Below are 470,525 nucleotides of genomic sequence, written 5' to 3'. Positions count from 1 at the left end.
TCTGGGGTATCATTCAGTCACTGCTGTGTTCACACTGCACGATGGTTTGACGACAGAGGAGTTCACACTGCATGACTGAACAAGAGGAAGAATCGCCAACAACTCTCTCTCTCTCTCTCCGGTCGCAAACACACGTGCGATGTGACAAGTAAACAACGCGAGATCACACGTGCGTCAGACCGGAGCTCTCGCGCGAGACTTTGAATTGTTATTAAAAATGATAAACTGCACAAAGTTTGCTTCAAATTGTATATGCACTGATTTGTGGAGAAAAAGAAAAAAGATTATGGCGGAAGAAATTGTTGGAGAGACAGAGGGAGCCAGGATTGTGTTCTGCAAAGACAGTTTGAGGTAAATAAACAATTTTGTAATGCGCTGCTGCTGTGGCTGGATGTGCAAATGTTTGGCCTTTGTTTCTGTTTAATAGAATTTTAAATATATCTATTAAAATACTGATATTCTGCTCTATAACTCCTCCCTGAACCTCCTGCTGCCCTGTATCTCACTCTCTCATTGGCTGTCGGTGTAATTTTCAGTCAGAACACAGTTCACACAGCAGGAGTTTCAATCGCCGACAGGTCCAGATATTTAGCATGCCAAATATCTCACAGGCATCGGCAACTCGTCGGCGATTCTCTCTGATCGCGTCTGTGATTATTCACACTGCGTGATTGTCACTCGCGTGCACGAGCACCGATTGCCTATGATCCCGGGCATTTGTCGGCGATTTCGCAAAACCTGTCAGCGACTCAAAATCGGGGCTTTAGGTGTGTTTAATTAGGGCTGGAGATAAACTCGGTGGGAAAAATCTCACACACTTTCTTTCGATACTGAGATTTTAGAAAACTAAAATACATATACAGAATTTAACAGTACTATAATCATAGTTTGAATATATTTTGTTTTGAGCTATTTTTTTTAAGTGAATCATATTTTGATTAGTATATTAACATTCTTAAATGTGACTGTATTATTTAAATCTTATTATTTGTTAAGTTCAATATTGATTTAACATCAGTGATGTAGAATCAATCATACTGTAATGCTGATTAAATAGCATTACCATAACCATTTTTATTTTACCATTGATTCAACATTTAAGGCAGGTGCAAACACATGATGTTGAACTTACATCAGTTCATAACGTTGATTCAATGAAATTACAATAGATTTTTTTGTTGAAATATCAACATTGTTTCAACAGTAACTGAGGGTGCAAAAGTGATGTTGAAAAAATATTCTGTAATGTTGAATCAATGATATTATCATTAATTGTGGTTGAAATCCCAACATTGTTTCAACATTATCTGAGGGTGCAAGAGTGATGTTAAAAAAATATCACTTTGTAATGTTGAATCAATGCTATTATCATTGATTTATGGTTAAAATCTCAACATTATTTCAATATTAGCCAAGGGTGCAAAAATTATGTTGAAAAAATATCACTTTTTAATGTTGAATCAATATTATTACCATTGTTTTGTGGTTAAAATATCAGTGTTGTTTCAACATTAACTAAGGGTGCAAAAGTGATGCTAAAGCAACATCACTTTGTAACGTTTATTCAATGTAATTAACGTTGAAGCATCAACACTGAACAGACATTTTTTTTTCAGTGGTTAAATGCTATCTGGGCACCTATCCTTGACATGAGTATAATTTCTACATAGCTGTGTGTTCTGAGCATTTGCTGTTCGTTGTGTTTCCTGTACCATGATGCATTCCAAGCAGTCCTCAAATATTGTAAAAGTAATAGCTTCCATTAACTGTATCTTCAATTTTTAGTCAATTCATTTGTACAATCATTGTATCTGATTGTTCATGTTTATATTTAATTACCAGAGTGGTCCTGAAGAACATTTATCGAACATTTTTACTCAATGTCTTTTCAATGTCTTTTCTATGTCTTCTAAGTATATTTTAACAGGTTTTCCTTGCCTAACTGTAACATTACCTTATGCATAAATCTCTTAATATCTACAGGATAGTCTATGTGCAATGCAGTCCACACAAAAGACATAGATTAGGTATCAAGCACAATGCCTCCAAATATTATTGCAATAGAACACATCTGTATGTTGACTGTCCTTATGAAAATTCCCACTGGAATCTGAGTGAAGTTCTTCAACAGAAGTAATGGCGCTGGGGAATACTAGATGAGTTTCGTAGGATACGAGTTAAAAAATAAGCCAAATATTGTTGGATTTCTCGCAGAAACCGATCGTTTCGTGTCTTAAGACATCAATGTGTCATCATGAGCCATAGGGTTTAATATGGATTTGCATGTCTATGTTTTTTTTTACTCTCATAGAATTACATTCCATTGACATGCATTATACGAGCAACGGTTGGAGTTAAAAAAATCTTAATTTGTGTTCTACTGAAGAAACAAAGACACCTACATATTGGATGCCTTGGGGGTAAGCAGATAAACATCAAATTTTCATTTTTGGTTGAACTATCCTTTTCTGCTACCTTTTCAATAAGCAGTGAGAACTCCAAATCTGGGACATTATTGGTAGACACCTGTATGCTATCATTATCTACAAAAAAGAGGTATTGAAAACACCACCCACACATAAATGCCCCACATTTAAAGTCCTTACACTTTTTTCAAATTTTAGCTGTACTATTAGGATATCTGCACACACTGCAACAGTTATATCTCACGTAAATTTTGCATCATCCCTCCCTTGTACATCTTTAAGCATGTCACAGTGGGGGATGTCCACCACTGGTCCTCAGACACATGGCGGACATCTGATCTTACAGTGTGATCCAAATTACAGTGTGATTCCTCATGTTTCTAATCATGCGGGCTCTCCCTTCGAATTGCAGTGTGAACCCTCTTCCAAGCACTTTTCAAAAAATTTCAAAAAAGCTCAGTTTTTGCATGACAAAAACGCCATATCAGTGTAGACCAGGGATGTCCAAAGTGACCCACGAGCCAATTACGGCCCGGGTTTGAATTTTAAAGGGTTTGTCTATAAAAACACGTTACATATGAGCCACCACACATAATTTACAAATCATGCAATTTCAAAGTGTTAACACAAGGTGACAGCATTACATTTTAGACCAGGTGTTGCAGTAAACTGTGCGTGAACTAAATTTAATAACTGATAAGCGAGCCATTTCTGTTGCTTATGAGAAAACATTGAACGGGCCAAAAACAGAACGAAACAGCTGGTCTCAATCGCGTGACCACTAACAAGGTTCTCTTCCTCTCACACAATTCAAGCAAAGATTTCCATGTGATTTTTTCCAGTTGTGAGAAGTCTGGGCAAATTCTGCTATCACAAGGGCATTGCGCTCAAGTAATGCCATGGGACCGACAGTATGTCTAATATCAACAAATCACGTTCGTCTCCCATTGCTGGTGAATTATTATTATACTTTTGTGAGTTTTTTTGGAGGGGAAAGCCGACATGAAGTCCGTCTTTGATCTTAGCTACTTTTTCATTTAATCCTCTGAGGTAAGAGTCCTCTATTTAATTAAGCTAGCTAAAAATAAGAAAAAAAACGTCCCCGGTTACGTATGTAACCTTAGTTCCCTGAGAACAGGGAACGAGACGCTGCGTCAGGTGACGCTACGGGGAACGCCTTCAGCGTGACAGGTGTCTGAAATCGCTATCAAATCACAATCCTACTGACCGTCGGCAGCTGGTGATGTCATCACCGTGCGACCAGGAAGTATAAAAAGGCACCGTGCCAACATGACAACATCCGCTTCGTCTGAAGGGACTGTGGGCAGGCACACCTTGAAGCATGGCCATGTGACGCAGCGTCTCGTTCCCTGTTCTCAGGGAACTAAGATTACATACGTAACCGGGGACATTCCCTTTCGAAAGGGAACTCGCGCTGCGTCAGCTGACGCTACGGGGAACGATATACCCACGCCGCCATGCTGAGGGGAGTGCACGCCCCTTACTGGCAGTGAGAACTGCCTGGACGAGTGTTCGCGGAAAGTCTGAACCACTCCCCCTCTAGCCACACAGGCTGCCAGTGACATCATTCCCTACGGTCATAGCCCAAGCTATATGCCTAAGAGAGAATCTAAACAAGTTTTAACTGAGGTTTCCTACTCTCGGCTTGCTCGAGGGCCTGGGACCTACTACTTTCGAAGGAAGGAGTCCCTTAAGGGAATGTGGCTAGGGGACCCGAGGGCGCCACCAGCCGTCACTAATTCGGGAAAAACCTTCACCGAATGCCACCAGGGAGGCCTCACCTGGCATCACTTCTGTGGGACACCCCAGCTTGGCCAACCCTGTCTGTCAAAACAGAGCCTCCGGACATCGCTCTTACTTATGAGCATCCAGACTGAGGGACTGCAAACTGGCAATGTCCTCCTCAGACCGGAACTCGGAGACGGGAATCCTGGAGAGCAGTACTCAGCTTAGTGCTTCTTACCCTTGCCATCGAGGGGAGTCTCTTCTGCTCGATCCTAGGATCTACTGAGCACATTTATTACAGGGGTGCTCAGGAGGCCTAAAAAAGGACTATGGACTGATCTGTCCGGGAGGCCCCGAGGGGGGCCTGCCCGTCTGATCAGACTCAAGCGGCCGTAAGCTCGCAGACGACCCTCAATGAGGGGAGCTCTTAAGCCAGCTTGGTAGGTAACCCATGCTGTAGGCTAGCCAGTCCCTGTCCTGAAGGGACTGCGCAGCAGAAACGGAGTCTCGTTGTGCTAGGGCACGAGCCCGCCACTGAGTTATACCGGCCCAGGCCGGGACCCAACGGCAGGCAGCCGCTAGCTGTCAGCTCAAAGCCAGTTCTTCGTTCCCGCTTAGGGGAACCGTTTCCCCTCCAGGGAGGCCATGAGGCGCCTCCACCCAGCACCATTAGTGTTAGCTGTTAGCTGATAAGAGCCGCAGGAAGGTGGCTTTACTGGTTCCTCAGGGGGCTCATGAGGCTACACCGCCAGAAGCCACCCACGCTAATGGCTAGCTTGTCCCCGAGACCTTGGTCCGGGAATCCTCTCCCAAAAAGGCCCAAAGAGGCCTGACAGCATAATACACTGGCCTAACGAGCGTCCCAGCTCGGGCTCACCCTCAGGCGGCCTGCAGGCCGGTGGCTTTACTGGTTCCTCAGGGGGCTCATGAGGCTATAGCGCCAGAAGCCACCCATGCTAATAGCTAGCTTGTCACCGAGACCTGGTCCGGGAATCCCTCCCAAAAAAAAAGGCCCAGAGAGGCCTGACAGCATGATACACTGGCCTACCGAGCGTCCCAGCTCGGGGGCTCACCCTCAGGCGGCCTAGAGCGGCCTACTTCCTGCCAGCCAACGTGCAAACTGTTGGGAGCTGTTGTGTTCCCGGGGCTTGCCTCCAGGGAGGCCTGTTTGATGCCTACGTACAGTCCGGTCTTTTTAGGGCGGCCCGGAGAGGCCTATTGCCGAATGGCAGTTCCCTATTAGATTGGTGACATACGGTGCTTATCCGATGGCAAATCCCACCGGAAACCCCGCAGGGCCGGGAAACGACCATAGGACGGCCTGAAGCGGCCCGTCCCTGATAGCAGACTATGCTAGCCGCCTGGCTAGCACCCGCGCACACTGTTGCAAGACCTGGGAACCGGGGCTCACCCTACAGGCAGCCTCAAGCGGCCTAGATCCTGTCAACCAATGGTCGGAACCCTAGGTCACCCCCTCAGGGGACGCCATGTGAGGCGTGCTGAAACTCAGCGAGCCCTTAAAGTCGGGCTGACAGTGGCTGTCTGCTGGCTGATGAGGACTGGGTATCCAGTCACTACCTGGGGACTCATCCCCAGGGAGGCCGTTAGGGGCCTACTTATGACGAGGTTTCTACTGCAGCCGACATCGTTGGGGGAGAACCCTCCCCCCTCACATGTCGGAACTCACCCGCAGGGAGGCCTACTGAGGCCTACCACCTGACCCAGAGTTAACTGCCCGGACTGCCTCGGCTGGCGTCTCCCGCCAGCCAGCCTTCTATAGTCGGTCCGCCCCAGCGGCCCATAGCAGCCTTCTGCGACGGCACAGTCTCTCAGGCAGCGCCTACCAGCGTGGACCTAAAACACAATGCCCACAGCAGTGCACTCAGCATAAAGCGCCTTGAACCCTCTAAAGCGAGGGGAGTACAACTTACGCCACCTGCCTCCAGGGCGGCCGTCTGGACGTCCAGCAGTCCGCCGTCCGCGCAAGGGCATCAGCCGTGACAGTGTTTCGACTCCAGGGGAGCATCCTACCAACCGATGCTTTCAGATGGTTGCGAAGTACAGCTCGACCCGAGCCTAAAAGGTGAAGCAGAAGACACAGAGCAAAAAGTGAAAGATATTGAACACACACACACATAACCGGCCATTTCCGGAACCAAGCCGGGGGGCCGCCCAGAAGTGGCGGCCGCACTAGCTCTGGGGGGCGGGGCTAGCAAAACCAGTCTAACTGCGCACCGCGAAGAGACGCCTACCCCGTCCCCACGACCACTGGCTGAGTCGCGATTCATTCTGCTAAACACCTTTATGCATTAATAATAACCCCCAAATGCAGAAGGGGGGTGGGCATTGGCCGGACGACCCTACTGCGGGGAGGCCGGGTAGGGATATAAAGCTCCTGCGGGACCACCGACAGGAGCCCGGGGCAACTGCCAGGGCGATATGCCACCGCGAGACGCCACCGTCATCCCATCAACAGCCTAGGCCAACCTGATGCACTAGCATCGGTCTGATAATCCCACACACAACGGCCCTAAACAGGGCTGGGACAGACCTTACTGTAGTTCATGCGCTAGCCTAACCTCACAAATTCATCTAGATATTTCACTAGCAGAGGTGCCAACGCTACCCAGAGGTGGCTACAGCTAAAAACGTTCGCCAGGAGAACATACGTCAGTTTATATCGCCGCTACATGCCCGCGGCATGTGCGGTGGCCTCAACTGCTCATATTACACATATCCAGAAGAGAAACAGCCTTATAAACTACTGTTGCTACACTAGCAAACGTACAGCCTACATAAACACACTGTGTTTATACAAAACATCGTTCTAGCCACCTTTACCGGGGAACTACAGGCCCACTGTTACACTTTTCTTCATCTTTTGTAGACAAAATATCCCTCAGGGAAGCATAGAGTCCAAACATACGGCATTAAAAAGAAGAATGTTTGCCCTAAAAGGGGACTCACCCGCTGTCTTCCGTGCCTCATCGCTTCATGTAACATGCATGCTTCGGCGCACTAACCTGAGGGCGGGGCGCTTTATTCTCACATGTAAGGCCGAGGAGTCGGCCGCGAAATCCCGCTATTCCCAGAGACGATGCCCTGTGTGCGGGCAGAGCACACACCGGCCTGGCAGGCCGTCAGAGTCTCACATCCGCTCATCATCGGCCCGCGCGGCCTGGTGTGAAGCGCGCCCGGGGAGAGAAAAGAAACACAACAGAAAAACAAAGGAGGGGACACATTCACATCACTTCCGCGCCCTCGGGGGCGGAGACTCACCACCCCGCTTCCGGCGCTGGAAGCGGCTCTTCTCCCCGATGTCCCTCCTCCTGTTGCGGGTGTCCCGCCTCTTCTGCGTCCTACTCCTCCACGGAGGGGGCGCCCGAGAGGCTACGCTGCTGCGTTGGCCCAATCGATGATCCTCGGACCTCGAAGGGCCAGGGACACCCTCCTGCCTGGGCGCCGCCCCGGACCTCAGCGGAATACACGTTCTATATGCCGCTGAGCGCGCCCTCGCCTCTCTGAACTTTCCCACCACCGCCTCGACGGAGGTGCCGAAAAGCTCAGAGGGCGAGACCGGGGCATCAAGGAGAAAAGCCTTTTCTTCCCCCCCGATGTCCGCCAGGTTCAGCCACAGATGCCTCTCCGTGGCGACCATAGCCGCCATCGACCGTCCGATGGCGACTGCTGTGTGGTTGGCCGCCCGGAGAGAGAGATCCGTGGTGCGGCGCAACTCAGCCATCGCATCAGGGGGTAGGCCCTCCCCCTGATCGAGGTCCCTCAGCAGATCGGCCTGATAGGCCTGCAACACTGCCATTGTGTGCAAGGCCGCCGCCGCCTGACCCGCCGACGTGTATGCCCTGCCGTTAAGACGCGAGGTCGTCTTTAATGGTTTAGACGGCAGGGCAGGAGCTCTTAGTGTCGATGGCCGCCCAGACGCGAGATAGTTCGCGAACGTCTCGTCGATGGGCGGCATCGACACATACCCTGCCTCGGCCAATCCCTCGACATCAGCGAAGTTAAACCGCTGATGCCGATGGATTCGCGCCGAGTAGGGTTTCTTCCATGCCCCCACGACCTGCTCGTGAAGGTCGGGGAGGAATGGAAGGCTCCCGGGAGCTGGGCGGCTATGGTCGGGGAGAAACCGATCGCCCAATCTGTCTGGGCGGGCGGCCTCTCCCCTGGCTCTCTGCCACGGCAGCTGAAGTCTCAGCGCCGCGCGCCCCATTACATCATACAGCTCCCCATACACGGGGCAGGATGGCTGGGAGGATTCAGCCTCAGCTTCATTTTCCCCCTCATCCACAGCCATCCTCTGATCGACCGGAAGAGCATGGGCTGACGACGAGGAGGAGTCTCCATCCGACTCCTCCTCCGTCAGCCTGCTCTCGCGACCTGGCTGATCATCCGCGAGAACTGTACTCTCCAGACGATGAGCCAGGTCCATCTGGGAGCCCCAGGACAGACGGCGCCGCTCAGCCTCAGCTTGAGCGGGACCGCTCCCAGATGCTGGCTCTTCTTCCCTCGAGAAGAAGGCCAGGCGAGAGCGGAGCGTCCTCAACGGAAAACGCTCGCAGTTCGCGCAGGAGGCCCCCTCGAGAACCTCCCGCGCGTGCTCTTCCCCCAGGCAGAGCACACAAAGGGTGTGTGTGTCCTCAGGCGTAAGAAACCTGGGACACGGATCAGCGCACTTCCTGTACGCTCCCTTAACCTTGCGTGTGCACTTCATTTTACGACTTTCCAGCAAACCAGACAAAACAGTCCCTGAAGACGAAAGGATGTTGTCATGTTGGCACGGTGCCTTTTTATACTTCCTGGTCGCACGGTGATGACATCACCAGCTGCCGACGGTCAGTAGGATTGTGATTTGATAGCGATTTCAGACACCTGTCACGCTGAAGGCGTTCCCCGTAGCGTCAGCTGACGCAGCGCGAGTTCCCTTTCGAAAGGGAACCTAGAGTTAACATTTAAAAGGGAACCTAGAGTTAACATTTAAAAGTTTTTACATTGTTTTAGGTAAGACACCAACAGCGTTGTTTTATTTAGTCCGCTAGCTATGAATGAATGAATGAATGAATGAATGAAGCTAGCTAAAACATAATCTCGACAGACAGCAACAAATGGTTTACATTGTTATAATTGGTATAAAGTATACCGTCACCCAAAATGAATAATATGTTTGACAATCTTACCAAAAGTAATAGGATATACAATTTAATAATATGAATATAATAGATTTAATGCGCCTTCAAATTACAGAGAAACTGTGCTTAAACAGGAGGAACGCTATGAATGTGGGCACTGTATAGACTACTTCTGTCACGTGACACCACATTTATTTGCATTAAATGTAGGGTAAGTGTTACAAAACTGTTTTCCAAAACGGACTCAGCCGAATCCAATAACAAACTTGTAGCCAATCAGCAGGTAAGGGGCGTGTCTAATATTGATAGTGAGAAGAGAGCGTCATTATTGTCATTATTCAAAACACACGACACACAATGGACATTAGCTTGAGAACTAACATATGCTGGCTTTTGCTTGAATATGCCGGTGTGTCATGTTCTCTTGTTTGTAAATTTGCGATCGTATTTTCACTCACTTCAGCAATGATAAAGACCCATTCATTTCCACAACGTATGGAGCATATAAGGCTGTGTCTGAAACCTGGAAAATGCTGCCTTCGGAGGACACATTTGAAGGCAGGAAGTCATCAAACCATGTCCGAATCTAATGTTAGCTTCACTTCTTGTCTCCTGAGAGACCTTCAACTGATTGATTTTTGAAGGCAGCATACATGTATCCTTCGCTGCCTTTGATATCCCACAATCCTGTGCTTTCCATTCAGGGACAGTTGAGCTGGGAAAATAAGATGGCATCCGAAAGTTGAGTTTGCTGGTCAGTTTGTGTGTAAATGTATGTTCCCTTTCGGGGAACTCGAGCTGCGTCGAAACGCTGTGAGAACGCCTCTGCGTTAATGCGTCGTGAAGCGCCTGTAGAACCATTCCATCGGAAAAAAGATCGATCGTCGGCGTGATGACGTCATCGACCGGAAGCTATAAAACGTCCGTGAAAACAAACAGGAACTAGCTTCTGTGCCTTCAGTAAGCGATCTGTGTGAACCTGTCTGTCTATTTGGTGTTTTTGTCTGTCTATTGAAAGAGTTTTTCCACCTTTTGTTAAATATTCCATATATTTACAAAAAAGAGAAAATAAATAGATAGAGAAATGGCGAGTGAAAGCAGTAACTTTAAGAGGTGTGTTCATCCCTGCCCACGCTACATCACGAGTGGGGATACACACTCTCTTTGTGTTGCCTGCTTGGGAGCGCAGCATGCCCAGGCAGCCCTCGAGGGGGCTGCTTGCGAGCACTGTGAGCGTATGCCACTGAGAACGCTGCGCTCCCGCCGGGCACTCTTCGAGGAGGGTGCCTCGGCTCGTGTTCCCCGCGGCTCTGGTCCCGCTGCTGCCGAGGCAGAGCGGAGGCTGCAGTCGTGGGGTTCACAATTGGATGTTGCGGAGGGGTTTGAGACGGGCGCTGCCTTATCTCTGCCCTCACCCGCTCCATCCAGCGGTTCTTCTCGGGGCTTGGAAGCACGCATTGCGGTTTCTTCCCCCCCGAGAGAGCCGCCGGTGCTCCAACTATCCAGCTCCGAGGAGGTGGACGTTGAGAGCATCGCGACTGAAGATTCGCCACTTCAGTCCCCTGCGAGTGATGAGCTCGTTGAGGTTCTAACGCGAGCCGTGGCCAGATTAAATATTGACTGGCCCGTAGAGAGATCTGAGGCAGGAAAGAGACGATCTAGTAAATTAGATGAAAGATTCCTGCCCGCTCGCGCTTCAGAACCTCAGCGGCGGGGCCTGCCATTCTTCCATGATTTGCACACCGAGGTGGCAACATCATGGAGGAGACCGGCATCATACCGTGTGTTCAGCCCTCAGACTACGGTCTATAGCAACATCATGGGGCTGAAGCACTACGGTTATGGGGCGATGCCAAAGGTAGAAGAGACGCTTGCGAGCCATCTCTCGCCTTCCTCGGCATCGTCCCTAAAGGCCCCGACTTTGCCCACCAGACCATTGAAAACAACGTCGGCACTGGTGGGCAAAGCGTACTCGGCGGCAGGTCAGGCTGCTGCATGCCTACACACCATGGCAATTATGCAGGCTTATCAGGCTGACCTGCTCAGGGATCTAGATGGACGCGATGAAGTGGGGGGTGACGTCATAAATGAGCTTAGAACAGCAGCCGATCTAACTCTCCGGGCCACCAAAGAGACGGCCAGATGTGTTGGCCGCTCGATGGCAGCATTGGTGGCTACGGAGAGACATTTATGGCTCAACCCCACCGAAATCAAAGAGAGGGAGAAGAGCTTTCTGCTCGACGCGCCGCTGTCTCCTGGCGGCCTCTTCGGTGACGCAGTACACACTGTCACCGAGAGGTTCCAGGAGTCAAAGAAACAAGCTGCGGCGCTAAAGCAGTTTCTCCCTCTCCGAGTCCAGGTCCCTGGGGCTGCCGCTGACATCAGGCAGCCCAAGCCGAGTACGAGCTCAGCTCACAGGGCACAACAAAAGCAGAGCGTCGCCGCTCGGGCTCCCCCTCAGCGCGGGGACGAGGGGCGGCGCTCTCAGGCGAGGTCTTCGAGGGGCAGGGCTGATCTGCGGACAGTCCTGATCGCCAAGAAGGCCTCGTCGAAGCGTTCCTGACGCCAGAAGCGTCAGGACGCTGAGGGTGGTTCCCCCCGTAGGGAAACGGTGTCTACCCCTGCCAACGGTACCCGTTTCCCTGCGGCACCCTCGGGGGGCCGCGCTGCCAACCCCGCCGCAATGCCGGGGCGCAGTCGGTCTCCGCGGGCCACCCGAGGGTGGTCCGCACCCCCTTCGGGGGGTCCCCGAGCAGTCAAGTCAGTCGTTCCCTGCCGGTCCGCCGCTTCAGGGCACTGCATTTGTTGCTCGAAGAACACCAGAGGCCAGCCTCGAGAGGCTGGTTCCCTTAGTAGATTTTCTAGACGAATGGAAACGTCTATCAAATATATCTCATTGGGTCCTGCAGACAGTAGAAAGGGGGTACGCCATTCAATTCAGAAGTCGGCCACCTCCTTTCTGCGGTGTCCTACCTACAGAGGTGGGCCCGGAGCAGGCTCTGGTAATGGCACAGGAAGTAGAGACACTCCTGCAAAAAGGGGCTATAGAGAGGGTTTGCCCTCCCAGCAGGGAGTCTGGCTTTTACAGCCGTTACTTCATCGTGCCGAAGAAGGATGGGGGCTTACGCCCGATATTAGATCTGCGGCTATTGAATCGCTCGGTGGCCAAGCTCAAATTCAAGATGCTTACACTCAGACAGATTGTAGCGCAGGTCAGATCGGAGGATTGGTTTGTCACCATAGACCTCAAAGATGCGTATTTTCATGTCTCCATCCTTCCACATCACAGGAAGTTCCTGAGGTTTGCCTTCGGGGGAGAGGCATACCAATATCGTGTACTTCCCTTCGGTCTAGCACTGTCACCCCGCACGTTCACCAAGTGTGTGGATGCAGCTCTGGCGCCGCTGCGTCTTCAGGGCATCCGCATACTGAACTACATCGACGACTGGCTGATTCTAGCGAATACAGAGCAGATGGCGGTTCAGCATCGAGATGCTGTTCTCGCCCATATGTCGAAGCTGGGGTTGAGGCTGAACGCCAAGAAGAGTGTGCTTTCTCCGGCTCAGAGAACCACTTTTCTAGGTGTGAACTGGGACTCGATAATTATGCGGGCGCAATTATCGCCAACACGCATAGCGTCGATCCTGGCAGCCGCCAAAGAACAGAAGCTAGGCCGAGCCGTCACTGTGAAACAGTTCCAGAAACTGTTAGGTCTCATGGCAGCAGCGTCCAACGTGATACCTCTTGGCCTACTGTACATGAGGCCACTGCAGTGGTGGCTCAAAACACAAGGGTTCTCCCCGAGGGGAAATCCGCTCCGCACGATCAAAGTCACGCGGCGATGCCTACGTGCTCTGGTCATGTGGAAAAACCCGGGGTTTTTATCTCAGGGTCCCGTGTTGGGGGCTCATGTTCGTCGCGTAACGCTAACGACAGACGCCTCCCTCACGGGCTGGGGGGCGACCATGAGTGGTCGCTCATCCCAGGGTCTATGGCAGGAACATCAGCGGCACTGGCACATAAATCGGCTAGAGATGCTCGCAGTGTTTCTTGCATTGAAACAGTTCCTGCCCGACCTCAGGGGCCACCATGTACTAGTCAGAACAGACAACACGTCCGTGGTGGCCTATATAAATCACCAGGGGGGTCTGAGGTCTCGTCCGTTGGACAAATTGGCACATCGGATCCTCCTGTGGGCCCAAGGGAAATTGCTGTCAATCAGGGCAGTATATATCCCGGGGGCCCTAAACCAGGAAGCAGACAGCCTGTCGAGACAGGGGCCGAGGCCCGGGGAATGGAGACTCCACCCAGAGGTGGTGGAGCTCCTATGGAAGGTTTATGGGAAAGCAGAGATAGACCTGTTCGCTTCGGCGGAGAACTCTCACTGCCCGCGGTGGTTTTCTCTGACCCATCCGGCCCCGCTGGGGCTGGATGCCATGGTACAGGAGTGGCCGAGGCTGCCTCTGTACGCCTTCCCCCCGATTGTCCTGCTTCCAGGAGTTCTGGAGAGGGTACGCCGGGACGGGGCCCAGGTACTCCTAGTGGCCCCGAACTGGCCGACCCGAGTATGGTTTTCGGACCTGATATCTCTCCTGGAAGGCTCTCCGATGGAGATTCCGACCAGGAGGGATCTACTCTCTCAGGCGGGCGGGAGATTCCTGCACCCACGCCCAGAGATGTGGAAACTGTGGGCCTGGCCTCTGAGGGGGCTAGGCTCATAGAGGAGGGTCTCTCGGCCGAGGTCGTAGAGACCATCCTTCACTCCAGAGCTCCGTCCACGAGGAAGCTGTACGCTTTGAAATGGAGACTTTTCTCAGCTTGGTGCAGAGAACGCCAGTGGGATCCAGTTAACTGCCCGGTTGGTACAGTGCTGGAGTTCCTGCAGGAGAGGTTCTCTGCAGGGTTGACCCCCTCCACACTTAAGGTGTACGTGGCGGCCTTGGGTGCTGTCCACGTCCCTTGCAGTGGAGTGTCTTTGGGAAGACACCCTCTAATTACACGCTTCCTTCGTGGCACATTAAGGTTGAGGCCAGTTATGCACTCGAGGGTCCCGGCATGGGACTTGGCCATTGTTTTGAGGGGCTTGTCCGGACCTCCGTTCGAACCTCTGGAGGAGGTTTCGGATAAGTTCCTCACCCTGAAAACTATCTTCCTTTTGGCCATTTCATCTCTTAAAAGGATAGGAGATATTCAGTCCCTGTCAGTAGGGCCCTCATGTCTAGAGTTCGCGCCTGGGATGGTGAAAGCATTTCTGCATCCCAGGCCGGGTTATGTCCCCAAGGTTCCTACGAGCCCACGGGGCCCCATCACTCTACAAGCCTTCTGTCCTCCTCCATTCTTGACGTCAGACCAGGAAAGATTAAATCTGCTGTGTCCTGTGAGGGCACTGGATACTTATGTCCACAGAGCTGCCCTGTGGAGAAAAACTGAACAATTGTTTGTTTGCTTCGGACCCCCTAAGAAGGGGGCTCCTGTATCCAAGCAGAGGATGAGCAAGTGGGTGGTCGAGGCCATTTCACTTGCTTATGAAGCTACCGGGCAGCCATCTCCTTTGGCTGTCCGGGCACATTCAACCAGGGGTATGGCTGCTTCTAAAGCACTTTTGTCGGGGGCTTCCCTCCATGATATATGTAACGCGGCCGGATGGTCGTCTCCTTCTACCTTCGTCAGGTTCTACGAGCTAGACCTGGCATCTACAGTAGGGGCACAGGTTCTCTCGTAACCGTGTGCGCTTCGGCTTCACACATACGAGACACTTGGTCCTATGGCGATGTGGGTATAAGCGTTCTCACAGCGTTTCGACGCAGCTCGAGTTCCCCGAAAGGGAACGTCTCAGGTTACGTATGTAACCCTAGTTCCCTGAGGGAACGAGACGCTGCGTCGCTCTGCCATACTCCCGGCGTGTCCGTGATCACTTACTTCAGGCTTTATCAGAAGTTAGTTCCTGTTTGTTTTCACGGACGTTTTATAGCTTCCGGTCGATGACGTCATCACGCCGACGATCGATCTTTTTTCCGATGGAATGGTTCTACAGGCGCTTCACGACGCATTAACGCAGAGGCGTTCTCACAGCGTTTCGACGCAGCGTCTCGTTCCCTCAGGGAACTAGGGTTACATACGTAACCTGAGACGTTTTTACCAATATTTTCCACTACTAATGTCATTTCTAGCGAGAAATTATTAACGTAGTAATTAAATATGTGTTTATTTCTCATCAAAGCTCGCTCTATTTTGCTGTAGATCATTAAGCTGTTACACTGCCTAAGAAGTCTGTCCGAAATTAGTTTTGTGAGGGGCCTTCGTGCACAAAATGCTGCATTACAAGCCATTGTCTGATACGGCAGCGAGGCAGCGAGTCAGCTGTCTAGGTTTTCGGACGCAGCCTCACTGTCTGTTTCAAGCGTCAGCTCACATAATGTGTCCGACAAGTAAGATACTATACTCCATTTGTTTCCTCTTTTCATGATCTATATAACCCTTATCTAGTCATAATTGTAATGTGTGGTTAGCTGGACTGTCATGCTCGTGTAGGCTACTATCAAGTTATCATGAGAACGGTTTGTGTTTTTGTGATCGCTATAACTCTAATCTTGTCATAATTGTAATATGTTGGTTGACTATTGTGTTTGTGTACTATCTAGTTGTTCATGAGAACGGTTTGTGTTTTTGTCATGGAATGGGGGAAATTTTTTCATTGAACATTCAACCTGGATTAGTAACACACAGATTCTGCCGTAGTCTTTTCCTGGGCGGAGCTATCAAAATAGGGGCGAGACCCTTTTGGGAGTGGGGCATGTTTGTTTTGGTGATTTGAAATGTCAACAATGCTTACCAGAAAGCACTTACCCCATCTTCAAAGGCACTGATCTATATAGAGAATGTCATATTAATCAGTGGTTAAAGCTAGCCTGGATGCCAGCCGAACTTAGCCCTGCCCACAACATTTTTAGGTCGGGCAGTTCGGTTTGGCCTTGCTCCATAGAGGAGTAATTATCCTCAAACAGAAACTGTTCAGACCAATGAAATCATCAGGGCGGGCTTTAGACGATGACTGACAGGTGATAAACAGTAACGTAATCATGCACGTTGTCAAAGGGACTTGGATTATATTTTTTCGAATCCTAAACGGAGAGCTTGTTTGTATGCATTCACCTTCACTATTTCTCTCAGAAATGATGATCGTGTTGGGTAAGTACTCTGTGTATCATTAAATTATTTTATTTTTTTACAACACCGGCAAAGATCGTGTATTCCAGCCTGATTCCAGCGCGCATACAGACAGGGTTGCCAAGTTTTTACAACAAAACCCGCCAACTATTAGCCCTAAACAATAGCTTCTCTGGGGGTTCTCCTGGGGGAAAATGGCGTTTTGGGGGTAAAATATTTGTTATTTTGGCAAGCTTGCCTGCTAAAATTCGCACTCATGGGTCTATACATCACATAATAGTCGCTTCAACCCGCAGGCATGGACAACATCTCCCGGGGAAAAAAACGTGGACTTGGCAACACAGTGCGGTTGAACAATGTTGACATTTGACAATGCTTCGCTTCGTTGCTCTGATTGGTTGTTGGTCATCCAATTGATGTCTTTCCTGGTTCGGTTGAAACACGCCCCATAATCACAGCCCAATGGAGCGGTATCAGACTCATTTTCTGACCAGAATTGAGTATGACCACGTCAGGCTAGGTTAAAGCCCTTTTTCTCAACAAAAAAAGTGTTTCCAAACTTGTTTTTCACAACATTTTAAATGGTTAGTTCCCCAAAAAATTAAAATTCTATAAATAATTACTTACCCTAATGTTGTTCGACACCCTTAAGACCTCCTTTCAACTTCGAAACAAAAATTACGATGTTGTTGAAATCCGATGGCTCAGAAAGGCTTTCATTGATACCAATGTCATTTCCTCTCTCAAGACAAGGCACTAAAAATGTCGTTAAAAAGTCCATCTGACTACATCGGCTCTACAATAATTTTTTCATTAGAGTAAGTAGCCTAATTAATGATGGAATTCTCAATTTTGGGTGAACTAACCCTTTAGTGAACTAACCCTTTAGTTTAAATTATGCCTATTGACATAATTTCTGTTATATATTGTGTCAACAGTTGCAAAAAAAAACAAACAAACAGATATTTGGCTTTTCCATGAGCTATATTTGTAAACATTTTTAGACGCTAAACCCTTTTTCGCATAAAAATCCTTGTATGGAAAGGTGGAATCCTGATGAGATACCAAAAAGTGCCCTCTGGTGGCCATCATAGGCACTCCTACTTGCAAGCGTCATGGGCATTGGTTCAATTAGGCTATGTAGCACACTTGTTCGCTTAATTCCTACGGAGTTGTCTTTGTTGTGTCTTTCTCGTTTTGCTATGTGCATTATGGTAAATATCTATCATTTTGTGCTAGCTTTGAGAGGGAACAATTCACCTCTACTCCACATTCATTTGTTGGTATTTGACAATTAGAAATTAGACTGCACAGAAATGGAAACTGAACTACAAGTAGTCCACATTAATGTAGTCACGCAATGCTAAAGTTAACATTAACTTTTTGAAAACATTATCATTTTCATTTGACGTTATTTGATAATCGACCGTTTTTTAATCAGATTTAACCATTGCAATTTCAATCCAGTTTCTGTTCCTCTCAATTCCAATTTCGTTTTAACTCCTACGGTGGCTGATTTAGTCCAAGATTAACATGGCAATCCCCCTCTTCACATTCGACATGGTGCCATCGAGTGTTAAAATGCGAAAGGCGAAGCTTGAATTTACGGGTATGTCCCTCTTTGGCTAATGTACTTTAAAGATGGAGGGGCAACATGGCGACCAGCATTCAAACCCCTCACCCGTATGTATTTTCAACGGCATATTATAAACTTACGAGAATACTTTATTACTTGAAAGAAGTAAATATACATTAATGAGCACATTTATTTTTTTAAAGAACTAAGTGTTTTTAGCTAAGATTAAACTAAAAAAGTTACACAGTGTAGCTTTAAAAAGCAGTATTTTAAGTAGACTAAGCATTTATTTTTGACAGTGTATATCACTGTTATCCTTGTAGTATGGTGATGGTTTTGTGCACACATTGATTTACATGCTTTAGGTCTATCTATCTAATACTGTGGCATGGCAAGCTGAAAAATTGCCATATCCTATTTTTTTGTAAGACAATAGCACTATGAATTGGAGCAATAGAGCAGCAAAATTTGAAAAGAGGCAGAGTCAAGGGTCAGTTCCTTTCCATCAATGACAATTTCACAGTGGAGAGGACTTTGAATAGGCTCTGATTATTCACATGGGTGACACAACAGCCAAAGGGAGAAAATAGCTCATTTATTTGTCATAAAATGCAATTATTACTCTAGTTGCCTGAAACAGTACAATGGGCCTAAATCAATTTTATGGAACTATGTTAAGTTATATGAATTTGGCAGCTTTTCAATAATTAAAAAAAAATCTAAATGAAAAATTGATCCTTAGCATGGTTTGTTATTTTGTCAGTTGCAGTCAGGCTGGTTATTGGTAGTCTATATTTATAGTATGTTGATAGTAGTATATCTATATTACACTCACCTAAAGGATTATTAGGAACACCTCTTCAATTTCTCATTAATGTTATTATCTAATCAACCAATCACATGGCAGTTGCTTCAATGCATATAGGGGTGTGGTCTTGGTCAAGACAATCTCCAGAACTCCAAACTGAATGTCAGAATGGGAAAGAAAGGTGATTTAAGCAATTTTGAGTGTGGCATGGTTGTTGGTGCCAGGCGGGCCGGGCTGAATATTTCACAATCTGCTCAGTTTCAGGGATTTTCACGCACAACCATTTCTAGGGTTTAAAAAGAAAGGTGTGAAAACAGAAAAACATCCAGTATGCGGCAGTCCTGTGGGTGAAAATGCCTTGTTGATGCCAGAGGTCAGAGGAGAATGTGCCGACTGATTCAAGCTGATAGAAGAGCAACTTCGTCAGAAATAACCACTCGTTACAACCGAGATATGCAGCAAAGCATTTGTGAAGCCACAACACGCACAACCATGAAGCGGATGGGCTAAAACAGCAGAAGACCCCACCGGGTATCACTCATCTCCACTACAAATAGGAAAAAGAGGCTACAATTTGCACGAGCTTACCAAAATTGGACAGTTAAAGCCTGGAAAAATGTTGCCTGGTCTGATGAGTCAGAGTTTGGCGTAAACAGAATGAGAACATGGATTCATCATGTCTTGTTACCACTATGCAGGCTTGTGGTGGGGAATATTTTCTAGGCACACTTTAGGCCCCTTAGTGCCAATTTTGGCATCGTTTAAATGCCATGTCCTACCTGAGCATTGTTTCTGACCATGTCCATCCCTTTATGACCACCATGTACCCATCCTCTGATGGCTACTTCCAGCAGGATAATGCACCATGTCACAAAGCTCGAATCATTTCAAATTGGTTTCTTGAACATGACAATAAGTTCACTGTACTAAAATGGCCCCCACAGTCACCAGATCTCAACCCAATAGAGCATCTTTGGGATGGGGTGTAACGGGACCTTCGTGCCCTGGATGTGCATCCCACAAATCTCCATCAACTGCAAGATGCTATCCTATCAATATGGGCCAACATTTCTAAAGAATGCTTTCAGGACTTTTTTGAATCAATGCCACGTAGAATTAAGGCAGTGCTGAAGGCGAAAGGGGGTCGAACACAGTATAAGTATGGTGTTCCTAATAATCCTTCAAGTGAGTTTATGTTGATATGCTGTGAGAAGTTTTTTATAAAACCCCGTAAGGAACAGGATAAAAAAATTGAAAATAAGGAATACTTGCTTATTTGCTTATAATTGAGAGTAAATTTGAGATGTTTCCCCCCAGAATTACCATTTCAGATTTTTAGAAATCTGACAAATTTGATAAGATTAGACTAATAACAACAAATTCAAATGATGTGTCCAGCAGGATTAAAATACTCCATACAAACAACAAGCATGGGCTTAAGACACTGACATCATTGCTAGAGACAACAGAAAAAAGATTGCAACCATCTGTTAAATTTTTGGATTAGTGTGTTTATATGATGCCGAATGTCAGTCATCACGTCACAGTGTCGCTTTGAAAACAGGGGTTCAGAAATACATAGCAACAGCTATTGCAAATGTTACAACAAAGATGACCATTCATTGTGAACTGCAGTCTTTTTATTTAAATATTTATATATATGGGCCATTCTACAGAATCTGTGCAAACTGCTGTCCCACAACCAAAATACATTTAAAGATTTAAAAACATAGACAAATTTAAAATCTTTGTTGTTACCTAATGGGATGTCCTGCACACTGTGTGATATTTCAAAATCCTTTGCAAATGTCCCTTGTCAGACTGTATGAACATGATCCCAGATGTAAGCCGTGCCACACTGGAAGATCTCAGTTGTCATTAATGTCAGACTGTACGATAGTCAAGGTGCACTAAAAATGGGCGCACACAAGAAAACTTGTCTGGAGTTTTGTATCATCAATGAATGAAGCGTTCGGTGATAGTGAGCTGCATTACATGCGGGACTGAAATGGTGGCTACAAAGAAATCTCCAGCTCTCGTTTTGGTCATAGTTTGTCTTGAAAAACCGAGGTATTTGACGTCGTCGTAGGAGAAGTCACACTGCAGGATTTGAGTTTGCCTAGCAATGTGGGGGAGAAGATGCCGGCGTTGTCTGCTGTTCGTCGCTTCTCCACCCACAATTCATGTTAACTGTACAGTAAGATTTAGATTTAATTTAATTTTCTTCTACAATTGGGACTGTTGCTGATTGTTGGCTGCCACTGAGAGGACTTTGTTTGTCGTTCGCCTTTTTCCACCGATTCTCTGCTGTTTTGTTTGAATTGTTGCGGTTGCTTGTGGTTTGAAGGACATTTGTTGCTCGCTGCGGCTCTCTTCTGGGTATCGGTTGCTCACTGGTGGTCTCCCTCGGGCTTGAACTGCATAGTGGCTGAGGTTGCTGGTTAATTGGCGGCATTTGCATTGGGCCAGCGTCATCAGCGAGCATGTGGCATGATGTTGAGATGTTTCGCGTCTCGGCTGCGCCGCTGTTCCATCTTGCATTGCAGCAGTGGAATGGCTTGGTCTTCTGCGCAGAGTCGCCGACCCCGGTGTGTCCACAGAAGTGCCTGGAAAACTTAGTTTGCCTCCTACATAGTGTTGTAGCGATCCCCTCCATCTGGTCTTCAGTTGTCATGCCTCAACGACGTCATCAGGACACTGCCGAATTGGGAATATGTAGCAACAGAGCCTCTAGCGCTGAGAGAAATGTGGACCACAGTGTACTGTGGAGCTTACAGAGACTTCCACCATCAGTTCTTTGTATTATTCTATATTTTTACTTGTTAATCTTTTTTTTTTTTTCTTCATTGTTGTACTTTGGGATTCTTCGGAATGAAAAGTGCATTATAAATAAAATGTATTATTATTATTATTATTATTATTATTATTATTGTGCGCCAAATCTTCTGACACTGCCAGAATTTCTTCTGAGGTCAAATTTGATCTCAGTGGTCATTAATCGGCTGCCGGTGAACATGTCAAACTAACGATCAAAGACTTCAGATTTTAGCCTATGATCAGAGGAATCTTTTAGGATTTGCTAAATTTTTCTCAGACGGCCAAATCGTAGGCAAAATCACACAGTGTGCACCTGGGAATCCCACAATAATATTTAAATATCCGCAAGCTTAATATGCATATAAAATAATGTACTGGGTACTTTCAATTGGGAGGTGGCTGTCCCAAACCCTAAACCACATAACACATCATTTTATTTACAGTAACATTTTAGTAAAGTTATGCAAAACATAGGGTTTTAATATGCAAGTTAAAATCCTGTTATGTGATGTGGTCGCTACCAAAACATTACTTTCACTATTGAAAATGTGCAGTCACGACCGAAACATGTTTTATCAAAAATAAAGTATATTGCATTATTAACTAAGATGTTATGATGATGTTTGACTGAGTGTAAATTCAGACGAATGAATCCTTACCTTTGAAACCAGTATGATTAACTTTATACCTTTTACAAAGAATGATTGGATTCAAAATAATCTCATAAATTACACTTGAACTATTGTTAAAATGGTAATTGTTATTGATTTACCTGTGAAAACTTTTGAATAAAATAGCAGAAATATATATTTACAAGGTAGATGTAAACTAAATTTTAATTGGTCAATACTGTATTAAGTTATTGATTATTGTGTTTCGTAAAAAATGTGGGAGAATAAAAATAATCTGAAAACTTTCTAAAAATAAAATAATTAACTGCACAATTAAAGTGGATATTATACTATTTGCATACAAAATGCTTTGAATGTTTTCTTTTCTTTTTTAATTCAAGATGTTTCCAACTCTGACTTTGAACCAATTCTGCAGAATTTGGCCATATTGTACATAAAGTCTGTATACTGTATCAAAGACCATGTGAGAATAGGTCACTGATGTATGCGTAAAAGATTATGCATCTGATCCGGTCTTTAATGGTGTACTTGGAATATTATTAACAACTGTCTGCCAACTAAAGCCAGCCAGCCAGCCAAAGAGTGAAGGACGCTTCACTGACCACTGCATCACTCCAGCCAATTCTAGGTTGGAAAGCAAACTAAACATCATCCTTTCAGTTCATGTTGTGCTACTAAATGACACACATTTTATACGTGTTTTGAAAGAAAACGAACTGTGAAAAGCATATACAAATAAATCGAGTGGGCATCTGTTATAGGCTATGCATGTAAGGGTGGGCTTCTGATTCCCCATTTCCCCTTAATCCTCTCTCCCATCCCCCTTCACTCATCTCCGCATTATCCTCTGTGCATTTGAATTATTTTGTCACGGGGGTCTCTCTCCTCCCGCCCCATCGCCTCATTTCTCTTCATAGCTGATTATTCTGGCTGAGAAGAAACATTTTATTCCTGTCTAGCGTCATTGCGATCATTGGTGTCGAGCGTATAACGTTTGATCGGAGAGGCTGAAACTGCTGGCACCTGTTCAGTCTGCATTTCGCATGCAGATGTGCTGAACGCAAAAACTGGATTGAACTCATATTTTGACCATGGGAGCTGATAGACGAGGATAATGGTTGGAATAAATGCGACGCATTGGAAGTAATCGCGGCGTTTGGCAATTGGTGAGTGATGTTTGCTGTTACAGGTGCGCCGCTTTTTATCAGTAAAAATGCATCGGCGGCAAGATTACAGGCATGAAGTTTCAAAAATGTAACTTTTCATTTGGGTAAAGTGCAAATATTTTTGCTTCATTCTGCTTTAAGCTACATTTAAAGCGACTATAGCGTGTCATTTGTTTTTAACACGACCGGATTTCACATTTTTCGACGACGACTAAATCTTGTAGGGATAAAACCCGCCGTGTTTATCAGTTGTATTGTGATCTATTTAACATATATGGTTTATTTTCTTTGAATCGCTTGGAATGTTTCACGAGAAAAGTTTATTAGTGGTAGGCTATGCACTGAGGAAAAAATATATTTCCCACTGTGGCTACTGTATATGAAATTATTATAACGTTATTATTATCTCTTAATCAAATATCAACGAATGGGACAACTTGTGCATTACATATGGATGATATATGGGGGGTATTCAAACTTCAGATAATGTGTTCCTTGATCTGATGTCATAAATCAATCAGTAGCCTAACTGATTGGGAATTCGGTGTGGTCAAGCCAGAGACTGCCATCAGTCATTAAACGATCCTGTGAAAACTTGCTGTTCGACTCAATGAAGGAAAAAAAAAAATATTTAATGCTTATTTTACACATTAGAATTTATGTAACCTAGAAAGCCAATTCTGGACATTTTATGCAGTTTAGAAATCCCAGTTGATGGGTTTTTTTCAGGTCTGAAAAGAGGGCATTTCTGGGAGAAAAGATGACATATGTTCACCCTACCTTACAGTAGGCCTACGCCAGATGTTGTAATTCCCAGTGAGAAGAAAAGCTTATAAAAGCTCTGGACAAAACAGTTTTGACAAAACTGACAAAAACAGTATTAATGTCACCACGTGTTTAAACATTTTGAGATATTTGAGGAGCAAGCCAAGACCTTTTACCAACTGAACATCAGCTTGCTTCAGGGGAGGTCCATGTAAAGTTGCTTTTTATTTAATTTGGTTTTAAGTAGCCTACATATTTTTACACTTAAGATGTTAATTCTTGCATTTAATGTGGACTGTTTAACATATTAAAAATAATTAAAACATTTATTTTTCTTACTTTATGTGGCTAGCATTTCCCCTTACTTCAAGTTCATTTTAGCATTTCCCTTTACTTCAAGTTCATTTTATGAATTATACTTAAGTAAAGTTCAGGTATATTTTGTTAGTATACTTTATGTAGTAAGTATACTGATATCAATGTACTAGAAGTATACAAGTGTATTATTTCAATATGACTTGGGACTGAATTGGCCCATTTTTAGTGTAGGGAAAAGTATACTTTTAAGTATAACAGTTGTAAACTTTGAGTACACAAAAATTGTACAATTATGTTTTTCATTTTCTTTTAGATAAATGCACTTTTTTTTAATCAGCACTTGAATGTGTGTAATTTTAATTAAAAAAAGCAACATTTTATACAAACAGCTAAGAAAATCATATTGTTGTCAAAAATGGATGGGATTTAAAACAATGATCAAAACAGATGGAGTAGATTGCGTCCATCCACACACCTAAAGCTTCACAGTCGTTTCTGCTTTGTGGGGTCGACATTTGATTCAGTATCATTAGGCAGTTTTGATTTATATGCTTTTTAATTTTTGATGATCGTGTTATTTTTTTCATTTGTGTAAGCAATCTTCTATCACTTGTTTCTGTTTCTTCTTCACCTGTTTTGATCATGAGATTCTGCATTCTTTCAGATTATGTACAATAGCACCCGGCTGGAAGATTCAGTCAGTAGTGGGAAAAGAGTAAAGTAGTTTTTAAGTAAATTCCTGTACACTACCAGTGGATAAGTCTACACAAAATTTAGATACTCAGAATTAGGAACATATCTATAGCCCCGTTTCCACTGAAATTACCCTGAACAATTTGTACTAGGAACTTTGTTTTACAGGAACTTCCCCCCCAGACCTGCTACTGTCTGCGTTTCCACTGCGGTCTAAAGTACCGTGAAGATTAGGCAAATTAGTCCGGTGATGTAGGAGCGCGACTGCTCCTTCCAGTCAGCGACGGACAGTAATGATTTTCATGCGAAAAATGTCTGCAACAATAACAAGTATGGAGGAGATTCAAGCTGTGCTTCTTTTGCTGGTAATGTATTGGTTTATTAAAGAGGTAATTAAAACGGTGGAAAAGAGCACTGATAATTAAGCGTATTCTGAAAGCCTGTAAAGCTAGATTTATGTTATTATCAGCTATTTTGGACACCGTGAGATTGTTGAGATGAACGCGAGCCATCAGACAGAAAGAGCATTGATATTTACTAAACGCAGAACAAACCTCGCAAAAGACTTTAAAAAATGGCAGTTGAAATGATGCGTTAGCTAAACAAATCAACATGTTCAAGGCCCCAAATCCCACCCTCGAAAGTTCAAAATTCAACTTTTTCAAAAAGTACTAATTCGCAAGTAGTACCGTTTGGAGGGGGAAATATTTATCCGGAACTTCATTTAGACCCTAGTTCCTGCGGTCAAACCACACAGACCCCAGCCCAAAGTTCCTAGTTCCTGGGGAAAGTTCCTGCGGTGGAAATGCGGCTTATGTAACGAAGTTCGCTGTTGTAGAAAGAAGGAGGTGTAAATCTGAAGTACTAAATACTTTTTTGCCCCACTGTACATAGAGTACTTGCTTATACTTTTAAGTATATCTCAGTCAAAACATTGAGTTCAGGTATAGGCCAAATTTACTTTTCAGTCAGTATAAGAGAAATATGCAATTTTAAGAATATTTCTGAGAAGTGCATTTAATATATTTCTAAGTACATAAAAAATGAACATTGTTATTTTTAGTTTAAAAGAAGTATACTAATAATACACTTAAATCGTTTTCGTTAGGGTAGTACTATCAGTGTGGTAAGTACTAATACTATTGTTGAGAGGACTGACACAACGTTTCAACGTGTGATAAAGTCACACTGTTAAATGGGGATGGGTTTCCACGGGCCACAAATAAGTTCTGAGGTTGTCTAGGAAATCAAGGTGTGTGTGTGTGTGTGTGTGTGTGTGTGTGTGTGTGTGTGTATGTGTGTGTGTGTATGTGTGTGTGTGTGTGTATCTACCTTCTAAACTATATTTTGGGGACAAACTAAGTGCTTTCGTCCCAGGATTCAGATAATGGTGCAATGACAGGTGTGTGGTAGAGTTAGATTATAAAATGTATAACTAGCTTTGTATAAAAACAAAACAAATCTATGGAATGTCCCCAGTCATGTAGCTAAGTAAAGCGTGAATGTGTTCTCTTTTTGATCTCTCACCAATTCACTTTTAAGTGAAGCAGGTAAATTTCGCTCAAAGGAGATTAAAATTACAGTGTAATATTACAATGTAATATTACATTTATTTGTATGATACAGCTGTAAATAAGTATTTGAACACCTGAGAAAATCATTGTTAATATTTGGTACAGTAGCCTTTGTTTGCAATTACAGAGGTCAAAAGTTTCAGGTTTGCACACACTGCAGGAGGGATTTTGGCCCACTCCTCCACAAAGATCTTCTCTAGATCAGTCAGGTTTCTGGCCTGTCGCGGAGAAACACAGAGTTTGAGCTCCCTCCAAAGATTCTCTACTGGGTTTAGGTCTGGAGACTGACTAGGCCACGCCAGAACCTTGATATGCTTCTTACAGAGCCACTCAATAGTTATTCTGGCTGTGTGCTTTGGGTCATTGTCATGTTGGAAGACCCAGCCTCGACCCAGCTTCAATGCTCTAACTGAGGGAAGGTGGTTGTTCCCCAAATTCTCACAATACATGGCCCCGGTCATTCTCTCCTTAACACAGTGCAGTCACCCTGTCCCATGTGTATAAAAACACCCCCAAATCATGATGCTACCACCCCCATGCTTCACAGTAGGGATGGTGCTCTCAGGATAGTACTCTTCATTCTTCTACCTCCAAACACTTTGAATTTGAACTTTGAAATTATGACCAAAAAGTTATATTTTGGTCTCATCTGACCACATGACTTTCTCCCATGACTCCTCTGGATCATCCAAATGGTCATTAGCAAACTTAAGACAGGCCTGGACATGTGCTGGTTTAAGCAGGGGAACCTTCTGTGCCATTCATGATTTCAAACCATGACATCTTAGTGTATTACCAACAGTAACCTTGGAAATGGTGGTCCCAGCTCTTTTCAGGTCATTGACCAGCTCCTCCCGTGTAGTTCTAGGCTGATTTCTCACTTTTCTTAGGATCATTGAGACTCCATGAGGTGAGACTGGAGCCCCAGTCCGAGGGAGATTGACAGTCAGGTTTAGCTTCTTCCATTTTCCAATGACGACCTCAAACAGGTGCATCTAATTTAGGATAATAAATGGAGTGAAGGTGGACATTTTAAAGGCAGACTAACAGGTCTTTGAGGGTCAGAGTTCTAGCTGATAGACAGGTGTTCAAATACTTATTTGCAGCTGCATCATACAAATAAATAGTTTTTAGACAAACTGATAAAAACCGTTGACACCACTTCATTGATAGTGTGGTTTATATGTTGAACTATAAACTTGTCCAAATAGACGCTTTATTAAGCAGTATATAAAGTATTGGATGAAAATACCATTTGAAACATCTGTGTATTTGAGAAATATTCCATTTATTTTACTTCAGCTGTGATAAAGTTTGCAAACGCAGTGCAAGCGTCACCACGGGAAGCAGAAAGTGTCCGACTTCACGTCTCCGTTTGCAGCTCCTCCCGCCTGCACTCGGCTACTCTCGCCGATCGTATGCATCCAGCCGCAGCCGATGTCGAACACACCTAATATTTGAATGAGAAATATTAACGAGTGCGTGTATTCTGTTCACAAAGGGGCGCGATCATCATTTCAACGACTAAAACATTAGAATAAACTCTGTTCTTCACATGAAGATATCGTATGACTTCAGAAGACTTGGAATGTAACATGAGTTGTTACTTTTATACTGTTTTTGGTCAGTTTTTGCAATAATTACATGTGACTGTACATTTATTTGCCTGTTACGTGTTTTATATTGTTGGGAGTGGGTAGGTTTAGGGTAGGAGTTAGTTGCTCCAAAATATAAAATTAAAATTACTATAAATATTCATTCTGTGAGATCAGGTTGGCGGAATCACACGGCGTAGACATACACGCGGATAGCTGAAAATCCATACAGATAACACGCCACTTGGCTTTAAAAAAGTGGCATGTATGTTATGCAAAGTCATGATGTCATGTTGCAATGTTTTTGTTGCCCTTACCTGAGTGACACCTTTCAAAAATAAGATCCTTTTGATGCTCCGTAAGTTTTGTGGCCTATTTTTCTTTCATAATCCTGAAAGGTGTTGATTACATATTCATTTAGATAAACTCACCCAAGGCCTGTTGCATAAAGTTTGCTAAACAAACTCTGGGTTTCAAAGTAGGTTCAAAGTTGGCAAAACCATACAAATAAAACCTGGTTTAGATCCTAGGTTCAGTGGGCTCACAATGCTCGGTTTAAACTGATGTTCATTCCCGTGCAATGTGCGCATTGTGTACTGGATAACGTCCACTATGGTTTCGGACACAACTACAAATGGCTGTCCCTTCAAATAATTCCCTATTTTGGACACAACTTTGATCCAGAGAATTTGTGATTATCTCTGAGGCAAGTGCAGCTGAAACTGTGACACAGGCTGTTTGTTGCACATCACACGGAACATGGAGAATGTCAGTTTGATTCACAAGAGATCATTATGAAAAAAAAAAAATACTGAAATCAAATGCATTTACAAGGCAGGAATAAACACTGATGCTACAGCAAACGTTTGACAAAGCAGCTGAAAGAAAATATTGGACTATTTCAATGCAAGAAAATCAACTGAATTTATGAAGGTAAAAAGAAATTTCAAAGTAAACACTTAAAATCAAGTAATTTAAAAATGTAATATATTTATATAAATGTGCATGCAAAGTTTAATATTATCTATTAATAATTATATGAATATATTTTATTCACTGTATATAATTCTAATTAAAATATTACAAATATAATAAATAATAAACATGGTAAATTTAGTCTCTAAATGTTTTTCACTAAACTGTTTTATTTTGAAACGAGAGATACAGATTCCATCAGTTTTGGTCTGTGATCTCTATAGCCATTTAGCTAAAAAACAATCCACCTCTTTGAGTTTGATGAGACTGAAGTTGGCTTAAAGGGGGGGGGGGGCATAGCCTGGATGCCAGCCGAACTTAGCCCCGCCCACAACATTTTTAGGTCGGGCAATTTGGTCTGGTCTTGCTCCATAGAGGAGTAATTATCCCCAAACAGAAACTGTTCGGACCAATGAAATCATCAAAAGCGGGCTTTAGACGATGACGGACAGATGATCAACAGTAACGTAATCATGCACGTCATCAAAGGGGCTTGGATTATATTTGTTTGAATCCTAAACGGAGAGCTTGTTTGTATATGCATTCATCATCACAATTTCTCTCAGAAATGATGATCATGTTGGGTAAGTACTCTGTGTATCATTAAATTATTTTACAACACTGGCAAAGATCGTGTATTCCAGCCTGATTTCAGCGCACGTGCAGACAGGGCTGCCAAGTTTTTACAACAAAACGCGCTTAACTACTAGCCTTAATAGCTTCTCGGGGGGTTCTCCGGGGGAAAAATGGCGTTTGGGGGGTAACATGTGTGTTATTTTGGCAAGGTTGCCTGCTAAAATTAGCACTCATGGGTCTATAGAAAAGAACCCGCGGAAAAAACGCGGACTTGGCAACACAGTGCAGTTGAACTCTGTTGACATTTGACAATGCGTCCCTTCGTTGCTCTGATTGGTTGTAGGTCTATTCAATTGATGTCTTTCCTGGTTCGGATAAAACACGCCCCATAATCACAGCCCAATGGAGCAGTATCAGACTCATATTCTGACTAGAATTGAGTATGACCACGTCAGGCTAGGTGAAACACCCAGTTTCAGTCAATGCAGCGCGTTCCAAAGCTCTTCACTGGGCCTTTAAATTAGTCACTGCACAAGAATTTCACTCAAAATCCCAGAGTTGTGTTCATGCGCACACGCTGAGTGAGCAATGTAATAACTAAAAACAATTACAGAAATTGACACACTGTAAGCAAGGTGTATGTTGTGCAGTTTATCAAGCTTCATTGATTGTTAATGGGAGTTTTCAGCAAGAGTAAAGAACTAAAGTGAGTTTTTATCCATATCAGCATCATTGATTTCAATACTATTTACTTTTGGAGCTACTTCATATTCATGCCATATTTTCCATATTCAACCAAAACATCCCTTCTTCCCTGATATTCCCCAACGTCATAATAATTGTGCCAATTAGTTTACAGGAAGCTTTAAGTAAACTGAGTACCTCTCTATGAAAATATCTTGTGTGCCATTGCCATGTGGAGGAATTCAAAAAGTTTTTGTTTTGAGAGCTTGATTTTAACTGATACTATTTTTATCAGGTTAAGTTTGAAATCTGAAACTTACATTATTGTTTATAGTATAATGGCCTCTTAGAGGATCAAATAAAAGTCATGATCCCTTTGATGAAATAACTACTACTACTACAATTTTCATCTTTTGGATGGGTTGGATATACTGTTGATGCCTCCAGGAACAAGGTTGAGAAACACCATGTCTGTACTCATTTGCTATTGTGGGATTTCGCCAGCAGGTGCTTTCAAAGTGCATGTTCTTAATCTGGATAACACTGTCCAGTTTCAGAAGAAAATTTGCAAGGCCACAAGGTAGACTCTCTCCAACAGTGTAAAACATTATTTAATAAGGCAACAAACCATGCATCCAGAAAGTACTCACAGTGCTTCATTTTTTCCACATTTTGTTATGTTACAGCCTTATTCCAAAATGGATTCAAATCATTATTTTTCTCAAAATTCTACAAACAATACCCCTTAATGACAACATGAAAGAAATTTGTTTGGAATCTTTGCAAATTTAATAAAAAACAAAACAAAACAAAAATCACATGTATAAAATGTATTCACAGCCTTTGCTCAATATTTTGTTTAAGCACCTTTGGCACAAATTATAGCCTTTAGTCTTTTTGATCATGATGCTATAAGCTTGGCTCTTCTATTTTTTAGGCAGTTTATCCCATTCTTCTTTGCAGGACCGCTCAAGCTTCATTAGGTTGTATGTGGTACGTCAGTGCACAGCCATTTGCAGATATCTCCAGATACAGTGCCCTCCACAATTATTGGCACCCCTGTTTAAGATGTGGACGTGGACTTCTAAAAATTCTATTTTTTTAAAAAAACAACATAGAACCCAAATGTAAAAAAAGAGCAAAATCCAACCTTTCATTTAAAAAAAAAATCCAAATCACACATAAAAAACCCCAAAAAACCTTGAAATCATGTGTCCCACAATTATTGGCACCCCTGATGTTAATACTTTGTACAACCCCCTATTGCCAACAAGACAGCACTTAATCTCCTCGTATAACATTTCACAAGATTGGAGACCACAGAGAAAGGGGTCTTTGACCATTCTTTGCACAATCTTTATAGATAATCCGGTATCCTGGGTCCTCTCTTATGCACTCTTCTCTTTAGCCCGCCCCACAGGTTTTGTGGGTTGAGGTCTAGACACTGAGATGGCCATGATGACCACCATGAGTTAGTGACTGCTCTTGAGCGTTTGATATATAAAAGGTCATAGTAATATAAGAATATATTACTGTAAGTTTCAGAGCTGAAAACGTCCTTGTTAGTCAAAGAAAATCTTTTATAGACACTAGGCCCAGAAAATGATTATGTGCTTCATCCTGACGTCATTGTGTGGGGAAACACCGCCTCTAGAGAATAATAAGCACGTCTTATTCTCTAACCCCGCCCACCGACTCATGGACCTGTTTAGATTGCTCTAGCCATCAGCAATAAACATACCAAAGAAGATAGCAAGATACTGCACTATTCCTGGTTGTAGAAGAACACAGTCGCTGCATAAACTTCCTTTGGATCCTAATATTAGGAATGTGTGGTTGAACTTTATTTTTAATGAAGTTCCAACTCACTTGGGGAAGACATGGTGTTCACTTCATTTCACAGCAAAATCGTTTGTAAACGAGTCTCAGGTCGATGCTGGATTTGCAGACATATTGAGATTAAAACACAATGCTGTGCCTTCTATATTGGATCCAACAGGAATGGTGCAACACACTTATGTGAGTAAAACATGTTTTGTATATGTAATAGTATTGCATTGTTATAGATTGCTTTGATTATGTGTTCGTGTCTAACAGAACATACATTTAGCACGCTGTCACAAGCTGTAGAATACTTTATTTGTTAGTTCATTGCAATTCGGGGTCAGACAGAGATATTTATGGGCCAGGGCTCGCAAAGCCCAACGTCCTGGGGCTATGTGTTTTCCAGACGGGCTACCAAAACTTAAGCCCGTTGGCAGAATCTCAAATAGAGAAATAATATTCTTTTCTTGATCTGCGCTGGTCACTCTCTTGACTTGACACTGGAAGGGCGATTCATGCTTATGTCCACCGATCGGTCTAAGTAATACAAAAATACTATTCAAATCAATCGTGGGTGGATGAGAGATAAATATTTTTGTTTTGTTTGATAAAGGCGTTTATGAGCCCTGTGACCGGGATAATCATTTGCCGCTTTCAAAACAATCCATTCCACATGTAGGAATGGGTATCGTTAAGATTTTAACGGTATTACTACTCTTACCGATACTGCTTATCGGTCCGGTACTTTAACGGTATTCTTATCGGTATAAATATATGTACAATTAACAAAAATACACAGCCTACACAGTGCTTTCATTTCAGGAAGAATTCTAGCAATCAAATGTAAAATAACACTGCATAGTTTATCATAAATAGCCAAAATAATGCTTATTAAAGCTGAAGTTATTCATTCAAGAGCTGTGAGTGATTTTCTCTTTGCATTTGGTTGTTTAATTCACAGTAATTCGTCAGCATGTTTATTTACACTGCTGTCTCTGTAAGACAGATGTGCAGAGCTAGGTGACTGATAATAGGCAGATGCACTACACTTTCTCCTGACCATATCCATAATAACTACGTCCATTTTAGACACAAACCGTGTTGTGTTTAAGAGACTCTCCAAGCCGGTCATTTTGACATAGATGTTTGTGTAGGCCTACATTTGATCGTTTAGACGCGAGTGTGAAACCGAAAGTGTAATTTGTTCGTCTCATTGCGGGCTGTTTCAGAGCGCGCCGAATTGGAAACAATCTCTTGCGCACATTTTTGTGCTTTTAATCACTCTTTTTATTATTAAACGCATCCCACAATTTACCAACAGTTGCTAGACTGTATTTTTACAACAATCACTGATCGTGCTGATTCTGTCATTGCGTTTGAGTTTTATGGAGAAATGACAGCGTAGGGAATTAAGTTGCGCTAGACATAAATAGTATTATTTTAATCTCTGGAAGCCAAAATCTAAAATAAAATCAGACTATCACAGATCTAAAGTGTAACCAGGCTATGTTTGAATGTTTTAGTTCTGTCCTCGGCTGTCGTTTGCGCCTCTCTCTCTCTCTCTCTCTCTCTCTCTCTCTCTCTCTCTCTCTCTCTCTCTCTCTCTCTCTCTCTCTCTCTCTCTCTCTCTCTCTCTCTCTCTCACGTCACATGTATTTTCAAAAGAACCGACAGCAGAACCGATAACGTCCGAGCTTATCGAAACAACGGTCTTTCAAAATTCACCCCCAGGGCCCGTTTAATACCGGTTTTCGGTACCAATCCCTACCCACATGTGAACTGACAGTGGAATAGATAGGACAGGGGAGCTGAAGCTCATTTAATATGCAAATCTTATCCAATCCTAGTCGTGGACATTAACTTCCAAGTCTCCAGTGCAGCACGCCCATCAAAACCCAGCGTTCAGGAGAGAGCCTCAAAACCAGTGCAGAAAATAACCGATTACTTTATGATGTTTTGAATGTAAACGTCATTAGTTGACCTAAGAAAACAGTATTTATATATATAAAAAGCCAGATCATGACACCTTTAAAAAACTTTGCCCAGGAAAGGCCCAGTGAGATGAACTTGGTGTTTCTAAAAATTGTCACGTAGACCTTGCCAATGCGCCTAGTGTCATGTTTTGTAGAGATACGGAAACTTCCATTCTCTACGGGAAGTTTCTGTATCTCGTCTTGTAAAGGTCACAGAGCGATGTGGTAGGTGCTGTTATAAGGGTCTAGGGGAGCCCTTTCAAATGAGCATTGTCATTAAACGTCAGCACTTACCATAACTAGTTGCAGATCCGAACAGGAACAGTTAATTTAGTTTGTCAAGTCTCCCAATGAACTGCAAATGTAAAAGTAAAACATAAGTGTTGTACAGACAAAGGTAAGTGTAAGTAACGTGTCAGTAAAAGTCAGTAGTTACCAAGGGCGAGTCTCAGATCCACACAGGAACTGGTGATTTAGTTTGTCAAGTCTCCCGATGAACTTCAAATGTAAATGGAAAACATTAGTGTTGTACAGACAAAGGTAAGTGTAAGTAACGTGTCAGTAAAAGTCAGTACTTACCATAGGGAGTCTGGAAAAACAAAACTTTATTTAATTGGTTCTCTGCCTATTGCTGTGGAAAACTCTAAATGTTCTAGCCGGCCTCTTGAGTTAGGTACTCACTAGGTACCTCTTATGTGCCTCTGCATTGCTCAAGTCAGGGTTTTCTCTAACCAACTGAATTTCCTCTTCTGACCACTGTCTATTCATGTTTACCGGCACTGTTTTTGTCTCCACACTGTGCACAAGCTGCTCAGGTTCCTCCTCTTGGAGCTCTGTGTCAGACTCTTGTGGAGATGGCGCCTGTTTTGCAGGATCCGGTGGATTGGGTTTTGCAAATGGCTTAGGCTGGAGTACGGCCATCCTGTATGGCACAGACTCATGCCTTTATCGGACACGTGGTGTGTGCAGAATAATTAATGGAGAAAGGATGTGCATCCTTTGCAGTGCTTCCTTGGAGATGGTCATCCCTCTTAGGAGATAACTCAGTAGTGTGAAGGACACAAAAATCACCATTATGAATCAGGCCCACACAGCTGATGAAGGTCAATGTCATCAGACATTGACCTTCTTTGTTGATTGTCTTTGTGAGGCGCTGCAGTGATAGCTCAAGCCATGGCATACATTGTTCTCTGTACCTCTGGAGGTTGGATGAGTAGCAGAGAGCCCGTCTCTCGAGGTTCGCACATATGTCACCTACAAGAGCGGCAGACTTAGCAGCAGTGGAGGGTGCTTCATTGTCATTGTAAATTTCAATGTAATCCTTTTTGTTCCATTTTGCGTGTCTCTGTTCATCCCAGTATTTGATTGCTGGGAAATACCTGAAACTCTGTAACCCCTCCTGCAGACATTGAAACAAATCATGCCATGCTGCTTGTGTCAATTAGACTGCTCTTTCAAATGTAAATGGGTGGTTGATGGCCTTTTGCTCAGTGAGGTCTTTGCAGAATTGTGTTTTTGTCTTGCACCCAACTAATTTTGACAGCAATGGAGGACTTGTTTGCTTTAGTGCCTAGAGTTTAAGCCTGTCATTCCTTTCATGCAGGTCTGAAATGAGCACTTGCAGGAGGTCCTCGCCAATGACAGTTGGGGATGCCTGCAGTGTATCTGTGAAAGGAAACAGCCTTTTGATCCTCAGCCTCTGTATTGGATCATTGATCCAGATATTCATAGGAGGTGGAGACTCTCCTAGACTGGCACTACCCACTGGTGACAGGCCAATGAAACCTCTTCATTTTGTGATGCTGTTTGGGATTCATGGAATTAGTTCCTGGCCTACAGAGTAGGGTGTGGATGGGTGGTACAACAGTCTTCGAAAAAAATCTCATATTGGAAAGCTGTCCAACTGTTCACGAATCCACCTTGTCCATGATGCTCAGTTAACAGTGACCGAAGGGTTGTTGTCAGGTGTGCTGTGATTGGTTTAATGGTATGCTGCAGGCCCAACTTAAGTTTGTTGTCCTTGAATGGAAGGAGCATTTCAGTGGGCCTTTAATGTCAGACTGTACGATAGTCAAGGCGCACTAAAAACGGACGCTCGCAAGAAAACTTGTCCGTAGTTTTATATCATTAATGATTGACGTGTTCGGTGACAGTGAACTGCATTACACGTGGAACTAAAATGCTAGCTACAAAGAAATTTCCAGCTCTCCTTTTGATTTTGGTGGCAGTATACCCTCAGGAACCTCCCGATCTCCTGGATATTTTGTTCAGTCTGGTTATTGGTCTGAGGATGGTAACCTGACGAGAGGCTGAGGGATACCCCTAGGAGACGGAAGAAGGTGGTCCACACTCTAGAGATGAATTGGGGTCCTCGGTCGGAAATTATGTCTTTTGGAAGCCCAAAATGTCGGAAGACTTGGGTGAAGAGTGCCTCCGCGGTTTCCAACACGGTAGGTAAGCCTTTGAAGGGGATGAGTTTGCAGGATTTCAAAAATCGGTCAACAACGACTAGGATACAGGTGAAACCTTGGGATGATTGTAGGTTGGTCATGAAGTTGATCCCCAAATGGCTCCAGGGTGTTTGGGGATCAGAAGAGGGACCAGCTTGCCCTCTGGGAGTCTCCTAGGGGTTTTGACAATGGCGCAGACTGAACATCCCTAGTAACTGTGGCGAAGGAGCGAGAGGGTCCTTCTCCTGCCTTGTGTCCAGAGCCTGCTAAAGAATGAGCCAAGTCCAGAAGGGGCAGGCGATGGCGAGGCGGGACGTAGAGGCACCCTTCTGGACTTCCCGGCGGAGCAGGCTGTTGGGCGTTCTCCTGTTGGATCTGCTCGTGGAGCGCCCACTGGATCGGGCTGACGACCATGGCTGGAGGGAGGATGGTTTCAAGGTGCTCTGGCTTAGGGTCGGCTTGGTGAAGACGAGAAAGGGCTTTCACCCTGTTGTTCTGGTTCCCTGGACAGTACGTCACCTTGTAATTTTATCTGGTGAAGAAGAGGGCCCAGTGGGCCTGACGATGATTCAGCCGTTTGGCATCTCGAAGGTACTCAAGGTTTTGATGGTCGGTGATGACTTCAAATGGGTGTTCTGCTCCCTCCAGCCAGTGTCTCCATTCCTCTAGGGCAAGTTTGAACTGAACTTGACAGTCTGAGAATTAAGGTGAAGGTAGTCGATACATGGCCGCAAGCCTCCATCCTTCTTGAAGCGGCAGGGGAGGTTAATGGATGGATGAACCCTTGTTGTAGCGCTTTGTGCACGTACTCCTCCATGGCCTTCCGTTCCGGGATGGACCGAGGATAGACGCGGCCCTTGGGTAGAGTAACCCCAGGCAGGAGGTCAATGGCGCAGTCCCATGGCCAATGGGGTGGTAGTTTGGTAGCCAACCACTTACCGAAGACATCCTGGAACACCCGGTAAGCTGGGGGAATGGCCACGTTGACTTGAGTTTCGGGACTCTCTAGGTGGACTGGACAGGTAATGATGAAGGAACTGACGATGATAATGGACCTTTTCGGCGAGGGCGATGAATACAAGGATCAAAGCAGTTCTCACCCCATTGCAGGATCTCTCTGGTGGACCAGTGGCTATGCGGCTGGTGCAAGATGAGCCAGGGGCGTCCCAGGATGATGTCCGCGGTTGACTCCTCCAGCACCATTAACGTGATGGTTTCCTCATGCAGATGACCAACGTGTAATGTAAGTGTGGGGGAGAAATGGCGGACACAACCTCGGCCCAGCAGTTTCCCTGAATGGTGGTGATTCTGAGGTCGACGGGACAACGTTGACATTGGGCGTTTAGTTTTTCGAGGGTTTGCTGACTGATGAAGTTTCCCACCGACCCGGAGTCGATGAGGGCTTGTGCTGCAACAGATGAGTGGGAATTACAAACGAATACTGCCGTCTTAGTAAGGTTTGCCATTAAAGGAGGTAACTGGATGGTACTCACCGCTGGCCGAGTAGGTCGCACGGGACAGCTCGTCATGCCATGTCCATCTACCCCACAATACAGGCACAGATGTAGTGAGATCCTGTGTTGGTGTTCGGTGGTGGTTAGATGGTATGAGTCGATCTGCATGGGTTCAGGTGCTGGAGGTGCGACAGATGTTTGAGCAGGCGGAGGATCGGCAGCTGACGAAGTAGCGATGCCGGTGGTGCTGGTGATGAGACACTAACATGGGTAGCGGTGGAGGGAGTGTCGTGAACCAGTGAGAACCGTGAAGTGGTCTGCGGTGCGGTCCCCGCCTGTGTCCGAAGAGCTCTGCATTTGGTCTGGTCTTCTGTCAGACACAGACGAGGACACAGAGGGATTAGTGCAAGTGCAAGGTTTATTAACAGAGGTTTCAAACACAGGTGATACTTAATGGAATGGTGACACTCAGACAAAGGACGATGAAGGTGAAGACAATGAAGGCGAAGACGAAGATGACGATGATGATGATGATGATGAAGATGAAGCGGGAACACAGATGAAGGCTTCTAGGCAGGACATGTAGTCAATGATGGGTTCGGTGCGAGACCAGACAATGGGAGTGAAGGTGAGCCGGGTTTATATAGTGGTGACTGGTGATGGTGCCTAGGTGTTCAGAATGATGGTGATGGGGAACAAGTGGGTGTGGCAGTGACAGATGATTGTGAGGGCGTGACTATATATATATATATATATATATATATATATATATATATATATATATATATATATATTGTTTACATTTAAATGTTTTTCGGTATGTCCATATTGTATGTTTCAACATCTATACAAACATGCCAAATGTATATTTTGCACCTGAAAATGTTATGTTTACACTCAATTTTTTTTACTTCCACTGTTGTCAGTTGCACTCAAATCATACTTGCTCACATTAGCCTACTTTAAAAACTCAAAAAACAAAAAAAGTGTACTGAGTTGGTTCTACTAAAAAATTAGTATTGTCAGCTTTACTTAATAAGTGTTTGTTCGGTCAACTTAACATTGCTGAGTGAAACTAACAAACTGGCTGGTGGATCTGTAGTTCCCAGCTCGCTTTGCAAGGGACTGCATTTGGAGAGTAAATTTAGGGATTAAAGAGTTATTTTATGTGTTTTTCAGTAAAAGGAAAGCTATTGTTAGTGTATGTTAGTGTTTAATGTTCAGTTATGTTGGACAGAGGAGCTTCTGTAATTATGGTTACCATTATGCAAAAGATTGGTGCCTGTGTTTAGACTGTGGGCACTCATATAAACGCATTTATTGGCTGGACGTCCTGCCCTCAATTGAGGCTTTTTTATTTTGTTTTTAAACATTGACTTGTAGAAGTAGTTTATTTAATTAGGTAAATTAAATCGATAAATTATTTCACCTAACATAATAAACTTTTATAAATATAACATCATTAAGTAAACTATACATATAAATATTATGTAACAGTGACAAATCCAAATGGTTTGCATTACTTAAAGTCATTTTGTCAGCTTTACTTGACATTCTTTTGTTCATATAACTAAATTGTTATTTGTAAAACTTACTCAATATAGTTGTGTGGAACCACTTGACCATGCTTTTTTAAGTAAATTCAACAAATATATTTTTTTGATTTGAGTGTATGTGTTAACGACCAGGCTGCATTAACACATTAGCCGCGTTTCCACCGCAGGAACTTTCCCCAGGAACTAGGGACTTTGGGGTGGTATTATTTGTACTGGTGTATTTCGACCACTGGGACCGGGGTCTAAATAAAGTTCAGCAGACAGCACCAGGTCTGGGAGAAAAAAGTTCCTGGGACAACTTATTCCTAGTAATTTTGGTGGAAACGGGGCTATAGATAAAAACCATCTGTGTAACACATATGATACTAAAATAATGGTATGAACATTAACTGAATATCGGTAAAGAACAACAATACGATCGAAAGAGCACTTTACTATTAGCGATTAAAGGGGCAGGGGCTCAAAACCCTCCTTTTATTTAGAGCATATTATCAGTTACAGTTTGTATTTGACGGTTGATTTCTCAAATTAAATAGTGAAAAGCTTGTGAAGTGACTGACAACGCAGCTCTGAAGATTAAGTTAATGTGTTTGTGTCCTCATGTATTGAGATAGATGCTAAAAACACAGTGAGTATTAAGTAGGGTTGGGCATCGAGAACCGGTTCCAACTTGGAACCGTTTAAAAAATAACGATTCCATTGGAATCGTTTAGAAAATTTATTTTCGGTTCCGATCTTCGGTTCCAAGCGCGCAAGTTTTGGTTTCCATGGCCACCTGATTTCCGGTGCTTGCGCGCCCGCTTGTTCATGGAAGCCCGGTAAGCGGCTCTGAAGTGTGGATTTATTTCACTTTTAAAAGCCTGGGTCGGCACAGTGCAACTAGTGTTGTCAAAAATATCGATACTGAAATATCTGAAAAGATACGATAGCCTGCTCAGCCTACACAATCCATCCCAGCTGCTCTCCTCTCTGACCGACAGCGAGTTGACACGCAGCCGCATATTCTCATTCAGCCGGTTAACCTCTGAACACGACGGACGCGCGTTCTGCTGGACTTTTCCTTTACGACAGCGTGTTAGTGTTAGTGTGTGTGATCGGTCTGAATTTCGCGCGGGATTGCACATAATTCTATGAATCCCCGCAGATTTCAAGCTCACATCTGAAGCGCACACACACACATAGCCTACCGTAATAAAGCCGCCACTGACATACAAGTGCAAATATTCGCTTCTTTTTCCAGCTTATTATTGGTCAAATACACTCAAACTAATTCTCAGTGCACATTTTGAACAGTATGTAAACACAGTCTGAAACAAGCAGTTCTTAAAGGGACAGCAGTCATTTGTTATTCAAAGTCAAACTACAAAAAGACAAACGATCACACTGCTCTTGACTGATCAACTTGTCTAACTTTAATGGTTTTATATGAAACTATTTAATTTTTTGCAAAAACATTATCCAATGTTATTTTAAATTTATTTAGCCACTTTGCGTTTTTTATTCAGTTTCTTACCTGAATGTTAGACCTACCTGAAAAAATAAAGCAGTCCATTTCATTTATATCTTTTATTCTATTGTATTTATTTGTGCTATTTTTTGTAATATGTATCTTTGTTTATTCAATTTACCATTCAAAATCAAGCTTACTTGTGCTGTGTGTAAACTATTGCAACACAATTACCCCGTTGTAAAAAATACATTGAGTTAACAAATATTTGTGAGATAATTTTAATAGTAATTGATCAATGTTTATATATGAGAAAAAGCTTAAAAGCTTTATCATATAAAATGATCTCTTCAGAAGAAATGTTTGATTGCCTAGACTTTCAAAAGACAGACAAAAAAAAAATATATATAAAAAATATCTAATTGACAGTATATGCAGCGTTTTTCCCCCGTTGTATTGAAAATAGCATTGAATATCGATGTGACATGTTTTGACTCCACCCCTCAAAGAATCGGAATCGAGAATCGAAAAGAACCGGAATCGAAAGTAAGAATCGGAATCGGAATCAGAATCGTTCAAATCAAAACGATGCCCAACCCTAGTATTAAGTGTGTGTGAGAGATTGTATATCAGACGAAGCTGTGGCGTTCAACTACACACACAAAAATCACTTATTAGTGACATGCATGTTTATTTCTGTTGTGTGAGAGGCTTATAGATGAATCCATATTGAGTAAAAATGTCCAGAGTTTATCATTGTTATTGTAAATTTCAACGCAATCTCAATATGATATTGTTTATCACCCAACCCTACTGAGAAGTTGCAGGGCACTTATAATATTCCCCATTACTACCAGAAGCATCTGATATGTTGCTGTACTTGCTTACTTAAAACCTTTTCTCTCCTCAGCTTTCTGTTGTGTCTTCAGCATTCCCTCAAAGCAGTCATTCTCTTGAGACAGGTGGTTTTCCTCCGCGTTGTGATCAGTGCAAACTACAAAATGAAGAAAATGTTCGAATAAAAATGTATGACTTAAACTTGACATAAAAAATATAAACTTGATCAATATTCATTACAACAAAACATGACAGCTATAAATACACAGGAAACTAATGATACGACAATCAGAACAGAAGACAATAAATCAATGAAGAAAAATAAGAGCACATGGAAGCAATCAAAATGAAACCATATCAAAACCTGAAGACGTGACAGCCAGATAGCAGATTACAATCCTGTCAAATTAGTCCCAAAGAAAAATGTAAGCAAGCATATTTGTGAGACACTTTGGGTAATATCAATGCGTCTGAGCTCTGACCCAGATGAAAGAGAGAGAGGCAAAGCTTGAGCTCTTTAACCACACAGCAGATTGAGCGGTGTGGTGACCTAGTTATAAAGGGGTTTAAAGAGCAGTCATTCATCACATTAAATCATGCTTTTGTAAGACATAGGCATATTCATAATAAAAAATGCATTGTCTCAGAGTGACAATGCAGGCCTTTTCCTTTTCTGATGCAAAGCCAGACATGCACACGTTCCGATCTGCTGCCTGAGATGCTTTTACGGCAGTCTGATCACAAGCGGCAGCTTTTCTAACCTTCATCAGTTCTGTGCGAATGAACGCTTGTTTATTAATGATGCATGACTTCCCCAGCGGAAGCGCTCATGTCTTTGAAGATAGAGAAGAATGTTCTATTTGAGTGGTCAGAATTGTTACATCTTTTGTTTTATATTTAAAACATTTTTTTTTTATTTCTTCGGAATAACATGCACAAATGCATCGTTCACAGTAAGACCACTAATGTGTCCACTGTAAACCCTGAAATATGAAATCTGATCCCATTGACTTGACCAACCTGAAATGCAAGACACATTTATGAGGCAGTTCATGTCAGATTTTATTGGTGATATAAACTAATCATATGCTTGTTAAAACAGCTTTGGAGAATTTTATGTTTCCACATTCAAAGAGATTGGAGCTGCACTTGCATGACTCAAATATCTGCCCGAGAGGCGTTTCCAAGGTGGCCACCGAGTGAAATTACTCACACTCAAACCAAGCAAAAATATGCAATTTGGTACCGAATATTCATATAGCCAAATGTAAGATAAAATTCTGATGCTTGTAATGTAAATCAATGAGATGTTTATAACAGTATAGCAACTACTTAAATAAAAAGCATAAATATCAGTCGTCTGTATCTGCCAGTAATATGTCTTAGTAAGATGACATTCAATGCTTAGTTTTATGATCAAAGCTCTGTAGTAACATAATGCAATGCAATACGATAATGATTGTGAGATGAACAAATAAACCTTCCTCAAATGCCTGTTGATCATTTTTGATACTCATGATTTTTCAAAAAAAAGAAAAGGAAAAAAAAGTAGATAATCAAGTAAACCAAAGCTGCTTCAGTCCAGTAAGTGTTCATAATGAAATATTACTAACATGTTATCAGTTATTCATACATTTACTTGATAAAAAACAGTAAAGATTTCACACCATGTGTACCATGACCTGAAGGGGGGCGTTTGTACAATTGGAAATATGCAGATAAAATGTGCTTTATAGAGGGGGGAAAAAGACTACAAAAATTTGGTGGATTTCATGTTAACATCAAATTATATGATAGTTTTCCTCTCAAATCAGAAAAGAAGCTCTTATTTCAAAAGTAAAAAAACAAACAAAAAAATGTACTTTGGGGAAAATACTTAAAGATCACCAAGATATTTATAACAGTACAGCAACTACTAACATAAAATGCATATATTTTTCAGTCTTCACTCTGTATCTGCCAATAGTATATCATTTTAAGATTATATTGAATGCTTTGTTTATATTTTATGATCAAAGCTCTGTATGTATTGCAGTACAATTATGATTAATACCATAAGTACAATAAGGAGATTAATAGCAACATCTATACAATACAAAATGTGATAAATACCTCTTCTATTTCTGTCTCTCTTCATAGTGTCACAGCCAAGCAGTTTGGAACCAGATGAAGAATAATGAAATAATGTGAATGCCACTGGATCAGCGAACATATCTGAGGAACACCATTCAATTTAATGCAGGAAATTTCTGAAAAAATATAGACAATCGCCTCAACTGGACTAGTTCCTTGTGTTTGAATACTGGGCATAAATCTCAGAGGACTGGAACAATAATGCAGCGTTTTGAGTTTGTCTCCGATGACTAGAGGATACAACAAGATAAGCATCTCCATGCTACTGAGAGGAATAGAGACACAGGAGGATGTCAACAGAGGCAGAACGTCAAGCAGATGTCAAACTCAGTGTGAAAAAGGAGTCCAGAAGAAGAGGTCAGTTCAGTGGTAGCGGTTCTAAAGACATGTCATTGTGCAAACATTGTACCACCACAGTCTCTTCTTTCCTTTCATGACCTATTAAGTTAAATATTTCAGCCTCCGGCTCACTCACTATTTATTATCTACAACTATTTCTCTCACCATATTTGCCATCTGCATGCCATCAATAATTTCCATAGGTTTTCTCTTCCTTTATGATTACTGTATTTTTGTATAAATAATTTTATAGAAACTTGGAAATACTGGCATTATTTTCTCACCACTATGTTGTTTAAAACCTGTATGACTTTCAGCAGTGTTTTGCTGGACCTCAAAGATGAATGTACATTTTACTATTTTACAATAATTTATATGGTTCTGGCAATTAAAGACTGGAAATCAGTCATCTCCTCATTAAGATCTGAACTGTAAAAAACATCTCAGGTTACAACTGCTTTTCCCAGCTTTGATTTGGCTTTGAGACGTGAAGGCAAGCCTAAGGTATGGCAGTGAAAAACAGTGTCTCGTTCACCTTCTCAGGGAACCATGGTTACAGTCGGAACCTGAGATGTTCCCTTTCTAAGTGGAACCAAACAGAGCATCTTGGATTGACTCTATGGGGAACAAAGACCCACTCCGCCATCCTGAGGGAATTCAATACAATCTCATGGTATTGAGTATCAATAGTACGAGTGTGAAATCTTGTGTAATGGATACGCCAAAATGAGATTTTGTGTGCAAATGCTACGCAGTTTTCCGTGTGCATATGATACACACTTTATGGCGTGCATATGACACGCTCTTGGGGAGGATTAGGGTAGTGTGTGTGTGTGTGTGTGGGGGGGGGGGGTGTCGTACATATAATACGCCATAAAGTGCGTATCATATGCACGCGAAAAACCGCGTACCATATGCACGCCAACACTCCTTTTGGCGTATACATTCCATGAGATTCCACACTCTTACTATTTATACGCATTTTCGTGAGATCGGGCTGGGGAATTGCATCACTATGTGGTAATATAAAGGGCATAGCATAAGTTGGCTCTAGGAATCAGTGAGACTATTTTTGAGTACAGCCCTGGGTAATATTACCGAGGAGGAATGGGGGTTGTGCCTCAGCTACAGTGGGCCTGAGCTGCAATGGACTCGAAAAAAGCCAAAAAGATGCCATGTACTATCGTCAGCCAATGATATTTGCCGTGTTTCACATGTGCTTCAGACACCAGTCACTCCGAAAACTTTCCTCATAGCATCAATACAAGACTTATTAGTTCCACTTTGAAAGGGGACACATTACGATTGGTTGTTAGCTGTCACGTTTTGATGTTATCTCTGATTAGAGATTCACTATACTTAGGTATATAAGTATGCTTGTGTTCTGCTCTCACTGCCCATAAATGATAAATGAAATTCCCTCATCCTTGAATTTTTTAATCTCCATAGCAACTGCTGCTTACCGACAAAAATCCATGAGAAAACTGATTGAAACACACAGCTGTCATGCAAACTACAAAAACACACACATAGTAACCTATGACAATTCTGGCAGAATATCAAACCTTTATTAAATGGACATTTGAAATAATGGCAATAGAAATGGCATTCTGGGTTGTGCACACTGAGACACTTTCATCAATGTTCTTTATATGTGTGATACGAGATCCGGTTGGCTGTAATACACTTGAAAAATAAGTGAAACATTTCTATTTGGGCAGATGATTTTCACATTTGCCCAAAGTGCCGTTATAAGTTATTACAAAATGACATATTAGGCAGAATGTTCACACAGATATTTTCCATACAATCACATTTCACACAATGATTGCATTTTATTATTATAATTTTTAATTTCTTATATTATTAAATAGTATTTATGTTTTTTTTTCTTTCAGTAAAGCACTTTGTAAATACCATTTTATTAGGTGCTTGATATATAACATTTAGCCTACATTGTAGAGCAGAAGTCACCAATTAGTGGATTGGGGTCCAAATCTGGACCCTAGACCAGGGCTGGGCAACTCCAGCCCTTGAGATCCACTTTCCTGTTCAGCTCCAATCTCAGTTAGACAGACGGATACATAAATATATCTGCAATAACTTAAGCAGATGATTTTGATAAAGTAACACAATGCAACAATACAAAGGCATCAGATGACACTAAAAAGTTACCATAGTTCAAAACCTTGTAATATTGTAATATGGCCCGGTTCCACAGACAGTGCTTCGATTAAGTCAGGATTAGGCCTTAGTGCCTTAGTGGAGCACCGTGTCTGGAGCAGTCAAATCTGGCCTCTATGTACACATATCTATGCGTGCACACACTCTAAACAACGGCTTATATTGCCCACAACCCATTGCGAGAGAGGTGTGTTTGATCAGGGTTGAAGGAGCTAAACTCTGCAGGAAAGTGGATCTTGAGGGCCAGAGTTGCCCTGCACTGCCCAATGGATTCCCAGATTGAGAATCAGTACTCATGAATTAATATTTATTTATGCAACAAATTAATATTTATTTATTCAACCAGTTTTGTGTCCAGATGTAGACTGTGGTCAGTTGGTGACCTCTTCCTGAGCAGAGGTTCTCAAACCTTTCAGGCCTCCTTTGATCAAATCAGAATATCCAAGAACCGCTTAGTGACCACAATCTCCCATTTATTTATTGAGCAATTGTGTATTTCTTTTTTGCAAAGTGAATGATTGAGGTAGCGGCATAATGCCTGATTTTGATTAACATTAATATTCCCGTATATATGACTGTGGGTATTATGCTAAAGTCCACTACCAGCTCGGTAGAATGCAAGCTCTTCATTAGAATCGCAGACACACAGTTATTTTAATTTTGAAAATATATCAGACATTAAAAATTACTATAACTTCTATCAAACTACAGTATTTTTTTTTTTTTAAAAAACCTGTTCTTATTTGTGGTATTTTATCTTAAGTTCTCATTTCACTTCACAAAAAGTTGATTAATTATCAAGAGATTAAAATGATCATCTTATCATCATGCCTTTCTATTTATATTTCCTAAATGTCCTGACTTCTCTTTGGAACCCAGCTGATTCGGAAAAAGTGCTAAATATTCTGCATTAAATATGAGGCATATCTGGTAATTTGTCTCTTGGGGGTTAAAAGGTCAATGAGTTTCTGTGTCAGGCCTCCAAAAACTAAACAGCCTCTTGACAGATTGGGGTGTCTAGAGAGTCTCTTCCTCCTCCCCATATGCTGCCATCTGTCCTACTCTCACAGAGCTGTTGAACAGTTGATGGCTCACACATGGTCCTCTAGGAGATTCGCTGATCTACTTTCATTACAGCAGAACCAATGAGATTAGGCATTTTCATGTGAGCACAACAAAATATTTCAAACCATAGCACAGTTAAAGGTTTATATGGATGAATCACATGATTTTGTTTGCTTAAAGATAATGTTAATAACAATGGTCTTGCTAAAAACAGCTATATCCTTTATGTCACTTCAGTTTTACCCTTCCATGTTTGCCATGTTATTTATTTATTTATTTTCTGCTCTACATGCAGCTGTGGCCTAAAAGAAAATTCAGTTTTATTCATATTTAATTTGGAATTACACGAAAAAGAATAAATGACAGCATTTTTATTCTTGGGCGAAATATCTAGAATTGTCTTGGTAGCGCTTATGACCCGGAAAGTACTGCGAAAGTAAAGCAAATTTACAGCGTACCGTTCTCTAATTATAGTGTTGGTTTTGTAAGTATGTGTAGGTTTAAGGGAACAATATGTAATATTGGGGGAATAAAGGGGTAACTATAAGGAAAATTTACAAATTATTTATACTGTATAAATAATTTGTATATAAATGTATATAAAGTACTGTAACAAAAGGGGAACAAGAACAACTTTAACTTACAGCCCGTAGATTAGTATTTACCCTCTATATACATGAAACAAGAGGGGAACAAACACCACTTTAATTTACAGCCCGTAACTGTAACTACACAAACAATTACCCCTTAATTATTTATTTAAGTTTATTTGGATAGGGACAGATACAAAAAACATAGATAAACTTGAACATTCATACATTGATGTATGCATCATAGGGCCCTATTTTAACGATCTGAAACACAAGTGTCAAAGCGCGAAGCGCAAGTAACTTTGTGGGCGGGTCTCGGCGCTGTTGCTATTTTCCCGGCGGGATAAATGGCTCTTGCGCCCGGCGCAAATCTAAAATGGGTTGGTCTGAAGTAGCTTCATTATTCATAGGTGTGGTTTGGGCGTAACGTGAATAAACCAATCAGAGCGGCATCCAACATTCCCTTTAAAAGTAGGTGCGCAAGTTCCATTATGGATTGCTATTATTATGGCGTATTTACCAGGCGCACGCCAGGAGCGGTTCACAGCCGAGGAGACTGATGTTCTCTAGACTGATGTTCTGAATAATTTGTAAGCTAGATTTATGCCTATTTTTTCACATCTTCGTGGCACACCACAATGATTTCCGTCTTCTCATGTGTTAATATTTTTTTAGTGTAACAATTTATGATTTGCAAAAATAACTATTGCATCTGTGTAGATTGCATGAGCAAAGTGTATGCGCGTTGTGCACGCTATACATTATGGTCAAGCATGCGCCCTTAAAATAGCACAATGAGCAATGGGCCACTGACTTTAGACTGGGTTATTTCTGGTCAGTGGCACAATTGTTTAATGGAACAGCAAAATAGCACCAGGGATTGTTTGCGCCGGGACACGCCTCCTTTTTTGCGCTGAACTGCCCAGGGAGCGCAAGTTCATTCACTAGTTTAGTGACGTGCTTCTGTGGAGGGAAAAGTGCGCTTTGTGCGGGTGCAAAATAGGAATGACACATGCATCGGTGAACAAAGTCAATTGCGCTGGGTGCAAGATAGGGCCCATAGTGTTTTTAGCTGAAGCTAATTCACAACACTTGAATTAGAAAATTAAAAAAACACTTCAATTAAACACTTCAATTAAAAAATACTTACAGTATAAATAATGTGTTAATTGTCCTGATAGTTACCCCTTTATTCCCCCAATATTGCACAGTGTTCCCTTATTCATATGTACTTACTTTATAGTTATAGTATAATTACTGAAAATTATGCTGTAAATTCACTTTACCTACGTAGTACTTTCCGGGCTATAATCTAAAGTGTTAGCTCTGTCTTTCTGCACTTTCCTTCCAAACGTCTTTTTCTGCTCGTCAGAGCATGAGCTGAATCTCTTAGTCTCTTAGTTAAGATTATAAACTCCTCGACAAAAAAAAAAAAAAAAAAAAAAATGGGCTAAGTGAAAAATGCTATATATTTAGTGGTCTTGTAATGGTCCTACCCATTCTAATCACTCGTCGGAAAATCAGCAAGACATTTTTTTTTTTTTTTACAGAAAGAAGAGTCAGTTTTGTGTTACTCAATGCTAATGGCTTCAAATAGTTCATGAGCAGGTTTTTTTATATATATAAAATAAAAAAACTCTATAGGCCAAAACATGAGCCTGATGGACTTGTTCTCAAGCGACTTATTTTGTCTTATTGGAAAAATAATATCTGATCATTCCTCTTCAGATAATACATTTTATTTGTGGGAAGCAAGCCATTCTGCAATATTCTCCTGTTCTCAAATCAATAAAACAAACAAAACATTGCTGTAAAGGCTCCACATGGATGGCAGGACCCAATGATTTCCCAGCAGAACATTGCCCAAAGCATCACACTGCCTCCACCGCCTTAACCTTCTTCCATTGTGCTGTGGTCCAGTTCTGATGTTCACGTAGCACTTTCGGCGGAGGACAGGGGTCAGCATGGGCACCCAGACTGGTCTGCAGCCATGCAGACCCATATGTAACAAACTGAGATGCACTATTTATTCTGACACCTTTCTATCAGAACCAGCTTTACCTTCTTAAGTAATCTGAGCTCAGAAGCTTGTCGGCGAACCACAGGCCAGTCTTAGCTCCCTACGTGCATCGATGAGCATTGACCGCCCATGACCCTGATCGATAGACCTTTTGATAGATACTGACCACTGCAGATCGGGAACACCCCACAAGAGCTGCAGTTTTGGAGGTGCTCTGATCCAGTTGCCTAGCTATCACAATTTGGCCCTTTTCAAGCTCAAACCTAGCCTAGAAATCTAGACTCACCCTATCGGCAGCAAATTTAATCTGCCCGCGAGTGTCGTCTAGCAACTCTCAACACCCTTCTGAGCTGTATTCCCCTAACTCTTGCCGGGCCAATCACATCGTGTATAGAGTCGGTGGGCGGGGCCATAATGACAACGGCCGAGTTGCGTTTGCGTGCTTCTAGTAAACACAGAAACTGGCGAACAGTGGTCTTTCGAATCAGCTTTGACCGCGACTCTGGAAGACTTGTAGTTAAAGGGGAGGTGAAACACTCACTTTCAGTCAATCTCATGTCAATCTTGAGTACCTATAGAGTAGTATTGCATCCTTCATATCTCCGAAAAGTCTTTAGTTTTATTATATTTATAAAAGAAATATAGGCTGTACCGAGTCTATCCGGAAAAAAACGAGCGCCTGGAGGCGTATCGAGTGGGCGGAGCTAAAGAATGATGATCGCGAACAAAGCGGTGACGTCCTCAAGCATGGAGAAACCCATCTATCTCAGCTAATACAGATAATGATCCAGAATCAAATCTGACGCAGAAATAAATTGAACAGGAGAAACATCAGGACGTCCGTCCTTTATGAGGACATGATTCGGTTTATGGACTATTGTATGCGATTAGACCTTAGCAGTAGCAAGCAAAACGGTTTTGCACGTCAGACTAGTGTAACGTTATACAGAGAACAGCAATGGAGTAACCGTTAGTGCATTTGAATGACGAAGCACGCGATCGTGTCGTTTACTGATGTTTACTCATGCGACGGTAGCCAACAGCATAGACATTTGAAGTTGATTTACTCACCGGCTGCCTCCAAAGCAGGACCGAACCTTTATCGCTGGGACCGCTCCGTCCAAAACACACTTCTTTGGTATGATTTGGTGAAGTCCTGTGACAGCAGTGGTGCGCAGCACGCGACATAAGTGTTCACGGACGAGTGAATCTGCACCTGAGAGAGTGTTTACGGGCATGCATTTCCTCTCTCGCTCTAGTCACGCGTGCGCGCACCCTACCGGGAGAAGAGCCCGTACGGCCCATACAAGGACCTTCCGCTCTATCGACGTCAAGTTGAGCCATACTCGAAAAAAACTCTCTGAAACTTGTGAGAAACCGGAAGGAGTATTTTTGACACAGAAATACTCCATCAAACGTCCAACATTAGTTTTTGAAACTTTGTCTGTTTAGGATGGGAATCCAAGTCTTTAACAGTGTAAAAAGCTCAGTATGCATGAAACAGCATTTCACCCCCCCTTTAAGCTTTTCTCTGAGAAAAGAACAAAGAACGCACTGAAGTCATTCTTAAGAAGGAAAGATGTGTTCTGAGTTTTGCCGACCGGAGACAGTGAATGTTTAATCTATCAACAAGCTCTGCTTCATCTTCATTGTTTTGGTTGGTTGTAGCGCTATCCTATCGCGTGCAGAGGGAGTTTGAAAGACAACCGTTTATCCCGCCCCTCGGATTGAGCCCTGTCAATGGTGAGTTTCCAGACCAAACATCTTGATGTGGGTCTGGCTTGTCAGGCTAGCTCAAACCCTCACACTTGCCCATTTTTTCCCACTTCTAACACATCTATTCACTTCACCTGTCAGTGGTCATAATGGTATGCATGATCGGTATATAAATATAAAATTGTCTCTTAAAAGACAAGACTAGACAAATGCACAACCTCTGACATTGTGTCAATGTGAAAATATGGTGTATTATATGAATATTAATGCAAGAAAAACTAAATCATCCTGAAAGCTTGACATTTTCATAGCTGTATAAATATACTACCCTGAGTACTTTTGACAATGGAGTTGTCTTTTCTACATTTTCTCTGGAGTAATTTCCATTCAATTGTCTTGGTTATCCATTAACACTACAGAATGTTATATATGATTATCAACTGTACTGGATCAATATGGTTTTCAGTTTGGAACATGCAGTATGACGTGCTACATTAAATTATGCGTTACTGGGCTATCAGTCACTGAGAATATAATTCACTCTAGATGTACTGTAAATTTGTGGAGCTTCAGTGAGGTTTTTGTTTATTGACTAAAGCTTTTACTCAGTCTACTGTAAACAATGAGAATAGCATATTAAATTTACATTTAGAATAATTCATTTAGCAGACTCTTTTATCCAAAGTGACTTAATAACAGACAACATTATTAGTAGTACAACATTTTTGACTTTGGCATTAAAAGTACAAACTAGCATATAACGTTAGATGAGTGGAACAGGTAAGGTTTTTGCCTGTAACTTGAGAGAGGGAGCATACACCTGATGATGCATGTGGCAGTTTCAGCTCTGAAGGAAGCCAGTGGAGTGGACCAGGAAGAGTGTGACTGATTGAGGCTAAATGAAGACCTGTGGATAATCTGCTGAGGCTTAGTCATGCTGGCCAGGAGAAAGGCCAATACTGATTTCCAGTACAGTTTAGAATTGATTTGAATTTGGGCAAGGAGCTACATAGTGTATTGATTTTCCTGATGTTGAAATTTTGAGGCAGGTGTATGAGCCTGTAGGTACACCTGGCCCACTGTGGAGATATGGCCATCATACAAGTTCCCAGTCCACTGAACAGCGGAGGTGGAAAGTAATTAATTATAAATACTTAAGTTCTTGAGGACATTTTTTTCAGTTTTTTTCTACTTTCTTGAGTATAAATCTTAAGTACTTTTACTTGAGTGAAATCAAAATAAAGTATTCAACTTTGGGTAACACTTTGGGGAACACAAATTCACTATTAACTATGACTTTTGCCTCAATAAACTCCTAATTTACTACTTATTAATAGTTAGTGAGGTAGTTTTTGTAGCATTTAAGTTTAGGTGTAGGATTAAGGGATGTAGAATAAGGTAATGCAGAATAAGGCATCAATATGTGCTTCATAAGTACAAATAAACAGCCAATATCCTATTAATATGCATGCTAATAAGCAACTAGTTAATAGTTAATAGCTGAACCTTAAAATAAAGTGTTACCCAACTTTGATACATGTATTTGTATTTTTTCACCAAAAGTACAAAATACTTTAACAAAGTTTGTGATGGAGCAACAGGGCGAATTGGCATTTGACAAGTACTTTTCAAAGTCCTGTTCTTCAGCCAGTAACAGACAGGTCTGACTCACTTCAACCAATAACAGACAGGTGTGACTCAGGTGCCAAACCAATCAAAACTTAGCGCTGAAGTTGTGAAACATTACGTTTCAATATTTTAGTGAATGTAACGTTTCAATATTTTAGTGAATGTAAGTGTGAGCTATGATTTTATATCATAGGTTTCTGCTTCTGAGACCTTTGATATTACCAGAGCACTGCAGTTAGAATAAATAGGAAACTTGGCTCATACAGTGATGCAGTTATATTGCATGGGTGGAGCAAGAACAGTGTAAGTACATTTAAATCTAAAATGCTTGCACACAGTTCAACAATGCAGTTAAACTAAATGTACAGATCAAACTTTGTACAAAGCTGAAATAACATCAACATTAGCAACAATAGTGACATAAGAGTGCTTGATTTATAAATATAAGGGATTGTCATGAGTTTAATACTTTCACTTTACTGCACTTTAATACTTCTATTATTTATATATAGTAAATAAGATATGTAAATAAGACATTTTAAATGTATTATTTAAGAAAAGTAACCATTATAAATGGACTGTTATTCGGTGGTGTAAATTTTTTGAGTAAATGTAATTAGTTACTGTACTTAAGTATCTTTTAGGCTACTTTGTAATTGTACTGAGTATCAAAGATATTAGCAACTTTTACTCTCTACTTGACAAATTTTTTGAACAAGTGAATACACTTTTTACTCCAGTACATTTGTGTTGAGTAATGCAATTACACATATTTTGCATGGCACCTAACTTATTCTGCAGCAGTTTGTTTCTGTTATAAAGAAGCAATATCACCATCTATGGGCATTGCAGGTACTATATCGGTTTGCCTTTACTCACACAAACATGTCAACAAGGCTACTTTACATAAATGCGAGTGCATTAACAGGCAGTTTCTGAATCGCAAGTGTTTGATTTATGAGACGAGGACATGACTGCAGCCAGTGATGAGGCTGCACCAGCACATCCAGTGCAAGTAGACTTTGACTAATTTACTTAACATTATTTTATTTATCTGCTATATTGACGAGACCTTATTGAATAATATTGGTTTGCTTATGGCCTTTTTGTGCACTTGAGCTTAACTGATGTTTAGATGTTTAAGAGACTGTTGTGTTGACTGTGATTTATTGAGATTTTGAGGTGTTCAGTTTTATTTTGAGTTTAGAAAATAAATATGTTTTTATTTGTACTGGTATGTCTCTCAGGTGTCGAGGACTAGTGCATCATTGAGCTAGTAAAATACTTAAATACTGTTAAAATGCTTTAATGGAACACTCCAATTTTTTGAAAATAGACTCATTTTCTAACTCCCCTAAAGTTAAACAGTTAAACAGAGTTTTACAGTTTTCGAATCCATTCATCCGATCTCCGGGAACTTTTAGCATGGCTTAGCATAATTCAGTGATTCTGATTAGACCGATAGCATCTCGCTCAAAAATGACTAAAGACTTTTGATATTTTTCCTATTTAAAACTTGACCCTTCTCTAGTTACATCATGTATTAAGACCAACGGAAAATGAAAAGCTGCGATTTTCTAGGCTGATATGGCTAGGATACTCTCATTCATGTGTAATAATCTTTGCTGCCGTACACTGTGTGCAGCAGATATTATGCAGCACCTGAAAATAGTCCCCAGCATGCTCCTTGTGTAAGCCAAGTATTGCAGGTTGTCATGTTGGTTATGTTGACGGAAGTTAGCCCATTTTTCAGGCACTGGGTAATATCATTGCGCATGCTGGGTAATTCATTTTCTTTGTTTGCCTGTTTTGGATTACTGACCTGTGAGGGTTAAAGGCTTAAAGGGGGGGTGAAACACTCAGTTTCAGTCAATCTCATGTCAATCTTGAGTACCTATAGAGTAGTATTGCATCCTTCATATCTCCGAAAAGTCTTTCGTTTTATTATATTTGTAAAAGAAATATGGGCTGTACCGAGTCTTTCCGGAAAAAACCGAGCGCCTGGAGGCGTATCGTGTGGGCGGAGCTAAAGAATGATATATGCGCAAAGCGGTGACGTCCTCAAGCATGGAGAAACCATAGACTGTAAAAAAATAGAAACCCATCGCTATCTCAGCTAATAGATATGATCCATAATCTAATTCGGAGGCTGAAATAGAAACAGCAACAGCAGGACGTCCGTCTCTGTGGTATGTACTGTATTTAGAGGCCTGTCAACATGACATGATTCGGTTTATGGACTATTGTATGCGACCAAACCTTAGTAGCAAGCAAAACGGTTTTGCACGTCAGAGTAGTGTAACAAGTTACATAGAACGGCAATGAAGTCCGTTAGTGCATTTGAATGACGAAGCACGCGATCGTGTCGTTTACTGATGTTTACATACGCGACGATAAGCAACAGCACAGACATTTGAAGCAGTTTTACTCACCGGCTGCTTCCAAAGCAGGACCGAACCTTTATCGCTGGGACGGCTCCGTCAAAAACACACTTCTTGGAGTGTGGAGATCCACTTTGCGATGCGACTGAAGCATTTCTGCGTTCAAATCGGTTCAAATGCAGCGCTGCCTTCCCGGAATGCTGTGCTGAAGCGTTGAAGTCGCTTAATGTCAAAGTGGAGGAATGAAGTGGAGCGCGGCGCGGACTATAACCAACATTAGTGTTCACGGACGACTGGATCTGCAGCTGAGAGCAGTTTACTGTTTACAGCGTGCATTTCCTCTCTCGCGCTAGTGACGCGCGCGCGCACCCTACCGGGAGAAGAGCCCGTACGGCCCATACAAGGACCTTCCGATCTTTTAACGTCAAGTAGACCCATACTCGAAAAAAACTCTCCGAAACTTGTGAGAAACCGGAAGGAGTATTTTTGACACAGAAATACTCTATCAAACGTCCAACATTAGTTTTTGAAACTTTGTCTATGTTTAGGATGGGAATCCAAGTCTTTAACAGTGTAAAAAGCTCAGTATGCATGAAACAGCATTTCACCCCCCCTTTAATGATTAATCAGCATTATCAGTTTCACTCCATATACCTGTGCTGTTTGTGTAGGTCAGGATCGCAGCGAGCAGGTCCTGATTCAGCGCTTCAGAGGCGATGGCATCAGGTACAAGGCCAAGCTGATTGGGATTGATGATGTGACGGCCACACGTGGAGACAAGCTGTGTCAGGACTCCATGATGAAGCTAAAGGTAAAGATTCCTCATAGCAGTAGAAAGAGCGGGAAAGTATGATTGCTTGAGAGAAACTGTGTTTGGATATGAAAGACTGTGAAACAATGCTGGAAAACACATTAGTATAGGGATGGAGAAATGAAACCTCTGTTTCGGGAACATTTTCAGTATACTTAAAACAAAATTAAATCACAGAGAGATTTCCAGCTTGTACCGGAGACCTTTTAGAAGGATTTGAGTTAGAGACTCCAAATTTGCTATGGTGACATTTCAGACTGTCCTCACTATCTGTGTGCCAAACTTTCCCACAAGAGGTTTTATGGGCTGCCATAGACTTAAGAGCGGATAAAGAAAAACAAGTAAAAGAATAATAATAAGAACGCCAACGATTACAATAGCTGTCTACACAGCTTCAGTGCTTGGCCCCTAATAGTACCACCAATATTTGATGGAAGTAAATGGTGATCTAATTATTTTATGGTTTGTATACTGTTTATATGGCAGAATATATGATATATAATATGATATGTTATATAGGCTATAGACATCAAAATAAACATTTTATTAAATGGACTTGAACTTCCATAAACCTTTTTAGAGTCATGGTCTGGGTGAATATCATATGAATATTTCATTATTTTGCTCTCATTATTTTGCTGGACCTATTTTTGCCCTTGACTGCTTATTATAGTTGCTAGTAAAGGGCATTAGCGTCATTTTCCTGTGGCTGTACAGTCATTAATCAAGAACCTTTGGCGTTTGGCTCAAAAACCTGGCAGCAGAAAGTTTTTTTTTTTTTTGTAAGTCCTACTGTGTGGTACTGCGTTTATAGACTTTTTTTTAGGTTAGACGCTCAAGCTTTCTAAACTTCCACCTGTCACTTTGATCTGGATGATCAGGTGTGGTGGACTCTCTTTTCTACTCATCACTGTGGAAAAGATTCTTGTCAGTATGATTTGGCTTTTTTGAGCAACATGAACATTTTGCATTTTGACCTCAGACAAATAATCAGTTAATAATCATTCAGTTATATTTTTAATGTGGAATACGCTTTTTCGTGCCACATCAGCTCAATTGAACTCAATTTTAAAAAGTATGCATTGTTATTGCAGTTAAATAAAACAAAATAGTTTTTTTTCTGGATATAGTGATTTTTTTCTTCTTGTTTTGGTTGAAAATGGATGGATTCCAATAATGTTATTACAAATCCGAGTTATTCTGAATGTTCTGGCTACCAGCGGATGTCTGTAAAGTGCATTTAAGTTGCTGTATTTTATGTTCTTATCTCAGTGTTAAAGACCGTATTCAGAAATGGTGGAAAAAAAATGAAAGGGTCCAAATACTTTCTGAATGCACTCTTTGTAGCTTAGCCATTGAGCATTGTCTTGAGACAGATCACGATTTAAACCTGCTCCAAGTGACTTTTTATTATTCAACACAGGGCGAATACAATGAGAGAGTCTGCTTCAAAGACTTCAATCATGATCTGTTTTTTTTCTGCCCTCAGAAGTGTAAGAAAATTAGCAAGCTAGACACGTCCCTTTCAAATGTTTAGAAGTGCTGAATGAGTAACAAGAGTGACCTACAAATGATGTAACACAACACAGAACAAAACCCACTATTCAAAGTACGCCATCAAATTACTGATAAAGTGTGATTTTTCTTTTACAGCATGTTATTATCCCCGCTTGTTTGTAATTCTTCTCATACTTCATTGCTGCAGGGAATTGCTGCCTCAGCGCGGTCAAAAGGGAACCACAAACAGAGAATATTCTTGACTGTGTCTTTTGGTGGAATCAAGATTTATGATGAGAGATCAGGGGTAAGTGTATTCTAGTTTTATTAGTGTAAATTCTACAATTGTTTATCCCTAACTGTGATCCATGTTGTGTCCGATAAGCACTGCTATGATTGTGAAAATAATTTTCTGATATCTGACAGTTATATAAGGTTTATCATATAAAAACGAGTACTGCATATTAGCATAACTTTGCTTTAAATGAAGGCAATAACAGCCAAGCTGATATTCAGTACTATAGCATGATCCTGGGTTCAGGTCATTTTTAGAGTGCTTTTCATGATTTTTTTCCCATGCTCTTGGAAACTTCTTTCTTATGCACATAGTCAACTCTACTGGTGAAGTGTTCAAAATCGCCCATATACCCTTATACAAGGCCCTATTTGAGGGGACAGCCATTTGTAGTGGTGTCCAAACCATAGTGGACGTTATTGATTACACTAATTCAATCCCATAATGCACCGCAACAACGAGTGTAAAACTGAATACCCACAATGCACTGTGAGAGTCACGTGACAAATTAATACCCACATCTGACAAGAAGATGGCGCTCACAGAAGATTTCCAAACCCCTGGTCCAATGTGGCTACAGCGTAATATTATGTACTTATTCCTTTTTAATTTGTTATTAAACTGTTTAATTCATGCTAGTTCAAGATGAATCTTTTTCATTACTTCTGGAGCTTCCAGTTTGCTAAGTTTCAAATAGCTTAATAATTATTCAACAGCAAAGGTACTTGCATAGTAAGTCGGAAATTTTTGTATGCGCTTTTTCTAATCGTCATCCTAAAAATGTAATTGTCAGAACACCTCTCAAAATGCGAAAAACCTGATCCCGATTTTTTAAAGAAGTTTTGGAGGCAGTGTGTAAACGTGATTGACACAAAGTGAGGTTGTATTTAAAGGGGTCATATAATGGTACATGCACTTTTACAAGTTGATTATACAGCAATGTGTGTTGGTAGTGACTGTACACAACCATCCTATAATGATAAAAATCCATCAAAACTCCTTATATGTTTTCACCTGTCTGAAAGCAAGGCGTTCGATGTGTGACGTCACACGATCGGATACCTCTCCCACGACTGTTGATTGACAGCAGCGTTTCAGCTCAGTCCCGCCCTGAGTGAGGGCAAGCTGTCCGCCATTGTGGATACGCTGGACTCTGGAGCAGAATGCCTTCTAAGCAATTGTGGTGTTCTGTTCTTGGGTGTAATAATGAACACAGCAGTCATTTTGATGTTGATATATCTGATATATCGAATTGATATGGTTGAACTTGCACATATGTGTCCTGAGAGCCTCCTCAAACTTTCTCCTGTTGTTTAATAAGCAACGCTTCACACTCAAAGCCCCCACAGAACAGAGGGGCGGGGTGAGCAAAGCTCATTATCATAAAAGGCACATGCACAGGAACGACTTGCTGAAAACAGAGCTGTTTTTCATCAGGTTAAATGAGTGATTTCTTAGAAAACTAAATAGAATTTTTAATTAAAGTATATTACAAAGTTTTAATTTAGAGACTAAATAATCATATTAAATTGTACAAAAATGGCATTATATGACCCCTTTATTTTTAGCACAGCCCAGCTCCAACCATAATTCAGCAATTGTTAAACCAATCTATATAAATATTGACCAAGCAAGCTCATTGGCTGCAGAATCAGAAGAGGCCAATCATCTTGTTCATCTTGTGCCGTATAGTAAATTGTGATTGCTTACAGAGTATCTAGAGTTTCATGAATTAACTACATATGTGTGTAATACTCAAAAAAATTGGAAAGGAAGGCATGTTTACCACTTTGTTACATCACCTTTACAATTTTCAATTGTACTCATTTGGGACCTGATGATACTAATTGTTGCAGTTTTGCAAGTGGAATGTTTACCGTTTCTTGCTTTATACAAAACTGAAGTTGCTCAACAGTCCATGGCCGTTGTTTGCTGTTTCTACACGTCATGATGCACTATTTGTTTTCAAAAGGGACAAATCTGGACTGCAGACAGTCTAGCCAAGCACACACACACTATCTATAAAACCACACTCCTGTGGCACATGCAAATTGATGCAGGACATTAAAATGACATATTGTTGTGTTGTAAGGTGCGTAAAAGAATAAAGTGATACATTAATCCACACAGCAAACTTTTAATGCATGAAAGCTTATGAACTGATCACCTCCAAATCCACAACTGAACTAAACTACTTCTCCTTTCACATTCATGTTCATTAGTTTACACTGCCTTCTAGTGGCCATTTACATAATCACAGTAATTCACATAAATTAAAGGCATGGGATGAATTGTTGGCAGAGGCTGATTTTTCCTTCTACTTGGGAATGCCTTTATGCTGGGGTTTCTGCTACTGAAATTGCCATCATGACCAGATGTAGGCATGGGCTAGGGTGAGATGTGTGTTGAAAAGGGTGAGGTGTAGACTACAAAATAGCTGTAAGGGCTTTCTGTTTTCTGTTTTTGTTAGCCAAAAACTGACACATTTTACATTACATTCATAAAGGCTGCTTTAGTTCATTGTGGACCAGACAGTCGCATGCTAAATTTGTGTGGGCAGTGCATATGTTTTGGTGCTTATAAAGAACCCCAGAGCCCCAAACTCATGCAGATTCCAGTGAAATACAGGACCTGAATTTGACCCAAATGCAGCATCCAAGCCATTTTAACTAGATACCCTAAATGTTACATATCATAGGTCCATATCATGATCAATTAACACCAGCTGTACCAACAAGAGGTGGTGATTGGCCCAAAAAACGTCAGTACACCAAGATCCATCCAAATTAAATGTGGAGATTTTTCACCTCAGAATGAAAAGTTCATAGGGCTCGGAATTACTGCGAGTGGTTGTGCCATCAGCCAAACTAAAGACTGAAGTGCCACAGTTCAGGGTCCCCATTGCACAGTGCTGAGTAAACAACTTTCCACCTGGAAACCTTGCCCAGTATGAAACCCTGCTGATAAAAGGATGATGCTGTCCATGTAAGATAGCAGCAGATGAGCTTTTCAACCAGCAGTGGAGAGTGTGATGGCAAACACGGCCCCCATCAACTCCAAGATTCCCAGAAGGATGGATAATAGGATCTTGTTTCTGAGTAATCATTCTAAATGAGTTTAGGAACAACTCTGTAAATGTCCTTTAGTGGCCCAGCTAGATTCTGGCTCCATTTGAACATCTATTGGGAACCCTAAAAAAATGGCTTTTGCCAACATTCCCCACCCAACCTGACAGAGAAAAATTTCCTAAAGCCAGCTGTGCAAACTCTTGTATCATACCCAAACAGATCTAAAAAGTGCTTTAAATAAATACTGATTTAAGCGTCTGAATATTTATGTCAATGTGATATAGGTTTTTCTTTTAAAGCCAGAGGTCGGTTATTCAAAACAAAGGCCTATTTCTCTGGATTTAAACATTCTTGGAAACATTTGGGGTAATGCAAGTGCACAAGTTAACAAAATATATAACACTTCTAGTGTTTTTTTTGGATATTTGAATCCAAAAACCTTACATATTGTGCCTTTTAAATGGGGTATGGACTGCAGATTGTTGTGAAAGAAAAATATTTTAAAGCATTTTAGCTTAAAGGGTTAGTTCACATAAAAATTTAATTGATGTCATTAATGACTCACCCTAATGTCGTTCCACACCCGTAAGACCTCTGTTCATCTTCAGTACACAGTTTAAGATACTTTAAATAAGTCAGAGAGTGTATGCAAGTGTATGCACACTATACTGTCCATGTCCAGAAAGCTAATAAAAACATCATCAAAGTAGTCCATATGTGACATCAGTTAGTTAGAATCTCATGAAGCATCGAAAATACATGTTGGTCCAAAAATCACAAAAACTACGTCTTTATTCAGCTTTGTATTCTCTTCCTGGCTTGTTTTCAATCCTCAAATAAAGATTTAAACGGTTATGAATCAGCGGAACTGATGTCCCATATGGACTACTTTGATGATGTTTTTATTACCTTACTGGACATGGACAGTATAGTGTGCCTACACTTAGATCGTTGTTGGACTAAATATAAAATATCTTAAACTGTGTTCCGAAGATGAGGTCTTACAGGTGTGGAACGACATTAGGGTGAGTCATTAATGACATAAATTTTATTTTTGGGTGAACTAACTCTTTAAGGCTGCAACATAACAAAATGTAAAACTTGAAATGGTGGGTGGACCTGTGAATAGAGACTGTTAAAATTCAAATGTAAGCACTTTTTTGCCTGAAAAAAGGGTAATATAAAATTGTTCAAGACATGATGTGATAACATCCCCAATCCTCAGGTCTTACAACACCATCACTCTGTACACGAAATCTCCTACATTGCCAAAGACACAAGGGACCATCGCGCCTTTGGCTATGTTTGCGGGAAAAAAGGCAATCACAAATTTGTGGCAATCAAGACAAGCCATTCGGTTAGTGGTCATAGTTGTTCATATTCCTATATGAATCTTGCTTGTAAAAGCGCCACTGTTTTTCTTTAACCTCTGTTATTCTCTTGTAGGCAGAGGCGGTAATACTGGACCTGCGTGACCTTTTCACCCTTGTCTATGATATCAAACAGAGGGAGGAATCACAAAAAAAGTCTCAGAAGGACAAGCACTGTGAACAAGCCATCTATCAGGTAGATCTATCATCTATCAGCTAGGTTCTTCAAAAACGTACTTCATAATTTGCTGATGACTCTTTCTGGCAAAATTCTGAATGTGTTTTTCTGTCCATATGCTTCATGCCAGAGATGACATAAATCCTATAAATCATACAGTCTCTCATGTGAAGTAAAAATTTTCATTCAAGAGAGTATTTCAGTTTTACCACTTATGTCAATTAAGATTTTGTAGAAGTTAGGTTAGTTTAGCAAGTAATTAGTTACTGAGACAGATAAACCTGTAAGCCAGTAAACCTGCCTAATTTATATTCCATTTATAGGCCATTCCTCCTAGTGTCAGACCCAAAATGTACCGATACCTTTGTTAATGGAGAGTGCACTTTTTCTTTTTCAGAAGAAAGAGTTGTTTATTTATGATGTTTTTCAGTTCCATGTTTGTTTTGGTTTTGTCTAATTTCATCTTTAACACTTTCCCCACTATTGACTGAAATTTGTCGTCAATCCATATTTTCACTGTTATACGGTAGTGGCACTATTACGCATCTTCTAAAAGAACAGAAACAGAAAGAACACTACAGAATCTCCTGATCAAAACACAGGCCAAGAAGGTGCAAAAACAAGCGACAGAAGTTTGCTTACACAAATGTAAAACAACATAATCATCCAACATTGAACAGCATATCAAAACTGCCTAACGTTACCTCATGAAATGTTGGTGCCATGAAGAGGTTTATGGCTATGAAGTTTTGAGGGTGTTGATGGACTCCATCTACAAACAAATTATTTGTCAAAAACAAGATTTTCTCAGCATTTTGATCAAAATGTTGCTTTTTTTAATTAAAACTTACACATATTCAAGAGTTGATAAAAAAAATGCACAAAGGTATAATTTTTTTTTAACCAGAGGCTCTGTTTTTTTCTTTTGAAATAGTGCATATTTAGATATTTATACTTTAACATCATACAATATTCTGGAGGCTATGACATTTTTGTGAAAATTATAAACAAAAATAGTAGCAGTGGCTGGCAACTTTTTAAAATTGTTCTTCCAATAATGCCTGTTTTTCTTAATGACTGACAGACAATTCTGGAAGATGAGATTGATGATCCAGTCTATCAGGTGAGTGGTTGTCAATCTCAGTTACCCTGGTTATTTTTCAAGAACTGGCATTATGTGTGATTTTATTATCATTTAACTCCTCCATTTAAGTGTTGCTGATATTGTTTGATCCTTGAAGAGCTTCTTTTAACCATTCAGCTCCTATCATTGGCGTTGCATTGAAATGCAGTCATGTTTTGTGGTTCTGTGTATATGTTCTACTGAGAGTCATAAACAGCCCCACTGGATGCACTGATATGTTGAACCCAGTGCTCTCGCGCTCACACTGAATACAGACAACTTTAACCATCATTTTTACATCCATATTTTTCTCCAATCCCTAAGATAAAGCTATCAAAATTAGTTAAGCTTTGAAGCATTTGCAGCAGTTTGTGTTTTTCCGTGTTTTGTGTATTTCTGTTCAAATAGTAATTTTCTGGAATATTATAACATATTATCAGAGATAATGTTCTTGCTCAGGAGACTTGGGGTATAAGTCATACGCTATTTGACTTCCAAAGTTGTTGGATTGCTTTTTGATTTGACCAACTGTTCGATGTCAGTTACAGTCAAACAACTTGTATCAAAGGTGTCTCTCAGATCACGCTTTTGAAACTTCATATACTCATGTTAACAAGCCATGATTTGCCTCCGATTTCAAGCTTTTTTTGGTGAACAGGGCTAACAGTGTGTAGTGTGTGGTCAGCATTAATGGAATTGGCAGTTAAGTATCTTCTTCTCATATTTGTAGAGTTATTTTTTGTGAGAATAGGAGAAACAACAGGGGGGTGAAATGAATGATTCTGTCCTGTGGAAACAGAGGGCTACTCCAGTTCTGGATGAATATACAAAATATTTGTTATGGATAAACAGTCAGCATTGAATGTTCTTAGTGTTGTCTCTGTCTGATTGGTTCCATATGGGGCCTTTCTCATTTTCTTTCCCAACTCCTTAGTACATTGTGTTTGAAGCTGGACACGAGCCCCTCCGTAGCCACCAATCAGAGGAGAGCGTTTACCAGGTACTTCCTTGAGCCACTCCCCTCTTCGCCCACACCTCTACAGATATAGCATCACAAAGAAGGGGGAATCTAAAAATAGTTTTCCTATAATATTGTCTCCCTGCATTAAACATTTAAAATATTCAATAATCTTGTCAGTTTAATAGTATACTCAAAGATACCTACAATACATATAGCTTTGTGCAATAGCCTTGTGTTGTTAATTTACTATAATTTTTAGGTCCCCACAAGTCATCAGAAAGACGGGATCTATGATGTTCCAAAACACCATCTTATGACTGTAGGTTCCCTCATATCTCAAACATTTGCTCAACCTTTCCTTCATCAAACAAACCTATCTGTGTCCTTCCCCCTTCTTCATTTAAAGAGCTCAAGGATTTTTTTCTAAATCCCATAGCGAATTGAAAGCGATTACTGTACTAAAAATATTTCTTTGTTGTTGTCCACATTGCGAGTCTTTATACAAGGGAAATGGATGAGGGGGAAATAAACAGAGGTTTGTTTTGGGGGTTCACCAATCACCTCTAGTATGGATGTACTGCATGGATTTAGAAAAAAACTTAATGTGAAAATTGCAATGCGTTATGGTTACGCTTTATTCCAATGGTCCACTTTAGATATTGTACTAACTATAAGCAACTTTCCAACAACATGTCAACAAACTCTCATTACAGTATTAGACTGTTGGGTTATAGGTTTGGTTTAGTAGAGTAAGTTGACGTGTTTGCAAAGTTACTTGCAGTCAGTAGAATGTCTGTTTGGAGCATCAAAATAAAGTGTTAGCAGATATTAAGCACTGCTAGAGACTGTTAATGACTTCTAGTTGACATGTAGTTTGAAAGGTACTTAGTTACTAGAATGTCTTAAGTGCATGTATCTGCATTAATGACAAGTATTTTTAATAAAGGCTTTTTGGACCCAATTAAATAAAGATGATGATTGGCTTGAACATCGTTCTTATGATTGAAAATTTCACGGGATGTCTTCCTAAAATTTCTAGAGGTTATTATTTTATAACAACCATATGAAAAAAGAACATTGAAGATCCATGCATATACAGTGCAAAATACCAAACAGATCTTTACAGATCTCAAAACAGAGCATTGCTGAATCCATGTTAAATAACTGTTATCAGTCCATTTCACAGAGTGTTATTGCTTGTCTGTTCATTCAGTTGGAGCCTATCGAGTGCCTGGAGCTAATAAATCTTAGTCGCTCTTCTGCAATGTTTGCTCACATGTGCCAAACATTGATCTTGCTTGAATCTTTGAACACCTGAGTCTTCTGGTGTGATTTGCTAGTTGTTCTATAGAACATGAACATTGTGATGGTTTTACATAAACATTGGGTTCTGGTTACATGGTCATACGTTTTAGTGATCATCCACCTCATTGCTTGTACCTTCTGTTTTTTTAATGTTTTATGTCTGATTCCCTTCAGCTGTTGGTGTCCTTCAAAAGTCATAATTGTCCTCATTGAACCCTTCCTCTGTTGATTATTATAGCATGTGTAGGAATTACTGTATTTACACTGTTGAATCATAATTTTATTGTTGACCCAACTGAAAAATAACTATTCCATTTGTGGACAACTCTCCTCAGTGAGCACTAACTCTAAATCAAAAAGTAATCTTTGAACTAGTGCAGATAGTAATGTGTTGTAATGCCTTCTAGTATGGATTTATATCTTCTTTATCTTTTTCCCGGACTGCATTGCAGAATATAAACCAGTTTGATCTTTTCGGTGACATGGCCACGCCCCCAGACATCCTTTCAGTAAGTAAACCTCAGGAGAACAATTAACCTTGTGGTCAGTCTCACTTTTAATGCAAACTGAATGCAAACATATTTCAATAGTACCTTAGTTAAGTTTCTTAAGAACTTAAGAAACCAATGCCCTAATTAATTAAAAAATAATAATAATAATCAAAATTCTCCCTTTTTTTTAAAACAAAGTAGAACCCAAATGCAAAAAAAGAGAAAAATCCAACTTTTCATTTAAGTACATTACTTTGGTGGTAAAAAAATCACACATTTAGGAAAAAATAAAAATAAATTCAAATCATGTGCCCCACAATTATTGGCACCCCTAACAATTCCTCTGAAAAATGTAATTTTTTTTTTTCTAAATATATTTTTCTGTAGTTGCTAAAGTTGGTTAGGGTGTCTAGGAAATTTTTATTAGTAATTCATGAGTTCCTGCTTCCCTGGGGTATAAATATGATGTGACACAGAGGCCTAATTCTCTTACTCATTTGTCAACATGGCAAAGACAAGAAAAAACACACCATTCAAGAAAGGCAGATGTGTCGACCTTCATTAATCAGGCAATGGCTACAAGAAAATAGCCACTCGCCTTAACTTCCCCGTATCTATAGTCAGAAGAATCATTAAGAAGTTAAAAACAACTAAACAGTGACAAACAAGCCTGGAAGAGGTCCCAAGTTTATCTTGCCACACAACGCATAGTGAGGAAGATGGTAAGAGAAGTAAAAAAAATTCCTAAGCTCACTGTCACAGAATTGCATCAAAGAGTGGAATCTTGGGGTCACAAAGTCTCCAAAACAACCATCAGATGCTCTCTACAGGCCAACAAGCTGTTTGGGAGGCATGTAAGGAAAAAGCCTTTTCTCACTAACACTCACAAGCGTAAACGTCTGGAGTTTGCTAAGCGGTACTGGGACTTCAACTGGGATCGTGTGCTTTGGTCAGATGAGACTAAGATTGAGCTTTTTGGCAACAGACACTCTAACTGTGTCTGGCGTAAAACAAAAGATTAGTATGCCGAAAAGCACCTCATGCCCACCGTGAAGTATGGTGGAGGATCTGTGATGCTGTAGGCCTGTTTCTCTTCCAAAGGCCCTGGGAACCTTGTTAGGGTGCATGGCATTATGAATGCTTTGAACTACCAGGACATTTTAAATAAAAACCTGATGGCCTCTGCCAGAAAGCTGAAGATGGGTCGTCATCACGAGGATAATGATCCAAAACATGTGGCAAAATCTACACAAAAATGATTCAGCAGTCACAAACTGAAGGCCCTCCCATGGCCATCTCAGTCCCCAGACCTCAACCCAATCGAAAACCTGTGGGGCGAGCTAAAGAAGAGAGTGCCTGAGAGAGGACCCATGACACCATGATCTAGAAAGATTGTGCAAAGAAGAATAGTCAAAGATCCCTCTCTCTGTGTTATCCAATCTTGTGAAATGTTATAGGAGAAGATTAAGTGATCTCTTGTTGGCAAAAGGGGGTGGAACAAAGTATTAACATCAGGGGTGCCAATAATTGTGGGACACATGATTTCAAGGTTTTTTTTTTTCTTTCCAAATCTGTGATTTTTTTACCACCAAAGTAATGTGCTTAAACGAAAGGTAGGATGTTTCTCTTTTTTTGCATTTTGGTTCTATGTTGTTTTAAAAAAAAGGAGAATTTTTAGAAGTCCGTGACCACATCTTAAACAGGGGTGCCAATAATTGTGGAGGGCACTGTGTGTATATATATATATATATATATATATATATATATATATATATATATATATATATATATATATATATATATATATATATATATAGGGCATGATATATGATATATAGTTGTCAAACTGAATACATATTTATATATATATCTGAAGAATTTTTTGTAAATCCAGTCATATATAGTTACAAGTCTAGATAAATTTAAAGGGGTCATGACATTAAAGCAGGGCTCTACATAACGCCCATTTTGGGCGCATTTACGCCTAAAAATTACTGCGTGCGACTGTGAAAAAATATTTAGGCGCACTGGTGCGAGTGACCCGATCGATATCATGAATGGATGTGTTCAATCGGAATAAAAACTACAACACTGAGTGAATCAACACTGAGAAACTGTTAGGCTATGTTTCCTACTGCAATCAACTGCTTTTCATGCCTTCAGTCAGCAGAAGAAGTGCAAAAACGTGTGCGTCGGACTACACTTCAAACAACGATTGAAGTGAAACGTGTGTGAGACGCAGCCATGCGCACTTTACCAGACGCCTCGCGCTGTTTATTTACAGCCAAATCAAAATGAACTGGAAATTCCACATTTGGATTATCATAAACAAGCCCAGAAATTAGTGGATGCTTGTGGCATAAATGCCATCAAACAATAATGTATTAATAATACATTTAAAAAGCCCTTGAGTTAATCTTTATCTCACATGCTGTTTAAAAAAAATACTAAATGTATATAATGAGCGAGTATATCATGAAGATTTTTTCCAAACAGGGTTTTTGTCTTATTCTGAATCAATGTACACACAAAATAAGTTATTCCCGCTGCGGATTAGCACAATATCTGCGTGACTCACCACAAACAGAGAAGTAGATCCGGCTGTAATGTTCTTCCGCGAGGCGCATGCGGTTCTGTTTATGAAGCGCCAGAGCGCCAAAAGTTACGGCTTGCTATAACTCCGAGTATTGGCATGATTGCATGTGTGATACTGATCTCGTACAAAAATCTAATAGACAACTTTATATTAAGTAACAACGTTTTAGCCACAACACTGTCTATTTGTGAAAATCAAAGCCACACCAGAACTGATTCGCATCTCCAAGCGATTCGATTCAAATGAATCTTGTGTTTTGAACTATTGACTGAATGACTTGCCGCCACCTACTGGCGGTTTTTATTTTCATATTTATACTTTGCATGGACTTTTTTATTTAAAATATTAAACCTTTAAAGTTTAATTTGTACATATTTCTAAATTCAAAAACTTTCTAAATATGTAAAACATTCATACAACATTAACTCATGCATTAATGCATTAAATGCATAGGTGTTTGATTGTATGAAGTCCAGTTCTGCTTTGTGTGTGTGTGTGTGTGTGTGTGTGTGTGTGTGTGTGTGTGTGTGTGTGTGTGTGTGTGTGTGTGTGTGTGTGTGTGTGTGTGTGTGTGTGTGTTGTACTCTCAGAAGTTAATGATAATTTTATGTCAGAATTATGTTGAATTTAAGAAACTGACAGATGATGCATACATTTAACAAGATTAGAAAACATTGCTCTTATAATGATAAAAATGACCCTGGACATTAAAGGACAAATATCGTCCTGTAATGGGAAAGTTATAATTGGAATGTGTTTGATGGATTAGAATGTGCTCCTAAATTTTTGACTGTGCTCCTAAATTTTTTTAATTAGGAGCACAAGTGCTCCTCAAGAAAAAAGTTAGCGTAGAGCCCTGCATTAAAGTGGTAAATTTTGTCTTTTGACATATAAGTTGAATATATTGACATATTTTTGTACCATTAAAACATCCTGCACGTATTATAGCTTTGAACATCCTCCTCATTATAATCAAAGCATTTATTTAACCATGACTTAAGCCAGATGCTTGAGTTGGTTGACAGCAGGACACATGGAAGAGTGAAAGAAAGTTTGCTTTGACACGTCCAGTTTAATCAGCTCGTTTGCATCTCTGAAGAGACTTCAGAAGGATCCCAAGTGGATGTTTTATTTGAATGGCGTCATGGATCATGTCGGAGGATTATATGTTTATTCGGAGCATTTGACACCCAATTGTTGTCACACCATAGATGCTTCAAAAGCTTTCAGCTCTGTTAAAAAGAGAAATGATTGTATTGTGACACAATAATAGATTATTGATGCTACAATAAAATTATACAATAATATAATTTTGTAGAGTCAAATATCAAAAATTACATCAATTTCATCACAGATGCCAGCATCGCCTGCTACCACAGTGGATCCCGGAAGGAGACGACGTCAGCACCGCCCAGAACTCCTTTCCCATTTTAGCCCACCGGCTGTGCCCTCAGGTTAACCCACAGCAGCTACCATTTTATTGAGTTTTTTTCCCATCAAGGTTCGGCTATTTTTAAAATCAGTGCTATTAATGAAATTGGTTCTTTAAGGTTGTTCTTGCTTCTCAGGTTATATGACCATGAGTACTATCCAGGCTGCTCACTGGACCCAACAGTCGTATGCTACCCAGGCTGCTCCAATGGCCTTCGGGGTTCAGGCACCATTGCAGGTGACCCAGATGCTTCCTGGAGGCCAGCCTGTGATTTGGGGCCAGGCCAACCTCTTCCACTCTCCAGCCACTGGCCAGCAGCAATGGGCATTCGTACCAGCCCAGACAGTTGGCATGGGGGCACATCCAATTCCAGCCGCAGTGCTTCAGGGTCTGGTCCCCATTGCTGCCATGCGCCCTCACTCCTGTGAACCTCCCGAGGCTTCGTCGAACACAGTGAGTCCTCAGCACTTTGTAGATTCTAAGCAGGCCCTAAACAAGGACCCCCAGGAGGAATCCATAGCTGTTCACATTTGCACAAGCAAACAAGACACTACACAGCCCTCTGGGAAACAGGAAATGGACTGTACTGCTGGGCTTGATTTTTCACAGATGAAATTAACTCCAGGATCATCGATACCACCATCCCCAACTGATTCTTGTGAGTTCAAAACAGTACAACCAAAGATTTAAATTTAGCATGTGGCATGCATAATTCTTACTCATTTGATTCCTTTTACATAGGTGCTACTCCTGATCCTGAGCATGACATCATGTCCCCTTCATCAGAGCCATCACTCCTGGCTGCAAAAGACAGCTCAGTCAATGAGCCAGAAATTGTGGTAATGTTTATGTTTGCCTCACAAGAGATTTTACTTAATTTGGATGATACACTTTAAAGAGCAAGTGTATTTATTTACTTATAGTCAGGTCAAGTCTAGTCAATTGTATTTATATAAGGCTTATACAATGATGATTGTTTCAAAGCAGCTTCACAGTGTTAAACAGGAAAATATTGCAACAAAATTTGATTCCGCTGTACAGTCGTTCTGGAGAAAATGGTGATGTTATTAGCTCATTTCAATTTATCATACAGCAACAATGTGGGTAGATCAGTAATAAATTTGATACAGGTAATTTAGTAATTAATTTTATTTGGATATTTAGTTGAAAACTTAGATTGCAATTTTTGTGTCCCCAACTGAGCAAGCCACAAAAAAAAGCGACATTGGCAAGGAACCAAAACTCCATCAGGGCATGATGGAGAAAAATAAACCTTGGGAGAAACCAGGCTCAGTCGGGGTGCCAGTTCTCCTCTGGCCTGTTATCAAACAGTGTATGATTATTATTCTGGCAACCTTAGAGGTCAGAAACCATATTAGATGGGAATATTCAAAAGTTCGAGGTATCACGCAAGAGATGGGTTTATTGAGGATGACGCGTCAATTAAACAAAAATAGGTATACTAGAAGGGTCGGAGTTATCACACCGGAGACGTGTTTATTTAGGATGACGTGTCGAGTAAACAATTATTGAATAGGAATATTCAAAAAGATCAGAGTCATCACGCCGGAGACGGGTTTATTTAGGATGACGTGTCGAGTAAACAATTATTGAATAGGAATATTCAAAAAGATCAGAGTCATCAATCCGGAGACGGGTTTACTGAGGATGATGGTTCAAACAGGCTTAAAATAAAACTAAGCACTAAAATCTTTTTTAATTCTAAGACCTATTAAAGCGGCACCAGGTAGGTTTTGCTCTCGGGGTCCCCCTACAGTTGGGAAACAGTACTGTCCTCTACTCCTGTTGTAAACTTTGTCATTCTGCATCAAGGGGGTAATCTAGCACCCTGAAAGCGTACCACCCATAGGGATGGCCATTGCTAACCAAGCCATCACCTGCTGTTGGCATCCCATTGACATTTTTGCGTCACTTTGACAGTGAATAACTTTACATCTGAGGCGTTTAAAGACTCCATTTGTCCATTGTTTATTTATAAAGAAACACGACAATGCATAAAAGGCTCCATTACCTTGTATCTTACATTCCCCGTAGAAGCTGTTTTTGTAAAAACAGGCTAACGATTACGTCATAACCAATACGACTCTGTCGCGCAGGAGAGAAATTACCGTATAGACCTGAGGAGACGCTCGCAGGCAATCTTTTACTGTCTATGAGACAGTCGGGGGGATGTGGAGACATAAAGTCAGATAAAGTCAAAGGAGAAGAATGGGGAGAAGCCGATAGTGAGCCAAAAGCAACAGGACAAAGCATTTAAACAACGTGATCCAGATTTCACTTTCCACAACTACTAGAATACTTAAAACTGTCAGACAGGTTGCTTATGTCACATCTACGTCATCAAGCTCAGTCTGAGCCTGCGCCATACGCTCAGCCATCAGGAAGTGAGTGCTTCTAATTGACTTCACAATTAGCTGTTGAAGTCTATGGGGTTGCTGTGTCCATTTCTTTTATTGTCTATGTGCATCATGGGTTGGGCACATGCATTTGATGACATGACAACCATGATAGCCCTGAACATTGCAGGAGTTAACATGCAGGTGTTCTGCCTGCGTCGCGTGTGAAATGTCTTCATCCCAGGTACATGTTTCAGCATGTCAAATGAATATAATTTCATGGGTTTTATATTTTTCAAACGCCAAATGATCGCGATGGTCACGTTTACAAGCCAGTATCATTACGTAGCCTAGCCTAGACAAAAAAATTAAAAAAACAATATAGTATGCAAGCAATAGGAGTCAGCATCGGCCGGGCATGCCTCCTTCAGCTCACGCCAAAGAGCAAACACTGGCCCAATGTTAATACTCGTCCTGCCTTTAATCCGATTACTTTCTCATTTTCTCTTTTTGCTTTCCTCCGACAAAACCTTTCCTTTCTTATTTTTCTGTGCTGCTTCGGCATGACTATAACATCCGGCAAACAAAAGATAGTTGGGCTGGCAGGTCCGAATTTAAGGAAGTGGGGGTGGTGGTGGAAGTGTCGTATATGCCGTAAAGCAGTCGAATTTAGTAGTTCTTTTTATTCTTGGGTTACTACCCTAAACACAAAGTTTAAAGGTAAGTTTAAAATGATACAGACCCTGGCAGACATGTCATTCAACCTATTGTAAGTCGATGTATCATCACAAGAGTCTTGAAAATATATTAAGAAGGTTGAAAGTTGTAAGCTGGTGCAGCTTTAATAAAATGCTATTTTACATGAGCAATAGAATTACGGCCGTGTCAGCACGGCTGTGATTCGGGTTCTCAAGGTTTTGTTTTTCATCTCATTTTCTATGTTTTACAGGAGACCTGTGCTCAAACTCTCAACACTGATGAGATGCCACCAGATGCTCAGATGAGCCCTCCTGACGCTTCACGGCTAGATGCATAAGAGAGATGTCTTCTGGGTTGGTTTCCTCTCTTCCTTACTTCCTTCAAAAAGAGTTTAGCTCCAATCCTAATTAAACACACTTGATTCAGCCAATCATGGGCTTTAAAACTTCGAGGCAAATGTGTTGGGGCAGGTTGCGGCTAAACTCTGCAGGACACTGGCCCCCAATAGAGCACCCCGTTCTACACAAGCCTATATTTTAAATGCCACATGCTGAAATGTGGACTGCAACAGCAGTGCTAGGAGTGTAGGGCTGGGGTTTCTCAGCCCCATGCTACTATCTCTGTTCCTGTTGCTGCAGATTATTCACAGATGCTCAGTGAAGTTTGGAACAATCCCAAAGTTGCATGTCAGTTTTTACTAACAGCTTGCGCCAGCCAGTAGCGGCCTTTGCTATGTTTCACTGGAAGCGGGCCTTGCAACAGAAGGGGCCTCGGCTTGTGATCGAAAAAGAGCCCCGCCCCCCGCAATCACGCTCTGCGGATGCCAGGGTCTCTGCTTGAGTTCTTGTTTTTAAAGGAACAATATGTAAGAAATGTATTTCAATGTATTTTAATCATAAAATGGCCCTGATATGTTGATGTTGACGTTGTTTTTTGGCCTGAAGCTCCGCCCTCCACCTATCTACCAATCACGAAGTCAGTAGTGTTTCTGCATCCGGGTTGCCAGCTCTCCTCTAGTTACCACAGCTGCTGCTACAAACATTCCTGCTGGATCCTGCAGCCTATCTGGCAACCTCGGGTCAGGAGGGAAGGGGGTAGAGGGGATACACCTGCAGTACCAGTTTTGGCCACAATCTTACATACACTTCCTTTAATATTTATAAAGGACTTAGTTTGTTAAGAAATATTATACGAGCAGCAAGAGTGCTGTTTACCCAAATAGCCGCATGTTTGCAAATGTCATATTGATTTTATTCAACAGTTTAATAAACAAGAAGTTAACATTAGGTGACTTACATTTCAGACTCAGAATATTGTCTTTTTTTCCTCTCTATTTCGCTAAGGAAAATGATTCCAAACAAATCAGAGACGCTGCTCGTTCTCGTGAGGTTTTGTTACTGACTGAATCTGTTTCGGAACAAATCATTCTAATGAATAACTCAATGACTCGCTCATACCTGAATGAATTAGCCATTTTGAACGAATCAGTTGACTGAATGATTCAACAATTCACTCGTTAAGACAATGGCTGCGTCCGAAACTGAATACTTTTCTACTATGGTATGCAAAAAACAGTACACCAACAGAGTAGTACGTCCGAATTCATAGTATTCGAAAAACAGTAGGGGAAAAGTACCCGGGTGATCTACTACTTCCTGCAAGATTCTGAAGTGCGCATAGCATACGATGGACACTTTACTATACCATAAGGCCACGGGATATGATTTATGAAAGGAGGTGAAGGGACGTAACTGACGCTGTTAGGTCACATGATAACGACAACATGGTGGATGTAGTATGTCCGGATTACATTCATACTACACTCATTCATACTATATAGAATGGACTTTTTTAACGGTCGCAGCCAATGAGTTGCCACCACCTGCTGGTGGTTTAGCTTCATATTTAAACATATAATTTTATTATGGTTAAGAAATGGAATGCGTAGATAGTATGCATTTATATATATGAGATACTATTGTTAAATATATACAGCGATAATAAAGTAAGTGCAGTCACACTGCATTAAATGCTTGTCTGTCTTTTATTTTCTCATATGGGGGCCCAACAGTTTCTTTAAAACGTGTCTCTCGAATTGCAAAAGGCAAAACAAAAACAAAAAAACTTGCAGGTAAAAAACAAATCCAGGATTTACTTAAGACAAGGTACTGTAGACTCAGGTACTGTAGAATCGTTAACACAATAAAGGTTTACATTACAGGTGTCTCTAATTTTTTGATGCTGTGGAGGGCTTAAAGTAAAAACAAAAAAAGCATTTTGGTGTGACAGTTCTTCAGACGGGCTTAAAAAACGTTCCCTTGTTTGTAATCACACTTTTTTTTTGTCTTTCATGTCTATAAACTTTATTACTTTAACTTTATTTATTTGTTGACTTAACCTGTATTTGCATGTCCATCCTTAGGAAGAGTCACTCTGAACATAGAGAAGAGCACTGAGAGAGTCCAAAAATCACAGCGATGCAGATGGAACGTAAAAATAACACTGTGTTGAGCTCTGTGGGGCATTTCACAAACTCTGATGGTGGGCAACAGAGAAAGTCGAATCTATTTTAATGAATACAATTGCACCTTGAAAACATGAAATATTGTGAAGCAATGAACCAGTGAGATCAAAGTTTAACTGCATTTGATGGACGTTGTGATTCATTTCAACTGATTTCTCTAATGCACTGATTTCTTGACTGAGGTGATTTTCACTTAGGAAGTTGTGTAGTTGCATTCTACTTATGAAGAAGCCAACAAGCATTGGTTAAAATAATGTTGCATTTCTTGGAAAGAATTATACTGTTGAATTATACTTGGAAAGAATCAATACTGTTGGAATTGTGGTGAAGTTTCTTCCAATGTGGAAGCAATTTGACAGAAATTCTCTTTTAGATTTTATACAATGATATATGATGTTTATTCAAAAATTTTAATAGAAACATTACACATTTTAATAAGAATTTTCAAATAATCAAAATATCTTACATTTTCTAGCTTCAGCGTATATAATGATACTTTCAATGTTATATGTTTTTGAATGTCCAAATGTATTTGTTGAATTTTAAAATACTCTGGAACCTTTTTGAGAATTGATTTACACAGTGTTGCAAGTTCAGTCTGGTTCATAAGCTATATTGTATGCATATGTACTTCTTCAGGGTTGATGTTTGTTTAACTGACAAAACTATTCCATTCTGCATTTTACTTTGTGAATCTGTGAGAGTATAATGTCCTTGTGAAGGGCTTCAAGTTTCACTGAATCAAGAAGTGTTGCAGATAAAGCAGTTCAAAGACAGTTACTATCTGGATATCGTTGTCCATTTTTTTACAAAAACAATCTCTAAAATCAGTTTATTTTCTCTGTTGTACTGTTGTAATTTTCTCAAGTGACCCTTTTTGATGATAAACATTTAAGAAAGTGCCATTTTAAGTTTTGTCCTACTCTGTACTAGTGCATTTTTAATTTGCCTTATTTTGTCTAGTAAGAAAAAAAGGAGTAATGATGGGATTAATAGATTGATATAAACTCCATTAGATTTTCTAAAATACATGACTATGTGTAGCTATTATCATTTAGCTTGGTTCAATGGTAAATCCAAAAGACTAACAGCAAATAAACAAATATTTTGAAGTCATTGGTAAAAAAAAGAAAAAAACAAATAAAATTTGTTTCTATTTACTGTCCACTTGATATAAATTTTTCATTGGGCAGTATATTATTTTTTTACATTATCATTTGGTATTGGCTATGTGATTCAACATATTGTATATAATTTGCCATATATATAAATAGAGATATTTCACTCATTCAGCACATGCACATCATTAAAATTCACTCTGTCTGAGAAAAAGGCGTGCAATTGTTTCACTTTGAGAAATTAAAAACAAATACAGATATTTTTTGAATGTCATTTTCTGCTGTCTATAGTTCTGATTTTTTTTATATTTTTATCTCTGGATTAAAATGTAAAATCTGCATGAAATGGAGGTTGCGATAATCTTTTCTTTCTTTTGTTTTTGATATTTCTGCAATCTCAAGATAGTGACAGTTTGTCCCACCCTCACACAAGTAAATGTCATCAGAGAAGAGATGAATCAAAGTATGTTTTATACTGCTACATTAATGGCTGGAATCATACATCAACTTAATAAAACATTGTACAATGTTAGGTTTTACATGCTAATTGTTTCTTGACTATACTATTGGAGTCCCACAGGGATCAGTCATTGGACCAATTATATGTACACAATATTGCCAAAAGTATTGGGACACCCCTCCAAATATTTTTCAATTTAATTCAATCACTTTCATGGCCACAGGTGTATACATTCAAGCACCTAATGCAGACTGCTTCTACAAACATTTGTGAAAGAATGTCTCGCTCAGTGAATTCAAACTTGTTACCATGATAGGTTGCCACCTGTGCAATAAGTCCATCCGTGATATTTCCTCACTTCTAAATAGTCCACAGTCAACGGTTAGTGATATTATAACAAAGTGGAAGCAATTGGAAATAGCAACTCAGCCATGAAGTGGTAGGTCACATAAAATCACAGAACGGAACAGCATGCTGAAGAGTCGACTGAGAAGTCGCCAACTTTCTGCAGAGTCAATAGCTATAGACCTCCAAACTTTGTGTGGCCTTCAGATTAGCTCAAGAACAGTGCATAAAGAGCTTCATGGAATGGGTTTTCCATGGCCGAACAGCTACATGCAAGCCTTATATCACCAAGTTCAATTCAAGCGTCGGATGCAGTGTTGTAAAGAACACCGCCACTGGACTCTAGAGCAGAGGAGACGCTTCTGGAATGAAGAGTTGCTGTTTTTCAGTCTGAATGTCCTTATGATGGATGCAACTGTGAACCGGCTTAGATGTGGGTGGACTCTCTGCCCAGCTTTCCTCAGTGTCAGGCCATGACTTCTCACATGATCCACCAATGCTCTAATATCATCTGAAATATTGTTCTGCTGTGTATAGTCTCTTTGACCAGCCGTTTGTTGATATCTTGAACAGTCTGACTAGTACAGAATTTAAATTCTCTCTCTCTCTCTCTCTCTCTCTCTCTCTCTCTCTCTCTCTCTCTCTCTCTCTCTCTCTCTCTCTCTCTCTCTCTCTTCTCTCTCTCTCTCTCCCTCTCTCTCTCTCCCTCTCTCTCTCTCTCTCTCTCTCTCTCTTCAGGTATGTAAAGTACAGGTATGTATTGGACTGGTTGCAATTACACAATGTGTATTGTATTTTGGATACATGTGTTTTCCAAATGGCACCCTGAGATTTCATTTTTGAGCTAAGTGTCTTATGTATGAAATAGAGTGTAGTATGCAGGGCCAAGTGTGTTGCATAAAGGAGTAAGTGTGTTGCAGAATTGAAACTAGAGTGTCAGCATGGGTCTATAGTGTTCAAGCAACGGGCAAAATCTGTGATGCTCCGAAACAGTCCTTCCACAGTCCATCTGCCCTCTATACTGCAGTGAACCTTATGGACTCTTGTGAAGAACGCATGCTGTACAGGACCCAACCCTTTAAAAAGACATAAGCCAATAAGCCAGCTGCTCACGCTCAGTCTGTCTCAATGCAGCGGTCTGTCATGTCCAGAAGACAAATTCCAGCCACTTACATGACACAAACACACTACCACCCCCCACCGCTTAATGTATCATGTTTCATTCTGGAGCATCAGTGAATGTTTGAAGCTTTTTTAATAGTTGTGTTTGAGTCCCTCAACTGTCCTCAGTGTAAAAAGATGGATCTCAAAATCATACAGTCACTGCTGGAAAGGGTTCAAATATGTACAAGATGCTGGAAAACGCCTTGGTTACGTATGGTAACCCTCGTTCCCTGAAGGAGGGAACAGACGTAAGTCGGACTAGACCGACTATTTGGGATCACTTCTGGGAGCCCCTATCAGCTTCGAGACATAGAAAACGAGGCCAATGAACATTGGCGTGCGTGCTTTGCATATCGCACCCTGCCCCGCTGCGCGGGTATAAAGCGGAAGCGATCGCCACGCACTGTTGTTTTTCACTGAGGAGCCGAACCCGTGGCTCGAACTGCAGTGATGGTACAGCAACTGTGGCGACGGGACGTACGTCTCCGTTCCCTCCTTCAGGGAACGAGGGTTACCATACGTAACAGAGACGTTCCCTTTCAGTCGGTCACGTTCGACGTACATCGGACTAGACTAGGGATGCACGATATTGGATTTTTGCCGATATCCGATATGCCGATATTTTTCAGCTCATTTTGGCCGATGCCGATACCGATGCCGATATATGTTTATTTTTTCCCTTTGTTTGGAAACAACACCATTTTGAGCAAAAACAATTTTTTTTTCATTCTGGTTTCAGATTTCTGAGGTATCCTTACTAAAAGGATTCTTGTTGAAGATAAATAAATTTTTATAAAGTTCTTTTTATGATAAGAGTATATTAAAAGCTCTGAAAATAACAATAATAAAGTCAGTAATTTTTCACCCCAGATGCAGCTGTAACCTTAATATTGTATTTTTGGATTTAACGTTTGTGCACATGAAGTGGGGGTGGCATGACATCCATTGATGCTGTCTTTTAATTCTACAATTATTGTAGAGCTCCTTGGATTATTTTTCATCATCCATTTCATAAAATTTTATTACAGATTAATACACTGTATATTAAAGTATTTAATTTACAAGTGTCATGCTTGTGATTTATGACATCATTACTGATTTGTTTATTCTGAACAAGAAGTAACTTCAATTTATTTGTGTATTCTACTTTTCATTGTATTAGTGTAACAACAGCGCACCCACTACATGTATAAATATATAGCGGTCTAGCGGGAGGGCACTAGGACCTGGAGGAGCTTCTGCTGCTGTGGAGGCTGCCGCACGTGCTAGAGAGTGGGGAGACGCGATTGGGCTTGTTTTGGGTTCGTTTTGTTGTGAAAACGTGGCAAATCTGCGGCTGACGGTCACGTCCTTCTGTACGTGCATTCAGAAATTCAAGGCAGCATTTAAAAACAGTCAATATAAATCACTGTACATGCAATGTATTTTCTTGTTTTCACTTGAAGAATGACTGCAGTGCTGACATGGTCTCATCTGTAGCACTCCTTGCACACGTGAGTTATTGCAGGCGCATATCAACATGTTATCATATCGGCAAGGCATATCGGCATAATGTTTTCATATCGACCGATGCCGATTTTTATATTTTAAGCGTTTATCGGCCGATTCCGATGTCGTGCCGATAATATCGTGCATCCCTAGACTAGACGGACAAATTGGGATCCCTATTGAAAACGCCACAGTTACTACCACTTCCAGCGTCTCAGCGGGCGGGGAACTTCCTGCAGGGAGAGTCACACTGCCATCCCACAAAACCCAAACAGTGGACTATTGGATGACGCTGGGAAAGCGTGCCCCTGGAGGAGGTTGCGGAAGCCACACTACCCGAAAGGGCGGGGGACAGACACCCCACTGAGACGGCAGAGCAGGCTCGCCGTAGGGAGGCGTACCGTGGAGAATACACATATGGGACCGCCGTGGGGGTCACTACATATGGAACCCAGCCTAACACAAGTTCCACACTGCATATGAGTGTTAGCCCTAGCGTCAGACGCTCCACCACATCTGACTGCCGCGCGTTGCGGAGGACTCGACAGGGTTCGCCATACTGGGGAACTCGACAGGAGCATATAAGCGCATGTATCCGTTCCATGAGGAAGGGAGTGGCGCAGCAAGCCGACACTAGAACGGGCACTTTGGTGCTACTGACTATTAGAAGTGAGTACACAGGAAGATACCGGTTCTACATGTAGGCTATAAATGCCTAACCCGCAGCTCTACAAATGTCTGTCAGCGAGATGCCACGAGCCAGCACCCAGGACGAGGCTACACCCTTAGTGGAGTGGGCTCTAATCCCGAGTAGGCAGGGCATGTCTTGGGATTCATACGCCAAGACAATGGCATCCACTATCCAGTGGGCCATCCTCTGCTTGGAGACAGCCTTTCCCTTCTGCTGCCCTCCGTAACAGACAAAGAGCTGCTCTGAGGTCCTAAAGCTTTGTGTTTTATCCACATAAGTCCGAAGAGCTCGGACAGGGCAGAGAAAAGCCAGGGCTGGGTCTGCCTTCTCCGAAGGCAGCGCTTGCAGGCTCACCACCTGGTCCCGGAAGGGAGTGGTGGGAACCTTGGGCACATATCCAGGCTGGGGTCTCAGGGTTACGTGAGAGTTGTCCGGCCCGTATTCCAGGCACGATTCCTCGACCGAAAATGCCTGCAGGTCCCCTACCCTCTTGATGGAGGCCAATGCTGTCAGGAGCACTGTCTTTAGAGACAGAATTTTTAACTCCACTGACTGCAAAGGCTCAAAGGGAGGTCTCTGAAGTGCACTGAGCACCAGAGACAGGTCCCAAGAGGGTATAGAGGGGGGGGGGCGGATTTAATCTCCTCGCGCCCTTCAGGAACCTGACGATCAGGTCGTGCTTCCCCAAAGTCTTACCTTCTACTAGCTTGTGATGGGCAGCGATTGCGGCCACATACACCTTGAGGGTGGAGGGAGACAGCCTTCTCTCCAACCCCTCTTGTAGAAAGGAAAGCACGGCCCCGACCAAACATCTTCTGGGGCCTTCTCGGCGAGAAGACCACCAGTCGACGAACAGGTTCCACTTCAACGCATAGAGGTGCCTCGTAGAGGGAGCTCTAGCGGAAGTGGTGTCTGCCACAGCCTGTGTTAGGCCACCTAGAACCTCCGCCTCCCGTCCAGGGACCAGGCATGGAGTTTCCAGAGGTCTGGACGCGTGTGCCAGAGGGTGCCCCGTCTCTGAGTCAGAAGGTCCTTCCTCAGAGGAATGGGCCAAGGAGGTGCTGTCGCAAGGAGCACTAGTTCCGGGAACCATGTCCTGTTGGGCCAGTACGGCGCCACCAACAACGCGATGAACTGGCCGTACCGCGCGCCCCTTGCTGGCGATTGGAGAGGCTCCTGAGGGTGACAAGGCATGGAAGTGTCGAAGCTGCCAAGCGCGTTCTCTTGGCACCCAGAGATTTTAGGAAACTGCTCTTTTTTTGAAGTTTTGGGTACCACTGGCCGTGGGGTTAGGGGCGGAGCAGATGTAAATGTCACAGGGAAGCCCCCGGCCCTCCTCCGGGGGGAGAAAGTGGTGCTGCTGCCAATTCTTGTCGTAACAGGATCCTCCATCTCTTGGTGGCCCTTCTCAGGGTCTCTTACGACGACGCTTGCGACCTGGCTTGGCAGCGGCCTTAGCGGGCTGGACGTCCTTCCCGCGGCCGGCTCCACGCCTACACCCGGGTGGAGGCTGCTGCTGGGCTGCGGCGGGACCAGGGACGGCGGTGGGCAGGCGCCCTCGTCGACAAGCAGGCGGAGGTGCTGCCACCGGCAGCGGGGTGGAGGCAGCAGCGGACCGCTGGAGCAGGATGTGCCGGATGGCCTCCGTCTGCTTCTGGGCGGCCGAGAACTGCTTGGCAAAGCTCTCGACCACATCGCCGAATAACATCTGCTCGTCCGCGGGTGCCCCAAAGGACACCGTTGGCCACGCATGTGGGGGGCCGACGGGGTCCTCCGGAAGCACCACTGGTTGCGGCCCTTGTGAGGGATTAGGGTCCCGCGGAGGTTCACTCGACGGGTTTGCCCTAACCGTGATCTTCAGGTCACCCCGGCCATCCGTCAAAGTAGGTCTATTCTGCTGGGCAGGAATAGACCTAAATCGAGCTATGGGTAGGGGGACTCCGCCTTCCCGAAGGTAGGTGAGTCTCGACCTAAGCGCTGAGATAGTCATGTTCCCACAGTAAGAACATGAGCTATTCACAAACACCGCCTCAGCATGCTCTAAGCCCAGGCACGTGATACAGCGTCTGTGACCGTCAGCAGACGACAGGGAATGATCGCATCCAAAAACGCACTGGTGGAAAGACATCCTGAAAAGGATGGCAAGTCACCCGTGTAGCTCTTTTGGGAGGAAAATTTGCTCTTTTGGTGATGAAGCACCCAGGGATCAACCGTGGCAGAATAACAGGGTTTGTGTGCAGGGTGTTTCTGCTCTCACCAGAAAAGGAACACGACCACCGAACCAACTGTGTATGGTGTGTGTGTGTGTGCAATGCAATTTGCTCAGTTTGCTGTGAAAACAGCAGCTCTTAGTGAGATCACGGTCGCGCTGTCTTGTGCCGTCTGGCCAACACAAGAGCAATTTCCCCCGGTACATGCTTTCTCTCTCTCTCTCTTGCAGATAGAAGGCAGTCAGATGCTTCATCAACGCCGCAGCGCGTGGCGATCGCTTCCGCTTTATACCCGCACAGCGGGGTGCGATATGCAGAGCACGCACGCCAATGTTCATTGGCCCCGTTTTCTATATCTCGAAGCTGATAGGGGCTCTCAGAATTGATCCCAATTCGTCGATCTAGTCCGACGTACGTTGAACGTGACCGACTGAAAGGAAACTGAAGATTGCACAGGACCTGGAGGATTTTTCTGAAGAACATTAAAAATAAAATTTTTTAAAAAATCAATGGTTCATAAACTTTTGAACAGGTCATTTTAATAAATTCAGCATTTTATTTATTTATTTATTATTTTTTTGTCTTATGGACTACTGCAAGCAGTTCAATCCTATCTGTTTATCACCACACACCAAACAATACAAAAACATATTTATCTATGTATTTACATTTATTTACAATGTCTATTATTTCATTTTCTTGAGATCGGATTCCTTTCTAGATTTTCATTTCAATCTTCAGATGACAATGGATCTGGAATTTCTTATGCCAATTTGGGCCAACACTCTGTAATAATACTCTTTAATATGTGCCATATTTCTCATTATTTGTATTATTCAATAGTTTACTATAATATTCCTTTCTACATATACCCGTATGATATTATTTAACTTATTTTTTAATGGTTTATATTTAATTTTCTTACTTCTTTAGGTAATAACACAATATTGTAATACATTATTGTTAATGCAGTAACTTACACTGATTGTGGACATACTGTATAACTGTCATTGCTATGTAAAAAAAAAAAAAAACTAAATCAGAAAAAGCCCTTTGTACTTTTAAGAAGAGAGACATAATAGCAAAGCACCATGAAAAGCTTGTAAAAAAGCATACTTTAACAAAAACATATAGAATGTAATATATAATGGAAATAATCTAAAAAAAGTTATTACTCAAGTCAGTAAATGTAAAGAAGTTCATTAATGTTTAACAGAAAGTCCAATGTTACACTGAATTGCAGCTCAAAACAAACAAACAATTTTCTATTGATTCTCTCTGTTTGCTTCGATGGGACTCATTTACGAGAAATCAAAACTTCAAATAACACATCCTGGAAAAACCTGAATGACTTTGAATTGTTTTTGGAATTCGACTTGTTCTACATATAAAAGGAAAATATCCCAAAATACAATCATGTTTTTAAAAAAAAAAAAAATTTATTTGATTGCTTAAAATAATTTTATAGTTTATTTTGCAGAAACCTTGGTAGTATGACAAATGAAATGCTCTCGAATACCAGTTGTTGTTTTAAAAAAATATATATTACAGGTTTTTTCAATTGTTTACACGCATTTTGAAAACAGTTCTTTTTGTCAAACTATAAATCACAATTATCCAAAGACCACAATCAATTAGCAAAATTCCTAGATTGTTTGCAAAATGACACACTTCAGTGAAAACATACACATATTTGTGAAAATGCTATTTGTTTTCATTTAACCAACACAGTCATCAATGATCATACACTATTGCAGCCAGTTTCACACTGCTGTGATAAATAAAAAACACATTTGTAAAAAAATAAATAAAAAATATATTTTTGGCCAGACATTCTTACTGTATGTAAGAGATAATTTAGGTGACAAAAAAATAGTGAGAAACTCACAACATTATTCATGATTTGTTTTGAGATATAAGGAGAATGTAGACAAATACTGTAGGCCTACTATAAACCTTACCAAGCACTCCACAACTCTTGATGCTGCAGACTGAATATTTCAAGCATTTATTTCAATACTTACAGTATTTCTTACCATAATGAGTTACTGTAATCAACCAACAATGATATCAATTACTGTAAACAAATAAAATCTATAGACAAATAAAAATTACTGCATGAATTACAGTACATACACTTCAACTCTGAAGAAAAGTAAAGTAAAAGTAAACAGAAATGAAAGAAAACTACTGTAAAAGCAACAAGAATACTGTAACTATCCGTCTCTCCATCTGGCTGGATCAGGCCATAAGATTTCATCCACATCACAGGCTATGTCTTCATTGACAAGGCACCGTTGGAAGAATCGCCGTGTGACGAATCCACCCCTGCACTGAAGCTGCTTCAATAAGATCACATGCCTGTTCCATGGCCTGAACGAGGGGCAAACGGTCATAGGGCCGCAGGTCATATACCTTCCACCACCACGCTGAAAAAAATTATTCTATAGGATTCAGGAAGGGGGAGTATGGGGGAAGGTATAAAACTTCAAAATCAGGGTGATCATGGAACCAGTTCTGGACCAGAGCAGCCCGATGAAATGAGACATTTTCCCAAACGACAATGTACCGCATCTGGTCCACTTGGTGTAATGCTGTGACAATCTCATGCAATCGGTCAACAAATGCAAGTATCAGATTTGCATTATAGGGTCCCAGATTTGCATGGTGGTGGAGGACCCCATTTTGTGTGATAGCAGCGCAAAGGGTGATGTTACCCCCTCGCTGCCCTGGCACATTGGTGATTGCCCTGTGCCCAATTACATTTCTCCCTCTTCTTCTTGTTTTTGCAAGGTTAAATCCAGCCTCATCCACATATATAAATTCATGTTGAATTTCAGCAGCATCCATTTGCAAGACTCTCTGAAACACATTAAAGAAAATAGGATGCTATTCAATATCTATAGCACAGTATTTTTTTTGTGACAGAACATTATGAGCAGTGCATGATACCACACCATAGTCAGATGAACAATGCATACCTCCACATACTCATTGCGCAGATGTTTCACTCTCTCTGAATTTCTGTCAAATGGTACCCGATACAGTTGCGTCATGTATATTTTTCTTTAGGATTCGACCTAATGTTGACAGAGAGACTCGTTGGATGTTATTGAAAATATTGTCATCATTGATGATATTGGCTTGGATTTCTCGTAGCCTGATACAATTATTGGCCAGAACCATGTTCACAATGGCGGCCTCTTGTGCACGACTAAACATGGGGCCCCTTCCACCTTGGTGTCCTCGACCCTCAATCCTATGTAAAAAAAAAAAAAAAAAAAAAGATAAAAATAAATAAATATATATATGCAGCCTACTGTCAAATGTCACAGTAAACAATATTGATTATACAAGCTTCAGTTTCAATGTATACTGTGTGGTTAGCTTACCTGTTTTCTCGATGAAATGTCCGAATTACTGACGCAACAGTATTTCTGCTGAGATTTGGTTGAATTTTTTGTCCAGCTTCCATCAGTGTCAGTCCATGGTTGATAACATGGTCAATAAGTGTTGCACGGATTTCGTGTCAAATTTGGTCCTCGTCTTCTTTGTTCAGGTTCTATCACCTCTTCAAGTCCTTCTCTACCTCTTCCTCTACCTAGGTGTCTTCCTCTACCTCCTTCTCCTCTTCCTCTACCTTCTTCTCCTCTACCTATGCCTTTTCCTCTACCTCCTTCGCCTTTTCCTCTACCTCCTTCGCCTTTTCCTCTACAGCCTTCATCTCCTCTTTGAGCTCCCCCTCTCATTCTCACTCTTCTTCTTCTTCTAACTCCTTCCATTTTTGTTGAAGACAGGTGAACTCACCTGCTGCCTTTTATAGCACACCTGAGTGCTGCGTTTTCAAATTAGCAAATGTGTGCTTCCACACCTGGTAGATGTGTTTATCCAATTCGTTCATTAGTGTGGTAATTGGCAATCCGGTGCTTTGTAATTACAAGGAAGTAACCTCACAATCCTTATCTGTGTCTAAGGTGTGAAAATGTGTGTAGAGTTTTACAAATCACTGTGTGTAATGTTTTGCAAAAATGGTGAAGCAGACATTGTGTGTAATGTTGTGCAAATCTGTGGAGGTGTTTTGCTCATTGGAGTAAAATTTTGCTAATTGTGTGTAAATTTTAATTTTAGTGTGTAAACAATCGTAAAAAACTGTATTGTGGTGCACAATTAAACTGCAGAGTTTTCTCTTGTTTGTAAAAGTGGATGTATGAATGTGTCACAGATTAGAGGAGGGGCTGCTGGGTAAGTTTAAGAGTTTAAGGTCTGTTACTGTGTTATCTAATCTACTATGGACTAGGTTTACTTGACATTACAATGCACACTTTTCTAAAAGCAAATTCAGCCGAGGTATTGCTTTGTCTGGGCATTCTATGGTATGTAGGAACATTTGTCTTTATGAGCATGAACATGAATGTTTAGTGTATTTGCTTGGTTTCCAGAGTTTGAATGTTTTGGTTTGGATGATTCAATTTTTTTGATGTAATTATTTTTGTCAGTGTGCACCGTTCAGATAAGTGTTAAACGTTTTGCTTTGTGTCTGTAGTGTTTAGTGCAATGTAAACAGGAAAATGATCGATATGCTATTATAAAATACAAAGATAACAACAATTTAGGCAATTTCTCTCTCTCTCTCTCTCTCTCTCTCTCTCTCTCTCTCTCTCTCTCTCTCTCTCTCTCTCTCTCTCTATATATATATATATATATATATATATATATATATATATATATATATATATATATATATATATATATATATATATATATATATATATATATATATATATATACTGTATACCGTATGATCCATCATCTATCTTTTTTTCAAGACTTTTTTTAAGTCAGTTATATAGTTATATAAGAAAGGTAGATCTTTCTAATTTGAATACAAATAGTAAGAGTGATTACCTCTTGACTAATAGCTAGTTATAGTGGCTAAATGTTATAAAGGTTCATACATATTACTTTCAAAAAGATCTTGATGATGTATTAAAGATGTTGCTTCCAACAGTGCTGTAGTGCTTTGTAGTTCAGGAGACGCTGTTCAACCGCCCAAAGACCCTGTGGACTGTTCACTGTCTGAATGGTCTTTGTGGACGCGCTGTGACCCCTGCCATAAGAAGCGGGTGAGCATAGTGTTCTGAACATTGTCTAATTGTCTGTCAGGTCCTTTATATGTTTATCCATGTATCACAATGAACCACACTAACACAATTGGAATGTGCAGAGGAATAAAACATTTATTTGTTATAAATATTAAAACAAATGTTAACATGATGAATGTATACACTGTAAAAAAATTATTTAGAAAAAAAGTTACCTGGTTGCCTTAATTTTGAGTTAATTGAAATTAAAATTTTGAGTTAATACAATGAATTTTTTTTTAAATTTGACAACTTTTATTAAAATATTATTAAAAGATTTTGTAAGTATATTGTGTAATTGTGTGTGTTTTATTTCTGATGACGCAGTGAAACATGCCAAATAGTGCTATTTTCATGATTTATCAATTTTTTTATGTGGTTCAGATACAATAATATTTTGAGTTTCTATTTATTAAACTAATTTCCTTAATTGTATCAACTCAAAAATTTTTATTTGAATAAACTCAACATTTTAAGGCAACCAGGCTACTTACTTTTTTAAGTTAAACCAACAAAAACCAACAATTTTTTTTTACAGTGTACTAATCCAAAACTTACTCATACATCGCAGTATGATATCTTAAAGGTGCCGAGAATGATTTGAAACAATATTTTAAATTGTTCTCTGATATCTACATATGTGGCTCATTTAAGGGGAACAATTGTCCAAATACAGTTTTACAGGTCCATTTACAACCCTATAAATTGTCCCTAGGATGTAATGCTCTTTTTTGGCCTTATTTGGAAGAGTCATGAATATTAATGTTGAGCTCTGCTCTGATTGGCTTATCTCAGCAGCTCACAGCTCACAGCTCACCGCAGTTCAGTTATTCAGCGAAGCGGCTCGAGAGTCCTGACCGTCATGACAGAACACAAACCGACTGAATGACACTTTAAGCAGAACATCTCAAATGGAGATTGATAAAATGCAGCCTACTTGTTTATTGGTGTTTTCAGATCATCTGCACGCGAGAAAGAGCGTTCATGCTTGCGGTCGCCAGATATCAGTAATGTAAATCCCCCAAACAGAGCTTTTCTGTGAAAAGAACACGTATCTGGTGTTTTACACATAAACATGTCCAATCTGGCAACCATATGCTTAAAGTGAATGACACTTTAAACATCTCAAATGGAGATTGCTGAAATGCAGCTTACTTGTTTATTTGGTGTTTTCAGATCATCTATGCGAGCGAGAGAGAGAGAGAGAGAGAGCTCTCTCTCTCGCACAGATGATCTGAAAACACCAAATAAACAAGTAAGCTGCATTTCAGCAATCTCCATTTGAGATGTTTAAAGTGTCATTCAGTCTACATTTTAGACTAGTCTTTTTTCGTCAACAATATGTTTATATAACGTTAGTCACAACCATGACTGTTGACATAGATATGTATACATATCTGTGCCCTGCTCAGCCTGAACATGACGTGTGTCAGGAGAGTTGCCGTTTTTGCTATTTTCCATTGTCTTGTTTCAAACTGCAGTCCCAGTTACCGTCAGTTCCGGCTGACAATGAACATGTTTGGACAGACGCAAATGTTGGGGGCGTACATATATATGATCCCCAACACTTGCGTCACGGTTGGGTTTATGTTTAGAAGCACTTATTTTTCTGTGGTGTTTTTGATTCACAAGATTTACAAATGAAGGAGGCAATGGTGTTTGAGACTCACAGAATGTCATGTTCATGTACTGAACTCTGACTATTCACTATGGCAAGGTTAATTAAATTTTTCATTCTAGGACACCTTTAAGCACTGCTTTAAACCCCCCATCAATCAATCATTTACCTTTCATGTCATTCCAAACCCATAAGACTTTTGTTCATCTTCAAAGCACAAATTAAGATATTCGGTAACGCTTTAGATTACAGCCCACAAAGTACTGCATAAATAAAACAAATTTACAACCTAATTTACAATAATTATAGTGTAACTATAAAGTACATATGTGTAGGTATAATGGAACAAAAGGGTAACTACCAGGATAATGTACAAATTATTTATACTGTTACAGGTTAAGTTACAAAAAAAACACAACACAATAGTCAACATTTTCTATAAAGACATGCTTTATGGCGAACGTATTTAATTCAGGCTTATATTTACATATAAAAATGTATCAACACACACATCAGATATGGTAAAGGCAGCTCAAGCATACTTGACAAATGAGAACCAATGAGATTAATTTGTGTGTTAAACAGCACATTTGAGCTTTCACAAGAACCAGTGAGGTTCATTCTCGTGTTACGCTGCACCTTTGCGCTTCAGCAAGAACCAATGAGGTTTATTCTGTTGTTAATGCTGCATCTTTGAGCTTCAGCAAGAACCAATGAGGTTAATTCTCGTGTTACGCAGCAGGTTTGAGCTTCAGCAAGAACCAATGAGGTTCATTCTCGTGTTACGCAGCAGGTTTGAGCTTCAGCAAGAACCAATGAGGTTCGTTATTGAATTTAGGCTATAACAATTTGGATGTAACACTTCGATAGTCCACTTTAGACATTCTACTAACTACAGTATAAGTAACTTTTCAACTACATGCCAACTAGCACTCATTAGAGTATTAGTAGACTGTCTAATTAATATCTGCTAACACTTTATTCTGATGCTCCCTGACTGTAAGTAGCTTTGGCACTGCATGTCAGCTTGTTCTACTAACTCTAAACTTAACCGCTATAAAACTCTAGTGGGACTTAGTTGATATGTATGTGTAACCATATTTGGTATTTCCCCTTACATTTTACTGTCTTGTTGCCAGCAATAAATCATAAATCATAGAGACCATGGTCATTAATTTTACCATCTGTTCCATATTTTCTATGTTGGTTCTCCTTGCCTATTAATCGATCTCATATGTGCTGACGTTTGCCATATTGTTTTGTACCTTCAAACAGTCCAATCTCAGCCTTGGTCTTGTCCTGTTGTTCTCTGCTGTTTATGAGTGCACAAATCTGTGCAAAACCTGGCGATCCATGTTTCCCCAACACTATTGAACAGTTTCAAAGACCACATTGTATGCTTCAGCGAAGGCAAGGAAACCAGACAAGACATTTTGTACAGTGTTATTAATATAATGACCTAGAAGCGCAGAATCTTTGAATATGGTTGTTTCTTTTGAGGTAAAATAAAATAATCCTCATTAAAATCCCTTAATGAATCCCAGATCTCAAGCTTTTGTACCTTATTAAAGTACATTAAAGCACTCTTATAGTACATAAAATCTTTAGCGATCAGCAGGGACTTGATAATCTTTCTACATAAAGATGCTTTACTAAATGCAAGTGATGTACAAAGTAACTTTTAAGAAACACACACATCTCTGCACATCTTTTTTATGGTTCACACTCCATATCTCTCTTTTTATCTACAGTATCGCTACGCCACACTTATCCAGCCTTCTGAGTTTGGAGGAGAGCCATGTCATGAGCACGGCAGAGAGGAGGAACCCTGCACTGTTCCATCACGATACTCCTGCCAGAAACCCGCCCCATGCCAAGGCTTCCTTTGTACTTCCACAGGTGACCCTCACATCACCATAGTCCCTGGGCATTGTAAAGAACTGCAATATACAGGGCCTAAAATAACTTTTTGCGACAAACAGTTACAAAAGTTATTCAATCAAGAGCAGTGAGTGTTAACATTAAAAACGCAGACAGCAGCAGGTATATTAGGCTGCTGTTCCTTTAATTCTTTCCCCAAAAAAACATAGAATTTTCTGTTATTTGTGAGAAAATGCTTCGGGCCAAAAACGGAAATTTCATTATTTCTGGGTTTTCACTGTTAGACGCTAAGGGGCACTATTACATATGAATAAGTATTGACTCTCCTGTTAAAAACACACGCGAGTAAGACGTAGTTAAACAAGCTGTCATATGTAATCATATGCATATGAAAAATAACGCAATCATCAACATTAAACATCATATTTATCTACTCCATCTGTGTTTGATCATCGCACTGAATTCGATCGGGAGTCAGTCTTTCACAAAAACATGATGTAAGGGATTGATTTGGATCAAATAACTCAAAGGGGTATTGAATTACAGTGAAAAATATTAAATGATTCAAAATTAATATTTAACACTTCTGTCCACTCATTCGTTGAAATTAGAGTACATTATCAATCTTGAATCGGGATATTACCCGTTACAACGGCAATAATATCATTCTATGTTCACTGTTTGTGAGCTTAGGTAACACAATCGATCAGTTTCAGGCAGTAACTTATAAACACATAGCCAAAGACACTTGTATAGATGAAAAAGTTACACAAAAGTTTATTGAACTTTTCTAAACACACAAACTAACGAAAACACACATTCATACAGTTACTGGGAAAGGGATGTTTGTTAATGGAAAGGAGTGAAGCCCCAATGTCTCGTTCAGACATGATTTCTTAGCCACAACCTGAGAATCAATATACTAGCAGGTCAACCTTAGTTTGTTCGCTTAGATACGTTAGATCCAGTTCAGCCAGAATGAAGAGTCATGTACTCTTCCTGAATGCTCCCACGAGCATGGGTTCCTCTTAGGACGGTGTTGCTCGGCTGGTAGTCAGTTGTTATGTTCAGAGGGACCGATGGTTTTTCAGGGTAAAGCCGAATCCTGGATGGCGTTAGCTGGTTGCTACGTGACGGGAATCTCTGAGGCGCGGCTGCATGGACTCCAGGAACTTTTCCTGTTCTTGCATATCATTAGTGTAAAGTCTGATTAAAGTTTTTCTTAATTGCTAAAACACTAAACCCTATTGTCTGAACCAAATGCTCAGTTGCCTGAACCCACTGATTGAATCAATCACTCTTTTGTCAAAACCATAAACACTTTTCACCTGTTTAGACACGACTTGCCAACTAGTTTTCATTATGATGCGCCCGTGCTGCATAATGGTGAGCACAGGTGACAAAAGTCAAACACAATTAAAGCACAGATGTCACCACTTGAACACAACAACTCAAAATTGATCACACTTGTGGCTAATGATGTGAGGGAACAAATACAGTAAGCCAGTCCAGAGAGTACTGGTTTCTGGCCCTGCAATGGATAGAAATTTGACAGGAAGAGTGTGAGAAGAGGTCGAGGTGGTCAGCGAAAAGAAAGAACAGTAATATCAGATTAAATCAGAGCTACTGTGATTGACCATGTTCTTGTTCATGGTATGAGCATGAGGGAGGCTGGACAAAGGGTACAACCAAACATTCACTGTGTCCACCGTAATCCGAAGATTTAGAGAAGATAACAGGTAAATTACCTTTTTTTTGACATTATAGTACAGTATGTAAATGTTGACAGCAATCATATGACATACTATATACTGTACTACAGTATACTGTTAGTAAATATATGTACTATCACTGTACCAATGTACTGTAGTATTGTAATGGAGGGTTGGTCTAAAGGTTTGTAGGCCTAGTATTCCGTGTATATTTTTTTACTTCATTTTTACATGGCTTACTGTACACAAGTGGCAAACGCATAAGATTTCTGGTTTGTATTTTTGTACAAGTGCTAAATTCACAGATTTTTTTTTGTTTTTGTTTTTTGTTTGCAAGATGCATTTAGCCTACAGTGAATAATAAACATTTATTTATCCAGCTTCATGCCCTGAGTATTGTGTGTTCTATTTTTCTACGTAGTGTTTAGTGACTGTGAAGTAGGGTTTTTAATTTTGATTTATTCGGGGCACGATTTGACAACATAGTTTAGATTTGAGCACAGATTGAACTGTTTTGAGGTAAAAAATTGGTTTTGCTAGCCTGACAAGCCAGACCCACATCAAGATGTTTGGTCTGGAAACTCACCATAGACAGGGCTCAATCCGAGGGGCGGGATAAACGGTTGTCTTTCAAACTCCCTCTGCTCGTGATAGGATAGCGCTACACCAACCAGAGCAACGAAGGTTCAACAGAGCTTGTTGATAGATTAAACATTCACCGTACACATCTTCCCTTTTTAAGAATGACTTCAGTGCCGTTCTTTGTTCTTTTCTCAGAGAAAAGCTTAACTCCAAGTCTTCCAGAATCGCAGTCAAAGCTGATTCGAAAGACCGCCGCCGTTCGCCAGTTTCTGTGTTTACAAGAAGCACGCAAACGCAACTCGGCCGTCGTCATTATGGCCCCACCCGCCGACTCTATACACGATGTGATTGGCCCGTCCAGATTGAGAGGAATACAGCTCAGAAGGGTATTGAGAGTTCCTAGACGACACTTGCGGGCAGATTAAATTTGCTGCCACTAGGGTGCGTCTAGATTTCTAGGCTATGGTTTTGCAGGAACAGTTTTGTGAATGTTGAAAATTGGGTTTTGTGTTCACAGTTTAGAGAAAAGCAGAGCAGCTTTCAAGAAATGTGTCTTAGCAATCGAGAAAAACTGTACTAAAGGTCCCATTCTTCGCGTGTTTTCAAAGCTTTGATTATGTTTACAGTGTGCAATATAACATGAGTTCATGTTTCGCGTGTAAAAAAACAGTATTTTTCACACAATTTACTTATCTGTACAGCGCTGTTTCCTCTGTCCTAAAAACAGCCTGACGATTTCCTTGTTCCCTCCTTCAGAAACACGTAACGAGTTCTGATTGGGCCAGCGCTTCCCGTGTTGTGATTGGACACCAGCTTAGCTCACTTTGCCCGGAAAGGTCCCGCCTCTTACCATAACGGGGAGATGCAAGCGCTGAATGCGCGCTCTTCTCCAAGTGGGAGAGCAACAACACCACGCCCCCTATTTTGCGTGTTCTTGTGGGCGGAGGGTTAGTCAACAAACGGTTCTAGCGACGTCATTACATCCCTGCACTTCCTGCTGTAGTCCAAACCGGCCGTTCGCTGTAGGCTTTGAAAGGGAACTTCTGTTAAATAAAATATCTCGCTTGGCATTGAACTTTGAGCTTTATAATTTTACAGGTATTATTTATGCTCTAACAGCAACATTACACACTAACTAAAGTTTGAAAGATGAAATCGCGAAGAACGGGACCTTTAACCGATTAACAGCTTAACCAAGTCTGCTATTAACCTACCTATTTCATATGTAAGTGGTTAAATGTAAAAGTAGTGTTTAAAAAGCGATGTTCTGCATTTTATTGATTGGTTTCACATTAATATATCAATAACAACAAAAGTAGTTACCCATTAGCTAATAGTGAACAATGGCATTTTGAGTGTTGTTACTTGCTTACTTGCTTAGTTAATCAGAGTTTCTTGTTCATTAGTTACTAGAATGTTAATACTGCATTACTCATTTGGTCCTGCAATATAATAATTAAAAAGATGACTCAAGTTTGACAGCTGTGTCTCGTGTAATAGGTCGCTGTGTGTTGGAGGGTCTTCGCTGTAACGGCGATGATGACTGTGGCGACGGTTCTGATGAACAGGGCTGTAAGAAAGTGCACAAAGCATGCCAAAATCCAACTGAGGAATATTATGGAATTGAGAAACTTGCCAAAGGGTGCGTTTTTAATACACTACTTGTACTTACTTATTCATATTGCACTAACAAAACTACAGCTCACTGATTGATCTTGATGTAAAGGCCAGCATTTTCTTTGTTCCATTCCTGGTAATGACACGTTGATCTTAGGCATGTTTTACCCTTAGTGTTTATAGTTCACCAGTAGCATTGTGTGCAGAACAGACAAAAATTCCAGGGATTGTTATCCAGGGATAATCTCCCCCTCTGGTGCAGTTTAATTTGGAAATTCAAATTTGGCATGTTGTGCTGTTATAAGACACAATAACTAGTGTTTAGTTCTCAAACTTAGAGAGATGCATCTTGTGAGAGATGCAACATTGAGAATAATATACATAAGTATATAAAATGAGCCATGATAATACACCAATTCAGCTCCTTCCATTATACAACCAGTCAGTCAGTGTGAACCAAATGAATGCTTTCTGACACTTGCTTGTTAATGTATTATAGTTTTAAAGCTGAACATTAGACCCACTTAAGCATGACTTATTGACATTTTTAAATTTAATTTCATCATTACATCTATTGTCTTTGAATTATTGCCAAATGAGCTGATAATACAGATGAATGGTATTTCTATTAAATCTTCAAGTAATGTATTTAAATATATTTGTCGTACTTGCATTTGTAAAATATGCCAACTTTAAATGTATTACTGACTTACACAGTATACAGTTAAAAATATAACCAAGTGTTTTACACAATACACATGCTTTAGGGTGTTAGTCAACACATCAAAATAAGTGTTCTTTGACATTATTGCAAAGTGCACTTTTTAAATGTGTACTTAAGGACATTTGTTGCTCTTCTAGGCCTACTTGATGCCAAATTTAAAAACAGCCATAGACCGGAGATAATTTTTTCTTCATTCCTAGAATCAACATTATGAATGGCAAACTGGAAGCATTGGTGCTTGATAACCGATACTACGCTGGCGGCTGCTTGCCTCATTTTATCCAGGATGTTCGCTACAGGAAGCCATATAACATACAACAGTACACAGTAGAGGTATGGCACATGTTTTAAAATCTAAAGCTGCAGTACGCATGATTAGTGATGTGCTTTTCAAAACGTTACTTTATGGAGCTTTGGAACCTTTGGGGTTGAATCAGTGGTTACAAACATGGTATTAAACAGAGGCTGCTACATCATAATGTTTTGAACCATTATGAAATTCTGATGATTCACTGTTTGTCTAGTGTATGGTGTTAACCGATCTCAGGTCCAGTTTCACTGACAAGCACGTATAATTATTTATTTTTCTTTTTTCTAATTGAGTTAAAGGAAGTGTATGTAAGATTGTGGCCAAAACTGGTACTGCAATCACTTTTAAATTACTGTAGAGCGGTGTATCCCTTCTCCCCCTCCCCCCTGACTCGAGGTTGCCAGATATGCTGCAGGGTCCAGCAGGAACGTTTGTAGCTGCAGCTGTAGTAATTAGAGCAGAGCTGGCAACCCAGATGCAGAAACACTACTGACTTCGTGATTGGTAGATAGGTGGAGGGCGGAGCTTCAGGCCAAAACACAACATGTCAACATCAACATCAACTTTAAAATGACAATATTCTGGACCGACTACTGTTGTCAGTGATATAAGTATTTGAAATGAACATGATTTCTTAATGTCTAGTGACATATCAGGGCCATTTTATGATTAATTGAAATACATTTCTTACATACAGTTGCTTTAACCAAGCCCTACCTAAAACACATAAAACAAGATTTATAAAGATACATTTTTTTAATGTATTTTTGTCGTAAGTAATAAAAAAAGAACAATAGCCTGCATAATCATATTTATTAATTCAAAAGGTCCCACTTTTTTACTAAATCCTACCTTTTTTACTAAATCAAAAAGAATATTTCTGATAACGATTAGTTAGCTACTTTCAACTTGATCTGGAACACTGGATATTTTCATTATAACATTTTCAAATTAAATTTGTTCCCAATACTAATGAATTTGTTCCAAGATTTTGTTAAAAAGAGGCCACAAATTAAATAAAACAAGGGGGAACATTTTTACTTGGCCACAAATGAATAAGTTGTGGAAACAAATGAATCTTAATTTTTATCACACAATATCTTTTTCTCCTTTGATTTTCACAGGCAGGGCTCTGTACTTTTTCTTGCATGTAATGATCACCTGTAATTGTACACTGGAAAGCTGAGTAATTGCTAAAAATGATACTTCGTGAGTAACTTAAACTTAACCGTTAAAGGTTCAAATCATTTGCAATATTTAGGTCGTGGATGGACAACTCCTGCAGAGTTTTGTTTCACTTCAAATCAAACACATGCGCCTGTAATTTTCAATCAATGCTGAAGACATATGTTAGATTATTCAGGAATTATTGATTAGAGTTGGAGGAGCTAAACTCTGCAGGACTGTATTTCCCCACCCTTTTTGCTTTAAATGGACCACTTCTTTGACAAAAGCATTACCAATGACACTAGTAACAGCTAATGGCAGTTTCAGAAATTTGTGCTCTTTTTTTAACATATGTGTGTGAAATCCTTTACTTTGTTCCCAGACAAAAGGCTCCTATGATTTCACGCTGGAGGCATACAAGTCTTACAATGAATACTCCGTGAGTGAAAGCAAGGCAACTTTATCCAAGACCAGCGTCTCAATAGCAATTGGTGTTCCTAATGTTTTTGATTTTAGTTTTAATTACAATGACCACCATTACAAGAAGTCAGTGAAGATGATGCGCAACTTGTCCGGGTCGGTAAGTTGCTTTCTCTGTCACTAAGGTGAAACTTTATTGTTTATATAAATATATAATATACTATATACTATCAGTAAAAATGGCCATTGCTAAAGAACCAAAGATGAAACTAGTTATTTTCATTTTCTGGCTTGCATGTGCAGACGACTATGATGCCAAAGAGCTTAGATTCCATTATATGTACATACTTAATATAATAGGCCGCATTTACACTGCAGGCCTTGGTGCATGATTTTTTTTTTACTATATCTGAAAGTTTTTTTACATCCTTTAAAAGTGACCCATATCTGATATCTGCATTTATGCTACACTTGGTGAAATGAACAAAAAACATTATGATATCGAGTTTAATATTTACATGGAATTGATAGAAAACATTTGAATGCCATATTTTCACCCTTATTTAAAAATAATTTTAAAGGACAAATTCTTCAAGACAGTGATTATATACACAGACCCTCTATAAAAGTTAGTGCGTAATGGTTTGGTGGTAGAACTTTTGTTAAGCATGTCTGATAATCTACAGTCCCTGACAAAAGTCTTGTCGCTTATCTATTTTCTAGAAATACCTGATATTAACCTGACTTTTAAATAAGTAATTGGTGTTAGAAATAGCTCATATGAAAAGCTAAAACCCTCCCAAATGATGTTTAATGCACTGAAATAAATAATTTTCACAGAAAAAATATTTATCATTTAATCAAGACAGAAAGGTCAAATTTTGGCAAGACAAAAGTTTTGTCGCCTATACAGAAATTGAACAAATTTACTGCAAATACAAAAATATGTCAGCAAATTAAGTTGTGGTGCTGTGAGATCCAAATTTAATATCTTGTATGACTTCCATGAGCTTGAAGGACTGCATCCATGCAGTTTGGCAAGGATTCATACAATTTATTGATGAAGTCATCAGGAATAGCTAAGAAAGCAGTCTTGCATGCCTCCCAGAGTTCATCAATATTCTTTGGTTTCGTCTTCCATGCATCCTCTTTCATCCTACCCCACATATGCTCAATGATGTTCATGTCTGGTGACTGGGTTGGCCAATCCTGGAGCATCTTGATCTTCTTCGCCTTGAGAAACTTTGATATGGAGATGGAAGTATGCGATGGAGCACCGTCCTGCTGCAGAATTGGGCCTCTTTTATGGTTGGGAATATAAGAAGTAGCTAAGATTTCTTGGTATTTTAGACTATTGATGTTGCCTTCCACCCTGCAGATCTCTCGCACACCCCCATACTGGATGTAACCCCAGACCATGAATTTTCCGCCACCAAACTTCACTGTTTTCTGGGTGACTCTCGGATCCATTCTGGCACCAGTAGGTCTCCTGCAATATTTGCGGTGACTGTGGTGTAATTCAACAGAAGAGTCATCTGAAAAATCCACCTTCTGCCACTTTTCCAGCGTCCATCCTTTTAGCAGGCTGTGGGCCTAGGCAAATGCCACACGGTTTTTCAATTGTCTTTTGTTTAGTGCTGGCTTCTGGGCACTGATTCGACCATGGAGGCCATTTCGAGACAGAATCCGACAAACTGTTCTGGTTGACACAGGGACTTCAGGTGACCAGGTCTCGTGGAGCTCTGCTGCAGTGGAAAATGGGCTGGCCTTGGATTTTCATGCCAACAAACGGTCCTCTCGAGCAGTTGTCTTGCGGGGTCTGCCTGACCTGGGCTTGTCAAAAACGTCTCCAGTCTCTTTTCCTTTATCCTCTGTACTTGACGCTGAGACACATTGAAGGTGTCTGCCACATCAGCAGTGGATCTGGTCTTCAGCCTCTTGATAATCAAAACTTTAGTCTCAGGGTGAATCTTAGGCATTTTTGCAGAGGTCTAGTTGCAGTTGATGTGAAGGTCTAGTGTACTGGGGTTCTTTTTAAACACACTTGAGACCTAATTGATCCATTATTAGTCACAGGTGAAGCTCATATGACAAGGTGACAACACTTATGTCTTTGCAAAAATTCACTTAATGGGCTTTACCAAGCTGTGAATATTAAAATACTTTTTGAAAGTTTAGTTTTTCACTGAAACATTATCACAAAAGCTGGTGGGATTAAACCATTTCTTGTAAAAAAATCTTGATTAGAAATATATTTCAGCGGCACTTTAGGTCAATTTGTACACAAGCGATAAGACTTTTGTCAGGGACTGTAGGTTCGAATCTGCCACCTTATATGTTTTTTCATCATTAAAATTTAAATGTGTTCATCAGTGATTGTATATCAAGTGTAGGGACATGTTTGTGTGAAATTTATGTCATTAATGACTTTCATGATAGTGAATCGATTTGATGATAGTGAATCGATCAATGATTCAGGTCACCAATGTCACGTGATTTCAGCAGTTTAGCAGTTTGACGCAATCCGAACTGCTGAAATCACGAGACATTGGCGACCCGCATCATTGATTCACTGATTCTCATGAACCATTTTAATCTTTTTGGAGGAACACGAAAGAGAAGACAATGCTGAATAAAGTCATAGTTTTTGATATTTTTGGACCAAAATGTATTTTCGATGCTTCAAGAGATTCTAATCAACCAGATGATGTCACATATGGACTACTTTGATTATGTTTTTATTAGTTTTCTTGACATGGACAGTAAAGTGTGCATAGACTGCATATGCTCTGGGAATAAAATATAAAATATCTTAAACTTTGTTCCAATTATGAACAGAGGTTTTACGGGTGTGGAACGACATTATGGTGAGTCATTAATGACATAAATTTCATTTTTGGGTGAACTAACCCTTTAACTTAACCCTCCTATCGTTGCTTTGGCGGGATTATTCAATTTGATATAATTGATGTCGCTCTGCTATAGGTTCATCAAGAGCAACTTTGTGGCGAAACTTAACGTAGAACACGAGACTCAATGGAAAGAAACTGAACTTAAGTAAAAGAAAGGAAAGTGAGGGGAGAGCTTTAGATGGCTTGAACGAAACTAACCCATGTTTTAAGATCTTGGTCTGCGATGATTACCTGATCATCTGTCTCTGTTTCAAGACTGACTTGAACATTCTAGAACTGCACTAAGAACTTCAACTGATTTCTTTGTTCGTGTTCTGAGATTAAAAACTAAAATTAGTTTGCCCATCTTCCTGGATGGATTGACCAAATGGGAATCATCTTTGGTTTAGAGGTGACTGTCTCTCCACTCCCCCCTCCCCATAAATTATGTTGTGTGTGGTCTCTTACTTTTCTACTATAAGCAAAGAGTAAATTTAGGCCTGATTTCTTTTAAGAACATGCTACATTCTAAACAATGTAATCAAACCATCTTTTGAAATATAAACAAACACAATATCAGGAACAAACTGGATGGAAAGGAGGGAGGACTCAAGTCAAGTGCAGGAAGATGTGATTTATTGAAATCCAAAAAATATCTAGACGCTGGACAGTGGCTGGAGCCATCTCTGGACGCTGGTCAGTGGCTGGAGCCATCTCTGGAGCCTTGTCAATGGCTGGAGCCATCTCTGGACGCTGGTCAGTGGCTGGAGCCATCTCTGGACGCTGGTCAGTGGCTAGAGCCATCTCTGGAGCCTTGTCAGTGGCTGGAGCCATCTCTGGAGCCTTGTCAGTGGCTGGAGCCATCTCTGGAGCCTTGTCAGTGGCTGGAGCCATCTCTGGAGCCTTGTCAGTGGCTGGAGCCATCTCTGGACGCTGGTCAGTGGCTGGAGCCATCTCTGGATGCTGGTCAGTGGCTGGAGCTATCTCTGGACGCTGGTCAGTGGCTGGAGCCATCTCTGGACGCTGGTCAGTGGCTGGAGCCATCTCTGGATGCTGGTCAGTGGCTGGAGCCATCTCTGGAGCCTGGTCAGTGCCTGGAGCCATCTCTGGACGCTGGTCAGTGGCCGGCCATGGCAGGGTAAGGAACCTGGGTGGCTGGTCTGGGACAGGAGTAATTGCTGTCGGGGCCACCAGACTCTGCCGGGACTGAAGCCTTCCTTCCGCCTACGCAGACTAGGCGAGGTGGAGACCATTGCCTCAACTTCTCTAGCCATCTCTGGGATTGCTGCAGCAGCTTTGGCTGCCCTCGGAGGAGTCACCGCCTCTCTAGCAGCCTTCTCCATCTGGCGGGTTATTCCACTTTATCCACAGGATAAAAAATCCAACCCTCTCATTACCACCCAATCAAACAGCTCATTCAGGGAATAATTAAAAAGGTCCTTGAGTGCCATGTCGTCAAGTACTAGACCCTCTGCCGCTCTGCTGAATTTTTCAGCCAACCTAGGCTCCATCCCTTGCTGACGGAGGGAACATAAGACCTCAAACAAATGTGCCCTCAATTCTTACAGAGTATCGGAATCCATGCACTTTTTTTCCTGCTTGCACTTTCGTGGATCATATCCATGCCACATGGGAGGAATCTTAATGTTGTCACTTGAACCATGCAGTGTAAATGCGGCCTAATTTTAATAGTGATGCTGGTCTTAACAGACACCACTAACTATGAGAAAATAATAGGACATTAATGATATTAATAAAAGAAGAATGATAAGACGATATTAAATTCTTGACCAGACTGTGAAATATATTGTTTGACTTTATTCTGTGTTTTCCTCAGAAAAAAAAATTCATCCGAGCACACTCTGAACTTGAGGTAGCACGCTATGCTTTAAAGACAGCCAACCTGATGTTACACCCTGAGTTCCTGTCCCGCTTGCGCGCCCTGCCACTGGAATACACGTATGGAGAATATCGGCAGCTCTACAGTGATTTTGGGACACATTTCATCAAAGAGGCAACTTTGGGTGGAGATTTTGAATATACCATTGTCCTCAATGATGAGCAACTCGAAAAAGCTGGTAGGTAAAAGTTAGGGGGAAAAATAGGATGTGATCAAATCAGGGACTCCCCTGTTATCCCAAAAGTTGAGCCTACACTGAATGTGAGGGTATTTTCTTCTATTACAGGATACACACTTGAACAAACCATGAGCTGTGTGCAGATTGGGATGAAAGGTGGAGCCTCAATTAAGGGAGTGTATGTGGGAGCTGGAATTTCAGCTGGTGGCTGTGCAGGCCTGTTGCAAGAGCTTGGGGGTGAGAAAAGCCACAGATCAGATCAAATTGTTCAGATCAAATGACCTTAACGGTTAAGTGTGCAAAGATGAATTAATGATATTAAGAAGAGTTTAATGATATTGCACACTGCAGTAAGAGTAAAGAGTTTCTGTAAAATCGGAAACCAAGGGTAACGCAGATATAATGCAATTGACAGGCGACTCCCTCACATGTCCCGGATCATTGATTAAAATAGCAAGTTTCTCACGATTTACAAATAGTTGGAAACATTGGCAACACATTTTGTTCTACTGAATGAACACTGTATGTTAATATATATATTTTGGGATGTTTTACTGATTTTGTTTTAACATAGTGCACCTTTAAACATCCTATTTTGTTGTCTGGCATTTTAGATTCCAGTAAAGAAAGGGAAATGGTGGAAGACGTCTTAATTGTGGTCAGAGGGGGTGACAGTGAAACCGTGTCACGTCTAGCTGCAAAACAGCTACCAACTCCTGACATTATGCAGCTGTGGGGTGAAGCTGTCTTCTACAATCCAGATTTTACTCACAAGAAGGTAACACTTTTCACTCAATATATACCATTCTAAACAAAGCCTCAATTTGTCTCAAGTTTGTTCAATTGCAATTAGCTCTTGTAGAAAATACATACCTTAAATCTGAATATTTCTATATTGCTATAGAACAGAAATTACACCGTTGTCTTCAATTAACCAAAAATCTTATAAACCAATAATATATTAATAAATAAAATTTGTATGCAAAAATTATTATTTTTTCTCACCATAGAATATTATATAGACTGAAACATCTGTTTTGACAAACCATTTTGGCATTTGCTTTTATACAAAGTGAATTTTAAGTGCACACATTTTACCACTATCTGTGTTCCCTAGCCGGGAATAAAATCTGTGCCCTTGAAAAGGTAAATATCACTTATGTGCATATTGCTATCATATCCCAAAAAGCTTCAAATTCTACAATAGACTCATCCCTGTTAAAAAAGAGCAGAATGTCTAATCACCTGCATATGCTGTGTTTTGGATCCCCAAAAATTGATGCACCTCTTCATGGAAATACTTGTTGTGACGCTATTTGCATGAAGAGGTGCATCTTTTTTTGGTCCAGATCTTGTATTGACAATGAAAGAGTCCAGCACTCTGTAAAGTCTCCTCCAACACATCCCAAAGAAGTTCAATCAATTTAAGCTCTGGACACAGAGGTGCCAATACATGTGTGAAAATTATTCTTGATGTTCCCTCACAACCATTCTTTCACCATTTGAGCCTGATGAATATTGACATTGTCATCCAAGAATAGGGCCATGATGTGTCTTTCTACATTGTTGTTTTTGAAATGAAAAGATACACACTCCGTCATTTAGGGTTAGAATAACTGTTGCCAAACATTTAACATGTTAGAAACAATAATCACTGCAATAATAATCCAGAAGCTTTTTGGTCAAGCAGTGTATCAACCAACAGTGTGAGAGGTCTGACACAGCACGCTTTTCTGTTGGCTCCGGACAATATGTTGACTCTTTAAGCGGTGTATCTGTCTAGAGTTCCGTATAACACCATCCTTTCCCTGAGTAGGTTTTCACAAAAACTCAAAGAAGAAGGGGTTGATGGCAAAGTGCCTTGTGTATGCTGCTTAATAGCATTAGCCAATGATTATCGCTGTGATTCTATTTGGGCGTCATGCAGTCATCACACCTGGGAGGTGTTCCCCATAGTGTCAACTGCTGTTGCAGCGTCTCATTCTCTAGGCATACTTAAACAAGAAATGTTGTGGCAGTATCGGTTAAGACTGGGAGAAAATGCCTACAACTTCAATTGTGATACAGCCTGGGTGAACCTCTAATATTTATCCATTCATCCATTATCAGAACCATTTGTCCTTGATTATTGATTTCACTTTGCAAAATCCTGTAATGATAAATGTTAACCATGTTTCCAGATGGAACCACTTTATGAGTTGGTGCCATTACGAGAATCGAACACTAACACCCTGAAGAAAAACATGAGGAGAGCTCTGTCAGAGTACGCGAAAGAAATCAGCTCCTGTCGCTGCTCCCCCTGTCTCAATAATGGCATGGCAGTGCTCAAAGGTGAGGATAATCAGACACTTTTGTTAGGTCCTGTCAGATCGCTTATTATTGAAGACAAATGGGTGTTTCATTTGCATTAGTATTATCCGTGCAGCGAGAAAAATAGTTTTAACACCAACTCTTTTTTTCAGTAGTAGCTCTTTTATCTATCTATCTATCTATCTATCTATCTATCTATCTATCTATCTATCTATCTATCTATCTATCTATCTATCTATCTATCTATCTATCTATCTATCTATCTATCTATCATCTATCTATCTATCTATCATCTATCTATCTATCTATCTATCTATCTAGACAAATGTTTTAAGGGAAACAACTAAGAAAATGTATTAATTTATTAATTTAAAAACTGGGGGAAATGTCTTGTATTGGTAACTAGGAATGCAAATTGAATAACTGACTCTGGATTGTTACTGAAAGACATTTGAGAGGTAATGAGGAATTTTCATATCAGGCTGTGCATTGTTTTCGCTTAATTTGTAAATATATACCAAATGTATAACAAATATAGGTAGTTACTTTGATCCTTAGGACCTTATTATGTGAAACATTTAGTGTGTTTGTGTGTGTTCAAATTATGCAATGTGTGTAATAATTTTTTCTCATGTTAGGCACGAGGTGTATTTGTATTTGTCCAGCTGGTTTCAGAGGAGTGAGCTGTGAGATCACCCAACGAAAAGGTTTGTCTGTGTGGCATGATATCTATAAAAGAGAAAGGCCCTGTATATATCTAACATTTTTCTTTAAAATAAGCAGTTTGTCAGGCTCCTATAGGTTTCTACCAAGTACTGGAGCTTCTGTATGGGCCGAAGGCTGGGACTTAGTGGGTCTGAAGTAAAAGTATTTTATGAATGTATAATATATACGGAGAACATTCACTCAGTATTGTTATCAATTTTTTTTTACTGAAGTGGCCTTTAATTAAAGGGTTAGTTTATAGTCCGAGGGCTTTCTGTCCTTTGAATGTAAGTGTATGTCCACTTGCTGTCCACGTCCAGAAAGTAATGAAAACATCATCATAGTAGTCCATATGTGACATCAGTTGGTAAGTTAGACTCGTAGAAGCGTCGACAATACATTTTGGTCCAAAAATTACAACTTTATTCAGCATTGTCTTCTCTTCTGCATTTGTTTTCAAACCTCAAATAAAGAATCAAACGGTCGTGAATCAGCAGATTGATTCGGGATTCATATCACCAATGTCACGTGAATTCAGCAGTTTGCCAGTTTGACACACGATTCGAATCATGATTCATGACCATTTGATTCTTTATTTGAGGAACATGGAAGAGAAGACAATGCTGAATAAAGTCATATTTTTGGACCAAAATGCATTAATTGGAGACCTGAATTTGTTTTACATTGTAGCCATCACAATTTGGTCCTTGTCAGTCTCGTTCAAATCCTTACGCTTGCCCATTTTTCCTACTTCTAACACATCAACTTTGAGGAAAAAATGTTCACATGCTGCCTAATATATCATAATGTCAAAATGTTATGCCTGATCAACACATTCTCACACCCAACTCGTCACATATGGACGCTTGACCAGGACCCCTTGTCGTCACTTTTCAACGAGCTGGGCGTACCTTTATCGTCAATTTTCGACGCGCTGGGTGCTCCATTCATTTCAATGAGAAACCTTTGCCGTCATACACAGACGCATTTAATTATTTGCGTTTGTAAAAGCAGACATGATTTTATTAATATTTAAAGGCTACTTTTATATTTTGGAGCAACTAACCCCACTCCTACCCAAAACCTACCCACATCTTAACAATATAAAACACATAACAGGCAAATAAATGTACAGTCACAAGTATTTATTGCAAAATCTGACCAAAGCAGTATAAAAGTATTAACTCATGTTGCATCCCAAGTCTTCTGAAGTCATACGATATCTTCATGTGAAGAACAGAGTTGATCTTGATGTTTTAATCGCTGAAATGATGATCCCGCTGCCCCATGAACGAACTCATTCATATCTCATTCAAATAATTCAAAAGACTCCTGAGCATGACGCAATCGGTCACAAGACACACGAGATTTTACAATCAATGCTGACGTAATGACGCAATTGGTCACAAGACATATGAGAGCCAATGAAATTTCACTATGAAATCTAAAGTACGGGCGGCAATATTTGAAATTTGTTGTGTTCGTGATCTTCGGCGGATGGAGATGCTGATCGCTTTTGGGGATTTTCTTCATGCAAATCAATCGTTTGGCCTCAGAAAACTTGGATTATTTAACTTTTTTGAATAACTTGTGGATGCAGTCGTATGTTACATCCTGTGTTTTATATCATGTTCACACAAATGGGTAGGTTTAGGGATGGGGTGGGGTTGGGTTACATGTTAAAATGTGTCTAAATAGCGTAAATAAAATAAATGTAAATGAAATCATGTTAAAATGTGTCTAAATAGCGTAAATAAAATAAATGTAAATGAAATCATGTTAAAATGTGTCTAAATAGCGTAAATAAAATAAATGTAAATGAAATTATGCTTGCTGATTTAATTGAGAAGCACACTCAAACATGTCATAAAGGCAAAATTATAAACCAATAAATAATTTCAATAAATAAATCAAAAAATAAATTTCACCATGACGATAATATTCCCATTCCCAGTGCGTCTGTGTATGACGCCAAAGGTTTCTCATTGTAATGAATGGAGCACCCAGCGCGTCGAAAATTGGCGATAAAGGTACGCCCAGCTCGTTGAAAAGTGACGACAAGGGGTCCTGGTCAAGCGTCCATATGGTTTATGTAACATTTATCAACAATATCACAACACAAAACTTGACAAGAATGTAATTCTGAAAATGTGTTGTTTTTTATGGACTCTAGTTAACATTACAAAGAAAACCAATCCAATCTCTGATTGATAAAGTCATTGTATCTCTGCAGCTGCACTGCAGCTACATTTTAAAAATATTAAACATTATTTTATTTACACATTTAATATTAATATAGTCTCTCATAACAGAATGTTGCTTTGCAACAAAAATAATGTATCTTCTATTTATCTTCTGTACTTCACCTCTGCTCTAGCTTGCATACTAAGTTTAGTTAAATTTAGTTTAGTTTATAATTGGCATTGCATACTAAGAATATTGCTGGCTCATGACAAATTGCATGTGATTTGTTTTTTTTTCTTATTATTATTTGTAAGTCACTTCAAAGCTTGTTCTATATGAAAACATGTAAAACTAACTTGTGAATTTTCTTGTCATCCTAACACACAGCATTGGCAGTAGATGGCAATTGGAGCTGCTGGTCCACATGGTCCACCTGTTCAAGGAAGACCCAGCTTCGCACACGCCAATGCAACAATCCGGCCCCACAGAATGGTGGAACAGCATGTCTAGGGCCTCAAGAGGAATCAGCTGATTGCCTCTAACGTGTTTCATCCATCAGTTTCACAAATAATCGACTTTTTTCACATTCCCAGGGTTTTCAGAAGCAGAAATCGTCATAGTTGACTTTCCAAAAGAGGGACATTTTTATTGATTACAGCATTTAGAAGAGAGATAGATGTCAATTTGCTGTCAGTCCCTCAGCTGTTGCAATAGAAACACCCTCACAGCAGCATTAATTCATGTTCTTTTTCAATTACTGCCAACTAATGTAACCATATAGAGTTAAAAATGAAAATATCAAAACCTTTACTAGATTTGCAATCTTGATAACTGTGGAAACTGGTCATCACAGTCTCTGAAAAGGTTCCATTAGTATCAGAAAGACAACATAAATAGAATTACAATGTTGTAATAATTTACTCTGCCAAATATCGTGGGTATAAAACATATATCATAGTTAAAACATTGTACGCTTAGTAAATCTTTCACTGATAATCTTCATATCTGTGAAACAAACAAAATACATTTTTATTTGTATTGAGTATTTTCAAAATAATTAAGCACAGTCTCACTGTAATTTTTCCAGAGGTTTTGCTTTAGGGGAAATTTTGTTGAGTGTTGAGAAATTAATGTCAGTACAAAAACAATAAAGATTTTCTTTAAGAAAAATGTGTTCATTTTGGAGTGAAACATAAAAGACTTATTGTGTTATAATTCCAATCTACCAGTTTACTGAATGTTTCTATTGCATGTAATGACGTTCAATGACCTTAACAGACATACACCACTAATTTTGGACCAACACTAAATTAACTAGATATTCACCCAAATGATACTTAACATTTTGTGAAGCACTTTTGTTGGTCCTGAGTACAGCCATGTGTACATGCCATCAGAATGATTTCTTACTGTGGTTGCAACTTGCTATTATTCTGTTGTTTCTTATTTAAAGATCATGATATGAATAATATATTACAACTGAAGAATAAATAGCCAACACTATGAGCTGGAGGTTTGGGCACACTTTATTATCTTTCCTACATTTATGAAACATTAAACACAGACAGTAACTGATGTCATTTGTCATTTTGACGGTATTATTTTTGGTATATTTTGATGGTATATTTTTAGACATGAGAATCAGAATTTTACATTTTTAATGTAAAAAATTATTTTTAACAACTTCTCTTCTGAGTACTGCTTCCTTGACAAGGCAAACCACCATCTTTTGGTGGGGGGTTGTTGCATTCTCGTTTCCGTGTCTTTGTTCCAGACACACATTGGGACCAGGGTCTCCAGCAGCTCCAGACTCCATGTGTAGGACCTGTCAGATGGAATATGTGCTCTGTGAAAGCCTTGCTTAACATATACAATCTGATCTGATCACAGTGCTCAGGTGTGACAGATCATATACACCAATGAAACACTTGATAGCAAATTGTGAAACATAGCCATAGCAAGTATGTAGTGTAGTGGGATGTGTAGGTTTGTCCCAATACCTACACTTGGCCACTCAAATCGACATAAAGACTTTCCCAGTTCTGATAAATGCCAAAGCCCAGAAATCTCATGATGTTGAGGAAAACCTTACAGTGCAAGTCAAATTAATTGGATACTACATATAATTGCTTGTAAAATGTTGCATTTTACAGTATGTGCATCTTCTAAAACATTTTCAACTGCTTTTTATAACTTAATTAGATGCACAAGGGTACATGAATTGTCATGAATTCATGTAAGACTTGTACATTATATGCATTAATATCTCATGAATCATCAGGAAACAACATGAGTTCAAAGTCTTTCATTCATGACTTCATGGATGAACAACACAATTAAAACTTTAACTAAGACGGGTACATCATCATGAATTATAATTTATTATGCATGATCATGTTTTCTTTGTTCACAAAAAAACACTGATCTAATTCATGCATGTAAGACTACTTGTTGAAATTATGCTTTATTAACTATGATTTATTAAAGTTCGGGAGGCACATTCAAATAATTAACCCTGGATTTGGGCCTAAATTCACAGCTCGGAGCCCCTCCCCGAACAGCACTTCAAATACGCATATCCTTTACTATCCTATTTAATTTGATATAAGTGCAAACTTTTGAATTATTAAAGGAATATACGAAAATCCACATTACCTCATGAATGCACAGGCTAGACCAGTATATAAATTAATGTGAGAACTAATATTTTCATTAATCATGATCTTAAGTTATTAAAGATGGGATAAGTGTTATTTCCAAACTGTTTTAGAAAAAGGACTCAGGGCCGAGTGGAATAACAAACTTGTAGCCAATCAGCAGGTAAGGGGCGTGTCTATAGTGAGACAAGATGCTCAGTGCACAACATTATACAAAACGCACAAGTCACACAGGACGAACTTAGTCTTAGATTAGCCATGAAAGAACTAATATATGCTGGCTTTTGCTTGAATATGCTTGTGTGTCATGTTCGCTTGTTTGTCAATTTGCGATCGTATTGTCGCTCACTTCAGCGATGATAAAGACCCGTTCATTGCCACACCGTATGGAGCATCTACAACCCCTCACTGTTTCAAAGTTTCAAGCGTCAGCTTACAAAATGAGTCAGACAGGTAAGATACTATACTCCTAATATATGTTTGTTTCCTGTTTTCATCTATATAACCCATCCGGTCATAATTGTAATATGTTGTTAGCTGGACTCTCATCCTGACAAGCCAGACCCACATCAAGATGTTTGGTCTGGAAACTCACCATAGACAGGGCTCAATCCGAGGGGCGGGATAAACGGTTGTCTTTCAAACTCCCTCTGCACGCGATAGGATAGCGCTACACCAACCAGAGCAACGAAGGTGAAACAGAGCTTGTTGATAGATTAAACATTCACCGTACACATCTTCCCTTTTTAAGAATGACTTCAGTGCCGTTCTTTGTTCTTTTCTCAGAGGAAAGCTCAACTCCAAGTCTTCCAGAATCGCAGTCAAAGCTGATTCGAAAGACTGCCGCCGTTCGCCAGTTTCTGTGTTTACAAGAAGCACGCAAACGCAACTCGGCCCGTCGTCATTATGGCCCCGCCCGCCGACTCTATACACAATGTTATTGGCCCGTCCAGATTGAGAGGAATACAGCTCAGAAGGATATTGAGAGTTCCTAGACAACACTTGCGGGCAGATTAAATTTGCTGCCACTAGGGTGCGTCTAGATTTCTAGGCTACTGGACTATCGAGCTTGTATACTAACGTTATCGAGTTGTTCATGAGAACTGTTTGTGTTTTTGTGATCGCTATAACTATAATCTTGTCATAATTGTAATTCGTCGTTAGCTGAACTGTCCGCTTGTGTTCTTTCGAGTTGTTCATGAGAATGGTTTGTGTTTTTGTGATGGAAGGGGTAACTTTTTCATTGAATATTCAACCTGGATTAGTAACACACAGATTCTGCCATAGTTGTTGCCTGGGTTAAGTATATGTGGGGTGGAGCTATCAAAATAGGGCTGAGACCCTTTTTGGGGGTAGGGGCGTGTTTGTTTTGGTGATTTGAAATATCAACAACGGTTACCAGATATCACTTACCCCACATTTAAGCATTTTCATGAGCTGAGACCTAGTCTTGACTATTAACCTTTATGAATCACACTTATTTTAGATGTCTAGTATAGGATTGAAAATAATTTAGAAAAAAAACAAGACATTTGCTTTACTTTTGGAACCCCCACCTTTCTTATACCAGAAATTTCTAAAGACAGAGATGTTAATAGTCTTCAAGGTCTGTAGGCCAAAATATGTGTCACACTTTTAGTACAGTGGGGGAAGTGATTATCTTATCATAATCTGATTGGTCAGTTTTGGTTGTCTCACATTTGGGTTGTCACATGGTCAAGGAAGGGATAATATAATATTGCAACTGTTGCTCTCTCTCTGTTATGCTTTCTCTTTTCTTAGGGCTTGATGTCTGGCTCTCGCTCTTGCCTCTTATTTCTCGGGGCCTTCTCTCTGACTCTTTTCTTGATTCTCTGGCTCTCTCTCTTCTCTGGGCCTTCTCTCTGGCTCTTTTCTTGATTCTCTGACTCTTTTACCTCGGCAGAGTTTAGATTCTCTGCCCGAGCCCAAACCTGACCCGGGCTGAAATTTCCCAGCACTATCATCGGGTCGGGTTGGGCTGAGTCCTTGATCAAGCATTAGTGTTTTTTTAATCATTACTTTATTAGTCTAATTGGTTGGGCAGAAAGCTATGCTATAATCAGAAATTATATATATTTTTAGCAAAGTAAGAACTAATACTACAACTAAGAAACAAATGTGTAGGCTGCAAAGTTGCACAAGTCAGGATTAGTCTAAAAATGCATGTTAAACTCACAGCTCATGCAGTGATGAAGCATTCTGAACAGAAACGTGTGTCATGAGCTGCTCGCGTGAACACTACGCTTTGCTTAATTAAATATTTTCGTTTCGAATAGTTTCATTTAAAAGTGGGCATTTCAAGCTTTCTATACGCATATTTATCATGTCTGTGAGGCAAGTTGCCTGCTGAGTTTCAGTTTATTTTTTAGACGCGCTCCAGTTAATGAGCAAATTAAAAGCGATCACTCCCGCGACTTCATGTCATGATTATAGTCTGCTATTTGCTTCTTATTTATTAAATCCAGGCAAATGGCCGAAGAAACCTTTTTTAAAATTAAGATACAATTTAAACAAAACAAAAGAAATGCTTTCTACAAAACAAAGTTAAACTAAACATAACCACCAAAATCATTTTCTGATCTTTTCACTTAAAAAAAAATCAAAATTATATTAAAATATTTAAACATAAATATAAAGAAGAAAAAAAAAACATTGTTTAATGGCTACAACAAAGTAAGCTACAGATAAATGTCTGAGCTGGATTTGGGCGAACATAATTTTACCGGTGAGCGGTACATGAGCGCGTGCCTGCGGATTATTGAGCCGAGTCAAGTCAACTTTATTTATACAGCGCTTTTAAAATGCCGATTGTTTCAAAGCAGCTTCACAGTGGTAACTACTTAAACTCAAAGACCATTTTTTTTTTGGATTTTCACCTGGATTTGGCCTACCCAAATTGAAAAGCTTCCCATACACACATACAGTGGTCTAAGTTCAGAATTTGGGTGTCATTTTACAGGAAACCCTTTGAAGTTTCTTTAAACACTGCTAAAAGTCATAAACATGTAAGTATATGTTGTCTAAGCTGTAATAACCCCCCCAAAAAGTATGCACTTTTTTATTTTTATAAATTCATTTTTAAAATTGTGTAACTCAGGCCCTGTTTGCACTCTTAACCTGCAGACAGTTTGGGCTGTTTCCACTAAATTTCAGAAAATAGTCGAAAAGAGAAGTTTGTCTGTGTCTGCAAGTGTATGCAAGATTTATTCAAATGGGTCTGAAGGGATGAGGTCCCCCACTGGAGGTCTCCCGCTCTCCTAAGAGAGGTAATGGCAAGGGAAAAGCCACCTTAGGGGGCAGGTTCTTTCGGCTCCGCCGACTCCAATGGCTCGAAGGGGGCTTCATCCAGCTTTCCGAGAACCACTGCCAGATCCCAGGTTGGAACTCTGGACCGAGCTGCAGGCCTCATCCTCCGAGCCCCATGGAGGAACTGTACAACCAGCTGGTGCCTACTCAAAGTCCCATCACCCATAGGAGTGTGGAAAGCCGCAATGGCAGCCACGTACACCTTGAGTGTGGACGGGGTTAGACCTGCAGAGAATCGATCTTGGAGGAACTCCAACACTGAAGCCACTGGGCAGTTAACTGGGTCCACCTCACGCTCCCTGCACCAAGTGGAAAAAACATTCCACTTGACTTGAGGCTGTACAGTCTCCTCGTAGACGGAGCCCTGGAACTGAGTAAGGTCTCTACCCCCTCTGCCGACAGGCCAGCCTCTAGGTACCTGGCCCCCTCAGGGGCCAGACCCAAAGGTTCCAAATCTCCGGCGGGGGGTGAACTATTGTGCCCGCCCCCTGAGACAGGAGATCCCTCCCCAGAGGAATCTGCCACAGATCACCTGCCAGCAGAGCTATGATATCAGAGAACCAAACTCGAGTCGGCCAACGGGGTGCCACCAGAAGTAGGCTGACCCCCTGTCGACAGACCCTCTCCAGGACTCCCGGGAGCAGAGCAATCAGGGGAATGTGTACAGACGCAGCCTCGGCTACGTTTGAACCATCGCATCCAACCCCAACGGGTCTGGATACGTGAGGGAAAACCACAGTGGACGGTGGGACGTCTCTCGAGACACAAACAGGTCCACTTCCACTGGGCCGAACCTCTCGCACATGGCCTCCACCACCTCGTGGTGGAGTCGCCACTCCCAGGGCCTCAGCCCCTGCCTCGACAGGATGTCTGCTCACGGACCCTATGGACATCGGTGTCCCGAGCTTGAGACGGACTTGCTTATAGCATGCAATTTTCTCACTCAAACCACAGCCAACCTGCTGCTGCTTCTGCTTTTAGAGGGAATTGCTGCCCATAAATGCTTGCCCGGGATATGTAATCCTCCATAAGAATTCGTAATAATAGCATACTATTAGCTAAAAAGGAGCTGGCAAATGAACCAGTGAGTATGTGTATTTGTACTCGTCAAATGATTACATTTCCAGCATGTTTTCGCCTTGGTGAGTAAGGACCAATCACAGACATGTTTGTAGATATCTACAACGCAGTTGGCCAACCACAGGTGTTGAACTTGGAATCCACTCTCCGCATCACACACTCTCGAGTGTTTGTCCAGGTGATGAGTTCAGTTAACAAGCGCGTCTCTATAAGTGCAGACATAAAAAAAAAAAAAAAAAAAAAAAGAGATTCATTGTATAGCAGTTTCACTGGGGAAATCTGAGATTGCGTTTATTGAATGAGTGACAGCTTTTAGTGATTACACTCTTTGCACGCTGTCTGGGCAATATAATTATTGTTTAATTTTTTATTAATAGGTCTATAATATATTCAGATTTTGAATAAAACTTTTGTTTTCCATTCGTGACAAGCAGCCACATACACGATCCAATAGACTGACCCATCCGCATATACATGCGGGATTCACTCGAAAAATGTGATGACTGATCAGTTATAAATAACCATGTAGAAATCAGGCTCATAAAAATGTCAGGAAAACAGGATTCCTGGCTGCATGTCATTATCCATGGATCACTGAACCTTTGGTAAGTTGTAAAGAACACTATAGAGACCAACTTTTATTTTAAACTGATAATCGTTTGCTCTACTCGCATTTTACTCTATTAACTTCAAACATGCAGCAGCTCTTCTGCCACTCAGCCCTGGCTGAGGGGGCATGTTCTGGTGGGAAAGTGACGTTGATGCATTCCCTCTATACAGATTTGCTGTTCACACGAAAACGTCCACTCTGGGATCCGGTTTCAAAAAAATATCGGATTCATGCTTCCAAAATGCCGGATCTGTGTGGATGAAACGCTGATACGGTAAAAAAAAAAATTATACGTATGCAGCTAAACGCATCTCTGTGTGGATGGGGCCTTACACTACGAATAAAGCTTGGAACATACTCTGCAAGAAAAAAGAAATCTGTTCATTTTCTCGAGGTAGCAAGAACAAGAACAAAGTTCGCTATGGCCAGTACATTCCATACTTCACGAGAAAAGCAGGTGCCGATCATCTGCATTTCTCTGCATTAACCACGCCCACTTTAAATGTATGACCAATCACACAATAGGTCTCGGACACCTGCAAGAAAAAAGTTCTGCTCAGGCGATGTGTCGAGAACAAGCTGCGAGAACTCCCAAACCAGGGCTGCAACGTCATTTTGTTCTTGCAAACCCTGAGACCGAGAACTTTTTTCTCTGTTCTTGCGGAGCATGTTGCAGCCTTAAGAGTAAAAATATGCAAGTCTTAGATTTTTGACATACATTAGACTAAAATTTTACTTTGAGCAGCTTTATACATACGTCCCCAGAGGTGCAAAACTCAGTTCTTGGAAGGCAAAAAAGCCCTGCAGAGTTTAACTTTAACTTTAATTAAATGCACCTGATTCAGCCATTCAGGCTTATTTTTTTTTTCATCTCTCAGACACTGAAAAAAACGTTATGATTATTTAGAATAGAGTTTTGCCTCTTCTGACATACCACCAGTCTTCAAACCACATACATTTGTAAAGGAATAGTTATAAAGAAAGTAGTACCTTTTCTTTCAGTCTCCTCACAGGCATTACCTCTGTATCCACTTTTACATATACAACTGCATGCTGTCCTGGAGAGCATGGGAACACCATTATTCATGCAGGGGGCACAGCGACATGGGTTAAAGTTGTCCACATACTCTTCCCACGCCATCTTCATGTGGGGCAACTTTGTGCGTAGCTGCTCGGCTGCTGTGCTTAAACGTACCAACTCGTATATGGGTAAAATCTATGATAGAACCACAATTACCAGAAAACAAATATTTATAAAAAGAATATAGCGTAAATTAAACATTTCAAACACAAAGCTTTGACAGAGATCAAAATGTGGGTTGATAATCGTTCATAATCAGTAACCTAGGTTGAAAATGCTGCAGTGAAGGACATGCCACGGAATTGTGTGTACCACATTTCCTATCTGTGTTTGTTCTATTTTCTGAACATATTCCTTTTGGTGAGCGAGACACAAAATCAGAGTGGAGTGGAGAAACAACTTTGAAACTTTTTTTAACTGGAGGTTTTTGTCAGAGTGTTTTCTCTCACAAATCACTCAAGTAGTGACGGGTGAACTTGAACTTAAGAAGCTAGATAGCATTTGACCAGTGTGAAAAAAAGTTTCATGTCTACTACAGACGATTGTAGGTAATGAGAACGTTTATTATAAGCCAGAGAGCGGCAAGGATCAGGTGAGCAGAGAAGCAGTAGAATGGCAGGGTAATTTAGGTGGTCAGTGGGTAATACTCAATGTCTTTGTAGATGACCCAGGACGATGGGACACAGGAGCCGGGGAGACACTGGAGACAGGAGATGCAGACAAGGAGACACACTGGAGATCGAGGTAGCAGGTAACTAGAATCGGGAGAGTCCTTGAGGTGAGTATACACACGGTAATACTTACGAGACCAGACAATGACTGAGAGTGTGCATGTGACTTAAGTGCAGGCAGTGATGAGGTGATGATGAGCTGCAGGTGTGGGTGATCAGTACTCTGGAAATGCAGTGCGTGGTGATTGGGAATGGGTAGAGCCTGGCATGCTTGTAACATTACCCCTCCATGGCCCGCTCCTGAGGACCCCAACGACGTGGTGGACGACCTCTGCCTCGAGGTGCTGATCGGTCAGGATGCATGGAAGCTCTCCAGCAGGTTGGGGTCAAGAATGTCGTTTCTAGGAACTCACGAGCGGTCCTCAGGGCCGTTACCCTCCCAGTCCACCAGGTATTCTAAAAGGCCACCACGCCGCCGGGAGTCCAAGATGTCCAGCACACGGTAAGCGATGCCTTCTCGTACCTCCAGGATCAGTGGAAGGGGTGGTTCTGGGTTTACGCCAGGCTCTGGGGAAACAGAAACAGAGGGATGGGGAGGTTTGAGAAGGGAGGCATGGAAGGTGTAATGAATTCTGTAGTGCGGGGGTAATTGGAGCTTGTGAGTGAGAGTTGATCTGATGGATGATGGGGAACAAGTGAACCTGGGACTCAGCTTCTTGCATGGCAGACGTAGGTGGATGTCCAGAGTGGACAACCAGACTCGGTAGGAGGGGGTCTTGGAATGGCGGAGGTCGGCTGTCATCCTATGTCTCTGAAGGGTGTGTTGCAACTAGTGGGGGGCTAGGTAATCGACCGCCAGGACATCAGAGGGTTCCCAGACCAGGGAAACAGGGAAGGCTGGTAGCTGAGTACGCACTGGAACGGAGTAAGGCCAGCAGTGGGCTGCTGGAAGGAGTTGTCCCAACCGAGGAACTGGCTTCAGGAGTTCTGGTGGCCATGACAGAAGGTACAGAGGTAGCGGCCGATCTCCTGGATCTTCCTCTCCGTCTGCCTGTTCGACCGTCACACCCAGGAGTTGGTGAAAGGCCTTCCAGACCCTGGAAACGGACTGGGGACCACAGACCGAGATGATGTCTTCAGGGATACAGAAGTATCTGAAGACGTGGTTGAACATGAGCTCCGCAGTTTCCGTGGCGGTTGGTAATCCCGGTAAGGGAATCAGGCGGCAGGACTTTGAGAAATGGTCAACCAATACCAGGATACATATATGGTTCTCAGAGGAAGGGAGATCCAAGATAAAATACACTAACCGGTGTGACCAAGTTCAGTTAGGAACAGGCAGAGGATGGAGTTTACCGGCGGATGACGGGGGCTCTTGGACATCACGCAGTCTCGGCATCCCTGCACGTCTGACGTTGGATGCCATGCGAGGCCACCAGAAGCACTGTCTAACAGCGAGAGGGTTTTATTGACCCCTGGGTGGCCAGTGCCCAGGGAAGAGTGCGAGGAGTGAATGAGGGAAGTGCGACGAGTACTGCAAGTCCGGAGGACAGCCCAGCGGGGTGTTAGTGGAGGCATTGGAGGAGGGTTGGGTCTCTTTTCGGACCAGACGATGGGGTTGACAATGAGCTGATCAGGAAGGATTGGCTCAGGATCCTCTACCTTTTCCTCAGGACTGAGGATGCGAGACAGGGGGTACGCCTTAACATTCATGGACCCTCGATGATACGAGATGGTGAAATTAAATGGCGTGGGTTCAACCTTTCCGCATCTTGGAGATAACCCAGGTTCTTATTGTCAGTGAGGACAAGGAACGGATGTTGAGCACCCTCCAACCAATGCCTCCACGCAAGAAGCTTCCAGTTCCCGATGTCGTAATTGACCTCCTCCAGGCTGAGCTTGCAGGAGAAAGCGGCTCATGGGTGGAGCTGGCTCAGATTCCCCTGCTGCTTGGATAACACTGTTCCTACTCCAATGGTGTAGGCATCCCCCTACACAATAAATGGGAGATCTGGGTCAGGATGAACAAGGAGGGAACAGTGGTGAATGTGGTCTTAAGGGCTTCAAATGCTTGGGTGGCTGCGGAGTTCAAGGACTGAGACTTGGGCTGATTACAGAGGAGGTAAATGCTGTAGTTTTGGATGAAGCGACGGTAGAAGTTTGCAAACCCTAGGAATTGTTGGAGCTGTTTAATGTTCGTGGGGATGGGCCAGGACCGGAAGGCCTCCACCTTCCTCTCATCTATCCGGATGCCACTGTGATCGATAATGTAGCCAAGAAACTGCACTGAGGGCTGGTGGAACGAGCACTTCTCTGCTTTCAGGAAAAGATGGTAGCTCCTCAGGCGTTGAAGGACCTCCGCAACATGATGGCGATGTTCGGCCAGGCCCCGGGAGTAGACCAGGATGTCATCAATGTAGACAAGAACAAACTTATGGAGAAACTCCCGGAGCATCTCATGGATGAAATCCTGGAATACGGATTGGCCAATCTGTGGCATGACGAGGTACTCGTAGTGGCTGGTGGGTGTCATGAAGGTGGTCTTCCATTCGTCCCCTTCCCGTATCCGGATGAGGTTGTACGCGCTGCGGAGGTCCAGCTTCGTGAACACAGTGGCACCATGGAGATGTTCCAGGGCAGCGGGGACAAGAGGAAGTGGGTAAGGGAACTTGAAGGTGATATTATTGAGTGTTCTGTAATCAATGCAGGGCCGCAAGCCTCAGTCCTTCTTCGCCACAAAGAAGCAGCAGGGGAAGTGGAAGGACGGATGTAACCCTGGTTGAGTGCCTCTTGAATGTACTCCACCATGGCCTTCTCCTCCGGGCGTGAAAGTGGGTAAATCTTTCTGCGGGGCACTGGCTCACCTGGCAGCAGATTGATGGCACAGTCCCATGGCCGGTGTGGAGGCAGCTTGGAGGCACGTATGGGGCAGAAAACGTCGATGAAGGTAACAGGCTGGGATATCCACAGAGTGCTTCTCTACCGGGCTCTCAATTAATGTGGAGCAAACAGGCAGGTTGACAGAACTTGGTGACACTGGAAAAGGGAGTGCAGAGAAACAGGTCGGGAAGCAGCCGTCGCCCCACTTCAGGATTTTTCCTGTCTTCCAGGAGATGACAGGGTTGCGCTGCTCCAATCATGGGTGCCCTAGGATGATCAGCGGTGGACTCCTCCAGTACCAGCAGATGTTGTTCCTTTTCATGAAGAAGTCCTACTCTGAGCTGCAGATGACCTACCGATGAACACACATGATGGCGGCTGAGCGGTCGCCCAGTTACTGACTGGATTTGGTAGACGGATGGAGTGGATGTAGTTTTGAGCTTGAGCTGGTAGCAGACGGTGCCCGAAATGAATTCCCGGCTGACCAAGAATCAAGGAGGGAAACAGCTGTAAGAGACACATCGGAAGCAGTAAGGATTACAGTTGCAGTAAGGGGTTTAATCTGGTTAGCAGATGGCATGATAGCACTGTCACTGGACGAGGAGGGGGCACTGGGCATTCCGTGATGATATGCCCAGGTGTTCCACAGTAAAGGCATAGATTGTGAGTAAGCCGCCTTTGCCGCTCAGTCACAGACAGTCTAGAGTTCTTCAGCTGCATTGGTTCTGGAGGGCTGACAGACTCTGGTCGGCGGAGGGATGAGGAGAATAGCAGCTGGCCCTGGTGTTCTTCCACACACGACTGCATACGAGTGGCGAAGCAGATGGACAGTTGAATGAATCGCTCCAGGCCGTTGGTGTCCTCGTATGCAGCGAGATACAACATGTACCTTGTTTTAAATGGTAAAGTTGTTCACCCACAGCAGAATCCCATAATGGCTTTCCGAAAACTTCTTGGAAGTGGGCGGTAAAACTGGCAAGCGAGTGGGTGAGCAGATTATTCTGTAAGTACAAAGGTTCTGCCCACTGGAGGGCTTTGTCAGTCAGTTGGGAAATGATGAATGCCACTTTGGATCGCTCTGTGGGGTACAGGTGTGGTTGCACCTCCAGGACCAGCGAGCAGTGGAAAGAAATCTGTTGCGATCATCCACCACGCCAGAGAAAGGTGCTGGTCAGGCCATGGGACTGGCGCTCGCCAGAGGTGAAGGAGATGCGGTGTCCGTGGTGGAAGTGCTTACTGGTGATAGTGCTGGTGCGGGAGGAACGGTGGTGAGCATGCATCGGAGGGCATCGACCAATTCCTGGAAGGGATTCGGGGCGCTCATGCTGGCAGTCTGCAGTGATGGTCCGGTCTTCTGTTACCGAACAGATACGTGGAAAGCAGATGAAGGTATTGAGAATGTTTATTATAAGCCAGAGAGCGGCGGGGATACGGTGAGCAGAGAAGCAGTAGAATGGCAGGGTAATTCCGATGGTCAATGGGTAATACTCAACGTCTTTGTAGATGAACCAGGAGGACGGGACACAGGAGCCGGGGAGCCACTGGAGACAGGAGAAGCAGATGAGGAAACACACTGGAGATCGAGGTAGCAGGTAACTAAAATCCAGAGAGTCCTTGAGGTGAGTATACACACGGTAATAATAATGAGACCGGACAGTGACTGAAAGTGTGCATGTGGCTTAAGTGCAGGCAGTGATAAGGTGATGATTAGTTGCAGGTGTGGGTGATCAGTACTCTGGAGATGCAGGCGTGGTGGTTCTGAAAGGGTGGATTAAGTGAAAATAGTGATATATTCTATTTACACCATATAAAAGTAGCAGTGCTTTGCAATATGTGTATATCACATGCAATTTATACTTTATTTTGACAGATACATACTATTTGCACCTCAGTATTGTTGTACATTAACAGGATGCAATAATAACAGTGTAAAAGATTATATTTATTAAAATTATTAAATATATGCCACCTTTATGGGACAATAAAAGCCCTCCCTACACCTACTCCTAACCCTATCCAATAAATGATTTTATTATTAAAGGGGTACTTCAGCGCTGGGAAGATGAATCTGTATTTAAACTGGGTCATCAATGCAGTAGAAATGTGAAATTATTTTTGAATTTGTTGTCTTCTAGACTGAGAAAAGACAGAAAATGTATTTTTGTCCCATGGGGATGAAAGACTACAATTCCCAGAATGCTTCGCTGCCCTGTGAGGCCATTCCCAACGCCAACAACTTCATTACTGTGACTGAGTTAGAGACACTACAATTAAAAACTGAACGTGTCTGTTCAATATAATGAGTGAGTCACCGCGCGAGTCTCACAGCACTGATCACTAACTGCACGAGTGATGAGAGCTGAGGTAATCGCGACTACACTCGCGGCATACATTCACAACGCGAGTTCAGTCTGGCGCGTTTCAGTTCATGCCTTTGCAAGCTTAACTTTCATAGAAATGAATTTGAGAAGTTAAAAGACTTACATTGCTCACCATAGCTCCGTTTAAATGATCCTGTCTGCAAGCTGAGCTCTCCCTGCAAGCTGAGTGTAATCTCCCATCCCCCAATGCCGGATTCAAAACATGCAGAAATGGCTCCCTCTGCTGGCTGTAGTCTTTAGCCTCTGGGCAAACATTCCTCCTATGATGCAAAAATCGTCATTTTGCATCATAGGAGGAATTTTTCCTGAAATAAAATGCATAAATCTCTCGTCTCAGGGAGATATGAGAGGGGAAAGCACAATAATTTGAATATTCTCCAGGGTTTCTACTGATACAAAGCCATATGCTAATCGCTGAAGTAACCCTTTAACTAAAGCACTTTATTTCCAATTTTAGATGTTTTTTATTTCCAATGTTCTTAATTTTTATTGAAAGTAAATGCCTTTCTGAAGTGATACATGATGGGAAAAGGAAGAAGAGCGAGCTCTGCAAAAGGCGGATTCGAACCCGGGTTGATTGAGTCAAAACCTAAATCCTTGAGCCTTATGATTTATTCACTACTAAACTGAAGACATTGAAATGTGTGAGTCTTTTTTAAAATTCTTGTTTGGCCCAACCAGGCATTGTTATTTGGAGTTAGTTTGAATAGCACTTGCCAACAAGGCACACTATTTGCACTTGGTGTAAATAGACAATCCGAATAACTAAAGAATAGATTTATAGTTCGCTGTCAAGTTACATTTACACTAAACTACCCTAAACTAAAGTTTGAAACAACTAAATGACAAGTAAGGCAAATGCACCTCAAACTCAATTAGTGCAGGGTTATATTTGAGACTTTTCCCCCAATCCTTGTAGCTTTTGGCATCTTTGATACCCAAACTTCCACTACTGGTGCCTGTGTGTCCGCCCTTCACAAAGCCAAAGATATCCTCAATAGCACTGTTGGACTCACCACGAACTGTTGAAAATAAAATAATAAAAGTTAAATTAAGAACAAAGTAATAATAATAAAATAATTTTAAAAAGTATAAAACCAAAAGAAGAAAACAAAATGCATGGGGCTCTAAGTTACATACCCTCATCCGTTGTTCCAAATTTTGCACATGATTTTACTTTTGTTTTAAGTGTGACCTGTTTAGTCAAATCCAGTCCCAAAGACAAACCTAGGCACCCTCCAATCTCTAGCCCATTTTTTTCTAATAATGAGAAGAATGTGGGAAGAAGTACAAGTACCATTACTTTTTATAATGAATAAAGATAGCTAAATACAGTTAAGTCATGTATTTGCAATACTCTATCCATTTTATTTAGGTTATGAATGTAATTTACTTACCATTTATTTTCATGGCATTCTTGTTCACAACAGCAACATAATCAAGGACCCCACCCATGGTTCCCTCAGTGACATAGTGTGTACCATATTCATTGAAGAAATTGGAATATGCACCAAAATTGTACTGATCTGGCAGATCACCCAGAGCCCAGAGCATGTCCTCATCAAGAATCAAGTCTTTGCTTCTCATCTTAAACTGAGCCGTTTGTACTGTAGACAACAGCCTGACAAAGCCCACTTCCTAAACATGCAAAGGAGAAATGCGAAAAGAAAAAGCTGAATACGTTATCCAGACTGTATAGTTTTACCATTAAATATCCGCACAGGTCAGACAAACAAAATAGTTATTTAAAAGAGACAAACTTGTGCCATTGTTTGAGTCAGTGTTGCTGTGTCCAAGCTGGTTGGTATGCTCAAGCAAAAATAAAGCAATGTTTTGGGTAGTGCCACAGAGAGAGAGTCACGGTGTTTACATTTTCAGGGTTCTCAATTGAACATACAAATGGTTACAGTGTATTCAGAAAGTATTCAGACTGTTGCAGCCATATGCTAAAATTAAACCTATCTATATTCAATACTCCATAATGACAAAGGAAAAAACAGAATGGTGATTACTTATGTACTAAAAATGAAAAACTGAAATATCTAGTATTCAGACCCTTAACTCAGTCCTTGAAGTACCTTTGGCAGTGATTACAGCCTCTGGGCTTTTTGGGTATGATGCAACAATCATTGTTAGGGCTGTGTATTGCCAAGACTCTGGCGATACAATACGTATCACGATACAGGGGTTACGATACGATATATTGCAATATATTGCGATATTGTAAGAGAGGCAATATATTGCGATATTTCTTTTTTGTGTGTTTTTGTTTTTTATAATTTAAAAGAATAAAGAACACAACCATAAGCCTAAAACACGAGACAAAGTATTTTATTTAATTAATACAGCCTATAATTTATATCACTAATCATATGCAATGTGCAATCTAAGTTAAGGGAAATGTAAAGTGACTGCAGGATTCTTTGTGTGTATATGTTTTAAAGGTTCACAGTATAGCAGTGGCTATTTAACAACAGAAAGTGCAGTCCATTTCATGACTGAATGACTGTTTGTTTTTTTATATTTTTTATATTTAACACAGTAGCCCCGATCACACAGAACGCGTTTTTGCAGCGAGAGGCGCCTTTTTTGAATGGATTTCTGATTTTTTTTTGAAGGAGCACGCCGAGCGCATGAAGTTGAAAAAAAGTCAACTGAGCAGAAAAGCGTGCAACATCATCACACTTATGTTCTGTTGTCCAAACGAATGAATGAAGAGGCGGGCCTTCCATTGTGTTGACCGTTACATTGATTTGACTGACAGTACAGGTGATTCGGGGGATGCCTAAAAACATTAAAGTGCACTGCTCATTTTTGAATGAAAAAACGCCGACCAAAAAAGGGAGTGCAGTGCGCCTCGCGTTTTCGAACCTGAAAAACGCGTTCTGTGTGATCGGGGCCTAAAGCTGTTTTCTATAAAGCAGTCTACTGTATAAAGTGCTATTTCAAGTAACATTACTGAACTGCAGAGCTGATGCATCCATATCCACATCACTATTATCTTTCGTTCTCCTGCCACCGCTGTCAGTTTTGGCATGTGTTTAATTGTTACTGAGAGGAAAGCGTGCAGTACATTCTATCGAAACACTTCTCAGCAGCGCGGGTGACGTCAGGATGTTAAGCGAGCTCTGTTTCAATGTGTTTCCCGAGTATTAGATTATAACTTGGCCTATTTTGCAAACAAAATGTTTCTTGTCGATTTCCTTAGTGGCTTCTTTTTAGCTGAAGCCAACATGAGTCCACACTTCAGCTCTGTATACTGCAGGAGCGGAATAATGCTATCGTCTTGAGAGCTGGGTCTGCTAATGTAAACACTAGTGATGCACGCACTTTTACCTTGCGCTTCTCCGGCTCCGCGTCAGTTATACGTTCTGAGATAACACTGCCATCTAGTGGTTGGGTGTTATACATTCTGTGGTTTAAACCGAACACAAAGCCACGAATCTTGGATGTAAATAAATAAATATATAAATATCGATACAGCGTTTTTGAGAATCGATACAGTATCGCCAAACATAATATCACGATATTCACGTGTATCGATATTTTCTTACACCCCTAATCATTGCACAACAGAATTTGGGGTTTTTCTGTTATTCTTCTTTATCGACTCTCTTAAACTCTCTCAGTTTGGAGACAGCCATGTTCAGATCTCTCCAGAGATGTTTGATTGGTTCTAGGTGGTCAACACAAGGTCATTCACAAAATCGCTCCTAAGCCAGTCTTGCATTGTCTTAGTTGTTTGTTTATAGCCGGGTGAACACTGTGCGATTTTGGCCACGATTTGCCCGTCTGAGACAAATTTAGCAAATCCTAAAAGATTCCTCTGATCCTAGGCTAGAATCTGACGTCTTTGGTCGTTAGTTTGACATGTTCACCGGCAGCCAATTAATGAGCGCTGCGATCAAATTTTACCGCAGACGAAATTCTGGCAGTGTCAGAAGATTTGGCGCACAATCCTGCAGTGTGACTTCTCCTACAATGACAGTCAAATATCTCAGTTTTTCAAGACAAACTATGACCAAAACAAGTGCTAGAGATTTCTTTGTAGCCAGCATTTCAGTCCCGCATGTAATGCAGCTCACTATCACCGAACGCTTCATTCATTGATGATATAAAACTCCGGACGAGTTTTCTTATGCGTGTCTGTTTTTAGCGCGCCTTCACTATCGTGCAATCTGACATTAATGCCAACTGAGATCTTACAGTGTGACATGGCTTACATCAGGGATCATGTTCGTACAGTCTGACAAGGGACATTCGCAAAGGATTTTGAAAAATCCCACAGTGTGCAGGACCCATTAGATCATTGTCCTGTTTGAAAGCATATGTTCAGCTCAGTCTTTGCTGTGTGTTCTGGCAACACTTTTTCATGAAATGCGTATATTCAGCATGTATATATTATATGCCATAACATGTATATCATGTATAATAATTAATAGGCCAACCAATCTAAAATTAAGTGATAGGAAAGTATCATGAATTGACAACTAATTGATTGGAGGCAGCATGTGCAACGCATTCAGTTCCCTCTCTTAGAGGAGATTAGGAAAACTTTGGAGCTTAACAAATACAGCATTCCCATGAAATAAATACTAAAAAATAAAAAAACATTAAACGTCTTTATCAACAAAAAGTAATTCAATGTAAAACAACACTACATAGCCTTCACTGTATAAATGAAATTGTGTCAATTCTACACAATTTACTAAAGAGCAGTGAGGCACTTTAAGACTGAATGCACGGATCTAATATACAGTTTGCCACATATGGTTTTATACTCATGTCCATGTTTTCATGGCTACGTTCCACTCCAAATTGTTATGCCCATCACTCATTATAATTCTCTCCTTCTCATGATCTCGGATGTGCATCATTGCTAACATTGCACCACTGCCCACATCTGCTGGAACTCATGCATAAGTTTTAAACAAAATGCACATATACGTTGCTGGAGAAAATATATAAAATCCTATAGGTATACAATTAAATAAAAATATAATTAGGGAATAAAAATAGTGGTTAAGAAAGTTTAGGGCGGGTATATGTCTAACAGCGAAGTGGAGCGCATCCCATGTCCCTTTTTTTAAGTTTTCCCATTGTCATATACCTGGTTTTGTTATGTGATTCCCTTCCCGTCATGTGATCATGTCATATGCTTCGCTAGTCTCAAGTGTAAAGCATTCACGCCATGTCGCAATTACCGTAGTTTTGAGATGACAACATGTGACTTTCTTTTTGGAGCTGTTAACGTCCTGGAACTGGGAATTATGTGTTTCTTTGCCAACGCTACCAACATGAATCTACTGCGGTCAGGTGGCACAAGTAGGAGCTCTCAGAAATTTCCCATCTTACAAGCTGTAATTATGAACTCAACAAGAATGCAAATGCATTTTACTAGTTGAAATCTTGTTATTATGTAAATTACAACATGGCTTGAACGCAGCATAACTTTAGGCTTTTGAGACGTATAGGTGCTGCGCAGACAGATTGGCGTTTGACATCAAAGTACCGCAAGAACGATTAAAAAAAATCCTCGAGTCGTTTGCTCTTCAATCATTCTCGCGGTACTTTGATGTCATACGCCGACCGATCTGTACAGCGCTGATGCATCTCAAACAAGCTTATTCTTATTGGTTAATCTTACTGACTCTTGTTATGCTGTTCCACATGTGATTTACACATATTAGTAAACTTACAACAAAGTATACTTAAAAATATACTTGAACATTCCTTAAGTATACTTCATAAATTGAGCCTGAAGTATACTAATTTTTCTTAAGGGGTTGAAATTAAGGGAAATTCAGAGATACTAATCAAAAATGTATTACTTTACCTTATTATTGTATTTTGACATGTTGCTGAGCAACTTGAATTCAGAACTAATTTCCCGACCAACTTCTAAAAACGAGACTTTCACTGAAAAACCAAAGTTGAAGGATCCTTCTGTCTGTTTTGCTTTGAGAAAGCTAACAGCATCCTCATAATATTCTGATGCTTCCTCTGTAGTTGCTTGTGCCTGGTGAGGACAAAAGCACAGTTAGTGGGTGCTTCTCAATTGGAAATGAGATAGTTGGGTTCAGATTGATCTGAGACCTAGGTCCAGTCTATAAATTTTATATATAGTTTTATTTGTCAGTATCATTAATGATTGATAGGATTTGGGGAAATGTGAAGCATAATAGCACATATTACACAAATGGCACCATCTCAAGAATAACCCCTGGGATAATATAATACATATAAAATATGAATGGGAAATAAACATTTCAAGTAACAAAGTCTTTTTCTACAAAATTAAAGAAACAGAGATATTAGAGCATACCATTATCTGATATGAGAGAAAGTTGTAGGGTTTCCGGTAATACTTTTCAGCATCATCATAACTTAGGTGTTCACAGAAAGGATCGTATGTGAGTTTCCTCCACTCTCCATTATATACGTATTCACAAACTCCCCCAAAGTATCTTGGGTCCAGAACATGATTCATAAAAGATCCAGTTAAAGCATTGTATCTGAGAGTATCAAACAAAAATAATTCAGTATTTGTATACATGTTGTACTTCTAAAATAAAATAAAATATACTAAAATATAAAGCTACAGCGCATGTGATGGTGTTGACGTTTTTTTTGGTGTGGAAAATTTGCTAGATTAGAAATCAATACATTTGGTCCTGTACAATATGCCATTCAATTATTGGTTTAATTTTCCACTAGGGCAGACTTACTGATGTTTATTATATCTGATATCAATATTTTTAGTGTTCATTTTATACGGCCCTGGATTAATTTGTCTAGGTATTTGTTAGTACACACATAATATATGACACATCAGAACACATACTTTCTTAATGAATGATTTGTCTTCAAACATATTTCTAATGCTGAATTATTGCATGTTATTCTATTATTAAAATAAAAAAATATGTGCACATTTCTACATCCGTCTATTGAATCTTACCCTTGAGTGGCTTTCTCAGCTCCTGGTATGATCAACATGTCGGTACATTTGGTTTCTCTTCTATTCAACACTTCACAGCCAATCTCATCTAACTGATTTACACAGTCTATTTCATCATTGCAACGGAGCTGCTGTCCAATACAACGTCCTATGAGAACACATAGACAATACATAGGCAGTGTTGGGGAGTAGCTTACATATTAAAAAGTGTAACTATAGTCGATTCATGTGAAATATCAAAGCACCACACCCACTCTTATTTGTACTTTCTATAATCATCAGACAATATCAGTGAACTCTAAAGCAGCAAGATGCATGTTATAACAAAAGATGGTGGAAATGCACCATTTAAGTTTGTGATCTAATAAGACTTCAAAGCATTGGAAGTTCATCAAAACGCAAAACAGAAAATTGCTTTTGGTCGCAATCAGTGTTGCCACAGTTACTTTGAAAAAGTAATCTGATTACTGATTACTGATTACTCCTTTAAAAAGTAACTTACTTTAAGTTACTTAACATATTACTTGATTTTAAAAGTAACTAAGTTAGATTACAAGTTACATTATTAGTTACATTCAGCCGTTGCCGACAACACCGCTGCCGCCTCAAAATAGAAATGACACCCGTTTTTGGCAACACACTTTATTGCATTTATGCCCGAGCCTTATGGCCCCGACTTTTTTACGCACCTTTTTTAGGCTTCTCTTTTGTTTTATATTTATTTTAATAATTAAAATGAACAAAGAGATGTGCTGGTGGAAACAACATGAGACCATGATAGCTTGCGCCACTGTCAAGACATGGCTCGCGCAGGGTTAAAGAGTCCGTTTCTTCAGTGCAGCTGCTAGAGTTATGGCCCTGATCACACATAAATGCGTATAAATAGTACGAGTGTGCAATGTCGTGGAATGTATACGCCAAAACTCATTTTGGCGTGCATATGATACGCTGTTTTTCGCGTGCATATGATACGCTCTTTATGGCGTATATATGACACGCGCTTGGGTAGGTTTAGGGTAGTGGGGCGTATATATGACACGCGCTTGGGTAGGTTTAGGGTGGTGGGGTGGGGGGTTCGTATGTATAATACGCCATAAAATGCGTCTCATATGCACGCGAAAAACCGCGTGCCATAGACACGCCAAAATGAGTTTTAGCGTATACATTCCACGACATTGCACACTCGTACTCTCAAACAAACCAATTCAGAAGGTGCATGAAAGCATTTCAAACTAAACCGGACAAATGTAAATGTATCTGGTTGTTTAAACCACATGTGTAAATTTTACTCCTGGCAAATAATTAAAAAATAAATGTGTGAGAGCGTGTTATGTTGTAGTCAGATAGATATGATAGTGCTACTGCAACATCGCTGCAAATGAGTAAAGCAAGCCAACGCAAATGGCCGTAAATGAAACTTTAAAATAAGTCACACAAAACACAATCATCTTCAATATAAATTAATGAGACTAAATGATCTTACCAGTGCTTAGGTCGCTCTCTCTCATATTGCGATCTTTGAATTTGAAATGGGCTGCTGAATAAAATGCTGGAATCTTTTGCTTTGATGTGAACTCTGTTAAATGAGCATATACCGCGGGAATTGAAGATCGGATTTATAATTTTGCTGAAGTGTAAGGTTGGCTATAAGACAACCTGCATGTAGGCCTACTTTATTTTTTTCAGAGCGGCTCCGTTCACAGTAAATGAGCTTCATTACTGCATACGCTGTGAATTTAACCTGCATTTTTGACTCCATCTGTGTATCCAATTTAAGTTGCATATATTTTGTTTTTGCACTTTGACAGGCAGTTTGAGATATATATATTATATATATATATATATATATATATATATATATATATATATATATATATATATATACAGTATATATTTGATTATATATATATAAAAAAAAGTTTTAAAAAAAGTTAAAAAAAGTAGCCTTTTAATGCAAACCGAAGCATTGAGAACTTTGTAAGTGTATGTTTAATAAGAAGATACTTTATAAAGACAGTCCATTATGCGGATACAGACAGGAGCCATCTTGGAAAAAAGTCTCGTCAAGTCAAGCCACGAATGCTGTGCTAAGTGATGACCTGTGACTTGAAATCTCATATGGTCCGTTGTTTCCGGAAGAAAGCACTGAATGCAACAGAAAAAAATAATACATTAATTTTTTCTCCCCCATGTAATTAGATTTCACAAACTTCAGCGCTGGAAAGATGAATCTGTATTTAAACTGGGTCATTAATGTAGTAGAAATGTGCATTTTTTATTTTTTTTTGGTGATTTCTAGACTGAGAAAAGACAGAAAAATGTAATTTTGTCTCATGGGGATGAAAGACAACAATTCCCAGATTGCTTCACTGCCCTACAAGGCCATTCCCAAAGCCACCGCTACTGAATCACTGTGACTGGATCACTTTCAGTGCTTCCTTCCGGAAACAACGGACCATATGAGATTCCAAGTCACAGTTCATCACTTACCACAGCATTCGTGGCTCGACTCGTCGAGACTGTTTTCCAAGGTGGCGCCTGTCTGTATACGCGAAATGGAATGTCTTTATAAAGTATCTTCTTATTAAAATGTTTGTACTCTTACAAAGTTCTCAATGCTTTGGTTTGCATGTAAGGACCCTCATTATGCTACCGCGTTAGTGGTAGTGTTAGTGTTAAAGGTATTTAATGGCGATTTAATTTCATTTACTCTGTGCCCCATAGACAAGCGTTATAAGCTAAACTGTTTGAGAGATAAAACTCTTTACATTTGATTTTCATGAAAACGCATCCCAGAGAACGATCTACTCAGTAACCATGTATTAATTACCCCTAGGTTCCTTTTTTTCACCAGAGTTGTCCTTTAAAACCCATGCAGATAATACAATTTCATGATGATGAAGAATGTCTCCGGTTACTATCGTAACGTAAACTTACGTCCAGCACGGTGAAAGAGGTAAGGGATACAACTACGGGCACTGGGCATGCGCACATCAATATCGCGTCATTTAATTAACGTATCTGCATACCTGTAAGGGTATGTTTTGGGTTGGGGTAGGTGTAGGCATTAATAAAACATCTGTTAAGTAGCAAATGTATTTATTGTTATTTTATTGTGAGATTTTGCCTCACCTCCGACCACTCCTATACCCCTGCTTAGCCACAACTCTTCTTCTCCGTTTTTAGTGTATTTCTGTGGCAGAATTACAGCGCCACACACTGGCCTGGCATGCAAACTACATCGTTTTTAGTCCGTTTTTGTAACCTCGTGTGGACTCAGATATTTCTTGAAACGAGGAAAAAAAAAAGATCGGATTGGGAAAGCGCTGGCTTCGTGTGGACAGGGCAGGGAACTACACTGCCACCAAAATGGTCGCATATGCGACCTTTTGAAATGCCATTGCGACCCGAATTTCTATGGGGTCGCAAATGTATCACTGATTATTTTTGTACCTACCTTATGTTTTAGGCAATATACTATGATTTACTATGAGCATTTATTAATACAGAAATGTGTATTTTAAGAAAACGTTTTATAACGTGCTCTGAGCATTCAACACATCAAGATGGCTTCATCCCCGCGACCCCCGCCCCCTCCCAAAATGTAGGCGAGGCGTACGTTGATTAAAAATAATATACCTCTCGTTAAGACACACACAGCAATCGCATATATATCTCAACATAGCCTACAATCTGTACGTGTTGAAATTAAGCGGACAATTGACTCATATTGTAAGAAGGGAAGTTCAAGTGTAACATTTTTACGGTCTATGAACAGAACCATCACTTGATGTCGATGCGACATGTCAAACGGAGCCTGTGAGTGGGAATGATGTGGCTGAGGGGATTCGTCAGGGAAAGCACACGCGGGAAAAACGAAACGGACATATGAATTTCGACACCAGTGGCTCGAAGAATAAGTTACCAGTGGTTAAGGTACCAAGACGGAGCAATGCACTGTATGTAGTGTAAATTCTGTGGGCCATCAATTGCTTGCAGGACTGTCCAAATTTGTAACTGCGTCAAAACAATTCAAACACGAATCATTAACGTTAGCCGCCACGTTTACATGCACACTTTTTTGCCATTCCAATTAAAATAATTACGTTTGAAAGATTCAGTGGACTGTTTACATGAGACGTTATCTAAACCGAGCTGACTTTCAATCACAATCATCACAGAGCAGTTTGTCTGCCGCTTCAGAAATGTTGACGCTTCTCTCCAGCAGCTGAATGTGTTCACGGATGCCATAGCAACTCTCAACAGCCACCAGGACTTACACGGTTTTATAAAAGCTATTTATTTGTTGTAAAGTGTAATAATCATCTCAGAAAAAATAAATTCTTCTGTCAGGCGCAGTTAAAGTAAAAAGTGCCTGGGACAAACGCTGTCAAGATGAGAGGATGTAGCCAGGCTATGTCTGTGTCGTTATGCCAACATTATCTTCATACGTTCTTAAGAAATAAAAAGTTTACCCCTCAGAAAAATAAACTTTCCTCTCAACATTATAGCCTGCGTTTGAGCGCGGCGCGCAGTCAGTAGTGAAGGCGCGCGCTGTGTATCACGTCATATAAGGACGCACACTGAAAAGTAATCCGGTCAGGTCGTTTAACATGGTTACATTTTTCATGAAAAGGTTTATCCCACCCCTCTCAAACTGATTACAATTTCATTCGGTTTGGGCATTTTTATTCAGATTGAGGTGTGTATATGGAGCATTTTCATTTGGATTGGACTTTTAAACCGATTATAGTGCTCCATGTAAACGCACGGAAGCTTCACAATGATAGTATTTTTCTTATTATTTTATGGATTATATTTATTTTATTTTTCCTTAAGAGTTCAGGAGTCTGCCCATCTGTGCCCACCACAGCATGTTGAAATGCAAAAGAAATTCATTTTGCACTTTATTGTGTACTGTATTTTTTATTGCAATAAATCTATCCCAACCATTGTTAAAGAAAACAAGAAGGCATGTGGTTTAAAAGATGGAAAGTTAAAAAAAACGCACATCGGTATGCAATACAGTTTCATTATTGTTCATTATTATCCAGAGTGGCTTACTATAAATAATTTGTGTGACCAAATCATGTTTTGTGCCAGTAACTGAAAAAGTTAGTAGTGCAAGTGCCACCAGTGGAAAAGGTTAGTGTAGTTCCCTGGGACAGGGCCTTAGGGTGTACTTCAAGAGGCGGTCTGAAACATGCGCCGGTCGTTTAGCCAGCATAGCCTGCTTGGAAAGGTGTGCCGGAGCAGTTGGTACACGTGATCGCTAATTGCTCCAAAGCACGGAACAGCTGTGTGCTATTTTCATTCTTACGACAGCAAACACTGAACTATAACAACTACTTGGATGCACTTTTCAATTAATTCAAGTATATTTAGGTTTATAAAGGGTCTGGTTCTCACCTTATTGATGAACATGAATTGTAGTTTGCGAATAAGCTGCAAATTCATCTATCAAAGTCAGCTGCCTCCGTAATAATCTTCTGATACGTCCCAGATAGCAAGCATGTTTGGACCACATGTGGGTATTATCTGGCACATATGGCTCAGATATGGCATGGCTGAACAGATATGGGCCAGAATGTGACCATATTTGTTTTGCCATAACTTTAAAATCGGAGGGAAATGTTCTCTTGGTTCACAACTCATTTTGAGGTATATGGCCCAGATAACAATGTACACATGAGGGCCATAAGTGTTTGAGCTATGGCACGAAGTGAGAAAGGATGACTTGTGGTAAACCTTTGGATTATATATGGAAAAACACAGGACACCTGAAATCAAGCGCAGCTGAGCCGAGGTTTCACACCTCAGGTGGTTGCATCTCATTAGTGGAATGAATCTGACTGATACGGCACCATTTTCTCATCTGCTCTCATGAGTTTTCGGTCACGCATATCTTCAGGTAAGTGAGGTTTTGTCATTTCAAAGTCTTTTTAAGGTTATTTTGTGCAGCATCATGTATTTGTTTGAGGTGTTGAATTAGCCTCAGTTGAGTGTATTTACCATTTCAATCCCATGTGTAATCCAGCACACAGTCACTGATCAAGTCACTGATTAATGACTTAAAACTCCGGACTAGTTTTCTTGCATGCGTTCGTTTTTAACGCACCTCAACTATCGTACAGTATCATGACAGTTTTGATCTTACAGTGTGACATGGCTTACAGCACTGATTATGTTTGTACAACTTGACATGGAACAATTGTGAAGGACTATAATAAATCTAAAAGTGTGCACCCGGGTTAAGTTTTGTTGTGGCCGCAACAAAGTTAGTTAGTTTTAAATCTTAACCTGGCTAAAGATAAATTACAATGATTAAAAAAAAGTGACAAATTATGACAGAATCATATTTTTGGTTGAACTATCCCTTTAGTTTAAGATTTATTTTAATCATAATTATGCAGACCTAGCTTCCAGGTTGTATTGCTGTTAACATTATTTAAATGTAACTTTTATTGCAGGTGCAGTTGATTGAAACAACGCCAGTCCCAGCAACACACTTCCAACACTGATTAGTGTCACAATTCACCAGTGTGAGCGCCCGTGCTCACCACCAGAGGCCACTCCAATCCACACAGTCATTCTATCATAAACTACATTACCCATTATCCTTTGCCCGGACTCATTAGCACTCACTGTTTACACCTGTGTCTCATTATCCTGTTTTCTGCCTGGTTATCTCTAGCTGTGTCTCATTTCGTTAAATTTTGAAGGCTGCGTCCTCCGGAGGACACGTCCCGTGTAGGATGCAGTATACGGAGTGTCCTCAATCAGAATTAAACGAGACGTCCTTTGTAGGACACACAGGCAGGAAGTATCACGTTGCTATGCCAACAAGTTCAGCCTCGTTACGCTCTCACGCCAGTTATATGAATAAAAATTATTTATAACTTGAAAATGATTATGAAATGTTTCTTGTCTTGACAGCAATGTACTGTTCTAAACGTTTAAAATGCACTAAACAGTTGTAATCCTGTTTACCACAACTATCTGTTTGAGGTAATAGAGCTTAAAAAAACCAACAAAAAAGCTTGAACTACTTAATTTAAACACCACACCTACGCTCGCATGTATATCTGGCGGTGGTGCCGTTTTTTCATATAATATAAAAAAAAAACCTGACGGTTGTTAACAGAGACGCAAAGAATTGTGGGTTATCCCCAGCCGTGAAGGATACACCTCATGCACACTCCGAATTCCTGTGAAAGAAGGACACATTCGAAGGTCGCGTTTGGAGAGTCCTTCTCACTTTTTTGAAATGAGACGGCCTTATGACGTATGCACACTTCGAATGCGACCTCTGGAGGACGCAGCCTTCTGAAATGAGAGACAGCTTCTGTCATTCACTGTGAAGTCTTGTTTTGTGTACACTGCATTTCTGAGCATTTTCCTCGGTTTCATGTCTCTTGGTTTGTTGAATAATCGTTTCCCGGATTACCCGTTTGCCTGTCTCTCCTGTCTTGTTTGCCTTTTTGGACTGTTTGCTTGTGTATGACCTTTTGCCTGCTTTTGACTATGATTGTGGATTACCCTCTTAATAAATACTGCATTTAGATCCTCCTACCTTTGTCTTAGAGCGGTTCTTTACATTTAGAGACTTTTTTTTCTCTTGTGAAGTTGTTGTTTGTTATCTTTAGCAAGTTACTTTTTTTTTTCTCCTTTTTCTTTTTTTCCCCTCCCTTCTACTTGAACCCAACACTTGAAATTTGGTGTCACACTTTGAATGTTATTTATATTAATATAAATGGTTTCTGATTAACTGTAAATATTTGTCAAAAGTAAATTATTGAATACATTTTTGTTGTTGAGTGTTGTATTTACCATGGAGTTAATAAGACTTTTACATAATGCTCAAAGTTGCATGTGGGCCACATAAGGGTCATTAGATTTTAACAAAACTCAGCCATACTAAAATTCCATATAAGGCCCACATAAGGGCCACATACAATTGTATTGTTTGGCTCACGTTTGGTGGAGTTATGGCACTGCTTTGGCTGTGCTGTGATAAAGAAGAAGTGGGTCAGATCTGGGCCGGCAAACACAATCTAATCTGGGCCACATCTAAGCTGTTTATCTGGGCCAGATCTGGCCCAAAGGAAATTTACTGACTGGGGTGCATTGTAATCAAGTGAAAATCGCTGCACGGCATAAATGATCAATCTATTAGGCAGTCTATTGGCGAAAGTACTTTTCTTCTTGCCTTCTTCAAAACAAAAAGTTGCATTGTCAATGACATAGGCATGCTCCGGCCCATTTCGTTAAGTGCAATGTGAGAGCAGGCCAGCGGAGAAGTAAGGAGGGGTGACAAGCAGTGTTGCCAAGTCCGCGGTTTTCCCGCGGAATTGGGCTACTTTTAACCACTTGCCGCGGGTTGATTTTTTATTCCGCGGGTTAAAGGTTTAACATATTGCATCAGCTATATTTAGCTGAAATGGTTGTGTTGAAATAAATATTTTACTTTAGCCAATTCATATTCCACCAATGATAACAAGGATTCTAGGATGATGACATAAGCAATATCGTTTCAGCATAACTGTGCTGATAAGCGCACACTTTGTGAGGTACGGTGGCACTGCTGGGCTTGTTCGCTAATGTGTGTGTGTGTGTGTGTGTGCGTGTGTGTGTGTGCTGCGGCGCGCTGTGCGCGCACCGGCTGTTTTCGTTTCCATGGTAACCGAATGCGTGCTCTCCAGGGTTGTTGCTGGTAAAGAATAATTTAAAAAATAAATGTCATACACAGAAGAATTTTCTGTAAATTAACATTTAATGAGGAATATCTTGCAATGTTTATTTTACATTATTTTTAATTTGAAATGAATTTCACAAGTTTGTGGTTCACTTCCACTGGAGTTGTAATTCTGCATTTTCCCGCCCGCATCCATTACGTTTTTAAGCTCATCAGCTCATCATTACGTTCATCAGCTGTCAATCTTAAGGTAAGATGATTTTATTTATGAAAATAGACTGTTTATAATTACTTATACAGTTACTTACTTATACTTATACAATTCTCTTTTAGTATAAATGGTGTGTAGTGCATAACACTACCATAAAATGTGTATTGGAGTGTTATATTTAGATTTTTTTGGTATTGGGCTAGTTTTGGGCTAGTTGGATTGGCCATTGGGCTACTTTTGGGCTATTTTTGATTGGCCATTGGGCTGGTTTTGTTGCGAAAACCTGGCAACCTTGGTGACAAGGCAAACGTGCCTAGTGTGAGTACACGTAGCCCTGTCTCAGCCGGAGAGTGACACTGTAGTCTCCAGGGCAAAAACAAATACTATCGCTGTCTGGCAAAAACGGGTGCAAGTCCCCAGTACGCTTAGAGGAAGCAAGGGCAAGAAGCAGAGCATTCTTAAGAGAGTGCTTCATTAAAGCGATAGATTCCAGTGGCTCAAATGGGGGTAGAGAGAGAGTCTTTAGGGTCCTTTGCTAAGTCCCATCAGACAGAAAGCACACCATCAGACAGAAAGAGCAAGACTGATATTTACTGAACGAAAAATTAACCTCGCAAAATACTTTTAAAAATGCTGGTTGAAATAAAATGCTGCGTGAGCTAAACCAATATGTACACAGCAAATTACTGAGGGATAAAAACCTGGTGTTGGGCATCTAGTGATAAAATCTGGTGTTAATTTACAAATATTATATGCTTTATCACTTGTTTAGTGATAAAGCACAGTGTTTCCTTTGGGTGATAAAGCACAGTGTTTCCTTTGGGTGTTAACAATCAACATCTGCGCATGTGCAGAGCATTTTAAACTTCCCAGCTCATCCTTCGGTCTCTCCATCTTTATGGATTTCCCTGCACACACAACGGTTACAAGGACAAGGTATAGTATAGTATTATTATCTTATCAACTTGTGATTTATTAATGAGCTTGTATAATGAGTAACGTAGCCGATGTGGTTGACTTAACTCTGTTAGCGTTTTTTTTTTTTTTTTACCTTTTTTGCTTTTGATCCGCCATTCAGTTTAACATAACTGAATAACCCCCACTAACACACTAAATTCGTTAATGGAGGACGAGATTTACGTAAGTGACTTAATTTCGTTGTACTAATTTTGTAATAATGTAGCAGCATTAACATTATGTGTCATTTTTTAACTCACTGGACTTGGATAGTTATTTCTTCTCATTTGGCATAACGTTAAGTATCTTTAGGGCTTCCAACCTTTATAAGACCTTTTATATCTTTCACCCCGTAACTACGAGTTAATTCTGGTGTTTTGAAATGTCATTCAAATGAGAAAGCAGACGTTAATCGAATGAATGAATTGCTCTTAATTTTTTTTTTCTTGTGTGACGCCGGGGCTCGATCCCTGGCCGAGCACCCAAGGGGGTAATCTAGCGCTCGGAAAGCGTTCCACCCCTAGGGGCTGCCATTGCTAACCAAGCCATCACCTGCTGTTAGCATCCCATTGACTCCCATTCATTTTTGAGTCACTTTGACAGTGAATAACTTTACATAAGAGGCGTTTAAAGACTCCATTTGTCCATTGTTTATTTCTAAAGAAACATGACAATGCATAAAAGGCTCCGTTACCTTGTATCTTACACTATCGCCCCGTAGAAGCTGTTTTTGTAAAAATAGGCTAACTATTGCGTCATAACCAACGCGACTCTGTCGCACAGTTGAGAAATTACCGTATAGACCTGAGGAGACGCTCGCAGGCAATCTTCTACTGTCTATGAGACAGTCGGGGGGACGTGGAGACATAAAGTCTGATAAAGTCAAGGGGGAAGAATGGGGAGAAGCCCGTAGTGAGCCAAAAGCAAAGGGAGAAAATATTTAAACAACGTGATTCAGCTTTCACTTTCCACAACTACTAGAAGACCTACAGCTGTCAGACAGGAGGCTCACGTCACATCTACGTCGTCAAGCTCAGTCTGAGCTTGCGCAGTTCGCTCAGCCATCAGGAAGTGAGTGCTCCTATACTGACATCACTTAAAGCCGTAGAAGGCAATGGGATCCCTCCGTCCATTTCTTTTACTGTCTATGCGAGCACCCACGGATAGCACGGTCCATCATTGTCGGCGCTGCGCATACTGATCGGCCTGCAACATTTTGCGAGTGAAATGCTCTGTGTGTTCTAGCAATCTTCTCGTGGTACTTTGATAACATACGCCGACCATTCTTTACAGCGCTCCAAAATGTCGAAAACATCGTAGGACACGCTTTTCTTCATGAACTGCTTCAGTCAATATATAGAAACTCAAGATCGAGTATGAGTGTGCAATGTCGTGGAATGTATACGTCAATTCTCATTTTGGCGTGCATATGATACGCAATTTATGGCGTATTATACATACGAACCCCCCACCCCACTACCTTAAAACCTACCCAAGAGAGCGTGTATATACGCCATAAAGTGCGTATCATATGCACGCCGAAATGAGTTTTGGCGTATTCCACGACATTACACACTCGTACTATTTGACATTTTTCGTCTTATTTTGTATTAGTTGAGCAGACATGCATTAGTGCCCTTCCATGCGCGATTTTTTCTGTACAACTTAGTTCTAGCCTTTTCTAGTTGTAGCATTGTAAATCTGTAACAGTAGTGCTTATGTTTTGAATGTAACGTTTTCTTGCTATGTGTTGGTATAAAAAGAATCTGAAGTAAAACACAAAGTGACCTGATTATTTTGAGTCTTTTAGTTTGCTTTCTGCTTTGGAGGATTTTTGTTTCATGGAATATTGTTTATTATTGCAGAAGGAAACCACTTAAGGCCACAATCTATGGCATTTTTACTCTACAAACCTAAACGATCCTGAAAGGAAGACAGGCTATGTAAGTATCTCTGCTTGTTGATTGAAGATGTTTGAAACTTTATATCTTAGATTTTTTAATGTGTTTGTTTTAACCAAATTTGTCTCTTTAACAGGAAAGATACTGTGTTTGGATCATTTTGAGGAGCGCTATCAACGCCAAGATCGTGGGATCGATAAATTGGGAAAGCAAGAACTGACAAAATGTAAAAATGCGTACATTGAATGCAATGTAAGTCGCTTTGGATAAAATCATCTGCCAAATGTAAATGTATTAATTTATAAAGGAATAGTATTTTTTATCAGAATGGATTACAAACCAGACAGTTTTTTAACATTAAGGTTGATTTAATATACAATGTTGAATTTTTGTATTTTCAATTAAAACATTACTTGAGGAATGTTTCTTTGTTTAATCTTGTTTGAAACCCAGTAGAGATTTATCATGGTAAGATATTACATTGGAGTATAACAACAAAATGTTATATTCAATTGTATGTGTGACAACAATGGCTTTACTGTAGCGATTCCCGCCGAAAGCAAGAACTGACAAAAATGTTTTTTTTTTATTAAAAATGGTATTGAATGCAGTGTAAGTCACATTGGATAAAAGTGTCTGCCAAATACATACATGTAATGGAATTGATATATTACAATTTCAATAAATATTCAAATAAATTTGTAGTCACTTGATTTTTTGGGGGAAAAAATAAAATAATATATATAAATTGTTTTAAATTTCATTCACAGTGCCATTTTAGTATTTAAATATTTACATTAAATAAACATTAAATACACTGGGTGTGTGAGATTAATCACCATAAAGTGTTAAATGTACACTTATGAGTAATACATTTCTCAACACCTTGAGTGACTAAAAAGAAACACTAACACAGTGTTTGTATAACGAACACTTTCGTCAGTGTTGTTTTAACACTAGCAAAGATGGACCTGTATGTTCACCCAGAAAGTGATAATTTTAACACCCGTGGTGATAAATCTCCCAACATGTTTTTTGCTGTGTATGTTCAGCGCCCAAGTCCCACCCTCGAAAGTTCCTGAACTTTGAAAAAATACAACCTCGCGAACAGGGCCGTTAGGAGGGGAAAATATTTACCCGTTTAGACCCTAGTTCCTGCGGGCGAAACGCACCGAGTACCACCCCAAAGTTCTTAGTTCCTGGGGAAAGTTCCTGCGGTGGAAACGAGGCTATACATACAGATAAACATGTAGATATAAACACAGGTAGAAATATTTACCACCAAGCCCACAAGCAAACATGTCTCCACAGTGGTCTTCTTGGAGCTGGCACTCGCCCTCTTCATGACATTCACTTTTTTCCCACTGACTGTGAAAACACTGCTGACCACCAAACTGAGATGGCCGTTCCAAGTACTGGAAGCGAAACTGTGAAACATCACAAATGGTTTAAATATATTTATTTTCAATGCATCTTATATGTGTGTTAACAGTTGCAATATGATCAGTTTAAAATGTTGCTTATGTTTGCATGGCACCAGAAATTAGAGCTGCAAACTTCTTCTGATGCATGATGTTCACTGGAGTGGGCAGATATTTTTAACTCATGCACTTATTTCAACTTCATTACATTGAACAAAAAGTTCTTGTTTTTTTTAAATATTTGTTGGTTTGTATAAGTTTTACATTATTATTAATAAAATTCGTTTTTTACCGTCCTATTGCTACATGTGTCACAGGGTGACCACGTCGACCAGCTCTTGAGTTTACAGTCGATAGGAGGGGGGGTATTAACTCCTCTGATGTGTCTTGAAGATGGATAAGCCCTAAAGAGACAAAATATTTGAATAGTACAACATGAAGTGCTCCTAAAAGTAAAGTATGTTATTACCTGTTGCTTGATGATTCATCAGGAAATCTGGCAAAAACATGGTAACTGAAACATTCTAAAAAAATCCCAAACGTACAAATAGAAAACAAAAATCTGCACATAGCTGAGATAGTTGGGTTAAGATTGATCTGAGACCTAGGTCCAGTCTGCAAATTGTTTGTCTGTATTATTAATGTTTGACAGGATTTTGGGGAAAAACCTCTAGTCAATTTAGCAGAAGGCTCCACCTCCAAGCACATGACATAAAAAAACCTTCACATGGACAGTTAGGGTCAGGGGCGTCAGACTAGGGGGATAAAGGGTACCGAGTACCCAGGGCCCAAGGCAGGGGGGGTGGGGGTGGATGGACCAGATTGCATCTATTCCATGTATTCTGGGCCATTATAAATGCATGTCAATTTGAATACAATGCATAAAAAAATTGTAGAAAAGCATGTAATGGAAGAAAATTACCATTCCTTTAACCCTAAGGCTTTACCAAAGCACACATACACAGATCAAGCATAACATTATGACCACTGACAGGTGACGTGAATAACACTGATTATTTCTTCATCACGGCAAAACTGGCAAGCGTAAGGATTTGAGCATGGCAAAAAATTTTGCTGTTCATTTGCACAATGAACATGGGTAAGCGCTGGGTTTCTGAACTCTCAAAGTGCACTAGAAAAATACTCTATTGCTCTCTTTAGGCCCATTTTATTGAATCGTTTAGAATTTAGACAAAAAAGTCTACAATAAAAAAAAAAAAATTGTAGATATTTAATGCCACATTTGTAGAGAGAATGAGGTAAAGTGAGACCTTTTTTTTACATTTGCTCCCATCTAAGCAATCTAAAATGATATACAAGTCAAATTGCACATTTCCCATTAATTAATAAAATTCAGGATGTTTCCTATAGCAATGGGAATTTTCAGAGAGTAAATTTTCAGGACGAAGGTCAGTGAAAATATGATTTTTTTTTTTAAGTCATCTTGTTTCTAAGTGGGTAAAGTGAACCACTTACTTTTTCTACTCTGAAACTACCATAACGTTAGATTCCTGACAGCTAGCTTGACAACCACACATTCCAGAACTAATGTTGGACTATAACAGAATCATGGGGATTGGTCAAGTTAAGCACTTTTCCCCCCTAAACACTTGAAAGTAACTGAACAAAATCAAATACAACATAATATAATTCACAATGTCTTAATCAACATTCAATTGACAGATAGATACCAGTCAGTTATATTAGAACACAGTCTGGAGGTACGAACACTGGACCCTTAGAGCCAGTGTCTGGGGGTCAGAGCAAACGACAATCAGAACCAGCTAGAACAGGCTGGGACTCAGAACACAGGACTAGACCCACCTGGATTAGAACATCAGCCATCACTCTACAACTAGGCCTACTCTGCAGTCCAGCCCTGAAGGCTATAAAGAAAGATGAGGAGTTGCTCTCTCTGTGTAGTTCCTCCAGGCCTTTTAGGTTGAGGCAGCTTCTTCACCACATCCCTTATAGGAACATGCCCATGTCTTCCTGGTGTATAGCCTTGGCATGATGGCTTTTCTACAATGCTTATGGCATTAAAAATAAAACATATGTAATGCAATATTACATTCAAATATGTTTAAGACTTAACTTGTGCCTCATGTCTCACTTTACCCCAAAGCATTTGTCTCACTTTACTCCACCACCACTTTTTTGTTGTTGTTGAAAAAAACGATCTTTCTTAGCAATTCAGGCTAATCATCAGCTAGCACAATCACATGGTTTAATATGTTTGTAGTTCATCAACATGTATGATATGTTACCTACCTGAATCACACAGCAAGAAAATGTAGTTTTACATGAAAAAAAAGAGGGGCTTGAAAACATAGCGTAATGGCCATATGACCACAAATGCTGTTGACTAGATACAGGGGTGGTGGGGGGTGGGAACTCACGTCACGTTCCCGTTCTCATAATAAAAAGGAAGATTTGTAGAAATAACACATATTAAAAAACTTGATATTGTATTAGATGATTTCTTAATTGCATTTAATAGATTCACCCTTATAAAATTGGCAACTGGTTTGTGAAAAAATGTATGCATGTTTGGGCTGTTCTCACCAGCAGGGGTCAGCAGCGTGTGGCGTTTCCTGCGCTTCCAAATAGTGAATCAAGCAATTGATTCATTGAACTTTCGAAAAGCTTCGTTTCTCCCGTCACTAGAGATAGTATCAGAGAGTATCAGAGACTCTTTAAATAAGAACGCTTTAAGAACGTTGAAAGCTTGCAAACTTTATAATACATGTATTTGATTTACCTATGGATGTACATATTTGTATGTATTATGTGTTTTTGCTCTGAATTTTTATATCCCATGGCAAACATATTTTTTTCTACTGTTTCTTGATACATTATGTGTTATTGTTCTTTGAATTAAAATAAATAAATAAATAAATAAATAAATAAATAAATAAATAAATAAATAAATAAATGAGGGCATGGCATAAAGACCCACTTTTATTCCAGCCAATCAGGTAGGACTACATGGCGACCATACGTAACTCAATTAATATTCATGAGCCAATCCTTCCAACAGAGTAGGCGGGAGGTTTAATCAATCAATAAGAACAATGTTTCGCCTCCTAAACGCGTTTTGCAAATATTTTGAAGATATTATGTAATACATGTCACCCATGCTTGGCCGAGAAGGAGATTAAACTACGATGGAACAGGTAAAGAAAATGTTTGTGTTAAATAACAAACAACTAATAATAAAAACGCCAACAGATCATATTTTGTCAAATGGATCGATGTGTTTAAATGGGTAAATTAACGTTAGTAGGTAGTTAATGTTTTACACTGAAATGCATTATTCCAATCAATCTTTACGAAAATTAATCTTGGTTTTATTATTGTAAAAGTTTTTGGCAGATTGTATACCATTTGTATAACCACATGGTTCCACATAAAACATGGGTGTAGTAAAACTGATTAATTTGTGGTTAGCATGGTTTAACTGGAGTTGCATTGGTTTTATTTGTTGTAAAAGCATGGTATATATATATAAAATACACAAAAACCCCATGTTTTTGTGTGTGTGTGTGTGTGTGTGCTAATTTGAAGTTACCATGGTTTACCTATAGTATGTTTTTGTTGTTGTAAAAAACATGGCTAATTTGTGGTTACCATGGTTTGCCTATTATTAGGGATGGGTTTGACTACTACTTTGAATATTTTACACCGTCTGTTGTGATGTGTGGGCCCTTAAAATGGTTAGTTAACCCAAAAATGAACATTCTGTCATTAACTACTCACCCTCATGTCATTCCAAACCCATAAGACCGTTCATCTTCGCAACACAAATTTAAATATTTTTGATAAAATCTGAGAGCTCTCTGACCTTTCAATAGACGGCAATATAATTACACTTTCAAGGCCCAGAAAGTTAGGAAAGACATTGTTAAAATCATCCATGTGACTCCAGTGGTTCAACCTTATTTTTATGAAGCAACAAGAATAATTTTGTGCACAAAAACAAACAAATTAACAGCTGCACGATTTTGGGAAAACATCTAAATGTTTGTTTTTTTTCTGGTTGAAATGTAGGATTTAAGAAAATGGATGGGTAGGCTTATGCAAAATCAAAATGGAGTCCATCTCTTGAAATGAAATATCGTGGAGAAAGCACCCCAGTCAACTGTTACACAGATTCAAGCTGACCTTTAAATACAAAATACTCTTTCATCTCACACTATCCATTGCAAAGTCAATGTAATAAGGTAGGAGACCAAAGATGACCCCAAAAGTCTGAGATATATAGACCTATATAATGCCGCATATTTATACAGTGCCTTTAGAAAGTCATCGTATCCTGTTAAAATCTTCACTTTTTGTCCCCTGGAAATATTGCACCCTGGAAAATAAAATAAATTAAGTCTTACTTTTTTGAGCTGTATCTACACATCATAACTCTTATCATCAAAGTAACATAACATTTTAAAACATTCTGGAGTATTGTTAAAAATGAAAATATTTTAATTACAGCGCTGGAAAAGTCATCTGTCCCCTGATTTAATTAGTCATTAAACTTTTTTGGTATGCCTTTATTAGCTTTGTACACCTAAATTGGGGAATATTTGCCCATTCTTAGTTGCAAAATTGTTTAAAGGTGCACTATGTAGTATTTTTGCAGTAAAACATAAACCACAAGGCCAGTGTTATATATGTTGTTTATTTGAGTACTTACAATATCCCAAATGTTTCCAACTATTTGTAAATTGTGAGAAAATTGCTATTTGAATCAAGGACCTGGGATGTTTCAGCATAGCGTTTGAGGGAGTTGCCTGTCAATTGCGTCATATCTGCGTTACCCTCGGTTTTATTTGGCAGAAGCGCTTTTCTCTTAGCAGTGTAAACATGTCACAGTAGCCCCGAGCGAACGCACAGAGTAACGTCATAACATCATTTTAAACACACTTAAATGTATCTAATATGATAAACAGCTGCTTAAACCTCGTGATTGGAAAAGCGGAAATACTGCAGGCGCCCGGCGACTGTGTCCCGTCCTGTCATAATAAAAGTCCAGGTGCTCGCGAGCTGTGTGTGTGTAACAATCGCTCCAGCGGCCATGCTCAGCTTTACAACACTCTGTGTTACAATACTACAGTAACTGTAATAACCGCATCCATGACCATGATTTCTGCCCGTGCCCTATTTTCCACCGGCTGTAAGGTGAAGACCACATGTCCCAAGATACTGCGCTCAAATATGGCATCATCAAACTACGCCTTTGTTTTGAACAGGTGACCTCTACTGGATGGAAAGTTGCATAGTGCACCTTTAAGTTCTGCCTAATTCTATGGTGAGCGGTAGTGATGGGCAGACCGAGGCTTCGTGAAGCACTGAAACGGTTGAAGCAAATGTGTCGAAGCTTCCTGCAACCTGTCTGACAGTTGTAGGTCTTCTAGTAGTTGTGGAAAGTAAAATCTGAATCATGTGGTTTAAAAGTTTTCTCCCGTTGCTTTTGGCTCACTATGGGCTTCTCCCCTAGCCTAGAAATCTAGACGCACCCTAGCGGCAGCAAATTTAATCTGCCCGCAAGCGTCGTCTAGGAACTCTCAATACCCTTCTGAGCTGTATTCCTCACAATCTGGATGGGCCAATCACGTCGTGTATAGAGTCGGCGGACGGGGCCATAATGACGACGGCCGAGTTGCGTTTGCATGCTTCTAGTAAACACAGAAACTGGCGAACGGCGGCGGTCTTTCGAATCAGCTTTGACTGCGACTCTGGAAGACTTGGAGTTAAGCTTTTCTCTGAGAAAAGAACAGAACGGCACTGAAGTCATTCTTAAAAAGGAAGATGTGTTCTGAGTTTAGCCGACCGGATACGGCGAAAGTTTAATCTGTCAACGAGCTCCGCTTCACCTTCGTTGCTCTGGTTGGTGTAGCGCTATCCTATCGCGTGCAGAGGGAGTTTGAAAGACAACCGTTTATTCCGCCCCTCGGATTGAGCCCTGTCTATGGTAGAGGTTAGATCGGGCTCAAAAAATCAAGCCCGACCCTACCCGAGCCCGTGCACGTTGTGTCCGAGCCCGGCCCGGCCCGACACATTAACTGTAATTATGAGCCCGAGCCCGATTTAAATCCGACCATTGTTCAATACGTGGGCGTTTTGACGAGAACGAGCCTGTAATGAGCAAAGCGCAGCGAAGCGGACTGGTGAGGCTCATGATAAAACTACATTTAGTTTTCAGTTTTCTCCACAGCGACTGTACAGCCGAATAACATTTTGTTGCAATATTGTCATGTTTAACACTTTGAAGCTGCTTTGAAAAAATCGTCATTGTAAAAGCGCTATAGGATATAAATAAAGTTGACTTGACTCCGCTCAATAATCCGCAGGCGCGCGCTCATGATCCGCTCACCGGTAAACTGATGTCTGCTCAAATCCAGCTCAGACATTTATCTGTAGCTTACTTTATTGTTGCCATTAAACAATGCGTTTTTTTCCTTCATATTTATGTTTAAATATTATAATATTATTTTTACATATTTCATCTGATTATGATTAGTGAAAAGATGCGAGTGGGTCAGAAATGATTTTGGTGGTTATATTTAGTTTAATATTAAGTTTTGTTTTGTTGAAAGCATTTTTTTCGTTTTGTTTAAATTGTATCTTAATTTAAAAAAAGGTTTCTTAGGCCAATTGCCTGGATTTAATAAATAAAAAGCAAAAAGCAGACTATAATCGTGAGGTGAAGTCGTGGGAGTGATCGCTTTCATTCATCATGCACTGGAGCGCGCGTCTCATAAATAAACCGAAACTCAGCAGGCTACTCGCCTCACAGACATGAGAAATATGCGTATAGAAAGCTTGAAATGTCCACTTTTAAACGAAACGATTCGAAGATATTTAATTAAGCAAAGTGCAGTGTTGACGCGAGCAGCTCTTGACACAGAGCGTTTCTGTTTATAATGCTGCGCTCCATCACTGCACGAGCTGTGAGTTTAACACGCATTTTTACACTAATCCTGACTTGTGCAACTTTGTAGCCTACACATTTGTTTCTTAGTTGTTGTATTAGTTCTTACTTTGCTAAATATGTATATATAATTTCTGATTATAGCATAGCTTTCTGCCCACCCAATTAGACTAGTAAATTTAAAAAAAAAAAAACGCTTGATCAAAGGCCCGGCCCTACCCGACCCGAGGATAGTGCAGAGAAATCTCAGCCCGACCCGGCCCGCGGGACGGTTCGGGTCATGTTCGGGTTGGGGCTCGGGCAGAGAATCTAAACTCTAGTCTATGGTGAGTTTCCAGACCAAAAATCTTGATGTGGGTCTGGCTTGTCAGGCTACTTCTCCCCATTCTTCTCCCTTGACTTTATCAGACTTTATTTCTCCACGTCCACACGACTGTCTCATAGACAGTAAAAGATTGCTTCTGAGCATCTCCTCCTGTCTATACGGTAATTTCTCAACTGTGCTACAGAGCCTCTTTGGTTATGATGCAATCGTTAGCCTATTTTTTACAAAAACAGCTTCTACGGGATGATAGTGTAAGATACAAGGTAATGGAGCCTTTTATACATTTTTGTGTTTCTTTAGAAATAAACAATGGACAAATGGAGTCTTTAAACGCCTCAGATGTAAAGTTATTCACTGTCAAAGTGACTCAAAAATAAATGGGAGTCAATGGGATGCTAACAGCAGGTGATGGCTTGGTTAGCAATGGCCGTCCGTATGGGTGGAACGCTTTCCGAGTGCTAGATTACCCCATTGGAAACAACACCCGACTCCCGTCTCCATGACGCCATCTAGTGGTCACTTGTGTGTATTGATCTGAAAAAAACTTGACAGTGATTTACTGTATAAAATAAAAAAAAATGTTTTTAACGTGATTTACTGTAAAAAAAAAAAAAAAAAAAATCTGTCTGACATCTACTTGGTTTTGTAACCTTTAGCCTCCTCTTTGTAAATAAGATTAAAATATTAAAAGAAATAAATCCACAATGTGTCATTTGTTACATAATTTTTTTTAATGCAAAATATGAATTGCTCTGCTGTTGATGGACTTAGTCGACTTTTTTTTTTAACATATAAATTCTCCAGCCTTTGAATAAATCCTCTCATAAGGGACACTTGTTGATAGCATGCACAAATATTTTTTTTTAGCAAGTACATACAAATGAGGAAAAATTACTGAAAATTAAGTGAATGGATCATGCATTCTGGGCCAATACACACATCTCTCTTTATGTGGTGTTTCCAAATGGAAATGCTCCCACACCAGATGTACGGCATCTCTTATGTGGAGCCTCCATATCTATCTATATATCACCTATGAATATCTTCTATATCTATGTAATTCTATATATTCTATATCTACAATTCTAACGTAGCCTATATAAATGTGTCACTAGCCTATATCTATTCTAACTATCTGTCACTGTCTTGACCTATACCAGTCAATACAGATCCTTCTAAAAAAATTGCATATTGTGATAAAGTTCATTATTTTCCATAATGTAATGATAAAAATTAAAGTTAAATTTTCATATGTTTTAGATTCATTACACACCAACTTAAATATTTCAGGTCTTTTATTGTTTTAATACTGATGATTTTCGCATACAGCTCATGAAAACCCAAAATTCCTATCTAAAAAAAATTCGCATATTTCATCCGACCAATAAAAGAAAAGTGTTTTTAATACAAAAAAAGTCAACCTTCAAATAATTATGTTCAGTTATGCACTCAATACTTCAATGCGGCGTGGCATGGAGGCAATCAGCCTGTGGCACTGCTGAGGTGTTATGGAGGCCCAGGATGCTTGGATAGCGGCCTTAAGCTCATCCAGAGTGTTGGGTCTTGCGTCTCTCACCTTTCTCTTCACAATATCCCACAGATTCTCTATGGGGTTCAGGTCAGGAGAGTTGTCAGGCCAATTGAGCACAGTAATACCATCGTCAGTAAACCATTTACCAGTAGTTTTGGCACTGTGAGCAGGTGCCAGTTCGTGCTGTAAACCAAATCTTCATCTCCATAAGCTTTTCAGCAGATGGAAGCATGGAGTGCTCCAAAATCTCGTGATAGCTAGCTGCATTGACGCTGCCCTTGATAAAACACAGTGGACCAACACCAGCAGCTGACATGGCACCCCAGACCATCACTGACTGTGGGTACTTGACACTGGACTTCAGGCATTTTGGCATTTCCTTCTCCCCAGTCTTCCTCCAGACTCTGTCACCTTGATTTCCGAATGACATGCAAAATTTGCTTTCATCCGAAAAAAGTACTTTGGACCACTGAGCAACAGTCCAGTGCTTCTTCTCTGTAGCCCAAAAGTGGCTTGACCTGGGGAATGCGGCACCTGTAGCCCATTTCCTGCACACGCCTGTGCACGGTGGCTCTGGATGTTTCTACTCCAGACTCAGTCCACTGCTTCCGCAGGTCCCCCAAGGTCTGGAATCGGTTCTTCTCCACAATCTTCCTCGTGGTCTGGTCCCCTCTTCTCATTGTGCAGCGTTTTTTGCCACACTTTTTCCTTCCCACAGACTTCCCACTGAGATATCTTGATATAGCACTCTGGGAACAGCCTATTCGTTCAGAAATGTCTTTGTGTCTTACCCTCTCGCTTGAGGGTGTCAATGATGGCCTCCTGGAAAGGGTCGGGTTGGCAGTCTCATGATTGCGGTTTTGAGTAATGAAGTTTTAATGGGAGTTTTTAAAAGCCTCAGGAATCTTTTGCAGGTGTTTAGAGTTAATTAGTTGATTCAGATGATTAGGTTAAAAGCTCGTTGAGAGAACTTTGGGGAACTTTGGGGAGAATTTTGGGTTTTCATGAGCTGTATTCCAAAATCATCAGTATTAAAACAATAAAAGACCTGAAATATTTCAATTGGAGTGCAATGAATCTAAAATGTATGAAAGTTTAATTTTTATCATTACATTATGGAAAATAATGAACTTTATCACAATATGCTAACTTTTTGAGAAGGACCTGTATATCATTTAAATCTAGCCTAAATATAACTAACCAAAGCTCACTATAAATCTCACTTCTATCACAAAATCTCTCTCCTCTCACAAAAACCCACGAGGTGAAGATGGATTAACGTCACTTAAACTGTGGGGAATGAGGTTCATTGATATGTGTGACTGTGTGGTTTGTTCCCGCCCCTTTTAATCAAAGCAGTTTTAACGGGTGCACCTGATGAACCACTTCGGTGCTTCGTTTAGCTGTAGTCACGTGACATGGGTGTGTCGAATCAGAGCTCGGAGCAGTGTTTAGAAGCATCTGCGCTTCGGGATCTCGACACAGCGTCGAAACGTCAGTTTCGCATCAGCCATCCCTAGTGAGCGGCAATGGACTGCTCTCTTCAAGTCAATCCACAGATTTTCTCTTGGATTTAAGTCTGGGGTCTGACTTGGCATCTCAAGGACATTCACCTTTCTATCCTTAAACCATTCCATTTGTTCTTTTGGCTATATGTTTAGGATCATTGTCAATTGAAACCGACCGTAACTTGCACATCATAGTGCTTTCTCTTACTTTTGAATAACGACCGATTGGAATCCGTGGAAACTTTGAAAGAAGTAACGTGGTTAAAGTCCTCACGCTTGATGGAAAAGCTGTTAGAAGAAATTAATACATTACCAAGGAGCTATAGGAGGAATATTGGACAAGCTTTTCCATTAGATACAAGAAAAGAGCCGGATTTTCCAAAAATAAGAGTTACTGCTGTTGTTGGTTAAAGACAAGAGGGCGAATCAGAAGGTTCAATTTTATCTTTTGAAACTCCACAGCTGGGCCTGTTTGAAACTACATCGAAGAAAGCAATATATATTGCCACAATCAAAGTTTTGCAATGTTTCACTCAGAGGACAAAAGATCTCAAAGTGGCCAGTTTTGTTGAAGCCAGAATTTCTTGTTAGAGACCGATGGAGAACTTTGTATAGACCTCCAGCGGAGAAAAGAACAGCAGATTTACAATGGAGAATAATTCATGGGGCAATAGCCATGGACAAACATGAGGCACGCCTTAACCCAGCAGTAGGGGTGGGATGTATATTTTGTGGAGAAGAGAATTGAGAACATTTGTTTTTAAAATGTAAACGATTAGAAGGTCTTTTTGATGTTCTTAGCAGATTGTTTCAAGATTTTGGTGAAGAATTCTCTGAACAAGTTTTTATAGGGGGTGTGAAATATAATTTTTCAAAGAGGAGGAAGATGTGCTTGTTAAACTATTTAATAGGAACTGCAAAATTGTCAATAAACCAGGAAGAAACAAGGGTTACAGTTTCAAAGTATTATTGTTGAAGTGATGTTCATGAAATTGGTAGCTGGTAGACTAAAAATAGAATTTGCATACTATAGTTTTGTTAATGATGCAATGGTTTTTAATGACCTGTGGTGTGTCAGTGGTTTTGTTTTGTTCAGGATGGACATTTGGCTTTAAATTTGTAATTTTATAATTATAATGGGTTTTGTTAAAGATTGTTTTTTAAGTGTTGTTTTAAATAAACTCCCTTCCCCTCTCCTTCTCCCTTGTCACAGTGGCCCTCATTTATCAAAAGTGAGTACAACAAATTTCCAGCGTACACCTAAAACCACGGTGACTTTGAGATTTATCAATGTGGACGTTGGCATACGGCACGCTCAAATCCTATGCCAGCTCATGAGTGGCGTTTTGAGCAGAAAAACAATTCCTAACACCACAAAACGCAATTTAGTAATTATAAACTTCAGTGTTTATTTTTGTGCAACATGGACTTCAATGTTTAATTTGTTTGACTACCAAAGCATTTGATTTGTAGGCATATTTATTCCTTCAGTTGTGATCCTGTGCACTTTACCTGACGTTCCAGGCTTAGGCCCGGCAGCTGCGCACGGACTGGGACTGAAAATAATTTGTGATACAAAATTAAATGCTAATTGTTTCAAAACACGTGCTGTAAAATAATGCATTGTGATAGGTAATTTCTCATCCAAACAGCTATTTAAACTGCAGGAATGCATTTCTTAACCCCCACACTATTAACAGTCTTCGTAATTTGGGTCCATATTTTGTTTTTGGGGGTGCCTTTAATCCCACTCTTTTAACTCCCAAATAAAACAATTGTTTTTTTCCACCTGGTGATGGTCTCGATCACCACGTCAGAAGTTTTGCTTCTTGGCCGTCTTCCGTGTGTCCATGGCGTAAAAAGAAGGCATGGGGGAGGCAGAGACTTGAATATATAGGGGCGTGATATTCTAATGACGATCATTTTTAGCCGCGGCATTTATCAAGGGCAAGTATTGCGTACACCTGGATTGCAGAGGTGCACACAACTTCATAAATCATGTGGTGAGAGGAGTGTAAGCATAATCTTACACCAACATACATGCCCGTTTCTACGCAAGATTGATAAATGAGGGTCAGTGTGGGTAGGGTTTAGGGGTGGGGTTGGGTGAAAGGGATCATTTTCATTGCGTGATTTATAAACGACCATCAGTTTGAAAATGTGTGGTGGTTTCAAAACACCCACTTTTGTTCTTCAGTTGATCACGCCTCTTGTGGTTTGATTGGTTGAAGCAATCTCTTGTGCAGTAAAAAATACAGAGCAGACTCCCAGACCAATGTTTATTCTTAAAGGGATCCCCTGGTGTTGAGACTTGTATGGCTTAATATAACATAAATTATGTCTCTTACTGAATTATGTAGTAGAAAACCCATGAAAGATCTACGTTATTTTAAAAATCGATTTTATATTTGGACCTTGGGCGGCGCCATTTTGTTTGCGTTCTAGGTTGATGACGTAGAGTGGTTGAACTCCTCAATCAGCTGGCGTTACCCGTTGCTATTTTTACCACAACGCAACTCGAAAATTGTTTCAGAGTTAAACAAAACCAATGAATTCCTTTGTAAGTATACTTAAAACACACTCAAACATACATGTGCACACAAACTCACCTACACAAGTCACAAACAGATCGGCGGGCGCGCACACGACAGGCTCTGTCTCAATCGAGATGTTGGGCTGCTCAGTCTCCACGACAGGGGCTGAATCTGAAATCGACCCTATACCCTTAAATAGGGCATTATTTGAAGGGACGGACATTTGTAGTGTTGTCCGACACCATAGTGGACATGTTCGAGTGCAGTCATTCAGTCTCACGTTCCACCGCAATAACGAGTGTACAGCCGATTTACAAACAGCTGTCCGACTTCACGCACTCAAACATACATGTGCACACAAACTCTCTCTCTCACACAGACTCACACACACCCCAACAGATCGGCGCGAACACACACACACACACACACACACACACACACACACACACACACACACACACACACACCCCAACAGATCGGCGCGAACACACACACACACACGCACGCACTGCGCGCGCATACATAACCCTCAATCTATCCCTGTGTTGATATCCTGTTCAACACATCCTGTTCCCTAGATAGACTGTTGATAGTAGATTAACTATAATGCCTAATGTGACCAGCAGAGGGAAATATCTAGGTAGGACGATGGGATAAAGTAACGTGAGGAAGAGAGGCAGGATGTTTTGGTGATGATGCATGCGATTGAGCCAGAGCAGTCAGGTGTGTGTGCGCGCCCGCCGATCTGTTTGTGACTTGTGTAGGTGAGTTTGTGTGCACATGTATGTTTGAGTGTGTTTTAAGTACAATTACAAAGCAATTCATTTGTTTTGTTTAACTCTGAAACAATTTTCGAGTTGCGTTGTGGTAAAAATAGCAACGGGTAACGCCAGCTGATTGAGGAGTTCAACCACTCTACGTCATCAACCTAGAACGCAAACAAAATGGCGCCGCCCAAGGTCCAAATATAAAATCGATTTTTTAAATAACGTAGATCTTTCATGGGTTTTCTACCACATAATTCAGTAAGAGACATCATTTATCTTATATTAAGCCATACAAGTCTCAACACCATGGGATCCCTTTAAGTTGAGCTTGATCTGTTGATAGCCAGACAAGATGTACTTGGCAGCATCCATTTTCTCTTCAATCCTGACCAATTGCCCAGTCTTTGCCATTATTTGTGCAGCTCTAGAAGTTATTTTGATCATGAATATTCAAACCATTCTCACTCTGAGGCATAAGGTTAAATCTGTTTGCTTTTTATGTAAGGTTTAATCTGTTTGCTTTTTATGTTGACTAGAAAACCTGCAGCAATTTCCAATCCATAAGGGCAAAGTTCCAGGAGGAGATCCAGGTGAGGCACAGACCCATGGTTCCTGAGAAACCCAAACGCCTCCCAACAGCTACCGTAGGCCGCTCTGGTCCGATAACCATGAGCTTGAGTTCAGCTGTGGAAACTGAGACCCCTAGTCTTTCCCAGGACATTTTCAGAGAAGACCTGAAAACACCCTCAGGAAAACGGCCTGTATCTTTCCCAAGCTTTCTGAATTCAACATCTGATGTCAGCAGGTCTGGTGATGGGCACAACAGACATTCACTCAAAGTACGGCATTTGCCCCTCGTGTTGCCGGTTTCAATCGAGCCAAAGCATTCTTCTTCTGCTCCTCCATCAAAGGGAATCATGTCACCTCTTAAATGCATCAAGAAGCCTATCCCTACTCCTTTCAGCTTGACCAAAGTTTCAGCGTGTGTCAAAGAAATTGGTAAAAATAGTCTAGGGCATTTAAAAAATGGCAGTACTCTTAATGTTGAGGCAGAAGAGAAGACTGAAAACAGAAAACAGAAAACAGAAGCTGCAGAAGTCCATCTGACTGCAGCGTCAAACCCTGGAATTCATAGTTGGAGTCTAGAGCGTTCGGCTACACCTTCACCGAGCGAGTCATTGACAGATTCTTCTTCGGGCAGTGTTAGCCAGTTCTTTGACCAGCATGTCCTGAGCACACTAGAGAAAGCCAAGAGGAAGCTGTCCCACAGGAACCTGTTGGTGTGTGGCAGACCAAAGAGTCTTTTCTCTAGTAAAGCTCTGCTGCTTCCTACAGAGAGTCCTCCATCTCCTGCTGACCATCCACAGACTTCATCTCCATTGAAGATCAGTGCAACATCACACGGTGAGTTGCAAATCTGTAGAGTCTTGTACATGTAAGCATGCAGTACAGGTCAAAAGTCTGTAAAGTTACTATTTTAAATGTTTTTAAAAAGTGTCTTCTGCTTATCAAAGCTGTATTTATTTGCTCAAAAGTCAAAACTACAGTAGAAACTATAATGTTGTGAAATATTACAATTTAAAATAATGTTTTTTTAATTTTAATGTACTTTAAAATATTTATTTCTGTGATGCAAAGCTGAATGTTCATCTACCATTATTCCAGTCTTCAGTGTCACATGATCCTTCAGAAATCATTCTAATATGCTGTTGTGCTATAAACGGTTGTGCTGCTTGTGATGATTCTTTGATGAATAAAAAGCTAAAGCCACAATATGTATTTTTTTTAATCGCTAAAGGAACTCAAATAAAGATTCAAACGGTCATAAATCAGCGTATTGATTCATGATTCGGATCAATACGCTGATTCATAACCATTTGAATCTTTATTTGTGGTTTAAAAAACAAACGCAGAAGAGAAGACAATGCTGAATAAAGTCGTAGTTTTTGTTATTTTTGGACCAAAATGTATTTTCGATGCTTCAAGAGATTCTAATCAACTAACTGATGTCACCAGTGATGCACAGGTTGATCCAAAACGAGCGGTGCCTGCGGTCACCAAAAACGAGTCATCCAAATACGAGTCATTCAAAAATATTTTAAATAAAATTTTTATTTTTTAAGATATTCGGGTAGGTCAGGTCGTATGAAATAAAGATGATGCAGGACAAAATGCCCGATTTCCCAACACGTTGAACTAAGCAATTGTACCTTTTCAATAGGCTATCCTTTTTTAAACGCATAAAGCCTAGCTCAGTAATGTCAAACACGATCACATTTTAATGCGTATAATAGTATGAGTGTGCAATCTCGTGGAATGTATACGGCAAAATGAGTTTTTCGCGTGCGTATATGATACGCACTTTATGGTGTGTGTATTTGACGCTCTTGGTTAGGATGGGGTGGTGGGGCGGGCATGTCGTGCGTATAATACGGCATAAAGTGCGTATAATATGCATGCGAAAAACCATGCATAAAACTCACTTTGGAGTATATCCTACATTCCAGGGCGGGATTATCGTTAGGAAAGAGACGCACACTTCGATTAGACTGGCTAAACACATGCAGCATCTAAATTAAGAAAACTAAAGGAAATAAATAAATCAAGCCTTTATTACACAAAACTAGGCTATATCATACGGCATTCAGAAAAAGAACAGTTTGTGACTTTGCGTTCCTAAGGGCTTGCACAGTTTTTCAAAAGTGGGCTCTCTCAGTTGAGCTGCAGATGAATTCTCCAAGCAGGGTCGAAACATAAACATTGCGTTCATCCGTAATATGCATCTACTGCTGAAATGGAAAATGATGGGCCACCTCAAGAACTGGCTGCGCTCGCCGCTGCACCTCTAAGCGCACGTCAAGGCCTGAAACAGTTCTCATCCACAGGCTGGATTAATGGATATTATGCCAGGGAGCATTTACTACTATTAAAAAATGCGGGCCAGGAAGTGGGTTGGGTAACGTTACAATATTTTCTTTTTTTGTGGCCTGATTTGCGGGCGGGTTAGCTCAAAACGTTGATCGGGTGCAGGTTGTTTAAACGTTGACCCACGCTTCACTGGATGTCACATATGAACCACTTTGATGTTTTTATTCCCTTTCTGGACATGGAAAGTATAGCGTGCATACACTTGGATACGCTCCTGGACTAAATATAAAATATCTTAAAGCTAAATTTTGTAACTTTTTTTAGTTTATTCTTAGCTAAAAGCACTTAGTTCTTTCAAAAATATGTGATCATTAATGTATATTTACTACTTTCAAGTAATAAAGTATTCTCATAAGTTTATAATATGCCATTGAAAATGCATATGGGTGAGGGGTTCGAATGCCGGTCGCCATGTTGCCTCTCCATCTTGAAAGTACATTAGCCAAGGAGGGACATACCCATAAATTCAAGATTCGCCTTTCATGTTTTAACATTCGATGGCACCGTGTCGAATGTTAAGAGGGGGGTTGCCATGTTAATCTTGGACTAAATCGGCCACCGTAGGAGTTAAATCGAAATCAGAATTAAGAGAAACAGAAACTATTATTCACTGGATGGTCATATACCTTTTCACCACTAGATGGGGGGAAATATCACAGTGTAGCTTTAAACTGTGTTCCAAAGATGAACGGAGGTCTTACAGATGTGGAACAACATTAGGGTGAGTCATTAATGACAAATTTCATTTTTGGGTGGACTAACCCTTTAAGTTATAATGGTACTCCGTGTGGCTACTATGAGACTTGTTCACACTGCAGTGAGCTAGATCGGTATTAGGCATGGTAAAACATGATACTCGTGGTAATTCAAGAAAACCAGATTTAAACAATAAGACTAACTGTGTTGAGCTGTATAACAATGATTATTTTTTCTAACTATGAATATCTCCAAACAGTTGTTCACCTGTATAATAAAACGCATATTAAAGAGTCTTTGGTGTTTCCATGGTTTTGGAAATCGAGGGCAACGCAGGTATGATGTCACTGATAGGCGATGCACGGTCCGTGTCCTGGTAAAAATGGCTTATTTCTCTAGATGTAAACATTTTGGACACAATTGTGTTAATGCAAGTCAACAAAACATTTGTTCTAGTGTTTTTTTGGATATTTTAGATCGTAAAAATAAATCTTTTGTAACAACTATACATTACCGTTTAAAAGTTTGTGGTCAGTAATTTATTTTTTATTTTTTACAAATTTAATAAATTAATACTTTCATTCAGCAAGGATGTTAAATTTATAAAAATGTATATAAATGCTTTCTAACAATATAAATCTTTACCATTTTGAATAAATGCTGTTCTTTTTCTTTCTTTTTTTTTCATCAATGAATCCGGAAAAATTACCCCGTTATACGCAGCACAACTGTTTCCAACATTGACAATGAATCAGCATAACACAATGATTTCGGAAGGAAATTGTGACACTGCGGACTGGAGGAAGGGCTGATATAAATTCAGCTTTGATCACAAGAATAAAGTACATATTAAAGTATATTTAAATAGAAAAAAGCTATTTTAAATTGTATGAAATATTTCACAATTTTATTGTTTGATTAAATAAATGCAGGCTTTATGAGCAGAAGAGACTTCTTTCAAAAACATAAAATAGTAACGTTTCTAAACTTCTGACCGGTCCTATATGAATTCGCAATTTCACCTTGCATAAGAAATTGTAAAGTTTAAGACTATATTTGTCCTGTTATTTCTTTAGCGAACTGTGATTGTGAAATGCCTGACCCTGTTCCTTTGCTTTAGCTGCTGTAATGGCACTTAGTGGAGTCCTGCGAGCTGAAAGGCTATGTAAACCTCTTCCTGATCTGAAGTCCCTCGGGCCAGTGCCTTCAAAGCCTCCTAGACCCCCATATGTTGATCTCCACAGATATAAAACTGGAAGTCACGTCAAAGACAAAAGTGAAACGTTCATTGTTGGTTTGTAGAAGTTAATTTACCTACCTTAAATTTTTTTGAGTTGCTTTTTGTGCAATAGCAATTTCCTACAGTACTGGACCAAACGCTGTGTCTGTGAGATTTATTCTCTACACTGACAACAATATAATGCTTAAAGTGTAAGCCATGAGAGGTAACATTAGGGCTGGCTAAGATAAAGAAATCAGATTTTTAAAATAATTTTGAAAGCCTTTTTTCATTTGTTAAGAAAAATAAAATACGGTATATACACTCAGGGCCATAAAGATTAGGACATTGACACAATTCTAATCTTTTTGGCTCTATAGACCACCACAATGGATTTGAAAGAAAACGAACAAGATGCACTTTAACTGTAGACTTTTAGCTTTAATTTGAGGGCATTTACATCCAAATCAAATGAACAGTGTAGGAATTACAACAGTTTGTAAATGTGCCTCCCAGTTTTTAGGGACCTATTTACGGACCTGACTCTGTGGATAGATAGATAGATAGATAGATAGATAGATAGATAGATAGATAGATAGATAGATAGATAGATAGATAGATAGATAGATAGATAGATAGATAGATAGATAGATAGATAGATAGATAGATAGATAGATAGATAGATAGATAGATAGATAGATAGATAGATAGATAGATAGATAGATAGATAGATGGATCTGCATAAATGCATATAAATAAATGCAGCTTTTGTGAGCAGTATAATTATACATCATATGTCAAAATAGGTCAAAATAAGCATAATAAATTCTACAGTTTAATGGTGTTTTACAACAGCTTGAAATGTAGCTCATCCATTCAGAATTGTATCAGTTCATATCAAGAAACTGATTTCAGTCTTGTTCTTTTTTTTCAGAATCTGCACCAGAGCTTGAGATTTTGGCCACCGGTAATGCATCACTTGAGGACGCGAGTCTTCCTCCCCCCGAGTTTCCAGATTTTGACGACTTTGCAGCAGAAGCCACAGACAGTGATGTCATCAATCTGGCGACCCTGGAATTAGAGGCAAAAGAATTTCCTGATTACTTGCCTCCACCACCACCGCCAGAGGAACACAACGGCCTGGATTTACAGGCTATGCTAGACGCACATTGTCCAGGTAATACTGACCCACAGAACATGCAGTCAGGAGACGCTCTCAGTGAATCTCCAGAGCAAGCGACAAGTGTAGTAATCTTACCGTCTGCTACCGATTTGCCGACCTCTGACCTCAGAATGAATGGATCACACGCTGAAAACCAGCCTCCATCACAAACAATGTAAAGATTTAATTTTCCTCATTATGTGGGATATTCCTGAAATGGTTATTACAAATGATAAATGGCATGCATCTTTAATATTGTAGTGTAATTTTCTTTATACATCATTCATATACATACTTTTTGTTTTTCTCAGTTCTTCTATGCGAAGGCGTTTCCGGGAAACCTTTGACAATGTTTATGAGAATGTGGAGACCGTCCCTAAATTTTCTTTTGCTCAACACTCGTTTAAGTGTAAAGTAGCTCCTAAAAGTGAGTGTTATGTGTGCAATTCAGCTTTAGTTACAGAAAGTGGTGGATAATGTTTGATGCATTTTCTCCTTCAGATCCATATGCTGATAACGGCTATGTGGTGAGTGCGTGATTATTTTTCACAATTTCCATTTATTAAATGAATCATTCATTTCATTGCAAGAGGCCGCCAAATATATATATATATATATATATATATATAATCACATTCTTTAGTGTATATATATTTTAGTGTGTGTTATAATATATATATTTTGGTTCTATTGAATCTTTTTAATTTGTTTGACAGAAAGAAGAGACATGGAGGAATATATGGCATGTCACTCAGTGGTTTGTCAGCACACATTTCACTTGGCTGTTGTCAAGAAACTGATGATAAATGTTATGTTTTCAAATGCTGTCCACAGGTTAAGAAAAGAGTAAACTTCCGTGTTTTTTTTTTTTTTTTGAAGGTCTAATACAGCTGAAGATCTAAATGACCATACTCATGAAAGGTATTGTGATATCCGTTTTGTTTTGTGACTGAACTCTAAAGTACATTTATTCTACTGTAATCTGGGGAACAAAATCTCATTACCATAATGTGTGTGTGTGTTGGGGGGGATGTAACACTGTATTATAAAAATAATCTAATGATAAACTCAAAAACACTACAGTTCACATCTCATGCCCATACCAGGGAAGACAAGATTTTGAAGAAATAGAGACTTAAATTGAGATTGTGTTGAAGTAAATTAGGAGAGGAAACTAGGACACGACATTTATTTTGTCCATAGATAAACAGATTTTTAACAATAACTTCTAAACCTTTAAAGACAGGCCTACTGTGAGCCATGACATTGTTAACCAATAGGATTTGCTTCTGTTGAAGCTGTCAGCCTGCTTTATTTCAGCTTGGTTTTAAAATTATCTTGTTTAGAAGGCGGAATTCCCGGTGAATTAAAAATAATAATCACTGTGTTGTTCGCTGAATTCAAGCGCTTCACATTCGCTTGAATGTGACAAATTCAGTCATTTTAATCTCAATTTGCACACACAAAAAATGAGAAATCCTGGTGGGATTGAGCAATGGGGAGGTGCAAGTTAATCAATACAAGTTTATTGATTTGTTCAGTTTGAATAAATTAATTTACTTAGTAGTAATTTTGTGACTGCATTTCCTTTTTCATTATCCTTAAATTTAATTCATAATGGACTTAATAGGGTCTTTTTAAAAGTCTTAAATTTGACTTGGGGAAACCTGTAAAAACCTTGATTTTGCATGTTATGTAATTTATATTTATATATATATATATATATATATATATATATATAATATATATATATATATATATATATATATATATAATTTTTTTTTTTTTTTTTTTTTTTTTAAGATGGAAGAAGTATTGCTGATTTTGCAAACACCACTTGATAGTCTTAAAAGTTTTGTTAAGAAACTGCTATGCATAGTCAGCAATGCTTTGACTTCCAATTCCATTCATTTCCCAGAAAAATGTGTGTGCAGGAATTGAAATTGAATTGTATGTTATTGGAGTACAAATAAAACTAATACAAAAAAATAAAAATATAATATGTATGTATGTATGTATAAAATTTATGTATATGTGTTGGGGCCAGTGGAAATATTGTTTGAGCAAGGAAAAAAATACATTTTTGGTTTCAATTAACTAAATTCTTATACTTGGACATGAGATTTACGTGTGTATATGTAACTTATACAATGTAATCTAATCGTGTAAAGGTTTTATTGCAAAAAAACAAACAAACAAGATATTTAAAAATAGAGACTTGGAACAAAGGTTGATCCTTACAGGAACTGACCTGCTAAAAAATGTGATTCTTTCAGAAAGAAGCAGCAGAGCCCTGAACACCACGATGATAAAGAGCTGAAGAAGAAGGAGAAGCAGCGTCTGGAGAAGGAGAAGAAAGAGCAGAAAGAGAAGGATAAAAAGAGAAATGAAATGCACAAGATATTTAAAGTGAATTCAGATGCAACTGACTGGCATTTATTTTAAAAAACATAGCACAAGAAAACTTTTCCAGATGCTATTTACTTGGATATCTAATGTAGTGACACGCATTTAATTGTAACTTCCCCAGGCAACCTGTAGGTTCTGAAATATTTCCCCGTTTCTAAATAGATCACAGGACTGGAAGAGCCCATGTATCACGCACGAGTGCTGGTGGCCAGCAAACTCCGCAAATACAACCTGCCGGTCAAAAGTGGGGATCTCATCAGCATAATCCGAACGGTCAACTGCCCCAAGGGCAAATGGCTGGCCAGAGATGCCAACAACAAATGTGAGTTGTTCTTGGAAAATCTCTTAGTCATGGCCTATAGCAGAAACTATCTGTGAGTCCAAAATCGCATACCGTCTGAGTAAAGATTTTCTTGGAGGACCCCCAACAGTGCACATTTTGGATGTCCTTTGTCTGACACACCCACATCAGGTCTTGGAGTAGCTACTAATGATGACCTGAATCAGGTGTGTTTAATTGAGGAGACATGCAAAATGTGCTCTGTTAAGGGTTCCTCCAGGAACGTGGTTGGAAACCACTGCTCTGCCCGCGATAAATCACACTCCAAAATCATTCCAATTAAAATGCTTTATTTTTTATCTTGCACCTCTCAATATTACAACAGCGTCATGAATGGGCTAATGAAACAGGCTGTGGCTTTAAAGACTGGTCAACAATTTCATATACTCCACTCACCAACTTCACTTTTACTTCATCCATTGCTACTCCTTTAACGCTCGCTCCTTCTGGGTTACGAGAGGCATCAACAAAAGTTTCAATATCGCAGTGGTGGTGACGTGATGGGTTAAATGGCATATCTTTGTTGCGTGTATGTGTAATGGTAATTTGGACATAGAAATTGTAATACAGTACGTTCGGGGGGAAGGGAGGTGGGAACCGCGGCAAACATTTAAAAGATTTTAAACAAACAAAACGAAAGTAACGTAGGCAGCCCCTCACGGACAACTGCCACGCACACGCATAATAAAACAATCTCTCGTCCTTTATTGGTGTCGCTCGTCCTTATATGCCTCTGAGCTCCCTCATGAGAGGACTTGAGATCGGTGTGGCTCGCAGCTGACACTCTTTCTCAATCACGCCTCGGTCTCTCTCGCTATCTCGCTTGTCCTCCTCGCCACAAAAATATTGCGCACATTTTTCATCCGCGCTGCTACCCGCCCACACAGAGTTAATTACCCGCCCGCATCCCGTCTGTGAATTTGATAAATGTCACAATCCACCTGACCCGTTGCAGGACTCTAGCTTTACCTCCATTCACAAATCCTCACAAATCAAAAACTTCAGGCAGGTGTGTTGAGGCAATTTGGGGCTAAACTCTGCTGGACAGCGGCCCAGCAGATGTACAGTCTTGTTCAAAATAATAGCAGTACAATGTGACTAACCAGAATAATCAAGGTTTTTCGTATATTTTTTTATTGCTACTTGGCAAACAAGTTACCAGTAGGTTCAGTAGATTCTCAGAAAACAAATGAGACCCAGACTTCATGATATGCACGCTCTTAAGGCTGTGCAATTGGGCAATTAGTTGAATTAGTTGAAAGGGGTGTGTTCAAAAAAAATAGCAGTGTGGCATTCAATCACTGAGGTCATCAATTTTGTGAAGAAACAGGTGTGAATCAGGTGGCCCCTATTTAAGGATGAAGCCAACACTTGCTGAACATGCATTTGAAAGCTGAGGAAAATGGGTCGTTCAAGACATTGTTCAGAAGAACAGCGTACTTTGATTAAAAAGTTGATTAGAGAGGGGAAAACCTATAAAGAGGTGCAAAAAATGATAGGCTGTTCAGCTAAAATGATCTCCAATGCCTTAAAATGGAGAGCAAAACCAGAGAGACGTGGAAGAAAACGGAAGACAACCATCAAAATGGATAGAAGAATAACCAGAATGGCAAAGGCTCAGCCAATGATCACCTCCAGGATGATCAAAGACAGTCTGGAGTTACCTGTAAGTACTGTGACAGTTAGAAGACGTCTGTGTGAAACTAATCTATTTTCAAGAATCCCCCGCAAAGTCCCTCTGTTAAAAAAAAGGCATGTGCAAAAGAGGTTACAATTTGCCAAAGAACACATCAACTGGCCTAAAGAGAAATGGAGGAACATTTTGTGGACTGATGAGAGTAAAATTGTTCTTTTTGGGTCCAAGGGCCACAGGCAGTTTGTGAAACGACCCCCAAACTCTGAATTCAAGCCACAGTACACAGTGAAGACAGTGAAGCATGGAGGTGCAAGCATCATGATATGGGCATGTTTCTCCTACTATGGTGTTGGGCCTATTTATCGCATACCAGGGATCATGGATCAGTTTGCATATGTTAAAATACTTGAAGAGGTCATGTTGCCCTATGCTGAAGAGGACATGCCCTTGAAACGGTTGTTTCAACACGACAATGACCCAAAACACACTAGTAAACGGGCAAAGTCTTGGTTCATAACCAAAAAAATTAATGTTATGGAGTGGCCAGCCCAATCTCCAGACCTTAATCCAATTGAGAACTTGTGGGGTGATATCAAAAATGATGTTTCTGAAGCAAAACCAAGAAATGTGAATGAATTGTGGAATGTTGTTAAAGAATCATGGAGTGGAATAACAGCTGAGAGGTGCCACAAGTTGGTTGACTCCATGCCACACAGATGTCAAGCAGTTTTAAAAAACTGTGGTCATAAAACTAAATATTAGTTTAGTGATTCACAGGATTGCTAAATCCCAGGAAAAAAAAATGTTTGTACAAAATAGTTTTGAGTTTGTACAGTCAAAGGTAGACACTGCTATTTTTTTGAACACACCCCTTTCAACTAATTGCCCAATTGCACAGCCTTAAGAGCGTGCATATCATGAATGCTGGGTCTTGTTTGTTTTCTGACAATCTACTGAACCTACTGGTAACTTGTTTGCCACGTAGCAATAAAAAATATACTAAAAACCTTGATTATTCTGGTTAGTCACATTGTACTGCTATTATTTTGAACAAGACTGTATATGTATTTGGATCATCACCCTGATCATCACCCTGATAGATGTATATGTATTTAAACAACTACTCTGTTGGTGTACAGTTTATTTATTTTATTTTTGGGGGGGGGGGGGGGGGTGTTGTTGCCTCCTATGTAGTAGTGAAGTATTCGGTTTTGCATATTGTCTATATATTTGTTATTTTCCCTCATTAACTTTTCTAGGACATTAGGATGACTTTCAAAAAGTAGCAAACTTTATTTTAATTAATCTTAATGAGTAATGCAAAATCAATCTAGTTTCTGAGACGGCTTTACGTGAAAGGAGGCTCATTCTATTTTTGAGTTTACAGATGGCTACATATCTGTGATGAATGTGGAGTTGAACATTAAGGAGATGCTTGAGCTGGGAAAAAGGGCATCGCAGGCTTCTGGACGGGGCCAAACCGATGGAGATAACCTGAGTTTTAGCAGCAGGTAAAGAAGAAATAAACTAACAATGCACAACATATTCATATCGAGACAAACTTAATGACAGTCATTTCATATGCCAGGGCTCCAGACTGACACATTAAAGCAGTGGTTTAAAGCATTAAACCGCTGTCACTAAGTTTTACAGATGGAGGCGCCAGCACTGGGGGAAAATGTATCATAAAGTCAATCATGAAATTACTAATGTTTTGCATGAATTAGTACAGTTACTAATAGTACATGTTTGATTATTGGAAATTTAACAGTAAAGCACTGAGCTTGAATTGATGTGCAGAAAAATTAACTTTTCATATCAATATTAATGTGCACAAAAAAAAATGTATAGAGAAACGTTAGTCCGTGTAAAGGCAATTCTGAGATGTTTCTAAACACATTATAAATGTTAGAAATGTATTGCTGAAATGGGTTACTAAAACTAAACTGTGTAGTACTGAATTGTGGCGTTTGACCATTAAAGGGATGGTTCACCCAAAAATGAAAATTGTCATCATTTACTCACCCTCATGTTGTTCCAAACCTGTATGAATTTTTCTTCTTCTGAATGCAAAAGAAGATATTTTGAAGAATGTTTGTAACTAAGCAGAGAGAGCATTGACTACCATAGTATTTTTCCCCTACTATGGTAGTGAATGGTTGTTCTATCTGCTTGGTTAAAAAATATTCATCAAAATATTTTCTTTTGTGTTCAGCAGAAGAAAGAAACTCATACAGGTTTGGAAAAACATGAGGGTCAGTAATTTTCATTTTTGGGGAATTATCCCTTTAAGCAGTTTTTCACCATTTCTGTGTTCAGGATTTTGTTTTGGGAGGGGCTAAAACCATTGCTTGACGACGCACTGGAGCTACTGAGCACGGCCTCCCTAACACTAATAATTAGAGCACATTCACATCCGTTCTCCCGCTCAATCACGAGTTATTGCCATTACAATTACTACAGCCTACAGTTTGTCTTTGTCACGTAAATGCATATTACCTGCTATAACATGCAAAACAGCTTGGCGTCCTCATTTAAATTTCCGAAATATGTAGCTTTTCCCACCCTTTGCAGCTTTAACTGCTTCAACTCTTCTGGGAAGGCTTTCCACAAGGTTTAGGAGTGTGTTTATGAGAATTTTTGACCATTCTTCTAGAAGCGCATTTGTGAGGTCAGTACGTTGGATGAGAAGGTCTGGCTCACAGTCTCCTTAATTCATCCCCTTCATTCAACATTTGGTTGTGATAACTTACAAAACAGCTCTTCGTCCTTTATTTAAAGTTCTGAAAAATGATTAGATAAAGAAGAGATGGATAAATTTTGTGAAGAGCCACCTTGGTGATCACCACCAACACTTACCTCTTCAGTGACTTTTCACCGGATAGTTTTATAAACTTTCAACTGGGATTCACTGATAATATGCTGCAGAATGGGGCAAAACCGACTCTCTCCCGCCCTGGCCTTCATCCTTCCGTCCCACCATCCCACCCAACTGGTGTCATCATGAGCAGTATGTGTTTATGGCAGCTTTTCTGCGAGTGCCTGTGGTTTCAGTGCAGACGGGACACGCCCCTAGCATTTGAGATTATTATTGATCCACAGCTCAAACGAGAAGTGTGGTTTTGTTTACTGTTTTTTCATATACAACACAAAAGGCAGCTCTAATTAGTTGAGAACCATGTTTAGTCACACTGGCAGGAAAAAAAAAGGTTGCAACATTTTGGTCACAGTCTGGAGCCCTGTATGCATTAAAGGAATAGCTCACCCAAAAATGATCCCATAAATGATTTGCCCTCAAGCCATACTAAGTGTGAATTACTTTCTTCTTTCAACCTTCTTTCAACCAAATTCTGTCCATAGATGTTGCGGTCTAAAAGTTCAGCTTCACATTCGTCACTGAACTGAAGTATTATTTTACATCCCATGATAAAAATATAAAGCTCAGAGGTTAAAAATCAAGTAACGTCCAGTAATGTCCTCTTCAGCCACTAGATGCTACATGTTAACTTAAATTATATATTACAAATCACAGTCCCACTCCAATCAGACTGCACTGCAATCATTTACACATTTTAAACATTTTGGCTCCTATATCATAAAACAGGGGGTTGTACAGCATGTCAAAGTTTCCAACCCCTGAGTCAGACTATGAACTGCCACAATGACTTTAAGGTGTAAATAAGTTCAAACTGTTTGATCTTTCAGGTCATCTCATCAGAATCCCGTGTTTACAAGTAGCTGTAAGTTTTCCCTTTTTGTTTTCTTTATACAGTCGTGCTCAAATGTATTGGCAGCCTGGCACTTTTTTTACATTTTTATAATTGACAATTCTTTCTGAGGAAAAATGTAAAGTATCACGAGGAAATGCTTGTATTACAGAATTGACCCTGTATCACATTCATAGTTATGAAACTTCCAAAAATGCTGATAACTTACTTATACTAATAACTTTTGATTAATTTAGCTTATTGTAACGGTCTTTATAGATTCCTTGGGTCAATATAGATACCAATTTTTCCATAGTCAGCTGAACTTCCTGTCCACCATTTTTATTTTTAAAAACCTACTTTTTTTTCCCCCATACTTCTCTTAGACCTAGACAATTGGTCCAATTTTCACCAAAATGTATTGCATAAATTATGGCATTTGATGGCATGATGACAACTCTCTGTAATGCTTTGGCAATTTACACCAAACTTTTCTGCTTTTCTGATGCTCCTTTTATTATAATACACTTCTCAAAAAAATTAAAGGAACACTTTGAAAACGCATCAGATCTCAATGGGGAAATGTTGGATGGCTATACAAATATGCATTGGGTAATGTGTTATGAACCAAAGCATGCCCCATCATCTGATGGAAATGAAAATTATCAACCTACAGAGGACTGAATACAAAGACACCCCGAAAATCAAAGTGAAAAAATGGTCCATTTTGCTAAAATTGCAACAACTCAAAATGGTACTCAGTATTTTATATGGCCCCCACGCGCTTGTATGCATGCCTGACAACATTGGGGCATGCTCCTAGCGAGACAACGGATGGTGCCCTGGGGTATTTTCTCCCAAATCTGCACCATGGCATCACTGAGCTCCTGGACAGTCTAAGCTGCAAACTGGTGATGGCGGATGGACCGAAACAATGTCCCAGAGGTTTTCAATTGGATTTAGGTTAGATGAGCGTGGTGGCCATTCAATGGTATCAATTCCTTTATCCTCCAGGAACTGCCTGAATGCTCTCGCCACATGAGGCTGGGCATTGTTGTGCACCAGGAGGAACCCAGGACCCACTGCACCAGCATAGGGTCTGACAATGGGTCCAAGGATTTCATCCCGATACCTAATGGCAGTCAGGGTGTCATTGTCTAGCCTTTAGAGGTTTGTGCTTCCCTTCATGGATATGCCTCCCCAGACCATCACAGACCCACCACCAAACCGGTCATGCTGAACAATGTTACTGGCAGCATAACGTTCTCCACAACTTTTCCAGACCCTTTCACGTCTGTCACAGGTGCTCAGGCTTTTCAAAAGGTTTAGGAGTGTGTTTATGGGAATATTTGACCATTCTTCTAGAAGCACATTTTTGAGGTCAGGTACTGGTGTTGGACGAGAAGGTCTGGCTTGGTCTCCTTAATTCATCCCTTTCATTCAACATTCAAAGGTGTTCTATCGGGTTGAGTTCAGGACTCTGCAGGCCAGTCAAGTTCCTCCACTACATATTTGCTCATCCATGTCTTTATGGACCTTGGTTTGTGCACTGGTGGGCAGTCATGTTGGAAAAGGGGCCATCCCCAAACTGTTCCCACAAAGTTGGGAGCATGAAATTGTCCAAAATGTATCAGTATGCTGAAGCAATAAGAGTTCCTTTCACTGGAACTAAGGAGCCAAGCCCAACCCCTGAAAAACAACCCACACCATACCCCCCCACCAAACTTTACAGTTATTACAATGCAGTCAGGCATGCACTGTTCTCCTTGCGACCATCAAACCCAGACTCGTCCATTGAATTGCCAGACAGAGAAGCCTGATTGGTCACTCCAGAGAACACGTCTCTGCTCTAGAGTCCAGTGACGGCATGGTTATCACCACTGCATCCGATACGATGCTTTACATATAGAAGGGGGGAATCTCCTCAACCACCACCAATGCGCAGCATCCACCTGGATGATGCGACTGCAGCCATATTGCGCCAGAACCCCCACCACACACCAGCTGATTGGTGGAGAGGAGACAGAGTGATGAAGCCAGTCAGGAGAGGGTGATGATTGGGAGGCCAATGGGCAAATTTGGCCAGGATGCCGGGGTTACACCCCTACCCTTTATCGAAGGACATCCAGGGTTTTTTGTATTTGTATTTATTTTATTGACCACAGAGAGTCAGGACCTTGGTTAAATATCTCATCAGAAGGACAGTGCTCTTTTGAAAGTATAGTGTCCCCATCACTATACTGGGGTGTTAGGACCCACACAGACCACAGGGCGAGCACCCCCTGCAGGCCTCACTAACACCTCTATCAGCTGGTCTCCCATCCATGTAGTGGCTGGGCTTAGCCCTGCTTAGCTTCCGTGGGAAACCAGTCTTGGGCTACAGGGTGATATGGCTGTATGTAATGGACTTGAAGTTTTAGCATGCAGCTGCTCGACCATGAAAACCCATTCTTTGAAGCTCTCTACATACTGTTCTTGTGCTAATCTGAAGATCACATGAAGTTTGGAGGTCTGTAGCTATTGACTGTATAAATTTGGCAATTTCTGCACACTGTGTGCCTCAGCATGTGCTGACCCCGCTCAGTGTTTTTTTTTTTTTTTTTTTTTTGTAATGTGGCCTACTTTGTAGTGGCTAAATTGCTGTTGTTCTCAATATCTTCCACTTTGTTATAATACCACTAACAGTTGACTATGCAATATTTAGTAGTGAGAATTTCACAAATGGACTTATTGCATATGTGGCATCCTATCACGGTACAACACTTGAATTCACTGAGCTCCTGAGAGCGACCAATTCTTTCACCATTGTCAGTCTGCCTGATTTTAGACGCCTTTGGCCATGGAAGTGATTGGAACACCTGAATTCAATGATTTGTGGAGGGGTGTCCCAATCCCCCAATCTCAAAAATAGTTGATTATTTAGAAAAAAGTGCAAGGGTGCCAATGTTTAGGGCCGCCATTGTAGATACCCTGTGGCATGTCAATAAAAAGCAAAATGGTGTGTATTTTTTTTCTTTCATGTGTTTTTTTTTTTTTTTTTTTTTTTTTTTTTTTTACTTCCAGTCACTGATGACAGTGAAGAATGGATGTATGAAGATGACACATTGTCTCTATCTGCTGAAAATGCGTGAGCCTGAACTGTTTCATAAAATGTTCATTTAAACTTTGCAGATCTCTAGACTTGTATTAATTTCTCTCGTCCCTTTTTCAGGAGTCAGATTAAAGCTGTCTCTATGCCTGAGATCTGTACGTAGGAATTTTGACTTTCTCGGCATTGGGCTATATACGCTATACAGAGCTTTTTGTCAATTAATCTGTATGCTTCCTCTCTCTCTCTTCTCAGTTGACAGTACATCTTCTGCTCATCAGACCTTTAGTGACTGGAGTATTGAAGACACCCACACTCAGTGAGTTTGACACTTCAGAGAAACACAACTGAATAATCATGTTACTGTTCAGTCGGTCCACATTATTGTTTGGAGACCATTATGTAGTAACCATAGGACATTGTAGTATTCTTTAATGTAGAACAGTCATATGCCAGACATGAAGCTCTGCAGAAAACAGATTAAATTAAAAATGATTTCTCTAACTGCAAGTAACTTTGCAACTACATGTCAAATATCTCTCGGAGTATTAGTAGACTGTTACTAACTACAACCAACTCAGGAACTAAAATCTAAAATAACTCTCATTAGAGTATTAATAGATTTTTACTAACTACAAGTTAATTTGCAACTTGCTTTTTTTGCGCATTGCTGCCAGAATAATTCTGTTACAATGTAAACATTTACAGAACGACCATGTAAAACTTGAATTTACCAAAAAAGTAATACATTTAAACGGTAAATCCAACAGCCCTTTTCTGCTGAATTAGCAAGGCCACTCCACTCTGGTACTAAAACCCAATTTTATGATAAAACATTTATTTTCACTGTAAATGATGATTCGTTCTTTTTTACTTCCAAAAATGGTACATTTAACTGTAACTGTAAAAATTACTGTAAAAATACACAATGTAGGGACTAGGGATAATTATTACAATTGTCCCTGTTTATTGTAAGGGAACTTACTGTTAAGAAATATTTTTACTTCAAATGTACATTTTTACATGTCTGCTACAAAAAGTTTCACAAATCAATTGTGATTTGATTGAACAGAATATCTTGTAATTCAATTAAAAGTCTATTTCATCTTCCACTACAATAACATTCATCCAATTATCATGTTCTTCAGGGCCCTGAGCTATAAAACCTCATAATGTTCAATATCTACTATATCTTGCTGTTTAAATCTAAGTTTGGTATATTTTTGTGTGTGTGTGTGTGTGTGTGTGTGTGTGTGTGTGTGTGTGTGTGTGTGTGTGTGTGTGTGTGTGTGTGTGTGTGTGTGTGTGTGTGTGTGTGAAATAATCTTCCATCTCTGTGTGTTTGTGACAGAGAGGCAGAAAACTTCCAGTTTGCAGACATTGATCTTCTGCCTCCTCCAGCACTTTACGCTGACACTCTTTGAGCCTATGGTGCGTTTTATTATATCATTTTAATGTTTGCAAAAACTTTGCAACTACATGTCAAATAACTCCTATTATTGTATTAGTAGACTGTTAATAACTACAAGTAACGCTGTAACTACATGTCAGAACTCGCATTCTTGTTTTTAAAATTTTTTTTTTAAATAATAGTATAAAGATTAACTTGAAGTGACGACCATGAGTTTATTTTAAGTCTGTTTATGAAGTATTTACATAGACGTTGAATGTGGATGGGCTTAAAGGGAACAATATTATTAATATAGTTAACAATATGCAGTCCATGCAGTCAATATGCAATAAATGCAGTCCATTCAATATTATATAGTTAATAAATATTATTAAATTAAATTTAAAAGGACAATTTAGCTAAATAAATAGTCATATATTAAGTTCATACATATTTTAATATGTACAGCCATTGTTAGAAAATTAAATATTATTTTTCTTATTGATTTCACACTGAAGCTGCGTTTTTTATAGATGTTATACTTATCAAAAATAAAGGCGTTAACATCTAAAAAAAACACATTTGGGGGTGGGGGCTACTCTTTTGGTGTAAGTTTTCAGACAGCTTTTACAATGGCCACTAGACAGTGTGAACACATGAATACCCATATCTCTGTGCAATGGTCTGATTAGCTTGACATTATAGAATGTATATAGTAACAAAATGAATCAATTGGTTAAGACATCCAGTAGGATGATAAATAAATGTTTTATTTGTATAATCTGAGCTCAAAGATGGTAGTGTGCTTAATGGGTACTTGAGCTTAATATTTACGTTCACCGTATATGTCAAATCTCTCTGAGTATTAGTATACTGTTATGAACTATAATTAACTTTGCAAAATCAATCAACTTTATTTATATAGCAGTTTTACAATGACGATTGTTTCAAAGCAGCTTCACAGTGTTAAACAGGAGAATATTGCAACAAATTTAATGTGGCTGTAGTACAGTCGTTCTGGAGAAAACAGTGATGTTATCAGCTTATATTAATTTATCATATAGCGACAATGTTGGCAGATCAATGTTATAGTTCATAGAATTAAAGAAGACCTAATTCATTCATTTTATTTGTATATTTAGTTTAATAACTTGGATCATAAATTTTGTGTTAGTTTTAGTGTCCCCAATTACAAAGTGCAAGATCAGTAGTGTATTCTGTTCAGCCACTGAAAGAAACTGGAACCAGCAATACATGAAGAAAAATTAAGAGTCTGTGCATGCCGGTGACATTTTAGAAATGCGCTAGTCTCTGATATTTTTTCCTCTTCCACAGTGATGTTTTTTTTTTTTTTTTTTTTTACCTCTATCGTTACCCAGGACATCCACACTGCTTCAGGAGCTGGAGTTTGAAAAATAACCATCTATCACTGGGCTTTAGTCTTACAATTCATCAGATCGTAATTCTCAAGGGTTCGTCATCAATTCATCATCAAGGCTTAATTCTCAAATGCAACAGGAAAAAATGGTGGCATTTAATGAAAACAAACTTTTGAAGTTTCAAATGTTACATTTGCACTGTGAGGGGTAGATTGAGGATGAAGCTCAAAGGGTTTTTATGAAATGAGGGCGTGGCACTTGCTCATATGAGCTATTGAATGAATTGCAAAATGTAAGGCATCCTTAAGGATTGAGAGTAACTTGTGCATGTTATCTATAAAATACACCTTTACGTTGCTTTGTCTTTATCTTGTGTGGGAACATGTTTGTTTATTATTGAAAACACAACTTGTAAATGTTGGCGTGTAATAAATGCATCCATATACAGCAGTGATTCTGAGTATTTTTCTCTATTGAGTGTTAACTGCAATGAACCTCTCTGATCAAACTGTACAGTGTGACGTGAGATACTCTATCATGTCACTGTAATTTAAACATCCACTATTAAAAGGTAGTTATATTTTGGGATCGCATCAATTTTGTTTTATAAGGGATATTTTCTCTATTTTTACATGGTAATGTGTGATTTTGCATCAAATGTTAATCAGGGCTGCCAAAACTTTGCTGACAGCTAGTGTAGGTTAAGCAAACACAAGCATGAAACTTGTTCCTTCCATCCATCCTGTTTTAGCCATAGACCGTAAAAAAATGGTTTTAGCCAATATTTGAATGGGGTGTTTCCATAAAATAGCTGCTTATCATTGTCCTTTTTTATTGTTCTGCTTCAATCCATCTTGGTTGTGGGACAGATTGGAGGGTGAGTGGCTATAGTGATTTAATAAATGTTTGAACTCATTTAAAATGCTAAAAGTTAAATATTCCTTTCGTAATTTTAACTACGGTAATTAATTTTGATTAGTGTAATTAAAGAATTTCAGATATAATTTTTTGGGGTACAATAGCGCAGTCCTATGCGGCCCCCTTGCACTCCATGTGCCCCTTTAAAGCTGAAGTTTTAAAAAAGTATTTATTTTGAAATATTTACTTATCCATATTTCGCTTCCATTTATTTACTTTGCCGTTTTGCTAGCCTGCTTTCATTTGATGACTATTTTATGTAATATACTATTAATATTGTAATTTTGGATCATAGTATTGTGTATCATATATCATATACGTTAATAATAATAATAATAATACAATTTGGAACATGAAAAAAATAACGAAACAAAAAAACCTTCCGATTTGCTTCTGCCTATTTCTTGCTGCCTTCTCGGAATTATTGTAAATGGGAGTTTCCAACATAAAAAATGTCACTTAAACGCCCTCACGTTTTGAAACTGGAATGCAATGATCTCGTTATTATGAGTTCAGAACATTAAGACGTCAGAAGAATTATCAAATTTCCGATAGCACGTCAAGGCATCGAAAGCATAGGATCGGAACTGGATCGGAAGGCATTACGAGAGTGTCCCCATAGTCCCTCCCTCGCAGGAAGTTGGTCCGCACCGTATTACTTCCGGCCGAAACACGGAACAATAGTGTGAATAAATGAATTATTGCTGCTGCAGATGAAACTGCATTGTAATGTTTGATATTTCAAGGTAAGGACGCGATATACAGGAACGTTAACATACTTAGTTAATCTGAAAGTCATCACAAATGCTGTGATCGTTTTGAAAGCTTCTATAATGTATTTTCACCCTCGCAGGGATGAGCTAGTGTCTGCATTCATACAGCAGTTCAGCATCAACGCTGAATAATTCACTCATACTTCAGGTAATTCATATCATATATTAATATAATAATGGTAACATTCTGGTCATTTTAGTCTCCATAATGTATTTTAATTTCACTGATTTGCATGCTGATGTTTTAGTTTCGTGTTTGACTAACCTTTCATATAGCTCTCATTCCTTTTGACATCTTAGATTAACTTAATTAATATGTTAGATTAATTTCCATCAAGCATTACACAAACATTTGGACTTACTTAATTGCAGATTACTCCAATTGCAGAGCTGTAACACATGAGACTGTGAACATGTATCTTCTTTTAAAGCATTGATTCACCACATACACATTGTAAAATTGTATTTATATTTTTAAAATGGCTTTGTGTGCTGATTTTAAACACCTAGATAATCTTTATGAATAAACTAAATGTCCTATTTAACCATAGTTTTGCTTATAACTCTTGGGTAACAAATAGAAAACTTATTTCCTGGTGAACAATGGTGAAAACACCATCTTTTTAAATTAATGTTGAAGACTTAGTAATGACATTTATTATACAGTGATTGCATATTCTTATAGATATCTTTCCATTTATTAGGTGTATTGAAGCAGAGCAGTAGTTTATCATCATGGGTCTGTTGTCTGACCCAAATCGCAGAAAAGCCCTGACCAACCTCTTGACCCGTCTCAACACGCCCATATGGTAGGTGTTTCCCAGCCAAGCGAAAATATGCTATGATGAATATAGTAACTTATTTGATCATTCTGTGTCAACTCAGCCAAATTTCCCTGATTGATTTTTGTTAATATTTTTTCTGTATAAAGACAAACATAAATAGTGATGAAAGCCAAAACATTAAATGTCACAAATGTATATTTATTGAGTAATGCACTTTGCATTTTGTAGAAGGGGGTTAAAATTATATAAAATAAAGATGCTGAGATCTTTCCAATGTCATTTTTACCCCCCCTGTGATTTGGATCCAAATCTCAGGTGAAAATTTTCCTCTTGAACCCCTCCACAAAAGTAAATATACAGTAAATCTACATTTGTGCATTTAATATTTTGGCTTTCATCACTATTTATGTTTGTTTTTCTTCAGAAAACATTGACAAAATCCCAAATTTGTGCTGGGTAAGTGTCCGAAATTTGGTTGATTTGACCCGGAATGACCCAATTGTAACTAGTCTTGTTTCATTGAGTTTCCGTGTAGTATTACCTTTGACATGACAGCGCAAGGCTTTATCAACCTTGTTTCAGACTGACATCCCATGACATCACTTCCTGTTCATTATTTGGCTCTCTTCATTCTGTTCATACAGTATGGTGTGCTACCTGGCGGCCATAGTCTGGTTCATGGGTCTGGCGTTTGAGCCCTTCACGCTGCGCACATACATGTCGGAGAACGCCATGGGATCAACCATGGTGGAGGAGCGCTTTTCCGCCGGGGAACGAGCGCTGGCCACTGCCAAGGAGTTTGATGCTCACAAAAGAAAGGCGGAGTGAGTAGAACATGGAAATCATCACAGTGTAATAACATAAATCAAATATCAATCACCTTTATTAAGCGCTGTTAACAGGAAGATAATGCAACAGAATTTGACTCGGCTGTACGCTGGTGAAAAACGGTGATATTATCCGGGTAATTTTAATTATCATATAGTGTCAATGCGGGCAGATCCATAATATAGTTGAACTTTTGGTGTCCCCAAGGCCAGAATGGAGGAAAAACCTTAGGAGAAAACCAGGCTCAGTCTGGGTGCCAGTTCTCCTCTGGCCTATTAACAAACAGTGTATGATTATAATTCTGGCAACATTGCAGGTCTTAAGTCATATTAGGTAAATAGGTATTCGTAAGATTATTCGAAAGATTGGATTTGTCATGCCAGAGATGGGTTTATTGAGGATGTTGTGTCAATGCAGCATTTACAGGGAGGAGTTTAAATGACATGCTCTCTGCAGACACTTCAGGGATGCATAGGTCCACCATCCGATCCGATCCACAGGCTGGATCCAGCTGACTGCAGTAAACCTTGGGATAAACAGAGAGACTAACATTGGCGTAGATGCCATTCTTCTTATGATGTAACGATTACTTCAGGTGTTATAGGAAGTGTTCCCGGTTCCGGCTGACCTAGTTAATGCAGCCTAACAATCATTTAACTGATTTGAATAATAGAAATTGACAATGTTCTATGTGTATGCCATAGTAAAGACATGCGGTTTTAGTCTAGATTTAAACTGCCAAGAGTGTGTCTGCTTCCCAAACAATGTTAGGAAGACTGACATTTCATGACATCACTTCCTGTTCATTATTTGGCTCTCTTCATTCTAATCATTTAGTATGTTGTGCTACCTGGCAGCACTTTAAAGTCAGCAGTGGAAGTTGCAATACTCTTCTTTATGTCTCTGTTGTGGCGTTCAGTATATCCTAGTGAAACAGCTTCTCAAACAACAACAAATGTAGTGCAGGGGTTGATTTTGTCCGTGGATCTCATGTAAGCGACAGGTTGCGCCGCCCTCGTCATCAGAAGAGAAGAGATGTTGCTCCAAGAGGGAGTTATTCTGATTCAAGATTATGAGGAACATGAATTTAAAACAAAAATGATGTGAGCTGATAAATCATTTTTAATAAATGCACTTTTAAGAACAGTGTGCTTCCACATTATCAGTGCACACATTTGTTCTTGTTACCCAGGTGCTGTGATTATATAAGGTCACAGTGCCACACAGTGGACAGCAAAAACTTTACATTTCATAATAAAGGGCTCCTACAGTGACTTTAAAGGGTTAGTTCACCCAAAAATGAAAAATCTTTCATTAATGACTCACCCCAATGTCGTTCCACACCCGTAAGACCTCTGTTCATCCTCGGAACACAGTTTAAGATATTTTAGATTTAGACTGAGGGCTTTCTGTCCTTTGAATGTAAGTGTATGTCCACTTGCTGTCCACATCCAAGAAGGTAATGAAAACATCATCAAAGTAGTCCATATGTAGGGATGGGTACCGAAAACCGGTATTAAACGGGCCCCAGGGGTGAATTTTGAAAGACCGTTGTATCGATAAGCTCGGACGTTATCGGTTCTTCTGTCGGTACTTTTGAAAATACACGTGTGGAGAAAGAGAGAGAGAGAGACCACAAAACAACAGAGGACAGAACTAAACAGTCAAACATAGCCTGGTTACACTTTAGATCTGTGATAGTCTGATTTTATTTTAGATTTTGGCTTCCAAAGATTAAAATAATTTGTCTAGCGCAATTTAGGCTAATTCCCTTTGCAGCAGTAGCCTACGCTGTCATTTCTCCATAAAACTCAAACGCAATGACAGAATCAGCACGATCAGAGATTGTTGTAAATTACAGTCTAGCTACTGTTGGTAAATTGTGGGATGCGTTTAAATAATAAAAAGAGCGATTAAGCACAAAAATGTGCGCAAGAGGATACGTTCCCAAGTCGGCGCGCGCGCTCCGAAACAGCCGCAACGAGACGAGCAAATTACACTTTCGGTTTCACACTCGCGTCTAAACGATCAAATGTACACAAACATCTATGTCAAAATCCCGGCTTGGAGAGTTTCTTAAACACAACAGTTTAACAGTTTTAGTTTGTGTCTAAAATGGACGTAGTTATTATGGATATAGTCAGGAGAAAGTGTAGTGTATCTGCCTATTATCAGTCGCCTAGAGCTGCACATCTGTCTTAAAGAGGCAGCAGTGTAAATAAACATGCTGATGAATTACTACGAATTAAACAACCAAATGCAAAGAGAAAATCACTCACAGCTCTTGAATTTATAACTTTAGCTTTATTACGCATTATTTTGGCTATTTATGATAAACTATGCAGTGTTATTTTACTAGAATTCTTCCTGAAATTAAAGCACTGTATAGGCCTATATAATGTGTATTTTTGTTAATTGTATGTGTGTGTGTATATATATACACACACACACACAAATATATATATATATATATATATATATATATATATATATATATATATATATATATATATATATATATATATATATATATATATATATATAATCTCAAAAAGTACCGATAAGAATACCGTTAAAGACCGGACCGATAAGCAGTATCGGTAAGAGTAGTAATACCGTTAAAATCTTAACGATACCCATCCCTATCCATATGTGACATCAGTTGGTTAGTTACACTCTTTTGAAGCGTCGACAATACATTTTGGTCCAAAAATAACAAAAAATACAACTCTATTCAACGTTGTCTTCTCTTCCGCGTTTGTTTTCAAACCTCAAATAAAGAATCAAACGGTTATGAATCAGCAGATTGATTCGTGATTCATATCGCCAATGTCACGTGATTTCAGCAGTTTGCCAGTTTGACACACGATCCGAATCTTGAATCATGAAGAGAAGACAATGCTGAATAAAGTCGTATTTTTTGTTATTTTCGGACCAAAATGTATTGTCAACGCTTCAAAAGAGTCTAACTAACCAACTGATGTCACATATGGACTATTTTGATGATGTTTTCATTACCTTTTGGACGTGGACAGCAAGTGGGCATACACTTACATTTAAAGGACAGAAAGCCCTCGGACTAAATCTAAAATATCTTAAACTGTGTTCCGAGGATGAACAGAGGTCTTACGGGTGTGGAACGACATTGGGGTGAGTCATTAATAAAAAAAAACATTTTTGGGTGAACTAACCCTTTAAAGCAGATTTGGTTTCTGGAGTAAGTCAGGAATAACTGATGTGTCTCTCCAGAGGCATGCCGGTGGACTGGTTAGTGAAGACGATGCAGGCTCGAGGACTGGAGGTGTTCACTCAGAGTTTCTCCCGTAAGCTGCCATTCCCTGATGAGAACAAAGAAAGATATGTGAGTTTCTCTATTGTCCATCTGTATTATTCAAATCCCTATTTTAACTTTATACAGTACATATTAACTGTATTTACTTTAAGCAATTTTTTTTGGAACATTATGCATTAAAGGTGTCATGAACTGGATTTTTTTTCTTTTTTTTACTGTTGTCTGAGGTCAACTAATGGCGTTCGTACTTATTCCTAACTAATAAGTGATAGGCTATTTTGCTACACTGGTTTTGAGGCTGTCCTCTGAGCTGGGTTTTGATGGGTCTGCCACAATGGAGACTTGGAAGTAAATGCTCACGGCTAGGATTGGATAAAATTTGCATATTTAATGAGCTTCAGCTCCGCTGTTATATCCATGTCCCTGTCAGTTCACATCAGGGAAGGATTATTTTTAAAGCGGCAACTGCAAAGATTCTCTCGAACCACGGCTTGCAAACGTTATCTAGCAAACACAATTATTTATTTTTCATCCACCCGCGATTGATTGGAATATTATTTCTGTATTACATGGCCCACAGGATCTTTAGATTTAAGCGCACACGTGCAACTAGATCAAGAAAGAATTTCTGCCGACGGGTGTACGTTTTGGTAGGTCTGGAAAACAAATAGCCCCTGGACTACTCTTACAACATATAAAAATGTATTTTTACTTACATAAGTTTGTTGCACCATTCCTGTTGGATCCTAGCCTAGAAATCTAGACGCACCCTAGCGGCAGCAAATTTAATCTGCCTGCAAGTGTCGTCTAGGAACTCTCAATACCCTTCTGAGCTGTATTCCTCACAATCAATCACATCGTGTATAGAGTCGGTGGGCGGGGCCATAATGACGACGGGCGAGTTGCGTTTGCGTGCTTCTAGTAAACACAGAAACTGGCGAACGGCGGCGGTCTTTCGAATCAGCTTTGACCGCGACTGGAAGACTTGGAGTTAAGCTTTTCTCTGAAAAAAGAACAAAGAACGGCACTGAAGTCATTCTTAAAAAGGGAAGATGTGTTCGGAGTTTAGCCGACTAGATACGGTGAATGTTTAATCTATCAACAAGCTCTGTTTCACCTTCTTTGCTCTGGTTGGTGTAGCGCTATCCTATCGAGTGCAGAGGGAGTTTGAAAGACAACCGTTTATTCCGCCCCTCGGATTGAGCCCTGTCTATGGTGAGTTTCCAGACCAAACATCTTGATGTGGGTCTGGCTTGTCAGGCTAGTTCGATCCAATATAGAAGGCACAACATTGTGTCTCCAAATCCAGCACTTGAGGCTTGTTTACAAACGATTCCACATCGAAATGAAGCAAACACACGTATACAGTCTTCCACACGTGAGCTGGAGCTTCATTAAAAATAAATGAAGTATCACACATTCCTAATATTATGATCCGAAGGAAGCTTATGCAGCGACTGTGTTCTTCCACAATATCTTGCTTGATATCTTCCAAATGTTTATTGCTGCTGGCTAGTGATCCGGACAGCTACATGAGTCAGTTGTCGGGGCTACTGAATTTCACGTTCTGTAGAGGTGTGTTTCATTGCGCGATGATATAAGGATGAAGCACAGCATCGTTTACTGGGCCTGGTGTCTATAAAAGCTTTTCTTTGACTAAAAAGGAACTTTTCAGCTCTGAAACTTTTATTTTATTACCATGACCTTTTATATATCAAAAGCTCAAGGAAAAGTTGATTTCTCAATTCATCACCCCTTTAAATAGTCTTTAGTTCTACTTTAGTTTTTTTAAAAGAATACATGAGCATTTATCAAAAAGCAAGACTAGCAATGGTTTCATGATTTAATGTTGTGAATCTAATGAAGTGCAATTGAATAAACACCAGTTTTCCTGTCTGTTTTATTCAGATGGTTCGGGGCACGAATGTGTACGGGATCTTGCGAGCTCCTAGAGCTCCTCGGACAGAGGCGCTCGTCATCAGCGCTCCCTGTAGTCCTGGAAACAGCAACAACCAGGCGGTCGGTCTTCTGCTGGGTCTGGCGCAGTATTTCAGAAGTAAGACACGATTATACTGTGAGACCAGCCAAACATGATGAGTGCGTGTTAGAAATCAGGAATGATGAGAGAACATTGTTCTTTGTTAATTTTTCATTTCCAAACCAGCCAATGAAGATGAAATCTCGTCTTGCTAGCAGGCATACCATAATGTTTCCGCATTAGCTCAGTATGCAGAGAGTAGGGGGTCTTTTGTAGCTGTTTGAACACATTCGATCACATGAGCGTCTACACGACGAAAGCAATCGGGTCAAATGTGTTTTCGACTACCTGTGGAAGTGGTGGAAAGTGGACAAGACCAGAACATTTTAGACCCTGTTACACACCTGTATTTAGCATCATTCACTTGTGAGCTGACCTAAACGCATCTTAATACCAGGTGTAAACAGGACCTGTGCCTGTATCCAGTGTTGAGGAGTAACTTAGTTTACTAGTTTTAGTGAATGTAACTAGATTACATAATTTAATTAAAAAATAAATGTAACTAATCAGTTACTGTGAAAAAAATGTGTAATTAAATTACAGTTACTTATGAAAATGTTACCGATTACGGTACAAAGGTGGTAACATCTGAATTTTTTCTGTAAAAAGATAGATTATGTCAAATAATATGAATTTGTTGTTTTGCCTGGTTTTCATTTGCACGATGCCTGCTGCCATTTGAAGGCCGTTTAGAAAAGCAATGCGATTTTGATGCATTTGATTGGTTCTTGTTTGAATTTGCAGCACACTACGTCTGATAATTCCATCAGTCCACAATGCTGCTAAAAAAGCTTCAGGCTGCAGTCTGTCTGAGATTTTTTTCAACATGAGTAATACAAATTTTCTCCACTGCTGGAAAAAAGAAAAGTAATCAAATGTAATTAGTTACATTACTTTAATGAAGTAATTCAAATAGTTACAAATAGTACTTATTAAATTTTAAATGGTTACTTGTAATCTGTAACCTATTACATTTCCGAAGTGACCTTCCCAACACTGTATCTGTAGCAATATCAATGGTGCTGAAAGAGTGGGCGGCTTCTGTATCTGCATTCAAATAAAACCAGAAGTGGGCAGGGATTAAGCCGAAAGTCTGTCAAATTACACGATAATCACATTTTAATTGTGATTCTGTTCCCTTCATAATTTTAATTGAACAAATATACCCTATATAACTCATAGGATATATTTTTAAGTTTTATAATTATTATATCTTATATATCTTATAATTATTATAAGATTTCTTTAAATATCTTCTATTCAAAACAATAATTCTAAATGTTATATAAAAGGAGGAAAAAATCTGATGTAAAATAGCTGACTTTAGAATATTTAACCGTTAATAGTAAACCTCCTTTACTATGCATATAAATGGAAGTCTGAACAATTTAAAAAGGATGCATGAATGTCGGCTCCGTGAGAGAGTGAGACAGAGAAATATCATATTATACAATGTGTAAAACATTTAAATAGACATCAAATAGTAGAAGTTGTTTATGGTGTAGTATTTTAGTTTGAGAGAGCTCTATTTCTGACTGACGTCAGTCCTGTGTACGGGCATCCCATATGATCTAATGAAAAGCATCTGAATATTCAAAGCTTTTAGTTTTAGACGTAAACTAGTCCAAAAAATTAGGCCTGGCTAATGTATTCATTTGTGGTCTACCAAAAATCCTTGATAATTCTGAATCAGAATTGCCATAAACTGGCGAATTCAGAGATTAATGTTTTGGTAAATATTGACCCATTGACTCCAAATATCCCTGCACTCTTTTTACGGTTCCACTTTATATTAGGTGGCCTTAACTAATATGTACTTGCATCAAAAAAATAAGTACAATGTACTCATTATGTTCATATTGTATTGCGAAAAAAGATTGCTGGTATTGAGGTGGGATACAGGTAAAGTAAGGGACAGTATGGGGAATTTTACGGGTAGGGTTATGTGTAAGGGAAGTGTCAACAGTGTAATTATAAATATAACTACAGAAATGAATTACAGATGTAATTACATGCAGGTCATTTTTAAAACGTAAGTACAATGTAAAAACATGTATGTACACAATAAGTGCATTGTATCAAATGATTAATTACAATAATAAACTTTATTTTATATAGCGCCTTTAAATGTTACATCACTAAACAATGTTAGTACATAGTAGTTAAGACCACCTGATATAAAGTGGATCTAATTTTACAAAAATTTGGCAAAGAATCCAGAAAAAAGGGTACAAATTGTGGATTGTTTTATGTTAATTTTGTATTGTGTATTGTATGTATTGTGCCTAGTCCTTTGGATATATACAGATATGTTTTCCTATTGAAATCACAATGTTCTGCAATGAGTTTGGTCTTCTTTTTTAAGTCATTCACTGATCCACTTATTCCTCAAAGGCCAGGTTTACTGGGCCAAAGACATCATATTCCTGGTGAACGAGCATGATCTGATCGGCATGCAGGCCTGGCTGGAGGGCTACCACCACACAAACATTACAGGTGTGTACAGACTCATTTCACAATTGCACTAATTCTAGCCCTTTTAAGGAGAATTTAAGGTAATTTTTCCTGTTCTCTTTTATTCAGGAATGGAGTACTCGCCCCTACAGGGTCGCGCGGGGTCAATTCAAGCTGCCCTCTCATTAGAGCTCAGCAGTGATGTCATCACCAGCCTGGATTTGATTTTAGAGGGCCTCAACGGTCAGCTGCCCAACCTGGACCTGGCCAATCTCTTCTATGCCTTCTGTCAGAAGTTAGGAGTTCTGTGCACCATTCAGGGGAAGGTAGGCCTATCATACAAACAGGGGAATTCCTTAGGAAGATTAGAAATGAAACAGTCTTGCATTATACTGTCATTGTTATTTATGAATAAAACAACATGCAATATAATCATTTTCTATAATAATGGTGCTCGTGCAGATGAGGGATATGCAAACCTCAAAACCTGGATATTCTCACATTCATATACTGTCTAACAAATATCTAACAAATTTCATATTTGTACTTGTTTCAGTCATCAGAAAAATGTCCTGTTGTTACTGGCAGGGCTGTAATTAAAGTCCCACTGAAGTGCCTTGAAACGCGCAGCATTATTCAATGTGTTGATGTAATTTCCCTTGAAATGGCTCCAGCTGTTAGCAGCTCCTCCCCTTTTTGAAACCAGAAAATGTCTGTAAAAACCAGACTTTGTTCTCCTTAACCGAAAGCATATTTACACTGTCTAAATTGTGCCATTCACCATGTAGAAAATAGTAAATGTGCGAACAAGCTGACCGCTTTCAGCCGCAGCTTCAGCGTCTGTTTATAGTGTAGGCGCTTCAGATTCTAGAGAGCATTTGATTGGACAGAAGATGTGATGAGAAGATGACGTCTGCGATGATGTCATTTAAAATCTGTGATTCATTTTAACGGAAGTGAGGGTCTGTAAGTTTTAAATGCTTATATCTCCTAAATGCAAATTTTGTCAATGTTTTGGAACACCGGTTTAATCCTAACCTTAAGGCTAACATAATCATACTAAAAGCAAAACATTTTTTAGCTTTTATTGTAATAATAGACCTCATAAAAAAATGAATCATTAATCATTGAAAAAAATTAGTGATGTCTATTATCTACAGACAGATACGTAAGTTACAGTCGAGGTAATTTGCTTAAGCTACCTATTGTTTTGTCATTGTTTCTTAGGGTTTTTCTCACAAAATAACAGCCAATTACAGCATTTATTCTCCTTGTATGCAACAAATACACACAGCTGAAGAATCTGACAATATCTGTCATATTCAGATATGACAATACCTCTATAATCTAAAGACAATGGCCCTCATTTATCAATCTTGCGTAGAAACGGGTGTATATGTTGGCGTAAGATTATGCTTACACTCCTCTCACCGCCTGATTTATGAAACTGTGCGCACCTCTGCAATTCAGGTGTACGCAATACTTGCCCTTGATAAATCCCGCGGCTGAAAACGATCGTCATTAGAATAACACGCCCCTATATATTCAAGTCTCCGCCTCCCCCACGCCCTCATTTTACGCCATGGACAAACAGAAGACGGCAAAGAAACGAAACTTCTCCGACGTGGAGATCGGGCGCGCTCAATCATCTCTTTAGTCCACTTAGTCAGGGCACTGATTTAGGACATAAGTCAACGGGCTGACTCCCTGATCAGTGCTCTGACTACTGAACTATTGAGATGATTGAGATGCGCCCATCGAGACCATCACCAGGGAAGTGGAAAAAACCCGAAATTGTTTTATTTGGGAGTTTAAAGTGTGGGATTAAAGGCGCTCACAAAAACAAAATATGGACCCAAATTACGAGTAGCTACTGTTAGTGTGGGGGTTGAGAAGCGCACTCCAGCAGTTTAAATAGCTGTTTGAATGATAAATTACCATCACAATGCATTATTTTACAGCACGTTTTGAAACAATTAGCATTTAATTTCGTATCACGGCACATGTATTGGGGTGTACAATAGTGATGATGATGTGATGTGGAGTAAGATTCATTCACATTAATAATTACATGACAATTTGTAAGATTCTTCTTCTTCTTATTATGATTATTATTCTTAATGACGCTTGTTATTTAGAAGAAAATGCCGTTTTTATTGATTTTATTATTATTTAAAAGAAGAAGGCCATTTTTATTATTTTGTCAGTCTGAATTATTTTAGCCCCAGTCCGTGCGCAGCTGCTGGGCCAGGCGCGGGCCTGAAACGTCAGATAAAGCGCACAGGCTCGCGACTGGAGGAATACATATGCCTACAGATCAAACGCTTTGGTAAAGTCACACAAATTAAACATTGACGTTCATGTTGCACAAAAATAAACACTGAATGTTGTTTTTGTGGTTTTTAACAGTGGGTCATAATATAGCATATCTTGTCAGGGCGTTTTGTGGTGTTAGGAATTGTTTTTCTGCGCATTTTCGCACTAACTCAAACGTGCGTACACCACCTCCTGAGCTGGCGTAGGATTTGAGCGTGCCGTACGCCAACGTCCATATTGATAAATCTCAAAGTCACCGTGGGTTTGGGTGTACGCAAGGTGTACGCTGGAAATTTGGTGTACGCACTTTTGATAAATGAGGGCCATTGTCTTTAGATTATAGAGGTATTTATACTTGAATAGCTCAGAATTATGTGACTGCATTTACGTAGGGAGAAGTTTGAATCAGTAGCTCAGTGGTCACAACAACGCCTCACAGATGACTGCCTCCAGTATTTTCAAACGGATCAGAACTTCTTTGATTTTTAGACGAGACAGGAGTTATATCTCAACTGTGTGAGATGCTCGCTGTTCTCCAGTGTTTTGAGTGAAAGCTGGCTAGGCTGCTAAACATGTTGGCATTGCTGTTGTTTGTGTCTCAGCTCCAGAGGAATGACTGGGACACGGCTGAAGGCTACACCCATGCGGCTCACACCATGATGCTGATGGTGCTAAAGCAAGCTTGCGGACGCTCTTGGGGCGATCACGGCCTCTTCCTCCGCTATCACATTGAAGCCGCTTCTATTCGGGGCATCAACAGTTTCAGACACTACAAGATGGACACCACCACCATTGGCAGGTTGGTTTTGTATTACACAAGAAATGTAATATTGATGTCACAAATCATTTTACTTGTAAGAGCCATGGCCCATGCTAAGCAGTCAAACACTCTTTTATAGCTGTTTTATACTTTAGGATCATTGTTGAAGCCAGTATTGTGGTAATCAGAAACTTTAATCCCGATCCATTGCTTTAATCTATCCTATTTTGATCTTTTTCTCTATTTTTATGACAGATTGTTAGAGGGAATGGCCCGTAAACTGAACAATCTCCTGGAGCGTCTTCATCAGTCGTATTTCTTTTACCTCTTGCCTTCTCTCTCTCGGTTTGTCTCCATTGGCTACTATATGCCGGCGTTTGGCCTCCTGGCCGTCATCTTACTGCTTCGAGTATCCATTTCAGTCTGTGTGCTTGCTTTTAATTGTCTGTTAGGACTGTCTAATTTTTATAATGAATTATAAACGGCAATGTTTTTCACTTTTCAAAGACTTTCACTAAATGAACACGAGGAAGGCAAGAAACTCTTACTGATAAATAACAATGTGAAGAAATATTAAGCAAATGTGAACGAACGAGTCGCAGATCAGTGTGGATATAATTTAATTCAACCATTCAAAATGATCTATATTGCCCAAAATTGAGCATTTCGCTCTGCAAAATCCAGTAATTTCAATAGGATTCTATCAACATGATCGGGAATTTTGCGTGAGGGCGAAAGATTTGTACATGCAAATTAGCAATGGGTTGGTCACGCAGATTCGCTATGTCGACAAATGCTGTTTGGTTTGTAATGGACTGTGAGCCATGCTTCATGCATCCTCTCCACCAGGGGTTTTCACACTTTCTGTAGTCAGGGACCCCTTATAGGGTAGAAAATTTGCCAAGGACCCCTCATAATTATAATTGTTATTAAAGCCAAAGTTAATGTGGGCAAGAGTAATGAATATAATATACTTTTTTAATTGGTGCAAACGGTCTCCATTGGGTCTCCAACGCTTATTATTGTTAATTTAATTGAAATATAATATAAATAAGTTACAAATATTAGTTCACAAACTTTAAATGGAAATGTAAAATGTTGCCTTGGCAATAAACTGTTACTTAAGTTTAAGTTGATGCACAAAAATTACAACTGGAAATAAATAAAAATAAATTAGCAATATAAAAAAATAATAATATTCAAATGCACAAAACGAAATTACTAAGAATTAAAAATGAACATGAAAACTAAAAACAATTAAAACTAGGCAGAGGCTATTTAAACTATGTAAAAGTGTAGCATTAAGTGTAAATAGCAGTTAGATGATATTTATACTTATAAATAGTGGAAGATAATATTTGCACCCCATTAAACGTTATTCAATTACAAACGGTCTCCATTGTAAACGCAGGCTACTTTTTAATATTAGTCTATAGCTAAATTTTATTGTTTGCCATATTTTTCAGAAAATGTATGACACCTGTAAGTCGAACCTGGTCAAACTTGCGTTTTTGAGAGAAAAAACACAGATAAGTTACATCGGTGTAAAAGTCGCATTTTATTATTAGATTCATAGATGTTAAATACTGGTAAATAAAACAAAATGTTAACAAACTTTAAACACTGTAAACATGTTTTACTTCCCCTCATTCTAAATCCTGTAAATGTAATGATAGGCCTTTTCAGAACAAATTATAGTGCCATTCATTGTAAAAAACAAAAACAAAAAAAACATTTATTTTAAATTCCAAGCCTATAACAAACTGATTAAAAGTGAAACTGAACCGTGGTGGGCTCACATATTCAACATGAATCGTTTCCATGAGTAGCTAGCCATGGTGTAATATCTGATTGCTTAACTATTATTTATTATTTATAGAACGCTTTGTACTTCTCTCATGTCCCAATATCCACTCAAAATAGCATTATTAAAATAGCATAATAATTATTGTGGTAACTTTTTGTTAAAGTTTTTATTTTTCTGAACAAAACCCATAGGGCGTAATTCAGAATCAAACCCTATTTTTACCAGAACAGAATGATGTGTTTGTTAGAGTCCTTAATTTGTCCTCAGGCACTGGATCTCTGGGTTCATCTGGGAACACCTGATCTGGCAGCGGTGGATGGAGTTGGTGAAGCAGAGCCAGTAAGTTTCCTGTAATTTAATTGGGGAAATCCCCTCAATTGGGGATGGTGGGGTGGGGGGTTCGTACGTATAATACGCCATAAAAAATGATCTCATATTTCTGAGATAATTAAGTCATTAATTCAGAAAAACAGAGCAAAAACTTTTTATTCATTAAAAAAATTGTCTCATAATTCTGAGATAATTAAGTCATGTATTCAGAAAAACAGTACAAAATAAAAACATTTCAAGAAAAAATTAAGTCATTAATTCAGAAAAACAGAGCAAAAAAAATGTATTCATGAAAAATTATCTCATAATTCTGAGATAATTAAGTCATTAATTCAGAAAAACTAGAGTAATTTTTTTTTTCTCAAGTGAATGCAATAAGCTTCCGTAATATTTTAAATGTTGATCATGGATAAATATGTTGATGAGGACAATGGGATAAGTTGCACTCTCTTTCTTCTCCTTACCCAGGGGGCAATCTAAGCAAATATAGTAAAATTACACCTTTAAATAACTTAATACAATACAGATAGTTTCAAAAACCCTTTACATAGAGAAATGAAAGAAATGAGGATTCACTAATGCAAACACATTTCAATTCTGCTGTAAATCAGCTCTAAAAAGACAATAGTAAACATTCATTATTCAGTTTAAATCTGTTGATTCAGTTCGGTAACTGTCTAAAATTCACCGATTATGAAATTAGTTCAGTGCGTCTATTATTATTCATCATCAATTACAAGAATGCTTCTATATCATAAGAATATGATTTCTCAAACGCTGGATAAAATCTTGCCTTCAAGCTTTCATACTTGTAGACAAACTGAATAATATCTTTCCTTGTCGATCTCTTTAGCACAGTGTGTTTTTTCTTCTGTCTTTTTAGCTTGAGCATCTCATATAGCTGAACGAGAATGTAGACTAAACATTAGATCATTACACAAATCTGTGTTAAAAATGCATCAGTCTTTAGAAGTACAACATGAAAAAATACAAAATGCCAGTCTACATTATTTGTATAAATTATATATGCTGCTCTTCTAAAATGTTTTTTAGAAAAAAAACTAAGTTTGTAAAAAACTTAGTTTGAAAAAGAAGTTTTACAATTGGAGTATGTTCTGGTGATGCTTATTATTTTTTAATTGAATTAAAATATAATATAAATAGGATATAAATATTAGTTCATAAACTTAAAACAAAAATGTGAAATGTTACTTAAGTTTAAGTTGACGCACAACTATTATAACTGGAAATAAATCAAATTAACATACGGCATTAATGGCATTGTTATATCATTAACACAACACAAAATTATGTTTAGTGAATATAATGATTCTGTGAAGGATTTCCAGTTGCTCATAGCATAATCTTTGTTTTCTCTGTTTCTCTTCAGCCGTCGGGTCCAGGCGTGTTGTCAGTGTTGACCCCAGTGGTGATAAGTCACCTGACGGGTGTGGCACTGTATCTGCTACCTGTTTATCTGCAGGAAATTGCTGTGGAGCACTTCCCTGTGTCTGAAACTGAAGCTGTGGTGCTTACTGCTATTGCCATCTATACTGCAGGCCTAGCCCTGCCGCACAACACACAGCGGTACACACACAAACTCATCTTAAAGGGATAGTTCACCCAAAATTGAAAATGTGATGTATCTGCTTACCCCCAGTGCATCCAACATGAAGGTGTCTTTCTTTCTTCAGTAGAACACAAATTAAGATTTTTAACTCCAACCGTTGCAGTCTGGCAGTCATATAATCATGTGAATGGGTAACAATTCTATGAGAGTAAAAAAAAACATGCTTAGACAACATGCACAAAAACTCTACTGCTCGTAACGACACATTGATGTCCTCATATCCAGAGGAATCTCATCTAGTGTTCCCATCCGCAATTACTTCAGTCTAGTAAGGTCAAACTGGCAGGTCATATAGATGCCTCATTAGTGTCTGCGCGGATCGGTCGAATGAGGCATCTATATAATATATATCGATGAACCTGCCAGTTTGACCTTACTAGACGGAAGTACTACCGGGTGGGAACACTAGATGAGCTTTGTCTGGATATGAGGTAAAAACAAAAAAAACAAATACTGTTTGGTTTCTCACAGAAGAAACAAAGACACCTGCATGTTGGATGCACTGGGGGTAAGCAGATAAACATCACACTTTCATTTTTGGGTGAACTATCCCTTGAAAGCCCAAAGTATACACATGAAAGTTGAAGTATACCTGGGCCATGATGCTACTTATGCCATTACAAATGTTTATTCACCAACAACGAGCGTGTTTTATTTTTCTGTCTGTGACAGGTTGTTGTCTGGAGAGGGAACGGAGCAGGGCTGGAAAGTGCTGAAACTGACGGCTTTGCTCTATCTCGCGGCGCTGTTGGGCTGCACAGCCCTCATTAACTTCTCTCTGGGCTTCATCTTGGCGCTCACACTGGTGCCCATCACCGCCAGCATCACGCCACACATGCCCAAGTAAAAATTCACACAAGCACATTTCAGCAGACGCTCTTATATTTGTCAAGCATGCTCTGAAGATTATATGATGCAATTTTGGTGGAAATCTGACAGAATTTGTTGAAATGACAATATAAGCTAGTATTTGCTTGTACTGAGACCCTCTGGCCATCATAACGAACATCAAATTGACAGGGTTCCTTTGGATCCTTAAACGTCTTAAATTACAATACAAAAATGTTAAAGGCTTATTAAAGGTCATTAAAAGTCTACCCTAACCCTTACTTATGATAGGCATTACATTTTAAATGACAATGACTTAGACATATCTATATATTAGACATACTTTCAACATATCTTTTACCAAATTAACTAATTTAACTAATTATTAGGGGTGTAGTGTCCCTGACTAAGGATTTACACATTCAAATCAGAATTGTCGAATCTTTCTATGGTCGACTGATAGTCGAATCATCTATGTGTGTGTGAATGGGTTGGGAGAGGCACAACAGCAGAAGGGTAAAACTATTTTTATTTTCCTTTACACGCAACAACTTTTAATAAAGCGACCAAAACTGCCTGCCAAATGACAGACGGACAATGGCTTTCTAATTTAGGTGTAAATAAAAGGTAGTGGTGAATAAACATTCGTAAAACATTTTCTCATGACATAAAGCCGCGATCGACATTCAGAACATAACACAAATATATAAAATAACATTTTGATGAATAAACGTAAAAAAAAAAATACCTGCCTAAAGAGAAAAAGAACACTTTGAGTGCGTTTACATGCACGTTCTTAAGCCGATTGTGCCTAAAGATGGACGTGAAGCTCAGCGCCGCCTCTCGGGTATCTCACACCAAACGCGCACCTTATATACGCGCAAGCTCAATTTTGAATCGACTTCTGACAGAAGAGCTGCACGATGGGTGTATCTTGTAGCACAGGATGAAATCAGTATGTATATTGACAATTTAAGGGAAATATAATATAAATTTAATATAAAACCTTGAAATGGCGCTCTGTGGTGGGCAGGATTTTAAACAACATCCTGAGTCGCCGCGGACAGGCACTGAATGGCGTTGCCGGTGTGCGTGCACTCATTGAAAAAAAAAGAAAAGGTTTTTGAATTTTAAAGATGTGACGCGACCTACACCGGACGCGGAGCTCAGCGCCCTTAAGCCGCCTTTCCACTGCACACGACATTCAGACACGACTGTCGGAGTTTGCCCCCTAGTGGCAGTCGCACGGAAATGTTATTATGATCGTACACGGCAACATGGGAGAGATCTTGCGGTCTCATTTGTATGCTTCTCTAGAATCATATCGCAACCTTCTCATATACGGTAGACAAAAGCATGACGACACATTGCGTCTTTTAAGTGTTTTTATTTTTTTGTATTCTCTGATCTGTTTATTCTTCCAACAGCCATAGGACCGGACCAGCCGCCTCAAACTAGTAAACTAGATCACATAAACTACTAAGGTGAACTGTGATTCACTCTCACAGACACACACACACACGAGCGGCGCAGCGATCGTTACACAAGAGCCAGACAGCAGCCGCTGACCTTTCTAATATCAGCACTAAATAACACTACTCTTTACTCTTATTCACACATTGAATATAATGATGGTGTGTGTGTGTGTGTGTGTTTCAATAACCGGCTGACCCCGACCCATTCGGCAGATTTATTTAGAAAAATATATAATTTAATATTCACCTATTATGCATTTTTAAAAAGGTTGTAAAACAAAATAAAACCTGATAAACAAAAAGAATAATAATTCTCAACTTGCGCGCACACTGATTTGATTGGACAACTTTGGAATACATCACATCCGGTCGGCGTGTCGCATACGGTGTAGTCGCTCAAGTTCAAATATTTGAACGCATCCGAAGCTCAAATCGGATCCGTAAATTCCGCATTCGCATATGGTCGGCACCCCACGCAATCCCTGTACAACTCTCTATTGGAAATGAATGACTTCCGGTCCGACGGCGGTCGTTTGTCGTGTGCAGTGGAAAGGCGGCTTCAAAGGGGTCGCACACTGGACACGAAGCTCAGTGTCCGTCGGTGGTCAAATCCGGCTCCGCATAGCAATGCATCGAATCACATCGGACACTCTTCACAATGTTAATGCTGCCTATTAAAATCATTCAGATATTGCATGCCGTTGCGATATGCATATTGCGATATGTACATTTGCGATATTTCGATAATTTCGATATATTGCACAGCCCTAGTCTGAAGCATATGGTGCAGGTGCACTTAGGATGTGTCCGAATCCACTTTTGCTAGTTTAAAACGGAAAAAACAGTCGATGGCCCAAAAGTGTTGTCCCTGTTCTCTTAATGAGTCATGGGTGTGTTTTGGGCATAAGGTGCAATAAAGGAATCAGAGTCTCATCTCCCATTCCCTTTAAAAGCCAATTGCGCTTGTGCCATTGTGGAATTTGGGACTTAAAAATGTGTGTGAGCTGCTGTGCATCCCAGTGTCTAATAAGCAGTGTACACACATGTTGTGCACCCGGCTATAGGTGCATAGTACTAACACGCTGCTTTAAATAACACACAAAATATTGTGCTATTGACTTCAGACCAGGTTTTGTTGGTCAGTGGCACATATCGTTTTCAATTCCTCATAACTAATAGCAACTCACCAACAATGCACCTGAACACACCTCGTTTTCAGACCAGCACGCCCATTAGCATACAGATGCACGCATTTGCTATTTTAACAACATGGCACTAGACGTGAAAATGATCATTGTGTCGGGCTGAAACTAGCAAAAAACATTTGCCGCACTGCACCGGGTGTATGATGGGGCACACAGTCTGATGTTACATGTTGATTTCATTGATTCATCAGTCTGTGTGTCTGCGATACCAATAACTGAAAATGTTCTTAATACATGCTTGGATATAAGAGGATGTGTAGTACAAACACACCTAATTGTGTGTCTGGAATCATACAGCTAGTGTGTTTGGAATTGTGGTGCTTGTGATATTTCTACTGGCCTCTGATCACACATCTCTTCATCTCTCTGTTAGAGCTCTGAGTGCTCTGGCCATGGTGCTGCTCAGTCCTGCCTTCACCATCCTCTACTGCGTCTTCATCTACCAGGAGCTCATAGAAGCGCCAGTGAGCCTCAACGAGGGCTGGATGCTCTTCCTGTCCGTCATCTCGCAGGGCATTCTTGATCACACTCTCTACGGATCGCTTGTCTATCCACTTTTAGCCCTTTTCATTTATCCCTGCTGGCTGATGTTCTGGAACATTCTCTTCTGGAAGTAACCGTCTCCAGTAGCTTCTGATGGAGCTGTTTTTGAGAACAATCTCACTTTGTGCTAGTCATAAAGATTTATTGTCCATCTGTGGGCATTGTCTGCCATCAGGGGTTGGCGGAAGGAAGATCTAGCCGGATGTCAGGCCCTAAGAAAGAGGATTTAATATTGGGACTTAAATGGGAGTTGGGAGTTCTTTGGCCCAAGTATTGAGTGTGTTTGGGGGAAAAAGGTTTATTTCTTGCCCACTTTTGTCAACAGTTTAATAAAATATTGCATGTATGTATGACAGAATTAATTAAGCAGAAACATTCAAATTCATTAGGCAATAAATGCAATATTGTTGCTAGATGAGTGGACATATTGGTTAATTTATTACCTCATTATAGAAAAGGATTTACATTTTTTTTTAACTCTGGTGCACTGGAATCTTTTTATCAATATGTTATACTCATAAAGTTTTTAAAATATTCAAAATGTAGTCATTGTAACTTAATTCTCTGTGGAAATTACAAAAAGCAGAAATTAGAAAATAACTCCTTAAAGACCAAGTTTTAAATCAAGTTTATTTGATTTGTGTCAGGCAAAACTGTCTTCATACGCTCCAATAAATTATGCCCATGGGTCTTTTTGATTATTAAAGGGGATTCAAATAACTTTACACAAAGTGTCAGAGAGTTACTGCTGCTTATTTTTTTGTTCCTTTATATTTAAATACATTTTCCGCCATGTCTCAAGTGTTGACAATATTAATAAAACAACAATTTGAATTGAAAAATATAAGAAAGCATTCATTGGCTTGTTTAAAGGGTTACTTTGTCGATTTTCAGGCTAAAGACTACAGCCAGTAGAAGGAGATTTCTGCAGGTTTTTAAACCGTCCATGGGGGGGTGGGAACTCACTCACAACGCTCTGCTTGGGCAGCTGCGGGCAATCATGTATAAGGAGCTTGCGGAGCAAAGTGAGTGTTTTAACCTTATTAATTAATTGCTTTGAAAATTAAAGAGTTAGTGCACCCAAAAAAGAAATTGATGTCATTAATGACTCAACCTAATGTTGTTCCACACCTGTAAGACCTCCGTTCATCTTCAGAACACAGTTTAAGATATTTTATATTATAGTCCCAGAGCATATGCAGTCTATGCACACTTTCCTGTCCATGTCCAGAAAGCGAATATGTGACGACAGTTGGTTAATTATAATCTCTTGAAGCATTGAAAGTGCATTTTGGTCCAAAAATAACATAAACTTTATTCAGCATTGTCTTCTCTTCTGTGTTCCTCAAAAAAAGATTCAAACGGCCATGAATCAATGAATCGATCAATGATTCGGATCGCCAATGTCACATGATTTCAGCAGTTTGGATCGTGTGTCAAACTGCTGAAATCACGTGACATTGGCGATCCGAATCATTGATTGATTGATTAATTCATTGCCATTTGAATCTTTTTTTGAAGAACACGGAAGAAAAGACAATGCTGAATAAAGTCGCCGTTTTTGTTATTTTTGGACCAAAATGTATTTTCGATACTTCAAAAGATTCTGATCAACTGATGTCACATATGAACTTTGATGATGTTTTTATTAGCTTTCTGGACATGGACAGGAAAGTGTGCATAGACTGCATATGCTCTGGGACAAAAATATAAAATATCTTAAACTTTGTTACTAAGATGAACGAGGTCTTATGGGTGTGGAACAACATTAGGGTGAGTCATTTATGACATCAATTTCATTTTTGAGTGAACTAACCCTTTAAGCTAACAAAGGCATGAACTGAAAATGTCAGACTGAACACGCGCCGTGAATGCATGCCGCACCCGTGCGTACCTCAGCTCTCCTGATAAATGTAATCTGACTCCTGCTGCGTTTGTGCTGTGACACTCGCTCGGCTCACTCACATTATTTTGCAAAGCAAATGCATTCTGGGAGTTGTCTTTCCACATGAGACAAAAATAATTGTTTTGTTTTTTCTTAGTCTACAGGTACTGGTCATAATATTAGAATATCATCAAAAAGTTTATTCATTTCACTAACTCTGTTCAAACAGTGCAACTTGGATATTATATGCATTCATTACACACAGACTGATATATTTCAACGTTTATTTCTTTTAATTTTTGATGATTATAATTAACAACTAAGGAAAATCCCAAATATTGTAGACACCTAGTACCACGCTTGAATCAGCTAATTAACTCAATAAGATGGTGATTTCAAAGCATTTTGAAAGTGACACACTTCCTGCTGCCAGTTGGTGGCACTATAACTTTGACTCACAATAGTCACATCTATGTGATCGGCCTCTTACAACAAACACAGCGGAAGTTTCATCCAGATCAGTCAATGTATACAGAATTTATAACACACTTCCTGTTTCCCTTTTCTCGCCATAAATTTGTCTCCTCGCCACGGCCAAGCCGTTTGAGATATCAAAAATCTGCTCGCAATTTAGCATCCTCGGTGTCTTGACTTCATGCTGACTGAGTTTGGTGCTGATGGGATGAATCATCTAGTAGGAGTATGTTAAATTCCAGAGCATGCGTTTTCTGAACAACCCATAATAGCTCGCTTCCTGTTGGGCTGATGCATAACTTAGAGCACGAAAGTTGTTCAGCCTGATGAGCACTATATGTGTACCGAGTTTCATACATCTACGTGCAAGTGTTTTTGATCTATGGACCAAGTTTTCAGACCCCAATTAAGGGGGCGCTGTCGAGCCCCCCTGCCACGCCCGGGTACCATCAAGAGAGAGGGTAAGACACAGAAAGAAATTTCTGAATGAATAGGCTGTTCCCAGAGGACTGTATCAAGGCACCTCAGTGCGAAGTCTGTGGGAAGGAAAAAGTGTGGCAAAAAACGCTGCACAATGAGAAGGGGTGACCGGACCCTGAGGAAGATTGTGGAGAAGGACCGATTCCAGACCTTGGGGGACCTGCGGAAGCAGTGGACTGAGTCTGGAGTAGAAACATCCAGAGCCACCGTGCACAGGCGTGTGCAGGAAATGGGCTACAGGTGCTGCATTCCCCAGGTCAAGCCACTTTTGGGCTACAGAGAAGAAGCACTGGACTGTTGCTCAGTGGTCCAAAGTACTTTTTTCGGATGAAAGCAAATTTTGCATGTCATTCGGAAATCAAGGTGCCAGAGTCTGGAGGAAGACTGGGGAGAAGGAAATGCCAAAATGCCTGAAGTCCAGTGTCAAGTACCCACAGTCAGTGATGGTCTGGGGTGCCATGTCAGCTGCTGGTGTTGGTCCACTGTGTTTTATCAAGGGCAGGATCAATGCAGCTAGCAATCAGGAGATTTTGGAGATCTGATCTTTGATCTTTTCAGATCTGCTGAAAAGCTTTATAGAGATGATTTCATTTTTCAGCACAACCTGGCACCTGCTCACAGTGCCAAAACCACTGATAAATGGTTTACTGACCATGGGATTACTGTGCTCAACTTAAAAGTACTTTGTTGCCTTAAAAACTCCAATAATGTCTGGTGTATTTCAGAGGAAAAATGATGTACTTCATCATCTCTTCCTGCTTTATCTTTATCTAAATTGCCCCTTGGTATTTCTTTGTATACTCAATGCCCAGTTGTACCAAATACCCTAAAGATTTGGTTTCAGTACAGACAATATTTTGGTTTTAAAGACTGCCAAGATCAAACGTTTAGATATTTTCCAAATTTGTCATATAATCCAAAATCATTGCCCACTTTCCCTCCATTACAGGATTGAACACAAGTGTTCCACTGCATATGAAGGGAGTAATTTATAATGTATATTATTTGAATGTCCATAGAAAGTACTAATCTAGACAAAATCCATGCAGACTGGATCTGGCAGTGGATATCAGACTTGGAATAATGCAATATCTAGAGTGAATGGAACAACCACCAGTACTCACTTAGTCTGTGGAGTACCTTTGAACTGAATTAAACCTATTACAGTAAGGTTAGACTGTCCAAGATCTATGCTAATGACATGCAAACATTGTTCTGATAAAGCAGACTTGGCTCATTCGTTCTAGGCTTGCTCTAGACTGCTTGACTAAAAGGGACAAGAGCTACATTTAAAATTTTCTGAGGCATATAGTAAGGATAGTCAGACCTAGCTTTGAAATGGTTGTTTTTGGAGTATCTGAACAAGGTGTGGTCATGACCAAAAAAAGAAAAGATTGGAAATCAAAGAACCCACCCTTAGTTTCACTCTGGCCTAGTTATTTAATGCAGTCCTTACAACTATTTTATTAATCCATTCTCTTAGAGAATTCAGCGAACATTTCTACTCTGTATGGACTCCAATGATCACATTTTAAAAAAGGGTGCAAACCTCCCCCCAAACTAGACGATTAACACTTGTACACATTTGAAGAAATAAGTCAGACACAATGGGCTAACAACCTTGTCAAGTCTCTCCATGTTTGTAATATACTTTGCAATTCCTTCTCTCTTCAGACATAAGACAAATAAAACAGAAAAAGGACTGATTGTAAAAGCATTTTTATTCAGGTCATGTTTCTTGCAGCCACTACTGAATCAAACTATGGACAGGGAGATGTGTAGGTCGTCTCAAACGAGTCACCTGAAAGAGGAACATCAAATGAGCTGGATCATGATCAGTGAATTCAGTCAGAGCAAAGCATGATTAGGGATGAAAGCATACTCGTCTGATAGTAGTCATAAACATTGATGACCGCTGGTTTAAGATTAGTCACTGGAAGGACCCGTTTCAGCTGAAGAGTGTAAATCATGGGGACTCCTTTGGGAACCTGTGAGATCGAAACTATAAACAGCAGCACAAACACAAGATGACAGCTAGTGACTGTACCCAATGTATACAGTCTCACCTCTTTCAGATAGACTAGGACATGATCATCATCAGCATCAACTCGTTCTACCAGCGGGGCAAACGATTGGGGTGGAGAACCAAGCTGAGAGGAAAGAGATCATTATTTACAGACACCATTACATCTAAAGGCACTCCAAGCATCTTGGAACTAAAACCTTAAACACACAAACCGGTGACGTATCTGCTGTGAAGCCTGACAGGAGCTTAATGTCCACGATAACCATGTTAGTGCTTGCTTTTACACCGTTGTATCTGAGTGTGACGTGGGAAATAAAGAGGTTTAGTCAACAAGATTAAGAACACAGCTTCCTTTTGTAAGAGGAACAAACAAGAGCTGGCTTCAGGACAAAGTCAAAGGTGTTCTTACTTCACTGTGAAGTTCAACATGAGATTGGCCCCAAGCAGTTGGCAGTCTCCAGTCACTGTCGCGTCGACACTCAGTGTTTTGGTATCTTTAATTGGTGTTGGGATGTTGTAGAAACATGCAACCTATAGTACAAGTAAAGCACTAAGATTTTGATGTGAACTAGAAAGTGTAAAGGCTTAAAATACAGACCTGCACAGACACACAAGTGGATCCTGATGCTTTAACACTATATTTGCCAGGAACATTCTTCAGCAGCTTCTCCTGATACAGCAGCCTGTTGTCCCGATTCACAGTGAAGCTATAAGAGTCTCCTCCTACTACTGATGACTTTACGGTAACAGTGCTGGAGCCATCTAAACTGAAGACTTGAGCAGCGTACACAGACAAGGCATGAAGAGCCACCACTGTGTCCTGAAAACAAGCACCAGATTAAAAATAAATTCCACTGAAATGTTTTTGATCACATTTGGTAGTCAGCGGCACCTGGGTGGAGGAGAAGCCTCCATAAGGATTCTGCTGAGTCACCAGCCAGTTGACAATGCGGTTAGCATAGCCCAGAGTAGCTGTCGTAAGAGGACGTTCAGTGAGAACCGCTAGCAGCACATAAGCACTGATCTCCACTGCCAGAGTATCACCAGATGTTGTCTGAGACCAATGGAGTTTAGTGCCTTAGGAAGAGAAGGAGGGGAGAAAGTCAATGACAAACACAACAGCTCAAACAAGCTGAAGGTCAATTTCACCTTCAGAAATGGCACGGTTGTTCAAGGCAGTTAAAAGCTGTGATCGAGTGGTGGTCTCTCCAGCCCCAGCCAGACTGAAGGCGTAGGCCAGTAGAGCCGTGGCGTAAGCGTTTCCCAGGCTCCCAACAACAGGCCTCAAGCAGGACAGAGCGTTGGCAAGGACAGGATCCTGAAAGCGAACCAGATATCAGACAAAAGCCAGAAAAGGAAGGTAATTTGCTACTGGGGATGTTTTTACTGTGACAGGGACGCCTAGCTCAAGCAGCGATGCAACAATGTAGGCAGTCATGGTCACACCATCACCAACTCCACCCTAAAAACACACCAGCAAAATTGATTTAGAATGGTCTCACACCAAGTCCATTGGTTAGAGCTGCACAATTCAGAATCGTAGGAAAATCGTTATTCTCAGTTTATGCCAGTACACAAGGCCAATAAATTGTGTGGTTGAAAAGACCAAGGCTTTTTCTCTATACATTTACATGGCAGCTGCTCTTTGGATCAGCATCAGCAAGAACACAGATGTGATGATCGTACTTTAAAGTCCCTAAAGTCCTCTGTTTCACATCACAAGTGACAGGGTGTGAGCAGCCTTTTTTGCTGCCCTTCACAATGAATGAGTGTTCACATTAGGAGCATGACAGCCAAACTATCATTCATTAACATGGGCTGCAAAAAAATATGCGCTCAAGCTCACACTTATGACGTGAAATGGCCATTATAGACAGCGGGATCGTTGTCATTTAAAAATAAAGTCATCTGGGTGTTTGAATAGAGATTGCAATATCTTAAAGATTAATTGTGCAGCTCTAGATGGAGCACATTAAGAAACATGTAGTGTACCTTCATTTCATTGTGGTGCAAAGTTCCCTGCTGCACAAAACAGCCGTCTGAACCCTGCGTGCTGATCAACCAGTCCTTTGCACTCTGCAGGACATTCGGATCTATGAAGACGAATTCCCTCGCTAGTCCAAAAGACCTCAGGACAAAGGCGGTCAACCTGGCCATGTAGATCACATGTGGTATCACAAACTGAATTTACAAACCGCTGGTGACAGATTATACACAGCAGTAGAACAGCATGAAACTCACCACGTATTGGATTCATCATTACCAAAGGTGCTGAATGAACCATCATTGTGCCTGTAGTTCAGTTGTCGTTGGTATCCTGATTAGGTTAAAAGCCACATGTAAATGGATCAGGACAGGAGTTAGACAGTCTGATTCTCCAATGAGAAGAGCAGGACTATTTAAAGTAGGTTTGGTCATCCATACCACTCTGAAGGTAGCCTGTGGCAGTCTCTCTAATGGCTGCAGTGAGTTGCCCCGTGACCTTCAGGTACAGCAGGATGTAAATATTGGGAGCAAGAACAATCATATTCTGTTCTCCACAGCCATATGGCATCTGTAGCAACCCATCTAGATTCTTCAGTGCACGACCCATTATATCCCCTACAAGAGGATAAGCATAAAGCCCACATCAGAAACAGTTATTTTTCCAAACATCCCCTGCCAGTTTCTACTCAATGAAATGCTTTACCAAGGACTGAAACGGAGCATCTGGCAGATCCCTGAACCACATTTGTTGGAAATGTCAGAGTCACATCTTCAGAGAGAACGTTTCCTGTAGACCAAAGAGAAAGGATTAGCATTGAGCACTAAGCTAATGTTTGGCTGTACAGGGAGAATGTTTGGGAATCACTGAGTGCAAACAAACCCTTTGGACACAGCAACCAACTCTGGGTGTTTGTTCTTTCAACTCCTTCAGGCTATTAAAGCAATAAACCACATCGTTAAACCGGAATGAGCCCCATGAGCAAACCCCAGAAGAAGTTTAACACTTACCAGGACAAGTAGACTTCGAGTGACAACGTCAATGCGCCCTCTCGTCGGCACAGTCACGGCTTCAGTGCCACATCGAGTCCGGGATGGCTCAGCTGAAGCATTGACAGTCACATTGATAGCTCCTGTGGGTGACATAAATGAGCAACACCACATACACTTCAAATTTAGAAAGACAGTCCAAAACTGACCGAGAACAGAAGCTGAGAGAACCCATTTGAAGGTCTTTCTCCCATTGGCACAAAGACAAGACGAATATGGATCAGCATATGGTTTAAGAGTGTAGTTCGAGGACAAAGCTGGAGTCACTTTAACCTGCCAAAAAAAAAACACCCAGCACATGGAACAAAGACACATGACCTTCCCTATACAGATCTATTTGTAGGATTTGGGGGCAAAGCCAACACAAATTAACCTTCCATGTGATTTAAATAATTCCACACAAACTCACTCCAGACCCAAATTAATAGTCTTAACGGAGCCCACTCAATTTATGATCCGAGACCAAGTAACTATCAAATGGATGACTGTTACCAAGCAAGGCACACTTTCATTGCATGCAATCATAATTCAGAAGACTGCTTGATTGAAATCTAAGATGTAGCATTCTTATTCAAGCATGTCTAAATGCTTCTCTGTACTCTGAGTGGGAAGTTGACACCACAATTTTAAATTTATGGTGAGGCGCGAAAGCCACCTCAGAAGTCAGGCCCCCAGACACAAGAAAAGAAACCCTATTCAAAGAATTCACAAATTACAAACACTAAGTAATACTTCCAGATTCTAACTTAACTGATGCATTGATTGAAGAGTGGAATAACCTCATCTAAGAAACCATGGGAGGGTTAAAGTACTGATTGATGGTTCATCCAGGTCATGTCTAACCTGCAAGTGTGATTGCTCCCATCATCGATATTTATTTATTTTTTAAAAATAATTTAAAAAAAAGAGAAAAAAAAGTCTTGTTTGCATTTAAAAGTAGTGTTCTTGTTTTATACGCTTAACACTTTAGTTTATGTTGCCTTAATTAACTGGTGTTTTCACTACTGGTTGGATATTAATGTCTGCAGAGTTGCAGCACTGACCCTTTCAAAATGCTCTAAAAGTAATTCCCTTTGAGATAAAATTGACCCGTTTCTCTTACATCAGGGGTGTCCAACCCTGCACCTGGAGGGCCACCATTCTGCAAGGTTTGGCTCCAGCACCAATTAAACACCTGAACCAGCTAAATGAAGGTCTTCAAGGAAGGTGTATTGAGGCAAGTTAAAGCTAAACTCTGCAGGACAGTGGCCCTAAAGGACTGAGTTTGGCCTGACATTTTGCATATTATACACAAAAAAAACATGACAGACCATTATGCATTTGGTCAGATAGCTGAAGACTGTGGCCTTCAGATCAAAAGACTCCCCACGGATGATGGAGTATGGCAGGGAGAGCTCCAGGAAGAAGGGCTGGAAGACTGTCAGCTGAGCAGGAGGTGCCAGACCAAAACCTTTGGATGACAGGCAGAATGCCTCTGTCTCCCATGTGGTGATGGTGTCTGGAACCATGAGGGGAACTTTTGTGGATCCAGTGGCTCTGAAGGACAGCAGAAAAAAGAAATAAGAGGGAAGTATTTAAAAAAAAAAAAAAAAAAAGGATGAGTAGCTTTAGAAGGATTAAGCACAAGATGCTCTACCAACCCCACTTGAGCAAGCTGCCAGAGCCAGGTTTCTGGAAAGTAAGTCCTGATGGTCACTTTAGAAGCAGGAAGTGATGGCTCCTCCAAAAGAGGAAGTGTTCTCGCTGTTGCTAGTACTAAAGTATCAGCCATTTCTCCATTAGGACCACGGAAAATCTCCACTGAAAGAGAAGCGATTTTATACTGATTTACTCTGAACTGTCAATGTCTGCAGAACGAACATGATCGTTCAAGTGGTTCATAAACACCCTCATGGCATTAATAAAATAAAAACAAAAACAAAAACAAGTGAATAACCTCCCTTTTTTGTCAAGGCCAGTTCACCACATCATGCAGAGTGAACTTTTGGAAATAGCCTGTCTGCATAGACCTACTTTCAGGGAAGCTGGGATACAGCTTGCACGGAGGGGCTCGTACAGCAAGATTTGTTGCGACCTTCATTCCCAGGTTCTGTCAGATTAACAAGTGAGAAACAGATTTAAAGTCAATGCTGCATTATTCAGTGACTAAATGGTCGAGTTGTTTTGTACCTTGAAGGTTGTGTAAGCTTCATTTGTAGAAACAGTGTCGTGAGGTATATAAATAGACCAACGGGATAGAATACCAAAACACTCTGGTTCATCCGCAATGCTATCTGGATAACCTGATAGCGATTGCACTGGGAGCAAGTCAAACACCTGGGGACAAAGAAAGGTGTTTAAGTCACTCGTTTCTGGAAAATGTAACTAATGCATTGTTTGGCAAGTTAAAGTATTTATTATGTTATGCGTTAGACGTGCAACCCCTCCTGCTTGAACAGCCCACCCCAAGCAGGACTCAAACTCCGGTCCAGCATGAGTCAGACACTAACACGGAGGCTAAAGGCTACAATCTCTAGAGTCTCTTGAGATCATAGGAGTGAGGTTTACTTGCACAGGAGCTACTAGCTGGCCTCTGTTAGAGATGCAGACTAAAAAAAACTGCTATAATCCAATCAGTCACAAAAAAGGATAGGCTTGTCAAACTGAGCCATCAGCATTACTCAAATTCTAAAGAAACTTACATTTCAATCAATACCAACACAAATCAAATCAGCTGTACATGGATACCATTTTAGCACTCAGACGTCTTCCTGGCTCCATGATCCGGACACTCTGATCAACAGCACTGATGCCACACAGAGATCCTGCTTGAGCAGAGACAGTCAGAACATTTCTCTCAGCAGGAACGGCTGTATCAGGAGAGAACTGCAGAGACACCTGAAACAAGGACCACCAAGCTGTAGGGCACGTCACCATTCCCCTGTGAACCCCCATTAGCCAAAAGATGCCAGTGCACATACCTGGTTTTGGAAACACATTTCTGTCTCAAAAGACACACTAGCAGCAACTACTTTCTCACTGGGCAGAATACAGTAGGCCAGAATCTGCACTGCTGGAGCCATAGCAGCAGTGACAAACAGTTGGAAAGACACAGAGCCACTTCTGACTGTATTAGAAGCCCTCACGCTTACTCTCTGAAATCCATGGAGGACGATCACTCCTCTGGACAAGACCTGACAGAAGACAAACGGTGCATAAGATGCACTGGACAGACAAAAGCAGTTAATAAATAAATCTGATGTCCATTCACCATATAGATGATGTCAGCATTGTAGTCACCAGTCTCTCCAACAAAGGAATACGTCACAGTTACTGGAAACACAGCACCACATTTAAGCGGCTGCTCGAGCTTCACTATAGTCAGTTCACTAGATGATGGGTTGTCAGAAGTGGGTCGGAGAAGCTGAACAACCCTCCTATCTGTAGTGAAGTATGGTGATCTGTAACTATAAACAACCGCTGGAGTCACACTTGCCTGGGGAACAATGGAACAGAATCAGTTTCTTGCAAGAGAAAAATCTTCATGTCACAAGATAGAGAGCAAATCGTACCACCAGACTGAGATCAGCTTTAGTAAGATCAGCAGTGTTGAGGGAGAACGTGGCCAGGCCATTCTGATTTGTGGTCAGATTCAGCCACAGTTTGTTGGGCCAGCTGTTACCGTCCAGGAGATACACCGCTTTGTTCACGATGGGAGTACCATCAAAACGAGACACTGATATCTGTTAGGAATGATCAAGGTTAGACAAGGGACCCAATGTGAAGGCTTCTGAAACCAGGGATAAATTTACCTTTCCATTAATTGTTAATCCAGGTTCAAAATAATCTGGGAGGTCCACAAACGTGACCTTGCCAACTTCAAATGTAATGGACACAGTTGCAGATTTTGACATCACTACATCTACAGAAAAAAGAAACACCGGATAAACACGTCAACTTCATACATGTACCATTGGTTCAGATCAGCCAATAGCTCACCTGTTCCCTCCTCAGTGACATTCACATTTACAAGAAATGTGTCTTGCATATCATATTCAAATTCAGTGTTGAAAAATTCTGACGCATTAACAGTAAGGGAGGCACAGCCCGTGGCATTCATCTGGTAGAAGAAAAGGCACATTTAATGCAAGAACAAGCAGGAGACACCATCCACTGTAACGCAGGAGTCACACCTTTGTGGTTTTATTCAGACACCGACGGCTCACATTAGGAACAACATATGGAAATGGATTACGGCACACTTCCATCAACGCTTGGCCAGGTACAGGCTGGCCATACGTGTATCTGGGAAATGAGTCACAGGGAACAAGATCAAAAACTGACCAACCACAAGACAAGAGAATGGAAGCCTCACTCACTTGGCACAGGCCTCAACCTTTAGCCCCAAATCTCCAACACTGAACATCTGTGGTGTATTTACGGTCACATCAAACTTGGGCAAAACTAAACAAGAAACAAGACTCTTCTAAGACCTTAGCTCTTTCATTGAACTGCTGCACATTGTACATGCACCACTTACCGTATTTTTTCACCTCAAAAACTTGGGAGATCATCCGGTCACCAATAAAAGCCTTTAGTGTGTACATCCCTAGCTGAGCCTCTGGGTTTAACTCGTGAGAAAGCTGCAAGATCCACTGCGGTGAGGAAACGTTTGTCCACTGACCAATCCGGTTATTATTATTGTCCTATTAAGACAATTAACAGCTCAGAAAAACAGCAGACATGCAAAAAGCTTAATTGGCACCATTCAAATACTTGCACTGGAACAAATTCTTACCTCTAGCACCACCAGATTGTACTGCAAGGACACAAAGACATAGGCATTTAAAACACAAACATTGGTACACCGGCCATTGAAGAGTGCAAAACTGCCAATTTATTGCATGCTATTTTTTTCAGGTCTGTTCAGGTCTTACCATCTGATCAAAAGGCAAAAATCTGGGATCCATGGTGACAACTCTGAAATTCACTGCAAAAGACAGCGGCATCATGCAATTGATGATCAAAACTAATATTCAATCAAGGGTCATGACTGCTCACCTGTTTGCCCTGGATTGTAGATGGGTTTGTCTGTTTGGATGAAGGTCAAAGGCAGGTAACGTCTGAACATGACTTTCCTCTCTTCGGTTGCTCTGAAGATCCTCCCTTGAACTTCCACCTTCAGCTTCTGCACAGATTCTCCATCTACTCGAGGAGCCTATAGAGAAACCCAGTTAACAACAAACCAGAAAAGAAAAAGCCACATGTCTCATGAAAACAGACCTGGAAACTGAAGCAGTTGTGAAACGGCTTAGAAGAAACTGTCTGCACAAGTTGAATAGTCCTGTTGACATCAAGCAGAGAAACTGTCATTGTGAGACTCTCTTGGGGTTTCAGAAGGGTTATGCATAATTTGGCCTCAGATCCAGACTCAATCACTGCAGGGACCGTCACCATGAATAACCTGTGGACACATGAAATTTAGATTTAGTGACCAAAGGGAATCAGGTCAGAACATTCACATAAAGTGGCTGCCACAGGGTTGACAGGTCTGTTCATAATGGACAATTAAAAATAGCCCAAAGTGACACTGTTGGGGGTGAGTTTACATGGTCAGGCGGGAGTTAGAGCTGCACGATTCTGGATAAACAGAAACGATTGGTTCTTGATAGAAATCACGATTCTTAACAGAGAACATGCAACTTACTAGAGGTTCTGACAAAATCTTAATTGCAGCAGTGCATTTAAACATATTTAACATGAAATCTTAAAATTCATCTCTTTTTAAAAATGCGAGTAAGGAAATTCCCACCATTTATGGTGATGTGTGACAACACCGGTAATACCAGTAATCACAGACGGGGCTTTTTTTTTTTTTTAAAGCTAATTCTAAAACGGAAGTAAAACGTGCACAGCCACTTGGGCATTAATATCATTGTACAGCAAAGCGAGTGCTTTCAATGAATTCCTATGGAAGCAGAGCTTCCAGAATTAACTGAAAACTCACTAGTGCAGTATATGAATTAACTTTACTTTTTAGTTTAGAATTCATTTTGCTTGAATGGCTGGTTCATCCTCCTATTATTTTTAAAGAATAAAACAGTACAGTGACAAACTTGTGTAAATAGTGCTTTTACATTTCACCTAGAAACCAAATCTTCCGTCATCTTGCCAGTCAGCTCAGTCACGATACATTAATCCAACTCATGCTGCGACTCAAAATGTGAATGATTGGTTGAAAGGTTTATTCTGGTGTGAGGTTTGTTATTTTTGGGTTATTGATCTCAGTTCAGTTAACTACATGTCTGCGGGGAGCCTCAAGCAATTTTGCAATACAACTGCATAACTAATAAGTAATGCAGGACTAATAAGTAGCACTACATTAACACACAACTACTACTATTAACTTATATAGAAACAAACTGAACTAATCAGAAAGTAACATCAAATTTAGGAGCTAGTGCCTTAAGTAATCAATAGTTACTGACTGAGATTAGCCTCATTAATTACTGTTAACTAACCAACCAATTATCACAACATTATTGGGTTTCTGAGATGTAATTATTTTCTTTACTCTGAATAAAGTCATAAAGAGCATCACTAATTATTTAAAGCTGCAATCCATAACTTTTTGCACTCTAGCAGTTAATAAACAGAACTGCACGCGTCTTGTGGAAGAACATTGCAGCCAGAGCTACTTCTCTCTGTTCATGTCTATGGCGAGTCACACATGTAGGGACTGTGGTCCTCCGCAGCAGTACCTACTAGTCAGGCCTGAAATAGTCCCAATATAAACACTTATTATAAGTGTACCATAATGATTCAGGTTAAGACAAAAACATGGTTTAGAAAATGGATTCATGTTGTACATTGTATAATATTTGTAAATCTTGAACACATAAAAAAACAACAACAACAACAAGTTACAGACAGCAGCTTTAAGTGTAACCTATTATGCAGGCGCTACTAGTGATCTAGATCTAGAGTTTCTAAACCATTATTTTAAAATGGAAAATATGTTCTCACTTTAAAATAATGGTCCAGATCACCAGTAGTCCTTGAAGGTTGCTTGAGTACTTGAGATGCATTTTATTACTTTATTCAGAGTAACAAAAGACATTTAAGAACTACAATGTTTTCCACTTTAAAATAATGGTCCAGATCAATAGAAGTTGCTGCATTATGACTAATTAAAGTTGTTAGTGATGCATTTTGACCACATTGAGAGTAAACAGAAAATCTCACATCTCAGACATGTTAATGTTGTGATTAGTAATTCATTAGGAATTATTTATAATTTTACCTTTTTACCCATCTTTCCTATCTTAGGCCTTAATTCAATATTACTTGCGGATTAGTTCAGCTTGTTTCTATATTAGTTAATAGTAGTAGCTGAAGTGTTAATGTAGTTCTACTTATTGCATAGGTATCTATTAATAGGACCATTATTCAAAGTGTTACCAGTTTGACTTTGTCATACATCTACAAAAGCTCTTATTGAGAATTAAATGTTCAGATTTTATGGAAAGTTGTGTTTCAAGTCACCGTCAGTGTTTGCTTTAGTTGAGCTCTTGCCTCTTTACTTTAACAACTACAGTTCCTGGGTGCTGAATTTCACTCTTCTGACTTTCAGAGCTCAGTTTGGGTTAGCAAACCCTTCCTAGGGTCATTAACACAATAGTTAACTTAATGACTCAGAAGGGTTAACTGACCCAAACTGCAGTGTGAAAAATTTCACAAATCGATAGTGAGGTAGGCTATATGATTTCAGCAAGGGCTAACTGCCCGAAACTGCGCTTTGAAATGGGTTGGCAAGTCAAATGGTTCACGGACCAGCACTGTCCAAATCGGTCACAAATCGGACTAGTCTATTTGAGTAACATCACTTAAAAAAGGGAAACATTTCTGAACGGAGAACTGCATTAAAATTCACGAATCAAGATTGACATATGTTATTATAGACGTCGCGCTTGGGATCTATATGGCCAAACTAATTCTGCATATTGAACCGCAAGCTCGAACTGCGGTCCTTACTTACGGTCCTGATGTCTGTCCATCAACAGCAAAGAGGAAAAGGGCTAAAATGAGCCCTTTCCAAACACAAATCTCCCTCACAGCCATGAAGAGCAATCATCCAACAAGACTACAAAGAAATCGAGCAGCACACATGTACACTGCTCTACAGCTTAAATCTAAATCGTCTGTCCTACCGATGGCATGCAGCGTTATTAAAACGCTCTTAATAATTGGGTTCAGGTTGATTTACCACTCAGGCAATCAGGACGTCTTTTATGGAATGTCAAAGCTGCCAATATTAAAAATAAATAAATACATAATAAATGAAGACTTCATGCAAAAGCCTCTAAATTAATTTGATGTTTTTCTTTAAAATAAGCATTTTTGTCAGGCTTCCATGTATATGTTTTTACCTAATACCGGTAGGCCTACTTCTGAATGGGCTGAGGTTGGGATTTAAAGGGTTAGTTCACTTTAAAATGAAAATTCTGTCGTCCTTTACTCACCCCCACGTTGTTTAAAACCTGTATGAATTTCTTTCTTCAGCTGAACACAAGGGAAGATATTTTGATGAATGTCAGTAACCAATCAGATAACTGGAGCCATTTACTTCCATAGTATTTTTTTCCTACTATGGGAGTCAATGGCTCCAAGTCTTTAGCCTACTTCCATAAACTCATATCCAGAGGCAACCTTATTAAAAGTATGAAGGTCACGTTAATCCAAAAATATGGCGTGATGGAATCAATGAAGTGAAATGTTTAATATCAAACTAAAACAGACAGCAGGTGGCAGCAAGTCACTGTCTTAATAAATGAGTTTAATCCATTCGTTTGATTCTTTAAAATACACAAATCAAAAACAACAAAACGTGTTAAAGCGGTTCAGCTGTATATTTTTTTCTAATGATTTCTATTTAGGCTTATGCGTTATTTTAAAAAAAAAAAAATAATATATATATATATATATATATATATATATATATATATATATATATATATATATATATATATATATATATATATATATATATATATAATAGGCCTAATAAAAATAAATAAATAAATACATGACCAAATGTTCAAAAAGTTGGCAGAGAAGGGGTCATGTTCGGGGGAACAACATAATTGATGATAGGCTATTTTTCGGGGGCCATGAGTTTTTCTCACCTGTTGTATTGAAAAATGAACTTCATGCTGTATAGGGAATATAACACCTGTGCCCTATAAAGCCTGGATGCGATTTGTAAATAATAATAATAGCAATAATAATAATAGTAATAGTAATAATAATAATAATAATAATAATAATAATAATAATAATAATAATAATAATAAGAATAATAAGAATAATGATAATAATAATAATAAAGTTATGTAGCTTACTAGTACATATATGAGGAGCTCTTTTCCAAAACGCTATAAATCCATTTTAATAGTTTTTAAGAAAATGTCCTTTTTTTGTTTATGTTTAATTTATCCTGTAAAAATGGTCTATTGGCTCAGTCTGAACATGTTAAACAATGATTGTTGTTTAACAATGAATGTTAAATGAAACAACAATATTGTTGATAAATTCAAAGTTTATTATTTTTTTGTTTCAAAAGTAATTATACTAATTAAGGACATGGTGAAATTTTTCTTTTGATCGGTTCATGAAAAGGTTTATCCCACCCCTCTAAAACCAATTACAATTTCATTCGGTTTGGGCACTTTCATTCGGATTGGACTTTTAAACTGATTACAGTTCATGTAAATATACCTATTATTTGGGTAGCACACATATTCTGAATGCCTTTGGCAGAATTCAGATGAGCCATTTTAATCTAGATTAATCTACGAAGCTCTCATTCCACCACATCCCAAAGATGCTCTATTGGGTTGAGATCTGGTGACTGTGGGGGCCGTTTTAGTACAGTGAACTCATTGTTGTGTTCAAGAAACCAATTTGAAATGATTCAAGCTTTGTGACATGGTGCATCATTCTGCTGGAAGTAGCATCAGAGGAAGGGTACATGGTGGTCATAAAGGGATGGACATGTTCCGTGAGAAAATATCAAGCACTTCCATTTCAGAGTCCCTGTTATCAGATCTTTTGAAGGTGCTGTTCATGTTTGTTAGCCCAGTACATTTTACAACACAGTAGGCTACTGTAAGGGGGATGACTTTATAAGATTTTGGCCATATACCTATCCAAGTCCTTCATCACAGACAGTATCATCACACACACAGTATCACAGACACACACAGTACCCTACGCTCAAAATAAATAAATGCAAAAATAAATAAATGTATAAATAAATAAATGCATAAATAAATAAAAACATAAATAAATAAATGTAGAAAGGAATACATGTGGAAATAAATAAAAAATATAAATAAATAAATGTATAAATAAATAAAAGAATAAATAAATATGGAAATAAATAAATAAATACATACATAAATATGAAAATAAATGTATAAATAATTATTCATTTGTGTTGCTTTTCTATGTACATTTATTTATATATTTATCTATTTTTGCTTATTTACATTTATTTGTATATTCATTTATTTATTTATGTATTTATTTATTTATTTATTTTTAATATTGGCAGCTTTGACATTCCATAGTCTTTAGGTAGTTGCCAAATTGACACACTCTGGCATACAGTGCGATTTCTGTGCAATTGTAACAGAGGGCGATTGTAATATCGTCAGTCCTCTCTGCCTGCCAAAGGACAAGCTGCTGAGTGATACTGTCTTGGTTAAGTTTTTCTGCAAAGACTCATTTTTGCGGTGTGAATGTATTTTTTTAATCTACAGTATTTTCCTTAAATTATAAAAATGCATGTCTATATTTAAATCCGTCTTGTTTTCATGATCATTCTGTTGTCTAACATTTGATATGTTTGTCAAACATAAGCTTTGTTGTTTCTAGCTAGCAGAGTAGCAGAGCTTGTCATGAGGTGGTACAGTTGGGAGCAATTGTAACACTGTTACATTTGCCCCCTGACACCCATCAAAATAGTGTCCAGTTTAGTAAGGACTTCAAGATAGATTTTTTTTTAAATCCCCATATAATTTAAGAAAAGTGTTTTTAGTTCAGTTTAGATATCTATGTACATCTCTAAATATTGTATTGTGGCTGAAAAAAAATAGTTAATAGTTTTAAGTGGCTCATCACTCTTCTTTTAATTTTTGATGATTATAAATAACAACTAAGGAAAATCCCAAATATTGTAGACACCTAGTGCCACGCTTGAATCAGCTAATTAACTCAATAAGATGGTGATTTCAAAGCATTTTGAAAGTGACACACTTCCTGCTGCCAGTTGGTGGCACTATAACTTTGACTTCCTGTTTCCCTTTTCTCGCCATAAATTTGTCTCCTCGCCACGGCCAAGCCGTTTGAGATATCAAAAATCTGCTCGCAATTTAGCATCCTCGGTGTCTTGACTTCATGCTGACTGAGTTTGGTGCTGATGGGAGGAATCATCTAGGAGAAGTATGTTAAATTCCAGAACATGCGTTTTCTGAAAAACCCATAATAGCTGTTGGGCTGATGCATAACTTAGAGCACGAAAGTTGTTCAGCCTGATGAGCACTATATGTGTACCGAGTTTCATACATCTACGTGCAAGTGTGTTTGATCTATGGACCAAGTTTTCAGACCCCAATTAAGGGGGTGCTGTCGAGCCCCCCTGCCACGCCCGGGTACCATCAAGAGAGAGGGTAAGACACAGAAAGAAATTTCTTAATGAATAGGCTGTTCCCAAAAGGACTGTATCAAGGCACCTCAGTGCGAAGTCTGCTGGAAGGAAAAAGTGTGGCAAAAAACGCTGCACAATGAGAAGGGGTGACCGGACCCTGAGGAAGATTGTGGAGAAGCACCGATTCTAGACCTTGGGGGACCTGCGGAAGCAGTGGACCGAGTCTGGAGTAGAAACATCCAGAGCCACCGTGCACAGGCGTGTGCAGGAAATGGGCTACAGGTGCCGCATTCCCCAGGTCAAGCCACTTTTGGGCTAGAGAAGCAGCACTGGACAGTTGCTCAGTGGTCCAAAGTACTTTTTTCGGATGAAAGCAAATTTTGCATGCCATTCGGAAATCAAGGTGCCAGAGTCTGGAGGAAGACTGGGGAGAAGGAAATGCCAAAATGCCTGAAGTCCAGTGTCAAGTACCCACAGTCAGTGATGGTCTGGGGTGCCATGTCAGCTGCTGGTGTTGGTCCACTGTGTTTTATCAAGGGCAGGATCAATGCAGCTAGCAATCAGGAGATTTTGGAGATCTGATCTTTGATCTTTTCAGATCTGCTGAAAAGCTTTATAGAGATGATTTCATTTTTCAGCACAACCTGGCACCTGCTCACAGTGCCAAAACCACTGATAAATGGTTTACTGACCATGGTATTACTGTGCTCAACTTAAAAGTACTTTATTGCCTTAAAAACTCCAATAATGTCTGGTGTATTTCAGAGGAAAAATGATGTACTTCATCATCTCTTCCTGCTTTATCTTTATCCAAATTGCCCCTTGGTATTTCTTTGTATACTCAATGCCCAGTTGTAGCAAATACCCTAAAGATTTGTTTTCAGTACAGACAATATTTTGGTTTTAAAGACTGCCAAGATCAAACGTTTAGATATTTTCCAAATTTGTCATATAATCCAAAATCATTGCCCACTTTCCCTCCATTACAGGATTGAACACAAGTGTTCCACTGCATATGAAGGGAGTAATTTATAATGTATATATTATTTGAATGTCCATAGAAAGTACTAATCTAGACAAAATCCATGCAGACTGGATCTGGCAGTGGATATCAGACTTGGAATAATGCAATATCTAGAGTGAATGGAACAACCACCAGTACTCACTTAGTCTGTGGAGTACCTTTGAACTGAATTAAACCTATTACAGTAAGGTTAGACTGTCCAAGATCTATGCTAATGACATGCAAACATTGTTCTGATAAAGCAGACTTGGCTCATACGTTCTAGGCTTGCTCTAGACTGCTTGACTAAAAGGGACAAGAGCTACATTTAAAATTTTCTGAGGCATATAGTAAGGATAGTCAGACCTAGCTTTGAAATGGTTGTTTTTGGAGTATCTGAACAAGGTGTGGTCATGACCAAAAAAAGAAAAGATGATTGCACATGTATTTGGGCTTGGAGCATTTTACTTGATTGGAAATCCAAGAACCCACCCTTAGTTTCACTCTGGCTTAGTTATTTAATGCAGTCCTTACAACTATTTTATTAATCCATTCTCTTAGAGAATTCAGCGAACATTTCTACTCTGTATGGACTCCAATGATCACATTTTAAAAAAGGGTGCAAACCTCCCCCCAAACTAGACGATTAACACTTGTACACATTTGAAGAAATAAGTCAGACACAATGGGCTAACAACCTTGTCAAGTCTCTCCATGTTTGTAATATACTTTGCAATTCCTTCTCTCTTCAGACATAAGACAAATAAAACAGAAAAAGGACTGATTGTAAAAGCATTTTTATTCAGGTCATGTTTCTTGCAGCCACTACTGAATCAAACTATGGACAGGGAGATGTGTAGGTCGTCTCAAACGAGTCACCTGAAAGAGGAACATCAAATGAGCTGGATCATGATCAGTGAATTCAGTCAGAGCAAAGCATGATTAGGGATGAAAGCATACTCGTCTGATAGTAGTCATAAACATTGATGACCGCTGGTTTAAGATTAGTCACTGGAAGGACCCGTTTCAGCTGAAGAGTGTAAATCATGGGGACTCCTTTGGGAACCTGTGAGATCGAAACTATAAACAGCAGCACAAACACAAGATGACAGCTAGTGACTGTACCCAATGTATACAGTCTCACCTCTTTCAGATAGACTAGGACATGATCATCATCAGCATCAACTCGTTCTACCAGCGGGGCAAACGATTGGGGTGGAGAACCAAGCTGAGAGGAAAGAGATCATTATTTACAGACACCATTACATCTAAAGGCACTCCAAGCATCTTGGAACTAAAACCTTAAACACACAAACCGGTGACGTATCTGCTGTGAAGCCTGACAGGAGCTTAATGTCCACGATAACCATGTTAGTGCTTGCTTTTACACCGTTGTATCTGAGTGTGACGTGGGAAATAAAGAGGTTTAGTCAACAAGATTAAGAACACAGCTTCCTTTTGTAAGAGGAACAAACAAGAGCTGGCTTCAGGACAAAGTCAAAGGTGTTCTTACTTCACTGTGAAGTTCAACATGAGATTGGCCCCAAGCAGTTGGCAGTCTCCAGTCACTGTCGCGTCGACACTCAGTGTTTTGGTATCTTTAATTGGTGTTGGGATGTTGTAGAAACATGCAACCTATAGTACAAGTAAAGCACTAAGATTTTGATGTGAACTAGAAAGTGTAAAGGCTTAAAATACAGACCTGCACAGACACACAAGTGGATCCTGATGCTTTAACACTATATTTGCCAGGAACATTCTTCAGCAGCTTCTCCTGATACAGCAGCCTGTTGTCCCGATTCACAGTGAAGCTATAAGAGTCTCCTCCTACTACTGATGACTTTACGGTAACAGTGCTGGAGCCATCTAAACTGAAGACTTGAGCAGCGTACACAGACAAGGCATGAAGAGCCACCACTGTGTCCTGAAAACAAGCACCAGATTAAAAATAAATTCCACTGAAATGTTTTTGATCACATTTGGTAGTCAGCGGCACCTGGGTGGAGGAGAAGCCTCCATAAGGATTCTGCTGAGTCACCAGCCAGTTGACAATGCGGTTAGCATAGCCCAGAGTAGCTGTCGTAAGAGGACGTTCAGTGAGAACCGCTAGCAGCACATAAGCACTGATCTCCACTGCCAGAGTATCACCAGATGTTGTCTGAGACCAATGGAGTTTAGTGCCTTAGGAAGAGAAGGAGGGGAGAAAGTCAATGACAAACACAACAGCTCAAACAAGCTGAAGGTCAATTTCACCTTCAGAAATGGCACGGTTGTTCAAGGCAGTTAAAAGCTGTGATCGAGTGGTGGTCTCTCCAGCCCCAGCCAGACTGAAGGCGTAGGCCAGTAGAGCCGTGGCGTAAGCGTTTCCCAGGCTCCCAACAACAGGCCTCAAGCAGGACAGAGCGTTGGCAAGGACAGGATCCTGAAAGCGAACCAGATATCAGACAAAAGCCAGAAAAGGAAGGTAATTTGCTACTGGGGATGTTTTTACTGTGACAGGGACGCCTAGCTCAAGCAGCGATGCAACAATGTAGGCAGTCATGGTCACACCATCACCAACTCCACCCTAAAAACACACCAGCAAAATTGATTTAGAATGGTCTCACACCAAGTCCATTGGTTAGAGCTGCACAATTCAGAATCGTAGGAAAATCGTTATTCTCAGTTTATGCCAGTACACAAGGCCAATAAATTGTGTGGTTGAAAAGACCAAGGCTTTTTCTCTATACATTTACATGGCAGCTGCTCTTTGGATCAGCATCAGCAAGAACACAGATGTGATGATCGTACTTTAAAGTCCCTAAAGTCCTCTGTTTCACATCACAAGTGACAGGGTGTGAGCAGCCTTTTTTGCTGCCCTTCACAATGAATGAGTGTTCACATTAGGAGCATGACAGCCAAACTATCATTCATTAACATGGGCTGCAAAAAAATATGCGCTCAAGCTCACACTTATGACGTGAAATGGCCATTATAGACAGCGGGATCGTTGTCATTTAAAAATAAAGTCATCTGGGTGTTTGAATAGAGATTGCAATATCTTAAAGATTAATTGTGCAGCTCTAGATGGAGCACATTAAGAAACATGTAGTGTACCTTCATTTCATTGTGGTGCAAAGTTCCCTGCTGCACAAAACAGCCGTCTGAACCCTGCGTGCTGATCAACCAGTCCTTTGCACTCTGCAGGACATTCGGATCTATGAAGACGAATTCCCTCGCTAGTCCAAAAGACCTCAGGACAAAGGCGGTCAACCTGGCCATGTAGATCACATGTGGTATCACAAACTGAATTTACAAACCGCTGGTGACAGATTATACACAGCAGTAGAACAGCATGAAACTCACCACGTATTGGATTCATCATTACCAAAGGTGCTGAATGAACCATCATTGTGCCTGTAGTTCAGTTGTCGTTGGTATCCTGATTAGGTTAAAAGCCACATGTAAATGGATCAGGACAGGAGTTAGACAGTCTGATTCTCCAATGAGAAGAGCAGGACTATTTAAAGTAGGTTTGGTCATCCATACCACTCTGAAGGTAGCCTGTGGCAGTCTCTCTAATGGCTGCAGTGAGTTGCCCCGTGACCTTCAGGTACAGCAGGATGTAAATATTGGGAGCAAGAACAATCATATTCTGTTCTCCACAGCCATATGGCATCTGTAGCAACCCATCTAGATTCTTCAGTGCACGACCCATTATATCCCCTACAAGAGGATAAGCATAAAGCCCACATCAGAAACAGTTATTTTTCCAAACATCCCCTGCCAGTTTCTACTCAATGAAATGCTTTACCAAGGACTGAAACGGAGCATCTGGCAGATCCCTGAACCACATTTGTTGGAAATGTCAGAGTCACATCTTCAGAGAGAACGTTTCCTGTAGACCAAAGAGAAAGGATTAGCATTGAGCACTAAGCTAATGTTTGGCTGTACAGGGAGAATGTTTGGGAATCACTGAGTGCAAACAAACCCTTTGGACACAGCAACCAACTCTGGGTGTTTGTTCTTTCAACTCCTTCAGGCTATTAAAGCAATAAACCACATCGTTAAACCGGAATGAGCCCCATGAGCAAACCCCAGAAGAAGTTTAACACTTACCAGGACAAGTAGACTTCGAGTGACAACGTCAATGCGCCCTCTCGTCGGCACAGTCACGGCTTCAGTGCCACATCGAGTCCGGGATGGCTCAGCTGAAGCATTGACAGTCACATTGATAGCTCCTGTGGGTGACATAAATGAGCAACACCACATACACTTCAAATTTAGAAAGACAGTCCAAAACTGACCGAGAACAGAAGCTGAGAGAACCCATTTGAAGGTCTTTCTCCCATTGGCACAAAGACAAGACGAATATGGATCAGCATATGGTTTAAGAGTGTAGTTCGAGGACAAAGCTGGAGTCACTTTAACCTGCCAAAAAAAAAACACCCAGCACATGGAACAAAGACACATGACCTTCCCTATACAGATCTATTTGTAGGATTTGGGGGCAAAGCCAACACAAATTAACCTTCCATGTGATTTAAATAATTCCACACAAACTCACTCCAGACCCAAATTAATAGTCTTAACGGAGCCCACTCAATTTATGATCCGAGACCAAGTAACTATCAAATGGATGACTGTTACCAAGCAAGGCACACTTTCATTGCATGCAATCATAATTCAGAAGACTGCTTGATTGAAATCTAAGATGTAGCATTCTTATTCAAGCATGTCTAAATGCTTCTCTGTACTCTGAGTGGGAAGTTGACACCACAATTTTAAATTTATGGTGAGGCGCGAAAGCCACCTCAGAAGTCAGGCCCCCAGACACAAGAAAAGAAACCCTATTCAAAGAATTCACAAATTACAAACACTAAGTAATACTTCCAGATTCTAACTTAACTGATGCATTGATTGAAGAGTGGAATAACCTCATCTAAGAAACCATGGGAGGGTTAAAGTACTGATTGATGGTTCATCCAGGTCATGTCTAACCTGCAAGTGTGATTGCTCCCATCATCGATATTTATTTATTTTTTAAAAATAATTTAAAAAAAAGAGAAAAAAAAGTCTTGTTTGCATTTAAAAGTAGTGTTCTTGTTTTATACGCTTAACACTTTAGTTTATGTTGCCTTAATTAACTGGTGTTTTCACTACTGGTTGGATATTAATGTCTGCAGAGTTGCAGCACTGACCCTTTCAAAATGCTCTAAAAGTAATTCCCTTTGAGATAAAATTGACCCGTTTCTCTTACATCAGGGGTGTCCAACCCTGCACCTGGAGGGCCACCATTCTGCAAGGTTTGGCTCCAGCACCAATTAAACACCTGAACCAGCTAAATGAAGGTCTTCAAGGAAGGTGTATTGAGGCAAGTTAAAGCTAAACTCTGCAGGACAGTGGCCCTAAAGGACTGAGTTTGGCCTGACATTTTGCATATTATACACAAAAAAAACATGACAGACCATTATGCATTTGGTCAGATAGCTGAAGACTGTGGCCTTCAGATCAAAAGACTCCCCACGGATGATGGAGTATGGCAGGGAGAGCTCCAGGAAGAAGGGCTGGAAGACTGTCAGCTGAGCAGGAGGTGCCAGACCAAAACCTTTGGATGACAGGCAGAATGCCTCTGTCTCCCATGTGGTGATGGTGTCTGGAACCATGAGGGGAACTTTTGTGGATCCAGTGGCTCTGAAGGACAGCAGAAAAAAGAAATAAGAGGGAAGTATTTAAAAAAAAAAAAAAAAAAAGGATGAGTAGCTTTAGAAGGATTAAGCACAAGATGCTCTACCAACCCCACTTGAGCAAGCTGCCAGAGCCAGGTTTCTGGAAAGTAAGTCCTGATGGTCACTTTAGAAGCAGGAAGTGATGGCTCCTCCAAAAGAGGAAGTGTTCTCGCTGTTGCTAGTACTAAAGTATCAGCCATTTCTCCATTAGGACCACGGAAAATCTCCACTGAAAGAGAAGCGATTTTATACTGATTTACTCTGAACTGTCAATGTCTGCAGAACGAACATGATCGTTCAAGTGGTTCATAAACACCCTCATGGCATTAATAAAATAAAAACAAAAACAAAAACAAGTGAATAACCTCCCTTTTTTGTCAAGGCCAGTTCACCACATCATGCAGAGTGAACTTTTGGAAATAGCCTGTCTGCATAGACCTACTTTCAGGGAAGCTGGGATACAGCTTGCACGGAGGGGCTCGTACAGCAAGATTTGTTGCGACCTTCATTCCCAGGTTCTGTCAGATTAACAAGTGAGAAACAGATTTAAAGTCAATGCTGCATTATTCAGTGACTAAATGGTCGAGTTGTTTTGTACCTTGAAGGTTGTGTAAGCTTCATTTGTAGAAACAGTGTCGTGAGGTATATAAATAGACCAACGGGATAGAATACCAAAACACTCTGGTTCATCCGCAATGCTATCTGGATAACCTGATAGCGATTGCACTGGGAGCAAGTCAAACACCTGGGGACAAAGAAAGGTGTTTAAGTCACTCGTTTCTGGAAAATGTAACTAATGCATTGTTTGGCAAGTTAAAGTATTTATTATGTTATGCGTTAGACGTGCAACCCCTCCTGCTTGAACAGCCCACCCCAAGCAGGACTCAAACTCCGGTCCAGCATGAGTCAGACACTAACACGGAGGCTAAAGGCTACAATCTCTAGAGTCTCTTGAGATCATAGGAGTGAGGTTTACTTGCACAGGAGCTACTAGCTGGCCTCTGTTAGAGATGCAGACTAAAAAAAACTGCTATAATCCAATCAGTCACAAAAAAGGATAGGCTTGTCAAACTGAGCCATCAGCATTACTCAAATTCTAAAGAAACTTACATTTCAATCAATACCAACACAAATCAAATCAGCTGTACATGGATACCATTTTAGCACTCAGACGTCTTCCTGGCTCCATGATCCGGACACTCTGATCAACAGCACTGATGCCACACAGAGATCCTGCTTGAGCAGAGACAGTCAGAACATTTCTCTCAGCAGGAACGGCTGTATCAGGAGAGAACTGCAGAGACACCTGAAACAAGGACCACCAAGCTGTAGGGCACGTCACCATTCCCCTGTGAACCCCCATTAGCCAAAAGATGCCAGTGCACATACCTGGTTTTGGAAACACATTTCTGTCTCAAAAGACACACTAGCAGCAACTACTTTCTCACTGGGCAGAATACAGTAGGCCAGAATCTGCACTGCTGGAGCCATAGCAGCAGTGACAAACAGTTGGAAAGACACAGAGCCACTTCTGACTGTATTAGAAGCCCTCACGCTTACTCTCTGAAATCCATGGAGGACGATCACTCCTCTGGACAAGACCTGACAGAAGACAAACGGTGCATAAGATGCACTGGACAGACAAAAGCAGTTAATAAATAAATCTGATGTCCATTCACCATATAGATGATGTCAGCATTGTAGTCACCAGTCTCTCCAACAAAGGAATACGTCACAGTTACTGGAAACACAGCACCACATTTAAGCGGCTGCTCGAGCTTCACTATAGTCAGTTCACTAGATGATGGGTTGTCAGAAGTGGGTCGGAGAAGCTGAACAACCCTCCTATCTGTAGTGAAGTATGGTGATCTGTAACTATAAACAACCGCTGGAGTCACACTTGCCTGGGGAACAATGGAACAGAATCAGTTTCTTGCAAGAGAAAAATCTTCATGTCACAAGATAGAGAGCAAATCGTACCACCAGACTGAGATCAGCTTTAGTAAGATCAGCAGTGTTGAGGGAGAACGTGGCCAGGCCATTCTGATTTGTGGTCAGATTCAGCCACAGTTTGTTGGGCCAGCTGTTACCGTCCAGGAGATACACCGCTTTGTTCACGATGGGAGTACCATCAAAACGAGACACTGATATCTGTTAGGAATGATCAAGGTTAGACAAGGGACCCAATGTGAAGGCTTCTGAAACCAGGGATAAATTTACCTTTCCATTAATTGTTAATCCAGGTTCAAAATAATCTGGGAGGTCCACAAACGTGACCTTGCCAACTTCAAATGTAATGGACACAGTTGCAGATTTTGACATCACTACATCTACAGAAAAAAGAAACACCGGATAAACACGTCAACTTCATACATGTACCATTGGTTCAGATCAGCCAATAGCTCACCTGTTCCCTCCTCAGTGACATTCACATTTACAAGAAATGTGTCTTGCATATCATATTCAAATTCAGTGTTGAAAAATTCTGACGCATTAACAGTAAGGGAGGCACAGCCCGTGGCATTCATCTGGTAGAAGAAAAGGCACATTTAATGCAAGAACAAGCAGGAGACACCATCCACTGTAACGCAGGAGTCACACCTTTGTGGTTTTATTCAGACACCGACGGCTCACATTAGGAACAACATATGGAAATGGATTACGGCACACTTCCATCAACGCTTGGCCAGGTACAGGCTGGCCATACGTGTATCTGGGAAATGAGTCACAGGGAACAAGATCAAAAACTGACCAACCACAAGACAAGAGAATGGAAGCCTCACTCACTTGGCACAGGCCTCAACCTTTAGCCCCAAATCTCCAACACTGAACATCTGTGGTGTATTTACGGTCACATCAAACTTGGGCAAAACTAAACAAGAAACAAGACTCTTCTAAGACCTTAGCTCTTTCATTGAACTGCTGCACATTGTACATGCACCACTTACCGTATTTTTTCACCTCAAAAACTTGGGAGATCATCCGGTCACCAATAAAAGCCTTTAGTGTGTACATCCCTAGCTGAGCCTCTGGGTTTAACTCGTGAGAAAGCTGCAAGATCCACTGCGGTGAGGAAACGTTTGTCCACTGACCAATCCGGTTATTATTATTGTCCTATTAAGACAATTAACAGCTCAGAAAAACAGCAGACATGCAAAAAGCTTAATTGGCACCATTCAAATACTTGCACTGGAACAAATTCTTACCTCTAGCACCACCAGATTGTACTGCAAGGACACAAAGACATAGGCATTTAAAACACAAACATTGGTACACCGGCCATTGAAGAGTGCAAAACTGCCAATTTATTGCATGCTATTTTTTTCAGGTCTGTTCAGGTCTTACCATCTGATCAAAAGGCAAAAATCTGGGATCCATGGTGACAACTCTGAAATTCACTGCAAAAGACAGCGGCATCATGCAATTGATGATCAAAACTAATATTCAATCAAGGGTCATGACTGCTCACCTGTTTGCCCTGGATTGTAGATGGGTTTGTCTGTTTGGATGAAGGTCAAAGGCAGGTAACGTCTGAACATGACTTTCCTCTCTTCGGTTGCTCTGAAGATCCTCCCTTGAACTTCCACCTTCAGCTTCTGCACAGATTCTCCATCTACTCGAGGAGCCTATAGAGAAACCCAGTTAACAACAAACCAGAAAAGAAAAAGCCACATGTCTCATGAAAACAGACCTGGAAACTGAAGCAGTTGTGAAACGGCTTAGAAGAAACTGTCTGCACAAGTTGAATAGTCCTGTTGACATCAAGCAGAGAAACTGTCATTGTGAGACTCTCTTGGGGTTTCAGAAGGGTTATGCATAATTTGGCCTCAGATCCAGACTCAATCACTGCAGGGACCGTCACCATGAATAACCTGTGGACACATGAAATTTAGATTTAGTGACCAAAGGGAATCAGGTCAGAACATTCACATAAAGTGGCTGCCACAGGGTTGACAGGTCTGTTCATAATGGACAATTAAAAATAGCCCAAAGTGACACTGTTGGGGGTGAGTTTACATGGTCAGGCGGGAGTTAGAGCTGCACGATTCTGGATAAACAGAAACGATTGGTTCTTGATAGAAATCACGATTCTTAACAGAGAACATGCAACTTACTAGAGGTTCTGACAAAATCTTAATTGCAGCAGTGCATTTAAACATATTTAACATGAAATCTTAAAATTCATCTCTTTTTAAAAATGCGAGTAAGGAAATTCCCACCATTTATGGTGATGTGTGACAACACCGGTAATACCAGTAATCACAGACGGGGCTTTTTTTTTTTTTTAAAGCTAATTCTAAAACGGAAGTAAAACGTGCACAGCCACTTGGGCATTAATATCATTGTACAGCAAAGCGAGTGCTTTCAATGAATTCCTATGGAAGCAGAGCTTCCAGAATTAACTGAAAACTCACTAGTGCAGTATATGAATTAACTTTACTTTTTAGTTTAGAATTCATTTTGCTTGAATGGCTGGTTCATCCTCCTATTATTTTTAAAGAATAAAACAGTACAGTGACAAACTTGTGTAAATAGTGCTTTTACATTTCACCTAGAAACCAAATCTTCCGTCATCTTGCCAGTCAGCTCAGTCACGATACATTAATCCAACTCATGCTGCGACTCAAAATGTGAATGATTGGTTGAAAGGTTTATTCTGGTGTGAGGTTTGTTATTTTTGGGTTATTGATCTCAGTTCAGTTAACTACATGTCTGCGGGGAGCCTCAAGCAATTTTGCAATACAACTGCATAACTAATAAGTAATGCAGGACTAATAAGTAGCACTACATTAACACACAACTACTACTATTAACTTATATAGAAACAAACTGAACTAATCAGAAAGTAACATCAAATTTAGGAGCTAGTGCCTTAAGTAATCAATAGTTACTGACTGAGATTAGCCTCATTAATTACTGTTAACTAACCAACCAATTATCACAACATTATTGGGTTTCTGAGATGTAATTATTTTCTTTACTCTGAATAAAGTCATAAAGAGCATCACTAATTATTTAAAGCTGCAATCCATAACTTTTTGCACTCTAGCAGTTAATAAACAGAACTGCACGCGTCTTGTGGAAGAACATTGCAGCCAGAGCTACTTCTCTCTGTTCATGTCTATGGCGAGTCACACATGTAGGGACTGTGGTCCTCCGCAGCAGTACCTACTAGTCAGGCCTGAAATAGTCCCAATATAAACACTTATTATAAGTGTACCATAATGATTCAGGTTAAGACAAAAACATGGTTTAGAAAATGGATTCATGTTGTACATTGTATAATATTTGTAAATCTTGAACACATAAAAAAACAACAACAACAACAAGTTACAGACAGCAGCTTTAAGTGTAACCTATTATGCAGGCGCTACTAGTGATCTAGATCTAGAGTTTCTAAACCATTATTTTAAAATGGAAAATATGTTCTCACTTTAAAATAATGGTCCAGATCACCAGTAGTCCTTGAAGGTTGCTTGAGTACTTGAGATGCATTTTATTACTTTATTCAGAGTAACAAAAGACATTTAAGAACTACAATGTTTTCCACTTTAAAATAATGGTCCAGATCAATAGAAGTTGCTGCATTATGACTAATTAAAGTTGTTAGTGATGCATTTTGACCACATTGAGAGTAAACAGAAAATCTCACATCTCAGACATGTTAATGTTGTGATTAGTAATTCATTAGGAATTATTTATAATTTTACCTTTTTACCCATCTTTCCTATCTTAGGCCTTAATTCAATATTACTTGCGGATTAGTTCAGCTTGTTTCTATATTAGTTAATAGTAGTAGCTGAAGTGTTAATGTAGTTCTACTTATTGCATAGGTATCTATTAATAGGACCATTATTCAAAGTGTTACCAGTTTGACTTTGTCATACATCTACAAAAGCTCTTATTGAGAATTAAATGTTCAGATTTTATGGAAAGTTGTGTTTCAAGTCACCGTCAGTGTTTGCTTTAGTTGAGCTCTTGCCTCTTTACTTTAACAACTACAGTTCCTGGGTGCTGAATTTCACTCTTCTGACTTTCAGAGCTCAGTTTGGGTTAGCAAACCCTTCCTAGGGTCATTAACACAATAGTTAACTTAATGACTCAGAAGGGTTAACTGACCCAAACTGCAGTGTGAAAAATTTCACAAATCGATAGTGAGGTAGGCTATATGATTTCAGCAAGGGCTAACTGCCCGAAACTGCGCTTTGAAATGGGTTGGCAAGTCAAATGGTTCACGGACCAGCACTGTCCAAATCGGTCACAAATCGGACTAGTCTATTTGAGTAACATCACTTAAAAAAGGGAAACATTTCTGAACGGAGAACTGCATTAAAATTCACGAATCAAGATTGACATATGTTATTATAGACGTCGCGCTTGGGATCTATATGGCCAAACTAATTCTGCATATTGAACCGCAAGCTCGAACTGCGGTCCTTACTTACGGTCCTGATGTCTGTCCATCAACAGCAAAGAGGAAAAGGGCTAAAATGAGCCCTTTCCAAACACAAATCTCCCTCACAGCCATGAAGAGCAATCATCCAACAAGACTACAAAGAAATCGAGCAGCACACATGTACACTGCTCTACAGCTTAAATCTAAATCGTCTGTCCTACCGATGGCATGCAGCGTTATTAAAACGCTCTTAATAATTGGGTTCAGGTTGATTTACCACTCAGGCAATCAGGACGTCTTTTATGGAATGTCAAAGCTGCCAATATTAAAAATAAATAAATACATAATAAATGAAGACTTCATGCAAAAGCCTCTAAATTAATTTGATGTTTTTCTTTAAAATAAGCATTTTTGTCAGGCTTCCATGTATATGTTTTTACCTAATACCGGTAGGCCTACTTCTGAATGGGCTGAGGTTGGGATTTAAAGGGTTAGTTCACTTTAAAATGAAAATTCTGTCGTCCTTTACTCACCCCCACGTTGTTTAAAACCTGTATGAATTTCTTTCTTCAGCTGAACACAAGGGAAGATATTTTGATGAATGTCAGTAACCAATCAGATAACTGGAGCCATTTACTTCCATAGTATTTTTTTCCTACTATGGGAGTCAATGGCTCCAAGTCTTTAGCCTACTTCCATAAACTCATATCCAGAGGCAACCTTATTAAAAGTATGAAGGTCACGTTAATCCAAAAATATGGCGTGATGGAATCAATGAAGTGAAATGTTTAATATCAAACTAAAACAGACAGCAGGTGGCAGCAAGTCACTGTCTTAATAAATGAGTTTAATCCATTCGTTTGATTCTTTAAAATACACAAATCAAAAACAACAAAACGTGTTAAAGCGGTTCAGCTGTATATTTTTTTCTAATGATTTCTATTTAGGCTTATGCGTTATTTTAAAAAAAAAAATATATATATATATATATATATATATATATATATATATATATATATATATATATATATATATATATATATATATATATATATATATATATATATATAATAGGCCTAATAAAAATAAATAAATAAATACATGACCAAATGTTCAAAAAGTTGGCAGAGAAGGGGTCATGTTCGGGGGAACAACATAATTGATGATAGGCTATTTTTCGGGGGCCATGAGTTTTTCTCACCTGTTGTATTGAAAAATGAACTTCATGCTGTATAGGGAATATAACACCTGTGCCCTATAAAGCCTGGATGCGATTTGTAAATAATAATAATAGCAATAATAATAATAGTAATAGTAATAATAATAATAATAATAATAATAATAATAATAATAATAATAATAATAAGAATAATAAGAATAATGATAATAATAATAATAAAGTTATGTAGCTTACTAGTACATATATGAGGAGCTCTTTTCCAAAACGCTATAAATCCATTTTAATAGTTTTTAAGAAAATGTCCTTTTTTTGTTTATGTTTAATTTATCCTGTAAAAATGGTCTATTGGCTCAGTCTGAACATGTTAAACAATGATTGTTGTTTAACAATGAATGTTAAATGAAACAACAATATTGTTGATAAATTCAAAGTTTATTATTTTTTTGTTTCAAAAGTAATTATACTAATTAAGGACATGGTGAAATTTTTCTTTTGATCGGTTCATGAAAAGGTTTATCCCACCCCTCTAAAACCAATTACAATTTCATTCGGTTTGGGCACTTTCATTCGGATTGGACTTTTAAACTGATTACAGTTCATGTAAATATACCTATTATTTGGGTAGCACACATATTCTGAATGCCTTTGGCAGAATTCAGATGAGCCATTTTAATCTAGATTAATCTACGAAGCTCTCATTCCACCACATCCCAAAGATGCTCTATTGGGTTGAGATCTGGTGACTGTGGGGGCCGTTTTAGTACAGTGAACTCATTGTTGTGTTCAAGAAACCAATTTGAAATGATTCAAGCTTTGTGACATGGTGCATCATTCTGCTGGAAGTAGCATCAGAGGAAGGGTACATGGTGGTCATAAAGGGATGGACATGTTCCGTGAGAAAATATCAAGCACTTCCATTTCAGAGTCCCTGTTATCAGATCTTTTGAAGGTGCTGTTCATGTTTGTTAGCCCAGTACATTTTACAACACAGTAGGCTACTGTAAGGGGGATGACTTTATAAGATTTTGGCCATATACCTATCCAAGTCCTTCATCACAGACAGTATCATCACACACACAGTATCACAGACACACACAGTACCCTACGCTCAAAATAAATAAATGCAAAAATAAATAAATGTATAAATAAATAAATGCATAAATAAATAAAAACATAAATAAATAAATGTAGAAAGGAATACATGTGGAAATAAATAAAAAATATAAATAAATAAATGTATAAATAAATAAAAGAATAAATAAATATGGAAATAAATAAATAAATACATACATAAATATGAAAATAAATGTATAAATAATTATTCATTTGTGTTGCTTTTCTATGTACATTTATTTATATATTTATCTATTTTTGCTTATTTACATTTATTTGTATATTCATTTATTTATTTATGTATTTATTTATTTATTTATTTTTAATATTGGCAGCTTTGACATTCCATAGTCTTTAGGTAGTTGCCAAATTGACACACTCTGGCATACAGTGCGATTTCTGTGCAATTGTAACAGAGGGCGATTGTAATATCGTCAGTCCTCTCTGCCTGCCAAAGGACAAGCTGCTGAGTGATACTGTCTTGGTTAAGTTTTTCTGCAAAGACTCATTTTTGCGGTGTGAATGTATTTTTTTAATCTACAGTATTTTCCTTAAATTATAAAAATGCATGTCTATATTTAAATCCGTCTTGTTTTCATGATCATTCTGTTGTCTAACATTTGATATGTTTGTCAAACATAAGCTTTGTTGTTTCTAGCTAGCAGAGTAGCAGAGCTTGTCATGAGGTGGTACAGTTGGGAGCAATTGTAACACTGTTACATTTGCCCCCTGACACCCATCAAAATAGTGTCCAGTTTAGTAAGGACTTCAAGATAGATTTTTTTTTAAATCCCCATATAATTTAAGAAAAGTGTTTTTAGTTCAGTTTAGATATCTATGTACATCTCTAAATATTGTATTGTGGCTGAAAAAAAATAGTTAATAGTTTTAAGTGGCTCATCACTCTTCTTTTAATTTTTGATGATTATAAATAACAACTAAGGAAAATCCCAAATATTGTAGACACCTAGTGCCACGCTTGAATCAGCTAATTAACTCAATAAGATGGTGATTTCAAAGCATTTTGAAAGTGACACACTTCCTGCTGCCAGTTGGTGGCACTATAACTTTGACTTCCTGTTTCCCTTTTCTCGCCATAAATTTGTCTCCTCGCCACGGCCAAGCCGTTTGAGATATCAAAAATCTGCTCGCAATTTAGCATCCTCGGTGTCTTGACTTCATGCTGACTGAGTTTGGTGCTGATGGGAGGAATCATCTAGGAGAAGTATGTTAAATTCCAGAACATGCGTTTTCTGAAAAACCCATAATAGCTGTTGGGCTGATGCATAACTTAGAGCACGAAAGTTGTTCAGCCTGATGAGCACTATATGTGTACCGAGTTTCATACATCTACGTGCAAGTGTGTTTGATCTATGGACCAAGTTTTCAGACCCCAATTAAGGGGGTGCTGTCGAGCCCCCCTGCCACGCCCGGGTACCATCAAGAGAGAGGGTAAGACACAGAAAGAAATTTCTTAATGAATAGGCTGTTCCCAAAAGGACTGTATCAAGGCACCTCAGTGCGAAGTCTGCTGGAAGGAAAAAGTGTGGCAAAAAACGCTGCACAATGAGAAGGGGTGACCGGACCCTGAGGAAGATTGTGGAGAAGCACCGATTCTAGACCTTGGGGGACCTGCGGAAGCAGTGGACCGAGTCTGGAGTAGAAACATCCAGAGCCACCGTGCACAGGCGTGTGCAGGAAATGGGCTACAGGTGCCGCATTCCCCAGGTCAAGCCACTTTTGGGCTAGAGAAGCAGCACTGGACAGTTGCTCAGTGGTCCAAAGTACTTTTTTCGGATGAAAGCAAATTTTGCATGCCATTCGGAAATCAAGGTGCCAGAGTCTGGAGGAAGACTGGGGAGAAGGAAATGCCAAAATGCCTGAAGTCCAGTGTCAAGTACCCACAGTCAGTGATGGTCTGGGGTGCCATGTCAGCTGCTGGTGTTGGTCCACTGTGTTTTATCAAGGGCAGGATCAATGCAGCTAGCAATCAGGAGATTTTGGAGATCTGATCTTTGATCTTTTCAGATCTGCTGAAAAGCTTTATAGAGATGATTTCATTTTTCAGCACAACCTGGCACCTGCTCACAGTGCCAAAACCACTGATAAATGGTTTACTGACCATGGTATTACTGTGCTCAACTTAAAAGTACTTTATTGCCTTAAAAACTCCAATAATGTCTGGTGTATTTCAGAGGAAAAATGATGTACTTCATCATCTCTTCCTGCTTTATCTTTATCTAAATTGCCCCTTGGTATTTCTTTGTATACTCAATGCCCAGTTGTACCAAATACCCTAAAGATTTGTTTTCAGTACAGACAATATTTTGGTTTTAAAGACTGCCAAGATCAAACGTTTAGATATTTTCCAAATTTGTCATATAATCCAAAATCATTGCCCACTTTCCCTCCATTACAGGATTGAACACAAGTGTTCCACTGCATATGAAGGGAGTAATTTATAATGTATATATTATTTGAATGTCCATAGATAGTACTAATCTAGACAAAATCCATGCAGACTGGATCTGGCAGTGGATATCAGACTTGGAATAATGCAATATCTAGAGTGAATGGAACAACCACCAGTACTCACTTAGTCTGTGGAGTACCTTTGAACTGAATTAAACCTATTACAGTAAGGTTAGACTGTCCAAGATCTATGCTAATGACATGCAAACATTGTTCTGATAAAGCAGACTTGGCTCATACGTTCTAGGCTTGCTCTAGACTGCTTGACTAAAAGGGACAAGAGCTACATTTAAAATTCTGAGGCATATAGTAAGGATAGTCAGACCTAGCTTTGAAATGGTTGTTTTTGGAGTATCTGAACAAGGTGTGGTCATGACCAAAAAAAGAAAAGATGATTGCACATGTATTTGGGCTTGGAGCATTTTACTTGATTGGAAATCCAAGAACCCACCCTTAGTTTCACTCTGGCTTAGTTATTTAATGCAGTCCTTACAACTATTTTATTAATCCATTCTCTTAGAGAATTCAGCGAACATTTCTACTCTGTATGGACTCCAATGATCACATTTTAAAAAAGGGTGCAAACCTCCCCCCAAACTAGACGATTAACACTTGTACACATTTGAAGAAATAAGTCAGACACAATGGGCTAACAACCTTGTCAAGTCTCTCCATGTTTGTAATATACTTTGCAATTCCTTCTCTCTTCAGACATAAGACAAATAAAACAGAAAAAGGACTGATTGTAAAAGCATTTTTATTCAGGTCATGTTTCTTGCAGCCACTACTGAATCAAACTATGGACAGGGAGATGTGTAGGTCGTCTCAAACGAGTCACCTGAAAGAGGAACATCAAATGAGCTGGATCATGATCAGTGAATTCAGTCAGAGCAAAGCATGATTAGGGATGAAAGCATACTCGTCTGATAGTAGTCATAAACATTGATGACCGCTGGTTTAAGATTAGTCACTGGAAGGACCCGTTTCAGCTGAAGAGTGTAAATCATGGGGACTCCTTTGGGAACCTGTGAGATCGAATTTATAAACAGCAGCACAAACACAAGATGACAGCTAGTGACTGTACCCAATGTATACAGTCTCACCTCTTTCAGATAGACTAGGACATGATCATCATCAGCATCAACTCGTTCTACCAGCGGGGCAAACGATTTGTTACGTCACGGACACGAGGAAACAGGAAATTGGTGCGAGGACTCAAGTGCAGTGAGAAAATTATAATTTATTATAAAATAAAACATAAACTCAACACAAAAACCCACGAGGGGGAAAAACACATAATCAGAACTGTAACATAACTCAAAAACATACCAACAGAGAAATCACGGGGAACCGGAAGACGCAGACATAACATACACAAGGATCCAACACAGACTGACAAACACAAGGAGATTATAAAGGGAACAAACAAGGCAGATAATGAGGGAGAACAGGTGGGGCAAATTAACCAATAATCAGATAACAAGGGGGAGGGAACTGACAGGGACACGAGCACATGCTCAACATAACAAAACCCACAAGTGCACACAAGACAGGACAGGCATGTGACATTACCCCCTCCTTAAGGAGCGGCTACCAGACGCTCCACTAGGGACGGGAGGGACAGACCCGGGCGGGACGGGAGGGACAGACCAGGGAGGGACGGGAGGGACAGACCAGGGAGGGACGGGAGGGACAGACCAGGGAGGGACGGGAGGGACAGACCAGGGAGGGACGGGAGGGACAGACCAGGGAGGGACGGGAGGGACAGACCAGGGAGGGACGGGAGGGACAGACCAAGGAGGGACGGGAGGGACAGACCAGGGGGGCACGGGAGGGACAGACCAGGGGGGCACGGGAGGGACAGACCAGGGGGGCACGGGAGGGACAGACAAAGAAGGTACAGACAAGGGAGGGGTAAACAAGGGAGGAACGAGGAAAACAAAAAGTTCAGGAGGCCATGGTGGCCCACAAAGTTCGAATGGCCAGGGCGGCCCACCGAGTTCGGGAGGCCCACCAAGTTCAAGCGGCCGGGGCGGCCCATAGAGTTCAGGCAGCCAGGGCAGTGCGGGTAGCGCAGGGCGCCAGGGAGGCGCGGTGAGAGCAGGGCTCCAGAGAGGCGCGGTGAGTGCAGGGGGCGCCAGGGAGGCGCGGTGAGAGCAGGACGCCTCAGCGGCGCACGGAGAGCAGGACGCCTCAGCGGCGCACGGAGAGCAGGACGCCTCAGCGGCGCACGGAGAGCAGGACGCCTCAGCGGCGCACGGAGAGCAGGACGCCTCAGCGGCGCACGGAGAGCAGGGCGCCTCAGCGGCGCACGGAGAGCAGGGCGCCTCAGCGGCGCACGGAGAGCAGGGCGCCTCAGCGGCGCACGGAGAGCAGGGCGCCTCAGCGGCGCACGGAGAGCAGGGCGCCTCAGCGGCGCACGGAGAGCAGGGCGCCTCAGCGGCGCACGGAGAGCAGGGCGCCTCAGCGGCGCACGGAGAGCAGGGCGCCTCAGCGGCGCACGGAGAGCAGGGCGCCTCAGCGGCGCACGGAGAGCAGGGCGCCTCAGCGGCGCACGGAGAGCAGGGCGCCTCAGCGGCGCACGGAGAGCAGGGCGCCTCAGCGGCGCACGGAGAGCAGGGCGCCTCAGCGGCGCAGGGAGAGCAGGGCGCCTCAGCGGCGCAGGGAGAGCAGGGCGCCTCAGCGGCGCAGGGAGAGCAGGGCGCCTCAGCGGCGCAGGGAGAGCAGGGCGCCTCAGCGGCGCAGGGAGAGCAGGGCGCCTCAGCGGCGCAGGCAGGGCGTTGGGGAAACTTCTCCAGTCCAGCAGTATCCACCGGCACTGGGACCACCGGAATACGATCTGCTGGCATTGGGACCACCGGAACATGATCTGCCAGAACTGGGACCACCGGAACACGATCCACCGGCACAGGGACCACCGGAACACGATCCGCCGGAACTGAGACCACCGGCACACGATCCACCGGAACTGGGACCACCGGAACTGCCTCCGGGGCTTCGGATAAAGCCCTGTGCTCCTTCCACGCATGCAGGACTGCCACCACAAAGCATCCCATCACAGCCCTCCAGGCCGTTTCCGGACTCGGGACCACCGGAACAGAGTCCACCGGCACAGGGACCACCGGAACACGATCCACCGGCACAGGGACCACCGGAACACGATCCACCGGCACAGGGACCACCGGAACATGATCCACCGGCACAGGGACCACCGGAACACGATCCACTGGCACAGGGACCACCGGAGCACGATCCACCAGCACAGGGACCACCGGAACACGATCCGCCGGCACTTGGACCACCGGAATACGATCCGCCGGCACTGGGACCACTGGAACATGATCCGCCGGCACTGGGACCACCGGAATAATATCCGCCAGCATTGGGACCACCGGAACACGATCCGCCGGCACTGGGACCACCGGCACAGGGACCACCGGCACAGGGAACACTGAAGCTTGGACCACCGGAAAAGGCACGGAGGGAGACTTCCTTCTCCTCCTCCGTTTCAGGACCACTGGAACACGATCCGCCGGTACTGGGACCACCGGAATACGTTCCGCCGGAATCGGGACCACCGGAACACGATCCGCCGGTACTGGGACCACCAGCATATGATCCGCCGGCACTGGGACCATGGAAGGACTGGGGCCCAGGCGGTTGATGAATTCCCAGAATCCCAGACTCCCCATACTATCCATTACCTCCGGAGAGAGGGGCATGTCGAGGCAGAGATTAAAAGCTTCCTTCCACTCTGCCTCATTGAGTCTAAAATGGTCCACCTCCCTGAGGAACCTGCCTGCGAACTGTTGCACATCCGTCCCCTGTTGACGGATGTACCGGGAGTTCAGGTAACGCATTACCCGCAGGTTCTTCTCCCACTCCATAGGAGGATACCGGGAGAAAAAACAAAAACAAAAACGAAAACAACAAAAAAAAACAAGTCCTGCTGAGTCCTCAAGTGGTTGGATCCTTCTGTTACGTCACGGACACGAGGAAACAGGAAATTGGTGCGAGGACTCAAGTGCAGTGAGAAAATTATAATTTATTATAAAATAAAACATAAACTCAACACAAAAACCCACGAGGGGGAAAAACACATAATCAGAACTGTAACATAACTCAAAAACATACCAACAGAGAAATCACGGGGAACCGGAAGACGCAGACATAACATACACAAGGATCCAACACAGACTGACAAACACAAGGAGATTATAAAGGGAACAAACAAGGCAGATAATGAGGGAGAACAGGTGGGGCAAATTAACCAATAATCAGATAACAAGGGGGAGGGAACTGACAGGGACACGAGCACATGCTCAACATAACAAAACCCACAAGTGCACACAAGACAGGACAGGCATGTGACACGATTGGGGTGGAGAACCAAGCTGAGAGGAAAGAGATCATTATTTACAGACACCATTACATCTAAAGGCACTCCAAGCATCTTGGAACTAAAACCTTAAACACACAAACCGGTGACGTATCTGCTGTGAAGCCTGACAGGAGCTTAATGTCCACGATAACCATGTTAGTGCTTGCTTTTACACCGTTGTATCTGAGTGTGACGTGGGAAATAAAGAGGTTTAGTCAACAAGATTAAGAACACAGCTTCCTTTTGTAAGAGGAACAAACAAGAGCTGGCTTCAGGACAAAGTCAAAGGTGTTCTTACTTCACTGTGAAGTTCAACATGAGATTGGCCCCAAGCAGTTGGCAGTCTCCAGTCACTGTCGCGTCAACACTCAGTGTTTTGGTATCTTTAATTGGTGTTGGGATGTTGTAGAAACATGCAACCTATAGTACAAGTAAAGCACTAAGATTTTGATGTGAACTAGAAAGTGTAAAGGCTTAAAATACAGACCTGCACAGACACACAAGTGGATCCTGATGCTTTAACACTATATTTGCCAGGAACATTCTTCAGCAGCTTCTCCTGATACAGCAGCCTGTTGTCCCGATTCACAGTGAAGCTATAAGAGTCTCCTCCTACTACTGATGACTTTACGGTAACAGTGCTGGAGCCATCTAAACTGAAGACTTGAGCAGCGTACACAGACAAGGCATGAAGAGCCACCACTGTGTCCTGAAAACAAGCACCAGATTAAAAATAAATTCCACTGAAATGTTTTTGATCACATTTGGTAGTCAGCGGCACCTGGGTGGAGGAGAAGCCTCCATAAGGATTCTGCTGAGTCACCAGCCAGTTGACAATGCGGTTAGCATAGCCCAGAGTAGCTGTCGTAAGAGGACGTTCAGTGAGAACCGCTAGCAGCACATAAGCACTGATCTCCACTGCCAGAGTATCACCAGATGTTGTCTGAGACCAATGGAGTTTAGTGCCTTAGGAAGAGAAGGAGGGGAGAAAGTCAATGACAAACACAACAGCTCAAACAAGCTGAAGGTCAATTTCACCTTCAGAAATGGCACGGTTGTTCAAGGCAGTTAAAAGCTGTGATCGAGTGGTGGTCTCTCCAGCCCCAGCCAGACTGAAGGCGTAGGCCAGTAGAGCCGTGGCGTAAGTGTTTCCCAGGCTCCCAACAACAGGCCTCAAGCAGGACAGAGCGTTGGCAAGGACAGGATCCTGAAAGCGAACCAGATATCAGACAAAAGCCAGAAAAGGAAGGTAATTTGCTACTGGGGATGTTTTTACTGTGACAGGGACGCCTAGCTCAAGCAGCGATGCAACAATGTAGGCAGTCATGGTCACGCCATCACCAACTCCACCCTAAAAACACACCAGCAAAATTGATTTAGAATGGTCTCACACCAAGTCCATTGGTTAGAGCTGCACAATTCAGAATCGTAGGAAAATCGTTATTCTCAGTTTATGCCAGTACACAAGGCCAATAAATTGTGTGGTTGAAAAGACCAAGGCTTTTTCTCTATACATTTACATGGCAGCTGCTCTTTGGATCAGCATCAGCAAGAACACAGATGTGATGATCGTACTTTAAAGTCCCTAAAGTCCTCTGTTTCACATCACAAGTGACAGGGTGTGAGCAGCCTTTTTTGCTGCCCTTCACAATGAATGAGTGTTCACATTAGGAGCATGACAGCCAAACTATCATTCATTAACATGGGCTGCAAAAAAATATGCGCTCAAGCTCACACTTATGACGTGAAATGGCCATTATAGACAGCGGGATCGTTGTCATTTAAAAATAAAGTCATCTGGGTGTTTGAATAGAGATTGCAATATCTTAAAGATTAATTGTGCAGCTCTAGATGGAGCACATTAAGAAACATGTAGTGTACCTTAATTTCATTGTTGTGCAAAGTTCCCTGCTGCACAAAACAGCCGTCTGAACCCTGCGTGCTGATCAACCAGTCCTTTGCACTCTGCAGGACATTCGGATCTATGAAGACGAATTCCCTCGCTAGTCCAAAAGACCTCAGGACAAAGGCGGTCAACCTGGCCATGTAGATCACATGTGGTATCACAAACTGAATTTACAAACCACTGGTGACAGATTATACACAGCAGTAGAACAGCATGAAACTCACCACGTATTGGATTCATCATTACCAAAGGTGCTGAATGAACCATCATTGTGCCTGTAGTTCAGTTGTCGTTGGTATCCTGATTAGGTTAAAAGCCACATGTAAATGGATCAGGACAGGAGTTAGACAGTCCTGCTCTTCTCATTGGAGAATCAGACTATTTAAAGTAGGTTTGGTCATCCATACCACTCTGAAGGTAGCCTGTGGCAGTCTCCCTAATGGCTGCAGTGAGTTGCCCCGTGACCTTCAGGTACAGCAGGATGTAAATATTGGGAGCAAGAACAATCATATTCTGTTCTCCACAGCCATATGGCATCTGTAGCAACCCATCTAGATTCTTCAGTGCACGACCCATTATATCCCCTACAAGAGGATAAGCATAAAGCCCACATCAGAAACAGTTATTTTTCCAAACATCCCCTGCCAGTTTCTACTCAATGAAATGCTTTACCAAGGACTGAAACGGAGCATCTGGCAGATCCCTGAACCACATTTGTTGGAAATGTCAGAGTCACATCTTCAGAGAGAACGTTTCCTGTAGACCAAAGAGAAAGGATTAGCATTGAGCACTAAGCTAATGTTTGGCTGTACAGGGAGAATGTTTGGGAATCACTGAGTGCAAACAAACCCTTTGGACACAGCAACCAACTCTGGGTGTTTGTTCTTTCAACTCCTTCAGGCTATTAAAGCAATAAACCACATCGTTAAACCGGAATGAGCCCCATGAGCAAACCCCAGAAGAAGTTTAACACTTACCAGGACAAGTAGACTTCGAGTGACAACGTCAATGCGCCCTCTCGTCGGCACAGTCACGGCTTCAGTGCCACATCGAGTCCGGGATGGCTCAGCTGAAGCATTGACAGTCACATTGATAGCTCCTGTGGGTGACATAAATGAGCAACACCACCTACACTTCAAATTTAGAAAGACAGTCCAAAACTGACCGAGAACAGAAGCTGAGAGAACCCATTTGAAGGTCTTTCTCCCATTGGCACAAAGACAAGACGAATATGGATCAGCATATGGTTTAAGAGTGTAGTTCGAGGACAAAGCTGGAGTCACTTTAACCTGCCAAAAAAAAACACCCAGCACATGGAACAAAGACACATGACCTTCCCTATACAGATCTATTTGTAGGATTTGGGGGCAAAGCCAACACAAATTAACCTTCCATGTGATTTAAATAATTCCACACAAACTCACTCCAGACCCAAATTAATAGTCTTAACGGAGCCCACTCAATTTATGATCCGAGACCAAGTAACTATCAAATGGATGACTGTTACCAAGCAAGGCACACTTTCATTGCATGCAATCATAATTCAGAAGACTGCTTGATTGAAATCTAAGATGTAGCATTCTTATTCAAGCATGTCTAAATGCTTCTCTGTACTCTGAGTGGGAAGTTGACACCACAATTTTAAATTTATGGTGAGGCGCGAAAGCCACCTCAGAAGTCAGGCCCCCAGACACAAGAAAAGAAACCCTATTCAAAGAATTCACAAATTACAAACACTAAGTAATACTTCCAGATTCTAACTTAACTGATGCATTGATTGAAGAGTGGAATAACCTCATCTAAGAAACCATGGGAGGGTTAAAGTACTGATTGATGGTTCATCCAGGTCATGTCTAACCTGCAAGTGTGATTGCTCCCATCATCGATATTTATTTATTTTTTAAAAATAATTTAAAAAAAAGAGAAAAAAAAAGTATTGTTTGCATTTAAAAGTAGTGTTCTTGTTTTATACGCTTAACACTTTAGTTTATGTTGCCTTAATTAACTGGTGTTTTCACTACTGGTTGGATATTAATGTCTGCAGAGTTGCAGCACTGACCCTTTCAAAATGCTCTAAAAGTAATTCCCTTTGAGATAAAATTGACCCGTTTCTCTTACATCAGGGGTGTCCAACCCTGCACCTGGAGGGCCACCATTCTGCAAGGTTTGGCTCCAGCACCAATTAAACACCTGAACCAGCTACATGAAGGTCTTCAAGGAAGGTGTATTGAGGCAAGTTAAAGCTAAACTCTGCAGGACAGTGGCCCTAAAGGACTGAGTTTGGCCTGACATTTTCCATATTATACACAAAAAAAACATGACAGACCATTATGCATTTGGACAGATAGCTGAAGACTGTGGCCTTCAGATCAAAAGACTCCCCACGGATGATGGAGTATGGCAGGGAGAGCTCCAGGAAGAAGGGCTGGAAGACTGTCAGCTGAGCAGGAGGTGCCAGACCAAAACCTTTGGATGACAGGCAGAATGCCTCTGTCTCCCATGTGGTGATGGTGTCTGGAACCATGAGGGGAACTTTTGTGGATCCAGTGGCTCTGAAGGACAGCAGAAAAAAGAAATAAGAGGGAAGTATTTAAAAAAAAAAAAAAAAAGGATGAGTAGCTTTAGAAGGATTAAGCACAAGATGCTCTACCAACCCCACTTGAGCAAGCTGCCAGAGCCAGGTTTCTGGAAAGTAAGTCCTGATGGTCACTTTAGAAGCAGGAAGTGATGGCTCCTCCAAAAGAGGAAGTGTTCTCGCTGTTGCTAGTACTAAAGTATCAGCCATTTCTCCATTAGGACCACGGAAAATCTCCACTGAAAGAGAAGCGATTTTATACTGATTTACTCTGAACTGTCAATGTCTGCAGAACGAACATGATCGTTCAAGTGGTTCATAAACACCCTCATGGCATTAATAAAATAAAAACAAAAACAAAAACAAAAACAAGTGAATAACCTCCCTTTTTTGTCAAGGCCAGTTCACCACATCATGCAGAGTGAACTTTTGGAAATAGCCTGTCTGCATAGACCTACTTTCAGGGAAGCTGGGATACAGCTTGCACGGAGGGGCTCGTACAGCAAGATTTGTTGCGACCTTCATTCCCAGGTTCTGTCAGATTAACAAGTGAGAAACAGATTTAAAGTCAATGCTGCATTATTCAGTGACTAAATGGTCGAGTTGTTTTGTACCTTGAAGGTTGTGTAAGCTTCATTTGTAGAAACAGTGTCGTGAGGTATATAAATAGACCAACGGGATAGAATACCAAAACACTCTGGTTCATCCGCAATGCTATCTGGATAACCTGATAGCGATTGCACTGGGAGCAAGTCAAACACCTGGGGACAAAGAAAGGTGTTTAAGTCACTCGTTTCTGGAAAATGTAACTAATGCATTGTTTGGCAAGTTAAAGTATTTATTATGTTATGCGTTAGACGTGCAACCCCTCCTGCTTGAACAGCCCACCCCAAGCAGGACTCAAACTCCGGTCCAGCATGAGTCAGACACTAACACGGAGGCTAAAGGCTACAATCTCTAGAGTCTCTTGAGATCATAGGAGTGAGGTTTACTTGCACAGGAGCTACTAGCTGGCCTCTGTTAGAGATGCAGACTAAAAAAAACTGCTATAATCCAATCAGTCACAAAAAAGGATAGGCTTGTCAAACTGAGCCATCAGCATTACTCAAATTCTAAAGAAACTTACATTTCAATCAATACCAACACAAATCAAATCAGCTGTACATGGATACCATTTTAGCACTCAGACGTCTTCCTGGCTCCATGATCCGGACACTCTGATCAACAGCACTGATGCCACACAGAGATCCTGCTTGAGCAGAGACAGTCAGAACATTTCTCTCAGCAGGAACGGCTGTATCAGGAGAGAACTGCAGAGACACCTGAAACAAGGACCACCAAGCTGTAGGGCACGTCACCATTCCCCTGTGAACCCCCATTAGCCAAAAGATGCCAGTGCACATACCTGGTTTTGGAAACACATTTCTGTCTCAAAAGACACACTAGCAGCAACTACTTTCTCACTGGGCAGAATACAGTAGGCCAGAATCTGCACTGCTGGAGCCATAGCAGCAGTGACAAACAGTTGGAAAGACACAGAGCCACTTCTGACTGTATTAGAAGCCCTCACGCTTACTCTCTGAAATCCATGGAGGACGATCACTCCTCTGGACAAGACCTGACAGAAGACAAACGGTGCATAAGATGCACTGGACAGACAAAAGCAGTTAATAAATAAATCTGATGTCCATTCACCATATAGATGATGTCAGCATTGTAGTCACCAGTCTCTCCAACAAAGGAATACGTCACAGTTACTGGAAACACAGCACCACATTTAAGCGGCTGCTCGAGCTTCACTATAGTCAGTTCACTAGATGATGGGTTGTCAGAAGTGGGTCGGAGAAGCTGAACAACCCTCCTATCTGTAGTGAAGTATGGTGATCTGTAACTATAAACAACCGCTGGAGTCACACTTGCCTGGGGAACAATGGAACAGAATCAGTTTCTTGCAAGAGAAAAATCTTCATGTCACAAGATAGAGAGCAAATCGTACCACCAGACTGAGATCAGCTTTAGTAAGATCAGCAGTGTTGAGGGAGAACGTGGCCAGGCAATTCTGATTTGTGGTCAGATTCAGCCACAGTTTGTTGGGCCAGCTGTTACCGTCCAGGAGATACACCGCTTTGTTCACGATGGGAGTACCATCAAAACGAGACACTGATATCTGTTAGGAATGATCAAGGTTAGAAAAGGGACCCAATGTGAAGGCTTCTGAAACCAGGGATAAATTTACCTTTCCATTAATTGTTAATCCAGGTTCAAAATAATCTGGGAGGTCCACAAACGTGACCTTGCCAACTTCAAATGTAATGGACACAGTTGCAGATTTTGACATCACTACATCTACAGAAAAAAGAAACACCGGATAAACACGTCAACTTCATACATGTACCATTGGTTCAGATCAGCCAATAGCTCACCTGTTCCCTCCTCAGTGACATTCACATTTACAAGAAATGTGTCTTGCATATCATATTCAAATTCAGTGTTGAAAAATTCTGACGCATTAACAGTAAGGGAGGCACAGCCCGTGGCATTCATCTGGTAGAAGAAAAGGCACATTTAATGCAAGAACAAGCAGGAGACACCATCCACTGTAACGCAGGAGTCACACCTTTGTGGTTTTATTCAGACACCGACGGCTCACATTAGGAACAACATATGGAAATGGATTACGGCACACTTCCATCAACGCTTGGCCAGGTACAGGCTGGCCATACGTGTATCTGGGAAATGAGTCACAGGGAACAAGATCAAAAACTGACCAACCACAAGACAAGAGAATGGAAGCCTCACTCACTTGGCACAGGCCTCAACCTTTAGCCCCAAATCTCCAACACTGAACATCTGTGGTGTATTTACGGTCACATCAAACTTGGGCAAAACTAAACAAGAAACAAGACTCTTCTAAGACCTTAGCTCTTTCATTGAACTGCTGCACATTGTACATGCACCACTTACCGTATTTTTTCACCTCAAAAACTTGGGAGATCATCCGGTCACCAATAAAAGCCTTTAGTGTGTACATCCCTAGCTGAGCCTCTGGGTTTAACTCGTGAGAAAGCTGCAAGATCCACTGCGGTGAGGAAACGTTTGTCCACTGACCAATCCGGTTATTATTATTGTCCTATTAAGACAATTAACAGCTCAGAAAAACAGCAGACATGCAAAAAGCTTAATTGGCACCATTCAAATACTTGCACTGGAACAAATTCTTACCTCTAGCACCACCAGATTGTACTGCAAGGACACAAAGACATAGGCATTTAAAACACAAACATTGGTACACCGGCCATTGAAGAGTGCAAAACTGCCAATTTATTGCATGCTATTTTTTTCAGGTCTGTTCAGGTCTTACCATCTGATCAAAAGGCAAAAATCTGGGATCCATGGTGACAACTCTGAAATTCACTGCAAAAGACAGCGGCATCATGCAATTGATGATCAAAACTAATATTCAATCAAGGGTCATGACTGCTCACCTGTTTGCCCTGGATTGTAGATGGGTTTGTCTGTTTGGATGAAGGTCAAAGGCAGGTAACGTCTGAACATGACTTTCCTCTCTTCGGTTGCTCTGAAGATCCTCCCTTGAACTTCCACCTTCAGCTTCTGCACAGATTCTCCATCTACTCGAGGAGCCTATAGAGAAACCCAGTTAACAACAAACCAGAAAAGAAAAAGCCACATGTCTCATGAAAACAGACCTGGAAACTGAAGCAGTTGTGAAACGGCTTAGAAGAAACTGTCTGCACAAGTTGAATAGTCCTGTTGACATCAAGCAGAGAAACTGTCATTGTGAGACTCTCTTGGGGTTTCAGAAGGGTTATGCATAATTTGGCCTCAGATCCAGACTCAATCACTGCAGGGACCGTCACCATGAATAACCTGTGGACACATGAAATTTAGATTTAGTGACCAAAGGGAATCAGGTCAGAACATTCACATAAAGTGGCTGCCACAGGGTTGACAGGTCTGTTCATAATGGACAATTAAAAATAGCCCAAAGTGACACTGTTGGGGGTGAGTTTACATGGTCAGGCGGGAGTTAGAGCTGCACGATTCTGGATAAACAGAAACGATTGGTTCTTGATAGAAATCACGATTCTTAACAGAGAACATGCAACTTACTAGAGGTTCTGACAAAATCTTAATTGCAGCAGTGCATTTAAACATATTTAACATGAAATCTTAAAATTCATCTCTTTTTAAAAATGCGAGTAAGGAAATTCCCACCATTTATGGTGATGTGTGACAACACCGGTAATACCAGTAATCACAGACGGGGCTTTTTTTTTTTTTTAAAGCTAATTCTAAAACGGAAGTAAAACGTGCACAGCCACTTGGGCATTAATATCATTGTACAGCAAAGCGAGTGCTTTCAATGAATTCCTATGGAAGCAGAGCTTCCAGAATTAACTGAAAACTCACTAGTGCAGTATATGAATTAACTTTACTTTTTAGTTTAGAATTCATTTTGCTTGAATGGCTGGTTCATCCTCCTATTATTTTTAAAGAATAAAACAGTACAGTGACAAACTTGTGTAAATAGTGCTTTTACATTTCACCTAGAAACCAAATCTTCCGTCATCTTGCCAGTCAGCTCAGTCACGATACATTAATCCAACTCATGCTGCGACTCAAAATGTGAATGATTGGTTGAAAGGTTTATTCTGGTGTGAGGTTTGTTATTTTTGGGTTATTGATCTCAGTTCAGTTAACTACATGTCTGCGGGGAGCCTCAAGCAATTTTGCAATACAACTGCATAACTAATAAGTAATGCAGGACTAATAAGTAGCACTACATTAACACACAACTACTACTATTAACTTATATAGAAACAAACTGAACTAATCAGAAAGTAACATCAAATTTAGGAGCTAGTGCCTTAAGTAATCAATAGTTACTGACTGAGATTAGCCTCATTAATTACTGTTAACTAACCAACCAATTATCACAACATTATTGGGTTTCTGAGATGTAATTATTTTCTTTACTCTGAATAAAGTCATAAAGAGCATCACTAATTATTTAAAGCTGCAATCCATAACTTTTAGCACGCTAGCAGTTAATAAACAGAACTGCACGCGTCTTGTGGAAGAACATTGCAGCCAGAGCTACTTCTCTCTGTTCATGTCTATGGCGAGTCACACATGTAGGGACTGTGGTCCTCCGCAGCAGTACCTACTAGTCAGGCCTGAAATAGTCCCAATATAAACACTTATTATAAGTGTACCATAATGATTCAGGTTAAGACAAAAACATGGTTTAGAAAATGGATTCATGTTGTACATTGTATAATATTTGTAAATCTTGAACACATAAAAAAACAACAACAACAACCAAGGGCGTAGGTTTGGTCTCCGCTTTGGTGGGGACATCCCACCAGGTTTGCCCAGATTATATAGTCTATTATTTATTACTGAGTATGGAAATGCACCATAGTTTAGGAATGAATATGATTATTAATTTATGAGGCTTTTCAGCCCAATCCAGTACCATTATAATAATAAAACAAAATACTCTTTAATTGTCTTTAAGTTCATAAATGATTTTCAAAACTGATTTGGAAAAAAACACAACATGCACGCAAACTTACTTATTTTCAATATAAAAAATGATTGTGGACTGGATTTTTTTACCTCATCACATTATTGAGCATGTCAAAGATTAGTAACAACTTTAGATTTGATGCATTGTTAGTTTTTGTAGGATCAGTTTTTGTTTCTCCCTCATTTACTGTTCGTGGCTGTTTTTGCCCCATTGACTTCCATTATAACCACATTTTTTGATTGTAAAGCCATAATGCTATATAATCCCTTTCAAAAGGAAAATATATTTACCAATATATTTTCTTGAAATATATTTTAATATATGGAATAATACATTGATGGTATTATAAAATCTATTATATATTCACGCAATATATTGCAAAATATACAAATGATTGCCGCTTTCAATATATTGCAATATATTGGAAAATATAAATATTAAATCCCATATATGTGAATATATTGCATGATATTTTCAAATATCTTGCAATATATTTTTGTTTCGTAAGGGATCATGCACAATCACTTTTTATATTGAAAATAAGTTATTTTGTGTGTAAGTTTTTTTTTTCCAAATCAGTTTTGAATCAGTTTTTGAAAATCATTTATGAACTTGGCATTTAAAGAGTGCAGTAGTAATAAGAGTGACAATTAAACAATGACAGCAGCTCAACAATAATCAAGTAGGCCTATGCAAACTTGCAACAGAACACATTTTATATTATTTTACATTTGATTATTTTATTTATTTCTAAAGAACTCTTTAGTAGCCTATATTGGTGCACTTTAAAGGGATGGCTCACCCCAAAATAAAAATCCTGTCATCATTTACTCTCCCTCATGATGTTCCAAACCTGTATGAGTTTCTCTGTTCTGCTGAACACAAAATAAGATATTTTGAAGGAAGTTTGTAACCAGGCTGCTTTGGGGGCACCATTTACTTCCATGGTAGGAATTCAACATAACAAAGAAATGTATACAGGTTTAAAAAGGAAATTGACAGATTTTTAATTTTTGGGTGCACTGTCTCTTTAAGCAGTCATTCTGAACCAGTAACCACTTTACTGACAAACATTTTCTGAAATTTAAAAATGTAATTTAATTTAATTTTCTATATTAATTTACTATTAGTATGCAATTCTTTGTCCCATTTTTATATAAAAAATTTTAAATGTCAAACTTTATATGACATGATTATTTATTATTAATATAGACTAGCTAAATGATAAGTTAATAACATTAATTAGGCTATAATCTATTAATTAACCGGTCTAATGTCTAGAAAAATAAGTCTGCCAAGCTTTGATAATGTATGGAATATTATATTAATATATTATCCATTTAATGGCCTACCTAGAAGCACGGATGTGTCCGCCATCGCTGCTGCTTTCAGTCAGACAGTCTGAGACACTGAAATGCTTCTGCAAAGGTTGCAGTTTGTCTTTGGTTCATCTTAAGTTACTGGACAAACTCACTGACACCTTTGTTTCTATTCAGCCCTATATCTGGAAATCCTCTTGCGTTTAAACGGTGGACGCGAGCGCGACATGTTTTTAAAAAACTCCGTCGCTATGGCCCAATCTTGTGCATCGCGTCCCATATTGGTTTGGTACGGCGGGATGCGTCATTTTGCTTGTAAATACGGGACGGTACGGAATCGATCCAAATAGCAGCACGAAGGAGTTTGCTAAAATATTGGTGGGGACAATTTTGCCATTTTAAAATATTGATTGGGACTAGTACCTAGCGTCCCCCCCTAAACCTACGCCCATGACAACAACAACAAGTTACAGACAGCAGCTTTAAGTGTAACCTATTATGCAGGCGCTACTAGTGATCTAGATCTAGAGTTTCTAAACCATTATTTTAAAATGGAAAATATGTTCTCACTTTAAAATAATGGTCCAGATCACCAGTAGTCCTTGAAGGTTGCTTGAGTACTTGAGATGCATTTTATTACTTTATTCAGAGTAACAAAAGACATTTAAGAACTACAATGTTTTCCACTTTAAAATAATGGTCCAGATCAATAGAAGTTGCTGCATTATGACTAATTAAAGTTGTTAGTGATGCATTTTGACCACATTGAGAGTAAACAGAAAATCTCACATCTCAGACATGTTAATGTTGTGATTAGTAATTCATTAGGAATTATTTATAATTTTACCTTTTTACCCATCTTTCCTATCTTAGGCCTTAATTCAATATTACTTGCGGATTAGTTCAGCTTGTTTCTATATTAGTTAATAGTAGTAGCTGAAGTGTTAATGTAGTTCTACTTATTGCATAGGTATCTATTAATAGGACCATTATTCAAAGTGTTACCAGTTTGACTTTGTCATACATCTACAAAAGCTCTTATTGAGAATTAAATGTTCAGATTTTATGGAAAGTTGTGTTTCAAGTCACCGTCAGTGTTTGCTTTAGTTGAGCTCTTGCCTCTTTACTTTAACAACTACAGTTCCTGGGTGCTGAATTTCACTCTTCTGACTTTCAGAGCTCAGTTTGGGTTAGCAAACCCTTCCTAGGGTCATTAACACAATAGTTAACTTAATGACTCAGAAGGGTTAACTGACCCAAACTGCAGTGTGAAAAATTTCACAAATCGATAGTGAGGTAGGCTATATGATTTCAGCAAGGGCTAACAATAGGTTACTATCGTAACCCCGGTTCTCTGAAACATCGAGTGGAGAGATCCACCTATGGGAAGGGCATCCGTACCTGACCTCTGCAGAAGCATCCAATTGCACCAAGTCTGACAAGACAGGCAGGAGCGCGCAGCCAATGCCCAGTAAGGCCCCACCCCTTACCAGCGGGCATATATGGGCTGCATACGCTACTGTACATCAGTAAGTATATTCGCTTCTCGTGCGGTAAGCGGGGCAACGCTGGTGGATCTCTCCACTCGATGTTTCAGAGAACCGGGGTTACGATAGTAACCTATTGTTCTCTTTCATCATCTCGTTTCGAGATCCACCTATGGGAGAGACATGGACAGCTCCCCGATTGCCCAATACACTCACAGTGAGGTCCTGTTAGCCAGAAAAAGACGGTCACCCCGAGGGGCGGTGCACGACGCGTCTAATAATCATGAACTCGCCACACCGACGCAACCGCGTAACTGCGGTGTGAAGCAGGACATGAAACATAGGCTATGTGTGTCACACATAAGGAAGGCAGGGTTAGGAAGACCCCACCCCCAAGACCGAATGTGCTACTGAGGTTCTGGTGACATCCAGCCTGTAGTAACGCACAAACGTATGGGGAGAAGCCCAACTGGCCGCAGAACAGATATCCTGCAGTGATACTCCCCTGAACAGAGCCCAAGAGGCGGCCAAGCCCCTCGTGGAATGAGCTCTGATGTTCCCTGGGGGTTGCACTCCCTTTGATTCATATGCCAAGATTATAGCGTCCACAAGCCAATGTGAGAGGCGTTGTTTAGACAGGGGATCCCCTTTGCGAGGAGGAGCCCATGAAACGAAGAGTTGGTCACTCTTCCGGAACGCGCTGGTCCTAGACACATACGTTTGTAACGCACGGACTGGACACAGGGCATTTAGCCTCTGATCCTCCGCGGAGGAAAAGGGCGGAGGGTGAAAAGCGGATAGCTCCAACAGCTCCGATGTGAACGCAGGGAAACATTTCGGCATGAATGCTGGATTAGGCTTGAGGAAAACCTTATCTCCACCCAGAGAGAAATTGATGCACGAGGGGTGGACCGAGAGTGCATGTAACTCACTGACACGTTTGGCTGACGCCAAGGCCAAGAGCAAGGCTGTTTTGAAGGACAGCAACTTAAGGGGAATATTCCCCAGAGGCTCAAAAGGGAATTGAGACAGAGCTTCCAGCACCATGGAGAGGTCCCATTCAGGGATCGTTCTCCTAATGACTGGCAAGGAGCGACGGGCGCCCTTCATAAATCTGCGGATTAGAGAATGCTGCCCAACCGTTGAGCCCTCAAAACCCACATGACAAGCAGAGATAGCTGCCAGATAGACCTTAATAGTGGAAAAAGACCTGCCCTTATCCATAAGGTCTTGGAGGAAACACAAGATATCAGCGACTGAGCACTGATATGACGTGAGACCCCGCCCATCACACCACTCATCGAACACCTGCCACTTACAGCCATACAAGGACCGTGTAGAAACGGCCCTGGCATTCTGTATAGTAGCCACCACGCGCGGGGGAAGCCCTAACGCGCTTAGGTTCGTCCTCTCACGGGCCAAGCCCAGAGAGCTACCCTGTCCGGGTGTGGGTGATAAATCTCCCCGTTCGCTTAAGACAATAGGTCTGTGCGGAGGGGGAGGCACCACGGCTGGGCATACAACAGAGGGATTATCTCTGCCAGCCACGGCGCTTTGGGCCACCTGGGTGCTATCAGGATGAGAGAAAACCCCCCCTCTCTCGCCCTGGCCAGTGTGAGAATTATCAGGCACAGGGGAGGAAAGGCATACAGCAGCACTCTGGGCCACGGGTGGGCCAGTGTGTCCACCTCGAGGGGCGCGTCCAAGTCCTTTAGCGAGAAGAACATAGGACAATGGCTGTTTTCGCGCGAGGCGAACAGATCTACGGGCGCCCGTAGTCTCATCCATATCATGTCTACTATCTGAGGGTGGAGGTGCCAATCTCCGAAGAGCGGGTTCCCCCTCGATAGAAGATCCGCGCCTCTGTTCAGAATTCCCGGAACATGAGTCGCGCGTAACGACAGGAAAACTCGCCCGCTCCATACCAAACGCTTGTAAGCTAGGGCATGAAGCTTCGGCGAGCGCGCGCCGCCTTGACGATTGATAGCCACTGTCGTGGTATCGTCGCAGCGTACGAGCACATGATGTCCCTGCAGACGAGGCAGAAAATGATTCAGAGCCTTCTAATTGGTTAGAAGCTCTAAATAATCTATGTGCTCTGAACGTAGTTTGCTCGGCCGCAAACCGTTCACAGTTCTGCCCTCCTGGGTGGCACCCCAGCCTGTTAGGGACGCGTCCGTCGTCACGACTTTCCGCAACATGACAGTCCCCAGAGGGGTACCCTGTGCGTAAAAGTCCGCGCTCTTCCAGTGGCGCTGAGCTGCAGCGCAGGTGCGCGTCACTGTTACAGAGCGGCAAAGATCGTGTAACGGGCTGAAATGTAGTGACAAAACCCATTTCATGAACGCCCTCATCCTCAGGGGTCCTAGTGGCAAAAACTGGATAGCTAAAGCCATAAGACCCTGTAGCCTGAGACATGTGCGATATCGCACCCTCGCCCCCTCTCTGAACTGTGACAGACAGTTCGTCAGAGAGAGAACGCGCTCCTGAGAGAGACGCGCTCGCATGGAGACTGAGTTCAGCTCCATGCCCTGGAAGATCACCCTCTGACTGGGTGTAAAGCTGCTCTTGTTCACATTCACCCTGAAGTCCAGAGATCGGGTGTGCGCGAGCACACGGGAGGTGTCCTGCAACACCTTTTCCCACGAATCGGCTATGATGAGCCAATCGCATATGTATGTCAGGATCCGTAGACCAGACATTCTTAGGGGAGTGAAGCCCGCTTCCACACGCAAACAGAAAGTTCGGGGGCTTAATTTTTGCCCGAACGGAAGCACCGTGAGTTCGTAACAAATGCCTTGATAGGCGAAACGAAGAAACTTCCGGTGTGGGGGATAAATGCTTATGTGGAGAAAAGCATCTCTCAGATCGACCGATGTGAACCAGTCGTTCCGTTTCATGACACGGGCGAGCGAACCAAGGGTTAACATTATGAATCTGTATTTCCTCAAATGTTTGTTCAACACCCTGGGGTCCAGAATAGGACGGAGGGAACCGTCCTTCTTTGTGACCAGGAAATAACGGGAAAAGAAACCCTGGTTTATCAGATTGTGGGGAACCACCTGAATCGCAGCTTTGTTTAGAAGAGAGGAGATTTCCTCCTTCAGGACGTGGGCCGTGCTTTCCTCTGTGTGAGAAAAGAGAACGCTGCTGAAACGTGGATGTTTCATAGCAATCTGCAGACGATAGCCCTGTAATATCATGCGTAATACAGTAAGCCAGGCTGACACACAGCTCGTGTGAATGCTCGTCCAGGCCGTGCTGGCTTCGAGCATGCCTAGCTGGCTTATTTGTGATGCAGTGGCGCCCTCTAGTGGAGAAACTAGGGACGACACGTGCAGGTTCACCATTACGAGAGAAAGGGTATTTCCCTACATTGAGAGGGTATCTCGCTGTGACGAATTTATTTGATTCGTTAGATTTATTGTGTTTTTTGTGTTTCTGTGTGTGTTGTGTTTTCTGGGAAACACTGGGGCCGAAGCCTTTATTATTTGGGTGAGGGGAACACAGTATGTGCGGTGTGGTTACACTGCTTTTGAACTTTTCCTCACGACAGTCCCCTTGAACAGGGGGGAACACACATCGTCCACTAAACATATGGGCTGGGCAGCCACGGGAGGGGGACACCTTACAGCAGGAACCTTCCGTCCTTTGGACAGGGGTTCTGGGGCAGGGAGAAAGCCCAGAAAAAATCTTTTCGAGGCTTTTCCTTGACCTGATTAAAATTACGTCCCGGGACCGGGGGGTTAGGCAAACGCACAGGGGGCGCCTGGCGTGGGACCGTCTTCCTGGGAAGATACAATATGAAGGCCTCGTGCTCCTTCTTGTCGTCGCATCGTTGTTGCATCATAGCAACTGCGGGGCCAAAGAGAGCCCGGCCGGGCTCTACCGGGGCGCCTGCGATACGTTTCTTTTCACTATCCGGGAGACCAGACAGGTTGAGCCAGAGCGAGCGCTCTCCTACCACGGAAAGCGCCATAGAGCGCCCGCAGGTTTGGACGACCTGACGAGCATTACGGAGAACGAGGTCGTTAACCGTGATGATCTCCTTCCACAGTGCAGGAGAGGGAGAGGATCCCTTATCTAACTGCTGGCCCAGATCGTCCAGGATCTCCGCTTGGTAAGCGGAAAGGAGGGAGGAGACATTCAGAGTCCTAACAGCCAAGGCCGAGGATTTATAAACGGCCTGGTGCACCGAGGCAGAAAAACGGTCCATCCTGTTAGGAAGGACCGGCTTCGGGGGGGCGGGCAGCCCTCCCTGGACTGGGTTGAGGTGTCTGGCAATGGAGGGCTCAATGGCAGGCGGTTCGCCCATGCCGCGAGCCGCCATATCTTTAACCTCCAGCCCCGCGAGACCGTGTTTAAGATCGAGCGGGTCGTTCCAGTAGTGCCTCATGTGCTTAGCGCACGCTGGAAGAACGGGAAAGAGTTCTTTCCTCGGGCCGGGGGGGGCTCCCAACACTTTACCGTCATAAATATCCCTCTCCTGGTCGGTGGCGCTCTGTGGAGCCGGCCATTTAATGTTGAGACGAGCGGCCGCTCGTTCACACACATCCAGGAGGATGGATTCAGGCAAGGCCGCGGGGGCGCTAGCCTGGGGAATAACAGAGGGCGGGATGGCCTCCTCGTCCTCCGAAATTCCAAGAAGGCCCGCGTCGTCGTAATCACCGGACCCGGCAAGATCGTCGGCGAGCGGGAGGTTACCCGTGAAGATGTCCTCTTCGGGGAACTCAGGATTGGGCTGGTCAGCCAAAACAAGAGCCGTCGCGCCCCGGGAGGTCCCCGGTAGCGCGCTATCGTCACCGTGTTCCATATCCGAGTACGACAAGTCGAGCTCGCCACACTGAGTAGCGGCAACTTTAAGGCGGTGTCGCAGGAGTTTCTTAGGCAGTACCAGGCAGTAACTGCAGTTCTCCGGGTTCTCTATTGCCTCCTCTGCGTGCTTGAGGCCCAAGCAGACCACACAGAAAGGGTGAAAATCCTTAGCGGCGATAAGAGATCCACACGCGGCCGGGCAGGCCCGTAATAGGCTAGACACAGAAGGAGAAGACTGAGAGAGCGACATACCCACGAAAAACTCAGAAAGGTCCGTGGCGGCAGCCGTGGAACAGGAAGACGGACGAGAGCGCGAGCGGCTCCGAATGCAGACACAGAATGTGGCAGAATAGAACTGTCACGCCCGGTGGAGGCTGATCTGGCGATATTTCCTCCTGCAGACAATAAGTGAGCAGCGCAAATCTAACCGAACTGTGTCAGTGCAGAGATCGCGAGAAGCGAATGTCAACTGATGTACAGTAGCGTATGCAGCCCATATATGCCCGCTGGTAAGGGGTGGGGCCTTACTGGGCATTGGCTGCGCGCTCCTGCCTGTCTTGTCAGACTTGGTGCAATTGGATGCTTCTGCAGAGGTCAGGTACGGATGCCCTTCCCATAGGTGGATCTCGAAACGAGATGATGAAAGAGAACTGCCCGAAACTGCGCTTTGAAATGGGTTGGCAAGTCAAATGGTTCACGGACCAGCACTGTCCAAATCGGTCACAAATCGGACTAGTCTATTTGAGTAACATCACTTAAAAAAGGGAAACATTTCTGAACGGAGAACTGCATTAAAATTCACGAATCAAGATTGACATGTTATTATAGACGTCGCGCTTGGGATCTATATGGCCAAACTAATTCTGCATATTGAACCGCAAGCTCGAACTGCGGTCCTTACTTACGGTCCTGATGTCTGTCCATCAACAGCAAAGAGGAAAAGGGCTAAAATGAGCCCTTTCCAAACACAAATCTCCCTCACAGCCATGAAGAGCAATCATCCAACAAGACTACAAAGAAATCGAGCAGCACACATGTACACTGCTCTACAGCTTAAATCTAAATCGTCTGTCCTACCGATGGCATGCAGCGTTATTAAAACGCTCTTAATAATTGGGTTCAGGTTGATTTACCACTCAGGCAATCAGGACGTCTTTTATGGAATGTCAAAGCTGCCAATATTAAAAATAAATAAATACATAAATAAATGAAGACTTCATGCAAAAGCCTCTAAATTAATTTGATGTTTTTCTTTAAAATAAGCATTTTTGTCAGGCTTCCATGTATATGTTTTTACCTAATACCGGTAGGCCTACTTCTGAATGGGCTGAGGTTGGGATTTAAAGGGTTAGTTCACTTTAAAATGAAAATTCTGTCGTCCTTTACTCACCCCCACGTTGTTTAAAACCTGTATGAATTTCTTTCTTCAGCTGAACACAAGGGAAGATATTTTGATGAATGTCAGTAACCAATCAGATAACTGGAGCCATTTACTTCCATAGTATTTTTTTCCTACTATGGAAGTCAATGGCTCCAAGTCTTTAGCCTACTTCCATAAACTCATATCCAGAGGCAACCTTATTAAAAGTATGAAGGTCACGTTAATCCAAAAATATGGCGTGATGGAATCAATGAAGTGAAATGTTTAATATCAAACTAAAACAGACAGCAGGTGGCAGCAAGTCACTGTCTTAATAAATGAGTTTAATCCATTCGTTTGATTCTTTAAAATACACAAATCAAAAACAACAAAACGTGTTAAAGCGGTTCAGCTGTATATTTTTTTTCTAATGATTTCTATTTAGGCTTATGCGTTATTTAAAAAAATATATATAATAATATATATATATATATATATATATATATATATATATATATATATATATATATATATATATATATATATATATATATATATATATATATATATATATATATATATATAATAGGCCTAATAAAAATAAATAAATAAATACATGACCAAATGTTCAAAAAGTTGGCAGAGAAGGGGTCATGTTAGGGGGAACAACATAATTGATGATAGGCTATTTTTCGGGGGCCATGAGTTTTTCTCACCTGTTGTATTGAAAAATGAACTTCATGCTGTATAGGGAATATAACACCTGTGCCCTATAAAGCCTGGATGCGATTTGTAAATAATAATAATAGCAATAATAATAATAGTAATAATAATAATAATAATAATAATAATAATAATAATAATGATAATAATAATAATAAAGTTATGTAGCTTACTAGTACATATATGAGGAGCTCTTTTCCAAAACGCTATAAATCCATTTTAATAGTTTTTAAGAAAATGTCCTTTTTTTGTTTATATTTAATTTATCCTGTAAAAATGGTCTATTGGCTCAGTCTGAACATGTTAAACAATGATTGTTGTTTAACAATGAATGTTAAATGAAACAACAATATTGTTGATAAATTCAAAGTTTATTATTTTTTTGTTTCAAAAGTAATTATACTAATTAAGGACATGGTGAAATTTTTCTTTTGATCGGTTCATGAAAAGGTTTATCCCACCCCTCTAAAACCAATTACAATTTCATTCGGTTTGGGCACTTTCATTCGGATTGGACTTTTAAACTGATTACAGTTCATGTAAATATACCTATTATTTGGGTAGCACACATATTCTGAATGCCTTTGGCAGAATTCAGATGAGCCATTTTAATCTAGATTAATCTACGAAGCTCTCATTCCACCACATCCCAAAGATGCTCTATTGGGTTGAGATCTGGTGACTGTGGGGGCCGTTTTAGTACAGTGAACTCATTGTTGTGTTCAAGAAACCAATTTGAAATGATTCAAGCTTTGTGACATGGTGCATCATTCTGCTGGAAGTAGCATCAGAGGAAGGGTACATGGTGGTCATAAAGGGATGGACATGTTCCGTGAGAAAATATCAAGCACTTCCATTTCAGAGTCCCTGTTATCAGATCTGTTGAAGGTGCTGTTCATGTTTGTTAGCCCAGTACATTTTACAACACAGTAGGCTACTGTAAGGGGGATGACTTTATAAGATTTTGGCCATATACCTATCCAAGTCCTTCATCACAGACAGTATCATCACACACACAGTATCACAGACACACACAGTACCCTACGCTCAAAATAAATAAATGCAAAAATAAATAAATGTATAAATAAATAAATGCATAAATAAATAAAAACATAAATAAATAAATGTAGAAAGGAATACATGTGGAAATAAATAAAAAAATATAAATAAATAAATGTATAAATAAATAAAAGAATAAATAAATATGGAAATAAATAAATAAATACATACATAAATATGAAAATAAATGTATAAATAATTATTCATTTGTGTTGCTTTTCTATGTACATTTATTTATATATTTATCTATTTTTGCTTATTTACATTTATTTGTATATTCATTTATTTATTTATGTATTTATTTATTTATTTATTTTTAATATTGGCAGCTTTGACATTCCATAGTCTTTAGGTAGTTGCCAAATTGACACACTCTGGCATACAGTGCGATTTCTGTGCAATTGTAACAGAGGGCGATTGTAATATCGTCAGTCCTCTCTGCCTGCCAAAGGACAAGCTGCTGAGTGATACTGTCTTGGTTAAGTTTTTCTGCAAAGACTCATTTTTGCGGTGTGAATGTATTTTTTTAATCTACAGTATTTTCCTTAAATTATAAAAATGCATGTCTATATTTAAATCCGTCTTGTTTTCATGATCATTCTGTTGTCTAACATTTGATATGTTTGTCAAACATAAGCTTTGTTGTTTCTAGCTAGCAGAGTAGCAGAGCTTGTCATGAGGTGGTACAGTTGGGAGCAATTGTAACACTGTTACATTTGCCCCCTGACACCCATCAAAATAGTGTCCAGTTTAGTAAGGACTTCAAGATAGATTTTTTTTTAAATCCCCATATAATTTAAGAAAAGTGTTTTTAGTTCAGTTTAGATATCTATGTACATCTCTAAATATTGTATTGTGGCTGAAAAAAATAGTTAATAGTTTTAAGTGGCTCATCACTCTTCTTTTAATTTTTGATGATTATAAATAACAACTAAGGAAAATCCCAAATATTGTAGACACCTAGTGCCACGCTTGAATCAGCTAATTAACTCAATAAGATGGTGATTTCAAAGCATTTTGAAAGTGACACACTTCCTGCTGCCAGTTGGTGGCACTATAACTTTGACTTCCTGTTTCCCTTTTCTCACCATAAATTTGTCTCCTCGCCACGGCCAAGCCGTTTGAGATATCAAAAATCTGCTCGCAATTTAGCATCCTCGGTGTCTTGACTTCATGCTGACTGAGTTTGGTGCTGATGGGAGGAATCATCTAGGAGAAGTATGTTAAATTCCAGAACATGCGTTTTCTGAAAAACCCATAATAGCTGTTGGGCTGATGCATAACTTAGAGCACGAAAGTTGTTCAGCCTGATGAGCACTATATGTGTACCGAGTTTCATACATCTACGTGCAAGTGTGTTTGATCTATGGACCAAGTTTTCAGACCCCAATTAAGGGGGTGCTGTCGAGCCCCCCTGCCACGCCCGGGTACCATCAAGAGAGAGGGTAAGACACAGAAAGAAATTTCTTAATGAATAGGCTGTTCCCAAAAGGACTGTATCAAGGCACCTCAGTGCGAAGTCTGCTGGAAGGAAAAAGTGTGGCAAAACACGCTGCACAATGAGAAGGGGTGACCGGACCCTGAGGAAGATTGTGGAGAAGCACCGATTCTAGACCTTGGGGGACCTGCGGAAGCAGTGGACCGAGTCTGGAGTAGAAACATCCAGAGCCACCGTGCACAGGCGTGTGCAGGAAATGGGCTACAGGTGCCGCATTCCCCAGGTCAAGCCACTTTTGGGCTAGAGAAGCAGCACTGGACAGTTGCTCAGTGGTCCAAAGTACTTTTTTCGGATGAAAGCAAATTTTGCATGCCATTCGGAAATCAAGGTGCCAGAGTCTGGAGGAAGACTGGGGAGAAGGAAATGCCAAAATGCCTGAAGTCCAGTGTCAAGTACCCACAGTCAGTGATGGTCTGGGGTGCCATGTCAGCTGCTGGTGTTGGTCCACTGTGTTTTATCAAGGGCAGGATCAATGCAGCTAGCAATCAGGAGATTTTGGAGCACTTCATGCTTCCGTCTGCTGAAAAGCTTTATGGAGATGAATTCATTTTTCAGCACAACCTGCCACCTGCTCACAGGGCCAAAACCACTGATAAATGGTTTACTGACCATGGTATTACTGTGCTCAACTCAAAAGTACTTTATTGCCTTAAACTCCAATAATGTCTGGTGTATTTCAGAGGAAAAATTATGTACTTCATCATCTCTTCCTGCTTTATCTTTATCTAAATTGCCCCTTGGTATTTCTTTGTATACTCAATGCCCAGTTGTAGCAAATACCCTAAAGATTTGTTTTCAGTACAGACAATATTTTGGTTTTAAAGACTGCCAAGATCAAACGTTTAGATATTTTCCAAATTTGTCATATAATCCAAAATCATTGCCCACTTTCCCTCCATTACAGGATTGAACACAAGTGTTCCACTGCATATGAAGGGAGTAATTTATAATGTATATATTATTTGAATGTCCATAGAAAGTACTAATCTAGACAAAATCCATGCAGACTGGATCTGGCAGTGGATATCAGACTTGGAATAATGCAATATCTAGAGTGAATGGAACAACCACCAGTACTCACTTAGTCTGTGGAGTACCTTTGAACTGAATTAAACCTATTACAGTAAGGTTAGACTGTCCAAGATCTATGCTAATGACATGCAAACATTGTTCTGATAAAGCAGACTTGGCTCATACGTTCTAGGCTTGCTCTAGACTGCTTGACTAAAAGGGACAAGAGCTACATTTAAAATTTGAGGCATATAGTAAGGATAATCAGACCTAGCTTTGAAATGGTTGTTTTTGGAGTATCTGAACAAGGTGTGGTCATGACCAAAAAAAGAAAAGATGATTGCACATGTATTTGGGCTTGGAGCATTTTACTTGATTGGAAATCAAAGAACCCACCCTTAGTTTCACTCTGGCTTAGTTATTTAATGCAGTCCTTACAACTATTTTATTAATCCATTCTCTTAGAGAATTCAGCGAACATTTCTACTCTGTATGGACTCCAATGATCACATTTTAAAAAAGGGTGCAAACCTCCCCCCAAACTAGACGATTAACACTTGTACACATTTGAAGAAATAAGTCAGACACAATGGGCTAACAACCTTGTCAAGTCTCTCCATGTTTGTAATATACTTTGCAATTCCTTCTCTCTTCAGACATAAGACAAATAAAACAGAAAAAGGACTGATTGTAAAAGCATTTTTATTCAGGTCATGTTTCTTGCAGCCACTACTGAATCAAACTATGGACAGGGAGATGTGTAGGTCGTCTCAAACGAGTCACCTGAAAGAGGAACATCAAATGAGCTGGATCATGATCAGTGAATTCAGTCAGAGCAAAGCATGATTAGGGATGAAAGCATACTCGTCTGATAGTAGTCATAAACATTGATGACCGCTGGTTTAAGATTAGTCACTGGAAGGACCCGTTTCAGCTGAAGAGTGTAAATCATGGGGACTCCTTTGGGAACCTGTGAGATCGAAACTATAAACAGCAGCACAAACACAAGATGACAGCTAGTGACTGTACCCAATGTATACAGTCTCACCTCTTTCAGATAGACTAGGACATGATCATCATCAGCATCAACTCGTTCTACCAGCGGGGCAAACGATTGGGGTGGAGAACCAAGCTGAGAGGAAAGAGATCATTATTTACAGACACCATTACATCTAAAGGCACTCCAAGCATCTTGGAACTAAAACCTTAAACACACAAACCGGTGACGTATCTGCTGTGAAGCCTGACAGGAGCTTAATGTCCACGATAACCATGTTAGTGCTTGCTTTTACACCGTTGTATCTGAGTGTGACGTGGGAAATAAAGAGGTTTAGTCAACAAGATTAAGAACACAGCTTCCTTTTGTAAGAGGAACAAACAAGAGCTGGCTTCAGGACAAAGTCAAAGGTGTTCTTACTTCACTGTGAAGTTCAACATGAGATTGGCCCCAAGCAGTTGGCAGTCTCCAGTCACTGTCGCGTCGACACTCAGTGTTTTGGTATCTTTAATTGGTGTTGGGATGTTGTAGAAACATGCAACCTATAGTACAAGTAAAGCACTAAGATTTTGATGTGAACTAGAAAGTGTAAAGGCTTAAAATACAGACCTGCACAGACACACAAGTGGATCCTGATGCTTTAACACTATATTTGCCAGGAACATTCTTCAGCAGCTTCTCCTGATACAGCAGCCTGTTGTCCCGATTCACAGTGAAGCTATAAGAGTCTCCTCCTACTACTGATGACTTTACGGTAACAGTGCTGGAGCCATCTAAACTGAAGACTTGAGCAGCGTACACAGACAAGGCATGAAGAGCCACCACTGTGTCCTGAAAACAAGCACCAGATTAAAAATAAATTCCACTGAAATGTTTTTGATCACATTTGGTAGTCAGCGGCACCTGGGTGGAGGAGAAGCCTCCATAAGGATTCTGCTGAGTCACCAGCCAGTTGACAATGCGGTTAGCATAGCCCAGAGTAGCTGTCGTAAGAGGACGTTCAGTGAGAACCGCTAGCAGCACATAAGCACTGATCTCCACTGCCAGAGTATCACCAGATGTTGTCTGAGACCAATGGAGTTTAGTGCCTTAGGAAGAGAAGGAGGGGAGAAAGTCAATGACAAACACAACAGCTCAAACAAGCTGAAGGTCAATTTCACCTTCAGAAATGGCACGGTTGTTCAAGGCAGTTAAAAGCTGTGATCGAGTGGTGGTCTCTCCAGCCCCAGCCAGACTGAAGGCGTAGGCCAGTAGAGCCGTGGCGTAAGTGTTTCCCAGGCTCCCAACAACAGGCCTCAAGCAGGACAGAGCGTTGGCAAGGACAGGATCCTGAAAGCGAACCAGATATCAGACAAAAGCCAGAAAAGGAAGGTAATTTGCTACTGGGGATGTTTTTACTGTGACAGGGACGCCTAGCTCAAGCAGCGATGCAACAATGTAGGCAGTCATGGTCACGCCATCACCAACTCCACCCTAAAAACACACCAGCAAAATTGATTTAGAATGGTCTCACACCAAGTCCATTGGTTAGAGCTGCACAATTCAGAATCGTAGGAAAATCGTTATTCTCAGTTTATGCCAGTACACAAGGCCAATAAATTGTGTGGTTGAAAAGACCAAGGCTTTTTCTCTATACATTTACATGGCAGCTGCTCTTTGGATCAGCATCAGCAAGAACACAGATGTGATGATCGTACTTTAAAGTCCCTAAAGTCCTCTGTTTCACATCACAAGTGACAGGGTGTGAGCAGCCTTTTTTGCTGCCCTTCACAATGAATGAGTGTTCACATTAGGAGCATGACAGCCAAACTATCATTCATTAACATGGGCTGCAAAAAAATATGCGCTCAAGCTCACACTTATGACGTGAAATGGCCATTATAGACAGCGGGATCGTTGTCATTTAAAAATAAAGTCATCTGGGTGTTTGAATAGAGATTGCAATATCTTAAAGATTAATTGTGCAGCTCTAGATGGAGCACATTAAGAAACATGTAGTGTACCTTCATTTCATTGTGGTGCAAAGTTCCCTGCTGCACAAAACAGCCGTCTGAACCCTGCGTGCTGATCAACCAGTCCTTTGCACTCTGCAGGACATTCGGATCTATGAAGACGAATTCCCTCGCTAGTCCAAAAGACCTCAGGACAAAGGCGGTCAACCTGGCCATGTAGATCACATGTGGTATCACAAACTGAATTTACAAACCGCTGGTGACAGATTATACACAGCAGTAGAACAGCATGAAACTCACCACGTATTGGATTCATCATTACCAAAGGTGCTGAATGAACCATCATTGTGCCTGTAGTTCAGTTGTCGTTGGTATCCTGATTAGGTTAAAAGCCACATGTAAATGGATCAGGACAGGAGTTAGACAGTCCTGCTCTTCTCATTGGAGAATCAGACTATTTAAAGTAGGTTTGGTCATCCATACCACTCTGAAGGTAGCCTGTGGCAGTCTCTCTAATGGCTGCAGTGAGTTGCCCCGTGACCTTCAGGTACAGCAGGATGTAAATATTGGGAGCAAGAACAATCATATTCTGTTCTCCACAGCCATATGGCATCTGTAGCAACCCATCTAGATTCTTCAGTGCACGACCCATTATATCCCCTACAAGAGGATAAGCATAAAGCCCACATCAGAAACAGTTATTTTTCCAAACATCCCCTGCCAGTTTCTACTCAATGAAATGCTTTACCAAGGACTGAAACGGAGCATCTGGCAGATCCCTGAACCACATTTGTTGGAAATGTCAGAGTCACATCTTCAGAGAGAACGTTTCCTGTAGACCAAAGAGAAAGGATTAGCATTGAGCACTAAGCTAATGTTTGGCTGTACAGGGAGAATGTTTGGGAATCACTGAGTGCAAACAAACCCTTTGGACACAGCAACCAACTCTGGGTGTTTGTTCTTTCAACTCCTTCAGGCTATTAAAGCAATAAACCACATCGTTAAACCGGAATGAGCCCCATGAGCAAACCCCAGAAGAAGTTTAACACTTACCAGGACAAGTAGACTTCGAGTGACAACGTCAATGCGCCCTCTCGTCGGCACAGTCACGGCTTCAGTGCCACATCGAGTCCGGGATGGCTCAGCTGAAGCATTGACAGTCACATTGATAGCTCCTGTGGGTGACATAAATGAGCAACACCACATACACTTCAAATTTAGAAAGACAGTCCAAAACTGACCGAGAACAGAAGCTGAGAGAACCCATTTGAAGGTCTTTCTCCCATTGGCACAAAGACAAGACGAATATGGATCAGCATATGGTTTAAGAGTGTAGTTCGAGGACAAAGCTGGAGTCACTTTAACCTGCCAAAAAAAAAAACACCCAGCACATGGAACAAAGACACATGACCTTCCCTATACAGATCTATTTGTAGGATTTGGGGGCAAAGCCAACACAAATTAACCTTCCATGTGATTTAAATAATTCCACACAAACTCACTCCAGACCCAAATTAATAGTCTTAACGGAGCCCACTCAATTTATGATCCGAGACCAAGTAACTATCAAATGGATGACTGTTACCAAGCAAGGCACACTTTCATTGCATGCAATCATAATTCAGAAGACTGCTTGATTGAAATCTAAGATGTAGCAGTCTTATTCAAGCATGTCTAAATGCTTCTCTGTACTCTGAGTGGGAAGTTGACACCACAATTTTAAGTTTATGGTGAGGCGCGAAAGCCACCTCAGAAGTCAGGCCCCCAGACACAAGAAAAGAAACCCTATTCAAAGAATTCACAAATTACAAACACTAAGTAATACTTCCAGATTCTAACTTAACTGATGCATTGATTGAAGAGTGGAATAACCTCATCTAAGAAACCATGGGAGGGTTAAAGTACTGATTGATGGTTCATCCAGGTCATGTCTAACCTGCAAGTGTGATTGCTCCCATCATCGATATTTATTTATTTTTTAAAAATAATTTAAAAAAAAGAGAAAAAAAAGTCTTGTTTGCATTTAAAAGTAGTGTTCTTGTTTTATACGCTTAACACTTTAGATTATGTTGCCTTAATTAACTGGTGTTTTCACTACTGGTTGGATATTAATGTCTGCAGAGTTGCAGCACTGACCCTTTCAAAATGCTCTACAAGTAATTCCCTTTGAGATAAAATTGACCCGTTTCTCTTACATCAGGGGTGTCCAACCCTGCACCTGGAGGGCCACCATTCTGCAAGGTTTGGCTCCAGCACCAATTAAACACCTGAACCAGCTAAATGAAGGTCTTCAAGGAAGGTGTATTGAGGCAAGTTAAAGCTAAACTCTGCAGGACAGTGGCCCTAAAGGACTGAGTTTGGCCTGACATTTTGCATATTATACACAAAAAAAACATGACAGACCATTATGCATTTGGACAGATAGCTGAAGACTGTGGCCTTCAGATCAAAAGACTCCCCACGGATGATGGAGTATGGCAGGGAGAGCTCCAGGAAGAAGGGCTGGAAGACCGTCAGCTGAGCAGGAGGTGCCAGACCAAAACCTTTGGATGACAGGCAGAATGCCTCTGTCTCCCATGTGGTGATGGTGTCTGGAACCATGAGGGGAACTTTTGTGGATCCAGTGGCTCTGAAGGACAGCAGAAAAAAGAAATAAGAGGGAAGTATTTAAAAAAAAAAAAAAAAAAAAAAAAAAAAAAGGATGAGTAGCTTTAGAAGGATTAAGCACAAGATGCTCTACCAACCCCACTTGAGCAAGCTGCCAGAGCCAGGTTTCTGGAAAGTAAGTCCTGACGGTCACTTTAGAAGCAGGAAGTGATGGCTCCTCCAAAAGAGGAAGTGTTCTCGCTGTTGCTAGTACTAAAGTAGCAGCCATTTCTTCCATCACCATGTCTACATTAGGACGACGGAAAAGCTCCACTGAAAGAGAAGCGATTTTATACTGATTTACTCTGAACTGGCAATGTCTGCAGAACGAACATGATCGTTCAAGTGGTTCATAAACACCCTCATGGCATTAATAAAATAAAAACAAAAACAAGTGAATAACCTCCCTTTTTTTGTCAAGGCCAGTTCACCACATGCAGAGTGAACTTTTGAAAATAGCCTGTCTGCATAGACCTACTTTCAGGGAAGCTGGGATACAGCTTGCACGGAGGGGCTCGTACAGCAAGATTTGTTGCGACCTTCATTCCCAGGTTCTGTCAGATTAACAAGTGAGAAACAGATTTAAAGTCAATGCTGCATTATTCAGTGACTAAATGGTCGAGTTGTTTTGTACCTTGAAGGTTGTGTAAGCTTCATTTGTAGAAACAGTGTCGTGAGGTATATAAATAGACCAACGGGATAGAATACCAAAACACTCTGGTTCATCCGCAATGCTATCTGGATAACCTGATAGCGATTGCACTGGGAGCAAGTCAAACACCTGGGGACAAAGAAAGGTGTTTAAGTCACTCGTTTCTGGAAAATGTAACTAATGCATTGTTTGGCAAGTTAAAGTATTTATTATGTTATGCGTTAGACGTGCAACCCCTCCTGCTTGAACAGCCCACCCCAAGCAGGACTCAAACTCCGGTCCACCATGAGTCAGACACTAACACGGAGGCTAAAGGCTACAATCTCTAGAGTCTCTTGAGATCATAGGAGTGAGGTTTACTTGCACAGGAGCTACTAGCTGGCCTCTGTTAGAGATGCAGACTAAAAAAAACTGCTATAATCCAATCAGTCACAAAAAAGGATAGGCTTGTCAAACTGAGCTATCAGCATTACTCAAATTCTAAAGAAACTTACATTTCAATCAATACCAACAAATCAAATCAGCTGTACATGGATACCATTTTAGCACTCAGACGTCTTCCTGGCTCCATGATCCGGACACTCTGATCAACAGCACTGATGCCACACAGAGATCCTGCTTGAGCAGAGACAGTCAGAACATTTCTCTCAGCAGGAACGGCTGTATCAGGAGAGAACTGCAGAGACACCTGAAACAAGGACCACCAAGCTGTAGGGCACGTCACCATTCCCCTGTGAACCCCCATTAGCCAAAAGATGCCAGTGCACATACCTGGTTTTGGAAACACATTTCTGTCTCAAAAGACACACTAGCAGCAACTACTTTCTCACTGGGCAGAATACAGTAGGCCAGAATCTGCACTGCTGGAGCCATAGCAGCAGTGACAAACAGTTGGAAAGACACAGAGCCACTTCTGACTGTATTAGAAGCCCTCACGCTTACTCTCTGAAATCCATGGAGGACGATCACTCCTCTGGACAAGACCTGACAGAAGACAAACGGTGCATAAGATGCACTGGACAGACAAAAGCAGTTAATAAATAAATCTGATGTCCATTCACCATATAGATGATGTCAGCATTGTAGTCACCAGTCTCTCCAACAAAGGAATACTTCACAGTTACTGGAAACACAGCACCACATTTGAGCGGCTGCTCGAGCTTCACTATAGTCAGTTCACTAGATGATGGGTTGTCAGAAGTGGGTCGGAGAAGCTGAACAACCCTCCTATCTGTAGTGAAGTATGGTGATCTGTAACTATAAACAACCGCTGGAGTCACACTTGCCTGGGGAACAATGGAACAGAATCAGTTTCTTGCAAGAGAAAAATCTTCATGTCACAAGATAGAGAGCAAATCGTACCACCAGACTGAGATCAGCTTTAGTAAGATCAGCAGTGTTGAGGGAGAACGTGGCCAGGCCATTCTGATTTGTGGTCAGATTCAGCCACAGTTTGTTGGGCCAGCTGTTACCGTCCAGGAGATACACCGCTTTGTTCACGATGGGAGTACCATCAAAACGAGACACTGATATCTGTTAGGAATGATCAAGGTTAGACAAGGGACCCAATGTGAAGGCTTCTGAAACCAGGGATAAATTTACCTTTCCATTAATTGTTAATCCAGGTTCAAAATAATCTGGGAGGTCCACAAACGTGACCTTGCCAACTTCAAATGTAATGGACACAGTTGCAGATTTTGACATCACTACATCTACAGAAAAAAGAAACACCGGATAAACACGTCAACTTCATACATGTACCATTGGTTCAGATCAGCCAATAGCTCACCTGTTCCCTCCTCAGTGACATTCACATTTACAAGAAATGTGTCTTGCATATCATATTCAAATTCAGTGTTGAAAAATTCTGACGCATTAACAGTAAGGGAGGCACAGCCCGTGGCATTCATCTGGTAGAAGAAAAGGCACATTTAATGCAAGAACAAGCAGGAGACACCATCCACTGTAACGCAGGAGTCACACCTTTGTGGTTTTATTCAGACACCGACGGCTCACATTAGGAACAACATATGGAAATGGATTACGGCACACTTCCATCAACGCTTGGCCAGGTACAGGCTGGCCATACGTGTATCTGGGAAATGAGTCACAGGGAACAAGATCAAAAACTGACCAACCACAAGACAAGAGAATGGAAGCCTCACTCACTTGGCACAGGCCTCAACCTTTAGCCCCAAATCTCCAACACTGAACATCTGTGGTGTATTTACGGTCACATCAAACTTGGGCAAAACTAAACAAGAAACAAGACTCTTCTAAGACCTTAGCTCTTTCATTGAACTGCTGCACATTGTACATGCACCACTTACCGTATTTTTTCACCTCAAAAACTTGGGAGATCATCCGGTCACCAATAAAAGCCTTTAGTGTGTACATCCCTAGCTGAGCCTCTGGGTTTAACTCGTGAGAAAGCTGCAAGATCCACTGCGGTGAGGAAACGTTTGTCCACTGACCAATCCGGTTATTATTATTGTCCTATTAAGACAATTAACAGCTCAGAAAAACAGCAGACATGCAAAAAGCTTAATTGGCACCATTCAAATACTTGCACTGGAACAAATTCTTACCTCTAGCACCACCAGATTGTACTGCAAGGACACAAAGACATAGGCATTTAAAACACAAACATTGGTACACCGGCCATTGAAGAGTGCAAAACTGCCAATTTATTGCATGCTATTTTTTCAGGTCTGTTCAGGTCTTACCATCTGATCAAAAGGCAAAAATCTGGGATCCATGGTGACAACTCTGAAATTCACTGCAAAAGACAGCGGCATCATGCAATTGATGATCAAAACTTATATTCAATCAAGGGTCATGACTGCTCACCTGTTTGCCCTGGATTGTAGATGGGTTTGTCTGTTTGGATGAAGGTCAAAGGCAGGTAACGTCTGAACATGACTTTCCTCTCTTCGGTTGCTCTGAAGATCCTCCCTTGAACTTCCACCTTCAGCTTCTGCACAGATTCTCCATCTACTCGAGGAGCCTATAGAGAAACCCAGTTAACAACAAACCAGAAAAGAAAAAGCCACATGTCTCATGAAAACAGACCTGGAAACTGAAGCAGTTGTGAAACGGCTTAGAAGAAACTGTCTGCACAAGTTGAATAGTCCTGTTGACATCAAGCAGAGAAACTGTCATTGTGAGACTCTCTTGGGGTTTCAGAAGGGTTATGCATAATTTGGCCTCAGATCCAGACTCAATCACTGCAGGGACCGTCACCATGAATAACCTGTGGACACATGAAATTTAGATTTAGTGACCAAAGGGAATCAGGTCAGAACATTCACATAAAGTGGCTGCCACAGGGTTGACAGGTCTGTTCATAATGGACAATTAAAAATAGCCCAAAGTGACACTGTTGGGGGTGAGTTTACATGGTCAGGCGGGAGTTAGAGCTGCACGATTCTGGATAAACAGAAACGATTGGTTCTTGATAGAAATCACGATTCTTAACAGAGAACATGCAACTTACTAGAGGTTCTGACAAAATCTTAATTGCAGCAGTGCATTTAAACATATTTAACATGAAATCTTAAAATTCATCTCTTTTTAAAGATGCGAGTAAGGAAATTCCCACCATTTATGGTGATGTGTGACAACACCGGTAATACCAGTAATCACAGACGGGGCTTTTTTTTTTTTTAAAGCTAATTCTAAAACGGAAGTAAAACGTGCACAGCCACTTGGGCATTAATATCATTGTACAGCAAAGCGAGTGCTTTCAATGAATTCCTATGGAAGCAGAGCTTCCAGAATTAACTGAAAACTCACTAGTGCAGTATATGAATTAACTTTACTTTTTTAGTTTAGAATTCATTTTGCTTGAATGGCTGGTTCATCCTCCTATTATTTTTAAAGAATAAAACAGTACAGTGACAAACTTGTGTAAATAGTGCTTTTACAATTCACCTAGAAACCAAATCTTCCGTCATCTTGCCAGTCAGCTCAGTCACGATACATTAATCCAACTCCTGCTGCGACTCAAAATGTGAATGATTGGTTGAAAGGTTTATTCTGGTGTGAGGTTTGTTATTTTAGGGTTATTGATCTCAGTTCAGTTAACTACATGTCTGCGGGGAGCCTCAAGCAATTTTGCAATACAACTGCATAACTAATAAGTAATGCAGGACTAATAAGTAGCACTACATTAACACACAACTACTACTATTAACTTATATAGAATCAAACTGAACTAATCAGAAAGTAACATCAAATTTAGGAGCTAGTGCCTTAAGTAATCAATAGTTACTGACTGAGATTAGCCTCATTAATTACTATTAACTAACCAACCAATTATCACAACATTATTGGGTTTCTGAGATGTAATTATTTTCTTTACTCTGAATAAAGTCATAAAGAGCATCACTAATTATTTAAAGCTGCAATCCATAACTTTTTGCACTCTAGCGGTTAATAAACAGAACTGCACGCGTCTTGTGGAAGAACATTGCAGCCAGAGCTACTTCTCTCTGTTCATGTCTATGGCGAGTCACACATGTAGGGACTGTGGTCCTCCGCAGCAGTACCTACTAGTCTGGCCTGAAATAGTCCCAATATAAACACTTATTATAAGTGTACCATAATGATTCAGGTTAAGACAAAAACATGGTTTAGAAAATGGATTCATGTTGTACATTGTATAATATTTGTAAATCTTGAACACATAAAAAAACAACAACAACAACAACAAGTTACAGACAGCAGCTTTAAGTGTAACCTATTATGCAGGCGCTACTAGTGATCTAGATCTAGAGTTTCTAAACCATTATTTTAAAATGGAAAATATGTTCTCACTTTAAAATAATGGTCCAGATCACCAGTAGTCCTTGAAGGTTGCTTGAGTACTTGAGATGCATTTTATTACTTTATTCAGAGTAACAAAAGACATTTAAGAACTACAATGTTTTCCACTTTAAAATAATGGTCCAGATCAATAGAAGTTGCTGCATTATGACTAATTAAAGTTGTTAGTGATGCATTTTGACCACATTGAGAGTAAACAGAAAATCTCACATCTCAGACATGTTAATGTTGTGATTAGTAATTCATTAGGAATTATTTATAATTTTACCTTTTTACCCATCTTTCCTATCTTAGGCCTTAATTCAATATTACTTGCGGATTAGTTCAGCTTGTTTCTATATTAGTTAATAGTAGTAGCTGAAGTGTTAATGTAGTTCTACTTATTGCATAGGTATCTATTAATAGGACCATTATTCAAAGTGTTACCAGTTTGACTTTGTCATACATCTACAAAAGCTCTTATTGAGAATTAAATGTTCAGATTTTATGGAAAGTTGTGTTTCAAGTCACCGTCAGTGTTTGCTTTAGTTGAGCTCTTGCCTCTTTACTTTAACAACTACAGTTCCTGGGTGCTGAATTTCACTCTTCTGACTTTCAGAGCTCAGTTTGGGTTAGCAAACCCTTCCTAGGGTCATTAACACAATAGTTAACTTAATGACTCAGAAGGGTTAACTGACCCAAACTGCAGTGTGAAAAATTTCACAAATCGATAGTGAGGTAGGCTATATGATTTCAGCAAGGGCTAACTGCCCGAAACTGCGCTTTGAAATGGGTTGGCAAGTCAAATGGTTCACGGACCAGCACTGTCCAAATCGGTCACAAATCGGACTAGTCTATTTGAGTAACATCACTTAAAAAAGGGAAACATTTCTGAACGGAGAACTGCATTAAAATTCACGAATCAAGATTGACATGTTATTATAGACGTCGCGCTTGGGATCTATATGGCCAAACTAATTCTGCATATTGAACCGCAAGCTCGAACTGCGGTCCTTACTTACGGTCCTGATGTCTGTCCATCAACAGCAAAGAGGAAAAGGGCTAAAATGAGCCCTTTCCAAACACAAATCTCCCTCACAGCCATGAAGAGCAATCATCCAACAAGACTACAAAGAAATCGAGCAGCACACATGTACACTGCTCTACAGCTTAAATCTAAATCGTCTGTCCTACCGATGGCATGCAGCGTTATTAAAACGCTCTTAATAATTGGGTTCAGTTTGATTTACCACTCAGGCAATCAGGACGTCTTTTATGGAATGTCAAAGCTGCCAATATTAAAAATAAATAAATACATAAATAAATGAAGACTTCATGCAAAAGCCTCTAAATTAATTTGATGTTTTTCTTTAAAATAAGCATTTTTGTCAGGCTTCCATGTATATGTTTTTACCTAATACCGGTAGGCCTACTTCTGAATGGGCTGAGGTTGGGATTTAAAGGGTTAGTTCACTTTAAAATGAAAATTCTGTCGTCCTTTACTCACCCCCACGTTGTTTAAAACCTGTATGAATTTCTTTCTTCAGCTGAACACAAGGGAAGATATTTTGATGAATGTCAGTAACCAATCAGATAACTGGAGCCATTTACTTCCATAGTATTTTTTTCCTACTATGGGAGTCAATGGCTCCAAGTCTTTAGCCTACTTCCATAAACTCATATCCAGAGGCAACCTTATTAAAAGTATGAAGGTCACGTTAATCCAAAAATATGGCGTGATGGAATCAATGAAGTGAAATGTTTAATATCAAACTAAAACAGACAGCAGGTGGCAGCAAGTCACTGTCTTAATAAATGAGTTTAATCCATTCGTTTGATTCTTTAAAATACACAAATCAAAAACAACAAAACGTGTTAAAGCGGTTCAGCTGTATATTTTTTTCTAATGATTTCTATTTATGCGTTATTTAAAAATATATATATATATATATATATATATATAATATATATATATATATATATATATATATATATATATATATATATATATATATATATATATATATATATATATATATATATATATATATATATATATAATAGGCCTAATAAAAATAAATAAATAAATACATGACCAAATGTTCAAAAAGTTGGCAGAGAAGGGGTCATGTTAGGGGGAACAACATAATTGATGATAGGCTATTTTTCGGGGGCCATGAGTTTTTCTCACCTGTTGTATTGAAAAATGAACTTCATGCTGTATAGGGAATATAACACCTGTGCCCTATAAAGCCTGGATGCGATTTGTAAATAATAATAATAGCAATAATAGTAATAATAATAATAATAATAATAATAATAATAATAATAATAATAATATTAATAATATTATTATTAATAATAATAATAATAATAATAATAATAATAATAATAATAATAATGATAATGATAATAATAATAAAGTTATGTAGCTTACTAGTACATATATGAGGAGCTCTTTTCCAAAACGCTATAAATCCATTTTAATAGTTTTTATGAAAATGTCCTTTTTTTGTTTATATTTAATTTATCCTGTAAAAATGGTCTATTGGCTCAGTCTGAACATGTTAAACAATGATTGTTGTTTAACAATGAATGTTAAATGAAACAACAATATTGTTGATAAATTCAAAGTTTATTATTTTTTTGTTTTAAAAGTAATTATACTAATTAAGGACATGGTGAAATTTTTCTTTTGATCGGTTCATGAAAAGGTTTATCCCACCCCTCTAAAACCAATTACAATTTCATTCGGTTTGGGCACTTTCATTCGGATTGGACTTTTAAACTGATTACAGTTCATGTAAATATACCTATTATTTGGGTAGCACACATATTCTGAATGCCTTTGGCAGAATTCAGATGAGCCATTTTAATCTAGATTAATCTACGAAGCTCTCATTCCACCACATCCCAAAGATGCTCTATTGGGTTGAGATCTGGTGACTGTGGGGGCCGTTTTAGTACAGTGAACTCATTGTTGTGTTCAAGAAACCAATTTGAAATGATTCAAGCTTTGTGACATGGTGCATCATTCTGCTGGAAATAGCATCAGAGGAAGGGTACATGGTGGTCATAAAGGGATGGACATGTTCCGTGAGAAAATATCAAGCACTTCCATTTCAGAGTCCCTGTTATCAGATCTGTTGAAGGTGCTGTTCATGTTTGTTAGCCCAGTACATTTTACAACACAGTAGGCTACTGTAAGGGGGATGACTTTATAAGATTTTGGCCATATACCTATCCAAGTCCTTCATCACAGACAGTATCATCACACACACACAGTATCACAGACAGTACCTTACACTCAAAGAAATGTATAAATAAATAAATACAAAAATAAATAAATGTATAAATAAATAAATGCATAAATAAATGAAAACATAAATAAATAAACGTAGAAAGGAATAAATGTGGAAATAAATAAAAAATATAAACAAATAAACGTAGAAATAAATAAAAGAATAAATAAATATGGAAATAAATAAATAAATATGAAAATAAATGTTTAAATAATTATTCATTTTTGTTGCTTTTCTATGTACATTTATTTATATATTTATCTATTTTTGCTTATTTACATTTGTTTGTATATTTATTTATTTATGTATTTATTTATTTTTAATATTGGCAGCTTTGACATTCCATAGTCTTTAGGTAGATGCCAAATTGACACACTCTGGCATACAGTGCGATTTCTGTGCAATTGTAACAGAGGGCGATTGTAATATCGTCAGTCCTCTCTGCCTGCCAAAGGACAAGCTGCTGAGTGATACTGTCTTGGTTAAGTTTTTCTGCAAAGACTCATTTTTGAGTTGTGAATGTATTTTTTTAATCTACAGTATTTTCCTTAAATGGTCTTAAAAATGCATGTCTATATTTAAATCCGTCTTGTTTTCATGATCATTCTTTTGTCTAACATTTGATATGTTTGTCAAACATAAGCTTTGTTGTTTCTAGCTAGCAGAGTAGCAGAGCTTGTCATGAGGTGGTACAGTTGGGAGCAATTGTAACACTGTTAAATTTGCCCCCTGACACCCATCAGAATAGTGTCCAGTTTAGTAAGGACTTCAAGATTTTTTTTTATCCCCTTATAATTTAAGAAAAGTGTTTTTAGTTCAGTTTAGATATCTATGTACATCTCTTAATATTGTATTGTGGCTGAAAAAAATAGTGTATAGTTTTAAGTGGCTCATCACTCTATACGCCATGCTGCCAACTCTGAGAGCTGACCCACCAAAGACCACAGGAAGATTCAAGAGTTCTCGGGAATAACCCATTTATTTTCACCACTCAACAGACTGGCTTGTTGGCCATGTTAATGTGTTGCGTGTGGTTTTGTTGCATTCACGCATAACACTTTGACCAAAAAGGCGATATCACCAGTTATTAAACTTCAGCATAACTTAAAGGGTTAGTTCACTCATAAATGAAATTTTTGTCATTAATGACACCCTTATGTCGTTCGACACCCGTAAGACCTCCATTCATCTTCGGAACACAGTTTAAGATATTTTATATTTGGTCCGAGAGCGTATCCAAGTGTATCCACACTATACTGTCCATGTCCAGAAAGGAAATAAAAACATCATCAAAGTAGTCCATATGTGACTGTGGTGTGACAGGCAGCGGGGCGAGGGACCGCTAGAGCGGGCCGGTGATTAATGTTCACGAGTGCCAGCTGCGTGGCACACCGGTCTCGTCTCGCGGCCATGTGACGGGAGCATAAAAGGAGGAACAAGGGCTGCGGAAGACGAGAGAGGACCAGGCCTGGATTTATGTTGAGTTTTGCTTATGTGTTTGTGGGCAGTCGTCCGTGAGGGGCTGCCCACATTTTATTTTGTGTGTGTTTGCGGGCAGTCATCCGTAACATTTGACTTCTAATGTTTCAATCAATATTTTGACTCTAACGTCGCTTGTAAAAACATTTGGTGACTGTTGACAAGTAGTTACCAACATCAAATTTTCATCCAAATATTTCAAAAAGTTTTTGAGCAATGACAACATGGCCAAAATTTGTTACAATTGCCCCCGGTCTCCTCTACCCAGTGGTTTGGGGACCTTGGATTATCCATTTTTACAACATGAACTGGAGGCATGCAACATTTTCTTAAATTGCTGCTATTTGATAGCTGCCAACAGAACTCAAAGATCTCCCTCTTTTCGTTTTCTTTCTTGCTGCAATAAAGAATGGTTCAACTTCTGCTTTCGCGCATGCTCAGTGAGGGGAAATAGGGCTATCTGAACGTGCCCCTGACTTCCGGTTTTAGTGGCAGCCACTTTAAGCCACTCTTAAAATGTTTCAATTTGAACAGAATCACTAGGGGAAAAAGAAGAAAAAAGTTAAAATATAAAAATGATAAAAATGAGTTTAATCAATAATTCCTCGAAGCAAATACAAAAACTGGGAGAGAAACTAGATGTTCTATTACAAAAAATAAAAACAAAATACGATTTAAAAATGACTATCATTTCATGTCTCTGTTAAAAGTGTTATGGCCTGTTTTGCAGCTCCCTGGACTCCTTCAGCACAAGAAAAGTTGTTAATTTATTAACTTTCCTTCAAGAGAACGTTACAAAAACTTATAATTGAAAAAAAAAAAAATCATAAAAGCATATTCACAATTTAAATCACAAAGCAAAATTATACATGGGAATAACACTTAGATTTTGTTATTTGTGGAGGAACTCCATCTTTGAATTGATCTGTATCTCAAACTGCTGGTCTTGAAGATAAACTTTGGATGGTGTTTGTTGTGTCACTCGTTGCAGCTGATCAGGAAAGATTTTTATGGAGGAGATGCTTTATTGTGTCACATTTGGTGTCGCACTGATAGATCTGGAGATGATCTAGTTTCCATAATCGTAACCATATAGATAAGTGATCAAAGTCTGATGTGTTTCTCTCCATTGTGAATCCTTTCATGTGTTTCTGACACATTGAATCTTGTGTTGCAGTGTTGATTTTTTTTTCCAGTGTGAATTTTCTGGTGCTCTTTCAGTTCATCATCTGTAAAGGACTTCCTGCACATAAACACATGTGGTTTTACATATTATTCCAGACATATTTATTTCTGTGTCTTTTCTAATGTAATATATTACAAATAAATCATCTTTGTGCGAATCTTCTGGTTCAGGACTGGTGACCGATTAACCTTGTGTTATGAATTACTACGTTGGTCATGAAAGTCTAGCAGGCTTGACATGTAATCTGTAAGCAAATCCCATTGTTTACTACACAGCGCAAGCTGATTGGCCGCTGCTGCTTGCACAGCCAATAAGCTTGCTTGCTCGATTTTTAAATAGTAGTTAAGTGTTTTCTGTTATCTGGTCAAAGGAAAAAGAAAAGAAAAGAAAAAAAAAATCACCGACGACAAAATTGTCAGTGATTGCTTTATTAGCAGGTGGATTTTCAAGCCCAGTGTGAATGTTTCCTATAGGAACCACTGTTTCTATTCAACATTATCATGCTTTCATCCCACAAAATCCCACAATCAAAAAGTTTGATTAGAAAGAAAAATACACTCACTTAGATTTTAATGTGCTTTATTTTGAAATTGTTTTCACTCTCAACTTGAACCTATGTAAATCTAGTGAGAATGTTCTTCATTTCTCCATGATGAATGAATGAGGAATCAAGAATAAACACCAACCTCTTTGTTCGTCAGTACCATGATGTTTCATTCTGCAGGTTCTGGATCACTGGCATTCTCTCGGTCCTCTCCTTCCAGATGCTTTCTGGTAGTTCTGCCCAAAAAAGTTTTATTTACAACACAGTGCATGATGTGAGATATATTTCAGATTGTGCATTAAAGGTGCGATATGCATTCCGTCCGCTAGAGGTCGCCTATTCAAAAAAAGGCATAGTTTAATGACACCAAGTTTGAGCGCAGCATCTTGGGACATGTGGTCTTCACCTCACAGCCGGTGGAAAACAGGACTCGGGCAGAAATCATGTTGATGGATGCGATTATTAACGTTTCTGCAATATTAAGCAGAGCAGGACCGAGTGTTGTGGAGCTGAGCAAGGCACATTGACGTCACAGCCACACTCGCGATCACAGCCGCATGCAAACATGTCGTTGGCATGGCAGTTTTTTACTGTGAGCGAAGAAGACACTTATTATGCCATTTGCGAAACTTGACAAACCTACAATCCTAATTAGACAATTAACTCCATCACCATGTTGAATATGCCCAGTTTGAAGAAGGTAGTAAAGGTAAAACGGCTAAAGCTGGCCAGAGCTCTGAGGCAGCCACAGGTCAGCAGCCTCTCCTATCTTTCCTTGGTATAAGCAGTGAAAAGTATTTACGAAGAAAATTATGGAACTGATGGCGAAAATTATGGACGACCAGTCGAACGCATAAACCACTTCATGAGAATTTACCGTTTAATTTGTGAAAACTGTCATGTGAACACAGACACTCCAAGGTCTTCACGGCAACCCGTCAAAATAAAAGTTCGCTTTAAAAAAAAAAAGAAATCAACAGAATATATTAGGATAGATTACCTTAGCTAGGTCTCTGTGTAATAATAATACGTCACTATTACTAATAATAATTATTCCTAGATGGTTGATTATTATTCACCAATATATATTGTTACCATAATAAATATTGTTACCATAATTTTGTTTTAATTAGATACTGTGTAATATTTTTACAGTGTAGATACATGTAATGAAATTGTGTTATTAAATTACAAAATTAATGTAATTGTTACATTACTGAGGTAAAATGTGTAATTTAATTAGTTACTAATCATATTAAAAGTAAATTGCTTTGCATTGATAAAGTAATCCAAACCACATTTATAATGGGTAACTTATAACAGTAAGCAATATTTCCAAAGTAACACTGAAAGAATGTGAGATTCAACACATTCTTTCTGTTATGTGACTGTGAAATTTCTTTGAATTGTCATGAACTTAATTCGACTTCCTGTCGTTCCAATTCAAATTCAACTTCCTGTGGGGCAGAGTCAATTCAATTCAAATTCCAATTCTGAATTTTGCACAAGCCTGGAAGCCTCGCCCCTAGAGTTTACGACATGGAGAAACGTAAACCCAGCCAAGAGGAGGAAGCAATCTCATGAAAGAGAGATTGATCTTACTTCAAATACACCTGTTGATAATTTCAACGACTAAAACATTAAGGTCAAAGCTCTGTTCTTCACATAAAGATATCGTATGACTTCAGAAGACTTGGAATGAGTTAATACTTTTATACAGTTTTTTTTTTGGTCAGTTTGTGCAATAAATACATGTGACTGTACATTTATTTGCTGTTACGTGTTTTATATTGTTGCGAGTGGGTAGGTTTAGGGTAGGAGTGGAGTTAGTTGCTCAAAAATATAAAATTAGGCTATAAATATTAATTGTGTGATATCAAGTTGGCGGAATCACACGGCATAGACATAGAAGCAGGGTTTATGGTTCTTTTTGGTGTAGACATACACACGGAATCACACGGCGTAGACATACACGCAGATAGCTCAAAATGCGTACAGAGAACACGCCATTTGGCTTTAGAAAGTGCCGTGAAAGTTTACGCAAAGTCATGATGTCATGTTGCCGTGCCAAACATTTGTGTTGGTGTGAAAATGTCCTGTTGCTCATCGTGGCTTTTAGGAAACCTTATAGCTCAGCACATAATGAAGAACTTCTTACCGGGATTTCAGACTGTGTGATTTTTCCAATGCATGGATCTTCATGTGCGGCTTCAGCTGACTTTCAAAAGCAAAACTCTTTCCGCACAGATCACACGCGTGTGGCTTCTCTCTGCTGTGGATCCTCTCGTGTGTTTTCAGATTTACTGACTGACTGAATCTCTTGTCACAGTATGAACACTTGTAAGGTTTTTCTCCAGTGTGGATCATCTCATGTGTTTTCAGATTTACTGACTGACTGAATCTCTTGTCACAGTATGAACACTTGTAAGGTTTTTCTCCAGTGTGGATCATCTCATGTGTTTTCAGATTTGATGAATGGCTGAATCTCTTGTCACAGTGTGAACACATGTAAGGTTTTTCTCCAGTGTGGATACTCTCATGAGTTTTCAGATTTGATGACTGACTGAATCTCTCATTACAGAATGAACACTTGTAAGGTTTTTCTCCAGTGTGGATTCTCTGGTGCACTTTTAAATCGCTACCTGAACTAAAAGTCTTCTCACACTCAAAGCACACATGATCTCTTACACCAGTATGTATTTTCGTATGTGTATGTAAACTTTGCAGCAGTAAAAAACTCTTTCCACATACAGAACATGAATGTGGCTTTTCCGTCGTATGAACTTTCAGGTGTGTGTTCAGGTTTGACGCAAAAAGAAATGATTTACCGCACTGATCACATGTGAACAGCTTCTCTCCGGTGTGGATGTTCATGTGAATTTTAAGAGTGTGTTTGTTTGGAAATCTCTTTTCACAATGTTCACACATGTACAGCTTTTCTCCAGTGTGGATTTTCATGTGTTCTTTAAGGTGTGTTGATTGCGTGAAGCTCTTCCCACACTGATCACACGTGTACGGCTTCTCTCCAGTGTGGATTCTCATGTGCCCTCTGAGATGTGTTTTTTGTGTGAAGCTCTTCCCACATCGATCACATGTGAAAGGCTTCTCTCCAGTGTGAACTCTCATGTGTAGCTCAAGATATTGTTTGTTTGAGAATCTCTTTTCACACTGATCACACTTAAATGGCTTTTCCCCGGAGTGGATTCTCATGTGACGCTGAACATTTTGTTTGTATTGGAAACTCTTTCCACATTGATCACATGTGAACGGCTTCTCTCCAGTATGAATTCTCATGTGACGGTTAAGATTACCTTTGTTTGGGAATCTCTTGCCGCACTGATCACATTTGGATGGCTTCTCTCCAGTGTGGATTTTCATATGAACCTGAAGATTTTTTTCATTTGGGAAACTGTTTCCACATTGATCACATGCATGCCAATTCTCTTTATTGTGGATCTTCATGTGTTGATTAAGATTAATTTTGTGTGTAAAGCTTTTCCCACATTGATCGCATGTGAACGGCTTCTCTCCAGTATGAACTCTCATATGAAGCTCAAGACGTTGTTTGTTGACGAATCTCTTTTCACACTTATCACACATGTACGGCTTCGCTCCGGTGTGTATCCTCACATGAAGCTCAAGGCTTGATTTGTCCGTGAAACTCTTTCCACATTGACCACATATGAATGGCTTCTCTCTGGTGTGGATCCTCGTGTGTCTCATAAGATGTGGTTTTTGAGTGAAGCACTTCCCACATTTATCACACTTGAACGGTTTCTCTCCAGTGTGAACTCTCATGTGAACATCGAGATTATTTTTATGAGTGAAACTCTTTCCACACTGATTGCATGTGTACAGCTTCTCTCCGGTGTGGATTTTCATGTGTCCGTTAAGGTGTACTAATTGTGTGAAGCCTGTCCCGCACTGATCACATGTGAATGGCTTCTCTCTGGTATGGATTCTCATGTGAACATTAAGACTATGTTTGTTTGTTAAACTCTTTCCACACTGAGTGCAGGTGGAACATTTCTTGGCTCTTTTCTTTAAGGATGTCTTTTTAGTCTTTGAGCGATTCAAATGTTCTTCTCCAGATATGACATGATGTTCATATTCCACATCACTCAGTTCTTCACTCTCCTCGCTTTCTTCCATCAGGTCTGAAATATTAACGAAATAAATCTTCAGATTATTATTTGTTAAACATAATAGGCACAACTGATATGTTTGTGTAGTGAGACAAATGTATTTAAATCAACAACACAATTATCTAGCACAATATTAACATTAAAAAATTGACAGGGCCATTTGGAGGCCAAGTCAACACCTCAAACTTGTTGTGCTCCTCAAACTATTCCTGAACAATTTTTGCTTTGTGCCAGGGTGCATTATCCTGCTATAAGAGGCCACAGTCACCAGGGAATACAGTTAATTTGAAAAGGTGTACATAGTCTACAACAATGCTAGGCGGTACATCAAAGTAACATCCACATGGATGGCAGGACCCAAGATTTCCCAGCAGAGCATCACAATGCCTCTGCCAACTTGCCTTTTTCACATAGTGCATCCTGGTACCATGTGTTCCCCAGATTAGCAGCTCACACACAATCTGCCATTCACATGATGTGAAAGAAAACGTGATTCATTAGACTAGGCCCTGACGAATAAACATTGTGTACGCACAAAAAAGGCATTGAAATATGCGTACACATTTCTTCACGCACATTTCGGGATTTATAAAAAATAAACTAGGCGTAAATATGTGCGCACCATACGGACCCTCTAAAGTGTGTGTACCCACTCTTTTACTGGAGTGAGCAAAGTAATGAAGTAAACAAAAGGATTAAAAAAAGAATTGTAGTTTACATCTAATTAAAGCTGCGAGCAGCGATGACGGGCCCAAGCCGGTGGCATCAGCTTAACTGTGCACAGCAGGCCAATAGGCATTTAATATGGGAAAAAATAAATAAAGGGACTATGTCAAAGTCATTTGAATTCACCTCATTAACTGCAGCAACTGGTGCTGCTATGACCAGGAACCACAATATTCAAATCTATGAGATCAATTACATTTTATTCATTAATTTCATGTCAGATGATGTCAAATGTCAATTTCAAAATGAGTGCAGAATACTGTCCAAATGCTGAAGTTGTATTAACCTTACACTTCTCTTAAAAATAACCACTTTTATAAAATCATGTGAAATTATTATTTTTTTATCCATTTGAATTCTATCAATAAATAATTAGTTTAAAGATGTGTCATACGTGATCTTTGCAAACACAGCACATGACCTTCTTTAAAGCCCATGCTATAGAAAACAATTAAAAGTATTAGGATATCACTTTCAATTATGTGCAAATGCTCTATTTGATCTATTTAAAGAATGCATTTCAAAAAGGAAATGTCCATGAATATGAAGCAAGGTTTAATATGTCTTCTCCCTAAGCCTGATAAAGTTCCTTTAATGATAGAAAATTGGAGACCTATTACCCTCCTTAAAGGGGGGGTGAAATGCTGTTTCATGCATACTGATCTTTTTACACTGTTAAAGACTTGGAATCCCATACTAAACATGGACAAAGTTTCAAAAGTTAAGGTGGACGTTTGATGGGAGTATTTCTTTGTCAAAAATACTACTTCCGGTTAGTCATAAGTTTCGGCAAGTTTTTTTCGATCATGGGTCCACTTGACGTTAATAGGTCGGAATTTCCTTATATGGGCCGAACGGGCAATTCTACCGGAAGAGCGTGAGAGAGAGAGAGGGAGAGTGCGAAAGCAACAGGCTACGCCCATCAAAGCGCTGGCTCGTAGGCTGCGCTGCACAGGTGATGTGACTTCAAGAAATTAACAATGTCACCAAAAAAAAGTGTTTTTGGTTGCCAGACCAAGACAGCCCTGTACAGATTGCCAAAAAACCCAGCGTTAAGCCAACAGTGGATGGAATTTGCTTTTCCGGATCAGCAACTGAGTTGCGCAAAGGTTTATGTCTGTTCACTGCATTTCGGTGCAAACTGTTTCATAAACAAGACCCAGTTTCGACGCCGGATTTTCCGATCGCCTAATGCTGAATGATGGAGCAGTCCCAACGGTAAAGGTCCCAACGTTAGAACCGCAGGCGGTGAGTAAGACTGCTTCAAATGTCTGTGTTTTTGCCTATACCCATCAAGTAGCCCAAACATGATCACGTTTAATTGATCAATGGAGCATGCGATGTGTAGTGCGTGTACATTTGTTTAGCTGGCCACTATATGTGTAACTTTATGTTTGTGTATTGTAAAAGCACTCCAACATTTTTCCCCACTCTTTGTGTATTGTTGTTTGAACTAAATAAGCGTGCTTCTTCATTCAAATGCGCTACTATTCCATGTCTTTCTATGTAAACACTAGCCTGCCGTGCAAAACCAGTCTGCTTACTACAATTGTCTACACAAACCACGCGTAAACACACACACACACACACACACACACCCACACACACACACACGTGCACAACTGCACTTCCCCACATGTACACCTTCAAAGAAAAAAAATACGATGATATAATTCAAGTATAAATATGTAAATAACACAAGCCGCTAAGCATATTATATAGTTAGTGTATAACTTGTACCACATAGAGACGTCCTGCTCTAGTCGTTTTTGCTGCTGCTCCTGTTCAACTTCAGCCTCTGGGTCTGATTCCGGATCATAGATGTATGGCTGTATCTGATTAAAAGCCATTTTTTTAGTTTGAATAAAGTTTTTTCCCGCTGTTAGGGATGATACAGCTTTACGACGCACTCAACACAGCGGCGCGCACTCGTCATTATTTAGCTCCGCCCACACAATACGCCCCCACCCGCTCTGCTTTTTTCGGAAAGACTCGGAACAGCGCGTCTTTCTTATATAATTATAAAAAAAATAAAGACTTTTCGGAGATAAGCAGGATGCAATGCTACTCTATAGGTACACAAGATTGACATGACACTGACTGAAACTGAGTGTTTCACCCCCCCCCCCCCCCCCCTTTAATATTGACTATACAATTGTATCATTAATTTTGGCTAAACGGTTAAAAAGGGGTCTTCATGAGATAATAAGAGAAACACAAACAGGTTTTATGTCTAACCGTCACATTAGTACTAATGTAAGACTAGTTCTATGATATTATCCAAACACCAACAGATTTCCCGTAATGAGATCACCAGGGCTGCCCTATTTCACCGTTTTGTTCCTGCTGGTGGTTGAAATAATGTCATCACAAATTTACAATAGTCCTATTATTAAAGGATTGTATATCTTTGGCAAGGAAATTAGAGTTACTCAGTTAGCAGATAATACTGCTCTCTTTTTGAGTGACAAACATCAGATTGAGAATGCTATACTATATACTTCCACCCACAAATCATGTTAACTGTACAGTTAGATTTAGATTTTATTTTATTTTATTAAGTTTGTGACTAGTCTAACAGTCAGAGCTACAGAGTTGCTGATTGTTGGCAGCCACTGAGAGGACGTTGTTCGCCGTTTTCCACCGCTTCTCTGATGTTTATGTTTGAATAGTTGCGGTTGGTTCTGGTTTGAAGGACATTTCATGTTGCTCGGTGTGACTGCTCTCTCTTCTAGGTGTCGGCTGCTCACTGGTGGTCTCCCTCGGGCTTGAGCTGCATGGTGGCTGAGGTTTGCACCAGGCTAAGGTCATCAGCGTCCGGCGTGATGTTGGGATGTTCCACTTCTCGGCTGCGCCACTGTTCCGCATTGCGGCCATGGAACGGCTTGGACTTCTGCGCCGACCCCGGTGTGTCCACAGAGTTGCCCAGTAGACTTTGTTTGCCTGCTGCGTGGTGCTGCAGCAATCCCCATCGTCTGATTTTCGGCTGTCTTGCCTCGACGATGTCATCAGGACAACCATCAGCTCTGTTTCTGTTCACCATCAGCTCTGTTTCTGATCACCATCAGCTCTCTTTTCTGTTCACCATCAGCTCTCTTTTCTGTTCACCATCAGCTCTCTTTTCTGTTCACCATCAGCTCTGTTTCTGTTCACCATCAGCCCTGTTTTCTGTTCACCATCAGCCCTGTTTTCTGTTCACCATCAGCTCTCTTTTCTGTTCACCATCAGCTCTGTTTCTGTTCACAGTCAGCTCTGTTTTCTGTCACCGTCAGCTGTTTTCTGTTCAGAATCAGCTCTGTTTTCTGTTCACCATCAGCTCTGTTTTCTGTTCACCATCAGCTCTGTTTTCTGTTCACCATCAGCTCTGTTTTCTGTTCACCATCAGCTCTGTTTTCTGTTCACCATCAGTTCTGTTTTCTGTTCACCATCAGTTCTGTTTTCTGTTCACCATCAGTTCTGTTTTCTGTTCACCATCAGCTCTGTTTCTGTTCACCATCAGCTCTGTTTTCTGTTCACCATCAGCTCTGTTTCTGTTCACCGTCAGCTCTGTTTTCTGTTCACCATCAGCTCTGTTTCTGTTCACCGTCAGCTCTGTTTTCTGTTCACCATCAGTTCTGTTTTCTGTTCACCATCAGCTCTGTTTCTGTTAACCATCAGCTCTGTTTTCTGTTCACCATCAGCTCTGTTTCTGTTCACCATCAGCTCTGTTTTCTGTTCACCATCAGCTCTGTTTCTGTTCACCGTCAGCTCTGTTTCTGTTCACCGTCAGCTCTGTTTTCTGTTCACCATCAGCTCTGTTTCTGTTCACCGTCAGCTCTGTTTTCTGTTCACCATCAGCTCTGTTTCTGTTCACCATCAGCTCTGTTTCTGTTCACCATCAGCTCTGTTTCTGTTCACCATCAGCTCTGTTTCTGTTCACCATCAGCTCTGTTTCTGTTCAGTTGTCTGTGTTGGTTGATTGTTTGTATTATTCTATATTTTTACTTGTTATTAATTTTTTTGTTATTTGTTCCCTTTGTTGCACTTTGAGATTCTTTGGAATGAAAAGTGCATTATGAATAAAATCTATTATTATTAATATTATTATTATTATTACTACTACTTGTGGGTGGGACTCCCGACCCGCCATAGCCACCCACCGCTCCACCCTGGAGGCCCACAGTCAAGTCCTGGTGCCCCGAGGGCTTCAGGGTGCATACCCCCCCCTCCCCAGTTGGACTTTTCACGGTGCGAGGACACGCCTACTGGGAGGGGGGAGTTATGTCTATATCGTCTGTTTTTTGTCTCTGTTTCCCGCCACTTGTTTGTCACCATGGTTTCCCTCTTTAGTCTAGTTTAGTTAATCTGTGTCTTGTTAGTTATCTTGTTTATGTTTGTTATTTAAGTTCCTCTTGTTCAGTCTCTTCTTTTCCGGTCTTGAGTTGTGTTGAAAGGTGTTTAGTGTTCTGTTTGAAGTTAGTTTGAATACAAGCCTATATGTTTGGAAGTCCTGATTCTCCTCATCTCTGCTGTACTACACACCAATGACAGTATCAGACTGAAGAAGATTTTTTTTTTTAGAAATGTGTAAAATATGTTGGTATTCATTGCTTGGAAAGATCATAAGTAACGCCAACAACATAATTTTTGGCTTACATTGAAGAAAACTAAAACAATACTAAATGTATGGCTTCAAAGAGACATTTCTATTTTAGGAAGAATTATTTTGACTAAAGCAGAAGGGATTTCAAGATTTGTCAACCATGCCCTCTATCTTTATGCCCATGATTTAACAAGACATAAATACCATATTTATGAATTTTGTGTGGAAAAACAGACACCATAATGTTAAAAAAGCAGTACTGTCTGGTTCTAAGGATGAAGGTGGATTGGAACTTTTGGGACTTGAATTATACCTTTAAGGTGAAAAGGTTAAAGGGATGTTTGAGAGCACCAGAGTCCTTATGGCACTTATCCCCAACATTTTTAATAGCGTAGGAGGCCTTTAATTTTTATTGAAATGTTACAATATTACAAGATTGCCACTGAAACTATCCCAATTTTATCAACAAGCTGTTTTGGCTTGGAAGTCATTCTCACAACTTTTCTCCACAGAAGTCCATATTATGGAATAATAAATGTATCACTAAAGGGAACAAGTCACTATATTTGCAGAAAGAAATCATTTTTTTAAATACCTTTTTGATTTTAACAACCAATTACTATGAATCTTTTCTCAGAGAGAAGGCATTTCCGATAATGTTCAAAGAATATAACTCAGTTTTCAAATCTATACCCAATGACATATTAGAATTAATTAAAAAGGAGGAATATGGCAGTGATAACTCAGACAATGACTCTTTATATTTAAAAAAAATACTTTTAAAACATTAAGATTTTAGCTAGAGAAATAAAATTATGTCAATTAGCAGACAATACTACAATATTTGTTCGAGATTCATCACAAATAAAAAATGTGATTGATTGATTGTTTGAATGATTTTTCATTAGTCTTAGGGTTCAAATTAAATTGAAACAAATGTGAGTTGTTCCCTCTTAAAAATTGTGATCTTCTTGATATTAATGGCATCCCTGTAAAAAAAAAAATATTACTTATTTAGGAATCAAAATATGTAAAGACGAAAAAGAAAGGGGTCAGCTTAATTTTCAATCTGTAGTTCAAAAATTAAAAAATAGATTTAATTTATGATTAATGTGAGACTTGTCAATTAATGGGAGAATTCTTTTATCGAAAAAGTGAATGTTTATCTCGTCTGCTCTATCCTGCTATTTCTCTAGAAGTCCAAAATAACATCATTAAAGAAGTCGATAAGAATCTCATTACATTTAAATAAGTACTTTAACTAATTCGGCTGGTAATGGAGGTTTAAATGTGCTTGATTTCAGCACTTCAAATACAATTTTAAAATATAGCTGCAAGCAGCCATTATCGGGGCCAAGCGCAAATAAGAAGACAAGACATGCCAGCATGGCTGGAAGTGTCAAACCAACTGCAACAATGAGCCATTAAAGACCTATTAAGTTGATTTTAGGCAAAATAGCAGTACAATTTTAAATACAGTCAATAATAATGATTTAATGGTTTATCACTTTCGACCAATAGGTGGCACTATTACAAAACTGATGGTGACAATGGCACATGCAAAGTTTGGTGTCAATATGTCAAAGCATTGCAGAGATACAGCCTCAAGAGTCATTTTTGCATCATGGCTCAACTCTGTTGCAGTGGTATATGAAAACTTTTTTGTCTATCAAAACGAAATCCATAACTATATCGGCATGGTCTGAAGACGATACGGTTACATTTTGGTGAAAATCGGACAAACGGTCTCGGATGTGTTTGAAAAAGTAGGTTTTTAACAAATAACAAGATGGAGGAAAGATAGGTTTGCTAAATTGGTATCCATGTTCTTGGCATGAGCGATTGAATGTATTATGACCAGTTTCATTACAATAGGCTAATTTAATAAAAAGTTATTAGCATTTCTGTACATTTTATTACAACTTTTGACCAGAAGGTGGCGCTGCCCCGAAACTTTTTGAGTACCTTCGGGACATAGAGCGGAAGACACACACAGAGATTTGTAATCATACGCTAATGTATTCGTAAATTATAGCATTAGCATCTTAAACCATTATACTGCATCGAAGTCAATGGGTATTTCACGTTTAGTTTTATTAAAGTGCCACTAAGAGGCACAATCCCCCCAATTTTTTTATGTGTCCTCATAGTGAGCCAATACATATGTGTGTCAAGTTTGGTGAAAATATCCCATTTTATTTTGGAGTTATAGACATTTATATGAAAAAACATGTAAAAAATGACTGACACCTGACTTTGATTGGATTTTACTACCCCTTAATATAAATATTTTGAGATTTGGGTATTAACGTGTAGCTATCGACCTAAACCTGCGCAAACCATATGCCAAAACCTGGCAAGTCTGGTATCGTTGGACTCGGCAAGGATTCAGGAGACCAAAAAAGTTACTCCCATCAACATTTTTCAACCACACCCAAAGTTATAAGCATTTGAAGAAAAACATTCTCCACTACGTGGCACTGTTTCGAAACTTCTAAGGCTACTTCAGGGCATTGTGGTGATGACCCATACCAAGTTTCGTAACAATCCGTTCATGCATTCATAAAAGACAGCATTTTAGCACATAATTTAAATTTTTAATTTAAAATAATAAAAAAACACAAAATGGCCGACATGGATAAATTGGATATCAGTCGACTCGGCATGACGCCTTGAATCTAATGAGACCAATTTTACGGTTCAGAAGTTATTATCCAAAATAGGCATTTTTCTTATCTCCGGACCAGTATGTTCCTTTCTGTTGCAGTGCAATTTTGACTTCTGTAAGATTCCCGATAGATTAAGTAATTTTCAAAAGGCAGGCTACTCTCATGGATGCTCATTTACAAACATAATTTTTCTCCAAACAAATGTATAATTTGGAATAACCGGTATATAACATTTAAGCATAAAACTTTGTTTGTTTTTTTTTTCAAAAATGGGTTGATAATGGCATCATATTTGTTAAACTGTTATTCAATGAAAATGGGCACCTATATACATATGTTCAAGAATTTCTTCAAAAATATAATATTCCAGTAACCCCAAAAGAATATTGTATAGTGTTCGATGCTATACCATCCAGTTTAAAATGTCTGTTTAAAGGAAATGTGAATAAGGAGACTGTGAGTTTCAGAACTGATGTTGTAATTAAAGTTAATCTTTATTATATTGAGCATTATATTGAGTTAATATTACTGATAGAAGATGAAATAATTACTTTATAAGAATGTTACTTATTGAATTCAGCGCAATATCTTCTAAAACATATTGACATTCTAAAGTTGAGTGCATTGACTGGAAATATGCATGGTTGCATGCCAAAAAAATATTGCATAATAAATAAGGTCTTTTTCTTCGGTTTCGTGCTGATGTTGATAATGAATGTGATTTCTGTGGCACTGAAGAAGAAAATGTTGTCCGATTTGGAATGTTATCTTTGTAAATGTTTAGGGATGAAAGTTTTTTTTTCTTCTGAATAACATGTTTTTTTATTTTTATTTTATTTTAATGGACAACAATTGTCGCCAGATGTGGCATTCATTATTAATCTCTGTTTGATAATGGGAAAATACCATATTCATAAGCAAAAATTGGCTAAAACCCCCATTTTTTTGTTGTTTCGGACAGAAATGAAGAGTTATATTGTGTTATTACTTGGGTTGAAAGCAGAAAAGCAAATCTTACTAGTTCTTTATGTGAAGCTTTTAGGTTATTTATTTAATTAATGTTCTCATACTCCTCTTTTTCTTTTCCTTTCTTTTAATTATAGCCTATAATTAAAATTGATTTTAGACTATACTTTATTTTTGTTGCAGAGTTAATTTTGAATATTATATGTATTTTTTATTTGCTAGGCCTATGTATATGTAAGTGGCATTTAATTAAAAAAAATTAAAAAAACACAAAAAAAACTTTTGATAAATACCTCGCTCTCGCAAAAACAATTGTTAATAACATGCTCAGGTCATCATAGCCTACGTTTTGCATTTTCCCTTGAATGTGTACTGGTGTTTTAAGTTAACAGATCTTTTTACCTTTGTGGATTAAAATTACAGAGACAAATGACTCATGTTTGCCTCCAACGGCTCCAATCAACAGCAAATGACCAGAATATAGAATGCATTTTTAACAGTTTGCATTTATGTAGGCCTACAGAGAAACTAGGATAACTTAAGCATCATATCTATGCAAAGATTACTTATTTCTACAATATTGATCATGCATGTAATTTAAGACCAGCGTATGCGCATTTTAACCATAGGGTGCGTCTCAGCAAACTCCCTACTTCAGTAGTAAGGGCACTGATCAGGACAAACAGTCAATAGGCTGACTCCCTGATCAGTGCCCTTACCACTGAAGTGGGGAGCTGATTGAGTCGCACCCATAGACTGTAAAAAAAATAGATTATAACCCAGAGATGTAGTAATGCCACCTTGTGTTTACACTGTGAAACTGCATGATTTGTGTAAGTAATGCGTGGCGGGCCAAAGATACGCTTTAATAGACACGATGCGGGCTGTTTGAATCATTCAACATGAACGTTCTTCAGCATGATGAATGAAGAATGAACACCAACCTCTTTGTTCTTCAGTAACTTCAGTGTGTTTCATTCTGCAGGGTTCTGGGTCACTCGTGCTCTCACTGTCCTCTTTAATAAACTCAGTCTTTGCAGATGTCAACTCTTTCTGATGCGTTTATGCTCGTCTTCCCTTGGCCGATGGAAACAGTCCAGCTTTTATTGCTGAATTGTCATGGGAGGAGCTTCCCTGACCATGTGACTGATGTGGGAGGAGCCTCACTGACCATGTAACTGGTGTGGGAGGAGCTTTATATGCGTGGGAGCTGATCTGCCAAAAATCTGAAATATAGGCCACTATCTGAGTTTGTTATACTAATTGTAGCATTAATGTCTATCTGCTGTAAAGTAACTGATGCCAATTTACATTCTTTTTTATTGGAAATCCAATTATTCAGCTTCTTCATTAAAATATACGCAGATATTTTTTGCAAGATAAATTTCACTTTCAATTAGTGCCTCTGCTTAGACATGATACATTTTGGTCAATATTAAATTAGTTGCATATATTCTTAGGCCTACATAATTTTTATAAATGAAAGCTATAATTTTGGTTTTGACTTTGTGTGTGTGTGTGTGTGTGTGTGACTGTGTGTAATCAATATTTCCATTGTATGATGTAGGCCTGCACCACACGACATCAAAAATGTACATGGCCGTTGCAATATCCATGCCCCGATATCTGATTTTTTTTTTCTTGATTACACTAAAGTTAAAATAACAGTATTATACATTGTATTTGAAAATAAAATAAAAAATCAAATACATTGATCATTTTTATAGTCAACAATCAAATCTAGCTAACTGAATTGATAGTCCAGTTGGGTAGTGCACATATTAAATTATACCGCCGAGGTGATAAAAGCACCAATTTTTACATGAATCTTCTTTAGGACCTCCTCAATGATTTCAGCCTTGGAGCCCAGCTGAAATGTTGAAATTTAGTGTTAAATCACTTTAAAAACAATATTCATGAAAAACATTTTTGTTTTTTTCCTCTCAAATAAAACTTTCAGGGTAATGACCTTTTAAAAAAAAACGAATAAGCTTCCTTTTGTTAATTTGGGCTAAGTAGATCTTCAAAATCGTAAATGTAAAAAAGAGTACCAAAAAACACCTTAACCTAAAAAAACCTCAAAAAGCCCTGTATAACAACATCAAATCACATTAAATCTTGTTTGTGTGACGGTGCATAACTCGACTCTAAAAGTGGTTCTTTGGCTTCTAATCATAGGGGAACCACTTTTTGGCTGTATAGCACCAAATCTTGTGATTCAGTGGTTCTTCAGCGGTTCTTCACCAGTTCTTTGGGATGACTGAAGTGCTATATAGCACCGTTACCATATACAGAACCTGTTAAGCCCCTGTATGGTTCTTCAGTGGTTCTTCACCACTGCCGTACAAAGAACCTTTCAAGCCCCTTTAAAAGTTCTTTACACACCAAATAACTACTTTTGGTGCCGTTTAGCACCATTATTGAGGAAGAAATAAAATGTGATACGGCACCTCTTTTGGATAGAGCACCTTTAAAGATATGGTGCTATTTGGCACCAAAAGTGGTTCCCCTATAATTACAAGCCAATAACTTCTTTTAGTGCCAAATAGCATCAATTTTTTTTAGAGGGTTTGTACTTTTGGCAGTGGCTCAGTGGTTCATGTATCCGAAAGGTTGCTGGTTTGATCCCCGGTTCCACCTGACCAAGTGTCGAGGTGTCCTTGAGCAAGACACCTAACCCCAGCTGCTCCTGACAAGCTGGATGGTGCCTTATGTGGCTGACAAGTGGTGGTCAGACCTGGGACCAGTGGTGGTAAATCTGATGCTTATAGATCATTTCTTGCTAATGTCAAGCAATAGCCTGACAAGCCAGACCCATATCAAGATGTTGGGTCTGGGAACGGTTGTCTTTCAAACTCCCTGTGCACGCAATTGGATAGCGCTACAACCAACCAGAGCAACGTGAAGCGGAGCTAGTTGATAGATTAAACTTTCGCCATATCTGGTCGGCAAAACTGTGAACACATTTTCCCTTCTTAGGTGCCATTCTTTTTTCTTTTCTCAAAGAAAAGCTTAACTCCAAGTCTTCCAGAGTCGCAGCCAAAGCCGATTCGAAAGGCCGCTGCTCGCCAGCTTCTGTGTTTACTAGAAACACGCGGAACCGCGGCAACTCTGCCCATACGGACATGTTGGTATGACAGCAAGTCCAGGATGAGTGTCGAAGAACCAAACAATCTCCAAACAATCTAGGATCATGCAAAATCATCAACAATCAAATCCAGCTAACTGAGTTAGTGACGTATGAAGAACGGACTCCTGGATGAAGATGAACCGGAAAATGTAAATATATTTGTTAATTTGTTTATCAAGATTTGTTTATCGAATTAATGGGCCTAATTTGTTTTGCTTGGAGCTTCTCTTTGTAGCTCTCTGAGATATGTTTTGTTTATAAGAGAGACTACCCTGGAGATAAATAAATAAATGTCATTACATTTTTACCATTGAGTAGCCTGATTCACCCTTTAATATGGGTGAAGTTCCAACAAAGCAGCCAACAAATACCCTCAGTCTGTTGACACCAATGAAATTATGTTTAAGTGGCAATTTACAGAAGATTTGAAGACATCAGCATAATGAATACGGTGAGAACAGGAACTACTTACATGAAATTGTGGGGTTGCGAATATGAGTTGAACCCTTTAGCCAATTATCACTTTATATAAGGATGGCTACATGCAAATTAAATGTGGCACAATGCCCATTATCATCATCACATTATGCAAATGCTCTGAATCAAATGAGAGGGAATAGTCATAATGCTGATTTAGAAACTGTTGGGATCCAGTGGTATAAGAAAAGACTGCTTGCTACAATTTGATAACTTTAAAGTATAAGCAGTTAAAGAATGACAACAACTTTAATGGAGTCAGATTACTTATACATTGTAAAACATTATTATATATTCAATAAGTTATGACAACATATGTTTTTACATTGTTTTAACTCATCAAAATAAGTTAAGAAATGTTAAACTTGTATTTATTAGTTATACAAGATGTAACTCATTTAAGTCAGTTTAACATAATTTAATTTGAAATAACTTAAACATCCAAGTCGATTTTACTGCAAAAGTTCAAAATTGGCCATTTGTTTTTTTTGTTTTTTTTTGTTTTTTTTTTTACAGTGTAGCTATTGGAGATAAATAACTAAATTGCGCTCATTTATTGATAAATCATTTTCCCAGGAAAACAGATAGAAACAGATAAAAATAATTTAGCAAATATGATTAAAATGTCAAGGTGGAACCCATGTCAAAACTTCAATCAAGAAATTAATCCATAACTTTTACCCACTGTTAAACACATCCATCATTTTAATGTCAACAAGAATGTTTTGGAAGTTAAAGTATTTTTTTGTTTTTTTTTTAAACAAAATCCTATTGTATTTATTTTGTGCACCTGTTCTATATATTATTCATAGTTTATTTTTATTTTTATTTTTATTTTATGTATCATGAATTACCTGATTCCAAAAAAGTTGTCACATTGTACAAACTGTGAATAAAAACAGAATGTAATGATGTGGAAGTTTCAAATTTCAGTATTTTATTCAGAATACAACATAGATTACAAATCAAATGTTTAAACTGAGAAAAAGTATAATTTTAAGGGGGAAATAAGTTGATTTTAAATTTCATGGCATCAACACATCTGAAAAAAGTTGGGACATGGCCATGTTTACCACTGTGTGGCATCGCCTCTTCTTTTTATAACAGTCTGAAAATGTCTGGGGACTGAGGAGACAAGTTGCTCAAGTTTACTCGGAATTGAAGTTGTTCATGTTTACATCCTCTAGTTTTGTAGTCTAGACCACCTTATCCAAGACCAAGTCGAGACCAAGACAAATGTGTTTTGAAACCAATACAAGACCAAGACTTTGAGGGATTCAGACCAAGACAAGACCAAGACCAAGGGAGGACGAGACTGAATCAAGATTTTGAAGGGTTGAGACCAAGACAAGACCAAGGCAGGACGAAACAGAGTCATGACCAAGACCAGACCAGCCCTCCTTAAATTCATAAAGATCTACATTACTGCCTGAGAAATTACTTATAACTTATAATAAATTACCTATAATAAATATAATTAGAATAAGACAATATATAGAGCTGTTACCAATCAAATAAAATCATTAACAATAACATTTTATCTTTGTGCAACAGAAGATACATCTGAATTGGTAAATTGCAAATGCATAATAATGTTGCATTTATAGTAAAAAGTAAATATTGAATGTTTGTTAAAACAATAGCATGTTTTCAGTCATGCTCAAATTTGTGATAACAGCTCTCTTGTTCTTGTTCTTGTGATATTGATTTATTATATTATGTTATAAATCCATATCTCATACAATAAGGTTTTGCAATTTAGCATTCCCTCATCAATGTCTGAATCAGCACAATAAATCAATCAATCTACGAATAAGTTATTAATTGCATCTGAAGCAGTAAGTTTTACATCCAATCACATTTTATGATGTTAATACATAGAGCAGGCACTGCACTGGCAATTTAGTACAATCCAAGCAGTTGTTGTCTTGACTGGCAATTTGAAGTCGTGTAATTCCTCACCCAGCGGAAGTGATGGCACGCTCGCGGCTCTTGTACTGGTGTATTTGAGGTAAAAATTATAAACGCTGTTCGGTTTCTCACACACACCAATCGTTTTGTGTCTTAAGACATCAATGTGTCGTCGCATGCCGCAGGGTTTAATTTAAAGTTGTTTGTGCATGTTTTTTTTTACTCACAAAGAATTACACCCCACTGACATGCATTATATAACTGGCACAGTGCAACGGTTGGAGTTAAAAATCTTAATTTGTGTTCTACTGAAGAAACAAACACACCTCTTGGATGCCCTGGGGGTAAGCAGGTAAACATCACATTTTCCTTTTTGGGTGAACTATCCCTTTAACATAGAGTTTTATTTAACCCCATTTCTTTTATTTTATTCATTGCTAGCAAAATTGTTAGTAATTCACATGTACTTGGTCTGATATCCTTTTTCCTTCTGTCTCTTTCAATCTTCGGATGATATATGCTACCCCCACCTGACCTTTCCCTGGCTCTTTAGATGCATCTGTAAAAACATGCATTTAACTTAGTCCATATATGTAACCTCTCCTGTTTGAACTGGCCAGCTCCAAGTGGGCCTCGAACCCCAGTCTGCCGGCATGAGAGTCGGGCGCTCTAACAAGGAGGCTAAATGCTGCAACCTCTATAGCATCAGTCATTAGAGCATCTCTTGAGATCAATGGAGTGAGGTATACTTGCACAGTAATTACTAGCTGGCCTCCGTTACATATATACTCTTATGTTAACTCTGCCTCTAATGCATTTGTCACTTATCTTGACTTGCTTCCAATATGAACAAATCAATCAGATTGGTTGTGGTACGATCCATAGGTATTGATCGCTGGGATGACATTAAACTAATTTAATTTCATGTCCTACACCAAATCCTTAAAGGTGCATTATGTAGTATTTTTGCAGTAAAATAGCCAAAAACCACTAGGCCAGTGTTATATATTTTGTTCTGTTGAGTACTTACAATATCCCAAATGTTTCCAACTATTTGTAAATTGTGAGAAAATTGCTATTTTAACTAAGGACTGGGATGTTTCAACATAGCGTTTGAGCGAGTCGCCTGTCAATCGCGTCATATCTGCGTTACCCTCTGTTTTATTCTGCAGAAGCGCTTTTCTCTTAGCAGTGTGAACATGTCACAGCTGCGCCGAGCGAACACACAGAAGAACGTCATAACATAATTTTAAACACACTTAAATGTATCTGATATGATAAAAAGAGCTGCTTTACCTAACCGGAAAAAGCGGAAGTGCAGGCGCCCGGCGACTGTGTCCCGTCCCGTCATAATAAAAGTCCCGGAACTCGCGAGCCATGTGTTTGTATAACAATCTGTCCTGCTCTGCTTCATACTACAGTAACATTAATATCCGCTTCCATCAACATGATTTCTGCCCGATTCCTATTTTCCACCGGCTGTGAGGTGAAGACCACATTTCCCCAGATACTACGCTCACACTTGGCGTCATCAAACTACGCCTTTGTTTAAAATAGGCGCCCTCCAGTGGTTGGAAAGTTGCATAGTGCACCTTTAATAAGCTTACCAAAACTATTAATTTTCTATTTCCCATATTCCCAACATGCCTCTAGTACTTTTCTGCTGGATGATTAGCCTTCTGATTTTTTAAGTTTGCCCATGTCAGTACATTTACATTTAATCATTTAGTAGAACGTTTTATCCAAAGCAACTTACAAATGAGGAGAGCAATAGCAATCAGACCAACAAGAGGCAACAGTATGCAACCACTGAAAAGATGTGTCTTTAGACGTTTAAAAAAAAAAATGGCTATAGACTCGGCTGCTTGAATTGAGATTACCAGTCATTCCAGCTGTTGGGAACGGTACAGGAAAAGGTCTGTGGGAGTGATTTTCTTTGGGATGGCACCACGAGGCAATGTTCACTTGCAAAACGCAAGCTTCTGGAGGGCACAGTCTGAACAATCGAGTATGTCCGAACATCAGTTGCTTCCTTCTTAAGTGGATTGGCATCTCTCCCATCTCCCCCTGTAATGCAAGTGCTGGAGAAGAAGGATAAGCTCCATAACTAATTCTTAATGCTTGTGGCTGAATTCTTTCTAATCTTCCATGAAGGATTTTTTAAGACAAATAAATGTTTCTCTTTTTTTTTTTTTTTTTTTTTTTTTACAACTAAAACATATTACTCACTGTAAATCAAGAAATCAAGAGATTGAAACAGTAATACAGTGTTGAGCTGTATAACAATGATTCGTTTTCTGTCGCTGACTGTATCCAAACAGTTGCTCACCTGTCTAATAAAATACATAAAATATCAAAGTGTCTTTGGTTTTTCCATGGTTTACAGAATTAAAACTGTAAATCGAGGATAACACAGATATGATGTAATTGTTGGTTAAAACTGTGGATTTATCCAGATTTAAATGTTGTTGGACACATTTGGGATATTGTATAAGTACACTAACCATCAAAATATATAACATTATTTTGAGTGTTCTGACAATGTCATGACAACTCTCTGAGAGATTGGAATGGTAATAGAGATTGGCAAGGAAATAGATATGGTTATGTATTTGGTCTTGGTGAAATAGATCTGCTACACTGCTGCAGAGCAAGTAAAGAGACTTGCTACTTCCAATACGTTCCCATACATTGCTGTGAGCGTGTAAGACATGCTGCTGCTGCTGCACATGCAACATACATGATTTAATCTCCATATAGCAGATCTATACAGGTGGAGCTCGGGAAGGTGGAGGAGCATTACCAGTATTTGTTTGAGCTGCAGATCATTGACCGCTGATGCAACAACCACCAATCAGCTACACTATGTAGTAGATAACGATGTGTTTACTATCAAACGATTTAAAGACCTATCCGCCTGCGCCATATAGCGTTTTAATGACAGAACTAAGTTATTTTTAGATGTTTTTATCAAAAAATCTTACATGTTGTGCCTTTAAAAATAGAAAACTGGTTACTGGAGGTAAACATCTTTATGCTTGTAGAAGTGAGATCTAAGTAAATCATATTTTCCTACGTAATAGTTTATTTGCATGTTATCACACATTTTGTGTTTTGCGACACAAAAACTATACTGCAAAAAAAGCGTAATGTGGAAATTAACCGGTTTCTAACTTACTAGAGTTTCTAAACTCTAAATTACTGGTTTGCTTCAAAAATATGACATCACTGTTAGTCATACATGACATCACCTTTTATAGATATGGGTTAGAGGGATATTATTTCATACATAATCTCTCATAAATGTCCAGAGTGACTAATGCAGAGTAATATTTTCATTTAAAATCAGTACTCTCCTTTGCAAAAACGTGCTTGTTTAATTTGGCCTGTGATGCGTAAACAAACATTCTTCAGAATTAATACAAATCTGTTCAGGAATGTGATAAAAACCAAAGCCCTTTGTTTGTGTGCTGCGAAAAGCCTTTGTGCTTGTGACCTCAGAGGTTGCAAAACCTGGGAAATAAAATAAGCAGCACTAGCTTTTAAAACAGATGGATGAGGTAAGGGGGAAAAATACAAGATATAAAAGAACAATATATGAACTTGCCTTCCAGAATGAAAGGAAATAAAGATTAAAGTGTACAGTCCCTGACAAAAGTCTTGTCGCTTATCTATTTTCTAGAAATACCTGATATTAACCTGACTTTTAATTAATTCATTGGTGTTAGAAATAGCTCATATGAAAAGCTAAAACCCTCCCAAATGATGTTTAATGCACTGAAATAAATAATTTTCACAGAAAAAATATTTCTCATTTAATCAATACAGAAAGGTCACATTTTGGCAAGACAAAAGTTTTGTCGCCTATACAGAAATTGAACAAATTTACTGCAAATACAAAAATATGTCAGCAAATTAAGTTGTGGTGCTGTGAGATCCAAATTTAATATCTTGTATGACTTCCATGAGCTTGAAGGACTGCATCCATGCGGTTTGGCAAGGATTCATACAATTTATTGATGAAGTCATCAGGAATAGCTAAGAAAGCAGTCTTGCATGCCTCCCAGAGTTCATCAATATTCTGTGGTTTCGTCTTCCATGCGTCCTCTTTCATCCTACCCCATATGCTCAATGATGTTCATGTCTGGTGACTGGGCTGGCCAATCCTGGAGCATCTTGATCTTCTTCGCCTCGAGGAACTTTGATGTGGAGATGGAAGTATGCGATGGAGCACCGTCCTGCTGCAGAATTGGCCCTCTTTTATGGTTGGGAATATAAGAGGTAGCCAAGATTTCTTGGTATTTTAGACTATTGATGTTGCCTTCCACGCTGCAGATCTCTCGCACACCCCCATACTGGATGTAACCCCAGACCATGATTTTTCCGCCACCAAACTTCACTGTTTTCTGGGTGAATCTCGGATCCATTCGGGCTCCAGTAGGTCTCCTGCAATATTTGCGGCGACTGTGGTGTAATTCAACAGAAGATTCATCTGAAAAATCCACCTTCTGCCACTTTTCCTGCGTCCATCCTTTTAGCAGGCTGTGGGCCTAGGCAAATGCCACACGGTTTTTCAGTTGTCTTTTGTTTAGTGCTGGCTTCTGGGCACTGATTCGACCATGGAGGCCATTTCGAGACAGAATCCGACAAACTGTTCTGGTTGACACAGGGACTTCAGGTGACCAGGTCTCGTGGAGCTCTGCTGCAGTGGAAAATGGGCTGGCCTTGGATTTTCAAGCCAACAAACGGTCCTCTCGAGCAGTTGTCTTGCGGGGTCTGCCTGACCTGGGCTTGTCAAAAACGTCTCCAGTCTTTTCAAATCTTTTTTTTTATCCTCTGTACTTGACGCTGAGACACATTGAAGGTGTCTGCCACATCAGCAGTGGATCTGGTCTTCAGCCTCTTGATAATCAAAACTTTAGTCTCAGGGTGAATCTTAGGCATGTTTGCAGAGGTCTAGTTGCAGTTGATGTGAAGGTCTAGTGTACTGGGGTTCTTTTTATACACACTTGAGACCTATTTGATCCATTATTAGTCACAGGTGAAGCTCATATGACAAAGTGACAACACTTATGTCTTTGCAAAAATTGACTCAATGGGCTTTACCAAGCTGTGAATATTAGAATACTTTTTGAAAGTTAGGTTTTTCACTGAAACATTATCACAAAAGCTGGTGGGATTAAAATGAGCCATTTCTTGTAAAAAAATCTTGATTAGAAATATATTTCAGCGCCACTTTAGGTCAATTTGAACACAAGCGACAAGACTTTTGTCAGGGACTGTAGACTGACAGTTCGCTATAAGATATATCATGTTTAAAACATCAGTTTTTGCTGCTAGACTAATTTACTGAAGGTCTTGTTTTTTCGGGTTGTATGGGCAAACAATATGTTGGTTGTTCTGCCTTAATATGCTGGATTACACACCCTCTTCTGAAGAATGGCTTTTTAGGGACAAAAACATGGGTTTTATTTGATGCATTTTGTTAGACAAATATTTACATTTTAATTTCTTGCCACTGACATATTTAGTACAATTTCATTAGTGCAAAAGCGATGCTGACTTTATTCATGCAAGCCTTTTTTATGGTGCCATTTCAAAAATGTTGTTCACTTATTTACTGCATATCCTAATATTCCCTACATCAGTTAAACTAGTTATAAAACACCTTTTTATAGAATGTCCTTTTTATGTTTTATAATGTGCTCAGTTTCATTATTGGCCCGAATAAAGTCTTTGTTGGGGTGGGGGGTGGGGGGGGGAGTTATCAGCTGACTTCAGCTTATTTATGTTTCTGACGTTGTACAATCACGTTTTGTCTACCTGATTGCTTCACAGCTTTTAGCAATGTGAAAACCTCAAATCAGGGGAAGCAAATCCTATTTGATGAATGGCTTTTGTAGCTTGCATCTCAGGATCTTTGTACAATGGGATTGTTGTTTAGCGAATAACTGCCATTGGCTGTGACAGGGGTTAAAGTTAGGCAGTGCAAAAATGTCTAAGAGGATAAAGTATAAAAGCCCATAAACTCAGGGCTCCACTGACAAACCAACAAGAACAAGCGGTGTCACAGACATTTACTGTCCTGTCCCAGCAACAATCATGGTTAGCCGGTAAGTGACTTTCGTTTTATTTTTTCTCATATAGCACTGCTTATGTCATTGGAAAAATATGGGCAACACTTTATTTTTAATGGTTCCTTAAGTCACTTTGTAGCTTCATGTCAACTTGTGGTCATTCGAGTATTAGACAGTATCTGCTTAATATCTCCTAACTGTTTATTGTTGTTCCACAAATGACATTCTACTGACTATAAGTAACTTAACAACTGCATGTCAACTTATTCCAACCCTACCAGTCTACAAACACTATACTAACACTCTAATGAGAGTTAGTAGACATGTAGGTGCAATGTTATAGTCCAAAATATAGTGATTTTTTTTTTAAATGTATACAATACAGTGTATTGAATTTCTTAGGTTTGCCCTCCTCTGTATTTAATGATTTAATTTAAATATCTAAATATCATTTTCAGTTTTGAACACCCTGCTGGAGGCTATAAGAAAATCTTTGAGACCGTGGAGGAGCTGAACGAACCTCTTCCAGCAACAGTTACTGGTATTTCCTTCATTCTTCACAAATTTGGCTAACATTTTAGAATACTGTTCTATCATTAATGAATAACTACAGAGGAACAAATTATTAATGCATTATTAACACTCTAGTTACTACTATTTACTAACAAGAAACTCAAACATGTAACAAATTAGTAAGTGATAGTTCTCAGTTGAATGAGGTAGTTCGCTATTAGCTAATCAGTAATTAGACTACTTTTTATATCTCACAGAGGTTCATAATTAATGTGAATAATGCATAATTTATAATTAATATTAAAGTGAAGGTAATGGTTACCCACTTGTAAACTATTAACAAATACTTCAGATGGAACTAATAATTATTTGGATCAGTATTCAACTATATTGAAAAGCATTAAAAAGCATCTAAAGTGTAAGCTTTAGTGTAAGGGTTTGGTATGTTTTTGTAAGGTTGTGGACTGTAATTTCTTCCAATGGATTTACACTTAAGTAATTATTAGTTTGTTACCATGATCATCACTTTAGAAGACTGATCAAAATAATTAGTAATTCCTTCTGAAGGATGTAGTAAAGCTTAAATCATTACCCTGACCCAAATAATTATTAATTCCTTCTGAAGGATTTGTAACACATGCGTCATTACTAGTGGGTTACCATTACCATATTTTATACATTATGCATGATTCACATAAATTATTATTAAAATCACTGGTCAGCGCATGCTGAGGCGCACTGTGCGCATAAGTCGCCGACTTTCTGCAGAGTCAATAGCTACAGACCTCCAAACTTTGTGTGGCCTTCAGATTAGCTCAAGAACAGTACATAGACAGCTTTATGTAATGGGTTTCCATGGGCAAGCAGCTGGATCCAAGCCTAACATCACCAAGTGCAATGCAAAACATCGGATGCAGTCATGTAAAGCACACCGCCACTGGACTCTAGAGCAAGTGTAGACGTGTTCCTTGGAGTGACGAATCACGCTTTTCTGTCTGGCAATCTTATGGACGAGTCTGGGTTTTGGCAGTTGTCAGGAGAACAGTACTTGCGTGTCTGCATTGTGCCAAGTGTAAAGTTTGGTGGACGGGGGATTTTGGTGTGGGGTTGCTTTTCAAGGGTTGGTCTTGGCCCCTTAAATCCAGCGAAAGGAACTCTAAATGCTTCAGCATACCAAGACATTTTGGACAATTTCATGCTCCCAAATTTGTGGGAACAGTTTGGGGATGGCTCCTTCCTGTTCCAACATGACAAAAGCAAGGTCTATAAAGACATGGATGAGGAAGTTTGTTGTGGAGGAACTTGGCTGGCCTGCCCAGAGTCCTGACCTCAACATGATAGGACAACTTTGGGATGAATTAGAGTGGAGACTGGGAGCCAGGCCTTTTCGTCCAACATCAGTGCCTGACCTCACAAATTGGATTCTAGATGAATGGTCAAACATTCCCCTAAACACACTCATAAACCATGTGGAAAGTCTTCCCAGAAGAGTTATAGCTGCCAACTCCATATTAAACCCTACGCATTAAGAAGGGGATGTCATTAAAGTTAGTGTGCATGTAAAGGCATGCATCCAAAAACATTTGGCAATTTAGTGTAAATTCAAAAAACAGTAGGCAAAAAGTCCCCGAATGACTTACTACTTCCAGCAAGATTCTGAAGATGGACACTTTCCTGTCGCATGAGGGGATTTACAGTATAAATGGAAATGAAGCGACAAAACTTACACTGGAAGGTCACGTGACAGGAACAGCATGGCGAATGTAACCAAGTTGCTCACATGAGCAACATGTGCTAACCTCCATTCTCTAGTGTATGGCTAATCAAATAGTTCTAAAAGAAAAACAAACATTTGTGAATAATGTGCCTTTTTTAGGTCGCATCCCGTCGTTTATTAAAGGCAGTCTGCTCCGTCTGGGTCCCGGTTTGTTTGAGGTCGGAGCTGAGCCTTTCTTCCATCTTTTTGATGGCCAGGCCCTCATGCACAAGTTTGATTTCAGCAATGGACAGGTCACATATTTCCGCAAGTATGTCAAATAGTATTTTGTTGTCTTAAACTTGTCTCTGGATAAAGGAAAATAATACAAATAATTTTTGTCCATGGTGTTTTGGTTTTCACAGGTTTGTCAAAACAGATGCTTATGTGCGTGCTATGACAGAGAAACGTGTGGTCATTACTGAGTTCGGAACCTGCGCCTATCCAGATCCCTGCAAGAATATCTTCTCCAGGTCTGAATCAATTTAAGGCCCTTTCACATCAAGGATGATAACTATAATCAGGGCTTGACATTAACTTTTTGCTCACCAGCCAATGTGGCTAGTGGTTTTCAAAAGTTACTATTCACTCAGCATTTTTACATGTCAGAATGTTGTTGTTGGGAAACTTGTTGTTGGCTATACATAAATGACCACTGTACATGAAATGTATAACACGACAGGTCATCCAATAGGCCTCTGATACGGTTGTGTGTAAAACTCCTTCATTTATAAACACTATCAGTTGCTTGTCTGAAAAAATATGATTTTTAGGTGTAATTCCCCAGTTTATTTGATTAAATATCAGAAATCGAATAGGTGTGCATCATACTTAACACCTAGATGAACACTTTACAACAGGGTTTAATGACTGTAAGTCATTCTGTTTAAATGCTACCGGCACTTCGGTGCTACCAACTATGAGAAGTGAGTACACAGGAAGATACCGGTTCTACACGTAGGCTATAAAATCTAGCAAACGTGTTGGGTGTCGCCCAGCCCGCAGCTCTACAAATATCTGTCAGCGAGGCACCACGAGCCAGCGCCCGGGAAGAGGCTACACCCCTGGTGGAGTGGGCTCTAATACCGAGCGGGCAGGGCACGTCTTGGGACTCATAAGCCAAGACAATGGCATCCAAGTTAGAAACGTGTATACCAATGTCGTATGTAACTTTAGAGATGGTCCCTAAATTCGCTAATATCAAACATCCAACGTCAAGCCAACTTTATGCCTCATCAGATGCGCTATGTTTGTGCTGTGACCTTTGTGTGAAACTATTTTCGCTGCTGAAATAGAAAAAAAAGCTTATATGCAGCAGAGAGCACAGATTTCAGTGAGTGAGAGCGCAATCTGCACCAAACTCAGGCATTTCAGCGATGATTAATCTGAATGCTTCTGATTATTAAACATTGTATTCATAAGCTGTCAACTTATTAGCAATAGAATCACATGTGATTGGTTAGAATGTGCAACACAATTATAACAGATGTCTTTTTCAAAGACTCAACCCATTCATATAGTTGTAATCACATTTTTTTCCCCCAGCTGATTGGCTAAAAATCATTGACAGCCAATAAGAGTCCATCCTGTTTTAAAGAGCTCAAGCATTTAAAGTGAAAGATGACAATCTGCAGCAAGCGCATAAAATAAACATAAAAACATTTTATTGTCTATTGGTGTGGTTACAATATAGTTGTCATTATTGGTTTGAGCAGTCCTTTAGACAAACAGGTGTAGTTCACAGATTTGAAAGCTTTAGCACTCATGACAATACTTATGGGTTTGGTGCATCAGCAATTTTTACATTTTGCGATTCCTTTGACAGGTTCTTCTCGTATTTCAAAGGTGTTGAGGTGACAGACAACTGCCTGGTGAACGTTTACCCTATTGGAGAGGATTTTTATGCAGTCACAGAGACTAATTATATCACCAAAGTAAATGTGGATACCTTGGAAACCTTGAAAAAGGTAATTCAACAATTTATTGTAAAATTATTTGAATTTGGTGTAGTCCTGAATAGCTTTCCAACATTTAAAAAAATATGACTTAATCGTTCCAAAAGGTTGACATGTGTGACTATGTCAACATAAATGGAGTAACAGCCCATCCCCACATTGAGAAAGATGGTACGGTGTACAACATTGGAAACTGCATGGGGAAAGGAGCCTCGCTGGCCTACAATATTGTCCGAATCCCACCTAAACAAAAAGGTAAGCAGTCTTACGATCATTGAGAAACATATGAAGAAGGTTGGTTAAATGATAGCCAATGCTTACTTAAGTAATTTGGTAAAATGTCAACAAAATCTTGCAGACAAATCTGACCCCATTGAAAAATCCAAGGTGGTTGTGCAGTTCCCAAGTGCTGAGAGGTTCAAGCCATCCTACGTGCACAGGTAACAGTCCACAGCAACAGTTTGGTGATGCCCCCAAAAACTGAAACGCATTGTTATATTATAATATATGATATAATATTGTTACAAATGAAGTTAAGATAAATAAGAATATTTAGAATCAATGTTTCATTCAATTTCTAATTTAATACAGTTAATAAAAAATGAGTATAGCTACAGTACTTGTAAATGCAAATGAACTTTGTTTATCATAAGTAAAGGATCATGTATATAAACGGTTCAACTCGACCAACCCCTAGCGGGACTCAAACCAGCATCTTTGCCTAAGCTAACAAGGACGCTAAAGACCCCAGCGGCTAACATCAGTCGCTAAGGCCCCTTTTGAGATTAGGGGAGGAAGGTTTACATGGACACATCTTACTTGCCTACGGCAGTTACACTCACCTCCCTAAACCTCACTCCCAACCGGGTCACGGCACCAAATGTAACCCTACTCAACTTACTCTGAGCAGGACTTTAAATTTATTTAGAATTATATCTGTTGTTGGAGAAAAAATGCTGGCAATATGTACACACTTTTGCTAGTTTAACAACAGAAAACAATCACACGTCAGGCCCATAATCCAAAAGGGTTTTCCCTATTCTAGAGTAATGGGTGTTTTATTCTCTCCAGCGTAACGTGCAATAAACCAATCAGAGTCTCATCTACCATTCCCTTTAAAAGCCAGTAGTGCTTGTACCAAGGGGGATGTTTGACATTTAAACAATGTGGCACTGGAGGTGAAAATTAGAACTGCGTCGGGCTGAAACTAGCAAAAAACACGTGCGTTGCACATGTCTTTGCATTGCGTCGGGTGTATGATAGGGCCCATAGTGTCTATAATGTAAGTTACTCAATATTAACTTGGTTATGGAAGCTCTGGATATCAGCACTGATTGTGTTATTTCTCAAATGCAGTATAGAGGGTAAATGACATGATGTTTTTTATCCTGTTTGAATTGTATTTTTTGGGGATGGGGGTGCATAAAGTAAAATTCAGGGTGGTGCAACTGTCCTGATATAATAATGGAAAAAGACTAATTAAATTAATGAAACTTTTGAAAAGAAAAACTACTTAACCATAGTTAGGTAAGAAGCTTAATGTCACTGGTTACTTAATATTTGAAAAAAAACATGTGTCAACCAAATTGAAGACTTATGTTGCAACCAGCATGCATAAAACAAACAACAACAACCTGTGTTAAGATCAGTAATTCTCAGATGATTTGACAATTTTATAACAAACCAAGGTTCAGGTTGAAAATGCAATGTGCTTTAACTGCCTAAAAAGGCAACGAATATATAGGGCTAATTATTATTATTTATTTTTTTAAAACACCCCAAAAAACCTTAGATGTTTACACTCCTATGCATTACAAGTGTCTTTGTTTTTATATGAGTTTACCACATGACATTTGAGTCATTTAAAGTCATTCAGTTTTGTCGCAAATGGCATGAAAAGCAGATTTTTACACTGTCAGGCTGATCAGCTCGAAGAAAGTTAAGAAATGTTTCTAATTATATTTCTACTTGAGCTTAGTTTGGCATGGCACGATTTACAAAATATTCTTGCCCAAGAATTCTAATGATGGTTGGCTAACCATCATGACATCGCCACTCAGGATTGGTCACTAGTCGGTTAAAAGGCTACCAGTTTCTCAGCTATTTGAGTGTAGTAAATGCAAGTTAATAATAAGATATCTGATCATCCTCCATAATGCGGTCGCTATTTCACGTATCGTCTGTAAATCCGTGCATTACCAGGGCAACGACTGACGCACTTGTATTACATACCAATGTGCTCCATTATCAGTCCCAGAGAGGAAATTGAAACCATTCCTTTATATAGACACTCTTATATGTCATTGACCCATTGGCAGTGTTTTGACCCAGGGATGGAATGATCAATGAACCAATTTGTTTTACAAATTGATTAATCATTAAAGGTGCACTATGCAACTTTCCGTCCACTGGAGGGCGCCTATTCAAAACAAAGGCGTAGTTTGATGAAAGTGTGAGCGCAGTATCTGGGGAAATGTGGTCTTCACCTCACAGCCGGTGGAAAATAGGACTTGGGCAGAAATCATGTTCATGGATGCGGTTATGAACGTTATTGTAGTTTAAAGCAGAGCAGGACCGAGTGTTGTGGAGCTGAGCACGGCCGCTGGAGTGATTGTTATACAAACACATGGCTCGCAAGTATTGGGACTTTTATTATGACGGGACGGGACACAGTCGCCAGGGATGAGCACTTCCGCTTTTTCCGGTCATGATAATAAGGTAAAGCCAGCAGCTCAGTTTATCATATTAGATACATTTAAGTGTGTTTAAAATTATGTTATGACGTTCTTCTGTGCGTTCGCTCGGCGCTGCTGTGACATATTCACACTGCTAAGAGAAAAGCGCTTCTGCAGAATAAAACCGAGGGTAGCGCAGATATGACGCGATTGACAGGCGACTCGCTCAAAGCTATGCTGAAACATCCCAGTCCTTAGTTAAAATAGCAATTTTCTCACAATTTACAAATAGTTGGAAACATTAGGGATATTGTAAGTACTCAACAGAACAAAATATATAACACTGGCCTAGTGGTTTTTGGATATTTTACAGCAAAAATATTACATAGTGCACCTTTAACACCCATTTTCCCTATTTTTCTTTCCCTTACTAGTTTTGGGATGACAGAGAACTACTTTGTCTTTGTTGAAACACCAATCAAAATCGACCTATTGAAATTCCTGAGTGCCTGGAGTATTCGAGGATCCAACTATATGGACTGCTTTGAATCTGATGAGGACAAAGGCGTATGTTCTTGTTTCTTTATCGCATTACATTGATGTTGTTAATGGCAGTATCACAAAACTTTAGAAGGCTTTGAGTCTTTACCTTGTGTCAATTCATACAGACGTGGATACACATTGCAAGGAAGCATCCAGGGGAGTACATTGACTATAAATTTAGGACCTCTGCGATGGGTCTTTTCCATCACATCAACTGCTATGAGGACTCTGGGTACATTGTTTTTGACCTGTGTGCCTGGAAAGGGTAAGTCAAACAGAACGATTTACTTACATGAAAATTTGACTTTCAAAGCCAATTCACCACTGTAATTTATGATTGCTTTTATTTGTAACATTTAGAGGATGATTTGCACATCTATTATTGTTCATCAGCACTATTATTAGTCTTTTATAATATAAACTGGTTTCAGGTAAGATATGGTATTATTTTTCTCTTTAGCTTTGAGTTTGTCTACAACTATCTGTGGCTGGCAAATCTCCGTGGCAACTGGGAAGAGGTTAAAAGAAATGCCATGATTGCCCCTCAGCCAGAAGTGAGGCGATACGTCATACCTCTGGATCCCTACAGGGTAAATAAAAAAACAACAATGGTAACACTTTACAATAAGGTGCCATTTGCTAACATTAACTGACACGAACAAGACAGGCCTGTCTGTTGTGATTGGTCTACTCTGCTCTGATTGGCCAGATGGCCCAGTCTGTTCTGACTGGTCTACTCTGCTCTGGTTGGTCAGATGACCCAGTCTGTTATCATTGGTCTTCTCTGCTTTGATTGGACAGATGACCTAGTCTGTTTTCATTGGTCCACTGTTTACACCACGTGTCAGAAACCAAGCGACTACTACCATATCTGAAGTTCAGGTCCAGACAGTGGCGCCTCCAGAAATTTTTCATAGGGGTGGCCAGATGGGGCCACTTAAAATCTTGGGGTGGCACACCAAAACTAGAAACCATAATTTCAGAATTGTATTCTACTGGTGTAGTAAACCGGCCTGTAGCACGTCACGACACATAATTCCCCGTCGTCTTTTACAAAAAAATATTTTTTTACTTATTTACTTACCAGTAGTCTTCGTCTTCAAACGTTAACTTCTTTTGAAATTGTTGACTGATGGGCATGCGCTGACCTGTTGCTGTCTGAGCGCGCAAAGTTTATTAATAAGTCTATTAATTTATGAGGCTCTTCAGTTCAAATTATCCAGTCCCAAAATAATAATACTCTTTATTTTCCAAGTTCATAAATGATTTTCAAAACGGATTTGAAAAAAAAAAAACCACACAAAATGACTTATTTTAAATATAAAATACATATATAAAAGTCTTGGGCATGTCAAAGATTTGTAACAACTTTAGCTTTGATGCATTGTTAGTTTTTGTGCAGCATCAGATTTTTTCTCCCTCATTTACTGTTCATGGCTGTTTTTGCCCCATTGACTTCCATTATAGCCAAAAAAAAATTATTGGAAAGCCATGACACCATATAATCATGCATTCTTGATTGTTGGTGGTTTTCCCAGTTGGGAAGAGGTAAAATGTGTATTTTTTACAGTTGATAACCATGTGGCACCATTAACCCTTTAGATAGGCCTGTGCTGAAGAAAAAAAGAAGAAGCTTAGTTTCTGGCATTTGTATAGAGTATAATAACTGCATATAAATTAAATTAAAAAAATGTAAATCTGATGCTGCACACAAACTAACAATGCATCAGAGCCAGTGTTGTTACTAATCTTTGACATGTCCAAGACTGTGATAAAAGGTCAAAAAATATCCAGTCCACAATCACTTTTTATATTGAAAATAAGTTATTTTGTGTGTATGTTTTATTTCTTTCCAAATCAGTTTTGAATCCATTTTTGAAAATAATTTATGAACTTAGGCAGTTAAAGAGTGATAAGAGTGACAATGAAACAATGACAGCAGCTCAAACAATAAACATGGAATCAAGTATGTAAACTTGCAACAGAACACATTTTAAATTATTTTACTTTTGATTATTTTATTTATTTCTAAAGATCTCTTTAGTAGCCTGTATTGGTGTACTTTAAAGGGATAGTTCACCCAAAAATAAAATTTCTGTCATCATTTACTCTCCCTCATGATGTTCCAAACCTGTATGAGTTTCTTCGTTCTGTTGAACATAAAATAATATATTTTGAAGAACGTTTGTAACCAAATGTTTGCTTTGGGGGCAACATTGACTTCCATGGTAGGAATTTGTCTTCATATGTATTCTACATAAAGAAATGCATACAGGTTTGGAACAACTTGAGGGTGAGGAAATTATGACAGATTTTTCATTTTTGGGTGCACTGTCTCTTTAAGCAGTCATCTGAACCAGTAACCACTTTACAGACAATTCTGAAATTCAAAAATGTTTAATCCTCTTTATTAATTTACTATTATGACTATATTATTATGTAATTATTTGTCCCATTTTAATCTAAATATTTTTTTAAATATCAAACTGCTAAATGATAAATTGATAACATTAATAGGCTATAATCTATTAATTAACCGTTCTAATGTCTAGAAAAATAAGTCTGCCAAGCTCTGATAATGTATGGAATATTATATTATCCATTAAAAAAAAACAATAGGCCTACCTTTAGTTCACGGATGTGTCTGTCATCACATGCTTAAAGTCAGACAGTCGGAGACACTGAAATGCTTCTCTGCAAAGGGTGCAGTTTGTCTTAGGTTCATCTTAAGTTACTGGACAGACCCACTCATGATAGCTTTTTTTCTATTCAGCCCTATATCTGCAAATCCTCTTGCGTTCAAACTGTGGACGCGAGCTCGACATGTTTTTAAAAAAACGCGCAAGTTTCCAGCGCATGTTCTCGAGACTCCGTCGCTATGGCAGCAAAGCGCCGCTAAAACCCAATCTTGTGCATCGCGTCCGTATTGGTTTGATACGGGACGCGTCATTTTGCTTATTCTAAATATTGATTGGGACTAGTACCTAGCGTCCCCCCCCAAACCTACGCCATGGCCAGCGGGGTGGCCAGTGGGGTGGCCAGGGGTTGTCCAGGGGTGGCCGTGGCCACCCCTGGCCACCCCCTGGTGGCGCCACTGGGTCCAGAGGCTTCCTTAACACCTGAAACACAGTTATAATATAATATAGATAATATGAATGTTGTTTGCAGGCAGCCGATGAAAACCATAGGCTGTCATTATGCAAATGTGTTACAAGCCCATATGTTTGAGCTGGAAGTAAGACTGGAATTACTGACAACTCTTTTCAGGCCGTTCAGAGCCGCTTCTTTTTTTTGGAAGACAGTAACCATTTTTTTCTACATTTTGAGCTCTTAGACATTTTACTTTCACAAACTACATTAAAGGTAATACCTGGGAAAAAGCATATTGGGGCACTTTAATATTATTTATTGGACCTGAGCAACGAACAGTATTTGTATTTATTAACGTTAACAAGAATTAATAAATACTGCAATAAATGTATTGCTCATTGTTAATCTATTAACATGAACTAATATGACCTTATTGTTTAGTGTTACCAAGCCACATAGGATTGATATTTTTATGTGAGAAAAATACTGATTGATGACATTTTTACACTGATTTCTTATAGGAGGAGCAGGGCAAAAATCTGATCTCTCTGCCGTACACCACAGCCACAGCCACAATGCGTGTTGATGGGACCATTTGGCTTGAGCCGGAGGTGCTTTTCTCTGGTCCACGACAAGGTACGACAAACTTCATTTTTAGATCTCATGGCAACTTTTGCTATTGTTTAAGGTACAACTCAATTTCTTATATAAAGTTTTTTTTGTTGTTGTTGTTGAAAATTCGAGGTGAAGTTTTATCACGTTTTATCGTGTTTGAATCTCAAAGCTTTCGAGTTTCCCCAGATCAACTACAAAATGAACAATGGAAAGAATTACACCTACGCTTACGGACTGGGCCTTAACCACTTCATCCCTGACAGGGTATGAATAATCACACATCATCTGTTCAGTGTTTTATAACAAGTGCTGAAGAATGTGCTTTTTGGGCTGACTTTGATGATTCATAGATTTGCAAGCTGAATGTGAGGACTAAGGAGACCTGGGTATGGCAGGAGCCAGACTCGTACCCTTCAGAGCCGCTGTTTGTGCAGAACCCTGATGCAGTGGATGAGGATGATGGTGGGTGAGACCAGCCATACTGCCAAATATTATGTATCGCTGAGTATATTGTTTTTATTTTGTAATGCTTTGATGCCTAACAGGTATCATAATGACAATTGTGGTGGCGCCTGGAGCCCAGAGACCAACATATTGCCTGATCTTGAATGCCAAGGACCTGTCTGAAGTTGCAAGGGCAGAAGTTGATATCATCAGTCCTGTCACCTTCCATGGAATGTATAAGCCATAGAGTGGCTGGTTCCACTGAAAACAGTGCTTATAAAGTTACTGGAAACACCATGATATTGTAAACAATAAAAATATGATAATGCAACTATGATAAACTTGAAATCCACATTTTTTTTTGTTTTGTTTTTTGCCAGTAGTCTTTGCAAATGCACAAAAAAATTGTTTTGTTAACAAAATATCAAGAGATAATTTGCACAAATTAGATTCTTCCCCCTCCATTTTTGATGGGTTTTGGTTCCTTGCCGCTGTCGTCTCTGGTTTGCTTTGTTGGGGACCCTTAATATCCAGCAATATTACTGATTAACCAAACTGACACTACCGGATGAGAACAAAAGCTGAACTAAGCTGATTCTATTGTCTTCTGTTTTATAGCTGAATCACATTTTTTCAAAACTGATACAATTTCCAACATCAACTCTGCTATTGAATTGAATTGAATCAACACTGAACTTACTCAAAGTAAAACTATTGTCTTCTGTAGAGCTCCTTATTACCATGAAGAAGCTTTGAAGCAATTTATATTGAATAAAGCACTATAAAAATAAAGATGACTTGACTTAACAAATTGAAAATTTGGAATTTATAGAAATTAGAAACATTTGTGCAAAATCATGTTTTGCTATAGTTGTGTGTGTGTGTGTGTGTGTATATATATATATATATATATATATATATATATATATATATATATATATATATATATATATATAAGAATATATATAAAGACAGCAGTCTCTCCAGGATTCATCAGGCTCAAATTGTGAAATAAATCTGTATCGATTTTGGGTCAAGATCTTGTATTGACAATGAGAAAGTCGATCACTAAAGTCTCCACCAGGTAAATCTCCTGTATATATACACCTCTTGTCATTGATTACATTGATTAACTTAGTGTGCTAAACTCATGTTTAATCTGAACGTGCTCCTCCCGAAATGTGTTAATAAAACATTCTTTTGCACAAGCTGTTTTGAAAAAATGTATCTGTTTATTACACTTTATACTGTACAATTTTGGCCCAGACTTCATTTGACACAACAGCTCCCTGACCTCTGCATAACATTTGATAAAACTACAATTTTGATTTATCTGTCTGAAGAATAGTAATACTCTAAGCTTTCTCAAGCTAAGTGAAGCTACACAGTTTTTACTTGCATCTATAAAATGGCACCTGAATACGGCGGCCCCAGTTTAATTTGTTTGATGAAGTTGCGTAGGCATGCTTGAAGTATGTCAACACAATGCAGCATCTCGTTCCCATCTCAGGGAACTGGGTTACATAAGTAACCCTGAGACATTTCTTTTCAAGGGAAATATGCCTCATTGCGTTGATGCTATAGGAACATTAATACCCACACTGCCAAACTGAGAGGAAGCCTGCAGGTTGTGAAAAGTATACAAAAGCACACAACTGTAGTCGAATAGTCAACATTAAAGGAGATCCTGGGATTGCATTCACATCAAGTCTAAGATCCATTTCCGGCCAAACAATACCTCAGCCATATGGACTCAACAACTTGGAGTCACCATTTCTCGGGCCCCAGCCCCTGCCTCGACAGTATGTCTGCTCCCATATTCAGGAGTCCAGGGATGTAAACTGCCCACAGGGAGAGCAATTTGCGATCGCACCAGGATCTGCTGCACCAGCCTGAACATGGTGCAAAAGCAGTCTGCCCAGGTGATTTATGTAGACGACTACCAATGTGTTGTCCATCCACACCAACACAGGGTATCCCCTGAGTCCTGGGAGGAAGTGTCTCAATTTCAAGAACATGATGTGCCACAGAAGATGAGGGCCTTGCCAGCCTCCTGTCAGAGAGGCTTCCATTGTGATTGTCTTGCCCATTCCCATAGAAAGGCACCCAAGGTGAGAAACCAGGGACTACTAAAAAAAGGGGCAAAAGGGGTTAAAAAACTTTTTTTCTGAGCCACCACTGGAATGGTTTCATATGCAGCAAGCTCAATTGTATTATGTTGTGGTTTAGTCTTAGACCCAAGCATCTCAAATGAGCAAGGATGACACCTTGATGTCAAACCGGCAACTCCTTTGAGACAAAATTTACCAGTTGTCGATGTAATTTAGAACACAAATGCCCTGGAGTCGCAAAAGAGCTAGAGCTGCATCCATAGACTTGGTGAATGTGCGAGGAGATAAGGCTTGGCCAAAAGGAAGAATACTGGTAAGCAAACCTCATGGTCTTCCTGTGCACAGGCAATATCTCTATGTGGAATTATTTGTCCTTTAAGTCTGTTGGGACGAACAAATACTTAATTTCAATAGATTGAAATTAAGTCACGATAAGCTTCAAAGTCAATGTCTTGAACCTATACATAATGGTTCAAAAGATGTAGTTCAAGAATGGGATGTAACTCCCCATCCTATTTTGGTACCAGAAAGTAAAGTCCGTAAAAATCTGAGTGTCTCATTGGGAAGGGGACATGCTCTATGGCATGCTCTCCTTTGTAGAGTCTTGAACTCCTGCTTAAGCAACATAACCTGCTTTTGCTTCACCACAGTGGTGAGCACCTTCTGCTCTTCCATCAACATCTAGCTCCTAAAAAAACTTGACCCCATAGAAGGTAGGTCCTTGTCCAGAGCAGAAGACATCTTCCTTGGGGACCCTTTGAGTCTGTGGAAAAAGCAAGAGTAAGGACAGCACCATCTCAGGCTCATACAGCAGCTCCATCTGCAAACCCCACAATCTGAATCAACAGACACAGACCACCCAGAGACCACGGGGTGCAGAAGCTAAGCTTTCATCTTCAGTGAGGTGGGAGTGGAGCTTCCTCACTGTAAATCTTTCACAGTGACAGGAGTCAGCTCCCTCAAGAGCTGGCCCAGCAGGCCTTGCTCCCATGTAAAGACATTTGTTCCTGTCATCCCTAGGTATAGGCACAGCAGGCATATTTATGTTTCTGCAGATGAGCGCCCACACTGTTTACGCTGTGTTCAGGTGCTATTTTATAGACATGTCACATACTGCATATTGTCACTTGACTTCATCTGTGGCCAAAAGGGATTGGCACTTTTGGCACTCGTGTGTTTGTGTAGCATGAGTGGTGGGAAATTTGTAATAACTGATGAAGAAGATTGATTATTTAGACGTGTGTTTGAATCGATACAGGAGCTAACATTTCTGCCATGCAGGACACTATTCTAAAACTTTAAAGACACAGAGAACATTCTGGAGACCTATGGGGTCGGGGGACACCTCATTTGAGGGCTCTCCCGGATCAAAGGTGTCGGGTAGAACTAATTCTAAGGGCCAGGTGTAAGGAAACCAGGACATATGGGGAGCCACTTGTGTGCTATGTTTATCACTCTTACCATGTGTGGAAAACTACTGAGAGGGATTGTTTTGACAATGAGGGTATAAGAGATTGTGACTTCTTTTATGCCTTCAGTTCTGTGTGACTGTGAATTTTCTTGCAAGAAAACAAATCTTTATAAAGACAACTGGCTAAGGTTTGTCTCTCATTCAAAAAAAACAACAGATTTAAATTGTTCTGTCTGTTTACTAAATTATTTTGGTAACACTTTATTTTACAGTGTCATGGTTACATATGTTACATGCAGTTACTATAGTAATAACAGTAAATTGTGCATAATTACATGCAACTAGTCCTCAACCAAAACCCAATCCCACCCTTACCCTATAAGTACATGTTCATTAATATTACTCAGTACTTAAATATATTATTACACAGTAGCAATGACACCTTAAATTAAAGTGTAACCATTATTTTGATGATAAATGTTATTTTACTGGACACACATACAAGATACTCTAAATTTGCAATGCATTGTAATACTATTTCTTCCAAATGTTGAGTAGACAGCGTTGTGCACTAACTAAGTATATTCTTAACGGACATTATCAAAATATGAGTGAATTATTGAAAATTGTCTTTAGATTTATTTTTTAATTTAAGCATGCCACGGGAAATTCATGTCCAGCAGAGGAGTTAAAATGTTACATATTTATTATGCTACATACCAGCAGTTAGTATTTGGTTATAATTGGCATTTGAAAATAAACAAATAAATAAATAATATAATGGAAACACTACTTACTGTAAGTAAACAGAAACTAGAAATGTAGCTACAAAAGTGAGACACATGAGGTTGACTGTCAATTTGCAGTCCAAGTTTAGACATTTTCACATTTACAAACACGTTTACACATTTTTTTATGGGCTGACTGGATATAACAATGATACAGTCATATGTAAATGCAACTGTGATTTACTTACATTGATTAAAGCACATGGTGAGTGAAAACTAACAACTGTGTTGCTGCTTTTCAAAATCCCAGGGGTAAAAGCTTGTGGTGTCCGGATCCGAGCCAAATAACATCTCAGCAACACTTTGTTGAACAGAATCAGATGAACTTGAGGATACCATTTTACTGAGCTCAGAACAGAAATAGTCAATTTCAGCAAGGTCAACCTTTTTAATGACTTTTTCACCACAATGTGTAGCCTCTTCAGCTTCTGGGCTTATGTTGGGCGCAAATGAGCCAACATCACCTGTATTAAAATCAAAAATGTTTTTCATTGGGTCAAAGACCTCAGCGTTGGGAAGGCTCATTTCAGAGGCACTCCACAGAGAACCGCTGTGGATTACTTGATTAGAATTACTAGCATTTGACACCATGGATCTAGGTTTTGATTCTCCAGAAACATTGGATCCATCTTGGATGGACCCAGTGATTCCATTTTCTTCACTACTACAAGCATAGCTCTCTTCATTAGATGGGAAAGAACCAAAGAGGTAACAATCATCAAGTTCGGATCCACTGAGATGATCACTTAGCATATCACAGGACACAGTATTGATGAAAGATATCTGCTTGTCCTCTGGATTATTTAAATCTGTGTAAACTTGTTGAGGACTGAAGAAGTGACACTTAGTAATCATATTTCCAGACTCACAGTTTTCAGTTTCTGAGTCAAAGATCCCTGTATCAACTGATTCGGGACTGAATGGATCAGGGGCATGGATTTCAGAGTCACTCTGCCTGGTTTCCGAACCTTGGCCTTGAAGTTCAATGCTATATTTGCTTTTGTAAGCAGGTTCTGGACTAAAAGGGGTAGGAGTATCAACTTCATGATAACCAGAATCTAGTCTCGGAGCTTCATGAACAACAGTGTTCATTTCTTCTAATTCAGATCCACAATCGACTGGCTCAGCAGGTATGGGACTGAAAGGGTCAAAATACTGGAGTTCAAATTTACTCATGGCCAAGGTTTCAGAGCTAGAAAGTTTGTGCTGTTGTGAAATACTGGTTTCAGGGATGAGTTGCTCACAGACATAAACCTGGTCAGCAGTTGATTCATCTGTCTTACTGAGAAGACAAAATGGGTCTTGAACTGTAGAATTTGGTGCACTACTTTTTGTATCCAGGATTGATGAATCAGGAAAATGCTTAGCTGCGGGATTTGCCTTCCATTGGTCATTCCACTCTGAATTATTCAGACTTTGGTAAGCATCTGAATCCTCAAATGTAAGACATGGAATATGTAAATCCGCCCTCTCAGAATCAAACCCTAATATTTCATTACATTTAGAAGGGTCACTGTTGGTCGTGATCTCCTGCTCAACTTTCTCATAATTGTTCTGGTCATTGCTGTTCTGGCTGTTTTGCTCTGTGTCTTCAGGATTTGGACTGCAGCATTCAAATTCATCAATATCTGAATTATGTGGACTTTGGTAAGCATCTGAATCCTCAAATGTAAGACATGGAATTTGTAAATCCACCTTCTCAGAATCAGACGCTATTATTTCATTAAATTTAGAAGGGTCACTGTTTGCTGTGATCTCCTGCTCAACTTTCTCATAATTGTTCTGGTCATTGCTTATCTGGCTGTGTTGATATGTATCTTCAGGCTTTGGACTGCAACATTCAAATTCATCAATATCTGAATTATGCTGACTTTGGTAGGAATCTGAATCCTCAAATATAAGACATGGAATATGTAAATCTGCCTTCTCATGATCAAACACTAATATTTCATTACATGTAGAAGGGTCACTGTTTGCCGTGATCTCCTGCTCAACTTCGTTATAATTGTTCTGGTCATTGCTGATCTGGTTGTGTTGATCTGTATCTTCAGGCTTTGGACTGCAGTATTCAAATTCATCTATATCTGAATTATGCTGACTTTGGTAAGCATCTGTATCCTCAAAAATAAGACATGGAATATGTAAATCTGCCTTCTCATGATCAAACGCTAATATTTCATTACATTTAGAAGGATCACTGTTTGCCATGATCTCCTGCTCAACTTTCTCATAATTGTTCTGGTCATTGCTGATCTGGCTGTGTTGTTCTGTGTCTTCAGGCTTTGGACTGCAGCATTCAAATTCATCTATATCTTTGAATTCAGGGCTCAACCCAGTATCCTTCCAAGGCAACTGGTCGTTGGAGTCATCTTTCTTTATTTCATTGGGCTCAGGACAAACTGAACTATGATTATGTAGTTCAGGGCTACCAGGATCTAATCTTACAGTGAAAAAGAACATATCTCCATATTTGTAGTCATTTACATCTAAAGCAGAGGGTTGAGAAGCACAAATGGAAGGGAAAGTAGAAGCATTACTATTTATATCATGCAACTGTTCACATGGAGGACCTGAACTATGATCATTGGAGAAACTCTCATTATTTCCAAGTTGAGAATGGCAACAATCTTTGTCATTTACAGCATTTTGATGTTCTTGTGTCATATGATGTTCAAAAATCTTATTAATATCACTTATACCTGGGAGTGGCTCAGGGTCACATGGACTTAGAGGGAACCCAGTATAGGACCCTGCAATGATTCTCTGTAGACCACACAGCGAGTTAGCTCTTTTAGTAAAGCTGGATCCATCTTGAACTTCAACCCTGTCCTCTTCCTCTTCAGCTTCAGCAAATATACTGGAATCGGCATCGAAAGAATTGAACACTGTAGAACTGTGACTAGAACCAGATTCATGGACATATTCTTCATTGAACTGAGCTTCTTTTGATACCTCTGGTTGTTCAGCATCATGATTTTGGTCTTGTGTGGCGTTTATTTGTACACCAGAACTGGCGTAACGGCAATATTCGAGACTCCTACTTTCATTGGGCACCGACACACAATCAAGCTCTTCAGTGGACTGTTTGAAATCCCCTAGTGGCCTGTTGATAGGATTATTAAAGGTACCATAGTCTTTTCCAGCAGACTGGAGAGGGTAGTGCACTGTGTCTGGAAGACTGTTCTCTGCAGTGATGAAATCATCTTCACATTGCGTATCCTCTGACATGTTGACCAGGAGAGTGTCAGTGGCAAAAGGGTCTGTGCCTTTAAATGGGTCCCTTGGTAATTGCTCTGAGAAAAACAGCACCATATTAGTAACTGTCTTAGAATGGATTGATTCTCACTTGTTCTCTGTAATTAGTGAATTTTCAAAGCAGTGCAACCAGGGCCGGCTCTAGCTCTTTGGTTGCCCTAGGCGAGATGGAGATGGAGTAGCTCACGATAAAAGTGAGTGCACCCCCCCCCCCCCCCACACACACTCACTTTTATTGTCTATAATTCAGCACATGTCTGTTTACCTACCCCTAACTGAGAAGCACTTATTATTAAACAGATTTTAGATGCTTTATTTCCGCTTTTCTAATATTTTCTCCATTTTTATTGAAAATAAATGCTTTTCCGATCTGATATGTAATGGGAAAAGGGAGTAGAGCGAGTGTGGCAAAAAGCGGATTCGAATCTCTGATCGATTTGTGTCAAAACTTAATGACATGCGTCTTACCCCTACACTACAGCCACGGTAGAGAATTTGGCAAATTCCGTAAATTTGTCTGGCCCAATCAATCTTTAAGTAAACGGCAGTATATTTGTGTTTAATGTAAATAATATGGCATCTATCATTACTCCAGTTATAAAAAACAAACAAACAAAAAAACAGAGAGCCCCCAATTTTATTTGCTTCTGACGCCCATGTAGAGAGCATTTGTACTTTTCATAACTAGCATGAATACCTTATCCACATTTATAATGTACTGGACTTTTGAAATTTAAATGACATCTATGTAGGTTATTGTAGATTATTGTCCCTGAAGTTGTCCCCTTGATGTTTGCAATACGTAGTAATACACAGAAAACTAGCAAGTGATAGCTTAGTCACAATATTATTAATATTAATCAAATTAATATTAGTGTCAGGGTTCTGCCCTGGCAGCTCTGTCTGTTTTGTCTTTGTTTAATGTTTCTATGTTTGTGTTGTGTCTTAGTGCTTGGATCTGTCTCTCTCTGTGTTTGTCATGTGTTCCTCTTGTCCTGCCTCCTTGTTTGCTGTTACCACGCCCCCTTGTTTAGTCTGGTCTAGTCCTCGTTTCACTAATTGTGCTCACCTGTTCCTCATGTGCTCTGCTCCCTTTATATTGTGCTACCTTCCCTCATGTCTTTGCTGGTTCGTTGTGTATGTTTGTGAGCGTTTGCTTGTGCGTACATGTCTCTAGCTCCTTGTCTAGCCTAGTCTGGCCTTTTCTAGTTTTAGTGTCTCCTGTTTTTCTAGCTTTGTATTTATTTTCAGTTTTTTCTTTGTTCCTGAGTTTTTGAGTCTAGTGAAGTTTCTGTCTTTATTTTGCTCGCTTTCTCCAGGTTTTATTTTGGTATTTTTCTTCTAGCCTTATTGTTTAGTTATCTTGGTTTTGATAGCTTAGCTTTTTTATTTTTCCTGTTTTCCACTTATTTTTTAGTTCAGTCTTTTTATAGAGATTGATTTGTTTTATTTATTTTTTCATGTTTTCTAGCTCCAGTTATTATTTTAAGTTTTTGCTTAATTTAGTCATAGTTCTTAGTTTGTCTGTTTCTTGTTGTCTTGTCTAGAGTCTTGTCGTGTGTGTGTCCTTTGTTGTTTTCTGTCCAGTGTTTTTCCCTGGCCGCTGTCTCCACTGCCTGTCAGTCAAGACTCCTGCTTCTGTGAGAACATCAAGCCTCAGGTTCCTGCCTGGATTGGTCCACCATCGCCCTGCCTGGTGTTGCCTCACAAGCTGTCGTCTAGTTCATTGGCTACCTGGATTGGTCTCAGTGGTCATCCTCCCCTACCTGTCGTCGTGGTGTCTGTCCCCTGCCCTGGTGTTTGGACTGTCACTCATCCACTACCCTCTTGTGTCTTGTTGTTCTGTCTTATTAATAAACTGTCCTTGTTGATTCACTCTGCATCTGGGTCCTCCACTTCCTGATCCCTGACAATTAGTTGATAATATTGATAATACTAAGTACATTTATTTTGTTTGACAACCTATTGACTAAGATAAGAAGACTAACGTCTATACTGGGCTTTCTTTTAATCTTCTTCCTTTCTCTTTTTTCGTCCCTGTGCATCTGCGGGTTTAGACGCCTCATTTTTGATGAACGCGCAAGGGATTAGCACTTGCCTGACCTAACGCCTGAACCGATAATTAATAATCACCATCAATTCAATCTAATAATCAGGTTGATAAGTAAAGTGGTAAGTTAACGCCCCATGATGATCATGTTTAATAAACATTATGCTGTATTTCGCTTGTTCCCATTCTATGCTTAACGGGAAGTAATGGGCAGCACTAGAGGGGGGAACACAATTGTCGCCCTAGGCAACCGCCTAGCTTGCCTATAGCAAACGCCAGCCCTGAGAGCAACTTTTCTAGCAACAAGCCACATTTTCAATAAGGAGCTGTGATTTCTATGTTGAATTCTATTCTACAAAGCAAACAAAGGTGGAAATCAAACTTGCTCTTGTGTATAAATGCCTGTGTAGAATTTGGGCTTTTCACACTTAATCTTGGGTTTTTCTTAAATCATGGGTTAACAGAATTCTGGATTAACCTTATCCATGTTTTACACAATTCAGTCGTTTCCCTGGGTTAGCAATTAATTCTGGGAATTCTGGTTTCACATGGTTTCAAAGTTTTGCCTGGTACATTCGTAAACCCCTGGGTTAACATTTTTATTTGCATATTAGCAGTGTCAGTCTCATGGACAAAACAGCAAGCAACCTGCAACCCGGAATAACGGATTGTCTCACTCTTGCTCATCATTTGGACTCTTATGTACAGAGTTTGGTTTAAATACATTTTGGGGCCATAAAAAGTGGTGTTAATACTGCTCTGGAGCCAGAGCCATTTCGTAACAGTGCCAACCCCCTTTCAAAAAAAGTGTAAAATGTTTGTTTTTTGTTGTTTTTTCTTCCAAAAAGACGATAACTCATGGTTAAGCAGTGTGAAAAGCCCAATTATTGTAGTGATATATCTGGTATAATGAACTTGATTATTTTACATAACCTACATTGTCACTCTTTTTTTATTAGAAATTGTGTAAATTTGTGTGTCTTAGTCTAATGCTCTCATCCTAGTTGAGGTCCTTATTTTTTATTACCTGATAAATACTGTTCTGGTTGCAAAAATGTTTGTAATTAAGTATATACTGTGTAAAATTATTCCATACTTGTATTGGTAGTTGGTATCAATGGAAAATAGCTTTAAATAAGATAAAACCAATGCATTTTAGCCATTTTGCAGTTTGAAAAAAATGCAAACTATTATCACAGTAAAAATAGGGTAAGGTTTTAAACAGAAAGTTTCAAACCTGTAATGTCAACCTTTGGAAAATGGTCTTCTCCAAATACATCACCTGGAAAATATGTTTAAGGGTGAATTACAGATCTAAATGTACAATCCAAACACAATCATGCCATAACAATCACTCACCATCAGTGAAGGGGTTTGGATGGAAGAAGTCAAACTGTCTGTTTGTTGCTTGACTGGCTTGAATAATCTCAAAGTCTTCCTTCTCCATATCAGAAGAGTCAGACTGTTTGAAGAGAGAAACCATTGAGAGTCCAGTACCAAAAGTGTGGATTTTATAGTTGCTTGCTGTTTTTACACTTTCCTTAATCTGAGCATAGTGGTTGTGAATAATGTCATCTCCGCTTGGTCAATGGCATTCCAAAGCCAAAAAATAAATAACTAGTTATATTTGTATTTCACAGTGTGCACTGCTAGCAGTTGCAAATGACAACGCTGCAGGATACCAGTGAACAAGCTTTCCTGTGAAGGCCTACTGTGTAACATTTGGCCCCCCAATGGTTTGGAGGCCGTCATTTGCATACTGAATTATCTCAACGATTGTCTGGTTTTGTAGACTGGGTAAACCCAGCCTGATGTGCCGGCGAATTGATTTGAACCTGTATATTAATTTCTACTGCTTCTGTGGCACTTTTGCAGGAACCAATCACAGACTGGTTTATCCACCTGGCCTGCTATTGGTGGGTTTAACATGATGATGGATAGAAAAGCGATGGGTTGTTGCTCGTTGGTCACGCCTCTTGTGGATTGATTGGTTGAAGGACTTTCCAATTGCATACAGAGTCATTTGAATTATGCTCGTTGATCATGCCTCTTGTGCAGTAGAAAATACTGAGCAGACTCCCCAGACCAATGTTACATCTTAAATTGAGCTTGGTCTGGATAGCCAGACAAATGGTTTTGCCCACTCAGAAAGTCTGGCAGCACAGCAGTAGGATATTGTACTCAAGCATTTAAAAGCCTTAGGGTGGCACTGGGACAAGAGCTGTGACAAATGAACTTGGACAAGAATGTGCCACAGCAACAGACTTATTTCCTGGGTGTCAAGGTTGATTAGAATCTTTTAGCTGTGGAAGTGATCCCAGTCAGGGTTGAGCTTGCCTTTATTGTGCCCTCGGCGTTCGGTCAGAGGGATGCAGACATGCTGTCAGATCTTACAGCTCTGGAAGAGACCTCAGTTTCAGATGTGAGGTATTTATTTTAGACCAAAAGTGATAATAACATACACCTCTACCCTAGGTTGGGCGCCACTGTTGGGCTGGTTGCTTCTCTCTGAATACTTTTGTTAGGTTTTATAACCTGGCTTTATCTGGAGCTTTTCATGTGAATAGCCTGTTAGTGCATAATGATTTGAATGTGATGGCGTCAAGCGCAAGTTTATAAGGGTGTTATGATGCAGCTCCTTATGAGTGGTGCTTTAGCTCCATCAGCCAGTTAATTGGGCTTCAGGCTATGCTTCAGACATCTGAGCATGAGTAACCATTGAGCTAATTTAAGAAATCGAACTATATCTAACTTTTCTTTCTGGGTTGATGACAAGATGCAAAGCCATCGTAGCATACATTCAAGCGTCATTTGAGCGTCTTGCGCGATACGTGCGTTACGTGCAAGTGGTGCTTTTTTGGTTCTTGAGCAGAATGAGCCAATGGATGTCCAGACTGCTTATTGAACCGTCAAAATGAATTAATCAAACCTACAGGCATAGTAGGTTTTGCTAGGACATGCTATTTTTTGTGACGTTAACCCTTAAATGCATGACTGTTTCGCCAAACTCCTGATGTTAGAGTAACAATTACAGAAGAATTGGGTCCCCCTCAGTAGAAATCGCGCTCGTTCAAGGTCGGAAATAGCATTCGCGGGGACACTGTGCTGCGATCAAAAAGGGCACTTTCACTTTCAAAGGGGCAGGGGCTCAAGCCCATGATTATTAACGTTACAGTAGTATGAAGCAGAGCAGGACAGAGTGTTGTGGAGCTGAGCAAGGCCACTGGAGCGATTGTTGAGCAACACACTCCCGGCGAGCACTGGGACTTTTATTATGGCGGGACGGGAAATCTTTCACTAGTATGAGATAACACAGCTCTGTTTATCTAATTAGATACATTTAAGTGTGTTTAAAATGATGTTATGCCGTTACTCTGTGTGTTCGCTCAGCGGCTGCTGTGACACTTGTTGCAATGCACACTGCATTAAGAGTAAAGCATTTCCGCCAAATAAAACCAGAATCCGAGGGTAACGCAGATATGACGCAATTGACAGGCGACTCTCTCACTAACTCCCTCACTTTTACTGAAAATATACGACACATTTATACTTTGCACCTTTAAGCTTGCTTTTGTCCATTTTATTTTATTTTATCTGATTGTCTGTCACTCTTATCTTTTGTCTTGTTTTACATTTGGAAGTATACTTTGTGAAGTTTGCTCTAGAAAGTTGCCATACAAATAAAAATGACTTACATTGTGTGAATGCAGATTACAGTTTGAAACAATTAAACAAGAAATTAACTTTTAAGCCAATCAACGGATCTGAATATGAGCTAGATTAAATTATAGGGCAAACATGACAGCATCCCACAAAAATGCAAAACAACAGGTAAAAGCTCAGTAACACAGTGTAAGTATGCCATACCTGTGGAGTGGTTGATATGAACATAACATCTTCCTCTTTGACCTCCGTCAATGTGATCTCAGTGAAAGACGACGAACCACTGCTCTTCTGTAATTAATAACAGATCATGGGTTTAACAAACTTATAAATAATCAGGAGCACATTACAAATTCATATGAATGCTAATGGTTGCATGTGAATGCATACCAAGTTCTCTGTGGAATATTGCAGTTTATCAAGCTCCTCTGCAGTGTTGTCCTGCTCAACATAATCCACTTCCTCTCCTTCCTGTTTGGACATGATCTTCTCACAGTAGACTTGATCGCACTCGCTTTCTACAACATCCGCTTTTTCTACCAACTCTTGGTCCAAAATCTCACAATGAGCATCTTCTGTCATCTCAGTCATTATACTTTCACCTGCTATGAGGCCAGCAACCAGCTCACCCAGCTTCTTTTTAACCTATTCAACAAAACAAGTAAAGTAAAAATGGAAAATAAATAAAAAAAACAACAACATCACAATAAATGTATACAGTGTAAACAAATAAGAGATTGCACAAGGAGAATCATGAGCAATAAAGTCAATCCATCGCAAGTGGTCTAATTTTCATTTTTCTCATTTTTGTTTGAGTAATTGCCTCCATGTATTGATATTGCAAAACCATACATTTTATTTTATTTGACTTGTTTTTATGATTTGTCTGTGAAGCTTTGCCAGACCATAACTCGGTTACTATTGAGAGTGGTTTTAACCAGGTCAATGATTTACAAAAAGTTGGAAACATTTGGGAAATTGTAATTAGGCCTACTCAACTGAACCCCAGCCAACATGCATATGTGGGCCCCACATGGGTTATGCTTGGGCTACATGGGAACCAAGTGGGCATGGTCCCAAAACGGGCATCCTTTCTGGGGCCAACTTGGGTCAGCTAAGTCGGTCCCATATGGGAGAAAACAGGTGGGCTACCTATATGGGTCCTAGTCGGGTCACTAATGGGAAATGAGCGCACAGGCTCAAAATGGGCAACACAAATGGGCCCCATATGGGTTTAACAAATAGGTCAGATATGGGCAAACACAATCAGTCCCATATAGGCTGCCTACATGGGCCCAACGTAGCACCTGCATAGGTAACCTCTATATGGGTTCTAATTAGGGAAATACAAATGGGCCCCATATGGGTTTACCAAATAGGTCAGATATGGGCAAACACAATCAGTCCCATATAGGCTGCCTACATGGGCCCAACGTAGCACCTGCATAGGTAACCTCTATATGGGTTCTAATTGGGGAAATACAAATGGGGCCAGTTTGGGCAAACCATATGGGTCAGACATGGGCAAACACAATCAGTCCCATATAGGCTGCCTACATAGACCCAAGGTAGTACCAACATAGGTAACATCTATATGGGTTCTAGTTGGGGTAATACAAATGGGGCCAGTTTGAGCAAACCATATGGGTCAGACATGGGCAAACACAATCAGTCCCATATAGGCTGCCTACATAGACCCAACGTAGTACCTGCATAGGTAACCTCTATATATGGGTTCTAATTGGGGAAATACAAATGGGGCCAGTTTGAGCAAACCATATGGGTCAGATATGGGCAAACACAATCAGTCCCATATAGGCTGCCTACATAGACCCAACATAGAACCCACATAGGTAACCTCTATATGGGTTCTAGTTGGGGAAATACAAATGGGACCAGTTTGGGCAAACCATATGGGTCAGATATGGGCAAACACAATCAGTCCCATATAGGCTGCCTACATAGACCCAACGTAGTACCCACATAGGTAACCTCTATATGGGTTCTAGTTGGGGTAATACAAATGGGGCCAGTTTGAGCAAACCATATGGGTCAGACATGGGCAAACACAATCAGTCCCAATGTCTTAGAATAAAAGGTTCTATCAGCACTACGTATTTGGAACCCTTAAGGTTATAGAATAGTTGAGTATACTCCAAAGACCCTTTTATGCTAAAAGGGTTCTATAATGACCAGAAAGAACCCTTTTGGAACTTATATAAAACACTGCAAAAAAAAGCATTTCTTATCAAAGAAAAAAAAGCATTTTCTTTTATCTTAGCAAAAACTCTCTTAATTTTGAGTTATTTTCCCCCAAAATAAGACAATTACTTTTGCTTGTAGTAAATACTTCTTGTTTTAAGAATTTTTAGATGTTTGGACTAGAAACAAGACAAAAATACTAAGTAAGAAAAGCCTTTTTAGCAGTGAACTTTTTAGGGGTTCCAACTACATAGCGCAGATAGAACCTTTTTATCCATCTATCTATCTATCTATCTATCTATCTATCTATCTATCTATCTATCTATCTATCTATCTATCTATCTATCTATCTATCTATCTATCTATCTATCTATCTATCTATCTATCTATCTATCTATCTATCTATCTATCTATCTGGCCTAATCAAACTATTTCAAACTTTAAACCTATTTTAAACTTTAAACTTATTAAACTATTTCAAACCTTTTCAAACACTCCGATCAACTCTCTCCCAAGCCAACTTAAAGTTTGTCATCAAACTTTTGAATCTAGTTCATGTTTTATATATATATATATATATATATATATATATATATATATATATATATATATATATATATATATATATATATACACAAAACGTTAAAACCATAGATAGACTGTATAGAAAAGCGTCATCACGTCTGTGAAAAAGGTAAATTAATTTGTTCTGTAGCATTCAATAAAAATGTATAATGTACAACCTTCTAAAATACTATAAATATGATGTTTGATAAAAGCATTATTTAAAAAAATAGTCATACGTAAGCTATTGCGCCATTTTGCAACCACTTGGCGGTCTTTTTCTAGAGAAGAGTGCGCCGCAGCGAGCTGCCTGATCTGTGGACGGTGAGTAACATATATTTTGATTATATGCTTCGATGATGTAAAAGTTTTTTTAATGGACTGTATATCATTCCATAACGGATAAAATACGGGATCATAACCATGTCAAATGAGTCCCGCATCAATCCCCTTTTTTACACACCAATGCCTAACGTCCACTGCCTTCACGTGCTATCGGAAATTTGATTTTAAAAAAACAAAACACTAACGTTAAATTCGTGATTACGAGCTCATGCATTTTAATGTCTTTGTTTCCAAAGCTATCTGTCAATAACGCCTCGTAAACCCGCGCTTCTTCTTTTGTTTTTAACGTTAACGTTACCCTTTTTGCTCATGTGTAAGTAATGCTATACATGAAGGCAAACTGCAGTTCAAAAAAAAGTCGCGGTGGACAAATATTAGTATTATATATTATTCTTTACATTATCAGAGCCTCAAACCTATTATATTTTTAGACACAAAATGCAACGTGTCCAAGTTCTTATTATACAATCATTGATGAACATCTTTGATGTAATCTTTCAAATTTTAAAGAAGAAGAACAAAAACTATATGAGAGTGGATTAAAAGATGGAACCTTTAAGATGGTTTACTAAAATTCTACCACCAGATAATTCATATGTTTAAAGCCGATCTTCGTATTTAATCACTCATGCTAAGAATCTCGGGACTAATAAGTTAATATATTTGATGCAAATGGTCCAAATATTGTTTGCAAATATTCCCAAATAGATTATTTCCCAACAATAATTAGACCTAGAATTCTGTTCACTGTTCTGTTTGACCTGGTTACGGCTTTGAATAAGTCATGTGTAAAATTATAAATAATGTTTAATACTTTATGATCATAGGCTACATAATAATCTTGTCATATGAAATTAAAAAGAGTTAATTTACAGTTAAAAATGGGACAAATGCTTGTGTATAATCCTAATTTAAGTAAATTAATTAAAGATTAAAAATTCACCTCATGCAGAATTGTTTTGAGTTTTTTGAGGGGCATAAATGCGTATTGCATATTTTACCACACTGAAGGTGGCAAGAGTTCTTTTCTACTATGAGCACTATTATATGCACATACTTATCTGGATTTTTTTTTTCAGATCCTGAATAGTGGTGAGTGTTCTTCAATATACCATGTAAGCAATTTTAATTTATTATTTTACCATATAGAGAGTTTTGCTAATTGGTAGAACGGTGGATCAGCTCACAACGGTCACATACCGTTTAGTAATTAACGAACGTTTTGTAGAGAAATGAAAACATATCTCAAAGTGTTCACAGAAGTGCTCCCAAATATATTTTGTGGTCACACAGATTAAATTTCTGGGCCTATTTCAAGCCTTGCAAACAGTACTTAAATATCAAAGCTGGAGTCTTTAATCTTTCTAATGATACACCGTTTGTCCAGAGAAAGTAACAGGGTTTCTACAGGGTTTGGAAAAGTATGGAATTTGATATTAAAAATAATATGAAAAATATTGTGTTTCCAGACTATTGTCCCCATTTCATTTTCTAAATATAATATTAAGAATTTCTAAATGTACATAATATTTACAATAGTTTTTTTTTTCATGGCGTTTGGATCAGTCTGCCAGCGCTGCCAATCGTTTTTACACTTTATCTGCTGGAGTTTAGGTCTGCAGTGATTAGTTGTTACGATGATAGGCATCAGTATTTATATCGTTTTTACCTCTACACCACTACGTCCGACTGATCCGAGGGCGCGCGTGCGTGTTTCCTGTGGTGTACAAGAGGTAAAAACGATATAAATACAGTTGGTTTTCTCACACAAACCGCTCGTTTCGTGTCTTAGGCCATCAGTGTGTACTTCCGATGGGGAATTCTTTAATTTGGACTTCTCTGTGTCTGCTCTTTGAGGTGGTGACCATAGACCTGCATTATGTGAGGCACAGAGTAGAACGGTTTGACCTAAAATGATCAAAATTGAAACTACTGGGGACTCCTACATCTCAGATGCCCATGAGGTAAGCTAAAACATATCAAAAATGAATTTCAAAGTGAACTATCCCTTTAATAAGTTGAGTGTATTTAATCACATAATGTCATTAGCTGCGTTTCCATTGCAGATTTGCGAAAAACTTTTGCGATATTTCTTAAATGTCGATAAAAAACTGTTGCGAAATGACAGCGTTTCCATAGCTGCAGTTATGCGACTAAAACATATTACTTTCCTCTCGCGATAGGTCAGTCCAAAATGATGGCACTTGGTAGGTTTGTACATCCCATCCATCACACTAGCCATTATTTTTATTGGAAGGAGACATATGTGTTATCCAAGCATTAATGGCAAGGAAAGCCCCTTAGGTTACTTAAGCGGCACGGATATGAGGTGTGTGTGTGTGTGTGTGTGTGTGTGTGTCAGATCTGCTTCAAGGTCTTCATGATAATGTAGCATTTCTGTGTTTAGAATCCAGTATTACTGTAATCCTATATTGTCTTTTATGAGTTTAATAAAGAACTCCATCTCGTCTTCTCTCCAAACCGAACCATCATCTGTAAAGAATTATCGCCTTTTAAGCGCGGCAGGTTGACGCATAGAGAAGAGCGAAATGTTTGAATTTGCATGTTAACTCAAATGTTTTATTTTTATTTTCACCACTTTCGTTATTTTGGCTAGATATTTGGTTTGATTGGCATTTGAACTGAATTTAGAAATGCTTTGGAAAAGAAAAAATTGGCATTTAATAAACAAAATAATTTTTTTGAAATGGAGACCGCGTTTGGAGTGAGTGCATGCAAAATAATTAGTTCCCCGAGTCCACAAATAAAAATAGACAGTTTATAGTATATAATTATGTCTTGAACTCATCTGTATAGCTAAAAATGACAAGAGTATTGTAAATTGTTTCATCTCTCTTAAAGGAAGAAGGAAAACTGAGAACGTCGGCGCTTTTATCGGCCGTGGGTTAAAGAAAACAGCCTAACTACGAAACTAAATAGGCTGCGTTTAGGCCTAAACATTAGCCTGTAATATTATTATTTTAATGTATATGTTGGTTATGAAAAGTGAGCAGCATGAGTAAGAATCGCAATATGTTTGAGACCTGGAGAGTCACATGATTTTGATCACTTCGAGTTTTATTTTCTAGAAAGTCTTTCTTAAAAAAATACATTTAGTTTTGTATAAATTGTATTTTTATTTTGATCGATGTTTCATCAATTAAATGCCTGTTTATTAGATAAGAAGCAAACTAAGATCGTCTGGAATGGATTGACGTGCGTAACTGGCCAGTTTCCTCTGCCTTTGAGTAAGGCTGAAAATACAGGCTGACTCTTTCTGCTTTAATACATTTCTTGAATATATGTCTTAATTACAGTATATATGGCCTGTAGTCCTTATTAGGAGAAAATATATGTCCTGTTAACTTCATTATCTTGTTATTACGACACAATTGAGTGGAAAATATAATATATAGGCCCTATGTTGCAGCAATGCGTCACCGCAACAGGTGACATGTAAATGCGAAAAAAACGTTTCCATTGCAGTTTTGCGAAAATGTCCTTTTTCGAATCGCCTGAAAAACCACCTCATGAGAGCGTAAAAACTTTTTTGCGATATATGGGAGTTTTTGCGAAATTGCCGCGTTTCCATTGGGCGTATTTTCAATTCGCAATTTCAATTTGCGCAATTTGAAGAGTAATGGAAACGCGCTTATTGTCTGTCTCACGATGAGGAATTAATTAGATGAAAATTGAAAATCTTACAAAATGTTACAAAGACTTAATTTTGATAAAACACATTAATAAAACTGAGTTATCATATTATCACAACCACAATGAGAAATTATCAGTCAAATTAGGAAAGACAGCCATCACTGCATTCATGAGTGCAGGTAATCGCAGATGTTCACAGAGTGAGAGTGAGATAACGTATATAATAGCAAAATGATCTTGAGACAAATGCTTCCTTTAAGTTTTGTCAAGGGTTTAAGAACAGAAAACACAAAGTGGTGTTAAAAAACTTCACACCGTTATTGTGTCTCATGTCTGTCAGCGGGCGCTGCCTTTATGCTTTGTTTACACATATTGTTTAATGTTTTGAACTGAATGAAAACCTTGATATAACGTTAGCTTGTTGTGTATATTAACTAATTATACGTTTGTTCAGAAATGCTGACAACTTGATGAATAAAAAAATTATGCATTTTCTTAAAATAGTCATTTAAATAGTAAATAATTAATTCATAGTAAATAATACATTTAATTATATTTGAATATTCGATTTTTATGAGCCCAAATATTCAAATACAATATTTTGGAAAAATGTCCATCCCTACCAATAGATTCATACAGATTATATTTTGATACTGATCTGTAGTCAAATTGTCAAATTATTTATAATAATAATTAGCCTGTAGGGATGTCACGGTACCAAAATTCCAGTAGTCGGTACCAATACCATAAAACGTTTTATGGTACTCTGCCAATTTTGGTACCACAGCTAAATGTTTTTATTTTATTAAACAATTTTTTATTTATTTAATTACATTCAGTGAGTTTATTATTTATGATGATTATCATAAGTAAATAATACATAAACATTTAAAGGCTGTATGCTGTTTAAAAGTAAACATTGTTTATAAAAAATAGATCAAGTGAAAAATAAGCAAAAATCTAGGCATAATTATTAATATTAGAGACGTATTATTACATAGAGCTAAATCTACTGTACAACAGTAACCTAATAGATTCTGTCAATTTCTTCATGTTAAACGTATCTTAAAAATGTATTTGTTTTTGCAGAGGCTCTTAAAGGGATACTTCACTGCCTTTTCATATTAAACTATGTTATTCCCTTAACTTAAACGAGTTGATACACACCTCTCTCGTCTCAGTGCGTGCACTTAATCTCTCTGACCCGCGATGATGATCTGATAGCATTTAGCTTAGCTCCTTAAGCCCAGTTCATTCACTATGGTACCAAACAGAGATCAAGAAGTGCCAAACACCTCCACGTTTCCCCTATTTAAATACAGTTACACGAGTAGTTGAACGATCAAGTATGGAGACACAAAATAAAACGTGGCGCTTTTCTAAGCGGATTAAAAAGGAGAACTATAATGTATGGCGGAATAGCACTTCTGAGAGTACTTCGGCTCGGCGCAGTAAAAAGTCCCGGCCGAAACATCTTCCCTTACACCTCCCCCTCACTCGCTCATTTCTGTCAATAGGGAGATGTGAGGGAAGATGTTTTGGCCGGGACTTTTTACTGCGTCGAGCCGAAGTACTCTCAGAAGTGCTAATCCGCCATGCATTATAGTTCTCCTTTTTAATCAGATTAGAGAATTACATCGTTTTATTTTGTCACAATACTTGATCATTCAACTATTCATGTAACTGTATTTAAATAGGGGAAAAGATGGAGGTGTTTGGTACTAACTTGATCTCTGTTTGGTACCATAGGGAATGAACTGGGCTTAGTGGGCTAAGCTAAATGCTATCAGATCATCACCGTGCGTCAGAGAGATTAAGAGCACACACTGAGACGAGAGAGGTATGTATCAACTCGTTTTAGTTAAGGGAAAAACAAAGTTTAATATGAAAAAGCAGTGAAGTATCCCTTTAAGAACAACCCCCTGACATCCAAAATCAACCAGCAAGAAGCTGAGAGGGCACTCTCAAAATGGTTTACGGGAGCAAGAGCCCGAGGAGGACAGAGGGCGTCAAGAATGCTCCAAAACAAGGCTACAAATTTAGGTGTACGAAAAGTGTTAAACGTTGCTTGTTTTAAAAAGCTTGTACAACTTGTAGCTTTTGTATTATTTGTGACGAAGAAATTTAATGATTTTGTTCAATAAAATTTGAATTTGAAACTATTTAATTCTCACTGTGTTCTCTACTGCTTTCTGCCATGGTAATTGTTTGCAATTTTATGTGTGGTTTTCTTATTCAGATTTGCTATTTGTTATTTTCAGATTTTTCATTCTAATATGGAAGATTGTCTTGCTATGGAATACAAAAATAAAAGGCATTTGGGACTTTCTCTCACAATCTCACAATTCAACATTTTTCTTTTGTGATTGTGAATTGTGAGACAACAAGTTGTAATTACCTTTTTATTTTTTATTCCGTAGAAACAAGCTTCTATTGCCTATAAATGACTTAATAAGGAAGGCATTTATCTTATTTTAAATTGTTCAAAGCCCTTTATTCTGGTATAACAGATTACAATCCAACTGTGCTCTAATGCTTTAAAATGAATGCTCTTTTGTGTGGTATTGCTACTCATTTAGATGTAATCCAGATTACTAGACCTCTAGTTGGGCCCCACCTAAAACAATGTGAAATCCTGCATAAAACCTATGTGAGTAAATTGCCAGGGCCAATATGGAACCCGTGGACAAACCTACTTAAAGCCTATATTTCAGCCCATATAGTAACCTTGTAGTACTCACAAATAATTTAAAACTGGACAGAGATGACCTTGTACATGTTGCCCACTTGGGGCCCATCTGTTCACAAGAGCTATCCTATATGAAATCTATGTGGGCAGTTGACATGGGGCCATTATGGAACCCGTGGACAATCCCATACAGAGCCCATTTTTCAGCCCATTTCAAACCCACTTGGGCCCCACATACAAATGTTGTCAGGGTTAAAGCTGGGACCAAGATGGGTCTTGTGCATGTTGCCCATTTGGGTCCCACCTAGAGGCGAGTGCAATCCAACATAAAATCTATGTGGGCAGTTGACATGGGGCCATTATGGAACCCGTGGACAATCCCATACAGAGCCCATTTTTCAGCCCATTTCAAACCCACGTGGGCCCCACATACAAATGTTGTCAGGGTTAAAGCTGGGACCAAGATGGGTCTTGTGCATGTTGCCCATTTGGGTCCCACCTAGAGGCGAGTGCAATCCAACATAAAATCTATGTGGGCAGTTGACATGGGGCCATTATGGAACCCGCGGACAATCCTATATGGGGCCCATTTTTCAGCCCATTTCATACCCATATGGGCCCCACGTACAAATGTTGGCTGGGACAAAATATATAACACTGGCCTGGTGGTTTTGGTTATTTTACTGTTTTTTTTTTTTTTAATTTTTGTTTTTTACATAGTGCACCTTTTATTAATTTATTTAATATTTCAAACAGTTACATAAAATAGTCTTTAATCATTTAAAAAATATTTTATGTAACTGTTTGAAAAAGTTCAGTGTTGCAATAGCAAACTAGCTTTTGCTGTGGTATTGAAATTGATTTGTGAAATTTTACTGGCACTGGTACTGACTACTGAAACTTTGATATTATGCCTAATGTGTTTTAGAGACTCAGTGCCAATTTAGCTCAGTTCACTGTAGTTAAAAAAGCAGCTTTGCACAATTTGTGATGTTCAAGATTTCATTATTTGACTTGATTTTGGACAAGTCAAATTTTGAACAGTCATATATTATTAAATTTGGACTTTTAAAACATTTTTATTTTATTTTTTTAATCAAAACAAACCACGCTATCCCAGCTAATTAGGCACTAAGGCCTAAATATCAGTACAAAAATGTGAAAAAGGTCTGCACTCTAAAATACTATATTAATTTATAGTTTTCATGTGTCATCACACACTTATTGGAACATCCACCTGGAGAGCAAAACAAGGCTTTTCTCTATTGCCCACCAGTAATTTTTACCAGGTGTGTAATCAGTATTAATGCAGTAAGACAGTGATATTAAAATACCAAATTCAACATACACCTTATAAATGATGCATACTTTGTAAAGGCAAGCAGATGAAAACAGAATAATAATGCAACACAAGGTTTTTCGTTAGGTGTTTTCCCCATCGAAACCCATTGTAAAGAAAATGTGCTTCCATATTCTTGGCTCATCTACTCGCCTGTACATAGTATGCATCATCAAAGTGGTAATCTAATCTTTTAATATCACTGTTATAGTACATTAAGGTGCTTTAAGGGTGGGTTGCACTAATGCAGATTCTTTAGCCTGGCGTCAGTTCACCCTCCGTCTGCTGCTTGATCAGCTCTATAACTGTTTTATTGCGTAATTAATCTGTGTTTAAAATTAAGTGGTGCAACAACTCTGTTTAAAATAAAACCCATATCAACAAATCCTTGATTAGTGTTAAACATTGCTTAATTTAATCCTAATTGGTGCAACTCACCCTAAAGTGTTTTTCAAGTTAAACGTTTTAAAAACATCCCGCTGTTTTTAGTGATTGAAATACTGCAATACTGCAGCAGGTCCTGTATATGGATCATAAGTGCCCAAAATGTGGATCTTGTTCATATATTTTTGTTTTAAGATGGAAATTTGACAGGCTTGTGCTGCAGTTCAATGGGGTTCTATGGCGGTTTTGGCCTCCAAGGCTCTGCGACATAGCCTGACAAGCCAGACCCACATCAAGATGTTTGGTCTGGAAACTCACCATTGACAGGGCTCAATCAGAGGGGCGGGATAAACGGTTGTCTTTCAAACTCCCTCTGCACGCGATAGGATAGCGCTACAACCAACCAGAGCAACGAAGGTGAAACAGAGCTTGTTGATAGATTAAACATTCACTGTATCCGGTCGGCAAAACTCCGAACACATCTTCCCTTTTTAAGAATGACTTCAGTGCCGTTTTTTGTTCTTTTCTCAGAGAAAAGCTCAACTCCAAGTCTTCCAGAGTTGCGGTCAAAGCTGATTCGAAAGACTGCCGTACACCAGTTTCTGTGTTTACTAGAAGCACGCAAACACAACTCGGCCGTCGTCATTATGGCCCCGCCCACTGACTCTACACACAATGTGATTGGCCCGGCAAAATTTTGGTGTTTACAGCTGCCGCAAGGGTGCGTCTAGATTTCTAGGCTATCTGCCACAGTCACGTGACTGAAAACTATAAATAGGAGATAATGTACTGTCAGTGGCAAAAGCCGAAACATTTCTACATCTGTATCTATGTGAAAAAGTTCTGCACTCTAAATACTTTATTAATAGTATTTTAGAGTGTAGAACTTTTTCACATTTCTTTTTTTTTTTTAAACTACAAACATTATAAGTGAACCTCAAATAAAATAGCATTCAATAGTATTCTACTTGTTGCTATCAAAAATTGGCATCTCGAATCATGAAATTTCACTTATATCGATATCAACGACTGAAATGTTGGTACTCTGACAACAACTATTTGCCATATAGAAATTTTTAAATATGTATGTAAGTATGGATATACTGTATATTTAGTATGTTGCTGTTTTGACCTATTGTTCTCTCAAGTCACCTTTAGTTCTATAGAGCTTTATACAATACAGATTGCGTCAAAATCTGCTTTACAGCGATGACAGGAAAATAGTGATTCCCTGATGCAAACATAATTCAGTTCTGCTGTAAAGCAGCTCTTAAAAGATGAAGAACAGTGAACAGTCATTATTCAGGAGAAATAAGTTCATTATTGATTCCGTTTGGTTCAAATCTCTTCACTAGATTTCATTCATATGGGCTCAGCCTGTGATTGCTGTGTCTGAAGGGGCTGCTCTCAATATTATTTGATTTCTTTTGCTTAATCAAAAAGTTAATTCAAAAAATGAAATGTCATTTGTACCTTCTCTTTTGTCTTGGCAATTCAGGGAGTTTTGTAATATTGTATTTTAGCCCTCATTTCTTCTATTAATTTTAGTTTCTGTAGGGAGCAAGTTTTTATGGATTGTTTTCTCATCCAGCTCCTAAAGACTGTGCTTGCAATATTGTAAATATATGCTGTGTTCCTGTTTATATTGGGCCACACCACACCCTAGATGTAGTAAAGGGATGTAGCAAAGCTAGACTCTAAATAAATGTATGTATACCAAAGCATGATTTCACTTAATTCATTATGTGAGGCGTCTACTTGAACTGGTACCAAAAATATGCAAAAAGAAAAAGATTAAGAACATGGTGACTGAATTGTGACCTGTACAATCTCCTCGAATACGTCCTGGAGCGGAGAGATCTGGACATGCAGGCTTTCTGCATGTGCTTTGGCATATGCCACTTCCCGCTGGAGCTGCAGGAGGTCTTCGGCCGCAGCACACAGCTCCGTATCGTACTGCTGTACTGTCTGCTCCAACTCCTGCTGCTCCTCCTGCAGGGACTGCAGCTGCACACACACATAGAGAAACACAATGTAAAATACAGAAACAGATGGTAGAGACTAACATTTTAGAGATCCTTTTATTTTTGTACCCCAAACCTGATGTAAATAGTGGTAGACTGTATTTGTATCCCAATTTTAATACTAACATACCATCACTTCAATATGTTTATTGTGTTTTGTCTGCACATGTATAAATTGTATTGGAAATACTGTATTTCAAATACAACCGAAACTCCACAACAAACCCCAACCCTAACCTATAAATATTAACAGTACTTAAATGGATAGGTCACCCAAAAATGATCCCGTAATTTACTTAGCCTGAAGTCATCCAAGTCCTGGAACTTACAAGCTTTATAATGGCAGTGAATGGCAGGCCAATATTCACTTTTTTGGGTTTTAAATTTTGCCCTGCAATTGACTGCTTAGATTAAGCTTGGAATTAAAAAAAGCTAGGATATTTTTTACTATAACTCTGATTGTATTCGTCTGAAAGAAGAATGTCATATACACCTATGATGGCTTGAGGGTGAGTAAATCATGGAATCATTTTCATTTTTGGGCGAACTATCCCTTTTACCATAGTTTTAACATGGTATTTGTAGTAAAACCATAGCAATCACAAACATGCTTATTAAATGGATACTACAGTATTTCTAGTAGGTTACCATCATTTCAAAACTATGTGTAATGACTTCTCAATAAAGCCAGCGGTGACGTGGGAGTGCAGTATGAGCAAGTAATTAACTTGGGTCAGTAAATTCAAACTCCTTAAAGGGATAGTTCACCTAAAAATGAAAATTTGAAGTGTATCTGCTAGGTGTGCTTGTTTCTTCAGTAGAACACAAATGAAAATTTCGTTGCACTGTGGCAGTTGTATAATGCATGTCAATGGGGTTTAATTCCATGAGAGTAAAAAAAACAAAACATGCACAAACAAATTCAAATTAAACCCTGCGTTTTGTGGCGACACAAACGATCGGTTTGTGTGAGAAACTGAATAGTATGTATACAATTTTTTTTTCCTCAAATACAACACTATGCACAACAGCCATCACTGCGCACCATCACTTCCACTGGGTGATGTCAAAATACATAATATGGCGTATCTCAATGGGATACAAGCGGCGGAAGTAATGTCTTGTGTGTATCGTATACCATCTCCTGTAATTTGACCTCATCCAACGGAGGTGATGGCGCGCTCGCGGCTGTTGGACATAGTGTTGTATTTGAGGTAAAAAAAATTACACAAATGCTGTTTGGTTTCTCACACAAACCGTTTGTTTCGTGTCTTAAGACATCAATGTGTCGAGCCGCAGCCGCAGGGTTTAATTTGAAGTTGTTTGTGCATGTTTTGTTTTTTTACTCTCATAGAATTACACCTCAATGACATGCACTGGCACAGTGCAACGGTTGGAGTTAAAAATCTTAAACTGTGTTCTACTGAAGAAACAAACACAATTACATCTTGGATGCCCTTGGGGGTAAGCAGATAAACATCACATTTTCATATTTGAGTGAACCCATTAACATTGAAGAGTGTCTGCATTTATTTTCAACAAAAAAGATTCAAATACACATCCCCACTGTCCTATTGTCAACACTTCTTTAAACAAAGTCCAAAATGCTCCACCTTCTCTGTACTTCCACCCAAAGGTATCTGTTAACTGTCAAAACTTCCCATCTACTGACCCTAACCAAAGAAGAGTTATAGCTAATCAATAAACTTGCTACTTATCCCATGTCTACACTGCCTCTTAATGGTCAATAACAACATTAAAAAAAACATTGATACTATGGTGAATAACTATAATAACTATACAAATAATGGTTCATTTGTTTTATGGCTTAATCCTTTACTTAGCAATTAATCAAAAAATGACACAAATTTAGAACTGACCGACCTGAGCTATATGATGAAAAACTTCTGTTTCCACCACACAATGGGGTGCTAATTGCTGCTCTGTTTGGCAGGTGATATTTAAACCTAGGTTTTACAAACATTTTCCTTTAAATTTTCATGTTAATAAATAAATAAAATAGCTGACCTCACAAACTTGTCAGCTGTTGGACATGGCAACCTTCATAGGTCAGTTTGCCTCACATTAGATGCCATACTGTAACTACATTACACTGTAAAATTGAAAATTTTCTAGCGACTGATCACTTCTAAATTTTTCAGTTGGCCAAATTGAATTTCCGTGAATTTTTTTTTTCGAGACCTGCATTTTTTTTTTACAGTGTAGTTACAGTATGGTCCCAAGTATTCTACATATATTCAAAAAATATATTTTTGTTTTGTGGCCCTGTTGTGTTTTTACTCAGTTTTGCTTTGTATTTTTTTCACTCATATATATTCTGAATTGTTTTAAAGTATTGTTTATTGGACTATATATATATTAGTCTGGACCAAAAGAACCGAGTACACCGATCTACAATCATGAACACACCACACCCTAAATGGATAAATAAATAAGCTCTTTCTGTTTTAATTTAAATAACCTCATGATGAGTGTCCATGGCTAGGGTTAGGGCATTAAATAACTAACTTTACCGGTGAACAGACTGTGCTGTAATGCAGTTTGTATGCTATTAAAGACCCACCAGATGTCCCAAGTAGGAATTGTTTAATAGGTCAATCCCTAATCAAATAGCTTCAGAAAACTTGTAATAACTGCATTACATTAACAAAATTAAGTCTGCCTTCCTTTCTAAGTACACTTGAATCTTATTCATCCAAGCTCTTACAATTTCAAGATTGGACTGCTGCAGTGCTCTTTTGGCTGGCCTTCCAGCCAGCATGACTCTGCCGATGATTTAGAACGTCGTAATGTTCCTCGTCTTTAATCAACTAAGAAGAGCTGACATCACACCCCTCTTGGGCTGTTTTTACACTGCAAGTCTAATGCACAGATCTGATCTTTTGACCATATCGGATTTTTTGCCTAGCCTGTTTACATTCGTTTTAGACACGACTGGTATCTGATATCTCTGTTTACATGAATTAATTCTGTTGGTGATCACTTTACTATGTGACATGGTTGACCCTTTTGTATGGCCGTATAACATAATTTATCCATAAACATAAAATTGAAATTGAAACATACTTTAGTGTCTCTGATAGGGAAATTTGGAGTGGACTCACAGCAAAGCAACATTTCAACCACCTGATATACCTAAAAGTATAAAAAGTAGCATACACACAATAAGCATACATATTCATACACACCATCACAGGTATCATAAAAAATCCAGATTCAGCAATCTGATAGATGTTGGCACAAATTAGTTATTGAACCCGTTTAGTTTACAGTGAGGAATTCTGAGAGAGAGATGAATAGCTTTTAATGTAGCTTTCAGTAGCGAAGCCGCTCCTTTCTATTCTCCTCAATGTTTCTGTGTGCGCTATTTCTTACCTATAAAGTTTGTACCTCAGTAAAAATAAATACAACTGTGAGTTTTGGTGCAAGCCATCTGCTTTATAACACAATATTAAAAAGCGATCTTTGTGGGAAAACGTGTCTCCCTCGCCTCGCGGTGGCTTAGAATTCCAAGGGGAATTAGATATACATGTTTAGACGCAGGTCAGATGTCCAGATATTGGATTTGTATCTGATTAAAAACCACATTTAAAAAGTCGCTTGGAAAAGATGAAAAAAAAAAAGATCCAGTGTGGATTTTTATGTATAAAAAAGCAGTGTAAATGCAGCCTTTATTTCACTACACTGTAGTGTACCTGTAATCCTCAACCCCCGATCACTATTCCCAACTTTAGTTCACTAATACAGTTCACTTGAATGAGTGAAGGAAAACAAGTGAGTGAATTCGGACAGCTGCTGTGTGCACATTGGCTGTACACTCGTTATTGCGGTGCAATGTGGGATAGAATGAGTGTACTCAATAACATCCACTATGGTTTCGGTCACAACTACAAATGGCCGATTTTTACATAGGGGCCGGTTTTGGATTCAGCCCTGGAGGGACACTGTTCTGCAGAGTTCAACTCCAACCCTAATTAAACAAACCTGATCCAGCTAATCAAGGTCTTCAGGAGTTGTTAAAACATCCAGGCTGGTGTGTTGGAGTTGGCTGGAGCTAAACTTTGCAGGACAGGGGCTCTCCAGCTGAGTTAAGACACATGTACTGTAGATTGCCAATGAAAATGATTTGAGGGGTGAGTAAGACAGTGGGATACAGATATACATAGAGCTTGAGTTGTATTTAACCTGGAATATTCCTTTAAACAGGAACAGTTCTTCAGAAATCATTGAAACATTTGCTTACCACTTCCCTCTCCTGTTTCTGGAGGTCATAGATCACCTTCAATTCTTCCCTCAACTGTGTCTTCCTCTCTTCCAGCTTCTCCTTGGTCTCCTGTGTGTCACGGCGCAAAGTCTTGACCGTCTGAAGGGTCTCCTCTTCCATATGCACCTCATCCTTCAGACCCTGAGGAGATATTCATAGAGATGTGTTAACCTGATCTGAATCACTAAACTCATATCCTTTATAACAGCCATCATGTATGTCATCTTCTATCACGTATGTCCTATAATGTTTTGTACAAATTATGAGAGCAATTTCTTCAGAACTCCAAAAACTTTTCAAAACATTTGGGTGTACACAAAGTATAGAGCGTAAAAAAGTAGATTATTTTTCTGCCTGTGGTTTTGAAGTCTGCAGTTTAAGGTACTGTTGTAATTGGGGAAAAGAGATGTGAAGTGCTTACGCCTGAGACACATTGTTCTGGGTAATTTTGGTGGAAATGCGGCTTAACTCTTTCCTTTATTTCAGTGTTTTAACTGTTATATGGTAGGGACTGAAACACTGCAAAATCTCGAGATCCGAACACAGGAAAAGAAGAAGCAGAAACAAGTGCTATCATCTGTAAGCCGCTGGATATGTAAATGGGCTTTTGGTGTGTTGAAGTTCTCAATCTACTCCATCTATAAGGGTGCTTTCACCAGTGGTGGAGGACGTATTGAATATCAGTACTTAAGTAAAAGTACAAGTAACCAGAGCCATATTTACTTAAGTAAAAGTAGAAGTACTACAACGACAATCCCACTTAAGTAAAAGTAAAAAAGTACTTGATTTTAAATGTACTTTTAGTATTAAAAGTAAAAGTACTTGTATAACAATTTGTTCTCTTAATGTCTATATTCTAATAATTAAAAAGAAGAAAACAGTATGGCCTGTGGCATTTTAATTAAGTTAGTTTTGGGTTAATGTAGGCTAATTGTGCGTATCATCTGTTGCCCAGTTTACATTCTGACTCACAATATCAGGGCGATCTGCAGAGATAAATATCAATATTCAGAAGAACATTTTCATCAGCTTTGATGTATTTAAATCTTCATATTTATGAGGATTAATCTTTAATATAGGATATGCTTCAGCTTTCCTTTTATATTCTTAAATTTGATCAATAAATTAAATTAGAATAACGCTATATGGTTGTTTAATTAAATAATTTACACTGACAAATTACAACTGCATTAAATAATGTTATGAGATTGTTTTAACTATATATTTTTAATAATATTAGAAACGTTGGAAAGAAAGTTTAAACATGAAACTAACCAACCAGTAGGTGGCGGCAGGTCTTAATGAGTGAGTCATTGAGTCGGTTCGTTCAAACAGCTGATTCGTTCATGAATGAGGCAGTCGTTTACGAACAGTTCATTGAATCTTTGATTCAACCGATTCATTCAAACGCTGAATGATTCAGTATTCAACACACTATTGCTGTGAGACGCGTTGTGGCTCTGATGTGGAAATATGTTCGCTGCTGAAACAGAAAAAAAGCAGTTTATATTGCATCTAAATTGTAAGTGACTAATTTTAACTGATGGTTTATGGAACTGTCGATGAAATCAGTGTCACATTTTATGTCGTGATGGTATTCAGGAAAGCAGCACTCTTGGTCGTGTCATGAGATGTTTTTTTAACTGTATTATACGTTATAAAATATAAAAACCTTCACATTTTGTTACTGAGTTTCTCTGTATGAGCGGCGTTGGTTTGTTTCCATTTCTCCTCGAGAGGCTGCACAATTGTCAACAGCGCAACCGTCAGTTCATACATTAGCCTATTATTATCCATTAAGTATCCGAACAAGCCTTAATCTTGAGCCCTGAAACTGATCAGAAAATGTAACGAAAATGTAACGAAACGTTGTAGAAATGTAGTGGAGTAGAAAGTAAAATATTTGCTGCAAAATGTAATGAAGTAAAAGTAAAAAGTATGCACTATTGATTCTACTTAAGTAAAGTAGCCTACAGATACGTGAAAAATGTACTTAAGTAAAGTAACGAAGTATTTGTACTTCGTTACATTCCACCACTGGCTTTCACACTAGCACTTGTGCGCACCTGGGTTCGATTGACATCAGAGATCGGTTTATTTGGATGATGTGAACGCGGTCTTCGTTTAATGTGAACTCCAGTACGGTTCGCTGCTGATGTGAATGCAATCGTACTAAATCGTGGAAGTGAACCGCTATTAATGACATATGAGTTGATAAAAATGTGCGTTTTATGTGTGTTTCACTCATTTACCTGACGAGCGTCTCTGTCATACTGCAAGCAGAGAGCTGTAGATCTCATTTCCGCTCGTCTTCGGCATCTTTAGAGCATTTGCAGAGTGCCATTACGTACTGAAACTTTGGTAACAAAACCAACGGTTCAAAAATATAAAAAGTGACGAGAGGAACGCTATGCATTCCGCCGCCTTCACACTCGCTGTTGTTACTAAGCAACCGGGTAAACAGCTGCTGCTTTGATGAAGCAAACAAACCCCAGTTCAGACCCAAATAATATAATATAAACACAGTCCAGCAGGGGCAGGGGGAGGGGAGAGCAATCGAACTCGGGTTCGGTCCAGGCAATCGAACCAAGTGTGAAAGCACCCTAAGTTTTGATCATTGCTCTGAATCCAGTCCAGATGTAGTCTTTGATAAAAACACAATTTTCTCAGCCTTTTGCTTAAAGGGTTACTTCAGCGATCAGCATATGGCTTTGTATCAGTAGATGAGACAAGAGATTTAAGCATTTTATTTCTGGAATAATTCCTCCTAAGATGCAAATTGACGATATTTCCATTATAAGAGGAAAGTTTGGCCAAAGGCTAAAGACTACAGCCAGCAGAGGGAGACGTTTCCGCATGTTTTGAACCCGTGCATGGGGGATGGGAGATCACACTCACAGCTCAGCTCAGCTGCAGGCATTCATTTAAACGGAGCTATGGACTGAACTGAACTTGCGTTGTGAATGTATGCCGCGAGTGTAGTCGCGATTACCTCTGCTCTCATCACGAGAGTTCATTCAGCTCATTTTATCTCACTCCTGCAGTTAGTGCTCAGTGCTGTGATACTCGCGCGGTGACTCATTATATTGAACAAACACATTCAGTTTTTAATTGTAGTGTCTTCTCCAACAGTAATCCAGTAGGTGGTTTTGGGAATGGCCTCACAGGGCCGCGAAGCATTCTGGGAATTGTAGTCTTTCATCCCCATGAACAAAAATACATTTTCTGTCTTTTCTCAGTCTAGAAGGCACCAAATTCAAAAAATAATTTCACATTTCTACCCAGTTTAAATACAGATTCATCTTCCCAGCGCTGAAGTACCACTTTAAAATGTTGCTTTATTTATGAAACTTACCCACATTCAAGTTTTAACTGTCAATTGAAAAGAGAATGCATGATGCTACAATAAAATGTTTTTGTTGTTCTTGTTTAAAAAGCAGAGGGTCTGACTCTGTTCTATCTTTTAACATACTGTATGTTCAGATATTCATTTAAACAAAATAATCTGTGGGCCATGAACTCTTTTAAATGCACAACATAGCTGAACACTAACAGGTTTTTCTCATTTACTCTAGTCATGGGAAGATTAAAATTCTTTTATTGGATCTTTATTCCCATTCTCAATTTGGCACCTTCGCACTGTTTTCTGTACTGAATTGAGTTCTCTTTTGCAACGTTTTCGGACAAATTACCCCCGTACGTGTTCACATTTTCAGTCTTTGATCATTTCAGAAATAATTTTGAAGCTGAAGATAAATGATGAGAAACTCAAGTCTATCCTCAGTCTTTCCTTCATGTCTACAGATAGACTAGAGACTATCACAAAATGAAATGAAAATATGCAGTGTGTGTGTATAAATGTGTACTGGCAGGAGTGCCACTCGGTGTTACAGAAATGTTATTGATTTATGTAGCTAATGAGAACTGCTACACACACACACACACACACGCACGCACACACACACACACACACACACACTTAGAGACATAAAGTACTTTTGAAAAATGATGTGATCTACATTATAAAGTGCATGGCATTGTAAAGTATATCCCTCAAAGCTTTGTTTTAATCTAATTCAATATTGTCTACCCTCATTTAAGTCTTTCCCATTCATTAAGTTGACTTAATAGATGTACACCTTAAAGATAATTAGCTTATTTGTTATTACACCATGTCATGTTATTATTTTTTGATACCATATTCAATTATTATGATATTTCTGTCAAGCAATGTAAAAAGCATTCAAAAGTTGTCCAAGGAAGGAGAAGTGGTGACCCGGCGACAGGTCATGGGCGGCCAAGGCTCACTGATGCATGGGGAGCAAAGGCTGGCCCGTGTGGTCCGATCAAACAGGCGAGCTACTGTCGCTCAAATTGCTCAATTTAATGTTGGTTCTGATTGAGATTCTGTTTGAATCTAATTTAATATTGATCAATATGGTCTTTACCATTTATTAAGCTGTGATAATAAGTGCATGACTTTAATAAATTAATTATCTAATTTATTATTGTTAAATGATGTATTTTGAGTTAGTACTGTAATACCATATTAAATGATGGGATTTCTATCAAGCAATGTAAAAAAGCTTCCAGAAACTCAATTACATTTTTCTGTTTTAAAAAACAAATTCATATTTTAATGACAGTGGTGGCAATATAACTTTGGTAAAATGTTACAATAAGGGTGCACTAATATGCATTAATTCATGCTTAACTAATGCACAGATAATCATGAGTTAATGTATTAATGGTGAACTAACTCATTAATGATTACTGCATCAGCAACTAATGAAGATTCTACATGATTAATATATTAAGTAATCATTAAATTGTTAGTAGTTAAATGTCTCATATTGTATTAATTCCCTAATAACATATTATATTAACTAATAGTGTACATTCCAGTTAAATTACCACAGGGGTAAAAGCCATGCATTTCAACTTTCGGTTGTCTGATTTAATGAATAATTATGATTTCCAACGGTATTATTAAACGTGCAGTATGCAACTTTTGGCCACTAGGGGTCACTCATTCAAAATAATAACAACAGACGTACTTTGATGACGTCGGGAAAGTGCGTGTGCTCATGGGAGTTGTTGTCATTATTGCCACTGTCAACCAGCGAATCTGGCATCTCCAGCAGAAAACATGTTCACTGACAAGGTAATTGTTATATTACATCTCTATTATTGTTAAGTTTAGTTACGGCTTTTCACGTTATGTAATGCCAATCTAATGAAATAGCAGCGAGCTACCGTTACTTAACAAACTTATCAGTAACGTTAGATAATGTGCAAGACAGAATGTTGTGCGGGCGGTCGCTATGTCAACACACCTATAAGTTGGTAGGCTATGTTGACATATTAACCGCGCATCATAATTTGAGTTACTCAAATTATAGATATATTGACATGGCATCCGCGATTGTCGAACATTCTGTATATCAACTGTTCAATAAGGAAATACATTTCAATTTAGTTTATCATTACCAACATAAAACAGTAAATGAGAGAACCAGCACCAGCAATACGTTGTTCATTGGAACACGCGCTGTGTCGCTCCCCACGTTCATCAATCATTCTAATAAACATTTATTTTGGAACTCAGAGATATATGAATAAGTAGATCATTATTAAATCGATATTATATGTAGCTAGTATTAACATATGATAAAAGTGACGGTCACCTTATATTAATTGACCAAGATAGTGGCATATTACCTTATGAAGCTAACGTTACTTTCTCCAGCTACATATAAAACCAATAATAGCTAGTCCATCTGCGTTTTACACATGACATCATCGTGTCACCAAATATACGGATAGAAATATACTTTTGAATCAGTTTTAAAAAGTCTCAGTTTCAGTCTCCAAAAACAAAGAATCCGCCTGTTTGAAAAGCCGATGCAATACAAAATGTAACGTTATACGTATTCAGCTAAACGCGTCTCAATGTGGTCAAGATCGCTATGCAATATGCAAACATACAGCATGTTATGATTATATGATTATTATGTTAGCTGAATGGTTACTTAAATTACCTGTTTATTAAAACGAAAGCGAGATCAGCATATCTCTCTGCAGTCCGAGCTTGTCACGAAGATTTCGCCATCTTTCAAAGGCTTCTCCAAGGTTTACACGTCTCTTGCTTCTTCTACTGTCCCCAAAATCTTCTCGGGTCATTTTTTTTCACCCGTACGTTTGCGCTTTGTTGAGCTGGCAAAACGTACAGGCAAAGAGTAGTCATGATCCATTATCATACAGACTTTTTTATACTGGTGTTCCCCTTATACTGTCTGTCAGTGTTCCTCTTTGAGTTTGGCGGTTCCGCAGGGAGCAAGACGCAAACGTTGATATGACGTGAAAGACTGGCGACATAACGGAAATAAAGACACGGTCCGTGTCTTCGAATTAAAATATTAATTTCTCTGGATTTAGAAGTTAATTGGAACTGTCGGGATAATGTAAACACACAACTTTAAAAAATATATAACATAGATATAGTGATCTTTTATATTTTTAATGCTGAAACATTACATATTGTGCCTTTAAGTTATGACTTTACTTAATGAGGCACATGACTGTTAACTAATTCAAAATTATTCCAAAAGCCATAACCTCAATAAATTATATAGTTAATCCTGTGCCTCAACAAATAAAGTTATAACATAATGATACCTTTGGAAAACATTAGCTAATGATTAATTAACGCAGACAACTGGACATTTAAATGCATGAATTTGACCCATTGTGGTAACCCATTGTGATAAATAACACATGAATTTAGTATATTATTAGTTGATATAATATGTTATTAGGGAACTGATACATGATGTCATATTTAATAATAGCAATTAATATATTAGGCTACTAAATCTATTAATCATATAGAATGTTCATTAGTTTTTGGTGCAGTAATCATTAGTACATGGTTTAGTTCTTCATGTGTCATACATTAACTCATGATTATTTGTGCATTATGAAATATTGCATATTAGTGCACCTGCATTTTAAAAAGTGTTACCAACACTTTTTATGTGTAGTACTTTTTGAATGAATGTTAATTATTTTATTCATCAAATAAAATAGGAACTAAAACATCTGTTGCTGAACTGAATATGTTAAACAAGCATTAAGTCGCTTTGGATAAAAGCGTCTGCCAAATACATAAATGTAAATGTAAATGTAAACGTGCATGATCTATATGTTATATATCACACATGTTGCTGATCTAACACTAACGCACGCATAAATACGACTGGCATGGTATAATTCATTTTGAGAAAACCATATCACGCAATAGAAGCATGATGATTAAGTCCATTTCACATGAACGTAAGGCAAAAAAAAAAAAAAAAAAAAAAAAACGACTACTAAAATATTACACAACATACTGTGTAATATTACAACAATATTACAAATATTAATGTCAAACATTGTTCACATTAACAGCAAGTGGAGGAAAAAAACACGTCGATACAAATAGATGCGCGCTCCAGACGCAGCGACAGGAAACACGCCGTTCGGAGGCGGCAGTAAATTATAGCTCATCGGTTGCGCGAATATTATCAAGCGCAGAAAAAAACACAGTAGCCTACCTTGATCTGGTTATCGTCCGAAGTGCCTTCGACCTGAGCCTGAAGCTCCGTGTCCCTGTAACAACATAAATCACGTAATAAATAAGCCAATAGTTCTTCAAGATTTCAGTGTGATTTTCATGCCTCCGATTTAAGCGCATACAAACACAAGATCACTGCAGGAGACATTTGTTCAGATTATGCAATCCATATATGTGTCAGATGATGTCAGGATGATGAATCACACATGCACGGTGCATGCAGGCATTATTTGAGTACATAATTAACCTCCTCGTTAAAGGTGATCGTTTTTGAAGGATGCAGGTTAAATCGCATTTCAAAGACTAAAACGGCGTGCAGTTGCTCAGATGTATAAAGATGAGGATGCATGCATTCGTGTACCTTGCAGCGGCTGCAGCGCGCGCTCGTGCCGGCCGCAGGCAGTCAAGAATAAAGCGCATCATATTCATACGTGACACATCATCTGCAGAACACGCGTCACGAGCGGGTTAATGCATAGCTTTCGGAATATTTTGATAGACTCTAAAGAAAGTGCATGCTGTCAAATAAAGACGCGTGAATAAGACGTCTCCTTGAATCGCTCTCCGCTCTCCTTCATCTGCGGAGGGAATCACGTGACCGCGGGCTCTGGGCTCGTGACAGCGGACACTGCACGAGACGCGTCCAAGCCAGAACCGGCCCCATATGGCACGTGTCCACTGGCGAAAAAAAGGATACTGTATAACTTGCAAGGCTGCAGTTAAAAAGATGCTAACTTTATTCCCAGCTGCCCAAGTGTCTCCGAGTGAATGGGACACATCTTCTTGAAAATTGGTGTCCTCTACCTGGTATTCAATTAAAGCTTTAAAACAAAGTTAACTAGCCATTTCAAAGTGTTTTGTCTTCCGAAATAATTTCCCAAATTATAACATTATTTATTATAAAATGCTCTCAATATGCTTTAAAAAAATGTATGGAAGAAAGCAAAACACGTATAACTTATCTCAAACCTGACAGATACGTATAATTAATATTTTCTGCAGATTTTTAACAAAAGTATCTATTTTTCTGCTCACGATATTCTGCTACTTTTATTAAAATAACCGCGTCATCTGACTGCAGCTCTTAATGTGACCCTTTTCTGCTTTCTATACGAGATGACTGCAAAATTGTGCAAAATTCAGAATCTATCAGTGTATGGAAGTATTCAGTATGGCTATAGAAATAACACAAATAGCAAAAGTCAAAATATCAAGTGTTGCGTCACGTTAGTCAAGCTTGCATCAGCTGATCTACTTCTACCCATACAACGCTATTACAGCATTCATATATACACCTATCAGGCATAAATGCCTGAATGTGTGCTGTGGTATCTGGCATCAATATGTTAGCAGCAGATCCTTTAAGTCCTGTAAATTGCGAGGCTGGGCCTCCATGGATCAGACTTGTTTGTTCAACACATCCCACAGATGCTTGATTGGATTTAGATCTGGGGAAATTGGAGTTCAAGTCAACACCCCAAACTCGTTGTTATGCTCCTCAAATCATCCCTGAACCATTTTTGAGATTTTTTTCCTGCCGAAAGAGGCCACAGCCACAAGGGAAAGGGTGTAGGCCTATGGTCTGCAACAATGCTTAGGTAGGTGGTACGTGTCCTTATGGATGGCAAGACCCAAGGTTTCCCTGCAGATCATTGCCGAAAGCACCACACTGCCTCTGCTGGCTTGCCTTCTTTCCATAGTGCATCCTGGTGTCATGTGTTCCCCAGGAAAGTGGTACACACACACCCGGCCATTCACGGGATGTAAAAGAAAACATGATTCATCAGACCAGACCAGGCCACTTGGACCGCAATCTATTTTTAAATCCATTTTAATTATTATTAGTATATTTTGTTGTTAATTGTTATGAGTAGTATTTTGATAAATGTATATATTTTCAAACTAAATTGAAGTTGGAGCTGGAATTGGAGTTGACTGCATATATTATTAACCAGTGTCTTTTATTAGAGATGAGCATGAATACTAGAACAAAACTCAAGTGTCACGTGTCTGTGGAGTGTCAGTGTTTGTCAGCATATGGCCTTTAACAAACAGTGTACACAATTCTCTAAGTTACAAAACTGTGCCAACAGTTTACTGTGTTGGTGTTATGTTAGTCTAACATTTTTTGCAGAAAAAGAATGATACATGAGCGGGCATGTTTCCACCAGAGAGTGCAGAGGCTCTGAGAAAAGGCATAGTACATCAGAGCCCTCTACCAACTCAGTGAGAATTTGGTGCAAGTTCAAACAAGTGAGTAAACAGATGAAACAGATAAATGCTGCAGTATCAGTTTTATTGATAATAACTCAAACCAAGAAAAAAAAAACATGACCAATGGCAAACCATGAACAGAACAACACAACATAGCCCAACATAATGATAACTAACAGTGAACTGAAAGAAACTTAAATACAAATTTTTAACAAAATGAATAACGTGCAAATCAAACCATAAAAAAACAAACATATGAACAAACTGAAAACTCGGACACAGAACTAAAATGTTAGCCTAGAAATCTAGACGCACCCTAGCGGCAGCAAATCTAATCTGACGCAAGTGTCGTCTAGCAACTCTTAATACACTTCTGAGCTGTAAAAGCCAAACTCATCGTGTGTAGAGTCGGTGGGCGGGCTTAACATAATGACGGCCGAGTTGCGTTTGCGTGCTTCTAGTAAACACAGAAGCTGATGAACGGTGGTCTTTCGAATCAGCTTTGACCGCGACTCTGGAAGACTTGGAGTAAGGCTTTTCCTGAGAAAAGAACAAAGAATAGCACTGAAGTCATTCTTAAGAAGGGAAGATGTCCTCTCGGATTGAGCCCTGTCTATGGTGAGTTTCCATACCAAACATCTTGATGTGGGTCTGGCTTGTCAGGCTACTAAAATGTGACAAATCCACCCAAAACCGAGATTATCCCTTACAGGGGTGTCATGCACCTAATATTATTGTTAATATTTTTGTCCACAGGCTCTAGTCTCATTTATTGTAGGGTTATGTTTTAGACAGGTTCCAAAATGCACTTAAGTTTGCAACCAAGTAGATTTTAAACAGTTTTATTTCAGGAACGTTCTATGTTGTCAATCCCAGAGGCTGAAAAGTTAACATCTTTGTAATTTCTCGCATTGATTAGTGCAATGCTTTGCTGACATTCGCTGCACTGACATTCACTTTATGATGTTTTATTAACAACGTTCGGGAGGAGCACATTCAGATAAGGGGAGAGCATTCAGCAATCAATGATAAGCGGTATATATATTTAGCAATCTTAACTCTGTTTGTTGACAGTTTATCAGCATCCCTCCACCTTCCCTCCTCCACACTTCTAGTAACATACATGGGGGAGAACTCTGGGTTCAGGCCAAATTCCGAGCTCAGAGCCAGCCCTCCACCCGGACAGCACGCCAAAACGCATTAACTTTACTCCCTATAAATTATATGCAAGTGTGAACTTGTGAACTTTTCTTTGCATTAGAAAGGGCTAACCAGCCTTCTCATTTGGCATATTCTCATGTGACACACATTATCACCAACAAAAACATTTAAAACAGTCTCTTTTTTTTCATAAACACTGTTTTCTTTTAAATGTTGTGCATTGTTTGTGCAGTCTTCTACACTGTCACTTGCACAGTTTGCCGTTGAAAGTGTTCACATTTTTTTATTCTTTGTTGGCACTGCCTAGTTATCTTCAGTTCTCCCTTTCATGCACTGCAGGCACATGGATTACTACTGAATGTCTTTTTATGTTCTGTTCTGTTTTTTTTCTGCTCACTTGCAGGACATATTTTCACAGCATCATTCAAAGACAATTATGTCACTCAAAAGTCTTTCTCTGACCTTTGTATCACAATTACACCTTTGGGTTTTTAATCACAAAACAAATGCTTTACCTTTTTGCTGAAGAATATCGGAAAACATGTCTCATATACGTTTATACATTTTTTTAGGTGAACAGTGTTCGTCGAACTATTGATTGGAGTATTGATTTGATCACTACTTTGATGATTACTTTGTTCTGTCATGCTTTTTCCCTTGGATCTGGATTACAGTGTAAAAGCCTGAATATTTCTGCTTACAAATTCTTCAGTTATTGTCGACATTCCTGATTGATTTCAGTCCATCCATTAGTTTTTCATATGTTTTTTAAAACAGCTCAGAGAGATCCAGTCCTGGTACCTGGTACCATGTTATCAAAACCATGCATTGACATCATTTTCCTGCCGGAACACGCCCCCTCAGCCGGAGTGCCAGAAGAATGCATGAATAGATTTAATAGAGGGAAACTGCGAAAACGTGAGTAAAACAAATGATTTTCAGTTTTAATTATATAGGTTAGACTATAGTTTTCCTTACCAAAGATCCAGTGATCCATGGATATTGACATGCAGCCAGGAATCATGTTTCCTTAAAGGTTCCATAGCATGGATTGTTTTATTATTTTATAATGTTTCCTGGGGTGTACTTATATTGTTAGTATGTGTTTTGTCGAAACTGTTATTACAAAGAATGAACACTAGGGAGAGATGTGACAAAAGGATGGAGAGTTGTAGATACACGTGGAGAGTTCGGTCTGGATTAAAGAAATATGATAATCCAAGGAATTATTATGCCATCTTATTTTTTATTGTTTTGCAAAGTTAAGTAACAGTACAACAAATTGGCGATGGGGTGGTCTGCATCTATTTTGCGCGGCGATGGCTATACTAAATGCTCCATTTCCAGACTTATTTCTGCCTTGCCCAGGTGAGCCCAGCATTTCGTTCACAACATGGATCAAGATGTTCCGCAACTATCTCCACATTTCACACCTACTATTTATGTAGTGGTGTCACATGCCTGTCCTGTCTTGTGTGCACATGTGGGTTTGTCGAGCATTTGCTCCTGTCATTGTCAGTTCCCTCCCCCTTGTTTTCTGATTAGTGTTTATTGGCCCCACCTGTGTTCCCTGATTCCCTTTTGATTTCTTCCCTTTATAAGCTCCTTGTGTTTGTCAGTCTTGGTCGGATTGTTGTTATGTACTGTCTACGTATCCCGGTCCCCTGTGACTTCTACGTGGTATGTGTTTAGTTTCAGTTTATGTATTTTCTAGTTTATGTTTTCACCCTCGTGGGTTGTTGTTTTGAGTTTATGTTTTGTTTTTGTAAAACAATTATCATTTTTCTGCACTTGAGTCCTCGCACCTTTTCCTTTGTATGTGACGTGACAAGTGGTAGAACGACATAATTTCCGTAAAGCAGTGCAAGGTGCTCACGAGTCTATCATTAATTATATTGCTGCACTTAGACAGTTAGCAGCAACTTGGGATTTTCTTAATAGAGAAGACATGACCAGAGATCAACTGATTGAGCATGTATCGGATCCCCGTATTCGTGAGAGACTACTCTTAAAACTTAACCTCACATTGGCAGAAGCCATCGCAACTGCGACCCAAACTGAATCTGCATCAGAAGAAGCGAAGACCATAGGAGAAAGCCAGAGCATTCCTGAGCAAACAGTTCAAATTCTACAAAAGGCTCAACAGCGAAAACAAAGAACCACATCCACCGCAAAGACATTTCCAAAACCACATGCACCTGCTGCGCATACACATTCATGTTTTTGTTGTGGTTCTAGTGGAAACTTGGCTAATGCAAAGGAGTGCCCAGCGATCAGGGCAATGTGTAAAAACTGTAAAAAGAAAGGACACTTTGCACGTGTCGTTTGACTCCAACACACACTGTTAGAGAAGTCGAGTTACCTGAGTACACATTACTGTTAATCCAAGGATCCAGCATGCAGAAAAAAATCCAGTGTGCTGTGGGTATATATTCAAACAGCAAAGTCCTTTGCAACTGTAGAATTGACTGTGGATACTGGCACATCAGTATTAGTTTTGCCTCGATCTGTGTATGAGGAAAACTTTAAAAGTACACAGCTGCAGCCATCGACTGCGCGACTAGTTACATACTTGTGCTCGCCTATTGAGGTGCTTTGCTGTATGTCAGCTACTGTCATTAAAGACAATACCAACTGCGCTGTCACCTTCTTTATTGTGGATTCAGGAACCACTCTAATGGGGATGGACTTGATATCTGCTCTCCACCTCTGCATTAAAGGGAATACAGTCAATTCTGTGCAAGCCTCCGACTTACTTGCTTCTCTTTCCCTGACACCGGTGATGCAGCTGTCATCTTCAGCACTTGCGACAGGCTGTGTGAAAGGTTTCATGCATGAAGTGAAAGTTTTGCCATCTGCTGAACCTGTGTGACAAAAACTACGACGTCTTCCTTTCTCGGTACATGCTCCTGTGTCTGATGAACTAGACCGCCTTCTTAGCGCAGGTGTAATAGAGAAAGTGGATGCTTCACCGTGGATTTCACCGATTGTGGTAATACAAAAGAAGACAGGAGGTATTAGAATGTGTGTTGATTTGCGGGAGCCCAATAAGGCCATTAAAGTGGATGCTTGCCCTCTGCCACACATGGACGAGACCTTAGCTGCCTTGTCAGGTGCAACAGTTTTTTCTACCATTGATCTGGAAAATGCCTACCATCAAGTGCCGCTTCACCCAGATAGCCGTGTCCTCACGGACTTTATCACACATGATGGGTTGTTTCGTTTCTGCCGTGTCCCATATGGTCTCGCGTCGGCTCCATCCGCATTTCAAAAAATGATGTCAATAATACTCAAAGGCATTCCCAATGTCCAAAATTACTTAGATGACATTATCTGTTTTGGACGTACACAGCAAGAACATGATGTTGCTTTGGATGCTGTGCTCAAACGTCTCAGCGAAGCTGGTCTACGGATGAATGAAAAAAGGGCAACTTCCGCCAGTCATGTCTGTGTTTTCTCAGACACATGGTGAATGGAAACGGTATCCAACCTGATGGAGTACACTTGCAAGCAATAATGCAGGCCCCAGCCCCAACTGATGTCACCAGTTTGCGCTCCTTCCTGGGTATGTTGTCCTGGTATAACAAGTTCATACCTAACTATGCCACTCTTGTTGAGCCTTTGCGTGCATGCCTGCGCCAGGATGCTGAATTTGAATGGACTAATGAGGCCCAGCAAAGCTTCATGGATGTTAAGAAATGCTTAGTGGACAGTCCAGCACTGGACCTGTTCAATCCGGAACTTCCTGTCATTGTGTCCACTGATGCATCAGATTATGGTCTGGGAGCGATATTATCGCAGGTGTACTCAGATTACAGTGAACACACAGTGGCATTTGCGTCACGAACTTTAACCCCAGCTGAAAGACGTTATTCAGCTGTGGTAAAAGAGGCTTTAGCGTGTGTTTGGGCCATTGAGAAGTGGCGCACATACCTTTGGGGCAGATGGTTTACACTGCACACCGATCATCAGGCGCTAACAACTCTGCTGTCCACACGGGGAGCTGGACGTGCCAGGATGCGCATTGCTCGGTGGTCAGCTTGCCTTCTGTGCTTCACATATGACATAGTGTATCGTGCTGGCTCGTCAAATCATGCTGCTGACTGCCTTTCATGGTTACCTCTTCCGCTCACTTCTGCTTTCTACTCCGATGAGGAGTCAGAGCTTGTCGCTGTACTGTCTACTGCCTTGACTGCAATTTCACCATCTGAGTTCAAAACTGCTGCAGCCTCGTGTCCTGAACTGACTGCTGTGCGCACTCAAATCGAAAAAGGATGGCCTGTCTCTGTAAAAGCTGTGCATACCGACCTTCAGCCTTACTATCATGTAAGAAATTAACGTGTGTCAAGGACACGGTGATATTTAGAGGCACTCGTCTGGTATTCCCTGTGACATTGCGACATATTGTAATAGCGCTTGCGCACAAGAGTCACCAGGGAATCGTGCGGACAAAGCAGCGCTTACACTAACTGTACTGGTTCCCTGGAATGGATAAAAAAAAGCTGGATAAATCCGCTCGGACTGTTACTGCCCCCTCCAACCAGTACCTTTCCCAGATGCACCATGGATTAAATTGGGCATGGACATTGTTGGGCCATTTGACTCTGCTGTTTGGGACTCTAAGTATGCTATTACCTTAACTGATTACTATTCCAAATGGCCTGAAGTTGCTTTTACATCGTCAGTGACCACAGGGGTTGGGACTGACTTTCTCAACAGCGTTTTTAGTCGCCATGGTTACCTAGTAGAGTTGGTCATGGACAATGGGCCACAATTCACATTGGATGCTTTCACAACCTTTCTGCGAGAAAGGGACATTACGGCAATCCGCACGGCTGTGTATCATCCAGCGGCAAATGGTGCCATAGATCGCTCTAACAGAGTTCTTAAAGGTGGGGTAAGTGCTATATGGTAACCGTTGTTGATATTTCAAATCACCAAAACAAACACGCCCCCACCCCCAAAAGGGTCTCGCCCCTATTTTGATAGCGCCACCCCACACATACGTAAACCCAGAGGCATCAACGGCTATGGCAGAATCTCTGTGTATCTAATCCAGATCGAATATTCAATGAAAAAGTCATCCCTTCTATCACAAAAACACAAACCGTTCTTGTGAACAACTCGATAGTACTCAAGCAAGACAGTCCAACTAACGAACATATTACAATTATGACAAGATTAGAGTTACAGCAATCACAAAAACACACACAAACCGTTCTCATAGACAACTCTATAGTACACAAGCACACAGTCCAGCTAATGACATATTACAATTATGACAAGATTAGAGTGATCACAAAATCACAAACTGTTCTCATGAACAACTCTATAGCACGAGCCGACACTCCAGCTAACGACATATTACAATTATGACTGGATAAGGGTTATATAGATCATGAAAAGAGGAAACAAACATATATTAGGAGTATAGTATCTCACTTGTCGGAGACATTGTGTGAGCTGATGCTTGAAGCACACAGTGAGGAGATATAGATGCTCCATACGGTGTGGAAATGAACGGGTCTTTATCATCGCTGAAGTGAGCCACAATACGATCGCAAATGGACTAACAAGCGAACATGACACACAAGCATAGTCAAGCAGCATATATTAGACTAGTTGTCGGCTAATGTCCATCATGTGTGACTCGTGTGTTTTGAATAAAGAAGTGCACAGAGAGAGCGAGCACTCTTCTCACCATCAATAGTACACACGCCCCTTACCTGCTGATTGGCTACAAGTTTGTTATTCCACTCGGTCCGTGTCCTTTTTCTAAAACGGTTTTGAAATAACACTTATCCCACCTTTAAGAGCTGTGTACAGTCGGCTATAGTTCAGTCCACGCCATGGAAGCGTACTGTGGCAGACTTTTTCTAAGTTTACCGCTCTACCCCACATGCCACCACGGGAGTTTCACCCTTTGAATTGCACCATGGGCGGAAGATGAGAACTGTACTAAATGTTACCCTTCATTCCCCTGCCAGTACTCTTCAGGCAGCGGCTCTTCGCAAGCAAGTTGTTCTTAAACAATCTCAGATGAAGCGCTACACAGATGCAAAGCGGGGTGCAAAACTGATTATCTTCAAAAAGGGGGACATGGTGCGAGTGCGCAAGCCCTTTCATGTGCCGAAGGGACACTGCAAATTCTCAGATTCCGTTGAAATTCAGGAACAAGTGGGTCCGAATACCTACTTACTAGAGGATGGAAGAAAATGGCATTCTTCGCAAATGGCACAAGCAGTTCAGATGCCTGATCCTGCACCTTAGCTTGTGAAGGAAACCTCCACCTGTAATGAAATTGAGAACTCTCAGCTGGCCGAGGGACAACCATTAAGACCGCGCAAACCTCCCTAATGGCTCAAAAATTTTGAGACATAAAACATAGGCTATAGTTATACACTGCCTATAAGTTCTGTTGACTGTTATAATTAAGATACACTTGTTTTGTGCTCAAGCAAGATGCTGTTCAGGAAGCTAATGCAAAGAGGAAGAAAAAAAATAATTTAAATATTTGTACTTCCATGGATCTATGTTTATCTGCTAGTTGTTTAAAGTGTTGTTATTTCATTGCTAAGTGGTAATATTAAGGTTGTGAAGAAAATATCTTACGTGTTGGGGGGATGTTGTGTCGAAACTGTTTTTGCAAAAAATGAACACTAGGGGGAGATGTGAAGGAAAGATGGAGAGTTGTAGATAAACATGGAGAGTTCGGTCTGGATTAAAGAAATATAATAATCCAAGAAATTCTTGTGCCATCGTATTTTTTATTGTTTTGTAAAGTTAAGTGACAGCACAACAGAAAATATCATCATTTAGAAATAAAAGGCATTTTTTCTATACTGATATTAGCCCTCTACCTTGAATGCTCTGTTTCAAGGGGCATGTCTGCTGTGAGTCTTCAGTGAAAACACCCACTGTTGTAATTGGCTGACATCTTTGCATTTGAAATGAGATTACGTGCGGAGGGGGCGTGGCTTAGTCAGGCGCCAGCAGGAGCAGCTGCAGCGCTGCAGAGAGAGAGAAAGAGAGACAAAGAGAGAAACGGAGCTGGGGAAAGATTGCTGAGAAATAGTGGTGGGAAGTTCGGATAATTTTACTGACTCAGATCTTTAAATCTCGTTCAGCAAAATGAACAAATCTTTTTTCAAGTCATTTTGTTAATTTCGTTCATTTAAGCAGAATCTAATTAAAATGTTATATGTTACATTTTTCAACACATTTAGTACTTTTGGAATAAAAAAATAAAAAAACACTAATCGTATGCAGTCATGGCCAAACTTTGAGAAAGAAATGATTAATTAATTGTGCTTGCCTCACTTACCGATCCGAAACGTTCTTTATTTAGTCACTTCACATTCAATCACAAGTCTGTTCCCTAGAAAGATTAGTAACGTTACACTACTCGTGACTTCTGGGTCGAGCTGTTAGTTCTGTCATCATGTCTGATGTGGGCCGTGACAGCCTCATGTAATACATGCATCCGGAAACAGAAAAGATAAGTTCTCTTGAGTCTTCGAGTCATTCGTTCATCAAGTCCCAGCCCCATATAGGCAAGGCTATGCAGTCACCGGAAACAGAAGAGATTAGTTCTCTTGAGTCTTCTCGTTCAAGTCGTTCATTCAAGTCCTCATAGGCTGAATGCAGAAACCGTTCATCTCTCGAGTCTTCTCGTTCAAGTTGTTCTTCGAGTCTCGTTCTTTGGTCACATGACCTCACCGGTCCAGTGTCTCACAAGTCACAACATATACAACATTACAGTCGTATTATTGACTGCATGTTGTAATATATTTATTATTATAAAATCATCAGAAGATATGGGCAATATAAACTCTATGCGTATTTATTCTGACCAACCCAACGTGTCTAGGATTCATAGGAAAATCAATTATTATAGGCCTACTAGCTAAAGAAAACTGGAGAAAACTTGGCTGAAGAAAAAAAAAACTACGCACTTGTTTGTGAGGAAGGTTGTGAATGAACTATTTCTGTATCCAACACGGCTGTTACGTCATGTGACAAAAGAACGAGACTCAGACCGAAGACTCAAAAGATCAAATCTTTTGTTTCCGGTACAGACTGCATAGCCTTGCCTATGGGGCTGGGACTTGATGAATGAATGACTGACTTGAAAAATGAACTAATCAATTCTGTTTCCTGTACAGAACAAATTGGATGTTGTGCATGCACGGTCAACACAAAATCAACGAATTGCTCACCGAGAAAACCTGTTGTTCTCGAGTCATATTAAAGATTCATTTAAAATGAACAAATCGTTCATGAACGACACATCACACTGAGAAAGTGTCATTGCACCGAGTTTTTGAAAGCGCAAGTTTATTTTGTTTGAATTAAAGAGCTCTAATAAACACGAGTGAACTTTGCAACGTTATTTCTCTCACAAAATGCTTTCACCACAGCTAACAACAAACACGACATCGACATGAATACAGTAAGAGCTTCTGTTGAGCATAATGAGCAGCGTCATTCAAACGGCAGTTTGGGGAAGTGTGCACTGCAGATAAACGTGTGATTGCGATCCGAACATTATAAAGAGTGTTCTTTGTGTCTTTAGTTTAATCATTTAAATAACATTTGTTTCATGCTGCTAACAGAAATGAGTGAAGTTTATCGTTTTAGTCACTGCCTTGATTCACTGATGCATCAAGATGGCCAGCTGCGGGGCTAACAGTATTAAACGATTTAGAAAGAAAGTCTGTGTGAACTTCAGAACTCATCAGAACTCACTGATCCCAGATCAGACATTAATGAACACTAGGGGTGTCAACAATAATCGATTTGGCGATGCATCGCAATGATTCAGCATCGATGCGGCAAAGTGCCATAATCGATTATGTCACTGTTTATTTTCTGGCGGACGATAAAGTTGTGAAGTTTCAAATACTTCTGGTTCCGGGAGAATAACAACAACAACAAGGAAGATGGCTGAGGCGGAGGGAGATGACCGCGATAGACGGGTTATTAAAAACGCCATAACGACCCGAGGTGTGTAGGATTGTACGTATATCTTTTTTGCACAATAATCAATGAATCTATAATGACGAAAAACGCCGCAATTCACCTTTATTCCACAAGGTGGCAATGTCTGATACGCAATGATGAAGTGGCGTTTCACTCATAGTTACCTCTGACAGAAAACGATCTGCAAAACTTGAAATGGCTCAGTGATTTACAGCAGAGAGCAAGTACTAAACACATTCAGAAATTAGTGTCACTGTCTCTTGATGATGAATGTGGTCAAGAAGCTGTCAGTGATCAAAATATTGATTTTGAAGACGTTGAAAATGAGTTTTGAGAATATGCTGGAGATGGCGAATATGAGGCAGATGCTGAATATACTGGTAAACGAGCTCTGACGAGGTCATATGATGATGGTATTAAACATCTGCTCAAACTGAATCCTTCCAAGCTCCAAAAGGTAACGAAATAGGTTTTATTTTATTCTTCTGTAGCTGTTACTCTAAAATCAGGAGTTTTATATATTATCACGACAGGTAGAGGTCTATCCATGTTAAATATAGATCTGGGTCGCTAACGACCTGAATATGTAAGAATGTTTGGTGAAACAGTCATGCATTTAGGGGTTAATTGCATTTTATTTAATTACATTTTATTTTATTTAATAACGTTCATGTCAAAGATACAGGAGACACATAGCAGCCAATACAATCTGTTGTTTAATATCTGCTTGTATTGCCTCATGACTGATGAAAAATTTGCTTTGTGTGCAGTAGAATTTTGATGCATCACAATGCATCGTAGAATCGAATCGAATCGTTACCTGGTGAATCGTAATCGAATCGAATCGTGAAGGCAGTGCCAATGCACACCCCTAATGAACACTGTTACTCACTGTTTGTGGCGGTGCTGTTAAATCCTTATGGTAAAGCCTGTGCTGCTGACTTCCACTGATAAAACTGACTCCTTTCTCTACTAATTCTCTGGGCGGGCAAAGCAGAGGAAGGGGAGGTAACATTTCCTGGTATGACGTCATAACAGGAGAATTCAAGATCAGCTCGCCTGAGCTCTACTTTTTCTCAAAGGCAGAGAAAGACAGCCTGAACTTGTTTTACACGGATCAAAATTTCTAGCCACTTGGGGACAACATTCAGGCTAATTAATGAAATAATTTTCCTTTTTGGGTGAACTAACCATTTAACTGACAAAGGGATTCACAGTGTATCTTCCCTATTGACATAAGCCCATCTACTTGTGATTCTAGAAGCTTTAATGGGGTGTTTTAATAAAGAATTGTTTTCTGGTGTGCTGTTCTCTGCCCACTCACTCCATGTAGTTGTTACATTACATTACGTTTTATTTTTATTTTTTATTTTTTTGCCACCCTTTTACAAATTGTGAGTGGCTTGTGTCTCTTTACTCACATGAAGGTAGCCACACATATGCTACGTTCCACTCCACTTTAAGACACGCACTTGCAAACTTCCCCTTGGGGGAATCCCCGCCGCCATTTTGAAGTGCATTCCACTTCGTGAAGTAGACAAGGAAAGTTTATATGGACAGACCCTTGCTCCCTCGATTTTGACCGAGTGAGTCTACTTCATATGTACACTTCAGGCAGCTTCATATACCATAATGCAATGCGATTGTGACGTCACCACATATCGTGTTTAATTTACCCCACCACAAACAACTCTATGATATTTTTAAAAACATTTAAAACAACCCAAACACACCCATATACATATAGAATGCTGCATTAAACAATTTCGTAAAGGAAAAAATAATAATAATAAATCAACTCCATAGTGGATTCCAAGTGATCAAGGGCTTAGGGCGTTCCAGTTCAGTCCATTGCAAAGTTTCTGCCAGTAGTGGGCACTCATGCAATGTAAGCAAAGACGCACATCCGAGTGAACAAGACGGAGGGAAGTTTGCGAGTGAAGGGCATGATAAATACGAACTGGAACGCAGCAATAATGGCACTAGTTAGACACTTTATATGACACTGCCATCTAGTGGGGTATCTAACACAATGATAATTAATAAAAATAATGCATTACATTTATATAGCGCTTTTCTAGACACCCAAAGTGCTTTACACATAGAAGGGGGAATCTCCTCAGCCACCACCAATGTGCAGCATCCATATTGCGCCAGAACGCTCACCACACACCAGCTGATTGGTGGAGAGGAGACAGAGTGATTAAACCAATCAAGATATGGGGATTATTAGGAGGCCATGATGGACAGAGGCCAATGGGCAAATTTGGCCAGGATGCCGGGGTTACACCCCTACTCTTTATCAAAGGACATCCTGGGATTTTTAACGACCACAGAGAGTCGGGACCTCAGTTTAACGTCTCAGCCGAAGGACGGTGCTCATTGACAGTATAGTGTCCCCATCACTATACTGGGGTGTTAGGACCCACACAGACCACAGGGTGAGCGCCCCCTGCTGGCCTCACTAACACCTCTACCAGCAGCAACCTGGTTTTCCCATTTGGTCTCCCATCCAGGCACTGACCAAGCTCAGCCCTGCTTAGCTTCAGTGGCAAACAAGTCTTGGGCTACAGGGTGATATGGCTAAGGTCTAATGTGCTGTATATAGTGCAGCTATCAGAGGAGGTTCTTCTAGGTAGTGAGGTTCAATAGTGTCAGGATTTTTTTATCAAATGTTGTCTAATATTGTTTGTTCTGTTTCAGTCTTGGGGGTGAATGGCCAATTTACTATTAGGGATCTCCTCCCATCCTCTCTGGTCTCGGGATAGGAGACGGGGTCCTCTCTGGACTTGGGACAGGGACTGGCAATATCTCTGTACTATGGACGGGGACTAGAATTGGTTCTGACTAAAAGTCGATGAGCCAGAGGCTCCCTGCTGGTTCAGGAGAGGCCTGAATCCTAGATGCAGTCCTCTTGGCTGAAGATTCAGGTGTGGTGGCCATCTTGGTTGAGGGCTCAGACATGGCGCACAATCTTGCCTGAGGACTGTGGGCTCAGGTGTCACAAGAAGGATGAGCGATTACTGGCCATTTAAAGTGATGAATGTTTGTGCAATTTTATTATATTTTTATATAGTGGTGTGTTGTGGAATTTTTTACTTATAAAAACTGGCAAAAACACTGCTGTAGCTTGTCACATGGAACAAAACACTATCCAATTATAAAACAAGCTGATTGAAAACGTCCAAACCAATTATTATTTTTTTCCCAAACAGTATTATCGCCTTTTCTTCTTGCCCATTGTCTGGCATTTTTGTTTACTCTAAAGTCAAGGTTGACCGCAAGAGATTTTAAAAGATTTTCCTTTGTTCACACTTGTTCTTTTTTGAAAGGAATCTGTTAGTGTATAGTGTGCTGTCCCTTCTACATCGCTGCACTACACACAAGAGGGCAGTACACACTGATCCATCAAAACTCAATGAACGGTGTGACGTTATCTTTATAAATGTTGTTAAACGAAGACATATGATGTGTGTTTATGATGCTGAAGAACTTATCAATGTGTTTATAACCTCAAGACTAGATTGCAATGCACTACTGATTTGAATGTCCTGCAGGCTCAGCAAATAAGCTTCAGCTGGAGTGCTTACTAGAATCATTGTTACAGTTGGTTTTATGATCACTTTACTGGCCTGTCAGGTAGAGTATAAAAGTTTCAAATTCCACTAATTACATGCAAAGCTTTAAATGGACTCCAGCCCATCATTACTTATACCATTGGTCCTCATTTTGCTGCCAAAACAGCCCTAACCCATCAAGGTATGGACTCCATTAGACCCCTGAAGGTGTGCTGTAGTCTGAGACCAAGTCCTGTAAGTTGTTACAGAGGTAGGGCCTCAATGGATTGGACCCACAGATGCTCAATTGGATTGAGATCTGGGCAATCTGGAGGCCAAGTCAACACTTCAAACTCGTTGTCGTGCTCCTCAAACCATTCCTGAACAATTTTTGCTTTGTGGCAGGGTGTATTATCCTGCTGAAAGAGGCCACAGCCACCAGGGAATACCGTTTTCATGAAAGGGTGTACATGGTCTGCCACAATGCTGAGGAAGGTGGTAGTGTGTCAAAAAGTAACATCCACGTGGATGGCAGGACCCAAGGTTTCCCAGCAGAACATTGCCTTCTTCCCATAGTGCTCCCCAGGTAAGTGAAGCACACGCACACAGCCATTTATGTGTTGTAAAAGACACATAAATGAATCAACGTAATCAGGACACCTTCTTACATTGCTCTGTGGTCCAGTTCTGATACTCACATGCCCACGGTAAACTCGCTTAAATCCTTACGCTTGCACATTTTCCCTGCTTCTAACAAATCAACTTTGAGGACATGTTCACTCGCTGCCTAATATATCCCATCCACTAACAGGTGCCGTGATGAAGAGATAATCGGTTTTATTCACTGATATAATAAACAGAAAATGTTCCTTAAAGATTTTTTCAAATGAAAACACTTAAGAACACACAAGTGCATCCACAGTAAGCAATACACTTTTTTATTCACATAAAAGCATACAAATATCATACTGATTAGTAATCTTTCCCTTTTCTTTACCTAATGAGACGGACCTTGCAACGGACGCTTTTTTATACATATAAATATACCTACAGCTTTACATCCTGCAAAGAAAAATGTACTACATTAATGCTTGGGTGGAAAAACCAGCAGTGCAAATCATAATTTTACAGTGTCTATCACTTTACAATCATTTAAAGTTAAATATTAAGTTGTGCTGTTTATTCTCATTCTGGACAAATTACTTTAATTTCTATTTATGCATGCCATTGATAAAGGTGTTTAAACAAATGGAGTTTTGTGAACTGAAGTATACATTAGTAGAACATCAATCGTCAACAGCTGTAGTTCATTAAGGCACTAGGAGGTGTTGCTAGGAGATGTTGCTAAATTTGCACCAATCGAGGAAAGGATCAAATCAAGTAAATACAATTCTACAAAAACAAAAACATAAACAATGATGATTATTTTTCTAGATTAAAAAAGAAATAAAGCCAATCTGGATTTTTATCCATTTACAAATTCTGATTAGTTAGAATCATAAACAAAATCCTCACAAACATCCCAATGTCATTTGTGTTCATCAAAGGATGATCATTACAGCCTTTGGTGGTGGAAGACAATCAGGTATTTACATTCATTCATATAACAGATGCTTCCAAATTAACTTACAAATAAACAAAAACATAAGCAACAAACTTCATAATAATGTATATTAGCACTGCAATATAAAAAGTGTACAACAGAAAAGCACAAACATAGTGAAGAGATGAAAATGCACAAAACATTTTTTTGTTTAACTGCTAATACGCGTTTATTTATGGTTATGAAGAGTTGTGTAATGGTCTCAGAAAGTCTGTTGAAAATTGGAAAATCATTTGACCACGGTGGGAGAGAGTATAAATGTTCTAGTACAGTAAGTGACTTGTGTATCTGCTTGTGCAGGTAAAAATCAGGCATCATTCGCTCACTCATCTTTTGATCCAGAGATTCGGTACTCTTTCAGAAGATGAGTAATAGCGCTAGGGCTGCACGATTCTTGCTAAAACGTGAGTCACGATTTTTCTCCATGGGGATTGAGATCACGATTCTCTGACACGATTCTCATTTTTTTTCAACCGAAATGTATTGCACTCAAGTAAAAAAAAACAAAAAAAAAAAAACACGACATTCAGAATAATAAAGCGCAGGAGTAACAAAAAAGTAATAATAATTTTAAAGCTTTATGTTGTTGAACATAAGAGAACATTAAAATATACAAATAATAAATTAAAACAACTAAATAGAACCTTTGCTTTTTGCTCCAATTGGCACATAACCTTAAAGGTTCTTGGCCAAGAACACTAACCTATCAACATTTTGAGGTGTCAGGGAGGAACGCTGGCATGTTATAATGTTCCCCCTGTGCTAAAAACCCTTTCTGATGGGGAACTTTTAGCAGTGATACAGAGGTATTTCCTTGCCAGCACAGACAGTATTGGATATTGTCCCTTGTGTTTTTTCCACCAGACTATGGGGTCATCTTCGCTGTCAGTGGGTGCGTTTACATGCACATTTAAGCTGATAATGCCTAATGAGCCGACAATGAACATGGTCATGTAAACACGGTAACCCGTTTTCTTTTATCGGAGTATGGTCATAAACGGCGTAAGCATAAACCGGTCGGGACAGGTAGTTTTTTGCCTCTTACCCTGATTTCGCGCTGCATGTAAACGCATTAAACGCAGTTTTCATTTGGCTTACTCAAGTGCGCATGTGTTATGGGTGACAAAAAACGCAAACTTCGAGCAGATTTAAATGCATCCAGACAGAGCGAGCTAGTGTTTTGCATGAAATAAGGACATATATCACAAACGCAGACTCTTTTAAGACCCAGAAAATTGTAAAGATGTGTTCAAGCAGCAGAAGTAGAAGAGGTTCGGTCAGAACGCTGTATCTGCATGAGGGATAATATGAGCCGTAAATCTCCCGCTGACACAGTGCACGTTTTATTTAACATCGGAACTGACGTAACATTTGAAAAATTTTGACGTCACTACAAGGAAATAACCCAGTTTATTAATAGTCATGTAAACGCGGTTTACTTGCATTGTCAGTTTACTGGTTTGCATGTAAACGGGGAAAACTGAATAATTCAATAAGCTGATTTTTTTGAGTTATCAGCTTACTGGTGTGCATGTAAACGCACCCAATGTTTCTTGTGAGCAGATATGAGCCTAGCTCAATGTCAACATTCTCTTGAGAAGAAGCATCAGATGGTGCTGCTGCCTCATTGCCCTTTGCTGTGTGATTTTTCAAAATCCTTTGGGAATGTTCCTTGTCAGACTGTACGAACATGATAGCCATGTCACACTAAGATCTCACTTGTCATTAATGTCAGAATGTACGATAGTCAAGGCGCGCTAAAGATGGATCACGCAAGAAAACTCGTCCAGAGTTTTATATCAATGAATTACACGTTCGGTGACAGTGAGCAGCATTAGGGTACACGCAGGACTGAAATGGTGGCTACAAAGAAATCGCTAGCTTTTGTTTTGGTCATAGTTTGTCTTGAAAAAACTAGATATTTGACTGTCATCATAGGAGAAGTCACACTGCAGGACTGTGCGCCAAATCCTCTGACACTGCCAGAATTTTCTATGAGGCAAAATGTGATTGCAGTGGTCATTAATCGGCTGCTGGTGAACATGTCAAACTGATGATTAAAGACGGCTAACTCGTACTGTATTTTGTGGTGACGTTTGAGGTGATTGTAGAGATTAGTGGTGTTACCTTGCGGTGCTGGGACGATGCAAAAGCAGTGTTTGTAAATTATACCTCTGCGCATCGTCTTCAGATTTAAACCCGAAAAAGCTCCACACGGTGGAATGTGCTCCTTTTTTCTGTACTAATGTTGTTGATACATCCTCACTCTCACCGTCGCCACCCGGATTTTCCACACTGGGGCTCATTTTTACCTCTTGCTGCTATCTGACTCCGTTTAGGTCTGCCGCCTTGTTACACGTCAGTAACAGCGGAACGTGGCCAATGAGGGAGAGGATAGAAGTGGAGATTTATGATTGATTGGTTATTGTGTGAGTGTGACAAGCTCTGGTGTGACCAATAACGCATGAACGCAGCATGATCTGAGGGAAATACACGTAAGTGAATCACCAACATTAAGAAATGAGATCGTATTCATGTTTGAATCGGGATTGTGATGTTTTTCAGATTAATCGTGCAGCCCTAAATAGCGCCCCCTACTGTATAACAGTGAAAACATGGAATTTCCACAAATGGTAGGGAAAGAGTTAATTGCGCTAGCTGGAAGACTTCTAATTTTGAGCGGGCAGGAAGAAATTATTGGACTTATAATGGTATGGAATAATCAATCCAATATATTTTAGATTGTCTCTTCATGAGACTCCTTACAGACTTTGTGGAACCCTCATATCCAACGAAGCACAAACTTCCCTCTCTCTGGTCATTCTGACGGGATGGATTGCCCGTCTAACCTCATGAGACTCTGTGGACTGCATTACTTCAGTGTTAACAATCTGAAGCCCTCCAGAGACACTCCCTTGAGCCTGGACAGATGCTTTAGTCGGGTGCTTCTCAACGAGGACTACACTCTGGTAGTGCTGCATTTCACGCAGGGCAGCATCAGAGCCCCTCTGATCCTCTACTAACAGGTTCTCCTGAATGCCTAGGCCTGGGCCGGACGTTACCAACATAGTAGGATGGGGTTCCACCACATAAACAGAGGTGGCAGGGGTGTAGTACACCGAAGGCTGCTGGACTAACATTGTTGGATTAGGAACCATCACCTTCTCATGAACATACACTCCTGTAGAGGACATGCTGCTTGCCTGCTGTGATCCTGCAGAATGAATGGTGGTGGAAGAGCTTCCTTTCTTCTGAGAGTGTAGAAGACTTGTTGTCCCTTGAACGTTGACATCTTTGTGTGTGGTGGACAGGGCCGGTTTGGAGGTCACATGGGTGGTCGTGCTAATTCCAGCCTCAATTGTAGAACCACTACAGATCTCAGCCAATGTCTTGAACCTTATGTCAAGGTTGTTGAGAAAACCAAGGTCATCGTCTTCATGCATGTGACTGCAGATGTCCTCCAATGAGCCCATGCAAGATTCCCGACCCTCGTAGGCATAGACCTTCGGACAGTCTTCCATAACCTGTTTCATAGCCACATGACCTGTTTTCTGTAATAAGAGAAAAAAGGTTGCATTTAATTACTTTCATATATCAAGTTCTGTCATGAAACTCAATAAAAAAAAGACTATAAAAAAGCACCAATGCAATTTATTTCTATATATCTTAATCATTTAACAATCTTTTTTCGTCATCGCTGCAGTATTGTGAACCTGCACCTATAGGGATAAAGATATTTATTTAGATTGCATGATCAGAGAGTATTTGTTTTTGAATCTATTTTGTTTGTTTAAAAGCTTTCAAGTTTTTTTCAAGTTTCTATAGGCATATTTCTCATGTCTGTCAAGTATCCTATATGCTGAGTTTTGGTTCATTTGTGACGCACTCCAGTTCTTCTTGCTGTTGAGATCTGTCAAGTGCTTTGTCAGATGTGTCCTGTTGCCACAATCATCTTGTCGAAAATATTGCATTGTGTGCTATTGGTATCAAGCCTGGTGAAATGTAGCCACACTTTTGGTGTTTTCCATCTATGGGTGTTGAGACGCTTACACATTACAGTCTCACAAGTATCTGTGGGCAACCGCGTAAACTAGTGTTTTTCCTCATGCTGCATGGTTATTTGCTTACTGATGTTTGCAATATTAACTACTAGGTATTGAAATTTGGTACTGAACGAAAAGCAATTTTTCGGTACTTGATAGTATTGAGGAAATTTGGTTAGTACCTAAACCCAATACCCAATACCCAGCCCTACGTATGTTACACATGCAGCAGCAGCAGCAGCATGTCTTACATGCTCACAGCAATATTTGTGAATGTATTGGCAGTAGCAAGTCTCGGTACTTGCTCAGCAGCAGCAGCGTAGCAGATATTTTACTCCAATACCAAATACATTAACATTGCCAAATCAATCTCTCCAAGAATTGTCATGATGGAAATACACCAATGACCCAAAAACACATTGTCAAAATACAGTTCACACAAAACATGGGCTCACACTTCAATCCTTTATTATTTTTATTATATATTAATCTGTGAAGTCTCCTGTTTTAATACATTCTCAGTGGTGTTGCTTCCCTCAACAGTTTAATTGTATTGCTTGTCATGATATAATTTTCATGAAGTCTAGAGTAAAAGTGGTTTCAAGATAATTTGCATTGCATTGCAAATGTGAGACCCAAGCTACTATTAGATAGACCTAACTGAAAAACTTCAACACATTTATTGGTGTTTTAAAGTTACAAAGACCTCTTAAAAGTTTGAAAGTTTGATTTCTCAGTCATGACCCCTTTAAACTCAATGCGGCATTGATATTGAATTTCTTAAACTGTTTAAAAGTCCTACTTACTTGAGAATAGTAGTTGTATAAGTAAGCGTCAGACAGTGCAAGCCCATCATAGGTGTCAAATCTGCCATATTCTTCTTTTCTCATTCCATATATGTACCTCCCATCAGTCTGACTCTCATGGTGATATTGCCCTTTATCATGCTGGTCATATTGGTTGAACGAGGACCAATTTGAGTCTTCTGTTATCACTACACCACCTTTTCCATAACTCCACTTGTGAGGCCCTCTTACACCTTCCTTAATAATGAGCGCGTTGTCATCATGCCCTTTTGTTATCTGTAAGAGAGCCATTTCCTGTGGAGAAGAGCACAATAACTTTATATGCCTTTGTTAACAGTGCCTGATACATTATTCATATATGAGTGACATGCAGGGTTTTAAATGAGCACTTGCTTAGTGCCTAATGTGAGTTGTAGTAGTAGCAGTTGACAATTTTTCTGTTCTTGTTGATGTGGAGGGGTGTCCTAATACTTTTGGCAACATAGTGCAAGATATCCTGTAATGATGAGATTTCTTCAGAAAAGTCTGGACCACTGCTACTCTATCTTGGAAAGAACATTCTGCAAAGATGACTCTAAGATCACAACGGGCCATCCTAACAAATAAATGAGAAAGAACTGAAGGCCACCAGATGTGATGTCATATTATATATGAACTATATATGAAATATATCATATTATCTAATTCTGCCACAAACAGTCTGTTTCTATGTTTGAGAATTAATATACACGAGGAGCACTACTGACACAGGAGAAACAGAAACCAAAAAAGTAGGGTTGGTCGTTACTTTTCATCGTCACGGCTGGTTTATCATTTGTCTCTGTTGTACCACAACTTGTTAGGGCTTGTGTAACACTAAAATTCTGCCTTGCACTGTAGTGTCACATACCTTGTCCTCTCCTTGTCCTTCAGTGTTGTATGCTATAAGGTGCTCTTTAGTATCAAAAGGGATGGGCTTGAAAACTCCTGCAGCCCCTGGACCACCACAAAGACAGAACAGCAGCAGAAGAGGCACCACTGCAAACACAGACAACCCAGTTATCAGTGTTCATTCAGCAAGTGTAAAATGAATTTCAGCAACAAGGTGAGAACCTTTGTCAGTAACACTACTTTAAGGGGGCTTTAACACAGTGTGCACATTTGCCAAAACCGAATGTGGTTGTTACCGGCACCCCCTGCAGCCATTAATTTGTCACTCTGATTGCACTTACGCACATGATTACACCTAAGGTTCACTGGCTCGTTTCCCAGGTAAATTATCACCACTGTCATTCCGTTATTGTGTTTTGTTGAACTAATGACGTCATTGGTAAAATCATTACTTTACAGGTTATTTTACTTCCTTAACATGTGCGGAGCAAAGTTTGAGTTGCTTTCAGGTCTTGTTTACACCTGCTATTAAGATGCATTTTGTTTGATCGGATCACAAGTACACGAGGGAGACACATTCCCGTTTACACCTGAGGTTTTAATCTGTCTCTTATGTCCACTTTCAACCACTTCTGTCCTGATGTCTTCGAGGGGAGTGTCTGTGGGCGGGTATGTGTTGTTTTTCAGATATTTCAATCTAATAAAAAAAAACGCAATTGACATATTAATATGACCAGAGAAAAGAGAAAAAAAAAAATACATAAAGCAGCAGCTTTCATTTCTGCTCTGACAGTTGCAAGACTAGCCGGATGCAGTGAGAGAAAAAGGGAAAGTGACATATGAGGGCGTATGGTATGGTAACCCATACTCAGAATTTGTCCTTTGCAAACATAGACACACACAGAGCAGTGGAAAGCCATTTTGCTGTGGTGCCCAGGGAGTGATTGGGGGTTCAGTGCCTTGCTCAAAGGGACCTCAGACATTTCTTGTTGGTATTGAGAGACTCAAACCCACAAACTTTAGGTTACCAGTCTGACTCTTAAACCATTAGGCCACGACTGCCTCTGCGTGTTACAAATTAGGAATGATGGGAACAATTTGTGCTAGATACGTTTTTTGTCTTCAAATCAAACTGGTCTCCAGCCGACGAAGTTTAAATCCTGTCTGGCTAGCGTGATTCCCATAATGTCAGTAGGTCTTTTAGTGGCTGTTTGAACACATTTGACCACATGAATGTTTACACTATGGAAGAAAACCGGTCAACTGTGTTTTCAACTACCCCTGGAAGTAAAAAACAAAACTACCTCTGGACATGGTTGAAAGTGGACAAGCTCAAAATGTTTTAGACCCAGTTTACACTATAGGGCTGTCAAAATGGTGGAAAAGCTAAATTCAAAATTATTTCTTAAATATCAGCAAAATTCGAATTATATTTGAACATAAAAAAGGCACTACTTAAAGCTACACTGTGCAACTTTTTTAGTGTATTCTTAGCTAAAAACACTTAGTTTTTTCAAAAACATATGTGCTCATTAATGTATATTTACTTCTTTCAAGTAATTGTAATAGTATTCTCGTAAGTTTATAATATGCCATTAAAAATACATACGGGTGAGGGGTTTGAATGCCAGTCGCCATGTTGCCCCTCCATCTTGAAAGTACATTTGCCAAAGAGGGACATACCCGTAAATTCAAGCTTCGCCTTTCGTGTTTTAACACTCAATGGCACTCATGGAAAAGGTCTAACTGGAAGCCATGTTAATCTTGGACTAAATCGACCACAGGAGTTCAAACGAAATCGGAATTTAGAGGAACAGAGACTAATATTCACTGGCTGGTCATATACCTTTTCACCGCTAGATGGGGGAAAATATCACACAGTGTAGCTTTAATGTTAGAGGGAACAAGTACTGTGTTGTCTCCTATGCCCACAAGAGGGCGCAATCGAGCGCAATAAGCAAATGTAAACCAAATCAAGCATGGCATCTTTTATTGAAATGACATTCACTTTTCAACTTTATATTAAATAAACAACTTTTCAAACAATTGTTATTAAATAATATATAGGTTTCATTAATGAGCATGTTGGAAATTTAGGTTACAAAAGTGCACTTTAAATGCATCAATAACATTTGAAAACACGTTTCTAATAAATGTAATGTAAACACAAAATAGCACGACATTCAGAAACAATCTGTTTCCGCTCACTACATATTGTCCGTCAAAAACACCAAACAGTCAACTTGACCTGCAGCAAGTGCTAAGCCTTTTTTGCTGAGGTATGGTCATGTCTTTGCCAGCTGTGCAATATGTGGATAAATAGATACCGCATGATTTTTGCCACCAACTGAGCTGATTTTCATCTGCAGGTAGTGTATCTTCTCTTTCGTTTATATCCATCTCATGCTCCAAAGCACTGATTGACTTCTTCTGCACTGCTCTGTGTCTGACTGTATACATTATTGAACAGGTTGCCCATTTTCTCTCTGACTCCGAGACCTCACTTTTTTCCGCCTCATTTTTCAAATTAATAAAGGGTTAGTTTACCCAAAAATGAAATTTCTTTCATTAATAATAATGACCCCAATGTCGTTCCACACCCGTAAGACCTCTGTTCATCCTCGGAACACAGTTTAAGATATTTAAGATTTAGTCCGAGGCCTTTCTGTCCTTTAAATGTAAGTGTATGCCCACTTGCTGTCCACGTTTAGAAGGTAATGAAAACATCCTCAAAGTAGTCCATATGTGACATCAGTTGGTTAGTTACACTCTTTTGAAGTGTCGACAATACATAGAGAAGCATTGTCTTCTCTTCCGTGTTCCTCAAATAAAGAATCAAACGGTCATGAATCATGATTCGGTGACATTGGCGATATGAATCACGAATCAATCTGCTGATTCGCGACCGTTTGATTCTTTATTTGAGGTTTGAAAACAAACGCGTAAGAGAAGACAATGCTGAATAAAGTTGTATTTTTTGTTATTTTTGGACAAAATTGTATTGTCGACGCTTCAAAAGAGTCTAACTAACCAACTGATGTCACATATGGACTACTTTGATGATGTTTTCATTGCCTTCTGGACGTGGACAGCAAGTGGACATACACTTACATTCAAAGGACAGAAAGCCCTCGGACTAAATCTAAAATATCTTAAACTGTGTTCCAAAGATGAACAGAGGTCTTACGGGTGTGGAACGACATTGGGGTGAGTCATTAATGAAAGAAAATTCCATTTTTGGGCGAACTAACCCTTTAACGCAGCCGCACTGCGCTGCACTGGACAAACAAACCACGTCAGTTAAGTCATCATTATGTCTTGTGCGCCACTACCAAAAAATGTAATGCACGTTTTTTTTTTATTTGACAGCCCTAGTTTACACTTTTATTTGGTATTGTCCACTTGTGATTCTATCGACCAAAACGACGGTATTAGATGTGAAAAGCGCCACAGTTCCAGTGCAACTGAACGCAGACCACCTTCTACAGGTTCTGTATTGCGGTTCGCTCCCAAGTACGCGTGACAGCTTTCACATTACACATTTTTCATGCAAACAGTGCTCCATTTCAAACAAAACTGTCCACGTGAAAGCAGTACAAATGCATTTAACACATTTTACATTTAAATCATGGTGCAAGCATTTCTATGTTGACAAAAAGCACATTCATACAGCAAGAGAGGTTAAATATTAATTGCTACTCACACAAAAGGAGCAGCAGTCCCAGCAACATTAGAAAAACACCAGATACTCCAAATCTAGTGACCGTTTTTTCTGGCAGGCAAACTTTAGATGTGTCACATGCGCAGACGTCTATCCGAAGCATCTGAGCAGCACAGATCTTGCCCTGCTGGTCCTGCACATCCACATGCACATGGTACTCACCGGGCCATAGTGTTGTTTGAGATCTGAAAATTGCAGTAGTTTCTGAAAATATAATGTTAAACAATGAGACATGATGAAGATTCAGACATGATTGATGAGCTGTTTTAAGGCAAACATTCAATACTAATATAAGTTACTTTAGGTAACTAATAGGGGTCTGACGAGATCTTGTGTACGAGAAATGTACGAGATTTCTCGTTGAGGTGAAAAGCTGTTTCAAGTCATATTGTCATGACGGAGTGTGAGGGTGAAGTTAGGTTGAAATATGTCACTGATATGTTTACATTACACTCTAGTTTTGCTTTTTATAGAAATAAAAAGAATTTAATTCAGGTGGATAACAGTCACTTCAATTCCATTGGCTTATCCAATACAAGCTATTCCCTGTTGCACACAGTGCGCAGCGGAGGATTCACAGAGGATGCACAATTGCAAAATTGAAAGTCAAAGTAAACGCAAGCCTGCAATCAAGCGCGATTTTATTACGTTACCGCTGTTTGAAAGCGACTCCCTGAGGCATAAAAATATCTCTGTAAAGATGAAAGCTATCTGTGTAGTTGTAACCATCTCTTAGCTCTGTATCATGCTTGAAGAAAAATGTGGTCTCTATTTGCACTTTGAATATTGAGAATATTGAGTACTTTGATGATGGTTGCAGTTATTGTTTGCACTTTACAATTTGCATTAAAGGAGTTCAGTAAGGAGGTCAAAAGTTGTAGAAGCTCATCAAATATGTGCAGTTCTAAGATCTGAAGAGACAATCAAAAAAAAAAAAGAGTCAGTCAGGTTAGTTTGTGCAAAACCTTTGACAGTGCTTGTGTATTGTTGTGTTCTACATTTAATGGCAAATTCATACTCAGAAGGTAGAACTGAAATTACATTCATATCAAGATGATGACTTAAAACATTTTAAATGCATCTGCAAAACATTTTTTCTAGTCATGCATTTCATCATTGAGAATTTCTTAAAAATACTATGTTAAAATCTCGTCTCGTGAACCCAATCTTATGTCTCGTCTCGTGAGATGTGTCTCGTCAAATCCCTTGTATCTAATAGCATAGCTTCATTTATTTTACAGTCTCAGGCCCTATTCTGATGGGATGTTGCTTAAAGTGATCATTTCAAGAGCTTCTCCAGGTTTTTAACACTGTCCAAAATCAAGCTTAGAAAATGTTGAAGATTTTTTGAAACTTTTTCTGAAAAGTGCATTCTTGTGCTTGTAAAGTATACAACCCCAGGCTGGTGTAGGCTGCATCAAGTTATTCATCCACTAGTGTAACATATTGATTGTGCTTTGCTTTGGCTGTGTGAACTTTTAGTTTGTAGTCTCTGTTCCTGTTTCATCTCATTAGTACTTTACTTTTCTTTTAATCCTTGTTTCTAGTGGTCATTGTCAGGTCTTGTCCTTAAATGCATGTTCATCTGCATGCCCAGGTCTGTTTTCATGTGTTTCTCGTGTTTTTCTTTTGTTGTTATTATTAGTAACTAGCCACTTAATCTTCATTTCCCCACAGAGTTACAATCAGTTACTTATTGATGGTTTACAATCTAAATGCAATGCTTACGTAACACTTCCTTCATCTGTACCTATAGCATTATTCTCATGAAGAGGGCTTATAGTTCTGTATCTCTAACTTTAGCTTTAAGCTTCTTTTCACTATACTGCAGTTTTTTATGGATCCTACAGCTTCCGATAAAACATTTGAAAATCCAGTCGAAGAGAACAAAATCACCACTTCCTGATAAACTGGCACTAAATATCACTAAGAAAAAGTAGGAGAAGCCACTGCATATAATCATTTTTGTATAAAATAAACTACTTGCATCTCTGAGCATGCAGTTGAAACACAAACAACAAAAAAAGTTTATCGGATTCAAGCGAGCACATGCATTTTTAACAATTGGGCATCCTTATATACATTTGTCTTTTATTTGTGATAATTTTGCCCGTGTTATTGCTAACTACATACATGTTGGCACAGGTGTCTATTTTTATTCAAGTTTTAATATTTCATCCCCCATTTCCTATAAAAAAAAATGTTTTGCACTAGGTACACAAAGGAGTTCAACTCTCTATAACTCAGGTTATTTAACTCTGAAAATGTCCCCATTGGAACCCATCAAAAATGCCAATTTTTAATTCCAATGCCATTCTGCTTCTGTTACAATTTTGCGTGAACCAATCACAGACTGGAACTTGATTGGTTGAAGGACTATCCAATTGGGTACAGAGTCATTTTGAGTCATTCAAATAATGCTTGAGTCAGAGTCATCAACAGAGTCATTCAAATAATGCTCGTTGATCTCGCCTCTTGTGCAGCAGAAAATACAGAGCGGACTCCCCAGACCAATGTTAAATCTAAAATTGAGCTGGGTCTGGTGATAGCCAGACAAATTTAACTATAAAACGATGGAATCTTTTGGTAGTAGGCTTTCATTCTGTAAACAATGTTTCCAAATTTATAATTTTGACAATTTTTTACCAGATGGTGCCATTATTTTACTTCTATTTTTACTTCTAATTAAGCATCTTGAGTTTTTTAGATATTTGGATTGGGAATGAGACAAGTAAGAATTGATGTCCTGATATGTTTTGACATCCCAAAATGCATAAAAATTAGTGGATGGAAACATGATTTCTAGAGACACTGCTTATTCAGAGTGAACGGATGATAAATATGGACGCTGATATGGATTTTGATGTAAGATTAAATTACAACCTGTTTTCTAATCAATCAATCAATCAATCAATCAATCAATCAATCAATCAATAAAGCAATCAAATGGATAGACAGTATAATTAATGCACATTAATCATATGGAACACTTATGTGGTGTTTGATTCTGACAGCTACAATCACCATCTTCTTGTTGTTAAAAAACGATCATGATTACAGTGGCTGTGATTCATCTCGGAAAGCATGGTTAATAAAGTATATAAAAATCTTATAATGTCCACAACAAGACAAGACAATAAGTTTCAGTCATATTACCGTTGAGATGCTCGACACGCCATGACTCCTTCGTTTTTGTGCTGTCCACTTTGAAACCAAAAGGTGCTCCATTGGGGAAATGATCTTTGTCCTCAGCCGTGACATAAACCACATGATCTTCATAGCACATTCTTTGAGACTGATGGATCAGCACAGGACAGTGGTCGTTAAAGTCCTTAACTTGAATGGCAATGGTACCTGTAGCAGTTTTTGCTGGAGTGTCTGTAACAGAAATTAAATATTCCTACCATAATTTGCAACACATAAAACTAACTTTTTTTATTTTATTTATGTAAATGATTTTAATAATAACCTTTGACTGCTGTGTTTTTACTTACCACTGGTGATGCAGATAATGTGGGAGTAATATGTGTGATTGACTAGAAACTTGGACTCATAATCTGGAAATTTATTGAGTCTTATATCACCAGTCATCTGATCTATAGTTAGCCAATTGTCAACATCTTGTCCTTTTGCATATCTAAAATAAATGAAATTAGTAATTTTATTACAACATCTGAACAAAACCACATTCTTGAGTATGTTGGACATTTTCACAAAATGTTTGTAGTCTCACCTGACATTATTAGCTATTAATAGTGTGTCGCTGTCTACTGCTGCGTAATTGGTTAAGACTTTACTTAAACTAATAGAGGTGTCTTCTTCAGATATGGTGATGACTTTGACAGCTGGTATGAAGCGGGGACCCTCGGGCTGGTTGATCACATTGACTCGGATGGTATACGTCTTGCTCTCTGTTATGACTACTGACGAGTGATACGGTGCCTTGTTAGAGACCAACACATGCAGATGGATTTCCTTCAGCTCTTCAAAGTCCAGTTCCTTTAAAAGTAAACAAAGGGTGAAAAGCAGGAAATGGGGGATGCAAGATTGTAGGACACTTCCTGCTGAAAATATATTCCTGTTCCATGAGATCCGCTTATAATGCTGGTAAGATTTTTACATCAAAAGTAATCATACAACAACAAAAAAAACTAAATGGCCATTTTTGACTCTCGGGTTTTGTGGAAGAGAAATCAATACACTGTTTGTAATGGCAAAACAGAAAAAAAAATACTGCTATCAGTTTACCTTATTGAGAATCACGATGCCTTCATTGGTCTTCTCGTCTGTGGTTATGGAGAAATAATTGGCCTCGTTTCCTGACACGATTGTGAAGACAGCCACCCAGTTTTCAGTATAGATGAGATCAGCATCAATTGCTTGAATTCTCGTCACTTCCACGTTTTTGGTGTTTTCCTCAACCCTGCACTCATACTATAAACCAAACAAAATGATTGCATATATATTAATAATTAGGGTTAGTTCACACTAAAACGAAAAATTAAGTCATCGTTTACTCACCCTAGTGTTGTTCTAATGCAGTACGCCATTCTTTTTTTTCTTTCTTTTTTTTGGACCACAATAGCAGGAAAAAAAGAAGAAAACAAGCCCCCCTTGCACGCTTTCATTTAATACCGGTTGCATGCTTTCATTTAATACCGGTTAAAAGCTACCAGCATAAAGCTGTTTTAAAAAAAAAATATTAAAAGGATCCTAGATTGGGCTGATTTAGTGAAAAACCAAGTGAAAATCAATGCATTATTCAATGAAAATCCTGACCTTGAAAAGTACACAAATACTTTTTTAGGATTTCTAGATGTTGTTTTTCACGATTTCCCACAAATTCTGTGCTTTTTCTGGGTAAGTCAGAGTGAAGTGTGGTGCTAAAAGAGTCTCATGAACATGTGCCATGCATAGAAGACCAACGCTTAAGGATTATCAATGATTTTCGTTAAATGTTTTTCACCAAACCTATACCCCCTTATCACATGATGGAATATAAGACACGCTGGGATCATAATGTGATGCTTTTGTGTCTTTTTAAAAAAAGAGATACTGGTCGCTATTTACTGTCATTTTAAGGACGAGTACGAGCGGGACATTTTTTTTACAAATTTTCCTTTTTGTGGCCCAAAAAAGAAAGAGTGGCATACAACAGCAGGGCAAGTAAATGAAGACTTAATTTTCATTTAAGGGTAAACAATCCCTTTAATGAACAACATTTTTTATATCAATTACATGCCCTGTCCTTTAAATTCTTGTGGGATGTGATATAAATATGTAATATAAAATATAATACATGTGTTTTTACAAGCTCTCCTTTGTATAAAATTATCCTCAACATCACATCATGAACTTAAGATTTTAAGTCTATGTTGCGGTATATGTTGCTCTTGAGTGGGTCCTGAGATGCAGTGATACTTCAAAAAGAAATCTTACAATGTTATTCGCCAAAGTAGGAATGTTGTCGTTGACGTCAAGAATTGTGATGACAGCTGTCCCTGTCCCTGTATTTCCAGTTGCATCTCCCTTCTTATCGGTTCCTTTAATGATCAACTTGTATGTGTCTAGTTTCTGTGATGAGAAAAGCATAAACTTCAGTCTCATTTGGAAGATAAATATCCGCACTACAATTAGGATTAATTTCAAAAGTTTTATTTAACTTGTATTCAGAAAACTTCATTCCAAAACCTTTAGTTAAAGTCTGTGGTTAAACGGTCTAGAAGAGTAGAAGAAATCAATGTTCTGGATGTCAGTGAATTTGACATTTTTAATTACATAAACACCTAAGGCTGAAATGAACTAAAACAATCTGTTTTAAATGAGTCTTTATGCAAAGAGGTTCAAGCTAAATGAATTACAATTTTTTAAACTCATGTTAGTGACTGTATACCTCTCTGTCCAGCGTGTTCTGCCTGACGCTTATCTCACCAGTCATTGAATTAATGTAGAACATTTTCGAGTGAATATCTTCAACAATGTTGTAGTAAATGACTGCATTTTCTCCTTCATCTGCGTCGGTTGCTGTGACTTTCACTACAGACGTGCCTGAAAAATGAAATGCAGAGAAGGGTAGCTATAGCACATCTTAAATACAAATAAAAGTATTCAAAAGTGTTAGTCTTAGTTTTTCTTTGTGTATATATTGGTGTATTTATTTGTATTTTACTTGTGTTAATATAAAAAAAAAAAAAAAAAAGTGAAATGTTGCCCTGGCAACTAATTAAGGCAGCGGCTATTTATGCTCCTTTACACTAAGTGTAAATAGCAACTAGATTCTATTTACCAAGTAAAATGGCATACTAAGTGAAAATAGTGATCACCATGTAATCACCAATACACCATGTAAAAGTAGCAGTTATTTACAATATGTGTAAATAGTAATTACATTCAATTTATACTTTATTTTGACAGATACATATTATTTGCTAGCCTAGAAATCTAGACGCACCCTAGCGGCAGCAAATCTAATCTGCCGCGAGTGTCGCCTAGCAATTGAGCTGTAAAAGCCAAACTCTGGTCAGGCCAATCACATCGTGTATAGAGTCGGTGGGCGGAGCTTAACATAATGACGGTCGAGTTGCGCTTGCATGCTTCGTAAACACAGAAGCTGGCAAACGGCTGTCTTTCAAATCAGCTTTGACTGCGACTTGGAGTTACGCTTTTCTCTGAGAAAAGAACAAAGGGAAGATGTGTTCAGAGTTTTGCCGACCGGAAACGGCGAAAGTTTAATCTGTTAACTAGCTCCGCTTCACCTTTGCTGCTCTGGTTGGTTGTAGCGCTATCCTATCGCATGCTGAGGGAGTTTCCAGACCAAACATCTTGATGTGGGTCTGGCTTGTCAGGCTAACTATTTGCACCTCAGTATAAGACTTTTTTAGACCTTTTTAAGTCCATTACGAATTAAATGTAAGACCTATAAAGGAAATTAAGTCACAAAATTACTTGCAAAGTAAATAAATTCATTCACATTGAACAAATCAATAAACTTGTATTGATTAACTTGCATCTCCCCATAGCCCAATCCCACCATGATTTCTAGGGCTGTAACGATACACCAAACCCACGATTCGGTTCGTATCACGATTTTTGACCCACGGTACGATACAAACCTCGATATGGGGGGGACAAAACATTTTTATTCTGTACAGTATTCTGTAGCCTATTTTGCCGTCAATACCATATATCTGTATGGTCAATAGGCTACTGCTGACGTTTTCTTTGCGGTACCAATAGGCAATATATATTTAACATGAAGTATAGGGCCTCCTGTACATCAATACCAACAGAAGCGCCGCGTCAGACACGCTTCTGGTGTGCAAAGAAAGAGAAAACGCCACGCAGCCGCCCCGTGGATGACACGCAACAGAAACGCCACGCTCACACCACGTTGCCAGCCGGTTGGGGAAGCTTCTTGAAACACTTACGGCAAATTGTGTGGGTCTTGTCAACTACACGATTGCCATCCTTGTTCTCCACCGGGTAGCTGAAATGTTGCCAAACTGCTGACTTAAAAGTTGGACCTGGACAGGAAGGATAATTCTGGCAGTTGGAAGGGGTGTGTCGCGATTCTGCCTTCTCACATCGCGATACAGGTTCGTGGACCTGCGTATTGCGATTTTGATTTCATATTGCATATCGTTACAGCCCTAATGATTTCGCATTATTTTTTGTTTGATTTTTGAGATCAAAATGACTGAATTTGTTGTGGTAATTTCCAGAAATTTCCAGGATACCACATTTACTGTATTATGTGTTATGTTAGATAATCACACATGACAATAGAACAAACAAAATGCATAAATATAGTTTATTTTGGTATCTTGCCATTATTTTGTGGTAAAATTGTGAATAATGCAGATCTCAAAAAATTAATTGCTGATTTTTCATTGTATATAGTAACTGCATAAATGCGGAAAACTGAAGGACTATTAGATGAAGAATAAATTCCGTTTTATGTGTCTGTGGCCTACAATCCGAAAGAAATGTGCGCCAATTACACGAAAGCTGATTGGTTGCAATATAAGTTGCAAGTTGGTCTCTTTTGTAGTCATAAAAAAGCTAATTATATTTGGACTATAGCGAAAGAAAGAACTACAAAAGCATTGAATAAAAAAACAAAAACAAAAAAACATTCTAAAGCACTGCGGGAGCATTTCAGTGAGCATCAGAGGAGTGTTACATGGATGTGGGACCATTTAAACCTGTTTAAAATGATTTAAGACCTAGAACAGAATACTTCCACAAATTTAAGACTTTTTAAGGCCTAAAATTTAGTTTTTTCAGACACCCTGCGGGAACCCTGCTACACCTACCTCTAACCCCACCCAATAAATGCTTTTATTATTAAACTTTTCATTATGCATTTTATTTCCATTTTTAGAAAATGTTTAATTTTGCTTAATGCAAAATTAATGCTTAATTTTTATTGAAAGTAAGTGGCTTTCCAATGTAGTATGTGAGGGGAAAAGGGAGAAGAGCGAGCTTGGAAAAAGGTGGATTCGAACCTGGTTTGACTGGGTCTTCCACAAGCCTTACGCTCAACTGACTACGCCACTAAAGATGTTGAAACAGGTATGTCTTTTTTAATCTTTTTTGGGCCTATCAGGAATTGTTAGGCAGAGCTTGTGCGAATAGGCACTTGCCAACAAGGCACGCTATTTGCACTTGGTGTAAATATACACTAAATATACACTAGTTTAAAGCAATACAATACAAAGTGTGTAGGTTTTGTGATATTTTTATGATTTTGGTTTTAGTGAATGATGATAATCCTACTATGAGGTAACAGCTCTTACACATCCTAAGCATGTGCACAGGCCAGTATGCCACACCTCTGACCACTCTATGTGTCCTTGTGGTGCTATCAGCCAGTCAATGCGGTCATGGCATATTTTCCTGCGGGCTCCAAAGAAATGAGTCACGTGGTATTTGCACCAAAAACAGAAGTGAGTGCATATGAACAGAGATTTTATACTGTCTTTGACCTTTGATATGAATGAGAGTGTGAAATGATCCATGGATTCAAGGAAAATAGAAAAGGACATGACAATGCTGGTGCACAAGAACCAACACACCGTTCAAATCGTTGCGCACTAATGAATCGTTCACCAATGAATCATGGCACACATCTCATCTCATCATCTGTGATTACATTTCATTTCAATAATTCACATTTTACATGTATTCCATGGCGCTGATAGCCTCGTGGGCAGAGCGCAGATAGAGCAGCTATTTGTATGGAGGGTGGGGAAGTTGGCTTAATGGTTAAAGAGTTGGACTTGTAACCTGAAGGTTATGGGTTAGATTCTTAATACCCTCAGGAAACCTAATTGCTCCCTGGACACCCACTGCTCTGGGTGTGTGTCCATGGCTTTAGTGTGTGTGTTCACTACTCACTGCTCCTAATGTTTGTACATTAACTTTAGTGGTTTCAATGCAAAGGACACATTCCAAGTATGGGTTGCTTCACTTCACATCATGTTAGCACATCACAGACATGCTATGTAGTTTGCACTGGCTTCTTGTTCAGTCACGTACTGTTTTTAAAACTCTCACACTAACATACAAAGCTATGCATGGAAGACCCCCTTCTCATATCTGTGACTTGTTCACCCCGTACACATCTCATTTCCTTTGTTCGACTGTTTGTCTTGCTCTTCAGCAGCCTCCTTGTAGATTAAAATTTATGGGGGAGAGAGTTTTCTCTGTCGCTGCACCCAGTTTATGGAATGCACTTCCTCTTACTGTTAGAAATGCTCCTACGTAGACTGTTATGATTATTATTCTATTGTGTTGATTAGTTGTATTGCAATGATTATTATATTTTGAACAATTTTTCTGGCATTGTATAATTTTTTTACTTTTGCATTTTATTTGTTTTGTTTGCTATAGTTTGTAGCGCTTTGGGTTTTAGAAAACTGTTATAAATTGAATGTATTATTATTATTATTATTATTGCAACTTTGACAATGTTCATTGTTCTTTCTAATTCATCAGGGGAACTTCCTTAACACTAATCAAATAAATATCATACCTTCTTTTCTCTTCTTTCTGAACATCAAAAGATGCGCCTGAACCTTTCTCTTGGCCATTTTGAACAAGCACAAAAAATTAATTGCTTCAAAAGACATCACACCTACACTATAAAAGCAATCTGTGCACTCCGATTCAACACTTTCACTTTTAATTCAGGAAAGCTGGCGGAAATCGCTTGCCCTTGTCTTTTCAAACCTTGCCACTTGAACATGCAAGGGATTTTACAGCATTTTGTAATACATGTCGTGGGAGCTGTTTGAGAGCTCTTTCTTTGTGCTCATACTAACAACGCACACACAGCTTGTTGACAGCTTGCGCGTTCCAAAGTAAGTCAAATACACACAAAATTATGTCAAAATGTCCATCTTTAGTGAGTTTTCACATAAACACAGTCTGTTATGTCCTTCGTGAATGTAAATAGTGCAATCGTATGCATTATGGCATATGTAATAATAGTATATAGTTTAATAATTAAACAATACGATCTTATGTATGTGCGTTGATTAGTGTTAAAAGAAAATAAATGTCTAAATTAGATTATCCATCCCTTAATGTCCCAACCAGTCAGGATGGGCAAGTGACAGATGCTTGGCAAGGTTTGATGGTCCTTCATCAGTTTTATAAACAAAGTTAATTCCAAATTTCACTTATATTCCTCTCTCTATAAATTAGTTTTGGGTGTGTTGAGTGGAATTCAAATTCTTTAAGAATTTTCTTCCTCTATGTTGTCACATTTGTAGTTTTCTGTCAGTTTTAGCGCACGACCACCTAGCAGTGAACTTCGGAACAGCAGCATATACCGCACTTAGCAAAATCATTATATCGTACTGTTTAAAGTAAAATATATACTGGTATTTTCCCAGTATCGGTATACCGCTCATCCTTAGCGCAGCACGTTACAATATTTAATTCTGCTTGGTTAATTGCGTTATTTATAGTTTGTTTAAAATAAGAATTTTGAAATTGTATTTACATTATAAGTTTTACATAATACACAACAATGTTAATCTATTAATCTAATCTGTAAACCCCCCTTAAACCCAGTACATTTTTGTAATTTCCCATACTTTTTTAGCTGGAAAATGTCTTTAACTGACTTTTCCAAGTGCATTTGTCATTCACAGGTTGCATGTGTTTATTTAATCAAGACCTTTTTCATGGCTGGCAAACTAAATGATGCAGATATGATAACCAAGCTCTTTCTGAACCCACTTGACTGCAGACATTTTGTCAGTGAAAATGTAATGAATTAAGAAAAATCAGCTGTATAACACAATTTTTTTTTAATCATGAATGATCCCGATACCTGTTTTGCTCAGCTCATAAACAGATCCAGTTGTGAAGTTAAACACAGGAGCATTATCATTCTCATCCTCCACCACGATTCTTAAGTCAATATCCTTCTCAGCATAACGCCCATCCAGATATCTGGCCACCCCTCGAAGCTGGAAGACAGGAAATCAACAAACATTTCAACATGTTCAAACTGGTTTATGGTGAGATGAAAGTTAAGTTGCGAAATTAGATATATTCTCAGCATCTATTTGCCAACTAAGCTTTAATCATCAGCCATTCAGTACTTTCAGTAGAAATTCTAAAGAAATTCGTTTATATTTCCGAACTCCTCTCAGTAAACGCTGTTATCTGCTTGGTGTAAATGTGTGAACTCTGATCCACAGGCACAAACTCCCTCTATCCCTCCACATTAGCTAGCTGCACTCTCCTTAAACTATGATAAGCAAGTCATTTGTCGCCAAGTCATGATCCTGTTCATGTAAACTGTGTAAATCAGGGGTTGGCTTAAGCCCAAAGTATCCTTGGTTTTTATTACATGAGTGTTTGCATACAGTCGAACACATCGCCTTTCTAAATTATACTCCATTTGTTAGCGTGCGCTATTAAATGGAGACTATTTTCGTTTGATTCCTTGTATTTGTGCAATCATTACAACAACCATTTGTGACATTTTCTAAGCCCAACAAAATTTCAGAATAACTTGAATCAGAAACATTTGGGGAATAAAGGGGTTACAAACAAAACAATTATTTATACTGTAAGTATTTTAGAACTAAGGAGTAATTATTCTAATGTTATAATAGGAAACACTCTTCCATTTGAGTAATTTCACTGCATATCTTTTTGTAATAATAGTTTACAAATACATAAATGCTTTTTAAAAATTACAGGGTACTAGTGTTGTTCCCTGTAATTTTTGTAAAAGTTCCCTTCGATGCGATAAGTATGGATATTTGATACCATTTTTGATATCACGGGGAAAAACACTAAATATACTGTCAAATAGATATTTTGTATAATATTTATTTTTTGTCCATCTATTGAATGTCTTCTAAAGATATCACTTTATATGATAAAGCTCTTAAGGTTTTGCTTTTATTTATTTATTTTTTATACAAAAATGTTGATCAATTACAATTATCTCACAAATATTTGCTAACTTAATGTATTTTTTACAATGGGGTAAATTTGTTGCAATAGCTTACACAACAGCACAAGGAAGCTTGATTTTAAATGTTACATTGAATTTAAAAAGAAACAGTAATAAAATAAGAAAAAAATAAACAAATTACTAACAATAGCACAAATAAATACAATAGAATAAAGATACAAATGAAATAGACTGCTTTATTTTTTATATAAAATGGTAGGTCTAACAGCAGTATTCAGGAAAGAAACTGAATTAAAAAAGTTTTCAAATTTAAAATAACATTGGATAATCTTCATTATACAATAAATATAGATTAATCCATTAAAGTTACACAAGTTAATCAGTCAAGAGCAGTACGTGATCGTTTGTCTTTTTGTAATTTGAATAATATTAACATAGAGAGTGGCACGTTTAATTGTATACGTTTATATGTTAATACTCACCAAGATGGGCACTGAAACATTATTTTTGTGTGTACACTGTCAAAAAAAAAAAAAAAAAAGAGTACAAAATTGTACCTTTTAAAAGATACAAGTGGGAGTCACTGGGGTGGTACCCTTAAGGATACATTTTTGTAGCTCTAAGTCAGGGGTAGGTAAGTTCAGTCCTAGAGAGTTGATGTCCTGCAGAGTTTAGCTCCAACCCTTCTAAGCCAACATAGTATAAAACTCATGGCTCCCAGAATGCATTGCAGCATTAAGTACGTCACCATTGTTGAGATTCTTATGCTGATTCTTGATATCTGTGTGTGTCTTAACTTGCCCTCTTAAAATGTTTTTAAAAAATCAGAAATCAGAATGTCTGATCTCTGGCAAGAAAGTATTGTAGGTGAATATTATTTATTCATAATTTTATTCAGTGATGAGTTTAGTCAAACATTATTCTTCATGATACATTTTGTTTTTTGCTTATTTTGTTTAGAACACATTATCTGTTTTGTTTACACTGACAACACAAACCACAAACTCACACAAAGAGCCAAGAGTCAAACTGGCCACATAAAGGAAACACTGATCTCCATAATAGTGACCAAACATTTTCAATAAAACATTAACATCTAAACCTCAGTTCATTTTTAATAAGAGCTTCTATAGATGTCGTTCAGGGTTGGAACCAAACTCTGCAGGACAGCGGCTCACTAGGACCGAACTTAGGAAAACAATGGTATAATTTTACCGTATGGACCAATTGTGTACCTTTAAAGGTACAGTTATACGTTTTGTTCCCCAAGGAACAAAATTGTATCTCCACTGTACCTTTTTTCAGAGAGTGTATTTGAACATTAATAAGCTGGGAAAAGACCTCATTTGTTCATTTGTCGGTCGGTCACCATATGTATCAATCCCAGAAGAGATCCGGAAGCATAAAAGAAGGAGTGAAAACAGTAAAGGAGGCGAGAGGACCAGGCCTGGACTAGCCTATTTATGTTATTTTTTGGTTATGTGGCTTTTACTTTCATTTTGTTGTTTGTGTAATTTATGTGAAGTACACTGAACAGTCATCGGTTTCCGCCTCCTTCCTTCCTGATCCTTTTACATTGTTATACTTGCCTTGAAACACGGAAGCCCAAACAAAAACAGCTGCACTTTTGCTAGCAAAAAATAAATACAAATACTGTATAAATGCACTGCTACGTACGCCATAATAATATTTTTTTAAAAAGCCTTTATGTATTGGTACTGTCACAGTCACTCCCGGTCCCGGACTCCATTTCCCAAGATCCTCCCTGTCTCACACCTGAACTCACTTCCTCATCTTCTCTCCCGCTCTCCCCGGATTCCCAGCGCCTGGTCCTCATCATTAGCGCACCTTTATGTTTGGACTCACTCCCCTCACTCTTGGTCGGTTCTTGTATGTATGCATGTATGTTTGTTAGTATCAAGTGTATTATGTAGTTTCAGTTCTCCAGCGTGAATATTCTGTTCTGAGTCTTTGTAAATAAATGAACCCGTTAGTTTTGGATGTCTTGGACTTCTCATTGCCTGACTACAGCTACACGGTAAAAGGTACACTATTATTAAAAAATGAAGATTGTTGCTTATCATAATATCAGAATAAGTTTCCTTTAGTTCCAAAATACTTACAGTATAAATAATTTTTAAATTTTCCTAGTTCCATCAACTGTAAAAAAAAACTGCAAGCGTTCAGATATGGAACGCTGACATCTTGGGTCTCAAGACTGCGCGCAAAGTTGAGCCGCGATATCAAAGTCCTGCCCACACACACATAACCAACAACTTTTTGTAAAATAAAAAGTTATGCAAATGTAGCAAAGCTCCAATCTCCTCTTGTTAGTGCCTCCGTGACGACATCGCTCAGAGAAGCTGTCAATCTCAGCTCTCAATTTTAACGTTTTTATCAATAACTTACTGAAACCAAACTTATTTAAAGAACGAACACTTGAATTAACATCAGTGGGATAAAAACATTCTAAACTTTCAGAAACCATCTTTGGAAAAATATATTTGAAGTGTAATTTGATTGTTTAGTTTGTCTAAGTCCCATTAAATTTCATGAAAGGGGCGGGCTTTATGACCTATACTGCATCCAGTCACCTGGGGGAGATTCCCTTTATTCTCCCAATTTTACATATCGTTCCCTTAGACTGTACGTATTTTATAACTTCACTATAATTACCAAAAGTGACACTGTAAATTTGTATCTCTTGCGTAGTACTTTGTGGGCTGTAATCGAAAATGCTACCAAAAGACTATTGCAACTTCTGATTCATTTAAACTTTTGGTTGCTAGGCAACGTGGGGGAGAGGACGCTGGCGTTGTCTGTTCGCCGCTTCTCCACCCACAACAAATCATGTTAATGTACTATTAGATTTACATTTTATTTTATTTCCTTATGTTTGTGACTAGTCTAACAGTCAGAGCTACAATTGGGACTGTTGCTGATTGCTGGCAGCCACTGAGAGGTCGTTGTTCGTCGTTTCGCCGTTTTCAACCGCTTCTCTAATGTTTACGTTTGAATTGCTGCGGTTGGTTTCTGGTTTGGAGGACATTTGATGTTTCTCGCCGCGGGTGCTCACTGGTGGTCTCCCTTGGGCTTGGGCTGCATGGTGGCTGAAGTTTGCACCGGGCTAGCGTCATCCGGGCTCTCGTCGTCGGCGTCCGGCATGATGTTGGGATGTTCTGCTTCTCGGCTGCGCCGTTGTTCCGTCCTGCATTGCGACCGTGGAGCGGCTTGGACATCTGCGCCGGCCCCGGTGTGTCCACAGAAGTGCCCGGAGGAATGTTCTGCCTCCTGCATGGTGCTGCAGCGATCCCCATCGTTTGAATCATCATGAAGAAGACCCATCATCTGGTCTTCAGCTGTCGTGCCTCGGCGATGTCATCGGGACACTGCCGCTGGGAGAAATCTGAAACATGGAGTGGACCACAGTGTGCTGCGGAGCTAACAGTGTGCTGCGGAGCTAACAGAGACTTCCACCATCAGCTGTTTTCTGTCCACCATCAGCTGTTTTCTGTCCACCATCAGCTCTGTTTCTGTTCACCATCAGCTCTGTTTCTGTTCACCATCAGCTCTGTTTCTGTTCACCATCAGCTCTGTTTCTGTTCTGTTTTCTGTGTTGGTTGATTGTTTGTAGTATTCTATATTTTTACTTGTTATTCATTTTTTGTTGTTATTTCCCCCCCCCCCCCCCCCCCCTTTGTTGCACTTTGAGATTCTTCGGAATGAAAAGTGCATTATAAATAAAATCTATTATTATTTATTATTATTAAACTTAATTTGAGTATGAGTAATGTTGTCATTTAGGCAGAATGCATGACATTCAAGCTCTCCTGTGAAATGTTGCTGCTAGCTGCTATCTTTCATACTGAGTCATCAGTACACTTTCAACCAGTACAACATAGATAAGTCTGGAAAGGACAGACACCCATGCAATAAACCTTTATAGTTGTGCATGAAAGATGAAAGTGCTGCTTACGTGATAAATGGGAGTGTCCTCTCTGTCTAACAATCCGTTGATTTTGACCCAGCCGTTATCACTATTAACAGTGAACAGGTTGATGGGTGGCTCGTCAGCGCCTGGTCCACTCAGTGAATATCGTAATTTTGCTGTGGTCTCCACGTCTGAACGGATCTGAAATCAAATCAATTTCATTCTTTAATGCAGGTAAAAAAATAAAAAAATAAAAAGAGCATCTGTTAAATGAAAATGTCAGTAGTCACTCATACACAACACTACCATGTATGTTTTTTCTCTCTAGAGAAAAACTCAACCTAATACTAGTTCATGATAATTCATAGCAAAACATTTAGAAAAGGCCTTATGGTTTTTTTGTTCTGGAGAGATTTTACTTTGGCAATGTATTCCTTTTGCGTATAATCCGTATTTTCCTTCAGTCTGTGGGGTGGGACAATCCATTCTCTCTTCTGTCTGATTTTCTTCTGTTGTCCTCCAGATGCTGCCGTGTTCAGTATCTACAAACAAAAGAACATGTCTATTTTACCCAAATTATCACATATATGGATAAAGGAGGCGTAGTTGGTGCTGTGTTTTGGGATTTTAAGAAAGCTTTTGAAACTGTAAATCATAGCCTTTTACTTGCTAGATTATCAAATTTGGACTTTTCAACTGAGACAATTATGTGGTTTAAATCATATTTAGAAAAATGAAAACAATATGTAAGGGTTATAAATGCAACCTCAGAATACAGATTATAATGTTGGAGTTCCACAAGGTTCTATTTTAGGTCCATTGTTGTTTAGTACCGTATATAAACGATTTACCACATGTCTGTCCTCCAGATGTTGTATGTCAAATGTATGCTTATCATGTTGTCTTGTATGTAACACACAACAATCAACAAGAGGCTGCACAGAAAATAACTGATACAATGAATTATGTTTCAAAATGGCTGGCCAAATCATGGTTACATCTTTATGTTAAGAAAACTGTTTGTATGTTTTTTACAAAAAGGCCAGCTGATTTGAAAGCAGAAGTATTTTTCCAGGGACAGAAACGTGAGGTATACATGAATCTAAATACCTAAGAATAATAATGGACTCTCAGCTTTCTTTAAAAAAAAACATGAAAAAATGGTAAATACAGAAAAATATAATTTAACATTTAATCTAAATTTTAGATTTATAAGAAATAGTTTGACTACAGAACCAGCAGTTTTATTAATGAACTTGATGATTATTCCATACATTACGTACTGTATGACTACCTGGACAAAAACATGTAAGGCTTGTCTTAAACCGGTTGAAATGGAATATATAAACTCATAAGGTCCTAGATAAAAAGCCAAATAGTTTTCACCACTGTAGGCTAGTATTACGTTTTCCATTTTAAGTTGCGAACATTTGATACAAATTGCTGACTTAGTACTAGTTTTTAAAATTTTAAATGGTTATGATCCACCTGTTTTTAAGGATTATATTGGTCAGATAACAGGATGGTGTACACAAGCTGGTACAAGGGGTGATTGTAATGTACCATTGAGAAGAACTACTTTTGGTGACTCATCGTTTGCTTTCAAAGGAACACGTGAGTGGAATAGACTTCCAACAGAGTTAAAAGAAATAAAACATACAACAGGTCATTGTGGTTTCTCAAAAAAGCTTAAAAAATGGTTACTGTTCAATCAAAATTGTGATGATTTATAGATTTATATTTTTGTTTATTTTGTTTTGTTTTGTCCTAAACATCAACCTGCCAAGGGACTACGGATGAAAATTATCCAGTGTTGGCTAATTCTGGTGCATTTTTACATGTTATGTATTGTTAATGTGTATTGTCCCTGATTAAATAATAATAATAATAATAATAATAATAATAAATTAATAAACCACACTGGAGAACCTTTTAGTAGTAAAACAAAACACACGCAATTACATAATACTTTCACAATTTTTCATAATCTGACAGAATTACAGAAATGATGCACACTAATATTCTGCTCCTGATGATATTTGCCATGCTACTCCTAAATTACATATTTTAACTCATAGGCTTTACTCGTCAATAATCCTACAGCTTGAAAAGCAAAGTATACTAACTTTTGGGAGGGGAAAAACTTCAATAGGCTACATGGTTTTGGACGGCTGAAATGTGAAAATATTAACAAACTGTGTAAAAAAAATACAAATCATAAAGTAGCCTACCAAAGTTGGAAGTTCACCAACTGCAAGAAAAAGCAACTATAATTTTAAGACTGACAACCTTTTGTTTTTACTTCCTCAAACTCTGTGATTCCCACCCTCAGTAAGATTATGCTTTCTTCCTCTGGAAATTAGCAAATAGTTTAACCAATAATTTCTGTTTCCATTAAAAAAAACGTCAACATGAGTGTGACATAGCCTATCACGTATAACATTCTTCTTCGGTATGTCTTTCCCATGCCACATAGTTCATTAATAAGAAAATCATAATCCCCTCGCTGAATATCACACATCTGTGTAAGAATGACCACTAGAGAGAACACACAGAGAGAGAGAGAGAGAGAGAGAGAGAGAGAGAGAGAGAGAGAGAGAGAGAGAGAGAGAGAGAGAGAGAGAGAGTTGTGAAGATAACAGATTGAAAGAGTGTTTGAAGACTGCTTAGAAAATAATCCAAATTAAACTTTCAGGATACACTAGACAGAAGATGTAAGATTATAACTCATATGTCAACAGGAACACTGAGGACTTTTTAATCGTTTCACTCACCGCTAGACTCAGCAACACCATAAAAAGTGAAATCCCGTAGAGCTGCGCCATTCCGTCCGCCGCACGTAGCCTACCGCTCCTGCCGTTACTCTCAGAACTTTGACACGGACGGTGGGACTTAACGGTCAGCTGGGGGCGGAGCTTCAGCAGCGCGCTGAAGAATGCGGGGTATGCGAGAGCGCGAGCACGACAGACACCCAGTCCAGACAGGCAGTAAGGACGTATAAAAACATTATGCTCAATGAATCAGATCATCTTCATTAAATATGTGGAAATTCCGTGTAATTACTCTTTTGTAAGAGGTTCTACATGTCTGTGCTCTGATATGTTGGCAGCAAATCGTGTGTTCATCAAGTCAGAATTGTGAGATAAAATGTCGCAATACCCTTTTTTTATTCTGTGGTGGGAACAAGCTTCCATAGCCCCAACTCAAAGAATAAGTCTGTCCTGATTACTATAGGCTATTGTATTTCTAACTAAGTAGCCTAACTAGCCTACACAAATTGAAAACGTCAGTTTAATATCCATAGAATCAAAATTAAATACATTTCTCCCAGTATAGAATATGGCTAGGCTAGGAGAATCAATCACAATTCATTTGTTGAATAAATTCACAATATGTTCCGTTTTCATCTTTATGAATAAACACTATGAAAGTGTTTACTACTCCATAATAATAATAATAACTCAGAGAAATAGTTTATTGTTTCTTATACATTGCCGCACACACACAACTCATAACTTCTTTTTGGCCAAGGATGACTGGAAATGAAGGGTTTGCAAGTATGTGGGAGGACAAGTCACTGCTACAGTATGAATAAAGACATTTAGCAGAAATAGGTGTGGTATTTAGTTCAGATTCAGGTTTAAAAATAATATATTTTTTAAGGGAAAGACGAGCATTTGTAATACTCACTTTTATTAAAAAAGGTTCTGTATTGGTGCCTGTGTTTCCATAACCTTTCCATTCCACAAAAGGTGCTTTAGCTTTATAGCTTTTGCATTATAAAAGTATTCTTAATGCAGTAAGTATGTCTTATTATGCATGGTCTCAATAATAATTGTAACCTCAGTTATAATACTATATTTTATAATTCTATAGAAATGTAAATGTATTATAACTGAGGTTACAATTATTAAAGGTGTTTAATAAATATATTTATTAAACACACCTTTAATGCATTAAACCAGGGCCGTGCACAGACATTTTCAGAGACAGTGGCCCGAACCAAAAAAAGGGGCACTATAAGGGATTGAATATCTTAATAAATAACAAACCTTTTAAAATCATGTAAATACAACTGTTGGGCTTTAGTGCTATTCAGTTTATGTTGTGTATAATTATACTTAAATTAACCCTGCACAAATTTGATCTAATATTTAATGTTTTTTTATTATTATTATTATGTAGATTTATGTAGCAAATGGGAATCGCTAAAATTATTAAATATATTTTGAGACAAATGTTTTGTTCAAAGAAAATAAAGCAACATATTTTCAATAATGTAAGAATATGTAAAACTATGATATTTAGGGTAAATTATAATAAACAGACGGTAATATCATCAATTTGGGTGTCCAACTTATAGATATCACCATATTTATAATGAAACTATCATATTTAAAAATATGATATTAATCATATCATATAGCCTAATGAAATATTGAGTTGTTACTACTCTAAAGCTTTATTAAATTATCTCATTCAATGCTTTCAAAATCTGTACTTTTTAATTTTTTTGTTTCTGTACTTTACATAGCCTATATTTTATATGAACATAAAAGACAGTATATTTATAGAATAATAACTAAATAAATAAAAAACAACAAATAATGACTAATTATTGTTTTTATCAAAATAAACAGAAAATAGTACAAACTTTGCTAAACAGAACCTTTAAAAAACTTTAGCCCCACTGTATAGGCAACCCTATAATGCTAAGATACAACTCATTTAAAACATTTATGGTTATATTACCTTTTTATTGTGTATACTATTAGTATGGTCTTAATAAAATATTAATATGATGTGTGCTAGATACTAGTGTTACTCAGCTGATGAGGGTCAGTGGCTCTAACCACCTTGTAAATTGGTAACACAATGCTTTGGTATTAGCATAGCATTGCACTTGCTGAATTAAAATAACAGTTTAATACATTTAATATATGATCATAATGATCAAATTAATTAATTGGCTTGAATAGAGTCAACTAAAATTTAAAAAAAAAATTTTTTTAAATCAAACAAACTTCCATGAGTGTTTAGAACTTTCTTTTTCTTTTTCTTTTGCTTGAGCCCCTGCCCCATTGAAAGTGAAAGCATCCTTTTCGATCACACCACAGTGCCCCCGCCGAGTTCTAGGGGAAACTTCCTCCCGCACCCTGCCCCTATAGAGATCTTTTCATGCTTAAAATGTTAGAGTAAATGGTAAAAAAAGAAAATAAATTTAAAAAACACACGTGTGTGTGTGTGTGTGTGTGTGTGTGTGTGTGTGTGTGTGTGTGTGTGTGTGTGTGTGTGTGTGTGTGTGTGTGTGTGTGTGTGTGTGTGTGTGAGCCTGTTTATGTGGTTTATGAGGACACAAATTTGTATAACTACATGGGTATTACACTGGTATTACACTATAAATGTGGTTTACGAGGACATATCAAATGTCCTCATAATTCAAATGGCCTTAAAAACATACTAAAAGATGTTTTTTTGAGAAAGTAAAAATGCTGAATGTTTCCTGTGATGGGTAGGTTTAGGGGCAGGGGCAGTGTAAGGGGAAAGAAAATACGGTTTGTACAGTATGAAATCCATTACGCCTAGGAGAGTCCCTGTAAACCACAGACCAACATATGTGTGTGTGTGTGTGTGTGTGTGTAAGATTAATATGTGAGATGTTTAATGTATTGCTATGTTAGTTTGAATTCGCTAGTTAAAGCTGGTCAAGTTTCCACACTATAACATTTTTTGGTTGTTTTTTGTTGGTTTAACTTAAAAAAGTAAGTAACCTGGTTGCCTTAATTTTGAGTTTATTGAAATTAAAAATTTGAGTTGATACAATGAAGGAAATTTGTTTAATAAATAGAAACTCAAAATATTTTTGTATCTGAACCACATAAAACATTTGATAAATCATGAAAATAGCACTATTTGGCATGTTTCACTGCATCATCAGAAATAAAACACACACAATTACCCAATATGCTTAAAAAAAATATTTTAATAATATTTTAATAAAGGTTGACGAATCTCAAAAAAATGTTCATTGTATTAACTCAAAATTTCAATTTCAATGAACTCAAATTTTTAAGGCAACCAGGTAACTTTTTTTCTAAATAATTTTTTACAGTGCACTAAAAACGTTTAAGTTGATCATTTTAATTTAAATGTATGAATTAGCTTACTCAAATGTTTGAAGTTAAGAGCAATTAAAATGCATGAGTACAAAATAAAAATCTGCAAGTTCTGCTAATGTAAACTTTAATTTATTTAACCTAAAAAATTGATTGCGCAACGTTTTTTTTTTTGTTTGTTTGTTTTTTTTGGAAAATTCGCCTTTATTTTTAAGAATGTATAATAGTGTATTAAAGCTATGCGAGTTCCACAAATAAATAGTTAGATCTTCTGTGTCACGTCTTTTGTGAATGGCCAAAATCAATGCAGACAATGGGAATTTGTCTCCATCAGCACTGTCCTCACAGCACCTCAGAGTGGGAAGAAGTCACTTAAGGAAAGTCAACTGAGATGCACTAAAATATAATATTTGGTGAATAGAATGATAACAAAGGTAACTAATGGTCAAAATTTTCACCAGCGTTTAGCAAAAATCTTAAAATGAAAGTTTTAATCTTTATGTTGTTTTTGTGCTCTGAATCATTTCCCCCAGTGCTTGAAGTAGAAACAAATTAAGTGCTGGTGGTGCTCACCAAAAGGACTTTGTTTTGGGTGGGATTGTTTACCTAATAATTCAAGAAGGTCCATATTTTAAAGCTCTTTCTTCTTGGACTCAGTCTAAAACTAACATATAGGTCTTGTAATTGTTATAGCATTTGTTACAGTAATGGTTTATTTACAAAGTAAGACCATTGACAGCTCCTCATTACCATCCAGGCTTTTTTTTTTTTTTAATCTATAGCATTTGTTTTGAAAAATAGCAACACATTTGGGAACCATCAACACCTGCAACATGCCACAGGTGTAATATATATTTACACCTAATATACCTAACATAATTTTCTATTCCCTAAAATCAAATTATCTATAAATTTTACAACTAGTCAAAAAAATTACCACAATAAAATACAATAGAACATAATGTGGTCATCATTTAAAAAGCTTGCAGGATTATGTTTTTCCCTCTTTTGATCATTCATTTTAGTGGCTGTTTTAGATCATGTCCGACTACTTTCTTAATAGAATTTGAATGAGTTGCACATTTTAACATCAGCGTCCCATATAGCAACGCCTCATGCGAATCTATTTTTGGAGCATATTGATACTTCTGCCTGGCCTAGAAATCTAGACGCACCCTAGCGGCAGCAAATCTAATCTGCAGCGAGTGCCGTCTAGCAACTCTCACTGAGAAGTAAACGCCAAACTCTTGTCGGGCCAATCACATCGTGTATAGAGTCGGTGGGCGGGGCTTAACATAATGACGGCCAGAGTTGCGTTTGCGTGTTTCTAGTAAACACAGAAACTGGCGGCGGTCTTTCGAATCAGCTTGCTTGGGAAATGTAAAGCAATCAGTTTCCAGACATTCTTCTAGTGAACAAGCAGAAATTAAAAGAACTAGTTAAAATAACTATGTTGTGTTTTGCTAACAAACCCCAACTTATATGAAAGTTGGCTGAACTTTTGAAAATAAGTTACTTGTACTTAATTTTTATGGTAACCTCTAATACACAAGTTAACTCTACAAAGTAGTAGCAAGTAGTTTTAATTTAAAAAAATATTATTTTCATAAATTTTTTATAAAATATAAAAATATTATAATATATAAATATATTTCCCTCATATTTTCTCCATTGTTACAGGTTCTCTCTTCCCAGTCTGTCAGAAACGCTCTGTTTAGTTCCTGACTCTATGAAGCCCGCCTTCCGAAAAGCATAATGTGATCTGATTGGTTGGCTGCAGCAGTGTGTTGTGATTGGTCAAGTACTCAGCATTAATTACTGTTTTTCCACCCAACATCGATAAAATAAAATCTCTCAATCAAGGCATAATCAAACAAACAAAAAAAAAACCCAGCAAATTATAATTATTATTTTTTAATTTTATTAAAAGAATTCCAGGCTGATGCAATTTTTAGACTGTTCTCCTCAGTGGTGTGACAGCTGTCATCAATGTCAAAATGACCGAGATGGCCAATCAAATCAAAGAAGGTCTTAGCTGTCACAATGCAGCGAGAGTTTGTGGAAAGATTTAATTAGATGCAAATGTTTTACAATATAAATGTTCAGTGACCTACTATCTTGTGCTGAAAACTACTCAACCTTTTATGAAATTTGGATTACGAATATGAATGAATATGTAGACATATTAAATGCATATGGGCCTTTAGTGACCCGGGATGTGATTCACTACCTTTCTCCTCATTCAATTTTTAAAAGTTAGCAATCAACCTTCTCATTATTCCTCAATCAATTCATTATAAACAATATAACAACTTAACAAGAGTTTATATATATATAAAAGAATGCTTGTTTTTCCATACTTTTTTTGTAAAAAATTGTATAGGGTCACAAATGGCCCAAGGTGTGTATGAGTATAAATAAGTATCTTTTTTTTCTGCACAGCAATAATTGAATCTTTAATGACGGAATAAGTGCAATTCACATTTATTCCACAAGGTGGCGATGTCTGATACACAATGATGAAGTAACATTTCACTCATAGTTACTGCAGGCAGAAAACAAAAGAATAGGAAGAATCATTAACAAAACTTGAAATGGCTCAGCGATTTACTGCAGAGCAAGTACTGGACGCAATCAAATATTAGTGTCACTGTCACTTGATCATGAATGTTATGAAAAAGCTGTCAGCGCTCAAAATATTGATTTTGAAGATGTTTTATGAAAATATGTTTGACATGTTGAGCCAGTTACCGAATGTACTGGGAAATGAGCTCTGACGAGGACAATGATGATGGTATAAAACATCTGCTCAGACTGATGCCTTCCAAGCTACAAAAGACAACGAAATGCTTTATTTTATTTGATGTTAGTGTGATTGTTAATCTAAGAGTTTTTTATTATCGTGACGAGATCCATCCATGTTAAATATAGATCCGGGTCACTAAAGACCCGGATATGTAATAATAATAGGCGAAACAGTCACGCATTTAAAGGTTAACATAAAATATTATTTTGAACTAGTTGAAACTGATTACTTCATAACTACAATTAGACCAATCGCTTCTTTTAATCCTTTAATTAGGCTATTTAATTTCTTTTTTGTTATTATTGATATTATTATTATTATGGAGTAGATTCTTATTAGCGTGTGCCAGACCAAGAATGTATTCAAAGTTTTTATCAGTGAATTTTAAGTGACACCTGAAAAAGGTCAAACCTGTCGATCAGATGTTGGTGAAAGTTGTGTTTATTACATTCTACTTCCTATTGCAACCCACTGAGTTCGCACAGGCCCAAGTCGCACCTCTCTTGTGGCGACATTTGTCACACCTGTTACCATCACTGGTTTCAACACACTACTAACTAACTCAACCAGGCCTCGCCCCATTATTTTGTGTATGCTGGGAATCAGTGTTTTATTTCACAAATGTAAGGTTCCCTCTGGCTATTGCAATGGCATTTCCAAGTAACTACATATATCTAAACAGAGTCCACGACCGCAATACGAAATATGCAAATTCTGAAACTGCCCAAGCCGGCTTAGGCTGCTTAAAGTTTGTTTTTCAAACCTGCAGTTACTGCCAGCAACAGAGCTACTAAAATTAGACACTTTATCAGGCTGATAATATCAACAAACTTCATACTGTGATAGGCGGTCCAAACACACAAGCCAGACTGCCAACTGTCAATAAACACAAAGTTAACAGACCATGAACCTAAAATTTTAAACTGCATGATGCATTATTAATGAAAACACAGTAAACACACTGAAAAAAAAGGCATATTATTTGCGCAACAAAACTGTGTGTCTCTTCTAAACGTGATTTCTTTGCTTTCGATTAATGTAATTATCTTAAATGTGCAATCTACTAGATTACATTATTTGGGGTTAATGTGAACCAATCAAGTACTCGAACATGATTTTTGCTGAAACGGTAATTCCCAGCATGCTTTGCGTGTGACTTGAAGAAAAGAGTAAAATTGTTGAACTTAAGTGTTATTTTATGTGTTTTTTGGGCAAAATTAAATAAGGGGGAGACTTTATATTGTTTAATAGTGTTTAATGTTTAATAATGTTGGAATAATTTGAACCATTTAAATTATTCTGGGTTAGCTTAGGCTGTGGACTGAGACAGCACATGTCATTACAGAGCATTTTATACACTTGACATGTTCATTATGTGCTATTGCTAGCTTACTGAATGAAAGCTAGCTTGTTGCGTCTTATAAATCAGACAAGTGACCACTAAAATATACACGAAACAAAATGAGCTTGTGATTTGATGAAAGAGGCAGAGTCTCAACCTTCCCATATGCACATCATGTTGTTAGAAAACCATATTAAAATAGTTTTGGGTTACTTAAAAATTACTTTAATAATTCATGATGTTGTGTGTACAAATTATGTTTGTTTAACTTTATTGAATCATGTGGAACTGATGCACATGATTGAACCATGTAAATCCAACACACCTTTTTTTCAGTGCAGAATAACTTACATTTAAAAAAAACACTTCTTTTGTGCAGTTTTATATGCACAAATGTTTGTTTACAGTTTTATACTGAGGTCAGAGCAGTGCAAAGTTACTAACAAACTTAGCTAGAGTTATTTAAATGAGGAATATTGAAGGAAGAAAACTCACTTTACAAGGGAGGCGTTTCAGGAAGTTCATAAACAGTGACACTGAAATAGAGAAGTACTCTCGCTGGAGGGACTTTGTGCTTTGCTGAGCTTTTTTATGCTCAAACAGCAACATTACGCACTAAATTTATCTCTAAAAGATCCAAAAGGCCCACTGTGTTTGCAGCAGACTGGACCAAGAACACCCTTGAGCTGCAGATGATAAGATACATATAAAGTGAAAACAGTATCATAATCCTGCACATGCAGGTGCACAGAAAACAATTAATGCAGACAACAAAATCATGCAAACATCATGCAGTCAGTATGTCATTTAATACGCAAATAATAATAAAAAATATTAAAATAGCCATTTGTATCAGTATGAATTGCCTCACTAGCCCCATTTTCAGGGCTTTAAGACCCTAAATTTCCACCCAGCCCTCTTAAAAAGTTGCTGTTAACACCGTAATATGTACACTAATTCATTCGCCTCAGTCACCTTTAAAACTCATATGAGACCGGTATTATTATTATTAATTATTCAAATGGCAGCAGCACCAGTGTCAGAGGACGAGGACACACAAAATGGACACACAAAATGTGTGCATTTATTGATAGATTATTATGATATCTGCATATGTGTAGTTCTTTGTCATAAATACAGTTCAAATAATATGATGCGAAAGCAATTCAAGATATATATATATACACACACACATATATGATAATAAATGCAAGCGCAAAACACATGAAAAGAACTATAAAAGGGAGTGAAAATCGCAAATAAGTGGTCATCCACTACCTTCTACTGGTTATAGCAGCAATTCCTTTATTTTCCACCAGGTGACAGATATCCTTCACTAAAGCGTTATCTACTAACTAACAGCTTTAACAAAATGTTATCTCCATGAATGAAAAGGATAAATGTAGATCTTCTTAAATTAATTTTACTGCACAGATAAAAAAAATTATAGTGCTTGAAACATTACAAGTTGAATTTTTTTAAAAACATCTTTTTACCTACATATTGCTAATCTAGATAATTACAGTAATATGAAGTGTGTCTCTTTTTTAATCAATACTAATGCATATTAGCTGGTTATTTAAAAAAATACTAGATGGATAGGTAGTGTAGAACCTACTGTTCATGTGTACCCTATATAAACAATATCTTAAATATAAAAATAATAATCATACTAATATTAAAATCCTTGAATCGCCCTTGATCAGTATTCTCAAGTGTTCTGAAATCTTGACTTGCATAAGCAATGTGTGACTCGTCATATGTTGGGAGTGTAGTTTACACTGGAAACCACGACATTACAGGGGAAATGACATCCAGTTTGGCTATTTCTAACAAGAAAATTACAGAATTTTAGATTTTGCTGAGAATTCTTTTTGAATAACATTTTTGTTATTTAGAAGAGACATATGAGGGGAAGTTAATGTTTCAAAGATTACAAGGGCATTTTGTTAATGTGCATGGATACATTTTGATTTCACAGAATTTACACTGTAAAAAAAATATTTAGAAAAAAAGTTACCTGGTTACCTTAAAATTTCATTTGAGTTCATTGAAATTAAAATTTTGAGTTAATACAATGAAGATTTTTTGAGATTCAACAACCTTTATTCAAATATTATTAAAAGATTTTGTAAGCATATTGTGTAATTGTGTGTGTTTTATTTCTGATGAAGCAGTGCAACGTGACAAATTGTACTATTTTCATGATTTATCCATTTTTTTATGTGGTTCAGATACAAAAATATTTTGAGTTTCTATTTATTAAACCAATGTCCTTCATTGTATCAACTCAAATGTTTAATTTCAATAAACTCAAAATTTTAAGGCAGCCAGGTTACTTACTTTTTAAAGTTAAACCAACAAAAACCAACTACATTTTTTACAGTGTAAAAGATAAACAAAAGAGAAATGAATTCTACCAGACTGTGGTCTTGTGAAAGACTCTCTCATAAAAATCCACCATGTGTTTCTTATCTCTTTAAACAACAAGTTAATAATTCATTTCAATCGGCTAGGAAAGATAAGAGCTCCAGCAGGCTTACAATAGAAGCACTGTTTCCGACTCATCTTGACACTGACACTGACACTTTATTTTTTGACTGTTACAATTGACTTGAGTGTTGTCTGCGCATGCACCTCATCAGATTCAGTGCTAAACCGTCATTGAGACAAAGGTAATTCCATAGCAAAGCAGATCCTCAGTCCTCAGTGTTGGCAATGCATGAGATTCATGCCGTAAGAAGTTTTTACTGCAGGGTGGATGAGACATCAACAGGCAGATTGCATGGCGTATCACATTGATAAGATGTTGTGTCATGAAGGCTTGCGCACTGTACCGTGGAAAGGTGGAGATGTGGGAACTCCGCTCAGAATTATTGTTTACCTCCCACAGTGTGTGAGTCAATCCATGAGGAGTTGCCTGCGCCCATTTCACTCTTATCAGTGTTCATCAAAGACATCCGTCAAGTTTATGAAAGCTGGTCATGTGGTTGTGTATTAGGGTGTGCCGTGTTTAGTTGGAATAAAACTAAAAACCTGGTGTGATTGCTCTGTTGCGGTTCATTTGAATAAGTGTAAAAGCTGCCACCTGAACCCTGAAGCGCACCAAACAAGGACAACAAGCCGTTGAAAATATGGTTTACTCTCAATTTCCAGACAAACGTGGGTGCGGTCCAAAGAAATATGAATGCAACAGGGACCAAAGACATGTAAGCAAACCGAAAACAGGAGGTTGAGACCATGACAAGGACAGCAAGCTCTCTTTCTCATCATAGTCACGATGTCGCCCATGGAAAAAGTATTCATCCTTCACCCAAGAAGTACAGACTCATGTTTAAAAAGAGTCTGGTAAAAGTTGTCCCAAACCAGCACAAAAGAAGATACTCTGTAGAATGTTTGTAACCAAACTGTTGATGGTCCCCATTGACTTCCATAGTATGGAGGAGCAAGTAAATAAGTAGGTTAAAGTAAGCAAATTATGACAAAATTTAAATTTTGGGGCTAAACTACCACTTTAATATTGGAGAAATAAAAATCAGAGTATACATTTCCATATATATATATATATATATATATATATATATATATATATATATATATATATATATATATATATATATATATATATATATAAAGAAAAGTATTTCTTTAAATCAGAACTGCTCACATTGGCAACATGACTGAGAACACACATTCCAGAGACATGCCTATTCACTGGCCTAAACAATTTGAGATAACAAATGGAACGTATTTTTTCGGAGCTTTCTCAAATTCAACAGCAAATTCTTGAAAGTCAGCACTTCATGCTTTTTAGGTTGACATAAAGGAATCTTTTTTGACGCCGACAACTTCGAACATGAACATCTCCTTCATATGGCCACGTCGGCATCGCTATATCTCCCTCTGTCTCATTCATAACTTTAGACATTCTTCCTTTTACCTTACTCCATGGTCTTTAGCCTAAGTCTGTGGGGTGTGATAACCAGGAAATGACAAAAAGCACACAATGACAAGAAATAATATTAATCTTGCCACCAAATACAGTTTAAAACTAAAGTAACAAGCCTGGTTTGAAAATGTAAAAATAAAGCATGTGAAACAATTTAGGGAGTGAAAGTAAATAAGTAAATAAGAAAAATAAATAGTGAACTACTGATAGCAGAAAAATCTACTTAAGCAATGAAGTTGTCTTAACACTTACTTTCCCTCTCTGGCCATCGCAGGTCAGTACAGGCATCAGAATCGCGTCTCCTCTCAGTAGATCTTCATTCGAGTGTGTGGCAGAAGGATTCCTGTTTATATATGACTCCGTTACGCGTTATTAGCTCTTCACAATGAGCGCATTTAACATCATTGGGATGTTTAAATCTAAGTTGGCAAAACTCACATTTTTTTAAGTTAAGAAATTCAAAGTTTAAGTAAACAAAACTTGCAGAGTTTGGTTTTTGCACTCATACATAAAAAAAAAACTTGAAACATCTGAGTACGCTAATTTATACCTTTATCTTAAAATTATCATGTTATCTCAACTTAATTATTTTTAGTAGTAGAAACTTGTATAATTTTAACTAATTAGAAAATGCTAACTTGCTAATTGGTAACACAATGCTTTGATAGCATTAGCATAGCAATTGCTGAATGAGTATGACAGTAGAACATTTAACCTATCTGTTCTCAAACTAAGCTCATGTTCCACAACAACAACAACAAAAATCCACATAACAGAAACTCTTTTAAATTAGCATAGTAACACATTAAACACTACTAAATACATTTAACATTAATCTTGCAAAAAAAAACATTTACTCTCCCTTTCAAGTGTCATGGCAAAGTATGCTGGGAAATATAAATCCTAACCCAGTTTCCGCTAAAATCAAGTTGGTCTAAATTAAAAGAAACAAGTTCTCAAAACAATGAAACAATTCAGATTACTTAAAATGTATCAGTTTCATGAACCTAAAAGAAAATGAAAGTTCTAAATACTCATAAAAGGTAATTGGAGTAAGTTTACACTACTCAAACCAAATTATTTTGAGCATAGGGTTTACAGTGAAATTCTGTCATGAAATTCTGTAATAAAAGCCGACTTAGGTTGTGAACATATCCCCATGCCTTTAGGTTTGGTGTTAAAAAGGCAATTTGATTACTAAGCGAGCAAGACCAGGAGCAGGAGCAGGAGCAGGAGCAGGAACAGGAGCAGGACCAGGAGCAAGACCAGGAGCAGGACCAGGACCAGGACCAGCACCAGCAGGGCTGGACTCGGGCTAAAATTCGGCCCTGGACAAATCCAGCACATCTGGCCCACGAGTTCCCCTGGGAATGTTTTTGATAGGATTGTTCATAAATTAAAAATAAATGAATAAATCAAACTAGTACAGGGACTTTTGTCACTAGGCATTAAAACACTTATTTTGAGCTAACATGTTGTAAAGTAAATTCACTGCTAAATGCTGCCATCATTCCAAATCTGTCTGACTTTCTCTCTTCTGTGAAACACCGAAGAATGTTGGCAACCAAACCATTTTGGTTACACTTGACTTCTATTGTATGGACAAAAAAAAAAAAAACCTGTTCCACAAAAAAGAAAGTCATTTTGGAATGACATTGTGAGTAATTATGACATTTTGATTTAGGTAGATCAAATGATAGATATGAGACTCTCATTAAAGTTGCTGGTCACGGCTGTTTTCAGCCATATTTACCATAGAACCCTTTAATGCTTTAACCTTTGAGCGTCATAACTTTGCAGATGTTGTTTAGGCTCAAACAGCAAAATTACACACTAATGTTAAAAAAAAATCATAATCGCCTCGCTTAAATGGTTACTTCAGCGATTAGCATATGGCTTTGTATCAGTAGAAACCCTGAAGTATATTCAAATTATTGTGCTTTCCCCCCTCATATCCCCCTGAGACAAGAGATTTATGCAATTTATTTCTGGAAAAATTCCTCCTATGATGCAAATTGACGATATTTGCATCATAGGAGGAATGTTTGACCAAAGGCTAAAGACTACAGCTAGCAGAGGGAGCCATTTCCGCATGTTTTGAACCCGTGCATGGGGGATGGGAGATCACATTCACAGCTCAGCTCAGTTACAGGCACTCATTTAAACGGAGCTATGGCGAGCAATGTAAGTCTTTTAACTTCTCAAATTAATTTCTAAGCTTGCAAAGGCATGAACTGAAACGCGCCAGACTGAACTCGCGTTGTGAATGTATGCCGTGAGTGTAGTCACGATTACCTCAGCTCTCATCATGAGAGCTCATCAGCTCATTTATCTGACTCCTGCAGTTAGTGCTCAGTGCTGTGATACTTGCGCAGTGACTCACTCATTATATTGAACAGACATGTTCAGTTTTTAATTGTAGTGTCTTCTCCAACTCAGTCACAGTAATCCAGTAGCGGTGGCTTTGGGAATGGCCTCACAGGGCAGCGAAGCATTCTGGGAATTGTAGTCTTTCATCCCCATGAACAAAAATACATTTTCTGTCTTTTCTCAGTCTAGAAGGCACCAAATTCAAAAATAATTTCACATTTCTACTACATTGATGACCCAGTTTAAATGCAGATTCATCTTCCCAGCGCTGAAGTACCACTTTAAAGATTAATCTATTAAATGTATACAGTGAATAAAGGGTTGTTACGGCTGACCCAGGACCTGGGTTACACAAAAATTACTCAAACACTGGGTTGTTTGACCCAGGAGATCGGTAGCACAAAAACCAACCAAACATTGGGATGTTATGTTTGACCCAGGATCTGGGTTACACAAAAGCTACCCAATAATTGGGTTGTTACGTCTAACCCAGGATCTGGGTAACACAAAAGATACACAAACAGTGGGTTGTTATGTCTAAAGCAGGATCTGGGTAACATAAAAACTACCCAAACACTGGGTTGCTACGGCTCTCACCCCCAAAATATTTTTTAATATCAAATTTGGTACCAAAATAGCTGATGCATTAAATGATCCAATCCATGATTTATAAACCGTAAAATAATCCAAACATAATTTTTTGATCCATTAAACCACTACCTACTATATATATCCAAGAAAAAAAATGATCTGACCAAGTAACACATCTGTTGCTTTTGTTCTGACCAAATGAAAACTAAATCACGTAGGTTCCTGATGTTAAATCTAACGATTGCTCAGTCAGATCAGATCACACATTGCAAATTATCCCGCTACCCGTTGAGCAACTGAAATGTCTGTTAATGTCTGTAAAATGTCAGAATTGAAGCCATCACTGAGATCTCTGAATGGTCAATTACTCTCGTTTCTAACACAGGATAACACTCTATCGCTTTAATTTCTCTTTTTGACTGCAGGTTTGAGGTTTCTTGGTTTTGACAAAAGTGACTCCCCAGATGCCAAAGATGATTGCCGATTAGACCTTTCTAGGTTAAAAGCAGCCATACGATAAAATGAAGAGCTAAACGCTCCATCAATCATTGTTAGACCAAACAGAAGAAAATGTCGTTGCCAAACATTTAACATGCTATAAACACAATAATGATCCAATCACATAAAGCATTTACATATTTAAATTCAAAAAGTGGCTTTTTTTTAGAGCAGGCAGTGTATATTTCAATAAGTAGTGAGCGATACCTTGTGATTGATAGACAGAACCTCTTGATAAACCAAACCTAATGTTTATAACATGAGCTACTGTAATACTCTGAGATGATCTGATCCCACATATCCCGCTCCCTCTGCTCCCTCTGCTGGTGACCTTTCAGAAAGTTGATGAGACAAGTATTACATACCCTGCATCTCAATGTGCATACTATTCACCCTATCCACGCCCTAAATAGCATTGAATATTACTAATGTCACAAACTATTTAGGATGTATAGTATGCAAATTGAGATGCAAGTTTTCACACAAAAAAATTCATTTCATCTCTCAGTTTAGCTTTCAGAAGGAAACAAAAAAAGCTGAAAAAAGACCATATTTTTAGGTCCTGTAAATATAATACATGAAAAACGTTCTTATTTGGAAATGTAAAAGAAAATGGCATTTTGAAATAACAATTCTGCTTTTACTGTACCAAAATAAAATCTAAATCAAAACAAAACAAAATAAACAAAATCAATCAATTTTGCAGAAATTAAGTTAAAAGGATAGTTCACCCAAAAATGAAAATTTTATATTTATCTGCTTACCTCCAAGATAGTTGATTTTGTTTCTTTAGCAGAACAGAAACTAAGATTTTTAACTCAGTCTTTCAGTCTGTCAGTCATATAATGCATGTCAATGGTAGAAAAATCTGCGAGAAACAGTACATATGTTTATATATATATATATATATATATATATATATATATATATATATATATATATATATATATATATATATATATATATATATATATATTACCTCGTTCATGTAGATTTGTAAAAGTTATAGTTCTTATTTTTCATGTAAAAAGATAAAATTAGACCCTTGGCGTAAAATTGACATTGAAGGCCCTGAGTGGCATGTATAGTGTTGTTATCTTTAAATAATAATTGGTATATATATATATATACACACACATACATACATACATACATACATACATACATACATACATAGGTTTCTAAGTATAAGAGTGTCACTGTGGCACCAAGTATCACAATACTTATTGGTCCATCTTCATCTACAATGATATGATATGTCAAACATAAAAAAAAGGGAAGTTCAAAACTGATTAAAATGTAACCCACCAAAATAGCTGAAGACACAACTACAACAGAAATAAATCATAATAACCTAGATTTGCAGAGTCAAAATAAAGACTCAAACATTTTGCTTAATTTGAGCTATTTTGGGGGGTTATTTCATAATTTGATTGATCTAGGCTACATATGTGCATTTTAAAATATTTTAAGATGGTTGAAGAAAAAAAAAGTTTTAAAACCATGTTAGTGGGTAGAACATTATCTGTCATACCTGCTCTCTCGTCATTCAACCCGTCCATCACTCTTTTTTTCTCAGTCTCCTTCTCTTGCCGTGTCTTTTCTCATCCTCTGACTGACAGTCTGTTCATTTCCGTCTGTGTAAGAATAAAGTAATCACAGGGTCAACTGATATAGCCTATATTTTATTAAGCATTTTCTTATTCAAGTTAATTTACTGACAACGCTATAGGTTTAATAAATTAATTTGCAATATGCACACACATACATTCATTATCTTATGCCTAATCTAATTATTTTACAATATTTATACACCTTTAAAAAATACCGAGGTCTGGACCACGGCGACCAGCTGGAGTCGATAGGCAGCCAATAGTTTACCTCAACACTTCCGTTCACATAGTCAGAGTCAGAGATAGAGGTCTGGTTCAGATACCGTTCACAACAGAGCCTTTGCAGGCTATACACGATGATGCGCTTGTATCAAATTTAAATGGATAAAGCGACTGTGGCGTTTGTTATCACTTCAATAGATCGGCGAAAGGCAAGCGCCCAGTTTGTCAGCGCTATGTGTGAGGCGGTTTAGCTCAGCTGATCTTCTTCACTGCTGGAATGGATCTATTTATTTATTTATTTATTTATTTATTTATCTAAGGTGCTGTTCCGGCCCTCTTTAACCCCTAAAATAGTTGTAATTAATGGGATTTATTATTCCGTAGCCTATTTCCAAGATTTTGATGTAACTATAGGCTACATTTGAGACATCCGCTTTCGGCAGCCTATAAATCATCAAATTTCCATTTAGAGTCTTGCTATTAGCCTATGACATAATTTAAATAAAAATATGGGCAAAACATGCAGCCTAAATATTCATATGCCTGTTTATAGTCCTTGAATAATTTTACCTTTCAGATGAATGGATTCTGCCTTCCTTGTCATCGGTTATTCAATAATTCAACTAGCCTACTGCATTTTCAATTTTTAAATAGAATAGATTATTTATTCACATATTTATTTTACAAGTATGTTACAAAATATATTGTATTATATATATATATATATATATATATATATATATATATATATATATATATATATATATATATATATATATATATAATATATTGATTGTTAAAAAATATTCCAAAAGACAGTTAGCTCTGTAGTTTTAGCTCTTTGAATAATTTTACATTTTGTTCAGTGACTAAATTAGCAATTTTTTTCCCATAATAACACTGATGCGTCATCAGCTGTAAAAAAATAAATAGGTCATAGCAGGCTAATCTTAAAAGCACGTATATTTAATTTAGCTATTTACAATATTCAGTTCGAATTTAAATGTAACGCTAATAGCCTACAATGGTGTATGACATGGAAAATTACAACAATGAATTTTTACACCAAATGTTGCAGACACTCATATGGGAAATGTAAATTCAATGAGTATATTTCACACTACGACGCTGTTTTGCACATTCAATTTGAGCTTGACCAACGAAACGCTCCTAGTGTGCACGAAACGAATGCCATTTGGAATTCCCCCTCTGTGACCCTCAGGAACAAACTATTATTGTCGAAAATAGGGGTGACGCCGTGACTCTTGCGCATACATTTTTGTGTTAACGGGGGATATTGTGCTATACATATCAAATTTTGAATAATGCACTTTCAGTTGTTTTCATAAATATTTTCCCAAGCGATTGGATTCGAGAGAGTCACGTTAGTTGCTTGGTTTGGGTGCGATGAGATCACCGACGTCCCCGATGGTCACGTGAGCAATGGATCAGTCTGATTTCGCAGCTCAGCGCGTTTGTTCGCGTCGGTCAGTGTGTTTGATTCACTGTAACGGTGATCTCAACCAACGATAAACCAACATGTCTGTGGCTTTCGCACAGCACCGGCAGCGTGCCAAGGGCGATATAACGCCTGCCGGGATTCAAAAGGTAATTTAATTTAATCATTCATCAAGCAGAGCGAAATTGCGTTTGTAGAATGGGCTCGGCTAGTTAGCCGTGACATCTCTCCCGCCAACACCATTATCAAAACATCTCAGAGACATGTTTGTCATCGTATTTAAAGGCTCCTATGAGACAGAAACACGTATAACGCAGAGCTGATTTTGACTCATTGTGCAGCTTTTTAACGATGTTGAAATCTGCTCATCTCCGCCGTGTCTTTGTTAGCCGCTACGCGCTCGACACTCGGATCAATCACAATAGAGGCTTGTGTACTAGCATCGCAGTGGACGCGTTCAATCGCGGAAAATCGCGTGCCATCGACGTATTATTACCAGTAACGTTACTTTAGACCTGATTTGATTATTAATCACATATCGTTACACGCACGTAACGTTATGCTAATAGCGGACTTCTTCGTATCGATTACTCATGTCTGATTTGAGCAGTCTACCTCAATTCCTCGGCTTTTCGTAATTCATGTCTGATTTGATCAGTGAAATATTTTTCCTGTTGATGTGTTTTGCGGTTTTTATTTATCACGTCTGATTTGTCGATCCTCTGTTTTCATTACTGGGGTCTGAAGTGGTCCGTGAAGATTGTGATTCTGTTTTCTATTACTTACGTCTGATTAGTTTTCCCTATGGTATTGTTATTGTGTTATTATATTCGAAAATATATGATTTTCACACCTAAACTGCTGTAAGATATTATACCCCAGTCGAGAATTACTTGTTGCAGAGATGTTACAAGTAAAATTAAAGCGCACAATCATAGACGACCAAGGTTTTCATTGATTCTAGCTGTGCTCTTCATCTAAATCAGTGGTTTTCAATCCAGGAGATTCACAGCACTGCACATTTTGTGTGTCTCCCATATCAGCAATATACTTATCTAAATCAGTTTATGCTATAAACGCACGCATGCATTCACATTTGTTTTGCTTTTGTCATATTTGGTCATGCTATATTCATACATTTTACTCTGTCTAAAATAACATTTTAATTGAGGAAATTAGTTTGAGTCGTCTTCTCTGAAAGCATCACACACATTAGGCGTTTTAGGTATCTCATGAAACTTTGTTTACTAGTCGCTCAGTGTAACATGTTGAATTAGCAGCAAATTAATTTATTCTTTAATGGGTACATTATATGTGCTCTTACTCATTTCACCCCTTTTTTTGCTATCTTTAATGATGTTTAATTAACATTGTGGTATTTCACTTGCAGTTACTGGATGAAAACAATCAATTGATTCAGTGCATCATGGACTTCCAGAGTAAAGGGAAAACAGCTGAATGTTCACAGTAAGTTCTGTTACAGCAAAGTTTCAAAGGCACTTTGTCTTTGTATGTATTTATTTTTTATGAGCCTCGGGTAAGTCTTACACCATGTCCTAAACAGAAACGACACTTGGTAAAATATATTCCATGTTAATCGGAGTGTTAGTCAGAGTTTCCATTTCAGCATCATTGAAAAAATATGACAATGATCATCTCAGGTTGTGATTTTGTGCTTTGTATGAATATCATTTTGCGTGACTTTTATAGACATATTGAAAGCGACGATGCACGTTCACTAGGGATGTACACAAAACTGACGGTTCGGTTCGTACCTTGGTTTTGAAGTCATGGTTTGCTATGAGTTCAGTACAGCAGTTTTACAAAATTGCTTTTTATTTATTTTTATTCAACAGGTGTTTACTGATTTAAAAAAATAAATAATTATAACTTAAAGTTTCTTAAAGATAATGCTGTAAACTATATAGGGAGCCCTTAATTGCACATTACTATAATATTAAAGGACAACCCAAACTATTAATACAGTTGATATTTATTTTTAGATATAGTAATCAACACTTGTAAGCTTCACATAAGGCAGTTTTTGCATTAACTTCTAAATCTAATTTTATATATCTTTTTCAATTTGTTATTGAAATATAATCACTTGCACACAGTTAGGCCTGTCACGATAACACATTTTTTTGGACGATAAATCGGCCAGGAAATTATTGCGATAAACGATAATATTGCCGTTCTTAGACCATTTTCATCTAAAATAATGATAATGGCATAATAATGCAGGTACACAAAGATCAATTAACTTATTTCTAAAGACTATTTAACACTGATAACAAAAAAAAGTTTAATATCCACAATAATACCATATCCAATAAATAAAATGGATGAAAACTGTAATGGATAATTGTGTTTTAGCTGCATATTAGGGGTGGCATGGTTCACAAAACCCACGGTTCGGTTCGTATCACAGTTTTAGGGTCATGGTTTTCAGTTCTGTACGGTTGTTGTTGTTGTTGTTTTTTTCTTTTAATCGTTAACACAATCGTTAATTAAGCATATAGCTTAATTATCCACACTTTAGGATACAGTATTAAAATATATATATATATATATATATATATATATATATAATCATGTACAAACTGTACTTGACCATCTCTGAGGAAAGCTAGATGAGATTTTGATACAGCAAGAGAAAAGACATTGATGTCAAAAAAGGATATTGTGTATTGCTATCTCTACAGAAATTGTGCCTTTTCAGCACATAAAGATGTACCTGAAGAATTACCTTGCATTTATCAAACTGCCAACTTCAGTGCAGCTGTCCGCACGAGCGCGAGGGTGCGCGCTGCAAAAATGACGTCAATGCGGAGTGCGCGAGACCCCATTTGGCTTGGCGGTTTGCACGTCAAATTTTGTAACGCTTTGCGTGTGGCTCTGCAACCAAAGAAGCGCGAGTTCATGCGATTCTTGCCGAGCATGACGTCTCTCATCACCCAGCTGAGCTTCGGGAATAAACCATTGGAAAAACCTCCCCAAACAGACGAGGCGCGCGCACAGTCAGCGAGAGAGATGAGAAAAACAAACAAACAAGCATGCAAATGGAAATTATCACGGCCGTAAAAATTATCGAGCTCATTTTTTTATCGTGCGATTAATTGATTTATTGACTATCGCGACAGGCCAATACACAGTTTATCAAATGTTACGTCAGTTGTGATGTTAAATAAAGCGTGCACCGTGTCAGCGGGAGATTTACGGCTCATATTATCCCAGTTATGCAGCGTATTGACTGAACCTCTTCTAGGCTACTTGTGCTGCATGAGATGAGAACACCTCTTTACAATTTTCTGGGTCTTAAAAGAGTCTGCGTTTGTGATATATGTCCTTATTTCATGCAAACGCTAGCTCGGTCTGTCTGGATGCATTTAAATCTGCTCGAAGTTTGCGTTTTTGTCACCTACCACATGTGCGCACTTCAATAAGCCGACAGAAAGCAGGTTAATGCGATTCAATGCAGAGCGAAATCGAGGTAAGAGGCAAAAAACTACCAGTCCCGACCGGTTTATGCTTACGCCGTTTATGACCGTACTTAAAAGAAAAAAGAAAATGGGTTACCGCATTTACATGACCATGTTTATTGTCGGCTCATTAGGCATAATCGGCTTAAGAACGTGCATGTAAACGCACCCATTGACTGCAGGCAGCGTTTTGTGCATGAAAGCACCTCACGAAACTAATTTCGGACAGACTTCTAGGGCAGTGTAACAGTTTACACGATCGACAGCTAAATAGAGAGAGCTCTGGTGATAACTAAACACATATTTAATTACTACAGTAGGGATTTCTCGCTAGAAATAATATCACAAGTGTAATATGTTGGTAAAAAACATACATTTACACACAAACTGACCCGCAAACGCAACTTCTGGACGCCATCTTTTTCCCCCAGCTCAACTGTCACTGAATGGAAAGCACAGGATTGTGGGATATCAAAGGCAGCGAAAGACACGTATCCTGGCTTCAAAAATCGATCAGATGAAGGTATCTCAGGAGACAGGAAGTGAAGCAAACATTAGATTCGGACGTGGCTCGATGCCTTCCTGCCTTGAAATGTGTCCTCCGAAGGCAGCATTTTGCATGTTTCGGATGCAGCCAATGTCTTACTATGGCCTATAAAGGCATTGATTAGCTGGTTCAGGTGTGTTTGATTGAGGTTGGAGCTAAACTCTGCAGAACAGCGGCCCTCCAGGACTGAGTTTGGGGACTCCTGATATAGACAATGAACTTGTGCACCTTATGGGTGTAATATGGTTTGAATAACTACTTGTTTTTCTCTTTACAGCAGATCAAATCATTGTTTAAAGGAACACTATGTTTGAAAATAAGTTAATTTTCCAACTCCCCTAGAGTTAAACAGTTGATTATTACAGTTTTCGAATCCATTCAGCCGATCTCCGAGTCTAGCGGTTCCACTTTTTTGCATAGCTTAGCATAAATCATTGAATCTGATTAGACTGTTAGCATCTCGCTCAAAAATGACTAAAGACTTTCAATATTTTTCCTATTAAAAACATGACTCTTCTGTAGTTACATCCTGTACTAAGACAGACGGAAAATATATTTTTTTGATTTTCTAGACCAGGGATCTATTTCTATCCTGCAGAGTTTTGCTCCAACTAGGGATGTCAATTTTCACAAATTTCCATGATCGATCGTCGTTTAAATTAATCGTTAACCTTAATACTGCAATATGCGTCCACACCAGTGGCGTATAGCTGACAGCATGACAGGATGTGCAAATGCTGCTTAAAACGCATGTTCTTCACCAAATGAATGAGAAGGATTTTTTTTTATCTAAACAAAGGGCTATGGGATTGTAAAATTAGTCGGTGTGATAACTGTGATTTTATAATTCAATTAAATGACTTATTAATATAGCCATATATAACCTGTATACAACACCAACGCCGCCTCAGATCTGTTATTCAGAATGTGTGGACGCTCTTTCAAGAACAACATGCTGAAACGTCACCTAAACCCAATTAATTCAAAACGATTTATTAAAATATTGTTTTAATTAATGTTATGTAATGTGACAGTCCCAATCATTATTATTATTAGTCGTGCGTTGCTGTTTGCACTGCGTGAGCTGAAGCTGATGCGCTGAATCAACACTGGTACGATGAAGCTCTTTGCTAGCGCGGTACTCGACAAAAAGCTTCCTATATGAGATGAATCAGATTTATATAAAGTTAACAAAATATTACAAATTATCTCTGCACAAAATGATGCGAATGCACAATTGAAATTGAATTGAGTTGCTGATATTCATATTCAGAATGGGAGACGCGTGGTGTTCACACGCTCTTCCTGGAACAATAATCTGAACACGGCACCTTAACCCAATGAATTTACAACCATTTATTAAAGTAGTGTTCTCATTTCTGTTATATAATATGACAGTCCCAATCATAGTTATTATGCATTGCTCTGTATGCGCTAAAAGTACGTTACACTGCCATACGTTACACTGAAGCCATTTGCTAGTGCTTTTTATTTTGCTAAAAGAAACGCATCCTATATGATTGATCACATATAACGTTACAAAATAAATGTAATATTACAAATTACTTCAGCACAATCTGATGCGAATGCACAAGTGAACTTGAACTAGTTACATGCCTGGGGACCCCTGTTCTAGACCGTTATGGCTAGAATCTGCACTCATTCCTAACTAATAATCAAGGAACTTTGCTGCTGTACCATGGGTGCAGCAGCGCAATATTACGCAATGGATTTTTCTGAATATGGGTTGGATCTCTTCATTTTAAACTCAAAGTGCACCAGATTAATGAATTTAACATTAAAATGCACAACATTTTCTTACAGGGGGCATTCCCCCAGACAATTTCCTCCCACAAATTCACCAAAATCCTATGGGAAACACTGCAGTTGCTTTAAAAAATATATATTTCTTTTACACTAAATTAGAAGTAATTCATAAAAAAATATATCAATATGCAAAAAAAGTCAGCTTATGGCCAAATATATTTTTTGTTATTTAGTTATTTCCCATTAGTTCCCATAAATTCCTATTAAGTTTACAAATAGGATTTCCCGGTTAAATTACTGTGGAAAGTTTACGGAAATGTTCATCCCCTTTGCAAAACTAGTTTAAACAGACAAATTGCTTGTCGCTGGAATATCAGCCCATCGTGTCTGTTTAGGACACAGTGTTGGGTGCACTAGTGTTTATTATATTAACATGCACAAATAATCTAGGATTCAGCACATTTCAGACTGTGATCAAAGTGATTCTGTCTTTTCTCTCTGGCAGTTACCAACAGATGCTACACAGAAATCTAGTGTATCTGGCCACAATAGCAGACTCCAATCAGAACATGCAGTCTCTGCTTCCTGCGGTGAGTATTTACTTATTTATTTCCCATCTGATACGGGTGGAACTGCTTTATCTATGGTATGTGAAAATGAAAACAGACCTGAATATATTATTTTGTCGTATTGTATACTTAATGTGTGTGCTGTATGATGTCACAGAGCACAACTTTGAATTGATTTTAAAGGATTAGTTTAAAATGAACACTTTGTGTTTATTTTAAACTAATGTGTTCAATGACACTTTAAAATGAAAATGACCCCATGATTTACTCACCCTCAAGTCATCCTACGTGACATTCTTCTTTCTAATGAACACAGTTATATTAATAAATATTCTGACTCTTCCAGGATGCTTTATAATGGCAGTGAATGGGGCCAATGAGTTTGAAGGTCAAAGTGCTTTAATCCATTATAAAAGTAATCCACAAAGCTCCTGGGGTTAATAAAGGCCTTCTGAAGCAAATCGATTGGGCTTGTAAGAAAAATATCCACATTTTAAACTTTATTTTAAGTAAAAGTAGAAGTGAATATCTAGCTTCCGTCAGGCCGCCTTTCGTATTCAACTTATGCAGAAAGCCTCTCGCAGTTCATGCTTATGCTACATCTAATGTTATCGTTGTGCCAGTTACACTTTTTCCATAAGTTGAACACACACTCTCTTGAGGATGATCTGAAAACATCAATAAACAAGTGAGCTGCATTTCAGCAATATCCATTTGAAATGTTCTGCTTAAATTTGTGTCGTTCAGTCGGTCTGTGTTCTGTCACCACTCACGAGCCGCTTGTGCTGTTAGTGCTAAATTTAACTAAATATTCCATCCAACCTTCTCAGTGATGAACTGTAATAAATTCAAGCAATGGATCTCTTGACTATTTTGTTTGCTGAATCACCTACACAACCTCTGTGACAATACAAAGTCTTTTTTGCTGATGTTTTAATTGAACAACATTAAAGTAATATGGAATTTCACAGTTTTAAATTTTTTAGAAAAGTTTTTTTCCAATAGGCCTATATGATAAATAGCCTATAATAACTCATTAAATTAGGTAAACAAACCATTCATATGGGTTGACGTTCTCTTGATTTGTGCCTATAGGTGAAAGTGCAATAATTCTGATGAAATGTAAAATTACATTTCTCAAATGATTATAATTTTGATGAAAGCTAGACTAAAATGCTCAGACGTTTAGTTGACTAAAACTTGACTAAACAAAAACAGGACAAGGTTGACTAAATATGATGATAACTAAAAAGCACATTCGATACAGGACTAAGATAGCTGACAAAATTAAAACTACAGTGAATCCGGAAAGTATTCACAGCGCTTCACTTTTTCCCAATTTTATGTTACAGCCTTATTCCAAAATGTATTAAATTTATTATTTTCCTCAATTCTACAAACAATCCTCCATAATGACAACATGAAAGAAGTTTGTTTGAAATCTTTACAAATGTATTAAAAATATAAAACAAAACAAATCCCATGTACATAAGTATTCACAGCCTTTGCCATGGTACTCAAAATTGTGCTCCGGTTCATCCTGCTTCCACTGATCATCCTTGAGGTGTTTCTACAAGTGAATTGGAGTCCGCCTGTGATAGATGTAGGTGATTGGACATGATTTGGAAAGGCACACACCTGTTTATATAAGGTCCCACAGTTAACAGTGCATGTCAGAGCACAAACAAAGCCATGAAGTCTAAGGAATTGTCTATAGACATCCCAGACAGGAAAAAAAATCAGCATTGAAGGTCTCAATGAGTAAAGTGGCCTGCGATCGGGGGAAAAGGGCCTTTGTCATCGGGTTCTTGGTCACCTCCCTGACTGAGCTCCAGCATTTCTCTGTGGAGAGAGGAGAATCTTCCAGAAGAACAACCATCTCTGCAACGCTTAACCAATCAGGCCTGTATGGTAAAGTGGCCAGACTGAAGCCAGTCCTCAGTAAACGACACATGACAGCCCACCTGAAGGACTTTAAGACCATGAGAAACTAAATTCTCTGGTCTGATGAAACAAAGATTAAACTCTGGTTTGATTGGCAAGTGTCATGTCTGGAGGAAACCAGGCACCACTCATCACCTGGCAAATACGATCCCTACAGTGAAGCATGGTGGTGGCAGCATCATGCTGTGGGGATGTTTTTTAGCGGCAGGAACTGGGAAACTAGTCCGGATTGAGGGAAAGATAAATGTAGCAATGTACAGAGACATTCTTAATGAAAACCTACTCCAGAGTGCTTTGGACCTCAAACTGGGGCAAAGGTTCATCTTCCAACCGGACAACGACCCTAAGCACACAGCTAAGATAACAGGAATGGCTACAGGACAACTCTGTGAATATCCTTCAGTGGCCCAGCCAGAGCCCAGACTTGAACCCAATTGAACATCTCTCGAGAGATTTTAAAGGGGTGTTTTTTTCTAGGATTGGTTGCGTTTATAGGGAGCAGTATAACATGTCTTAATACTTTTTTTTTTTTTTTTAAACACTGTATTTTTCTTATATTTTACCTTTATTCCACACCGTCTGCACTGTCCTTTGAACAGCTTGTTTGCTTCCTGCTTCTATGAAGCCCATCCCTCCGAAAAACGCAATGGTCTTAGATTGGTTAGATGGCTAAATACATTTCATGTATTTTAATTGGCTGAAGAGCCAAGCACATGTTGTCCGAAAACGCCACGCCCCTTTCCACCGGCTGTTTTTGTAGTAACCGTAACTTTAAAAGACTCTCCATTTGCATTGAACTTTCAGCGCTGTAACTTTGCAGATACTGTTTATGCTCAAGCAGCAACATTACACACTAACTAAGGTTAAAAAAGTGCAACCACCCCTTTAAAATGAATGTGCATCAATGCCCCCCTTTCCAACCTGATGTAGCATGAGAGGTCCTGCCAAAGAAGAATGGGAGAAACTGCCTAAAAATAGGTGCCAAGCTTGTAGCATTATACTTACAAAGACTTGAGGCTGTTATTGGTGCCAAAGGTGCTTCAACAAAGTGTTCGGCTAAGGCTTTGAATACTTATGTATGTTTTTTTTTTTTTTTTTTATAAATCTTCAATGTTGTCGTTAATGGGTATTTATAGAATTTTGAGGAAAATAATCAATAATTAATTTAAATAATAATTAGTTTTGCAATACGGATGCAGCATAACAAAATGTGAAAAAAGTGAAGCACTGTGAACACTTTCTGGATGCACTCTATCTGACTCTCAACATTGTTTTCATCCACATAAAATTCAATATGGCGTCGTGCCCCAAAAATGTGATAACCTGTGTTATTTATGTGTAATATAAATGATTTGATTAATCAATTCTCATGAGGGCCTGTAGATGATACACACTAAATTGTTAGTGAATCAGTCAAATTGAGTGGCCACTTGTGGCCAGTTCTCACTAAATTTGGTAGACGGCTCTACAGGGCTGGAAGTGTGCAGAACAGGGACATATTTCAAATCGGTGCATTAGTGATATATATAGTCTCCAGAGTGGACATCAGTGGTTGAGTAAGTGTCTTTTCTGTGTTTCTCTATAGCCACCCACTCAAAACATGCCCATGAATCAAAGTGGTGCGACTCCTCAGCTCCCCCATGGTCACAGTATGCCCCCAGAAGGGCCGCCCGCCCCACACATGCAGAGCCAGATGAACGGACAGATACCAGGTACATTCCATGCACTCATTGTCAAACTCCTAGAACAAACAGTTAAGGCAGCCCTAAATTTAGAGAAGAACTGTGGCAACTATTTTGAGAGTTGCTTGGGTCAAACTACCTACAAACTACAGACTGTTTTGAATGCTTTTTTATGCAACTTTTTATGTTTTCAAAAGAAATAAGGCTGCGTGTGATTATTGTGAGTGCGAGTGCCGTCCACTGCAGCGTTGGTCTGGTTTCACACTCAACTTGATTCTATTAAGCCCTTGTGCATTTGTGTACATATTACGTTATCACACACACATCACAAATATATTGTTTTTTTATTTATTTATTAATTTGATGGTTTGTGTGACGCATGAGGTCTGTATTATGCTACTTGCAAATTGCAAACAGACTCTTTTGAGGAAATGGTGGATTGCTGTTGATTTGCCGTCCTGATTACTCTCTGTGCATGAATACACTGCAGACTCGCACTCATTCGTATCCAAGGTAAATCATCATTGCGGCACAGTCTGAGTGCAACCAAATTCAGACCAGCTCCTCCAGGCAGTGTCGGGTTCGGTACCCCGGTGCGCACCCATGCCTGCATGACAGCTTTCACATCAGCAATTTTTCATGCGAACCATGTCCCTTTGTGAACTAAACTGCCAGTGTAAAAATACCCTGTGTTTTGTTTGTTTGATTAACATTTAATGACACAAGCGGCAGCAGGTATATTTGGCTGTTGTCACTTTATGACCACGCATTTGTGAGGTCAGGCACTGATGTTAAACGAGAAGGATTGGCTCGCAGTCTCTTTTCTAATTTATCCTAAAGGTGTTCTATCGGGTAGAAGCCACGACTCTGCGCAGGCCAGTAAAGTTCCTCCTCACCCTTGGTTTGTGCACTGGTGAGCAGTCATGTTGGAACAAGAAGCGTCCATCCCCAAATTGTTCACACAAAGTTGGGCACATGGAAATGTCCAATGTGTCTTGGTATGCTGAAGCATTAAGTTTCTTTTACTGAAACTAAGGAGCCAAGCCCAATCCCCCGAAAAACATCCCCACACCATTATCCACCCCCCCACCAAACTTTACACTTGTCACAATTTAGTCATGCAAGTACCGTTCTCCTGGCAACCACCAAACCCAGACTCGTCCATCGGATTGCCAGACAGAGAAACGTGATTTGAAAACACTTCTCTGCTGCTCTAGAGTCCAGTGGCGGCGTGGTTTACACCACTACATCCATTGCTTTTCATTGCACTTTGCGATGCAAGGCTTGGATGCAGCTGCTCGGTCGTGGAAACCCATTCCATGAAGCTCTCTATGCACTGTTCTTGAGCTAATCTGAAGGCCACACGAAGTTTGGAGGTCTGTAGCTCTTGACTCTGCAGAAAGATGGCAACTTCTGCGCACTGCGTCTCGGCATGTGCTGACACCACTCTGATTTTTAAGTGGCCTACCACTTCGTGGCTGAGTTGCTGTTGTTTCTTCCACTGTTATAATATCACTAACAGTTGATCGTGGAATATTTAGTAGTTAGGAAATTTCACGAATGGACTTATTGCACGGATGGGAACCTATAACGGTTCCACGCTTAAATTCACTGAGCTCCTGAGAGCGACCCATTCTTTCACAAATGTTTGTAGAAGCAGTCTGAATGCCTAGGTGCTTGAATGTATACACATGTGGCCATGGAAGTGATTAGGAAAAAGTAAAAATCAATGAATTGGAGGGGTGTCCCAATACTTTTGGCAATATAGTGCATCTTCTTGTTTGAGGCTTTGAGAAATATTCTTTTGGATTGTGTTTTGGTTGTATTTTCACATTAAGTTATTAATTTCTGTCTGCTTCTGCAGGTCCGAACCACATGTCCATACAAGGCCCTGGGCCGAACCAGACACCCAGCATACCCAGTGGCTCTATGAACATGCCAGCCAGCAGCCATGGCTCAATGGGGGCGTATAACCACGCTGTGCCCTCCTCACAGGGCTTGCAGTCACAGGGGCAAATGAACATGAGCCAGGGGCAGCCCATGGGTAATTACGGCCCTCGGCCCAACATGAACATGCAGCCCAATCAGGGTATATCTGCTCTCTAGTCTTTTGTAAAAAAAAAATTAGGGATGCACTGATATGAAAATTTTGGCCGATAACGGATAATTTTTTATATTTTAAAGCCGATAACGAGATATTGGCTTATACATATAAATCCACATTTTTAAATGCTTTGAGAGCCTAATTATGAAAACAAAAAGGCTTTCCATTAAAAGCCATGTCCCAAACACAACATAAATCAAACCTGTGCAATATAGTAGCCTAGTTTGCCCCAGTGTTCAAACTAGGCTACTGTACAGTCCTATGGTCAACTTTCTATATATAAAACAATTGGTTACACTTTACAATAAGGTTTAATTTTATTCACATTAGTTGACATTAACCAACAATGAATGAACAATACTTCTACAGGATTTATTAATCTTAGTTTAGGTTAATCTCAACATTTTCTAAGGTATAAAGTTCCAAAGTTGTATCTGTTAACATTAGGTAATGCACTGTGAACTAACATGAACACAAATAATTTATTAATTAGCATTAACAATGGTTATTGCTCTGTTAGTTAATGTTAGTTAATGCATGAAACACAGTGTCATGATCTTTGAAATAAAATATTCCAAAACTACTAGAACAATGTTATATATTTTGTTGACTTGCATTATCCCAAATGTTTTCAAGAATGTTTAAATCCAGAGAAAATAGCAATTTTAACCAGGACACGGACCGTGTGGATATGACTGAACTTACTAATCGTTTTTTTGTTTTGTTTTTTACTAAAAATTATCTTGTCCCGCATGTTCCTGCCCTGGTTTTTGACCATTCCCTCTTCTTATTGCAATAATAACATGCAACACCAATACAAGCTATGCCTTTGTTCTGAATAAGCATCCTGTAGTGGGGCAAAATGACCTATTGTGGCTTTAACAAATGAGACCTTATTGTAAAGTGTTACCAAAAAATAAAATAAAGTAAAATGCCTAAATAATGGAAATAAAATGCATGTGCCATAGCTAGATAAAATGCAGAATGTCTCCAAATGTACAATAAGGAAATATGAAAATAATAAAACAAGAACAATAAGTGTGCTAGTTATTCATAAGAATGCATAAAATTTTGGGGGAAAAATTACTATTTCAAATAACATCATTGCTGCTTAAGCTGTGTGCACTGAAGCTGAAGAGCTGAATGAGCACCGGGAAACTAAAGCACTTTGCTTGCGGGTTTTTTAACTCAATGGACCGCATCCTATATAACATTTATTATATATTTATACTATATAAACGTAATATTACAACTTATATTATCTGCACAACAAGATGTGTATGCAAAAGCGAACTTACAACTATACTTGTCAAAATGTGTAACTTCTTATGGATGCGCTCTTCCCACAACAACTGAACCCAAATGATTCACAATGTTTTATTACAATAGTGTTCTCATTATAATGTTACGTATCTGACATTCCCAGTAGTTATTAAAGGATTACTTAACTTCAAAATGAAAATTTCCTGATATTTTACTTCTTTAATTTTTTATTTTACTAACTTTAATTTACTTCTTAAATCCTTTAATGTTGTGCATTGCTGTTTGAACTGTGTTCTTTAAAGATGATCAACGGTGCAATTAAATGCTTTACGGCATCGTTAATTAACTCATCCAAACGCATCTAATATGAGATCAGATATGTATAGACAAGCTAAACATAAAATTTCATCTTACAATAGCTCAAAACGATGTGAATGCACAAGCAAACTTGACTCTGCTAGTCAGTGTTAACACTGTGGATGTGCAACAAAGCGCTAAGAAACACGCATAAAGAATTCACAACTTTCTTTTACAATCATGTAGTCAATTATAATTGTATGTAGCCGATATGACATTTGTGCAGTTGCACTTAAAGGGTTAGTTCACCCAAAAATGAAATTGATGTCATTAATGACCCTAATGTCGTCCCACACCCGTAAGACCTCCGTTCATCTTCAGAACACAGTTTAAGATATTTTATATTTAGTCTGAGAGTGTATGCAAGTGCATTGATTCATGATTCATTCATATTGATTCATGAATCGGATCGCCAATGTCAAGTGATTTCAGCAGTATGACATGCGTTCCGAATCATGAATCAATACGCTGATTCATAATCGTTTGAATCTTTATTTAAGGATTGAATACAAACACGGAAGAGAAGACAATGCTGAATAAAGTTTTTTTTTGGACCAAAATGTATTTTCGATGCTTCAAGAGATTCTAATTAACTAACTGATGTCACATATGGACTACTTTGATATTTGTATTCCCTTTCTGACAGTATAGTGTGTAGGGATGGGACGAAATATCGTTTGACAAAATATCGCGATACAAAACGTGACGAAACGCATCGAGGTCGAAAAAAATGGATCGCGAAATAAAGATAGATGGCACTGCTGCATGATTTGCGTAGTATAGAAATAATTTAGTGTATTATATGTGTGCGTGTGTTTGTGTGTTTGTGTGTGTGTGTGTGTGGGGCAGACATAACAAAACGCAGCGCGCATTTTCTGTTTGATCTGAGGCATAGCCCGTAGTTGGAAAAAGTGAGAGCAGTCAGACAAAGGATGTAGCAGCAAACATTAATAGGGAAAGAAAATGGTTGACATTAGCATTAATATACTAAACCAAAAATGCAGTTATTGCCTTCATAAACTACCATATTTTCTGTTTAACTTTTATTAGACTCCAGAAAGAAAAGTGTGTTTTTTCACTGAGCACATTCTCTGGCGTCTGAGCGCGATGCACTGCAGCTCACTCTCGCTCATGTCTGAGGTAAATCATTAACACCATAACCCCTTACAGAACACGTGTTTTATTGAGCTAAATACATTACAATCGGCTAAAACTAATGCACAGGTTACTTTCCTGAACAAGCTCGCTCCCGAGTCGTCCGTGTTCTTCACAATGTCCACGTGAATCGCGGCCCAGTTCGGCGCGCACACGCAAAATACCGGCAGTTCAACAGGGAATGCGGATCTCTTAAAGGGGCCGCACTATATTCCACTCGTGTAATATGGACCTCCTCCAGGTATGGTGTGTTTCTGGTTCGCTCACTGGTACACATTAACAATTTTTTATACAAACTGTGCCCTGCTCTGAATTAAACTGCCAGTGTAAAAACTAAGTGAGAAATCACTACTTACTCATTATTTTTAAGTTAAGGCTTAAGAGACATGAACAATTTCTTAGATAAACATATCTATGACCTTTGATATGTCTAGTCTTCATGCTGTATTGATTATTATTGAATAAGTATGGTTTCACTAATAATAAATGTACATTTGCATAAAGCATGCATATTTGTCCATACCTATGTTGATTAGAGTATTAAAAACTTAATTTAAACTTAATTTAAGATACATTTACAATTGCTAAAAAGGTGCGATTAAATTGCGATTAATCGCGAGTTAACTCATGACAATCATGCAGTTAATCGCGATTCAATATTTTAATCGATTGACATCCCTACAGTGCAATTATTGGCACCCCTAAGATGTGGTCGCGGACTTCTAAAAATTCTCCTTTTTTTATAAACAACATAGAACCAAAATGCAAAAAAAGAGAAAAATCCTACCTTTCGTTTAAGTACATTACTTAGGTGGTAAAAAAAAAAAAATCACAGATTTGGAAAAAAAACAAAAAACATTGGTATCGTGACGTATCGTATCGTAACCCTGGCATATCGAGGTGCATCGTATCGTGAGTTTAAGTGTATCGTCCCATCCCTAATAGCGTGCATACACTTGCATATGCTCTCAGACTAAATATAAAATGTCTTAAACTGTGTTCCGGAGATGTGTTTGGAACGACATTAGGGTGAGTCATTAATGACATACATTTCATTTTTGGGTGAACTCTTTAAGTGTATTTTCTTTTTCGAAGTGATTCCAATTATATCAAGCAATTCAAAACCATCATGACGGACAGTACGCATCTGAAATGTCTCAGCTGTAAGAAATAACATATTTATCAGCTTTAAAATATCAGCCTAGTTTTCTTAGCGGGCCGATAACATTAAAGATAAAAATGAGCATTTATTAGCCGATACCTAAATGGTGGCCATTATATTGTGCATCCCTACAAAAACATTTTTAATTATAATGTCAGTCATTTACGTCACATCATTAAAATAAGTATCACTTTGACTGTTTGGGCTTGTGTTTTGCTCTAGGGCCTATAATGCACCAACAGGCTCCTTCCCAACAGTACAACATGCCCCCGTCTGGTGGAGGTGGGCAGCATTACCAGGGGCAGCAGAACCCCATGGGCATGATGGGTCAAGGCAATCACGTGATGGGACAGAGGCCCATGCCCCCCTACAGGCCGCCACATCAAGGTACGCTGAACTCAGTTGTTTTGAAAAAATGATGCACTTGATCAAGTATCATGTGATGGCGTCATTACTCCTCATCCTGGATTGTCTTAAAGAGGACCTATTATGCTTTTTCACATCTTCAACCTTCTTTAGTGTGTAATGTTGCACTTTGAGCATGAAAAAGCTCTGCAAAGTTACAAAGCACAAAGTCCCTCCAGCAGGAGTTCTTCTCTATATCAGTTTCTCTCTGTTTCTGAACTCCTTGAAACGCCTCCATTGAAGTCTTGAGTTGTCTTCCAGGAACAAACACGTCACCGTATTCCTCATTTAAATAATTTCCTCCCGAGGCTTGCGCAAAATAGTTAGTTGCGTGTTATGGTAAGGTTACGAATTTTCCTAAACACACTCGAAGCGTTTGCCCAATCACAGCACACTGGTCCAGCTGACCAATCAGAGTATGCTGTGCTCTTCAGAAGAAGGGTCTTCATAGAGACAGGAGCTAAACGAAGCGTTACTGACAGACCAGGAAGAGACGAGCTGCAACAATGGAGAATATGGGGGAAATAATTCACAGAAATCTGGATTTTATTTTTGGGCTCTACTAGAACAGACTTTAAAAAAGGGCACAATAGGTCCTCTTTAATGGTGTCTGTGTGTGTATTTTTAGGACCTCCTCAGCAATATGCTGGTCAAGAGGAATACTACACGGAGCAATACAGTCATGGAGGACAGGGAGCACCAGAGGGTAGGATGCATTGACTTGCAACCTGCTTTACTTTTTGATGTTTGTCCTAATTCAGATCTGTGGAGAGTGTAGTAAATGTTTGTTCAGTCCTTGAAGGCGAACCTTGAAGTAGGGTTTGAACGACGTATTTGTTTTAAGTAGAGTCGACGTCGACTAGTCGCAGACGACGTCATTAATGAATACTGCCCACAAGGCTATTGCTTATTTTTTTAAGTTCTTTTGTCTTTGGATCTTTTATATTTCTCACAGCATAGTAAAGATTACATTTAAATGAATGCATTAGTGAGAGAGCGATTTACGTGTGAATTACCTGGCAGTGTCTCTCTACTAATAGCGAAGCTGTGGGTTTTAGTAACTAAGGAATATATGCCAGAACTTTAAAGTTTTTAAGCTATTTTATTGATAAATCACAGAACAGAGTTGACCGAAAGTTTCTGCGCTCCTTAATGTTTCTGTGTTGTGTGGTCTGTGCGTGATGTGCAAGCTACTGTCTGTGTGTGTATGTGTTACAGTGCAGCAGCGCTTTAGTTTAGAACGGCCATTAACTACTGGTACAATAAATGTGAATTCACCAAATACATTTTGAGCATCCAGATGGTATTTTCAAACATATCTTTTGGAGCGCTCTCAGGGTATGCATTTATTGGGAATTTCAACTGTTGGAAACGGCGTGTAAAAGTGGGCTTCAATTATTTTTGTCATCCTGTTGCACCCTCTGTAGGCCGTTCCTGGACTAGTCGACATCAAGAATTAAACTCGACTAGTCAGTGCAACCCCTAACTTGAAGCCCTTCATCCTTTCTATTATTAAACCCCAAATTCCACCCCAAAATCAAGACAAAAGTGTTGTGCAAAAGACTGAATGTGCTTGAAGATTATGAAAATCTATGGTGTGTACTAGGGCTAGGTTGACAAGGTTAATTTTGATGAACCGATTTTGATTCTTACATCCCAAGGTCAATCTGTGATCTCTTGGTGCGTGAACAAAACTTCACTGAAGATTCATGCGCCTGCCATTCAATAATTACAAATAAGCTTTGTGCTTTGTTGCTTAAAGAAACCCTTAGCTTTCCGATTGTCAATTTTATCAAAATTGTATACATTTTATTCAAACAAATGATGTTTTATCACTCTTTAATGTGGCATGATAAATCGCTGTAGCGCCTCAAGCAGCATCTCTGAGAAGATCCACACCATTGCTGGTTAGGGCCCGAGCACCAGTGGTGTGAGGACCTAATTGGAATTGCTCCGTTTACTTTTTTTATAACTGATAGCCAGGTTCCTTTAGTGTTAAAGGTGTTACCCTCATGCCATTACTGGTGTATAAGACTTTCTTTTTTCAGATAAGCAAAAATAAAAAGGTTTAGGAAAAAGAATTCTCTCTGGGAGTCCACATATTGCCAATGAATGGCTGTAGCTCAATTGACACATGTGAAAAACCACATGCAGCGATTGTGATGTTGAAATCACAATTACCTGTGGATTTAGAAATACAATGTTCCTGGATCAATGTCTTTGTTGATTCTGGAACAACATTCCATTCAACCTATCAGATTTGAGGCACCACTGACTGGTGAAGTGAAAAACATGGATTATCTCCATCATGGCACCTGTTAATGGGTGGGACATATTGGGCAGCAAGTGAACATTTTGTCCTCAAAGTTGATGGGTTAGAAGCAGAAAAAATGGGCAATTAAGGATTTGAGCGAGTTTGACAAGGTCCAAATTGTGACGCTAGACGATGGGATCAGAGCATCTCCAAAACTGCAGCTATTGTGGGGTGTTCCTGGTCTGCAGTGGTCAGTATCTATCAAAAGTGGTACAAGGAAGGAACAGTGGTGAACCGGCGACAAGGTCATGGGTCGCCAAGGCTCATTGATGCACATGGGGAGTGAAGGCTGGCCCCTGTAGTCTGATTAAACAAACAACTGTAGCTTAAATTGCTCAAGTGGTTAATGCTGGTTCTGACAGAAAGGTGTCAGAATATGCAGTGCATCGCAGTTTGTTGCATATGAAGCTGCATGGCTGCAGACCAGTCAGGATGCCCATGCTGACCCCTGTCCACCGCCGAAAGCGCCAACAGTGGGCACATGAGCATCAGAACTGGACCATGGCGCAATGTCAGAAGGTCTGATGTATCACGTTTTCTTTTACATCACGTGGATGGCTGGGTGCGTGTGTGTTGCTTACCTGGGGAACACGTGGTGCCAGGATGCACTATGGGAAGAAGGTAAGCTGGTGGACGCTTGTGGTGTGATGCTTTGGGCAATGTTCTGCTGAGAAACCTTGGATCCTGCCATCCTAAGCATTGTTGCAACCATGTACACACTTTCATGGAAACGGTATTTCCTGGTTGGCTGAGGCCTCTTTCAGCAGGATAATGTGCCTTGCCACAAAGCAAAAATGGTTCAGGAATGATTTGAGGAGCACAACTAGTTTGAGCTGTTAACTTGGCCTCCAAATTTCCCAGATCTCAATCCTATTGGGCATCTGAGGGATGTGCTGAACAAACAAGTCTTTTCCATGGAGGCCCCACTTCACAACTTACAGGACTAAAGGGATCTGCTGCTAACATCTTGGTGCCAGATACCACAGCACACCTTCAGGGGTCTAGTGGAGTCCATGCCTCGGAAGGGTCAGGGCTATTTTGGCAGCAACAGGGAGGCCAACAAAATATTAGGTCATTGTTATACCTGATAGGTGTATGTCAGGTTAGGCTTACAACCTGGGTTAGGTGCTTCTACATCAGTATTATTCACCCATAATTTCCCTCTGATTCTAGGGATAAGCTATGGGTTGGATTAAGTGTAGGGATAGGGATAATTTTCAGGCAGTAATGTTGTTCCAGGATCAACAAAATGTGATCAACCCGCTGATCGACCAGTTTTTCCATCCGCATTTTCCGCATTGTGAAAATCATTGGGACCTACTGTAGCATAAGGACAAACAGTTGTGTTTAATGTAAACACTCATCGCTGGAGTTCCTGCAAAACACATGGTTCATATTACTCAGCGGATAGCCTTGATTAAGTTTTTGTTAATTGCGTGGTGGTTTTTTTGTAGGAAACGCACAATATGGTCAGCAGCAGGAGGCGTATCAGCAGGGTCCACCGCAACAGCAGGGTTATCCGCCGCAGCAGCAGTACACTGGACAGCAGGGATACCCTGGACAACAGCAGGGCTATGGTATGAATTACATCACCACATTGGCAGATTCATGTATTGATTAGTGTGAGAATTCTTTCTTGAAGACTTCAAAGTTTTATTGTGGAAAAAGTCCAATGGCTGGTCAGAACGTGTAATTACGCTGATAAAGATGAACAGATGGTTGATAAACCAATATAAAGGTTCCTTGTAATTGATGGATTTAATGAAGAAAATTAACATTTTGTCACTGGTCTTTTTTAAAGCACTAGGGCTCCTTAAAGCTGCAGTCCCTTACGTTTTGCACTCTAGCGGTTAATAAACAGAACTGCATGCATCTTGCGGAAGAACATTGCAGCCGGAGCTACTTCTCTCTGTTTATGTCTATGGCGGATCACGTAGGGACTGTGCTCCTCCGCAGCGGTACATACCAGTCTGGCCTGAAATAGTCCCAATATAAATACTTATTATAAGTGTACCATAATGATTCAGGGTAAGACAAAAACATGGTTTGGAAAATGGATTCGTGCTGTACATTCATATTAAATCATTTTTGTAAATCTTGAACACAAAAAAAGTTACGGACAGCAGCTTTAAGTTACCATCACGTGTAACCCAAGTCGTGTTCTGTTGCTGTATAAATGTAGAAAAAAAAATGGACACAACCCATTTCCTCATCAGCCATTTTCTTCAATGATTCTCACGCATTTTGTTTGCATTTTCTGTCAGCTGCATGAACAATTTGCTTTACGTCACTAGCTTTAAAAATGCATCTTCGTCGGCTAATGAATGCATAAGTGACCAGCTGAGTATAAACTAATGCCAATGTTGACACCATTTGCATCATATGACTATATATTTCGCTGTCTGTTTTAAACGCACGTCTGTGTCAATAGTCCGCACAGCACGCACTCTTACGTGTCAAGACAAGCGCCACGAGGCATCAGTGTTTCCACCTGTAGTGGACGCTCTCGACTGTATGACACTGCACCCTTTTCATCCGCTCCAGCCTCCCAATATAGCTCCAGCAACGGACGCAACCCAGAACAACTATCGGCACCGATTTTTCAACAAAAAAAAAATCTGATATCCGATTGTTCCACCAATCAGCAATCAGTGCCAATTAAATGCAGTCCAATTAATAGCCAAAACCAATGAATCGGTCAACCTATATGAAATATCATGACAACTGACTTGTGAGGACATTTTACTGGTCCTCACGAGTTAGAAATGCTCATAAATGCACATGAATGTAATGAAATCTATTGAAATGCACTGGTTTGTGTGAGGGTTTGGTGTAGGTGGTGGGTTCTGAGAGATCATGCTACTTTCCATACAAAGTAAATATGTAGCTAATTATTTGTTTATTATCAGTAATGGCTTCGTTGTCAGGTTTTTATTTTATTTTTTAGAATATGACTGGAAAGTAAACACAGTGAACAATGAATAACATTGCATACTTTGGTGTCTTACAAGTGCTGTGAATTAAAGGAAGAAAAATGGCACAAAAAAACCACTTCCACTTTATTTCAATGGTCCACTTTAGACATTCTACTGACTTTAAGTCAATTTGCAACTGCATGTAAACTAGCAGTCATTAGAGTATTAGACTGTAAGGATTAGTTCTGTTGAGGAGCATCAAAATAAAGTGCTACCATATATCAAGCAGACAGTCTAACAATACTCTGAGAGTTACTTGATATGTAGTTGAAAAGTTCCTTGGTAGAATGTCTAAAGTGAACCATCGAAATAGCCATAAGTTGAACAAATCGTGAAGGTCAGTAGTAGAGCCATGCATTTATGCATTTTTACCCCCCTAGGGCCGGGCTTCGGGCCAATTTTACTTCACAAATGAGTAAAGCAAGCCAACCTAAACGGCCATAAGTGAAACTAAAAATAAGTCTTTGCTCAAAAACACAATCATCTTCAATAAAAAGAATGAGACTAAATAATCTTACCGTTGCTTTGGTCGCTCTCTCATATTGCAGTCTTGAAATGAGCTGCTGAATAAAATTAAAATACTTATTTCTCTCTCTCTCTCTCTCTCTCTCTCTCTCTCTCTCTCTCTCTCTCTCTCTCTCTCTCTCTCTCTCTCTCTCTCTCTCTCTCTCTCTCTCTCTCTCTCTCTCTCTCTCTCTCTCTCTCTCTCTCTCTCTCTCTCTCTCTCTCTCTCTCTCTCTCTCTCTCTCCCCCCCTCTCTCTCTCTCTCTCTGTATATATATACACACAATGCGTGTGTGTAGTAGCCCTTTTTAATGTCTGCATAATAATGTTATTAACGCAGCATTTTTTTTTTTTTGTAAAGTTTTCTGTAAAATATTACAATAACAATAATGGTTAGTATTATTATATTAATTCTGAAATACTCTATTTTTGATTTCTAATTATGAAAATGTTATTGTAATGCGAATATTTCATATTTTTTAAAATCTTTTTAGCAGTAATAAATCATAATTAATATTATTAGTCATTAATATATAAACACAATGTTATATATACACACACTTTTCATTTGTATAAATAATTAATAATAATAATAATAATAATTAATAAATGTAATTTTAAATTGCAATCGCAATTTTACCCAGAATAATCGCAATTATATATTTTCCCCAAACCGTGCACCTTGAATCTTTTGCTTTTATTGATGTGAACTCTGATAAATGTGCATATAATGTGGGAATTGAAGATCGGATTAATATTTATTTTGCGGAAGTGTAAGGTGAGACAACCTGCATGTTCTTTAATTTTATATTTGTTTAGATTGTGTAGCTGGTTTCGTTTGCGAGTGCCATTGTGTGCAGCATCAGCCTGCCTCAGCTTGTCAAAAATGCCTTTTACTGTGGTGGCAATAGTAGGCTAAATGTTTAAAATTACATTGTGATGCTATGGATTTTATTATAGGCAAGAAAAGTCGAGAGTTGATTTGAGAGGCTAAATTGATTAAACATGGTTAACTCACTGTCGGCCATTGGCCGCTTGGTCGTCACTTTAAAAAAACAACTTTAATTTAACAAACAAAAATGCTCTAAAAAAAATTCTAAATTAGCTTAATAAAGAAACTAAACAAAATAACTAATTTAACATTAAAAACAAAACTGAACTATTTTAATGGCTGCAACAATGTCATAAAAAAAAACAAAAAAAAAACACTGACTCCAGTCGGACTCGGGCTGAGCTTTTTGATAATCTGTCGGACACGGGCCGGGCTAGGGCCTAGATTTGAGGCCTGTGCACGGCTCTAGACAGCAGTTTGCTTAATCTACACTGTACATTCCTAAGTGTACGGAGTATAAACTTCAAGATTCATTTATTCCCATCAGTTAACACACTTCCTTTTATACCAACAGGTCCGTCTCAGGGTGCTCCAAGTCAGTACCCAAACTACCCCCAGAGTCAAGGGCAGCAGTATTCAGCCTACAGACCACCACAGCCCGGACCACCACAGGGACAGCCGCAGCGCCCCTATGCATTTGACCAGGTGAGAACAATAAAAGTAATCATAAAAGTACTATTGTTTTGCATCAATAAGTGCAGTTACTAATAATATTGCACATTTGTTTATTGGAAATGTAACAATAAAGCACTGAGCTTGAATTGAGATGCAGATACAATTAACTTATTAATAATAACAACAGTAATGTGCAAAAATATTTTATAGGGAAAAGTTAAATATTTTACTAATGTACCATTGTTCCATAGTATCACACATAACTGATCAACAGCTTCAGTGATTATAAATGGAGTACACTTGGTTTTTGTAATTCAGTCACAATTTGAAGAAAAGTCTTTGTTTTTCCCGAGACTTTGACTTCCTACTTTTTTCCATATTGTTAGGGAGTGGAAATGGCTAAGTAAATAAGTGTTCCTCTGCTACCATTTACTGGTTATAGTGGTCATTGCGTGTCATCTTTTTTTAAAGGTTTTTGTTTGCTACAAAGTTGTAGTTTTTCTACATCTTTTAACCTTTGTTCTACAAATCATCAAATTGAAACTAACATTTAAATTGGATAATATTTAGAGCTTTCAATTGAAAGTACTTGACTTTCACTCTCAAAATAAATGTAAAAAAAACATAATCTGCCACAATACCATGGTTACAGTTAGCATTACTACATTAAATCCATGGAGAGTGTTGCCGATTTGTGGATTGAAAGGATTTTTATAACTTGTTGGCGCAATGTTTCTCCTGGTTTCCACGTCAGTGCTGTATGTTCTGATAACTGGATCATAACAAAATTATCTGCCGAATTTGAAAGCTTTAAATTTTGCTGTTAATTAAAACGCTTTCTTCAGGGTATCCGCGGGGTCTTGAAAAGTCTTAAAAGGTGATAAATCAATTTTGGGAAAATTAAGACCCTTATAAAGTATTAAAAAGTCTTATCACGGCTTCATAAAGTCTTAAATTTTGAAAGTATTTTGTTCAAGCTTTGTCAAGAGTTTGACTCCAAAAAGTATTTATGGATATATTTCTTTTCATCCCCATAAGTATTAAAAAACAACATGGTGCTCAGTCTGAGATGGGCTCGGAGCGCGCGCGCCAGGGATGGAAATTAGCACCGCCACCAGCCAAATGCGGCTGATTTAGAGTTGTGGCGGGTAAACTCGCTTCACCTACCGAGCTGTTTCACCTCTTTGTAAACTTTGTTCAATGCATGCGAGTGCTGCCGTATGTTCGCATATGACCAGTAGTTTTCTCCGTCATCATTCGCGTGAAGACGCGCTGTGAGACTCGCGCGCGCTGAGAGAAGATCTGACGCTGTGCATCATCCGAGAGCGCGCGTTCGTCTCACAGCGAGCAAATATTGTGTTCTCTTTCAAGTCTTGTGCTTAAACGGACAAACTCACACAATAAGTATGTCAACATGTCCATCTTGATGAGTATCCTAGCAGACATAGTCTGAATATGCCTTAAGAGGTATGCACAGTCGAGAAAGACGAGCATATCCCTGCCTCAGGTCTTAAAGGCGCAGTAGCCTTTACTGCTGCTGATTGATGTCCTTATATTCAGTTTGACATTAAACAATGCTCTTGATTGAATAGCTTTTGTAAGTTTAATAAGGATTAATCTTTCATTTAAACAGTTAAATATGCAGTTATTTTACATTTGATTACTTTATTCAAGTTCTGTACCTTTCTACAGGCCAGTAGGCATGAACATTATTATTTAATCTACACATGAGTGAGGTCGAGTTAAACATTCTAGTTTGAATTTTATTTTTCGGCTTTGGTTTCTTCTTTTTTTGTTTCGGCCAAGAATTTTGATTTCGCTGCATCCCTACTGACAATGTTCTGCTCGGTGTGTCGTCAACACGCTTCAAAGATGCCAACACGAATAGTTTCATTCTTGGGACTAAAAACCATAAAACTGGATGCCATAAAAGACCACAAATCATCGTGAAAATGTCAGTATTTCATTGAGACTTGAGATTAAATAAACTGCTTAAGAATTGTAGAGCTTGTAGTATTAATTTGTTAAAAACAAAAAAGTGGCTGGTAAAAACATTGAGTGGTAGACTTTGAAAAAAGTTAATTTCCATCCCTGGCGCGCGCTGTCTACGGGTGACGTCACGTATTTTGCGAAATGCGCAGTTAGGTAATGTGTCGCCCTCCATACGTTGTAAAACAGATATGCAATATAAACAATACAAAATTGGCCTAAGATAGAGATTTTAAGTCTACAATCTACTACAACTGTTTATTAAAGGTTTGTTGCCGATTAGAACTTGAAGTGCGATGAGGTCTTAAAATATTTTGAGAAGGTCTTTAAAAAGTCTTAAAAAGGTATTGAAATTAACTTCAGGATTCCTGTATATACCCTGTTCTTACTTGCTCTCCCAATGCTGTTAGGTAATGGTGTCATTAACCTGTTCTAAGCTTGCTGCACTGTCTATTAGGGCTACGTGATTAATCGAAATCAAACCGCAATCGCGATTTGTCTTGTGCGCGATTATGAAAGCTTAAAGGCTGCGATCTTAATTAAATAAATAAATGCCCTGTGTGTTAGCGAAGAGTGGCTCTGTGATCAGGAGTAAACGCTGCTCCGTCTGAAAGACTGAGCTAGAGTCGCTTATAACGTGCATTTATAAAAACAACAGGAGTCATCTTCACAAACTAGTGAAGCGTTCATAAACCTGTTCAACAAAGACGTTAAATAACATGTTTTACCTCACTTCATATCGTCAGTCGAGTTTTTGTGAGCTGATGTGGCTTCTCATCACAGAATGAGGCAGTGATGAAGTCTACGTCAATCAGCACTGCATTATAATATACTTTATTATTATGAAAAAACCCTAGACGTCTTAAAGAATACACATTTTTTTTGCTGCTGTCATGTTTATTGTGGTCATGTTTATTCAAAGCGTTTCTATCTTCTGTTTATTTATCCTACAGCGTTAACAATGAGACAAATGTGGCGTTTTCCGCTCAAGGGGGCCCTCTGGCCTTCAGAATGAATTAAACTTTTGGGTAATAAATAATAATAGAAAAATAATATTTAATACATTTTAAAGCTTAAAAACAATACATTTATAGGACAATCCATATCTTTCTCCCCACAGTGGATGCACAAGAGGTTCATATTTCATATTAAAGACAGACTTTAAGAAATGAGTATGTATATATATCTTAACGCGTTAATTAAGATTAATTATGGGACTTTAACGCGTTAATTAATTACGTGAAAAAATAAATAACAATTTTAACTACACTTATTTTTGCACCGCGGAACATTTTTCAATGAATGAGTTTCGACGGACCGATTATGCTGGAACACCAACTAGCACTCACGAGTCACGACAACAACAAACCAGTGTGAACATGAACGAAGAAGCTGATGAGACCGCTTTGCTTGGCCCCGTGGATGGGAAATTTCGTTTTAAAAAACGAAAGGATGGAAGCGTCGACAAGAGCATGGTTGTGTGCAAGCTATACAACAAGGAATCTGCGTATCACCGCAGCACATCGAGCCTCAAATATCACAAATATGCTTTTGCTACACTTAATGGCAAACATTGCACTGGTCTGCTGGACTGAAATAAATAAACAATATTTTGTATTCAGTCATTATTCAATGGGATACTAAAAATCCATGAGAGAAATTTCTAATTTTTCTCAGGTCAAATATTTATATGCAATTAAAATGTGATTAATTTCGATTAATTAATTACAAAGCCTCTAATTAATTAGGTAAAAAAAAAAATATCGAGTCCCGGCCCTTATATTTTTATATATATATATATATATATATATATATATATATATATATATATATATATATATATATATATAGCAATAACTCCTTAGGCTTAGACCTTTCTAATGTTTTTAGTTATAGGGTGTCTGCCTATTAATAAGTAACCCAGTAGTTTGTTTGTAAAATAAGTGTTCTGTAAAATATTACAATAATAATAATTATTATTATTAGTATTATTATAATGTTATATTTATTCTGACATACTCTTTTTTTTAAATGTGTAATTATGAAAAAAAATTGTAAAAATGTTTTGTATATATTTTTAGTCATTTATTATTAGTCATATTAATATATAAATACAAAGTGTTATATACACACACTTTTCATTTGTAAAAATAAATAAAAATAATAATCCATTTTAAATCGCAATCTCAATTTTACCCATAATAATCGCAATTATATATTTTCCCCAAATCGTGCAGCCCTACTGTCTAATATGGCTTTTTTACACCGAGCAGTATGGCATGCAATTTTTGCCATTTCCATTGTCAGAAGATGTGAATGGTACCCTAATTCCATACCATACTGTACCACTTTTCTGGCACCCTTCCGTTGGGGTACCTAGCACAGTAGTCTGGTACTAAAGAGTGGAGCTAGACTCACTGCAGAACGTTGATTGGTTGACAGAGAACAGTCACTTGCACATGCTTTTTTCAGCTGTGTTTTCCCCTGCAGCTTTGGGTCAAACAAAGCTTGTCGTCTTGTGACAACAGCCACATGCTGAGAAGCAAGAACAAGACCTGCTGTATGTAGCATCATCTTGGCACTAAAATACCGTCAATCGCTACAACGCGCCTATCATAAGCATACTGTTGGCGGTGGAGAAACAAGGCCGATCAGGGTTTTGAGTCCCAAATCATATGGGTACTGTACTGAACCGTACCACACTGCTTAGTCGAAACGAGCCATTATTGGTCTGAGCTGCACAGCTCAAACGACCAGTGCGGTTTCGTTATACTTTCCGTTACGCTCGCCATTTGTTTCGTTATGCAACAAAAATTTCAATTATCTTATCAGATAAAAAAGGTTGGTGGCAGTCTGGAGGCCTCACTTAAATGTGAATTGACATTAAATGAGAATTTGAGTTGTTTACAGTGTCTCTTATAGTGTGACTGTTATATGCTGGTGTCATGTTCACTTATTTCTCCATGTGTCTCACTTGAATTATTGCATCTGTACTCATCTGTGAAGACTCCTTTTCAAATATTTGTTTCTCACAGTCTTGGAATCATTAAATGAGAAAACATTTCTGTATTTGAAAGAATTGTGTATATATATATATATTTTTTCAGTAATAGAATGTCAATAGCTAAGTCTATCTTAATAGCTGTGTTGCCACACAGGCCTTCATTCACCTTGTTTCTTTCTTCACAGGGGCAGTATGGAAACTACCAGCAGTAGATGATGAAGATTTGACTTCCTATCCTAGCATCTCACATTTGGAGTGTGTGTGATCTGATGAAGGGCTACCGCGCTCTCAAGATCTCTATACATCACCTATGAAGAGATGAATCTTCCCCGCTAATGTTGACTGAACTCTTCATTCGGCCACAAGCATTTGAACAAACTGAACAATGATTGGCTCGATTCTCAGCACAGGTGATCTAATTGTGACTTGACAAAAAAAAAAAGAGAAAGCGTACACACTTTAAGAATTTCCTGTCGGCTCATATGTGCATTTTTGAGTTTAACAGAGAAGCAATTTCATAGCAGCAATGCCTTAAGTGAAACAGCTGCCTTATTCACAGCAACTTACAAAATCAGTGAAAATACATAAACACAGACAGCAATGTTCATAAGCTATGGAACGTGTTTTGTTTTTATAATGAAATTCATTGTGTGGTGTTGTTGTTGTTGTTTTTCTTCTCCTCTCCTGCTAATGTCAGAGAAGCAATAATGCTGAGGTGCGAATGAAGGCTAGCGGAGAGGTGGAAAATGGTTTTAAATTTCAGGTTTTAAACTATGCTATGATGTATAAATGTATTTTATGCTTTATCAAATAGAGCTCAGATTGTGTCCAGGTGTTGAACAGTAGCTCAAAGTGTCGTCCCGTGTGCTTATTGACTGTATTGAATTTTTTTGTTTTTTCATTTTGGAGGTGGGACGTTCCATTTAAAATTACATGTATGTCTTGCTGAAATTGGATTAAAATTATCTGGTACTGTAGTGGTTTGTATTTCAGTCATGTTTGAATTATTGTGCAGTTTAAAATATATATATATTTAAAAGAGTGGACTTAAGAGTCTCATGGAAGTTGTCAAACTTGGTATCAAAGCAGCAGTTTGTCTTTTTAGGGTCTAGTATCTTGTAGGGTGCCTGATTAGAGACGGTTGCTAATGATGATTTTAAACTGCACTCTTTTGCTCTTAAGGCAAAAATTGTTAATTAGTGTTTTATCTACACTTCTGGAGTTTCAGATAACCTAAATGTATGTTTTTGCTTCTCCAGTTCAGTTTAATGTGTGTGTAAAGCTAAATCGAACCTAATCAAATATGGGCTATACACCTGTGAATATATATTTTTTTCTTTTTGAATGAAGATATGCACATACAGCTTTCACCTTGTACAGTTATTCACTGTGGTTATGCGGTTGTTATATGTTAGATAAAATTGTTTTTGTACAGTAACAATGCACGATTCAACAGTGTTTTTCATTAATATGTGAACAGCATGTCTCGGAAACAAAGATAATGACTTAAACGCTCATATAATGGACATTTCAACAATATATAAAAAAGCAGTTAATTTAGATGTAAACTGACATGCAAGTAAAGCCATAGAATGTTTTGTTGTAGCTCATTGTTTCTTGAAGAGTTGGAAGTGGATGTTGGTCAATGAGAAGCTTCATAACTTATAAATAATGTTGGTTTAACTTAAAGATTTAAAGACCCAATGGAATCAAAATTAGTTTTATGGCTTTTGGTAAGAATATGATAGCCTTGAGATTATACATGCACTCCTAAACATATAAAAAAAAAAATACAGGTCCTTCTCAAAAAATTAGCATATTGTGATAAAGGTCATTATTTTCCATAATGTAATGATAAAAATTAAACTTTCATGTATTTTAGATTCATTCCACACCAACTGAAATATTCCAGGTCTTCGGAATTTTGGATTTTCGTGAGCTGTATGCCAAAATCATCAGTATTAAAACAATAAAAGACCTGGAATATTTCAGTTGGTGTGCAATGAATCTAAAATATATGAGAGTTAAATTTTTATCACTACATTATGGAAAATAATGAACTTTATTACAATATGCTAATTTTTGATAAGGACCTGTACGTATGCTTAATGCTTTCAACATTACTTCATCAATTACATTCAACAAACTTTTCTACTGCACAGTGTGGTGCTACTTGGCAGCTTTGGATGCTCCGATATATAAGGTCCCTAAGGTTCTCAATTGATCAGGTCTGAAGAACGTGAGCATCAGTCAATGGTGTCAATGCCTTCCACACCCAGAAACTGCCTACACACACTGGCCGCAAAAAAACAGGCATTGTCATGCACCAGGAGGAACCCAGGGCCACCACCAGCGTAAGGTCTGATTATAGTTCTGAGGATTTCCTCCTGTTACCTACCGGCAGATAAGGGTATCATTGGCTAGCACACGGAGGTCTTTGTGACCCAAGGATATTCCTCCCCAGACCGTGACTGACCCACCACCAAACTGGTCATGTTGAATGATGTTTCACACAGCACAATGCTTCCCATGGCATCTCCAGACTCTTTCATGTCTTGTGTGAACCTACTCTCATCTGAGAAGAGAACGGATGCCAATGGCAGACTTGTCTATACTAGTGTTCTCTGGCAAATCCCAACCGAGCTGCCCTGACAGTTCAGAAACATGCACGCCAGTAGCCTGCTGAAGTTTATTTTGTAGGGCTCTGGCAGGGCTCCTCCTTGCAGGTCCTGCTGCTGGGTTGTTGCCCTTCTAAACTCCTATCTAGCCCTTGTGTAAAGGCCTGTCTCTTGGTATCTCTTCAATGCTCTTGAAACTGGGAGACTCACCAAACCTCCTTGTGACACATATGGATACGCCATCGTGGAGGCGCTAGACTCCCTGTGCAACCTGACTGGGTTGCAGGCACTGCCTCATGCTACAAGTAGTACAAGGACCCTAACGAACACAAAAACTAAAGACAAACCAATCAGTAAGCGATCATAAGAAAGCAATTGTCTGTGGCCACATCTGCAGAACATTCCCTATTTTGGGGTTCTCTTGCTTTTGCCGCTCCAGTGCAGGTGATCCTGATTCACAATCACTCAAGCTTCCTAACAAATTGGACAAATTGAGATCCCTAAAGTTGAATTGATTTAGTGTGAGTGTGATTATTATGGGGCCATTTACACAACACCCTACCATTTACACTAGTCCCTATCTCTTGCTTTGTCTACTGTGTGTAGACCTCCATGGCCCTATGTTGATTTCCTAAATGAGTTTGCAGATTTTCTCTCAGACCTATCGGTCAATGTTGGTAAAGCATTGATTGTCTGAAATTTTAACAATCATGTAGATAATACAAATGATCAGTCTTGCCAGGCTACCTTGCCTATTAAAAACTATTCAAATTCCCTATTTAAACATTTAATTCATATTATTATAGACAGTTTCATAGTAGCCTATTTTATAACGTTTCAGCAGGTGTATTTGTAAAAATGTTGTCTAGCATGACCTATGCTTTGTCAATGTTAAGATTCTTTTTAATATGCCAGTTAAAATATGGCAGACTTTCTCCAGGTCTTTAAGGGTGCTTTCACATCTCTAGTTCGGTTCATTTGGTCCGAACCAAGGGCAAACAATTATACATTGTTGCATTTTTCTGCTTTTTTTGGTTCCTTTTCACACCACACTGATTGCTTTGGTCTGAACCAGTTGATACGAACTAAAACGCAGGCACGTGACAACATCCACATCACTCATTGGCCATGGCGTATTTCCTAAACTGCTTTTCGATTGGTCAGAATTGACGTGTGGGAAAATTCCAACAGAAGAGGCAATGGCAAACTATAATAACAAGGGAGAGGCGACTGCGCGGGCTGGTTTTGTCCCTGGTCATAATCTACTACATTGTGTGTATTTACCACAGTATGCAAACAATACATTTCTATAATGTTGCGACAAGACAATTACAAAACTAAAAAAAGGCGAGTGCGCATCACTTGCACTTCAAGCGGAGCTGTGCATTAATTATTCTTAACTCTGACATGCTCATCTTCTGAAAATATTGCCAACAATCTATCAGGTAATAATGTCATGCACACATTGTCAGCGCAGTTAACTACGGCAGCTGGTTAAGTCCAAAAATGATAAGTACTTTTGCAGTTGGTTCTGTTCGAGGTCGGCTCATGTTTTCACCACAAACGAACTGCCCCAGAGTTCGTTTGAAAGTGTACCAAGACCACCTCTTCAAGGTCTCTATACGCTTGTTTGGTCCACTTTTGGTGCGCACCCGAGTGTGATTGCTGCTTTTTGACCTGACCAAACGAACCGCACCAAAGAGGGAAACAAACTCTTGTACTATTCAACCGAACTAAATGAGGCAGGTGTTAAAGCACCCTAATACTTTATAAAAATGAGGCAAAACAAAACAACAGTTGTTTACTTTCACAAGCTGTCACGTATTTGCTAGCTTGCAGACTCTCATGTCTGCATTCTATGCATCCTCATTACCAAAAGCACATCCAGGCACTTTCATGTTTCCTCTGTACTTGCATTCTTGAGTATTGGAATTGAACTTCGACGGGTAATAATGTAGTACACGTACACAAGAACGCAAGATTGCTTAAGAGCGTATATTTAGAAATGGCCCATGGTGAAGATGAAGGTGGGAGATGGATGAATCCCCTTTCAGGAACACCAGGCTGCAGGTCCACAGTGGAGTTGAGGGAGGAAGGAGCCAAATTGGAGATTTGGCAGGTGGAGACCCAGGCAAAGCTGAAGTGCCGATTAGACCGGGCGACACTGAAGGTCCTGGAGACAGAGCCACAGGGACAAACAGCCGAGGTAAAAGTGAAGCCGAGTGTGCCTGAGGACTGAGGTGAAGCCAGGGGAAAGCGGAGACCGATAGAACCCTTAGTCCATGGCAAAGGCAAATGACTGACTATGGCTATGCCAGAGGGATGAAAAGCCATAGGGATGATGGTCCCAGGTGGAGCTGAGGGGGCGAGGAGCCAAGGGGGAGTTGACAGGTTGACAGGCCGAGGTAGAGTTACAGGTTTGGAAGTTCTGGGTAGAGCTAGAGGGTCGGCACTCCAGGGCTGAGCTGGCAAACTAGAAGCCAGATCCACTGCTCTGAGCAGGCAGTGTAGGCTGAGGGAAAAGGCAGATAATTCAGGATCTTGGCTTATGTGGGACAGAAAGATAATTCAGGAACAGCCTCTGGTCGACATGGGACAGGCATAGGAAGTGAGAATTGGAGGCAGGACGGCAACATCAAAGAAATCAGTGAACTGTTGCTGGCTGATGAAACAGACAGTATGCTAACACTTGCGCTCTCCACCAAATGTATCAGGTGTGCGCACTTAGATCCACTTTGGCAGAAGGGACATGGCTCCACTCCACCCCCCTGTATTCCACCAGCACCCCCACTAGAACGGATGATGTTGCAGGATCACGCACCTGGGGCCTCATGTTTAAAACTTTCTGTAGATTTCATTCTAAAAGAGTGCGTATGCACATAAGTTATCAGATTTGTAAAACGCCTAATTTTACTGTGCATAACGTCATCTGCATATCATTTCCAGGCTCAGGCTTTGTGTCTTCGCTGGGCTCTGGCTTTACTGATCTGCTTGGCGTGGTAGCTAGGGACTTTGGGGTGGTTCTCTGTGTTTCGACTGCAGGAACCAGGGTCTACATAAAGTTCCGGGGAAATATTTCCCCCACAAAATGGCCCTGCTCCCGAGGTAGTACTTTTTCAAAGTTCATGAACTTTCGGGGGTGGGACTTGGGTGTTGAACATGCTGATTGGTTGAGATCACGCAGTATTTTAGTACAACCTAAAAGTCTGTTTTGGTGCGTGCAGTAAGAGTCGTTTGCTATTCAAATCAACTTAAAAACGTTTGTCATAACTTATTGATCCTATATATTTTTTTACAGTGTAGCTGGAAGGCATGGATTGCCCTATACAACTATGTTGTTGCCTTTTTCCTCTTTGACAACAAAGTAACTGACATTTCCAGGCATAAATAAATGGTTTTCCCCATGGGAATATCAAGCATCGTAATTATAATTTAGCTGCGTCTCAACCTGAGTCTGAGGAGAATGATTATAGATGCGTGTTATTTGCGCATGTACCAGCAGGAGGCTCACGTGAGTCACGACTGGCAACAGAGCAAGGAACTATAATTGCACAGTGCTCAATATAGCGTTATGATGTCAAAATACTAAAACCTTTGTAATCCTGAAAGTACTGGCATTTTTTACCAAATGTAACTGAATTCTGATTACTTTTTTTTTAGACATCACTGTAACGAATTAAAGTCAGTTACCAATTTTTTATGTTAAAAATTATGTAACACCATTACATGTATTCCGTTACTCCCCAACCCTGGTCATGGGCTTGCTGGACTCCTCTCTCTTGCAGATGTTAAAGGGGGATCCATTTTACAAAAGCACCCATTCCACAAACCAGTCCACAGACCATCTCTGGGCATGCGTCATCTCATCTCAATGTTGAGACCTGACTGGAAAAACAAACTCAGGCTTTCTTCATCAAAATAGACGCAATAGTAACGATCCAAGAAGTCGTGTGTGTGCTCCTCGAGGGATCAACCTCTAGATCCATATTTTAGGTCCTTGCTTCTGTCACTCACGGTTGTGACAAAGATGGGAAAAGCTGGATCTAATTGCTGTTAGGAATGGTTTTATTAATTTCACGCTCAAAAACAAAACACTCATGGAAAAATGTGAACAGAACAACCAGTAAAATGTGACAAGAACGGACAATAAAATGAACAAACAGGATTGGAACACAAAGGCAAACAAATCAATGGAATGAACAAGTGGTGCGAATCATAATCAAATCAAAGAGAAACCATGGGAATAAATACAAGCATAGGAAACCCACAAAAAATAATCACATAAACAGAACCCATTGTTACATGTATACTGTAAAATTCAGTGTATTAAACTTGTGTTATGAGATTGCCGGAGACAACAGCACATAAACAGTATGAGAGTCTCCTACTTTTCTGCCTCATAAGACATTCATGAGTTCACACGTACACATAATCTGAATAATCAGAGAGTAAGGGTGCTTTCACAACTGCCTCATTTAGTTTGGTTGAATCATTCTAGAGTTTGTTTGAAAGTGTGAAAGCAGCAATCGCACTCGGGTGCGCACCAAAAGCGGACCAAACAAGCGTACTGAGACCTCCTTGAAGAGGTGGTCTCGGTACGCTTTTAAACGAACTCTGGGGCGGTTCGTTTGTGGTGAGAACGTGATCCGACCTCAAACAGAACCAACTGCAAAATTACTGATAATTTTTCGACTAAACCAGCTGCCGTAGTTAGCTGCGCTGACATTATGTGCATGGCATTACCTGATAGATCGTTGGCAATATTTTCGGAAGATGAGCATGTCAGTTAAGAATAATGTGAGCCTCCGCTTGAAGTGACAAGCCATGCTTGCTCGCCGTTTACAGTGCATTAGAACGTTGTTTTCAAGCCGCATCCCGCTTCATTATAGAAACGTTTGCATAATGTGGTAAATACACACAATGTATAAGATTATGGCCAGGGACAAAACCAGCCCGCGCAGTCGTCTCTCCTGTGTGTAGGTTGCTGGTTTTTCCTCTTCTGTTGGAATTTTCCCACATGTAAATTCTGACCAATCGAAAAACAATTTTGGAAATACGCTATGACATTTTGGTTGGCTTTAACTGGTTCGGACCAAATCAGTGTGGTATGAAAAGGAACCAAAAAAGCTTAAAAATGCAACAATGTTTGCCATTGGCTCGGACCAAATAAACCGAACTAGAGATGTGAAAGCGCCATTAAAGTAGTATGTGTATTTGGTGTGCTGTCGGTATTTAGGTCCAAACACTCCCCTCATATTTCCGGTCAGGAAAGTAACCAGGCCAGTGTGAGGAGATGGGCTGGTGGAGGCAGGGGCGTGGGACTGGGGGGATAAAGGGTACTGAGTAACCAGGGCCCGAGGCAGGGAAGTCCGTTTTCTATACATATACAAGGTACGGGGGCCCAGCAAGTTGGTTTGTACCCAGGGCCCAAAATTTAGTGCTACGCCACTGGGTGGAGGGATGCTGAAAACTGTGGAGGACCATATGTGAGTCGACCGCGTATATTTACCAACTCGTGCTGATTGGATAGACATATCGATTACTGATTGCTGAATGTTGGAATGATGTGGTGATTGGATAGATAATTTGAACGTGTTCCTCCTGAGCTTCATTAATAATTCATCATTAGTCCAGCATCGCAGCTACACACTGCCATGTTGTAAGACAACATCTGTATTGAAAGCGCCTCCATGTTGCTGCTGCTGTTGTTTTTCGCCGTAGGATTACCAATTCAATGTCATTGCCATGGAAACTAATGCAGATATTCCAGGATATGAAAGATTGCCACAGGACACACAAATTGAATCTGAACAGTTGAGATACACAGTGTTGAAAGTCAATCATTTAGATCAGATTTCAATAGGATACACAACTAATCCGATTTGGACAAGCAGTGTGAATAGTGTTAGAAGATATAGTGTGTGCATTGTGATTGGAGGGTTAGAAAAAGGAAAAATAAGACAGCAACCAAATAAATCTGTGTTCACTAACTGCTATCATAAAGAGCAACACAGCTTTGTTCAGCTCACTCAATATTCAGACAATTATAATTCACAGCACCTCTCAGGGCAAGACTCTGAGCTGCCACAGTGGGAAATGACTGCAATCATTGCTGGAAGGCATGAGTATTCTCCCTCTTTCTCTCCCCTTTGTGTTTCTGTCTACCTCTCTTTATGATAGAGGATTTGTGAAAGGAGTGAGGGGGAAATGCAGCTCTCTGCACACTTTAATTGGAGATGTGTCACACTAAATAAATAGTGTGAAAGCAACCAGCAACCAGAGGCTTGAACTAGCGGCCCTGGGGAAGCCAGCAGCTTTATTGGGCAGCAGCCACAGTGCCACGGGGCCATAGACGTGTATAGCTACGTTAACCAATCTTTTGCCAGTGCTTTACATAACTGCAACCGCCATAACCAGAACTGTCTTATTATTCTAACTACACTGTAAAAAAATCTTGTTGGTTTAACTTAAAAAAGTAAGTAACGTGGTTGCCGTAAAAATGTGAGTTTATTGAAATTAGAGTTGATCCAATGAAGGAAATTGGTTAAATAAATAGAAACTCAAAATATTATTGTATCTGAACCACATAAACAATGTGATAAAACATAAAAAGAGCACAATTTGGCATGTTTCTCTGCTTCATCACAAATAAAATACACACAATTACCCAATATGCTTACAAAATCTGTTAATAATATTTTAATAAAGGTTGTTTGTTGTAGTCACTCAAATGACATTTTTAGAAATAAGCCTACATTGGTTTGTGTAATTGTGCTTCAGTAATAATGACTGATCTGTGGAGTTATAGCCGGTTCCGATATCATTGCTTTTGGTTTGTAACCGACATGTTCATATTAATGTAAATGATCTAATCAATGCTTTACAATCTATCATTCAGCATTCAAACAGAAAATACCCTTTATACAACGTAAATATGCAAAAGAATATCTTAATATAAGTCAATGTATTATTTTTATTTTTATTTTTTTTAAACAGAACATTTCAGTCACCTTGAATATTCTGTAACAGATGAATGAACTCTCTTTCACTGAATTGAGCCAGTGTGTCCTGTAGGGGGAGTAAGAGAACTTCAAATGAACCTTATATGAACACGTTCCATGGCTTTCACAAGCATGAACACAGCCCTAGAAAAATGTATATCACAACAACGGCTATCATATTACTAGTAGGCAAGTTAACAATGATTTTGACTTGATAAAAATGTCATGATCAGATCATGGTGGCAAAAAAACAAAAACAAATCAGCAATACGCAATCACAATGTGATTGTTTACTGGGTGCATGATCGTTTAGGTTTTCCTAATTTATTTCGCTATATGGTTTTATTATATGTAAGGTAATGTTGACAATGTTGAGCATGTATGGGTGCTTAAAGGGGGGGTGAAATGCTGTTTCATGCATACTGATCTTTTTACACTGTTAAAGACTTGTAATCCCATACTAAACATGGACAAAGTTTCAAAAGTTAAGGTGGACGTTTGATGGGAGTATTTCTTTGTCAAAAATACTACTTCCGGTTAAGTTTCGGCAAGTTTTTTGCGATCATGCGTCCCCTTGACGTTAATGGGGGCGGAATTTCCTTGTATGGGCCTTACGGACAATTCTACCGGAAGAGCGTGAGAGAGAGAGAGAGGGAGAGAGTGAAAGTAACAGCCTACGCCCATCAAAGCGCTGGCTTGTAGGATGCGCTGCACAGGTGATGTGCACAATTACCAATGTCACCAAAAAAGTGCGTTTTTGGTTGCCAGACCAAGACAGTCCTGCACAGATTCCCCAAAAACCCCGCGGTAAGGCAACAGTGGATGGAATTTGCTTTTCCAGATCAGCAACTGAGTTGCGCGAATGTTTATATCTGTTCGCTGCATTTCGGTGCCGACTGTTTCATAAACAAGGCCCAGCTCAACGCCGGATTTTCCGATCGCCTAATGCTGAAGGATGGAGCAGTCCCAACGATAAAGGTCCCAACGTTAGAACCGCAGGCTGTGAGTAAGACTGATTCAGATGTCTGTGTTTTTGCCTATGCTCATCAAGTAGCCCAAACATGATCACGTATAGTTAATTGATCAATGGAGCATGCGATGTGTAGTGCGTGTACATTTGTTTAGCTGGCCACTATATGTGTAACTTTATGTTTGTGTATTGTAAAAGCACTCCAAACAACAATACACAAAGAGTGGGGAAATATGTTGAACTAAATAAGCGCGCTTCTTCATTCAAATGCGCTACTATTCCGTGTCTTTCTATGTAAACACTAACTTAGCCTGCCGTGCAAAACCAGTCCGCTTACTAACGTTACAATTGTCTACACAAACCACGCGTAAACACACACACACACACACACACGTGCACAACTGCACTTCCCACATGTACACCTTCAAAGACAAAAATACGAGGATAAATAACACAAGTCGCTCAGCATATTATATAGTTAGTGTATAACTTGTACCACATACAGACGTCCTGCTCTAGTCGTTTTTGCTGCTGCTCCTGTTCAACTTCAGCCACTGGGTCTGATTCCGGATCATAGATGTATGGCTGTATCTGATTAAAAGCCATATTTTTATTTTGAATAAAGTTTTTTCCCGCTGTTAGGGATGACACAGCTTTACGACGCACTCAACACAATAGCAGCGGCGCGCACACGTCATTATTTAGCTCCGCTCACACGATACGCCCCCACCCGCTCGGCTTTTTTCGGAAAGACTCGGAACAGCGCATCTTTCTTATATAATTATAAAAAAAATAAAGACTTTTCGGAGATATGCAGGATGCAATGCTACTCTATAGGTACTCAAGATTGACATGACACTGACTGAAACTGAGTGTTTCACCCTCCCTTTAACAAAAAAGGGATATTAAGTAAGTGTTTGATGGAGACACAGAGAATGAGATGTGTACGAAAAAAAATCCATATTTAAAACTTTATAGACTAAAATAACTATAGAACGCGAGTAGACTTAAATAGTTTTAAATATGGAGGCGTTTATTAACCCCCCGGATCCGTGTGGAGTAGTTTTATGATGGATAGATGCACTTTTATGGACTTCAATAGTCCACTTTTTTTATGGACTATTAACTGCCATTATAAAGCTTTGAAGAGCCAGAACATTTCTAATAGAACTTCGTCTGAATGAAGAATGTCATACACACTGACTTGAGGGTGAGTATTCATAGTCTAATTTAATTTTTTCGGTGAACTAAGCCTTTAATGCACTACACATAACAAACAATGGTAATCAAGTTACACATATAGCATGACATTTTTGCAAAAATATATATTCCTGAATACTTTTGTATATCATTTATGAACTTCAACATTATATGAATATCATTATGTCTTTGTGTTCCATTCAGCACAAATATCACTTACAAGCTGCTTTTTGAGCTTTACTGAGAGCAATTTGTGTTGTGTTTTTGTTGTTTTTTAAGTTGTGTTCAATATGTCACTTAAATGGTTACTTCAGCGATTAGCATATGACTTTGTATCAGTAGAAACCCTGGAGTATATTCAAATGATTGTGCTTCCCCCCTCATATCCCCCTGAGACAAGAGATTTGTGCATTTTATTTCTGGAATAATTCCTCCTATGGTGCAAATTGATGATATTTGCTTCATAGGAGGAATGTTTGACCAAAGGCTAAAAACTACAGCCAGCAGAGGGAGACGTTTCCGCATGTTTTGAACCCGTGCATGGGGGATGGGAGATTACACTCACAGCTCAGCTCAGCTGCAGGCACTCATTTAAACGGAGCTATGGTGAGCAATGTAAGTCTTTTAACTTCTCAAATTAATTTCTATGAAAGTTAAGATTGCAAAGGCATGAACTGAAACGCGGCAGACTGAACTCCCGTTGTGAATGTATGTGAGTGTAGTCGCGATTACCTCAGCTCTCATCATGAGAGCTCAGCTCATTTATCTCACTCCTGCAGTTAGTGCTCAGTGCTGTGATATTCGCGCGGTGACTCATTATATTGAACAAACACATTCAGTTTTTAATTGTAGTGTCTTCTCCAACTCAGTCACAGTAATCCAGTAGGTGGCTTTGGAAATGGCCTCACAGGACAGCGAAGAATTCTGGGAATAGTAGTCTTTCATCCCCACAAGACAAAAATACATTTTCTGTCTTTTCTCATTCTAATCTAGAAGGCACCAAATTCAAAAATAATTTCACATTTCTACTACATTGATGACCCAGTTTAAATACAGATTCATCTTCCCAGCGTTGAAGTACCACTTAAAAAAAAAAAAAATCACAAACAGCATTTTTACAAATGCCCTTTATTTGCATCAAAAACATTGGAAGGGCACATTTTAACACTGGAAACTACTTTTAAATAACCCTGGTCTTATTTTACATTAATATTTTATTCAGTGGCAGCCATGTGTGTATGTTTGCTATTATAAGTATGGATATTGGCCAAGAGCAAAGTTAAATATCCGTTTGAGATGCTTTTGTCCTTGAATGGAGTAGTGAGGGAACTCAGCGTGGAGTGTTGGTGAATCCTCTAAATAGCCCACGGCAAAAGAAAGCCTGATTAACATGCCAAGAACCGCTCCAGCTACCACTTACCAACTGTTTGTATTTATAGTTCCTGTCTGTGTGTATTTGTGTAAAAGAGAGCTTGAGAAATTTTTGGCTTTTGATAGTGTATTGTCCTGCTGTGTGTGTTACTGTGGCTCAGTCCTCACAGCTCCCAGCAGACAGGAGGTGTGTTTGTTGTAGAAAGAGCGCGGCTACATCTCACTCAAGGTCAAACAGTAATAAAGGTCAGGATTTGAGAATCAAGAATTCTATGATGAGTTGATGTACAGGCAATGATTCATAAGTTTAATTTGTTTGTATTGACTGCTTTGCTATCCCAAAGGTGAAATGTTTGAATATTAGATAAACTTTCCTTAGACAATACCTCCTTTTCCCCCCATTGGAATTCATACATATTTAAAAAAAATCATAGGTTGCAAAATCTTTTTTTTTTTTTTTTTTAAATCACATTGAATCCAAAATGGCTGAATTCTGTTGGTGAGTAAACCCGACTCACCAATGACAATGATGCCAAATGGTGGATGACTGATTTCTGTGGCACTTTTTTAAAGCATGTTAAGTCCCTCAAAAACCACGAAAGGAAATATATACATATAATAATATCATTAGAACAACACTAGGGCCCTTCTCACTTTCAGTGTTTAGGCCCCAATAACTTTTTTACTAAGGTTATCTCATTATTCTTCCAAGTGTCTTTCATATCCACCTTGATATTAAATTAGAATAGAACAAATGAAAAATAATGCTTCCGCTATTGAAAAACTGTTGCTTTAAAGGGTTAAGCGGTCAGCGATTTAGCATATATTTTGTATCAGTAGAAACCCAGGAGTATATTCGAATTATGGTGATGACGTCGCTTAATTAAACCATTTACTCTGGACCCCTGAAATACTGCTGTTCACTTCTAGCACTGAAGAGATACTGTCATACGATATGTGATGTTATGCAACTTGTTACAATAGTTGTATCATTAGCGTGATATTTCCTACTGTGAGACACTGTGCTTAGGGCCATTAGCTCCGCTTATGCTGTAGCACCCTTCACAGTAACACGTCATGATTTGACACATTCCCCAAAGCGTCAGCTCTGACGCAACATTGAGAGACCAATATTGAAAGGGAACATCTCCAATTACTGCCGATAGGCAAACCGCTACCGTTGTGTTCCAGGGGACATTGTTACAGCTCAAAGAAGTTGCCTACTGTCAAAGCATTTTGAAAACCAGCTCCTTTTCTTGCAGACAAATTACAGTTTTCCAATCAGGCAGTGTTACTTTGAGCCTACTGTCTAGTGTTAATCCAGTAATAGTTAGCCTACACTATTTATAGACTTGCAGCCTCCATGTTACAGTTACTGTTTTGAAATGTTATATTTATGTTTTATCTGAAATGTAAAACCACCTGATTTGAATAAGGCATGTGACTGTTCTGATATTCTGACTCAATTTTTAGCTGTCATTTTGAATCAAAATTCTGGCTACTTATTGCATGCATTATTGCACAACTAGTGACTTGAGCTGATCACAGAAACACAGAAACATTTCCTGGAATGTCTAATACTTGATTGACCTGGTATGCACTGATACTTGAGGACAAAATACCTTTATTTACCATCAAATCAATACTATTGAGATTTGCCTACATAAGAGGGCCTATTCTATTTCTGCAAGCAAACGTTGATCAATAAGGAAGTACACTGTAATAAAACTGGCTGCATTTTTGATGCCAAAAACATATGAACGCTGGTATAAGTACTATTATTGGTAGCCATCTTTGTATATACTCAAAATATGGTTAGTTAGCAAGTTAGCAACCAGCACATTTTGATTATCTATTTGTTTGTATGCAAAGTTTTCCATGTGTGTGAGGAAACAGCATATAAACTATAAACAGGACCAAGACCAAAATTAATCATTATCTTCATTCATCGAGCAACCACCTTTTTATCTATAATTCATCTCCTAAACTACCGTTGTCACCATTACCAATGACAACATCGTGGATTGTTCAAGGACCAATTAGAGGTTCATCATTTCCATACATATGTACTGTTTTGGTTTGCTGGTGAACCATATTCCAACCTATATCATCTATAAGTTTCACTCACGGCACATGCTATATAATGCAGCCTTACCCAGGCAGCTTGTGGCAATCAAATCAAGAGGAAAGACTCAGACCTCACGTGTATCACCTGTTTAGGACTAGAGAATGCAAATGTGGTCTTACAGGACCCAGTCTTGTGCTTGGACTGCTTTCATTTCGACCTGCAAATTCTCCAGAAGTGGTGTGAGTCATTCCAGGTGAACTTGGAACTGAGTTGTCCTGGTTGAGCCGGATCTCACGAAAATGCGTCTAAATAGTACGAGTTTGCAATCTCGTGGAACGTATGTATAATACGCCATAAAGTGCGTCTCATATGCACGCGAAAAACCGCGTACCATACGCACGCCAAAACTCATTTTGGCGTATACATTCCACGAGATTGCAAACTCGTACTATTTATACACATGACCATGAGATCGTGTTGCCTGGTTCGGACCCTCTCTTAGTCAGGTAGGAAGAAGATGAGGCTCAAGCCACCAAATGGAATGCTAAGCTGACTCTGTCAGTGATTGCGCTGCACTGATTTCAACAGGATGAGTCTTCTAAGGAACATCTCAATGAGTCAGAGAAAGGTGAGGAAATCACTCTTCCAAGCACACAGCCAGAGGCCACCCCTCTGGATTTGTTTATTGCCGTCTGTTGTCGGGCTGCTGTTTGTCTTGGCATTCAATGGCTGGCGGATAGGCCGTGTCAAACATACAACCGACGGGATTTTTTGCCCAAACATCCTCTTTGGCAAAGGTGGTGATTTCATGATTGCAATGTGACAAAGATCTGGAAAAGACCTGGCATGCATCCCAATTGTGGGATTTAGTGGGTTTTTGAAAATGGACAGCGAAATGCTTTACAGAATGCCCCAAGGTGGAACAGTCTTTGGATGCATTCCTGGCCCCAGAGACAAATCTGAGGTTAAACTCTGCACAAAACTGTCGCACAAAAGAATCCACACAGATCTTTGACAAGGTGTATAAAGCCCAGCTGCAAAGGGGAAGAGCACAGAACTCAGTTTTGCTTCTGTTGGCTTCTGCTGGACTTTCTAATGAGAACTAAAAGAAGCACTAACTAAGCTGTGGGCCACAATTTGAGCAGTGCAAAGAATTCTGTGGTTGAACCTGTCTAGTATCATGGATAAGGATTTCTGTAGTTTCTAGGTGCACCTATGTCGCCAGACAGTGGTTGAAGCCATGCAATCCCACTGTAAGTCTAGGAAAATGAAGGACAAGATTTTTAATTGACCCCAACTAACAAGGTGCCTGGTGGAGCATCCTTTTTACACTACATGGCAGCACACACTATGGGTCATGGCACGTCTCGCCATCGTCGTCATCTGCAGAGAACCCAAGGGCAAAAAGAGAAGAAGCAGGGGTAGTGATAGACTCGCCTCGCGATATTCTGAGAGGAGTGGGGCCAGTGATAGTTCGCCCTGCCCCCACTCTTTCAAAATTCACAATAATGGCGTCTTAAATATAAACGCGGTAGAGTGTGTCAGCATGGATACGCATTGTCTTTGTTAGGCATAGTTGCACAAGGTCCTAGGTTTGGTTGGTGCAACAGAAATTTTACGTCCAGCTTGTGCAACAGGCCCTTGAATTTCTGGTCAAGGGAGTGGCGATGGATGTAATCTCGAGCCAAAAAGTGGGTCCAACGGACATGTCTTTTATCTGGATGTGGTGGCATACTGGAGGAAAAAGCATAATGGGAAGACTCTCAAGAGCCACCAGCATATACATTTCCTAGAACTTTTAACAGCGTTCCAATCCCTAAATCAATTTCCTCCATCAACTTTAAATTAAGGAGGACTGAGTTCTCTGCATGTCCAACTATTCTACATGAACTTAATGTGGGTATGGACTTAGCTGCATCCGCTAAGGGCAACACAAGTCCCAGGACATTTAGACAAGGGGACAGATCTTCTGTCTAGAACTGCAATCTCCAATCAAGAGTGGAGAGTGCATCCATAGGGTATTCAGATGATCTGGGCACGATTTTGCAGGGCTGTCACAGATGTATTTGTATTGCAAGAAAGGGTGCACTGTGGGCAGATTTTCTTGATCTGGGACCGAGATGCACACAGTGACTAAGCGGTCTTCTTTGAACCTTCTCTCTATCCACCTCATCCCGCATGTCCTGGTAAGGGTGAGGGAGGAAGTTTTGACAAGAATTTTGGTGGCTAGACCTTTAAAAGTATGGCTAACCCACACCTTGTGCCCACAAAAAAGATATCATGGAGCATCTAGGTCCTAAAACCAGAACTGACACTGAATTAGTCAGAAGCTTCAGAACTGCTCCAACCCCAAAAGGGACAGAAGGGCACACAGCCAAGGGAATAACCTCACAGTGTTCACTCAGGCAATGGGGTTAAATGACTTTTATGTCGACTCGATGTCGACTAGTCACTGATGACGTAATTTATGAACAAATAACCCTGAACCTTGAGCTGAGATGCGAACACAGGTTTTCTTGTACACAGGACAGCTATGGCATATGACACAATGTTGCCCATGAGAAAATTGCTCAGAGTCCTAGATAGCAGCTTTTGTATCAGTTCTTTTGTCTTTGGGTCATTGCATCTCTTACAGATTTCTGCCCATTCTGAATCAGATACAGAAAAAGTAGCACAATAAAGATTAAGCGTTACATGTATTTAAATGCATTAGTGTGAGAGCGATTGCGTGTGAATTAATTCTACCTGTCAGCGTCTCTCTACTAATAGTAAAGCTGTAGGTTTTAGGTACTAAGAAATATATGCTACAACTTTTCAGTTTCTAAGCTATTTTATTGATGATTCACAGAACAGTGTTAACAAAACATTTCTGCGCTACTGAATGATTCGGTGTACGGCATTCTCCAGATCAGTTTTGAGCATCCAGATGGTATAATCTAACATGTCTTGTGGAGAGCTCTCTGAGTGTGTATTTATTTGTCATTTTTAACAGTTGGAAACAGAGCCTGTGTTAGGAAATGGCTTTTATAGGCCAGCGACTAGCCGATGTCAAGCTTAAAGCGTCATGGCAGAGCATTAAAGTCAACTAGTTTGTGCAACCCCTACTCAGGAACAGGGATAAAACACTAAAAAGGGTCATGAAACCCCCCTGCTGCAGCGGTGTTTTTTCACACCTTCGATTTGAAAAGGCTTGTTAAAAGGGGAGTGGTCGACTGTGAAAAGGTGGGATGGTATTGTGTGGAAAGAGGGAATGGTTTGCATAAATAGGGGAGTGTCAGTAGGTGCATTAAGATTAGAGATACCAACAGCAGCAGTTACAGCGGTTCTGAGACATGTTCTTGGTTCAGGTTGGCATAGTTTACCTCAGTGAGATTAAATGAGGGATGAATACAGGCGAATGAGAGAGCTATGAGTGGCGTGCAGCAGAGATCGCAAATCATTCAGCTCTTCATATTCAAACCCGCATAATTCAGTGAGAAATGAAAATAAATGTTATTCTGCATGACGAAATATTTTGCAAACGTGATAAAACTATATTTGTCCAAATATGCACGCTGTTTGGCAAGATGAACAACGCGCCGACGTGATAAGAGAACGGGAACCACCCAACATGCGATGCTACAGAGATGTGTAATTCTTGATCGGGGTAAAAGTGAAGGGGTTTGAGGCTTCATATAGTCTCGACCGCGCATCTGAAGCACAGAGCGACGCGCGCTGGGTTGCCATGACGATCCGCGCTGTCTATCACTCGGCAGCTAAATCTATATTTGTCCAAATATGCACACTGTTTTACTAAGAGCCCGAACACATGCAGTTTAGTGCATGGCTGTGACCACAAATAAAACGGAGAGGACGTGGCTTTTGTTTATTATCCTACAGATTGATTATTTTGCACTCCTGACAAAAATTAGATAGTCAACCCTTGCAGGTTCGGCGTGCGATTGCTCAAGTAAATTTTTTTTTACCGAGCCTTTGTAGCAAAGGCTTCCACAGACGGCACCGGTTACAGCTCGCTCGGCGCCCTTACGTTACTTCGTATCAGCACAACGCCTAGCTTTCCTCCGTGGCTTTTCCGCACGCTGCTTCCAAAACTTCCCTAACATATCTCTACAATAATGATGGAAGACGAGCCTGACAGAAGTGACTGTCTCATGCATATTAACTGAATTATCTTGTCTACAACAGCGCAGGGATTGGACTGAATGAGCTTTATGTCATGAATATATATCGAGAATTGCTCGGAGCGGTCGACGTCAGCATGTGCCCAGCAGCCCATACTTGGGGCGAAAAGGCCGCGCCGACGTCAGCATTTGTGACGTTGCTCCGACTAAGCTTTTCAAACCGGAAGACAGAAATCGCTCTGAAAAATGCAAAAATAACTATTTTCACATATGAATACCATTAATGAGTACTCTTAGTGTTTTCAATGATGTGCAGCCTATACATATCTGTTTACATCTCAAAAAAAGTGTTTTGGGGTTTCATGACCCTTTAAAGGGGTCCGTCACTAAACCCCATACATTACAGAGGAAAACAATACTCAGCAAGAAATTTTGAGTTTAAAAAATGTCTATATTTTTTGAATAATTCAGTGTCCTGGAGTCAATTTATCCCCTTATACTTTGGTTACCACACCTCAAAACATTGTTCAGATGATGTATTTCAAGATTTTGCACTTATTTGCAGGACTAATTTTGTACACATCTAAGCCCAAGCCTATTGATAGTAATGGAGGCTTGAGCCACTGATAGCAGA

The 470,525-nt window shown here is 39.3% G+C and overlaps 13 protein-coding genes and 2 long non-coding RNA genes across 24 annotated transcripts; 7 read left to right on the top strand and 8 right to left on the bottom strand.

Annotated features, from left to right (window-relative positions):
- The first annotated feature begins 23,264 nt into the window (after window positions 1–23,264).
- Window positions 23,265–110,953, top strand: LOC137088905 (complement component C8 beta chain-like). Its single transcript, XM_067452285.1, is given in 26 exon segments — window positions 23,265–23,482; window positions 44,343–44,693; window positions 56,932–57,071; window positions 58,777–58,875; window positions 63,157–63,288; window positions 63,378–63,497; window positions 64,564–64,602; window positions 65,537–65,602; window positions 65,823–65,882; window positions 67,321–67,377; window positions 71,310–71,409; window positions 71,524–72,045; window positions 72,129–72,226; window positions 74,694–74,775; window positions 74,778–74,796; window positions 89,452–89,566; window positions 92,954–93,101; window positions 96,878–97,019; window positions 97,919–98,051; window positions 99,578–99,775; window positions 104,344–104,584; window positions 104,693–104,821; window positions 105,199–105,362; window positions 106,765–106,915; window positions 107,533–107,601; window positions 110,171–110,953. Coding segments are annotated over 25 exon segments (3,246 nt in total). The 5' UTR covers window positions 23,265–23,482; window positions 44,343–44,626; the 3' UTR covers window positions 110,326–110,953.
- Window positions 110,954–111,291: 338 nt separating this feature from the next.
- c8a (complement component 8, alpha polypeptide) lies at window positions 111,292–145,249 on the bottom strand. Its single transcript, XM_067452272.1, has 11 exons — window positions 145,086–145,249; window positions 144,909–145,020; window positions 144,475–144,622; window positions 131,432–131,579; window positions 130,796–130,985; window positions 130,307–130,489; window positions 125,868–126,108; window positions 125,611–125,730; window positions 125,335–125,492; window positions 118,448–118,673; window positions 111,292–111,608 (listed from the first exon to the last, which is right to left on the bottom strand). The coding sequence occupies exons 1-11, from the start codon at window positions 145,184–145,186 to the stop codon at window positions 111,460–111,462; spliced, it is 1,776 nt and encodes a 591-aa protein (XP_067308373.1). The 5' UTR covers window positions 145,187–145,249; the 3' UTR covers window positions 111,292–111,459.
- A 2,404-nt stretch (window positions 145,250–147,653) lies between these two features.
- si:ch211-188c16.1 (uncharacterized protein LOC562677 homolog) lies at window positions 147,654–178,613 on the top strand. 4 transcript variants are annotated; one of them, XM_067452250.1, is made up of 17 exons: window positions 147,654–147,792; window positions 158,746–159,613; window positions 162,954–163,127; window positions 163,987–164,389; window positions 164,526–164,641; window positions 164,716–164,741; window positions 164,931–164,956; window positions 165,094–165,135; window positions 166,491–166,623; window positions 166,786–166,945; window positions 169,987–170,110; window positions 172,305–172,339; window positions 175,370–175,433; window positions 175,518–175,552; window positions 175,650–175,713; window positions 176,746–176,825; window positions 178,164–178,613. In XM_067452250.1, exons 1-16 carry the CDS (start codon window positions 147,784–147,786, stop codon window positions 176,816–176,818), a joined length of 2,352 nt encoding a protein of 783 aa, XP_067308351.1. In that variant the 5' UTR covers window positions 147,654–147,783; the 3' UTR covers window positions 176,819–176,825; window positions 178,164–178,613. The 4 variants fall into 4 exon arrangements, 3 of the variants coding, with proteins under 3 accessions (XP_067308351.1, XP_067308349.1, XP_067308350.1); XM_067452248.1 differs by having other exon boundaries at window positions 164,931–164,971; XM_067452249.1 differs by having other exon boundaries at window positions 164,931–164,971; window positions 178,120–178,613.
- A 1,080-nt stretch (window positions 178,614–179,693) lies between these two features.
- Window positions 179,694–200,932, top strand: gpaa1 (glycosylphosphatidylinositol anchor attachment 1). Its single transcript, XM_067452247.1, has 14 exons — window positions 179,694–179,827; window positions 179,935–180,002; window positions 180,559–180,663; window positions 181,284–181,463; window positions 184,717–184,828; window positions 186,668–186,815; window positions 189,192–189,293; window positions 189,381–189,577; window positions 192,170–192,366; window positions 192,583–192,736; window positions 194,402–194,473; window positions 195,855–196,051; window positions 196,767–196,937; window positions 199,976–200,932. The coding sequence occupies exons 3-14, from the start codon at window positions 180,590–180,592 to the stop codon at window positions 200,217–200,219; spliced, it is 1,848 nt and encodes a 615-aa protein (XP_067308348.1). The 5' UTR covers window positions 179,694–179,827; window positions 179,935–180,002; window positions 180,559–180,589; the 3' UTR covers window positions 200,220–200,932.
- Window positions 200,933–204,687: 3,755 nt separating this feature from the next.
- Window positions 204,688–216,234, bottom strand: LOC137088883 (alpha-2-macroglobulin-like protein 1). The gene is made up of 34 exons (XM_067452246.1): window positions 216,061–216,234; window positions 213,306–213,486; window positions 213,084–213,240; window positions 212,960–213,012; window positions 212,821–212,841; window positions 212,563–212,728; window positions 212,402–212,486; window positions 212,216–212,327; window positions 212,022–212,142; window positions 211,835–211,944; window positions 211,595–211,765; window positions 211,294–211,518; window positions 211,004–211,216; window positions 210,771–210,920; window positions 210,213–210,359; window positions 210,057–210,132; window positions 209,684–209,843; window positions 209,354–209,579; window positions 208,193–208,316; window positions 208,005–208,126; window positions 207,877–207,928; window positions 207,700–207,783; window positions 207,435–207,611; window positions 207,252–207,327; window positions 207,003–207,159; window positions 206,398–206,472; window positions 206,160–206,328; window positions 205,903–206,087; window positions 205,609–205,830; window positions 205,420–205,541; window positions 205,223–205,304; window positions 205,051–205,134; window positions 204,867–204,972; window positions 204,688–204,785 (listed from the first exon to the last, which is right to left on the bottom strand). Exons 1-34 carry the CDS (start codon window positions 216,141–216,143, stop codon window positions 204,745–204,747), a joined length of 4,335 nt encoding a protein of 1,444 aa, XP_067308347.1. The 5' UTR covers window positions 216,144–216,234; the 3' UTR covers window positions 204,688–204,744.
- A 5,282-nt stretch (window positions 216,235–221,516) lies between these two features.
- LOC137088882 (alpha-2-macroglobulin-like protein 1) lies at window positions 221,517–233,063 on the bottom strand. The gene is made up of 34 exons (XM_067452245.1): window positions 232,890–233,063; window positions 230,135–230,315; window positions 229,913–230,069; window positions 229,789–229,841; window positions 229,650–229,670; window positions 229,392–229,557; window positions 229,231–229,315; window positions 229,045–229,156; window positions 228,851–228,971; window positions 228,664–228,773; window positions 228,424–228,594; window positions 228,123–228,347; window positions 227,833–228,045; window positions 227,600–227,749; window positions 227,042–227,188; window positions 226,886–226,961; window positions 226,513–226,672; window positions 226,183–226,408; window positions 225,022–225,145; window positions 224,834–224,955; window positions 224,706–224,757; window positions 224,529–224,612; window positions 224,264–224,440; window positions 224,081–224,156; window positions 223,832–223,988; window positions 223,227–223,301; window positions 222,989–223,157; window positions 222,732–222,916; window positions 222,438–222,659; window positions 222,249–222,370; window positions 222,052–222,133; window positions 221,880–221,963; window positions 221,696–221,801; window positions 221,517–221,614 (listed from the first exon to the last, which is right to left on the bottom strand). Exons 1-34 carry the CDS (start codon window positions 232,970–232,972, stop codon window positions 221,574–221,576), a joined length of 4,335 nt encoding a protein of 1,444 aa, XP_067308346.1. The 5' UTR covers window positions 232,973–233,063; the 3' UTR covers window positions 221,517–221,573.
- Window positions 233,064–238,345: 5,282 nt separating this feature from the next.
- Window positions 238,346–260,722, bottom strand: LOC137088880 (alpha-2-macroglobulin-like). Of its 3 annotated transcripts, XM_067452244.1 has the most exons (35): window positions 260,548–260,722; window positions 250,175–250,355; window positions 249,953–250,109; window positions 249,829–249,881; window positions 249,690–249,710; window positions 249,432–249,597; window positions 249,271–249,355; window positions 249,085–249,196; window positions 248,891–249,011; window positions 248,704–248,813; window positions 248,464–248,634; window positions 248,163–248,387; window positions 247,873–248,085; window positions 247,640–247,789; window positions 247,082–247,228; window positions 246,926–247,001; window positions 246,547–246,706; window positions 246,219–246,444; window positions 245,058–245,181; window positions 244,870–244,991; window positions 244,742–244,793; window positions 244,565–244,648; window positions 244,300–244,476; window positions 244,117–244,192; window positions 243,868–244,024; window positions 243,263–243,337; window positions 243,025–243,193; window positions 242,768–242,952; window positions 242,474–242,695; window positions 242,285–242,406; window positions 242,082–242,169; window positions 241,877–241,904; window positions 238,709–238,755; window positions 238,525–238,630; window positions 238,346–238,443 (listed from the first exon to the last, which is right to left on the bottom strand). In XM_067452244.1, the coding sequence occupies exons 1-35, from the start codon at window positions 260,628–260,630 to the stop codon at window positions 238,403–238,405; spliced, it is 4,332 nt and encodes a 1,443-aa protein (XP_067308345.1). In that variant the 5' UTR covers window positions 260,631–260,722; the 3' UTR covers window positions 238,346–238,402. The 3 variants fall into 3 exon arrangements, with proteins under 3 accessions (XP_067308345.1, XP_067308343.1, XP_067308344.1); XM_067452242.1 differs by lacking the exons at window positions 238,346–238,443; window positions 238,525–238,630; window positions 238,709–238,755 and having other exon boundaries at window positions 241,573–241,999; window positions 242,088–242,169; XM_067452243.1 differs by lacking the exons at window positions 238,346–238,443; window positions 238,525–238,630; window positions 238,709–238,755 and having other exon boundaries at window positions 241,573–241,999; window positions 242,088–242,169; window positions 243,263–243,339; window positions 243,897–244,024.
- A 5,256-nt stretch (window positions 260,723–265,978) lies between these two features.
- On the bottom strand, window positions 265,979–277,541 carry LOC137088879 (alpha-2-macroglobulin-P-like). Its single transcript, XM_067452241.1, has 34 exons — window positions 277,369–277,541; window positions 274,613–274,793; window positions 274,391–274,547; window positions 274,267–274,319; window positions 274,129–274,149; window positions 273,871–274,036; window positions 273,710–273,794; window positions 273,524–273,635; window positions 273,330–273,450; window positions 273,143–273,252; window positions 272,903–273,073; window positions 272,602–272,826; window positions 272,312–272,524; window positions 272,079–272,228; window positions 271,523–271,669; window positions 271,367–271,442; window positions 270,987–271,161; window positions 270,646–270,871; window positions 269,484–269,607; window positions 269,296–269,417; window positions 269,168–269,219; window positions 268,991–269,074; window positions 268,726–268,902; window positions 268,543–268,618; window positions 268,294–268,450; window positions 267,689–267,763; window positions 267,451–267,619; window positions 267,194–267,378; window positions 266,900–267,121; window positions 266,711–266,832; window positions 266,514–266,595; window positions 266,342–266,425; window positions 266,158–266,263; window positions 265,979–266,076 (listed from the first exon to the last, which is right to left on the bottom strand). Exons 1-34 carry the CDS (start codon window positions 277,449–277,451, stop codon window positions 266,036–266,038), a joined length of 4,350 nt encoding a protein of 1,449 aa, XP_067308342.1. The 5' UTR covers window positions 277,452–277,541; the 3' UTR covers window positions 265,979–266,035.
- A 4,314-nt stretch (window positions 277,542–281,855) lies between these two features.
- Window positions 281,856–296,993, bottom strand: LOC137089652 (zinc finger protein 585A-like). Its single transcript, XM_067453216.1, has 4 exons — window positions 296,890–296,993; window positions 285,016–287,014; window positions 283,000–283,093; window positions 281,856–282,370 (listed from the first exon to the last, which is right to left on the bottom strand). The coding sequence occupies exons 1-3, from the start codon at window positions 296,921–296,923 to the stop codon at window positions 283,027–283,029; spliced, it is 2,100 nt and encodes a 699-aa protein (XP_067309317.1). The 5' UTR covers window positions 296,924–296,993; the 3' UTR covers window positions 281,856–282,370; window positions 283,000–283,026.
- A 10,305-nt stretch (window positions 296,994–307,298) lies between these two features.
- rpe65a (retinoid isomerohydrolase RPE65 a) lies at window positions 307,299–320,007 on the top strand. The gene is made up of 14 exons (XM_067453215.1): window positions 307,299–307,576; window positions 307,999–308,081; window positions 309,930–310,080; window positions 310,175–310,282; window positions 311,635–311,776; window positions 311,872–312,019; window positions 312,123–312,204; window positions 314,874–315,006; window positions 315,108–315,247; window positions 315,443–315,572; window positions 318,594–318,708; window positions 318,857–318,951; window positions 319,038–319,149; window positions 319,233–320,007. Exons 1-14 carry the CDS (start codon window positions 307,566–307,568, stop codon window positions 319,376–319,378), a joined length of 1,596 nt encoding a protein of 531 aa, XP_067309316.1. The 5' UTR covers window positions 307,299–307,565; the 3' UTR covers window positions 319,379–320,007.
- A 3,334-nt stretch (window positions 320,008–323,341) lies between these two features.
- Window positions 323,342–358,125, bottom strand: si:ch73-140j24.4 (putative leucine-rich repeat-containing protein DDB_G0290503). Its single transcript, XM_067452240.1, has 9 exons — window positions 357,875–358,125; window positions 357,494–357,548; window positions 349,875–350,036; window positions 345,408–345,593; window positions 332,800–333,054; window positions 332,614–332,700; window positions 330,106–330,208; window positions 329,984–330,028; window positions 323,342–326,734 (listed from the first exon to the last, which is right to left on the bottom strand). The coding sequence occupies exons 1-9, from the start codon at window positions 357,940–357,942 to the stop codon at window positions 323,658–323,660; spliced, it is 4,038 nt and encodes a 1,345-aa protein (XP_067308341.1). The 5' UTR covers window positions 357,943–358,125; the 3' UTR covers window positions 323,342–323,657.
- On the top strand, window positions 335,442–341,041 carry LOC137089650 (uncharacterized). 2 transcript variants are annotated; one of them, XR_010907754.1, is made up of 4 exons: window positions 335,442–335,499; window positions 336,600–336,635; window positions 337,378–337,484; window positions 340,924–341,041. It is a non-coding gene; the product is annotated as an uncharacterized lncRNA (long non-coding RNA). The 2 variants fall into 2 exon arrangements; XR_010907753.1 differs by lacking the exon at window positions 340,924–341,041 and adding an exon at window positions 340,264–340,342.
- Window positions 351,354–373,907, top strand: LOC137088878 (uncharacterized). Its single transcript, XR_010907594.1, has 3 exons — window positions 351,354–351,417; window positions 361,666–361,806; window positions 373,833–373,907. It is a non-coding gene; the product is annotated as an uncharacterized lncRNA (long non-coding RNA).
- An 868-nt stretch (window positions 373,908–374,775) lies between these two features.
- dsg2l (desmoglein 2 like) lies at window positions 374,776–415,367 on the bottom strand. Of its 2 annotated transcripts, none has more exons than XM_067452236.1 (14): window positions 415,312–415,367; window positions 401,266–401,388; window positions 400,892–401,047; window positions 395,815–395,953; window positions 390,364–390,518; window positions 389,910–390,044; window positions 388,719–388,904; window positions 388,204–388,469; window positions 387,965–388,107; window positions 387,627–387,848; window positions 384,453–384,674; window positions 380,769–380,896; window positions 379,880–380,173; window positions 374,776–378,581 (listed from the first exon to the last, which is right to left on the bottom strand). In XM_067452236.1, the coding sequence occupies exons 1-14, from the start codon at window positions 415,345–415,347 to the stop codon at window positions 377,793–377,795; spliced, it is 2,994 nt and encodes a 997-aa protein (XP_067308337.1). In that variant the 5' UTR covers window positions 415,348–415,367; the 3' UTR covers window positions 374,776–377,792. The 2 variants fall into 2 exon arrangements, with proteins under 2 accessions (XP_067308337.1, XP_067308336.1); XM_067452235.1 differs by lacking the exon at window positions 415,312–415,367 and adding an exon at window positions 403,621–403,715.
- A 6,434-nt stretch (window positions 415,368–421,801) lies between these two features.
- On the top strand, window positions 421,802–451,519 carry ss18 (SS18 subunit of BAF chromatin remodeling complex). Of its 3 annotated transcripts, none has more exons than XM_067452238.1 (10): window positions 421,802–421,961; window positions 423,203–423,279; window positions 428,114–428,198; window positions 431,707–431,833; window positions 433,668–433,847; window positions 438,067–438,231; window positions 438,878–438,955; window positions 442,018–442,140; window positions 445,449–445,579; window positions 450,728–451,519. In XM_067452238.1, exons 1-10 carry the CDS (start codon window positions 421,893–421,895, stop codon window positions 450,752–450,754), a joined length of 1,062 nt encoding a protein of 353 aa, XP_067308339.1. In that variant the 5' UTR covers window positions 421,802–421,892; the 3' UTR covers window positions 450,755–451,519. The 3 variants fall into 3 exon arrangements, with proteins under 3 accessions (XP_067308339.1, XP_067308338.1, XP_067308340.1); XM_067452237.1 differs by having other exon boundaries at window positions 433,668–433,892; XM_067452239.1 differs by lacking the exon at window positions 438,878–438,955 and having other exon boundaries at window positions 433,668–433,892.
- The last annotated feature ends 19,006 nt before the right edge of the window (window positions 451,520–470,525 follow it).

This window comes from Pseudorasbora parva, chromosome 9, assembly GCF_024679245.1.
Source record: "Pseudorasbora parva isolate DD20220531a chromosome 9, ASM2467924v1, whole genome shotgun sequence".
Taxonomy (NCBI): domain Eukaryota; kingdom Metazoa; phylum Chordata; class Actinopteri; order Cypriniformes; family Gobionidae; genus Pseudorasbora; species Pseudorasbora parva.
This window is presented reverse-complemented; position numbering and strand designations above follow the sequence as displayed.

What these genes read in the sequence shown, in the direction of transcription:
- LOC137088880 (XM_067452244.1), bottom strand. Translation starts at nt 260,630, where the DNA reads ATGGCTGTGAGGGAGATTTGTGTTTGGAAAGGGCTCATTTTAGCCCTT. An exon ending in TTGGTTGCTGTGTCCAAAGG is followed by an intron (nt 244,649 to 244,741) that starts GTTTGTTTGCAC and finishes TTTGGTCTACAG; the next exon opens with GAAACGTTCTCTCTGAAGAT. An exon ending in TCCTAGTCTATCTGAAAGAG is followed by an intron (nt 238,631 to 238,708) that starts GTGAGACTGTAT and finishes TCGATCTCACAG; the next exon opens with GTTCCCAAAGGAGTCCCCAT.
- LOC137088883 (XM_067452246.1), bottom strand. Translation starts at nt 216,143, where the DNA reads ATGGCTGTGAGGGAGATTTGTGTTTGGAAAGGGCTCATTTTAGCCCTT. An exon ending in AATGATGAATCCAATACGTG is followed by an intron (nt 207,160 to 207,251) that starts GTGAGTTTCATG and finishes CTACATGGCCAG; the next exon opens with GTTGACCGCCTTTGTCCTGA. An exon ending in CAACCGTGCCATTTCTGAAG is followed by an intron (nt 206,088 to 206,159) that starts GTGAAATTGACC and finishes TCTCTTCCTAAG; the next exon opens with GCACTAAACTCCATTGGTCT.
- rpe65a (XM_067453215.1), top strand. An exon ending in CAGGTCACATATTTCCGCAA is followed by an intron (nt 310,081 to 310,174) that starts GTATGTCAAATA and finishes TGGTTTTCACAG; the next exon opens with GTTTGTCAAAACAGATGCTT. An exon ending in CCTTGGAAACCTTGAAAAAG is followed by an intron (nt 311,777 to 311,871) that starts GTAATTCAACAA and finishes TCGTTCCAAAAG; the next exon opens with GTTGACATGTGTGACTATGT.
- dsg2l (XM_067452235.1), bottom strand. Translation starts at nt 403,671, where the DNA reads ATGGCGCAGCTCTACGGGATTTCACTTTTTATGGTGTTGCTGAGTCTA. An exon ending in TTATGAGCTGAGCAAAACAG is followed by an intron (nt 390,519 to 395,814) that starts GTATCGGGATCA and finishes TTCATTTTTCAG; the next exon opens with GCACGTCTGTAGTGAAAGTC. An exon ending in GGGACTGCTGCTCCTTTTGT is followed by an intron (nt 380,897 to 384,452) that starts GTGAGTAGCAAT and finishes CTGTGTTTGCAG; the next exon opens with TGGTGCCTCTTCTGCTGCTG.
- LOC137088882 (XM_067452245.1), bottom strand. Translation starts at nt 232,972, where the DNA reads ATGGCTGTGAGGGAGATTTGTGTTTGGAAAGGGCTCATTTTAGCCCTT. An exon ending in GACGTCTGAGTGCTAAAATG is followed by an intron (nt 227,189 to 227,599) that starts GTATCCATGTAC and finishes CTTTGTCCCCAG; the next exon opens with GTGTTTGACTTGCTCCCAGT. An exon ending in TCTCTCAGCTTCTGTTCTCG is followed by an intron (nt 224,956 to 225,021) that starts GTCAGTTTTGGA and finishes TGTCACCCACAG; the next exon opens with GAGCTATCAATGTGACTGTC.
- c8a (XM_067452272.1), bottom strand. Translation starts at nt 145,186, where the DNA reads ATGTGCAGATTTTTGTTTTCTATTTGTACGTTTGGGATTTTTTTAGAA. An exon ending in GTTTGCTTGTGGGCTTGGTG is followed by an intron (nt 131,580 to 144,474) that starts GTAAATATTTCT and finishes GTGTTCTCATAG; the next exon opens with GACGTTGTATTGGACAGCAG. An exon ending in TTCTCTCATATCAGATAATG is followed by an intron (nt 130,490 to 130,795) that starts GTATGCTCTAAT and finishes TGTCCTCACCAG; the next exon opens with GCACAAGCAACTACAGAGGA.
- si:ch211-188c16.1 (XM_067452248.1), top strand. An exon ending in CAGCCTCCATCACAAACAAT is followed by an intron (nt 164,390 to 164,525) that starts GTAAAGATTTAA and finishes TGTTTTTCTCAG; the next exon opens with TTCTTCTATGCGAAGGCGTT. An exon ending in AACCTGAGTTTTAGCAGCAG is followed by an intron (nt 170,111 to 172,304) that starts GTAAAGAAGAAA and finishes TTGATCTTTCAG; the next exon opens with GTCATCTCATCAGAATCCCG.
- gpaa1 (XM_067452247.1), top strand. Translation starts at nt 180,590, where the DNA reads ATGGGTCTGTTGTCTGACCCAAATCGCAGAAAAGCCCTGACCAACCTC. An exon ending in CGTCTCAACACGCCCATATG is followed by an intron (nt 180,664 to 181,283) that starts GTAGGTGTTTCC and finishes CTGTTCATACAG; the next exon opens with TATGGTGTGCTACCTGGCGG. An exon ending in GAGTTGGTGAAGCAGAGCCA is followed by an intron (nt 194,474 to 195,854) that starts GTAAGTTTCCTG and finishes GTTTCTCTTCAG; the next exon opens with CCGTCGGGTCCAGGCGTGTT.
- si:ch73-140j24.4 (XM_067452240.1), bottom strand. Translation starts at nt 357,942, where the DNA reads ATGAATATGATGCGCTTTATTCTTGACTGCCTGCGGCCGGCACGAGCG. An exon ending in AATATTCCACAGAGAACTTG is followed by an intron (nt 332,701 to 332,799) that starts GTATGCATTCAC and finishes TATTAATTACAG; the next exon opens with AAGAGCAGTGGTTCGTCGTC. An exon ending in TCATATCAACCACTCCACAG is followed by an intron (nt 330,209 to 332,613) that starts GTATGGCATACT and finishes CTCTTCAAACAG; the next exon opens with TCTGACTCTTCTGATATGGA.
- LOC137089652 (XM_067453216.1), bottom strand. Translation starts at nt 296,923, where the DNA reads ATGAAACACACTGAAGTTACTGAAGAACAAAGAG. An exon ending in AGTTACTGAAGAACAAAGAG is followed by an intron (nt 287,015 to 296,889) that starts GTTGGTGTTCAT and finishes TTAATATTTCAG; the next exon opens with ACCTGATGGAAGAAAGCGAG. An exon ending in TCACACAGTCTGAAATCCCG is followed by an intron (nt 283,094 to 285,015) that starts GTAAGAAGTTCT and finishes TTTTTTGGGCAG; the next exon opens with AACTACCAGAAAGCATCTGG.
- ss18 (XM_067452237.1), top strand. Translation starts at nt 421,893, where the DNA reads ATGTCTGTGGCTTTCGCACAGCACCGGCAGCGTGCCAAGGGCGATATA. An exon ending in CGCCTGCCGGGATTCAAAAG is followed by an intron (nt 421,962 to 423,202) that starts GTAATTTAATTT and finishes TTTCACTTGCAG; the next exon opens with TTACTGGATGAAAACAATCA. An exon ending in CTACAGGCCGCCACATCAAG is followed by an intron (nt 438,232 to 438,877) that starts GTACGCTGAACT and finishes GTGTATTTTTAG; the next exon opens with GACCTCCTCAGCAATATGCT.
- LOC137088879 (XM_067452241.1), bottom strand. Translation starts at nt 277,451, where the DNA reads ATGGCTGTGAGGGAGATTTGTGTTTGGAAAGGGCTCATTTTAGCCCTT. An exon ending in GATGGACAGACATCAGGACC is followed by an intron (nt 274,794 to 277,368) that starts GTAAGTAAGGAC and finishes ATGTGTCCACAG; the next exon opens with GTTATTCATGGTGACGGTCC. An exon ending in AAGCTTACACAACCTTCAAG is followed by an intron (nt 271,443 to 271,522) that starts GTACAAAACAAC and finishes TTAATCTGACAG; the next exon opens with AACCTGGGAATGAAGGTCGC.